Source organism: Heterodontus francisci, chromosome 4 (assembly GCF_036365525.1).
Source record: "Heterodontus francisci isolate sHetFra1 chromosome 4, sHetFra1.hap1, whole genome shotgun sequence".
In the NCBI taxonomy this organism is placed as follows: domain Eukaryota; kingdom Metazoa; phylum Chordata; class Chondrichthyes; order Heterodontiformes; family Heterodontidae; genus Heterodontus; species Heterodontus francisci.
The window spans coordinates 11,522,158-12,088,986 of NC_090374.1; the positions used below are offsets into that span (position 1 = coordinate 11,522,158).

The window sequence follows — 566,829 nt, forward strand, 5'->3', positions numbered from 1 at the left end:
CTAGTTGTGTGCCACAGGGATCAGTGCTGGGGTCTCAACTATTTGCAATCTAGGGATTTGTGAATGATACAAGGATAGGTAGGAAAGAAAGTTGTAAGGACGGCACAAAATGTCTGCAAAGAGATACAGATAGGTTGTGAAAAATTAGATGGAGTATAATGTGGGAAAAAGTGAGGTGGTCCACTTTGGAAGGAAGAATAGAATATTATTTTCATGGAGAGAAACTGCAAAATGCTGCAGTACAGAGGGATCTGGGTGTTCTTGTACATGAATCTCAAAGTTAGCATGCAGGTACAGCAAGTAATTAGGAAAGCAAATGGATTGTTTGAATTTGTTACAAGGGGGATGGAGTATAAAAGTAGGGAAGTCTTACTACAACTGTACAAGGCATTGGTGAGACCGCACCTGGAGTACTGCCAACAATTTTGGCCACCTTACTTGAGGGATATACTTGCATTGGAGGCAGTTCAGAGAACATATGTATTAGGAGCAGGAGTAGGCCACTCGGCCCCTTGAGCCTGCTCCACCATTCAACAAGATCATGGCTGATCAGATTGTAACCATAACTCCACATTCCCACCTACCCCCAATAACCTTTCACCCTCTTGCTGATCAAGAATCTATCTACCTCTGCCTTAAAAATATTCAGAGATTCTGCTTCCACTGCCTTTTGAATAGAGTTCCAGAGACTCATGACGCTCACGAAAAATTTCTCCTCATCACTGTCTTATATGGGCAACCCCTAGTTCTAGATTCTCCCACAAGGGGAAACATCCTTTCCACATCCACCCTGTCAAGACCCCTCAGGATCATATATGTTTCAGTCAAGTCGCCTCCTACTCTTAACTCCAGCAGATGCAAGCTGAGCCTGTCCAACCTTTCCTTATAAGACAACCTGCCCATTCCAGGTATTGGTCTAGTAAACCTTCTCTGAATTGCTTCCAACGTGTTTACATCCCTCCTTAAATAAGGAGACCAGTACTGTACACCGTACTCCAGATGTGGTCTCACCAATGCCCTGTATAACTGAAGTAAAACCCTCCCTACTTTTGTATTCAATTCCCTTCACAGTAAACAATAGCATTCTTTCAGCTTACCTAATTACTTGCTGTACCTGCCTACTAACCTTTTGTGATTCATGCACTAGGACACCCAGATCCCTTTGCATCTCAGAGCTCTGCAACCACTCACCATTTAGATATCATTTTTAATTCTTCCTGCCAAAATGCAATTTCACATTATCTATAACCCTTTGTAGCCTCCTTATGCCCTCGTCACAACATGCTTTCCTACCTATCTTTGTGGCATCAGCAAATTTAGCAACCATACCTTCAGTCCCAAGTCATTTATATAAATTGTAAAAAGTTGAGGGCCCAGCCCTGAGCCCTGTGGCACACCACTCGTCACATCTTGCCAACAAGAAAATGACCCACTCCCTTCCAAACTTCCTACACACTCAGTGCAGACTCTTCCGCTCTTCTGGGGGAGGGTGAACAGCCAGCAGTCATGGTCCACATTGGTAACAATGATATAGGTCGGAAGAGGGCTGAGGTCTTGAAAGTAGATTTTAGGGAGTTAGGAAGGAAATGAAAAAGCAGGACCTCTAAAGCAGTAATATCAGGATTACTCCCAGTGTTAATGAGCATAGGAATAGGATTGATTGATTGAACACATGGCTGGAGAATTGGTGTAGGAGAGAGGGCATCAGACTTCTGAGGCATTGGGACCTGTACAAGATCGATGGGCTACACATTAACAGGACCGGAACTAAAATCCTTGTAGGGAGATGTACTATTGGGGAGGGTTTAAACTAGCTTGACACGGGGATGGGAACCTGAGGGGTAGCTCAAATTGGAAGGAAGTAGAAAAGTAGCAAGTGACATTAGAAGGCAGGCGAAACAAAGATGAGCATCAACCAGGCTTAGAATACAGAATAATGTCAAGAAGACCAGGTTAAGGGCACTCTACCTGAACGCATGCAGCATTCGCAACAAGGTAGATGATTTAAAGGCCCAAATAGAGGTAAATGGGTATGAATTATTGCCATAATGGAAACATGGCTACAGGGTGCCCCAGACTGGGAACTGAATATTCAAGGATAGTTGACATTTCGGAAGGACAAGGATAAAAGGAATAGGAGATGGTGTTGTGCTGATAATAAGGGATGCGATCAGTACATTAGTATGGAAGGATCTCAGATCGGAAGAAAAAAATGTGGAATCTGGGTGGAGCTAAGGGGCAGCAAACATTGGTAGGAGTTGTTTATGGGCCACCAAACAGTAGTGGTATTGTGGGACATGGTATTAATCAGAAGATTAGAGAAGCATGGGTAATACAGTAATCATGGGTAACCTCAATCTGCATGTAGACTGGATAAACTTATTGAGCACTAATGCTGTGGAGTACGAGTTTCTGGAAGGTATGAGGGATGGTTTTTCTAGAGCAGTATATTGCGGAATTGACTGGAGAGCAGGCTATTTTAGATCTAATTTTATGTAATGAAAAAGGCTAATTAATAATCTTGTAAAAGAACCTTTAGGGATGAGTGACCATAATATGATAGAATATTACATTATGTTTGAAAGTGAGGGAGTTCAATCTGAAGCTAGGGTGTTAAATTTGAACAAAAGAAATTATGAAGGTATATGGGGGAAATTGGCAGAGGTAGTTTGGGGAAAATACATTAAAAGGTATGACAATGGATAGTCTTTAAAGAAATATTACATAGTTTACAGCAACTATACATTCCTTCAAGGCATAAAAACCCCCAAAGGCAACCGTGGATAACAAAGGAAGTTAAGGATTGTACAAGATTAAAAGAAAAGGCCTCTGAAGTTGCCCCCGAAAAGGTAACTCTGCTTCTCTCTTCACAGTTGCTGCCAGACCTACTAAGTATTTCCAGCATTTCTTGTTATTTCACATTTCCAGCATCTGCAGTATTTTGCTTTTATTATACAAGGAGGATAAAGAAACTGATAAAGAAAGGGAGAATAGAATATGCAGGTAAGCTAGCAAAAAAATACAAAAACAGACTAAAAGCTTCTACAGGTACGTAAAAAGGCAACTTTGGCTAAGACAAATGTGGGTCCATTACAGGCAGAGTCAAGGGAATTTATAATGGGGAATAGAGACGTGGCAGAGAAGCTAAATGGTGTCTGTCTTCACTGAGGAAGATACAAGAAATCGCCCAGAATTAGGGATTGGGGGAATGAGGAATTGAAGGAAATTACTATTAGTAAGAAGGTTGTATTGGACAAATGAATGGGGCTGAAGGTTGATAGTCCCCAGGACCTGATATTCTACATCTCAGAATGTTGAAAGCGGTAGCTATGGAGATAGTGGATGCATGGGTAATCATCTTCCAAAATTCGATAGATTCTGGAGTGGATCCTGCAGATTGGAAGGTCGCAAATGTCAGCCCACTATTTAAGAAGGGAGGGAGAAAGAAAACAGGGAATTACAGATCTCTTCGCCTTATCTCATTCGTTGGGAAAATGCGAGAATTTATTCTGATGGATGTGATAAATGGACACTTGGATAATAATGATCTGGTTGGGCATAAACAAAATGGTTTTATGAATGGGAAATCATGTCTGACAAACCTGTTGGAGTTTTTTTGAGACTGTTGCTAACAGAATTGATAAAGGGGAGTGGGTGGACGTAGTATACTTGGATTTTCAGAAGGCTTTTGATAAAGTCCCCCACAGGAGGTTGGTCAAAATTAAAGCACATGGGATAGGAAGTAATATACTGGCATGGATTAAGGATTCGTCAACAGGCAGAAAGCAGAGTGTAGAAATAAACCAGTCATTCTCACGATGGCAGGCTGTGACTAGTGGGGTACAGCATAGATCAGTGCTTGGGCCCCAGTTCACAATGCAGATCAATGATTTGGACGTGGAGACCAAATGTAATATTTCCAAGTTTGCGGCTGACACAAAACTAGTTGGGAATGTATGTTGTGAGGAATTCAAGGGGATTTAGACAGATTTAGTGAGTAGGCAAGAACATGGCAGATGGAATAAAATGTGAGGTTATCCACTTTGGTCGGAGGAATAGATGGGCAGAGTATTTCTTAAATAGTACGAGATTAGAAAGTGTAGGTGTACAAAGGGACCTAGTTGTCTTGGTCAACAGGGCACTGACAGCTAACATGCAGGTCAAGCAAGCAATTAGGAAGGCTATTGATATGTTAGCCTTTATCGCAAGAGGATTTGAGTACAGGAGTAGTGAAGTCTTGCATCAGTTGTATAGAACCTTAGTTAGACCGCACCTGGGGTACTGTGTGCAGTTTTGGTCCTTTTGCCATAGTGGGAGTGCAACGAAGGTTCACCAGACTTGGTGGCGGGACTGTCCTGTGAAAAGAGATTGGGGAAACTGGGCCTATATTCTCAGAATGGGAGGTGGTCTCACTGAAACCTACAAAATACTTAAAGGGATAAACAAGGTTGATACAGGAAATATGTTTCCTCTGGTTGGAGAGTCTAGAATTAGGAGACACAATTTCAAAATAATGGGGAAGCCACTTAGGACAGAGATGAGAAATTTCTTTATGCAAAGGATTCTGAAGCTTTGGAATTCTCTCTCCCAGAGGGCTGTGGAAGCTCAGTCATTGAGTATGTTTAAAGCAGAGATTGACATATTTCTAAATACAAATGACAAAAAGGGATATGAGGCTAGTGTGGGAAAAAGGCATTGAAGTGGATGATCAGCCATGATCATATTGAATGGCAGGGCAGGCTTGATGGACTGAATGGCCTACTCTTATGCCGACTGCTTCCTGTTAGCTAGCCAATCTACTATCTGTGCCAATGTTACCCCCAACACCATTAGCTTTTATTTTGTGCAATAACCTTTGATGGGGCACCTCATCAAATGCCTTCTGAGAATCCGAGTACAGTACATTCACCAGTTCCCCTCTATTTATTGAGGATTTCAGCATTGCTAGCTAGACCAGCATTTATTACCCATCCCTAATTGCCCTCGAGAAATTGGTGGTGAGCTGCCTTCTTGAACCACAGTCCTTGGGGCGTAGGTACACCCACAGCGCTGTTAGGTGAAGGACAAGCAACATCGTTCCAAGTCACGATGATGTGCGGCTTGGTGGCGTTGTTTCCAGCGGCGAGGTCGATTCCGGATGGTTTCATTCCTTTTCTGATACTTCGTAGCTAGTCCATTTAAGAGTTAACTGCATCGCTCTGGGTCTAGAGTCACATGGGCCAAACCAGGTAAGAACAGCAGCTTTCTTTTGCTAAAGGACACTTTATCCACGGCACGTTACTTCTTCAACGAACTCCTATAAATTGGTTAAACATGATTTCCCTTTCACAAAACCATGTTGACTGCCTGATTACCCTTGAATCTTTTCTAAGTGCCCTGCCATAACGTCTCTAATAATAGCTTCTCACATTTTCCCTAAGACAGATGTTGAGCTAACTGGCCTGTAGTTTCCCTCCAATGTAATGGAACCTTCACCGAATCTAGGGAATTTTGGAAAATTAAAACCAACGCATCAACTATCTCACAAGCCACTTCTTTTAGGACCCGAAAATTTGTCAGCCCTCATCTCCAACAATTTGCTCAGTACCGCTTCCCTGGTGATTGTAATTTTCTTGAGTTCCTCTCTCCTTTCCATTTCCTGATTTACAGCTATTTCTGGGCTGTTACTTGTATCCTTTATAGTGAAGCCCGATACAAAATACCTGTTCATCTGCTGTCTCATTTTCCCAGATTCACTTTCTATAGGACCAATGCTCACTTTGTTAATTTTTCTTTTTTAAACATCTATAGAAACTCTTACGATCTGTTTTTATAGGTTGCCTAGACGGATTCCTGGGATGAAGGTATCTTATAAGGCAACGTTGAGCCTATACTCATCAGAGTTTAGGGAATGAGAGGTGATCTTGGTGCAACATATAAGATTGACAGTGTAGATGCTGAAAGGATATTTCCCCTCAAGGAATCTGGAACTAGGGGGCAGTTTCAAAATAAGGGACCTCCCTTTTAAAATGGAGATAAGGAATTTCTTCCCTGATGGTTATTAATCTTTGGAATTCTCTTCACCAGAGAGCAGTGGAGTCTAGATCATTAAAAAAAAAATCATCCTTGAATATATTCAATCAACAAGGGAGTCAAGTGTTATGGGGGGCTGACAGGAAAGGAGTTTAGGCCACAGGTCAGCTATGACCATTTTAAATGGTGGAGTGGGCTGAATGGCCGACTCCTGCTCCTATTTCTTATATTAATTGCACAAGTATCATCTCTCAGTGTGGACACAATGGGCCAAATGCACTGTAACAATTCTGTGATTGGGTATCCCACACTGGTGCCCCCTTCCATCAGGCACCAGATGAGTGACTAACACTGACTAAATGCTGGATTTTATATGAACAAATATAGGAGCAAAGGAAAACTACACAGCCCTTCAAGCCTGCTCCACCATTTAATAAGATCATCACTGAACTTCTACAGCAACTCCACTTTCCTGTCACTTGGTCCCCAAAATCTAACAATTTCAGTCCTGTATAAACTCAATGTCTGAACATACGCAGTCATCTGAGGTAGAGAATGCCGAAGATTCACAACCCTCACTGAAGAAATTTCTCATTTCAATCCTAAATGGCTTCCCCCTTATTATGAGACTGTGACCCTTAGCTCCAGATGCTTCAGCCAAGGGTAAACACCCTTTCAGCATCTACCCTGTCCAGCCCTCTTAAGAATTATATGTTACAATGAGATCAGCTCTTATAAACATCAGAGAATATAGGCCCCCATTCTACTCCATCTCTCCACATAGAACAGCACACTCAGCCCACGAATTAATCTAGTTGTTCCCCCCCACCCCCCAAACAAAGTAAATATATCCTTAGATAAGGCAACCAAAACTAGACGTGATCTCAGCATATAATTGCAGCAAGACTTCCTCACATTTATACTCCAACCACTTTGCAATGAAGGCCAACATTTTCTTTCCTAATGCTTGCTGTTAACTTTGTGATTTGTGTGCAAGAAACCCCAAATCCCCCTGAATATTAACATTCATTCGTCACCATTTAAAAAAAATAATTTGCCTCTCCATTCTTCCTACCAAAGTGAATGTCACATTTCCTCACATTATACTCTATCTGCAACCTTCTTGCCTCATCACGAAACTGATTTATATCCCTTTGCAGCCTCATTATATCCTTTTCACTGCTTGCATTCCCAGCTTCTCCAGTCACTCAACATAACTGAAGTCCCTCGTCCCTGGTTAATATCCTGAGTTTAAAGTCCCATTTGAAGGATGACACCTCCAACGGTGCAGCACTTCCCCAATACCATGTTGAAGTGTCAGTCTACATTATGTAGTTAAGTCCTGGAGTGATGCTTGAACCACACAACTTCAAGAAAATGATGACTGCTGCTTAGAGATCAGGAAAACAGACATTAGCTGTGAAGTGAGTCTGGCTTCTGCTGATAATAAAGTGGGACATGGTCCCCTGAAGATTGCGGCTACTTACTCAGCTTCCAACAGCAGATGTTGTGTAGACTCTGCACACCAAGTACACCTGAGGAAATCCAGGAACCTGGCAAAAGTTGATCACACACTCTCACTGCTCTGCAACTCCTCTTGTAATAGAGTCAATGGCCCTTCGGCCCATTGTGTCTGTGCCAGCCATCAAGCACCTAACTACTCTATTCCCATTTTCCAGCACTTGGCCCGTAGCCTTGTATGCTATGGTGTTTCAAGTGCTCATCTAAATACTTAAATGTTGTGAGGGTTCCTGCCTCTACCACCACTTCAGGCAATGCTTTCCAGATTCCAAACACCCTCTGGTGAAAAAAGATTTCCTCAAATCCCCTCTAAACCTCCTGCCCCTTACCTTAAATCAATGCCCCTGGTTATTGACCCCTCCTCTAAGGGAAAAAGTTTCTTCCTATCTAACCTATCAATGCCCCTCATAATTTTGTATACCTCAATCATGTCCCCCCTCAGCCTTCTCTGCTCTAAGGAAAACAACCTTTTCAGTCTCTCCTCATAGCTGAAATGCTCCAGCCCAGGCAACATCCTGGTGAATCTCCTCTGCACCCTCTCCAGTGAAATCACATCCTTCCTATAATGCGGTGACCAGAACTGTACACGGTACTCCAGCTGTGGCCTAATTAGCATTTTATACAGCTCCATCATAACCTCCCTGCTCTTGTATTCTATGCCTTGGCTGATAAAGGCAAGTATCCCATATGCATTCCTAATCACCTTATCTACCTGTGCTGCTGCCTTCAGTGATCTATGGCCAAGTACACCAAGAACCCTCTGACCTTCTGTACTTCCTAGGGTCCTACCATCCATTGTATATTCCCTTGCCTTGTTAGTCCTCCCAAAATGCATCACCTCACACTTCTCAGGATTAAATTCCATTTGCCACTGCTCCGCCCATCTTACCAGCCCATCTATATCATCCTGTAATCTAAGGCTTCCCTCCTCAATATTTACACCACCATCAATTTTCGTGTCATCTGCGAACTTACTTATCATACCTGGATCCCACGGGCTCTTACCTTCTTAACCAATCTCCCAGGCGGGACCTTATTCAAGGTTTTACTGAAGTCCATGTAAACTATATCAACTGCTTTACCCTCATCTACACATCTAGTCACGGCCTCGAAAAATTCAAATCAAGTTAGTTAGACATGATCTCCCCCTGACAAGGCTATGCTGACAATCCCTGCCTCTCCAACTGAAGATTAATCCTGTCCCACAGAATTTTTTCCAATATTTTCCCTACCACTGATGTTAGACTCACCGGTCTGTAATTATCTGGTTTATCCCTGCTACCCTTCTTGAATAATGGCACCACATTGCTTGTCCTCCAGTCCTCTGGTACCTCTCCTGTGACCAGAGAGGATTTGAAAATGTGTCAGAGCCCCTGCAATCTCCTCCCTTGCCTCACATAACAGCCTGGGATACATCTCATCTGGGCCTGGGGATTTAAACACTTTTAAGCCCGCTAAAACAGCTAATACTTCCTCCCTTTCAATGCTAATATGTTCAAGTATATCACAAACCCCCTCCCTGATCTCTACACCTACATTGTCCTTCTCCATAGTGAACACAGACGCAAAGTCATCATTTAAAACCTCACCTATGTCCTCTGGCTCCAAACACAGATTGCCACTTTTGTCCCTAATGGGCTCCACTCTTGCCCTGGTTATGCTCTTGCCCTTAATATACTTATAAAACGCCTTAGATTTTTCCTTTATTATGCCCGCCAGTGTTTTCTCATGTCCCCTCTTCGCTCTCCTAATTACTTTTTTTAGTAGCCCCCTTCGCTTTCAATACTCCTCTAGTGTCCTTGTGCCTGTCTGCACAAGGCATCAGTTATCTGCAGAAGTTAAAGCAATCACTTGTACTGCCATTGAATGGCTGTTTCTTTGGTTAAAATATACGTCAGTTGGCATTACTCAGAAATCAGTCTTCATGTGTTTCTTATCCCGATGAGTCCTCCTCAACCTTCAGTCAAGTGCGTGCCCTTGTCAAAGTGTGGCATGTGGTCATTGAATTACAAAGAACCATCACTGCACGATGTATGACAATACATTACAAAGGACTGTCATTGTGAATAGCTGCACTAGAACATTATTTTTCTTATATGTACTTTACATCTTCAAAAAAAGACTCAATGCAGACAATTGGAGATAGAGTGTTGAACAGATATATTTATATATATATATATATATATTAAAAAATGGCAATAATTGAATCTTTTATACAAAAAGATTCCACAGTAAATGCAAGAATTTCTGACTTTAAGCCTAAATTGTAGTGTAATGTGATTCAGGCAACATGGTCAAATCCCCTGCTGACACTCAGGGTCAGGGCCAACATATGAAGAATGGCTACTGGGTTAAGTATCAGAGGAGTGATCTGTACCCAGGTCTGTAGCTTGACGACCGGAGGAGGAAGAAACGTATTTCCTTTTTGGGCCTTGGCCGAGATTTACAAAGGCCACTGAAGTGTTGCCTTCACACGGCGTTTCTCTCTGACAATCTTGTGCACAACTAGTTCTAGTACACCCTGGGCTAGGCAGAATGCAGTGTAGGCGATTCATTTCACTGACTCCTGCGCATTGCCTTCATACAAGGGTCAGACTGATACTGCATATTTTCATTGCAGATAGACAAGTCAAAGCAGACAAAAAGCGATGGAAATAACTAAAGAACGCAGCCTTCAGATTATGCTGTGCAAACATTAACTGGCAAAGATTAGCAGATGAATTTTAGTTTGTCATTTTAAGAGGACTGACCCATTTTAGAATGGTCACCACTCCTATTGCAATAAAAACAAGAAATGCTGGAAATACTCAGCAGGTCTGGCAGCATCTGTGGAGAGAGCAGAGTTAACATTTCGGGTTAGTGACCCTTCAGCAATGTGAAAGGTTTTAAGCAAGTAAAACGGGGGTGGGGCAAGAGATAACAAAGGAGGTGTAGATAGGACAAGGTCACAGAGAATAACCGACCAAGTGGTCGTGAAGCAAAAGCAAACAATATATTAATGGCGTGTTGAAAGACAAAGCATTAGTACAGATAGTTTTAGAGATACAGCACTGAAACAGGCCCTTCAGCCCACCGAGTCTGTGCCGACCATCAACCACCCATTTATACTAATCCTACACTAATTCTACATTCCTACCACATCCCCATATTTCCCTACCACCTACCTATACTAGGGGCAATTGCTAATGGCCAATGTACCTATCAACCTGCAAGTCTTTGGCATGTGGGAGGAAACCGGAGCACCCGGAGGAAACCCACGCAGACACAGGGAGAACTTGCAAACTCCACACAGGTAGGACCCAGAATTGAACCCGGGTCGCTGGAGCTGTGAGGCTGCGGTGCTAACCACTGCGCCACTGTGTGTTAACAGACTGAAAACAGAAGTACAAACGTGAAAAAAAACAGTGGGTAGGCAAACTGAACAAACTAAGATAAAATAAACACAAAAAAAGCAAAGAAAAAATAACTAAAAGTAAAATGGGGGACCTGTCATGCTCTGAAATTATTGAACTCAATGTTTTGTCCGGCAGGCTGTAGTGTGCCTGATCGGTAAATGAGATGCTGTTCCTCGAGCTTGTGTTGATGCTCACTGCAGCAATCCCAGGACACAGATGTGAGCATGAGAGCAGGGGGGAGTGTTGAAATGGCAAGCAACCGGAAACTCAGTGTTATGCTTTCAGACTGAGCGGAGGTGTTCCGCAAAGCGGTCACCCAGTCTGCGCTTGGTCTCCCCAATGTAGAGGAGACCACAATGTGAGCAGCAAATATAGTATACTACACTGAAAGTAGTACAAGCAAATCGCTGCTTCACCTGAAAGGAGTGTTTGGGGCCTGGGATAGTGAGGAGAGAGGAGGTAAATGGGCAGGTATTACACCTGCAATTGCAGGGGAAGGTGCCGTGGGAAGGGGACGAGGTGGTGGGAGTAATGGAGGAGTGGACCAGGGTGTCGCGAAGGGAACGATCCCTTCGGAATGCTGACAGGGGGAGGGGAAGATGCGTTTGGTCGAGCATCATGCTGGAGGTGGCGGAAATGGCAGAGGATGATGGGGTGGAAAGTGAGGATAAGGGGAACCCTGTCGCAGTTCTGGGAGGGAGGGGAAGGGGTGAGGGTAGAGGTGCGGGAAATGGGCCGGACACAGTTGAGGGTTCTGCCAACCACAATGGGGGGAAATCCTCGGTTGAGGAAAAATGAAAAAATATCAGAAGCACTGTCATGGAAGTTAGCATCATCAGAGCAGATGCATCGGTGACGGAGAAACTGGGAGAAAGGAATGGAGTCCTTGCAGGAGGTAGGGTGTAAAGAAGTACAGTCGCGGTAGCTGTGGGAGTCAGTGGGCTTATAATGGATATTAGTAGACATCCTATCCCCAGAGATGGAGACAGAGAGATCGAGGAAGGGAAGTGTCGGAGATGGACCATGTGAAGGTGAGAGAAGGGTGAAAATTAGAAGCAAAGTTGATAAAGTTTTCCAGTTTGGGGTGGGAGCAGGAAATGACACCATTACAGTCATCAATGTACCAGAAAAAGAGTTGGGGGAGGGGGCATGAGTAGGACTGGAACAAGCAATGCTCGGCATATCCCACAAAAAGACAGGCATAACTAAGACCCATGCAGGTACCCACAGCAACACCTTTCACTTGAAGAAAGTGAGTGGAGTTGAAGGAGAAGTTGTTCAATGTGAGAACAAGTTCAGCCAGGCGGAGGTGGTTATGGTGGATGGGGACTGGTTGGGCCTCTGTTCAAGGAAGAAGCAGAAAGCCCTCAAACCATCCTGGTGGGGGATGGAGGTGTAGAGAGATTGGACGCCCATAGTGAAGAGGAGGCGGTTAGGGCCGGGAAACTGGAAATTGTCAAAATGACATAGGGCGTCAGAAGAGACACGGATGTAGGTGGGAAGAGACTGGACTAGCGGAGAAAAGATAGAGTGAAGATACGAAGAAATAAGTTCAGTGGGGCAGGAGCAGGCTGAAATGATGGGTCTGCCGGGACAGTCCCGTTTGTGGGTTTTGGGAAGGAGGTAGAAGCAGGCTGTCCGGGGTTGTGGGACTGTGAGGTTGGAAGCTGTAGAGGGAAGATCTCCAGAGGAGATGAGGTCAGTGACAGTCCTGTGGACAGTCGCTTGATGTTCAGTGGTGAGGTCATGGTCCGGGGGAAATAGGACGACGTGTCTGAAAGTTGGCGCTGAGCCTCTACAAGGTAGAGGTCGGTACGCCATGCAACAGCACCACCCTTGTCTGCAGGTTTGATGACGGTGTTGGGGTTCGACCTGAGGGAATGGAATGCCTCAAGTTCAGAGGGGAACAGGTTAGAGTGAGTGAGGGAGGCAGAGAAATTAAGATGACCAACGTCTCACCGACAGTTTTCAACGAAAAGATCAAGAGCAGGTCCAGAGGCCTATTGCAATAGTGGATAAGTGCTTAGCCTTGAATATTCTCTCAGCAGTCCCAGATCAACACCAGAGTTTTCCTGTATATCCCTGCATTTCTTTGTCTTATAAATCAATCACTTTTCTCTTTCAAATATATGCTTATAGATGATGTTCTCCCTGTAGAATACTGGAAGTGCTGTCAATATTGGGAGTATTGTGCTCGGATTCCAGATATAAAAAAAGTATTTACCCATTTTGCACATCCAGCTGAAAGGTTGGGCAGCATCACACTTCTAAGTGTTTGAAGCAGCTATATAGTTTTTTAAAAGCCAATTTTATGTTGCTTTTTCCTGATGCGGAGCAAGAAATTTATAAGTATTTTCCGATCTTCAAACAGCAAATAAACTGATTGGCTTTAGGATGAGATATTGTCACTTTAAAGGGACAGCCCACCTTAAACACAGCTCGGTCTCAGCAGCACAATTGTGCATTATGTGGTCTCACAATATCACTGCCATCGCGTGGCTATCAGTAACACAATGAAACCAATACAGCAAACTTTGATAGCACAACAAACTACAATCCAGAGTGGTCTGGGGTCCCAAACTCAGGCTTGCCTTTGGTGAATATGGGAAAGAACTTACAGCACAGAAACAGACACTCGGCCCAACTGGTCTATGCCAGAGTTTATGCTCTACACAAGTCTCCTCCCACCCCTTCTGTTCCTTTCTCCTTCATACACGTACCTAGTTTCCCCTTAAATGCATCTGTGAATGCAAAATGGAGACTGAAAATTAAAGCCTGGCTCGGGTATAAAATTAAAACCCGACCCAGCCACAGCCAACCCGAACCCGACCCGAGCCCTTTGAATTTCTTTTCACGTCAACCCGAATAACGTTCATCCGTTCCGGCAGCAGGCTCTTCCTGCAGCTGCAGTTGTGGGGAATCATGTGTAAGCCTGATCCTGTGACTTCCCGGAGGCAGCACTGTCCAGCCCAACCCGATCCCGAATGCTGGACTTGAAATGTAGACCCGACCCGAACCCGACACGTCGTCGGGTCTGGGTCGGGTAGCCAGGCATTACCGAGAATTGCATGTTGCAGCTCTTACAAGGTTGCAACAAGCAGGAATGCAGAGCATGGAATATTCTAGCAGGGAAAGAGGATGGAGAGAGTTAATGGGAAGAAAGACTCTTTACACAAAACAAAATAGCTTACACAACAAAGCAACACTTGGGCAAACAAGACAGCTGACAACCCTGCTCTTAACTGACTGTCATATCTCTCCAATTAGTATTGCATCAAATCTGGGGGGGGGGGGGGGGGGGGGGGGGGGTGACAGTAAGCACAGTAAGGAGAACAGGTTCCTGTACTGTACACGGTCTTGAAGGGAGTATTGTAACCTTAGGAGGATGGGTTCCTCTGCTATATGGAACCTAGGGGATGGTGGATTTTCTGTGTTGCACAGGTGGCTGAAAGAGGGGAGGGAGTGTCTCTATACAGTACATGGCCTGAAAGGTGGGTTTGCAGGGCGAGAGAGGGAGGGTTTTTACACAAATTATTCAGGATCAGTTTCTTGTCCATACTTCTCTGAGATTACATTCCATCAACTTAATTATTAAAATTCTGATTTACTCGTGACACAATTATAACAGCATGCATACCTGCACACTCCAATAAAATAAACTGTAGCCTAATAATTACTGTCAGTGATGCGAGCATATGACATTCCTTTACAATAAATGGGTTAACACATGTATAACAAAAGAGCAAGATACAAGCCTGTTCACTGACAGGAATGTTAAGACTTCGAAACTTTTGAGGACAATGAACTTCACTTGTGTTGGAGCTACTATCAAGAATATTTACATTGAAATGGCTCGGTCCTTCTCTCTCCATTCTGAGAGTAATATGTATATCTGTGTGGATGATGTATGCGTACACAGATGAATGTGTGTGTGCAAGCAGACGTATCTGTGCTCGTGTGAAGCAAGTGTTGGCATGTTTCCCATCAGAGATCTGTACTCTGTTGTGTGTTTTTGTAATACTTGGTACCAGTTTCTACAGATGAAAAGTTATTGTATCGGTACTCCAGCTGTCTGATATTAAACAGCAGACAGGTGAGGAAACATTGCCCTGGTCTTGCAGCTCAATTGCCATCCTTACTGCTTGCAATGGAAGCTGCGAAGGTGGCGGGGTGCCTCTTTTCCTGGTCGGCGCAGACACGATGGGTCAAGTGGCCTCTTTCTGTGCCATAAACTTTCTATGATTCCATGATTCTATGATTCTATGTCTTTACAGTGCGGCAGTGGGCTAATAGCTCTCTCCACATCCAGCACAGGAGTAACAGGAGGGGCCCACGCTCATGGCAAGCTGCCAACTCTGACTGTGGATGAGCGGATTGCTGGCAGTGGAGTTGCCCTCATTATCCTGTGACTAGAGAGCAGCTACACTGCTGGAGGTACAGGAACTGCATTCTTCCTCTGCCTCTCCTCCCCGCCCAGCTGGAGAAAAGGGTAAATACATTGCAGGTTGTTTGTCATTTGAGTAATATAATATATATGTATGCCAGCAATTACTGTGTACCAGGCTAGTTGAATGAACAAACAGACAATCAAATACATTTCTTAAAGCAAGTTCCAAACTGACTTAATAAACAGAGACCCTGTGTTTAGATCACAGGAGGAATAACCCCATTCTCGATAACCACTCGTGTTTTACAGAATGTGCTGCAGAATGCTGAATGTCTCCTTGGCGTGGCATTCCCAGTGGCTCCCCACACAGTGTTACTAGAATCGCACTACTTCCAAGCCAACATGTTTACACAAGTATTTACATCAGCTGGGGTTCCGCACTCGACAATTGAGTTCTTCCAGTTTGTTTTCTCCCTTCCCTTTCAAACTATGAACTCTAAGTTCCCCCAGCCCTCAGAAAAAGCAGGTGGTGAAATCTGAGGCTTGAAGCTTTGAGACAGTAGAGCTGAATGAATAGTTCTGTACAACATCACAGATTTTCAGATCACAGCCTGACCTCGGACTGTGAACACAAGCCACAATTCACCCCCTGGCCTGTTTATGGTTGTGCATCATAACCAGAGAAATTTAAACAGAGCCAAACAAACAATCCTCGCAACCAGCTCATGCTAAGTTTTACCGAAGTAACAGTCACAACACTTCAAAGCAATTCATTGTAAGTGAAGCATTTGATTTTGATAAAGCACAATGCAGGTAGAATTAACGTAATTGCATCGTCCGATATTCCGGCTCATTCAGCAGGATGTTCATGTTGTGTTCAAGTTTGTGCACATTCAGTACAAGAGCATGTGCTGCAAACAACCGCAAAACAGAACGTTTATAAAGAAATGGCTCTGTCCCTCCCTCCATTTTGAGAGGGTGTGCCTGTGCGGGTTTATCCCCCATGAGGGTTTTATTTAAATAAAACCCACATATGTGCCCAGAGCATTGGGCTTCATTTGATCACCCTCTTACTGCAGTGGGCTGGGCTGTCTGGTAAAGGAGGGCCATGGGGTTCAGCTGCCTGGGGAAGGAGAGGCATGGAGTTCAGCAGCCTGGGGTTCAGCAGCCTAGGGAAGGAAATCTGTGAGGTAGTGAACACAGGGAACTCAGGTGAATTTTTTTCCCAACTTCCCATTGATCAACACACCAAATCAATTTGGAGCAAAAAAAAACAATATTTAAGGCAGACCTGTTGTAAAAGATCCACAAGGTGACCAGAGCTGTAATGAGACAGAGACCTGTCCTGTCATTTTCGCACAAGTCTGAAATGGGAACAAAAGGGCCACATTTCCAATTGGCCTCATTTCCAACAGACTCCATCCAAAATCATTAATCTTCCGCGGGAGCTGAAACCGGAGTGTATCCGGAGCCTTGAACCAGAATCCCTCAGGAAACCAGCCAAAAGATACTCAGCATCAGGTAGTCGCATTCCAGAAATGGAACTACGTTACATACCTGCATCAATTCTGCCCAAGGCCCATTCAAGTCCTCAATGTCACATTTTATAAAAGATATAATAATGTAACTGCAGCCCGTGCACAAGATGACAGACCAATGTGGGAACAAGGAATAAGCCTTTCAGCCCCTCGAGCTGGTTCTGGCAATAGCATATACAGTGTGTGGCAGCAGCGCTCACACTCCATTCTCCTTAGGGCTGTGACTGCTATGGCTCAGTCAGGTTTACTGTAGCTACAAATTTTCTCCTAATTAGAAACTCATCCTTCCATGTGCTTTCAAGCCGCAGAACTTTGAGAAGAAATTAATATAGTAAAGATAAAACAAGCTGCTTTCCCTTTCTAGGAGTCAGACTCAAGCAGGCTGTCCCACCTGGAGTCACTGTGGTGACCGTGTGTTCTGGGTGGCAGAGGATTCTCACTGAGCAAAAAATTAGACAAAAACTAATGGCAAAGGATTGGACCCAGGTCCATCCACATCCAAACCTACCCTTTCCCCAAGACTCTCTTCAGCTGTTGTTGGAGTTACCAAATGAGTCTGAAGACATTCTGGAATTGAAGAAGGGGAGGGACCACATTTTGCTGCTGGGTTTGAAGTCATGGTCCTCTCCCAACATCTTCTCCGGAATCAGGAAAGCTTGGGAATTGATGGAGGTCGGGCTGCCAACAGATTCAGTCTCAGGTGGTGGTAGATCTCCAGAATCTAGGCTATAGGATTTGCGGTGGGTCTGCGGCTGATAGCCGTTGGCATGATGCGTTAGCTCCTCTACCTCGGTCTTATCTCTGCCTGGCACAGAATTGGTGGCTGCATGGATCTGAGGTTGATAGCCTGACTTGATAATCACCTCCATTACATCCTCCATTGGACTGGCCCCTGGTGCTTCTTGTTGCTGATATCCAGGACCCCGTATACTTGTGTATGTTACTTCACTGGGATATACGGATGGCGAGGCCACTGCCTCAAACGCCGGGTTAGTCTCCCCCGAGGTCTCGGCAGATGTGCGGTGCGGACTGTACGATAGGACACCTTGACCCTGGTTCTCAGTATCAGAGATATCCTCAGGAACAACCTCAAGTTTATTGTCTGTCTCAACTTCCTTCTCACCCTCCACTCGTATCTGTTTCTCTTCCACAACCTGGACCTCATTGGGTGTACAATCCTTCGGTTCCAGAGTTTTGCATGAGTTGACTCCCTAAAAAAGATTGAGAAAATTGAAAAAAAACTGAGGGTTTTCTAGTTTTATATGCTTATATCTGGTCAGCTGATGTCTGAGGTGCTGAAACTCAACCCCATGTAACAATCTTCAAATTGAGCTACAGAGAAAGCTATAGGGCAGAGTTACTCTAGCTCGATATGGAACACGCAGCCTCTCTCCATAGGGGCAAAGCTACTTCCCCGAATCCAAACAGCCCACCTGCTAGATTCCATGAATGCGTAAAAAAAATTCCATCACACACCTGACTTGTACCTTTTAAATGGTGGACAGGCTTTGGAAACTCAGGAGTTGAGTCACTCACCACAGAATTCCAAGTCTCCGACCTGCTCTTGTAGCTATGTATATAGCACATAATTGCGCAAAGATGAGTGGCAGGTCAGATAATATAAAGAGCAGCAGAGAATGACTAAAAGGTTAATCAGGAGAAAGAAATTAGTGTATGAGAGGAAGCTAGCTAGAAATGTAAAAACAGCAAGAATTTCTACAGGTATTTAAAAAAGGAAGAGAGTAACGAAAGTGAATTTTGGTCCTCAAGAGAGTGAGAATGGAGAGTTAATAGTAGATAATAAGGAAATGGCAGATGAAATGAACAAATATTTTGCTTCTGTCTTCGCTATACAGTAATAGCTGTAAATCAGGAGGTGGAAGAAAGAGGGGAACTTGGTGAAATTACAATCACCAGGGAAACGTTACTGAGCAAACTGATGGAGCTGCGGACTGATAAGGCCCCGGGTCCTCATGGGCTTCATCCTAAGGTCTTAAAAGAGATGGCTAATGAGGTAGTATATGCATTGATATTAATTTTTCAAAATTTGCTGGATTCTGGAAAGGTGCCATCAGACTGGAAAGTAGAAAATATAACTCCTCTATTCAAGGGTGCTGGGGGTTGGCAGGGAGACAGAAAACAGGTAACAATAGGCCAGTTAGCTTGACGTCTATCGTGGGGAAGGTGTTCGAATCGATCATTAAGGAGGCTATAACTGGGCACTTGACGTCTATCGTGGGGAAGGTGTTCGAATCGATCATTAAGGAGGCTATAACTGGGCACTTAGAAAAACTCAAGGTAATCGGGAATAGTCAGCATGATATTGTGAAAGGGAAATCATGTTTAACCAATTTATTGGAGTTCTTTGAAGGAATGACACGTGCTGTGGATAAAGGGGAGCCTGTTGATGTACTGTACTTAGATTTCCAGAAGGCATTTGACAAGGTGCCACAGAAAAGGTTATTGTGCAAAGTAGGAGCTCATGGTGTAGGGGGTAACATATTAGCATGGATAGAACACAAGAGGTAGGAGCAGGAGTAGGCCATTCAGCCCCTCGAGCCTACCCCGCCATACAATAAGATCGTGGCTAAACTGTCCCAGGCCTCAACTCCTCTTTTGGGCCTGCTCTGCATAACCTTCAACTCCCCGAGATTTCAAAAATCTATCTACCTCCTTAGAGTCATGGAGTCATAGAGAGATACAGCACTAAAACACGCCCTTCGGCCCAGCGAGTCTGTGCCAACCAACAACCACCCATTTATACTAATCCTACATTAATCCCATACTCCCTACCACATTCCCACCATTTTCATACCACCTACCTACACTAGGGGCAATTTACAATGGCCAATTTACCTATCAACCCGCAAGTCTTTGGCTGTGGGAGGAAACCGGAGCACCCGGCAGAAACCCACACGGTCACAGGGAGAACGTGCAAACTCCGCACAGGCAGTACCCAGACCGAAGCTGGGTCGCTGGAGCTGTGAGGCTGCGGTGCTAACCACTGCGCCGCTCCTTCTTAAATACAATTAGTGACCCAGCCTCCACAACTCTCTGAGGCAGAGAATTTCAGAGATTTGCCACCCTCAGAGAAGAAATTCCTTTACATCTCAGTGTGCAACCTTATTCTGTAATTATGTCCCCTAGTTCGAGATTCCTCCACTAGTGGAAACATATTCTCAACATCTACCCTGTCACGCCCCCTTAAAATCTTATATGTTTCAATAAGATCACCTCTCATTCTTCTCAACTCCAATGAAGAAAGGCCTAAACTGTTTAGCCGTTCTTGAGAAGACCACCCCTTCATCCCAGGAATCAGCCTAGTGAACCTTTTCTGAACTGCCTCCAATGCCAGTATATCCTTCCTTAAATACAGGGACCAAAACTGTACACAGTACTCCAGGTGTGGCCTCACCAACACTCTGTACAGTTGTAATAAGATTTCCCTATTTTTAAACTCTAATCCCCTGGCAATAAAGGCCAAAATTCCATTTGCCTTCCTAATTATCTGTTGCACCTGTATGCTGACATTTTTGTGTTTCATGTAAAAGAACACCCAGATCCCTCTGTATTGCAGTAGTTTGTAGTCTTTTTCCATCTAAATAATAATCTGCCTTTTTATTCTTCCCATCAAAGTGGATGACCTCACACTTTCCCACATTGAACTCCGTCTGCCAAGTTTTTGCCCACTCACTAGATTCTTTGTGTCCTCATCACAACATGCCTTCCCACCTATTTCTGTATCATCAGCAAATTTGGATACTCTACACTCTGTCCCTTCCTCCAAGTCATTAATATAAATAGTTGAGGCCCTAGGACCGATCCTTGTGGCAACCTACTAGCTACAGCTTTCCAACCTGATAAAGACCCATTGATGCCGACTCTCTGCCTTCTGTGTGTTAGCCAATCCTCAATCCATGCCGACACATTACCCCCAATACCTTGAGCTCCTATTTTATGCAATAACCTTTTACGTGGCACCTTATCGAACGCTTTCTGAAAATCCAAATACACATCATCTACCGGTTCCCCTTTATCCACTCTGTTTCTTATATCGTCAAAGAACTGTAACAAACTTGTCAAACATGATTTCCTTTTCAGAAAACCATGTTGACTCTGTTTGATTGCATTATGTTTTTCTAAATGTCCTGCTATTTCTTCCTTGATAATGGACTCTAGCATTTTCCCAATGACAGATGTTAAGCTGACTGGTCTATAGTTTCCTACTTTCTGTCTCCCTCCTTTCTTGAATAGGGACATCACAATAGCGGTTTTCCAATCCACTGGTACCCTACCGGAGTCCGGTGAGCCTCTACTATCTCTGTAGCCACTTCTTTTAAAACCCTTGGATGCAGGCCATCAGGTCCTGGCGACTTGTCTGTCTTTAGTCCCATCAGTTTGTCCAGCACCTTTTCCCTCGTGATGGAGATTGTTACAAGTTCTTCCCTCCCATTTACACCTTGCTCATCTATTACTGTTGGTTGTTTCTAGTGCCCTCCACTGTGAAGACTGATGCAAAATATTGGTTTAAATTATCTGCTATTTCCCTGTTCCCTGTTATTAATTCCCCAGTCTCATCCTCTAAGGATCCCACACTTACTTTAGCTACTCTCTTCCTTTTTATATACCCATAGAAGCTCTTAATGTTTGTTTTTATATTTCTTGCCAATTTACTGTCAATCAATTTTCTCCCTCTTCATTAGTTTTTTAGTCATCCGCTGCTGGTTTCTAAAAAGTTCCAAATCCTCTGGCCTACCACTAGCTTTCGCCGCTTTATACGCCTTTGTTTTTAGAGTCATAGTCGTACAGCATAGAAACAGGCCCTTTGGCCTACCACGTCCTTGCCGACCATAATGCCTATCTATACTAATCCCACCTGCCTGCATTAATTCCATATCCCTCTATGCCTTGCTCATTCAAGTACCTGTCCAGATGCCTCTTAACTGTCACTACTGTTCCTGCCTCCACCACCTCCTCAGGCAGCTCATTCCAGATACCCACTATTCTTTTTGTGACAAATTTACCCGTGATCCCCTTTAAACCTCCTCCCTCTCACCTTAAATCTATGCCCTCTAGCTTTAGTCACCACTGCGGCACAGTGGTTAGCACTGCAGCCTCACAGCTCCAGCGACCCGGGTTCAATTCTGGGTACTGCCCGTGTGGGGTTTGCAAGTTCTCCCTGTGTCTGCGTGGGTTTCCTCCGGGTGCTCCGGTTTCCTCCCACAAGCCAAAAGACTTGCAGGTTGGTAGGTAAATTGGCCATTATAAATTGCCCCTAGTATAGGTAGGTGGTAGGGAAATATAGGGACAAGTGGGGATGTGGTAGGAATATGGGATTAGTGTAGGATTAGTATAAATGGGTGGTTGATGGTCAGCACAGACTCGGTGGGCCGAAGGGCCTGTTTCAGTGCTGTATCTCTAAACATAAACACTACCACGGGAAACAGACTCTGACTATCTACCCTATCTATGCCTCTCATAATTTTATATACCTCTAACATGTCCCCTCTCAGCCTCCTTCGCTCCAGGGAAAACAGACCAAGCCTATCCAATCTCTCTTTCTAACTCAAGCCCTCCAAACCAGGCAACATCCTTGTGAATCTTTTCTGCACCCTCTCTAGCTTAATCACATCTTTCCTGTAGTGCGGCAACCAGAGCTGCACACAGTACTCCAAATGCGGCCTAACCAATGTCATGTACAACTGTAACATGATGTCCCAACTCTTGTATTCAGTGCCTCGGCCGATGAAGGCAAGCATGCCATACGCCTTCTTCACCGCCCTGTCTACCTGTGTTGCCACTTTCAGGGAACTATGTACTTGCACCCCAAGGTCTCTCTGCTCAACAACACCCAGGGCCCTGCCATTCACTCTATATGTCCTGCCCTGGTTTAACTTCCCAAAATGCATCACTTCACACTTGTCTGCGTTAAATTCCATTTGCCAATCCCTTGCCCACTTTTCCAGTTGATCTATATCCTATTGTAACCTTAGACAACCTTCTTCACTATCCACTATACCACCAATTTTGGTGTCATCTGCAAACTTACTAATCATGCTCATCACATTCACGTCCAAGTCATTAATATATATGACAAACAACAGACGACCCAGCACTGATCCCTGCAGCACACCACTGGTCACCGACCTCCAATTTGAAAAACAACCCTCCACTACCACCCTCTGCCTCCTGTCACTAAGCCAATTTTGTATCCAATTTGCTAGCTCACCGTGGATCCCATGTGTTCGAACCTTCTGGACCAGCCTACCATGCGGGACCTTGTCAAAGGCCTTGCTGAAGTCCATGTCAACAACATCCATCGTCCTGCCCTCGTCAATCCTCTTGGTCACCTCCTCGAAAAACTCAATCAAATTTGTGAGACATGATTTCCCATGCACAAAGCCATGCTGACAAACCCTAATCAGACCATGCCTTTCCAGATGCATATAAACCCTGTCTCTCAGAATCCCTTCCAATAACTTTCCCGGCAATGATGTAAGGCTCACCGGCCTGTAGTTCCCTGGCTTATCCCTGCTGCCCTTCTTAAATAAAGGCACAACATTAGCTATCCTCCAGTATTCCGGTACCTCACCTGTGGCTAACGATGATACAAAAATCTCTGCCAGGGCCCCAGCAATCTCCTCCCTTGCCACCCAGAGCATCCTCGGATACACCTGGTCAGGCCCTGGAGATTTATCCACCTAAATGCACTTCAAGACCTCCAACACTTCCTCCTTTGTAATGTTGATATGCTCCAGGATATCGGTGTTCCCTCCCTTGAACTCACTTGCTTCCATGACCTTCTCCATGGTAAATACGGACGAAAAATATTCATTTAAGACCTCACCCATTTCCCGTGGTTCCACACATAGATTGCCACACTGATCCTTAAGGGGACCTACTCTCTCCCTAGCTACCCTTTTACTCTTAATATACCAATAGAATCTTTTAGGATTCTCCTTTATCTTATCTGCCAGGGAAATCTCATGGCCTTTTTTCGCCCTCTTAATTTCCGTCTTAAGCGTACTCCTACATCCCCTATACTCCTCGAGGGACTCGTTGGATCCCAGCTGCCTATACCTGACATATGCCTCCTCCTTTGTCCTGACCAGACCCTCAATATCCCTCGTCAACCAAGGTTCCCTAAACTTGCCAGCCTTGCCCTTCCATCTAACAGGAACATGCCGGCCCTGAACTCTTCCTATCTCACTTTTAAAAGCCTCCCACTTGCCAGACGTCCCTTTACCTGTAACAGCCTCTCCCATTCAACCTTTGAGAGTTCCTGTCTGATGCCATCGAAATTAGCCTTCCCCCAATTTAAGACTTCAACCTGAGGACCAGTCCTTTCCTTTTCCATAACTATCTTGAAGCTAATAGAGTTGTAGTCACTGGTCCCAAAGTGCTCCCGCACTGACACATCAACACGCTGCCCATCCTCATTTCCTAATTTTTGATTTGATACTCTCCTTAACTTCCTTTGTTATCTACGGGTGATTCATCGTTCTCTTCGAGTCCTTCCTGCTGACTGGAATAAATGTTGGCTGAGTGTTATGAAATATCTGCTTAAAAGTCTGCCACTGCTCATCTACTGACTCCCCCTGTAATCTATCTTCCCAGCCCGCTATAGACAATTCTTTCATCATACCTCTGTAATTGCCCTTGTTTAAGTTGAAGACAGTGGTTGGCTGACTGGCAGAAAACAAAGAGTTTCTGATTGGCAGGATGCGGCGTGTGGAGTCCTGCAGGGGTCTTTGCTGGGGCCTCAACTTTTTACAATTTACATCAATGGCTTAGATGAGGGGAACGATGGCATGGTAGCTATATTTGCAGATGACGCAAAGATAGGTAGGAAATTATGTTGTGAAGAGGACATAAGGAGGTTGCAGACCTATATAAATAGGTTGTGATTAGAGTATAATGTGGGAAAATGTGAAGGAAGAATTAAAAAAGCAGAGTATTACGTTAACGGAGAACGACTACAGAATTCCAAGGTGCAGAGGGAGGTGTTCTAGTGCATGAGTCACAAAAGGTTAGTATACAGGTACAGAAAGTCATAGAGAAGGCTAATGAAACGCTCTCCCTTATTACGAGAGGAATTGAAAATAGAAGTAAGGATGCGATGCTTCAGTTATAAAGGGCATTGGTGAGACCACATCTCGAACACTGTGTGCAGTTTTATTTAAGGAAGGAAGTGAGTGCATTGGAGGCGGTTCAGAGCAGGTTTTCTAGATTCATACCTGGAATAAGCGGGTTGTCTTATGAGGAAAGGTTGGGCATACTGGGCTTGTTTTCACTGGACTTTAGAAGAATTAGATGAGACTTGATTGAAGTATATAAGATCCTGAACAGTCTTGACAAGGTGGATTATGTGGAAAGGATGTTTCCTTTTGTGGGTGAGTCCAGAACGAGGGGCCACAGGTTTGAAATTAGGGGTCACCCTCTTAGGACAGAGACGAGGAGAAATTTTTTGTCTGAGGCTTGTGTGGCTTTGGAACACTCTGCCTCAGAAGGTGGTGGAGGCGGGGTCATTGAACATTTTTAAGGTGGAGGTAGATTGATTCCCTTGCCTAACAAGAATCTAAGGTTATCGGGGTTAGATGGGAGTATGGAATTCGAGACACAAACAGATCAGCCATGATCTTAATGAATGGCAGAGCAGGCTCGAGGGGCCGAATGACCTACTTCTGCTCCTAGTTTGTATGTATGTTAATTTACAGTTTGCTCCTATCAATTTCTCCAAAGTTACTGAAGTTTAAAGTTACACAAGGACTTTATAAACACCCTGTATGTACCCACATATAACACGTATACACATGCTCATACACCCCCTCCATATTCACACATATTTACAGATATAAACATGACTATATTTACACAAATACATACAAAATGTTCCCCTTACCCAGTGTTTAGCTGGAACATACCTGAAGGAAGTTTCCATCCTGAAGAACTTTGCTGTTAGTTGGATCAGGAATATCAGGATAAAATGTCTCTTTGATCCTAGAAAAGATGGGAAGGAGGACAGAGTCAGTATCTCAGTGCTCTTACTGCCATTACTCCCCAGTATTCGCTGCTCCCAGCCGGATCAGGATCATAAGAGCAGGAGTAAGCGATTCAGCCCATCCAGCCTGCCCTGCCATTCAATATGATCATGGCTGATCATCCACTTCAATGCCTTTTTCCCCACACTATCCTCATATCCCTTTATGTCATTGGTATTTAGAAATCTGTCAATCTCTGCTTTAAACATACTCAATGACTGAGCTTCCACAGCCCTCTGGGAGAGAGAATTCCAAAGATTCACAACCCTCCGAGTAAAGAAATTTCTCCTTATCTCAGTCCTTAGTGGCTTCCCCTGGTTCCAGACACCCCAACCAGAGTAAACATCTTACCTGCATCTACCCTGTCTATCCCTTTAAGTATTTTGTAGGTTTCAATGAGATCACCTCTCATTCTTTGAAACTCTAGAGAATACAGGCCCAGTTTCCCCAATCTCTCTTCACAGGACAGTCCCACCATCCCGGGAACAAGTCTGGTGAACCTTCGTTGCACTCCCTCTATGGCAATAATAGCCTTCCTATGGTAAGGGGACCAAAACTGCACACAGTACCCCAGGTGCGGTCTAACTAAGGTTCTATACAATTGATGCAAGACTTCACTACTCCTGTACTCAAATCCTCTTGCGATAAAGGCTAACATATTAGCCTTCCTAATTGCTTGCTGCACCTGCATGTTAGCTTTCAGTGACTTATTGACCAGGACACCCAGGTCCCTTTGTACATCCACACTTTCTAATCTCTTACCATTTAAGAAATACTCCGCACATCTGTTCCGTTTACCAAAGTGGATAACCTCACATTTTTCCACATTATATTCCATCTGCCACTTTCTTGCCCACTCGCTAAGTCCGTCCAAGTCCCCTTAAAGCCGCATTGCATCTTCCTCACAACACACGTTCCCAACTAGTTTTGTGTCATCCCCAAACTTGGAAATATTACATTTGGTCCCCACATCCAAATCATTGATCTGCATTGTGAACAGCTGGGGCCAAGCACTGATCCCTGCGGTACCCCACTAGTCAGAGCCTGCCAACACGAAAATGACCTATTTATTTCTGCTCTGTTTTTGCCTGTTAACCAATCCTTCATCCATGCCAGTATATTACCCCCTATCCCATGTGCTTTCATTTTGCTAACCAACCTCCTGTGGCGGACTTTATCAAAGGAACAGACCAGAGTACTGGGAATCACACCCTCCACTCTCCTATTGCTGGATGCAACACAGCCCCAGTCCAGTGTCTTCACAGACTTTTAAATATATTGTAAAAATCACTGGCTCATTTCATTAGGAGTGTACCCCAACACCATAACAGGGCCCCGTCCCATTCTCAGTCTGATTTCAGCCAGGACACAATCCTGGCTCAGGTACCAGTGATAGTAACTCAGCCACGACAGCAGCTAGGGCATTAATACTGGCCCAGGTACAAGTCTATTGAGAGAAACCTCAGCCAGGGGCTCCAGCAAGGATGGAAAAGAGAACAGATACGGTAAATCAGGCATGGGTGAGGTGCCACCAAGCTTAGAGAAGGGAAAACTGAACGACAGCAGGAGTTCGGGGAGCCCCTGGGAACGAATGTGAGCAGAGATAAAGATGATGCGACGAGTCTTAGATTTTATTGCAGGAAGGCAGGGAGAGCGTTTAATTAAAATGCAATTGCCACTTCACTGTTTAAAAAGGTTGACCGTTGAAAGGGAACTTACCATTCTTGTTTTTGGTAACAGAAGATGCTGAGCATGACTCCCAGCGTTATAACTCCCACCAGTGGTAAAGTAATCCCAAGAATCAGTGCAATGGCTGATTGGGGGAGAAAAACAAACATCAGAAAACTAATATATCAATCACTATAAGAACTTGAGGGAAAGGAACTCTGTCTTAATGTGGAGATTAACAGGTGGGATCAGCGAGAGGAAGTTCATGATACACATCTTACAGTGAGACTGACGGGCTGTGAGAATAGTATATAAAATAACCTGAACGGCCCACCTACTTAATGCTACCTCTGCTCAGCCTATCCTGACTAAAGACTGAATAGCAAAATAACATTTACAAAATCACTAGCACAAATCTTCAATTAAAGTAATAGTATTATATAACACCTATATATCATATCCTCAGGATAACGCTGAGCACTTAACAGCCAGTGAATTTTATTTAGGCAAATTGCAATGAAATTTGAAAGCGGGTTTCTGAAATGCGATAAAACTGCAAATCTTTCTTTCCTTTCAGTGACCCTGGTCATTTTGTTTGTTAACTGAGTGCGTTGGTTGGAGGGAATTGGAATGTTAGAGTGGAACTATTTCTCTTCAAACCCTCGAGTCTCAAAACAATATTCCATAAACATACAATGCCAGATATCCCAGAAAATGAGCACAGACCACATCACATCTGAGAAAACTTCAGATCCCATAATATGGCCCAATAGGGCCTCAGTGTCTGTTCTTCATGGAAGGACTTACAGCTGTTTGGTGTAGTCACTGTGACTGCTCTGCTGGGACTATCCCCTCCTCTTGTGTAGGCGCTCAGTGCCACAATGTACGTCGTTCCGGGTTCAAGGCCCATGATTTTGAATGTCCGTGTGTCTGAACTGTTTATGATCTTTGGCAATGGATTGGCTAAGACAATGGAGAAAGAAGAAAATCAGAAACACTCTCAGATCATAACACAGCACAGAAGGAGGCCATTCAGCCCATTGTGTCAGCTCTTTGAAAGAGCTATCCAATTACTCACACTCTCCCTGGCTTTCTCCATAGCTCTGCAAATTTCTCTTCTTCCAGTATTTATCCAATTTCCTTCTGAAAGTTACCACTAAATCTGCTTCCAGCACTTTCCAGGTCGCGCATTCCAGATTACAACATTACTCGCTGCATAAAAAAAATCTCTCATCACCGCTCCCACCCACTAGTTCTTTGGCCAATCACCTTAAATTTGTGTCATTTGGTTACTGATGCTTCTGCAACTAGAACATTTTTCCCCTATCCATTCCATCAAAACTTTGTGATTTTGAACACCTGCATCGAATCTCCATTCAATCTTGTCTGCTTACCGATATTAAGTTCATTCTTCGCCTTTCCACTTTCTTGACAACCGAGGGAGTAAAGACACTGCCAGGTTAGGCCTTTGTTGCAAGGGGATTGGAGTACAAGATTAAAGAAGCCTTGCTACAATTGTACTGGGCTTTGGTGAGACCACACTTGGAATACTGTGTGCAACTGTGGTCTCCATATTTAAGGAAGGATATACTTCCCTTGGAGATGGTAAGGAGGTGTTCACGAGATTGGTCCCTGGGCTGAGGGGGGTGTCCAATGATGAGAGGCTGAGTGAATTGGGTCTATATTCTCGAGTTCAGAAGAATGAGAGGTGATCTCATTGGAACAGTCAAGGTTATGAAGGAGCCTGACAGGGTCGATACTGAGAGAAAAGCAAAATACTGCAGATGCTGGAAATCTGAAACAAAAAAAAGTGTTGGAAATACTCAGCAGGTCTGGCAACATCTGTAGAGACAGAAGCAAAGTTAATGTTTCAGGTCTGTGACCTTTCATCAGAACTGCCAAAGATTAGAAAATAATTCGGATTTAAGCAAGTGAAGGGGTGGAGGGTGGGGGAGAGAACAAAGGGGAAGGTGTTTGATAGGGCAGGAGAGATTAAATAACAAAGGCAAAGAATGTGTTAACGCTTGTGGTGAAAGACAAAGCATTAGTCCAAAAAGACTGTTAATAGCAGAATAATGAGCAGCTCTGACTACATGAAAAGCAGGCACATGGTTAAAAAACAAAATATTTAAAAAAGGTCCGTCATGCTCTGAAGTTATTGAACTCAATGTTCAGTCTGCAAGGCTATAGTGTGCCTAATCGAAAGATCAGGTGCTGCTCCTCAAGCTTGCGTTGATGTTCACTGGAACAGGCCAAAGACAGAAATGTTGGCATGAGAGCAGAGGGGAATGTTGAAATGGCAAGCAACCGGAAGCTCAGGGTCATACTTTCGGACCGAGCGGAGGTATTCCGCAAAGTGGTCACCCAGTCTGCATTTGGTCTCCCCAATGTGGAGGAAACCACATTGTGAGCAGCGAATACAGTACACTAAATTGAAAGAAGTACAAGTAAATCGGTGCATCACCTGAAAGGAGTGTTTGGGGCCTTGGATAGTGAAGTGAGAGGAGATAAAACGGCAAGTATTACACCTCCTGTGATTGCATGGCAAGTGCCGTGGGAAGGGGCCAAGGTGTCGGGGTAATGGAGGAGTGGACCAGGGTGTCGCGGAGGGAACAATCCCTTCAGAATGCTGACAGGGGAGGGGAGTTTTGTGGTGGCATCACGCTGAACGTGGTGGAAATGGCAGAGGATGATCCTCTGTTTGTGGAACAAAAACAAGAAATGCTGGATTCACTCAGCAGGTCTGGCAGCATCTGTGGAAAGAGAAGCAGAGTTAACGTTTCGGGTCAGTGACCCTTCTTCGGAACTGACAAATATTAGAAAAGTCACAGATTATAAACAAGTGAGGTGGGGGTTGGGCAAGAGATAACAAAGGAGAAGGTGCAGATTGGACCAGGCCACATAGCTGACCAAAAGGTCACGGAGCAAAGGCAAACAATATGTTAATGGTGTGTTGAAAGACAAAGCATTAGTACAGATTAGGTGTGAATATACTGAATATTGAACATCAGCAAGTGCAAACCTGAAGAAAAACAACCTGAAAGAAACAGTGGGTAAGCAAACTGAACAAACTAAGATGAAATGAAATAAATGCAAAAAAAGATTGTAAAAAATGTAAAAAGGAATGCAAAAAAAAAAAGGAAGAAAAAATAACTAAAAATGAAAGTAAAGTGGAGGCTGGTAGGATGGAAAGTGGGGACAAGGGAAACCCTGTCGTGGTACTGGGAGGGAGGGAGGGGAAGGCGTGAGGACAGAAGTGCGGGAAATGGGCCTAACACGGTTGAAGGCCCTGTCAACCACAGTGGGGGGGAAATCATCAGTTAAGGAAAAAGGAAAAAATATCAGAAGCGCCGTTATGGAAGGTTGCATCATCAGAGCAGATGCGTCGGAGACGGAGAAACTGGGAGAATGGAAGGGAGTCCTTACAGGAGGCAGGGTGTGAAGAATAGTCGAGGCAGCTGTGGGAGTCGGTGGGCTTATAATGAATTTTAGTAGACAGCCTATCCCCAGAGATAGAGACAGAGAAGTCGAGGAAGGGAAGTGTCAGAGATGGACTACGTAAAGGTGAGAGAAGGGTGGAAATTGGAAGCAAAGTTGATGAAGTTTTCCAGTTCCGGGTGGGAGCAGGAAACGGCACCGATACGGTCATCAACGTACCCGAAAAAGAGTTCGGGGAGGGGTCAAGAGTAGGACTGGAACAAGGAATGTCCGACATATCCCACAAAAAGACAGGCATAACTAGGACCCATGCGGGTACCAACAGCAACACTTTTTACTTGAAGGAAGTGAGTGGAGTTGAAGGAGAAGTTGTTCAATGTGAGAACAAGTTCAGCCAGTCAGAGGAGGGTGTTGGTGGATGGGGACTGGTTGGGCCTCTGTTCAAGGAAGAAGCGGACAGCCTTCAAACAGTCCTGGTGGGGGATGGAGGTGTAGAGAGACTGGACGTCCATAGTGAAAAGGAGGCGGTCGGGGCCAGGAAACTGGAAATTGTCAAAATGACGTAGGGCGTAAGAAGAGTCACGGATGTAGATGGGAAGAGATTGGACCAGTGGAGAAAAGATAGAGTCAAGATAGGAAGAAATAAGTTCAGTGGGGCAGGAACAGGCTGAAACGATAATGAGACATTGATTCCCCTGGCTGGGGAATCTAGAAGAAGGGGGCACAATTTCAGTATATGGGGCCGATCATTTAGGACTGAGATGAGTAGAAATTTCTTCATTCAAAGGACAGTGAATCTTTGGAATTCTCTACCCCAGAGGGTTGTGCATGCACCATCACTGAACAGATTTAAGGCTGAGATAGATTTTTGGTCTCTAGAAGATATTGGGAGCAGGTGGGAAAGTCGAGTTGAAGCCCAAGATCAGCCATGCTCGTATTGAATGGCGGAGCAGGCTCGACGGGCCATATGGTCTGCTCCTGTTTCTATTCCTTAAATTCTTATATTAGCACTGAACCATACAGGGTAAACAGTCCAAGGTGCAACACCCAGCTAATCGCAGCTGTAGCAGCCCTTTCCAAACCTCCAGGCCCACAAAAATCAATTCGGACAAACCAACAAATAAAAAATACAGGGCAAATAGGATCAAGTTACCTGGGACTTACAGGTTGAATTGCCAAGATTTGTGCTGGGAGCACCAGATTTCCAAAGCAAAAAGAAACTGTAGGACTGAATGCAGCAGGAGTGATAAATTTCCCCTTTCCCACATTTCTTGCTTCACTGAGTTACCAGCCACACATTGCATTGCCAGGAGATGCTGAACAGGGGCTCCTGTACTTCCCCACAGGATCCAAAATATCAATGGTAGTTTCATTCCACAATGACACTTGCATCCGGCACACAGCAGGACTGGAGAAGACCAAACACCAAGCAACACAAGACCTCTTAAGGGGAAGGACTATGTAGGGAAGAATACTTTTTTCCCCCATTGAACCTATCCTAAATAAACTCTGCAAAATTTTTTAAAAAGCCTTGATACTTTACAGTTTCAAGCATTTGATTTCTTTCAGGCAGTGCATTTATTGGCCAGTCCTCCCAATCACAGGGGACAACCACACAGTCATATGTAAGCCAGACCAGGTAGGGCGTGGCCAGTTCCTTTCTCCTGAAGGGCACTGCTAAACCTGGTGGATGTTAAACGAAGATCGAGCAGCTTGTGTGGCCATTTTCTCTAGTTCCAAGTCAACAAATCTATTGATTTCAATTTCACAACTTGTGGTGGAATTTGAGCTCATGATCGCTGGGATTTGGCCCAGTCCTATAACCAATATACTACCAAGCCTCAATGAGAGGAGCCCTGTACATTACAAAGGGGCTCCACCTTGCAAAATGGCAGCAACTTTGAACTGGCCTGAGAAACCCAGCCCTCATTGGCCTGATCAACAGAAAACTGCATAAGGCACATTTTTGTCCTCAAATTTTAGGCATTGCCAGAGGACCTTGAACAAAAGATCAAGGCTGCCCAATCCCTTTATGGCTTGTTGTCAGTCTGCACTGTCTATGCAAACTCAGCAGAAGAATACCATGGTTTATAGAGTTAAATTATGAGGAGAGTTCCAAAAACCTGGTTTGTATTTCACTGAGTTTCGACGGTTGAAGGGTGATCTCGATGAGGTGTCTAAAATGATAAATGGATTCAATAGGGTAGATATGGGGAAACTATTTCCTTTGCTGAAGGAGTCTAGAACACAAACTTAAAATTAGACCTAGACTGTTCAGGAGCACTTCTTCACCTGAAGAGTAGTGAAAATCTGAAATCTGAGGGAGATGGTGGTGTAGTGAGCCAGTAATCTAGAGGCCCAGCGGACATGGGTTCAAATCCCACCATGGCAGCTGGTGGAATTTAATTCAATTTATAAATAAAATCAATTATTTAATAAGAAACTGAAACCTAGTCTCAGTAATGGTGCCATGAACTGATTGTCATAAAAACCCGTCTAGTTCACTAATGCCCTTTAGGGAAGGAAGGAAATCTGCTGTCCTTACCTGGTTTGGCCTCCATGTGACTCCAGACACAGCAATGTGATTGACCCTTAACTGCTCACTGAAATGGCCTAGCAAACCACTCAGTTGTCAAGGGCAATTAGGGATGGGGCAACAAATGCTTACCTATGATGCCCACATGCCATGAAAGTATAAAAAGAAACTCTTCCCCACCACCACCCCCCCACACCCACATAAAGTGTTCCGAAGAAGGGTCACTGACCCGAAACGTTAACTCTGCTTCTCTTTCCACAGATGCTGCCAGACCTGCTGAGTGATTCCAGCATTTCTTGTTTTTGTTTCAGATTTCCAGCATCCGCAGTATTTTGCTTTTATCACATAAAGTGTTTGCTGGGAGTATCATTAGGGAGAAAAGTGAGTTGAGGTCGATCAGCCATGGCAACGCAGGCTTAAGGGGCTGATGGTCTCCTCTTGTGGCCTGTTGCTCTGTTTAAACATTAGGCATTTCCAAGGACTGGAAAGCCTAATTTATGAGATGGGAAGCCGGGAGGAACACATTTCAAAAGATCAACCATTGCGTATTTACTTGGATTCTGTCCACGTGCGTCCACGGGCTTGAAGGCTGCTGAATCATTGTATAGTTTACTGTAATAAACTTTGAACCCCTCAATGAATCCTTGCCGTTTGCCCACAGGGATGTCGTTCCATTCAATCTGCACCAAATCTCCGGTGGTTTCCTTGATATCCAGTTTTGGAGCCTCAGATGGGGCTGAGGAGTATAATCAAAGTGATTGTATTAGAGCTTCAATTAAGACTGTAGGAGATTTAACCTACTGTACACCTCTCAGCATACACTTCTCAAAACAACCATAAAATGCTAGTAATGGTAGCACCAGGACTTCCCATTGTGTCGCTTCAAAAGCTAAGCCATCATTTCAGAGTTATGATCCTTTTTAAAAGCTTGTTTATTGGGGGTATTTGGTTACATTTCTATTTCCTGTACTATTTTATCCCCCTTTCTCTGATGGGCCTCAACATAAATCAAGGAAGCACGTGCCCAGTTTTCTCCCAAGTGACGGCCAATGCCACTCACCTTCCACTAAAACAGATGAACTTCTCACTGTCATATTGCAGTTTGTTGAAAATTCCTGTGTGTAAATTGGCAGCAACGGTTTCTACAACAGTGACTGTACTTCAATACTTCAATTGGCTGTGATGCATCTTTGGATGTGATAAGGTCATGAAAGGTGCTATATAAATGCAAGCCTTGCTTTCTTTCTTGTCTACACAGAAGTCTGGCTCCTGAAATGGAAACTCATTGTTCCACACAGGTGAGGGTCCTGTCAGCATACAATCATACAATGATATGACACAGGAGGCCATTCGGCACATTGTGTCAGTGCAAACTCTCCAAAGCTTTCCAATTAGTCCCACTACTCTGCTGTTTCCCCATAGCCCTGTAAATCTTTCCTTTCTGAGTATTTATCCAATTCATTTTTGTAAGTCACTATTGCATCTGCTTCCACCACCCGATCAGTCAGCGCAAGCCAGATCATCATAATTTGGTGCGTAAAAAAGATTCTCCTCATCTCCCCTTTCTTTCTCGCCAATTATCTTAAATCTGTGTCTTCAGGTTATCAACCCCCCTGCCAGGAGAAAGAGTTTATCTTTGATAAGCTTGTGAAGTTAATGCTAAAGCCGATAAAAAATACTGAACTATCTTCACTAATTAGCTAATGATGGAATTAAAAACAAATAATTATAAAGTATTGTGAATATAAGACATTTTTTCAAGCTTCACCAGACATTTATCACTCATCATGTGGGTTAGTTTTACTGCTCAGGGTTTTCATTTTTAATATAATTTGGCAATAATTTATTTGCCACCATCCATTACATTGACTGACAGTATCCTGTGCCTTTCAACACTAAATGAAACATGAACAGCCAAGTCCAGTAGGCAATCTGACGAAACTTTGCAACATGTCACAAATGCATTGAAAGGCAGAACCGGGTAAGAATGTTCACAAGGGAGCAAAGATCAAGAGACACTGAAAAAAAAAGTATCTCCACTAAAGTTGGATGAATGAGGTAGGTTTATTTTTGATGGTCAGGGATTAGTGGCATTGCCTTTGACACCAAGCAGATATTGCTACACACTCAGTTATCACTTCACTTAGGCTCTTGTAGTTGCCGTCCTTACCCAGTTCAAGTGTGTACCCGACCATCCTCTTCAGTAAGTAGTCGCCATTATCCCTGCACTCATACACCTCAAGGTTGTACCGGACTCCGGCTTCAAAGGTATCTATGAAAAATATTACAGCTCACTATCAAAACTGCACAAATCACATTAAAAAAGTTATACCCGATTGTAATGCAGCTTCCTGAATGTGGTTTGGAACGGTTTCAGTCCAGGTCAATGTGACATGGGCACTTAGCAGATAAGCAGGGAAGATGGGACCTGTTCAAACAGGACGGGCTGCATCTGAACCAGAGGGGCACCAATATCCTGGGAGGGAGGTTTGCTAGTACTGTTCGGGAGGGTTTAAACTAGTTTGGGAGGGGGATGGGAACCGGACTTGTAATCCAGGGACCAGTGGGTCCACTCAGAAAGACAAAGAGTGTAGTGAGGTATTGGGGAAGGTAGCACTGTCACAGAGGACAGATGGGCACGGAGAAGGGTTAAAGTGCGTATACTTCAACGCAAGAAGCATCAGGAATAAGGTGAGTGAATTGAAGGCGTGGATGGGCACTTGGGACTACGATGTTGTGGCCATCACTGAAACGTGGATAGGTGAGGGGGAGGAATGGTTTTTGGAGGTACCTGGTTATAGATGTTTTCATAAGATTAGGAATGGTGGTAAAAGAGGTGGGGGGGTGGCATTGTTAGTTAGAAATAGTGTAACAACTGCTGAAAGAATTTTCGAGGAGGATCTGCCGACTGAGGCACTGTGGGTTGAGGTCAGGAACAGGAAAGGAGCAGTCACCTTGATGGGAGTTTTCTATAGGCCCCCCAATAGCAGCAGGGAGGTGGAAGAGCAGATTGGGAAACAGATTTTGGAAAGGAGCAGAAGTCACAGGGTAGTAATTATGGGGGATTTCAACTTCCCAAATATTGATTGGCAACTCTTTAGATCGAATAGTTTGGATGGGGTAGTGTTTGTGCAGTATGTCCAGGAAGCTTTTCTGACTCAGTATGTAGACTGCCCGACCAGAGGGGAGGCAATATTGGATTTGGTACTAGGTAATGAACCAGGGCAAGTGATAGAGCTGTTGGTGGGCGAGCACTTTGGAGATAGTGATCACAATTCTGTAGCATTCACTGTGGTAATGGAGAAGGATAGGTATGTGCAACAGGGCAAGGTTTACAATTGGGGGAAGGGTAGATATGATGCTGTCAGGCAGGAACTGAGGAGCATAAGTTGGGAGCATATGCTGGCAGGGAAGGGCACGGTCGAAATGTGGAACTTTTTCAAGGAGCAGATAGTAGGGGCCATTGATAAGCATGTCCCTGTCAGACAGGGAAGGGATGGTCATGTGAGGGAACCGTGGTTGACAAGAGAGGTTGAGAGTCTTGTTAGGAAGAAGAAGGATGCGTATATAAAGTTGAGGAAAAAGGGCACAGGCATAGCTCTGGAGGGATACAAGATGGCCAGGAAGGATCTGAAGAAAGGGATTAGGAGAGCTAAGAGAGGGCATGAAAAATGCTTGGCGGGTAGGATAAAAGAAAACCCCAAGGCCTTTTACGCGTATGTCAGAAATATGAGGATGACTAGGGGGACCATAGGTCCGGTCAAGGACAATAGCGGGAGACTGTGTGTTGAGCCGGAAGAGATAAGTGAGGTTTTGAATGAGTACTTCTCTTCGGTATTTACGAATGAGAAGGGGTGTATTACTAAAGAGGACGGTGTGAAACAGACTGGTAAGCTCGAGGAAGTGCTCGTTAGGAGGGAAGATGTGTTGGGGTTTTTGAATAACTTGAAGATAGACAAGTCTCCCGGGCCTGACGGGGTATATCCAAGGATGTTATGGGAAGCAAGGGATGAAATTGCAGAGCCGCTGGCAATGATCTTTTCATCTTCTCTGCTGACGGGGGTGGTACCAGGTGATTGGAGGGTGGCAAATGTTGTGCCCCTGTTCAAGAAAGGGAATAGGAACAACCCTGGGAATTACAGGCCAGTTAGTCTTACTTCGGTGGTAGGCAAGTTGATGGAAAAGGTGCTGAGGGATAGGATTTCTGAGCATCTGGAAAGACACTGCTTGATTCGGGACAGTCAGCACGGTTTTGTGAGGGGTAGGTCTTGCCTCACAAGCCTGATTGAATTCTTTGAGCAGGTGACCAAGCAAGTGGATGAGGGTAAACCAGTGGATGTGGTGTACATGGATTTTAGTAAGGCATTTGATAAGGTCCCCCATGGTAGACTTATGGAGAAAGTCAGGAGGCATGGGATAGTGGGGAATGTGGCCAGTTGGATTAAGAATTGGCTAACTGATAGAAGGCAGAGAGTGGTCTTAGATGGTAAATACTCAGCCTGGAGCCCAGTTACCAGTGGCGTGCCGCAGGGATCAGTTCTGGGTCCTCTCCTGTTTGTGATTTTTATTAACGACTTGGATGAGGAAGTCGAAGGGTGGGTCAGTAAATTTGCAGATGATACAAAGGTTGGTGGAGTTGTGGATACCGAGGAGGGCTATTGTCGTCTGCAAAGGGACTTGGATAGGTTGCAGTGCTGGGCTGAAAAGTGGCAGATGGAGTTTAACCCTGAAAAGTGTGAGGTCGTCCATTTTGGAAGGACAAACATGAATGCAAAATACTGGGTTAACGGTAGGGTTCTTGGGCATGTGGAGGAGCAGAGAGACCTTGGGGTCTATGTGCATAGATCATTGAAAGTTGCAACTCAAGTGGATAGGGCTGTGAAGAAGGCATATGGGGTGTTAGCGTTCATTAGCAGAGGGATTGAATTTAAGAGCCGTGAGGTGATGATGCAGCTGTACAGGACCTTGGTAAGGCCTCATTTGGAGTACTGTGTGCAGTTCTGGTCGCCTCATTTTAGGAAGGATGTGGAAGCCTTGGAGAGGGTGCAGAGGAGATTTACCAGGATGTTGCCTGGAATGGAGAATAAGTCTTACGAGGAAAGGCTGAACATTCTAGGCCTCTTCTCATTAGAAAGGAGAAGGATGAGGGGTGACATGATAGAGGTTTATAAGATGATCAGGGGAATAGATAGGGTAGACAGTCAGAAACTTTTTCCCCGGGTGGAGCAAAGCGTTACAAGGGGTCATAAATTTAAGGTGAAGGGTGGGAGATATAAGGGGGATGTCAGGGGAAGGTTCTTTACCCAGAGAGTGGTCGAGGCATGGAATGCCTTGCCCGGGGAAGTTGTTGAGTCAGAAACTTTAGGGACTTTCAAAAGGCTTTTGGATAGGTATATGGATAAAGGAGAATGATGGGGTATAGATTAAATTGTCCTTGACAGAGGACAAAGGATCGGCACAACATTGTGGGCCGAAGGGCCTGTTCTGTGCTGTATGTTCTATGTTCTATGTTTAAGACTCTGCCTATATCAACTACTTAACTCAGAGGGGCTGAAGGGTAACTGCTGTAGAAAATGGAAAAACTGTTGCTGTGTTATAGAAAGGGTGTGCATCTGAGGCACATTGATGGGACAGTGTAGAGGGAGCTTTACTCTGTATCTAATCCGTTTTTTTGTCCTGGGAGTGTTTAATGGTGCAGTGTAGAGGGTGCTTTACTCTGTGTCTAACCTGTCCTGGGAATGTGTGATGGGACAGTGTAGACAGAATTTAAAGAAAAAGCCTATAATTGCGCAAAGATGGGAGGCATGTCAGAAGATTGGACAGGATATTAAAAAACAGCAAAGAATGACTAAAAGATTGACAAGGAAGGTAAAGTTACAGTACGAGAGAAAGCATGCTAGAAATATAAATACAAATTGTAAGAGCTGCTAAAGATATTTAAAAAAGAAAAGAATTAACAAAGTGAGTGTTGGTCTTAAAGAAAGCGAGTCTGGGGAATTAATAATGGATAATAAGGAGATGGCAGATGAATTTGCATCGGTCTTCACTATTGAGGATACAAGTAACATCCCAGAAATAGCTGTAAATCAGGAAATGGAAGGGAGGGAGAAACTTAAGAAAATTACAATCACCAGGGAAGTGGTACTGAACAAATTGTTGGAGCTGTGGGCTGACAAGTCCCTGCAGCCTGATGGATTTCATCCTCGGGTGTTAAAAGAAACAGCTAGTGAGATAGTTCTTGTGTTAGTTTTAATTTTCCAAAATTCCCTTGATTCGGGGAAGGTTCCATTAGATTGGCAATTAGCCAATGTAACCCAAAAGGGTTATTCAAAAAGGGAGAGAGACAGAAAGCAGGAAACTACAGGCCAGTTAGCTTAACCTCTGTCACAGAGAAAATGTGAGAATGTATTATTAAAGATGGTATAGCAGGGCATTTAGAAAAATTCAAGGCATCAGGCAGAGTCAACATGGTTTTGTGAAAGGGAAATCACGTTTAACCAATCTATTGGAATTCTTTGATGGAGTTGCATGTGCTGTGGATAAAGGGGAACCGGTGGACGTATTGTACTTAGATTTCCAGAAGGCATTTGATAAGATGCCACATTAAAGGTTATTGTAGAAAATGAAAGCTCATGGTGTCGAGGGTAACATATTGGCATGGACAAAAGATTGGTTAGCTAACAGGAAACAGAAAGTAGGCATAAATGGGTCGTTTTCGGGTTGGCAAAAGGTAACAAGTGGTGTGCCACAGAGATCTGTGCTGGGGCTTCATCTTTTTACAATCTAAATAAATGATTTGGATGGAGGGACCAAAGGTATGGTTGCTAAACTTGCTGATGTCACAAAGATAGGTAGGAAAGTAACTTGTGAAGATGACATAAGGGGACAACAAAGGGAAATAGATAGGTTAAGTGAGTGGGCAAAGACCTGGCAAATGGAGTATAATGTGGGAACGTGGGTAATTGTCCACTTTAGCAGGAATAAAAAAGCATATCATCTAAATGGCGAGAGATTTCAGAGCTCTGAGATGCAGAGGGATCTGGGTGGCCTAGTGCATGAATTGCAAAAGGTTACTATGCAGGTACAGCACGTAATTAGGAAAGTTAATAGAATGTTATCACTTATCACGAGGGGAATTGAATACAAAAGTAGGGTGGTTATGCTTCAGCTATACAGGGCACTGGTGAAACCAGATCTGGAGTACTGCGTACAGTTCTGGTTTCCTTATTTAAGGAAGGATGTAAATGCGTTGGAGGCAGTACAGAGAAGGTTTACTAGACTAATACCTAGAATAGGCAGGCTATCTTACGAGGAAAGATTGTATCCACTGCAATTTAGAAGAGTAAGAGGCCACTTGATTGAAACATTTAAGATCCTGAGGGGTCTTGACAGGGTGGATGTGGAAAGGATGTTTCCCTTTGTGGGAGAACCTAGAACTAGAGGTCACTGTTTAAAAATAAGGGTCGCCCATTTAAGACTGAGATGAGGAGAAATTCTTTCAGGGGATCTCGAGTCTTTGGAATTCTCTTCCTCAAAAGGCAGTGGAAGCAGAGTCTTTGAATATTTTTAAGGCAGAGGTAGCTAGATTCTTGATAAGCAAGGGGGTGGAAGGTTATCGGAGTTAGGTGCAAATGTGGAGTAATCAGTTCAGCCATGAACTTATTGAATGGCAGAGCAGGCTCGAAGGGCCGAGTAGCCTACTCCTGCTCCTAATTCGTATGTAACTGTACTCTGTATCTAACCCGTGCTGTACCTGCCCTGGGAGTGTTTCATGGGACAGTGTAGATGGAACTTTACTCTGTATCTAACCCCGTACTGTACTTCCTGGGAGTGTTTGATGGGACAGTGTAGGGAGGCTTTACTCTGTATCTAACCCCATGCTTTACCTGTCCTGGGAGTGTTTCATGGGGACAGTGTAGAGGGAGCTTAAATTAGTGAATGATATCAAACTAGCTGAGGAGAAACAAAGAGATCTGGGAGTGGTGTTAGGTTCAAATCTGGCATGTCCAAGCACTGAAAAACAACAATGGACAAAGCAATCAGAATGCTGAGCTGAACTGCCCAATCTGTAAAACAACAACCTTAGGCCGTCCTGCTGCAGCAGTGCTACCACTTCAGTTTGATCACAAAGGACCATGTAAAACATCCAGGCCCTGGATGTGGTAGATGGAAATGTCACATGGGGCTGACCCCAATTAAGAAGGATCGAGTTATGACAAAGGGATAGAAAAACCTGGGGCTCTTCAACTGCGAAAAGTGGCGAATGAGAGGGAATCTTGCAGAAGTAGATCGGGTGCTGTGTGGCATAGAAAGAGTTAATGCAAATACCTCTTCAAGTTAAATAATAAATACAGGCCACGGGTTCAAACTGAGAAAAGGGAAGTTTAGGACTGATGTCAAGAAGCACCTCGAAACACAACAGTGGGGGCAAAAAACCTCTGCAGTTGTTCATCTCAGAAACATAGAAAAATAGGAGGAGTAGGCCATTCAGCCCTTCGAGCCTGCACCGCCATTCAATACGATCATGGCTGATCATCCAAACTCAGTACCCTGTTCCTGCTTTCTCCCCGCATCCCTTGATCTCTTTAGCCCTAAGAACTATATCTAACTCTTCCTTGAATATATTTAATGATTTGGCCTCAACTGCTTTCTGTGGTAGAGAATTCTACAGGTTCTCCACTCTCTGGGTGAAGAAATCCCTCCTCATCTCAGTCCTAAAAGTTAAAGTTTCTTTAGGTATATTAAGAGAAAAAGATTGGTGAAGACAAATGTAGGTCCCTGACAGTCAGAAACAGGGGAATTTATTATACTTTGGTTCTGTCTTCACACAGGAGGACACAAATATCACACCAGAAATGTTGGGGAACACAGGGTTTAGTGAAAGAGAGGAACAGAAGGAAATCAGTATGAGTAGAGAAATGGTTTTGGGGAAATTGATGGGATTGAAGGCCGATAAATCCCCAGGGCCTGATAATCTACATCCCAGAGTACTTAAGGAAGTGGCCCTAGAAATAGTGGAAGCATTGGTGGTCATCTTCCAAGATTCTATAGACTCTGGAACAGTTCCTACAGATTGGAAGGTAGCTAATGTAACCCCATTATTTAAAAAGGGAGGTAGAGAAAAAAACAGGGAATTAGAGACCAGTCAGCCTGACGTCAGTAGTGGGGAAAATTCTAGAGTCCATTATCAAAGATTTTATAGCAGATCATTTGGAGAACAGTGGTAGAATCGGACAGAATCAACATGAATTTCAGAAGGGAAATCATGCTTGACAAATCTACTAGAATTCTTCGAGGATGTAACCAGTAGAGTTGATGAGGGGGAGCCAGTGGATGTGGTTTATTTGGACTTTCAGAAGACTTTCAACAAAGTCCCACATAAGAGATTAGCATGTAAAATTAAAGCGCATGGGATTGGGGGTAGTGTATTGCGATGGATAGAAAATTGGTTGGCGGACAGGAAACAAAGAGTAGGAATAAACGGGTCTTTTTCTGAATGGCAGGCAGTGACTAGTGGGGTACCGCAGGGAACGGTGCTAGGACCCCAGCTATTCACAATATATATTAATGATTTAGATGAGAGAACTAAATGTAATATCTCCAAATTTGCAGATGACACAAAACTGGGTGGGAGGGTGAGTTGTGAGGAGGATATAGAGGCACTTCAGGGTGAGTGAGTGGGCAAATGCATGGCAGATGCAGTACAATGTGGATAAATGTGAGGTTATCCACTTTGGTAGAAAAAACAGGAAGGCAGATTATTATCTGAACGGCTATAAACTGAGAGATGCGACTATGCAACGAGACCTGGGTGTTCTCGTACACCAGTCGCATGCAGGTGCAACAGGCGGTAAAAAAGGCAAATGGTATATTGGCCTTCACAGCGAGAGGATTGGAGTACAGGAGCAGGGATGTCTTGCTGCAATTATACAGGGCCTTGGTGAGGCCACATCTGGAATATTGTGTGCAGTTTTGGTCTCCTTATCTGAGGAAGGATGTTCTTGCTATCGAGGGAGAGCAGCGAAGGTTTACCAGACTGATTCCTGGGATGGTGGGACTGACGTATGAGGAGAGATTGAGTTGGTTAGGATTATATTTGCTGGAGTTCAGAAGAGTGAGGAGGGATCTCATAGAAACCTATAAAATTCTAACAGGAATTGGAAGGGTAGATGCAGGAAAGATGTTCCCGATGGTGGGGGAGTCCAGAACCAGAGGGCATGTTCCTGATCATCCTTCCTGCATCTAGCCTGTCCAGTCCCGTTAGAATTTTATAGGTTTCTATGAGATCCCCTCTCATTCTTCTAAACTCTAGTGAATATAGGCCTAGTCGACCCAATCTCTACTCATTTGTCATAAGATACATGGCAAATACATGGGGGAGTCCAGAACCAGGGGTCATAGTCTAAGGATACGGGGTAAACCTTTCAGGACTAAGAGGAGGAGAAATTTCTTCACTCAGAGTGGTGAGCCTGTGCAATTCGCTAACACAGAAAGCAGCTGATGCCAAAACATTGCATGTTTTCAAGGAGGAGTTAGATATAGCTCTTGGGGCGAAAGGGATCAAAGGATATGGGGGGAAAGCAGGAACAGGTTACTGAGTTGGATGATCAGCCATGATCATAATGAATGGCGGAGCAGGCTCGAAGGGCCGAATGGCCTACTCCTGCACCTATTTTCTATGTCTATGTTTCTAAATGGCTTACCCCGTATCCTTAGACTGTGAGCCCTGGTCCTTGACTCCCCCACCATCAGGAACATCCTTCCTGCATCTAGTCTGTCCAGTCCTGTGAGAATTTTGTAGGTTTCTATGAGATCCCCTCTCATTCTTCTAAACTTTAGCGAATACAAAGCTAATCGACCCACTCTCTCCATACGGCAGTCCTGCCATCCCAGGAATCAGTCTGGTGAACCTTCGCTGCACTCCCTCTATAGCAAGGACATCCTTCCTCAGATACGGAGACCAAATCTGCACACAATACTCCAGATGCGGTCTCACCAAGGCCTTGTATACGTGCAGCAAGACGTCCTTGCTCCTGTACTCGAATCCTCTCACTATGAAGGCCAACATACCATTTGCCTTCTTAACTGCCTGCTACACCTGCATGCTTACTTTCAGCGACTGGTGCACAAGGACACTCAGGTCTCGCTGCACCTCCCCCTTTCCCAATCTATCGCCATTCAGATAATAACCTGCCTTTCTTGTTTTTGCCACCAAAGTGGACCACCTCATATTTATCCACATTATATTGCATTTGCCATGTATCTTATGACAAATGAGTACAGATTGGGTCGACTAGGCCTGTATTCACAAGAGTTCAGAAGAATGAGAGGGGATCTCATAGAAATCTATAAAATTCTAACGGGACTGGACAGGCTAGATGCAGGAAGGATGTTCCGATGGTTGGGGAGTCCAGAACCAGGGGTCACAGTCTCAGGATATGGGGTACGCCATTTATAACCAAGGTGAGGAGAAATTTCTTCACTCAGAGGGTGATGAACCTGTGGAATTCTCTACCGCAGAAGTCAGTGTAGGTCAAGTCAATAAATATATTCAAGAAGGAGATAGATAATATTCCTTAATGCCAAAGGGATCAAGGGATAGGGGAGAAAGTGGGAACAGGGTACTGAATTAGACGATCAACCATGATCTTTTTTGAATGGCGGAGCAGGACGGAAGGGCCTACTCCTGCTCCTATTTTTTATGTTTCTATGTTTCATAGGGAAAGTTACTGAGAGGGGTTAGGGAGGAACCATGTGTTTCAATGGAGGGATGTGCTGGAGGGGCTAAATGGCCTCCCTTATCTGTAATTTTTGTGACCTTAGTCAGCATGAATTTCATTTAATCAGGAAAGGAAATCGAGATGAGCATGGGGAGATGGAGAGGGTGCACACCAGCGAAAGTCAGCCAGAGAATGTGCCAGAGAGAGGGCGCGAGCCACAGGGACAGGGGGTGAGGGGGCGAGCCAGAGGGAGAAAGGGAGAGGGCGTGAGCCAAAGGGAGGGGGGGGAAGAGGGCGCGAGCCAAAGGGGAGAAGGCACGAGCCAGAGGGAGAGAGGGAGAGGGGGCCAACCAGAACGTGAGGGGGGAGAGGGCACGACCACAGGGAGAGGGGGAGAACCAGAGGGAGATGGCGAGATGAGGCGAGCCAGAGCGAGCCTGAGCGTGAGGGGGGGGGGGGGGGGGGGGGGGGGAGAGAGAGCGAGCCCAAGCGTGAGGGGGGGAGAGCGAGCCCAAGCGTGAGGGGGGGAGCGAGCCCAAGCGTGAGGGGGGGAGAGCGAGCCCAAGCGTGAGGGGGGGGAGAGCGAGCCGCAGCGTGGGGGAGAGCGAGCCGCAGCGTGGGGGAGAGCGAGCCGCAGCGTGGGGGAGAGCGAGCCGCAGCGTGGGGGAGAGCGAGCCGCAGCGTGGGGGAGAGCGAGCCGCAGCGTGGGGGAGAGCGAGCCGCAGCGTGGGGGGAGAGCGAGCCGCAGCGTGGGGGAGAGCGAGCCGCAGCGTGGGGGAGAGCGAGCCGCAGCGTGGGGGAGAGCGAGCCGCAGCGTGGGGGAGAGCGAGCCGCAGCGTGGGGGAGAGCGAGCCGCAGCGTGGGGGAGAGCGAGCCGCAGCGTGGGGGAGAGCGAGCCGCAGCGTGGGGGAGAGCGAGCCGCAGCGTGGGGGAGAGCGAGCCGCAGCGTGGGGGAGAGCGAGCCGCAGCGTGGGGGAGAGCGAGCCGCAGCGTGGGGGAGAGCGAGCCGCAGCGTGGGGGAGAGCGAGCCGCAGCGTGGGGGAGAGCGAGCCGCAGCGTGGGGGAGAGCGAGCCGCAGCGTGGGGGAGAGCGAGCCGCAGCGTGGGGGAGAGCGAGCCGCAGCGTGGGGGAGAGCGAGCCGCAGCGTGGGGGAGAGCGAGCCGCAGCGTGGGGGAGAGCGAGCCGCAGCGTGGGGGAGAGCGAGCCGCAGCGTGGGGGAGAGCGAGCCGCAGCGTGGGGGAGAGCGAGCCGCAGCGTGGGGGAGAGCGAGCCGCAGCGTGGGGGAGAGCGAGCCGCAGCGTGGGGGAGAGCGAGCCACAGCGTGGGGGAGAGCATGATAGTCAGAGAGATTTCTCAAGCAAAACAGTTTTCGATTAAAAATACTTCACCTGATATTATTGTGGCGTCTGTTAAGTTTGAAGGAAATTTCCTCCAGTATACGCTATACACACAGTCACTCAGGAAGTCACACCACTGTACAGTGTAGCCACAGCTCTCAGCCTGGTGCCTCAGCCAGGTCACACTAAATCCATCACCTACACCACTGGCTTTTTCATAGCCCAAATCTTCATCTAGAGAAAAAAAAAACAGAAAAAAATACAAAAAGAAATTTAGAGACAACTTGTTTGAAAGGGTATGTAAACAAACAGGACCTCATGGGGGAGTATGATTGCAATCTCTCACCTGTACTGTAGAGCTCATTGCAAGTACCAGTGTCCAGGAATGAAAAATGAAAGACTTATGTAGCATCTTTCACAACCAATGAAGTACTTTCTAAGTGTAGTCACTGCTGTAACGTAGGAAACAGCTGAGTGACAGTATTTGGTCATCGACCAGAAAGATTAATTCTCTCTCCACAGATGCTGCCTGATCAGCTGAGTGCTTCCAGCATTTTCTGTTTTTATTCCTTATTATTTACTATTTCTCCCACGTGCCCATCTCACACCTACAATCACTCCCTTAGTGTTTTACCTTGACTCCCCACCCCACCATTTTGCTTCAGCCTCAGCCCCAGCTTTAAACTTGGCCTCTTCTTTTACTCTATCAACCTCTAGCAACCTAGATCTATCACCTCAGAACATCCCGCAAGGTGCAGGCCGGGGGTTTGCTCTCCAGCTACTTTGTGTACTCAGTAGCACAAGAAAACTAGGAGGCACAGTAGCACTCATCTACAGCACTGGCTGAATCCAGGTTAGGGACAGTGCTTCACTGACGGACCCCCTCACAGGTCACCTGCATCCTCCTGTCACCATGTACGTCAAACTAAACGAGTATGGCAACTTATTTTCAGGATAGATTATTAAAATATAAACTTGAAATAACACTTTTAGCAGAAATCAATGGATAGTTATCAGGGACAGAAATCCTGGCCAATTTCTTTCCATTTCACAGCCCAGCAAGGTCAACAAGCAGATCCCAAATGCAGCAAAGACCAGCAACTGGAAGCTGGAACCTATGGCTTGGAGCTGAACTAGGCAGTGCCTTCAGCCTCTCCAATTACCTTATCCAGTAAAACTGCCCAGTAAGACAACAAAACTAGGAGGCACCGCAGTTTTTATTTCATTCATACTCGGGAAATGGACCTCACTGGCAACGTCAGTATTTAGTTTAGAGATACAGCACTGAAACAGGCCCTTCAGCCCACCGAGTCTGTGCCGACCATCAACCACCCATTTATACTAATCCTACACTAATTCCATATTCCTACCACATCCCCACCTGTCCCGATATTCCCCTACCACCTACCTATACTAGGGGCAATTGCTAATGGCCAATTTACCTATCAACCTGCAAGTCTTTGGCAGTGGGAGGAAACCGGAGCACCCGGAGGAAACCCACGCAGACACAGGGAGAACTTGCAAACTCCACACAGGCAGTACCCAGAATTGAACCCGGGTCGCTGGAGCTGTGAGGCTGCGGTGCTAACCACTGCGCCACTGTGCCGCCCTTTATTGCTCGTCCTTAGTTACCCTGAGAGGGGGAGCCTTATTTCAACTGAGGGGCTTTCTCGGTCACTTCAGAGAACAGATTCAACCAAATCGATGTGGGACTGGAGTTGCACATAGGCCAGACTGGGTAAGGCTGGCACGTTTCCATCCCTGAAGGACATTAGTAAACCAACTGGGCTTGTATAACACCCCAACAGCTTCACAGTCACTTTCACTGACACCAGATTTTTACTTCCAGTTTTAAAATTGAATTCAGATTCTCGAACGGGCATGATGGGACTTAAACTCCATTTCTCCTATAGAGTCATAGCGTTATACAGCACAGAAACAGGACCTTCGGCCCATCGTGTCTGTGCTGGCCATCAAGCACCTATCTATTCTAATCCCATTTTCCAGCACTTGGCCCGTAGCCTTGTATGCTATGGCGATTCAAGTACTCATCTAAATACTTTTTAAATGTTTTGAGTGTTACTGCCTTTACTACCCCTTCAGGCAGTGCGTTCCAAATTCCAACCACCCTCTGGGTGAAAAAATGTTTCCTCAAATCCCCTCTAAACCTCCTGCCCCTTACCTTAAATCTATTATGTGGCCTGGCCCAATCTCGACCTCCTTTGTTATCTCTTGCCCCACCCCCACCTCACCTACTCATAACCTGTGACTTTTCTAATATTTGTCAGTTCCGAAGAAGGGTCACTGACCCAAAACGTTAACTCTGCTTCTCTTTTCACAGATGCTGCCAGGCCTGCTGAGTGGTTCCAGCATTTCTTGTTTTTATTATCTTAAATCTATGCCCCCTGGTTAATTTCACCTCTGCTAAGGGAAGAAGTTTCTTCCTATCTACCCTATCTATGCCCCTCATAATTTTGTATACCTCAATCAGGTCTCCCCTCCGCCTTCTCTGCTCTAAGGAAAACAACCCAAGCATATCCAGTCTCTCTTCATAGCTGAAATGCTCCAGCCCAGGCAACATCCTGGTGTTGGCAAGTATCTCATATGCCTTCCTAACCACCTTATCTACCTGCGCTGCTGCCTTCAATGATCTATGGACAAGTACACCAAGGTCCCTCTGACCCTCTGTACTTCCTAGGGACCTACCATCCATTGTATATTCCCTTGACTTGATAGCCCTCCCAAAATGCAGCACCTCACAATTCTCAGGATTAAATTCCATTTGCCACTGCTCTACCCATCTTACCAGACCATCTATATTGTCCTGTAATCTAAGGCTTTCCTCCTCACTATTTACAACACCACCAGTTTTCATGTCATCTGCAAACTTACTGATCATTCATCCTATATTCACGTTTAAATCATTAATGTACACTACAAACAGCAAGGGTCCCAGCACCAACTTCTGTGGTACACGACAGGCTTCGACTCGCAAAAACAACCCTCAACCATTTCCCTCTGCCTCCTGCCACCAGGCTAGTTTTGGATCCAATTTGCCAAATTGCCCTGGATCCCTTGGGCTCTTAACTTCTTAACCAATCTCCCATGCGGGACCTTATCAAAAGCCTTACTGAAGTACATGTAGACTACATCAACTGCTTTACCCTCATCGACATACCTAGTTACCTCCCCATTAAGCATACCCAGCCATCGCTTTTGCAAGAGCATTTCAAACTGGTCAATTCAGTGATGTTAGCAAAATTATCAAGCTGCATTTAGTTACCATTTTGCAGTCAGCATCCTGCGACATAATCAATGTATTTAAAAACAAACACAAAAGAGGAATCTAACATCTTTCATGAGTTATTAAGTAAAGCATCGTATTGGACCTTGTACCTGTCCTCTACATTTTGCTGTTTGCTTACCCTCCAGTATCGCATAAAAACAAAGCCCAGCATTTATAAAACGGCTCTCCACATCTCAACAATGTTTTGAAACATTGTATGCACAGTGAATTCCTGTGAAGTGATGTTTCTGTTCTGGCAGCTATTTTGCACAAAGCAAGGTCCCACAAACACCATTGAAATAAATGAGTTTGATCCATTTATGGTGGCACAAGTGCAAAATATTGTGGATGCTGGAAATCCAAAATAAAGAACAGAAACTGCTGGAAAAACACAGCAGGTCTGGTAGTATCAGTGGAGCCCTGTGGGCTTCTGAACCCCATCATAATAGTCCAGGCCTCCAAATCCAAGATCATAATTACAGAATTAGAGATCAGAAGAAGTTAAATGGTTGAGATGCTACTTCAAGCTTTCACCCCCAAAGATTATATAATGAGCAACTTTTTGAGTTTTCTCAGTAATTGCTAAACATGAGTTGAATTTTCTTCTCCCACCACCAGATGCGGCAGCGGGCAAGAAAAATGGCTCCCCACACATGCTGCCGCGAACTAGTGTGCTGCGGCCCAAGGTAATGCGCCGGTGTGGCAACACCCCCACCCAATTAAGTGGAGGGATGGGGTCTGTGATGCCGGCACAGGCGCTGGCGCCATTTTTCAAGGGCAGTCAGCCCTGCCAGTATATTTAAATTTTTGAAGGCCTACCCCCACAATGCATCACAAAAAAACTATCGCCCCTCCCCCCCAATGTAATAGCTGCCCTCTCCCCCCGCCACAAAACACACCTGCATGACTTGACCTTCCCCCCCCTCCCCCACCACCAAACTGATCAAAGTGCAGAGGTCACCTCTTCCCCAACCCCCCGCACTATTAATGATGATTACACCCCCATCTCCTCCCTCGCTGCACTAAAATTCCCAAGTATCCCCCTTCCACAGTTCAGTGGCGTCAGCTTTCCCTGGACAGGAAAGTGATGGCGCGTGAGTGCCAGCCACTGCTCGGAAGATCCTGGGCACCAGGTAAGATTGCTGAGAATTTTGTTCAAATGTATGCATTCACTTCATTTAAATATTCAAAGTTGGGTCCCATCGCCTGGCGTCGGTGGGGCGCGGGGGCCACCACAGAGCCTTGCCACCATCGGGAGAATCGGGCCCGGCACTCCCGGCATTGGGCCCAAGGCAGGCCGCTGCCGGTACGATCCTCTGGCCTTCCCCGCCACAAATCTCGACATCAGGACCTCCACAAAATCCCGGCCCACATGTGTGGGAAGTTTCTGGTCCCGGGCACCTATCAAGGAGTTTGATAACCATCGCCTTTCCCAATGCAAGAAGAGGGAATAAAAAAACAGGGCCAGAGACACAGGCAGCAGTCAGATTCAGCCAAGATTTCAAAGGCACTCTGTCAGAAGCAGGAAACTGAGAGGTCGTCAGGACCTCTATAGAGAAAGTGGTGAAGGCTCTCGCGGAGTCCAAAAATTAAGAATTGTTGGACCAACATAGAGACAGGAGTAAGCCATTCAGCACTCACCATCCTGTTGTGGAGGGATCCTAATCACAGAAGGGGGTGATGTCCCGACACTGTTTTGTCCCATAACAGTAATTACGTAGCCAGCTTGATCGAGGTGTATCTGTACATTGGTCATCAATGTCTCAATGGTACTTGATGAATTGCTTCCCACCTCCGTCCAAGTTATATTGTAGGATAAAATTGGACCATTCGCAACAGTGGCTGAAAGTGGCTGCGAGAGAGAGAGATTGAAGCAGATTAGAGCACTCAAATTTATTTGGTCCCTCAACAGGACGTAAGGGAAAGCTTTTCCAGCTGATAAGATATTCACTTCTCATCGTCATCTCCAACTTTTTTCTCAGTCAGAAACTTTCTTTTTCCTATTTTATCAACAGCACTTTAGTCAGCGTACCTCTCAACTTTCCTCTTTTCTTCTTCCTAAACTGCAAGTGTACATCTCCACACAGAGTCCCACGTCCCGACATCATTGAGACTAGTGATCCAAACACAAATCATTCCTTCCCAACAACGCACATGGGGAACATTCCTCAGCCTTCATTCTCTTTCGCAATCTTACGCATGAAGTCTCCAAACCACTTATAGCAGAGAATCACAGAATAACAGTGCACAGAAAGAAGCCATTTGGCCCATCAGCCCATTATGCTTACGTTAGCTCTTTCAAGGGCGGCACAGTGGCGCAGTGGTTAGCACCGCAGCCTCACAGCTCCAGCGACCCGGGTTCAATTCTGGGTAGTGCCTGTGTGGAGTTTGCAAGTTCTCCCTGTGTCTGCGTGGGTTTTCTCCGGGTGCTCCGGTTTCCTCCCACAAGCCAAAAGACTTGCAGGTTGGTAGGTAAATTGGCCATTATAAATTGCCCCTAGTATAGGAGGGTGGTAGGGAAATATTAGGGACAGGTGGGGATGTGGTAGGAATATGGGATTAGTGTAGGATTAGTATAAATGGGTGGCAGATGGTCGGCACAGACTCGGTGGGCCGAAGGGCCTGTTTTAGTGCTGTATCTCTAAACTAAAGGGCTATTCAATGAGGTCCACTTGTCCGCTTTTTCCCCATAGCCCCGAAAACCATTTTTCCTTCAAGTAAATTTGCAATTCCCATTTGAAATATGTTTCCACCATATTTTCAGGCAATGCATTCCTGACCACAACAACACTGCGTTAAAAAAAAAAGTTTGCCTCATCTCAGTCCTGGTTCTCTTGCCAATTATCTTAAATCTGTATCCTCTGGTTATCAATCTTCCTGCCAGTAGACAGGGTTTCTCCAGATCCACTCTATCAAAACCCTTGATAATTTTGAAAAACTCTATTCAATCTTCCCTTCACCTTCTCTGCTATCAGGAGAACAATCCCAGTTTCTCCAGTCTCACCACATAATTGAAGTCCCACAGCCCAGATATCATTCTGGTAACTCTCTTCTGTACACTTCCTAAGATCTTAACATCCTTCCTGCAGAATGATTTTTTTTTTCTATCACATATTCAAACTTGGTGATGTCACTTGCCAAGATTTTCACCTTGTGTCTTAGAAATAACATTTCTAATCCTTACCTTCCAGTAAACGGTCACAGTTCGGTTTGGCATAATTGTTCTCCAAACATCTAGGCTCGCTGATGGAGCTGTAATTACAGGCATTTCGTGAGAAAAGAATGGACAGGAGGGAAAAAAAAAGTTCCACATTTATAGTTTAGCAACTTGCCAATATGCCCTGTTACAACGTTCAACAGTGTGCTATCCGACATAAATACAGAAGCAAGGGTACACTCTTCAATTCGCTGCTCACTTTTGCCTAGACTGGGTTTCTGGCCTAAACTCATGGTACACAGACATAAGACACAAACTTCAAGCAGCTACAGTACCACCAATAGCAAAACCTACATGAAACAGAAAGCAATAAGTGCAGCAGGCGACAAAACCACTGCATTTCTGCTTACTATGTCAAGAGTCACACGTATAAGGATAGTGACATTTCAGGACTGAGGTGATATAAACTTCTCAAGAATTATCCCTGTGATTTATAATAGTTTTAACTGGGGCCACGTCCTACCTCTTACCACATGGCAGGATGTTCAGAATCTCAGACACTGGATTAGTTTTTCTTCTTCTCCATATCTGGAAGTATTAATGGAGCATTAATCTGTACCTAACCCATGCTGTACCTGTCCTGGAAGTACTTAATGGGAACAGTGCAGAGGGTGCTCTGTACTTTTTTTTCATTCTTGAACTGCTGCCGTCCACCTACTGCTGTTAGGAAGAGTTCTCCAGGCTTTTCACTCAGTGACAGTGAAGCAACGAACATATAGTTTCAACTCAGGACAGCGTGTGCTCTGGAGGGGAACTTGCAGGTGATGGTGTTTCCATGTGTCTGCTGCTCTTGTCCATCGAGGTGGTAGAGGTCACTATTTGGAAGGTGCTGTTGAACGAGCATTGGTGAGTTGCTGCATTGTATCTTATAGATGGTACACACTGCTGCCACTGTGCGTCAGTGGTGGAACAGTGAACATTTAAGGTGGTGGATGGGGTGCAATCAAGCAGGTTGCTTTGTCCTGGATGTTATCGAGCCTCTTGTGTGTTATTGGATCGACACTCATCCATGCAAGTGGAGAGTATTCCATCACACTCCTGACTTGTGACTGGCAGATGGTGCTCAGGCTTTGGGGCAGGTCAGGTTGTGATTTACTCACCACAGAACTCCTAGCCTCTGACCTGCTCTTCTAGCCACAGTATTTACGTGGCTGGACCAGTTGAGTTTCTGGTCAATGGTAACTCCCTGGATATTGATGGTGTGGGATTCAGCAATGGCATTTTTTTTATTCTGTCGGGGGATGTGGGCATCGCTGGCTATGCCGGAATTTGTTCCCCATCCCTAACTGCCATTGAGAAGGTGGTAGTGAGGTGCCTTCTTGAACCGCTGCAGTCCTTGGGGTGTAGTTACACCCACAGTGCTGTTAGGGATTTCAGGATTTTAACCCAGTGACAGTGAAGGAATGGCGACACTGTTTCAAGTCAGAATGGTGTGTGGCTTGGGGGGGGAGCTTGCAGGTGGTGGTGTTCCCATGCATCTGCTGCCCTTGTCCTTCTAGGTGGTAGAAGTTGCAGGTTTGGAAGGTGCTGTCAAAGGAGCCTTGGTGAGTTGAGCAGTGCATCTTGTAAATGATACATACTGCTGCCACTGTGCATCGGTGATGGAGGAAGTGAATGTTGAAGGTGGTGGATGGGGTGCTAATCAAGTGGGCTGCTTTGTCCTGGATGGCATCGAGCTTCTTGAGTGTTGTTGGAGCTGCATCCATCCAGGCAAGTGGAGAGTATTCCATCACATTCCTGACTTGTACCTTGTAGGTGGACAGTCATTGGTGATTCAAGAGGTGAATTACTCGCCACAGAATTCCCAGCCTCTGACATGCTCTTGTAGCTGGTCCAGTTCAGTTTCTGATCAATGGTGACCCCCAGGATGTTGATAGTGGGGGATTCAGCAATGGTAATGCCATTGAATGTCAAGGGGAGATGTTTAGATTCTCTCTTGTTTGAGATGGTCATTACCTGGCACTTGTGTGGCGCGAATGTTACTTGCCACTTATCAGCCCAAGCCTGGATGTTGTCCAGGTCTTGCTGCATATGGACATGGGCTGCTTCAGTATCTGAGGAGTCGCGAATGTTGCTGAACATTGTGCAATCAGCGAACATCCCCACTTCTGACCTTATGATGGATGGAAGATCATTGATGAAGCAGCTGAAGATGGTTGGGCCTAGGACACTAGCCTGAGGAACTCCTGCAGTGATGTCCTGGGACTGAGATGATTGACTTCCAACAACCACAACTATCTTTATTTGTGCTAGGTATGACTCCAACCTACAGAGAGTTTTCCCCCCCCCACCGATTCCCATTGACTCCAGTTCTGATAGAGCTCCTTGATGCCATACTGTCAAATGCTGCCGTGATGTCAAGAGCAGTCACTCTCATCTCATCTCTTTTGTCCATGTTTGGAACAAGGCTGTAATGAGGTCAGGAGCTGAGTAGCCCTGGCGGAACCCAAACTGAACATCAGTAAGCAAGTTCCCCTTAATACTACTGTCAACGACCCCTTCAATCACTTTGCTGATGATCGGGAGTGGACTCACAGGGCGATAACTGGCTGGGTCGGATTTGCCCTGTTTTTTTGTGTACAGGACACATCTGGGCAATTTTCCACATTGCTGGGTAGATGCCAGTGTTGTAGCTGTACTGGAACAGCTTGGTTAGAGGAGCAACTAGTTCTGGAGCACAAGTCTTCAGTACTATTGCTCATAGCCTTGGCAGTATCCAGGACCTTCAGCCATTTCTTGATATCACGTGGAGTGAAGAAGATTGGTTGAAGCCTTTTTTAATTGCTTGACTCTTAAATGCCCTCTGAAATAGCTAAGAAGCCACAGAGTTCAAGGGCAATTAGGGATGGGCAATAAATGCTGGCCTAACCAGTGATGCCCACATCTCACGACTGAATGGGAACTGCAACACTGCCATGGCACTGAACTATTTTCCTGGGTTTGGGGGGGTAGTGGTTAATTTCTGTAGGACAGTATCCCCATTACTAAGAGGGTTCTGAGGAAGCCTCTAAAAACAAGGAGTCAGATAGCAAGGAGTTTCAGGGTGGTAGGATCGAAGTAGCTAAAGAAGCAGTCCCCAGTGTCCCCAGCAGGTGTCATAGTTACACAGCTGGGGAAGTTAATTCAATTAATTAATAAATCTGGAATAAAAAGCTAGAACCAAAGAACCTTTGGGTGGGACCCAAAGTAGTAATCTCTCAGATGAGATAGTTGAGGAAAATGCAGAGGTTAAAGCAAGCAAGTCCAGTAGGCAAGCCGGGCAGGGAGAATGGAAGGTCTGGTAGGCTAAACTGCATTTACTTTAATGCAAGAAGCCTTACAGGTAAGGCAGATGAACTCAGAGCATGGATTGGTACATGGGATTGAGATATTATTGTTATTACGGAAACGTGGTTGAGGGATGGGCAGGACTGGCAGCTCAATGTTCCGGGGTACCGATCTTTCCAGCGTGACAGAGGTGGAGGTAAGAGAGGAGGGGGAGTTGCACTATTGATTAGGGAGGACATCACGGCAGTACTTAGAGAGGATATCCCGGGGGGAATGTCCAGCGAGGCCATATGGTAGAACTTAGAAATAAGAAAGGGGTGATCACTTTGATGGGATTATACTATAGGCCCCCCAATAGTCAGAGGGAAGTGGAGGAGCATATATGTAAGGAAATGACAGATAGGTGTAGGAATTATAGGGTTGTAATAGTAGGTGATTTTAACTTACCTAATATTGACTGGACAGCCTTAGTGCTAAGGGACCAGATGGGGAAGAATTTGTTAAGTGTGTCCAAGATAGTTTTCTGAAGCAGTATGTGGATAGCCCAATTCGAGAAGGGGCTACACTCAACCTCCTCTTAGGAAATGAGGATGGGCAGGTGGTTGATTTGTCAGTGGGGGAGCACTTTGGGACCAGTGACCATAACTTTATGAGCTTCAAGATAGTTATGGAAAAGGAGAGGACTGGTCCTCAGGTTGAAGTCCTAAATTGGGGGAAGGCTAATTTCCACGGCATCAGACAGGAACGCTCAAAAGTTGAATGGGAGAGGCTGTTTACAGGTAAAGGGACGTCTGGCAAGTGGGAGGCTTTTAAAAGTGAGATAGGAAGAGTTCAGGGCCGGCACGTCCCTGTTAGATTGAAGGGCAAGGCTGGCAAGTTTAGGGAACCTTGGTTGACGTGAGATATTGAGGGTCTGGTCAGGACAAAGAAGGAGGCATACGTCAGGTATAGGCAGCTGGGATCGAGCGAGTCCCTCAAGGAGTATAGGGGATGTAGGACTACACTTAAGAAGGAAATTAGGAGGGCAAAAAGGGGCCATGAGTTTCCCTAGCAGATAAGATAAAGGAGAATCCTAAAAGATTCTGTAAGTATATTAAGAGTAAAAGGGTAGGTAGGGATAGAGTAGGTCCCCTTAAGGATCAGTGTGGCAATCTATGTGTGGAGCCACAGGAAATGGGTGAGGTCTTAAATGAACATTTCTCGTCCATATTTACCGTGGAGAAGGTCATGGAAGCTAGTGAGTTCAAGGGAGGAACACCGATATCCTGGAGCATATCAACATTACAAAGGAGGGGGTGTTGGAGGTTTTGAAGCGCATTAAGGTGGATAAATCCCCAGGGCCTGACCAGGTGTATCCTAGGATGCGATGGGAAGCAAGGGAGGAGATTGCTGGGGCCCTGGCAGAGATTTTTGTATCATCATTAGCCACAGGTGAGGTACCGGAAGACTGGAGGATAGCTAATGTTGTGCCTTTATTTAAGAAGGGCAGCAGGGATAAGCCAGGGAACTACAGGCCGGTGAGCCTTACATCAGTGCTGGGAAAGTTATTGGAAGGGATTCTGAGACAGGATTTCTATGCATCTGGAAAGGCATGGTCTGATTAGGGATAGTCAGCATGGCTTTGTGCATGGGAAATCATGTCTCACGAGTTTGATTGAGTTTTTCGAGGAGGTGACCAAGAGGATTGACGAGGGCAGGGCGATGGACGTTGTCTACATGGACTTTAACAAGGCATTTGACAAGGTCCCGCATGGTCGGCTGGTCCAGAAGATTCGAACACATGGGATGAGCTAGCAAATTGGATACAAAATTGTCTTGGTGATAGGAAGCAGAGGGTGGTAGTGGAGGGTTGTTTTTCAAATTAGAGGTCGGTGACCAGTGGTGTGCCGCAGGGATCGGTGCTGGGCCCTCTGTTGTTTGTCATATATGTTAATGACTTGGATGTGAATGTTACGGGCATGATTAGTAAGTTTGCAGATGAGACCAAAATTGGTGGTATAGTGGATAGTGAAGAAGGTTGTCGAAGGTTACAACAGGATATAGATCAACTGGGAGTGGACAAGGGATTGGCAAATGGAATTTAATGCAGACAAGTGTGAAGTGATGCATTTTGAGAAGTTAAACCAGGGCAGGACATATACAGCATATACAGTGAATGGCAGGGCCCTGGGGAGTGTTGTTGAGCAGAGAGACCTTGGGGTGCAAGTACATAGTTCCGTGAAAGTGGCAACACAGGTAGACAGGGTGGTGAAGAAGGCGTATGGCATGCTTGCCTTCATCGGCAGAGGCATTGAGTACAAGAGTTGGGACGTCATGTTACAGTTGTACATGACGTTGGTTAGGCCGCATTTGGAGTACTGTGTGCAGTTCTGGTCGCCGCACTATAGGAAAGATGTGATTAAGCTAGAGAGGGTGCAGAAAAAATTCACACGGATGTTGCCTGGTTTGGAGGGCTTGAGTTATAAAGAGAGATTGGATAGGCTAGGTCTGTTTTCCCTGGAGTGAAGGAGGCTGACAGGGGACATGATAGAGGTATATAAAATTATGAGAGGCATAGTTAGGGTAGATAGCCAGAGTCTGTTTCCCATGGTAGGGGTGACTAAAACTAGAGGGCATAGATTTAAGGTGAGAGGGAGGAGGTTTAAAGGGGATCAAAGGGGTAAATTTTTCACACAAAGAATAGTGGGGATCTGGAATGAGCTGCCCGAGGTGGTGGTGGAGGCAGGAACAGTAGCGACATTTAAGAGACATCTGGACAAGTACTTGAATGAGCAAGGCATAGAGGGATATGGAATTAATGCAGGCAGATGGGATTAGTATCGATAGGCATTATGGTCGGCATGGACGCGGTGGGCGGAAGGGCCTGTTTCTATGCTGTACGACTCTATGACTAACCATAAAAAGTTCAGCACTGAAGGCGGCCGTTCAGCCCATCGTGTCTGCCCCGGCCAAATAAGCTATATGCCCAAACTAATCCCACCTTCCCAGCACCTGGTCCATAGCCCTGCAGGTTACAGCACCTCAGCTACATGTCCAGGTACCTTTTAAAAGAATTGAGGGTCTTTGCCTCCACCGCTATTCCTGGCAGCCAATTCCAGACACACACCACCCTCTGAGTGAAAAAGTTTCCCCCTCATGTCCCCTCTAATCTTTCCACCAATCACCTTAAATCTGTGCCCCCTGGTAAGGGACCTCCCCGCCAGGGGAAACAGGTCCTTCCTGTCCACTCTATCTGGGCCCCTCATAATTTTGTACACCTCAATCAAGTCACCCCTCACCCTCCTCAGTTCCAAAGAAAACAACCCTAGGCTCTCCAAGCTTTCCTCATAGCTGCAACGTTCCAGCGCTGGCAACATTCTTGTAAATCTCCTCTGTACTGTCTCCAGAGCAATTATATCCTTCCTGTAATGTGGTGACCAGAACTGCACGCAATACTCCAACTGTAGCCTAAACAACGTTCTATACAGTTCCAGCATCACATCTCTGCTTTTGTACTCTATACCTTGGCCAACAAAGGAAAGCATTCACTATGCCTTCTTCACCACTCTATCCACCTGTCATGCACCTTCAAGGACTTGTGGACATGCTCTCCAAGGTCTCTCACTTCTTCTACCCCTCTCAATATCCTCCCGTTTATTGTATATTCATTCACTTTATTTGCCCGCCCCAAATGCAATACCTCACTTCTCTGGACTGAATTTCATTTGCCAATTTTCCGCCCACTCTAGTCTCAGTGATGATCATGAAACTATCGGACTGTTGTAAAAACCCATCTGGTTTGCTAACGACCTTTAGGGCAGGAAATCTAGCATCCTTACCCAGTCTGGCCTACACACGACTCCAGGCTCACAGCAATGTGGTTAGCCCTCTGAAACGGTCTAGCATTCAAGTAGGTGGCTCACCACCACCTTCTCAAGGGCAATTAGGGACAGGCAATAAACGCTCACATCCCATAAATAAAAGAAAAATGTTCCTCACTGAACCAGGGTAGATTACCGAGCTTCATGGTGATGGTACAGTGAGGGATATGCCGGGCCATGAGGATACAGATTGTGGTTAAATACAATTCTGCTGCAGCAGACGGCCCACAGCGCTTCATGGATGCCAGTTCTAAACTGCTGGATCTGTTTTGAATCGATCCCACTTAACATGGTAGTACTGAAATTTGGCTTCACAAGGACTGTGTGGTGATCACTCCTAGCAATACTGCCATGGATAGGCACATCTGCAATGGGCATTTTGGTGAGGGCGAGGTCAAACAAGATTTCCCCTCTTGTTGGTTCCCTCACTACCTGCCACAGGCCTAGTCTGTGCTACCAAGCCACTATTTGCAATGGGCATTGAAGTTCCCCCACCCAGAGTACATTCTGTGCCCTTGCTATCCTCAGCATTTTTTCCAAGTGGTGTTCAACATGGAGGAGTACTGATTCATCAGCTGAGGGAGGGCGGTAGGTCGTAATCAGCAGGAGGTTTCTCTGGGTCTGTTCTCCTCGGAGAAGAGAAGATTAAGAGGAGATTTGATAGAAGTGCTCAAAATCATGGACAGAGTAGATAGGAAGGAACTATTCCTATTTGCCACAAGATCCAGAACCATAAGACACAGATTTGAAGTGATTGGCTGAAGAGCAACAGTGACAAGAGGAAAAATGCTTTTACACCACGAGTGGTGAGGACCTGGAATGCACTGTCTGAGTTTGTGGTGGAGGCAGATTCAATGAAGTCCTTCAGAAGAGAATTAAATGAAGAGAAAATAAAAAATTGCAGGACTACAGAGAAAAGGTAGTAAAGTGCGACTGGACGAGTTGCTCTTGCAGAGTGCCAGCACGGACACAAAGGGCCGAATAGCCTTCTTCTGTGCTGCAACCATTCTATGAGACTTCATAGGATCCGGAGTCAATGTTGAGGATTCCCAGGGAAACTCCCTTCCGACTGTATACTGAGCTGCCACCACCAGTGGGACAGGACATACCCAGGAACAGTGTTGGAGGATTCTGGGACATTAGGTGTAAGGTATGATTCCATGAGTATGACAATATCAGGCTGGTGCTTGACTAATTTGTGGGACAGCTCTCCCAATTTTGGCATAAGTCCCCAGGAGAACTTTGCAGGGTCGACTGGGCAGTGTGTGCCGTTGTCATTTCCAGGCTAGCTCAAGGCCGGGTGGTCCATCCAGTTTTATTTCTTTTTGACTTTTCTGTAGCAGTTTTGCTACAAATGAGTGGCTTACTAGGCCATTTCAGAGGGATGTCAAGAGGCAACTATACTGCTGTCGGTCCGGAGTCACGTGTAGGCCAGACCGGGTAAGGATGACAGATTTCCTGCCTGAAAGGTCGTTATTGAACCAGATGGGCTTTTACAACAATCGGTAGTTTCATGGTCACCAGTACTCAGACTAGCTTTTAATTCTATATTTATTAATTCATTAACCAGCTGACATAGTGGGATTTGAACTTGTGTCCTCACAGCTTTAGTCAGGGCCTCTGGACTACTAGTCCAGCAACACTACCACTACACCACCATCCCCCTAACCTGTGCTGTAACTGCCCTGGAAGTGTCTGATCGGGCAATGTGGAGACAGCTTTACTCTGTATCTAATCCTTGCTATGCCCGCCCTGGGAATGTTTGAAGGGACATTGTGGAGGGAGCTTTACTCTGTATCTAATCCATGCTGTACCGGCCATGGGAGTTTTTGATGGGTCAGTGTAGGTGGAGCTTCACCTGCGTACAACCATGCTATGTCTGACCTTCTGGATCTTGTTTTAGACTGGCTACCTGAAATAACATCTCTTGGTGTATGGGCGCAGCAAGTCTTGCATGTCTCATTTTTTGCACTAGATGCTCCCCCTCCTGGTTACTCACCAGCTTGCTCAGTTGTGACATTTAGAACATTGCTCCATTCACTCCACTTCCAGAAATGCTGAGAAGAATAGCGAGCCCTGATGTAATATCCCGTATTGGGTTGTAACTTGTTTAATATTACTATGTGCCGTGCATCCTTTGGTCCTCCAGTCACAGAGTAGTTATGCTGTAATACAAAAATATTTATAGATTAGACGAGAAGATATCAATTATTCAGCAATTACTGAAGGAAATAAAAAGCCTGCTCTGCCATACTGATGCAAAAGAGGGATCTCCTCTGGGAACAGGAGCCAACCTTTTACTGCCAGCAGCACTTCCGAACTTTTGGCCTGAACTCCATAACTTCCCCAGCCATTACACCAGGAGGACTGGAATGTTGGCGTACTGAGAGACCTAACCTCAGCTTCCTTTCTACATCTTGCCCACCTCTAGCAGCCATCCTTCCTCTATAACTGCCAAAACCCTCGTCCATGCCTCCATCCCCTCAAGACCACTCCTAGCTGGCCTGCACCTCAACTCTCCACCAGTTACACCTTATTCGAAACGCTACAACCAGTACCCTTTTCCTTTACAAAGCTCCAAATTTTCATCACCTCAGTACTCTCCAGATTGCACTAGCCACCTGCTCCAGTTGGTTGACTTCAAAATTCTTCTCCTGTTTTCAAATGGTTCTATGGCTTTGCCCCACTCTATCACAGTCACTTGTTCTGTCTTTATTTGCCATATGCAGCATCTGCTCCTCTAATAATCCATGGCGTTTTGGTTGGAAGAATAAGGAGGCCACATACTCATTGGAAAATTAAGTGTTTAAATGTGGTGCAGCAGCACAGGGATTACTAAAAGTAGTAACACAAGTTAATAAGGCCAAAAAAAAGCCAATAAAGCACCGGGGGTTCATTTCTCGAGGGATAGAATTGAAATGCAGAAAAGTTGTTACACTTGTATACAATTCTGGTTAGACCACGCTTGGGAGTACTGTGAATAGTTCTGGTCTCCATATTATTAAAAGCATTATGGAGGTACTGGAAAAGGAGCAAAAGAGATTATGCAGGTTATACCCATCCGGAAACAGTGAACAGCTTAGAAAAGAGAAGACTGAGGAATAGCCTGATGGATGTCTTTAAGATTATGAAAGAATTCGATAGAGTAGACACAGAGAAATTGTTCCCACTTGTGGGCAAGAACAGAACTAGGGGCCATAAATAAAAAACAGTAACTAATAAATCTAATTGGGAATTCAAGAAAAACGTTTTTACCCAGAGAGCCATTATAATGTGGAACTCGCTAACACATGGAGCAGTTGAGGTCAATAGTAAAGATGCATTGAAGGGGAAAGGAATAGAAAGATATGTTGATGGGATCAGATGAAGGAGGGTGGGGGGAGGCTCAAGTGCACCATTAATACTGTTATGTACCTGATGGGCTGAATGGCTTGTTTCTGTGCTGTAATTACAAAGTATTTACAGCATGAGATTATTCTGTGGCAATTTTTCAGTTTCTGGATGTTACATCTATGACATCTTTGATGGAGGATTGCATGATCTTTCTTACCACTGACATCAAGCTAATTGGTCTACTGACAAATAAATAGATCATAAATACTAAATACAATGTAACTATGACACCTGCTCCACCACTGATTACTGCTCATTTAGCTACTTCGATCCTACCACCCTGAAACTTCTTGCCATCTCACTCATTTTTAAAATCTTCCTCAAAACCCTCTAAGTGATATGGATACTGCCCTACAGAAATTAACCACCACCCCCCAAACCCAAGAAAATAGATTGGTGCCATGGCAGTACTGCAGCAGTCGGTTGCAGTTCCATCCCATCCTAGGGCTGGTTGAGTTATATCAGGGTCAAGCTGTTTACGTTCACACAGAGGAAATGGCCACTTGGCAAAGGTCAGTAAGACAGTCCCAGCAAGAGTTAGTGGCTTCAAAAAAGAGTAAAAGAGGAGATTTTTTTTTTTAAAGTTAATGCTTATGGTGTATTTACTTACTGACATGTTCCTCCCCCAATCATCTCTGATCACCATCTCACAAAGCAGCCTGGTGCCTGTGTAGTCTACTTTATCTGACCAGGACAAAGTAACAGTCTCAAATGTTTTGGCTTCTTGCCTCAGCTGGTGAGGAGCAAAAGGGTGAACTGGAATGAAGAATAAAAATCACCAACTTAACCCCATATAGACGTATTACCGTATCTTCAAGCAAATAAACACTAATGTCACTGTTCAGACCAAATAGAAAGCTGCAAGAGGATCAACTGGGTTCAATTACAAAAATTTTGATAACTGCTGGAATTTAATGGAAACCTCACTAATGATGATTTTATATCAAAATGTTGGACTGCACTCGTTCTTTGAGTCAGCAATGTTGTGTGTACATAGAAGTTCAAAAGGACAATTATTAAACAAAGGCACCCTCCATATGCTAGGCTGTAACTGTATGATACATGGTTGAACAACCTGCTGACAGTGGGCTAACGTGTGAAGGATGAGCACTTGAAGGAACCATGAGAGGGCTGTTGGCACCTCCAGAGGCAAATCTTAAATATTCCAAAAGATACCTACAGTAATAAAGGGAGAAGGAATACCAGAGGGGTTAGTACAATCTTTATTTTAAGTGATATACTTACACACACGGGTTATATCCACTGTTACACTGGACTGCGCTTCCCCCAATGGGTTTTTAGCATTTATTGAAATATTGTGTATACCACTGCCATTTGAAATAGGAAAACCACACCAGTAATATGGATTGATACTTGAAGCTTCCTTACACATCAAAGAGTTCTGTGGCAACCTAAAGAATGACAAACATTGGAGACTGTGTGTAGTCATTGTTGCATAGCACTTTGCTCTACAGTGCCCTCTATTTACAGTATATGTCACTGATTTCCAAACTTGAACTGTGGGAACATAAGTTGAAACTGCCAAAAGTAATTTCACATATAGAGAAAGGATAAAGTGTGGCCATTGTCAACATATAGAGAAATGGGGCAGCCAGTTCCACAAACAGACAAATCAACAACTGAATACCCTGTTTTTGGCATTACTAGTTGAGGGAGAAAAGATGGCCTAGAACTCCCCAGTTCTTGTATGAAATGGTGTCATGGGATCATTTTCATCTACCTGAGCGAGCAGAAAGTTTAACCTGAAAACACAGCTCCATGCACAATACACTGGAACGCCTTCAGTGCAACTAACCAGCGAAGCCCCGGAAGCTCCCTCACTAGAAGGACTCCAGACGAATTAGTCACCTAGGCATACTCCTGCTCAATGCTGTTATTTGGGAACGGTTTCCTCGCCCAAGACAAAAACATCTTGGCAGGTGGAGTAAAGGAAAACAAACAGCTTACAAAATATGGTCTGAAGTAGCTGATGTATCAGGTTGCACAGTGGCCTTTCATCTCTGCGATCAGTGTTCGAATGACATCCAAACAAATTAGGTGAACATTCCTCTGACGATCAACTTCATGGAATGTGTTTAGGCAGTTTCAGCCTGATCCTCACTGGGAACTGCTCCTAAATCAACACCAGCCTCAGACAAAAAAAAGCCACAAAAATTGGTACAGGGAAAGGAGCCACTCTACTGAAATCCAAACTCAGGCACATGAGTGAAGCAGGATAAAGGCAGCTTTATTCTGTATCTAGGCGTGCCATTTCCGAGTTGGGGGCAATTGATGTTGACACTGGGTACCCAAAACACAAAGTATTCTGTTTGCAAGCACCAAGATCTCATACCTCAGTGAAAACAAATTTACAAATGGAAAAATGATACAGATAGGAATACAGAAACTTACCCATCGATGAGAGTATATATAGTCCTACGCTTTGAGGTTAGTCCAGTCAACCTCCCTGGTTCCCAAGTACAGTTTAGTGCTTCCAAATCACGTGTTTCACAGCTGAGATTTTTTGGTATATCAGGTGGGTCTAAATTAGAAAACATGAATTAGAAAACATTCACTATCATGCAGATTGTTAAAAGTTATATAACTGTAAAAGCATCCTAAAGATGATGCTGCAATAAATACGATGTATGCAAGTACAGTAGAATCCAGGTGCAGTTGTCAACTGTTTAAACTGCTGGTTAGCACTGAGAATATCAGTTAGGATTAAATAAATGGAATTATCGTGTCATGGAGTCATTTATGGAACAGGAGCAGGCCATTCGGTCCATTGAGTCCATGCCGGCTCTCCGCAGAGCAAGCCAGTCAGTCTCACTCCCCTGCTCGATCCCCATAGCCCTGCAAGTTTATTTCCTTCAAGTGGCCATCCAATTTCCTTGACTGTTTAGCTTTCATGACCCTTGTGAGCAGCGATTTCCAGGTCATGACCACCTGTTATGTAAAAAAAGCACTTTCTCACATTCCCCCTTCATCTGTTTCCCAAAACATTCAATCTGTGTCCCCTAGTCCTTGTACCATTAGTTAATGGGAACAGTTTTTCCTTGTCTAACTTATCTAAGCCTGTCAGAATCTTGTACACCTCTATCAAATCTCCCCTTAATCTGCTTTGCTCCAAGGAGAACAACCCTGCTTTTCCAACCGATTTAGTTATTTGTTCGTGCAATGTGGGCATCGCTGGCAAGGCTAGCATTTACTGCCATTCCCTAATTTCCCTTGAGAAGGTGGTGGTGAGCTGCCTTCTTGAACCGCTGCAGTCCTTGGGATGTAGGTATGCCAACAGTGCTATTAGGAAGGGAGTTCCAGGATTTTGATCCAACGACAGTGAAGAAATGGCGATATAGTTCCAAGTCAAGATGGTGTGCAGCTTGCAGGGGAACTTGCAGGTGGTGGTGTTCCCAGGCATCTGTTGCCCTTGTCCTTCTAGGTGGTAGAGGTCACGGGTTTGGAAGGTGCTGTCGACGGAGCCTTGGTGAGCTCCTACAGTGCATCTTGTAGATGGCACACAATGCTGCCGCTGTGCGTCAGTGGAGGAGGGAGTGAATGTAACCCTAAACTTGTAACTAAAATCCCCCATCCCTGGAACTATTCTGTTAAATCTCTTCTGCACTCTCTCAAGGACCATCACATCCTTCCTAAGGTGTGGTGACCAGAACTGGACACAATACTGTACTTGATGTCGAACCAGAGATTGATAAAGGTTCAGCATAAGTCCCTGCTTTTGTACTTAATGACTTTATGAAGCCCAAGATCCCATATACTTTGCTAACTACTCTCAACATGTCCTGTCACCTTCAAAGATAAATGCACATGCACCCCGAGGTCCCTTTGTTCCTGCACTCTTGAGAACTGTGCCATCAAATACATATTGCTTCTCCCTATTCCTTCTGCTGAAATGCATCACCTCACACTTGTCAGTATTAAACTCCATCTGCAACCTGTCTACTCATTCTGCTAGTCAATCTCTGTCCTGTTGAAGGCAATTCATATCATCCTCACTGTTTGCCACACCTCCAAGTTTCGTACCATTATCAAATTTTGAAATTCTGGTCTGTATTCCAATATCCAACATATCGCAAATAAAGCAGTGGGTCCTACTGAACCCCGGGGAACACCAGTGTCTACCACCCTCCAGTTTGAAAAACAACCATTTACCACGACTCGCTATTTGCTGTCCTTAAGTCAATATTTTATCCAATTAGACAATGACCCTTCTATTCCATGAGCCTCTTTCTTAAAAGGCTGCGCTGGCTGACAACGCAACCACGAGGTGGTGCAGTACTGGCGCATGCGTAAATGCAGCCTCATCCACTGAAACGTCACTGTCTGCGATGTCACAGCAGTTGCTAGTAATAAAGATGGCGCTGCTCAACATATCACAAAAAGCAACGCAGCCTTAAACCCAAATCCCCACAGTGGCCCTGATCGCTGCCTCCATCCCATCCCCAACAGTACTTGTGCTAATACAGAACCAAATAATCTCATCGTAAAGCATTTTGCAATTCGCTCTTTGTATGATGCTCTTAACATACTGCTTTTGGAAATAGTTTCATGTGGCTTATTCTCTTGCACAATTACAGCAGTGCAGATGGATTCTGAGCTATAGTTCAAATAGAAGCCATCGAGCTTCTCTTGGACGCTCCTTCCCGCGCTCGTCTGCTCACTGCTTCTCCCCTTCGGCCACTCGCTCCCCGCCTCGCTGCTGCCTTCCCTCAGCCACTTGCCTCCGCCCTCGCCACTTCCCCACCTTGGCCATCCACTCACTTCCCCCGCTCGCACCAGGCCTCACCGTTTCCCTCTTCTTGGCCAATGCCTTCTGTGTCGGCCCGTCACCCATCGGTCGCCCAATCCCCACCTTGCCGCTTCGGTGGCTCGTTCCCCGCCACGTCGTCAGGCAGCGCAGTGGGCATCAATCGCCCGAAGGGGGAAAGAGACGAGACCGGAAATGAGGGGCTGAGGGGGAGAAGGGCAAGAGCAGGAGCGGATGGCTGAAGCGGGCAGCAGTGAGGCCTGCAGTGAGGGGTGGGGAGAGGAATCTGTGAGGGCGGGACCTAGTGGCTCAGGCGGGAAGTGGCAAGGCCTGCAGCGAGAAGGTTTGTGGGGTGGGGGGGTGTCGACGGCGAGTGGCGGGGGTGGGGGGGGGGAAACAGTCTTATTTTCCTCTTGACTTCTCCTCTCAACTTATTGCATATAGCCTGGTTCACTTGAACAATTCACCTGTCATGCATCATAGACCTTTTTTTTGTTTCATTATAATGTCTATCTCCCTCATCATCCAAGGAGCCCTGTTTTTGGTTCCCCTACCTTTCACCCTTGTTGAAATGTACCGAGCCTGTACCTGAAGAATCTCTTCCTTAAAGATAACCCGCTTTTCCTATAATTTTACCCTGGCTAGATCCCTTCTCACTGTACTGAAATTAGCCCTCTTCCAAGCTACCTTACTTCTTTCCTTGCTTTTCAGCATTACTAGTATAAACCTGACGATCACTCTTACCCAAGTGCTCCCCAACAGCCACTTGATCCACCTGACACATTTGCCAGAACCAGATCCAACATGCCTTCTTTCCAGTTGGGCAGAGAACACACTGATCAAGGCAGTTCTTCTAAACACATTTCAGAAATCCCCTCCCCTCCTAATCTTTACTCTAACATAACCCCAATCGATATTTGGGTAATTAAAGTCCCCCAATACCACAACAGAATCACAGAATTGTTACAGCGCAGGAGGAGGCCGTTCAGCCCATTGTGTCTGCATCGGATCTCCAAATAAGCAATTCAACTAATGCCATTGCCCTGCCTTCTCCCCGTAACCCTGCACATTTTTCCTTTTCAGGTAACAGTCTAATTCCTTTTTGAAAGCCTTGATTGAACCAGCCTCCACCACACTCTCAGGCAGTGCATTCCAGACCTTAACTAGACCTTGACCTTAACTGCGTGAATAAGTTTTTCCTCCTCTCGCTTTTGCTTCTTTTGCCAATAATTTTAAAACTGTGCCCTCTCGTCTCTCTTTCAAGAATCCACTCTGTCCAGGCTCATGATTTTGAATACCTCCATCAAATCTTCTCTCAGCTTTCTCTTCTCCAAGGAAAATAGTGACAACGCCTCCAATCAATCATCATAACTGAAGTTCCTCATCCTGGAACTCTAGAGTTCTTGCATATTTCTGAGTTTTCCCTACAGGTTTGCTTCTCTTTCTCTCTCACTGTTTGGAGGCCGATAGAATAGAATAGCGTGATTATCCCCTTTTTGCTTCTCAACTCAAAACAAATGGATTCTGTCCTTGCCCCCTCAAGGATGTCACCTATTTCCAACACTACAATGTCTTCTCCAATCCATACTGCCACCCCAACTCCCTTTTATCCTTCCGAAGAAGGGTCACTGACCCGAAACGTTAACTCTGCTTCTCTTTCCACAGATGCTGCCAGACCTGCTGAGTGATTCCAGCATTTCTTGTTTTTGTTTCAGATTTCCAGCATCCGCAGTATTTTGCTTTTATTCCCTTTTATCCTTTACCTTTACTGAACACTTTATATCCTATATTAAGCTCCCAGTCCTCGCCATTTTTAAGGCACGTTCCCATTATTGCCACGACATAATAAGAGTCATCGAGTCATTTTACAGCACAGAAGGAGGCCATTTTCAAACTGCTATTTGTGCTTGAAGCTCACCAACCTTATTCACCACACTTTGTGCATTTACACACAAGCATTCCAAAGCTGTCTTTACATTCCTCGTAGTAGTTCTCAGTCTGCTCTTATCCAGAATCATGGAACTATACAGCACAGAAACAGACCCTTCGGCCCACCGTGTCCATGCTGGCCATCAAGTTTATCTATTCTAATCCCATTTTCCAGCACTTGGCCCATAGCCTTGTATGCTATGGCGTTTCAACTGCCCATCTAAATATTTCTTAAATGTTGTGAGTGTTCCTGCCTTCACCTCTTCAGGCATTGTGTTCCAGACTCCAACCACCCTCTGGGTGAAATTTTTTTTCCTCAAATTCCCTCTAAACGTCCTGCCCCTTACCTTACATCTATGCCCCCTGGTTATTGACACCTCCACTGAGGGAAAAAGTTTCTTCCCATCCACCCTATCAATGCCCCTCATAATTTTGTATACCTCAATCAGGTCCCCTCTCAGCCTTCTCTGCTCTAAGGAAAACAACCCTAGCCTATCCAGTCTCTCTTCATAGCTGAAATGCTCCGGCCCAGACAACATCCTGGTGAATCTCCTCTGCACCCTCTCCAGTGCAATCACATCCTTCCTATAATGTGGTGCCCAGAACTGTACACAGGACTCCAGCTGTGGCTGAACTAACGTTTTATATAGCTCCATCATAACCTCCCTGCTCTTATATTCTATGCTTCGGCTAATAAAGGCAAGTATCCCATATGCCTTGCTAACCACCTTATCGACCTGCGCTGCTGCCTTCAGTGATCTTTGGACAAGTACACCAAGGTCCCCCTAACCTTCTGTACTTCCTAGGGTCCAACCATCCATTGTATATTCCCTTCACTTGTTAGTCCTCCCAAAATGCATCATCTCACACTTGTCAGGATTAAATTCCATTTGCCACTGCTCTGCCCATCTTACCAGCCCATTGAAAATCGTCCTGTAATCTAAGGTTTTCCTCCTCACTATTTACAACACCAACAATTTTTCTGTCATCTGCAAACTTACTGATCATACCTCCTATATTCACGTCTAAATCATTAATGTACACCACAAACAGCAAGAGTCCCAGCACTGATCCCTGCAGTACACCACTGGTCACAGGCTTCCAATCGCAAAAACAATCCTCGCCCATCACTCTCTGCCTCCTGGCACTAAGCCAATTTTGGATCCAATTTGCCAAATTGCCCTGGATCCCTTGGGCTCTTACCTTCTTGACCAATCTCCCATGCGGGACCTCATCAAAAGCCTGACTGAAGTCCATGTAGACTACATCAACTGCTTTAACCTCATTCACACACCTAGCCATCGCCTCGAAAATTCAATCAAATTTGTTAGACATGATCTCCCTGACAAAGCAATGCTGACGATCCTTGATTAATCTCGGTCTCTCCAAGTGGAGATTAATCCTGTCCCTCAGAACCTTTTCCAATAGTTTCCCTACCACTGATGTTAGACTCACCGGCCTGTAATTACCTGGTTTATCCCTACTACCCTTATTGAATAATGGAACCACATTCGCTGTCCTGCAGTCCCCTGGCACTTCTCCTGTGGCCAGAGAGGATTTGAAAATTTGTGTCAGAGCCCCTGCTATCTCCTCCCTTGCCTCACATAGCAGCCTGGGATACATCTCATCTGGGCCTGGGGATTCATCCACTTTTAAGCCCGCTAAAACTGCTAAGACCACCTCCCTTTCAATGCTAATTTGTTCAAGTATATCACAATCCCCCTCCCTGATCTCTACACCTACATCGTCCTTCTCCATAGCGAACACAGATGAAAAGTAATCATTTAAAACCTCACCTAAGTCCTCCGGCTCCATACACAGATTGCCACTTCGGTCCTTATTGGGCCCTACTCTTTCCCTGGTTATCCTCTTGACCTTAATATACTCTAAAACGCCTTGGGATTTTCCTTTATCTTGCCCGCCAGTGTTTTTTCATGCCCTCTCTTCGCTCTCCTAATTACTTTTTTTTTTTAAGTACTCCCCTACACTTTCTAATATGGAGCTACTCTCTTTTCTAGTACTGTCCACACCCTCACATTATGCACCTTATTCCCCTTTTCTATTTCTAATGCTGGTGCCCAACCCCCTGCCAATTTAGTTTAAACCCTGCCCAACCACACTATAGTGAAACTCCCTGCGAGGACTTCGGTCCCAGTCCTGTTGAGATGCAACTCATCCCTTTGATGAGGGATCTCTACCCAAGAACTGTTCCCAATGCCCCAAGAACCTGAAGAACTCCCTCCTGCACCATGCCTCAAGCCACATATTGATCCTCCCTATCTTTCTATTTCTACTCTCACTAGCACAGATTATTACCTTCCCTTCGACGTCCTACTGTTTACTTGCAGCCTAGCTCCTCAAGTCTGACCGTAGGACCTCAATACCTGCTCTTGTCGACTGTACCAACATGCACCACAACTTCTGGCTCACTCCCTTCCCTCCACAGAATATTCCGCACCTTCTCCGTGATGTTCTTTACCCTGGTACCAAGTCAATGGGACAAAAGGAATTTGACTACAAAAGAAAAGATTGAGATGAGGGTGAAAGCAATAAATTAAATCAGCTGTCAAAAGCAAGTAGCAGAGTTGAGCATTCCTGCAAGTCATTCCACGATTCCAGCAACAATAGGATCAGTAGAACTGAAAGAAAAGCTGCAGGTAATGCTGGACTTGGTTCCTGCAATGATAATTTGATTCTAATATTCACATCATCACTCTACGGGGTAACCCCTATACAAGGTGATCATACCAGCAACAAATAGGTAAAGGGGTGATCATTAAAGGAATGAGCATTAAACACTAACAACAATGGGCTTCTACCCTGCAGCACCATTAACCAGCAAAGTAAACGTACCTCCCTTTGAATGCAGGTACTGTAATATATTGTGCATGACCATATCTGGTACACTGTTCTGTGGATTTTATCTGGCAGGCGGCTGATGCAGGGTACTAGACACGTGGCTATTGCAGGGTACGCAGGACACGTCTATTGCACAGTGTGTGGACTCCATGTGATGCACTGGTATTCTAGCTCTGGGTCAGATACACATCAATATGCAACACTTCCTGCCCTTTCCTTCATCACAGTATTAACACAAATACGGAAGCAATGTTAATTCCCACTTGTGCCTCCAACATACTTACAGCCAATATATATGACGGCTCCTATGTATTCATCCGAAGATAAAATGCAAACAACGTTTGTTCCAGATTCTATTGATGGAGAGATATTCTGTACCCTGACAGCCTGGCTTCTGTTGCTTAATTCGATTGTTGATAAATTCAAGTTGCCAAAAGACAACTCTTCAACACTTTTTCCTTTACCAGCTACACAACAAAATGTCAGGTTGGATCCCGCTTTCAGAACAGTACCATCTGCAGAATAGACTTTACTATTGGTTTGGTTCGACGTGTCCTGTCCTGAAAAAACAAAATAATGACATACTTAAAAATAAATAATAATAATTCATTAAAAAAAACAAAAACTGCCAGAAAAACTCAGCAGGTCTGGCAGCATCTGCAGGGAGAGAAACAGTGTTAATGCCTCAGGTCAACAACCTTTCAGAAAAGGCTGTGTTTGCTGACAATGCAACCACTAGGTGGCGCAGTACCAGCACATGCACAAATGCTGCCTCTTTCACTGAAATGTCACTGTGTGACGTTCAGGCAGCTGCCAGGATTAAAGATGGTGCTGCTCAATTTATTACAAAAAAACCAAATTCAACCTGAAAATCCACTCAATGGCTGCCATTTTCGCCTCCACCTCACCCCCAACAGTCCCCCACTCCCTCCTGCCTTTGCACTTCGCGCCGCTCACTCCCTGCTGCCTTCTCTTAAGTACTCGCTGCAGCCTCGCCACTTCCCCCCGACCAACCCCCAAGCTCCAGACCTCACCACAGCTCCCTCCCCCGGACCCTCCCCCTTCGGCCAATCGTATCCCGCTGCTCGCTTCCCCCGCTCTCGCCGCTCGCTCCCCGCTTCCCTCTTCTCAGTGACTCCATCCCACATTCGATCATTTTCCGCAAGCCACCCGAAGAAGCAAGGAGTGATGGGTCGATGAAGCCGGAAGTGAGCAATCAGAGAGAGGTGTGGGCGGGAAGCGGGGAACAATCGGCCAGGGCGGGGGGTGTGAGGGTGCAGTGCCGAGCTCAGGTGCAAGCAGCTGAAGGGGGGTGGGGGGTGGGGAGCGGCCGGTGGAGAGGAAGGGGAAGTTGCAGAAAACCTCGAGGCCTGGAGTGAGTGGCTGAGGGGGGACAGCGGCCAGTGGGGCTGCAGTGAATGGCTGGGGGCAGGGGGGGTGGGGGGGCGCGGCCAGTGGGGCGGAAACGAGCAGCTGAGTGGGGAAAAGCGGAAGGGGGGGAGCAAGTGGCTGAGAGAAGGGGAGGGGGGGGGTGGGAGGGGGGGGAGGGAGGGGGGAGAGAGGGGGGGGAGAGGGGGGGGGAGAGAGGGGGGGGGAGAGGGGGGGGGGAGAGGGGGGGGGGAGAGGGGGGGGGGAGAGGAGAGCTGGAGGGGAGGGGAGAGGAGAGCGGGAGGGGAGAGGAGAGCGGGAGGGGAGAGGAGAGCTGGAGGGGAGAGGAGAGCTGGAGGGGAGAGGAGAGCTGGAGGGGAGAGGAGAGCTGGAGGGGAGAGGAGAGCTGGAGGGGAGAGGAGAGCTGGAGGGGAGAGGAGAGCTGGAGGGGAGAGGAGAGCTGGAGGGGAGAGGAGAGCTGGAGGGGAGAGGAGAGCTGGAGGGGAGAGGAGAGCTGGAGGGGAGAGGAGAGCTGGAGGGGAGAGGAGAGCTGGAGGGGAGAGGAGAGCTGGAGGGGAGAGGAGAGCTGGAGGGGAGAGGAGAGCTGGAGGGGAGAGGAGAGCTGGAGGGGAGAGGAGAGGAGAGGAGAGCTGGAGGGGAGAGGAGAGGAGAGGAGAGCTGGAGGGGAGGGGAGGGGAAGGAAGAGGAGAGCTGGAGGGGAGCGGAGAGCTGGAGGGGAGCGGAGAGCTGGAGGGGAGGGGAGGGGAGGGGAGGGGAGGGGAGAGGAGAGCTGGAGGGGAGGGGGGAGGAGAGGGGGGAGGGGGGAGGGGAGGGGGGAGGGGAGCGGGATGGGGGAGGGGAGCGGGAGGGGGGAGGGGAGCGGGAGGGGGGAGGGGAGCGGGAGGGGGGAGGGGAGCGGGAGGGGGGAGGGGAGCGGGAGGGGGGAGGGGAGCTGGAGGGGGGAGGGGAGCTGGAGGGGGGAGGGGAGCTGGAGGGGGGAGGAGAGCTGGAGGGGGGAGGAGAGCTGGAGGGGGGAGGAGAGCTGGAGGGGGGAGGAGAGCTGGAGGGGGGAGGAGAGCTGGAGGGGGGAGGAGAGCTGGAGGGGGGAGGAGAGCTGGAGGGGAGGGGAGGGGGGAGGAGAGCGGGAGGGGAGGGGAGGGGGGAGCAGAGCGGGAGGGGAGGGGAGGGGAGGGGGGAGGAGAGCGGGAGGGGGGAGGTGAGCGGGAGGGGAGGGGAGAGGAGAGCTGGAGGGGAGTGGAAAGGAGGGGAGGGGAGAGGAGAGCTGGAGGGGAGGGGAGGGGAGAGGACAGCTGGAGTGGAGGGGAGGGGAGAGGAGAGTTGGAGTGGAGGGGAGGGGAGAGGAGAGCTGGAGGGGAGGGGAGAGCTGGAGGGGAGGGGAGAGGAGAGGAGAGCTGGAGGGAGGGGAGAGGAGAGGAGAGCTGGAGGGAGGGGAGAGGAGAGGAGAGCTGGAGGGAGGGGAGAGGAGAGGAGAGCTGGAGGGAGGGGAGAGGAGAGGAGAGCTGGAGGGAGGGAGAGGAGAGGAGAGCTGGAGGGAGGGGAGAGGAGAGGAGAGCTGGAGGGGAGAGGAGAGGAGCTGGAGGGGAGGGGAGAGGAGCTGGAGGGGAGGGGAGAGGAGCTGGAGGGGAGGGGAGAGGAGCTGGAGGGGAGGGGAGAGGAGCTGGAGGGGAGGGGAGAGGAGCTGGAGGGGAGGGGAGAGGAGCTGGAGGGGAGGGGAGAGGAGCTGGAGGGGAGGGGAGAGGAGCTGGAGGGGAGGGGAGGGGAGAGGAGCTGGAGGGGAGGGGAGGGGAGGGGAGCTGGAGGGGAGGGGAGGGGAGAGGAGCTGGAGGGGAGGGGAGGGGAGAGGAGCTGGAGGGGAGGGGAGGGGAGGGGAGGGGAGCTGGAGGGGAGGTGAGGGGGGAGGGGAGGGGAGGGGGGAGGGAGGGGAGCTGGAGGGGGGGGGGAGGGGAGCTGGAGGGGGGGGAGGGGAGCTGGAGGGGAGGGGAGGGGAAGGGAGAGGAGAGGAGAGCTGGAGGGGAGGGGAGAGGAGAGCTGGAGGGGAGGGGAGAGGAGAGCTGGAGGGGAGGGGAGAGGAGAGCTGGAGGGGAGGGGAGAGGAGAGCTGGAGGGGAGGGGAGAGGAGAGCTGGAGGGGAGGGGAGAGGAGAGCTGGAGGGGAGGGGAGAGGAGAGCTGGAGGGGAGGGGAGAGGAGAGCTGGAGGGGAGGGGAGAGGAGAGCTGGAGGGGAGGGGAGAGGAGAGCTGGAGGGGAGGGGAGAGGAGAGCTGGAGGGGAGGGGAGAGGAGAGCTGGAGGGGAGGGGAGAGGAGAGCTGGAGGGGAGAGGAGAGCTGGAGGGGAGAGGAGAGCTGGAGGGGAGAGGAGAGCTGGAGGGGAGAGGAGAGCTGGAGGGGAGAGGAGAGTTGGAGGGGAGAGGAGAGTTGGAGGGGAGAGGAGAGTTGGAGGGGAGAGGAGAGTTGGAGGGGAGAGTTGGAGGGGAGAGGAGAGTTGGAGGGGAGAGGAGAGTTGGAGGGGAGAGGAGAGTTGGAGGGGAGAGGAGAGTTGGAGGGGAGAGGAGAGTTGGAGGGGAGAGGAGAGTTGGAGGGGAGAGGAGAGTTGGAGGGGAGAGGAGGGTTGGAGGGGAGAGGAGGGTTGGAGAGGAGAGGAGAGTTGGAGGGGAGAGGAGAGTTGGAGGGGAGAGGAGAGTTGGAGGGGAGAGGAGAGTTGGAGGGGAGAGGAGAGTTGGAGGGGAGAGGAGAGTTGGAGGGGAGAGGAGAGTTGGAGGGGAGAGGAGAGTTGGAGGGGAGAGGAGAGTTGGAGGGGAGAGGAGAGTTGGAGGGGAGAGGAGAGTTGGAGGGGAGAGGAGAGTTGGAGGGGAGAGGAGAGTTGGAGGGGAGAGGAGAGTTGGAGGGGAGAGGAGAGTTGGAGGGGAGAGGAGAGTTGGAGGGGAGAGGAGAGTTGGAGGGGAGAGGAGAGTTGGAGTGGAGAGGAGAGTTGGAGGGGAGAGGAGAGTTGGAGGGGAGAGGAGAGTTGGAGGGGAGAGGAGAGTTGGAGGGGAGAGGAGAGTTGGAGGGGAGAGGAGAGTTGGAGGGGAGAGGAGAGTTGGAGGGGAGAGGAGGGGAGGGGAGGGGAGCTGGAGGGGAGGGGAGGGGAGCTGGAGGGGAGGGGAGAGGAGCTGGAGTGGAGGGGAGAGGAGCTGGAGGGGAGAGGAGAGGAGCTGGAGAGGAGGAGAGCTGGAGGGGAGGGGAGATGAGCTGGAGGGGAGGGGAGGGGAGGGGAGGGGAGGGGGGAGGGGAGAGGAGAGCTGGAGTGGAGGGGAGGGGAGGGGAGGGGAGGGGAGAGGAGGGGAGAGGAGGGGAGAGGAGAGCTGGAGGGGAGGGGAGGGGAGGGGAGAGGAGAGCTGGAGCGGAGGGGAGGGGAGGGGAGGGGAGGGGAGAGGAGAGCTGGAGGGGAGGGAGGGGAGAGTTGGAGGGGAGGGGAGTCGAGAGCTGGAGGGGAGGGGAGAGGAGCGCTGGAGGAGAGGGGAGAGGAGCGCTGGAGGGGAGGGGAGGGGAGAGCTGGAGGGGAGGGGAGAGCTGGAGGGGAGGGGAGGGGAGAGCTGGAGGGGAGGGGAGGGGAGAGCTGGAGGGGAGGGGAGGGGAGCGGAGGGGAGAGGCGAGCTGGAGGGGAGGGGAGAGGAGAGCTGGAGGGGAGGGGAGTGGAGAGGAGAGGAGGGGTGGAGGGGAGGGGAGAGGAGAGCTGGAGGGGAGAGGAGAGCTGGAGGGGAGGGGAGGGGAGAATTGGAGGGGAGAGGCGAGCTGCAGGGGAGAGGAGAGGAGAGCTGGAGAGGAGGGGAGAGCTGGAGGGGAGGGGAGAGCTGGAGGGGAGGGGAGAGCTGGAGGGGAGGGGAGAGCTGGAGGGGAGGGGAGAGCTGGAGGGGAGGGGAGAGCTGGAGGGGAGGGGAGAGCTGGAGGGGAGGGGAGAGCTGGAGGGGAGGGGAGAGCTGGAGGGGAGAGGAGAGCTGGAGGGGAGAGGAGAGCTGGAGGGGAGAGGAGAGCTGGAGGGGAGAGGAGAGCTGGAGGGGAGAGGAGAGCTGGAGGGGAGAGGAGAGCTGGAGGGGAGGGGAGGAGAGCTGGAGGGGAGGGGAGGAGAGCTGGAGGGGAGGGGAGGAGAGCTGGAGGGGAGGGGAGGAGAGCTGGAGGGGAGGGGAGGAGAGCTGGAGGGGAGGGGAGGAGAGCTGGAGGGGAGGGGAGAGGAGAGCTGGAGGGGAGGGGAGAGGAGAGCTGGAGGGGAGGGGAGAGGAGAGCTGGAGGGGAGGGGAGAGGAGAGCTGGAGGGGAGGGGAGGGGAGAGGAGAGGAGAGCTGGAGGGGAGGGGAGGGGAGAGGAGCTGGAGGGGAGGGGAGAGGAGCTGGAGGGGAGGGGAGAGGAGCTGGAGGGGAGGGTAGGTGAGCTGGAGGGGAGAGCTGGAGGGGAGGGGAGAGGAGAGGAGAGCGGGAGGGGAGGGGAGGAGAGCTGGAGGGGAGGGGAGGAGAGCTGGAGGGGAGGGGAGGAGAGCTGGAGGGGAGGGGAGGAGAGCTGGAGGGGAGGGGAGGAGAGCTGGAGGGGAGGGGAGGAGAGCTGGAGGGGAGGAGAGCTGGAGGGGAGGGGAGGAGAGCTGGAGGGGAGGGGAGGAGAGCTGGAGGGGAGGGGAGGAGAGCTGGAGGGGAGGGGAGGAGAGCTGGAGGGGAGGGGAGGAGAGCTGGAGGGGAGGGTAGGAGAGCTGGAGGGGAGGGTAGGAGAGCTGGAGGGGAGGGTAGGAGAGCTGGAGGGGAGGGTAGGAGAGCTGGAGGGGAGGGTAGGAGAGCTGGAGGGGAGGGGAGGAGAGCTGGAGGGGAGGGGAGGAGAGCTGGAGGGGAGGGTAGGAGAGCTGGAGGGGAGGGTAGGAGAGCTGGAGGGGAGGGTAGGAGAGCTGGAGGGGAGGGTAGGAGAGCTGGAGGGGAGGGGAGAGGAGAGGGGAGAGGAGAGCTGGAGGGGAGGGGAGGGGAAGGGAGAGGAGAGCTGGAGGGGAGGGGAGGGGAGGGGAGGGGAGAGGAGAGGGGAGGGGAGAGCTGGAGGGGAGGGGAGAGGAGAGCTGGAGGGGAGGGGAGAGGAGAGCTGGAGGGGAGGGGAGGGGAGGGGAGAGGAGAGCTGGAGGGGAGGGGAGGGGAGGGGAGGGGAGAGGAGAGCTGGAGGGGAGGGGAGAGGAGAGCTGGAGGGGAGGGGAGAGGAGAGCTGGAGGGGAGGGGAGAGGAGAGCTGGAGGGGAGGGGAGAGGAGAGCTGGAGGGGAGGGGAGAGGAGAGCTGGAGGGGAGGGGAGAGGAGAGCTGGAGGGGAGGGGAGAGGAGAGCTGGAGGGGAGGGGAGAGGAGAGCTGGAGGGGAGGGGAGAGGAGAGCTGGAGGGGAGGGGAGAGGAGAGCTGGAGGGGAGGGGAGAGGAGAGCTGGAGGGGAGGGGAGAGGAGAGCTGGAGGGGAGAGGAGAGCTGGAGGGGAGAGGAGAGCTGGAGGGGAGAGGAGAGTTGGAGGGGAGAGGAGAGTTGGAGGGGAGAGGAGAGTTGGAGGGGAGAGGAGAGTTGGAGGGGAGAGGAGAGTTGGAGGGGAGAGGAGAGTTGGAGGGGAGAGGAGAGTTGGAGGGGAGAGGAGAGTTGGAGGGGAGAGGAGAGTTGGAGGGGAGAGGAGAGTTGGAGGGGAGAGGAGAGTTGGAGGGGAGAGGAGAGTTGGAGGGGAGAGGAGAGCTGGAGGGGAGAGGAGAGCTGGAGGGGAGAGGAGAGCTGGAGGGGAGAGGAGAGCTGGAGGGGAGGGGAGAGGAGCTGGAGGGGAGGGGAGAGGAGCTGGAGGGGAGGGGAGAGGAGCTGGAGGGGAGAGGAGCTGGAGGGGAGGGGAGAGGAGCTGGAGGGGAGGGGAGAGGAGCTGGAGGGGAGGGGAGAGGAGCTGGAGGGGAGGGGAGAGGAGCTGGAGGGGAGGGGAGAGGAGCTGGAGGGGAGGGGAGAGGAGCTGGAGGGGAGGGGAGAGGAGCTGGAGGGGAGGGGAGAGGAGCTGGAGGGGAGGGGAGAGGAGCTGGAGGGGAGGGGAGAGGAGCTGGAGGGGAGGGGAGAGGAGCTGGAGGGGAGGGGAGAGGAGCTGGAGGGGAGGGGAGAGGAGCTGGAGGGGAGGGGAGAGGAGCTGGAGGGGAGGGGAGGGGAGAGGAGCTGGAGGGGAGGGGAGAGGAGCTGGAGGGGAGGGGAGAGGAGCTGGAGGGGAGGGGAGAGGAGCTGGAGGGGAGGGGAGAGGAGCTGGAGGGGAGGGGAGAGGAGCTGGAGGGGAGGGGAGGGGAGGGGGGAGGAGAGCTGGAGGGGAGGGGAGAGGGGAGGGGAGGGGAGGGGAGAGGAGAGCTGGAGGGGAGGGGAGAGGAGAGCTGGAGGGGAGGGGAGGGGAGAGGAGAGCTGGAGGGGAGGGGAGAGGAGAGCTGGAGGGGAGGGGAGAGGAGAGCTGGAGGGGAGGGGAGAGGAGAGCTGGAGGGGAGGGGAGAGGAGAGCTGGAGGGGAGGGGAGAGGAGAGCTGGAGGGGAGGGGAGAGGAGAGCTGGAGGGGAGGGGAGAGGAGAGCTGGAGGGGAGGGGAGAGGAGAGCTGGAGGGGAGGGGAGAGGAGAGCTGGAGGGGAGGGGAGAGGAGAGCTGGAGGGGAGGGGAGGGGAGGGGAGGGGAGAGCTGGAGGGGAGGGGAGGGGAGAGCTGGAGGGGAGGGGAGGGGAGAGCTGGAGGGGAGGGGAGGGGAGAGCTGGAGGGGAGGGGAGGGGAGAGCTGGAGGGGAGGGGAGGGGAGAGCTGGAGGGGAGGGGAGAGGAGAGCTGGAGGGGAGGGAGGGGAGAGTTGGCGGGGAGGGGAGAGGAGAGCTGGAGGGGAGGGGAGAGGAGAGCTGGAGGGGAGGGGAGAGGAGCGCTGGAGGGGAGGGGAGGGGAGTGGAGCACTGGAGGGGAGGGGAGGGGAGTGGAGCGCTGGAGGGGAGGGGCGCTTCAGCTGCAGCAACTTCGGCTCAGAGTCAATGAGCTTGAGGTTGAGCTACAGAGAGTGCGATGCATCTGGGAGGGGAATATTTACCTGGACACTTTGCTCCAGAAGGCAGTTACAACCCATCGGATAAGGTTTTCTGATTTGATCAGTCGTCAGGGACAGAGGAATGTGAGAGGAAGCCATTTAAGAGGATCAAGGTGGCAGAAGTGGAGGAACCTCAAACCTTGTAATTGTTCAAAAGGTTTGAGGTTCTTTCAGCTTATATGGATGAGAGCGATGAAGGCAGGGTGGATGAGCGAACTGATCATGTCACCCATGGTCGAGGTAGCGATTCAAGCAGGGGGAGTAAATAGGAATATAGTGGCAGTAGGAGATGTTATAGTCATGGGGATAGACACAATTCTCTGCAGCCAAGAATGAGGCGCCAGAAGGCTGTGTGGCCCGACCAGTGTCAGGTTTCAGGACAGCTGCTCAGGGCTGAAGAACTTGCAGTGTGAGGGGGGGATCCAGTTGTCATGGTCCACGTGGATACCAATGACATTGATAGGACCAGGAAAGGGGTTCTGCCTCAGGTGTATGAGCAGCTGGAGGTTAAATCAAAAAGCAGAACCTCAAAGATAATAATCTCTGGATTATTACCTGAGGCACCAGCAAATTGGCATAGGGTAAATAAGATCAGAGAATGAAATGTGTGGTTCAAAGTTGGTGTGGGAGAAATGGGTTTCGATTCATTCGACACCAGTAATGGGGAAATTGGGACAGGTCTTCACCTGAACCGTGCTGGGACCAGTGTTCTGGCGAGTCGTATAACTAAGGCAGTAGAAAGGGCTTTCAAGTAAATAGTGGAGGCAAGGGATCAAGTGAAGGAAGATGTGATCATTTAAAAAGAGAGAAGGCAAGTGAGCAAGATAGCAATAAGAGTAATGAAAATTAGAGTGTGGCAGGAAGGGACAGAGCATACAAACTTAAGACAGGGCCAGCAGACAGGCGAGAGGTCGTGAACTAATGCGAGTCGTGGGGAGGAATTGGGTAAAGGGAGATTTAGAAATCCAAAGAGAAAGATCGAGGCACCAGAAAAGTATAGCATTGTGGGTAAAGACACGCAGAATGGGACAGGAAGGGGCAGAGAGTTTATCACAAATTGTACATTTGCAAATAAGATTGCAGAGAACAGAAGGAAAAAAATGAAATTAAAGGTTCTTTATCTGAATGCACGAAGCATCTGCAATAAAATAGATGAAGTAGTGGCACGAATAGAGGTAAATGATTTAGATCTAATCGGCATTAAAGAGACATGTTTACAAGATGATCAAGGTTCGGAAATAAATAATCCTCTTCTTCTTTGGCCTAGTTGTCTCGGGAGACAATGGGTCAGCGCCTGCAGGTGGTCAGTGGTTTGTGGAGCTGCGCCTGGAGTGGCTATAAAGGCCAATACTAGAGTGACAGACTCTTCCACAGGTGCTGCAGATAAAATAAATAATACTGGGTACACAATCTTTCAGAAAGCCAGATAGAATGGCAAAGGAGAAGGGGTAGCCTTGATAATAAAGGATGGCATAAGGACATGAGTGAAAAAGGATCTGGCCTCAGAAGATCATGAATAGAAGCAGTATGGGTAGAAATTAGGAATATCAAGAGTCAAAAAACACTGGTGGGAGTCATTTATAGGCCCCCTAACAACAGTTATACCATTGGACAGAACATTAAACAAGAAATTACTGGAGATTGTAACAAAGGCAATGTAATAATTGTGGAAGTCTTTAATCTTCATACAGACTGGGACAATGAAATTGGCAACAGTGGTCCAGAAGATATGTTGTGGAACTGACCAGTACAAAGCTATCTTAGATCTAGTATCATTTAATGAAGCGGGGGGGGTTAAGTAGTAATGGCATGGTAAAAGATCCACTGGGAAACAATGATCATAATATCACTGAATTCCATGTTAAATTTGAAAGTGACACACTCCAATCACAAACAAGAATCTTAAACTTAAATAAAGCCAATTACGGAGGCATGAGGAGGGAAAACTGGCAAAGGTAATTCATTTTTTTATTATTCATTTATGGGACGTGGGCGTCGCAGGCTAGACCAGTATTTATTGCTCATCCCGAATTGCCCTTGAGAAGGTGGTGGTGAGCTGCCTTCTTGAACTGCTGTAGTCTCGGTGGGTAAATATCATGTGAACTGAATCGAATTGGGTGAAGACTGGTATCTGTGATGCTGGGGACATCAGGAGGAGGCAGAGATGGATCATCAACTTGGTACTTCTAGCTGAAGATTATTGCAAATGCTTCAGCCTCATCTTCTGAGAGTTGGATGAGAGAGGAGGGGCGAGTTGGAGAGGAGGGGCGAGTTGGAGGGGAGGGGCGAGTTGGAGGGGAGGGGCGAGTTGGAGGGGAGGGGCGAGTTGGAGGGGAGGGGCGAGTTGGAGGGGAGGGGCGAGTTGGAGGGGAGGGGCGAGTTGGAGGGGAGGGGCGAGTTGGAGGGAAGACAGGGGTTGTGGGGAGACTGGAGGTCAGGGAAGGAGAATGTGTTGTAGGGAGTTCGGGAGGAAGATAAGGGAAAAAGAGGGGAGAGGTGGGGTTCGGATGAGGGAAGGGAAGGAAGGCTCCAATTCATGGCCCCAAACCAGGGGAGAGGGAGGAGGCTTGGGGGCAGGGGCCGGGGCCTGATGCTCTTCCCTCCCAAAAGGGAAGCACTGCCACTCAGCAAGGAGTGAGTTACTGAGGAGGAACTAGAAGTTCTTAAAAAGTCAGCAGGGAGAGACAAAGCGCAGAAGAGCAATGGTTATAGGGGACTCTATAGTCAGGGGCACAGATAGGCGCTTCTTTGGACGTGAAAGAGACTCCAGGATGATATGTTGCCTCCCTGGTGCCAGGGTCAAGGATGTCTCTGAACAGACAGGGGACATTCTGAAGGGGGAGGGTGAACAGCCAGAGGTTGTGGTACACATCGGTACCAATGACATAGGAAGGAAGAGTGACGAGGTCCTGCAGGGGGAGTTTAGGGAGTTAGGTAGAAAGTTAAAAGACAGGACCTCTAGGGGTGTAATCTCGGGATTACTCCCTGTGCCACATGCTAGTGAGGTTAGAAATAGGAAGATAGTGCAGCTAAACATGTGGCTGAACAGCTGGTGTAGAAGGGAGGGTTTCAGATATCTGGACCATTGGGATCTCTTCAGGGACAGATGGGACCTGTACAAGAAGGACGGGTTGCATCTAAAGTGGAGGGGCACAAATATCCTGGCTGCGAGGTTTGCTAGCGTCACTTGGGAGGGTTTAAACTAGTGTGGCGGGGGGTGGGAACCAGAGCAGTGGGATAGCAAGTAAAATAAATGAGGGGGAACTGGTAAATAAGGCCAGTAAAGAGGAAGAGCAGGCAGGGAGATGTTGCAGAGCACAGCAGGACTGGTGGTCTGAAGTGCATTTGTTTCAATGCGAGAAGTATAACAGGTAAGGCAGATGAACTTAGAGCTTGGATTAGTACTTGGAACTACGATGTTGTTGCTATTACAGAGATGTGGTTGAGGATTATTAGACAGGATTGGCCACGGAGGGGTCATGCAGCGAGGAAATATGGGTGGAGCTCAGGAATAGGAAGGGTGCAGTCACGATGTTGGGGTATTTCTACATGCCTCCCAACAGCCAGCAGGAGGTAGAGGAGAAAATATGTAGAGAGATTTTGGAAAGATGTAAAGGTAACAGGGTTGTAGTGGTGGGTGATTTTAACTTCCCCTATATTGACTGGGACTCACTTAGTGCTAGCGGCTTAAATGGACAGAATTTGAAGGAGCATCCAGGAGGGCTTCTTGAACCAATACGTAGATAGTCCAACTAGGGATGGGGCCGTACTGGACCTGGTATTTCGGAATGAGCCCGGCCAGGCGGACGAAGTTTCAGTAGGGGAGCATTTCGCGAACAGTGACCATAATTCCATAAGTTTTAAGGTACTTGTGGATAAGGATAAGAGTAGTCCTCGGGTGATGGTGCTAAATTGGGGGAAGGCTAATTATAACAATATTAGGCAGGAACTGAAGAATTTAGATTGGGGGCAGCTGTTTGAGGGTAAATCAACATCTGACATGTGGGAGTCTTTCAAATGTCAGTTGATTAGAATCCAGGACCAGCATGTTCCTGTGAGGAAGAAGGATAAGTTTGGCAAGTTTCGGGAACCTTGGATAACGCGGGATATTGTGAGCCTAGTCAAAAAGAAAAAGGAAGCATTCGTAAGGGCTGGAAGGCCAGGAACAGACGAATCCCTTGAGGAATATAAAGACAGTAGGAAGGAACTTAAGCAAGGAGTCAGGAGGGTTAAAAGGGGTCGGGAAAAGTCATTGGCAAACAGGATTAAGGATAATCCCAAGGCTTTTTATACGTATATAAAGAGCAAGAGGGTAACTAGGGAAAGGGTTGGCCCGCTCAAGGACAGAGAAGGGAATCAATGTGTGGAGCCAGAGGAAATGGACGAGGTACTAAATGAATACTTTGCGTCAGTATTCACCAAGGAGAAGGACTTGGTGAATGATGAGCCTAGGGAAGGGATTGTAGATAGTCTCAGTCATCTCATTATCAAAAAGGAGGTGTTGGGTGTCTTGCAAAGCATTAAGGCATTAAGGTAGACAAGTCCCCAGGGCCTGATGGGATCTACCTCAGAATACTGAGGGAGGCAAGGGAAGAAATTGCTGGGGCCTTGACAGAAATCTTTGCATCCTCATTGGCTACAGGTGAGGTCCCAGAGGACTGGAGAATAGCCAATGTTGTTCCTTTGTTTAAGAAGGGTAGCAAGGATAATCCAGGAAATTGTAGGCCGGTGAGCCTTACATCAGTGGTAGGGAAATTATTAGAGAGGATTCTTTGGGACAGGATTTACTCCCATTTGGAAACAAATGGACTTATTAGCGAGAGGCAGCATGGTTTTGTGAAGGGGAGGTCGTGTCTCACTAATTTGATTGAGTTTTTTGAGGAAGTGACAAAGATGATTGATGAAGGAAGGGCAGTGGATGTTATCTATATGGACTTCAGTAAAGCCTTTGAAAAGGTCCCTCATGGCAGAATGGTACAAAAGGTGAAGTCACACGGGATCAGAGGTGAGCTGGCAAGATGGATACAGAACAGGCTCTGTCATAGAAGACAGAGGGTAGCAGTGGAAGGGTGCTTTTCTGAATGGAGGGCTGTGACTAGTGGTGTTCCGCAGCTATCACTGCTGGGACCTTTGCCATTTGTAGTATATATAAATGATTGGGAGGAAAATGTAGCCGGTCTGATTAGTAAGTTTGCGGACGACGCAAAGGTTGGCGGCGTTGCGGATAGTGATGAGGATTGTCAGAGGATACAGCAGGATATAGATCGGTTGGAGACTTGGGCGGAGAAATGGCAGATAGAGTTTAATCCGGACAAATGTGAGGTAATGCATTTTAGAAGATCTAATACAGGTGGGAAGTATACAGTAAATGGCACAACCCTTAGGAGTATTGACAGGCAGAGAGATCTGGGCGTACAGGTCCACAGGTCACTGAAAGTGGCAACGCAGGTGGATAAGGTAGTCAAGAAGGCATACGGCATGCTTGCCTTCATCGGTCGGGGCATAGAGTATAAAAATTGGCAAGTCATGCTGCGGCTGTACAGAACTTTAGTTAGGCCACACTTAGAATATTGCATGCAATTCTGGTCGCCACACTACCAGAAGGACGTGGAGGCTTTGGAGAGGGTACAGAAGAGGTTTATCAGGATGTTGCCTGGTCTGGAGGGCATTAGCTATGAGGAGAGGTTGGATAAACTCGGATTGTTTTCACTGGAACGACGGAGGTGGAGGGGTGACATGATAGAGATTTACAAAGTTATGAGCGGCATGGACAGAGTGGATAGTCAGAAGCTTTTTCCCAGGGTGGAAGAGTCAGTTACTAGGGGACATAGGTTTAAAGTGAGAGGGGCAAAGTTTAGAGGGGATGGATGTGCGAGGCAAGGTCTTTACACAGAGGGTGGTGAGTGCCTGGAGCTTGCTGCCGGGGGAGGTGGTGGAAGCAGGTACGATCGCGACGTTTAAGATGCATCTTGACAAATACATGAATAGGATGGGAATAGAGGGATACGGTCCCTGGAAGTGCTGAAGGTTTTAGTTTAGGCAGGCATCAAGATCGGCGCAGGCTTGGAGGGCCGTATGGCCTGTTCCTGTGCTGTACTGTTCTTTGTTCTTGTCAGCAACACATCCTAGGTAGAAGTGTTCCATGGAACATGGACCCAAGAAAGGTTCCTGAATAATATAAGTTAAGGATCACAGATGGGAGAAATATTTCTGATGAAAGGTCACTGACCTGAAGCGTTAACTCTGCTTCTCTCGCCACAGATGCTGCCAGACCTGCTTAGTATTTCCAGCATATCTTGTTTTTATTTCAGATTTCCAGCATCTGCGGTATTTCACTTTTATGATATGGGAGAAATATTTGCCTGGCCTGTGTCATCAGGTGTGGAATAATTCACTGGATTTTTTTTTACTGCTCAGTTTTACATTGTAGTGGTAGGCCATAAGCAGTATTTCCTGTCCTACAATCAGTCCTGCTTTGTGAGGTGCCAGAGTGAGGTTGAAAACTGCCAACACAGTACCTACTGATACTAAAATATGATGGATTTGCCCATAAAAAACAAGGTTACTTGAAAAGTGTAACATTACGAATTTAACATATATTGAATGAGTTAATGTTCTCACGGTCTAGTTTACATGGCAGCATGCACAGCATGGCTTCTGATCAATACAGCAAACTGCATCATACAAATTCACACCAAATCACCCATTGAATATCCCATTTCCACTGGACTAAAACATTTTTTTTGATATACGGGCAAGGTACAGTGATACTGTTTCGATAACAAACTGCAGAACATAAAATGCAACTTACCGTCGAGTGTCAACAGTGGGCTCCAGTCACTCCAAGCTCTGACACCAGTAAACAGGAAATCACTATCATTCCCAATGCAGCGGATTCTCACAGAGTGTGATGTGCACTGGAGAGGCATATCCGATGTCCAAGACAACTGCAGCACCCTGTTTTGGGTAAAGTCCAGGGTGCTACTGTAATTCCCCTGCAAAAATAACCAGTTTTATTTTTAAACAGCAGTTAGGGTAGAGAAAAAAAACTACATCTGGTAGTTCGGAAATCTAGGACTAGGACAAGGGAACACAGTCTAAGAATTGTAGCCAGATCTTTAAGGAGTGAAGTTAAGAAACACTTCTGCACGTTTGGAACTCTGATCAATTATTAATTTTAAATCTGAGACTGATAGTTTTCTGTTAACTGGGGGTGGGGGGGAAGTGGGGGATGGTGTTAGATATATGGTGCAATATGGAGTTAGATCACAACCATGATCTCATTGAATGGCAGAACAAGCTCAAAGGGCTGAATGGCTTACTCTTGTTCCGATGTAAAAGCAAGCTGCTGTCATTCTAACCCGCTGCAGATTTTATTTCTACTTCACCACTGTGGCCAGAGACTTGGGCCAAACATCTCCTCGAGAGAGTATACATACACGTGAAACTCCAGTGAGCTGCTTCTCTGAGCCACCTCCCAGACAGCTCATTTACTTGTGGTCCCAGTAATTTCTGGAGGGAGGGAGGATAAGGAAGAGGATAGGCCAAGGAGAGATCCTTGAGGAGCTCTACAAGCAACGATGAGGAGCCATGTTAGTTAAACCACTCCTGGAGATGCTCTTGCTACAACTGGATAAAGAAGAATGGAATGCAAAGCAAGAGCAGTTCCACTGACCTAAACAACAGAGCAGAAGCACGGAGGAGAATGGTGTGACTGACCGCAAAGGCTGCAGACAGGATGTAATTAGAGACTTTGATTAGGCCTGCTTCAATACTATTTTGGGAGCAGAAACCTGACTGGAGAGTTTGAAACATGGATTTGAGAGAATGATGGGCAATGATTTGGAAGGCAACATGATCAAGGACCTTGAAGTGGATTGGGAGGTTGGTAATGGGAAGGTAGATTTCAAGGACGGAGGGGCTAAGGAGTTTTTGAGGAGGAGGATAATGACAAAAATTTTCGAAGGAGGGGAAATTGCAAGACACCTATTCAGGGTGAACTTGTGCAGGCGAAAGCTTAACTTGAATCTTACACCACTGTGGATCTATTCACTCTATGTCCTTGCACGTCCAGGGTGGAATTGACCACTGTAATCCTTCCCTGTTCTGCATACACAGTGTAACACTCACTACAAAACTTTTCCTTCCAACAAACTCCCTTTTGCCAACCTCAGCAAAAATTCCTTTAAATCATTTTTAAAAATTCTTACAAAGGATGTGGGCATCGCTGGGAAGGCCAGCATTTGTTGCCCATCCCTAATTGCCCTTGACAACTGTGAGGCTTGCTCAGCTACTTCAGAGGGCAGTTAAGAGTGAACCACATTGCTGTGGGTCTGAAGTCACATGTCAGCCAGACCAGGCAAGGAGAGCAGATTTCCTTCCCTAAAGGATATTAGCGAACCAAATAGGTTTTTACAACAATCGATGCTGGCGTCATAGCACTAATTCAGTAACAATACCACTACGCAACCATCTCCCCTTTTAAATCAGTGCTGTCTGATACAGTCCCCGGAAGTACAGAAGGTTTTAGTTTAGGCAGGCATCAATATCGGCGCAGGCTTGGAAGGCCGAATGGCCTGTTCCTGTGCTGTACTGTTCTTTGTTCTTTAGTTCATTGGATAGTGATCAGGACTCTACAGTACTGCAGATCTGCAGTACTGTTCGATTGAAGACTTCTGGTTGATCAGCTTACTTCCCTTTCCCTCCCTGAGCAAAAGGCAGCACTGTGTCCGACCCGGCGCAACCTGAGCCCGAGTGCCGACCCAAAAGAGAGACCCGACCCCGACACATGTCGTCGGTTCGGGTCAGGTAGCCATGCTCTACTTTGATGTGACACCTCAGCTCTGGAATTCAGTTCTTTTATCCATGTTTGGATCAAGGTTTACACTGCAAAAAGTACTGCATTGGCTGTAAAGTGCTTTGGATATCCAGTTGTCATGGAAAACATATTCAAATCATAGAATAGCTAGAGCACAGAAGGAGGCCATTCAGCCCATTGTGTCTGTGCCAGCTCTTTGTAAGAGCAACTCAGCTAGTCCCACTCCCTTGCCTTTTTCCTGCAGCTCTGCAAAATTTTTCTCTTCAGATAATTATTTAATTCTCTTTTAAAAGCCATGATTGAATCTGCCTCCACCCCACTCTCACAGTCCATTGGGCGGCACTGTGGCGCAGTGGTTAGCACCGCAGCCTCACAGCTCCAGCGTGTTCAATTCTGGGTACTGCCTGTGCGGAGTTTGCAAGTTCTCCCTGTGTCTGCGTGGGTTTCCTCCGGGTGCTCCGGTTTCCTCCCACATGCCAAAGACTTGCAGGTTGATAGGTACATTGGCCATTATAAATTGTCCCTAGTATAGCTAAGTGGTAGGGAAATATAGGGACAGGTGGGGATGTGGTAGGAATATGGAATTAGTGTAGGATTAGTATAAATGGGTGGTTGATGGTCGGTACAGACTCGGTGGGCCAAAGGGCCTGTTTCAGTGCTGTATCACTAAACTAAAAAAAAAACTAAACTAAAACTAAACATTTATAAAGCCCAGGATATAAATGCAAATTCTTTCTTCAGAACGTTATATGAATCAAAGAATGGTTACAGCACAGAAGGAGGCCATTACGCTCATCATGTCTGTGCCAGCTCTCTGCAAGAGCAATTCACCTTATCCCACTCCACTGCCTTTTTCTCATAGCCCTGCAATTATTTCTCTTCAGATAATAATCAAATTTTCTTTCGAAGCCCTCAATTCAATCTGCCTTCACCACACACTCAGACAGTGCATTCAAGATCCTAACTACTTGTTGTGTAAAAAAGCTTTTCCTCATTTCACCATTGCTTCTTTTGCCACCTTATTCCACCAATGGGAACAGTTTCTCCTTATCTACTCTGCCCCAATCCCTCATGATTTTGAACTCTTACAAATCTCCTCTTCTACAAGGAGAACAGCCCCAGCTTCTCCAACCTATCCACATAACTGAAGTTCTTCATCCCTAGAACCATTCTCGTGAATCTCTTCTGCACCCTTTTCAACATCCTTCCAGGAACATAAAAGCAGGAGTAGGCCATTCAGCCTGTCAAGCCTGCTCCGCCATTCAATTAGATCATGGCTGATCATCTACCTCAATGTCAGTTTCCCACACTATCCCCATATCCCTTATGTCACTAGTATTCAGATGTCTATCAATTTCTGTCTTGAACATGCTCAGTGATTGAGCTACCACAGTTCTCTGGGGTAGAGAATTCCAAAGATTCACCACCCTCTGAGTGAAGAAATTCCTCTTCATCGCAGGCTTAAATGGCCTAACCTCCTTATTCTGAGACTATGTCCTCTGGTTCTAGACTCACCAGCTAGGGGAAACATCTATCTACATCCATCCTGTCACGCCCTGTAAGAATTTTTTTTAAGTTTCAATGAGATCACCTTTCGTTCTTTGAAACGCTAGTGAATACAGGCCCAGTTTCCTCAATCTCTCCATCCCAGGGATTAATCTGGTGAATCTCCTTTGCATTCCTTTTATGACAAGTATACCTTCCCTTAGATCTTCTTCTTTGGCCTCCTTGTCTTGAGAGACAATGGATAAGCGCCTAGAGGTGGTCAGTGGTTTGTGAAGCAGCGCCTGGAGTGGCTATAAAGGCCAATTCTAGAGTGGCAGACTCTTCCACAGGTGCTGCAGATAAAATTGGGTGACAGGGCTGTTACGCAGTTGGCTCTCTCCTTGCGCTTGAGTTTTTTCCTGCCAACTGCTAAGTCTCTTCGACTCGCCATGCTTTAGTCCCGCCTTTATGGTTGCCCGCCAGCACTGGCGATCGCTGGCAACTGACTCCCACGACTTGTGACCTTTCCTTAGATAAGGAGACCAAAACTGTTCACAATACTCCAGGTTCTGTCTCACCAAGGCTCTATACAATTGCAGCAAGGCATCTTTACTCCTATACTCAAATTCCACTGCAGTGAAGGCCAACATACCATGCGACTTCCCAATTGCTTGCTGCACCTGCATACTAGCTTTCAGTGACTGATGAACAAGGACACCCAGGTCCCTTTGGGCATCAACACTTCCCAACCTCTCACCATTTAAGAAATACTCCGCTTTGCTGTTTTTTTCGACCAAAGTGGATCACTTCACACTTATTCACATTATATTCCATCTGCCACGTTCTTGCCCATTCACTTAGCCTGTCCAAATCCCCTTGAAGCCTCCTTGCATACTCCTCACAACTTACATTCCCACTTACTTTTGTGTCATCAGCAAATTTGGTCTCCACATCCAAATCATTTATATCGATTGTGAACAGTGCAGCCCACACACTGACCCTTGCGGTATCCCACTAGTAACAAACAGCCTGCCATCCTGAGAATGACCTGTTTATTCCTACTCTTTGTTTTCTGTGTGTTAATCAATTCTCAATCCATTGTAGTATACTACCCCCAATCTCATGTGCTCAAATTTTGTTTACTGACCTCCTGTGTGGGACCTTATTAAAAGCCTTCTGAAAATCCAACTACACCATGTCCACCGACTCCCCTTTATCAATTCTGTTAGTAACATCCTTAAAAAACTCCAACAAATTTGTCAAACATGATTTCCCTTTCATAAATCCATGTTAACTCTGCCCAATCACTTCATTATTTTCTAAGTGTCCAGTTATCACATCCTTTGTAATAGATTCTAACAATTTCCCAACTACTGACATCAAACTAATGGATCTGTGGTTCCCTGTTTCCGCTCCCCCTCCTTTCTTAAACAGTGGCGTTACATTTGCTACTTTCCAGTCTGCAAGAGCCCTACCAGAACCTACAGAATTTTGAAAGCATCCACTATCTCTATAGCCACCTCCTTCAATACTCTGGGATGTAGTTCATCTAGTCCAGGGGATTTATCAACTTTCAATCCAATTAATAAAGAGGTAGTACTCGAAAAATTGATACTAATTTCTTTCAGTTCTTCATTTTTACAAGTCCCTTGGTTCCCTAGTATTTCTGGGAGATTTTTTGTATCTTCCTCCATGAAGACAGATACAAAGTAATTGTTTACTCTTTCCAACATTACCCCATTCTCCACAACAAATTCTCTACCTATAATGGACACACATTTGTCCTTGCTAATCTTTTCCTTTTCACATACCAAAAGAAGCTTTTACAGACGCCTTTATGTTTCGCGCTAGCTTGCATTCATATTCTCTTTTCCCTTTATCAATTTCTTGGTCCTCCTTTGATGGATTATGAATTGCTCCCAATCCTTGGGCTTACCATTTCTGGTAATCTTATAAACCACTTCCTTTGATCCAATTCAATATTTAACTTCTTTTGTTAGCCATGGTTGATTCACCTTTCCTGTTAGGTTTTTTGTGTCTTAGAGGAATGTAAATTTGTTTTAGACCATGTAATACTTGTTTAAATACCATGACTGAGGTATACAAAATTATGAGGGGCGTTGATAGGTTAGACAGGAAGAAACTTTTTCCCTTAGCGGAGGGGTCAAGAACCAAGGGGCACGGATTTAAGGTAAGGGGCATGAAGTTTAGAGGGAATTAGAGGAAAAATGCTTTTACCCAAAGGGTGGTTGGAATCTGGAACACACTGCCTGAAGAGATGGTTAAGGCAGGAACGCTCACAACATTTAAGAAGTATTTAGATGAGCACTTGAAACGCCATAGCATACAAGGCTACGGGCCAAGTGCTGGAAAATGGGATTAGAATAGTTAGGTGCTTGATGGCCAGCACAGACACAATGGGCCGAAGGGCCTGTTTCTGTGCTGTATGACTCATTGCCTGTTTACTGTCAAATCTTTTGGTGTATTTTCCCAATCCACCATAGCCCTTCATATCTTCATAGTTTCCTTTGTTCAGATTTAAGACTCTAGTTTCAGAATGAACTATAACCACTTTCAAACTTAATGTACAATTCTGTCATATTATGATCACTATTTCTAACGGCGAGGCAGTGACATAGTGGTAATGTCACTGGACTAGTAATCCAGAGCCCAGGCTAATGCTCCAGGGACATGGGTTTGAATCCCACCACGGCAGATGGTGAAATTTGAATTCAATTCATAAATCAGGAATTAAAAAGCTAGTCTAATACTGATATGAAACCCTTGTCGATTGTTGTAAAAAACCCATCTGGTTCACTAATGTTCTTTTGGGAAGGAAATCTGCCATCCTTACCTGGTCTGGCCTATGTGACTCCAGACCCACAGCAATCTTAACTGTCCTCTGAAATGGCCTAGCAAGCCACTCAGTTCAAGGGCAATTAGGGATGGGTAATAAATGCTGGCCTAGCCAGCAAAACCCACACCCCACGACAAACTAAAAAAAACCCAAAGGTTCCTTTCCAGAAAGGTTATTAATTTCTCACTACATAATACTAATCTAAAATAGCCCAGTCCTTAATTGGTTCTTCAACATACCACTCCAGAAACCCATCTCATACACACTCCAGGAATTTATCCTCCATAGCATTAATGCTGATTAGGTTAACACAGTCTATATGTAAATCGAACTCGCCCATTTTTCCTGCAATTGAACTTGCCCATTATTACTGTATTGCCCATGTTACATGCGTCTCTACTTTCCTGATTTATACCATGCCCAACATTACCACTACTGTTTCGTGGCCTATAAACAATTTCCACCAACGTTTGCTGCTCCTTGCTGTTTCTTAGCTTTACCCAAATTGATTCTACACCTTGATACTTCAATCTAAGATCCGCTCTCACTAACGTACTGATCTCCCCCCTTATTAAGAGTGCTACCCCACCTCCTTTTCCTTTTTGCCTATCCTTCCTAAATGATAAATATCCTTGAATATTCAGTTCCCAGTCTTGGTCACCTTGTAACCTCATCTCTGCAATGGCAATTAAATCATATCCATTTGCCACTATTTGTGCCTTCAAATTATCTACCTTGTTGCCAATGCTGTGTGCATTCAGATAGAGTGCCCTTAACTTTTCTTTTTAACATTATTCCACATTCTGATCCTATTTGATACTTACCTTCACTTAGTCTGTCTTCTAATTTCAATTACTACCCTTCTACTTCCTGTTACCAATTTTGCTTCCTTCCAATCTTCTCTCCTTGCCGCACTCAGGTTATCAATTTCCTTATTGCTATCTTGCTCTCTTGCCCTTACTCTCATCCATACAAGCTGAAGAACCGCAAACCTATTTGGCAATTTCAAGGGATGAGGCTTCTCGACTTCTTCCTTCTGTCTCAGTCACACCCTCCTGTTCCTGACCACTGAGCAAATCAGAAGATGCCATCCTATGTAGTGTGACTGCCTTCTGGAACAAAGTGTTCAGGTAACCCTCCCCCTCCCTGATGCATCACAGTGTCCGTAACTCAGCTTGCAGCTCATTCCCTTTTATCCCAAGTTCCTTGAGCCTCAGAAATTTACTGCAGATGTGGTTGCCTTGGATCACACTGGTGTCCAACAGCTCCCACATGCTCTGGCTGCAACACATCTCCTGCCCTGCCATCTTTATTGTATTTTAATTAACTATTTGATTAATTATTTAATTACTTTTAAAATAACATTTTAATTAATGCCTCTACTAACCAATCACTTTACCACTTTCCTGTGATGTCACCGTTAGATTTTTTTTCACTCTTCCATCAAACCCAGCTCGTGCCGACTTCCAGCCAGCCTGCCTCTCCGCTCTCCCAGGTATGTGTCGGCCCTGAGGCTTGAGCTGGATTTATACTCTCCCTCTCCAGTGCATTTCCTCGCAGGTTCAGTGCCTCTCCGCTATCCCAGGTAAGTCTGAAAGTGTGGTGTGGAGAACTGGACACAATACTCCCATTGAGGCCGAAGCAGTATTTTATACAGGTATAAAGCCCGGGATCCAGTTTGCTTTATTAACTGTTTTCTCAACCTGCCCTGCAACCTTCCATGATTTGTGCGCATATACTCCAGGTTCCTCTGCTCCGACTTTAGAATTGTACCCTTTAGTTTATATTTAAAGCTGATCTCAGTTAACTCAACAGCTGGAGTGCTTCAATTTGCTTCAGCACCCCTAGCCAGAAGGAACAAATAAAATATGAATCAAGGTTCTCGCTCCTGGTAATTCCTGCGAAGTCACATGTACAGATTGCAGGATCAGCTGGGATACCTGCCCATGGTTAATTAGCCTCAGGGTGCTTACAGTCTAAATTCACCTAGTGGAAAGGTACTCCGTTACAGGCCAGCTCTTACAGAACAGGAGAGAAGAGAACTGAAAACCTCTGGCACCTGCAGGTCAAGACCAGAACTATATTATTGGCTACATCAAGGTTTTTCAAATAACGGTACAATGATGGGTACTAATTCTCCAAGTATAGAATTAACATTTCACTTACCCTCCAGACCTCCTGCATTTTGTATGTCCAGAGCACCTGAATTTGGAAGATCAGTTTCAAATCCAGCCCATATATTGCACCACCTTCATGCCATTCCACAGTCAACTGGAAGTCAGACGGACCTTTAAACACCCTGAGGACTTCTGGTGTGTATGGCTGAAACACTGAAATACAAACAGATTAACAATAAAGTCTAAAGAGAGTCAACTATACTGAGCAGACCACATGCTGAGTTAATTTATTTTTTTAATTTGTTCATAGGATGTGAGCATCGCGGCTCGGCCAGCATTTATTACCCATCACAAACTGGCTTTGAGAAGGCGGTACTTCTTGAACTGTTGGTACACCCACAGTGCTGTTAGGGATGGAATTCTAGGATTTCGACCCAGAGACAGACAGTGAAGGAACAGCGATATAGCGCCAAGTCAGGATGGTGTGGGGCTTGGAGGGGAACTTGCAGGAGGTGGCATTCCTATGCATCTGCTGCCTCTGTTCTTTTCTAGGTGATAGAGGTCACAGATTTGGAAGGTGCTGTCAAAGGATCCTTGATGAGTTGCTGCAGTGTATCTTGTATATGGTACTCAATGCAGCCAAGATGCGCAGGTGGTAGAGAGAGTGAATGTTAAAGGTGGTGGATGGGGTGTTTAACAAGCAGGCTGCTTTGCCCTGGATGGTGTTGAGCTTCTTGAGTGTTGTTGGAGCTGCACTCATCCAGACAAGTAGGGAGTATTCCATCACAATTCTGACTTGTGCCTTGTAGATGGTGGACATGCTTTTGGGAGGGGGGCATTGGTGTCAGGAGATGAGTTACTCCCCACAGAATTCCCAGCCTCTGACCTGCTCTTGTAGCCACACTATTTATATGGCTGGTCCAGTTAAGTTTCTGGTCAATAGGATGCCTTTCTGCTTCTGGGACATTGACTGTATGGTATGATTCGTTATGTCAAGCTATTGCTTGACTTGTTTGTGGGACAGCTCTCCCAATTATGGCACAAGTCCCCAGATGTTAGAGGGAGTCAATTGAGGGTGCGCCAGGTGGTCCGTCCTGTTTTATCCTTATTCGACTTTTCTGTAGCAGTTTGATATAGCCGAGTGGCTTGCTAGGCCATTTCAGAAGGTAGTTAAGCATCAACCTCTGTGGGTCTGGAGTCACAGACCAAGTAAGGACAGCTGATTTTCTTCCTTGAAGGACATTAGTGAACCAGATGGGTTTTTAACGACAATCTGCTGGTTTCACAATCATCATTACTGAAAGTAGCTTTATATTCCAGATTTACTGAATAAATTTAAATTGCCCCCAGCTGCTGTGGTGGGATTTTTACTAATTAGTCCTGAACTCTGGATTACTAGTCCATTAACATTACCAGTAAGATTATTTTGGTTACTAAAAGTTACTACTCAGAGTACTAATTGTTAAAATCCAGCTATTATAAACTAACTAACTTATCACAAACCAACATTTAGCTTTATTAGAACCCTTCTTTGTAGTATGGTTCAAGTGGAAAAACTTAGGAACTAGCACAGAGTCTTGACAAGATGTCAAAGTACAGTGATTCTGGGAGATTATGTCAAGTTTTAAAATGTTTACTTGTAGCAAAAGGGCGAGACCTTGAGAGCTGACAGCAAAAACAGCTTCTGTAGATTTGTCTCATAGTGAGAAAGGCATCCTTGAAATGTAAAAGCATTGAGATGAAGTAGTCAATACAAAGGGATACTACTTGCACAAATCGGAAAGGTGAGCAACCATCACAAGATGATTCTTGGCTGGTTAAGAAAAGCATCCTTTAATACAAGACCAATAGAAACATAGACATAGAAAATAGGAGCAGGAGTAGGCCATTCGGCCCTTCTCCGACAATCAAAAAAGAACATGGCTGATTGTCTAATTTAGTACCCTGTTCCCACTTTCGCCCAATATCCCTTGATCCTTTTGGCATTAAGAAATATATCTATTCCCTTCTTGAATATATGTAATGACTTGGCCTCCACTGCCTTCTGCGGTAGAGAATTCCAAAGGTTCATCACCCTCTGAGTGAAGAAATTTCTCCTCATCCCGGTTCTAAATGGCATACCCCGTATGCTGAGACTGTGACACCTGGTTCTGGACTCCCCAGCCATCAGGAACATCCTCCGTGCCTGTCTAGTCCTGTTAGAAGTTTATGGGTTACTATGAGGTTCCCTCTCTGATTGGGAGAGGGGAGAGTTAATTGGAAAGCTCCCAGGATAAAACAACTCTTGTCTTTGACACTGTATGGCAGAGAATTTTCGAACAAGAGACAAGAGAGAGACCGACCAAAAACTTGAAGACCAAAAGCTGCAAGAAAAAAAAAAGAGGAGTTGTGTGCTTTGCCATCCAGTCTCTATAATACAGGTAATATCTGTGTTACGCTGTTAATCACTGCCTGCGTTTGTGACTAGTTTATCTGAAAACTTAACACCTTTATCTCAATAAAGTCAATTCACAACAAGCTTTGTGCTGTCAAGTCTGTTGCCATCTTAGAAGAGGGCATCAACCACCCCTACCTTATCGAATCTTACACCACAATTCTACCATTCTCTTCACTCTTTAGAAAAGAACTATTTTTTCAAGTGCAAACCATTGCAACTTGTGTGACCTGCAATATTGGGTGGGCAGACACTGATGAAACTCAAATATACACAAATGCACTTCACCCTCTGAGAATGAGCCATACAACTTGGGCAGCACAGTGGCGCAGTGGTTAGCACCGCAGCCTCACAGCTCCAGCGACCCGGGTTCAATTCTGGGTACTGCCTGTGTGGAGTTTGCAAGTTCTCCCTGTGTCTGCATGGGTTTCCTCCCACATGCCAAAGACTTGCAGGTTGATAGGTAAATTGGCCATTAGCAATTGCCCCTGGTATAGGTAGGTGGTAGGGAAATATAGGGACAGGTGGGGATGTGGTAGGAATATGGAATTAGTGTAGGATTAGTATAAATGGGTGGTTGATGGTCGGCGCAGACTCGGTGGTCCGAAGGGCCTGTTTCAGTGCTGTATCTCGAAACTAAACTTGCTCTGGAATAATTCACTCTTAACAAGACACTGCAGGGTAGACATAATGATTGGTACTGTTCTTGTATGAATGCTTAATGGACTGTAGCAAATTCTGCTCTGCACAGCTTTAGCAGTGGTGTTGACCTATTGAAAATGGATGAGTTAACATCTGTATTGAAATAGCGTAGAAAGGAATTCAATATAAGTCCATTACACGAACTCGTATGAGAACGGTTGCGATTGTAATTCTTAACCTTTTACCCACTTAATACAGTATAACTTAATGCAAAGTAACCTGATTATGTGTGAACTGTGCCCATAAAAACAAAACTAAATTATATATTCTATAATTACATTCATGCACATAGCATGAAGTGAAGGCTCTGAATCAAGTTAAAAATGAAGTGCTTCTGATATTTACCAAAGTCACTTTCCGTCATTCGAAACTCTTCAGATTTCTGTGTGCCCAGATCATTAATAGCAGTTATCTGTAATAATAAATCATTGAACACGAAAAAGTCACGTTCGACGAAATTATTAGTTCCCACCTCGGTGCATTCCCTTGGTGACCTAAGAAGAAAGGGAGAAATTATTTAATTGTACGTTTTTAAAAAGCAACTACCGTGTGGAATTCTCTCCCTTGCTTTCCACATCCAGGCTGAATCACGATGCCATCTAGCACTTCACCCAAGTAGCATTCAAATCACTTTGAAGATGAACTGATTACAAGGGCATCATAACAAAGTCTGATCCTCTCTTCATCATGAAAAACAGACTTGCATTTCTATAGCACCTTCCACAACCTCAGGACATGCCAAAGTATGTTACAGCCAATTGAGTACATTTTTTGAAGTGGAGTCACTGCTGTAATGTCAGAAATGTAGAAGCCAATTTGAACAGAGCAAGATTCCACAAACAGCATTGTGAAAATGACCAAATAATCGGTCTTAGTAATGTTGGTTGAGGGATAAATGATGGCCATGGAAAATTCCCCTGCATTTCTTCAAAGCAGTGCCATGGGATCTTTTACATCCAACAAACCTCAAATTAAGGTCTCATCTGAAAGACGGAACCTCACGGGAATGTCAACCTGCATTATGTGCTCACGTCTCTGGAGTAGGCGTGAACCCACGAACGTCTGACTCAAGAGGTGAGAGTTCCACCAACTGCCTCGGCCAACACCAGTGGATGGTGCTACTGGGTGCTAGCAAGTTCGCCCAGTTTCGTAGTTCATTATCGTCCTAGTTCATGATCCCCCAGGAATTTTTTTTTATTCGTTCTTGGGATTCAGTGTTGTTAGCAAGGCCAATATTTATTGGCCATCCCCAATTGCCTTCAAGAAGATGGTGATGAGCTGCCTTCTTGAACCGCTTCAATCCAACTGGTGTAGGTACACCCACAGTGCTATTAGGGAGAGAGGCCGAGGATTTTGACCCAGCGACAGTAAAGGAATGGCGATGTATTTGTCAGTCAGGATGATGTGTGACACTGGCGCACAGTGGTAGCAATGTATACCATCTACAAGATGCACTAAAGCAACTCATCAAGGTTTCCTTTGACAGCACCTTCCAAACCCATGGCCACTGCCACCTAAAACAGGGGTCAGAAACCTTTTTTTTTTAACCTGAAGAGCCATTTTTAAAAATTTTGCCAATAATAAAAACTATTGAGAGCTGCAACACAAAATTTGGGCATTTCTAAACCAAATACTTGGCAAGTTGCCACGTGTCTCCAATAGAATAATTTGCATATATAATAAATAGAATACATGTAATGGATTAATGTATCGATAGGAAAAAAAATTAAAATAGACCTAACTTTGAATTATTGCATTATTTGACTTTTTTAAATTATGATTTTGTCTGTAAAGTCATCTTTAAAACAAACTATAACAAACAGCATAGAATTGGGACAACTTTTTCAACTATAAATGATTTGGAGGAAAGTATAGGTGGTCTGATTAGCAAGTTTGCAGACGACACTAAGATTGGTGGAGTAGCAGATAGTGAAGGGGACTGTCAGAGAATACAGCAGAATATAGATAGACTGGAGAGTTGGGCAGAGAAATGGCAGATGGAGTTCAATCAGGGCAAATGCGAGGTGATGCATTTTGGAAGATCCAATTCAAGAGTGAACTATACAGTAAATGGAGAAGTCCTGGGGAAAATTGATGTACAGAGAGATTTGGGTGTTCAGGTCCATTGTTCCCTGAAGGTGGCAACGCAGGTCAATAGAGTGGTCAAGAAGGCATACGGCATGCTTTCCTTCATCGGACGGGGTATTGAGTACAAGAGTTGGCAGGTCATGTTACAGTTGTATAGGACTTTGGTTCGGCCACATTTGGAATACTGCGTGCAGTTCTGGCCGCCACATTACCAAAAGGATGTGGATGCTTTGGAGAGGGTGCAGAGGAGGTTCACCAGGATGTTGCCTGGTATGGAGGGCGCTAGCTATGAAGAGAGGTTGAGTAGATTAGGATTATTTTCATTAGAAAGACGGAGGTTGAGGGGGGACCTGATTGAGGTGTACAAAATCATGAGAGGTATAGACAGGTTGGATAGCAAGAAGCTTTTTCCCCAGAGTGGGGGATTCAATTACTAGGGGTCACGAGTTCAAAGTGAGAGGGGTAAAGTTTAGGGGGGGATATGCGTGGAAAGTTCTTTACGCAGAGGGTGGTGGGTGCCTGGAACGCGTTGCCAGCGGAGGTGGTAGACGCGGGCACGATAGCGTCTTTTAAGATGTATCTAGACAGATACATGAATGGGCATGAAGTAAAGAGATACAGACCCTTAGAAAATAGGCGTCATGTTTAGATAGAGGATCTGGATCGGCGCAGGCTTGGAGGGCCGAAGGGCCTGTTCCTGTGCTGTAATTTTCTTTGTTCTTTGTATTGACTTGATTAAAAAAGCTTCTAATTTATCAACTCAGCTACATTAGAAACAATCATGTTCGCAACTGTAAAACTTGTTCCTTGAACCAAAGGAATTCTCTATAACCATGCTGTAGCTATGCCATTCAAACAAGTCTCTTTAGAAAACTATGATAATTTTCATTAAAATAAGCATTTGAAACCATAAAGTGCAGCATAATGATTAGCGTTTAATCCCTACAGTAAAAACACAGCTCATACTTTCGCTGACATAATTTTTATGGCTTTTTTTCACATTAACGCAATCCATCTGGAAAAGGCTGGGAGCTGCAAATGAGATGTTTCGTGCAACTCCAGAGCCGCACGTTACAGAACCCAACCTAAAATGACAAGGGCAGCAAATGCATGGGAACACCACCACCTTCAAGTTCCCCTCCATGTTAGACACCATCCTGACTTGGAAATAGATCACCGTTCCTTCACTGTCGCTGGATGAAAATCCTAGAACTCCCTCCTTAAGAGCACTGTGGATGTACCCACACCACATGGACTGCAGTGGTTCAAGAAGGCAGCTCACCACCACCTTCTTAAGGACAACTGGGGATGGGCAAAAAAAGCTGGCCTTGCCAGCGATGCCTACATCTCATGAACAAATAAAAAAAAGCTACCATCCCCCTGTACATGAATCCACGTGACCAGAAAACAGATCCACTAGTCATTTGTCTCATTGCCCTTTGTAGAATATGACTGGTACAAAACGGCTTCACAAGCGCAGTCAATTGTAATAAATAAATAAAAGGGGAAAAAATGAACATATTTTAGTCAAGCAGCAAATTAAAATGTCAGCTTAGCTGTATCGGTACTAATCTGACCTTTAATCAAAAGGTTATGGTTCAAGTATCACTCCAAGACTTCAGCACATAATATCAGCTGACAGTGCAGTACTGAGGGAGTGCTACAGTGTCAACTTCGGAACAAAATGTTACAATAATACCCAGGCTACCTGTTGAAGTGAATTTTAAAGATTCCATAGCACTACTTGAAAAGGAGCACTGAGTTCTCCCTGTGTCCTGAGCATCACTGGTGTCTCAAACAGCACCAACAAAAACAGATTAGAACAAAAGAACAAAGAACAGTACTGCACAGGAACAGGCCATTCGGCCCTCCAAGCCTGCGCCGATCTTGATGCCTGCCGAAACTAACACCTTCTGCACTTCCGGGGCCCATATCCCTCTATTCCCTTCCTGTTCATATATTTGTCAAGATGTCTCTTAAACGTCGCTATCGTATCTGCTTCCACCACCTCCCCTGGCAGCAAGTTCCAGGCACTCACCACCCTCTGTGTAAAAAACTTGCCTCGCACATCCCCTCTAAACTTTTCCCCTCGCACCTTAAACCTATGTCCCCTAGTAACTGACTCTTCCACCCTGGGAAAAAGCTTCTGACTATCCACTCTGTCCATGCCGCTCATAACTTTGTAAACCTCTATCATGTCGCCCCTCCACCTCCACCGTTCCAGTGAAAACAATCCGAGTTTTTCCAACCTCTAATGCCCTCCAGACAAGGCAACATCCTGGTAAACCTCCTCCGTACCCTCTCCAAAGCCTCCACGTCCTTCTGGTAGTGTGGCGACCACCTCATTGCTATTTGTGGGACCTTGCTGTGTGTAAACTGGCTGTCGCATTTCACTAAATAATGACAGTGATCACACTTTAAAAGTTCTTCACTGGTTGTAAAGCACTTTAAGATGTGATATGGTGCTATTTAAATGCAAGTTGGGCCTTCAGTTCTTTTCTTAACTAAAAAGATATTTAATTAGCACATACAAAGCCTACCAAACTCAGTGTTGTCTGTCAATCAGCCATTGAGCCGACTAAGATGGCGAGCTTATGATATTTCTCCCTGTAGAAACCTGGTCAGACTGCTGGATGGAACATGCAGTCAGAGCTTTCTCAGGGTGTCTAAATTGAAAATGCTCGCCCTGTATTAGCAATGACTTACATACTGGCCTTTCACCTGAAGAAGTGATATCTGACTCGAAAAGTCAACTCTGTTTTCTCTCCACAAATGCTGCCTGATCTTCGGAGTATTTACAGAACTTTCTGTTTTTGTTTTTGTTTCACCTTCCGATGAAGGTCTGCAAGAGCCTGACGTGAAATGAGGTTAAGCGGCCTTATCCCAGTCCCCCACTGAGTATGGTTCCGCAGCAAAGAGGAAAGAGAAAAGAGGAAAGTCCTTCTATTCAACAAAACTCTGATAGAAAACACTACAATCAGTTGAATACTCAGTGCTGTTACCTCTAACTGTAGCTATTCCTAGGGAAAGCAAAAACCAGAAAACTGGTATGAATCAACCAGCAAAAACTCACATCACAAGTTTAAAAATCTCATGTCAAGTTTTGAAACTGTGTTCAATAAATCTCATCATTTGTGGGCTGGCACTATGGGGGAAAACGACCATGATAGCTGTTTGATTGCTATAAAAACCCAATATGTTTCACTTGCCTTTGATGAGAAGGGAACCTGATACTCTTAGCTAGTCTGGTCTGCACCCGACTCCTGTCCCCCATTAACACGGTTGTCTCAATGCATTCAGAAGTAGACTAGCAAAGTCACTCCGTTCTAATCAATTGCTCAAGAAGTCCCAGTACATATTTTCAGGGCAATGGGGAATGGATAACAAAGCAGTTTTGTCAGTGTCACCCGACAAAAAATAAAAAATAAAATTATACTTAATATAACCATAGGGATAAAAAGATGAGGTTAATAATACTGAAGCATAGAAAATTATAACACAGGAAGCCATTCAGCTTGTCATGCCTGTGCAGGCTCTTCAACAAAGCAGTCATGCTTGGTCTCATATCCCTGCTTTTTGTCTTAACCTATAAGTCCCTTATCCCCATGTACATGTCCAACTCCCTTTTATAATTATTTATGGAATCAGCTTCCACCACTTTTTCAGGTGGAGTTCCAGATCCTGACCATTGAGTTAATATTTCTCTGAGAAAATATTTCTCCTGTCCCCTCGAGATCTTTTTAAATCTATGATCTATTATTGACCCTCTCGAGAAGCAATAACTTTTTCTATCTACTCTATTAAAACCTCTCATCTTGAAAACTTCTATTAAGTCACCTCTAAACTGCCTCATCTTTCCAACCTCTCTACATAAGTAAAGTGTCTCATCCCTGGTCAGATCCGAGTAAACCTCCAGTATATCTTTCTACATCAAACTGACATTTTTTCTGACACTTGTTAAAATGATAATTATAAGCTTAGTGGATAAATGCAGCATTAGGCACAGAAAACAGAGGATCCTAGCTTTGAATCCTGGTCATTATTGGGTTTGATGGTCCCAGATGGAACAGCTGCAATTGGCCTCAATACCCCAGCTCCAGGGAGGTGAGAAGATGTGAGATAGGTAAGGAGGAAACCTGTCAGAGGTTCTCTACTGCTAACTGCATGGTCAGTCCTTCTGGAAAGTGTATGTGTGTAGACATCAGAGAAGCTCTGGAGTCAGCTGTTTTACATTTCATGGTCCAACAGTCTGCTGACTAAAAATAATCTTACTTGTTTTTTTAAAAAACGATATGACAACACAGCAATAATCCAAGTCCAGGTAAAGCTATGAGAACTCACCGAGAACAGGCGGTGTAGTGAGTTTCTATATTTGTGTCTCTTCCTGGATTCCATGAACAGATGAGTGTATTGAAATTCCGGGTTACACATTCCAAATCTCGAGGGGCATCTGGAGGAACTACAGAAACACAGATATCTGAACTCCAGTTTCTAAATTGTTCAGACAGCATAGCGCCTTTAATGTAATAAAATGTCCCAAGGCGCTTTACAACATATGACACCGAGCCACAAAAGGGGATATTAGGTCAGATAACCAAAAGTTTGGCCAAAGTACTTGGTTTTAAGGAGTATCTTAAAGGAGGAAAATGAGGTGGAAAGGCAGGGAGGCATAGGGAGGGTATTCCAGAGCTTGGGGCCTAGGCAACTGAAGGTGCAGTGATTTATCTTATCAAATCTTACAGTTCTTATGGAATTTACAGTACCCATTCAGCTCAATTGGTATATACCGGTGTTTATGCTCCATACTAGGTTCTTCCTGCCCTTCTTCATCTAACCGAACCACATATCCTTTGATCCCTTTCTCCCTCCTGTGTTTATCGAGCTTTTCCTTAAATCATAGAATGGTTACATGACAGAAGGCAGCCATTTGGCCCGTCGCGTCTGTGCTGGCTCTCCGAAGAAGCAATTCACCTAGTTCCACTCCCCCACCTTCTCCTGTGTCCAATGCCCTCTTGAATGCCTCAATTGAACCTGCCTCCACCACACTCTCAGGCTTTGCATTAGAGATCCTAACTACTCACTGTGTGAAGAAGCTTTTCCTCATATCAACATTGCCTCTTTTGCCAATTATCTTTAATCTATGCTCTCTGGTTCTTGATCCTTCCACCAATAGCAACAGTTACTACCTTTCCTCTCTGTCCAAAACCCTTATGATTTTGATCACCTCTATTAAATCTCCTCCCAACCTCTTCGCCAAGGAAAACAGTCCCAACTTCTCAATCTAGCTTTCTAACTGAAGTTCCTCCTGGAACCATTTCTGTCAACATTTTCTTCATCCTCTCTTAATGCCTTCACATCTTCCCTTAAATGCAGCACCCAGAACTGGACACAATAGTCCAGTTGAAGCTGAACCAGTGTTTTATATAAGTTTAACATAACTTCCTTGTTTTTGTACTCTGTGCCCCTATTGATAAAGCCGAGGATACTGTAAGCTTTATTAACCACGCTCTCAACCTGTCCTGCCACCTTCAATGATTTATGCACATATACACCCAGGTCCCTCTGCCCCTGCACTCCCTTACAATTGTGCCTTTTTTTAAAAATATTGTCTCTCCACGTTCTTTCTACCAAAATTAACCACTTCACACTTCTCTGCATTAAATTTCATCTGCCACTTGTTTGCCCATTCCACCAATCTGTCTATGTCCTTTAGAAATTCTATAGTATCCACCTCACAGTTCACAATACTTCCAAGTTCTGTATCATATGCAAATTTTGAAATTGTGTCCTGTACGCCAAGGTCTAGGCCATTAACATATACCAGGAAGTGCAGGGATCCAAACACCGACCCCTGCGGAACCACACTATAAACCCTCCTTCAGTCCGAAAAACATCCATTAACCACGACTCGGTTTCCTGTTACTCAGCCAACTTTGTATTCATGTTGCTGCTGTCCCTTTTATTCCATGGGCTCTAACTTTGCTGACAAGCCTGTTACGTGACACTTTACCAAATGCCTTTTGGCAGTCTATGTACACAACATCAACAGCATTACCCTCATCAACCCTCTCGGTTATCTCATTAAAGGACTCAAGCAAGTTACTAAAACATGATTTGCCCTTAACAAATCAGTGCTGGCTTTCGCCAATTAACCTGCATTTGTCCAAGTGACTATTCATTTTGTTCCGAATTATCATTTCCAGAAACCTCCCCACCACCAATGTTAAACCAACAGCCTGTAATTGCTAGGTTTATTTTTACACCCTTTTTTGAACAAGGGTGTTACATTTTCAATTCTCCAGTCCTCTGGCACCACCCAAGACTAAGAAAACATGGAAAATTATGGCCAGCGCCTCCACAATTTCCACTCTCACTTCCCTCAGTATCCTTGGTTGCATCTCATCGTATCCTTGGATGCATCTCATTCTGTCTCGATGCCTCATCAACTTTAAGTACAGCAAGCCTATCCAATACCTCCTCTTTATGAAATTTAAACCATTCAAGTGTCTCAACTACCTTCTCTTTCATCATGACCTGTGCAGCATGTTCTTCCTTGGTAAAGAGAGATGCAAAGTATTCATTTAATACCTCAGCCATACATTCTGCCTCCATGCGTAAATGCCTTTTTGGTCCATCATTGGCCCAACTCCTCCTTTTACCACCCCTTTATTATGCCTATAGAAATGATACTAGCTATTTGCCTCATATATTCCTTCTACATTCTAACCACTCTATGGATAAAGATATTTCTCCTGAATTCCTTATTCAATACATGGCCACTTGTTTTGGACTCTAATGAAAATGGAAACTTTTTCTCTACAACTAGCCTATTGAATCCTTTCATAACTTTGAAGACCCCAATCAGGTCATCTCTCAGTGAAGACTTCTACAGAAAAGAGCTCCAGCCTATCAGTCTTTCCTTTTGCACCACAACCCCATTTACATGCTAATTCATTTGACTGTAGAAAATGCACCAAACCCCACCTTTGCAATTTGTGTGTGTGTTTCCGAGTCCCTTCATGACATGATACTCACATCCGATCTTGATTAAAGTTGTGTAAGACTCCTCTTCAGATATGCACATCAGAATTTCTCCTTTCCTGCTCGTTAGGCCAAGGTTAAGCAGCATCACCATGCTAGCACTGGAGTTGACCTCAGTGTAGTGGCTGGCGGGGAGTAGCTTGCCACCATAATTCCATTCTACCTTATCAGCAGCACCCTGTCTGCAAAAGGAGCAGGTTATGTTGTGGTTGGAGCCAACACTGGCTACCAAGTTGTTTGTAGAAATGGAGCCACACTGACCTACAGGAGTAAGAAAATAGCTTTTAGTTCCTTTACCTGTCCTTATGCTGTGGAGGACATGTTTCTGGAGTGCGTTAGAAATGGTTTTCTAGAGCAGTATGTTGAGGAACAGACTAGAGAACAGGCTATTTTAGATACAATACTATATAATGAAAAAAAGCTAATTAATAATCTTGTTGCAAAAGAACTTTTAGGGATAAGTGACCTTAATATGATAGAATTTTACATTATGTTTGAAAGTGAGTTAGTTCAATCTGAAGCCAGGGTGTTATATTTGAACAAAGGAAATTATGAAGGTATGAGGGGTAAATTGGCTGAGGTGGTTTGGGAAAATACATTAAAAGGTATGACAGTACATAGGCAATGGATAGTCTTTAAGGAAATATTATATTGTTTACAGCAACTATACATACCTTCAAGGCACAAAACCCCCCAAAACTAAATGCAGTCAGCCATGGATAACAAAGGAAGTTAAGGATTGTATTAGATTAAAAGGCCTATAAAATTGCCAGAAATTCTAGTAAACCTGAGGACTGGGAGGATTTTAGAATTCAGCAAAAGAGGACGAAGAAACTGATGATGAAAGGGAGAATAGAATATGAATGTAAGCTAGAAAAAAATATAAAATCAGACTGTAAAAGCTTCTATAGGTACGTAAAAAGGAAACGTTTGGCTAAGACAAATGTGTGTCCATTACAGGCAGAGTCAGGAGAATTTATAATGGGGAATACAGAAATGGCAGAGAAGCTAAATGATTACTTTGTGTCTGTCTGCACTGAGGAAGATACAAGAAATCTCCGAGAATTAGATATCCAAGGAATTAGGGGGAATGAGGAATTGAAGGAAATTAGCATCAAGATTGTTGTTTTGGAGAAATTAATGGGGCTGAAAGTTGATAAGCCCCCAGGACCTGATATTCTACATCCCAGAGTGTTGTAAGAGGTAGCTATGGAAATAGTAGATGCGTTGGTGATCATCTTACAAAATTCTATAGATTATGGAGCCTTACATAGAGTCATTACAGCACAGAAGGAGGCCATTCAGCCCTTTGAGTCCATGCCAGCTCTCTGCAGAGAAATTCAATCAGTCCCATTCCTCCACTCTAACCCCGTAGCTCTGCAAGTTTATTTCCCATCCAATTTCCTTTTGAAATCATTCTTCGTCTCCACTTCCACCACCCTTGCAGGCAGCAAGTTCCAGGTCGTTAGCACTCGGTGCACAGGAAAAAGATTCAGATAGTTACAACTAGGAAAAGCAATTACATCGATTCCACTCTTCTTGCACGCAAGCTTTGTTCTGTTCTGCCAATCTAGACTCCTTTCCCCATCTTGACCTTAAAAGAACAGCTACTGCTCCTTCTTTCAATGTAGTATACTATATTCGCTGCTCACAATGTGGTCTTCTCTACATTGGGGAGACCAAACGCAGACTGGGTGACCGCTTTGCGGAACACAACTGCTCAGTCCGAAAGCATGACCCCAACCTTCTGGTTGCTTGCCATTTCAACACTCCCCACTGCTCTCATACTCACATCTCTGCCCTGGGATTGCTGCAGTGTTCCAATGAACATCAACGCAAGCTTGAGGAACAGCATCTCATTTACCGATTATGCACACTACAGCCTGCCGGACTGAACATTGAGTTCAATAATTTCAGAGAATGACGGGCCCCCCATTTTACTTTTATTTTTAGTTTTTTTTTTCTGTTTTTATCTTCTTTTTGTGTTTATTTTATCTTAGTTTGTTCAGTTTGCTTACCCACTGTTTCTTTTCATGTTTGTACTTGCGGCTATTCAGTTCTCAGTCCGTTAACACCCTTTCTGTACGAATGCTTTGTCTTTCAACACACCATTAACATATTGTTTGCCTTTGCTCCATGACCTTCTGGTTGGTTATTCTCTGTGACCTTGTCCTATCTACACTTCTCCTTTGTTACCTCTTGCCCCACTCCCACTTTACTTGCTTAAAAGGGGCGGCACAGTGGCGCAGTGGTTAGCACCGCAGCTCCAGCGACCCGGGTTCAATTCTGGATACTGCCTGTGTGGAGTTTGCAAGTTCTCCCTGTGACTGCGTGGGTTTTCGCAGGGTGCTACGGTTTCCTCCCACATCCAAAGACTTGCAGGTTGATAGGTAAATTGGCCATTATAAATTGCCCCTAGTATAGGTAGGTGGTAGGGGAATTGAGGGAAGGTGGGGATGTGGTAGGAATATGGGATTAGTGCAGGATTAGTATAAATGGGTGGTTGATGGTGGCACAGACTCGGTGGGCCGAAGGGCCTGTTTCAGTGCTGTATCTCTAAATAAATAAATAAAATAAAATAAATAAAAACTTTTCACATTTCTAATATTTGCCAGTTCTGAAGAAGGGTCGCTGACCTGAAATGTTAACTCTGCTTTTCTCTCCACAGATGCTGCCAGACTTGCTGAGTATTTCCAGTATCTGCAGTATTTTGCTTTTATTATAGCTACTGCTCCTTAACTGGCATCATTAGCACGAGTCATTAATAACATAAACCCACTACCAATTACAGTGAAATGGTAGCATAGCAGCAACATTACAAAACCAGTAATCCAGAGGCCCAAACTATTGGTCTAGAGACACGAGTTCAAATCCCACCAGGGCAGTTGGGGGAATTTAAAATCAATGTGCCAAAATTGGAGAGCTGTCCCACAGAATCGTCAAGCAACGATTCTTGTTAAGTAAGGGGGTGAAGGTTTATTGGGTGTAGGCAGGAATAGAACAAAAAACAAAGAACAAAACAGCACAGGAACAGGCCAATCGGCCCTACAAGTCTGCGCCGATCTTGATGCCTGCCTAAACTAAAACCTTCTGCACTTCCGGGGACCGTGTCCCTCTATTCCCATCCTATTCATGTAATTGTCAAGATGCCTCTTAAACGTCGCTATCGTACCTGCTTCCACCACCTCCCCCGGCAACAAGTTCCAGGCACTCACCACCCTCTGTGTAAAGAACTTGCCTCGCACATCCCCTCTAAACTTTGCCCGTCGCACCTTAAACCTATATCCCCTCGTAACTGACTCTTCCACCCTGGGAAAAAGCTTCTGACTATCCACTCTGTCCATGCCGCTCATAACTTTGTAAACCTCTATCATGTCGCCCCTCCACCTCCGTCGTTCCAGTGAAAACAATCCGAGTTTATCCAACTTCTCCTCATAGCTAATGCCCTCCAGACCAGGCAACATCCTGGTAAACCTCTTCTGTACCCTCTCCAAAGCCTCCACGTCCTTCTGGTAGTGCGGCGACCAGAATTGCAAGCAATATTCTAAGTGTGCCCTAACTAAAGTTCTGTCCAGCTGCAGCATGACTTGCCTATTTTTATACTCTATGCCCCGACCGATGAAGGCAAGCATGCCGTATGCCTTCTTGACTACCTTATCCACCTGCGTTGCCACTTTTAGTGACCTCTGGACCTGTACGCCCAGATCTCTCTGCCTGTCAATACTCCTAAGGGTTCTGCCATTTACTGTATACTTCCCACCTGCATTAGACCTTCCAAAATGCATTACCTCACATTTGTCCGAATTAAAATCCATCTGTCATTTCTCCGCCCAAGTCTCCAACCGATCTATATCCTGCTGTATCCTCTGACAATCCTCATCACTGTCCGCAACTCCACCAACCTTTGTGTCGTCCGCAAACTTACTAATCGGACCAGCTACATTTTCCTCCAAATCATTTATATATACTACAAATAGCAAAGGTCCCAGCACTGAGCCCTCCGGAACACCACTAGTCACATCCCTCCATTCAGAAAAGCACCCTTCCACTGCTACCCTCTGCCTTCTATGACCGAGCCAGTTCTGTATCCATCTTGCCAGCTCCCCTCTGATCCCATGTGACTTCACCTTTTGTATCAGTCTGCCATGAAGGACCTTGTCAAAGGCTTTACTGAAGTCCATATAGATAACATCCACTGCCCTTCCTTCATCAATCATCTTTGTCACCTCCTCAAAAAACTCAATCAAATTAGTGAGACACGACCTCCCCTTCACAAAACCATGCTGCCTCTCGCTAATAAGTCTGTTTGTTTCCAAATGGGAGTAAATCCTGTCCCGAAGAATCCTCTCTAATAATTTCCCCACCACTGACGTAAGGCTCACCGGCCTATAATTTCCTGGATTATCCTTGCTACCCTTCTTAAACAAAGTAACAACATTGGCTATTCTCCAGTCCTCTGGGACCTCACCTGTAGCCAATGAGGATGCAAAGATTTCTGTCAAGACCTCAACAATTTCTTCCCTTGCCTCCCTCAGTATTCTGGGGTAGATCCCATCAGGCCCTGGGGACTTATCTACCTTATTGCTTTGCAAGACACCCAACACCTCCTCCTTTTTGATAATGAGATGACTGAGACTATCTACACTCCCTTCCCTAGGCTCATCATCCACCAAGTCCTTCTCCTTGGTGAATACTGATGCAAAGTACTCATTTAGTACCACGCCCATTTCCTCTGGCTCCACACATAGATTCCCTTCTTCTGTCCAAAAATGGGCCAACCCTTTCCCTGGTTACCCTCTTGCTCTTTATATACGTATAAAAAGCCTTGGGATTTTCCTTAATCCTGTTTGCCAATGACTTCTCATAACCCTTTTAGCCCTCCTGACTCCTTGCTTAAGTTCCTTCCTACTGTCTTTATATTCCTCAAGGGATTCGTCTGTTCCTAGCCTTCCAGCCCTTATGAATGCTTCCTTTGTCTTTTTGACAAGGCTCAAAATATCCCGCGTTATCCAAGGTTCCCGAAACTTACCAAACTTAACATGCCGGTCCTGGATTCTAATCAACTGACGTTTGAAAGACTCCCACATGTCAGATGTTGATTTACCCTCAAACAGCCGCCCCCAATCTAAATTCTTCAGTTCCTGCCTAATATTGTTATAATTAGCCTTCCCCCAATTTAGCACCTTAACCTGAGGACTACTCTTATCCTTATCCACAAATCCCTTAAAACTTATGGAATTATGGTCACTGTTCCCGAAATGCTCCCCTACTGAAACTTCGACCACTGGCCAGGCTCATTCCCCAATAGCAGGTCCAGTACGGCCCCATCCCTAGTTGGACTATCTACATATTGTTTCAAGAAGCCCTCCTGGATGCTCCTTACAAATTCTGCCCCATCCAAGCCCCTAGCACTAAGTGAGTCCCAGTCAATATAGGGGAAGTTAAAATCACCCACCACTACAACCCTGTTACCTTTACATCTTTCCAAAATCTGTCTACATATCTGCTCCTCTACCTCCCGCTGGAATGTGGAGTTGAGGTTACAATCAGATCAGCCATGATCTTACTGAATGGCAGAACAGGCTCAAGGTGCCGAGTGACCTACTCCTGCTCCTAATATTTATATACGTTCGTATGAATAATCTGCCAGCTAAGGAAGTACAGACATAAATGTAAGGGATGTTTGAGGTTGGTGCTTTAACAGGACAATCTAAATGCAATTTTGATTGGCCAACTAGCTTCTTTTCTTTTTTAAGTCCCCAAGTTTTTATATGAGGGTCAATCGACAGGTCTGCCAGTATCTTCTGTCCATTCATTTTAATAGACTGAAATTCCTGCACGGACTGCTGACTTCTCGGTTTAAAATCTCAGTGCGCACTCCCAGTGTTAACACTCCACACTGGGATCACAAATCCATAAAATTAATCTTTTGCCTTCAGAATTACCCAAATCTCCTTCTGAAATCTTGATGTGCTTACGATGCAGTATTTATTCCTCTCAGTTGAGGGGGCTTCTCTGCAATTTTCCAAAGCAGTAATGTCTGTATTTCTATTCGGTAGACGAACTAAGCAAAAACTAAACCAGCTTCAACAGTTGTGAAAGCTGAGAACTGAGATCTACTGTTTCTTTTTTCAACTAAAGGTTCTTCTATTTATTTTTTGTGACCGAACAAATAATTTGTTCCCAGACTGTGCAATAATAAATTACAGCAATGAAAACAATTTACACTTCAAACTTGCAGCACAGAAAACGGGTCATTCAGTCCATGGTCTGTGCTGGTGTTTATGCTCCACACGATTCTCCTCCTGAACTACTTCATCAGCCCGATAAAAAGACCCTTTTCTTCCTTTCTCCACCATGTTTACTTAGATGCAGCGAAGGGGGAGCAGCGGTCAGGGACAGGAGAGTGTGGCTGCAACTGAGGCAGGTAAGAAGACCCAGAGGGCAGCAGCCTCAGCCTTACAATTGTCCAACAGTTTTGAGGTTCTTTCAGCTTGTTTGGATGAGAGTGGGGGGCCTGCAGGGTGAATGAGCAACCTGACCATGGTACAGGAAGCCATTCAATGGAGGGAGAAAAAATGGAATGTACTGGTAGTATGGGACAGTATAGTTAGATGGATTGACACTGTTCTCTGCAGCAAAGAACGAGAGTCCGGATGGCTGTGTTGCCTGCCCGATTCAGGACATCTGCTCAGGGCTGGAGAGGAACTTACGGTGGGAGGGGGAGGATCCAGTCGTTGTGGTCATGTAGGTACCAACGACATAGGCAGGACAAAGAAAGAGATTCTGCAAAGTCAGTATGAGGAACGAGGCACCAAATTAGAAAGCAGAACCTCAAAGGTAATAATCAATGGATTATTACCTGAGCCATGTGCAAACTGGCATAGGGCAAATAAGATTAGAGTAATTAATGCGTAGCTCAAAAAATTGTGTAGAAGTGGGTTCCGGTTCGTGGGGTACTGGCACCAGTACAGGGGAAAGTGGTGGCTGTACCGATGGGACGGTCTACACCTGTATCATGCTGGGGCCGGTGTTCTATTGAGCCGCTTAACTAGGGAAGTAGAGAAGGTTATAAACTGAATAGTGGGGGCAAGGGATCAAATCTTGGAAGATATGGTAAATCAAGTAGCGACAAGGCAAGAGAGAAAGATATTAATATGGGAAATGATAAACAGACTGTGACAGGAAGGGACAAAGCGTACAAATCTAAGAGTAAATCAACTGATAAGGCTAGAGGTTATAAAGATAATAAAAGGACACAACTAAAGGCTCTGTATCTGAATGCACGTAGCATTCAAAACAAAAAGATGAACTGAGAGTGCAAGTAGAAATTACTAAGTATGGTCTGATAGCCATTACAGAGACATGCCCACAGGGTGACATAGATTGGGACCTGAATATTGAAGGGTACGTGGCATTTAGGAAAGACAGGAAGCTAGGAAAAGATGGAGGAGTAGCTCTGTTAATTAATGATGGTATTCGCACAATAGAAAGGGATGACCTAAGTTCAGGAGACCAGGATGTAGAAGCAGTTTGGGTAGAGATGAGAAATCATAAAGGCAAGAAGTCACTTGTGGGAGTGATGTACAGGCCATGTAACATTAACCACTGTAGGACGGGGTATAAAGGAAGAAATAATGGCAGTTTGTCAGAAAAGTACAGCAATAATTATGGGAGATTTTAACCTACATATAGACTGGAAAAATCAGATGTGCAGAGGTAGTCTAGATGAGGAGTACATAGAATGTTTTCGGGATCATTTCTTGGAACAATATATTCTGGAGCCAACCAGAGAGCAGGCTATACTAAACCTGATATTGTGCAACGCGACAGCATTAATTAATGACCTCATAGTTAAGGTGCCCCCAGGTAGCAGCGATCATAATAAGTTTGAATATTACATTCAGTTTGAGGGAGAGAAGAGTGGGTCCAAGACTAGTATTTTAAACTTAAATAAGGGCAATTATGAGGGCATGAAAGCAGAGCTAGCTAAAGTGAACTGGCAAATCAGGTTAAGGGATAGGTCAACAGAGAAGCGGTGGCAGACATTTAAAGGAATATTTCAGAATAGATACATTTCAACGAGAAAGTAAAATTCCAAGGTGGGACCAGTTCAAGATTAAAACAGACAAGCTTCAAGAAAAAGCCGATAATTGCGCAAAGATGGGAGACAGGTCAGATGATTGGACAGAATATAAAAAACAGCAAAGAATGACTAAAATTTGATAAGGAAGGTAAAACTAGAACACGAGAGAGAGAAAGCTAGCTAGAAATATAAAGACAGCTAATAAGAGTTTCTATAGATCTTTAAAAAAGAAATGTTAACAATGTGAGCGTGGGTCCTATAAAAAGTGAGTCTGGGGAATTAATAATGGATAATAAGCAGATGGCTGATGAACAGGTATTTTGCATCGGCCTTTACTATTGAGGATACAAGTACCATCCCAGTATTAGCTATAAGTCAGGAAATGGAAGGGAGGGAAGAACCCATGAAAATTACAATCACCATGAAAGTGGTACTGAACAAATTGTTGGAGCTGCAGGCTGACAGGTCCCTGGGTCCTGATGGACTTCATACTAGGGTGTTAAAAGAAGTGGCGAGTGAGATAGTTGATGCATTAGTTTTAATTTTCCAAAATTCTCTAGGTTCGGGGAAGGTTCCATTAGATTGGAAAATAGCAAATGGAACTCTTTTATTCAAAAAGGGAGGGAGACAGAAAGCAGGAGACTACAGACCAGTTAGCTTAACATCTGTCTTAGGGAAAATGTTAGAAGATATTATTAGACATTATAACAGGGTACTTAGAAAAATTCAAGGTAATCAGGCAGAGTCAACATGGTTTTGTGAAAGGAAAATCATGTTTAACCAACTTTTTGGAGTTCTTTGAAGAAGTAACATGTGCTGTGGATAAAGGAGAACCGGTGGATGTATTGTACTTAGATTTCCAGAAGGCATTTGATAAAGTGCCATATCAAAGGTTATTGCAGAAAATAGAAGCTCATGGTGCAGGGGGCAACATTTTGGCATGGATCAAAATTGGCAAGCCAACAGGAAACAGAAAGTAGGCAAGATGTAACAAATAGTGTGCCACAGGGATCAGTGCTGGGGCCTCAACTTTTTACAATTTATACAAATGACTTGGATGAAGGGACCAAAGGTATGGTTGCTAAATCTGATGACACAAAGATAGGTAGGAAAGTAAATTGTGAAGAGGACATAAGGGGGCTACAAAGGGATATAGATAGGTTACGTGAGTGGGCAAAGACTTGGCAAATGGAGTATAATGTGGGAAAGTGTGAAATGGTCCACTTTGGCAGGAAGAATAAAAAAGCATATTATCTATATGGTGAGAGATCACAGAGCTGGGAGATGCAGAGGGATCTGGATGCCCTAGTGCATGAATCGCAAAAGGTTAAAAGCATGCAGGTACAGCACGTAATTAGGAAAGTAATAGAATGTTATTGTTTATCACAAGGGAACTGAATACAAAGGTATGGAGGTTATGCTTCAGCTATTCAAGGCATTGGTGAGACCACATTGTGTACAGTACTGGTCTCCTTATTTAAGGAAGGATGTAAATGCGTTGGAGGAAGCACAGGGAAGGTTTACTAGACTAATACCTGGAATGGATGTGCTGTCTTACGAGGAAAGATTGGACAGGCGAGGCTTGTATCCACTGGAATTTAGAAGAGTAAGAGGCGATTTGATTGAAACAAATAAGATCGTGAGGGGTCTTGACAGGTTGGATGTGGAAAGGATGTTTCGACTTGTGGGAGAATCTAGAACTAGCTGATGCCCCGAGCCCAGTCCCTATCCATTTCTCTATAATTTGGCCTGTAATCACCCTTTGTCCTTACTGTTCATTATTGTCCAAAGACTAAATCTAATTGCTAGGTCTATAAAATGTAGTATGAAAATATTCTCGTCTTTGTTCCACACTTTTAAGCCCATGGCATCTACCACGTTAAAGTCACGTGCCAACAGAAAGCTGACAATAGGACATGATGGTGTCCTCCGATACTTTTTACAAATTTCACACTTTTCACAAATCTGTTCTATTATCCTTGCATACTCATCAACCACACCTGCATCTTTTAGTAGGGTTTTTACTCTCTGACAAGGGTTAGCAAATTGTGTAACTTTATGACAATTTTCCTTTTATCTCTCTGATTCGTAACACCCAATGCCATCAATACTTCTCTAACACTCTGACTAGAAATATCAGGTTTTGTTAAGGGTTTTGTTAAGGGTATACAATGATGCCCGAACTGGGTAAATTGCAAATTCACTGGCTTCCCAAAAATAATTGCATTATCAAGCTCCATATCAAGTTTCATCTGTGGCTTTTTCATTGAAGTCTTACTCAACATTAAAGATATCTCACTGGAGACTACATCAGTACTGATAAAGTGGCTTACCCTTGCGATTTTACATGGGATTACTACTATTTTCAGTGACTTCAATACGTTGTCATTACCAAACCTAAAGCTGGTAGTATTTTCATACTCCTTAACCTTGCGTCGATCCTCACTACCGAGTGAATCCAGATAACACTGAAACCAATCAGTTCCACGTACTGTCGACGTATAAGCACTATCCAGTACCACACAGTTGAACAAATCCGCAACCAACACATTTATCACAGGACTATAACTCCTTGCGACTCGTACAATTCGCTCAGATCCATCAGAACTTCCTCTTCTGCCTCAGGACTTTCGGCATCATGTTATTTTGAAGACTCTGCCCCTCTGCTTAGGGCAGGTCATTGCATCATGATACTTCGAGTCACATCTGAAGCACCTATTAACTGTTTCATGGCTATTGTTGGATTCAGTCACCTATGATTGCTGTTCCAATTCTGTCTTGCACTCTAATATTCAGACCTGCTAAAGGTGCTTTGATTCTCATTCCTCCGGTCTTTCACTCTTCCATTGTACTTAGGCCTGCAGTATCCGGATTATTTCTAAATCTTGTAAACATTGAGTCCTCCATTCTTTGCGTCACCACAGAATGCCCCGCTTGTTCCACCAGGACTGCAGGAAATGACTGTTTCCCCAGGAACTTTTTTTAAGGTTGCGGACATTTGGTCCAACAGGGAGTCTTTGTCCAAGAACCGAACCCCAGTTAGAACCAGGAGCCTGTCCATATGTGACACCCCAGCACAATCTAGCAATTTAAAAGCTAGCACTGAACCAGGCATCTCCAAATTGAATTTCCTCAATCTTCTATGAAGTCTGTTCCTCCATTGAATAACCATCTGTTTTCCTAAATCTATCAAAGTGGGAAGTTGTGTGTGGAATCAGAGGAGATAGGGGAAGCGTTAAATGAATATTTTTCGTCAGTATTTACAGTAGAGAAAGAAAATGTTGCCGAGGAGAATACTGAGATACAGACTACTAGACTAGATGGGATTGAGGTTCACAAGGAGGAGGTGTTAGCAATTTTGGAAAGTGTGAAAATAGATAAGTCCCCTGGGCCAGATGGGATTTATCCTAGGATTCTCTGGGAAGCCAGGGAGGAGATTGCAGAGCCTTTGTCCTTGATTTTTATGTCGTCATTGTCGACAGGAATAGTGCCAGAAGACTGGAGGATAGCAAATGTTGTCCCCTTGTTCAAGAAGGGGAGTAGAGACAGCCCTGGTAATTATAGACCTGTGAGCCTTACTTCGGTTGTGGGTAAAATGTTGGAAAAGGTTATAAGAGATAGGATTTATAATCATCTTGAAAAGAATAAGTTCATTAGCGATAGTCAGCACGGTTTTGTGAAGGGTAGGTCGTGCCTCACAAACCTTATTGAGTTTTTTGAGAAGGTGACCAAACAGGTGGATGAGGGTAAAGCAGTGGATGTGGTGTATATGAATTTCAGTAAGGCGTTTGATAAGGTTCCCCATGGTAGGCTATTGCAGAAAATACGGAAGTATGGGATTGAAGGTGATTTAGTGCTTTGGATCAGAAATTGGCTAGCTGAAAGAAGACAGAGGGTGGTGGTTGATGGCAAATGTTCATCCTGGAGTTTAGCTACTAGTGGTGTACCACAAGGATCTGTTTTGGGGCCACTGCTGTTTGTCATTTTTATAAATGACGTGGATGAGGGTGTAGAAGGGTGGGTTAGTAAATTTGCGGATGACACGAAGGTCGGTGGAGTTGTGGATAGTGCTGAAGGATGTTGTAGGTTACAGAGGGACATAGATAGGCTGCAGAGCTGGGCTGAGAGATGGCAAATGGAGTTTAATGCGGAAAAGTGTGAGGTGATTCACTTTGGAAGGAGTAACAGGAATACAGAGTACTGGGCTAATGGGAAGACTCTTGGTAGTGTAGATGAGCAGAGAGATCTTGGTGTCCAGGTACATAAATCCCTGAAAGTTGCCACCCAGGTTAATAGGGCTGTTAAGAAGGCATATGGTGTGTTAGCTTTTATTAGTAGGGGGATCGAGTTTCGGAGCCACGAGGTCATGCTGCAGCTGTACAAAACACTGGTGCGGCCGCACCTGGAGTATTGCGTGCAGTTCTGGTCACCGCATTATAGGAAGGATGTGGAAGCTTTGGAAAGGGTGCAGAGGAGATTTACTAGGATGTTGCCTGGTATGGAGGGAAGGTCTTACGAGGAAAGGCTGAGGGACTTGAGGTTGTTTTCGTTAGAGAGAAGGAGGAGGAGAGGTGACTTAATAGAGACATATAAGATAATCAGAGGGTTAGATAGGGTGGATAGTGAGAGTCTTTTTCCTCGGATGCTAATGGCAAACACGAGGGGACATAGCTTTAAGTTGAGGGGTGATAGATATAGGACAGATGTCAGAGGTAGTTTCTTTACTCAGAGAGTGGTAGGGGCGTGGAACGCCCTGCCTGCAACAGTAGTAGACTCGCCAACTTTAAGGGCATTTAAGTGGTCATTGGATAGACATATGGGTGAAAATGGAATAGTTTAGGTCAGATGGTTTCACAGGTCGGCGCAACATCGAGGGCCGAAGGGCCTGTACTGCGCTGTAATGTTCTATGTTCTAAAGTCTGACCATGCCTCATACACACTCAATAGGTCATCCTTCTTGTAAATTTCAACCAAACATTCTAATAGAAAATTCAGCCCTTCATCAGTATCCAACTGACGAGCATCAAGTTCAGAAAACATAACTTCTGATTTTACTTTTGGTAGGAAGTGACAATGCCAAGGCCACATCTTGTTTCCTTTTTGGTAGAGATGTAACCCTTGTCCACATATCCACTTCATTCTTCCACTGGACATATAGTTCAGACTCCATGAACACCAGAGGGTAATCATACCCTGTCAATTTGCACTTGCTTTCTGCCCTATTTCTCACAATAGCCTTTGAGAAAAATCCTATTTTCCAACTTTCAGCTTTAAGCAGCCATCCTCTCCTAACATGTTAAATTCCAGAAAGCTTGTTATGGAAGGATAATGCTGGAGCTTATATTTACTCAGTTTCACAGTTATTATGCACAGCAAAAGGATTACAAACATGCAGCTCCTCACTCAAAATCTCTCCCAGTCCCATTGAGTGTCTGCTTATAAGAGCTCAACTAAAACCCAAATTAACACCCTTCACCTGCATATAATCAAAACCATTGACACCCAATGAACATCAAAGTTTGGCAGGAAAAACAGTAGCTGAACAATGAAAGATGAGATCGTTCAGGCGCAAAGTATATTCCCTTGAAGGGGAAAAGTAGGGCAAATAAATCCAGAGCTCCCTGGATGACAAATGAGGCGGAGATGAAGAAGAAAAAGTGTGCTTATGACAGATGTCAGGTACATAATACAATGGAGAACCAGGCTGAATATAGAAGGTTCAAAAGGGAATTAAAAGGCAAGTAAGAAAAACAAAGAGAGAGTATGAACACAGACTGGCAGCTAACATAAAAGGGAATCCCAAACTCTCCTCCAGGCATATAAATTGTAGAAGGCTGGTAAAAGGTAGAGTAGGGCTAATTAGGGACCAAAAGCAGATTTACGCATGGAGGCACTGCAGCAACTCACCAAGGCCCCTGAGACAGCACCTTCCAAAGTCATGACCTCTACCACCGAGAAGGACAAAGGCAGCAAATGCATGGGAACACCCACCTGCAGGCTTCCCTCCAAGTCACACACCATCCTGACTTGGAACTATATCGCCGTTCCTTCATTGTCACTGGGTCAAAATCTTAGAACTCCCTTCCTAACAGCATGGTGGGTGTACCTACCTCACATTGATTGCAGCAATTCAAGAAGGCAGCTCACCACTACCTTCTCATGGGCAATGAAGGATGGACAAAAAATGCTGGCCAAGCCAATGATGCCCACATCCCATGAATGAGTTTTTAAAAAAGGCAGAGGGAATAGCTGAGGTATGAAATGAATACTTTGCATCTGTCTTTACCAAGTAAGGAGATGCTCTCCAGGCCACAGTGAAAGAGCAGATGATTAATACACTAGAAGGATTTAAAATTGTTAAGGAGGAGTTATTAGAAAGGCTAGACTTAAAAGTATAGACCAGGGCTAGATAAGATGCATCCAAGGATACCAAGGCAGGTGAGAGTACAAATTGTGGAGGCACTGGCCATAATTTTCCAGGCTCCCTGAGACTCAGGGTTAGTTCCAGAGGACTGGAGAATTACAAATGTCACACCCTTGTTCAAAAAAGAGTGTAAAAATAAGCCCAGCAACTACAGGCCTGTCAGTTTAACACTGGTCGCTCCTCCCGCATCAGTCGTAACATCCAATTGGGGGCTCATTGTCCGGGATATCCAAAGCTGACAACGTGCAACTGTAAATTGGGTGATGCTAATTGAAAAGAGGACAAGGAAAAACACAGGTTTCTTGTGCATTAGAGTAACATTTACACGACCACAATGTCTTTGTCAGTTGCTACGACCTTTCTGGAGAAGGAGGATGTATCCCAAAGTGATGAGAAACTTAACCAAGGCTAGGCTAAAACATTTGGCAGAATTGTTGGTTTTAGAGTAAAAACCAGGAGCCATGAAAGCAGACATCATTTCTGTAACAGCACAGCATTTGCAATTAGAAGGAGGCAGCAAACCACATGGTACTGCAGATCAATTAGATAAAATTCAGGTGCAGATGAGGCAGCTTGAACTTGACAAAGAAAAAGCAATAGAACTGGAAAAACTTAAGCTTGAATTTCAAAGAGAAAGTGAAAGAGATGGAAGGGAATTCAAATTAAAAAAGATGGAACTAAGACAAAGGAGTGGTCTTGACTCCAGTGAAAATTCTGGTGAGAAAAGAACCGACTCCAGCCCGGGACAAAGTGGAGAGCTGTTTAAATTTGTACAAGCCCTCCCCAAGTTTGAGGAAAGGGACATTAAGGCATTTTCTATTTCTTTTGAAAAGATAGCCAGACAGATGAAATGGCTGAAAGAAAGCTGGACACTACTTATGCAAAGCAGGTTGATGGGCAGAGCACATGAAGTTTGTGCCATGCTTTCTGAAGAGGTTTCTGCAGATTTTGAGATGGCAAAAAAAGCTATTCTCGCTGCTTACGAATTGCTCCTTGAAGCGCTGCAGCAAAAATTTAGGAACCTCCAGAGACAGCCTGGGCAGACTTATGTAGAATTCAAGACGGTAAAACAAATTAATTTTGATTGGATGCGGGCACTAAAGGTAGAGGCCACGTATGAGAACCTTAGGGAAATAATGCTCCTGGAAGAATAAAAACTTCACTTCCACCATTGTTAAGAACCCATGTGGAGAACCAGAAGGTTTCAACAGCCAGAAAGGCAACAGAAATCGCTGATGATTACAAGCTTCTTTACAAGCCCAAACACTTTGTCTGTCACTCCCACAAACCTGAGAAGGATAGAAGGTTGAAGGGTGTAATGAAAGCAAGCAGCCGGAGACCAGAAGGGACAGCTGGGAACGCCCAGGGATCTCCTCCTCAGGTCAGAAAGAAAGATGCTGAGGGTGGAAGTGAGGTCTGCATGCCGAAGTGTTACTATTGTTACAAGGTGGGACACCATCGTGCATACGAACAGACGAATTAGAATCAAGAGTTGGCCACTTGACCCCTCGAGCCTGCTACGCCATTCAATAAGTTCATGGCTGAACTGATTACTCCACATTTCCACTTAGCCCAATAACCTTCCACCCCCTTGCTTATCACGAATCTATCAGCCTCTGCCTTAAAAATATTTAAAGACTCTGCTTCCGCCGCCTTTTGAGGAAGAGAATTCCAAAGACTCATGACCCTGAGAAAAAATTTCTCCTAATCACTGTCTTAAATGGCTGACCCCTATTTTTAAACGGTGACCCCGAGTTCAAGATTCTCCCACAAGGCGAAACATCCTTTCCACATCCACCCTGTCAAGACCCCTCAGGATCTAATATGTTTCAATCAAGTCACCTCTTACTCTTCTAAATTCCAGTGGAAACAAGCCTAGCCTGTTCAATCTTTCCTCATAAGACAACCCACCTATTCCAGTTATTAGTCTAGTAAATCTTCTCTGTACTGCCTCCAACGCATTTACATCCGTCCTTAAATAAGGAAACCAGTACCGTACACAGTACTTCAAATGTGGTCTCACCAATGCCCTGTATAGCTGAAGCATAACCTCCCTACATATGTATTCAATTCCCCTTGCACTAAAAGATAATATTCGATTAGCATTCCTCATTACGTGCTGTACCTGCGTACTAACCTTTTGCGATTCATGCACTAGGACACACAGATCCCTCTGCATCTCAGAACTCTGCAATCTCTCACCATTTAGATAATATGCTTTTTTATTCTTCCTGCCAAAGTGGACAATTTCACACTTTCCCACATTATACTCCATTTGTCAGGTCTTTGCCCACTCACTTAACCTATCTATTTCCCTTTGTTGTCCCCTTATGTCCTCTTCACAACTTACTTTCCTGCCTATCTTGGTGTCATCAGCAAATTTAGCAACCATACCTTTGGTCCCTTCATCCAAGTAATTGAGATAAATTGTAAAAAGTTCAAGCCCCAGCACTGATCCCTGTGGCACACCACTCATTGGAGGCCGGTGACCAGTGGTGTGCCGCAAGGATCGGTGCTGGGCCCTCTGTTGTTTGTCATATATATTAATGACTTGAATGTGAATGTAAGGGGCATGATTAATCAGTTTGCAGATGACACCAAAATTGGTGGTATAGTGGACAGTGAAGAAGGTTGTCTAAGGTTACAACAGGATATAGATCAACTGGGAAAGTGGGCAAGGGAGTGGCAAATGGAATTTAATGCAGACAGGTGTGAAGTGATGCATTTTAGGAAGTTAAACCAGGTCAGGACATATACAGTGAATGACAGGGCCCTGGGGAGTGTTGTTGAGCAGAGACACCTTGGGGTGCAAGTACAGTGCACAGGGTGGCGCAGTGGTTCGCACTGCAGCCTCACAGCTCCAGCGACCCGGGTTCAATTCTGGGTACTGCCAGTGTGGAGTTTGCAAGTTCTCCCTGTGTCTGCGTGGGTTTCCTCCGGGTGCTCCGGTTTCCTCCCACATGCCAAAGACTTGCAGGTTGATAGGTAAATTGGCCATTATAAATTGCCCCGAGTATAGGTAGGTGATAGGGAAATATAGGGACAGGTGGGGATGTGGTAGGAATATGGAATTAGTGTAGGATTAGTATAAATGGGTGGTTGATGGTCAGCGCAGACTCGGTGGGTCGAAGGGCCTGTTTCAGTGCTGTATCTCTAAATAAAAATAAATACATAGTTCCCTGAAAGTGGCAACACAGGTAGACAGGGTGGTGAAGAAGGCATGCTTGCCTTCATCGGCCGAGGCATTAAGTACAAGAGTTGGGACGTCATGTTACAGTTGTACATGACGTTGGTTAGGCCGCATTTGGAGTACTGTGTGCAGCTCTGGTCGCCACACTATAGGAAAGATGTGATTAAGCTAGAGAGGGTGCAGAAAAGATTCACAAAGATGTTGCCTGGCTTGGAGGGCTTGAGTTAGAAAGAGAGATTGGATAGGCTGGGTCTGTTTTCTCTGGAGCGAAGGAGGCTGAGAGGGGACATGATAGAGGTATATAAAATTATGAGAGGCATAGACAGGGTAGATCGCCAGAGTCTGTTTCCCATGGTAGGGGTGACTAAAACTAGAGGGCATAGATTTAAGGTGAGAGGGAGGAAGGAGGTTTAAAGGGGATCAAAGGGGTAAATTTTTCACACAAAGAATAGTGGGTATCTGGAATGAGCTGCCTGAGGTGGTGGTGGAGGCACGAACAGTAGCGACATTTAAGAGGCATCTGGACAGGTACTTGAATGAGCAAGGCATAGAGGAATATGGAATTAATGCAGGCAGGTGGGATTAGTATAGATAGGCATTATGGTCTGCATGGACGCGGTGGGCCGAAGGGCCTGTTTCTATGCTGTACGACTCTATGACTCTATTACATCTTGCCAACCAGAACATGACCCATTTATCCCTACTTTGTTTCTGATTGGCTGCCAACCTTCCATCCATGCCAAAATGTTGCCCCCTACACCATGAGCTTCTATTTTCTGCAATCACCTTTGATGTGGCACCTTATCAAATGATTTCTGGCAATCTGACGGCGGCACAGTGGCGCAGTGGTTAGCACCGCAGCCTCACAGCTCCAGCAACCCGGGTTCAATTCTGGGTACTGCCTGTGTGGAGTTTGCAACTTCTCCCTGTGTCTGCGTGGGTTTCCTCCGGGTGCTCCGGTTTCCTCCCACATGCCAAAGACTTGCAGGTTGGTAGGTTAATTGGCCATTATAAATTGTCCCTAGTATAGGTAGGTGGTAGGGAAATACAGGGACAGGTGGGGATGTGGCAGGAATAGGGAATTAGTGTCGGGTTAGTGTAAGTGGGTGGTTGATGGTCGGCACAGAGTCGGTGGGCCGAAGGGCCTGTTTCAGTGCTGTATCACTAAAGTAAACTAAACTAAGCATCCACCGGTTCTCCTTTATCCACAGCACACGTTACTTCTTCAAAGAACTCCAAAAAGTTGGTTAAACATGATTTTCCTTTCACAAAACCATGTTGACTCTGCCGGATTACCTTGAATTTTTCTAAATACCCTGTTATAATGTCTAATAATATCTTCTAACATTTTCCCTAAGACAGATGTTAAGCTAACTGGCCTGTAGTCTCCTGCTTTCTGTCTCCCTCCCTTTTTGAATAAAAGAGTTCCATTTGCTATTTTCCAATCTAACCTTCCCTGAACCTAGAGAATTTTGGAAAATTAAAACTAATGTATCAACTATCTCACTCGCCACTTCTTTTAACACCCTAGTATGAAGTCCATCAGGACCCAGGGACCTGTCAGCCTGCAGCTCCAACAATTTGTTCAGTACCACTTTCATGGTGATTGTAATTTTCATGAGTTCTTCCCTCCCTTCCATTTCCTGACTTATAGCTAATACTGGGATGGCACTTGTATCCTCAACAGTAAAGGCCGATGCAAAACACCTGTTCAATTCAGCAGCCATCTGCTTATTATCCATTATTAATTCCCCAGACTCACTTTTTATAGGACCCACGCTCACATTGTTAACATATCTTGTTTAAAGATCTATAGAAACTCTTACTAGCTGTCTTTATATTTCTAGCTTTCTTTCTGTCATACTCTAATTTTACCTTCATCAATCTTTTCGTCATTCTTTGTTATGTTTGATATTCTGTCCAAACTTCTGACCTGCCTCCCATCTTTGCACAATTATAGGCTTTTTCCTTAAGGTTGATACTATCTAACTGTTTTGACAGTTCCCACCCTTGGAATTTTTCTCTCTCTCGTTGAAATGTATCTATTCTGTATATTCTGAAATAGCCCCTTAAATGTCTGCCACTGCATTTCTATTGACCTATCCCTTAACCTGATTTGCCAGTTCACCTTAGCTAGCTCTGCTTTCATGCCCTCATAATTGCCCTTATTTAAGTTGAAAATACTAGTCTTGGAATCACTCCTCTCCCTCAAATTGAATGTAAAATTCAAACATATTATGATCGCTGCTACCTGGGGGTGCCTGAACTATGAGGTCATTATTTAATCCTATCTCGTTGCACAATACCAGGTCGAGTATAGCCTGCTCTCTGGTTGGCTCCAGAACAGACTGTTCCAAGACATTATCCGAAAACATTCTATGTACTCCTCATCTAGGCTACCTCTGCACATTGGATTTTTCCAGTCTATATGTAGGTTAAAATCCCCCACAATTATTGTTGTACCTTTCTGACAAGCTGCCATTATTTCTTCCTTCATACCCCATCCTACAGTGGTCCTACATGGCCTGTACACCACTCCCACAAGTGACTTCTTGCCTTTATGATTTCTCATCTCTACCCAAACTGCTTCTACATCCTTGTCTCCTGAACTTAGGTCATCCCTCTCTATTGTGCTAATACCATTATTAATTAACAGAGCTACTCCTCCATCTTTTCTTAGCTTCCTGTCGTTCCTAAATGCCACGTACCCTTCAATATTCAGGTCCCAATCTATGTCATCCTGCTGCTTTGTCTCTGTAATGGCTATCAGATCGTACTTATTTATTTCTATTAGTGCTCTCAATTCATCAGTTTTGTTTTGACTGCAACGTGCATTCAGATACAGCGCCTTTAGTTGTGTCCTTTTATTATTTTCGTAACCTCTAGCCTTAGCTGTTGATTTGCTCTTAGATTTGTATGCTCTGTCATTCCTGTCAGTCCGTTTATCATTTCGCACCTTTCTCTCTTGCCTTGGCTCTACTCCTTGATTTACCATATCTTCCCAAATCCGATCCCTTGCCCCCACTATTCAGCTTAATATCCTCTCTATTTCCCCAGTTAAGCAGCTCGCTAGAACACTGGCTCCTTAACGGTTCACGTGCAGACCGTCCCAACAGTACAGCCACCACTTTCCCCGGTACTGGTGCCAGTGCCCCACGAACCAGAACCCACTTTTCCCACACCAGTCTTTAAGCCACGCATTCATTTCTCTAATCTTATTTGCCCTATGCCAATTTGCACGTGGCTCAGGTAATAATCCAGAGATTATTTCCTCTGAGGTTCTGCTTCTTAATTTGGAGCCTCGTTCCTCATGTTGACTATGCAGAACCACTTTCTTTGTCCTGCCTATGTCGTTGGTACCAACATGGACAATAACGACTGGTGCCTCCCCCTCCCTCTAAATTCGTCTCCAACCCTGAGATGTCCCGAACCCTGGCACCGAGCAGGCAACACAGCTGTCTGGACTCTCGCTCTTTGCTGCAGAGAACAGTGTCAATCTCCCTAACTATACTGTCCCCTACTACTACGACAATCCTTTTTTCTCCCTCCACTTGAATGGCTTCCTGTACCATGGTGAGGTTGCTCATCCAAACTGCAGCCCCCACTCTCATCCAAACAAGCTGAAAGAACCTCAAAACTGTTGGACAACCGCAAAGGCTGAGGCTCCTGCAGTCCTGCCGTCTGGGTCCCCTTACCTGCCTCAGTTGCAGGCACACTTTCCTGTCACTGACTATTGACCAGATCAGACTCTGGTGCAGAATGCTGGAAGTTACGGGCTAAACCCATGGGACTTATTGGAGTGCCCAAGACCAATGCAGAGAAGGGGCCCTGACCAACAGTGCGATAGATCAGGCTGTAGCTCTGACTACAGCTGTAAGGCCAAGCACAAAAACTGTGAGCGCAGGGGAAGTGAACAAGATACCAGAGAGTTTTAGGGAATTCTTGTCAAAATGAAAAGTAACCCCTTATACCTCAAATGAGACAGGTAAACCTACAGTTATACTGATACAGGAGCCACCCAAACTCTTTTGCTGGGGAAAGGCATAACTTTTCCACCAGACAGCACAATGACTGCCAAGGCTTCACTAAATGGTATCGGTGGGGAGTATATACCCGTAGCTTTGTATCGGGTGCACCTGGAGTGTGACAGAATGTCCAGAACAGTAACTGTAGGTGTTGTCCATGGTTTGCCTACTCCTAGGGAATGAAGCTGACCTACTCCTGGAGAATGATTTGGCTGAAGCGAAGGTAGTCGCTTCTCCAGTAGTCACAGTATTACTAAGTGAAGTCAATGAGACAGAATAGTTGCAGGAAAAGGTTCCAGGAATGTTTCCTTCATGTGTCGTGACACAAGCAATGGCTAAACAAGTTCCATTGTTGGGGGTAAAACTGGCATCACAGACAGGTAGCCGAATATCTGAAACTTTCTTTGGGGATTTGGATAACCTCAAGAAAACATTCAATAAGTCTTCTCTGTTCACGGTTCAGCAAGCCAATCCAGAGTTACATAAGGTGGCATAATCAGCTCTAACGGAAGCTCAGGCAGAAGGAGGCCTGGATAATTCTCAAATTGAACCTCCGACTATCCAGTTAGTGAATACTGAATTATTTAGCAAATGTTGTCCAATCACAGAATCACATCTCATGTTGAACACTGTGTTATGGGTTTTAAAGCATGGGCTGGTTGGGGACCTGGACATTCACATCAATAAACCTGACAAAGGGACGGGAATAGTCATCCTTAACAAGCGTGACTATATCAACAAAATGCATGCCATTCTTAATGATGGATCCAAATTCGTATCCATTGGACCTGCTACTCAACATGACTGGACAGCCTTGCTCGAAAGTAAGCTTAAAAAAAAGGTAGCCGGACTTGTCTAAGAGCAATGAGCTGCCGGGTGATATATATGACAGGGTTCGTTCTCTACCATGGTCTACCGCAAACCTATCTTCACTAGTCAATAAACACGTTGGGATTCTTACGCTACAAGATTGGTCTTATCAGCAACCTCATAAATACAGCCACAGCCATTTGCTCACCATGCAAGCTTGATGCTGAAATAGGGTGAATCAAAGACATTCTATATGACAATGGCTACCCTGATCAGATCATTTCTCGCTGTATATCGCGCAAACTTATGAATGGGCCCTGAAAAGTGCCCAGTCGACCTCAAATTACCCTGGAAGGGTAATGTATCCCAAAAATGTGAGCAACAGGTAAAGCTAGCTGTTTCACGCTGCTACTATGCAGTAGCAACATGTGTGGTGGTCGCCATTAACAGGATGCTGCCATCAAGCCAAAAAGACATCCTGCCTATCGCACAAATGAGTAATGTGATATATGAATTTCAATGCCAGTGAGATGCTAGGTATATAGGACATACGTCCCAAAGACTGGCGAATCGCATCAAACAACATGTCCCTTCTGCTATTCACAACGGGCAAGGTACAGGCCGTACCCAACCAGCCCGTGATTGCAAAACTCAAAATACAATGTCCAACATTAGATGTGATTCTGCAATTGGACAATATTTGCTAAATAATCCACAGTGTGCTAAGAATTATGTTGACAATCAATTTAAGCTGGTCAGTAGGGCTCGCAGTGTGGCGCATTTGCACATACTGGAAGCTACATATATTAACAGACAGGGCCCTGCTCTTTGCAGACAGCAAGAATATGTACAAATACAACGCTCTTCACCTGAGCCAGAGGGGTACCAATATCATGGGGGGGAGGTTTGCTAGTGCTCTTCGGGGGGGTTTAAACTAATTCAGCAGGGGAATGGGAACCTAAATTGTAGTGCCAGTGTACAGGATGTTGAGAGTAGTGAGGTCAGGGATATGGTTACAAGGACGCAAGAGGGCACTGGCAAGCAAGAACCTGGTTTAAAGTGTGTCTATTTCAACGCCAGGAGCATCCGGAATAAGGTGGGTGAGCTTGCAGCATGGGTTGGTACCTGGGATCTCGATGTAGTGGCCATTTCGGAGACATGGGTAGAGCAGGGGCAGGAATGGATGTTGCAGATTCCGGGATTTAGATGTTTCAGTAAGAACAGAGAAGATGGTAAAAGAGGGGGGGGGTGTGGCATTGTTAATCAAGGAGAGTATTACAGCGACAGAAAGGACGTTTGAGGACTCGTCTACTGAGGTAGTATGGGCCGAGGTTAGAAACAGGAGAGGTGAGGTTACCCTGTTGGGAGTCTTTTATAGACCTCCGAATAGTTCCAGAGATGTAGAGGATAGGATAGCGAAGATGATTCTCGACAGGGGCGAGAGTAACAGGGTAGTTGTTATGGGGGACTTTAACTTTCCAAATATCGACTGGAAATACTATAGCTCGAGTACTTTAGATGGGTCAGTTTTTGTCCAGTGTGTGCAGGAGGGTTTTCTGACACAGTATGTAGACAGGCCAACCAGGGGCGATGCCACATTGGATTTGGTACTGGGAAATGAACCCGGCCAGGTGTTAGATTTAGATGTAGGTGAGCACTTTGGTGATAGTGATCACAATTCGGTTAGGTTTACCTTAGCGATGGGCAGGGACAGGTATATACCGCAGGGCAAGAATTATAACTGGGGGAAAGGAAATTATGATGCGATTAGGCAAGATTTAGGATGCGTAGGATGGGGAAGGAAACTGCAGGGGATGGGAACAATCGAAATGTGGAGCTTATTCAAGGAGCAGCTACTGTGTGTCCTTGATAAGTATGTACCTGTGAGGCAGGGAGGAAGTTGTCGTGCGAGGGAGCCGTGGTTTACTAAAGAAGTTGAAGCGCTTGTCAAGAGGAAGAAGAAGGCTTATGTTAGGATGAGACGTGAAGGCTCAGTTAGGGTGCTTGAGAGCTACAAGCTAGCCAGGAAGGATCTAAAGGGAGGGCTAAGAAGAGCAAGGAGAGGACACGAGAAGTCATTGGCGGATAGGATCAGGGAAAACCCTAAGGCTTTCTATAGGTATATCAGGAATAAAAGAATGACTAGAGATAGGTTAGGGCCAATCAAGGATAGTAGTGGGAAGTTGTGTGTGGAATCAGAGGAGATAGGGGAAGTGTTCAATGAATATTTTGCGTCAGTATTCACAGGAGAAAGAAAATGTTGTTGAGAATACTGAGATTCAGGCTACGAGGCTAGATGGGATTGAGGTTCACAAGGAGGAGGTGTTAGCAATTTTGGAAAGTGTGAAAATAGATAAGTCCCCTGGGCCAGATGGGATTTATCCTAGGATTCTCTGGGAAGCTAGGGAGGAGATTGCAGAACCTTTGTCCTTGATCTTTATGTCGTCATTGTCGACAGGAATAGTGCCGGAAGACTGGAGGATAGCAAATGTTGTCCCCTTGTTCAAGAAGGGGAGTAGAGACAGCCCTGGTAATTACAGACCTGTGAGCCTTACTTCGGTTAGTTTAGTTTAGTTTAGAGATACAGCACTGAAACAGGCCCTTCGGCCCACCGAGTCTGTGCCGACCATCAACCACCCATCTATACTAATCCTACACTAATCCCATATTCCTACCACATCCCCACCTGTCCCTATATTTTCCCTACCACCTACCTATACTAGGGGCAATTTCTAATGGCCAATTTACCTATCAACCTGCAAGTCTTTGGCATGTGGGAGGAAACGGAGCACCCGGAGGAAACCCACGCAGACACAGGGAGAACTTGCAAACTCCACACAGGCAGTACCAGGAAATTTACTAACCCACCCTTCTACATCCTCTTCCAGGTCATTTATAAAAATGACAAACAGCAGTGGCCCCAAAACAGATCCTTGCGGTACACCACTAGTAAAGGTTATAAGAGACAGGATTTATAATCATCTTGAAAAGAATAAGTTCATTGGAGATAGTCAGCACGGTTTTGTGACGGGTAGGTCGTGCCTCACAAACCTTATTGAGTTTTTCGAGAAGGTGACCAAACAGGTGGATGAGGGTAAAGCAGTGGATGTGGTGTATATGGATTTCAGTAAGGCGTTTGATAAGGTTCCCCACGGTAGGCTATTGCAGAAAATACTGAAGTATGGGGTTGAAGGTGATTTAGAGCTTTGGATCAGAAGTTGGCTAGCTGAAAGAAGACAGAGGGTGGTGGTTGATGGCAAATGTTCATCCTGGAGTTTAGTTACTAGTGGTGTACCGCAAGGATCTGTTTTGGGGCCACTGCTGTTTGTCATTTTTATAAATGACCTGGAAGAGGGTGTAGAAGGGTGGGTTAGTAAATTTGCAGATGACACTAAGGTCGGTGGAGTTGTGGATAGTGCCGAAGGATGTTGTAGGGTACAGAGGGACATAGATAGGCTGCAGAGCTGGGCTGAGAGATGGCAAATGGAGTTTAATGCGGAAAAGTGTGAGGTGATTCACTTTGGAAGGAGTAACAGGAATGCAGAGTACTGGGCTAATGGGAAGATTCTTGGTAGTGTAGATGAACAGAGAAATCTTGGTGTCCAGGTGCATAAATCCCTGAAGGTTGCTAACCAGGTTAATAGGGCTGTTAAGAAGGCATATGGTGTGTTAGCTTTTATTAGTAGGGGGGTCGAGTTTCAGAGCCACGAGGTCATGCTGCAGCTGTACAAAACTCTGGTGAGACCGCACCTGGAGTATTGCGTGCAGTTCTGGTCACCGCATTATAGGAAGGATGTGGAAGCTATGGAAAGGGTGCAGAGGAGATTTACTAGGATGTTGCCTGGTATGGAGGGAAGGTCTTACGAAGAAAGGCTGAGGGACTTGAGGTTGTTTTCGTTGGAGAGAAGGAGGAGGAGAGGTGACTTAATAGAGACATATAAGATAATCAGAGGGTTAGATAGGGTGGATAGTGAGCGTCTTTTTCCTCGGATGGTGATGGCAAACACGAGGGGACATAGCTTCAAGTTGAGGGGTGATAGACATAGGACAGATGTGAGAGGTAGTTTCTTTACTCAGAGAGTAGTAAGGGCGTGGAACGCCCTGCCTGCAGCAGTAGTAGATTCGCCAACTTTAAGGGCATTTAAGTGGTCATTGGATAGACATATGGATAAAAATGGAATAGTGTAGGTCAGATGGTTTCACAGGTCGGCGCAACATCGAGGGCCGAAGGGCCTGTACTGCGCTGTAATGTTCTAATCTAACGCCTATTTCAGCTGAACAAAATAAGTGACAGCCATTCGCTGGTTCATTCCTCAGGGCAATGCCTTGACCAGAGTCACGCTGCCTGGTTTAAATTTTAAACAAGCTTGGTAGTTAACTGTCATTCACCGTTAACTGGTGCATTTACTACAGCAACGCCTCGACCAGAGTTCACTTGCCAACCAATCAGCACTCTCTTCTCATGCAGTATAAGTTGTTTTTTTCCTTTACATTCGTTATTCTTGCGATTGTCCTGCTGCGTGCAAGATGAAAAGCTTCGACAACATGCCTCTATTTTTAGCAAAACTCAAGAACTGTATTAGCTACAGGTAAAGAGTGAATGTGAATGAGTGCGTTAATGTGTTTTAATTCTTTTTTCATATTCTGTTTTTCCATACTTTGTAATGAAACGCATTTAAAAATGGCATTTCTTTCCTCCAAGAGTGGAGGTGTTATGAAGGTGCTCCTTTTTAAGAAAACTTTTGAGGATTCATGTGTTAGAATTGCGAAGATGGATTCATTGGAGAACTGAAGTAATTCCAAAGATGTTGGACTGTTCTTTTAAAAAGAGGTCGCCAGAAGAAGACTTGAGGTCTTCTTTGAAAACAACCATTACTGGAAGTCACATGCCTTAAGCTCAATAACACAACATTTGGGGGATTTGGGGGAAATGTTTGCAGAGAAGTGATGTCACAATTTATAAGATACTGTTTTGGTTCAGTTGGGGCGTGGACTGTGTTGGAGATCAACCTGACAAGAAAGAAACCCAGCTTCCCTCCTTCCTTTTGTCTCCGTGAAATGCCGCACTTCTCCCGAGGAGCTCCAGGAAAGCTTGCCAGATTAATTCTCGATGCCGCTGAAAAGAACTGCTCCAGAAAAGATCCCAGTGACTTATCTACGTGCACTCGGATGCCAGACTGCCATTTTGGGACACAACATATCTCATCTGTTTTCTAAAAGAATTAACAAGTATTTGGCCAAAGCATTTTTTTTTGTACAAGAGCTCTGCAGAGAAAATCTCTATTTTTCGGCTAACCTGTGTGTGTGTGAGAGAGGCGCTAAGGTAAAAAGGAAACTTTCATGTTTCAATCTGTGTGTTACTGCTTTGCTTCGTTCCTGGAATAGTCTCGTTTTATAATAAACTGATAATTTTGCTGTTTATTAAAGCAATCTGACTGGTGTAATTTATTCTGGGATAAAGAATAGAGTACATGATTCACATCGGTAACTGGGTAAACATTTAAAAATATGTTGTGACCTGTGGAGATGTGGAACTAGAAAAGACAGTGCACTCCTCCCGCCTTAGTCATAACAAGATCCAGAAAAGGGAATCAGGGCAAAGAGAGAATATGAGAATAGATTAGCAACTGAAATACAAGTGAACCCAAAAGTCTTTTAGAAACACAAACAGTAAAAAAGTCAAAGGAATGGTGGGGTTTATTAGGGAGCAAAAAGAAGATATTTGTGTAAAGGCAGAGGGCATAAATAAGGTACTGTATGAGGTACAATGGCTGTATGTGACGACAGCCCTATAAAGATGTTAAGTTTTCCCTCAATTCGTATAGACAAGAACAAAAGCATCAAAGAATGACATGTTCTCTATGCAGAGCAAAAGTGGGTAATTTTGTTTATTTGTTTCTAAGATTTTTGTTCAACATATTGAGTGTATTCAGACTCGGTTGAACTCAATAAAGATTAATTGCATCCAAGTGCTGCCAAGTCTAAGAACTTTACAAAGCAGCAAACATAAAGAAACCTGACAAGCAACAATCTGACTTGAGGAAGATTGAATGCCTATGACAGACAAAGAGTTAAACCCAGTCTGTGAAGGCAGGAAATCAATCCATCGGGTGCATGAGGTTAGCACAGTAGAGGTGATGGTCTCTCTAGTGACTAAAACAGAAAGCTGGGTGCGATGGCAACGACTCTCAGAGAAGGGTTGGTAAATAATAGAACAGGATAAATCTTATCAGCATTTTGTGTTTTAATTGAAAGGAAATGGTTGCTAGATTTTGCTTTCAATCAGTGAAAGTAAGTGCTAATTTGTGAAAGTTTGTTGCTGGATTCATGAATTGAAAGTTGGCGATATTATCAACTGATAACCTGTTTAGCTGAAACTGCTGCTGTTTGCAGTTTCTGGTTTTGAACTGATTTAGAGCAATTGGCAGACAGTGTTTAAATAAATTATCAAATTATGAAACTAGCTTTCTGTGGATGGCTACTACAGACAGCTAGTAATGCAAAGTCACTGAACAGTCACTACGGGCTGGATTTGATGGGCCCACAAATCGGAGCAGGGGGCCGGGGGGAGGGGGAAAACGCGCAGAGTCAACAACATCCTTCCCGCCCAGAGGCGAATTGAGGCCCTGAAGTGCCCAATTAATGGCCACTTAAGCGCCTCTTCCATATCCATCACTGGGAACCAACCAGCAGCAGGGGTGCGGGGGGAAAGAGAGGAGGACCTCCACCACACAGGGAAGATGCCTTGTAAAAGAAGCACCCTCCCTGTGGGTTTGGGGTGGGGAGAGTGTGATCCCTCCTCTGTGGGCAATCTATGGCCCATGGAGGGCCCCAGCTGGGAAACAATGCTGCCACCGCTCCCAGTGGCGCTGCCGATACTGCTGAGCTGCCGACCCTGTGATTGGCAGGCAGCTCTTGGAGGCGGGATCTCCATCTTTAAAGGGACGGAGATCCCAGCACCGGAAATTTCGCCTTCGGAACAACAGAGATTTGCGCCAGGGGTTCCCCCCGCCTTATCGGCCCGTTGCCGGGAGCCCCGCATTCTCCTCCAAATCTAGCCCTGGGTGTTCATTTTGAGATTATCATGAAAAATTTGGCATTATCAGAACCCATTTCAGGATTAAACCTTTTTAAGGTGTGTGAAAAGCATTATTAGAATTATTGTTACGTATTTATTTCAATTTAATGAATGGGAGTGTTACAGTAGTGATTTTAGGAAAAAGATTTTGAAAATTGGCTTTATATATTTTAAGATGAAGACATGAGATATGGGTTTAGCTCAACTGAAATTCCACTGTTAAAACACAAAGAGGAAAAACGAAAAAGCAGCAATGGAGAATCAAGTCCGGATACTACTATTGTGAGAGAAACTCTACCCCTCGTCCCTATGGTTTTAACAAGCAAGAACTAATTAACACTTACTTCTGGTTGCCAAATTGCACTGCTGGACAATTAAAAAAAAGAAATTGGGCATCTTTTGAGTTTCAGCACTTCATTCACAGCTATCTAACTGGAATAAACAGTCACTATGTAAACATTGTGCCTGAATAAAACATTCATGATGGCTCTCCGATTTTCTTTTTCATTCATTCATGGGATGGGTGGTGGTGAACTGCCATCTTGAATAACTCTGAGTGACTTGCTAGGCCATTTCAAAGGGCAGTTAAGAGTCCATCACACTGCTAGGTCTGGAGTCACATATAGGCTAGGTCTGGGTCAGGACAGCAGATTTCCTTCCCTGAAGAACATTAGTGAATCAGATGGGTTTTTTAACAACAATTTGGTAGTTTCATCATCACCATTACTGATACCAGCTTTTTATTGTAGATTTATTTATTCGAATATACGTTCCCCAGCTGCTGTGGTGGCATTTGAACTCATGTCTCTGGATCTTTAGTCCAGGCCTCCGGATTACCAGTTCAGCAACTAGTCCAGGCCTCCGGATTACTAGTTCAGCAACTCACCAAGGCTCCTTTGACAGCACCTTCCAAACCCGCGACCTCTACCACTTAGAAGGACAAGGGCAGTAAATGCATGGGAACACCACTACCTGCAAGTTTCCCTCCAAGCCACACACCATCCTGACTTGGAACTATATCACCTTCTTTCACTGTCACTGGGTCAAAATCCTGGAACTCCCTCCCTAACAGCACTGCTGATGTACCTACACCCCAAGGACTGCAGCAGTTCAAGGCGGTAGCTCACGGCCACCTTCTCATAGGCAATTAGAGATGAGCAATAAATGCTGGCCTAGCCCGTGATGTCCACATCTCCCAGAATGAATAAAAAAACCCACTATGTTGCCACACCCTATAGTTTTATAATTCCAACAGCTCTGTGACGCAAATGCATTCCAACATCTATGATATTATTAGACAATGGCAAGTCGGGCACTAATAAATATCCCTTTGTGATTGACAGCACTTAAAGGTGCTCTTGACTAAATTCATGAGTTTCTAGAAACCACTGATAGTATTGCTCTGTTTTCACAGATGTGATACTGTGATTTTTTTTTAAGCTTAGCAGTGGGTGCAATTATTATGATCATTTACAATATAACAAGTGAAGACCTTTTGGTTCTAGTGTCATCTCTGGTCATGACCTACAAGCATATCTGAATATAGAATTCTTTAAAGAAAGGCTATGAAAATAGCAAGAACTAGTATTGACCCTTTGGATGGCACAACATTGACTGGGGAATGTGCATGCTGTCACTCTTAACAAACAATGGTGTGCGAGAACTTTTGAATTTTCCATTTTTCTGCACAGACACGAGGGTACGATGGATGTTTCCCTGCAAGCATGCCTTAACTGAAGATGATGTGGCCTTGATCTAAAAACAGTCATGAATGTAATTAATACTTAATAATTGGAGGCATAGGAAAAGATGCAAACCATGTTTAAGAATGATCCCTGCATAAACTTAGTGGCATAAACACATGAAGCTTTTTGTAACGAATTACAATTAAAAATTACTCCTCGCGATTAAATCTTCCATTCTGTATTTTTCATCATCTGCATTATGCAATTTAACTTGTGTAGAGTTTTATCATACAGTGCTAAGAGAAATTGTGCACTTTTACTGAGCACAATTCGAAGAGATAATTAGGTTAACTCAGAGACATGGAAACATTGCATCAGCAAATACAGGGATTACTTAAAGAAATGAATAGGCAGACAGGGCATGTTATATCAGAACCAAGAAAGTTGGTGATTTTCATTTTTTAAAAAGGCAGAAATATTCAGACAAGATAGGGATAATGGCAAACAATCATTCAGAATAACAAAAATTATTAAGAACAACTGATTTGAAAGTGGATTATGGATGGATTTTCTCACCAAATCTTACCCGTCTCTCCCAGTACCCCTCTGGAAACTTCTCCTTCAGGCAGCTCACATTCCATTCCCTCTTCTCTTTTAAAATCCTCACTGCTTCAAGCCCCCTCCCCCCACTCAAGTCCCACCCTAAGTTTTTCCATGCTGAGATTTGCCATTGCCCAGATTTGACCCTCATCTCCAGAAGTGTTTTGCAGCCTCCAATGGCAAGATTCTCCAGTTGTTTATATTTCAGTGATATACGTTTACCAGCAGAGACACTCCTTTAATGTAAAAAAAAGCAGAAAAGAGATGCTCTTCAAAAATATCATGGCAACAGCCTGATGTATAAATAGTTTCATGTCGTAGGTCACGAACTAGTTGTGAAATCTCAAGAAAAGGCAAGTCATCTGATTTGCTCTTATGAACACAAGAAACTAAGAAATAGGAGCAGGAGTTTTATGGCCCCTCAAGCTTATTCCGCCATTTGATAAGATCTTGGCTGATCTTTGACCTCAACTTCACTTTCACGCCCTATCCCCATAACCCTTGGACTCCAAAAATCTATCAATCTCATCCTTGAATATACTCAACTGAGCATTGAGAACTCTCTGGGTTAGAGAATTCCAAAGATTCACAACCCTCTGAACGAAGATATTTCTCCTCATCTCAGTCCTAAATGGCCAACCCCCTTATTCTGAGTACATGTCCCCTAGTTCTAGACTCTCCAGCCAGGGGAAACAACCTCTCAACAGCTACCCTGTCAAGTCCTCTCAGAATTTTATGTTTCGATGAGATCACCTCTCACTCTTCTAAACTCCAGACAGTACATACCTGTTCGACTGAAACTCTCCTTCCTCTCATCCTAGGAATCAATTTAGTGAACCTGCATTGCAGACCCTCTACCCTTCCTTAGGTACAGACACCAAAACTGTCATGTTCCAGATGTGGTCTTACCAAAGTCCAGCACAGCTGCACCAAGACTTCCTTACTCCTGTACTCCAGCTCCCTTGCAATGAAGGCTAACATACAGTTTGCCTTCCTAATTCTTTGCAATGGTGAATTATAGACTAACATTGGGTGGGGGAGAAGGTTGGGGAAGAAAAAAAGTGCTTCACAACATCACCAACAAAGAAAACTACAGCACTCCGGGAACCAAAAACGAGTAAGGAAATTCAAACATTTTATTAAACAGGAGTCAGGAAAAAAGAGATGGGTAAAACTGTACAAGCACCAAGCAGAATAATGGGTGTTTAGAAAGGCAGAGTAGCAGAAATGGCTGTGAACTCACCTGCATTCTGGGCAATAGCCAGGCGAGAACCAGATAACGAAAGGGCTAAAAATACGACCTCAAATAACACCCACAACTTCATTCTACCAGCCTCGATCAGATCCATAGAGAAAGAGCAACGTCATCCACCAGAGTTCAGCTTCCCTGCAACAAGAGTAATGCCTCAGTTATATTTAATGGCAGATTAAAATCCGTACACATGCAGAACACTCAAGTATGTGACACTTAGTATTTTTCCCTTTTGTACTATTTGAGTACACCCTGCAGGGACAGGTTCAGTTCATGGCCGGATGCCTCATAACTGCAGACTGTAAACAGTGCTGTAATGCAAGGAAAACACTTAATATTCGGACTAATACTTCATCCTATGTACAGCAACATACACTAATATCAACAGCTTCATGCTCTGAAAGCTGTCATTCGCAAGTCTCCAGTTGGCTCTGACTTTTGGGATACAATTTCAGTACCTTACACCTCATCGGCAACTTGTCATGTGTGAGCCCATTCCAAGGGGGGGGGGGGGGGGCAGGGGGGTTGCAGGGGGAGGACGGGTGTTCAATCGTGTGGGTAATCACAGATAAACACGATTCTTTTCTCTCCAAATATCCAAAAAAAACTGCACGTGCACTTTCATGTGCAAGAGTCACTGAAAACCAAACAGAAGCAGCAAACCCGGCCAACTGCCCACACCCTACTTCAAGGGCACTGAGGCGGCGGTTGCCCAGTTCAGAGGTAACGCAGACTCAGAAGGCTCTACAACACAATTCAATCAAGAGAAAATAATTATTAATGTTTTTTTCAACAGTGACTTGAAAAAAAAACACAATGCAAGACTGGAATAAAACAGAAAACTAAATTTCCCTGATAGTAATCCAAGCATAAACAGACACCGAACAACGCATCACAACAGTTTTGGAGACTGCACTTCACAGAACTGTCCACAGTAAATGTGAATTAGTGATCCAGTGGGACAAGTCGAGATCTCCAAATCAATTTACTGTCAAAATACGATGATTGATTGACCTGTAAATCAGTGCTTTAGTTGAAGCCTTGAAATAATATTGCACAGACCACAAAAGCATGGAACTACTTTACTGCTATTCAATTAGACTCTGATCGCTTTCCCTTTGTGACTCAAGTTCATCGCATTCAATGTGTTCTCAAAGTGACGATATGTTCCGAGTTGGCCAGACCATCAATATTGCAGAACTAGTCCTTAGTCCGACCTAAAATGCAGGCATATTCACAGCCATCTTAATTCATGTCTTTATTTCGGAATCATTTCAACCTCTTCACCTGCTAGGGTAAGACTCCAGTTGCTGGCAACCATCCATTATCACTACCTCGATCAAAGTTGTAACTTATGACAGCAGCCGAGACAGTGAGTACTGGCAGACTATTGAACCAAAGTAGGCTTAACAGCTGAGCCCAATCCTGCCTACACATGATATCGACAAGTGGTGTTGCCAAGCCACTCTTGGTGATGGTCATTCTGTCCCCTTGCTACCCTCAGTGCTTCTTCCAACTGCTGTCCTTATGGCAACTGGCCGGGTCGGATTTGTCCTCCTTTTTGTGGACAGGACACCTGGGCAATTTTCCACATTGCCGGGTAGATGCCAGTGTTGTAGCTGTACTGGAACAGCTTGGCTAGGGGCGCGGCTAGTTCTGTAGCGCAAGTCTTCAGAACTATTGCTGGAGTGTGGTCAGAGCCCATAGCCTTTGCAATATCCAGTGCCTTCAGCCATTTCTTGTTATTACGTGGAGTGAATCCGATTGGCTGAAAACTTGCATCTGTGATGCTGGGGACCTCAGGAGGAGGCCAAGATTGATCATCCACTCGGCACTTCTAGTTGAAGATGGATGCAAATGCTTCAGACTTGTACTTTGCACTGATGTTCTGGGCTCCCCTACCGTTAAGGATGGGATATTTGTGGAGCCTCCTCCTCCTGTTAGTTATTTAATTGTCCACCACCATTCACGACTGGATGTGGCAGGACTGCAGAGCTTTGATCTGATCCATTGGCTGTGGGATCGCTTAGCTCAATCAGATGCTGCTTCCGCAGTTTGGCACGCAAGTAGTCCTGTGTTGTAGCTTCACCAGGTGGACACCTCATTTTAAGGTATGCCTAGTGCTGCTGCTGGCATGCCCTCCTGCACTCTTCATTGAACCAGGGCTGATCCCTCAGCTTGATGGTAATGGTACAGTGGCAGATAGGCTGGGCCATGAGGTTACAGATTGTGGTTGAATACAATTCTTCTGCTGCTGATGGCCCACAGCACCTCATGGATGCCCACTTTTGAGTTGCCAGATCTGTTCGAAAGCTACCCCATTTAGCACAGTGGTAGTGCCAGTGGTCACTGCTACCATTACTGTCATCAACAGATGCATCTGCGACAGGTAGATTGATGAGGATGAGGTCAAGTAGGTTTTTCCCTTGTTAGTTCTCTCACCACCTGCCGCAGACCCAGTCTAGCAGCTATGTCCTTTTAGGATTCGGCCAGCTCGGTCAGTAGTGGTGTTGCCAAGCCACTCTTGGTGATGGACATGAAGTGCACCAACTAGAGTACATTCTGTCCCCTTGCTGCCCTCAGTGCTTCTTCCAATTGGTGTTCAACATAGAGAAGCACGGATTCATCAGCTGGGGGGGGGGGGGGGGTGGAGACAAGGGCAGTGGTAGGTGGTAATCAGCAGGAAACTTCATGGGGTCCGGAGTCAATGTTGAGGACTCCCAGGGCAACTCTCTCCCGACTGTATACCACTGTGCCGGTGGGACAGGACATACCCAGGGGATGGGGATGTCTGGGATATTGTCAGGCAATAATTCTGTGTATATGACTGTGTCAGGCTATTGCATACCTAGTCTGTGGGACAGCATTCCCAATTCTAGCTCAACCCCCTCAGTTAAAGGGCAATTAGGGATGGGCAATAAATGTTGGACTAGCCAGTGACGCCCACATCCCACAAAATAAAAAGAAATTAGTAAGGAGGACTTTGCAGGGTCAACAGGGCTGGGTTTGCCGCTGTTGTTTCCAGTGCCTAGGTCGATGCCAGGTGGTCCGTCCAGTTTCATTCCTATTCATAGGCTTTGTACTGGTTTGATACAACTAATTGGCTTGCTGGGGCATGTAAGAGTCAACTACATTGTTGTGCATCTGGAGTCACATGCAGGCCAGACCAGGTAAGGACAGAAGACTTCCTTCGCTAAAGGACATTAGTGAACCAGATGGGTTTTTTTTAATAACAATCAACAATGGTTTCACGGTCACCATTAGACTAGCTTTTAATTCAAGATTTATTATTTGACTTCAAATGTCATCAAATTTCCCCAGAGCATTAGCCTGGGCCTCTGGATTACTCATCCAGTGACATTACCAGGAGAGGTTTCAGGATGAGGAGCCGAACTCTGGCCAGTTTTTCCCTCTAGCTTAGGGATATTGAAGGCTTCTTGCATCCCCAGTTGAGATCAGCTCAGTGGGTCCAGACCGGGTAATGAAGCTGAGGCTTTTTGATTCAAATGGCCCAACTCCCTGCCTTAGTCAAGATGAGCCACTGTACATTCACAAATATATATACTCCTGGATCTCTTAAGGCATTGCTCATGGAAAATTAGAATAAAACAAATATTCCTCAGAGTGCAGTTATCATGCTGTAGGTTTAGATATGGAGATTAGCATCTTCTGGAGCACACAAAACTCCATCTAGGAGTAGAAGTGTGCAGCTGCAAGCATAACTGTTTACCACGGAATGGCAATGCCCAAATAAGGAGAAAATGACATACTAAATTCAATATATTATAGGTAAGCCACATGTAGTCACTCTTTGACACTGTTGCACTTCAACAGTTCAAAGCAATGCACTTCTGTGGTTCAAAATATTCAGTCTCCAAACACAACTGATTTGTAATAAGATTGGATCAATGAAAATCACTCTTCTCATGCTGACAGAAATATTGTGATGGCAAAGGATCATAAAAATTTTTCTGTAGTCCAATTCTCTCCAGGGCTTGTCAATTAAGAACACAGATGCAAAGAACAGTCAATTAAATTAGAAATAACATGAAATTCTGGAAATGTTTCTGTATCTATGTTTGCCTGCCCGAGAACAGTCACTACACTTCAAACATAATCTAACACATGAAGTGCTTTTGCTACATTGTGATGAGATATGGTGCAATGAGGTCCCAAAGGCACTGAATTTTGCTGGAGTACAGTTCCATGGGCACCAAAATCTAAGCGGCTATGCTTTCTCTCAAACTGGGTGAGGCCTTTAGCAAAAAGGGTACGTCACCCAGGTAGCTTGAAAGCATTTCTTGGCAGGGTATTCAATCATGAAGATCATACAGTTGGAAATGATCTCATTCACACCCAACATATATGCGCACATATTTTCCAGCATAGCTCACTGGATAGTGATTGATCAGAAAGCAGGAACTGTGGCTGAGTATTGTTCCCTCCCCTCCCCAGCTAGAGTACTAAAACCAATTGCAGCTTTTCAACTGCTGTCTGGCTGAGATCGAGTGACTCAACATCAAGAATGGAATTGAATCTGGGACCTGCAGGTCTGCATGATTTAGTGCTACACTAGCTGATATCTTTACTCACAAGGTCATTGTTGCAGGTCACAGCTCAGAGATGGCACAAGACTTGTAACATGCCAGTAACTTCTTCAATTACTCAGGGGTGGGGGCAGAGAGACTCACTGCTGAACACCTCTCAATGATCATATGACACAATGTATAGATTGAGAAAAGACTGTTCAGCCCACTGAGCTTATTCCTTGCAACTTTCATAGTCAGGATCTCTTCATAACTTATTTAAATTTCCCAAGGATGATAGGTAAATTCGAGTGTACTGCGATTCAATATTTGAAACCAAAAATAATTGATTCTGCAAGAGTTCCAAATAATTCAAATATTAAAGGCAACAAGCATAACCCAAGCAGGCCTATGAGTATACATTTACCACAGCTGGATGAGGTGACAATGTAATAATAATAGTTTACTCATATCATAAACACATTTATATAGATACAAATAACATTCTAACGAAAATAACTGATGTAACTGATGCACAACTTATGCTCTTGGAGTACTCAGGTGCAGGAAAATGACTCAATCCACTTTACATAATGGAGGAAAATAAATAACCATTATTAAACATTCTGCAAAAACAGATTACAAGGAAATCACGGGGTAAATTGATGGAATACTCTCCACTTGCCTGGATGAATGCAGCACCAACACTCAAGAAGCTTGATACCATCCAGGACAAAGCAGCCCGCTTGATCAGTACCCCATCCACTACCTTAAACATTCATTCCCTCCACCACCAATGCACAGTGGCAGCAGTGTGTACCTTCCACAAGATGCACTGCAGCAACTCGCCAAGGCTCCTTCGACAGCACCTTTCAAACCTGCAACTTCTACAACCATAAGGACAAGGGCAGCAGACACTTAGAAATACCACCCCCTGCAAGTTCCCCTCCAAGCCACACACCATCCTGACTTAGAACTATTTTGCTGTGGCGCCACTGTCACTAGGTCAAAATTCTGGAACTCCCTTCCTCACAGCACGTTGGGTGTACCTACCCCACATGGACTGCAGCGGCTCACCACCACCTTCGCAAGGACAATTCGGGATGGGCAATAAATGCCACCCTTGTCAGCGAAGCTCACTTCCAATGAACAAAGAAAAATTCCTACTCCTACATGGGCTTGTACTGAATCTTTGTGAGTTAACTGATAATCGCACTGTTTCAAGTTCAGAACAAACTACACCTGGTGGGGAATATTTTCCAGGAAAAAATATTGGTATTTTCTTAGCTCCCACCAAATGACAGGCCAAGCCAGGGTAGGATCCATGTATCAACACAACTTCCTTGCGTGCATAAATGTGTAACTTTCACAAAATGGTTGGAACTTGGAGTATAAGAACAGGTGTTCGAACTCCACGCTGAGCCATCTTTTATGAACCACGGGAAGACATAAAGTTAACTCCCATCAGTAAACACAGATATTGGGCAGTGCTGCGGAAACACTGATGGTTGGCATGCATGTAAATATTGCATCACATAAACATAGCTAAAGGGGCAAACAAAAGCCAGAATGGGCTGCTGGGAACAGCCAAGTGGCACAGAATCTCTCCGGCCAGTAAATGCTTTGGAGGCGGAGATAATCCAGAGCAGGAACCCTGGTCCAGGGGCACAGAGAATAATGGTAGCAACTCTGCCATCATTCATTCCGAAACCTGCAAACTCAGGAACTCAATCTGTAGCCTTCTCATCTGTACAAAGCTATCAGGGGAGTTACTGGAGTGCACACATTTTAATTCAGTAGATCACATTCCACGGGTACTAGCAATTATCTTTTTCACAAGAGTCCCTTTGAGTACTCAGGGATTTATATGTATATCATTTTACACTTAAAACCAATAAAAATAATTCCACAATCATGCAGATGCCTTTGTAAGAACCTCCAGACACAGTCAAATCATAGCCGAGGTCTCAGATTTCCTCAAATACAGGAAACTAACCTCCACAAACTCCACTCACTGCAAATGACATTAATTCCCTATTTAACGAGAACCTATGAACATATGAAATAGGAGCAGGAGTAGGCCACTCAGTCCCTCGAGCCTGCTCCGCCATTCAACAAGATCATGGCTGATCTGATTGTAACCTCAACTCCACATTCCCGCCTACCCCCAATAATCTTTCACCCCCTTGCTTATCAAGAATCTATCTACCTCTGCCTTGAAAATATTCTGCTTTCACCGCCAGAAGGGTATACAATAGAATGGTCTTTAAGATCGTAAGAAATAGCAGGAGTTGGCTATTTAGTCCCTCAAGCCTGCTCGGCCATTCAATAAGATCAAGGCTGATCTGATTGAGGCCTTAATTCTACTTTCCTGCCTGCTCCCCATAGCGCTCAACTCCTTTGTAAATCAAAAATCTGTCTAACTCAGCCCTGAATATATTCAATGACACAGCCTCCACTGCTCTTTGTTCTTTGAAGAGAATTCCAAAGATTAACAATACTCAGACAAGAAATTCCTCCTCATCACTGTCTTAAATGGGAGAACCCTTATTTTGAAACTGTTACCCAGTTCTAGAATCCGCCCGAGAGGAAACATCCTCTCGGCATTTACCCTGTTAAGCCCCCTCAGAATCTTATGTTTCAGTAAGATCACCTCTTATTCTTCTAAACTCCAATGAGTATAGGCCCAACCTTTTCTCATAAGACAAGCACTTCATCCCTGAAATCAGCCTAGTGAGCCTTCTCTGAACTGTTTCCAATGCAAGTATATCCCTCTTTAAGTAAGGAGACCAAAACTGTAGGCAGTACTCCAGTTGCAGTCTCCTTGCATTCTACTCCACCTGCCAAATTTTTGCCCACTCACTTAACTCATCTATATCTCTTTGCACTTCTGTGTCCTCCTCACAACTTGCGTTCCTATTCTTTTTAGCATCCACAAATTTGTCTACAATACACTTGGTCCCTTCATTCAAAGTCATTAATGGAGATCAAACAGTTGAAGCCCCAGCAATAGATCCCTGTGACACTCTACTAGCTACAGTTTGCCAGCCTGAAAATGCCCCATTTAGCCCAACTCTGTTTCCTGTTAGTGAGCCAATCCTGTATTCACACTAATATATTACCCCCAACACCATGAGTCCTTATCTTGTGCAGTAAACTTTTATGTGGCACCTTATAGAATGCTTTTTGGAAATCTAAATACACTACATCTACTGGTTCCCCTTTATCCACCCTGCTTGTTACTGAACAGTCATTTATGGCATAGAATGAGGTAATTCGCCCCATCACGTCCATGCAAGAATTGTAATAAATTTGTTAAACACAATTTCCCTTTCATAAAACCATGTTGACTCTGCCTGACTGCATTATAGGAACATAGGAGCAGAGTTGCCCATTTGGCCCCTCAAGCCTGCTCTGCCACCTAACTAGATCATGGCTGATCTTCTACCTCAATGCCATTTCCCTACACTATCCCCATATCCAGGTGAGGGGACGCAGTGAGAAGAGACATTTGCCTGAGTGAGACATTGCCAGAGTGAAGGTGGATATTTAGTGTACGTGCTAAGTTCTGGTAAGTTTTTGTCAAGCTTAAATTTCAGATTAAGAGTCAGGCTTTAAGATCTCCTGATTACGTAAATACCCCTGTTAAACAAGCAGCAGCCAGCAGTGGCAGTTATCTGTCAATCAGTTCAAAGTAGTTAGGTCCAATATGGCACAATTTCAAAGTTTGCAGATGATAGGAAACTTGGAAGCATTGTGAACTGTGAGGAGGAAAGTGTAGAACTTCAAAAGTTGCTGGAATCGGCAGATAGGTGGCAGATGAGGTTTAATGCAGAGAAATATGAAGTGATTCATTTTGGTAGGAAGAACATGGAGACACAATGTAAAATATAGGGTACATTTCACAAGTGGGTACAGGAGCAGAGGGACCCAAGTGTATATGTGCATAAGTCATTGAAGGTGGCAGGACAAGTTGAGAGCGCGGTTAATAAAGCATACAGTATCCTGGGCTTTGTTAATAGGGGCATAGAGTACAAGAGCAAGGGTGATATGTTGAAATTGTATAAGACACTAGTTCGGCCTCAGCTGAAGTATTGTCTCCAAATCTGGGCGCTGCATTTGAGGAAAGATGCGAGGGCATTGGAGAGAGTACAGAAAAGATTCACGAGAATTGTTCCAGGGATGAGGAATTTCAGTTATGAAGATAGATTGGAGAAGTTAGGACTGTTTGCCTTGGAGAAGAGAAGGCTGAGAGGAGATCTGACAGAAGTATTCAAAATCTTGAGGTTTGGACAGAGTAGAGAGAGGGAAACTATTTCCACTCATGAAAGGATCGAAAACGAGGGGGACACAGGTTTAAAATATTTGCTAAGAGAAACAAAAGTGACATGAGGAAAAACCTTTTCACGCAGCGAGTGGTTAAGGTCTGGAATCCGCTGCCTTAGAACGTGGAGGAAGCAGGTTTAATTGAAGCATTCAAAAGGGAATTAGACCGTTATATGAAAAGAAAGAATGCACAGGGTTACGGGGAGTCGGCAGGGGAATGGAACTGAAGGAGTTACTCTTTCAGAGAGCTGATGCAGACACGATGGGATGAATGGCCTCCGTCTGTGCTTTAACAATTCTGTGATTCTGAAATAATTATTGTAGCGAAAGCTGATTTAGTGAGTCAATCGAATCTCTACATAAAGCAGATCAGTTCTTAGCTGAATGCAGTGAGAGGAGACATATACCTGAGTGAAGCTGGAAATTTGGTGCATGTGGAAATTCAGTGCAGAGGGGGAAAGGGGGGCCTCCTTTCCTATCTTATTTAGCCTCCAGCAGCTGATCAGTCTTCTTCCTTTGACTCCAAGGTAGCTGATTGCTTGGTGAGTGTTTTATTGTTTATCCTTCAAAACTCTGGTAATTTCATGAATTGCCAGGTTTTACTTACTGATACTAGTTAAGCTTAGTAGATTGGGAAACAGCAAGAGAGTTAATTAAGAAAGTGATTAAGAAAGTGATTCAAGTAAATTAACTAATAGCATAAGTAACAATGGCAGGACAGGTGTTATGTTGCAGCTGTGGTATGTGGGAACACTTGGATGTCAAGACGATCCAGGACAAACATGTCTGCAGAAAGCGTAAGCAGTTCAAGGAATTCCGGATCAGGATTATTGATCTGGAAGCTGAACTACAAACATTGCACAACATAAGGAAGGGGAGAAATACCTGGACACTTTGTTCCAGAAGACGGTCACACCTCTTACAACAGGGTCATATGTTTTGGTCAGCAGTGAGGGACAGGAGGACGTGACCATGAGGGAGGCAGGTAAAGGGACCGAGCAGACAGTAGCAGAGAAGCCTCAGACTTAGCAATTGTCAAACAGGTTTCAGGTGCTCTCAATCTGCGTTGTCGAAAGTGAGGTCTACAAGGTGGATGAGCAGACTGGCCATGGTACTGTGGTACAGGAAGCAAAAAGGAATGTAGCAGTAGTAGTGGATAGTATAGTGAGGGGGACTGACACTGTTCTCTGCAGCCGAGAGCGTGAGTCCAGAAGGCTGTGTTGCCTACCAGGTACCAGGGTTCAGGGTTCAGGACATTTGCTTAGGGATGGGCAGGAACTTGCAGTGGGAGGGGAAGGATCCAGTTGTCGTGGTCCATATGGGTACCAACAATACAGGTAGGACTCGGAAAGAGGTCCTGCTTAGACAGTATGAGGAGCTGGGCACTAAACTGAAGAGCAGAACCTCAAGGGTAATAATCTCTGGATTATTACCTGAGCCATGTGCCAACTGGCAGAGGGCAGAGAAGATTAGTGAAATGAATATGTGGCTCAAAGACTAGTGTGGGAGAAGTGGGTTTCGGTTCGTGGGGCACTGGCACCAGTACTGGGGAAAGTGGGACGGTCTGCACCTGAACTGGGCAGGAACTAGTGTTCTAGTAAACTATATGACTCGGGAAGTAGAGAGGGCTTTAAACTAAATGGGGTGAGGGGGAACGGGGGAAATGGATCAAGCTTGGGTATACGTAGCAAACTAAGGGGTAGAGTCAAGGCAGCAGAGCAGAATAGTAATATGGGAAATGAAAGTCAGAGAATGGCAGGAAGGAACAGAGAGAAAAAACCTAAGGTCACACCAACAGTTGAGACAACATGTTACAAAGATAACAAAAAAAACAAAACTAAAAGCTCTGTATCTGAATGCATGAGGCATACATAACAAAGTAGGCAAACCAATTGCGCACATTGAAGTAAAGAAATATGGTCTGATAGCCATTACGGAGACGTGACTGCACGATAACAAGGATCAGGTCCTGAATATTGAGTGGTATATGACATTCAATAAGAATAGGAAGCTAGGTAAAGGTGGAAAGGTCGCACTGTTAATCAAGGTTGGCATTGGTGCAATGGTTAGAGATGACCTTGGTTCAGGAAATCAGAATGTAGATAAAAGCAAAATACTGCGGATGCTGGAAATCTGAAATAAAAACAAGAAATGCTGGAACAACTCAGCATGTCTGGCAGCAACTGTGGAAAGAGAAGTAGAGTTAACATTTCGGGTCAGTGACCCGAAACGTTAACTCTGCTTCACTTTCCACAGATGCTGCCAGATCTGAGTGGTTCCAGCATTTCTTGTTTTTAGATCAGAATGTAGAATTGGTTTGGGTGGAGATGAGGAATATGAGGGGAAAAGAATTCACTAGTGGGAGTGGTCTACAGGCCCCCTAACAATAACCACAATGCAGGAAGTATGCAACAAGAAATATTGGGTGCTTGTGATAAAGGGATGACCATAATCATGGGTGATTTGAATCTACATATAAACTGGAAATATCATACTGGTAATACTACCCTGAATGAGGAGTTCAGAGAATGCTTTCAAGATAGTTTCTTACAGCAACATGTTCTGGAACCAACCAGACAGCAGGTTATATTAAACTTGGTTTTTGTGTAATGTGACAGGATTAATTAATGCCCTCAGAGTAAAGACACCTCTAGATAGCAGCGACCGCAATATGATTAAATTTTACATCCAGTTTGAAAGAGGGAACAGTGGGTCTAAGACTAGTATTTTAAACTTAAATAAAGGCAAATATGTGGGCATGAAAGCTGAGCTAGCTGAAGTGAACTGGATTACTAGGCTAGGAGACAGATCAATAGAGAAGCAGTGGCAGACATTCAAGGGGATATTTCAGAATAAGTATACTCCTACTAAAAAGAAAAATTCTAAGGGGAGGACCCACCATCTGTGGTTAACTAAAGTTGTTAAGGAAAGCATCAAACTTAAGGAAAAAAGTATAGAATTGCACAATAATGAATGGCAGGTCAGATGATTGGTCAGAATATAAAGAATGGCAGAGAATGACTAAAAGTTTAATAAGGAGAAAAAAATTAGGGTATGAGAGGAAGCGAGCTAGAAATGTAAAAACAGATAGCAAGAGTTTCGACAGGTACTTAAAAAGGACAAGATTAAGTAAAGTGAGTGTTATTCCTCTATCGGGAATTAATAGTAGATAATAAGGAAATGGCAGATAAAACGAACAAATATTTTGCTTCTGCTTCACTATAGATGATACAAAAAAACATTCCAGTAATAGCTGTAAATCAGGAGGTGGAAGGAAGAGAGGAACTTGGCGAAATTACAATCACTAGGGAAGCGATACTGACCAAACTGATGGAGTTGCGGGCTGACCAGTTCCCGATGTGCTTCATCCTAGGGTCTCACAAGAGGGGGCTAATGAGGTTGTAGATGCGTTGGTGTTAATCTTTCAAAATTTGCTAGATTCTGGAAAAGTTCCATCAGACTGGAAAATAGCAAATATAACTCATCTATTCAAGAAGGGGGGCAGGCAGAAAACAGGTAACTATAGGCCAGTTAGCTTGATGTCTGCCATGGGGAAGGTGTCAGAATCGATCATTAAGGAGGCTATAGCAGGGCACTTAGAAAAACTCACGGTTATCGGGACTAATCAGCATGGCTTTGTGAAAGGGAAATCATGTTTAACCAATTTATTGGACTTCTTTGAAGGAGTAACATGTGCCGTAGATAAAGGTGAGCCCGTTGACGTATTGCACTTTAATTTCCAGAAGGCATCTGACAAGGTGCCACAGAAAAGGTTATTGTGCAAAGTAGGAGCTCATGGTGTGGGGTAACATAATAGCATGGATAGAAGATTGGCTGGCTGGAAGCAGAGTATGCATAAATGGACCCTTTTCTGATTGGCAGGATGTGATGAATGGAGTCCCGCAGGGGTCTGTTCTGGGGCCTCAACCTTTTACAATTTATATCAATGACTGAGATGAGGGGAGCGATGGCATGGTCGCTAGGTTTGCAGAAGACACAGGTAGGTAGAAAAGTATGTTTTGAAGAGGGCATGAGGAGGTTGCAGACTGATAGATAGGTTGAGTGAGTGGGCAAAAAGCTGGCAGATCAAGGATAATGTAGGAAAATGTGAAGTTTGTCCACTTAAGCAGGAAGAATAAAAAAGTAGAGTATTACTTAAATGGAGAACAACTGCAGAATTCCGAGGTGCAGAGAGATCTAGGTGTTCTAGCGCATGAGTCACAAAATGTTAGCATGCAGGTATAGTAAGTAATAAAGAAGGATAATGGAATGCTATTCTTTATTACAAGAGGAATTGAAAATAAAAGTAAGGATGCTATGATTCAGTTATACAGGGCATTGGTGAGACCACATCTCAAATACTGTGTGCAGTTTTGGTCTCCTTATTTAAGGAAGGATGTAAATGCATTGGAGGCAGTCCAGAGGAGGTTTACTAGATTGAGACCTGGAATGAGGGGGTTGTCTTATGAAGAAAGGTTGGACAGACTGGGTTTGTTTTCACTGGAGTTTAGAAGAATGAAGGGAGATTTGATTGAAGTATATAAGATCCTGAACGGTCTTGACAAGGTGGATAGGCAAACGATGTTTCCTCTTGTGGGCAAGTCCAGAACTAAGGGGCACGGTTTTAAAATTAGGGTCGCCCTTTTAGGACAGAGTTGAGGAGAGAATTTTTTTCTTTCAGAGGGTTGTGCGACTTTGGAACTCTCTGCCTCAGAAGGTGATGGAAGCGGGGACATTGAATATTTTTAAGGCAGAGGTAGATAGATTCTTGTTAGGCAAGGGAATCAAGGATTATCAGGGGTACTTGGGAGTATGGAATTCGAGACACAAACAGATCAGCCATGGTCTTCTTGAATGGCAGGTCAGGCTAGAGGGACCGAATGGCCTGCTTATGCTCCGAATTCGTATGTTCATATCCCTTGATATCTAGAAATCTATTGATCTCTGTCGTGAACATGGTCAATGACTGAGTCTCCGTAGCCCTCTGGGATAGAGAATTCCACAGGTTCACCACCCTCCGAAGAAATTCCTCCTCATCTCAGTCCTAAATGGCCTACTTATTCAGTGACTGTGTCCCCTAGTTCTGGACATCCCCCCAGCTAAGGAAAACATCCTTCCTGCATCAACTTTGTCAAGCCCTGTAAGAATTTTGCATGCTTCAATGAGATCACCTCTTATTCTTAACTCTGAAGAACATCGGCCCAGTCTCATCAATCTTTCCTCAGAGGATAATCCCGCCACCCCAGGAATCAGTCTAGTAAACCTTCGTTGCACTCCCTCTGTGGCGCAAGTATATCCTTCCTTAGGAAAGGAGACCAAAACTGTACTCCAGGTGCGGTCTCACCAAGGCTCTATACAATTTTTTACTCCTTTTATTATGACTTTTAAATGTCTTACTATTACTTCCATAATAATGGATTCCAGCATTTTGTCAATGACAGATATTAGGCTAACTGGCCTATAGTTTCCTGCTTTCTGCCTCCCTCCTTTCTTGAATGTTACATTTGTGGTTTTCCCATCCACTGGCACCTTTCCAGAAACGAGGGAATTTTGGAACATTAAACTTATGCAACTGTTGGTAACAGTGTGCTTCAGCTGGCACTGAAGGAACACATGGTTGATCTGGGATGAACAATTTGTAGCAGAGTGACTAGTTGCATTTATGCAAGCATGTGAAAGGTCATCTTATCTGTCACACCACATGGAATGGATCCGCTCACTGTGTTATCTCACTGAAAAAATTCTTGCTTTTATACAATATATTGACACTGAATTTTATAACAGGATCAAAGTCGAAATTGAAATAATCCACAGGGTCAGATAATTCTGAACACAAATTCACGCTACGTCAAATTTACTTGATAGGGCTGATCAGTTGCTGATAGCTTTAAGTTTTTTGCGCATACATACGGTATCTTAATAGGACAGCTTGTAAGCGGCCTGCGCAAAACCTTCCACGTTACTGGATGGCCATACATGCAGATAACAGGGAACATTGGTGCTGACTCATGCTGGACTACAGCTGCATGGTCCCTCACGAATGGAGCCATTCTTCAAGTGCCTACCAGAATAGCAAAAGTGGGTGGGCTATTTAACTGTGGGGGAATCATATTACAGCCCAATAATGACCATACCCAATGTCCACCTGCATGCACTGTGCATCGCCTGGTTGATTTTTGCATCTAACTTGGAATCTATTTGCTTTGTGTTACTTTCTTCTCTGACGGAAGGGGAACACAGAAAGCTAGAAGCAAGCTATCCCGTAATTGCGATCAAATCAACAATGTCCCAGTTTGTCATTATGCTTGGAAAAAGTACAATGAAAATCAATAATTTATGAACTAAGAATTGCCCAGTGACACCTCTATCAAAATATATCTCAGCAGGTCTCCCAAATGGATCAGGTGCCTTTTCCCCCTGCAGAAACTTTAAGGTGCAGCTTTCCCTGGTTGTCAGGACAGCCTGTTAAATGATTGAGCTGATCTCAACTGGGGTAAGAGTTGGAGCAGCACAATTTGGACCAACTAAGAATGGAGACAAAAAGAGTCAGAACCTCCCCAGTAAAAGAGAAAATTAGAAAGGGGGGAGGGATGGGGAGATACTTCATTGAATGACCAGAAACATCAACCGCACAACCCTCATCAGCCCTCTCTGTTACTTCATCAAAGAACTCAAGTTAGTCAAACATAACTGGCCTTTAAATAATCCCTGCTGACTCATTAGCCCATACTTAATCACTTAAAATGTCCTCTGTACTTTCTACATTCAGTTTGCTTCCCTATTGTATCAACCTTATAATTGTCATAAGCCTTCTTTTGCTATCTCATTTTAATCTATGAGGTCATGGTGTCGAGGGTAACATATTAGCATGGATACAGGATTGGTTAACTAACAGGAAGCAGAGATTAGGGATAATTGGGTCATTTCTGAGTTGGTAAACTGTAACTAGCGGAATGCCACAGAAATCAGTGCTGGGGTCTCAACTATTTACAATCTATATCAATGATTTGGATGAAGGGACTGAATGTATCATTGCCAAGTTTGCTGATGACAGATAGGTAGGAGGGTTAGTTGTGAGGAAGATATAAGGAATCTGCCAATGGATTTAGATAGGTTAAGTGAGTGTGAAAAAAATTGGCAGATGCAGTATAATGTGGAAAAATGTGAACTTGCAGCACAGTGGCGCAGTGGTGAGCACCGCAGCCTCACTGCTCCAGAGACCCGGGTTCAATTCTGGGTACTGCCTGTGCTGAGTTTGCAAGTTCTCCCCGTGACCGCGTGGGTTTTCGTCGGGTGCTCCGGTTTCCTCCCACAGCCAAAGACTTGCAGGTGATAGGTAAATTGGCCATTGTAAATTGCCCCTAGTGTAGGTAGGTGGTAGGGAATATGGGATTACTGTAGGGTTAGTATATATGGGTGGTTGTTGGTTGGCACAGACTCGGTGGGCCGAAGGGCCTGTTTCAGTGCTGTATCTCTAAATAAAAAATAAATAAACTGCCCTTTGGTAGGAAGAATAGAAAAGCAGTATGTTATCTAAATGGAGAGAAATTGCAGAACTCTGCAGTACAGAAGGATCCGGGTGTCCTGGTACATGAAGTGCAAAATGTTAGAATGCAGGTACAGCAAGTGATTAGGAAGGAAAACAATTTATTGCAAGGGGAATGGAATATTAAAGTACGGAGTTTTGCGACAGTTCTACAGGGCAATGGTGAGACCGCATCTGAAGTATTATGTACAGTTTTGGTCTCCTTATTTAAGAAAAGATACAACTGCATTACAAGCAGTTCAAAGAAGGTTCATTTGACTGATTACTGGGATGAGAGGGTTATGTTATGAGGAAAAGTTGGACAGGTTGAGCCTGTATCGACTGGAGTTTACAAGAATGAGGGGTGATCTTATTGAAACATATAAGATCTTGAGGGTGGATGCTGAGAGGATGATTCCCCTCCGGAGAGACACTAGAACCAGGGGACATAGTTTAAAACAAAGAGTTCTCCCGTTTGAAAGAAATAAGGAGAAATGTTTTCTCTGAGGGTCATTAGGCTGTGGAATTCTCTTCCCCAGAGAGCAGTGGAGGCAGTGTCATTAAATATTTTTAAGGCCAAGTTAGATAGATTCTTGATTGACAAGGGAGTCAAAGGGTATAGGGAGTAGACAGGACAGTAGAGTGGAGGCCACAATCAGATCAGCCATGATCTTAACAAATGGCGTAGCAGGCTCGAGGGGCTGAATGGTCTACTCCTGCTCCTAATTCCTATGTTCATATAGATCTTCAGCCATCTAGAGAGCTCTTGCTTTGGATGCCCTTCCTTTTCCCATCATAGGATTATGTCTTTTCTGTATTGGCACCATCTCCTGTTTGAAGGCCTCTCACTTGCTGGAAGGTTTACTCGTGCTGCTGGGGTGGGGGGGGACGGGGGGAGGGGTTTAAACTAATTTGGCAGCAGGATGGGATACAGACTGGTCGTACAGTCGGGGGTGATACACAGTCAAATATAGGAGAGAAACTGACTCAGTCTGGAAGGCAGAGCAAATACAGACCTGTTAAGGCACAAGTGAAAAAGGCAAGGCTGGATTGCATCTACTTTAATGCAAGCAGTCTTACTAGTAAGGCAGATAAATTGAGGGCATTGATTAACACAAGGCAATATGTTATTATTGCTATCACAGAGACATGGTTGAGGGAGGGGCAGGACTGGCAGCTCAATATTCCAGTGTATAGAATCTACAGGCGCGACAGGGGACAGGGTAAAAGAGGAGGTGGCAGTGCATTGTTGATCAAGGAGTCAATTACTGCAGTAAGGAGGGATGATATCTTAGAAGGTTCTTCAAATGAGGCCATATGGGTAAAACTTAAAAACAAAAAGGGGGCAATCACTTGGCTGGGAGTGTACTACAGGCCTCCAAACAATCAGGGAGAGATAGAGGAGCAGATATGTAGGCAAATCTCAGAGGTGTAAAGATATATAGGGTAATAATAATAGGGGATTTCAACTTCCCCGATATCATCTGGGATAGTCTTAGTGCAAAAGGCTTAAAGGGGGCAGAATTCTTAAAATGCATACAGGAGCGCTTTTTGAGACAGCACATAGAAAGGCCTGCAAGAGAAGGGGCAGTACTGGACCTAATCCTAGGGAATGAAGCCAGACAAGTGGTAGAAGTATCAGTGGGGGAGCATTTCGGGGATAGTGACCATAACTCTAAGATTTAAGGTAGTAATGGAAACGGACAAAAATGGACCAGAAATAAAGGTACTGCATTGGGAGAAGGCCGAATTCAATATGATAAAACAGGATATGACTAAAGTGGACTAAAGTCTACATCAAACCAGTGGGAGTCATTCAAATAGGAAATAGAGAGAGTTCAGAGCCAACATGTTCCCGTTAAGGTGAAGGGTAGGACCAACAAAGTCCAGGGAACCCTAGATGTCAAGGGACACAGAGGATGGGAGAAGGAAAGAAAAGGAGGCTTATGGCAGATTCAGAGTGCTGAAAACAGCGAAGGCACTATAGAAGTATAGAAAGTGTAAGTGGAAAAGTGTGTCACTCTAGAATTGGCCTTTATAGCCATTCCAGGCGCTGCTTCACAAACCACTGACCACCTCTCGGCACTTACCCATTGTCTCTTGAGACAAGGAGGCCAAAACAGAAGAACACTACAAACAGCAAGGGTCCCAGCACCGATCCCTGTGGTACACCACTGTTCACAGGCTTCCAATCTTAAAAACAACCCTCGACCATCACCCTCTGCTTCCTGCCACTCAGCCAATTTTGGATCCAATTTGCCAAACTGCCCTGCATCCCATGGGTTCTTAAAAAAAGTAATTAGGAGAGCGAAGAGGGGACATGAAAAAACACTGGCGGGCAAGATAAAGGAAAATCCGAAGGCGTTTTATAAGTATATTAAGGGCAAGAGGATAACCAAGGAAAGAGTATGGCCCATTTGGGACCAAAGTGGTAATGTGTGTGTGGAGCCGGAGGACATAGGTGAGGTTTTAAATGATTACTTTTCATCTGTGTTCACTATGGAGAAGGACGATGTAGGTGTAGAGATCATGGAGGGGGACTGTGATATACTTGAACATATCAGCATCGAAAGGGAGGAAGTATTAGCTGTTGTAGCGGGCTTCAAAGTAGATATATCCCAGGCTGTTATGTGAGGCAAGGGAGGAGATAGCAGGGACTCCGACATAAATTTTCAAATCCTCTCTGGCCACAGGAGAGGCACCAGAGGATTGGAGGTCAGCGAATGTGGTACCATTATTGAAGAAGGGTAGCAGGGATAAACCAGGTAATTACAGGCCGGTGAGTCTAACATCAGCAGTAGGGAAACTGTTGGAAAAAATTCTGAGGGACAGGATTAATCTCCAGTTGGAGAGGCAGGGATTAACCAGGGATAGTCAGCATGGCTTTGTCGGGGGGGGGGGGTTCGTGTTTAACTAACTTGATTGAATTTTTCAAGGAGGTGACTAGATTAGATGAGGGTAAAGCAGTTGATGTAGTCAACATGGACTTCATTAAGGCTTTTGATAACCAATGTCCCATGCGGGACCTTAAGATGGTAAGAACCCATGGGATGCAGGGCAATTTGGCAAATTGGATCCAAAATTGGCTGAGTGGCAGGAAGCAGAGGGTGATGGTCGAGGGTTGTTTTTAAGATTGGAAGCCTGTGAACAGTGGTGTACCACAGGGATCGGTGCTGGGACCCTTGCTGTTTGTAGTGTTCTTCTGTTTTGGCCTCCTTGTCTCAAGAGACAATGGGTAAGTGCCGAGAGGTGGTCAGTGGTTTGTGAAGCAGCGCCTGGAGTGGCTATAAAGGCCAATTCTAGAGTGACAGGCTTTTCCACAGGTGCTGCAGATAAAATTGATTGTCGGGGCTATTACGCAGTTGGCTCTCTCCCTACACTTCTGTCTTTTTTCCTGCCAACTGCTAAGTCTCTTTGACTCGCCACTCTTTGGCCCCACCTTTATGGATGTCCGCCAGCTCTGGCGATCGCCGGCAAACTGACTCCCACGACTTGTGGTCAATGGACTTCATGTCACGTTTGCAGACGTCTTTAAAGCGGAGACATGGACGGCCGGCGGGTCCAATACCAGTGACAAGCTCGCTGTACAGTTTGTCCTTGGGGATCCTGCCATCTTCCATGCAGCTCACATGGTCAAGCCATCTCAAGCGCCCCTGGCTCAGTAGGGTATATATGCTGGGGATGTTGGCCGCCTTGAGGACTTCTGTGTTAGAGATACGGTCCTGCCACCTGATGCCAAGGATTCTCCGGAGGCAGCGAGGATGGAATAAATTGAGACGTCGCTCTTGATGACATACGTTGTCCAGGCCTCGCTGCCGTAAAGCAAGGTACTGAGGACACAGGCTTGATACACTCGGACTTTTGTGTTCCATGTCAGTGCGCCATTTTCCCACAACCTCTTGGCCAGTCTGGACATAGCAGCAGACGCCTTTCCCATGCGCTTGTTGATTTCTGCATCAAGAGACAGATTACTGGTGATAGTTGAGCCTAGGTAGGTGAACTCCTGAACCACTTCCAGAGCGTGGTCGCCGATATTGATGGATGGAGTATTTCTGACATCCTGTCCCATGATGTTCGTTTTCTTGAGGTTGATGGTTAGGCCAAATTTATTGCAGGCAACTGCAATCCTGTCGATGAGTCTCTGCAGAGACTCTGCAGTGTGGGATGTTAATGCAGCATCGTCAGCAAAGAGGAGTTCCCCGATGAGGACCTTCTGTACTTTGGTCTTCGCTCTTAGACGGGCAAGGTTGAACAACCTGCCATCTGATCTTATGTGGAGGAAAATTCCTTCTTCGGAAGACTTGAACGCATGTGAGAGCAGCAGTGAGAAGATGATCCCAAACAGTGTAGGTGCGAGAACACAGTCCTGTTTCATGCCACTCAGGATAGGAAAGGGGTCTGATGAGGCACTGCTATGCTGAATTGTGCCTTTCATATTGTCATGGAATGAGGTGATGATTCTTAGTAGTTTTGGTAGACATCCGATCTTTGCTAGTAGTCTGAATAGACTACGTCTGCTAACAAGATCAAAGGCTTTGGTGAGATCTATGAAAGCAACGTAGAGGGGCATCTGTTGTTCGTGGCAAAGGGAGAACAGCATGTCAATGGTGGATCTCTCTGCTCGGAAGCCACGCTGTGCCTCAGGGTAGACAGGCTCAGCCAGCTTCTGCAGTCTGTTTAAAACAACTCGAACAAAGACTTTCCCCACTATGCTGAGCAGGGAGATTCCACGGTAGTTGTTGCAGTCACTGCGGTCACCCTTATTCTTATAGAGGGGGATGATATTGTCATCGCGCATGTCCTGTGGTACTGCTCCCTCATCCCAGCACAGGCAAAGCAGTTCATGAAGTGCTGACAGTATAGCAGGCTTGGCATTCTTGATTATTTCAGGGGTAATGCCATCCTTCCCAGGGGCTTTGTAGTGTACATTAATGATTTAGACGTGAATATAGGAGGTATGTTCAGCAAGTTCGCAGATGCCACGAAAATTGGTGGTGTCGTAAATAGTGAGGAGGAAAGCCTTAGATTACAGGACGATTGAGGTGGGCTGGTAACATGGGCAGAGCAGTGGCAAATGGAATTTAATCCTGAGAAGTGTGAGGTGATGCATTTTGGGAGGACTAACAAGGCAAGGGAATAAACAATGGATGGTAGAACCCTAGGAAGTACAGAGGGTCAGAGGCACCTTGGTGTATTTCTCCACAGATCACTGAAGGCAGCAGCACAGGTAGATAAGGTGGTTAGGAAGGCACATGGGATACTTGCCTTTATTAGCCGAGGCATAGAATATAAGAGCAGGGAGGTTATGACGGAGCTGTATAAAACGCTAGTTCGGCCACAGCTGGGGTACTGTGCACAGTTTTGGGCACCACACTATAGGAAGGATATGATTGCACTGGAGAGGGTGCACAGGAGATTCACCAGGACGTTGCCTGGGCTGGAGCATTTCAGCTATGAAAGGAGACTAGAAAGGCTGGGATTGTTTTCCTTAGAGCAGAAAAGGCTGAGGGGGGATCTGATTGAGGTGTACAAAAATATGAGGGGCATTGATAGGTTAGACAGGGTGAAACTTTTTCCCTTAGCAGAGGGGTCAATAACCACGGGGCATAGATTTAAGGTAAGGGGCAGGAGGTTTAGAGTGGATTTGAGGAAAACATTTTTCACTCAGAGAATGATTGGAATCTGGAACGCACTGCCTGAAGGGGTGGTAGAGGCAGGAACCCTCACAACATTTAAGAAGCATTTAGATGAGCACTTGAAATGCCATAGCATACAAGGCTATGGGCCAACTGCTGGAAAATGGGATTCAAGTAGTTAGGTGCTTGATGGCTGGCACAGACATGATGGGCCGAAGGGCCTGTTTCTATGCTGAAGAACTCTACGACTCTAGGACTGTTTTGCCTACCAATTTTTGCTTTCATACGAACTAGGAGCAGAAGTGGGCCGTTCGGTCCATCCACCATGCCACAAGATCATTACTGATCTGTTTGTGCACAAAACTCCACTTTCCTACCTACCCCCGATACCCTCTGACTCCCCTGTTTGTCAAGAATCTGTATACCTCTGCCTTAAAAACAATGTGTGGTGGGGGGGAGGGGGGGGGGTGGAAAGAGAGTTCCACAGACACACGAAACTCAGAGAAAAAATTTCTCCTCATCTGTCTTAAATGGGAGATCTCTTATTTTTAAACTGTGTCCCCCAGTTTTAGTCTCTCCCACAAAGGGAGACATTTTTTCCAACTTCCACCCTGTCAAGTCCTCTCAGGATCTTATATGTTTCAATAAGATCACCTCTCATCCCAGAAATCAGTCAAGTGAACCTTCTCTAAATTGCTTCTAATGCATTTATATCTTTTCTTAACTAAGGAGACCGAAACTGTACACAATAGTCTAGATGTGGTCTCACCAATGCCCTGTACAACAGCAGCAAAACATCTCTACTTTCATATTCCATTCCCCTTGCAATAAATGACAACATTACATTTGCCTTCTTAATCACTTGCTGTACCTGCATACTAACTTTTTCTGTTGTGTACTAGGACACCCAGATCCCCCTGCATCCGAGTTCTGCAATTTCTCTCTAAATAATATGTTGCATTTCTATTTTCCCGACCAATTTTCAATCAACCTCGAAAGCCCTTCTTCAACTCACTGACGTTATCTCTCCTCAAGTTAATAATTTTTACACTCAATTGTACCTTGTCCTTTTCCATAACTATTCTAAACTCACTGAAACATGTTCCATTGCCCCACTTCATTCCCTTAGAACTAAATCTTAAAACTGCTTACTTCCTCATTGGGCTGGAAACACACTGATCAAAAGTTTTTTTTTAAATTATTCTTTCATGGGATGTGGGCGTCGCAGGCCAGGCCAGCATTTATTGCCCATCCCTAATTGCCCTTGAACTGAGTGGCTTGCTAGGCCATTTCGAGGGCATGTAAGAGTCAACCACATTGCTGTGGATCTGGCTGTGGATCACATGTAGGCCAGACCAGGTAAGGACAGCAGATTTCCTTCCCTAAAGGACATTAGTGAACCAGATGGGTTTTTTTACAACAATTGACAATGGTTTCATGGCCATCATTAGATTAGCTTTTTAATTTCAGATTTATTAATTGAATTCAAATTCCACCTTCTGCTGTGGTGGGATTCGAACCCATGTCCCCAGAGCAATACCTGGGTCTCTGGGTTACTAGTCCAGTGACAATACCAGTACGCCACCGCCTCCCCATTTCTTGTGCACATTTCAGGAAATCCTCCCCCCCTTTGCCTTTCACACTGGCACTATCGCAGTTTATGTTCGGATAATTGAAGTTCCCATTATCACCGGTGTGCAGTTCCTGCATATTTCAGCAATTTGCCTATAAGTGTGTTCCTCTCTACCTCCTTCCCACTATTTGGTGGCCTATATTATACACCCAGTAGTACAACAGCTCCTCTGTTGCTCCTTAATTCTACCCAACTAGATTCTACATCATTCCTCTCCAGTGCTATAATAGTTTATTTGATTAATACTGTCGCTCTTTCCCCACCAACCCCCCCCCCCCCGCCCCCCCTCCACCCCAACTACCTTGTGCAAAAACGTTCATCCCAGCTCTGTTGAGGTGCAGACTCTCACAGGTTCCCTCCGCCACAGAAGCGTACAATGCCTAAAGAATCTGCGCAGCCATGCCTTAATCTGTCTTCTCTTACTATTCCTACAATCACATATGTGTGGCACTGAGAGTGATCAGAGATTACTATCTTTAAAGTCCTGCTCTTTAATTTCCTCCCAAAGTCCTGAAATTTTGACAGCAGAACCTCAACCCTTTTTACTTCCTATGTCATTGGCTCCCACACGGACCATGACTTCTGGCAGTTCCCCTTCTCCCCTCAAAACGTTCAGCACTCTCTCAATGATGTCCTTTGCCCAGGCACCAGGGAGGTTACGCATAATGTGGGACTCATATCGGCGGTTTCAGAAGCACTCATCTGTCCCATCATGTCCCCTATGGCCACTGCATCACTGCACTGCGCCGGTCCACCGTCTGCACTTATTTTCCCCATGTTGCCAGAAAGGTAGTTCCAAGGTGGCATCAACCTCACTGCTATTCAGCACAGAAAATGGTTTTAAAGTGCCACACTAAGAATTCCTGCAATGCCTGCCACTTCCTACGTTGCCAGATGCCCACCGATTTACTATTCCTCCTGAACATTCTAACAGTAGGAATGTATGCTCCAGGAAATTCTCAGCCGCAGAAACAGAGTTTGAGCAACTAGAAGCACTTTCTGCACACATGATTATCCAGGACACAAAGTGTCCCAAGTTCCCACATAGCATATAAATTGCAGGCAATGGGTCTCAACTGTCCCATCATTTTACTTAAGGTCTAACTATTTATGGTATGTTTTCATTGAGTATTTCCTTACTCCAATTTATTTTCAATTATTTATATATACCAGATTTTTTATCTAATGTACTTTGTCGCTCTTTAAAGTTGGTATATTCTACTTAATTTAAATGTTATCCCTTTAAATCCAATTTATTACTCTGATTGTTTACATCACAGAATAGTACAGGACTGAAGGGCGTGCCAGCCCTTATGAAGAGCAATCCAGTCAGTCCCATGCCCTGGTTCTTTCCCCATATCCTTGAATTTTTTTCTCCAAGTATTTAACCAAATTTCTTTTGAAAGCTACCATTGAATCTGCGACCCGATCAGGCAGTGCATTCCAAATTCTAACCACTGTTGCATTAGTTTTTCCACCTGGTACCTGCAGTTCTTTAACCAATCATATTAACAGTAAGCAATATATTTACTGTTGCCCCATGGTTCAAAATACGTAGCACTCCCTTCCCCCTTTGCAACAAATTCCCATCGCTACTCTGTTTAGCAGATTCTCCGAACTGTGGGCGCATAGCTTCGTTCATGTACGAGTGCTTAACTTCCCAACACAAAAGTCTCCAAATATTGCAACGGCCCTTTAAAATAATAAATCATAACCAACAGTTGTCTTGTTTAACTTCACCTATTTACACCCCGGCGTTCCTTCTAACAAGCGACAAATCCTAAACGCGAAATTGCGATGAGAACACAACCGCTTTCACGATAGGAAATGTTTCAAAACAAACTAATTGTCACAGATGTGTTTATTTTGGCCAATGAAGACACTCTTGTTCTTGTTAATCTTGCTACTTCTCCAAGACACCTCGGAAAAATAACTTCAAAGCACGAAATGTCCCGCCACGGAAACTGATAAGATTACAATATCGCGGCAGCCTGACTGACGGTGCCTCTCATTTTGAAAGCAAATGCTGTGCGAATTATGCAGAAAATAAGAAAACCACCGAGCTGGTACGGTGACTTAACAGCTAGCAAGGCAACAAGTGCAGAACTTGCGGCTAACGCAGCAGCCGTGGGTGGATGCACCAGAGGACAAGACACCTCGGTAATGGGATACAGGCACATAAAACCTTCAATTCCGGGAGTACAAACCTTCATTCACCGTGATTCCACGCGCGTATTCTTCGCAATACAAACCCTCTAGTTCCCAGGGTTTAAGAACCAATTCTTAGGATGATCATTCCTATTTAAAAGATCTTCAGCTACGACGCTGTACACGCTTTATTTCTCTGTTCCGTTGCGGAGAGATTCTGTTCATCTCAACAAACGGAGCACAGACCAAGTCATGAGCTGGATTTTTAAGCTACCCTTCCCCCGCTCCCGCCCCGCCCGCAAGTTCGAACAGATGAGAACTGGAAGCAAGAAGTTGCAACATTTATTCAATTCAGTTGAACCAATTAAAAATATATTTTAATATATTATTAAAAATAAAATTGGCATATGTCTTTTTGCAATCAAACTGCAGCTCTACAAAGCCTTAATTTCGTTATGCTTTGAAAACTGAGGGAAGGCACTAAAGAGGGAATTACATTTAAAACGCGCTGAATTATTGTCGTGGAAGAAACCGAAAGCAGATTATTTCAAACATTTCAAAATAACTAAATAAATAATTAAGTTGATTCCTTAGACAATGTTCAAAGTTTTTTTTATGTGTTAAAGTCAATATACTACTCAACGATTTTGTACTATACCCCTGCTCGAAAAGGGAAGAGGTATCATGGAATAGAATCATACAGCTCAGAAAGCCATTCGGCCCATCATGCCTTTGCCAGCTCTTTAAAAGAGCTATACAACTTTCTCTCACCCCTTCCCATTGTCCTAGAAATATTTCCTTTTCAAATTCAATTCCCTTTTAAAAGTTACTATTGAATCTTCTACCACTATCCTTTCAGACAGCGCATTCCAGATCATAATTTAATACGTTTAAAAAATTCTCAACTCCCCTCTGGCTAACAGAGTCACAGAATCTACAGCACAGCAACAGGCCATTGGACCAAATCGTCTATGCCCATGTTTAAGTTACTCAAAGACCTGCTTCCACCCTCTTCATCTAAACTTGCTAGCTTACTCTTCAATTCCTTTCTCCTTCATGTGCTTATCTAGCTTCCCATTAAAAGCACCTGTGTTATTCACTACATTCCACTTACTAACCACTCGCTGGGAAAATTACTTATGATCTTATATTTATGACCTCCAGTTTTGGTCTCATCCACAAGTGGAACATCTCTAAGTGTTCTTCTACCAATTATCTGAAACCCCTGCCCTTTGATTATGGACACTCCTGCCAGTGGAAAAAGTTACTCCTTTTTCACTCTATCAAACCCCTTCAGAAATCTCAACACCTCTATTAAATTTCTTCTCAACCTTCTTTGCTCTCAGACAAGAGAAACTGGACTTGTTCAAACAGGAAGAGGTGAAAACATGGTTCTTTAGGAACCTTTTCAAAGTAGGAAAGCAGTTGCCAAGGCGCAGTGGTTAGCACCGCAGCCTCACAGCTCCAGCGACCCGGGTTCAATTCTGGGTACTGCCTGTGTGGAGTTTGCAAGTTCTCCCTGTGTCTGCGTGGGTTTTCTCCGGGTGCTCCGGTTTCCTCCCACAGTCCAAAAGACTTGCAGGTTGATAGGTAAATTGGCCATTATAAATTGCCCCTAGTGTAGGTAGGTGGTAGGGAAATATAGGGACAGGTGGGGATGTGGTAGGAATATGGGATTAGTGTAGGATTAGTATAAATGGGTGGTTGATGGTCGGCACAGACTCGGTGGGCCAAAGGGCCTATTTCAGTGCTGTATCTCTAAACTAAACTAAACATAGATAGTGGCTGAAAAATGGTTAACGGTAGTGAAGCAGAGAGAGAATGAGGGAATAGAAAATAGATTAGTATAGGGTGCTGCCTGGAACATGTGGCTGAGGAGGGCAAGGCAATTAAGGAGCCTGAAAGTGTGGACAAAAGTCTTAACATTGGTTTCTCTGAGCCTCGGAGCTCCAGTGGAGCAGACTGAGGAGTGGAGAGATGGGGGTTTGGACATTATACAGGGATATAGTACTCTCAGTAGGAGGGCTGCGACTCGATACATAAGGATACTACCGAAAAGGTAAATTACCCTAGTTCAGTCAAATATTTTTACCACAAAATCTGATACACAAGTTGCACCATTCCCATCCCTCCCTCTCAATTTTCTCCCTCCTCCCCTGATAGTGCTGACTGTCACTGGGGTTTCAGCACCAGAGGTTATGCAATCTGACTGTACCTTTCCCAAGTCCCCATTCTTGTCAGCCTAAACACTGAGTGTCAGTGGGTAAAACAACTGTAGCATCACAGTTGAGCCCAATCCTGTCCTTAACCAATATTAACTACAATGAATTCCCAGGAGACACTGGACAGAAATTAAGAATAAGAACACTGGCTGATGTTTATTCCCCTAACCTAGAAGCACTAAGGCCAATTGTTGCCTCCCACATGTGATCGGGAATTGGAGCAGGGACAGTCTGTTCTCTTTAAGTTATTGCTATGTTCGGTGTTATGCAATAAACCACTGGGGAGCAACAAGTCTTTTTTGACAAATAGTTACACCATTTTCATTATTACCGGACAAACTATTCACATTGTGTCACACCTTTTTCATGCAAACATGCTGATCGTCAAGACCAAGTGTAGTCTTCATGTGAAGTTGGCTTAGAGGGCAGAGCTAACTGAAAAGGGGCACCACAAATATAACTGAGTCCTCAATTTGAAGTCATATATTTTATCCTCATTTGTATATTTCCATTATAAATGTTTATGTCCACATTTATAAAAGGGAAAAAGATGACAGAAAGTGCTGCAGACAAGATTTTGTAATATATTGTAGATTGGTATGAAGTAGAAATAGATTATTCCACATTGTAAAACAGTTTGAACCAGGTTGTAGATACTTGATAAACATTAGATTACAAACTTCTTGACACAAAGGGTAGTGAAAATCTAGAAAACTCTCCCCCAAAAGCTGTTGAGACTGGGGGTCAATTGAAAATTTCAAAATTGAGCTGGATAGATATATCATTGTTAGATAAGGGTATTAAAGAACATTGAACCAAGCCAAGTAAAGGGAGTTAGATACAAATCAGACATGATCGAATTGAATAGCGGTACATGCCAGAAAGGATAAATGGTTGACTTCTGTTCATATTTTCCTCAAATGTATCTATCCTGTTGCACATAGAGGTTACCATTTATGCCATCCCATCAAAATTCACTTATCTTTCAAATCAGGTGCTATCCGATTTGTACATCGATTGCAACTGTACAAAAGAGATATAATCCAATTTGTAAAATTGATCATTTAATCATGTCCCCATTTACAATCTGCTACATCCTGCAGCAGCAGTATCAAAACCACTAATCTGTCTATGTTGGCTTAATGGATTAATGACAAGGAGATAGCTGTCAGCATTCTCATTTACAGCACCAAACTGAAGTAAAGACAACACATAGAAGTCCAATTATACATTTAAAATAGACATTGGAGGAGAAGTATGGTCGGAGCCCAATTCAACATTTATCTGACAGGTACTCAACTTCACTCCTGTGGCTTGTTACTCCATTAAACCCCATCAAAGGAAACTCTCAGACATCAGTGCCATTGTATGCATCGAAAGCTGCTTGGGAGTTTGACTCATTCACAGAATCACAGAATTGTTACAGCGCAGAAGGCGGCCATTCAGCCCATCATGTCCACACCGGCTCTCTTAAAGAGCGATTCCCTCAGTTCCATTCCTCTGCTTCTCCCTGTAACCCTGCACATTCTTCCTTTTCATATAACGGTCTAATTCCCTTTTGAATGTTTGAATTGAACCTGCTTCCACCACTTTCTCAGGCAGCGCATTCCAGTCCTTAACCACACGCAGCGTGAAAAGGTTTTTCCTCATGTCACTTTTGCTTCTCTAACCAAATACTTCAAATCTGTGCCCGCTCGTTCTCGATCCAATCACGAGTGGGAACAGTTTCTCTCCATCAACCCTATCCAGGCCACTCATGATTTTGAATACCTCTATCAAATCTTCTCTCAGCCTTCTCTTCTCCAAAGAAAGCAGTCCTAACTTCTCCAATCTATCTTCATAACTGAAATTCCTCATACCTGGAACCATTCTCCTGAATCTTTTCTGTACTCTCTCCAATGTCTTCACATCGTTGCTCAAGTGCGGCGCCAAGAATTTGACGCAATACTCCAGCTGAGACCAAGCTCGTGTCTTATACAAGTTCAAATAACTTCCTTGCTCTTGTACTCTATGCCCCTATTAATAAAGCCCAGGATACAGTATGCTTTATTAACCGCTCTCTCAACCTGTCCTGCTACCTTCAATGACTTATGCACATATACACCTAGGTGCCCCTGCTCCTGCACCCTCTTTAGAATTGTACCTTTTATTCCATATTGTCTCTCCATGTTCTTCCTACCAAAATTAATCACTTCACATTGCTCTGCATTGAACTTCATCTGCCACCTGTCTGTCCATGCCACCAACTTGTCTATGTCTTTTTGAAGTTCGACACTATCCGCCTCACAGACCACAATGCTTCCAAGTTTCGTATCATTTGCAAACTTTGAAATTGTGCCCTGTACACCAAGGTCTAGGTCATTAATACATACCAGGAAAAGCAAGGGTCCCAACACTGATTCCTGGGGAACTCCACTACAAACCTTCCTCCAGCCCGCAAAACATCCATTAACGACTACTTTTTGTTTCTCGTCACTCAGCCAATTTCGTATCCATGCTGCTACCATCCTTTTTATTCCATGAGCTACATGTTTGCTCACAAGTCCGTTGTTTGGCACTCTATCAAATGCCTTTTGAAAGTCCATGTACACCACATCAACAGCATTGCCGTCATCAATCCTCTCTGTCACCACCTCAAAAAACTTCAGCAAGTTAGTTAAACATGATTTTCCCTTAAGAAATCCATGATGGCTTTCCTTAAGTAACTTGCATTTGTCTATGTGACCAGTGATTTTGTAGCCAATTATTTTTTCCAGAAGTTTTCCCACCACCAAAGTTAAACTGACTGGTCTGTAGTTGCGTATGCAATTCTCCAGTCCTCTGGTACCACCCCTGAATCTAAGGAAGATTGATAAATTATGGCCAATGCTACTGCGATTTCCACCCTCAATTCCCTCAGTATCCTTGGATGCATCTCATCCGGCCTTCGTGCTTTATCCACTTTAATTACTGACAGCCCATCTAATACATCCTCCTTATCAATTTTAAACGCCTCTAGTGTCTGACGTACCTCCTCTTTCACCATCATATTTCCACATGGCAAACTGCACCTCACCAGTCTTATTAACCACACTACATGCATTCACATACATGCACATTAACCCTGATTCAGACTTTATTACTTTCTCCCTTATTCTGCCCCCACCTAATAACTTACTATTCTCTACTCTAGTGCTATCTATCTCTTTCAGTATTTTGTGCACCTTGGTATTCCTCTCTAATATTTGCTCCTGGTTCCCACACCCCTGACAGGTTACCAGTTTTGCGTCCCTGCAACTTGAGCCCCCTCTCAGGTACCCACCCCCTTGACAATTTATTTTAAACCCTCCCCAACAGAACCTCCAAAGCTCCCTGCGAGGATATTCATCCCATTCAGCTAAGATGCAACCCGTCCATCTTGTACAGGTCCCACCTGCCCCAGAACTGGTCCCAATATCTCAGAAATCTGATGTCCTCCCTCCAACACCAGTTCTCCAGCTATGTATTCCATCGCTCAACTTTCCTATTCCAATGCTCACTTGCACGTGGGACTGGGAGCATTACTGCTTGAGGTCCTGCTTTTTAATCTCCTTCCTAACTCCCTAAAATCCGCTTTCAGGACCTCATCCCCCTTTTTACCTATGTCACTGGTACCAATGTGGATCATGACCTCTGGCTGTTCACCCTCCTCCAGCAGAATGTCCTGCAGCCTCTCCGTGACATCCTTGACCCTGGTACCAGGAAGGCAACACACCACCCTGGAGCCACATTTACTCCACAGAAATGCCTGCCTGTTCCCCTAACTATTGAATCCCATATCATTACTGCTCTTCCACTCCTCCTCCTCCCATCTTGTGCAGCTGAGCCACCTGTGGTGCCACAAACTTGACCCTGACAACACTCCTCTGAGGAACCATCACCCTCACCAGCATCCAAAATGAAGGCCCGATTAGCGAGTGAGATATCAAGGGACTCCTGCACTACCTACCTGGTACTCTTACACTGCCTAGCGGTCACTCATTCCTTATCTGCCTGCATGCTCTGTGGTGTGACCACCTCCCTAAACATGGTATCCACATAGTCCTGTGCCTCGCGGATGTACAACAGTGATTCCAGCCGCTGTTCGAGTTCCGAAACATGGAGTTCAAGCTTCTGGAGCCGGTGACACTTCCTGCAGATGAGTTGGTCTAGGACAATGCCTCTTCCTGGAGGCAGTATTCCAGCTAGGCTCTCAGACCAACTACCTGCACAGGCCAGCAATGTACTTTAACACTAGTGAAGATCAAGAGTGTGTCTTTGTATTAATTGTGCTTGCTATTGCTTTGAAGATACATTTACAAAAACCCCCTCGATATACACAGGAGGGTCACCCAACTTCGCGTAGGAGGTGCAGCGTCCAATATCGGGAGAAAAATGAGACGGGGGAAGGGGTGGAATAGTGTCTGATGACAGGCAACATTTCTCAAGTGGCCATTCTTCATGTGTGAGCCTGAACAATGAGTATTCGCAGGCTATTCAACCATGGAGGGTTACAACCAAGCATGATCCCATCCAAACCTGACGAGCACTATCTTTTGTTTTAATTCATTCACAAGATGTGGGCTTTGCAGGCAAGGCCAGCATTTATTGCCCATCCCTAATTGCCCTTGCGAAGGTTGTGGTGAGCCACCTTCACTGCAATCCATCTGGTTCAGGTCCACCCAAAGTGCTGTTAGGAAGGTAGTTCCATGATTTTGACCCAGCAACACTGGGACAGCAATATAGTTCCAAGTCAGATGGTGTGTGACTTGGAGGGGAGGCTGGATGTCCCTATTTGTCTGCTGCCCTTATTCTTCTAGGCGGTAGAGGCCACGGGTGTGGACGTCCTTCGAGTTGCTACAGTGCATTTTGTAGATGGAACATACTGCTGCCACTGTGCGCCAGTGGTGGAGCAAGTGAAGGTTTAAAGTGGTGGATAGGGTGCCGATCAAGCAGGTTGCTTTGTCCTGGATGGTCGCGAGCTTCTTCAGTGTCGTTGAGCTGCACTCATCCAAGCAAATGGAGAATATTCCATCACGCTCCTGACTTGTGCCTTGTAGATGGTGGACACACTTTGGGGAGTCAGGAGATGAGTTAATCGCCACAGAATTCTCAGTCTCTGACAGGGGCCTGCTGGACAGGGATAAGGTGGTGGGAGCAAGGAGAGAGTGAAAAGATATAGAGATCAGAAGTGAAAACTCTTGAGTAATGTTCCACTTCCTATTGCAAGGACAATGAAGTACTTCCACAGCCATCCGAGCTGTGACCAACTAACAAACAGCAGAAACATATCTTGTAATGGGCTCAGCTGTACATCATTGTAAGGCTTGCATAAGCAATTTTTGGAGGGTGAAATGTACTCTTATATGCAATGCAGCAATTTGTAAGCTGAACTTCTTGCACAGACTTTGCCTGCTGTACATGGATTTAGCTCTCCAGAATGTAATAATTCTGTACAGCCCAGAAAATCCTGTTGCTTTTCAAAAAATTGTGGTAACACATGTGAACACCTAAGTTTGAACAAACCTGACAGAGAAACACAAAATGTTACCGCTAGTCAAATGTTTGCTAACGCATTCTCGCAATTGCACCAAGTCTGAGAATGAGGCTGCATGAGTTTCCACTTCCAGTGCAAATATTCCAATTTTATATATTAAAATTGGGATTACTGTATCGTAGAGATTAGTAAACTGTACCTGTGTATAAATTCTTCCAGCATTTTTTTTTTTGCTTGTTGTGGTACTTGTGCCATTTTTTTTTTAAACTTAAAAAGCTGTTTAACGTACAAGGCACGAGCTATTTTGGAGAGATTTGAGCACAATGACAGCTGGGATTAAGTGTCAGATTTAGGACAGAGTGCAGAAGAATTTTTTTTAAACAGAAGGTTTTGAGGCTGTGCATTGCATTGGAGTTACTGATTGGACAGAAGTCCATGTCACCATTTAAGAATATGTTAGATAGGCAGTTGAAGAAAATAGCAATAAAGGAACATGGGAGAAAGTCAGGCACAGCGGATTAAGACTACTACGTCTGTGGAAGGTAAACACTAACACTCTGGCCGCTGGGCAACACACACTCCATGCCTGTGTTGTAATTGCTATCCAATTCAATGAAAGATTTGTTAATGGCCAGTTTGGGAACACTGAACCTTCCAGCCCTCGAAGAGTAATTCACCAATCTGTACCTACCAAAACCTTCTAGCACTGGCGAAGTGCTAATGATTTCCAGTTGGCTGTAAAACAATCACCTTTCTCCTCACTGATAAATTGACCTAAATCAACTAATCAATCACAATGCTTCAAAATACTTGGGCAGGTCCATCACACTGAGATACCCTGAGTTCTTCTTTAATCTAATGCATATGCAGGCACTAGGCATGTGGCGAAGTGGTATTGTCACTGGACTAGTAACCCAGAGACCTAGGGTATTGATCTGGGGAAATGGGTTCGAAATTAAATTAATAAACCTGGAATTTAAAAAAAGGCTAGTCTAATGACCATGAAGCCATTGTTGATTGTTGCAAAAACCCATCTGGTTCACTAATGTCCCCATAGGGAAGGAAATCTGCTGGCCTTACAGAGTCTGGCCTACATGTGACTCCAGACCCACAGCAATGTGGCTGACTGTTAAATGCCTGCTGAAATGGCCAAGCAAGCCACTCCGTTGTACCTAACCGCTACAAAGTCAATAAGGAATGAAACCGGATGGACCACCCGGCATCAACGCAGGCACCAGAAACGACAATGATAAACCCAACCCTGTCAACACTGCAAAGTCCTCCTTACTAATATTTGGGGGCGTGTGCCAACGTTGGGAGAGCTGTCCCACAGACCAGTCAAACAACAGCCTGACAGAATCATACCTTACAGACAATGTCCCAAACACTGCCATCACCAGCCCCGGATATGTCCTTTCCCACCAGAACAGACCCAGCAGAGGTGGTGGGAAAGTGGCATACAGTCAGGAGAGAGTTGCCCTGGGAGTTCTCAACATCGACTCCAGACCCCATGAAGTCTCATGCCATCAGGTCAAACATGGGCAAGGAAACCTCCTGACGGTCTTTTCCAATGCAGAGCAATGCTATTCAAAGAACAAAGAATAACAGTACAGCACAGGAACAGGCCATTTGGCCCTCCAAGCCTGCGCCCATCTTGATGCATGCCGAAACTAAAACCTTCTGCACTTCCGGGGTCCGTATCCCTCTATTCCCATCCTATTCATGTATTTGTCAAGATGCCTCTTAAACGTCACTATCGTACCTGCTTCCACCACCTCCCCCGGCAACAAGTTTCAGGCACTCACCACCCTCTGTGTAAAGAACTTGCCTCGCACATCCCCTCTAAACTTTGCCCGTCGCACCTTAAACCTATATCCCCTAGTGACTGACTCTTCCACCCTGGGGAAAAGCTTCTCACTATCCATGCTGTCCATGCCGCTTATAACTTTGTAAACCTCTATCATGTCGCCCCTCCACCTCCATCGTTCCAGTGAAAACAATCCGAGTTTATCCAACCTCTCCTCATAGCTAATGCCCTCCAGACAAGGCAACATCCTGGTAAACCTCTTCTGTACCCTCTCCAAAGCCTCCACGTCCTTCTGTAGTAAGTTTATTTACTACACGCAATATTCTAAGTGTGGCCTAACTAAAGTTCTGTACAGCTGCAGCATGACTTGACTATTTTTATACTCTATGCCCCGACCGATGAAGGCAAGCATGCCGTATGCCTTCTTGACTACCTTATCCACCTGCTTTGCCACTTTCAGTGACCTCTGGACCTGTACACCCAGATCTCTCCGTCTGTCAATACTCCTAAGGGTTCTGCCATTTACTGTATACCTCCCACCTGCATTAGATCTTCCAAAATGCATTACCTCACATTTGTCCGGATTAAACTCCATGTGCCATTTCTCCGCCCAAGTCTCCAACCGATCTATATCCTGCTGTATCCTCTGACAATCCTCATCACTGTCCGCAACTCCACCAACCTTTGTGTCGTCCGCTAACTTACTAATCAGACCAGCTACATTTTCCTCCAAATCATTTATATATACTACAAACAGCAAAGGTCCCAGCACTGATCCCTGCGGAACACCACTAGTCACAGCCCTCCATTCAGAGAAGCAACCTTCCACTGCTACCAACTGTCTTCTATGACAGAGCCAGTTCTGTATCCATCTTGCCAGCTCCCCTCTGATTTCACCTTTTGTATCAGTCTGCCATGAGGGACCTTGTCAAGGGCTTTACTGAAGTCCATATAGATAACATCCACTGCCCTTCCTTCATCAATCATCTTCATCACTTCCTCAAAAAAATCAATCAAATGTGAGACACGACCTCCCCTTCACAAAACCATGCTGCCTCTCGCTAATAAGTCTGTTTGTTTCCAAATGGGAGTAAATCCTGTTCCGAAGAATCCTCTCTAATAATTTCCCTACCACTGACGTAAGGCTCACCGGCCTATAATTTCTTGGATTATCCTTGCTACCCTCCTTAAACAAAGGAACAACACTGGCTATTCTCCAGTCCTCTGGGACCTCACCTGTAGCCAATGAGGATGCAAAGATTTCTGTCAAGGCCTCAGCAATTTCTTCCCTTGCCTCCCTCAGTATTCTGGGGTAGATCCCATCAGGCCCTGGGGGCTTATCTACCTTAATGCTTTGCAAGACACCCAACACCTCCTCCTTTTTGATAATGAGATGACTGAGACTATCTGCACTCCCTTCCCTAGGCTCATCATCCACCAAGTCCTTCTCCTTGGTGAATACTGATGCAAAGTACTCACTTAGTACCTCGCCTATTTCCTCTGGCTCCACCCATAGATTCCCTTCTCTGTCCTTGAGGGGGCCAACCCTTTCCCTGGTTACCCTCTTGCTCTTTATATACGTATAAAAAGCCTTGGGATTTTCCTTAATCCTGTTTGCCAATGACTTCTCATAACCCCTTTGAGCCCTCCTTACTCCTTGCTTAAGTTCCTTCCTACTGTCTTTATATTCCTCAAGGGATTCGTCTGTTCCTCGCCTTCCAGCCCTAACAAATGCTTCCTTTTTCTTTTTGACGAGGCTCACAATATCCCGCGTTATCCAAGGTTCCCAAAACTTGCCAAACTTATCCTTCTTCCTCACAGGAACATGCTGGTCCTAGATTCTAATCAACTGACGTTTGACAGACTCCCACATGTCAGATGTTGATTTACCCTCAAACAGCCGCCCCCAATCTAAATTCTTCAGTTCCTGCCTAATATTGTTATAATTAGCCTTCCCCCAATTTAGCACCTTCACCCGAGGACTACTCTTATCCTTATCCACAAGTACCTTAAAACATATGGAACTATGGTCACTGTTCCCGAAATGCTCCCCTACTGAAACCTCGACCACCTAGCCGGGCTCATTCCCCAACACCAGGTCCAGTACAGCCCCATCCCTAGTTGGACTATCTACATATTGTTTCAAGAAGCCCTCCTGGATGCTCCTTACAAATTCTGCCCCATCCAAGCCCCTAGCACTAAGTGAGTCCCAGTCAATATAGGGGAAGTTAAAATCACCCACCACTACAACCCTGTTACCTTTACATCTTTCCAAAACCTCTCTACATATCTGCTCCTCTACCTCCCGCTGGCTGTTGGGATGCCTGTAGAAAACCCCCAACATCGTGACTGCACCCTTCCTATTCCTGCGCTCCACCCATATTGCCTCGTTGCACAACCCCTCCGAGGTGTCCTCCCGCAGTACAGCTGTGATATTCTCCTTAACCAGTAATGCAACTCCCCCACCCCTTTTACATCCCCCTCTATCCCGCCTGAAGCTTCTAAATCCTGGAACATTTAGCTGCCAATCCTGTCCTTCCCTCAACCAAGTCTCTGTAATAGCAACAACATTATAGTTCCAGGTACAAATCCAAGCTCTAAGTTCATCTGCCTTACCTGTTATACTTCTCGCATTGAAACAAATGCACTTTAGACCACCAGTCCCGCTGTTCTCCGCAACATCTCCCTGCCTGCTCTTCCTCTTAGTCTTACTGGCCTTATTTACTAGTTCCCCTTCATTTATTTCACTTGCTGTCCTACTGCTCGGGCTACAAAATGCCCCACCTACATTTGAGAGACTAATGAACCCAGTGGTAGCCAGTGGTCCTAACTGTGTGGTTCATCTTGATGATTTGCTGGTATACACTTGGAAGGAGCACTTGAAAGAACTAGGAGCTCTTCTCAGAAAATTACAATCGGCTGATTTAGTGATGAAACTTGCCAAAAGTGAATTTGCAAAAGCCACAGTAACCTACATTGGGCATGTAGTCGGGCAAAGTCAAGGCAAGGACAAGTGGTGCGAAGAACAGCGAAAGTACAAGCATCGATGGAGTTCCCCACATATGGCAGAAGGTGGAATTTGAATTTAATTAATAAACATGGAATTAAAAGCTAGTCTAATGATGGCCATGAAACCATTATCGATTGTTGTTAAAACCCATCTGGTTCACTAATGTCCTCTCGGGAAGGAAATCTGCTGTGCTTAGCTGGTCTGGCCGACATGTGACTCCAGACCCACAGCAATGTGGTTAACTCTTACATGCCCTCTGAAATGGCCTAGCAAGCCAGTCAGTTGAACCCAACCGCCACGAAGTCAATAAAAAGGAATGAAACCGGACCGACCACCCGGCATCGAGCTAGGCACCGGAAAAGACAACGGCAAACCCAGGCCTGTCGACCCTGCAAAGTCCTCCTTACTAACATCTGGGGGCTTGTGCCAAAGTTGGGAGAGCTGTCCCACAGACATCAAGCAACAGCCTGACAATCATACTCACGGAATCATACCTTACAGACAATGTCCCAGATACTGCAAACACCATCCCCTGCTATGTCCTGTCCCACCGGCAGGACAGACCCACCAGAGGTGGTGGCACAGTGGTAAACAGTAGGGAGGGAGTTGCCCTGGGAGTCCTCAATGTCGACTCTGGACCCCATTAAGTCTCATGGCATCAGGTCAAACATGGGCAAGGTAACCTCCTACTGATTACCACCTACCGATGACTCAGTACTCCTCCATGTTGAACAACACTTGGAGAAAGCACTGAGGGTGGCAAGGGCACAGAATGTACTCTGGGTGGGGGACTTCAATGTCCATCACCAAGAGTGGCTCGGTAGCACCACTACTGACCGAGCTGGTTGATTCCTAAAGGACATAGCTGCTAGACTGGGTATGCAGCAGGTGGTGGGGGAACCAACACGAGGGAAAAACATACTTGACCTCATCCTCACCAATCTGCCTGCCGCAGATGCTTCTGTCCATGACAGTATTGGTAGGAGTGACCACCGCAAAGTCCTTGTGGAGACGAAGTCCCGTCTTCACATTGCCACACAATCGTGTTGTGTGGCACTATCACCGTGCTAAATGGGGTAGATTTCTAACAGATATAGCAATGCAGAATTGGGCATCCATGAGGTGCTGTGGGCCATCAGCAGCAGCAAAATTGTACTCAACCACAATCTGTAACCTCATGGCCTGACATATCCCCCACTCTACCATTACCAGGATGTGGGAGGTAAGGGTCACCACTTGTGTCCCTGCTGACTTCACCTGTGAGAAGTGCACCTAACTCCAGCTCCTCACAGACCACGTTAGGGAACTGGAGCTGGAGCTGGATGAACTTGGGATCATTCAGGCGGCTGAGGGGGTGATGGAGAGCAGTTTTCGGGAAGTAGTGACACCTAAGTTACAGGATAAAGGTACCTGGGTGACCGTCAGGGGAGGGAAAGGGAACAGGCGCACAGTGCAGGGATCCCCTGTGGCCGTTCCCCTCAATAATAAGTATACCGTTTTGGATACGGTTGGGGGGGGGGGGGGGGGGGACGACCTACCAGGGGAAAGCCACAGTGGCCAGGTCTCTGGCACTGAGCCTGGCTCTGTGGCTCAGAAGGGAAGGGGGGAGAATAGGAGAGCGATAGTGATAGGAGATTCAATGGTTCGAGGAACAGACAGGAGATTCTGTGGTCGCGAACGAGACTCCCGGATGGTATGTTGCCTCCCGGGTGCCAGGGTCAGGGATGTCTCGGATCGAGTCTACAGGATTCTTAAGAGGGAGGGGGAGCAGCCAGAGCAGTGGCACCACGGCTGGCACTGTTGTTCAGCAGGGAGGGACAAAACGCAGAAGAGCAATAGTTATAGGGAACACTATAGTCAGGGGCACAGATAGGCGCTTCTGTGGACGTGAAAGAGACTCCAGGATGGTATGTTGCCTCCCTGGTGCCAGGGTCAAGGATGTCTCTGAACGGACAGGAGGCATTCTGAAGGGGGAGGGTGAACAGCCAGAGGTTGTGGTACACATCGGTACCAACAACATAGGCAGGAAGAGTGACGAGGTCCTGCAGGGGGAGTTTAGGGAGTTAGGGAGAAAGTTAAAAGACAGGACCTCCAGGATTCTAATCTCGGGATTCCTCCCAGTGCCACGTGCCAGTGAGGCTAGAAATAGGAAGATAGTGCAGCTAAACACGTGGCTGAACAGCTGGTGTAGAAGGGAGGGTTCAGATATCTGGACCATTGGGATCTCTTCAGGGACAGATGGGACCTGTACAAGGAAGGGTTGCATCTAAACTGGAGGGGCACAAATATCCTGGCTGCGAGGTTTGCTAGTGTCACTCGGGAGGGTTTAAACAAGTGTGGCGGGGGGTGGGAACCAGAGCAGTAGGACAGCAAGTGAAATAAATGAGGGGGAGCTAGTAAATAAGGCCAGTAAGACTAAGAGGAAGAGCAGGCAGGGAGATGTTGCGGAGAACAGCGGGACTGGTGGTCTGAAGTGCATTTGTTTCAATGCGAGAAGGTAAGGCAGATGAACTTGGAGCTTGGATTAGTACTTGGAACTATGATGTTGTTGCTGTTACAGAGACATGGTTGAGGGTAGGACAGGATTGGCAGCTAAATGTTCCAGGATTTAGAAGCTTCAGGCGGGATAGAGGGGGATGTAAAAGGGGTGGGGGAGTTGCATTACTGGTTAAGGAGAATATCACAGCTGTACTGCGGGAGGACACCACGGAGGGGTCGTGCAGTGAGGCAATATGGGTGGAGCTCAGGAATAGGAAGGGTGTAGTCAGGATGTTGGGGGATTTCTACAGGCCTCCCAACAGCCAGCGGGAGGTAGAGGAGCAGATATGTAGACAGATTTTGGAAAGATGTAAAGTTAACAGGGTTGTAGTGGTGGGTGATTTTAACTTCCCCTAAATTGACTGGGACTCACTTAGTGCTAGGGGCTTGGATGGGGCAGAATTTGTAAGGAGCATCCAGGAGGGCTTCTTGAAACAATATGTAGATAGTCCAACTAGGGATGGGGCCGTACTGGACCTGGTATTGGGGAATGAGCCCGGCCAGGTGGTCGAAGTTTCAGTGGGGGAGCATTTCGGGAACAGTGACCATAATTCCATAAGTTTTAAGGTACTTGTGGATAAGTATAAGAGTAGTCCTCGGGTGAAGGTGCTAAATTGGGGGAAGGCTAATTATAACAATGTTAGGCAGGAACTGAAGAATTTAGATTGGGGGCGACTGTTTGAGGGTAAATCAATATCTGACGTGGGAGTCTTTCAAACGTCAGTTGATTAGAATCTAGGACCAGCATGTTCCTGTGAGGAAGAAGGATAAGTTTGGCAAGTTTCGGGAACCTTGGATAACGCGGGATATTGTGAGCCTCGTCAAAAAGAAAAAGGAAGCATTTGTAAGGGCTGGAAGGCTAGGAACAGACGAAGCCCTTGAGGAATATAAAGACAGTAGGAAGGAACTCAAGCAAGGAGTCAGGAGGGCTAAAAGAGGTCATGAAAAGTCATTGGCAAACAGGGTTAAGGAAAATCCCAAGGCTTTTTATACGTATATAAAGAGCAAGAGGGTAACTAGGGAAAGGGTTGGCCCACTCAAGGACAGAGAAGGGAATCTATGGGTGGAGCCAGAGGAAATGGGTGAGGTACTAAATGAGTACTTTGCATCAGTATTCACCAAAGAGAAGGACTTGGTGAATGACTTGGTTTAGGGCGGCACAGTGGCGCAGTGGTTAGCACCGCAGCCTCACAGCTCCAGGGACCCGGGTTCGATTCCGGGTACTGCCGGTGTGGAGTTTGCAAGTTCTCCCTGTGTCTGCGTGGGTTTCCTCCGGGTGCTCCGGTTTCCTCCCACAAGCCAAAAGACTTGCAGGTTGATAGGTAAATTGGCCATTATAAATTGTCACTAGTATAGGTAGGTGGTAGGGAAATATAGGGACAGGTGGGGATGTTTGGTAGGAATATGGGATTAATGTAGGATTAGTATGAATGGGTGGTTGATGTTCGGCACAGACTCGGTGGGCCGAAGGGCCTGTTTCAGTGCTGTATCTCTAATCTAACTGAAAAAAAAAAAAATGATGAGCCTAGGGAAGGGAGTGTAGATAGTCTCAGTCATCTCATTATCAAAAAGGAGGTGGTGTTGGGTGTCTTGCAAAGCATTAGGGTAGATAGGTCCCCAGGGCCTGATGGGATCTACCCCAGAATACTGAGGGAGGCAAGGGAAGAAACTGCTGAGGCCTTGACAGAAATCTTTGCATCCTCATTGGCTACAGCTGAGGTCCCAGAGGACTGGAGAATAGCCAATGTTGTTCCTTTGTTTAAGAAGGGTAGCAAGGATAATCCAAGAAATTACAGGCCGGTGAGCCTTACGTCAGTGGTAGGGAAATTATTAGAGAGGATTCTTCGGAACAGGATTTACTCCCATTTGGAAACAAATGGACTTATTAGCGAGAGGCAGCATGGTTTTGAGAAGGGGAGGTCGTGTCTCACTAATCTGCTTAAGTTTTTTGAGGAAGTGATGAAGATGATTGATGAAGGAAGGGCAGTGGATGTTATCTATATGGACTTCAGTAAAACCTTTGACAAGGTCCCTCATGGCAGACTGGTAGAAAAGGTGAAGTCACACGGGATCAGAGGTGAGCTGGCAAGATGGATACAGAACAGGCTCAGTCATAGAAGGCAGAGGGTAGCAATGGAAGGGTGCTTTTCTGAATGGAGGGCTGTGACTAGTGGTGTTCTGCAGGGATCAGTGCTGGGACCTTTGCTCTTTGTAGTATATATAAATGATTTGGAGGAAAATGTAGCTGGTCTGATTAGTAAGTTTGCGGACGACACAAAGGTTGGTGGAGTTGCGGATCGTGATGAGGATTGTCAGAGGATATAGCAGGATATAGATCGGTTGGAGACTTGGGCGGAGAAATGGCACATGGAGTTTAATCCAAACAAATGTGAGGTAATGCATTTTGGAAGGTCTAATGCAGGTGGGAAGTATACAGTAAATGGCAGAACCCTTAGGACTATTGACAGGCAGAGAGATCTGGGCGTACAGGTCCAGAGGTCACGGAAAGTGGCAACGCAGGTGGATAAGGTAGTCAAGAAGTCATACGGCATGCTTGCCTTCATCGGTCGGGGCACAGAGGATAAAAATTGGCAAGTCATGTTGCAGCTGTATAGAACTCTATTGAGGCCACACTTAGAATATTGTGTGCAATTCTGGTCGCCACACTACCAGAAGGACGTGGAGGCTTTGGAGAGGGTACAGAAGAGGTTTACCAGGATGTTGCCTGGTCTGGAGGGTATTAGCTATGAGGAGAGGATGGATAAACTCGGATTGTTTTCACTGGAATGACGGAGGTGGAGGGGCGACATGATAGAGGTTTACAAAGTTATGAGCGGCATGGACAGAGTGGATGGTCAGAAGCTTTTTCCCAGGGTGGAAGAGTCAGTTACGAGGGGACATAGGTTTAAGGTGAGAGGGGCAAAGTTTAGAGGGGATGGGCGAGGCAAGTTCTTTACACAGAGGGTGGTGAGTGCCTCGAACTTGCTGCCGGGGGAAGTGGTGGAAGCAGGTACGATAGTGACGTTTAAGAGGTATCTTGACAAATACATGAATAGGAATCGGAAAAGAGGGATACGGTCCCCGGAAGTGCAGAAAGTTTAGTTTAGGCAGGCATCAAAGATCAGCACAGGCTTGGAGGGCCGAATGGCCTGTTCCTGTGCTGTACTGTTCTTTGTTCTTAAAGAAAAAGACCCCTCTCTGTAAAGGAAACCTGCATCTCTAGCAAAGAAATCCTATATTTGAAAGGTGGCAGATTCCTATTGCCTCCTGTCTGAAGAATTCCTGCATCCAGTGTGGTTCCTGTTGCCTCCTGTGTTTTGGGAAATCCTGGAACTTGAAGAAAGCTTCTACGGCTACACAGTTGCTGTGAGTCTGAAGCAGACCTGTTGCTGCACCCCTTCTGAAAGACCTATGTGACACCTGCTGTAGCTGAATTGCCTTGAATGCCTATCCATCAGACTGTTGATCAACCTCGCCTGGAGAGACTTCAAGTGGTATCCGACTATTCAACTCTCGGACACCTCACCGAATCAAAAACATCCTACCAGAACGTACCTGCTTCCACCACCTCCCCCGGCAGCAAGTTCCAGGCACTCACCACCCTCTGTGTAAAGAACTTGCCTCGCACATCCCCTCTAAACTTTGCCCCTCTCACATTTAACCTTTGTCCCCTAGTAACTGACTCTTCCACCCTGGGAAAAAGCTTCTGACTATCCACTCTGTCCATGCAAGCTCGAGGAACAGCATCTCATCTACCGATTAGGCACACTACAGCCTGCCAGACTGAACATTGAGTTCAATAATTTCAGAGCATGACAGCCCCCCATTTTACTTTCATTTTTCGTTATTTTTTCTTCTTTTTTTTAACATTCTTTTTTACATTTTTTTTTCGCATTTATTTCATTTCATCTTAGTTTTTTCAGTTCGCTTACCCACTGTTTTTTTTCAGGTTTGCACTTGCTGCTGTTCCATATTCAGTGCATTAACACTTAATCTGTACTAATGCTTTGTCTTTCAACACACCATTAACATATTGTTTGCCTTTGTTCCGTGACCTTTTGGTCAGCTATGTGGCCTGGTCCAATCTACACCTCCTTTGTTATCTCTTGCCCCACCCCCACCTCACTTGCTTATAACCTGTGACTTTTCTAATATTTGTCAGTTCCGAAGAAGGGTCACTGACCTGAAACGATAACTCTGCTTCTCTTTTCACAGATGCTGCCAGACCTGCTGAGTGGTTCCAGCATTTCTTGTTTTTATTTCAGATTTCCAGCATCCGCAGTATTTTGCTTTTATCCAGTTATTTTATTATTCCTTTTTATCGTTAAGAAACAGCTGTAAACTGAAAAATCCTTTTATCCCCCAGTTAACCGGTTTTTCAATGTGTGTGTTTGTGTGCATGAGGGTTAGAAAGAAAAAAGTTTTTAAAAAATCTTTTTTGCATAAAAATTTATCCCATTTCTTTTCAAGACATCATTTTTTAATAAATAGTTCATTTGTTGTTGACTAACGAAACATGGTTGGTGTGCTTTATTCTGGGGGACAAATAGAGTATGTAATTGGCTGTTGTTTTTTCAGTTGGTGGGAAAATATGACATGCTGTGATGTGGACTGAATTAACAGTGCATTTCACCTGCCTTGGGCATAACACTATAATATGGTGACCATAAATACACTGAATACTCCCACCTGACCTAATCAATGTCTTCAACATCAGCAAATTCAACATCAGTTCCTTGCTTTTATATTAAATAGCCATGTATAAAATCTAGGATAAAAGCAAAACACTGTTACTCACTCCACATATACTGCCAAAGTCAGTATTGCCAGCACTTTCTGTTTTTATTATATAAAATCTAAGAAACCAATTGACTTCTTATCTAAAATAAAAGCAAAATACTGCAGATGCTGGAAATCTGAAACAAAAACAAGAAATGCTGGAATCACTCAGCAGGTCTGGCAGCAACGTTCCGAAGAAGGGTCACTGACCCAAAACGTTAACTCTGCTTCTCTTTCCACAGATGCTGCCAGACCTGCTGAGTGATTCCAGCATTTCTTGTTTTTGACTTCTTATCTATCTGGATTCCCAGCTTTCAACATCTTTATAACAGCAAAAAAAACTTGCATTTGTATCGCAGCTTTCACAGCCTCAGGATATCCCAAATCACTTACTTTTACTTCAGTACTTTTGAAGTGTAGTCACTGTTGTAATGTAGGAAACATGGCAACCAATTTGCACACAGCAAGCTCCTACAAACAATGAGATAAGGACCAGATCATTTGTTTTTAATGATGTTGGTTGAGAAGTAAATATTGGCTGTGGCTCTTCTGTTCTTCAAATAGTGCTGTGGGGTCTTTTATGTACCATGGGATTGGTTGAACACTTCACCATAAGACAGCACCTCCAACAGTGCAGCACTAGCACTACTTGAATGGAGTGTCAATTCATTTTTGTGCTCATGTCTCTGGAATGGAAGTTGAACACACAATTTTCTGACCCAAAAGCAAGAGTGCTACCAAATGAGCCAGGGCTGACAACTGTTCTCAAATAAAAACAAGAAATGCTGGAACCACTCAGCAGTTCTGGCAGCATCTGTGGAAAGAGAAGCAGAGTTAACGTTTCGGGTCAGTGACCCTTCTTCGGAACTCAGCTGACACTGTTCTTGCTGTTCCTCCACTCTGTTAAGGATCTACTTGTTTTGGATACATGGTCTTCCACTTTTTTTTTACCCCAAATGGCACCATGTCACATTTAGCTGTGTGCCATTTCCATGATCTATGTCTGTCTGCAATCTTCTGCACTAACTCACAACTAACCATGCACCCTCCCCCCACCGCTCCCCCCCCCCCCCCCCCCCCAATATTGTACTTTAATTTGGAAGATGCCAAAGTCAACATAAACTAAATGCACAGGCCCACAGCTGACGTCAACGTTTCCAGGGTCAAGTGCCTCCCAATCATTAGCACAGTCAGGCCATGCTGTCAGTCTCCTGGAGTTCCCTCGGAACCACTCCCTGAAGTGCTTGGAATTTACATAAATTGAGCAGCTATGTGATGCAAATAAAGATCCTTTACAGTAATTAGTGGATCTCTCAGTGTTGCTTAGAAATTTTGCATAGCCTCTTGGAATTTGCCGTTATGTGCCATAATTGCTTGGGTTTGAATTTTTTATTCTACATGGTATATGTCGGAAACCAGAATTTTTGCAGGATGCAGACAGAGCAGTCTGAGGCTGGGACTTGCCTAGGGTCAGACTGGAAACTAGGCGTAAAGTTGGGTGGAGTTGTGCTGCACTTTCACAATTCATTTTTCATCTATCAGCATTGTTCGGTAAAATAATAAACACACTAGTTAGAGCTATTGTCCTTTACGACTTGATTACCTCAAGGGGGTTGCAAAGTCTTTAAAAGTACTGAAACAACAACTTACATAACGAAACACTGCAACTGATTTTACTGACGCATGCCATTCTGGATTTTGATGAATTGTATTGCAGTGCAGCTGAGAACACCAAAGAAAACAATATTTTTATATTTTCATTTTATTGTATTTTCTGACTATGTGCCTGTTTTTTATGTAGACAGAACCACTCATTATTCCGTTATTAACACTCTCTCCAGACTAATGATTTGTCCGTCACAAGCATTAAAACACTCATTGCCTTTGTCCAATAACAGCTTTGCTATTTAATCTCTCCTGCCATCTGCCCCATCAGACACCTACCCTTTTGTTCGACTCCCCACTATATCGCCCCGCACCACCCCCCGCCATCACCACACTTGCTTAATAGCTAATTCTTCTCTGACGTTTGCCAGTTCTGAAGAAAGGTCACAGACCTGAAACGTTAACTCTGCTTCTCTCTCCATAGATGCTGCCTGACCTGCTGAGTATTTCCAGCACTTTGTTTTTAAAACAAACTGGGGTTTTGTTTTCTTTTGTTGAACAATGCTCAATGCAATTGTTTAACACTTCTTTGTGCGTGAATTAAACACAATTAGGAAGCCATCTATGTCAAACTGGCACAAAACAGAATTTCATGAAAACTCATTGACCATGTGCTACCTGACACAAATTAGCTTCCTAGTTTACATTATTTCAAACATAACACAAAACACTTGTCACACCCACACAATCCAAACTTATAAACTATAACATGAAATTATGAAATAAACCCAAAACAGACACTTTTCTTGTAAAAACCAGATTGGAGTTAAGAGGTGACAGGCCCTTGGGCTCACCGCGTCCATGTCGACCAAAATGCCTATCTATACTAATCCCACCTGCCTGCATTACTTCCATATCCCTCTATGTCATGCTCATTCAAGTCCCTGTCCAGATGCCTCTTAAATGTTGCTACTGTTCCTGCCTCCACCACCTCCTCAGGCAGCTCATTCCAGATACCCACTATTCTTTGTGTGAAAAATTTACCCCTTTGATCCCCTTTAAACCTCCTCCCTCTCACCTTAAATCTAAGCCCTCTACTTTTAGTCACCCCAATCATGGGAAACAGACTCTGGCTATCTACCCCTCTCATAATTTTATATACCTCTAACATGTCCCCTCTCAGCTTCCTTCTCTCCAGGGAAAACAGGCCCAGCCTATCCAATCTCTCTTTATAAATCAAGCCCTCCAAACCAGGCAACATCCTTGTGAATCTTTTCTGCACCCTCTCGAGCTTAATCACATCTTTCCTGTAGTGCGGTGACCAGAACTGCACACAGTACTCCAAATGCAGGCTAACCAACTTTATGTACAACTGCAACATGATGTCCCAAGTCTTGTGCTCAATACCTCGACTGATGAAGGCAAGCATGCCATACGCCTTCTTCACCACCCTGTCTACCTGTGTTGCCACTTTCAGGGAACTATGTACTTGCACCCCAAGGACTCTCTGCTCAACAACACTCTCCAGGGTCCTGCCATTCACTGGATATGTCCTGGCCTGGGTTAAGTTCCCAAAATGCATCACTTCGCACTTGTCTGCTTTAAGTTCCATTTGCCAATCCCTTGCCCACTTTCCCAGTTGATCTATATCCTGTTGTAACCTTAGACAACCTTCTTCACTGTCGACTATACCACCAATTTTGGTGTTATCTGCAAACTTACTAATCATGCCCCCTACAAAGAACAAAGAAAATTACAGCACAGAAACAGGCCCTTCGGCCCTCCAAGCCTGCGCCGATCCAGATCCTCTATCTAAACATGTCGCCTATTTTCTAAGGGTCTGTATCTCTTTGCTTCCTGCCCATTCATGTATCTGTCTAGATACATCTTAAAAGACGCTATCGTGCCCGCGTCTACCACCTCCGCTGGCAACGCATTCCAGGCACCCACCACCCTCTGCGTAAAGAACTTTCCACGCATATCCCCCCTAAACTTTTCCCCTTTCACTTTGAACTCGTGACTCCTAGTAATTGAATCCCCCACTCTGGGAAAAAGCTTCTTGCTATCCACCCTGTCCATACCTCTCATAATTTTGTACACCTCAATCAGGTCCCCCCTCAACCTCCGTCTTTCTAATGAAAATAATCCTAATCTACTCAACCTCTCTTCATAGCTAGCGCCCTCCATACCAGGCAACATCCTGGTGAACCTCCTCTGCACCCTCTCCAAAACATCTACATCCTTTTGGTAATGTGGCGACCAGAACTGCACGCAGTATTCCAAATGTGGCCGAACCAAAGTCCTATACAACTGTAACATGACCTGCCAACTCTTATACTCAATACCCCGTCCGATGAAGGAAAGCATGCCGTATGCCTTCTTAACCACTCTATTGACCTGCGTTGCCACCTTCAGGGAACAATGGACCTGAACACCCAAATCTCTCTGTACATCAATTTTCCCCAGGACTTTTCCATTTACTGTATAGTTCACGCTTGAATTGGATCTTCCAAAATGCATCACCTCGCATTTGCCCTGATTGAACTCCATCTGCCATTTCTCTGCCCAACTCTCCAGTCTATCTATATTCTGCTGTATTCTCCGACAGTCCCCTTCACTATCTGCTACTCCACCAATCTTAGTGTCATCTGCAAACTTGTTAATCAGACAACCTATACTTTCCTCCAAATCATTTATGTATATCACAAACAACAGTGGTCCCAGCACGGATCCCTGTGGAACACCACTGGTCACACGTCTCCATTTTGAGAAACTCCCTTCCACTGCGACTCTCTGTCTCCTGTTGCCCAGCCAGTTCTTTATCCATCTAGCTAGTACACCTTGGACCCCATGCGACTTCACTTTCTCCATCAACCTACCATGGGGAACCTTATCAAACGCCTTACTGAAGTCCATGTAAATGACATCTGCAGCCCTTCCCTCATCAATCAACTCTGTCACTTCCTCAAAGAATTCTATTAAGTTGGTAAGACATGATCTTCCCTGCACAAAACCATGTTGCCCAACACTGACAAGCCCATTTTCTTCCAAATGGGAAGAGATCCTATCCCTAAGTATCTTCTCCAGCAGCTCCCCTACCACTGACATCAGGCTCACCGGTCTATAATAACCTGGATTATCCCCGCTACCCTTCTTAAACAAGGGGACAACATTAGCAATTCTCCAGTCCTCCGGGACCTCACCCGTGTTTAAGGATGCTGCAAAGATATCCAGCTATTTCCTCTCTCGCTTCCCTCAGTAACCTGGGATAGATCCCATCCGGACCTGGGGACTTGTCCACCTTAATGCCTTTTAGAATACCCAACACTTCCTCCCTCCTTATGCCGACTTGACCTCGAGTAATCAAGTCATTAATATATATGACAAACAACAGAGGGCCCAGCACCGACCCCTGCGGCACACCACTGGTCACCCACCGGCCTCCAATCTGGAAAACAACCCTCCACTACCACCCTCTGCCTCCTGTCACCAAGCCAATTTTGTATCCAATTGGCTAGCGCACCCTGGATCCCATGTGTTCGAACCTTCTGGACCAGCCTACCATGCAGGACCTTGTCAAAGGCCTTGCTAAAGTCAATGTAGACAACGTCCATCGCCCTGCCCTCCTCAATCCTCTTGGTCACCTCCTCGAAAAACTCAGTCAAATTCATGAGACATGATTTCCCATGCACAAAGCCATGCTGACTATCCCTAATCAGACCATGCCTTTCCAGATGCATGTCAATCCTGTCTCTCAGAATCCCTTCCAATAACTTTCCCACCACTGATGTAAGGCTCACCAGCCTGTATCCCTGCACCCTGGCTTATCCCTGCTGCCCTTCTTAAATAAAGGCACAACATTAGCTGTCCTTCAGTCTTCCGGTACCTCACCTGTGGCTAATGATGATACAAAAATCTCTGCCAGGGCCCCAGCAATCTCCTCCCTTGCTACCCATAGCATCCAAGGATACACCTGGTCAGGCCCTGGGGATTTATCCACCTTACTGCGCTTCAAAACCTCCAACACCTCCTCCTTTGTAATGTTGATATGCTCCAGGATATTGCTGTTCCCTCCCTTGAACTCACTAGCTTCCATGACCTTCTCCACGGTAAACACAGACGAGAAGTAGTCATTTAAGACCTCGCCCATTTCCCGTGACTCCACACATAGATTACCACACTGATCCTTAAGGGGACCTATTCTCTCCCTGACTACCCTTTGACTCTTCATATACCAATAGAATCTTTTAGGATTCTCCTTTATCTGATCTGCCAGGGAAATCTAATGGCCCCTTTCCGCCCTCCTAATTTCCTTCTTAAGTGTACTCCTACATCCCCTATACTCTTTGAGGAACTCGCTTGATCCCAGCTGCCCAAACCTGACATATGCCTCCCTCTTTTGTCCTGACCAGATCCTCAATATCCCTCATCAACCAAGGTTCCCTCTTGCACATTCTCCAAATCCTTTGGCTCACCATTGGTGGGCACGACATCAGCTCTCTAGGCTCAAAGCTCTGGAATTTACTGACTAAAATTCCAGCTCGCTCTCTCACGTTCTCTGAAACTCCTCTTAAAAACAATCTCTGACTAAGCTTTTTGGCAGCTAATAACCCCTTCGTTGACTCCTGTGAAATGCTTTCGGTCATGGTTCTAGTTGTCAATTCATGATTCCTTCTTCAGATGTTTACTCAGTAAACTCTGTTGGAAAGTACTCACATGTGGACATCAGTTGAAGACATAATTAAGCTTAGCTCTTATGATTTCCAGTCTGTCAATTATGTCTCAGTTCACATGTGAAGAATAGTGAGGAGGGCTGGCAGCACCCTAGAAACCTAACCTGGCAATAAGCAGCATTAACAGGAGAAAAAAAAAAGACAAACTGAACAATAACTGGAACATAACTGTTTCATTCTTGAGAAATATTAATAAATTACAAATCTGAAGACTTTTAATTGCTTGCACAGTTCTGTTTTGTGGTTGAGCACGAGAAGGAGCCTGTGCGCAAAAATGAAGCATTCATAAAAAGAGTCAACAAAGATTCTGTGGGCGTTATTGCAAATTTTTCCAATGTTATTCGAAGGAGGATTTTTTTTTGCCTAAGAAAGAAAATGTAATTTCTCCAAGTTTCAAAACATATGTGGCATAAATATGTGAATGTGGAAAACTTCACAACGAATCAACCTTGAGGCACAGAAAGCAATCGAAATAACATTCCCCTGAATGCAAAACACATGCTACCACAATTGACCATTCTGCTTTACCAAAAAGTTCAAGAAAATATTTGAGAGTGTATGTTGGTTAGCTTCACCAGTGGCTACGGTAAACATGAAGCTTAGGCATACAGATTAGAACATCTCAAATTCAACCTTAGGTCTGTTTTGGATTAAGTGATGGCAGTTAGAGTGTTGCAATTGGCTTGCAGAGTGGGGAATCAGCGAAGGTTCTCTCTCTTGATTAAAAACAAATGGCCCTACTGAAGAGTACACATTTGTGAACTATAGTCCAAACAAGGTACCAGCACTTTTGGGAGAGCAGTGAAGAAAACTGGCAAACAGGCAAACCACATTCTGTTTTTTTAAGTTGTTGCTTTTCATGCATTCTAAGTTTATATGTAGCAACCAATTCAATCAGCTTTGTTATGTTGTAAATACATTTATTTTACCAAAATGAGCATTAAAAGCATACTATCTTGAGTATGCTACTAACACATTGGCAACAGGATTCATGCCTGTACAGCCAACAGCTAAGATTAGATAGCAGGAAAACAACAATGCAATGACTGCTCAGCTCAATGCCAGTCTGCAGAATCGCCATGTTTACAGAAAGGAAACAAATGAGTTCCACCTCACTTCACAAATATAACCATGTGTAAACAAGTTCAGAAAGATTCTCAACTTTATTGGTTTATATGAAACCTCTTGCATCTAGAAGGCCAAGGGAAGCAGATGCACGGGAACACCACCACCTACAAGTTCCCCTCCAAGCCACACACCATCCTGACTTGAAACTACATCGCGTTCCTTCACTGTCACTGGATAAAAATCTTGGAACTCCCTCCCTAACAGCACTGTGGGTGTACCCATACCAGATGGACTTCAGTGGTTCAACGAGGCAGCTCACCACCACCTTCTCAAGAGCAATTCGGGATGAGCAACATATGTTGGCCTTGACAGCGACACCCACATCCCATGAAACAACTAAAAAAAAGCAGAATCCTCTTTCCACAGATGCTGCCAGACCTGCTGAGTGAATCCAGCATTTCTTGTTTCTGTGTAAAAAAAAAACAGAGTTGCGCTTGAGTGTATTTACAATGATAAAACCTCCTGCTTGAACCGATTTCAAGTGACACCTGTTTGTGGAGCATAAATGACACTCTAAATTAATGCAAGTGAATGGCTAATGGAAACATCCATTTTACAAAGGCACTTGTACATTACATGCTTGTTTTTTTAATCCATATACCCTAATATTTAATTTTAATTTAAAAAGTTACCTGTGGAGTCAGATGTCTGGAAAGGACAAATTTTGTGTACAGTTTGTGGAAGAGAAACAGAGAAACTGAGTATCTGACGTGTGGAGAAAATGCCCAAGGGCTTAATTCTCCCTGGTAGTACCCTGCCCATAAGGTTATATCAAATCCTTTTGTATGCAGTTTTAATGCACTTGTTCACCAGCTTCTTCTAAACATAAAGATATTGCATGAATGCATTTAGTAATGTGCTATTAGAGAAACACCTCAGTGTTATGTGCTACATTGTACAAAGCCCTTTGTCAATTAGCAAATAGTCAGAATCAGACTGGAAAAATGATTCACTCTGCAAACCAGAGATCATAAGCAGTTTCAAAAGTTGCACTGTTTGAAACAATGGAAAAGTTATTCTTTCATGGTTCAACACTGGATTATTCGGGACCTTAAGGATAATTTAAGAATTTATTCCTTAACAATGGATGGGCAATAAATGCTGGCCTAGCCAGCGACGCCCACATCCCTGAATGAATAAAAAAAACATCCCTGCAAATTCCATTGTGTGGACATTAAAAAATGCCAGAAATTGAACTTTATTTCGAGATCTCGAGGGACATAATTGTTCATCACTAAATAATGTGCAAAAACAGTTTTTTTAATTCATTCATGGGATGTGGGCATCGCAGGCTAGGAAAACATATATTGCCCATCCCTAATTGCCCTTGAGAAGGTGGTGGTGAGCTGCCTTCTTGAACTGCTGCAGTCCATCTGAGGTAGGTACACCCACAGTGCTGTTAGGAAGGGAGTACCAAGATTTTGATCCAGTAAGGGTGAAGGAACGGCGATCTAGTTCCAAGTCAGGATGGTGCGTGGCTTGGAGGGGAACTTGCAGGTGGTGGTGTTCCCATGCAGCTGCTGCCCTTGTCTTTCTAGGTGGTAGAGGTCATGGGTTTGGAAGGCGCTGTCAAGTAATGAATTACTCTCAATTCAACAATTTTCTCTCCTTACGGCTTGAATCAAGTGCCCGCCAAACATTCTGCAGCAGGGTAGAAAATGCCCTCCAGTAATTCAAGTTGATCAAGATTCCAACCCTTCTGGGGAGCTGTGACTTGACCAAGAGTGAAACTTCTCCTGGCCAAACAAGTCTTGGCTAACAATTGTAAATGTAAATTAAACAAGTATAAACATGTACAGACGACTGAAAGCTGGTACGTATGTGTATAGTTCCTTCATTTAAAAGAAGTACTGCCTACCCCTCAGGCCAGTACACTGCTAGTAATCGACTCATTTACTGGTAAGAAATATGGTTTACTGTAGACAAACAATGTTAATCACATTCTTCCCCATTTTTCTGCCCACACAGCTGCAGTAAAAAATATAAAGGGAGGGGAAGGGAGGAGACGACAGAAATAAAATTGTCTAACAGATTTCCATACAGAAATAGTTAAATTCTAACCTCATTCATATGTGCACAATCTTAATTTCAAAGATGTGCAAGCAAGGTGTGAGTGACTGCCCTTGACATCAAGGCAACATTTGACCGAGTATGACATCAAGGACCCCTTGCAAAACTGAAGTCAATGGGAATCAGGTGGGAAAGTCTCTACTGGTTGGAGTCATACCAAGCGCAAAGGAAGATGGTTGTGGTTGCTGGAGGTCAATCAACTCAGTCCCAGGATATCACTGCAGAAGATCCTAGGCCCAAACATCTTCAGCTGCTTCATCATTGACCTTCCCTCCATCAAAAGGTCAGAAGTGGGGCTGTTCGCTGATGATTGCACAATGTTCAGCACCATTCATGGCTCCTCAGATACTGAAACAGCCCATGTCCATATGCAGCATGACCTGGATAACATCCAGGCTTGGGCTGATAAGTGGCAAGTAACATTCACACCACACAAGTGCCGGGCAATGACCATCCCAAACGAGAGAGAATCTAACCATCTCCCCTCGACGTTCTCGGGTCCTGGGAATGGTTAGGGAAGCAGGGGCAGCCCTCAATCGGGCACCTTGTGCCCTTTCACGTCTCCTGGACACCCGTTTGCCATGGGTAAAATCCCCGTGAAGGCGGGCAAAGGCCCTCAAGTGCCACTTAAGGGCCTTGATTGGTCCGGGGCGAGCGGCCCGTCTGTCACCAACCCCCCACCCCACCCCACCCCCGGCCCAAGTAAAAAGAGGTGGAGGTGGGTGTGGGTCGGGAACGCCTCCCAGAGCCTCCTGCTCAATTTTATGCCCCTTCCTTGCCCCCCCCACCACCCCCGCCACCTTCCGGCTCGCTAGGGTGGCGTAAAATTCCAGCCTATCTCCTAGGCTATTCTACCCTTCAATCAAGAGGCCTCAAAGTGCCTGCATCTCAAAAATTAATATATCTACTGAAAAATATATTAAAATTTAAGGTTGGATTTTGTGCTTACTATCCTCAGATTTTTCATCCAGTTCCAACAGCAGACATTTCCTTGTTCAGTCTGCACTGGCTTAGTAATGTACTCTGATCGTAACATTAGAAGCACTCCGACACCAGTGCAAATTTTTCATTTTCCATATTCTGGTGGCCTTTTGGTATCGGCAAGTCCCAAGTGTTTTAGGCATCAATCTATGGGAATTTAGTTTAGACTACACAAGTTCATTTCTCCTGAATGCCGAAAGTCTTAAGATAGAGGACAATTCCACCGTAATCATCTGGCTGTATCCAACCAAAACTGCAAAAGTGAGATAACATTGTTTCTCTGCCCCACCTCCCCAACCCCCCAGGGATGGGAACCTTTGCAAGGAGTCAGAGGAAGGGGGATCAAAGACAAGAACAAAAGACAGTAAGGGGAAAAAGAAAAGTGATAGGCAGAGAAATCAAGGGCCAGAATCAAACAAGGCCACAGTGAAAAATAGTGGGAAGGGGACAAGTAATGTTAAAAAGACAAGCCTTAAGGCTTTGTGCCTTAATGTGCGGAGCATTCGCAATAAAGTGGAAGAATTAGTCGCACAAATAAATGTAAACAGGTATGATATAGTCGGGATTACGGAGACATGGCTGCAAGGTGACCAGGGATGGGAAAGGAACATCCAGGGATATTCGGTATTTAGGAAGGACAGACAAAAAGCAAAAGGCGGTGGAGTTGCATTGCTGGTTAAAGAGGAAATTAACGCAATAGTGAGGAAAGATATTGGCTCTGACGATGTGGAATCTGTATGGGTAGGGCTGAGAAACACTAGGGGGCAAAAAACTTTAATGGAGGTTGTATATAGACCCCCAAACTGTAGTGACGATGTTGGGAATGGCATTAAACAGGAAATTAGAGATGCATGCGATAAAGGAACATCTGTAATTATGGGTGATTTTAATCTGATATAGATTGGCCAAATCAAATTAGTCAAAATACCGTAGAGGAGGAATTCTTGGAGTGTATACGGGATGGTATATATAGGAAGGATGTGATTGCATTGGAGGGGGTGCAGAGGCGATTCACCAGGATATTGCTTAGGATGGAACATTTAAGCTATGAAGAGAGTTTGGATAGGCTTGGGTTGTTTTCACTGGAGCAGAGAAGACTGAGGGGTGACCTGTTCGAGGTGTACAAGATTATGAGGGGCATGGACAAGGTGGATAGGGAGCAGCTGTTCCCCTTAGTTAAAGGGTCAGTTACGAGGGGTCACAGGTTTAAGGTGAGGGGCGGGAGGTTTAAGCAGGATTTGAGGAAGAATTCTTTTACCCAGATGGTGATGACGGTCTGGAATGCCCACCCTGGGAGCGTGGTAGAGGCGAGTTGCCTCACATCCTTTAAAAAATACCTGGATGAGCATTGGCACGTCATAACATTCAAGGCTATGGGTCAAGTGCTGGCAAATGGGATTAGGTAGACAGCACAGGTGTCTTTAATGCATCGGTGCAGACTCGATGGATCGAAGGGCCTCTTCTGCACTGCATTATTCTGTGATTCTGTGATATGGTTTTCTGCACCAATACATTCAGGAACCAACTAGAGAACAGGCCATCCTAGACTGGGCATTGTGTAATGAGAGGAGAATAATTGACAATCTAGTGCGAGACCCCTTCATTAAATGGAGAGTGACTTAGTTGATTCTGAGACAAGGGTCCTGAATCTTAGTAAAGGAAACTACGAAGGTGTGAGGCGCGAGTTGGCCATGATGGATTGGGAAGCGTTACTTAAAGGGATAACAGTGGATAGGCAATGGCAAACATTTAAAGAGCGCATGGATGAACTGCAACCATTGTTTATCCATGTCTGGCACAAAAGTAAAACAGGAAAGGTAGCCAGAACATGGCTTAAAAGGGAAATTAGAGATAGCATTAGATCCAAGGAAGAAGCATATAAATTTGCCAGAAAAAACAACAGATCTGAGGATTGGGAGCAGTTTCAAATTCAGCAAAGGAGGACCAAGGGATTGATTAAGAAGAGGAAAATAGAGTACAAGAGCAAGCTTGCGGGGAACATAAAAACTGACTGTAAAAGTTTCCATAGGTATGTGAAGAGAAAATGATTGGTGAAGACAAATGTAGGTCCCTTACAGTCAGAAACAGGGGAATTTATTATGGGAAATAAAGAAATGGCTGACCAACTAAATGCATACTTTGGTTCTGTCTTCACAAAGAAGGACACAAATATCATACAAGAAATGTTGGGGAACACGGGGCTTAGTGAGAACTGAAAGAAATCAGTATTAGTAGAGAAATGGTGTTGGGGAAATTGATGGGATTGAAGGCCGTTAAATCCCCAAGGCCTGCTGGTATGCATCCCAGAGTATTTAAGGCCCTAGAAATAGTGGATGCATTGGTGGTCATCTTCCAAGATTCTATAGACTCTGGAACAGTTCCTGCAGATTGGAGGGTAGCTAATGTAACACCACTATTTAAAAAGGGAGGTCGAGAGAAAGCAGGGAATTATAGACCAGTCAGCCTGGTGGGGAAAATTCTAGAGTCCATTTTCAAAGCTTTTATAGCAGAGCACTTAGAGAACAGTGGTAGAATCGGACAGAGTCAGCATGGATTTACGAAAGGGAAATCATGCTTGACAAATCTACCAGAATTCTTCAAGGATATAACTAGTAGAGTTGATGAGGGGAGCCAGTGGATGTGGTTTATTTGGACTTTCAGAAGGCTTTCAACAAAGTCCCACATAAGAGGTTAGCGTGGAAAATTAAAGCGCATGGGATTGGGGGCAGTGTATTGCAATGGATAGAAAATTGGTTGGTGGACAGGAAACAAACAGTAGGGATAAATGGGTCTTTTTCCGAATGGCAGGCAGTGACTAGTGGGGTATCGCAGGGATTGGCACCAGGACCTCAGCTATTTACAATATGTATTAATGATTTAGATGAGGGAACTAAATGTAATATCTCCAAATTTGTAGATGACACAAAACTGGGTGGGAGGGTGAGTTGTGAGGATGCAGAAAGGCTTCAGGATGATTTGGACAAGTTGAGCGAGTGGGCTAATGCATGGCAGTTGCAGTATAATGTGGATAAATGTGAGGTTATCCACTTTGGTAGCAAAAACAGGGAGGCAGATTATCTGAACGGCTATAAACTGAGAGAGGGGAACATGCAGCGAGACCTGGGTGCTCTCGTACACCAGTCGCTGAAAGTAAGCATGCAGGTGCAACAGGCGGTAAAAAAGGCAAATGGTACGTTGGCCTTCATAGCAAGAGGATTCGAGTACAGGAGCAGGGATGCCTTACTGCAATTATACAGGACCTTGGTGAGGCCACACCTGGAATATTGTGTGCAGTTTTGGTCTCCTTATCTGAGGAAGGATGTTCTTGCTATAGAGGGAGTGCAGTGAAGGTTTACCAGACTGATTCCTGGCCTGGTGGGACTAACTTATAAGGAGAGCTTGAGTCGGTTCGGATTATATTCGCTGGAGTCCAGAAGAGTGAGGGGGGATCTCATAGAAACCTATAAAATTCTAACAGGACTTGACAGGGTAGATGCAGGAAGGATGTTCCCGATGGTGGGGGAGTGCAGAACCAAGGGTCATAGTCTAAGGATACAGGGTAAACCTTTCAGGACCGAGATAAGGATAAATTTCTTCACCCAGAGAGTGGTGAGCCTGTGGAATTCGCTACCACAGAAAGCAGTTGAGGCCAAAACATTGTATGGTTTCAAGAAGGAGCGAGATATAGCTCTTGGGTCTTAAGGGATCAAAGGGTATGGGGTGAAAGCCAGAACAGGCTACAGAGTTGGATGATCAGCCATGAACATAATGAATGACGGAGCAGGCTCAAAGGGCTGAATGGTCTACTCCTGCTCCTATTTTCTATGTTTCTATGAATACCTTGTCCTACAGAGAGTCAACTCTTCCGGGGTCTGTAGACCACTCCCACCCCTGATTTCTTTCCCTTGCTATTCCTTATTCCCCTGCTCAGTCCCTGTAGCCCTGCATGTTTATGTTCAAGTGCCCATTCAATTTCTCTTTGAAGTCACTGTCTTACCGGAGTCTAATATGTGCTCTGCCACAATCAGTGGAATTAGCAATGATGGGATGAGGAAGAAGCTTTTAGCCTGTTGAACTGCTCAAACAGGTTACACAGCAGCATGAGCTCTCCCCATCTTGGCTCAGCAACTTGAGAGTCTGTGGCAATATCAAGCTGTATGCAATTAGTTTTTTTTTACATTTATTGCAAACTGATTCTTCATCACGATCTATTACACCTACATCATTACTCACAACTGCACTGGTCCCTTCCTTTAATAACAAAGCTACCCCACCTCTTTTCCTTTCTGCCTGTTCTTCCAGAAAGTTAAAATCCTTGAACATTTAGATTCCAGTCCTGGTCATCCTGCAACCACGTCTCAGTGATAGCAATCAAATCACATTCATTTATTTCTATCTGTGCCGTCAGCTCATCTGTCTTGTTACAAATGCTATGTGCATTCAGATAAAGAGCCTTAAGCTTTGACTTTTTACCATTTTTACCTACTCTGGTTCTAATTTCTGCTGCACTCTTGTTCATGTATTCTCTGTCCCTTCCTGTCACTCTCTGATTAATGTATGTCTGATATGTCTTCCTTTTTCCTCAACCGAGGATTCCTCCCCACTGTGGTTGACAGGGCCCTCAACCGTGTCCAGCCCACTTCCCGCATCTCTACCCTCACCCCCTTCCCTTCCCTCCGAGATCCGCGACAGGGTTCCCCTTGTCCTCACTTTCCACCCCATCAGCCTCCATATCCAAAGGTTCATCTTCCGCCATTTCCGCAACCTCCAGTGTGATGCCACTACCAAATGCATTTTCCCGTCAGTATTCCGAAGGGATCATTCCCCCGCGACACCCTGGTCCACTCCTCCATTACTCCCACCACCTCGTCCCCTTCCCATGGCACCTTCCCCTGCAATCGCAGGTGGTGTAATACTTGCCCATTTACCTCCTCTCTCCTCACTATCCCAAGCCCCAAACACTCCTTTCAGGTGAAGCAGCGATTTACTTGTACTCCTTTCATGTAGTATACTGCAAGCTCAAGGAACAGCATCTCATTTACCGATTAGGCACACTACAGCCTGCAGGACTGAACATTGAGTTCAATAATTTCAGAGCGTGACGGGCCCCCCCATTTTACTTTTAATTATTATTTTCTTTTTCCTTTAAAAAAATTTTTTTTGTGTTTATTTTATTTTATTTCATCTTAGTTTGTTCAGTTTGCTTACCCACTGTGTTTTTTCATGCTCGTCCTTGCGGCTGTTAAGTTTTCAGTCCGTTAACACCCTATCTGTGCTAATGTTTTGTCTTTCAACACACCATTAACATATTGTTTGCCTTTGCTCCACGACCTTCTGGTCAGCTATTCTGTGACCTTGTCCTATTTACACCTTCTCCTTTGTTATCTCTTGCCCTACCCCCGCTTTACTTGCTTATAACCTTTACATTTCTAATATTTGCTAGTTCCCAAGAAGGGTCACTGACCTGAAACATTAACTCTGCTTCTCTCTCCACAGATGCTGCCAGAGTTGCAGAGTATTTCCAGAATTTCTTGTTTTTATTTATGTTCCTTCACTACCCTGCACCTCTGCTCTCTCGTTACTTTTCGACTTTTTAAACTTCCTTTCAATTGAACCCTGCCCCCCACTATCATACGCGGCTGATTTAGTCGTGAGTAGCCCGATGATTAGAATTCCTGGATTAGTAGAAAAAAATAGTATTTGGGCCTGCTTCTATACGAGTGCTTAACCAACTGGTTAGCAAACTGCATTTTTTTGTTACATTTTTTATTCATTTGTGGGACATAGAGGTCACTGACTAGGCCAGCATTTATTGCCCATCCCGAATTGCCCTTAAACTGAGTGGCTTGCTGGACCATTCCAGAAGGCATTTAAGAGTCAGCCACATTGCTGTGGGTCTGGAATCACATGTCGGCCAGACCAGGTAAGAATGGCAGATTTCCTTCCCGCCAGGGGAGGGAAAGGGAATAGGCGCACAGTGCAGGGAACCCCTGTGGCCGTTCCCCTCAATAATACGTATACCGTTTTGGATACGTTTGGGGGGACGACCTACCAAAGGAAAGCCACAGTGGCCAGGTCTCTGGCACTGAGCCTGGCTCAGTGGCTCAGAAGGGAAGGGGGGAGAATACGAGAGCGACAGTGATAGGAGATTCAATGGTTAGAGGAACAGACAGGTGATTCTGTGGTCGCGAACGAGACTCCCGGATGGTATGTTGCCTCCCGGGTGCCAGGGTCAGGGATGTCTCGGATAGAGTCCACAGGATTGTTAAGGGGGAGGGGGAGCAGCCAGAGGTCGTGGTACATATCGGTACCAATGACATAGCTAGGAAAAGGGATGAGGACCTGAAAAGCGAATATAGGGAGTTAGGTTGGAAGCTGAAAGGCAGGACGAGCAGAGTAGTAATCTCAGGATTGTTACCGGTGCCATGTACTAGTGAGGCTAGAAACAGGGAGCGAGTGCAGCTGAACACGTGGCTACAGAACTGGTGTAGGAGGGAGGGATTCAGATATGTGGATCATTGGGATACCTTCTGGGGAAGGTGGGACCTGTACAAAAAGGACGGGTTGCATCTGAACTGGAGGGGCACCAATATCCTGGGCGGGAGGTTTGCTAGAGCTCTTCGGGAGGGTTTAAACAAGTTTGGCAGGGGGATGGGAACCGGAGCCACGGATCAGTGGATGGGGTAGCTGTTGAACAGGCAGATACCGAGTGCAGAGAGTCTGTGAGGAAGGTTAGACAGTTGACAGGGCAAAGTTGCAGCCAGTATAATGGGTTGAAATGTGTCTATTTTAACGCAAGAAGTGTCAGGAATAAGGGTGATGAACTTAGAGCATGGATCAGTACTTGGAGCTACGATGTTGTGGCCATTACGGAGACGTGGATATCACAGGGGCAGGAATGGATGTTGGATGTTCCGGGGTTTAGATGTTTCAAAAGGAATAGGGAGGGAGGTAAAAGAGGTGGGGGAGTGGCATTGTTAATCAGGGATAGTATCACAGCTGCAGAAAGGGAGGTCGTCGAGGAGGGTTTGTCTACTGAGTCAGTATGGGTGGAAGTCAGAAACAGGAAAGGAGCAGTCACTTTGTTGGGCGTTTTCTATAGACCCCCCCAATAGCAACAGAGACATGGAGGAACAGATTGGCAGGCAGATTTTGGAAAGGTGCAGAAGTAACAGGGTTGTTGTCATGGGTGACTTCAACTTCCCTAATATTGATTGGAACCTCTTTAGTGCAAATAGTTTGGATGGAGCAGTTTTTGTCAGGTGGGTCCAGGAAGTTTTCCTGACTCAATATGTAGATAGGCTGACGAGAGGGGAGACTATGTTGGACTTGGTGCTTGGCAATGAACCAGGCCAGGAGGCAGATCTCTCGGTGGGAGAGCATTTCGGTGATAGTGATCACAACTCCCTGACCTTTACTATAGTCGTGGAGAGGGACAGGAGCAGACGGGATGGGAAAATATTTAATTGGGGGAGGGGGAATTACAATGCTATTAGGCAGGAACTGGGGAGCATAAATTGGGAACAGATGTTCTCAGGGAAATGCACGACAGAAGTGTGGAGGTTGTTTAGGGTGCACTTGCTGCGACTGCTGGATAGGTTTGTCCCGATGAGACAGGGAAGGGATGGTAGGGTGAAGGAACCTTGGATGACAAGAGATGTGGAACAGCTAGTCAAGAGGAAGAAGGAAGCTTACTTAAGGTTGAGGAAGCAAGGATCAGACAGGGCTCTAGAGGGTTACAAGGTAGCCAGGAAGGAACTGAAGAATGGACTAAAAGTCTTGGCGGGTAGAATTAAGGAAAATCCCAAGGCGTTCTACACTTATGTCAGGAACAAGAGGATAGCCAGAGTGAGGGTAGGGCCGATCAGGGATCGTGGAGGGAACTTGTGCCTGGAGTCGGAGGAGGTAGGGGAGGTCCTAAATGAATACTTTGCTTCAGTGTTCACTAGTGAGAGGGACCTGGTCGTTTGTGAAGTCAGCGTGGAACAGGCTGATATGCTCGAACAGGTTGAGGTTGAGAGGGAGGATGTGCTGGAAATTTTGAATGATATGAGGACAGATAAGTCCCCGGGGCCAGACGGGATATACCCAAGGATATTATGGGAAGCGAAGGAAGAGATTGCCGCGCCTTTGGCGATGATCTTTGCGTCTTCACTGTCCACTGGAGTAGTACCGGATGATTGGAGGGTGGCAAATGTTGTTCTCTTGTTCAAGAAAGGGAATAGGGATAACCCTGGGAATTATAAACCGGTCAGTCTTACGTCGATAGTGGGCAAATTATTGGAGAGGATTCTGAGAGACAGGATTCATGATTATTTGGAAAAGCATGGTTTGATTAGAGACAGTCAGCATGGCTTTGTGAGGGGCAGGTCATGCCTCACAAGCCTTATTGAATTCTTTGAAGATGTGACAAAACACATTGATGAAGGAAGATGTGGTGTATATGGATTTTAGCAAGGCATTTGATGAGGTTCCCCATGGTAGGCTCATTCAGAAAGTAAGGAGGCATGGGATTCAGGGAAAGTTGGCTGTCTGGATACAAAATTGGCTGGCCCATAGAAGTCAGAGGGTGGTAGTAGATGGAAAGTATTCACCATGGAGCTCGGTGACCAGTGGTGTTCCACAAGGATCTGTTCTGGGACCTCTGCTCTTTGTGATTTTTATAAATGACTTGGATGAAGAAGTTTGCCGATGACACCAAGGTTGCTGGAGTTGTGGATAGTGTGGAAGGCTGTTGTAGGTTGCAACGAGACATTGACAGGATGCAGAGCTGGGCTGAGAAGTGGCAGATGGAGTTCAACCTGGAAAAGTGTGAAGTGATTCATTTTGGAAGGTCGAATTTGAATGTGGAATACAGGCTTAAAGACAGGATTCTTGGTAGTGTGGAGGAACAGAGGGATCTTGGGATCCATGTCCAACGATCCCTCAAAGTTGCCACCCAAGTTGATAGGGTTGTTAAGAAGGCGTATGGTGTGTTGGCTTTCATTAACAGGGGGATTGAGTTTAAGAGCCGCGAGGTTATGCTGCAGCTCTATAAGGCCCTGGTTCGACCACACTTGGAATATTGTGTTCAGTTCTGGTCGACTCATTATAGGAAGGATGTGGAAGCTTCAGAGAGGGTGCAGAGGAGATTTACCAGGATTTACCAGGGGGCGGGGACGCGGGCGCGGGGGCGCGGGGGAGCGAGGGCGGGGGCGCGAGGGCGGGGGCGCGAGGGCGGGGGAGCGAGGGCGAGTGAGCGAGGGCGGGGGAGGCGGGGGAGGCGGAGCGGGGGCGGGGGAAGCGGAGCGGGGGCGGGGGAAGCGGAGCGGGGGCGGGGGAAGCGGAGCGGGGGCGGGGGAAGCGGAGCGGGGGCGGGGGAAGCGGAGCGGGGGCGGGGGAAGCGGAGCGGGGGCGGGGGAAGCGGAGCGGGGGCGGGGGAAGCGGAGCGGGGGCGGGGGAAGCGGAGCGGGGGCGGGGGAAGCGGAGCGGGGGCGGGGGAAGCGGAGCGGGGGCGGGGGAAGCGGAGCGGGGGCGGGGGAAGCGGAGCGGGGGCGGGGGAAGCGGAGCGGGGGCGGGGGAAGCGGAGCGGGGGCGGGGGAAGCGGAGCGGGGGCGGGGGAAGCGGAGCGGGGGGCGGGGGAAGCGGAGCGGGGGGCGGGGGAAGCGGAGCGGGGGGCGGGGGAAGCGGAGCGGGGGGCGGGGGAAGCGGAGCGGGGGGCGGGGGAAGCGGGGCGGGGGGCGGGGGAAGCGGGGCGGGGGGCGGGGGAAGCGGGGCGGGGGGCGGGGGAAGCGGGGCGGGGGGCGGGGGAAGCGGGGCGGGGGGCGGGGGAAGCGGGGCGGGGGGCGGGGGAAGCGGGGCGGGGGCGGGGGAAGCGGGGCGGGGGCGGGGGAAGCGGGGCGGGGGCGGGGGAAGCGGGGCGGGGGAAGCGGGGCGGGGGAAGCGGGGCGGGGCGGGGGAAGCGGAGCGGGGGCGGGGGAAGCGGAGCGGGGGCGGGGGAAGCGGAGCGGGGGCGGGGGAAGCGGAGCGGGGGCGGGGGAAGCGGAGCGGGGGAAGCGGAGCGGGGGAAGCTGAGCGAGAGTGGGGGCGGGGGAAGCGGAGCGGGGGAAGCTGAGCGAGGGCGGGGGCGGGGGAGCGAGGGCGGGGGCGGGGGAGCGAGGGCGGGGGCGGGGGAGCGAGGGCGGGGGCGGGGGAGCGAGGGCGGGGGCGGGGGAGCGAAGGCAGGGGGCGGGGGAGCGAGGGCGGGGGAGCGAGGGCGGGGGCGGGGGAGCGGGGGCGGGGGAGCGAGGGCGGGGGAGCGAGGGCGGGGGCGGGGGAGCGAGGGCGGGGGGCGGGGGAGCGAGGGCGGGGGCGGGGGAGCGAGGGCGGGGGCGGGGGAGCGAGGGCGGGGGAGCGAGGGCGGGGGCGGGGGAGCGAGGGCGGGGGCGGGGGAGCGAGGGCGGGTGCGGGGGAGCGAGGGCGGGTGCGGGGGGCGGGGGCGGGGGAGCGAGGGCGGGGGCGGGGGAGCGAGGGCGGGGGAGCGAGGGCGGGGGAGCGAGGGCGGGGGAGCGAGGGCGGGGGAGCGAGGGCGGGGGAGCGAGGGCGGGGGAGCGAGGGCGGGGGAGCGAGGGCGGGGGAGCGGGGGCGGGGGAGCGAGGGCGGGGGAGCGAGGGCGGGGGAGCGGGGGCGGGGGAGCGGGGGCGGGGGAGCGGGGGCGGGGGAGCGGGGGCGGGGGAGCGAGGGCGGGGGAGCGAGGGCGGGGGAGCGAGGGCGGGGGCGGGGGCGGGGGAGCGGGGGAGCAAGGGCGGGGGCGGGGGAGCAAGGGCGGGGGCGGGGGAGCAAGGGCGGGGGCGGGGGAGCAAGGGCGGGGGCGGGGGAGAAAGGGCGGGGGCGGGGGAGAAAGGGCGGGGGCGGGGGAGAAAGGGCGGGGGCGGGGGAGAAAGGGCGGGGGCGGGGGAGAAAGGGCGGGGGCGGGGGAGCAAGGGCGGGGGCGGGGGAGCAAGGGCGGGGGCGGGGGAGCAAGGGCGGGGGCGGGGGAGCAAGGGCGGGGGCGGGGGAGCAAGGGCGGGGGCGGGGGAGCAAGGGCGGGGGCGGGGGAGCAAGGGCGGGGGCGGGGGAGCAAGGGCGGGGGCGGGGGAGCAAGGGCGGGGGCGGGGGAGCAAGGGCGGGGGCGGGGGAGCAAGGGCGGGGGCGGGGGAGCAAGGGCGGGGGCGGGGGAGCAAGGGCGGGGGCGGGGGAGCAAGGGCGGGGGCGGGGGAGCAAGGGCGGGGGCGGGGGAGCAAGGGCGGGGGCGGGGGAGCAAGGGCGGGGGCGGGGGAGCAAGGGCGGGGGCGGGGGAGCAAGGGCGGGGGCGGGGGAGCAAGGGCGGGGGCGGGGGAGCAAGGGCGGGGGCGGGGGAGCAAGGGCGGGGGCGGGGGAGCAAGGGCGGGGCGGGGAGCAAGGCTGGGGGCGGGGGAGCAAGGGCGGGGCGGGGGAAGCGGCGGGGGCGGGGAGCGGGCGGGGCGGGGGAGCGAGGGCCGGGGGGCGGGGAGCGAGGGGCGGAGGGCGGGGGGAAGCGAGGGGCGGGGAGGCGGGGAAGGGGCGGGAGCGGAGGCGGGGGAAGCGGAGCGGGGCGGGGGAAGCGGGGCGGGGGCGGGGAAGCGGGAGCGGGGGCGGGGAAGCGGGGCGGGGGCGGGGGAAGCGGGGCGGGGGCGGGGGAAGCGGGAGCCGGGGGCGGGGGAAGCGGAGCGGGGCGGGGGAAGCGGACGCGGGGGCGGGGGAAGCGGAGCGGGGCGGGAAGCGGACGCGGGGCGGGGAAGCGGAGCGGGGGCGGGGGGAAGCGGAGCGAGGGGGCGGGGGAAGCGGAGCGGGGGCGGGGGAAGCGGAAGCGGGGGCGGGGGAAGCGGAGCGGGGGCGGGGGAAGCGGAGCAATGAGGGGGGCGGGGGAAGCGGAGCGGGGGAAGCTGAGCGGGGGCGGGGAAGCGGAGCGGGGGAAGCTGAGCGAGAGCGGGGGGCGGCGGGGGAAGCGGAGCGAGGGGCGGGGGAAGCGGAGCGGGGGCGGGGGAAGCGGAGCGAGGGGCGGGGGGAAGCGGAGCGAGGGCGGGGGAAGCGGAGCGAGGGCGGGGGAAGCGGAGCGAGGGCGGGGAAGCGGAGCGAGGGCGGGGGAAGCGGAGCGAGGGCGGGGGAAGCGGAGCGAGGGCGGGGAAGCGGAGCGAGGGCGGGGGAGCGGAGCGAGGGCGGGGGGAAGCGGAGCGATGGGCGGGGGGAAGCGGAGCGAGGGCGGGGGAAGCGGAGCGAGGGCGGGGGAAGCGGAGCCGAGGGCGGGGGATGCGGAGCGAGGGCGGGGGATGCGGAGCGAGGGCGGGGGATGCGGAGCCGAGGGCGGGGGATGCGGAGCGGGGGCAGGGGAAGCGGAGCGAGAGCGGGGGAAGCGGAGCGAGAGCGGGGCCGAAGACCTTGGTGGTGGCGGCAGGTGCGCTCTCCTCCTCCCCCCAGCCCGCCCGCTCGCTCTCTCCCTCCAGCCATTGTATGCTGCCATGTGTTTAGGTTGCCTTCATGTGATTATTTGAGCAGCGCCATCTTTAGTCCTGGCAGCTGCTGACGTCGCAGACTTTGACGTGGTAGCGTTGTCAGCTAACGCAGCCATTTTGAAATTGTGTCCCCTAGTTCTAGATTCCCCCACGAGGGGAAACATCCTCTCAGCATCCACCCTGTCAAGCCCCCTCAGAATCTATCATTTTAGTCATAGATGTTCTGAAGCTGCCAGCGTACAGTGTATGAGATCGTGCTTAATTCCAAAATTTGGAGGCAATCCAGCTGTAACATTGGGAATGGGATTCTTTGAATGTAATGTTTTGTTTATGTTCGGGAAGGGATTGCGTATCAACTGTGACTCAGTTGATAGCACTCTTGCCTCTGATTCACAAAGTTCTGGGTTCAAGTCCCACTCCTGGGCATGAGCACAAAAATCAAGGCTGACACCCCAGTGCAGTACTGAATAAGTACATCCAGAGGATAGAGCCTCTGAAAATACAAGGCTCCTAAGTACTGAAACATCAGCCTGGATGCTGGGGATAATTCTATAGTCCTGTGACCCCAGTGGGGAGTCACGAACTGGAGAATTGGGGCTGGAATGCTGTAGCCGTATCTCTGTGGAAAGTGCCATCTTTTGGATAGAATGTTAAACCAAGGCCCCATTAGCCTGCTTGGGTGGATGCAAAAGATTCCAGGGCACTATTTCGAAGAAGAACAGGGGCGTTATCCACAGTGTCCTGGCCAAAATTTATCCCTCAATCAGCATCACAAAAACCAGATTATATGGTCATTATTATATAGCCGTTTGCGGGCGTTTGCTGTGCACAAACTGGCTGCTGCATTTCCTACATAACAACAATACTTCATTGGCTGTCAAGCACTTATGAGACATCCGGTGGTTGTGAAAGGTGCTATATAAATGCAAGTCTTTCTTTTTTATATGATTGACAGATGAAAGCTTGGAGTGTAATTCTCTACTTTCCCCTCTCTCCCATCACACGTCCCAGGAGACGCCCTTTTATTTCACAGCTATCGAGATTTTGGTCTCTCAAATGCAGGCAAGCAAGCAAACAACAACTACAACTTGCATTTATAAAACATCCCAAGGTGCATAAACAGCATGCACTTAGCTCAACTGATAATTTTCTTTCCCTCAAGTTAGAAGTTTATGGGTTTAAGTCCTACTCTAGAACTTGACCACATAAGGCGTAACTGTACCAAAAGGGAGTCGGAGTCTGTGACAGAGATACGGCTACAACATTCTCGCCCCAATTCTCCAATTCATGACTCCCCACTGGGTTCACAGGACCATAGAATTATCCCCAGCATCCAGGCTGATGTTACAGTACTTGAGGAGCCTTGTATTTTCAGAGGTGCTACCCTCTGGGTATAACAAAATATCCAGCTCTTGAATTTGTTTTCATTCATTCTCAGGATGTGGGCATTGCTGGCAAACGCATTTAATTGGCCAATCCTAGCTGATAGTGGGAATGTGGTGATTTTTTAAAAAATTCTTTCATGAGATGTGGGCATCACTGGCAAGGCCAGCATTTGTTACCCATTCCTAATTGCCTTTGAGATGTTTGTGGTGAGCCAATGGTAAAGTCATTGAACGTCAAGGAGAATTGGTTAGGATTTTTAAAAAATTCTATGGTGCCGATTGAAGAGAAACAAGCTCTGCTGCTGGCCTCATTAATGTTGCTTCCTCAACTATTATCATCATCAAAAACAGATTACTATTTATTCATCGCATTGCTGGATGTATGATTTCTCACCTGATTGCTGACATTACAAAAGGTCGTATTTCACAATATTTTCTTGCACATAAAGCATTTTGAGGTACAAGGTCCTACATGTAAACCATGCCACAGTTTACTGAAGCTGTTGAAAGCTTGGAGATTGATATATAGAAACCACAGAACCATAGAAAAGTTACAGCACAGTAAGAGGCCATTCAGCCCATCGTGTCTATGCCAGCTGCAAAAACTAGCTGCCCATTCTAATCCCACCTTCCAGCACCTGGTCCGTACCCTTGCAGGTTATAGCATTTTAGGTGCAAGTCCAGGTACCTTTTAAATAAGTTGAAGGTTTCTGTCTGCACCACCGATCCGGGCAGTGAATTCCAGACACCCGCCATCCTCTGGGTGAAGTATTTTTTATGTCCCCTCTAATCCTGCTACCAATCACCTTAATTCTGTGCTCCCCACTAGAGGAAACAGGTCCTTCCCTGTCTACTCTATCTAGGCCCCTCATAACTTTCTTCACCTCAATTTAATCATCCTTCAGCCTCCTCTGTTCTCAGGAAAACAACCCGAACCTATCCAATCTTTCCTCATTGCTGCAATTTTCCAGCCCTGGCAACATTCTCGCAAATCTCCTCTGTACTCTCTCCAGAGCAATTATGTCCTTCCTGTAATGTGGTGACGAGAACTGTAAGCAATACTCCAGCTGTGGCCGAACCAGTGTTTTAAACAGTTCCAGCATTACATTGCTGCTTTTGCATTCTATACCTCGACCAATAAAGGAAAGCATTCCATATGCCTTCTTCACCACTTTATCTACCTGTCCTGCCACCTTCAGGGACCTGTGGACATGCACTCCAAGGTCTCTCACTTCCTCTATCCCTCTCAATATCCTCTTGTTTATTGTGACCCATATTGAAACGGGTCAACTATTTGTATACTCTTGCTCTGACTTAACTATATATAGAAAACAGTTACTTAAGAGTTTGCACAAAGCCAAAGTTTGGCAGAGCTCAGTCTTTTACTTAGGAACACAGGAACAGGAGTATTCCATTCAACTCCTCAAACGTATTCTGCCATTCAATTAGATCATGACTGGTTTGTATCTCAACTGCATCTACCCACCTTGGTTCCGTAAACCTTAATACCCTCGCCTAACAAAAAAAAATCATCAATCTCAGTTTCGAAATTTTCAACTGACCTAGCCTCAACAGCTTTTTTTTTTGGGGCGAGGGAGTTCCAGTTTCCACTGTTTTCTGGCAAGATGTGGATGGCGCTGGCAAGGTTGCATTTATTGCATACCCCTAGTTGCCCGGAAAAGGTGCTGGTCAGCCTTCTAATTGAACAGAGTGGCCTGCTGCTTCAGAGGACCCTACTCTACTTGCAGTGCAGATTTTTTCTTTTATCCATACTCATCATTGAAGACCGTTGCAGTTAATCCACTCCAATTGGTTAAAATGCTTGTTATGGGAGAATGTGGTGGGTGGGGGAGTGGTGCAGAATAAGGAGGAACGTATATAGATGTAAATATAGACTGGTTCAACGTTGAGCGATTCTGTTTGAACTGATACAAAGGACTTATGGTGGAAAAATGAGCTCCATATTCACAGCAGCTTCTTGAAAAGCTTAAAAGAAGCCTTTCCTCATATGTGCACATTGCGAAGTTGTAAATCCAGCACAAGCTTTAAGTTGAGGCTCAAAATAATCAGGATTCTCCAGCATAGCAGTTTCCTGTGCAAAACCATTGCTGTATGAAATTTATGAGATTTCTTTCAACTTTCCTAGAGTCTCGCTACAAGAAAGCAGTTCGCTCCCTTTAAGTGTGCCACCCAACAGGGAATATGGGATCAATGAATTTATCCTAATGTAACACCGATAAAAGTTTCTAAGGGCTTAGAACAGCAAAGTAAAATTCATTTCCTTGCAACAAAAGTTGGCCAGGGTCCAAATACTGCTGCAGCAGCAGTGGCACAATTGTACATTACGGACCCTAATTTAATTAATTTTGTTGCTACAGCCTTACCCGTCAGTAGAAAACTGACATTCAGTGCCTGAAATGTGCATTTTACTTTTGCTTATACATGAAGCAGAATCGCACAGAACACATATATGCAATCAGCTACATATAAAACTTGCAGCATGGCTGGGGAGGGATACATGACGTTGGGTCGATTGTTCCCAAAGCTTCCACCACTGTGTCTAGGTCTGTTATAGATTAATTGACAGAGATTGACTAACATGATTACCATCTGACTCACTTTTCAACTGGCTTTCGAATGGATTTCGGTCTCGCTGATGGCAGAAGGAGAACTAGATAAACATTTGTGTTTTATCGTCCACCAATTTCTACATTCCTATGCCATGAAAAATGACAGTGAAGAATTTGATGCTGGAGGAGTTTAAGTTTTGCACACATTTGGGTGATAGATATAACCAGTTTGGACTCGGGCCCACAGATGTGAGCTATCTGAAGTTTGTCAAGGGTGGAGGAGGAGATATTCTAAGAGCATTTGAGAAGTAGGGACACAGGCATGCAACGTTTTAGGGTGGGAAAATACAGTCTTGATAAATGTTCTAATATGGGATTACAAAGGTTCACTCACAATCAAACAGAACAATGAGGCTGTGCACTTCTTGGCACTATTTACTGTAAAATCATGATTTAGAATGTTACAAAAGGTTTTTTTGTACTAAAATCTTAGAGTTCTGTTGTTTTAATCAACTGAAAAAAGGGTTTTCAGTGGACTTGAACTCCTGCAAATAGCTGGAATTTTTGGATGTTGACTTTGTATACAATAACAGGACAGCAAGCATTTTCAAAGAAGCCAGCGAGGGGTTTGACCTCCTCAAAGTAATACTTTGAATGACAGTGGAGAGGGTGTGCCTGGTCATGTGATTGCGTCAGGAAAGCTTTTTGCTTTCACTTTGGACTTTTAAAAACCAGTGAGTTGGACAAAGAGCAGGCATTTCGAAACTTAGACCTGACCTGCCAGGAGACTCAGAAAAAGACCGCTCTTTGCATTACTTGAAAAGAAATCCTGCATTTGAAAGGTGGCAGATTCCCCTATTGCCTCCTGTCTCTAAAGAATTCCTGCATCCAGAATGGGTCCTGTTGCCTCCTGTGTTTTGGGAAATCCTGGAACCTGAACAAAGCTTCTACTGCTCTGTTGCTGCTGTGAGTCCTGAACAGACCGGTAAGACCTGTGTGACACCTGCTGTAGTCGAATTGCCTAGAATGCCTAATTTCCGTTACAACCAGGTGGGAAGGGGGTCTAGAGTTCCCTCTTAGCCATCACCTGGTCTTACCGTAACAGGGTTTAATTTTAAACACACCGTTTTTTAGCTCCCTCTTGGAGTAATATCTCCAAATATGCAGATGACACAATACTGGGTGAGTTGTGAGGAGGATGCAGAGAGGTTTCAGGGTGATTTGGACAAGTTCAGTGAGTGTGCTAATGCATGGCAGATGCAGTATAATGTGGATAAATGTGAGGTTATCCACTTTGGTAGCAAAAACAGGCTCTACGCTCAAAAACAGATTATCTGAATGGCTATAAACCGAGAGAGGGGATTATGCAACGAGACCTGGATGTTCTTGTACACCAGTCACTGAAGGTAAACATGCAGGTGCAACAGGCGGTAAAAATTGCAAATGGTATGTTGGCCTTCATAGCGAGAGGATTCGAGTACAGGAGCAGGGATGTCTTGCTATAATTATACGGGGCCTTGGTGAGGCCACACCTGGAATATTGTGCGCAATTTTGGTCTCCTTATCTGAAGAAGGATGTTCTTGCTATAGAGGGAGTGCAGCGAAGGTTTACCAGACTGATTCCTGGGATGGCGGGACTGACCTATGAGGAGAGATCGAGTCGGTTAGGATTATATTCGCTGGAGTTCAGAACAGTGAGGGGGGATCTCAAAGAAACCTATAAAATTCTAACAGGACCTGACAGGGTAGATGCAGGAAGGATGTTCCCGATGGTGGGGGAGTCCAGAACCAGAAAAAATAGTCTAAGGATATGGGGTAAACCTTTCAGGACTGAGATGAGGAGAAATTACTTCACCCAAACAGTGGTGAGCCTGTGGAATTCGTTACCACAGAAAGCAGTTGAGGCCAAAACACTATGTTTTCAAGAAGGAGTTAGATACAGCTCTTGGGGTGAAAGGGATCAAAGGATATGGAGAGAAAGCGGGCACAGGTTACTTGAGTTGGATGATCAGCCATGATCATAGTGAATGGCTAAGCAGGCTCGAAGGGCCGAATGGCCTGCTCCTATTTTCTATGTTTCTGTGAATCCTTGTTCACTAATTTCCAATTATAAGACAAAGAAACTAGCCAAACAGGTTTTCTTAGGTTTAAAGAAAAAAGGTTGAACTTTATTAAACTTAAACTCTTATTCAGTTAACACTGACATGATGCACCCACACTAGCATGCATATGCGATACACACATGCAGATAGAGACAGAAAAGAGAAGAAATAAGGTGGAAAAGTTTGAGGCAATACCTGAAGATGGTTTTGGTTACTGTTCTTCGAGCTCGCTGTAAAGTCCTTGATCGTAGGTAGGTCTTGCTTTTCGTTGGGGCCCAGTTAAACCTTGTTCAATGCAGGAGACTTTTCTCTCTTGAAGTTCATGTGTCCTCAGTGGGTCCAGAGGCTTGTGAGAAAGAGATGGGAGCAGACAGGAGGGGTCTTCTCACTCCAGGAACAAACAGTCTTTCTCAGTTCAAAAACTCTGTGGCTCGTTCAAAAAACCCTGGACCAGCCAGTTAGTCATGTGACCAGCTGGTTTAACCAGTCCTGGCTTTTGTGGATTGTATCACCTTAGCAGTTTCTGGAGTGCTCTTCCTTACTTCTTCAATGTCTGGTAATCAAAATCCATTGTGGGTTGAATGTGTCAGGGAATGGTCCTTTTGTCTCCACAAAATGCCAAGTGTCTGGCAGCCCTTGTAACAGGCCTTCTCTTCTTCCCAGCAAGTTGAAAATCAATGCTCAAATGATAAAATTAATATGCCTCATTCTTGGCAGGTGGGGGCCTGCACGACACCTACCTATCCAAGACTGTTCATCAACCTCGCCTGGAGAGAGTCTGAGTGGCATCCGACTACTTGACTCTGGGACACCTCACTGTTTAAAAATATCCTACCAGAATGTGACGAAGTGATTTATTTTTATTATTCCTTCTATTCCTTACAAACAGCTGTAAACCAAAAATCCTTTTTGCCCAGTTAACCGTTTTTTTTAATGTATGTGTGTACACACATATATATATATATATATTTTTTTTAAGAGATACAGCACTGAACCAGGCCCTTCGGCCCACCGAGTCTGTGCCGACCATCAACCACCCATTTATATTAATCCTACACTAATCCCATATTCCTACCACATCCCCACCTGTCCCTATATTTCCCTACCACCTACCTATACTAGGGGCAATTTTATAATGGCCAATTTACCTATCAACCTGCAAGTCTTTGGCATGTGGGAGGAAACCGGAGCACCCAGAGGAAACCCACGCAGACACAGGGAGAACTTGCAAACTCCACACAGGCAGTACCCAGTATTGAACCCGGGTCGCTGGAGCTGTGAGGCTGCAGTGCTAACCACTGCGCCGCCCTATATATATATATAGATAGATAGATTTAGCTCATTAGTCATTAAAACTTATCATTTCTTTTCTATTAAATAGTTATTGTTGTTCTTTAAAGAAACCTGCTTTGGTGTGCTTTATTCTGGGGGACAAATAGAGCGTCTAATTTGGCTATTCTTCGGTAGGTGGGAAACTTTATTGATATGCTGAGACCTGTGGAGTCGTGGGACTAAATTAACAGTGTATTTCTCCCGCCTTGGTCATAACAGTAGGGACTCCCAATCGTGAAGAGACTTGTTTTATACATTAAGAAACCAAGCTGAAGGGCCAATCACAATCAACATGGAAAAGGGGAGGAGAAAACACAAGGTGTAACTGGAAGTAGTTAGAAAAAGAAAATAACGCCAAAAGCTGAAAATCTGAAACAAAAGCACTGAAAATGCTGGAAGCATCCTGCAGATTGATCTGCTCTGTCAATATCAGTGAAACTGTATAAAATTGATCATAAATCCACACCACCGAGTCGAGTGAATTTATGGCAATATGCCAGTTTTCTCACTGCAGCCTCTTAGACTGAACAATAACGATGTAGAACAATGTATTTCAAAAGATCAAAGTCCCAAGTCTTTTTTGATATTCAATTATTAGCTAAAATCCTCAAAACACTTCATCATTGTGTACTAGGTTTAGTGTACACTACATACACGGTCTCGGGCACTGAAGTGGCTGCACAAGCCATTAATGAAAGTGAGATTGGGGCTAATTCATTTAGGCCCAAAATATTGGCATGCTTGTGGTGTGCACCAAATGCCAGAAGCCCAAGGCTTGTTTGAAATTGGATCTTGGGCTTCATTAAAACAATCGTGGCAAGCTATAGTTGCCTGTCAAGCCTCCTAGCTCAACAAAGCAGCCAATACCCTCTGTATGTACAGGAGTTGAGCCTCGTTGTTTTTTGTGGGAGCTTCCTGCGTATAAAACTGCTGTTGCATTTACCCACACAACAACAGTTGCTGTATTTCAAAGTCCTTAACTGTATGTGAAGTACGAAGATGTGTGATAATGTACTATTTCTTTCTCCACATTAAGGTAATATGTATCCAGTAAAATAGGCAGCTGGTCTTATTTGCATCACATGATACACAACTACATACCACAGCTGACTTTAAAATCTGTTTTATAATATTTAAAATATAGTACATAGTGAGGACACCAGATGTCACATTGAGCTGGGATTTAATCCATCTCTTCCAAAAGGTCTGAACTCAACAAGCAACTGGGCGCTATTCGACACAGCTTCAAGGATAGCTGGCAAGTGACATGAAAATTTCACACTAGTGATATGAAGGTAAAAGATACGCTTATGCAAATAAGGTTAAGGTATGTTGTTGAGCCATGCTCCACATACTACAAATACAAGTATTAAGTACACGCAACTTTAACTTAGTAAAAGTTATTAAAATACGAGAGGAAAAGGTGGATGGCAAGCATTAACAGAAAAGGAATTGGGGAGGTAACTAAAAGTGTTGACGGAGGTAGGTTACGAGGAGGCTTTTGAAGAAGAGCAGGGCAGTATGGATGAGGGTTTATGTAGAAAGAAAGTACCCGGATATCTAGTGAGGGCAGCTCAGTCTTTTTTTTTTAATTCATTCACTGTCTTTGGGCTCCACTGACAAGGCAAGCAATTTTTGCCCAGCCCCAACTGCCTTTGGAAGTTGGTAGTGAGCCGTCTTCTTAAATGTAACTGAAGTGAACATTGCTGCGGGTCTGGGGTCATATATGAGCCAGACCAGGCAAGGACAGTAGATTTCCTTCCTGAATCTGCTGGGTTTTTATGACAATCCAGTAGTTTCACAGTCACCATTACTGAGACGAGCCTTTTCTTAACTGAAATAAAATTCCCAGCTTCCACGGTGGGATTTGAACTCATGTCTCCGGATCATTTGTCCAGACCACTACCACTAAGGGGGAAGCAAAGAGAGGGAAACAACAAGAAATAGCAGAATCAGAATAGCATGTAGGGTTGGAGGTGATTATAAATGCAACAAGGGAGGGACAATGCTCATTCTCTTCTACAGATCCCTTCATGGCAATCTGAATTCAGTGCGTTGGGTGATGGTTACCAGGTGGAAGGACCAACACAATATTAATAAGGGAGGAATTGTAAGGCATTTGGATATCTCTTGCATTTTTGTTACTTCTTCTTTGGCCTCCTTGTCTCGAGAGACAATGGGTAAGCGCCTGGAGGTCGTCAGTGGTTTGTGAAGCAGCGCCTGGAGTGGCTATAAAGGCCAATTCTAGAGTGGCAGACTCTTCCACAGGTACTGCAGATAAAATTGGTTGTCGGGGCTGTTACACAGTTGGCTCTCTCCTTGCGCTTCTGTCTTTTTTCCTGCCAACTGCTAAGTCTCTTCGACTCGCCACACTTTAGCCCCGCCTTTATGGTTGCCCGCCAGCTCTGGTGATCGCTGGCAACTGACTCCCGAGACTTGTGATCAATGTCACAGGACTTCATGTCGCGTTTGCAGACGTCTTTAAAGCGAGACAAACACGGCCTGATACCAGTGACGAGCTCGCTGTACAATGTGTCCTTGGGGATCCTGCCATCTTCCATGCGGCTCACATGGCCAAGCCATCTCAGGCGCCGCTGGCTTAGTAGGGTGTATATGCTGGGGACGTTGGCCGCCTCAATGACTTCTGTGTTGGAGATACGGTCCTGCCACCTGATGCCAAGGATTCTCCGGAGGCAGCGAAAATGGAATGAATTGAGACGTCGCTCTTGGCTGACGTACGTTGTCCAGGCCTCGCTGCCATAGAGCAAGGTACTGAGGACACAGGCTTCATACACTTGGACTTTTGTGTTCTGTGTCAGTGCGCCATTTTCCCACACTCTCTTGGCCAGTCTGGACATAGCAGTGGAAGCCTTTCCCATGCGCTTGTTGATTTCTGCATCGAGAGACAGGTTACTGGTGATAGTTGAGCCGAGGTAGGTGAACTCTTGAACCACTTCCAGAGCGTGGTCGCCGATATTTATGGATGGGGCATTTCTGACGTCCTGTCCCATGATGTTCGTTTTCTTGAGGCTGATGGTAAGGCCAAATTCGGTGCAGGCAGCCGCAAACCTGTCGATGAGTCTCTGCAGACACTCTTAGAACATAGAACATTACAGCGCAGTACAGGCCCTTCGGCCCTCGATGTTGCGCCGACCTGTGAAACCATCTGACCTACACTATTCCATTTTCATCCATATGTCTATCCAATGACCACTTAAATGCCCTTAAAGTTGGCGAGTCTACTACTGTTGCAGGCAGGGCGTTCCACACCCCTACTACTCTGAGTAAAGAAACTACCTCTGACATCTGTCCTATATCTATCACCCCTCAACTTAAAGCTATGTCCCCTCGTGTTTGCCATCACCATCCGAGAAAAAAGACTCTCACTATCCACCCTATCTAACCCTCTGATTATCTTATATGTCTCTATTAAGTCACCTCTCCTCCTCCTTCTCTCCAACGAAAACAACCTCAAGTCCCTCAGCCTTTCCTCGTAAGACCTTCCCTCCATACCAGGCAACATCCTAATAAATCTCCTCTGCACCCTTTCCAAAGCTTCCACATCCTTCCGATAATGCGGTGACCAGAACTGCACGCAATACTCCAGGTGCGGTCGCACCAGAGTTTTGTACAGCTGCAGCATGACCTCGTGGCTCCGAAACTCGATCCCCCTACTAATAAAAGCTAACACACCATATGCCTTCTTAACAGCCCTATTAATTCCCTGAAAGTTGCCACCCAGGTTATGTACCTGGACACCAAGATCTCTCTGCTCATCTACACTACCAAGAATCTTCCCATTAGCCCAGTACTCTGCATTCCTGTTACTCCTTCCAAAGTGAATCACCTCACACTTTTCCGCATTAAACTCCATTTGCCATCTCTCAGCCCAGCTGTGCAGCCTATGTCCCTCTGTAACCTACAACATCCTTCAGCACTATCCACAACTCCACCGACCTTCGTGTCATCCGCAAATTTACTAACCCACCCTTCTACGCCCTCATCCAGGTCATTTATAAAAATGACAAACAGCAGTGGCCCCAAAACAGATCCTTGCGGTACACCACTAGTAACTAAACTCCAGGATGAACATTTGCCATCAACCACCACCCTCTGTCTTCTTTCAGCTAGCCAATTTCTGATCCAAAGCACTAAATCACCTTCAATCCCATACTTCCGTATTTTCTGCAATAGCCTACCGTGGGGAACCTTATCAAACGCCTTACTGAAATCCATATACACCACATCCACGGCTTTACCCTCATCCACCTGTTTGGTCACCTTCTCAAAAAACTCAATAACGTTTGTGAGGCACGACCTACCCTTCACAAAACCGTGCTGACTATCTCTAATGAACTTATTCTTTTCAAGATGATTATAAATCCTATCTCTTATAACCTTTTCCAACATTTTACCCACAACCGAAGTAAGGCTCACAGGTCTATAATTACCAGGGCTGTCTCTACTCCCCTTCTTGAACAAGGGGACAACATTTGCTATCCTCCAGTCTTCCGGCACTATTCCTGTCAACAATGACGACATAAAGATCAGGGTCAAAGGCTCTGCAATCTCCTCCCTGGCTTCCCAGAGAATCCTAGGATAAATCCCATCTGGCCCAGGGGACTTATCTATTTTCACACTTTCCAAAATTGCTAACACCTCCTCTTTGTGAACCTCAATCCCATCTAGCCTAGTAGTCTGTATCTCAGTATTCTCCTCGACAACATTTTCTTTCTCTACTGTAAATACTGACGAAAAATATTCATTGAACGCTTCCCCTATCTCCTCTGATTCCACACACAACTTCCCACTACTATTCAGTGTGAGATGTTAATGCAGCATCGTCAGCAAAGAGGAGTTCCCTGATGAGGACTTTCCGTACTTTGGTCTTCGCTCTTAGACGGGCAAGGTTGAACAACCTGCCACCTGATCTTGTGTGGAGGAAAATTCCTTCTTCTGAAGACTTGAACGCATAAGAGAGCAGCAGAGAGAAGATGATCCCAAACAGTGTAGGTGTGAGAACACAGTCCTGTTTCATGCCACTCAGGATAGGAAAGGGGTCTGATGAGGTGCCGCTATGCTGAATTGTGCCTTTCATATTGTCATGGATTGAGGTGATGATACTTAGCTTTGGTGGGCATCCAATCTTTTCTAGTAGTCTGAAGAGACCACGTCTGCTGACAAGGTCAAAGGCTTTGGTGAGATCAATGAAAGCAACGTAGAGGGGCATCTGTTGTTCACGGCATTTCTCCTGCAGCTGTCGAAGAGAGAACAGCATGTCAATGGTGGATCTCTCTGTTCGAATGCCGCACTGTGCCTCAGGGTAGACAAGCTCAGCCAGCTTCTGGAGCCTGTTTGAAGCGACTCGAGCGAAGACTTTCCCCACTATGCTGAGCAGGGAGATTCCACGGTAGTTGTTGCAGTCACCGTGGTCACCCTTGTTCTTATAGAGGGTGATGATATTTGTTATGCTGTGAGGCATTTGTTAATATCTCCTACATTGTTATTCGTAAGTAAAATGTAACCAGTTGTGGTGCGAACCAGCATGTGGAGCTCACCAGGTGGTTAAAAACATGGAGGCCAAGGACATCGGGAGAAGAATTCTGACCGAAGACATCATCGCTGGGGGTCATATTGAACTTTTTAAAAATACAAGACAATGTAACTGAACAAGGACCCCCACATACACACATAGACAGACAAGTGAGGACATGCCACTGATGTGGTAGCCTGAGCTGTTAAAACATCAAACAGCCGGTCTTCAACCACGCTCATGGACAATGGCCTACGGAAATGTGTGTGAATGGTTTCCCTCTTGCCTTATCAAGATTCAGATATCACATCCATGGGCAGTATGCACCTAAGACATCCCCCTGCTTGTAGCAGAATAAGACCACATGCAGGTGGTCTTACATAGCCAGGGTGGGATTGATAAGGCACTGAAACCCAATCGGATGACTAAATTCAAAACTTTACCTTAGATGTCAAGGGGCCAGGGTCAGAAAGCGGTGTAAAGCCACAGCTCACAAGGACATTGTTGCTGCAGCCGGGAAATGTGACTTGGTCAGTCATAGGAAGTCATGCGGGAGAGGTCGTTCAGGGGACCTGACCACCAGGAGGAAGTCGTGCGGGAGAGGTCATTCAGGGGACCTGACCACCAGGAACAAGTCCATAACGCGGGTCTACTAAGCAACTGGTGTTGTCAGTATATACTATTGCTTGTTGAGTTAATAAAGGTGTTCCACATAAAGTGGAAATTGTATCCAAAGTCTGTTTCGCATGACTGATAGTACAGGGTCAGGACTTTAAAAAAAAGGGGGTCTCACTTCCCTCTAAAGAGTCTGACAGTGTGGGAGAGGATCAGGTGACAGAGCTGTAAATGAGTTGGATATGTTAAGCTTTAGAGACATCCAGCTGCTTGTTGACTGCTTTGCTCAAGGCTCAGAATGCTTCAGCCTTACAGTAAGTCTGAAAAAGAGAGATCTTGTACCAACATTCCCCTGGCCACAAACTCAAGACCCTACAGTCACAATCAACAATACACCCCCCCCCCCCCAACTCAGTTCAGAAGTTCTGCTGTCTTGGGAGTACCCAACATCACCACGTTGGACAATGAAATCGCACATACCGGGCAAGAACAAGCTCAGCATTCAGCATGCTCACCCACAGGCTTTGGAGAGCACATGGAATCTGTCTCAAAACAAACATCAAAGTCTACGAGGCAGTGGTTCTCACATCACTTCTCTATGGCTGAGGTACGGACAACCTACCCGCATCACATAAAGCAACTAGATGCATTCCACCTTCACTGCTTAAGATCTATCTGCAACATTAAGCGGCAGGACAAAATCCCGAACACCAAAATTCTTAGAAGGTGCCACATGGGCGGCACAGTGGCGCAGTGGTTAGCACGGCAGCCTCACAGCTCCAGCGACCCAGGTTCAATTCTGGGAACTGTCTGTGCGGAGTTTGCAAGTTCTCTCTGTGACCGCGTGGGTTCCCGCCGGGTGCTCCGGTTTCCTCCCACAGCCAAAGACTTGCAGGTTGATAGGTAAATTGGCCATTGTAAATTGCCCCTAGTGTAGGTAGGTGGTAGGAGAATGGTGGGGATGTGGTCGGGAATATGGGATTAATGTAGGATTAGTATAAATGGGTGGCTGTTGGTCGGCACAGACTCGGTGGGCCGAAGGGCCTGTTTCATTGCTGTATCTCTGAATAAATAAACAAACAGCTGGTATTAAGAGCATGCTCATCAGAGCTCAGCTTTGCTGGGTCAGCCACATGGATTGCATGGAGGATTCCGGCATACCAAAGGCTGTATTCTACAACCAGCTTAGCCAAGGAACCCTCACCACAGCACATCCCAAACTTAGATACAAAGACATTCTGAAAGCCAATCTCAGAGCCTGTAAGTTGGACCACACTACACGGGGAAAAAACAACCATGGACAGATCCAAATGGAGAAGTCTCTGCCATCAAGCAATCTCAACGTTTGAGGAGAACAGTCATTCCCTACAGAACAAGTGAGCACACCGCAAAGACAGTGCCTTCACCCACCCCTTCAACAGTGACTTCATATGCGATGTTTAAAATCAAATCTGCACATCAAGATTTGGTCTAACATCACACAAGACGACACCAACCTGGACAGTGAACAATCTGTTTCCTTGCTGAACACTCATCTGTCAAAGCGACGGGTGAATCTATCATAAATAGAGACTGCCAAGTAATGTTTTGGAGAAGTCAAGTGTGGAAGTAACAAAGTCATGCAAGAGGTTTCAGTGGAGGTGGGAAATGACGTAAGGGAAAACAGAGCTTGTTTTTGACATTGAATTAAAATAAAGGCCCATTCTCCACACACATATACATTCCTTGCTCTAATTAACATAATTATTTTTTTCAAACATATTTAAATAAATCAATTTCCCAGCACAGGCACATGGCCGAAAGGCCTCCTTCTGTACTCTATGATTCTTTATATCTGGCAATACTGCTTTCTTCCAACAGGATCTATGATTCTACGAGAATGTCTCATATTGAGCAATGACTCAAATTTGCAAATGTTACAGCCGACCTTGAATCCAATTTTAATTAAAATCTTAGATAAATATTTTCCAGCATCTTTTGCAGCGCAATTTCAGCCCAATCAGCAGAGGGTGGTGGAAAAAAGCCAATGGGGTCATATATTCCAATTGGTTTCAAAAAATTAACAAATAGTTGAGACAGCAACGCAAATTGCTTGCAGCTATGCTCAGAATAGAGAACACAAGCCCAAACACCCACGTGCACAAATCAGAGCATACAATATATCACTATACTATCTAAACCACAAACCGCATGCGTGTAGCCACTTCCCCAACTTGATCCTTACTACAGCATTCATAACTTCAGCAACGCTGTCACAATTTCTCTAGCCCCAATTCAAACACCTGATTCTATTCAGTTTAATACTGAACCTACTTTCAAATTCCAAATCATGTGATTTTTTTCCTAACATTTTTTAATATCTTCCCCCTTTCGCACATGCACCATAATTACAGCCAACAAAGCAAGCTGGCCCGTTCCCAAGCCTTTATCAGTACTGCTCTGAAAGTGGACATTACATGGGCCTCATTGCACGATCCGGGCAGACTATCACAGTGCAAGCTCTGGCAGGAGCGCTGGGCTAGAATTTCAGATACCAGTCAACGTACTATTTTACTGGATAGTGCATGATTTACCTCCCCCACCCCACTTCAGCTCGAATGCTGCACAGGCTCTCCCATCACATTATGGGGGAGAATTTAATTTAGATTTTTCTGGAGGAGTTGAGTGCTGCTGTTTTAAAACATCATTGAGTCATTCTCATAACACAGAAATAAAGAGGGGAGGCCCCCAACATTTGTTTTTGCATATAGTACAAGAGGTAGCTCCAGATCACTAAATCCGAAACACAGTTGGGTTTGTGTCCATGATCTACATGGCAGGATCAAATACAGATGTTGAACAAAAAAAATCAGAAGGAAGAAAAACACTGACGTGGCGCTGAGTCACTTTCTATAACAAAGATCGTTTGTACTGCCAAAGAACTAACTCTGATGCATGCAGAGGCAAAAATAAACTGCTATAGTTTACATACATTTTAACTGGGCCTTCTGAATCAGTGTATGATTAGAATGTCAGAAAATGCTATGAACCTCAAGGGCTTAGGCTCAGTTAATGTGCTGCCTGTTAACTCAGAATAAAATATTAACAGTTTCTTTGGTTCATAGGCTCTGCTGAGTCAGCTGCTCTCAGCCAGTGTGGCGACAGGGAATACTCCAACTGGCTTCAGCGTTCCTCGATCCAGGGAGAGAAAATATCAATCAGGCTTCACACTGATGATAATTCTCAATTGGTCTCTGCTGGACACTGAATGAGGTCAGGATTGGATTTAGCTGTGGTGCCTTGCCACATCTGAACAGCCTGCTTACACTCAAAAGCCAGCCGGACACCCCTGGGTAATGTTCCAGAGAATGCCCTGCACGTGAACCACATCCTGGCAGAAGTCTCTTCTTCAGCAGGAGGAGTTTGGGGAGGGAAGGGAAAACAAAATTAGAGAAAGGAAAAATGTTAAAACTGTGAAGTAGTTTCACAGACAAAAGACAAAGGCATTACAGGAGTGTTCCCCTTGCTGGTGTTTCAGATTACAGTGTTAGTTAATTACTTACTGATCATGTAATGGCAAGCAAAACTGTTCAACAGGTGCACAGCTGGTGAGACAAAAGCAGTTAATCCAGCAAACAAAATAATCAGCTATGCAATCAACTATCAATTTAATTAACAACATGAGGGGGGACAGGGGGGGGAACAGAGAGAGATGTGTAGGGTTTTAGGGAGAGAATTCCAAAACATGGGGGCTGGGTGGCTGAAGGTCAGGATGCCAATGATGGGACCAAGGAAGGAGTGAGTGATTGAACAAGAGTCTAGAGCCAGAGGAACAGCTTAGAAAGGGGTTGTAGGGCTGAAGAGCGTGACTGAGATGCTTATATAACAACTTTAATGTCGCTAAGTGGGAGCCAGTCCAGGTCGGAGCAAGAACAGGATCTTGGGCAGGCAAAGACATCGCCAAAGAGCTTCATTTCAAGAAGCATCATGCTGCTGGGGAAAGATGCGACAAGGCAGAGGGGTTTAGCAACAGAAAGCCAGAATAAGTGGTCAGATGACTGAAGGCTCTTCCACAGACAATGGAGCAGATGAGGGTGTTGGAAGACTAGCCCTGTTTAATTATAGAGAAAATCCATCTCTTGCACGTGAAGCCAGTACAGGCCAAAACCACACAGATCAGTGAATTTCAGCAGTCTGTTCCATGTCAGAGTTCACCTTTCTAGTACCAAAGGGATACGGCTGGGCAATCAGTCATCCACTAGCTTATGCAGGGAACAGCAGAAGAGCTGCCAGTACTTGGGACAGTCCTGCATATTGTCACCAAGAACACAATCACTGTGGCAGCTGCACCTTAACATTCTGCAGTAATCCCAAAAAGAATAGTCACACACCAATTTTCTTCTTGAAACTTTCTTCCAGACAATTTCATCGTACGAAACTCCGTACTTGGTATGCAGACTTTAAATGAAAAACCACCAACACTAGCTGAACCAAGATTGCCAGAGTGACCTGTAGGCCCCTTGATGCCAATACAATTTTATGCCTTTCTGTAATTCACAAACACCAAGTTCAACCTGCATCCTTTTCTCAAGCTTTTATATTAGTACGAGCAGAGACCCACAAAACATTTGCTTTTGCTTCTTTATTGCAAAAGTATTTCTTTAAATCCTCATCCCACGCCATCCCTCTCAAGCCATACCCATCCCACTGCTTTTATCCCTCTCATATCCCCATCCCTTCTTCCTTTGCCATCCTCATTCCCCAAGCCATCTCTCCCATGCCATCCATCCCCATCCAATACCCCCACCATCCCATGCTGCCCCCCATAGAGTTGCCTCCCAAGCCATGCCATCCACACACTCCTCCTCATGCTGTTTCCCCCTCCCATGCCGTCCCCTCCCTCCACACTCCCCAATCCCTCCAGACAGGGTATCCTTGTTGTTGAGCTCCCCTTGCCTTCCACCGTTCTTTTTCTCTCACAGCTAAAAGCCCCCATCCACTGCACTGCAGCTTGATGGCTTAATTTCTGACAGTTTCTGAGTGAAGAATGGAGTGAAAGAGGATTGTGCCTCAGCCCCAGTGTTTGGCATTTTCTTCTCCATGCTCCTGACCTTCGCCTTCCCTGCAGATATGGAAAGAGTCTACTGCACACCAAGTCGGACAGCAAGCTCTGCAATCTATGAAGGCTGAAACCAAAGACAAAAACACACCATGTCTTGATCAGAGAACTCTTTTATGCTGATTTTACGACGCTAGTCGCTCACATGGAAACTCAGCAACAAAGACTCATGAACTGTCTCTCTCATGCATGTACCTTGTTTTCCTTGATTGTACGCATCAGGAAAACGGTGGTCATGAGACAAGGTGTTGCATCTCTGCCCCTGATCACACTAAATAACACACCAGTGGAAGTGGTTAGCAGTGGGGGTCCACAGTGAGACAATCTTCCCCTTGATGCAGAGCTCAATACACACATAGGGAAAGCAGCTACCACCTTTGGCCTACTTGTGAAACGCACATAAAATAACACCAAGCTGATGGTTTATAAGGCCTGTGTTCTCAGCACCTTGCTGCATGGTTGTGAAATATGGGCAACTTACAGCTCCCAGGAAAAGCAGCTCAATAATTTCCATCTTCACTGTCGGCCGCGCATTATGGGTATAACCTGGCAGGACAAAATCACAAATGCAGCAGTCTTCTCAAAGGCAGAGCTCCCAAGTGTGCTGGTACTAATGAAACAGAGGTGGCTTCGGTGGATCGGACACATCCACAGGATGGAAGACGGTCACATACCCGAAGACCTTCAGTATGGCGACGTAGCCCCACGACCATTGGGGCGCCCAGATCTCCTGTTGAAATGTCTCCCATCTGTATGGGGGTGGGGGGTCAGTGGGGAGATGACCGGGGGAGGAAAGGGTCAGGGAGAGAGTAACATCAGATAATCAGATGGGAGAGTCATATCAGAGGGGCTCTGGTCTTTCCTGGGTACATGGGCTTTGGTAGTGGCTGGGGAACCAGGTTTGAGGCCTGTCCAGCCCGTCACCTGCAGAGTGTTCGGCCAGCCATAGAGACTTCAAAATTGTTCAAAAGAACAAATTATAACAATGGGGCTGTTTCACAACAGGTACTACTGTGACCCCCAAATTAACGCATTACATCCCTCACACGCTCCAGTGCCCCACGCACATCAGACGCCTCAATGTGTGCCAAGCTCCATCCACCAAATCAATCCACCGACCAATCAGAAAAGTACAGACAGACAAAAAACTGGGTATTGTTATAGATGTGACTTCAGTAATCTGAAAGTTACGCATGTATTTTTCTCTGTCCTTATGTTTTCCAATGCATTACATTACTATCCTTCTTAGAAGGCAGGGAAGGTAAGATCACCACCTTGAGCAGTGCTCAGTGACATTCTTTTAAATGAAGAATGTTATATGAATTCAAAGGAATGTTATTGTTAATTGCAGATGCTAGGCAATGCTGCTTGTTAACCAACAACAAAACATTTATAATTATGTAGTGCCTTTGATGTAATGAAATGTCCCAAAATCCTTCATGTTAATGGAAGATTGAAGGAGACCTCAAGTGTGGACCAAAGACAGCTGAAGGCTCTACCACTGGCATTGGAGCAGGGTGAGGAAGGAATGCAAAAGTAACCAAAGGTTGAAGAATGGAGGGTGAGCACTATTTTGCAAGCCTGGAGGAGGCTGCAGAAGTGAAAGGCCCCGGAGGAATTTGTAAACAAGGTGAGAATTTGAATTCAGTGAGAACCAATGGAGTTCAATAAGTTTTTATATTAACTACCTAGAAATTTTACGAATAGCTGATTTATACTTCTGTTTTATTCTTCATCAGTACAGCAGACCAACAATAGCCTGTATTTGTGTGGTACCTTTAATGTAGTAAAATGTCCCAAGCCGCTTCATAGGCGAATTACCAAACAAAATCTGATAATGAGCCACAAAGGAGGATATTAGGATACATGACCAAAACCTTGGTCAGAAAGATAGGTTTTAAGGAGCTTCTTAAAGGAGGAGGAAGAGGTAGAGAGGCTTAAGTAGGCAATTTCAGAGCTTAGTGCCTGAACAGCTCAAGATACAGCCACCAATGGTGGAGCGATTTAAATAAGCAATGCGCAAAAGGCCAGAATAGGAGGAGCAGAGATCTCAGAGGTTTGTAGGACCGGAAGAGCTTACAGACATAGAAAGGGGTGAGACAATAGGGGGTTTTGAAAATAAGGATGAGAATTTTTAAAATAGAGGTGTTGCTGGACTGGGATGTAGCTCAGCAAGTACAGGGATGAAGGATTAAAGCAACTCTGAGAGTTAAGATGCAAGCAGCACAGTTTCAGATGAACCCAAGTTCATGGAGGGTGGAAGATGGGAGGTCGGCGAGGAAAGAATTGGAATAGTCAAGTCTAAAGTATAGAGAATAGTAAAGCTTGGATCAGAATTAATTAGTAACAGCCGCCAAGCTAAATGAATGGGCTGAAAAATGTAAGCTAGTGAGCACAGAACACAAGAACAGAAGAAATAGAAGTAGACCATATGGCCTATCGAGCCTGCTCTGCCATTCAATACGATCATGGCTGATCTTGGGCTTCAATTTCACTTTCCTGCCCGCTCCCCATATCGCGTGATTCCCCGCAAGACCAAAAATCTATGTATCCCAGCCTTAAATGTATTCAATGATGGAGCCATTCACAACCCTCTGGGGTAGAGAATTCCAAAGATTCACAACCTTTTGAGTGTAGTAATTTCTCATCAGTCCTGAATGATTGACCCCTTATCCTGAGACTGTATCCCCGTGTTCCAGTTTTCCTGACCAGCAGGAACTCCTCTCAGCTTCTATCCAAAAAGCCCTTTCAGAATCTTGTGTGGCTCAATTAGATCGCCTCTCATTCTTCTAAACTCCAGGTAATAGAGGCCCAATTTACTCAGTCTCTCATCACAGGACAGCCCCCTCATCCCAGGGACCAATTCAGTAAATCTCTGCTACACTGCCTTCAGTGCAAGTATATCTGACCTTATATGTGGAGACCAAATCTGCACACAATGTTCCAGGTGCGGTTTCTGGAAAGCTTAAACGGGACTGGACAAAGTCAGCATGGGTTTACGAAAGGGAAATCTACTGGAGTTTTTTTGAGGATGTAACTAGTAGAATAGATAAGGGAGAACCAATGGATGTGGTGTATTTGGTTTTCAGAAAGCTTTTGATAAAGTCCCACATAAGAGGTTAGTGTGCAAAATTGAAGCACATGGAATTGGGAGTAATATACTGGCATGGATTGAGAATTGGTTGAAAGACAGAAAACAGAGTAGGAATAAACGGGTCTTTTTCCGGGTGGCAGACAGTGACTGGTGGGGTACCACAGGGATCATTGCTTGGGCCACAGCTATTCACAATATATATTAATGAATTGGGTGAGGGAACTAAATGTAACATTTCCAAGTTTGCAGAAGACACAAAACTGGGAGGGAATGTGAGCTGTGAGGAGGATGCAAAGAGGCTCCAATGTGATTTGGACAAGTTGGGAGAGTGGGCAAATGCATGGCAGATGCAGTATAACGTGGATAAATATGAGGTTATCCACTTCGGTTGTAAAAACAGAAAGGCAGATTATCTGAATAGTGATAGACTGAGAAAGGGGGAGGTGCAACGAGACCTGGGTGTACACCAGTCGCTGAAAGCAAGCATTCAGGTGCAGCAAGCACTTAGGAAGGCGAATGGTATGTTGGCCTTCATTGCAAGAGGATTTCAGTACAGGAGCAAGGATGTCTTACTACAGTTATACAGGACCTTGGTGAGACCACATCTGGAGTATTGTGTGCAATTTTGGTCTCCTTATCTGAGGAAGGATGTTCTTGCCATGGAGGGAGTGAAATGAAGATTTACTAGGCTGAATCCTAGGATGGCAGGATTGACGTACGAGGAGAGATTGGGTCTACTAGGCCTATATTCAATAGAGTTTAGAAGAATGAGGGGGGATCTCATAGAAACCTATAAAATTCTAACAGGACTAGATGGCTAGATGCAGGGAGGATGTTCCCGATGGTTGGGGAATCCAGAACCAGGGGTCACAGTCTCAGGATAGGGGATATGCCATTTAGAACTGAGATGAGGAGAAATTTCTTCACTCAGAGGGTGGTGAACCTGTGGAATTCTCTATCGCAAAAGGCAGTGGAGGCCAAGTCATTAAATATATTTAAGAAGGAGAAAGATATATTTCTTAATGCCAAAGTGATCAAGGGATAGGGGAGAAAGCGGGAACAGGGTACTGAATTAGACGATCAGCCATGGTCTTTTTTGAATGGTGGAGCAGGCCCGAAGGGTCAAATGGCCTACTCCTGCTCCTATTTTTATGTTTCTATGTCTCACCAAAGCCCTGTACAATTTTAGTAAGACTTCTTTATTCCTGTACTCCAATCCCCTTGCAATAAAGGCCAACATGCCATTTGCCTTCCTAATAGTCTGCTGCATTAATAGTCCTAATAGTCTGCCCCCAAGTCTCTCTGAACATCAACACTTAGCAGTTTCACACCTTTCAAAACATATTCTGCTTTTCATGACCAAGTGAACAACTTCACACTATACATGATACTCCTTCTGCCATCTTGTTGCTCACTCACTTAGAACCATAGAAAAATTATGGCACAGCAGGAGGCCATTCAGCGTGTCGCGTCCGTGCCAGCCGAAAAAACTAGCTGCCCAATCTAATCACACCTTCCGGCACCTGGTCCATAGCCTTGCTGGTTGCAGCACTTCAGGTGCATATCCAGGTACCTTTTAAAAGAACTGTAGGTTTCTGCCTCCACCACCGTTCCTGGCAGTGAATTCCAGACACCCACCACCCTCTCGGTGGAAAAGTTTTTCCTCATGTTCCCTCTAATCCTTCTAGCAATCAGCTTAAATCTATGCCCCCTGGTAATTGACCTCTCCGCTAGGGGAAACAGGTTCTTCCTGTCTGCTCTATCTAGGCCCCTCATAATTTTGTACACCTCAATTAAGTCACCCCTCAGGTTAGCTGTAGGCTGCAGGAAGATACTGATGGTCTGGTCAGATGGGCAGAAAAGTGGCAAATGGAATTCAACTTGGAGAAGTGCGAGGTGATGCATTTGGGGAAGTCAAACAAGGCAAAGGAATACACTATTAATGGGAAAATACTGAGAAGTGCAGAGAAAGTAAGGGACCTTGGAGTGAATGTCCACAGATCCCTGAAGGAGGCAGGACAGGTCAATAAGGTGGTTAAGAAGGCATATGGAATCCTTTCATTTATTAGCTGAAGTATAGAATACAAGAGCAGGGAGTTTATGCTGGAACTGTATAACTCATTGGTTAGGCCAAAACTTGAGTACTGTGTGCAGTTCTGGTCACCTCATTACAGAAAGGATGTAATTGCACTTGCCAGGACTGGAAAAATGCAGCTATGAGGAAAGATTGGATAGACTGGGGCTGCTCTCCTTGGAACAGAGGGGAGGGGAGAAGGCTAAGGGGAGATCTGATTGAAATGTACAAAATTTTGAGGGGCCTGGTTAGAGTGGAGGTGAAAGGTCTTAGCAGAGAGGTCAGTGATGAGATTTAAAGTGACTGCTAGAAAAAGTAGAAGGGAGATGAGAGAAAACTTTTTCACCCAGAGGGTGTTGATGGTTTGCAGCTCACTGCCTGGAAGGGTGGTTGAGGCAGAGACCCTCAACTCATTGAAAAGGAGTCTGGATATGCACCTCAAATGCAGGGCTACGGAACAAATGCTGGAAGGTGGGATTAGAATAGGTGGATTGTTTTTCGGCTGGCACAGACACGATGGGCCGAGTGGCCTCTTGCTGTGCGTAGGACTTCCTATGATTCTCAGCCTCCCCTGTTCTAAGGAAAACAATCCTAGCCGATCCAATCTTTCCTCATAACTGCAACTTTCGAGCCAGGGCAACATTCTTGTAACTCTCTCCAGAGCAATCATGTCCTTTCAACAATGTGGTTACCAGAACTGTACGCAATAGTCCAACTGTGGCCGAACCAGCGTTTTATACAGTTCCAGCATTACATCCCTGCTTTTGTATTCTATATCATGGCCAATAAAGGAAAGTATTCCATATGCCTTCTTCACCACTCTATCTACCTGTCCTGCCACCTTCAGGGACCTATGGGCATGCACTCCAAGGTCTCTCACCTCTTCTACCCCTCTCAATATCCTTCCGTTTATTGTGTATTCCCTCGCTTTATTGGCCCTCCCCAAATGTATTACCTCACACGTATCTGGATTGAATTCCAGTTGCCACTTTTCCGCCAACTCAACCAAACCACTGATATCTTTCTGGAGTCTGCGGCTATCCTCTTCACTATCAACTACATGGCCAATTTCTGTGTCATCTGCAAATTTCCCAATCATGCCTCCCACATTTAAGTACAAATTATTAATATATACCACAAACAGCAAGGGACCCAACACTAAGCCCTGTGGAATGCCACTTCAAACAGCTTTCCATTCACAAAAACATCCATCAACGACTACCCTTTGTTTCCTGTCCCTGAGCCAATTCTGAATCCAACCTGCCACATTCCCCAGCATCCCAGGCTTTCATTTTACTGATCAGTCTGCCATGCGGGGCCTTGTCAAATGCCTTTCTAAAATCCATGTAGACCACATCCACTGCACTACCCTCATCAATCCTTCTTGTTACTTCCTCAAAAAATTCAATCAAGTTAGTAACACATGACCCTCCCTTAACAAATCCATGCTGACTATTTCTGATTAATCCGTGCCTTTCTAAGTGGCAGTTTATCCTGTCACTCAGAATAGATTCTAACAATTTACTCACCACTTAACCCGTCTATATCTCTTTGCAGCCCCTCTACATCCTCCCCACAGCTTACCTTTCCACCGAGCTTTGTATCATCAGCAAACTTAGATACATTACTCTCTGTCTCTTTATCCAAGTCATTAATATAGAGAAGTGGAAGACCCCATTCCACACATTCCAGCTGTAGCAAAGTGTATTTCAGGTGCTAGATAAGACACTTTCTGTCAACCACACATATTGAACAAACAACATAATCCTGAAATGTTCAAGCATTTTGGCTCCATCAGCCACTTATACGTGTACCACTTAGCCTCACAGGCCACATATAAAGTTTAAATCCATGTTCCCATTAATGTGTCCAAGTTGCTGATACAAACAGATCTAGGCGCTCTGATTTAGGATTTATTCATCACTTATAACAGTTCTTTCCAAACCTGCAGACCCAAACATCAAAGCCCATTACAAGGAAATACAAACATAATTGGAAAAAAGTTGGCTATGCTTTGCAGACCATGGCCAAGACTCAAGGGCCATGCGGTTTGGATACTTTGACATAACCTATTTTTGATTTATGCCACTTTAAAAAAAAAACTTCGTTCAAAGTATTCAGTGGCTTTGCAATCAATGTATTCTTTCCAATTATACGTCATTCCAATATTTCACAAAACTCAAGCTAGCATTTGTGGACTAGCACACTACTGACCATAATAGAACATGCCATTACACTCATAATATCATAAGTTCCTTGAGGTAGCAGGGAGGAGATAATAATCAAGCTGATGCTAAGTACATGCACTGTCACGGAACAGTATTTAACAAGTCCAGGGAACCCTGGATGTCAGGGGACATAGAGGATTGGATAAGAAAAGAAAAGGAGATTGATAGCAGGTTCAGAGTGCTGAAAACAGCGGAGGCGCTACAGGAGTATAGAAAGTGTAGGGGGGTACTTAAAAAAGTAAATGGGAGAGCAAAGAGGGGACATGAAAAAACACTGGCAGGCAAGATAAAGGAAAATCCCAAGGCGTTTTGTAAGTATATTAAGGACAAGAGGACGAGGGAAAAAGTAGGGCCCATTTGGGACCAAAGTGGCAATCTGTGGGTGGAGCCGGAGGACATAGGTGAGGTTTTAAATGATTACTTTTCATCTGTGTTCACTATGCAGAAGGACGATGTCGGTGTAGAGATCAGGGAGGGGGATTGTGATATACTTGTACAAATTAGCATCGAAAGGGAGGAAGTATTAGCTATTTTAGCAGGCTTAAAAGTGGATAAATCCCCAGGCCCAGATGAGATGTACCCCAGGCTGTTATGTGAGGCAAGGGAGGAGATAGCAGGGGCTCTGAAACAAATTTTCAAATCCTCTCTGGCCACAGGAGAGGGACCAGAGGACTGGAGGACAGCGAATGTGGTACCATTATTCAAGAAGGATAGCAGGAATAAACCAGGTAATTACAGGCCGGTGAGTCTAACATCAGTGGTTGGGAAACTATTGGAAAAAATTCTGAGGGACAGGATTAATCTCCACTTGGAGAGGCAGGGATTAATCAGGAAAGTCAGCATGGCTTTGTCAGGGGGAGATCGTGTCTAACTAACTTGATTGAATTTTTCCAGGAGGTGACTAGATGTGCAGATGAGGGTAAAGCAGTTGATGTAGCTAACATGGACTTCAGTAAGGCTTTTGATAAGGTCCCGCATGGGAGATTGGTTAAGAAGGGCAATTTGGCAAATTGGATCCAAAATTGGCTTAGTGGCAAGAGGCAGAGGGTGATGGTCGAGGGCTGATTCTGCGAGTGGAAGCCTGTGACCAGTGGTGTACCGCAGGTATCGGTGCTGGGACCCTTGCTGTTTGTAGTGTACATTGATGATTTAGACGTGAATATAGGAGGTATGATCAGTAAGTTCACAGATGACATGAAAATTGGTGGTGTCGTAAATAGTGAGGAAGAAAGCCTTAGACTACAGGATGATATAGTTGGGCTGGTAACATGGGCGGAGCAGTGGCAAATGGAATTTATTATATTTTTATTCTATTTTATTTAGAGATACAGCACTGAAACAGGCCCTTCGGCCCACTGAGTCTGTGCTGACCATCAACCACCCATTTATACTAATCCTACACTAAGCCCATATTCCTACCACATCCCCACCTGTCCCTATATTCCCCTATCTATACTAGTGGCAATTTATAATGGTTAATTTACCTATCAACCTGCAAGTCTTTGGCTGTGGGAGGAAACTGGAGCACCCGGCGAAAACCCACGCAGACACAGGGAGAACTTGCAAACTCCACACAGGCAGTACCCAGAATTGAACCCGACTCGCTGGAGCTGTGAGGCTGCCACTGTGGCGTTCGGCGAATCCGGAGAAGTGGGAGGTGATGCATTTTGGGAGGACTAACAAGGCAAGGGAATATACAATGGATGGTAGGACATTAGGAAATACAGAAGGTCAGAGGGACCTTGGTGTACTAGTCCATAGATCACTGAAGGCAGCAGCACAGTTAGATAAGGTGGTTCGGAAGGCATATGGGATACTTGCTTTTATTAGCCGAAGCATAGAATACAAGAGTAGGGAGGTTATGATGGAGCTGTATCAAAAGCTAGTTAGGCCACAGCTGGAGTACTGTATACAGTCCTGGGCACCACATTATAGGACGGATGTGACTGCACTGGAGAGGGTGCAGAGGAGATTCACCAGGATGTTGCCTGGGCTGGAGCATTTCAGCTATGAAGAGAGACTGAAAAGTCTAGGGTTGTTTTCCTTAGAGCAGAGAAGGCTGAGGGGGGACATAATTGAGGTATACAAAATTAAGAGGGGCATTGATAGATTAGATAGGAAGAAACCTTTTCCCTTCGCGGAGGGGTCAATAACCAGGGGCCATGGGTTGTAAGGAGCAGGAGGTTTAGAAGGGATTTGAGGAAAAAGATTTTCACCCAGAGGGTGGTTGGAATCTGGAACACACTGCCTGAAGAGGTGGTAGAGGCAGGAACCCTCACAACATTTAAGAAGTATTTAGATGAGCACTTGAAATGCCATAGCATACAAGGCTATGGGCCAAGTGCTGGAAAATGGGATTAGAATAGGTAGGTGCTTGATGGCCGGCACAGACACGATGGGCTGAAGGGCCTGTTTCTATGCTGTATGACTATGAGAGAGAAGCTTTTGGATTTCTGAGGCACAGTGTGCCAACTGCACTTCTTACCTCAGCCACAGCAGGAGGGAGAGGTCACATGGTATAATGTTTCAATTTGACTGTGTAGAAATTTGGCAAAAACCGGCTGAAACCAGTTTTGAGTGACTCTCCAGCAAAGCATGCTACTGAAAAGAGCTGTCTATTTTTCTCAGCAAGAATTCTACAAGGAGCTACAGGCCAAGTTAATTGACTAAGGAGGAAATAACCCTTTGAAGAGACCATCTGTATTACTGAAGTAAAGTTTTAACTGAGAGACTGTAGTTTTTTTTTAATTCAAGTTGACCTATTGCTGCGCTCATCATTGAAAGAAGTGTTTGATGCCTGCAGCAGCCCAAGTGTTTTGAATGCCCATCAAGAACAGATTGTTTCATCAAATCCGTGTGGAGATTTTGAGTAGTATTTGATTATTTTCACATTCGAATACTTCACCCAATAGGAATCTAACCCACAAAGATTTATTCTCAGGAAAGAGCAAATTTTTTAAAACACCACTTTTAAAACAGGTTAACTGATGTTTTGAATGTGTGCGTTTGAATGGGGGAGTTAGGTTAAAGTAAGAAGTTATAAGGTCTTCAGACATAGGTTTATCTTAAATAAAAACAAGAAATGCTGGAAATACTCAGCAGGTCTGGCAGCATCTGTGGAGAGAGAAGCAGAGTTAATGTTTCGGGTCAGTGACCCTTCTTCGGCTTTTATTATAGGTTTATCTTAATAGTGTTTAAGATTTAGTTTTAATGAATAGTTAATTTGTTGTTGTCTAAAGATACCTGGTTTGGTCTGTTTTATTCTGGGGTTACTAGTGTTTAATTTGGCTGTTTTCCTTTTGGGTGGGAAAACATTAATAATATGCTGCGACCTGTGGAGTGATGGGACTGAACTGACAGTGCGTTGCTCCCGCTGCAGTCGTACAGCACACAGAGGTCAAAGCAACTCACTTATAATGGCTTGGCAAGAACTCTTATTTTTCCCTGTCTTTGGATTAAGTGTTTTATACCTTTCAATTGTCAGACATTTAAATGTTGATGTCACGTGACACTTCAACATGCAGATTTAAAATTGCAGAATTTTATATCATAGAAGAAGCCATTTGTCCCACTTTGCTCACTACATTAGAATTTACAACGCAAAAACAGGCTAAATTTTAATCCTTTACACAAGCGATAGTCCCAATCCCATGTACCGGACATGGGGGTAAGAAAGCTATAAAATTAGAGACATTCCCCTGCCCATTTTAGGTAAGATGAGTAAATGGAGCTGAGGTACATATTAATTGAATGGCAGAACGGTCTCAAGAGGCTGGCTGGCTTTCTCCTATTCCTACGAAATTTTTCTGTGTCACACATTTAGCCACTTTCCTTTTAAAAGCTATTATAGATTCTATTTCTGGTATGGCATTCCATTCCCTAACAATCCTGTCATACAAGTTCATCTAACCTCACCCTTCATTTTGTTGATTATCTTGAATTTTCACCTTTCAGTTACAAACTTCACTAATCTGCAGTGTTAGACATGCCTCTCCCATCTTCTTCCAAACCCATTTTTCATTTGATATTTCCCCTTTTTATGAGTAGGAATTTCAGCAATTGGCTGAACTATGGATTCTCAGAATCAATACAGGAAGAAACTGTGGCTTTAAATTCCTGGGAAAGAAACAGAATTCCAACTCCTCAAACCTCCACCCACTCAGTTAATTATACATTACACATTTGTTTGCAATTCTGGCAATACTAATAAGGAGGAATATCGCACCGGTCCACCAGAATTCTGTCACTTCTAGAGTAAGCTGTTTTAGTGGATGTTGAATTGAAAGAAGTTCCCAAAAATTGGTGCTTACATGTTCAAATTTTGAATTCTTTTTAATCATTTTCCACACCTTTCAGCAGAGGGAGAAGCTATGCCTGATTAATCCTTCCCTTGTCCAGATAAGGCTGCTGAGGCCAACTGCAATAAAATCTTCTGGCCCATACTCCACTCTTACTACGTTTACCAGAATGATGCCAGAACTGAAAGGTTACAACAATCAGGAAAGACTGAGCAGACTTGGGCTCTTTTCCTGAGAAAAGAGAAGGCCGAGGGGTGACCTGCTAGAAGTCTTTAACATAATGAAAGGGTTTCATCAGGTAGACATGGAGAAGATGTTTCCACATTGCCAGAACCAAGGGCCATAAAAATAAGATAGTAACTAATAATTCTGATACAGAATTCAAGAGAAACTTCTTTACTTAAAGGGTGGTGAGAACGTGGAACTTGTTGCAAGATGTAATTGAAGGGATTGACATCGATGCATTCAAGGGGAAGCTAGATAAGCACATGAGGGAGAGAGGACAAGAATATGTTGAAGGGGTTACATGAAGGTTGGAAGGAGGCTAGTGTGGATCATAAATACCAGCACGGACCAGTTGTGTTCAATGGCCTACTAGTGCGCTGTAAATACTTTGTAGGAACATGAATGTAATAACATGGCACCAAAAAGGTTTTATTTTAATCAAATTTACATTAGTGAGCTATTAGGTTTTCCAGCACTGTAGAGGAAATTAGGTGGTACTCCTCTATCTTACTGTTTCATATACATTTCTCAGTCTTTGCCTTCAAGGCCAGACTTTTGGAACAGATCAAGACCTTCAAGTGAAAACTTTAATTAAGCTATAAAAAGACACAAAAGATAATTCAACTAACAAATAGTGATAAATATTTACAGATATTGTGAAATGTTAACGTTAGAATTTTTTTAAAATAGGTTTAAACCCTTATTTTGGGCATTATAAATTTTAGCTACTGAGAAAATAGGGCAGGTGAAAAAAATCAGTTCGCGTCTGAAGCAGTGCTATAAGCAAACCTGCAAAAAAAAACATTACAGCTACTTCTAAGGAACACATCGCTTGTGACAGTGAGTTTTATTTAGGAAGTCCACTCAGAACAAGAAGCTTAAAGTGCAAGGGTTTAAACATACAAGTTTTTCACTGACAGTCCGAGTGTGCCTCTAATGATAGACTGAAGGTCTCTGTTGCATTGTTTATGATTGGCATCCTGCCAACTGTAAGAAATGATGGACATGCAGCAAATAATCCATTTAGATAGGGTGTCTTTTCTTGGTGCACCTTTGCTGATGGCTGTGAAGTCCAATCCTTGAGAGGCAGTGGTTAGCACCGCAGCCTCACAGCTCCAGTGACCATGGTTCAATTCTGGGTACTGCCTGTGCGGAGTTTGCAAGTTCTCCCTGTGACCATGTGGGTTTTCGCCGGGTGCTCCGGTTTCCTCCCACAGCCAAAGACTTGCAGGTTGATAGGTAAATTGGCCATTATAAATTGCCCCTAATATAGGTAGGTGGTAGGGGAATTGAGGGAAGGTGGGGATGTGAGAGGGTAATGGGATTAATGTAGGATTAGTATAATGGGTGGTTGATGGTCGGCAGAGACTCGGTGGGCCTGTTTCAGTGCTGTATCTCTAAATAAATAAATAAAGTATTGCACATGAAGCTGCCAAGTGATGCTTTGAGTTGGTGTTTTTTTGACATTGGCGCCTGTTGCCAAGCTGCTGTAGCAACTGGTCATTGTGGTAGTGCACACCAGTCCACAAGAGGTGTCGCCATTTCCTTCTTTCGCCACCTAATGACTCCCAGGTGCAAAAGTCGACATTGAGAGCCTTCACGTCACGTTTGCAAGCAGCCTTGAATCGGAGCTTTTGTGCGCCCCGCTTGTCTGGCCCCGGCTACCTCACCATATTGAAGATCCTCAGGCACGCAACCGTCTTCCATTCTGCAAATGTGTCCGATCCACTGAAACCGCCTCTGTTTGACTAGTGCCAACACACTTGAGAGCTCTGCCTTTGAGAGGACTGCCGCATTTGTGATTTTGCCCTGCCAGGATACACCCATAATGCGCCGCAGACAGTGAAGATGGAAATTATTGAACGTCTTTTCCTGATAGCTGTAAGTTGCCCACGTTTCACAGCCATACAGCAAGGCATTGATAACACAGGCCTTATAAACCATCAGCTTTGTCTTAAGGGTCAGCTTGATGTTATTCTATGCACGTTTCACAAGTAGGCCAAAGGTGGTAGCTGCTTTGCCTATGCGTGTATTGGGCTCTGCATCAAGGTACAAATTGTCTGTCACAGTGGACCCAAGGAAGCAGAGTTTGCTCACCACTTGCAGTGGGGTGTTACTAAGTGTGATCAGGGTCCGAGATGCAACACCTTGCCCCAAGACCACGGTTTTCTTGACGCATATAGTCAAAGAGAACAAGTTACACGCATGGGAGAGACAGTCCATGCATCTTTGTAGCTGAGTTTCTGTGTGAGCGATGAGCGCAGCATCATCAGCATAGTGGAGTGCTCTGATCAGGACGTGATGTGTTTTTGTCTTCGGATTCAGCCTTGATAAGAGTGTAGAGCTTGCCTTCTGACCTAGTGTGCAAGTAGACTCCTTCCATACCTGCAGAGAGGGCAAAGGTCAGGAGCATGGAGAAGATGATGCCAAACAGAATGTGGGCTAGGACACAACCTTCTTTCACTCCATTCTTCACTCCAATTATGTCGGAAGTGGAGCCATCAAACTGTGCAGTGCAGTGCATGTTGTTATGGAAGGAGCGGATAAGACAGAGGAGCTTTGGTGGACAGCCAATTTTCCCCAAAATCTTGTACAGCCCTGCTCTGTTGCATTGTGACGCTATACATATATCAACGAGGGCATGTGCTTGCAGTATATATTGTCAGCTTTGATCCATGGCAGGTTAGTTGCCTCTATGGGTCCAAGCCCCAGTCCAGGATATTAACATATATTTTAGGTTGACACTCTAGTGCAGTGCTAAGGGAGTGCGGTATTGTCCAAGCTGTCAGCTTGTGGATAAGACATTAAACTTATCTACCTGTTCAGGTGGACATTAAAAGTCCCATGACACTATTCAAAGAAGCGGGTATTCTATTTCCACTGGTTTCTTAACAACATTTTTCCCTCAACTACCACCTCTAACTACTCACTCATCTCATTTGGTCTGGGTGTACTTCTACATGAATCACTCAAGGTTAACATGCAGGTACAGCAAGCACTTAGGAAGGCAAAAGGTTATTTAGTTTTTGTTACAAAAGAGATTAGAGTATAACAGTAAAGAATTCTTACTACAATTACACAGGGCATTGGGGTAAGGCAACACCTGGAGTACTGAGAGAAGATTTAGTCTCCTTAACTACAGGAGGAATACTTGTCTGAGAGGGAATGCAACAACGATTCACTGGACTGGTTCCTGGGATGAGGGGATTGTGAGGAGAGACTGAGTAGACGAGGCCTATATTCCCTCAGATTTAGGAGAATGAGAGGCACAGTGGCGCAGTGGTTAGCACAGCAGCCTCACAGCTCCAGGGACCCGGGTTCGATTCCGGGTACTGCCTGTGTGGAGTTTGCAAGTTCTCCCTGTGTCTGCATGGGTTTTCTCCGGGTGCTCCGGTTTCCTCCCACAAGCCAAAAGACTTGCAGGTTGATAGGTAAATTGGCCATTATAAATTGTCACCAGTATAGGTAGGGAAATGTAGGGACAGGTGGGGATGTTTGGTAGGAATATGGGATTAGTGTAGGATTAGTATAAATGGATGGTTGATGTTCGGCACAGACTCGGTGGGCCGAAGGGCCTGTTTCAGTGCTGTATCTCTAATCTAATCTAATCTAATTGAAACATATAAAATTCTTAAGGGACTTGAAAGGATAGATGCTGAGAAAATGTTTCCCCTGGCTGGGGAATCTAGAATACAGGAACAGTCTCAGAATAAAGGGTCGGCCATTTGGGACTGAAATGAAGAGAAATTTCTCCACTCAAAGGGTTGTGAATCTTTGGAATCCTTTTCCCCGGACAGCTGTGGATGCTTAGTCTGTCAGCATATTCAAGACAGAGGTGGATAGCTTTTAGGGTACGAAGGGAATTAAAGGATATGGGGATAGTGTGGGAAGGTGGAGTTGAGGCCGATGAATGGCAGAGGAGGCTTGAAGAGCCAAATGACCAACTCCTGCTCCTACTTCTTATGTCCTTTGTGAGACCTTAGTGTGTGCTAGCTAATTGGCTGCCATCTACAAAATAGTGCATACACTGCCAAAGTGATCCCTTGAAATGTCATGAGGATGTGGGAAGTGTTATAGAAATGCAAGTTCCTTCCTTGCTAAAGTCACACGTAGAAATGAATCAGTATCACACATGCAGGAAACCCCTAATCCCCTATTCATCATTAGAATTTTCATTAAAGAGGTACGTAATTGCTTTCTGAATGATGCTTATTGAGGACAATCAATTTGATAGATCAATCTAACCAAAACAGATGTTAATATTTTGCTGTAACTTCGTAAGGGCCCAACTGCTAAATGTCATGCATTCAAACCAGAAAGTTCCTGTCTTGAGCCAAGTTAGTTACTGAGTTAGCTAATCTCAGGCAAGGTCGTAGCTGAATTGACAAAGCAAAATACAGCAGATGCTGGAACTCTGAAATGCGAACAGCAAGTGCCAGAAATAATCAGCAGTTCTGGCAGCATCTGTGTAGACAGAAAGAGTGTTAATGTTTCAGGTCTGTGACCCTTCATCAGAACTGGCAAAAGTTAGAAATGTAACAGTCTTGGAGCAAGTGAAAGGAGGGGGGGGAAGAAGAAGCACAAGAAGGAAGGACTGTGATAGAACAGAGTGGGGAAGAGATTAAATGACACGTCATGGAACAAAATGCAAAAGGAGTCCTAAATAGTTACAGTGAAAGACAAAGTATGAGTCCAGAGAGACTGCCTTCCCTCTGACCCCTTCCCTTCTCCTTATCTCACCCCTTGCCATGTATTCACAATACCCTCTGGCCTTCTCCTCTCTAAGGCTGAACAATCCGTACTTAGCAAAGGACTCAGTTTTATACCCTTACGCCCCACCTCAATGAACTCCGAACTTGGAATGATGTTGAGTTTTTCTTCCGTCGCCTTCACCTCCAAGCTCACTTCTTTGGCCAGGAGTCCTCTCCAAGACCAGCAGACCTATTCATGCATCTCCAGTACTCTACCTCCACATGGACCTCTCCTACTGGCCTCTTACCCACACTTGATCATTGCATTGAAAACAGTTGGCATGATATTGGCCGCCTTAATTTATCTGCCCTCCCCCCACTTATTCACTCTAACCTGTCTCCCTCTGAACTCACTGCACTCCGTTCTTTCAGATCTAACCTTTGCATTGTGATCAAACCTGCTGTCAAGGGTGGTGCTGTTCTCGTCTGGCGCACCAACCTCTCCCTAACTTGCAGAGGCTGAGTGCCAACTCTCAACACTTCTTCCAATCTCCCCCGGATTATGACCCCGTCGCCTCTGGAGATCTTCCCTCTGCAGCTTCCTCCCTCACAGTTCCGCAACCCCGAACAGCCCGCTTCGATCTCCGACCCAAAATCCACAAACTGTCCCAGTAGACCCATCATTCCAGCCTGTTCCTGTCCCACTGAACTTATTTGCTCCTATCTTGATTCTATTTTTTTCTCCCCTTATCCAGTCTCTTCCCACCTACACCTGTGACTCTTTTGACACCTTACATGATTTCGACAGTTTCCAGGCCCTAACCTCCTCTTTACAATGGACATCCAATCTCTCTGCACCTCCATTCCCCACCAAGACAGTCTGAGAGCTCTCTGGGCCTCTGTTCAAGGAAGAAGCAATCAGTCCCCATCTACCACCACCCTCCTCTGCCTAACTGAATTTGTTCTCACATTGAACAACTTCTCCTTCAACTCCACTGACTTCCTCCAAGTAAAAGGTGCTACTATGGGTACCCGCATGGGTCCTAGTTTTGCCTGCCTTTTTGTGGGGTGTGTCGAACACTCCTTGTTCCAGTCCCCCTCAGGCCCCCTTCCCCAATTCTTTTTCAGATACATTGATGACTGTACCGATGCCGTTTCCTGCTCTCACCACGAACTGGAAAACGTCAACTTTGCTTCCAATTTCCACCCTGCTCTCATCTTTACATGGTCCATTTCCGACACTTCCCTTCCCTTCCTCAACTTCTCTGTCTGTCTCTCTCTCTCTCTCCGGGGATAGGCTGTCCATTAGTATTTATTATGAGCCCACCGATTTCCAGTTACCTCAACTTCACTTCCTCACACCCTGCCTCCTGTAAGAATTCCATTCCATTCTCCCAGTTTCTCCATCTCCAACGCATCTAACCTTCCACAACAGCCTCTGATATAGGTCTTCCTTTTACCTCAACCAAGGATTTCCCCGCACTGTGGTTGACAGGGCCCTCGACTGTGTCCAACTCATTTCCCACACTTCCGCCCTCACCCCTTCCCCTCCCTGCCAGAATTGCGACAGGGTACCCCTTGTTCTCACTTTCCACCCAATAGCCTCCACATCCAAAGGATCATCCTCCGCCATTTCCGCCACCTCCAGCGTGATGCCACCACCAAATACATCTTCCCTTCCCCTCCCCTTCAGCATTCCGAAGGGACTGTTCCCTCCGCGACACCCTGGTCCACTCCTCCATCACCCCCGATACCTTGTCCCCTTCCCATGCAATTGCAGGAGGTGTAACTTCTGCCCTTTTACCACCTCTCTCCTACTATCCAAGGCCCCAAACACTCCTTTCAGGTGAAGCAGCGATTTACTTGTACTTCTTTCAATTTAGTATACTGTATTCGCTGCTCACAATGCAGTCTCCGCTACACTGGGGAGACCAAACGCAGATTGGGTAACCGCTTTGCATAACACTTCCACTCAGTCCGCAAGCATGATTCCGAACTTCCGGTTGCTTGCCATTTTAATTCACCACCTTGTTCCCATGCCCACATTTCTGTCCTCGGCCTGCTGCAGTGTTCCAGTGAAGCTCCACACAAGCTCAACTAACAGCACCTCATCTTCCAATTAGGCGCTCCACAGCCTTCTGGACTTAACATCAAGTCCAACAATTTCAGAGCACGATCCCTTTTGTTTATTTATTTGTATATAAATATATTTCCTCTTTTTAATGATTTTGTTTAACCATATTCTAGTCTTAAACTTATTTTTGATGTTTTTGCTTTAGCACAGAGCTGGTCATTATTCTGCCATTCGCACTCTCTCTGTACTTTGTCTTCCACTATAAAACTATTTAGCACTCCATTTGCATTCTGTTCCAAGATGTGCCATTTAATGACTCCTCCCTTCGACCTATCAGACCTTCCTTCTTGTTCTTCTCTTGCCCCCTCCCTCCTTTCACTTGCTCAAAGACTGTTACATTTCTAACTTTTGCCAGTGCTAATGAAGGGTCACAGACCCGAAACATTAACTTTGTTTCTCCCGACACAGATGCTGCCAGACCTGCTGAGTATTTCCGGCACTTTCTGTTCTCGTTTCAGCTGAATTGACAATTTGCCTTAGTTCTAATGGAGATGGGTGGAGAGCCATGGCTCCCAATCTTTATCATTGTCCTGTGATCCCTGCTGGAAATTTCTAATTTGTGAATGTCAAGGTTTGGCTGTGGTCCATTACGTGGCAAAATAGTTTACCAACACTCACTGTCTGGTCTCAGTCTTGAAAAAAGGACACTGGAGAACCCCCCCAATAAATCTGTACCCCGCATCTTCTGGCATGCAGGGAGGAAGTTGGAGGGAAAATAAATAAATTCCTTTCCAACAGTAGCTTTTCTTCAATCATAAAAGCAGCTGGGAAATATATAATTTCCTGGTAATTTTGCTTCAGGACTGCAAGCTAATATCCTAATTATAAACTCCACCGAATCATGTAACAGTAAAATAGTAAAGTGATAATCCAATCTCTACAATACTTTCAACTGTTTCTATTTTATTGGCACCACAATGTAAATTCACACAATTTACTAAATTGATGCTCAAGCTGTAAATGGCTGTAACTTAATTTAAATTCAGATAATGTCCATAAACCACTCTAGTTTTGCGTTTATGGTTTAAGATAATGATATGAGCTGCAACCTGCCTTTTTTACCTGGCAAGTGTGGCTGGGACTACTGTTGAACATTCAAATGAAACCATCTAAGCCTTTCAATACCTTGAAAATGCTCTCCTGCTCATTTGTTCAGTCCTGAAAGTAACTGGATTTATCAGATATTTAGTGTTTGAGGAGAAATGTGGATGCGCATGAGAAAACTGACAAGATATATGGTAGCTGACTGGTTATGGTACTGGAGGTTGAGTTCAAATCCCACTGTGACAAATTCTGAAAGTAGATTCAATACAAGTGATTTTTTTGGGTTGTCACCAGAAAAGAATAACCATGAAAGCAATGTGACTGGTGTACAAACCTAACTAATTCCCTCCAAGGATTAACGACATTGGTAGAAAAAGGGATGAGGTCCTGCAAGATGAAGTTGAGTTAGGAGCTAAATTAAAAAGCAGGACCTCAACGGTAGTAATATCAGGATTACTTCCTGTGCCACATGCGAGTGAGTATAGGAACAGGAGAATAGACCAGATGAATGCATGGCTGGAGAAATGGTGCAGGAGGGAGGGATTTAGAATCCTGGGACATCGGAACCAGTTCGGGGGAAGGTGGGACCTGCACAAGCGGGACGGGTGACACCCGGGCAGGACTAGAACCGATGTCCTAGGAGGGGCGTTTGCTAGTGCTGTTGGTGAGGATTTAAACTAGAATGGGAGGGGGACGGGAACCTGAGCGGGAAGACTGAGGGGGAGGAAACAAGGATAGAAACCAAAGACAGGAAACAAAAAGGCAAAAGTGGAAGACATAGAAATCAAGGGCAAGAAACAAATAGGGCCAAGTGCAAAATAATGCTAAGATGACCAAGAATGTTAAAAAGACAAGCCTAAAGGCATTGTGACTCAATGCGCGGAGTATTCGCAATAAAGTAGGCAAATTAACCGCACAAATAGATGTAAATGGATATGATATAGTTGCGATTACGGAGACATGACTGCAGGGTGACCAAGGATGGGAACTGAACATTGAAGGGTATTCAATATTTAGGAAGGACAGGCAAAAAGGGAAAAGGAGATGGAGTAGCGTTGTTAGTAAAAGAGGAAATCAGTACAATAGTGAGGAAGGATATTAGCTCAGAGAATCCTGATGTGGAATCTGTATGGGTGGAACTAAGAAACACCAAGGGGCAGAAAACGTTGGTGGGGATTCTACATAGACCCCCAAACAGCAGTGGTGATGTAGAGGATGGCATTAAACAGGAAATTAGAGACGCACGCAATAAGGCTGCAACTGTAATTAAGGCTGACCCTCGTCGACGTATAGATTGGGCAAACCAAATTAGCAATAATACTGTAGAGAAGGAATTCATGGAGTGCATACGTGATGGTGTTTTGGACAAATATGTTGAAGAACCAACTAAAGAACAGGCCATCCTAGACTGGATATTGTGTAATGAGAAAGGATTAGTTCACAATCTTGTTGTGCGGGGTCCCTTGGGCAAGAGTAACCATAACATGATGGAATTCTTCATTAAGATGGAGAGTGAGAGAGTTGATTCCAAGACTAGGGTCCTGAATCTAAATAAAGGAAACTATGAAGGTATGAGGCGTGAGCTGGCTATGGTAGATTGGGGACATTACTTAAAAGGTTGACAGTGGTAGGCAATGGTTAGTATTTAAAGAGCGCAGCATGGATGAATTACAACAATTGTTCATTCCTGTCTGGCGCAAAAATAAAACTGGAAGGGTGGCTTAACCATGGCTTACAAAAGAAATTAGGAATAGTATTAGATCCAAGGAGGAGAAATATAAAATGGTCAGAACAAGCAGCAAATCTGAGGATTGGGAGCAGTTTAGAATTCAGCAAAGGAGGGCAAAGGGGTTGATTAAGAAGGGGAAAATAGAGTACGAGAGTAAGCTTGCAGTGAACATAAAAACTGACTGTAAAAGCTTCTATAGATATATGAAGAGAAAAAGATTAGTGAAGACAAGTGTGGGTCCCTTACAGTCAGAAACGGGGGAATTTATAATGGGGAACAAAGAAATGGCAGACCAATTAAATACATACTTTGGTTCTGTCTTCACAAAGGAGGAGATAAATTACCTCCCAGAAATGTTGGGGAACATAGGGTCTCGCAAGAAGAAGGAACTATATGAAATCAGTATCAGTAGGGATATGGTATTTGGGAAATTGATGGGATTGAAAGCCGATAAATCCCCATGGCCTGATAATCTACATCCCAGAGTACTTAAGGAAGTGGCCCCAGAAATAGTAGATGCACTGCTGGTCATTTTTCAAAATTCTATAGACTCTGGAACAGTTCCAGCAGATTGGAGGGTAGCTAATGTAACCCCACTATTTAAAAAAGGAGGTAGAGAGAAAACAGGGAATTATAGACTTGTTAGCCTGACATCAGTAGTGGGGAAAATGCTAGAGTCCATTATAAAAGATGTAATAGTAGAGCACATTAGAGAACAGTGGTAGAATCGGGCAGAAACAAAATGGATTTACGAAAGGGAAATCATGCTCGACAAATCTACTGGAATATTTTGAGGATGTAACTAGTAGGGAGAACCAGTGGATGTGGTGTATTAGGGCTTTCAGAAGGCTTTCGATAAAGTCCCACATGGAGATTAGCGTGCAAAATTAAAGCACATGGAACTGGGAGTAAAATACTGACATGGATAGAGAACTGGTTGGCAGACAGGAAACAAAGAGTAGGAATAAACGGATCTTTTTCCGAGTGGCAGGCGGTGACTAATGGGGTACCGCAGGGGTCAGTGCTAGGACCCCAGCTATTCACAATATATATTAATGATATAGATGAGGGAATTAAATGTAATATATCCAAGTTTGCAGATGACACAAAGCTGGGTGGGAGTGGGAGTTGTGAGGAGGATGCAGAGAAGCTCCAGTATGATTTGGACAGGTTGAGTGAGTGGGCAAATACATGGCAGATGCAGTATAATGTGGATAAATGTGAGGTTATCCACTTTGGTGGCAAAAACAGAAAGGCAGATTATCTGAACTGCAATAGATCGGGAAAGGGGGAGGTGCAGCGAGACCTGCGTGTCCGTGTGCACCAGTCGCTGAAAGTAAGCATGCAGGTGTAGCAGGCAGTTAAGAAGGCAAATGGTATGTTGGCTTTCATAGCAAGAATGTTTGCTGCAATTATACAAGGCCTTGGTGAGACCACATCTGGAGTATTGTGTGCAGTTTTAGTCTCCCAATCTGAGGATGTTCTTGCTATGGAGGGAGTGCAGCGAAAGTTCACCAGACTGATTTCTGGGATGGCAGAACTGACGTATGAAGAGAGATTGGGTCCAATAGTCTTGTATTCGCTAGAGTTTAGAAGAATGAGAGGGAATCTCATAAAAACCTACAAAATTCTAACAGGACTGGACAGACTAGATGCAGGAAGGATATTCCCGATGGTGGGGGAGTCCAGGACCAGGGGTCAAAGTCTAAGTATAAGGGGTAAGCCATTTAGGACTGAGATGACGAGGGATTTCTTAACCCAGAGAGTGGTGAACCTGTGGAATTCTCTACCACAGAAAGCAGTTGAGGCCAAATCATTAAATATATTCAAGAAAGAGTTAGATATAGTTCTTAGTGCTAAAGGGATCCAGGGATACGGGGAGAAAGCGGGAACGGGGTCCTGAGTTTGGATGATCAGCCATGATCGTATTGAATGGCGGTGCAGGCTCGAAGGGCCGAATGGCCTACTCTGCTCCTATTTTTCCTATGTTTCTATGTTTCGAAATGGTTCTCTTAAAATGGTTTCAGGGAAACCAGGGGTAGACAATGAACACTGCTTTGTCACCCCAGAAACACATTTTTAAAAAAATAACTAGATATCTTTACTCAAAACGGAGCTAACCGATTGTAATGTCAGGAGCAAAGCTCCTATTTACCTATCAACCATCTGTTTATACCATCTAATTCAGTATGACCCCACTCCGATGAAAACACTGGGTACATGAATACTTTCATCCAGAGGTTAGTTACAGCACCTACACCTGTGTCCTGGCTTAGAACAGCTAATTCAACAGAGATGAGAGAAAGAACATGGGATTTTCCTGGTTAGTAACTGAGCAATTTTGGGTACATAAATTTTTCAAATATTGCAAGGAAAGTGCCAGCATAATGAAAGGTTTCAGACAGATTCAATGCATAGAGCTCTGAAATTCCAGTAAAATAAAGCAGCTTTTCCTGTAAAAAGGAAGGTTTATGCAGTAATTTGATGTAGAATTATAGAATCAGAGCGAGACAAATGGATTCCCTAAGGAATTTCATCTGCAGTACATTCTCTATCAGTGATTTCAGATGTATTACAGTCTTCTCTCTCGGCATGATTTTTAAGTTAGGGAAATAGTGGCAGGAAAACATTGATAACCTTCTGAAAAGCTACGAATAACTCTGTTTTCTGAAAAATCATTATTAAAAACAATTGACCTCAGGGTTACAAGGTGGGAAGGGAAAGAGAGAAGTCATCTGGAATTCTTGCTTCCAATTATTGTTTGGCGCGTGAACCTTAGAGTCATAGTGTTATACAGCACAGAAACAGGCCCTTCAGCCCGTCGTGACCTTGGCTGAGGACAGAATTAGACTCAGCTGTAATCACCACCATTATTGAACTACATGCCTGCATTCAATGCCCTGGAAATTACACCATGTAATGATAGTGCATTCTTATGAAATTCCTTTTGCCTGCTTTCTCTTTAGTGAAAATCTGGAACTGAAACTAGCAAACAAAGGAAACTATTTAGAAATACACTGGGTCAGAATTTACTGTAAAAATAACAGCAAGGCTAAGGCTCTCACCATTATTTATGCGGAAATCAAACAGCAACTTCAGGTGAGGGCAAATACACAGCAAGACATGATAACCCAGAAGTTGGAGCCATAACCTGCATGAAAACAACATCTCACCATCTGGTTTCCCATTCAAATATATTGAACAGTGAGAAGTTTCTGCAGTTATTTCATAGATACAGACTAAACTCACCAATGAAGTTAGGGCTTGCCCATTTCAGTCATTTTAATGGTGTGCAAAATCTTAAGAATTGACAAACTATCTGGCACTGAAAATTAATCTTTTAAAGTGTAGAGTCTCATTCCTTCAGCTTTTAATTGTTTTTGGAGATTTGTTTTTAAACTTTAAAAATACTTTTCTTCCTTGCTCTTTTTTCTTTCCCTTAAACCAATTTTTTCCCTTTCTACATAATCTGACATTTGTCATGCTAGATTCCCACCTGCCAAGAATGAGGCACATTATTTTGTCATGAAACATTGATTTTAAACTGTTACTGGAGTGAAGAAAGGACTTGTTAAACAGATCAGCCATGGCTGGAAAAGACATTTGCGTATTAACAGACATTGTTTGGAAGGACAAAGCAGCGATTCCCCGACACATTCAACCCACAATGGACTTTTGATCACCAGACATTGAAGGTGGGGGAGCTCGCATTCCAGGTTGACTACTAAGATGGCCGAATACACAAACGGACATTGTCAAACCAGCTGGTCACATGACTAACCTGCTGGGCAACCTGAGTTTGCTGAATTTGTAGAAACAGTTTGGGTAGAATGTCTGTTTTCTCCTGGACTGATAAAATCTCTCTCCTGTCTGCTTCCAACTCTTTCTCGCAAGCCTCTGAATCCACTGAAGACACACGAACTCAAAGGGAGAAAAGTCTCCTACAGCGAACAAAGTTTAAGAATAATACTGGGCCCCAACGAAATGCAAGATCTAACGACAATCAAGGTCGACAGTGAGCTCAAAGAACCGTAACAACAACTCTTCAGATATTGCCTCAAAATCTTTCCACTTTATTTTTCTTCTACTCTTTTCTATCTCTATTTGCATGTGTATATCACATGATGCTAGTGTGGGGCAGGGTGTGAATCCGGAGGCGTTAACTGAATTAGAGTAGAAGTTTGATAAATTTCAACTTTTCTTCTTTAAACCTAAGAATGCCTGTTTGTGCTGGTTTATTTGCCTTATAATTGGAAAGCAGTGAACAAAAATTCACATAGGGGCAGCTAAAAACAGTGTGTTTAAAATTAAACCCTGTTACGGTAAGACCAGGAGAAGACTGAAAGGGAACCCTAGACTTCTTTCGCACCTGGTCGTAATACATCGAATTCACTATTCTATCTTAACCTGGATCAGATTCTGAGCTGTTCATTAACAATTCTTCAATCTGATTGAAGAATCTGTTTGGTTAAGGAGATACAGTTTACAGAAGTCCCAGATGCCTTGTAGAGGGCACAACACTGTTTCAATGTCCCACTTGTTGTAACTTGACATGAAAAATCTCACAGAAATTAAATGCACATGGACAAGTCTAACGAATGGAGTGCATCATTCGTTTTCCAGTTGCAGTAAATTTGGTCCACAGCAGTCACAACACAGGCCACTCAGCCCAACCAGTCTGTATCTCCGTTCACCATCCACGCAAGCAAATAATTCAAATCATATTTACCCCACCCTGTTCCAATAACCCTTCCACCCCTTTTCCTTCACCTACCAATCCAATTTAACCTTGAATACCAACAGTTTCTTTCTCAACCACGAACCAAAAACCTCAAATATAAAGTTTCTATTGCTCTGTTCTAAATCTCTTGCATGATCTGCAATCCCTTGTTCTGCTTCTAACTACCTCAGCCCATCTTATAATTTTAACTGCTTCCATATCACCTCATAATCGCGAGAAAAGACCCATGTTACAAATTTTTCTTCAAAAAAAGGAAGCATCCTAGTGAATCTGAAAGTACCCTCTGCACATAGCCACATGAGGAGAGCCCTGGAATATAATTTCTGAGGCCTCTATAATTTCCTCCCTCATCTCACTCAAGATCCTAGAATTTTGTTTAGTCATTCATGGGTTGTGGGTGTTCCTGGCAAGCCAGCATTTGTTGCCCATCCTTAATTGCCCTTGACAACTGAGTGGCTTCCTAGGCCATTTCAGAGGGGATTCACTGACCTTGGCACTTAATCTTCTTTCAGCCAACTTATCGAAAATGTTCTATTCGCCTATCATAATTTTGATCATCTCCCTCTTACCCATTTCAGAATTTGCCTTCACTTCAATATCCTCTTTTGTGAAGACGAATGTAATGTACCTATTAAATACCTCGCCATATTTCGCTCACCATATATAAATTAACAATCTTCTTTGCTCAAGGGGTTCCAACTTACCTTTAACAGCAATACAAAAGCAAAATAGTGCGGATGCTGGAAATCTGAAACAGAATCAGAAAATGCTGGAAATACTCAGCAGTCAAGCAGTTCTGATGAAAGGCCATTGAAGAGAAACGTGAACCGTTTTTCTCTTCACAGATTTTAGTCTTGTTGACCTTCATTGCTTTCCGTCTCTCTTCTTGTTTTTGATCAGGTTACAACTAAAACTTGCTTTCACAGCCACATCCCCTTGCTCAGCAACTGTCTCCAGCTCCAGCTATTCCAAGTGGACTCCAACTGAAATTCTATTCTTGCGTTTCTGACCCACCCACGATTACAGATTCATTCTGCATTCATCGAACCATTATTCTCACCGCATCCTAAGATCACTCTCTACAGCATGTGCCACCACATGCACTCTCAAGCTTTCTCTAAAGCAGCACTGAATCACACCAATTCTGATGAAAGGTCATTGACCTGAAATGTTCAGTTTTTCTCTCCACAGATGCTGCCTGACCTGCTGAGTATTTTGAGCATTTTGTATTTCGGATACTTTTAATAATTCTCTTCTTATTGATTTACTTGTAAAATACTTCATTTTGATCTTTTTGAAAAATGTTGCCACTCAGTGCACCTTAGCTTTCGCTACCCTAACCAAAACCTCTTCATTTATCATATTCTTTAGTTTCCTTCATTACTATTCTTACACACCTCCTGGCCCTCTTGATTTTTAATTACTTTTGATATTCTTTATTGTCCATGTCACCTTGAAATCATCAGTAGTTTGTCATTTTTAATGGAATTTATTTTTATTATTTTCTTTTGCAACCTCTTTTTAAGAAGTATCCCACTCAATGCGTAAACCTTTGTGTCAATTTCTCCTTCCACCTCACCTAGTTCACTCCTTATCTTTCCAAAACCTGTCCTAATTTAGTCCAATTTTCTGAATTTGCCCCATTCCAGTCGGATCTTCACCCTTATTATAAGAACATAAGAACTAGGAGTAGCAGTAGGCACATCAGCCCCTCGAGCCTGCTCCGACATTCAATATGATCATGGCTGATCTCATCTCGGCCTCAACTCCACTTTTCTGCCCGTTCTCCATAACCCTTCAACCCTTTACTAATTAAAACTCTGTCCATCTCCTCCTTAAATTTACTCAGTGTCCCGGCATCCACCACACTCTGGGTAGTGAATTCCACAGACTCACGACCTTTTGAGAGAAGTAATTTCTCCTCATCTCTGTTTTAAATCTGCTACCCCTTACCCTAAAACTATGACCTCTCGTTCCAGATTGCCTCAACAGATGAAACATCCTCTCCATGTCTACTTTGTCAATCCCCTTAATCATCTTATATACCTCAATTAGATCTCCTCTCATTCTTCTAAACGCCAGACAGTAAAGGCCTAAACTTCTCAATCTCTCTTCATAAGACAAGCCCCCCATCTCTGGAATCAGTCCAGTGAACCTCCTCTGAACTGCCTCCAATGCAACTACATCCCTCAAGTAAGCAGACCAAAACTGTACGCAATACTCCAGATGCGGTCTCACCAATGCCTTGTACAGTTGCAGCAACACTTGCCGACTTTTATACTCTATTCTTTTTGCAATAAATGCCAAAATTCCATTTGCCTTCCTTATTACCTGCTGCACCTGCATACTACTTTTCTGCGATTCATACACGAGGACACCCAGATCCCTCTGCGCCGAAGCATTCTGAAGTTTCTCTCCATTTAGATAATAATTTGCCTTTCTATTCTTCCAACCAAAATGGATAACCTCACACTTATCCACGTTAAACTCCATCTGCCAAATTTTGGCCCATTCATCTAACCTATCCATATGCATTTGTAAATTTATTTCTTTATTGCAACTTACTATCCCACCTATTTTAGTGTTGTCTGCAAATTTGGCTATAGTATCTTCTATCCCTGCATCCAAGTCATTAATATAGATTGTAAATAGTTGAGGCCCGAGGACCGAACTCTGTGGCACCCCAGTAGTTACATCTTGCCAACCAGAAAAGGACCCATTTATCCTGACTCTCTGTTTTCTGTTGGTTAGCCAATCCTCTAGCCAAGCTAATAAATTGCCCCTAACCCCATATGTTCTTATGTTGTGTATTAACCTTTTGTGCGGCACCTTATCAAATGCCTTCTGGAAGTCCAGATATACTAGGTTTACAGGATCCCCATTACCCACTTTGTTTGTTACATCTTCGAAGAACTCTAGCAAATTAGTCAAACACGATTTAGAATCATAGAGTTATACAGCACAGAAACAGGCCCTTCGGCCCACCATGTCCGCGCTGGCCATCAAGCTTATCTATTCTAATCCCATTTTACAGCACTTGGCCCGTAGCCTTGAATGCTATGGCGTTTCAAGTGCTCATCTAAATACTTCTTAGATGTTGTGAGGGTTCCTGCATCTACTACTCCTTCAGGCAGTGTGTTCCACATTCCAACCACCCTCTGGGTGAAATATTTTTTCCTCGAATCCCCTCGAAACGTCCTGCCCTTTACCGTACATCTATGCCCCCTGGTTATAGACACCTCCACTGAGGGAAAAAGTTTCTTTACATCCACCCTATCAATGCCCCTCATAATTTTGTATGCCTCAATCAGGTCCCCCCTCAGCCTTCTCTGCTCGAAGGAAAACAACCCTCGCCTATCCATAGCTGAAATGCTCCAGCCCAGACAACATCCTGGTGAATCTCCTCTGCACCCTCTCCAGTGCAATCACATCCTTCCTATAGTGTGGTGACCATAACTGTACACAGTACTCAAGCTGTGGCCTAACTAGTGTTTTATATAGCTTCATCATAACCTCCCTGCTCTTATATTCTAAGCCTCGGCTAATAAAGGCAAGTATCCCATATGCCTTCCTAACCACCTTATCTACCTGTGCTGCTGCCTTCAGTGATCTGTGGACAAGTACACCAAGGTCCCTCTGACCCTCTGTACTCCCTAGGGTCCTACCATCCATTGTATATTCCCTTGCCTTGTTAGTCCTCCCAAAAAGCATCATCTCACACTTCTCAGGATTAAATTCCATTTGCCACTGCTCTGCCCATCTTATCAGCCCATCTAAAATCGTCCTGCAATCTAAGGTTTTCTTCCTCACTATTTACAACATCACCAATTTTTGTGTCTGCAAACTTACTGATCTTACCTCCTATATTCACGTCTAAATCATTACTGTACACCACAAACAGCAAGAGTCCCAGCAGTACACCACTGGTCACAGGCTTCCAATCGCAAAAACAACCCTCGACCATCACCCTCTGCCTCCTTCCACTAAGCCAATTCTGGATCCAATTTGCCAAATTGCCCTGGATCCCTTGGGCTCTTAGCTTCTTGACCAATCTCCCATGCGGGACCTCATCAAAAGCCTGACTGAAGTCCATGTAGACGACATCAACTGCTTTACCCTCATTCACACACCTAGCCACCACCTCGAAAAATTCAATCAAATTTGTTAGACATGATCTCCCTGACAAAGCAATGCTGACTATCCTTGATTAATCCCTGTCTCTCCAAGTGGAGATTAATCCTGTCCCTCAGACTTTTTTCCAATAGTCTCCCTACCACTGATGTTAGACTCACCGGCCTGTAATTACCTGGTTTATCCCTACTACCCTTCTTGAATAATGGAATCACATTTGCTGTCCTGCAGTCCCCTGGCACTTCTCCTGTGGCCAGAGGATTTGAAACTTTGTGTCAGAGCCCCTGCTATCTCCTCTCTTGCCTCACATAGCAGCCTGGGATACATCTCATCTGAGACTGGGGATTTATCCACTTTTAAGCCCGCTAAAACAGCTAATATCACCTCCCTTTCAATGCTAATTTGTTCAAGTATAACACAAACCCCTCCCTGATCTCTACACCTACACCGTCCTTCTCCATAGTGAACACAGATGAAAAGTAATCATTTAAAACCTCACCTAAGTCCTCCAGCTCCACACACAGATTGTCACTTTGTTCCTTATTGGGCCCTACTCTTTCTCTGGTTATCCTCTTGACCTTAATATACTTATAAAACGCCTTGGGATTTTCCTTTATCTTGCCCGCCAGTGTTTTTTCATGCCCTCTCTTCATTACTTTTTTTTTTAAGTACTCCGCTACACTTTCTAATACGGAACTCTCACTTTTCCAGTACTGTCCACACCCTCACATTATGCACCTTATTTCTCTTTTATACTTCTAATGCTGGTGCCCGTCCCCCTGCCAATTTAGTTTAAACCCTGCCCAACCACACTATAATGAAATTCCCTGCGAGGACTTTGGTCCCAGTCCTGTTGAGATGCAACTCATCCCTCTGAATAGGTGCCTTCTACCCCAGAACTGTTCCCAATGCCCCAAGAACCTGAAGAACTCCCTCCTGCACCATGCTTCAAGCCACATATTGATCCTCCTTATCTTTCTATTTCTACTCTCACTAGCACAGATTATTACCTTCGACGTCCTACTCTTCACTTGCGGCCTAGCTCCTGAAATCTGACCGTAGCACCTCAATACCTGCTCTTGTCGACTGTACCAACATGCACCACGACTTCTGGCTCACTCCCTTCCCTCCACAGAATATTCCGCACCTTCTCCGTGATATTCTTTACCCTGGTATCAAGTCAATGGGACAAAAGGAATTTGACTACAAAAGAAGAGATCGAGATGAGGGTGAAAGCAATAAATTAATCAGCTGTCGAAAGCAAGTAGCAGAGTTGAGCATTCCTGCAAGTCATTCCACGATTCCAGCAACAATAAGATCAGTAGAACTGAAAGAAAGGGTGCAGGTAATGCTGGACTTGGTTCCTGCAATGATAATTTGATTCTAATATTCACATCATCACTCTACGGGGTAACCCCTATACAGGGTGATCATACCAGCAACAAATAGGTAAAGGGGTGATCAGTAAATGAATGAGCATTAAACACTAAAAACACTGGGCTTCTACCCTGCAGCACCGTTAACCAGCAAAGTAAACGTACCTCCCTTTGAATGCAGGTGCTGTTTTATGTTGTGCATGACCATTTCTGGTACACTGTTCTGTGGATTTTATGTGGCAGGCGGCCGATGCAGGCTACGTAGCAGGCGGCCGATGCAGGGTATCAGACACGTGGCTATTGCAGGGTACGCGGGACACGTCTATTGCACAGTGTGTGGACTCCATGTGATGCACTGGTATTCTAGCTCTGGATCAGATACACATCAATATGCAACACTTCCTGCCCTTTCCTTCATCACAGTATTAACACAAATACGGAAGCAATGTTAATTCACACTTGTGCCTCCACCATACTTCTCTCTCGCTCTTTAGCCTCATCTCGAGAGACAATAGATAAGCGCCTAGAGATGGTCAGTGGTTTGTGAAGCAGCGCCTGGAGTGGCTATAAAGGCCAATTCTAGAGTGACAGGCTCTTCCACAGGTGCTGCAGAGAAATTTGTTTGTCGGGGCTGTTACACAGTTGGCTCTCCCCTTGCGCTTCTGTCTTTTTTCCTGCCAACTACTAAGTCTCTTCGACTCGCCACACTTTAGCCCCGTCTTTATGGCTGCCCGCCAGCTCTGGCGAACGCTGGCAACTGACTCCCACGACTTGTGATCAATGTCACAGGATTTCATGTCGCGTTTGCAGACGTCTTTAAAGCAGAGACATGGACGGCCGGTGGGTCTGATACCAGTGGCAAGCTCGCTGTACAATGTGTCTTTGGGGATCCTGCCATCTTCCATGCGGCTTACATGGCCAAGCCATCTCAAGCGCCGCTGACTCAGTAGTGTGTATAAGCTGGGGATGTTGGCCACCATGCTTACAGCCAATATATATGACGGCTCCTATGTATTCATCCGAAGATAAAATGCAAACAACGTTTGTTCCAGATTCTATTGATGGAGATATTCTGGACCTTGACAGCCTGGCTTCTGTTGCTTAATACGATTGTTGATAAATTCAAGTTGTCAAAAGACAACTCTTCAACACTTTTTCCTTTACCAGCTACACAACAAAATGTCAGGTTGGATCACGCTTTGAGAACAGTACCATCTGCAGAATAGACTTTACGATTGGTTTGGTTCCACGTGTCCTGTCCGTCGAGTGTCAACACCCTTCATAAAACCATGCTATCTCTGAAGGATTGCGTTGTGACTTTCTAAATGTCCTGTTATTTCTTCCTTAAAAATGGATTCTAACAATTTCCCAATGACAGATGTTAAACTAACTGGTCAATAGTTTCCTACTTTCTGCCTCCCTCCCTTTTTGAATAAGGGCGTTATATTAGCATATTTCCAATCCACTGGAACCTTTCCCACATCCAGGGAATTTTGGAATATCATAACCAATGGATCCACTATCTCCACTGCCACTTCCTTAAAGACCCTAGGATGTAGGCCATCAGGTCCTGAAGACTTATCTGCCTTCAATCCCAATACTTTGCTCAGTACTTTTTCCCTAGTGATGATGATTGTTCTAAGTTCCTCCCTTTCTATCTCTTTGGCCTCCTTATCTCGACAGACAATGGGTAAGCACCTGGAGGTGGTCAGTGGTGTGTGGAGCAGCGCCTGGAGTGGCTATAAAGGCCAATTCTAGACTGACAGGCTCTTCCACAGGTGCTGCAGAAAAATTTGTTTGTCGGGGCTGCTACACAGTTGGCTCTCCCCTTGCGCTTTTGTCTTTTTTCCTGCCAACTGCTAAGTCTCTTCGACTCGCCACACTTTAGCCCCGCCTTTATGGCTGCATGCCAGCTCTGGCGAACGCTGGCAACTGACTCCCATGACTTGTGATCAATGTCACAGGACTTCATGACGCGTTTGCAGACGTCTTTAAAGCGGAGACATGGACGGCCGGTGGGTCTGATACCAGTGGCGAGCTCGCTGTACAATGTGTCTTTGGGGATCCTGCCATCTTCCATGCGGCTCACATGGCCAAGCCATCTCAAGCGCCACTGACTCAGTAGTGTGTATAAGCTGGGGATGTTGGCTGCTTCGAGGACTTCTGTGTTGGAGATACGGTCCTGCCACCTGATGCCAAGTATTCTCCGGAGGCAGCGAAGATGGAATGACTTGAGACGTCGCTCTTGATGACATACGTTGTCCAGGCCTCGCTGCCATAGGGCAAGGTACTGAGGACACAGGCTTGATACACTCGTACCTTTGTGTTCCATGTCGGTGCGCCATTTTCCCACACTCTCTTGGCCAGTCTGGACATAGCAGTGGAAGCCTTACCCATGCGCTTGTTGATTTCTGCATCTAGAGACAGGTTACTGGTGATAGTTGAGCCTAGGTAGGTGAACTCTTGAACCACTTCCAGAGCGTGGTCGGCAATATTGATGGATGGAGCATTTCTGACATCCTGCCCCATGATGTTCGATTTCTTGAGGCTGATGGTTAGGCCAAATTCATTGCAGGCAGCCGCAAACCTGTCGATGAGACTCTGCAGGCACTCTTCAGTATGAGATGTTAAAGTAGCATCGTCAGCAAAGAGGAGTTCCCCGATGAGGACTTTCCGTACTTTGGATTTCGCTCTTAGACGGGCAAGGTTGAACAACCTGCCCCCTGATCTTGTGTGGAGGAAAATTCCTTCTTCAGAGGACTTGAACGCATGTGAAAGCAGCAGGGAGAAGAAAATCCCAAAAAGTGTGGGTGCGAGAACACAGCCCTGTTTCACGCCATTCAGGATAGGAAAGGGGTCTGACGAGGAGCCACCATGTTGAATTGTGCCTTTCATATTGTCATGGAATGAGGTGATGATACTTCGGAGCTTTGGTGGACATCCAATCTTTTCTAGTAGTCTGAAGAGACCACGTCTGCTGACGAGGTCAAAGGCTTTGGTGAGATCAATGAAAGCAATGTAGAGGGGCATCTGTTGTTCGCGGCATTTCTCCTGTATCTGACGAAGGGAGAACAGCATGTCAACGGTTGATCTCTCTGCACGAAAGCCACACTGTGCCTCAGGGTAGACGCGCTCGGCCAGCTTCTGGAGCCTGTTTAGAGCGACTCGAGCAAAGACTTTCCCCACTATGCTGAGCAGGGAGATTCCACGGTAGTTGTTGCAGTCACCGCAGTCACCTTTGTTTTTATAGAGGGTGATGATATTGGCATCGCGCATGTCCTGAGGTACTGCTCCCTCGTCCCAGCACAGGCATAGCAGTTGATGTAGTGCTGAGAGTATAGCAGGCTTGGCACTCTTGATTATTTCAGGGGTAATGCTGTCCTTCCCAGGGGCTTTTCCGCTGGCTAGAGAATCAATGGCATCACTGAGTTCCGATTTTGTTGGCTGTATGTCCAGCTCATCCATGACTGGTGGAGGCTGGGCTGCATTGAGGGCAGTCTCAGTGACAACATTCTCCCTGGAGTACAGTTCTAGGTAGTGCTCAACCCAGCGGTCCATTTGTTTGCGTTGGTCAATGATTATGTCCCCTGATTTAGATTTGAGGGGGGCGACCTTCTTGATGGTTGGCCCAAGAGCTCTCTTAATGTCATCATACATTCCTCTGATGTTTTCGGTGTCTGAGGCCAGCTGAATATGACTGCATCGGTGTTGCCAGTAGTCGTTTGCGCAGCGTCTGGCTGTTCTTTGTGCAGTGCTTCTGGCTGCTTTAAGTGCTACGGATGTTAACTCGCTGGGGGCTTTCTTGTAGTTCAACAGTGCAATGCACTTAGTGGCTATGACAGGTTCCAGCTCTTCATTATGAGATTGAAACCAGTCTGCATTTCTCTTCGCACTTTTGCCGTAGGTGGTCAAAGCTGACTCATAGATGGCGTCTCTGATGTTGGCCCACTTGGTCTCAGCATCCCCTGTGGGAGTGTTTTGAAGGGCTGTTACAAGTGAATTTAGAAATCTTTCTAACAGCTGTGGGTGAGAAATTCTGCTCGTGTTTATACGCGGGTGGCCCTTCTGCTTGGAATCATGCAACTTCTTTGGTCTGAGTCTAACCTTGCTGCACACCAGGGAGTGGTCAGTGTCGCAGTCCGCACTGTGGAAGCTGCGTGTGATTTGAACACTGTTTAAGGCGGCTCGCCTTGTGACAATGAGGTCTAGCTGGTGCCAACTACGCGATCTTGGGTGCCTCCATGAAACCTGGTGACAGGATTTAGTGTGAAAGAACGAATTGGTGATGCAGAGGTTATGATAGGTACACAACTCAAGCAGTCTCTGCCCGTTCTCATTCATCCCTCCAACGCCATAGCGCCCAAGGCAGGAGGGCCATGAGTCATGGTCGGCCCCAACCCTTTCTGTAACCTCTGCATTACAAAGAACAAAGAACAAAGATAATTACAGCACAGGAACAGGCCCTTCGGCCCTCCAAGCCTGCGCCGATCCAGATCCTCTCTCTAAACATGTCGCCTATTTTCTAAGGTTCTGTATCTCTTTTCTTCCTGCCCATTCATGTATCTGTCTAGATACATCTTAAAAGACTCCATCGTGCCCACATCTACCACCTCCGCTGGCAATGCGTTCCAGGTGCCCACCACCCTCTGCGTAAAGAACTTTCCACGCATATCCCCCCTAAACTTTTCCCCTTTCACTTTGAACTCGTGTCCTCTAGTAATTGAAACCCCCACTCTGGGAAAAAGCCTCTTGCTATCCACCCTGTCTATACCTCTCATTACCTGTTACTATTGGGATGTTACTAGTGTCCTCCACCGTGAAAACTGAGGCAAAATACTGATTTAGTGTCTCCGCCATTTGTGTTCCCCACTATTAACTCCTCAGTCACATCCTCCAAGGGACCAACATTCACTTTAGCTACTCTCTTCCCTTTTATATACTTATAGAAGCTTTTGCTATCTGTTTTTATATTTTGTGCAGGTTTTCTTTCATAATTTACCTTTGCTCTTTTTATTACTTTTTTCGTAACCCTTTGTTGATCTTTAAAAGTATCCCAATCTTCCAGCCTGCCACTGGCCTTTGCAATACGGTATGCCTTTGTTTTTGTCTTTATGTTATCCTTAACATCCTTGCTTATCCATGGATGTTTTCTCCCCCTCTTACAAGTTTTCTTCCTCCCTGGAATATATTTTGGTTGGGAGGAATTGAATATCTCCTTAATCATCTGCCACTGCTCATCAACTGTCCTACCTTTTAGTCTTCCTGCCCAGTCCACCAGGGCCAAATCTGTCCTAACGCCGATGTAATTACCATTGTTTAACTCCAGAACGCAAGTGTGGGACTCTAGTTTCTCGCCCTCAAACAGAATTTGAAATTCATACTGTGGGTAAATTCAAAGGTGATTGGAATCCAGAATAAAAACTTCCCTCACTAGAGGATTCAAGTCCAGACAAATCTTGGGCTGCCTCCAATGAGAAATCCCAATTATGAATTGGTACACGAGATCCATTCATTATTTTTCCATCGATACACTACAATAAATATGTTATTCTTAAGCAGATGCATTTGACTTTTGTATATGATATGATTCTTGTGTGTACTAACCTTAATTCAAACATCGCAAACTTCTCCCAGTATTACCATCACCAGTGGCAGGCCTATATCCACCAGTACTTCGCAGCACAAAATGGTCTCTCCAGAAGTACAAACCGAATTTGGAAGGGTAGAATCTGCTGGGTACTTTTCTGTGGATAGAGAACAAAATATTTTCACGTTATCCTAAACTCCCAAAATTCCTGTAACCAGCATGGTCAGTTTTGTAGCACATCAGCAGCGAAAGTGCTGCTCTTTGGGGAGGAACTCAGATCTAGCAAAGTCTTGTTTTTTCAAACCTTACAAAATTTTCTACTAAATTCAGCCCACAAAAGGACAAACATATTGAAATGCTGTATAAATGAGAGAAACATTAAAAACATGTAAAAGTAAAAAGCCATGGGATCCAAGGCAAAGTGACAAGTAAGATCCAAAATTGGCTCAGAGGCAGGAAGCAAAAGGCAATGATTGATGGGTGCTTTTATGACTAGAAGGCTGTTTCCAGTGGGGTTCCACAGGGCACGGTATCAGGTCCCTTCCTTTTTGCAGTATATATTAATCATTTGGACTTGAATGCAGGGGGTATTATTAAGAAGTTTGTAAATGATACAAAAATTGGCCATGTGCTTGATCATGAAGAAAAAAGCTGTAGACTGCAGGAAGATATCAATGGACTGGTCAGGTGGACCAATCAACACAAATGGAGTTCAATCCGGAGAATTGAGAGATCATGCATTTGGGGAAGCCTTACAAGTCAAGGGAGTACACAATAAATGGTAGGATACTGACAAGTGTAGAGGAACAGAGAGACTTTTTAGTGCATGCCCACAGATCCCGAAAGGTGGCTGGAAAGGTAGATAAGCTGGTCAAGAAGGCATATGGGATATTTGCCTTTTTCAGTCAAGGCACAGAATAAATGAGCTGGGAGGTTATGCTAGAACTGTATAAAACACAAGTTCGGCCACAGCCGGAGTACTGCATGCAGTTCTTGTCACCGCAATATTGGAAAGATGTGATTGTGTTAAAAGGATTTTATTTTTGTACTAAAATCTTAGAATTCTGTGTGTTTTAAAAAACTGAAAAAGGATTTTCAGTGAACATCTACACCTGCAAATAACTGAAATTTTTTTTGTTGACTTTGTATGTAAGAATAGGAAAAGCAAGCAGTTTCAAGGAAGCCAGCCAGGGACTTTGACCTCCTCAGAACAACATTTTGAATGACGGGGAGACTCTATGTTTACTTTCACTTTGGTCCCTTTTAAAAACCAGTGAGTTGGACGAAGAACAGGCATTTGAAATTTGGTATCTGATGTGCCTGGAGATCAAAGTGGAATACCCAGAAAAAGACCTCTATCTGTAAAGGAGATTTGTATCTCTTGGAAAAAAAAACCCTGTATTTGAAAGGTGGCAGATTCCTGTTGCCTCCTGTTTCAGAAGAATTCCTGCATCCAGTGTAGTTCCTGTTGCCTCCAGTGTTTTGGGAAAACCTGAAATCTGAAGAAAGCTTTTACTGCTATACTGCTGCTGTGGATCTTAAGTAGACCTGTTGCTACACCCTTGTTGAAAGACCGATGTGACACCTGCTGTAGTCGAATTTCCTTGAACAACTACCCATCACAGACTGTTTATCAACCTCGCCTGGGGAGACTTCGAGTGGCATCTCTGACTATTCAACTCTGGGACACCTCATCCAACTGAAGAATTTGCTACCAGAACGTTACAAACTGAATTATTTTATTATTCCTATTATCCCTATGAAACAGCTGTAAACCAAACTCCTTTTCTTCCCCCAGTTAACTTTTTTTTTAATGTATGTGTGTGTGCTTGAGGGCTAGGGAAATAAGGAGCTTTTCATGTATATAGATATATCTCATTCGTGATTAAGGCTTTTTTTCTAACAAATAGTTAATGTTGTTTAAAGAAACCTGGTTGGTGTGCTTTATTCTGGGGACAAAAAGGAGTGTGGAATAGGCTGGTTTTCATTAGGTGGGAACATTTATTGATATGCTGTGACCCATGGAGAAATGGGCCTGAATTAACAGTGCATTTTTCCCATCTTGGTTGTAACAATTGCACATGAGAGGATACAGAGGAGATTTACAAGGATGTTGCCTGGATTGCAGAATTTTAGTTATGAGGAAAGATTGGAAAAGCTGAAGCTATTTTCTTTGGAACAGAGGAGGCTGAGGGGAGATTGAAGTGTAAAAAATTTTCAGGGGTCGAGACAGAGCGGATAGGAACGCCCTATTCCTTTTGGTCAAAGAGTCCGTAACCAGAGAGCATAGATTTAGGTTAAGAGGTAAGAGGTTTAGAGGGGATTCGAGGGGAAATATTTTTACCCAGAGGGTGGTGGGGACCTGGAACTCAATGCCTGAAATTTAAAAAGTACTTGGCTATGCGCCTGAAGTGCTGCAACCTATAAGGTTACGAACCAAGAGCTGGAAAGTGGGATTATGCTGGATGGCTCCTTGTCAGCCAATGCAGACATGGTAGGCCGAATGACCTCCCTTGCTGTAAATTTCTATGATTCTATGACCTATCTGGCATTTTAGTCATTTACGCCCTCTACAATGCAAGTTGCCACGGACACTTCTTGGGTCCCTGGCATCCAGCGTTGCGAGGCAGTGGTTCAGGTGAGGATGCATGGGGGAGGGGCGGGGGGTTGGTGCATTTTAAAAATTCAAAGGCCAGTTTCAATTATGTAAGTCTATCATAGGTGCCAAAACCTGAAGAATGAAACTGGTCAACTTAAAATTCTTGCCTTCCCTCTCAGAGATCCATATGCCTCTAATTCTGCAGCAAAGCAATGACAAAATTCCACCCCCTCCCAAGATACTTTAAAAAGGTTGACCCAAGTCAGGCACATTGGGTAGAGGTGCTACTCTGCCTATGATCCACATCCACTCACAATACCAGCAAATCTCATTGGCAAGTTGTGAAATTGGTTTGTGGACTGGCATCATAAAAACATGACCATGAAAACAACTTGGTTGTTATTAAGCCCCAACTGGTTCCCTAATGTCCTTCAGGGAAGGGAATCTGGACCCCTACTTGGTCTGGCTTAGACATGACTCCAGTCCCACCTGACTTGGCTGACTCAAAGACTTCAGACTTTCCAGTCGACTCCAAATCCCAAGAATAATTTTTTTTCAATCCAAGTAATACCCAGCCCTGCTCACTTTGGAGTGTTCATGTTCCTGCTAAAATAGCATAGCTACTTCCCAGCAGAACACAATTTCTTTCACCAATGTGACGTAACATTAAAAGAAAATGTTTCACTACCATTAAAGCCATTTTAAAACCATTGTTTATTGCCCACTGAAGTAGTGCACACCTCAAACCTCAGCAAGCCAGCCCTAGAAAAGCTGGACAGAGAAGGGAGACTACAACATCACAACGCAGTTCAGCGAGAGGCTATGGAAAGAGATCCAGCCTAAACAAGGAGGAATCCCTGCTGCCAATACTACACTTCAACTTGCTGCAGCAGAGAACTGAAAGTTACCACCACCCATGACATAGGGGTTAACATGTAAGCATGGATGGAGGATTGGTTAGCTAACAGGAAACAGAGAGTAGGCATAAATGGGACATTTTCAAGTTTCATTTCAAGCTGTAACTAGTGGAGTGCGAAAGGGATCAATGCTGGGGCCTCAATTATTTACAATCTATATCAATGACTTAGATAAAGGGACAGAATGCATGGTTGCTGATGACACAAAGACAGGTTGGAGAGTAAGTTATGAAGAGGACGCAAGGTGTCTGTAAAGGGATATAGATAGGTTAAGTGAGTGGGCAAAGATTTGGCAGATAGAGTATAATGTTGCAAAGTGTGAACTTGTCCACTTTGGCCAGAAGAATAGAAAAGCAACATTTATTTAAATGGAGAGAGATCGCAGAACTCGGAGATGCCGAAAGATGTGTGCGTCCTAATGCGCGAAACACAAAATGTTAGTATGCAGGTATAGCAAGTGATTAAGAAGGCAAATGTAATGTTGTTTATTGCAAGGGGAATAGCATATAAAGAGAGATGTTTTGCTGCAGTTGTACAAGGCATTGGTGAGACCACATCTAGAGTATTGTGTACAGTTTTAGTCTCCTTACTTCAAAATGGATATAATTGCATTGGAAGCAGTTCAGAGACAGTTCACTCGGCTGATTCCTGGGATGAGGGGGTTATCGTATGAGGAAATGTTGGACAGGTTGGGTCTATATTAATTGGAATTTAGAAGGACGAGAGGTGATTTTATTGAAACATACAAGATCCTGAGGGGACTTAACAGGGTGGATGTTGAAAGGATTTTTCCCCTTGAGAGAACTTATAGAATGGTGGAGCAGGCTCAAAGGGTCGAACAGCCTACTCCTGCTCCTAGTTCGTATGCCTCCAGTCTGACGTCTCAACCACCAGTCTCTGTGGCCAGGATCGAGAGTCCTAAAGGCTGTGTTGCCTACCTGGTGCCAGGGTTCATGATATCTCATCTGGGCTGCAGAGGAACCTGGAGTGGGAGGGGAAAGATCCAGTTGTCGTGGTCCACCTAGGTACCAACGATATAGGTAGAATGAGGATAGAGGTTCTGCTGAGGGAATATGAGCAGCTAGGGGCTAAATTAAAAAGCAGAACCAAAAAGATAATAATCTCTGGATTACTACCTGAGCCATGAACAAATTGGCACAGGGTCAATAAGATTAAAGAGGTAAATGCGTGGCTCAAAGGTTGATGTGGGAGAAATGTGTTCGTATTCATGGGACTTTGGCACCAGTGCTGAGGAAGAAGGGAGCTGTTCCGATGAGATGGGCTCTACCTGAATAATGCTGGGACCAAAGTCCTGGCGAATTGCATAACTAGGGCTGTTGATAGGGCTTTAAACGAAATAGTGAGGGGGGAGGGTTCAGTTGCATGGAAAATTAGGAAGTCAAAGTTAAAGGAGAAGGTAGGAGTGCAGGTTAGTGATGAGGCCGATTGTTACCAGAAAATAAAAGGGACAGAACGTTTGAACGTCATATTGCACCAAGGAGTCGTACAAGAGTAGGGAAATTTGATAATAGAACAAACCTAAAGGCTTTGTAACTGAATGCACGAAGCACTCGGAATAAAATAAATGAGTTAACAGCGCAAATAGAGATGAATGAGTATGATTTAGTGGCGATTACTGAGACGTGGCTGCAGGGAAACCAGGTTTGGGAATTGAATATCCAAGGGTACTCAGTATTTCGGAAGGAAAGGCAGGAAGGAAAAGGAGGTGGTGTCGCTTTGTTAGTAAAGGAAGAGATCAGTGCTGTAGTGAGAAATGATATCGGCAGTGCAGATCAAGATGTCGAATCAGTCTGGGTAGAAAAAAGAAACAGCAAGGGAAAGAAGTCCCTGGTGGGAGTACTCTATAGGTCCCCAAACAGTAGTTCCGCAGTGGGGCACAGTATAAACCAGGAAATACTGGGGTCTTGTAAGAAAGGCACAGCAATAATCATGGGTGATTTTAATATGCATATAGACTGGATTAGTCAAATTGGCAAGGGTAGCCTCGAGGGAAAGTTCATTGAGTGAATCAGAGATTGTTTTTTTGGAGCAATAGGTTGGAACCGGGGAGCAGGCTATTATAGATTTGGTATTCTGTAATGAGGTGGGATTAATTAATGATCTCATAGTTAAGGATCCTCAAGGGAAGAGTGATCATAGCATGCTAGAATTTCAAATTCAGTTTGAGGGCGAGAAACTGGAGTCCCACACTAGTGATCTCGAGTTAAACAAGGGTAATTACATAGGCATGAGCACAGATTTGGCCCTGGTGGACTGGGCAGGAAGACTAAAAGGTAGGACAGTTGATGAGCAGTTGCAGATGTTTAAGGAAATATTCAATTACTCCCAACTAAAATATATTCCAGAAAGGAAGAAAGATCGTATGAGGGGGAAAAAAAACATGCATGGCTAAAAAAGCAAGTTAAGGATAACATAGAGACAAAAACAAAGGCATACCATATTGCAAAGGCCAGTGGCAGGCTGGAAGATTGGGATACTTTTAAAGATCAACAAAGGGTCACTAAAAAAGTAATAAAAAGAGCAAAGGTAAATTATGAAAGAAAACCTGCACAAAATATAAAAACAGATAGCAAAAGCTTCTATAAGTACATAAAAGGGAACAAAGTAGCTAAAGTGAACGTTGGTCCCTTGGAGGATGAGACTGAGGAGTTAATAGAGGGGAACACAGAAATGGTGGAGACACTAAATCAGTATTTTGCCTCAGTTTTCACGGTGGAGGACACTAGTACCATCCCAATAGTAACAGGTAATGCAGAGGTTATAGAAAGGGAGGAACTAAGAACAATCATCATCACTAGGGAAAAAATACTGAGCAAGCTATTGGGATTGAAGGTAGACAAGTCCCCAGGACCTGATGGCCCACATCCTAGGGTCTTAAAGGAAGCAGCAGCAGAGATCGTGGATCCATTGGTTATGATATTCCAAAATTCCCTGGATGTGGGGAAGGTTCCAGTGGATTGGAAAAATGCTAATACAACGCGCTTATTCAAAAAGGGACGGAGGCAGAAAGTAGGAAACTATAGACCACTTAGTTTAATATCTATCATTGGGAAATTGTTAGAATCCATTATTAAGGAAGTAATAAGTAATAACAAGACATTTAGAAAGTCAAAATGCAATCCATCAGAATTAGCATGGTTTTATGAAGGGTAAATCATGTTTGACTAATTTGCTAGAGTTCTTTGAAGATCTAACAAGCAAAGAGAATAATGGGGATCCTGTAGATGTAGTATAGCTGGACTTCCAGAAGGCATTTGATAAGGTGCCGCACAAAAGGTTAATACACAAGTTAAGATCACAGGCACCCACCACCCTCTGCGTAAAGAACTTTCCACGCATATCCCCCCTAAACTTTTCCCCTCTCACTTTGAACTCATGTCCCCTAGTAATTGAATCCACCATTCTGGGAAAAAGCTTCTTGCTATCCACCCAGTCTATACCGCTCATGATTTTGTACACCTCAATTAGGTCCCCCCTCAACCTCCGTCTTTCTAATGAAACTAATCCTAATCTACTCAACCTCTCTTCATAGCTAGCGCCCTCCATACCAGGCAACATCCTGGTGAACCTCCTCTGCACCCTCTCCAAAGCATCTACATCCTTTTGGTAATGTGGCGACCAGAACTGCACGCAGTATTCCAAATGTGGCCGAACCAAAGTTCTATACAACTGTAACATGACCTGCCAACTCTTGTACTCAACACACCGTCCGATGAAGGAAAGCATGCCGTATGCCTTCTTGACCACTCTATTGACCTGCGTTGCCACCTTCAGGGAACAATGGACCTGAACACCCAAATCTCTCTGGACATCAATTTTCCCCAGGACTTTTCCATTTACTGTATAGTTCACTCTTGAATTGGATCTTCCAAAATGCATCACCTCGCATTTGCCCTGATTGAACTCCATCTGCCATTTCTCTGCCCAACTCTCCAATCTATCTATATTCTGCTGTATTCTCTGACAGTCCCCTTCACTATCTGCTACTCCACCAATCTTAGTGTCGTCTGCAAACTTGTTAATCAGACCACGTATACTTTCTTCCAAATCCTTTATGTATATCACAAACAACAGTGGTCCCAGCACGGATCCCTGTGGACACTGTGGACCACTGGTCACACGTCTCCATTTTGAGAAACTCCCTTCCACTGCTACTCTCTGTCTCCTGTTGCCCAGCCAGTTCTTTATCCATCTAGCTAGTACACCTTGGACCCCATGTGCCTTCACTTTCTCCATCAGCCGACCATGGGGAACCTTATCAAACGCCTTACTGAAGTCCATGTATATGACATCTACAGCTCTTCCCTCATCAATCAACTCTGTCACTTCCTCAACGAATTCTATTAAGTTGGTAAGACATGACCTTCCCTGCACAAAACCATGTTGCCTATCACTGATAAGCCCATTTTCTTCCAAATGGGAATAGATCCTATCCCTCAGTAACTTCTCCAGCAGCTTCCCTACCACTGACGTCAGGCTATAATTACCTGGATTATCCCTGCTACCCTTCTTAAAGAAGGGGACAACATTAGCAATTCTCCAGTCCTCCGGGACCTCACCCGTGTTTAAGGATGCTGCAAAGATATCTGATAAGGCCCCAGCTATTTCCTCTCTCGCTTCCCACAGTAACCTGGGATAGATCCCATCCGGACCTGGGGACTTGTCCACCTTAATGCCCTTTAGAATACCCAACACTTCCTCCATCCTTATGCCGACTTGACCTAGAGTAATCAAACATCTGTTCCTAACCTCAACATCCTTCATGTCCCTCTCCTCGGTGAATACCGATGCAAAGTACTCGTTTAGAATCTCACCCATTTTCTCTGACTCCACGCTTAACTTTCCTCCTTTGTCCTTGAGTGGGCCAATCCTTTCTCTAGTTACCCTCTTGCTCCTTATATATGAATAAAAGGCTTTGGGATTTTCCTTAACCCTGTTTGCGAAAGATATTTCATGACCCCTTTTAGCCCTCTTAATTCCTCGTTTCAGATTGGTCCTACATTCCCGATATTCTTTCAAAGCTTCGTCTTTCTTCAGCCACCTAGACCTTATGTATGCTTCCTTTTTCCTCTTTGCTAGTCTCACAATTTCACCTGTCATCCATGGTTCCCTAATCTTGCCATTTCTATCCCTCATTTTCACAGGAACATGTCTCTCCTGCACGCTAATCAACCTCTCTTTAAAAGCCTCCCACATATCACATGTGAATTTACCTTCAAACAACTGCTCCCAATCTACATTCCCCAGCTCCTGCCGAATTTTTGTATAGTTGGCCTTCCCCCAATTTAGCACTCTTCCTTTAGGACCACTCTCGTCTTTGTCCATGAGTATTTCAAAGCTTACGGAATTGTGATCACTATTCCCAAAGTAGTCCCCTACTGAAACTTCAACCACCTGGCCGGGCTCATTCCCCAACACCAGGTCCAGTATGGCCCCTTCCCGAGTTGGACTATTTACATACTGCTCTAGAAAACCATCCTGGATGCTCCTGACAAATTCTGCTCCATCTGGACCTCTAACACTAATTGAATCCCAGTCAAGGTTGGGAAAATTAAAATTTCCTATCACCACCACCCTGTTGCTCCTACATCTTTCCATAATCTGTTTACATATTTGTACCTCTATCTCACGCTCGCTGTTGGGAGGCCTGTAGTACAGCCCCAACATTGTTACTGCACCCTTCCTATTTCTGAGTTCTGCCCATATTGCCTCACTGCTCGAGTCCTCCATAGTGCCCTCCTTCAGCACAGCTGTGATATCCTCTTTGACCAGTAATGCAACTCCTCCACCCCTTTTACCTCCCTCTCTATCCCGCCTGAAGCATCGATATCCTGGGATATTTAGTTGCCAATCATGCCCTTCCCTCAACCAAGTCTCAGAACATAGGAATTAGGAGCTGCAGTAGGCCATTCAGCCCATCGAGCCTGCTCCACCATTCAAACAGATCATGTCTGATCATTTACGCCATTTTGCCCCACTATCCCCATATCCATTGATGTCATTATTATCCAGAAATCTATTGACTTCTGTCTTGAACATGCTCAATGATTCGGCTTTCACAGCCCTCTGGAATAGAGAATTCCAAAGATTCACCACCCCTCTGATTAAAGAAATTCCTCCTCGTCTCAGTGTTAAATGGCTGGCCCTTTTTCTGAGACTGTGCCCCTGGTTCCTGACTCCCCAGCCAGAGGAAACATCCTATCCTCATCTACCCTGTCACGCCCTGTAAGAATTTTGTAAGTTTCAATGAGATCACCTCGCAATCTTCGAAACTCTAGGGAATACAGGCCCAGTTTCTGCAATCTCTCAAAGAACAAAGAACAGTACAGCACAGGAACAGGCCATTTGGCCCTCCAAGCCTGCACCGATCTTGAAGCCTGCCTAAACTAAAACCTTCTGCACTTCAAGGGACCGTATCCCTCTATTCCCATCCTATTCATGTATTTGTCAAGATGCCTCTCAAACATCGCTTTCATACCTGCTTCCACCACCTCCCCGGCAGCAAGTTCCAGGCACTCACCACCCTCAGTGTCAAGAACTTGCCTCGCACATCCCCTCTAAACTTTGCCCCTCTCACCTTAAACCTATGTCCCCTAGTAACTGACTCTTCCACCCTGGGAAAAAGCTTCTGACTATCCACTCTGTCCGTGCTCATAACTTTGTAAACCTCTATCATGTCGCCCCTCCACCTCCGTCGTTCCAGTGAAAACAATCAGAGTTTATCTAACCTCTCCTCATAGCTAATGCCCTCCAGACCAGGCAACATCCTGGTAAACCTCTTCTGTACCCTCTCCAAAGCCTCCACGTCCTTCTGGTAGTGTGGTGACCAAAATTGCACGCAATATTCTAAGTGCGGCCTAACTAAGGTTCTGTACAGCTGCAGCATGACTTGCCAATTTTTATACTCTATGCCCCGACCGATGAAGGCAAGCATGCCGTATGCCTTCTTGACTACCATATCCACCTGCGTTGCCACGTTCAGTGACCTGTGGACCTGTACGCCCAGATCTCTCTGCCTGTCAATACTCCCAAGGGTTCTGCCATTTACTGTATACTTCCCACCTGTATTAGATCTTCCAAAATGCATTACCTCACATTTGTCCGGATTAAACTCCATCTGCCATTTCTCCGCCCAAGTCTCCAACCGATCTATATCCTGCTGTATCCTCTGACAATCCTCATCACTATCCGCAACTCCACCAACCTTTGTGTCGTCTGCAAACATACTAATCAGACCAGCTACATTTTCCTCCAAATCATTTATGTACAATACAAACAGCAAAGGTCCCAGCACTGATCCCTGCGGAACACCACTAGTCACAGCCCTCCATTCAGAAAAGCACCCTTCCACTGCTCCCCTCTGTCTTCTATGACCGAGCCAGTTCTGTATCCATCTTGCCAGCTCACCTCTGATCCCGTGTGACTTCACCTTTTCTACCAGTCTGCCATGAGGGCTTTACTGAAGTCCATATAGACAACATCCACTGCCCTTCTTTCATCAATCATCTTTGTCACTTCCTCAAAAAACTCGAAGAAGTTAGTGAGACACGACATCCCCTTCACAAAACCATGCTGCCTCTCGCTAATAAGTTAGTTTGTTTCCAAATGGGAGTAAATCCTGTCCCGAAGAATCCTCTCTAATAATTACCCTACCACTGATGTAAGGCTCACAGGCCTATAATTTCCTGCGTTATCCTTGCTACCCTTCTTAAACAAAGGAACAACATTGGCTATTCTCCAGTCCTCTGGGACCTCACCTGTCGCCAATGAGGATACAAAGATTTCTGTCAAGGCCCCAGCAATTTCTTCCCTTGCCTCCCTCAGTATTCTGGGGTAGATCCCATCAGGCCTGTCCTCATAAAACAATCCCACCATCCCAGGGATTCATCTGGCGAACCTCCGTTGCACTCCCTCGATGACAAGTATATTCTTCCGAAGATAAGGAGACCAAAACTGTACACAATACTTCACGTGCGGTCTCGCCAAGGCTTTATACAATTGCAGCAAGACATCTTTGCTCCTGTACACAAATCCCCTTGCAATAAAGGCCAACATACTATTTGCCTTCCTAATTGCTTGCAGCACCTGAATACTAGCTTTTAGTGACTCATGAACAAGGACACCCAGGTAAGGGCCTACTACCCGACCCGAAAGGACCCAACGTGTCGGATTCAGGTTGGGTCGGGCCGGACACACACGTTAACTGCTCTGCCGCTAAGTAATAAAAATTTTAAAAAACTTACCTGAGCTGGGAGCCCGGGACAAAACTGAGTCGGCGCAGTGAGAGAGTGACGTCACTATGACATCATCACGCATGCGTTGCAGCTTGATGGAGCTTCCCAGTCGGAAGGTAAGTAAAGGGATGGTCAAGTCGGGGTCGGGCTTGGGTCGGGTCGGGTCGGGTCGGGTCGGGTCGGGCGCGGGACGAAATTGGAGGGACTCGGACCGGGTCGGGCTCGGGTCCACTGTGGATCGGTCGGGTTCGGGTAGGTTTCCTTTCTCCAACCTGAGCAGGCCTTTACACCCAGGTCCCTTTGGACGTGAACACTTCCCAAACTCTCATGATTTAAGAAGATTTTCTACCAAAGTGGATCATTTCACACTTATTCACATAATATTCCATCTGCCATGTTCTTGCCCATTCATTTAGACTGTCCAAATCCCCTGAAGCCTCCATGCATCGTCCTCACAACTTATATTCTCACCTAGTTTTGTGTCATCAGCAAATTTGGAAATATTACATTTGGTCTCCACATCCAAATCATTTATATCGATTGTGAGCAGCTGTGGCCCGAGCATTGATCCTTGCGGTACCCCACGAGTAACAACCTGCCATCTTGAGAGTGAACCGTTTATTCCTATTCACTGCTTTCTGTCTGTTAACCAATTCTCAGTCCAAAGCAGTGTATTACCCCCAATCCCATGTGCTCAAATTTTGTTCACTAATCTCCTGTGTGGCACCTGATCAAAGCCTTCTGAAAATCCAATTACATCAAATCCACTGGTTCTCCTTTATCTATGCTACAAGTAACATCCTCACAAAACTCCAACAGGTTTGTCAAACATGATTTTCCTTTTATAAATCCATGTTGCTCAATCATATTTTTTATGTGTCCAGTTATCACATCCTTTATAATAGATTATAACATTTTTCCTACAACTGACGTCAAACGAACAAGTCTGTAGTTCTCCGTTTTCTTTCTTGCTCCCTTCTTAAATAGTGGGGTTACATTTGCTACTTTCCAGTCTGCAGGAACCCTTCCAGAATCCATAGAATTTTGAAAGTTAACCACCAATGCATCCATTATCTCTATCCCAACCTCCTTCAATCCTCTGGGATGTAGCTCATCAGGTCCAGGGGATTTACCAACTTTGCAGCCAATTAATTTTTCAAGTACTACCTCTTTATTGATACTACTTTCTTTCAGTTCCTCATTTTCACAAATCCCTTGGTTCCCTAGTATTTCTGGGAGGTTTTCTGTGTCTTCCTCTGTGAAGACAAACACAAAGTACTTGTTTAGTCTCTTTGCCGTTTCCCCATTCTCCACCACAAATTCTCCTGTCTCCACCTGTAATGGACCCACGTTCGTCTTTGCTAATCTTTTCCTTTCCACGTACCTAAAGAAGCTTTTACAGTCCACCTTTATGTTTCTCGCTTGCTTGCATTCATATTCTCTTTTCCTCTTAATCAGTTTCTTGGTCATCCTTTGCTGGGTTCTAAATTGCTCTCAATCTTCAGGCTCAACACTTTTTCTGGCGACCTTATAAGCCACTTCCTTTGATCTAATGCAATCTTTAACTTCTTTTGTTAGCCACAGTTAATTCACCTTTCCTGTTGGGTTTGTTTGTCTTCGAGGAATGTATATTTGTTGTCGACCATGTAGATTTTCTTTAAGTAGTAGCCATTGCCTGTCTACCATCAAATCATTTAATGTATTTTTCCAATCCACCATAATAACTCACCTTCATAGTTTCCTTTGTTCAGATTTAAGATTCCAGTTTCAGAATGAACTAACTCATTCAAGCAATGTAAAATTCTATCATATCGTGGTCACTATTTCATAATGGCTCCTTTACAAAGTTATTAAGTAGCCCTTTCTCATTACATAATGCTAAATCAAAAATAGCCCAATCCCTAGTTGGCTCCTCAATATATTGCTCCAGAAACCCAACACACTTCAAAAATTCATCCTCCACAGCATTACTGCTAATTAGGTTTACCCAGTCTATATGTAAATTGAACTTGCCCATTATTACTGTATTGCCCATGCTACATGCAGCTCTAATTTCCTGATTTATGCAATGCCCAACAATCCTACCACAATTTGGTGGCCTATGAGCAACTCCCACCAATGTTTGCTGCCCCTCGCTGTCACTTAGCTCCACCCAAACTGATTCTACATCTTGCTCTTTCAATGGAAGATCCTCTATCACTAATGTATTGATCTCTTTCTTTATTAACAGCGCTACCCCATACCTCCTTATCCCCTTTCCTAAATGACAAATATCCCTGAATATTCAGTTCCCAGTCCTCGTCACCCTGTAACCACATCACCGTAATGGCAATTAAATCATACCCATTTACCTCTATTTGTGCATTCAAATCAGCTACCTTGTTGCAAATACTGCATGCATGCAGAAAGGGTGCCCTTAACTTTGTCTTAACATTATTCCTCATTCTGATCCTATTTGATGTTTGCCTTTGTTTCGTCTGCCTTATAATTTTGCTTACTACTTTTCTATTTCCTGTTACAGTTTTGCTGCCTCCAATCTCAGCTTCCTCTCAGGTTCCCAACCTTCTGCCAATCTAGTTTAAACCTCCCCAAGAGCACAAGCAAATCTCCCTGTGAGGATGTTAGCCCGTCCTGCTAAAGTGCAACCCGTCCATCTTGTATAAGTCCCATCTGCCCCAAAACAGGTCCCAATGCCTCAGAAATCTGATGCCCTCCCTCCTGCACCCATTCTCCAGCCACGTGTTCAATCAATCAATCCTCCTATTCCTATGCTCACTAGCACGTGGCACTGGGAGTAATCCTGCGATTACTGCTTTTAAGGTCCTGCTTTTTCATTTCTTCCCTAACTCCCTAAATTCTGCTTTCAGGACTCATCCCTCTTCCTACCGATATTATTGGTACCAATGTGGACCATGTTCACCCATCCCCAGAAGAATGTCCTGCAGCCCCTCCGAGATATCCTTGATCCTGGCACCAGGGAGGCAATATACCATTCTGGAGTCACATCTACAGCCGCAGAAACTCCTGTTTGTTCCCCTAACACTATTGCCTTTCCACTCTTCTTTCTCCCCTCCTGTGCAGTTGAGCCACCTGTGGTACCACAGACTTGGCTCTTGCTGCACTCCTCTGAGGAACCATGGCCCTCACCAGTATCCAAAATGAAAAACCAGTTAGCAAGTGAGATCAATTCAAAGGATTCATGCGCTACCTGCCTGGACCTCTTAGGCTGCCTGCGGTCACCCATACCCATTCCCTCAATGCCTGCAATGTGGTCACCTTCCTAAGCATCCTATCCACATTAGTCTCTGCCTCCAGCCGCCGTTCGAATTCAGAAACCCAGAGCTCAAGCTTCTGCAGCCAGTGACAGGTCCTGCAGATGTGTTTGTGAAGGACACATGGTGCGTCCAAGACTTCCTACATACCACAGGAGACACATTTCATTCAGCCGAGCTGCCGTGCCATACCTTAACTTGACAAACTAATTGGAATCATCAAAAGAATTACAGAAAGTTTATAGCACAGAAATAGGCCATTGGCCCATCATGTCTATGCCGTCCAAAAAACAAGCCACCCAGCCTAATCCCACCTTCCAGCATTTGGTCTGTAGCCCTGCAGGGCCGACACATCAGGTGCATATCCATACACCTTTTGAATGAGTTGAGGGTTTCTGCTTCTACTATTCAGGCAGTGGGTTCCAAACCATCATCATCCTCTGGGTGAAAAAATATTTCCTCATCTCCCTTCAAATATTTCTACCGATTACTTTAAATCTCTGCCCCCTAGTCACTGAACCTCTCTGCTAAGGTAAATAGGCCCTTCACCTCCACTCTATCCAGGCCCCTCACTATTTTGTGTAATTCAATCAAATCTCCCCACAGCCTCCTCTGTTCCAAGGACCACAACCCGAGCACCCTAGCTCCAAGATATCCTGGTCCTGGCACCAGGGAGGCAATAGACCATCCTGGAGTCACAGACAGAGGAACAGTTCTGATGAAGGGTCACTGACCTGAAACGTTAACTCCGCTTTTCTCTCCACAGATGCTGCCAGACCTGCTGAGTATTTCCAGCATTTCTTGTTTTTATTTCAGATTTCCAGCATCTGCAGTATTGTGCTTTTATCTTATATTTTATAAGTCGGCTAATAAAGGAAAGGATTCCATATGCGTTCTTAACCACTTCATCGACCTGTCCTGCTACCTTCAGGAATCTGTGGGCATTCACTCCAAGGTCCCTTACTTCCTCTACACTTCTCAGTATTTTCCCATTAATCGTGTATTCCTTTACCTTGTTTGACCTCCCCAAATGCATCACCTCACACTTCTCTGGGTTGAATTCCATTTGCCATTTTTCTTCCCACCTGACCAGTCCATCGATATCTTCCTGTAGTCTACAGCTATCCTCCTTGCTATCAATCACACAACCAATTTTTGCTACTTTCACAAAAAATTCCATCAAGTTAGTCAGACATGACCTTTCCTTAACAAATCCATGCTGACTATCCTTGATTAATCCATGCCTTTCTAAGCGACAGTTTATCCTGTCTCTCAGTCGATTCCAATAATTTGCCCACTACCAAGGTTAGACTGACCGGCCTTGTAGAAATGGCAGGTGCTCTTATTGAGACATACAAGATTCTTAGGGGGCTTGACAGGGTAGATGCTGAGAGGATGTTTCCCCTCATAGGGGAATCCAGAACTGTGGGCACGGTTTCAGAATTAGAGGTCTCCCATTTAAGATGATAATGAGGGAGAAATGGTTTCTCTCAGAGGGTCGTTAATCTTTGGAATTCTCTACCCGAGAGCGCAGTGGAGTCTGAGTCATTGAATGTCTTCAAAGCTGACTTAGACAGATTTTTGATCTACAAGGAAGTCTAGGGTTATGAGGATAGCAGGAAAGTGAAGTTGAGGCCATGATCAGATCAGCCATGATCTTATTGAATGTTGCAGCAGGCTTGAGGGGCCAAATAGCGTACTCCTACTCTTATTTCTTATGTTCTTCTTAGGTCCCTCTGCTTCTGCAACCTCTTTAGAATTGTACCCTTTATTTTATTTGCCTCTCCTCGTTGCTCCTACCAAAAAATTATTTATTTTCTTTCTTAGGTAGTCCCTCTGCACCAAGGATGACTTGCTTCCACTCTGGTTCAGTGCGTTCTAACATAGCTAACGAGTCCGATGTGCTTACTGCAGACTCTACCACATATGGGACAGGTGATGTTTAAAAAGTTGAATAGACAAGTTACTTGGGGCCCTATGCGCCCCTTCCACTGCTTGTACTTGGCTTCCGCGTGCTCCCCTTGTTAAGACTGAGGTGGGAGGAGTGCACTGTTAATTCAGTCCCACTTCTCCACAGGTCACAACATATATTTATATTAAAAACAAATCAGATACTCTATTTTTCCACCACAATAAAGCACACTAACCATGTTTCTTTAATAAACAAAATTATCCTTTTATTATAAACTAAGTTTTAACCAATAAGGAAGTAAACATACACACAAATTGAAATATTAAAGCCCCTTATTGATCCTAGCCTTCACACACACACAACCAGTTTTTAAAAAAAGGGATTTTTGTTTACAGCTGTTACAAAGAAATAGAAGGAATAAAAAAAAACTTGGGCTGAAAAGAAGGAATGGAAGGAAGTCCTTTGTGAAGGGTCCCAAAGGCTGTCAGTGGGATCTTCCTAGAACAGTTCTTTCCAGGGGATATTGATGATCACTTCGGGTAGGCTTCCAAGAGATGCAGCTACAGAAGGTTTCAGTCAGGTTGCAAGAACAACAAAGAACAAAGAACAGTACAGCATAGGAACAGGCCATTCGGCCCTCCAAGCCTGCGCCAATCTTGATGCCTGCCGAAACTAACACCTTCTGCATTTCCGGGGCCATATCCCTCTATTCCCTTCCTATTCATATATTTATCAAGATGTCTCTTAAACGTCGCTATCGTATCTGCTTCCAACACCTCCCCTGGCAGCAAGTTCCAGGCACTCACCACCCTCTGTAAAAAACTTGCCTCGCACATCCCCTCTAAACTTTTCCCCTCGCACCTTAAACCTATATCCCCTAGTAATTGACTCTTCCACCCTGGGAAAAAGCTTCTGACTATCCACTCTGTCCATGCCGCTCATAACTTTGTAAACCTCTATCACGTCGCCCCTCCACCTCCGTCGTTCCAGTGAAAACAATCCGAGTTTATCTAACCTCTCCTCATAGCTAATGCCCTCCAGACCAGGCAACATCCTGGTAAATCTCTTCTGTACCCGCTCCAAAGCCTCCACGTCCTTCTGGTAGTGTGGCGACCAGAATTGCACGCAATATTCTAAGTGTGGCCTAACTAAGGTTCTGTACAGCTGCAACATGACTTGCCAATTTATATACTCTATGCCCCGACCGATGAAGGCAAGCATGCCGTATGCCTTCTTGACTACCTTATCCACCTGCGTTGCCACTTTCAGTGACATCTGGACCTGTACGCCCAGATCTCTCTGCCTGTCAATACTCCTCAGGGTTCTGCCATTTACTGTATACCTCCCACCTGCATTAGACCTTCCAAAATGCATTACCTCACATTTGTCCGGATTAAACTCCATCTGCCATTTCTCCGCCCAAGTCTCCAACCGATCTATATCCTGCTGTATCCTCTGACAATCCTCATCACTATCCGCAACTCCACCAACCTTTGTGTTGTCCGCAAACTTACTAATCAGACCAGCTACATTTTCCTCCAAATCATTTATGTACAATACAAACAGCAAAGGTCCCAGCACTGATCCCTGCGGAACACCACTAGTCACATGCCTCCATTCAGAAAAACACCCATCCACTGTTACCCTCTGTCTTCTGTGACTGAGCCTGTTCTGTATCCATCTTGCCAGCTCACCTCTGATCCCGTGTGACTTCACCTTTTGTACCAGTCTGCCATGAGGAACCTTGTCAAAGGCTTTACTGAAGTCCATATAGACAACATCCACTGCCCTTCTTTCATCAATCATCTTTGTCACTTCCTCAAAAAACTCGAAGAAGTTAGTGAGACACGACATCCCCTTCACAAAACCATGCTGCCTCTCGCTAATAAGTTCGTTTGTTTCCAAATGGGAGTAAATCCTGTCCCGAAGAATCCTCTCGAATAATTTCCCTACCACTGACGTAAGGCTCACAGGCCTATAATTTCCTGGATTATCCTTGCTACCCTTCTTAAACAAAGGAACAACATTGGCTATTCTCCAGTCCTCTGGGACCTCACCTGCAGCCAATGAGGATGCAATGATTTCTGTCAAGGCCCCAGCAATTTCTTCCCTTGCCTTCCTCAGTATTCTAGGGTAGATCCCATCTACAGCTACAGAAGGCTCCAAATAAGTCTTACAGCAGGGAGGCAGCAACAAGGGTTTCAGTTGCACACATCTGACATGCAAGTTCTTTAATCGTGCAGGCTTTCTTCAAATACAGGAGGGAATACAAGAGAAAAGAGGTGAGCTGTCTTTTCTTAGCAAGTCAGAAAGCAAACATCTTCTGTTTCAGGCCTAACACCAACTGACATTTTTTAACAGTTCAAAATGAAACTGAAACTTTCCAGAAGCAAGTCCTGTGACATCTATAATTCTTGGCCTGTCACTCCTCTACAAACATTTTTCAAGCCAAAGCAACCCCGGCTGGGTTCTTTAAAAACAGGTGCCTTCCAGTAACTCTCAGGTGAAACCTTCTGGTGGACCTTCCTTTTCAAAAAAAACCCACAAGGTTCAGCTTCTTCAAGATTCCAGATGAATCAATGTCCATAACATATTTTTAAAAAGAAACGGAAGTAATCTCGTAACACTGTCTAGATCTTACGAGGTGCTCAGCACATTCCCGAATGCACCTTTTCCACTTTGAGAGGTCAAGGGTCAGGGATTTCTTCCAGGATGCCTTGAAAACGTCTCTAAAGCGTTCCCTCTGTACCCCTAGGGGTCCTTTGCCCCAAAAAAGCACAGAGTATTGTAGTTGCTTCAGGAGGCTGGTGTCAGGCATGCAAGTGATGTTGCCCACCCAGCAAAGCTAGTTTTGGGTGATTAGCACCTTGATGCTGGGATTGTTAGCTTGCTGATATTAGACCGTCAATCCTGCCAACAAATGTGAAGGATTGTGTGCACACATAGTTGGTAGTATTTCTCCAGTGCCTTGAAATCAAAATGAATCGCCTCGTACTTCTACGCATTAAAGGGCAGGCGGTGGCCTAGTGGTAATGTCACTGTGCTGGCAATGCAGAAATCCAGGCTCGTGCTCTGGGGACATGGGTTCGAATCCCACCATGGCAGAAGGTGGAATTTGAATTCAATCACTAAATTGGAATTAAAAGCTATTCTAATGATGGCCGTGAATCCATTGTCAATTGTCATAAAAACCCATCTGGTTCACTAATGTCCTTTAGGGAAGGAAATCTGCTGTCCTTACCTGGTCTGGCCTACATTTAACTCCAGACACAACAGCAATGTGGATTTTTAAAAGAAAGGTCATTCCTGATGAACCTGAAGAGGTGACTATCATAGTGGACAGGGAAATGTCAATGGATATTATTTATATGGACTTGCAGAAGGCATTATATAATGCCCCTCAAAAGAGGCTGTTAGCGAAAAGTTGAAGCTCATGAAATTGAAGTTAAATTATTGGCCTGGTTAGGAACTTGGCTGAGTGAAAGGAGACAGAGAGTAGAGATAATGAGCAGGTACTCTAATTGGCAGACTCATGGTGTTCCATAAGAACTGTGTTGGGACCTCAACTATTAAAAATTTAGATGATGGGATAGGTTCACTCATCTCCTTTAGGGAAGGAAATCTGCCGTCCTAACCTGGTCTGACCTAAATGTGACTCCAAACCCACAGCAATGCCCTCTGAAATGGCATAGCAAGTCACTCAGTTATATTAAAAACCACTACAAAGTCTAAGAAAAGGAATGAAACTGGATGGACTACCCGTCAACGACCGAGGCACTGGAAACGACAAAGGCAAACACAGCCCTGTCGATCCTGCGAAGTCCTCCTTACTAACATCTAGGGGCTTGTGTCAAAATTGGGAGAGCTGTCCCACAGACTAGTCAAAAGCAACAGCCTGACATTGTCATACCCATGGAATCGTACCTTACAGATAATGTCCCTGACACCACCATCACCATCCCTGGTTAGGTCCTATCCCACCAGGAGGACAGAACCACCAGAGGTGAAGGCACAGTGGCATACAGTCAGGAGGGAGTTGCCTGGGATTCCTCAACATTGACTCCGGAATCCATGAAGTCTCATGGCATTAGGTCAAACATGGGCAAGGAAACCTCCCGCTGTTTACCACCTACCACCCTCCCTCAGCTGATGAATCAGTACTCCATCATGTTGAACACTAACTGGAAGTAACACTGAGGGTTGCTACAGCAGAGAATGTACTCTCCATGCAGATATTCCTCCTCTATCTTTCTCTCTCATATACATTTCTCAGTCTCTGTCTGTCTGTCTCTCAAAACTCCTTCCCGAGGTCTGAGCAAAGATATCAACTCCAAAGCCAGGTCTTTGGGGCAGCACAGTGGTGCAGTGGTTAGCACCGCAGCCTCACCGCTCTAGCGACCCCGGTTCAATTCTGGGTACTGCCTGTGTGGAGTTTGCATGTTCTCCCTGTGTCTGCGTGGGTTTCCTCCGGGTGCTCCTTGCAGGTTGATAGGTAAATTGGCCATTAGAAATTGCCCCTAGTATAGGTAGGTGGTAGGGAAATATAGGGACAGGTGGGGATGTGGTAGGAATATGGAATTAGTGTAGGATTAGTATAAATGGGTGGTTGATGGTCGGCACAGACTCGGTGGGCCGAAGGGCCTGTTTCAGTGCTGTATCTCTAAGCTAAACTAAACAGATCTAGCATTTCAAGTGAAAACTTTAATTAAGATATAAGACTCAAAAGATCATTGAATTAACAAAGTATAAATTGCTAAATGTTTACCGATGCTGTGAAATGTTTCAGTTGAATTTTCTTTAAATGTGCTTAAAACCCTTATTTTGGGCATTATAAATTTTAGTTATTGCAAAAAAAAAGGCAGATGAACAAACCAATTAGCGTTTGAAGCAACCCTGCAAAAAAATTAAATTACAGCTACTTGTAAGAAACACATCATTTATGACAGTAAGTTTTAATTTAGAAGACTGCTAAAAACAAGTCTTATAGGGGAAGGGTTTAAACATACAAGTGTTTCACTGACAGTCTAAGTGCGCCAGTAACTGTAGCCTTAAGGTCTTTGTTGCATTGTGAACATGTATCAGCAGGGGTAAGGGCTTGCAGTATATATTGTCAGCTTTGTTCAGTGGCAGCTCAGTTGCCTCTATAGATCCAAGCCCCAATCTAGGATCTCAGTATATAATTTAGGTTGACACTCTAGTGCAGTGCTAAGGGAGTACGGCATTGTTCAAGCGGTCTACTGTTGGATAAGATATTAAACTGACCTACCTGTTCAGGTGGACATGAAAAGTCCCATGATACTATTTGAAGAAGAAGGCATTCTACTTCTACGGATATCCTAACACCATTTGGCCTGGGTGTATTTCTACATGAATCACTGAAAGTTAACATGCAGTTACAACAAGCAGTTAGGGAGGCAAAAGGTTATTTAGTTTTTGTTACTAAGGGATTAGATATAATAGTAAAGAATTCTTACTACAATTGTACAGGGCATTGGTAAGGTCACACGTGGAGTACTGTATGAAGTTTTAGTCTCCTTACCTAAAAGACATACATGCCCAAGAGGGAACAAAGGTTCACTAGACTCGTTCCTGGAATTAGTGGACTGTCCTATGAGGAGAGATTGAGTAGACTAGGCCTATATTCCCTAGAATTTAGAAGAATGAGATGCAATCTAATTGAAATGTATAAAATTCTTAAGGGGCTTGAAAGCGTCACAATAGTTTTTTTATTGAAATCTTAGAATTGTGTGTGTTTTTAAGAGACTGAGAAAAAGGATTTTCTGTGAACATTGAATGCTGAAACTTGGTGTTTCAGACTTGGTGCACAGACTGCAAGGCATCTATTTCCAAACAGCAGAGGGAAATGACAGGTCACATGACTTATCGTTAAGCATTTTGGTTTCTCTTTTGCATTGTGGAGATCAGTAAGCTTGACCGGCGATAGGCAGAAAAAAAACTGGGTGGGACCTGTTTTTTGCAGACCAGATAAAAAGACCTCTCCCTGAAAAAGGTTTGCTTCTCTTGTAAAAAAAAATAAATTCTAATTTTGAGCTGGTGGCTGTGGTCTGCCTGGAGTGAGAAAAGACCCCTGGAGAGGAAAAGACCCAGAAAAAGAGGAGTTGCTGCTCTCTGTGAAGAAAGGCTCCTTTGCTAAGGGGAAGCCCTGCATTTTTCAAGGCAGCAGGTTCCTATTGCCTCCAGTCTTTGAAAAATCTCTACCTCAGGAGTGATTCCTGTTGCCTTTTGTTTTGGGAAATCCTGAAATCTCAAGAAAGCTTCTACTGCTAGACTGCTATTTCAAACCCCATGTAGGCTTGTTGCTACACCCTTTTCTGAAAGATCTGTGTGACGCCTGCTGAAGACAAAGTGCCATGAACACCTACCCATGACAGATTGTTCATCAACCTCACTTGGAGAGACTTCAAGTGGCATTATTCGACTCTGGGACACCTCACCAACCCAGAAATATCCTACCAGAACGTGACAACCTAATTATTTTATTATTCCTCAGCAACAGTTAGAATCCAAAACATCCTTTTAAAACCAGTTAACCATTTTTTTTTTGAATGTGTGTGCATAAGGGTTAGGAAGAATAAGTCTGAAAAAATCCTCTCACATCTCGGGTTACCTCATTATCGTTTGAGACCTAGTTTATTAATAGTTACTTTTGTTGCTGTTGGTGTGCTTTATTCTGGGGGAGAAATAGTGTGTTTAAATGCTATTTTCCGGTGGGTGGGAAACTTTACTAATGTGCTATGACCTGTGGAGTAGTGGGACTGAATTAACAGTGCATTACTCCCACCTTGGTTGTAACAAATGGATAGATGCTGAGAAAATGTTTCCCCTGGCTGGGGCATCAAGAACATGGGGTCACAGTCTCAGAATAACGGGTCAGCCATTTAGGACTGAGATGAAGAGAAATTTCTTCACTCAAAGGGTTGTGAATCTTTGGAATCCCCTAACCCGGAGAGCTGCAGATGCTCAGTCATTGAGTATATTCATAACAGAGGTGGATCAATTTTTGAAATAAGGGATAGTGCGGTAAGGTGGGGTTGAGGTAGATCATCAGCCATGATTTTGTTGAATGGCAGAGAGTCAAATGGCCGACTCCTGCTCCTATTTCTTGTGTTCTTCGTGAGATCTTAGTGCATGCTAGTTAAGTGGCTGCCACATTCACCAACTTCAAAAGTAATTCCTTGAAATGTCATGAGGTTGTGAAAAGTTCTACAGAAATGCAAGTTCCTTCCTTCTTATAGTCGCACGTAGAAATGAATCGGTATCACATCTGCTGGAAACCCCTGATCTCCTGGTGGTCATTCGCACTTTCATTTCAGAGGTATGTAACTGATTTCTGAATGTTTATTTAGGACAATCATTTAGATAAAATAATCTAACCAAAACTGTTGTGAAATTTTGCATTAACTCAGGTGAGGGCCGAACAGCTAAATGTAACGCGTTCAAACCTGAGCCCCAGTTAGTTACTTAGTTAGCTGATCTCAGGCAAGGGAGCAGCTGAATTGACAATTTGCCTTAGCTCGACTGGATTATTGAGATATTATGGGGAGAAAAGATTCCTCTATAGCTCCCAATCTTTATCGTTGTCCCGTGAACCCTGCTGGAAATTTCAAATTTGTGACTGTCAAGGTTTGGCTGTGATCTATTACATGGTAAAATAGATAACCAACATTCACTGTCTGGTCTCACACTTAGAAAATGGGAACTGGAAACCACCCCCCCCTCCATAAAACTGTACACCATATCTTATGCAGAGCAGGGCAGGAGGTTGTAGGGGGAAAAAAATATAAAGGTCATTGATGAAGCAACTGAAGATGGTTAGGACGAGGACACTACCCTGAGGGAACTCCTGCAGCAATGTTCTGGGGATGAGATAATTGGCCTCCAACAACCACAACCATCCTCCTTTGTACCAGGTATGAGTCCATCCAGTGGAGAGTTCCTCCTCATTCCCATTAACTTAAATTTTGCTTGGGTTCCTTGGTGCTATACTTGGCCAAATGCTGTTTCGATGTCAAGGGCAGACACTCTGACCTCACCTCCGGAATTCAGCTCTTTTGTCCGTGTTTGGACCAGGGCTGTAATGAGGTCTGATGCCGAATGGTCCTGCGGAACCCAAACTGAGCATTGATGAGCAGGTTAGATACTAGTATTGTAGCATCAGGCATGACCTGCCTGCAAGAAGCAGAAGAAATCCACAAGAAATCCAATTTAGCAAATTACCATCCATCAGTCTACTCTCAATCATCAACAAAGTGATGAAAGGCATCAGCAACAGTGCTATCAAACGGCAATTTCTCAGCAACAAGCCAAAGATATTATGGGATATGGGTAAGGCGGGTAATATGGAGTTAGAACACAGATCAGACATGATCTCACTGAATGGCGAAACAAGTCAAGGGGATAAAGGTCTTTCCCCTGTTCCCATATTCCTAGAAGCTTCAGACGACATTGCTGAGTCCACTACCGATTTACTTGAAACGCTTTGGTGTCTTCACGAAACAAATGAGCATGGAATCTTATCGTGACTAAATATTAGACTACGTGCAGTTACTTCTAAGCTAGTTTGTTAGGTTTTCTCTTTAATTTTGAACACAACTAATGCTCTGCAAACAAAGTGACATTATTAAAATCTTACCATAACATGTGCTTTTCAGTTAACATCCCAAAGCTCTGTTAATCAGTGACGCAGTGGTATTGTAACTGAACTAGTAATACAGAGGCCCAGGTTAATGCCCTGGGGACACAGATTCAAATCCCATTAAGCCAATTGGTGGAATTTAAAATTCCATTAATAAATAAAATCTTCTCTTCACTTCTTCTTCTTTGGCCTCCTTGTCTCGAGAGACAATGGGTAAGCGCCTGGAGGTGGTCACTGGTTTGTGGAGCAGCGCCTGGAGTGGCTATAAAGGCCAATTCTAGAGTGACAGGCTCTTCCACAAGTGCTGCAGAAAAATTTGTTTGTCGGGGCTGTTACACAGTTGGCTCTCCCCTTGCGCTTCTGTCTTTTTTCCTGCCAACTGCTAAGTCTCTTCGACTCGCCACACTTCAGCCCCGCCTTTATGGCTGCCCGCCATCTCTGGCGATCGCTGGCAACTGACTCCCACGACTTGTGATCAATGTCACAGGACTTCATGTCGCGTTTGCAGACGTCTTTAAAGCGGAGACATGGACGGCCAGTGGGTCCGATACCAGTACACTGTACAATGTGTCCTTGGGGATCCTGCCATCTTCCATGAGGCTCACATGGCCAAGCCCTCTCAAGCGCCGCTGACTCAGTTGTGTGTATAAGCTGGGGATGTTGGCCGCCTCGAGGACTTCTGTGTTGGGGATACAGTCCTGCCACCAGATGCCAAGTATTCTCCGGAGGCAGTGAAGATGGAATGAATTGAGACGTCGCTCTTGGCTGACATACGTTGTCCAGACCTCGCTGCCATAGAGCAAGGTACTGAGGACACAGGCTTGATCCACACAGACTTTTGTGTTCCGTATCAGTGTGCCATTTTCCCACACTCTCTTGGCCAGTCTGGACATAGCAGTGGAAGCCTTTCCCATGCGCCTGTTGATTTCTGCATCGAGACACAGGTTACTGGTGATAGTTGAGCCTAGGTAGGTGAACTCTTGAACCACTTCCAGAGCGTGGTCGCCGATATTGATGGATGGAGCATTTCTGACGTCCTGTCCCATGATGTTCGTTTTCTTGAGGCTGATGGTTAGGCCAAATTCATTGCAGGCAGCCGCAAACCTGTCGATGAGACTCTGCAGACACTCTTCAGTGTGAGATGTTAAAGCAGCATCGTCAGCAAAGAGGAGTTCCCTGATGAGGACTTTCCGTACTTTGGTCTTCGCTCTTAGACAGGCAAGGTTGAACAACCTGCCCCCTGATCTTGTGTGGAGGAAAATTCCTTCTTCTGAAGACTTGAACGCATTTGAGAACAGCAGGGAGAAGAAAATCCCAAACAGTGTGGGTGCGAGAACACAGCCCTGTTTCACGCCATTCAGGATAGGAAAGGGGTCTGATGAGGTGCTGCTCTGCTGAATTGTGCCTTTCATATTGTCATGGAATGAGGTGATGATACTTAGTAGTTTTGGTGGACATCCGATCTTTTCTAGTAGTCTGAAGAGACCACATCTGCTGACGAGGTCAAAGGCTTTGGTGAGATCAATAAAAGCAATGTAGAGGGGCATCTGTTGTTCGCAGCATTTCTCCTGTATCTGACGAAGGGAGAACAGCATGTCAATGGTCGATCTCTCTGCACGAATGCCACACTGTGCCTCAGGGTATACGCGCTCGGCCAGCTTCTGGAGCCTGTTTAAAGCGACTCGAGCAAAGACTTTCCCCGCTATGCTGAGCAGGGAGATTCCACGGTCGTTGTTGCAGTCACCGCGGTCACCTTTGTTTTTATAGAGGGTGATGACATTGGCACACAGGGGCTGGAGAACTGAACCCAGCCAGAGTAGAGGGAGGGAGAAGATTCACAACCCTCCGAGTAAAGAAATTTCTGCTCATCTCTGTCCTAAGTGGCTTCCCCCTTTTCTTGAAATTGTGTCCCTGGTTCTAGATTCCCCAACCAGGCGAAACATCTTAGCTGCATCTACCCTGTTTACCCCTTTAAGTATTTTGTAGGTTTCAATGAGATCACCTCTCATTCTTCGAAACTCTAGAGAATACAGGCCCAGTTTTCCCAATCTCTCTTCAGAGGACAGTCAGTCCTGCCCGGGAACAAGTCTGGTGAACCTTCGTTGCACTCCCTCTATGGCAATAATATCCTTCCTAAAGTAAGGTGAATTTGGCAAGTTGTTCAATGGCAGCGGCATCATAGCTCAGCCTGATGCTGATTTCATCCAACATCCTTACACCCACATGTTTTCCAGCAGGGGCTTACTGGATATTGATCAGAAGCAGGAGCAATAATCCCAGGGTCACAGAGCCAGATGTAGCAGCCCCACTGCAGACACTGCACAAGATCAATTTTGGTTTAACTGTGACAGGTTGCAGGTTTCAAAGTGCTGTTTGGCTGCAACTATATTGTACAATTCCATTTAACAGCTGGTGATACTTTGATCTTCGATCCTGCTGTCTACACCGTCCAGAGTGTCCACGGCCACTGCGTGCGGTAAGTCCATTGTTGAGGAGGAGGAGAAACGGGACTCTAGGGAAATAAGACTATCACAGAGGGGAAGCCTTGAGAAAAAGGTGCCCCGAAGACGTAAAAAGCCATGAACGGCTCCTTGGCCACAACTTCAAAGCGCCCGCGGGAGATGGCTCGGAGAGCATCTGCAGCGCAATGTCGGCGAATTCCTGTTGGTACCGGTGCCCGAGGTAGTCGCTCACCTCCTGGAGGACACAGATGAGCTTTCCCGGCGTCGATGGTGGGAACTGATGAAATGGTTTATTACCTGCACCCCCTTACCCCACCCCCTCTTCCCCTTCCCAGCTCACCACTGCACCCCCCCCCGCACCCCCCCACCCCCTTACAGCCCCCTTCCCAGCTCCCCCCTCGCAACATCTTCCCTCCACCCCTCCCCCTCGCACCCCCTACTCCTACTGGAATCCTCCTGCCCCTGTGTAGGGGCCCTAACAACCCCACTGCCTTGTGGGCATCTCGGGAGAGACCAAGGCTAAGGGAGACAACCCGAACAGTAAATCCGGAGCGGAACCCCGTAGGCGGTCATGTGTCACCTTTGGCATGTTTCCAACAGTTCCTGCAGCCATACCGGTGCCAAACGTCATGCTCTGCACTCCTTTGGACCCCAACAGAAAGGCCGAGAGGGGGCTTTTGACGCTTGGACAACTCTCAACCTCCATACATTTGCCCAGGCATGCGCCATGGAGAGGTCACTCCATAGTCGCCTCACAGCGACCGAAGCAACACGGAAGGCAGCAGTTACGGGTTATGTCCAGCTCAATTGGCGTTGAGATTGGGCGCCACGGGTTGCCTTTGTCGGTGGGAGAGGTCATCGCACCTCACTGGACAGCTACCGCCCGCCTCAAACCGGGCAGCCCCCTGTCAATAAGGTTCTGTCCCACCACAGTCCACCTGCTTCAATGGGTGCTTGGAGCTCAGGGTCATTGCCCGAAAAGTGGACTGCAACACCGCACCAAACAGCACGAAAAAAGGAAAGAAGGTACCAGACCTTCGTTTTGCAAGCTGGAACGTCAGAACTATGCGTCCTGGCCTGTCGGAAGACCTTACACAAATCAACGATTCTCGGAACCACCAATCATTAACAACGAGCTCAGTAGACTCAATGTAGACATTGCAGCACTTCAGGAGACACGCCTCCCTGCGAGTGGATCTCTAACAGAGCAAGACTACACCTTCTTCTGGCAGGGTAGGGATCCTGAAGAACCAAGACAGCATGGAGTGGGCTTCACCATCAGAAACTCCTTGCTCAGCATGATAGAGCCTCCCTCAAATGGCTCGGAACGCATAATGTCCATCCGACTGCTCTCCGCCTCTGGTCCAGTACACCTACTCAGCATCTATGCTCCAACACTCTGCTCCCCACCTGAAGCTAAAGACCAGTTCGACGAGGAACTCCATAATATTAGTAGCATCCCCAACACCGAACACCTGTTCCCCAAGGCTGGGGAACTTAAATGCCAGGGTTGGGGCTGACCATGACTCATGGCCCTCCTGCCTTGGGCGCTATGGCGTTGGAAGGATGAATGAGAATGGACAGAGACTGTTTGAGTTGTGTACCTATCACAACCTCTGCATCACCAACTTGTTCTTTCACACGAAACCCTGTCACCAGGTTTCATGGAGGCACCCAAGATCGCGTCGCTGGCACCAGCTGGACCTCATCGTCACAAGGCGAGCCTCCTTAAACAGTGTTCAAATCACACGCAGCTTCCACAGTGCGGACTGCGACACCGACCACTCCCTGGTGTGCAGCAAGGTTAGACTCAGACCAAAGAAGCTGCATCACTCCAAGCAGAAGGGCCACCCGCGCATCAACACGAGCAGAATTTCTCATCCACAGCTGTTACAAAAATTTCTAAATTCACTTGTAACAGCCCTTCAAAACACTCCCACAGGGGATGCTGAGACCAAGTGGGCCCACATCAGAGACGCCATCTATGAGTCAGCTTTGACCACCTAAGGCAAATGTGCCAAGAGGAATGCAGACTGGTTTCAATCTCATAATGAAGAGCTGGAACCTGTCATAGCCGCTAAGCGCATTGCACTGTTGAACTACAAGAAAGCCCCCAGCGAGTTAACATCCATTGCACCGAAAGCAGCCAGAAGCACTGCACAAAGAACAGCCAGGCGCTGCACAAATGACTACTGGCAACACCTATACAGTCATATTCAGCTGGCCTCTGACACCGGAAACATCAAAGGAATGTATGATGGCATAGAGAGAGCTTTTGGGCCAACCATCAAGAAGATCGCCCCCCTCAAATCTAAATCAGGGGACACAATCACTGACCAACGCAAGCAAATGGACCGCTGGGTTGAGCACTACCTAGAACTGTACTCCAGGGAGAATGTTGTCACTGAGACTGCCCTCAATGCAGCCCAGCCTCTACCAGTCATGGATGAGCTGGACGTACAGCCAACAAAATCGGAACTCAGTGATGCCACTGATTCTCTAGCCAGCAGAAAAGCCCCTGGGAAGGACGGCATTACCCCTGAAATAATCAAGAGTGCCAAGCCTGCTAAACTCTCAGCACTACATGAACTGCTTTGCCTGTGTTGAGACGAGGGAGCAGTACCTCAGGACATGCACGATGCCAATATCATCACCCTCTATAAAATAAACAAAATAATAAAGAACAAAGAACAGTACAGGACAGGAACAGGCCATTCGGCCCTCCAAGCCTGCGCCGATCTTGATGTCTGCCTAAACTAAAACGTTCTGCACTTCCGGGGACCGTATCCCTCTATTCCCATCCTATTCATGTATTTGTCAAGATGCCTCTTAAACATCGCTATCGTACCTGCTTCCACCCTGGGAAAAAGCTTGACTATCCACTCTGTCCATGCCGCTCATAACTTTGTAAACCTCTATCATGTCACCCTTCCACCTCTGTCGTTCCAGTGAAAACAATCCGAGTTCATCTAACCTCTCCTCATAGCTAATGCCCTCCAGACCAGGCAACATCCTGGTAAACCTCTTCTGTACCCTCTCCAAAGCCTCCACGTCCTTCTGGTAGTGTGGCGACCAGAATTGTATGCAATATTCTAAGTGTGGCCTAACTAAAGTTCTGTACAGCTGCAGCATGACTTGCCAATTCTTATACTCTATGCCCCGACCGATGAAGGCAAGCATGCCATATGCCTTCCTAACTACCTTATCCACCTGTGTGCCACTTTCAGTGACCTCTGGACCTGTACGCCCAGATCTTTCTGCCTGTCAATACTCCTAAGGGTTCTGCCATTTACTGTATACTTCCCACCTGCATTAGACCTTCCAAAATGCATTAGCTCACATTTGTCCGGATTAAACTCCATCTGCCATTTCTCCACCCAAGTCTCCAACCGATCTATATCCTGCTGTATCCTCTGACAATGCTCATCACTATCCGCATCTCCACCAACCTTTGTGTCGTCCGCAAACTTACTAATCAGACCAGCTACATTTTCATCCAAATCATTTATATACTACAAACAGCAAAGGTCCCAGCACTGATCCCTCCGGAACACCACTAGCCACAGGCCTCCATTCAGAAAAGCACCCTTCCACTGCTACCCTCTGTCTTCTATGACCGAGCCTGTTCTGTATCCATCTTGCCAGCTCACCTCTGATCCCGTGTGACTTCACCTTTTGCACCAGTCTGCCATGAAGGACCTTGTCAAAGGCTTTACTGAAGTCCATATAGTTAACATCCATTGCCCTTCTTTCATCAATCATCTTTGTCACTTCCTCAAAAAACTCAATCAAATTAGTGAGACACGACCTCCCCTTCACAAAACCATGCAGCCTCTCGCTAATAAGTTGGTTTGTTTCCAAATGGGAGTAAATCCTGTCCCAAAGAATCCTCTCTAATAATTTCCCTACCACTGACGTAAGGCTCACAGGCCTATAATTTCCTGCATTATCCTTGCTACCCTTCTTAAACAAAGGAACAACATTGGCTATTCTCCAGTCCTCTGGGACTTCACCTGTAGCCAATGAGGATGCAAAGATTTCTGTCAAGGTCCCAGCAATTTCTTCCCTTGCCTCCCTCAGTATTCTGGGGTAGATCCCATCAGGCCCTTGGGACTTATCTACCTTAATGCTTTGCAAGACACCCAACACCTCCTCCTTTTTGATAGAGATGACTGAGACTATCTACACTCCCTTCCCTAGGCTCATCATCCACCAAGTCCTTCTCTTTGGTAAATACTGATGCAAAGTACTCATTTAGTACCTCGCCCATTTCCTCTGGCTCCACACGTAGATTCCCTCCTCTGTCCTTGAGTGGGCCAACCCTTTCACTGGTTACCCTCTTACTCTTTATATACGTGTAAAAAGCCTTGGGATTTTCCTTAATCCTGTTTGCCAATCACTTTTCATGACCCCTTTTAGCCCTCCTGACTCCTTGCTTAAGTTCCTTCCGAGGAATTAATAAAAATCTGGAATTGAAAACTAGTCTCAGGAATAGCGCCATGAAACTATCAATTCTCATAAAAACTCATCTGGTTCAGTAATGTCCTTTAGGGAAGGAAATCTGCTATTCTTACCTGGTCTGGCTGACATATGATTCCAGATCCACAGCAATGTGGTTGACTCTTAACTGCCCTCTCAAATGGCCATTCAATTGTCAAGGGCAATTAGGGTGAGGCAACAAATGTTGGCCTTGCCAGTAACCTCCACATTCCACGAAAGAAAACAAAAGCTCATCCCTTAAAAAGCACAGTGGTCTCTACTCTCCAATAAACATGCAGTGAGATGCCATTATGGGGCCTCATCACATATTGTTATTCGGAACAGGAGTATGTGGAAAATTGCCCAGGTACGTCCTGTACACAAAAAGCAGGACAAGTCCAACCCAGCCAATTACCGCCAGTAATACCATCAGTAAAGTGACATCAACAGTGCCATCAAGCAGCACTTGCTTAGCAATAACCTGCTTCGTGCCGCTCAGTTTGGGTTCCGCCAGGGCCACTCAGCTCCTTACCTCATTACAGCCTTGGTTCAAACATGGACAAAAGAGCTGAACTCAAGAGGTGAGGTGAGAGTGACTGCCCTTAACATCAAGGCAGCATTTGACCGAGTATGGCATCAAGGAGCCGTAGCAAAACTAAGGTCAATGGGAATCAGGGGGAAAACTCTTTGCTGGTTGGAGTCATACCTAGCACAAGGGAAGATGTTGTGGTTGTTGGAGGTCAATCATCTCAGCTCCAGGACATCACTGCAGGAGTTCCTCAGGGTAGTGTCCTGGGCTCAACCATCTTCAGCTGCTTCATCAATGACCTTCCTTCAATCATAAGGTCAGAAGTGGGGATGTTCACTGATGATTGCACAATGTTCAGCACCATTCATGACTCCTCAGATACTGAAGCAGTCCATGTAGAAATGCAGCAAGACCTGGACAATATCCAGGCTTGGGCTGATAAGTGGCAAGTAACATTCGCGCCACACAAGTGCCAGGCAATGACCATCTCCAACAAGAGAGAATCTAACCATCTCCCCTTGACATTCAACAGCATTACCATCACTGAATCCCCCACGATCAACATCCTTGGGGTTACCATTGACCAGAAACAGAACTGGAGTAGCCATATAAATACCGTGGCTACAAGAGCAGTTCAGAGACTAGGAACCCTGAGGTGAGTAACTCACCTCCTGACTCCCCAAAGCCTCTCCACCATCTACAAGGCACAACTCAGGAGTGTGATGGAATACTCTCCACTTGCCTGGATGGGTGCAGCTCCAACAACACTCAGGAAGCTTGGCACCATCCCCGACAAAGCAGCCCGCTTGATTGTCACCCCATCTACAAACATTCACTCCCTCCACCACCGACGCACAGTGGCAGCTGTGTGTACCATTTACAAGATACACTGCAGCAACGCACCAAGGCTCCTTTGACAGCACCTTCCAAACCCACGACCTCTACCAACTAGAAGGACAAGGGCAGCAAATGCATGGGAACACCAGCACCTGCAAGTTCCCCTCCAAGTCACACACTATCCTGACTTGGAACTATATCGGCGTTCCTTCACTGTCGCTGGGTCAAAATCCTGGAACTCCCTTCCTAACAGCACTGTGCGTATCATCATCTCACATGGACTGCAGTGGTTCAAGAAGGCAGCTCACCACCACTTCTCAAGGGCAATTAGGGATGGGCAATAAATGCTGGCTTGGCCAGCGATGCCCACATCCCATGAATGAATAAAAAAAAGTGTCACTCCGAAGTATTGGCTCTCTATTTAATCGATGTATTTAAAAAGTCAGAAAACTATAATTGCAGAGTGAGCAGAATTAGCTGTCTTTAAAATTATGAAGAGGTTTGACATGGTAGACATAGAAATGTTATTTCTCCTTGCGGGTGTCCAAAGCTTGGAGTCATAATTATAAGATAGTCACTAATAAAACCCATAGGGAATTCACCAGAGAATGGTGAAAATGTGGAACTCGCTACCACAGGAAGTAATTGAAGCTGATAGTTTAGCTGTATTTGAGAAGCAAGTACATGAGAGAGCCAAAAGTCGTGGGGAATTCTGTTCGGGTTAATGTAGAATGGGACGAGGCTTATGCAGAGCATAAACACTGGTACAGACCAGTTGGGCCGAATGGTTTATTTGTGTGATATAAAGTCCTTGTAAAAACACCTCAAATTCAATGAATTACTTTGAAGTACACAGACTGGTATGTGGTGAACATGCCAACGATTTTACACACAGCAATATCCCACAAATAACAAATCAGATCCTTTTTGGGAGGTCTGGTTGGTTGGTAAGGATAACTCCTTGCCATTTTATTTAATAATTTGTCATGCGGATAACCCTAGCTTAACAACTCAAGCATGGATCAATTACTGAATACAAATCCAACTGTAGCATTTGGTGCAAAATGCGTTATGGGGAGGGGGGGAGGGGGGAAATCCTTAACTTGACAGGAGTGATCCCAACAGTTGGGATCATTCCAAATACAGGAACACATTCCAAGATTACTCACCATGACTAGAATGCACATATTCCTGACATTTCGGCATACTCCTGCTCCCTTCTGCACCCACCCGCCCCAGCCTCATAGATCATGTCTCTAAAAACATCTCATTAAACTCAACTATTAAAACACTTTGCCCAAATAACTCCAGTTACTTACACGCTTATAATCCACCTCAAATTAATACTTAAAGTTCCCCGTCAAATAAATTTACTTTCTCAGAGGTGTATTCTAAACATTTTCAATAAAATTAGTCCCTCAAATCCAACTCCAAATTTTGGCGCAAATCCAACAATGGTGACTTTGGTGGAAGAATAAAACTTGTCATAAGGTTCTTAGTATTTCCAAACAGAATGCAATGAGTTAATAGGAGATTTATGAAATGAAACAAGGTGGGATTAAGGATTTTTATCCGACTTACATTCCACCAGAGCGGCCGCTCGGAGACACAACACCGCCCGCTTTCACATTCAGTCAGTAAAGCACAGACGCCCTTCGCTTCTCCCCGGTACCCAGGGGAAGGGGGAGATTCCACCGCGCCCTGATCCGGACTATCCCGCCCTCTCCGTCTCCGCCGCCGCCGCACTGACAGCAATGAGCCGAACCCGGCCGGGAGTCGCCCCGAGCAACAGAGCGCGCAGGCGCGGGATCCGGATCACCGGGCACGCGCTCGCTAACCGACCGTTGGAGCAGCTCGCGAGCTTCACATTCAAATGGCGGGAGAGACCCTCAGACCCTCAGCGACAGACCCTCAGAGACATACCCTGAAAGACAGACCCTCAGAGACAGACCCAGTCCCTGAGAGACAGACACTCAGAGACATACCCTCAGACCCAGTCCCTGAGAGACAGACCCTGAAAGACAGACCCTCAGAGACAGACCCTCAGACCCAGTCCCTGAGAGACAAACCCTCAGAGACATACCCTCAGAGACATACCCTCAGACCCAGTCCCTGAGAGACAGACCCTGAAAGACAGACCCTCAGAGACAGACCCTCAGACCCAGTCCCTGAGAGACAAACCCTCAGAGACATACCCTCAGAGACAGACCCTCAGAGACATACCCTCAGACCCAGTCCCTGAGAGACAGACCCTCAGAGACATACCCTCAGACCCAGTCCCTGAGAGACAGACCCTGAAAGACAGACCCTCAGACAGACCCTCAGACCCAGTCCCTGAGAGACAGACACTCAGAAACATACCCTCAGACCCAGTCCCTGAGAGACAGACCCTGAAAGACAGACCCTGAAAGACAGACCCTCAGAGACAGACCCTCAGACCCAGTCCCTGAGAGACATACCCTCAGAGACATACCCTCAGAGACAGACCCTCAGAGACATACCCTCAGAGACAAACCCTCAGAGACATACCCTCAGACCCAGTCCCTGAGAGACAGACCCTCAGACCCAGTCCCTGAGAGACAGACCCTGAAAGACAGACCCTCAGAGACAGACCCTCAGACCCAGTCCCTGAGAGACAAACCCTCAGAGACATACCCTCAGAGACAGACCCTCAGAGACATACCCTCAGAGACAAACCCTCAGAGACATACCCTCAGACCCAGTCCCTGAGAGACAGACCCTCAGACCCAGACCCTGAGAGACAGACCCTGAGAGACAACCCCTCAGAGACAGACCCTCAGAGACAGACCCTCAGAGACAGTCCCTGAGAGACAGACCCTCAGACCCAGACCCTGAGAGACAGACCCTCAGCGACAGACCCTGAGAGACAACCCCTCAGAGACAGACCCTCAGCGACAGACCCTGAGAGACAGACCCTCAGTCCCTCAGCGACAGACCCTCAGACAGACCCTCAGACCCAGTCCCTGAGAGACAGACCTTCAGAGACATACCCTCAGAGACAGACCCTCAGACCCAGTCCCTGAGAGACAGACACTCAGAGACATACCCTCAGACCCAGTCCCTGAGAGACAGACCCTGAAAGACAGACCCTCAGAGACAGACCCTCAGACCCAGTCCCTGAGAGACAAACCCTCAGAGACATACCCTCAGAGACAGACCCTCAGAGACATACCCTCAGACCCAGTCCCTGAGAGACAGACCCTGAAAGACAGACCCTCAGACCCAGACCCTGAGAGACAGACCCTCAGAGACAACCCCTCAGAGACAGACCCTCAGAGACAGTCCCTGAGAGACAGACCCTCAGAGACAGACCCTCAGACCCAGACCCTGAGAGACAGACCCTCAGCGACAGACCCTGAGAGACAACCCCTCAGAGACAGACCCTCAGCGACAGACCCTGAGAGACAGACCCTCAGTCCCTCAGCGACAGACCCTCAGACAGACCCTCAGACCCAGTCCCTGAGAGACAGACCTTCAGAGACATACCCTCAGACAGACCCTCAGACCCACAGCGACAGCCCCTCAGACACCGCCCCTCAGACACAGCCCCTCAGCGACAGACCCTCAGAGACCGACCCTCAGTCCCTCAGAGACAGACCCTCAGCCCCTTAGCGACAGACCCTCAGCGACAGACCCTCAGAGACAGTCCCTCAGCGACACACCCTCAGAGACAGACCCTCAGCGACAGACCCTCAGCGACACACCCTCAGAGACAGACCCTCAGCGACAGACCGACAGACCCTCAGTGACAGACCCTCAGCGACAGACCCTCAGAGACAGACCCTCAACCCCTCAGAGACAGACCCTCAACCCCTCAGGGACAGACCCTCAGAGACAGACCCTCAGCGACAGACCCTCAGTGACAGACCCTCAGCGACACACCCTCAGAGACAGACCCTCAGCGACAGACCGACAGACCCTCAGCGACAGACACTCAGCGACAGACACTCAGAGACAGACCCTCAGAGACAGACCCTCAGCGACACACCCTCAGGGACAGACCCTCAGAGACAGACCCTCAGTCCCTCAGCAACAGACCCTCAGACACAGACGCTCAGACTCTCAGACAGACCCTCAGCCCCTGAGCGACAGACCCTCAGCGACAGACCCTCAGAGACAGACCGACAGACCCTCGGAGACAGACCCTCAGAGACAGACCCTCAGAGACAGACCCTCAGAGACAGACCCTCAGCGACACACCCTCAGAGACAGACCCTCAGAGACAGACCCTCAGCGACACACCCTCAGAGACAGACCGACAGAGCCTCAGAGACAGACCCTCAGCGACAGACCCTCAACGACAGACCCTCAGAGACAGACCGACAGACCCTCGGAGACAGACCCTGAGAGACAGACCGACAGAGCCTCAGAGACAGACCCCCAACCCCTCAGCGACAGCCCCTCAGCAACAGACCCTCAGACATAGACCCTCAGACCCTCAATGACAGACCCTCAGAGACAGACTGAGACCCTCAGTGACAGACCCTCAGAGACAGACCCTGAGAGACAGACCCTCAGCGACAGACCCTCAGAGACACATCCTAAGCGACACACCCTCAGAGACAGACCCTCAGACCCTCAACGACAGACCCTCAGAGACAGACCCTCAGAGACAGATCCTCAGAGACAGACTCTTAGCGACAAACCCTCAGAGACAGACCCTCAGCGACACACCCTCAGCGACACACCCTCAGACGGACCCTCAGAGAGACCCTCAGAGACAGCCCCTCAGCGACAGACACACAGAGACAGACCCTCAGAGACAGACCCTCAGCGACAGACCCTCAGAGACAGCCCCTCAGCGACAGACCCTAAGCGACAGACCCTCAGAGACAGGCCCTCAGAGACAGAACCTCAGTGACAGACCCTCAGAGATAGACCCTCAGACCCTCAGAGACAGACCCTCAGAGACAGACTCACAGCGACAGACCCTCAGCGACCGACCCTCAGACCCTCAGATACAGACCCTCAGCGACAGATCCTCAGAGACAGCCCTCAGACCCTCAGCGACAGGCCAGACCCTCAGAGACAGACCCTCAGTGACAGGCCCTCAGCGACAGGCCCTCAGACCCTCAGCGACAGCCCCTCAGAGACAGACGTTCAGACCCTCAGAGACAGACCCTCAGAGACTGACCCTCAGTGACAGACCCTCAGAGACAGACCGACAGACCCTCAGCGACAGACCCTCAGACCCTCAGCGACAGACCCTCAGCGACAGACACTCAGCGACAGATCCTCAGACCCTCAGCGACAGACCCTCAGTGACAGATCCTCAGACCCTCAGCGACAGACCCTCAGACCTTCAGCGACAGACCCTCAACGACAGATCCTCAGACTCTCAGTGACAAGACCCTCAGACCTCAGCTACAGATCCTCAGCAACAGATCCTCAGACCCTCAGCGACACACCCTCGGACCCTCAGAGACAGATCCTCAGACTCTCAGTGACCAGACCCTCAACGACAGACCCTCAGCCACAGATCCTCAGACTCTCAGTGACAAGACCCTCAGACCTCAGCTACAGATCCTCAGCAACAGATCCTCAGACCCTCAGCGACACACCCTCGGACCCTCAGAGACAGATCCTCAGACTCTCAGTGACAAGACCCTCAGCGACAGACCCTCAGTGACAAGACCCTCAGCGACAGACTCTCAGACCCTCAGCGACAGACCCTCAGAGTCATATCCTCAGACTCTCAGTGACAAGACCCTCAACAACAGATCCTCAGACCCTCAGCGACAGACCCTCAGACCCTCAGCGACAGACCCTCAGTGACAGATCCTCAGACTCTCAGTGACAAGACCCTCAACAACAGATCCTCAGACCCTCATTGACATACCCTCAGACCCTCAGCGACAGACCCTTAGTGACAGATCCTCAGCAACAGACCCTCTGACCCTCAGCAACAGGCCCTCAGCGACAGACACTCAGTGACAGACCCTCAGCGACAGATCCTCAAACTCTCCGTGACAAGACCCTCAGTGACAGACCCTCAGCGACAGACCCTAAAACCCTCAGGGTCAGACCCTCAGTGACAGACCCCCAATCCTCAGTGAATGACCCTCAGTGACAGACCTCCATGAGAGACCCTCAGTGACAGAACCACAGTGGGAGATACTCACTGTCAGACCTTCAGGGAGAGACCCTCAGTGATTAACCCTCATATAGACTTTATATAGACAGACAAATCAAATTGGCAAAGGTAGTCTGGAGGATGAGTTTTCATACTAATGTTCTGGAGCCAACTAGGGATTAAGCTGTTTTAGATATGATATTGTGTAATGAGACAGGGTTCATTAGTAAGCTCATAATAAACGATCCTCTGGGAAAAAGTGATCATAATACAATTGAATTCCCAAGCAAGGTTGATTGGGTAAATAGATTCAAAAGGTATGGCAGTAAATAAAACCGAAGGAAACATTTAATGAAGCAGTGCAAAACTTTCAACAAATATATGTTTCATCAGAAAACAAAAGCTCAGTGAGAAAGGCTTATGAGGGAAGTTAAGCAAAGTATTAGATTAAAAGAAGAGGTTCAATTAGGAGTGCAAAAGAGCATGCCAGGAGCAGCACCATGCATACTAAAAATGACATGACAACCTGGTGGAGCTATGCCACAAGACTACATGCATGCTAAACAGCAGAAGTAGAAGGCTACAGACAAAGCTAAGTGATCTCACAACCAATGGTCTGGATCAAAGTTCTGCAGTCCTGCCACATCCAGTGATGAATGGTGTTGGACAATTAAACAACTGACAGGAGGAAGAGGCTTCACAAATATCCCCATCGTCAATCATCAGTGCAAAAGGCAAGGCTGAAGCATTTGCAACAATCTTCAACCAGAAATGCTGAGTGTTTGATACATCTCAGCCTCCTCCTGAGGTGCCCAGCATCACAGATGCCAGTCTTCATCCAATTCAATTCACTCCACCTGATATCAAGAAGCAGCCGAATGCACTTGGTAAATGCACAGCAAAGGCTATGGGCCCTGACAACATCCCAGCTGTAGGACTGAACAACATCCCAGCTGTAGTGCTGAAGACTTGTGTTCCAGAACAAGCCGAACCCCTAGCCAAGCTGTTCCAGTACTGCTATAACACCGGCACTACCTGACAATGTGGAAAATGTGTTCTCCACAGAGAAGAGAAGATCGAGAGGAAATTTGATCGAAGTGTTCAAAATCTTGAGAGGTCTGGACAGAGTAGATAGGGAGAAACTGTTCCCATTGATGGAAGGGTCAAGAACCAGTGGACATCAATTTAAGGTGATTGGCAAAAGAACTGGAGGCAACAAGAGGAAAAACATTTTCACGCAGCAAGTGGTTAGGTTCAGAAATTCACTGCCTGAATGTGGTGAAGGCAGATTCAGTCATGGCTTTCAAAAGGGAATTGGATAAGCCCCTGAAGAGAATAAGGGCTACGGGGAAAATGCAGGGGAGTGGAACTCGCTGAGTAACTTTTACAAGGAGTTACCATGGGCATGATGGGCCAAATGGCTTCCTTCTGTGCTGTAACCATTCTATGATTCTGTGAATTTATGGTAAATTGGCCAGGTATGTCTGTCCACAAAAGGCAGGGCAAATCCAATCTGACCAATTACAGCCCCATTATCTACTCTCAATCATCAGCAGAATGATGGAAGGTGTCGTCAACAGTGCTATCAAGTGGCACTTACTCACCAATAACCTGTTCGCTGATTCTCAGTTTGGGTTCTGCAAGGACAATTCGGCTCCAGACCGCTTACACCTTTGGTCCAAACATAGACAGAAGACCTGAATTCCAGTGGTGAGGTGAAAAATGACTGCCCTTGGCATCAAGGCAGCATTTGACCGAGTGTGGAATCAAGAAGCCCACGCAAAATTGAAGTCATTGGGAATCAGGAGGAAACTGTGTACTGGCTGGAGTCATACCTAACACAAAGGAAGATGGTTGTGTTTTCTGGAAGCCAATCATTTCAGCCCCAGGACATTGCTGCAGGAGTTCCTCAGGATAGCAACCAAGCCCCAACCATCTTCAATTGCTTCATCAATGGACTTCCCTCCAAATTAAGGTCAGAAGTGGGAATGTTCGCTGATGATTGCACAGTGTTTAGTACCATTTCTAACTTCTCAGATACTGAAGCAGTCCGTGCCCGCATGCAACAAGACCTGGACAACATTCAGGCTTGGGCTAATAAGTGGCAAATACCATTCGCACCACACAAGTGCCAGGCAATGACCATCTCCAACAAGAGAGAATCTTACCATCTCCCCTTGACATTCAACAGCATTACCATCGCTAAATCTCCAACCATCAACATCCTGGGTGTTACCATTGACCAGAAACTTAACTGGACAAGCCACATAAATACTATGGCTACATAGAAACATAGAAAACAGGAGCAGGAGTAGGCCATTCGGCCCTTCGAGCCTGCACCGCCATTCAATACAATCATGGCTGATAATCCAAACTCAGTACCCTATTCCCACTTTCTCCCCATTCTTTTAGCCCTAAGAACTATATCTAACTCTTTCTTGAATATATTTAATGATTTGGCCTCAACTGCTTTCTGTAGTAGAGGATTCCACAGGTTCACCTGGGTGAAGAAATCCCTCCTCATCTCAGTCCTAAATGGCTTACCCCTTATCCTTAGATTGTGACCCCTGGTCCTCGACTCCCCTGCCATCGGGAACATCCTTCCTGCATCTAGTCTGTCCAGTCCTGTTAGAATTTTGTAGGTTTCTATGAGATCCCCTCTCATTCTTCTAAACTCTAGCGAATACAAGCCTAATCGACCCAATCTCTCTTCGGCAGTCCTGCCAACCTAGGAATCAGTCTGGTGAACCTTCGTTGCACTCCCTCCATAGCAAGAACATCCTTCCTCAGATAAGGAGACCAAAACTGCACACAATACTCCCGATGTGGTCTCACCAAGGCCTTGTATAATTGCAGCAAGACATCCTTGCTCCTGTACTCGAATCCTGTTGCTACAAAGGCCAACATACCATTTGCCTTCTTAACTGCCTGCTGCACCTGCATGCTTACTTTCAGCGACTGGTGCACAAGGACACCCAGGTCTCGCTGCACCTCCCCCTTTCCCAATCTATCGCCGTTCAGATAATCTGCCATTTTTTTGGCTGGGAATTATGCAGTGAATAACCGACCTCCTGACTCCCCAAAACCTGTCCACCATCTACAAGGCACAAGGTAGGAGTGATAGAGAAGCTTGACATGATCCAGGCAAAGCAGCCTGCTTGATCGACATGCCATCCACCACCTCCACTACCAGCGCACAGTAGCAGCAGTGTGTACCATCTACAGGATGCACTGCAGAAACTTGCCAAGGTTCCTTCGCCAACACCTTCCAAACCCACGACCTCTACCATCTGGAAGGACAAGGGTAGCAGTACATGGGAACATCAGCACCTGCAGGTTCCAGTCCAAGTCACACACCATCCTAACTTGGAACTACATCGCCGTTCCTTTACTGTCACTGGGTCAAAACCTGGAACCTCCCTCCCTGACAGTACTGTGAGTGTGCCTACACCACATGGACTGCAGCAGTTCAAGAAGGTGACTCACCACCACCACCTTCTCAACAGCAATTAGGAAAGGGAAATAAATGCTGACCTTGCCAGTGGATGCTTACATCCCATGAATGAATTTTTAAAAAATGTCTTGGTCTCCATATCTAAGAAAGGATAAACTTGTTTTGGCTTGGGTGCAGCGAAGGTCTACTAGATTGATTTGGGATGAAAGGGTTGTTCTATGATGAGAGGCTGAGCAATTTGGGATGGGCAATAAATGCTGTCTTAGCCAGCGATGCCCACATCCCATGAATGAATTCAAAAAAATTCTTGATAAACAAGGTGGTGAAAGGTTATTGGGGGAAGACAGGAATGTGGAGCCGAGGTTACAATCAGATCAGCCATGATCGCATTGAATGGCAGAGCAGGCTCAAGGGGCCGAGTGGCCTACTCCTTCTCCTAATTCGTGTGTTCGTATGTTCATATGACCTGACAAGAGTAGACACTTGAGAGGTGTTTCCTCTGGATGGGGAATCTAAAACACAGGTCACAGTCTCAGGATAAGAGGTTAATCATTTAGGACTGAGATGAGAAGAAATTTCTGCACTCAGAGGGTTGTGAATCTTTGGAATTTTTTATCCAAGAGGGTTGTGGATGCTCCATTGTTGAATATATTCAAGGCTGAGATAGACAGACATTTCATCTCTTGGGGAATCAAGGGATATGGCGAGTGAGTGGGAAAGTGGAGTTGAGGCAGAAGATCAGCCATGATCCTATTGAAAGGCGGGGCAGGCTCGAATGGCCATTTGGTCTACTCCTCTGTTACTTATTACATTCTTAAGTTCTCATTGACAGACCCTCAGACCCTAAGTGAGGGACGCTCAGCATCTCGTGAGATACCCTCAGACCTTCAGTGAGAGATCCTAAGTGAGAGACCCCCAGATTCTCAATGACAGATCCTCAGTGAGAGAACCTCAATGACAGAGACCATCAGTCCCTCAGTGACAGACCCTCAGTAAGACCCTCAGTGATAAACTCTCAGAGAGATCCTCAGAATTTCCATGAGAGACCGTCAGTGACAGATCCTCCATGACAGAGACTCACAGTGGGAGACCCTTAGTGAAAAAAATCCCTTTATCATTTTAACCTCCTCAAAATGTCCATTCATTTCCTCAGTGGGATTCAGAGGAGCATCAGTGCTGTTCCAGTCCCCACTGGGAAAGTTTAGGCCTTTGCTGCCTCAGACTCACCCTGCATTCTGCATCACAAGACTTTCCCCCCAGCACCTCACTCCCCCAATATATGGAGCTAAATTGGAGACTACCCATGATCTTATTGAATGGCGGTACAGGCTCCGGGGTTAAATGTGTACCTACGTTCCTAACCCCAGTCCCCACAATTACCAAGTACAGGCTGACTGTTCAGTTCTCCTAAGACCATGCAACTACTTCCACCCAAATCAGCCGGCTGCTTGTCAATCACTGTGGCCTTATTCAGTTCATGTATGGGCATGAATTTAGCTGAAAGGTGCCACTTCCTGCCCAAAAGCCACTAGCTATTAAAATGCCCCCACCCACCCCCACCTCCACCACCACTCAAGCTGACAGTACTCAAGGCAATTGAGGTAGAGTGGACAGGAGATCTAGCACTCTCTTCTCCTAGATTCTGTGGATGCTGGTGCTTTCAAGAATGATATCAACATACTCAGGCCCCCTCCCCCAACTCTTTTTCCGGTACATTGACGACTGTATCGGTGCTGTTTCCTGCTCCCGCCCTGAACTGGAAAACGTTATCAACTTTGCTTCCAATTTCCACCCTTCTCTCACCTTTACATGGTCCATCTCTGACACTTCCCTTCCCTTCCTCGACTTCTCTGTCTCCATCTCTGGGGATAGGTTGTCTACCAATATCCATTATAAGCCCACTGACTCCCACAGCTACCTCGACTACACTTCTTCACACCCTACCTCCTGTAAGGACTCCATTCCATTCTCCCAGTTTCTCCGTCTCCGACGCATCTGCTCTGATGATGCTACCTTCCATGACGGTGCTTCTGATATGACCTCCTTTTTCCTCAACCGAGGATTTCCCCCCACTGTGGTTGACAGGGCCCTCAACCGTGTCCGACCCATTCCCCGCACCTCTACCCTCACCCCTTCCCCTCCCTCCCAGAACCGTGACAGGGTTCCCCTTGTCCTCACTTTTCATCCCACCAGCCTCCATATCCAAAGGATCATCCTCCGCCATTTTCGCCACCTCCAGTCGCATCTTCCCCTCCCTTCCCCTGTCAGCATTCCGAAGGGATCGTTCCCTCCGCGACACCCTGGTCCACTCCTCCATTACCCCCACCACCTCGTCCCCGTCCCATGGTACCTTCCCCTGCAATCGCAGGAGGTGTAATACCTGCCCATTTACCTCCTCTCTCCTCACTATCCCAGGCCCCAAACACTCCTTTCAGGTGAAGCAGCGATTTACTTGTACTTCTTTCAATGTAGTATACTGTATTCGCTGCTCACAGTTGGTCTCCTCTACATTGGGGAGACCAAGCGCAGACTGGGTGACAACTTTGCGAAACATCTCCGCTCAGTCTGCAAGCAGGACCCTGAGCTTCTGGTTGCTTGCCATTTCAACACTCCCCCCTGCTCCCATGCTCACATCTCTGTCCTGGGATTGCTGCAGTGTTCCAGTGAACATCAACGCAAGCTCGAGGAACAACATCTCAACTATCGATTAGGCACACTGCAGCCTGCCGGACTGAACATTGAGTTCAATAATTTCAGAGCATGACAGCCCCCATTTTACTTTCATTTTTAGTTTTTTTTTCTTCTTTTTTTTAACATTCTTTTTTACATTTTTTACAGTCTTTTTTTTGCATTTATTTCATTTCATCTTAGTTTGTTCAGTTTGCTCACCCACTTTTTTTTTCAGGTTTGCACTTGCTGCTGTTCAATATTCAGTGCATTAATACCTAATCTGTACTAATGCTTTGTCTTTCAACACACCATCAACATATTGTTTGCCTTTGCTCCATGACCTATTGGTCTGCTATGTGTCCTGGTCCAATCTACACCTCCTTTGTTATCTCTTGCCCCACCCCCACCTCACTTGTTAATAACCTGTGACTTTTCTAATATTTGTCAGTTCCAAAGAAGGGTCACTGACCCGAAACGTTAACTCTGCTTCTCTTTTCACAGATGCTGCCAGACCTGCTGAGTGGTTCCAGCATTTCTTGTTTTTATTTCAGATTTCCAGCATCCGCAGTATTTTGATTTTATGTCAATATATTTTTTTTAAAACTCTAGTTTTAATTGAAATCCATTAGCTAGTAGTTAAGATAAGTTTCTATTTAGTAAATATCCTTGCCTTTTTATGTCCTTAACCTTTCTCTAAATGTTTTTAAGTGTGTGTGGAAAAGTTAAACCCCTTCCCGAGTTTAAGAGTGTGTTAATAAACCCAACTCTTTGTTTTGACTTTAAAATCCATTTATTATGAGGATTTATTTATTTTATTTAGTGATACAGCACTGAAACAGGCCCTTCGGCCCACCAAGTCTGTGCCGACCAACAACCACCCATTTTTATACTAACCCTACAGTAATCCCATATTCCCTACCACCGACCAACACTAGGGGAATTTTCAACAGCCAATTTACCTATCACCTGCAAGTCTTTGGCTGTGGGAGGAAACCGGAGCACCCAGCGAAAACCCACACGGTCACAGGGAGAACTTGCAAACTCCGTACAGGCAGTACCCAGAATCAAACCCTGGTCCCTGGAGCTGTGAGGCTGCGGTGCTAACCACTGCGCCACTGTGCCGCCCCTAAGTGAGGGGAAAAAAATTCAATCACTAATCTATTCATAGACAGGTGGTTGAAAAAAATCAGGGAAATTAGATCAGGGGCAAAAAAAGATTAACTGCCTTTTCGTAACAGAAAGATGTTAAGGAATTAGAGAAGATGCAAAAAAGATTCATGAGAATGGTTCTAGGAATGAGGAACTGCAGATAGGTGGATAGGTTGGAGAAGCTGGGCCTGTTCTCCTTGGAGAAGAGAAGAAGAGATTTGATAGAGGTGTTCAAAATCATGAGGGGTTTGGATAGAGTAGATCAGGAATAACTGTTCCCATTGGCCAAAGGATCCAGAGCCAGAGGGCACCAATTTAAGGTGATTGGCAAAAGAAGCAATAGTGACATGAGGAAAAACTTTTTTATACGGCGAGTGGTTAGCACTGCCTGAGAGTGTGGTGGAGGCAGATACAGTCAAGGCCTTCAAAAGGGAATTGGACATGTATTTGAAGAGAAAAAAATTGCAGGGCAATGGGGAAAAGTCGGGGGAGTGGGACTAGGTGAGTTGCTCTTGCAGAGAGCCAGCATGGACACGACAGGCCTAATGGCCTTATTCTGTGCTGTAACCATTCTATGACTGCATGATTCAATGAAACTAATATTGGAATGCAATATTTAAGTAATTTGAGACTTGACATGTGGTGCGTGTAGTCTGCTTGGGAGAAAGATGACTTTGGACCTATGGTTCCAAAAGCTGTCTCAGGTCTAGGCCTGTGATAGATTGCTTGATGGAGATTTATTGCTAGGATTAGTCAACAGCTCCATTATTGTTGCATCTTGTGACGATATGAATGGTAGAAGGAGAACTAGATGGACAGAGGTCTTTTCTCATCCAACACTTACTTCCTCTGGATAGAAATCTCTAATGTGAAAAAAATCAAGACAACACTCAGGGGATGCTACAGACCACCAGTTCAGCACAAGAAGGAAGTCAGTTTGCTGTAATGTAATGCATCACTTCATGACTCCTGCGTAAGCGAAATCAGAGAGGCAGTTCCCATCTTGACCTGGCATTTGTTGATGACCCAGACAACTCACAGGAAATAGAAATTGTAACACCCCAGGAGGATGAGAGATCACATGATGATCAAGCACCTAATGAACTGCAACCCAATTCGACCTAAGACCAGGAACAAGGGAAAATTTTAAAAGGAGTAAAAAAAAGAGGGAAAATTTGTAGCGGGATGTTTTAGAAATGTAAAAATGGATAGTAAGAATTTCTACAGGTATTTAAAAAGGAAAAGAGTAAGTAAAGTGAATGTTGGTCCTCTGGAGAGTGAGTTTGGGTAGTTAATAATAGAAAATAAGGAAATGGCGGAGGAACTGAACAGATTTTTTGCATCTGTCTTCACTGTAGAGGATACAAATAACATCCCAGATATAATTGTAAATCAAGAGATGAAAGGGAGGGAGGAACTTAAAACGATTGCCATCACCAGGGAAAGGGTACTGATAAAATTATTAGAACTAAAAGCAGACAAGTCCTAGGCTCTTCAAAGAAGTGGCTGCTGAGATAGTGGAATGAATTGCTTTTAATTTTCCAAAATGCCCTAGATTTTGGAAAGGTCCCATCAGATTGGAAAATAGCAAATGTAACTCCGCATTCAAGGATGGAGGAAGACAGAAAGCAAGAAACTACAGGCCAGTTAGCTTAACATCTGTCATAGGGAAAATGCTGGAATCCATTATGAAGGAGGTCATAGCAGGTCATTTAGAGAATCACAATGTAATCAGGCAAAGTCAACATGGTTTTGTGAAAGGGAAATGGAGTTTAACTAATTTATTCGAGTTCTTTGAGGAAGTAACAAGCAAAGTGGATAAAGGGGAACCTGTGGATTGATGTGCTTTGATTTCCAGAAGGCATTTGACAAGATGCCATATCAAAGTTTACTAAACAAAATAAGAGCCCATGGTATAGGCAGTAACATATTAGCATAAATAGAGGATTGGTTAGCTAACAGGAAGTACAGCGCAGACATAAAAGGGTCGCTTTCAGGTTGGCAAGCTTTTTTTTATTCATTCATGGGATGTGGGCGTCGCTGGCTAGGCCAGCATTTATTGCCCATCCCTAATCCACCTTGAGAAGGTGGTGGTGAGTCACCCTCTTGAATCGCTGTAGTCCACGTGGGATGGGTACACCCACAGTGCTGTTAGGAAGGGAGTTCCAGGATTTTGACCCAGCGACAGTGAAGGAACGGTGATATAGTTCCAAGTCAGGATGGTGTGTGGCTTGGAGGGGAACTTGCAGATGGTGATGTTCCCATGCAACTGCTGCCCTTGTCCTGTGGTGGTCGAGGTCGTGGGTTTAGCAAGTGCTGTCTAAGGAGCCTTGGTGCATTGCTGCAGTGCATCTTGTAGATGGTACACACTGCTGCCACTGTGCATCGGTGGTGGAGGGCGTGAATGTTCGGGGATGGGGTGCCAATCGAGTGGGCTACTTTATCCTGGATGGTGTCGAGCTTCCTGAGTGTTGTTGGAGCTGCACCCATCCAGGCAAGTGGAGAGTATTCCACCACACTCCTGACTTGTGCCTTGTAGATGGTGGAGAGGCTTTGGGGAGTCAGGAGGTGGTTTAATCACTGCAGGATTCCTAGCCTCTGACCTCTTGTAGCCAAGGTATTTATATGGCTACTCCAGTTCAGTTTCTGGTCAATGGTAACCCCCAGGATTTTGATAGTGGGGATTCAGCAATTGTAATGCCACTGAATGACAAGGGGAGATGGTTAGATTCTCTCTTGTTTGAAATAGACATTGCCTGACACTTAAAATAAAAGCAAAATACTGCGGATGCTGGAAATCTGAAATAAAAACAAGAAACGCTGGAAATACTCAGTAGGTCTGGCAGCATCTGTGGAGATAGAAGCAGAGTTAATGTTTCAGGTCAGTGATCCTTTTTCAGAACTGGCAGATATAAGAAATGTAAAAGATTTTAAGCAAGTAGTGTGGGGGTGGGGCAAGAGATAGCAAAAGAGAAGGTGTAGATAGGACCAGGTCACAGAATAGCTAACCAGAGGGTCATGGAGCAAAGGCAAACAATATGTTAATGGTGTGCTGAAAGACAAAGCATTAGTACAGATAGGGTGTTAATGGACTGAAACTGAACCGCCACAAGCACAAACATGAAAAAAACAGTGGGTAGGCACAGTAGAAACACACCATTAACATATGGTTTGAGGCATAGATTTCAAAAGCAGGGAGGTCATGTTGGAGTTGTACAGAACTTTGGTAAGGCCACAGCTGGAGTACTATGTGCAATTCTGGTCGCCACATTATAGGAAGGATGTGATTGCATTGGAGGGGGTGCAGAGGCGATTCACCAGGATGTTGCCTGGGATGGAACATTTAAGCTATGAAGAGAGATTGGATAGGCTTGGGTTGTTTTCACTGGAGCAGGGAAGACTGAGGGGTGACCTGATCGAGGTGTACAAGATTATGAGGGGCATGGCCAGGGTGAATAGGGAGCAGCTGTTCCCCTTAGTTGAAGGGTCAGTTATGAGGGGTCACAAGTTTAAGGTGAGGGGCGGGAGGTTTAAGGGGGATTTGAGGAAGAATTTTTTTACCCAGAGGGTAGTGACGGTCTGGAATGCCCTGCCTGGGAGGGTGGTAGATGCAGGTTGCCTCACATCCTTTAAAAAGTACCTGGATCAGCACTTGGCATGTCATAACATTCAAGGCTATGGGCCAAGTGCTGGCAAATGGGAATAGGTAGACAGGTCAGGTGTTTTAATGCATCGGTGCAGACTCGATGGGCCTCTTCTGCACTGTATTATTCTGTGATTCTGTGAGAGAGATTGCAGAACTCAGATGCAAAGGGATCTCGGTGTCCTAGTACGTGAAACACAAAACGTTAGTACGCAGGTACAGCAAGTTATGAAGAAGGCAAATGCAATGTTGTCGTTTATTGCAAGGGGAATGGAATATAAAAGTAGAGATGCTTTGCTACAATTGTACGGAGTATTGGTGAGACCACAGCTGGAGTATTGTGTTTTGGTCTCTTTACTTAAGGAAGGATATAATTGTATTGGAAGCAGTTCAAAGAAGGTTCACTCAACTGATTCCAGGGATGAGAGGGTTATCTTATGGGGAAAGGCTGGACAGGCTGGGACTGTTTTCATTGGAGTTCAGAAGGATGAGAGGTGATCTTATTGAAACATATAAGATTCTGAGAGGACTTCACAGGGTAGATGTTGAAAGGATGTTTCTCCTTGTGGAAGAGACTAAAATTAGAGTCACAGTTTAAAAATAAGGACTTTAAGACAGAGATGAGGAGAATTTTTTTCTCTCAGAGTGTCGTGAGTCATTGAAACTCTATTCCCCGGAGAACGGTGGAGGTAGTGTCATTGAATGTTTTTAAGGCAGAGGTAGACAGACTCTTGACAAACAAGGGAGTCAAAGTGTATCGGGGATAGGCAGGAAGGTGGAGTTGTGTCCACAAACAGATCAGCCATGATCTTATAGAATGGCGGAGCAGACTCAAGGGGCCGATGAGCCTACTCCTGCTCTTAGTTCATATGTATGTTCACAATACTTTATTAGAAGACAAATGGAGCACCTTTAAAGGAATAATGCTGCACATGCAGAACAACCATAAACTGAAGATTCACATGCTCAGAATAAATGTGACCCCAAAATAGATCAACAAGTAAAAGTGAAATAACGAAGTAAATTACTTCCAAAAATTCTGCATGGAGAAAGGGCTCACTGAAATGAATATAAGATTGGTGGAGCAGCAGATAGTGAAGGGGACTGTCAGAGAATACAGCAGAATATAGATAGATTGGAGAGTTGGGCAGAGAAATGGCAGATGGAGTTCAATCAGGGCAAATGCGAGGTGATGCATTTTGGAAGATCCAATTCAAGAGTGAATTATACAGTAAATGGAAAGATCCTGGGGAAAATTGATGTACAGAGAGACTTGGGTGTTCAGGTCCATTGTTCCCTGAAGGTGGCAACGCAGGTCAATAGAGTGGTCAAGAAGGCATACAGCATGCTTTCCTTCATCGGACGGGGTGTTGAGTACAAGAGTTGGCAGGTCATGTTACAGTTGTATAAGACTTTGGTTTGGCCACATTTGGAATACTGCGTGCAGTTCTGGTCGCCACATTACCAAAAGGATGTGGATGCTTTGGAGAGGGTGCAGAGGAGGTTCACCAGGATGTTGCCTGGTATGGAGGGCGCTAGCTATGAAGAGAGGTTGAGCAGATTAGGATTATTTTCATTAGAAAGACGGAGGTTGAGGGGGGACCTGATTAAGGTGTACAAAATCATGAGAGGTATAGACAGGTTGGATAGCAAGAAGCTTTTTCCCAGAGTGGGGGATTCAATTACTAGGGGTCACGAGTTCAAAGTGAGAGGGGAAAAGTTTAGGGGGGATATGCGTGTAAAGTTCTTTACGCAGAGGGTGGTGGGTGCCTGGAACGCGTTGCCAGCGGAGGTGGTAGACGCGGGCACGATAGCGTCTTTTAAGATGTATCTAGACAGATACATGAATGGGCAGGAAGTAAAGAGATACAGACCCTTAGAAAATAGGCGTCATGTTTAGATAGAGGATCTGGATCGGCGCAGGCTTGGAGGGCCGAAGGACCTGTTCCTGTGCTGTAATTTTCTTTGTTCTTCTTTGTTCTATAAGAACATGCAAAAGCAAGTTAAAAGACCCAAGGAGCAGTGGGAAATCTAGTAATCTGTACAGGTTAAAAATAGCTTTTAAAAAATCAATACTACAAAATTGACTGTAGAATTTTTGGAGGAAAGATGAGAGCATGAAAAGATATAAATAGGTTTGAAACTGAACAAAATATTTGGGATAAAAACAAGAAATGCTGGAACCACTCAGCAGGTCTGGCAGCATCTGTGGAAAGAGAAGCAGAGTTAATGTTTCGGGTCAGTGACCCTTCTTCAGAACTAGCAAATATTAGAAATGTCAAAGGTTATAAGCAAGTGAGGCAGGGGTGGGGCAAGAGATAACAAAGGAGGTGTAGATTGGACAAGGCCACATAGCTGACCAAAAGGTCATGGAGCAAAAGGCAAACAATATGTTAATGGTGTGTTGAAAGACAAAGCATTCGTACAGATAGGGTGTTAACGGACTGAAGGTAGAACAGCAGCAAGTTCAAACATGAAAAAAAAACAGTGGGTAAGCAAACTGAACAAACTAAGATGAAATTAAATAAACATGAAAAAAAAGTTGTAAAAAATGTAAAAAAGAAAAAAAGAAAAAATAACTAAAAATGTAAGTAAAATGGGGAGCTGTCATGCTCTGAAATGATTGAACTCAATGTTCAGTCCGGCAGGCTGCAGTGTGCCTAATCGGTAAATGAGATGCTGTTCCTCGAGCTTGCGTTGATGTTCACTGGAACACTGCAGCAATCCCAGGACAGAGATGTGAGCATGAGAGCAGGGGGGAGTGTTGAAATGGCAAGCAACCAGAAGCTCAGGGTCCTGTTCTTGCCCCACCCCCGCCTCACTTGCTTATAACCTTTGACACTTCTAATATTTGCTAGTTCCGAAGAAGGGTCACTGACCCGAAACGTTAACTCTGCTTCTCTTTCCACAGATGCTGCCAGACCTGCTGAGTGGTTCCAGCATTTCTTGTTTTTATTTCAGATTTCCAGCATCTGCAGTATTTTGCTTTAAAAATATTTGGGATATTTGGAATGGCTATTTCTTTAAAGTACCAGGGCCAGGGTCGACCATGACTCATGGCCCTCCTGCCTTGGGCACTATGGCATTGGAAGGATAAATGAGAATGGACAGAGACTGCTGGAGTTGTGTACCGATCACAACTTCTGCATCACCAACTCGTTCTTTCATAATAAGCCCTGTCACCAGGTTTCATGGAGGCACCCAAGATCACGTCGTTGGCACCAGCTGGACCTCATCATCACAAGGCGAGCCTCTATAAACAGTGTCCAAATCACATGCAGCTTCCACAGTGCGGACTGCGACACCGACCACTCCCTGGTGTGCAGCAAAGTTAGACTCAAACCAAAGAAGCTGCATCACTCCAAGCAGAAGGGCCGCGCGCGCATCAACACTGGCAGAATTTCTTATCCACAGTTGTTACATAAGTTTCTAAATTCACTTGAAAAAGTCCTTCAAAACACTCCTGCAAGGGATGCAGAGACCAAGTGGGCCCACATCAGAGACGCCATCTATTACTCAGCAATGACCACCTTTGGCAAATGTGAGAAGCAGAATACAGCCTGGTTTCAATCTCACTTTGAAGAGCTGGAACCTGTCATAGTCACTAAGCACATTGCACTGCTGAACTACAAGAAAGCCCCCAGCGAGTTGACATCCGTAGCACTTAAAGTAGCCAGAAGCGCTGCACAAAGAACAGCCAGGCGTTGTGCAAATGACTACTGGCAACACCTATGCAGTCGTATTCAGCTGGCTTCAGACACCGGAAATATCAGAGGAATGTATTATGAAATTAAGAGAGCTTTGGGGCCAACCATCAAGAAGATCGCCTCCCTCAAGTCGAAGTCAGGGGACACGATCACTGACCAACGCAAGCAAATGGACCGCTGGGTGGAGCACTACCTAGAACTGTACTCCAGAGAAAATGTTGTCACTGATACCGCCCTCAATGCAGCCCAGTCTCTACCAGTCATGGATGAGCTGGACGAACAGCCAACAAAATCGGAACTCAGTGATGCCATTGATTCTCTAGCCAGCGGAAAAGCCCCTGGGAAGGACAGCATTACCCCTGAAATAATCAAGAGTGCCAAGCCTGTTATATTCTCAGCACTCCATGAACTGCTTCGCCTGTGCTGGGGTGAGGGAGCAGTACCCCAGGACATGTGCGATGCCAATATCATCACCCTCTATAAGAATAAGGGTGACCACAGTGACTGCAACAACTACCGTGGAATCTCCCTGCCCAGTATAATGGGGAAAGTCTTTGCTCGAGTCGTTTTAAACAGACTCCAGAAGCTGGCTGAGTGTGTCTACCCTGAGGCACAGTGTGCCTTTTGAGCAGAGAGATCCACCATTGACATGCTGTTCTCCCTTTGCCAGATACAGGAGAAATGCCGCAAACAACAGATGCCCCTCTACGTTGCTTTCATAGATCTCACCAAAGCCTTTGACCTTGTCAGCAGACACGGTCTCTTCAGTCTACTAGCAAAGATTGGATGTCCACCAAAGCTACTAAGAATCATCACCTCATTCCATGACAATATGAAAGGCACAATTCAGTGTAGTGGCACCTCATCAGACCTCTTTCCTGTCCTGAGTGGCATGAAACAGGGCTGTGTTCTCGCACCCACACTGTTTGGGATTTTCTTCTCCCTGCTGCTTTCACATGCGTTCAAGTCTTCTGAAGAAGGAATTTTCCTCCACACAAGATCAGTTGGCAGGTTGTTCAACCTTGCCTGTCTTCGAGCAAAGACCACAGTACGGAAGATCCTCATCAGGGAACTCCTCTTTGCTGACGATGCTGCATGAACATCCCACACAGAAGAGTGTCTGCAGAGACTCATCAACAGGATTGCGGCTGCCTGCAATGAATTTGGCCTAACCATCAGCCTCAAGAAAACGAACATCATGGGACAGGACGTCAGAAATGCTCCATCCATCAATATCGGTGACCACACTCTGGAAGTGGTTCAAGAGTTCACCTACCGAGGCTCAACTATCACCAGTAACCTGTCTCTAGATGCAGAAATCAACAAGTGCATGGGAAAGGCGTCCGTTGCTATGTCCAGACTGGCCAAGAGGGTGTGGGAAAATGGCGCACTGACACAGAACACAAACGTCCAATTGTGTCAAGCCTGTGTCCTCGGTACCTTGCTCTACAGCAGCGAGGCCTGGACAACGTATGTCAGCCAAGAGCGACGTCTCAACACATTCCATCTTCGCTGCCTCCAGAGAATCTTTGGCATCAGGTGGCAGGACCATATCTCCAACACAGAAGTCCTCGTGACGGCCAACATCCCCAGCATATACACCCTACTGAGCCAGCGGCGCTTGAGACGGCTTGGCCATGTGAGCCACATGGAAAATGGCAGGATCCCCGAGGACGCATTGTACAGTGAGTTTGTCATTGGTATCAGACCCACCGGCCGTCCGTGTCTCCGCTTTAAAGATGTCTGCAAACACGACATGAAGTCCTGTGACATTGACCACAAGTCGTGGGAGTCAGTTGCTAGTGATCGCCAGAGCTGGCGGGTAGCCATAAAGGCGGGGCTAAAGAGTGGCGAGTCGAAGAGACTTAGCAGTTGGCAGGAAAAAAGACAGAAGCGCAAGGGGAGAGCCAACTGTGTAACAGCCCCGACAACCAACTTTATCTGCAGCGACTGTGGAAGAGTCTGTCACTCTAGAATTGGCCTTTATAGCCACTCCAGGCGCTGCTTCATAAACCATTGACCACCTCTAAGCGCTGACTCATTGTCTCTCAAGACAAGGAGGCCAAAGAAGAAGAGATGATTCAGAGGGGAAGACATGAATAAAACCTTTTTTTTATATTCATTCATGGGATGTGGGTGTTGCTGGCCAGGCCAGCATTTATTGCCCATCCCTAATTGCCCTTGAGAAGGTGGTGGTGAGCTGCCTTCTTGAACTGCTACATTCCATGTCGGGTATGTACACCCACAGTGCTGTTAGGAAGGGAGTTCCAGGATTTTGACCCAGCGACAGTGAAGGAACGGTGATATAGTTCCAAGTCAGGATGGTGTGTGGCTTGGAGAGGAACTTGGTGGTGTTCCCATGCAACTGCTGCCCTTGTCCTTCTAGGTGATAGAGGTCGTGGGTTTGGAAGGTGCTGTCGAAGGAGCCTTGGTGAGTTGCTGCAGTGCATCTTGTAGATGGTACACACTGCTGCCTTTGTGCGTCAGTGGTGGAGGGAGTGAATATGAATGTTGTGGATGGGGTGCCAATCAAGCGGGCTGCTTTGCCCTGGATGGTGTCGAGCTTCTTGAGTGTTGTTGGAGCTGCACCCAGCCAGGCAAGTGGAGAGTATTCCATCACACTCCTGATTTGTGGACAAGCCTGGTGGACAGGCTTTAGGGAGTCAGGAGGTGCGTTAATCATCACAGGATTCCTAGGCTCGGACCTGCTCATGTAGCCACAGTATTTATATGGCTACTCTAGTGCAATTTCTGGTCAATAGTAACCCCCAGGTTTTTGATAGTGGGGGATTCAGCGATCGTAATGCCATTGAATGACAAGGGGAGATAATTAGATTCTCTCTTGTTGGAGATGGTCATTGCCTGGCACTTGTGTGGTGCGACTGTTACTTGCCACTTAGCCCAAGCCTGGATATTGTCCAAGTCTTGCTGCATTTCTACACGGACTGCTTCAGTATCTGAGGAGTCGCGAATGGTGCTGACCATTGTGCAATCATCAGTGAACATCCCCACCTCTGACCTTATGATTGAAGGAAGGTTATTGGTGAAGCAGCTGAAGATGGTTGGGCCTAGTACACTACCCTGAGGATCTCCTGCAATGATGTCCTGGAGCTGAGATGATTGACCTCAAACAACCACAACCATCTTCCTTTGTGCTGGCTATGACTCCAACCAGCGGAGAGATTTCCTCCTGATTCCCATTGACTTCACTTTTACTAGAGACCTTGATGCCATACTCGGGCAAATGATGCCTTGAAGAATAAAACCTCTTCCACAAAAGAGAGTACCAATATATTATTCAGGATTTCAGTATCAAAAAAAGTTGAAAAAGGTTAAAACAAATAAATTGTTAAAGAAGGGAAGTATGTCAATAGTAAGCAGGTTGTAAGAGGTGGAGTCATGCCTATTAGGGACAAAGAGGGTAATATATGCAGAGAGGTGCAGAACAAGGCTAATAAACGTAATGAGTGCTTTGTATCAGCGTTCACTGAGGAAGTGGAATCTGACAAAATATCGGTAGAAGCAGAAAGAATACAGGCAATGGATAGGGTAAAAATTGAGAGGGAAGAGGTACAAAGAAGGCTGAATTTACTTTGGAGAGCTAAATTACCTGGTCCAGATGGCTTGCATCCTAGATTGCTTAAGGAAGTGGAGATGGATATAGTGGAAGTGCTTGCCATAATCATCCAATCATCCCTGGATATGGGGAAGGTGCCAAAGGATTGGAGAGTGGCAAGTGTGACAAACCCTTATCCAAGAAAGGGTGTAAGGACAGTCCTAGCAACTGCAGTCCAGTTAGTTTAACATCAGTGGTGGGTAAGGTTTTAGAAACAATAATCAGGGAAAAAAATCAACAGGCACTTGGATAGGTTGGTGTTAATTAAGGATAGCCAGCATGGATTTGTTAAATTATTGACTGAGCTAATGGAATTTTTTGATGAAGTAACAGAGAAGGTCGATGAAGGGAATGAGGTGGATGTTGTTTATATGGATTTTAAGAGAATGTTTGATGAAGTACCACAAAAAAGGCTGGTTAATAAAACTGAGGCTCTTGGAAGAGGAGAGTCTGTGCCCAATTGAATAAAAGATTGGCTTAAAGACGGAAAACAGTGAATCGCAGTAAATGGTTGTTTTTCAGACTGGAGGATGGTGTGGTGTTCCCCAAGGTTCAGTGCTAGGACACTGCTTTTTTTTCTATATATAAATGACTTGGAACTTAGAATACAGAGCACAGGTCTGATATCCAAAATCCGCACCCTCAGGACTGAGACTGTCCAGATTTTGGATTTTCCCAGATTTTGGACAATAAAACAAAAGAACTGAAGAAAAGGATTTTCAGCTTGAGTTGTCAGTGCATATACCGCATGCCTGTGTCTTATAAATCCTGGCAGTGTGTGTGTCTAAAAGGTTATAGATATATATCTGACTTTGCAAAGATCTTATTGCACCTCTACGCAGGTAATGGTGAATTAAATAATGGATTCAGTCCAGCAGCTTAAAAGCCGCATTCCTCCATTTCTCTCCCAGGGTCCCATGTCCCACTCCGGCCTTCTCCCACTAGCCGCTGACAACCTGAGCACTTGGAGCCGGCGTCAGAGCCTCAGGATAACCACGAGCCTCGGCTTATGACCTGCCTGAGTCCCGTTCCCAGCCGACTGGAGCCCAGCCCTGGGTCAGGGAGCAGGGGGGTATTGGGAGAGGATCCACCAGTCACTGCCGACAATTCTCGACCTTTCTGGAACTTTCTCACAGCGTCCACTTTAAAGGCTGAAACATTCACAACACGATCCCCTCCCTCCGGCCCATTTACATTTGCGGCAAACCAGAGAACTTTTAAAACAAGTCAGAGAGAAATTGAACTTCAGAGAAGCATTGCCTTAACATTACTTTTTAAGGAGGATACTATAAAAAGCTGTGTCTTCACACAGTCTTTTCGAGTTTAATTCAAGTAATTATGATCAATTGACACTAAACTTTTACATCTGAATATTTTCAAAAATGTCCAGTTTTCGGACAATTCCGGTTTTTGGACAGTTAGATTTTGGACGCCCAACCTGTAGAATCTCAAAATTTGCTGATGACACTAAACTTGGAGGCAAACAGTGAGGATGATACCAATTAACTACAACAGGACACAGATAGGCTAGCAGAATGAATGGACAGGCGGCAGATAGAATTTAATCCTGACAAGTGTGAGGTGATGCATTTTGACAGAAGGAATAGGGAAAGGCAATTTTTACTTAATGGCACAGTTCTAAAGAGTGTGCATGAACACAAGGATCTGGGGGTGCATGTACATTGATCTTTGAAGGTGGCAGGACATAGTGAGAGAGTGGTTAGTGAAGCATATGGGATCTTCGGCTTCATAAATAGAGGCATTAAGTACAGAAGCAAGATTTGTTCAGGCCACACTGGTATTGCGTCCAGTTCTGGTCACCACACTTTAGGAAGGATGTGAAGGTCCTTGAAGAAGAGGAGATTTACCAGAATGGTTTCAGGGATGGAGGATTTTAGTTACAAGGTTAGGCTGGAAAAGATGGTGTTGTTCTCCCTGGAACAAAGGAGATTGAGGGGAGATTTAATAGAAGTGTACGAGATTATGACAGGCTTAAATCAGTTAGACAAGGAAAATCTGTTCCCATTAACTAATGGTACAAGGACTAGGGGACTTTGTTCCTGTGCTGTACTGTTCTTTGTTCTTTCAAAAGGTTTTAGTTTAGATAGGCATCGAGATCAGTGCAGGCTTGGAGGGCCGAATGGCCTGTTCCTGTGCTGTACTGTTCTTTGTTCTTTGACACAGATTCAAGGTTTTGGGCTAGAGATGCAGGGGGATATGAGGAAGAATTTTTTTACGCAGCAGGTGGTAATGACCTGGAACTCGCTGCCCACAACAGTGGTGTAAACAGAGACAATCAATGACTTCAAAAGGAAATTGGATGGCTACTTGAAGGAAATAGAGCTGCAGAGCCACGGGGATTGAGCCAGGGAGTGGGACTGATTAGGTAGCTCCGTGGTGAGTCGGCATCGACTCGATGGGCCAAATGGCCTCCTTCTGTACCGTAAATGACTCTCTGACTCCATGACTCGAGAGTTGGATGGTTTCGATCCCAATGAAGGTGCAAAATTTGGATTTATTTTGGAGTGCCAGTCAGGACCAGCAGCTAGGGTGCCAAAGCATACACAGACAATCACAGCCTTACATGAAAGCTAAAAAATTGTACAAAGGGCTCAGCAAAAAATTTGAAATTAGCAAATGGGCGACACACAAACAATGCACAGGATATCCTAATTAAGAAATGGGGAAGGCCAATGTCACATCGTCTGGTGGTCCCAGACCACATCAAATCACCCCTGTAAACCTGTTATACAGAATACACACGCATTCTTTACTGTCTCTGGAGGGACAATACCAAGTCTTTTACTGTACAGGAACACAATTATCAGCCCACCGGAGGCCATTGTGCTGTGGCCTTTGCCTACTTAATACCATTAAGTTGTAACTGATATTGAAAACATGTATCAACTGTGCTCATTTGTACCTTGGTGGAGAAGCACCTGGACTGTCCAGCGTTGGCTCCCTGCATGCGTAATAAAGAGACTGTTGCCCACCTCTTTCTGGAATGTGTCTTTGCAAAGCATGTGTGGAAAGAGATGCAGTGGTTTTTGTCGAGGTTCATCCCAAGCAGCTCTGTAACACAGGAGTCTGTGCTCTACGGGCTGTTCCCAGGGACGCACACCGAGATAAACATCAACTGCTGCTGGAGGACGATCAATTCGGTGAAAGATGCCCTTTGGTCTGCCCGAAACTTGCTGGTCTTCCAGCGCAAAAAGTTGTCCACGACTGAGTGTTGCAGACTGGCACATTCCAAGGTCCAGGACTAGGTGCTGAGGGACGCATTAAAGCTTGGGGCAGCCGCGACAAAGGCTCAATGGGGAAAGACCACTGTGTAAGGTCCCCCCCACCAAGGTGAACTGAGGGGCTGGATCATGGGAAATCCCTCAACTATATCCAGAAAATTTTTGTTTGCTGTAAAATGTACACGGCATGTAAAATGAAATGGGAGGGTTGTGAGGCAACTCACTCCTGTATTGAAGAAAACTGATCTCTTTTGCACTCTTTGTATTGTTTGACTTTGTGCTTTTTGGAACTGTATTGTAATGTATTTTTTTTACAGTTTTTTGTGAATAAAGTATATTTTGGAAATTTTAAAAAAGCATTCGTAATACACTTGACTATTGCAACTGGACTCCGAGTGTTGAAATTTTATAACAGAGTACTTCTTGGACCTTTCAATTGATGTAGACGGCAGGATACAAAAGACGCAGGACGCTGACGGGGAACTGGGATGAGTCACAGTTTGAGTACATTACTATTCTTACTAAATCCGACTCAGTCCCAACCCAGGAAGTTTCAGGCTCCCTACATATTTAAAACCTAGACTCCAGGCAATAGGTCAAGGAGTGGTAAGGGTGGGGTAGAAATGCTTGTATAATAGATCAGGTGGCAGGTTGTTCAACCTTGCCCGTCTAAGAGTGAAGACCAAAGTACGGAAAGTCCTCATCAGGGAACTCCTCTATTCTGACGATGCTGCTTTAACATCTCACACTGAAGAGTGTCTGCAGAATCTCGACAGGATTGCGGCTGCCTGCAACGAATTTGGCCTAACCATCAGCCTCAAGAAAACGAACATCATGGGACAGGACGACAGAAATGCTCCATCCATCAATATCGGTGACCACACTCTGGAAGTGGTTCAAGAGTTCACCTACCTAGGCTCAACTATCACCAGTAACCTGCCTCTCGATGCAGAAATCAACAAGCGCATGGGAAAGGCTTCCACTGCTATGTCCAGACTGGCCAAGAGAGTGTGGGAAAATGGCGCACTGATACGGAACACAAAAGTCCGAGTGTATCAAGCCTGTGTCCTCAGTACCTTGCTCTACGGCAGTGAGGCCTGGACAACGTATGTCAGCCAAGAGCGACGTCTCAATTCATTCCATGTTCGCCGCCTCTGGAGAATCCTTGGCATCAGGTGGCAGGACCGTATCTCCAACACAGAAGTCCTTGAAGCGGCCAACATCCCCAGCATATACACCCTGCTGAGCCAGCAGCGCTTGAGATGGCTTGGCCATGTGAGCCACATGGAAGATGGCAGGATCCCCAAGGATACATTGTACAGCGAGCTTGTCACTGGTATCAGACCCACCAGCCGTCCGTGTCTCCGCTTTAAAGACGGCTGCAAACGCGACATGAGGTCCTGTGACATTGATCACAAGTCGTGGGAGTCAGTTGCCAGTGATCGCCAGAGCTGGCGGGCTGCCATAAAGGCGGGGATAAAGTGTGGCGAGTCGAAGAGACTTAGCAGTTGGCAGGAAAAATGACAGAAGCGCAAGGGGAGAGCCAACTGTGTAACAGCCCCGACAACCAATTTTAGCTGCAGCACCTGTGGAAGAGTCTGTCACTCTAGAATTGGCCTTTATAGCCACTCCAGGCGCTGCTCCACAAACCAGTGACCACCTCCAGGCCATTGTCTCCCGAGACAAGGATGCCAAAGAGAAGAGAAGATGCTCAAATAGGTCAGGAATTAATGACTTTCTGTAAAAGGATAAGGGCTCTTATGTGTTCATGAGTGAGGTGATTTGTAGGTGGGGAGATAATATAAATCTAGGGAGTGTGAATGAAGTTGCCACAGATAATAGGATTTTTCCATCGTTTAGTTATCTGGGGTTATGAAATGGAAGTCATAAACCTTAGAAGAGGAATAAAATACAGACTTTGTGCAGATCACGCTATTCATGAACTAAGGGAAGAATGGTCAAGAACAACCATGAGATAATGGAGGAGTTTCCTCTACAATTTGTTAAACTGGCATAAAAATCACGAGCTATTACTTACCTACATTGAGGCAATTGAGCCTTAAGGGAACATAGCATGTGTATGCTAATAGAAGACAAAATATTTTGAACTATGACTATTGGGAATTTAGATCTACAATGATAGATGTGACAAAGGGATTAAATGAACAAACAAAACATGTCAAAGACTAGGATCATATGGAATGCCTGATTTCTGAACGGAAAGAACAAATATTGTATTGGACAGTATCGTTTTTACAAGGGTAGGCATAGAATAGGATGATAACTAATGGGATGTGTAGCGGTGTAATGTCAGCCAGAGATGGAACTGTTAGTAAGAAAGGGAGAGAGCTGTCCCAAATAAACAACCTAACCCTTGGTGATTACCAGAAGTATGCTTTGTTACAGAAATAACGATAACTGGTAGCCTCCATGCCAAGATGGGAAGAGGCTTGGTGTCGATAACCATTATCGGGGTCCTGGCTATGGCGTCCGCCGGCATACACAGCGTAAACCGTGAAGCAGCGGCCGGTATGTATTACAAGAATGTCAGTGACGGATATTGTGTGAAAGGAGTTTTGAACATTACCACAGAAAGGTTGATGTTCTTCAAGTGCGGCACCGGGCTTATGCAATTATCCTTTGGAATGAGCGATGAAGAGGGCCTAGGGCAGAGCTGGGATGTGGGAATGGAACTCAGATGGAAAAGTGAATGCCCAACATGCTTCCAGATCATCAATGGTTCCGACGGACCCTAGACATGTGCAAGAGGGGCACAGATCCAGGTACAATGTGTGAGGAATTTTTCACAATTTACCTTTATACCTCAGGACCACAGCACCTGGGGTCACTGTCCCGGTGAAGAGGACGGGGGACTGACAGATACACCCTAAGGCCCAAACACGCAGAGTTGACTACAATGGCGGACCCCCGGACTGACGCCACCATGCTATCAGAGGACACAACAACATTCTAGAGACTATCTTGCCCAGACATGACCCCTGGGTCATGAAATGGACTGGTACTGTATATGGGCGCCTTTCCCATGCACTTGTTGGTTTCTGCATCGAGAGAAAGGTTACTGGTGATAGTTGAGCCTAGGTAGGTGAACTCTTGAACCACTTCCAGAGCGTGGTCGCTGATACAGAACCATCAGACACAGATTAACCGGCTAGCTTATCCTAACGGTTACGCATCCAAAAGGGGGGACTGAAGGTGCAAAATTTGGATTTATTTTGGAGTGCTAGTCAGGACCAGCAGCTAGGGTGCCAAAGCATACACAGACAATCACAGCCTTACATGAAAGCTAAAAAATTGTACAAAGGGGTCAGCAAAAAATTTGCAATTAGCAAATGGGCGACACACAAACAAAGCACAGGATATCCGAATTAAGAAATGGGGAAGGCCAATGATGTCACATCGTCTGATGATCCCAGACCGCATCAAATCACCCCTGTAAACCTGTTATACAGAATACACACGCATTCTTTACTGTCTCTGGAGGGACAATACCAAGTCTCTTACTGTCCAGGAACACAATTATCAACCCACCGGAGGCCATTGTGCTGTGGCCTTTGCCTACTTAATACCACTAAGTTGTAACTGATAATGAAAACATATAAAACTGTGCTCATTTGGACCTTGGTGGAGAAGCACCTGGACTGTCCAGCGATGGCTCCCTGCATTCGCAATAAAGACACCACTTGACTATTGCAACTGGACTCCGAGTGTTGAAATTTTAGAACAGAGTATTTCTTGGACCTTTCATCAAAATGTTGAGTGCGTTCAGTGAGCAGATTTGTGAGACACTGACAATCATCAGGCTGAGTTTTGACTTCTAACACCTGGCGTTAACAGGGCGCCAACAGCCTCAGAGGTTGGTAGTCTTACACATGCCCGACCGCTATCACCCAAACTAACACCAGCAAAGAGGCCAATGACATTTTTAAAGGGAACAACTATCAGACAGCAGACGCACCTACCTGCATCAAGCAGTCCCCCTATTTCCCAAATACGTCAACATGCATTTTCATCATGAACTTAACCTCGTAAAACAACCCAAGGCGCTTCACAGGAGCATTACCAGAGCAGGTTTGACACTGAGCCGCCTAAGGAGATATTAAGTGACCAAAAGCTTGGCTAAAGGGGTAAGTTTCAGGGGTGAGAGGTAGTGAAACAGGGAGGGTATTCCAGAGCTTAGCACCTCGCCAACTGAAGGCACAACTGCCAAGGAAGGAGTGAAAAGAATGGCAGATGGTCAAGGGATACATGGACGGAGATTAAGAATTTAAGATATAGGAACAGGAGTAGACTATACCGATCCTCAAGCCTGCTCCACCATTCAATAAGTTCATAGCTGATAATCTGCCTCAACTCCACTTGTCTGTCCGCTCCCCATATCCCTTGATTCCCTGAGAAACCAAAAATCTGTCTATCTCAGCCTTAAATACACATCCACAATGCCCTGGTGTAGACAATTCCTAAGATTCACAACATAAGAACAAGGAGCAGGAGTAGGCAATTCAGCCCCTCGAGCCTGCTCCGACATTCAATACGATCATGGCTGATCTCATCTTCGCCTCAACTCCACTTTCCTGCTCGTTCTCCATAACCCTTCAACCCATTACTAATTTAAAATCTGTCTATCTCCTCCTTAAATTTACTCAAAGTCCCGGCATCCACCGCACTCTGGGGAGTGAATTCCACAGACTCACGACCCTTTGAGAGAAGTAATTTCTCCTCATCTCTGTTTTAAATCTGCTACCCCTTATCCTAAAACTCTGACCTCTCGTTCTAGATTGCCCCACCAGAGGAAACATCCTCTCTCTGTCTATTTTGTCAATCCCCTTAAACATATACCGCAATTAGCTCTCCCCTCATTCTTCTAAACTCCAGAGAGCAAAGGCCTAAACTGCTCAATCTTTCTGCATAAGACAAGCCCCCCCATCTCTGGAATCAATCTAGTGAACCTCCTCTGAACTGCCTCCAATGCAACTACATCCCTCCTCAAGTAAGGGGACCAAAACTGTACGCAATACTCCAGATACGGTCTCACCAATACCTTGCAGCAACACTTCCCTACTTTTATACTCTATTCCTTTAGCAATAAATGTCAAAATTCCATTTGCCTTCCTTGTCACCTGCTGCACCTGCAAACTAGTTTTCTGCGATTCATGCACAAGGACACCCAGATCCCTCTGCACCGAAGCACTCTGAAGTTTCTCTCCATTTAGATAATAATTTGCCTTTCTATTCTTCCAACCAAAATGGATAACCTCACACTTATCCACGTTAAAATCCATCTGCCAAATTTTGGCCCATTCACCTAACCTATCCATATCCATTTGTAGATTTCTTATTTATTTATTGTAACTTACTGTCCCACCTATTTTATTGTCATCTGCAAATTTGGCTATAGTACCTTCTATCCCTGCATTCAAGTCATTAGATAGATTGTAAATAGTTGGGGCCCGAGGACCGAACCCTGTGGCACCCCACTAGTTACATCTTGCCAACCAGAAAAAGACCCATTTATCCCGACTCTCTATTTTCTGTTGGTTAGCCAATCCTCTATCTAAGCCAATAAATTGCCCCGAACTCCATGTGATCTTACCTTGTGTAGTAATCTTTTGTGCGGCACCTTATCAAATGCTTTCTGGAAGTCCAGATATACTACATCCACAGGATCCCCATTATCCACTTTGCTCGTTTCATCTTCAAAGATCTCTAGCAAATTAGTCAAATATGATTTACCCTTCATAAAACCATGCTGACTCTGATGGATTGCGTTTTGACTTTCTAAATGTCCTGTTATTACTTCCTTAATAATCACAGAATCACAGAATAATACAGTGTAGAAGAGGCCCTTCAGCCCATCAAGTCTGCACCGATGCATTAAAACACCAGACCTATCTACCTAATCCCATTTGCCAGCACTTGGCCCATAGCCTTGAATGTTATGACGTGCCAAGTGCTCATCCAGGTACTTTTTAAAGGATGTGAGGCAACCTGCCTCTACCACCCTCCCAGGCAGGGCATTCCAGACCGTCACTACCCTCTGGGTAAAAAAATTCTTCCTCAAATCCCCCTTAAACCTCCCGCCCCTCACCTTAAACTTGTGACCCCTCGTAACTGACCCTTCAACTAAGGGGAACAGCTGCTCCCTATCCACCCTGTCCATGCCCCTCATAATCTTGTACACCTCAATCAGGTCACCCCTCAGTCTTCTCTGCTCCAGTGAAAACAACCCAAGCCAATCCAACTTCTCTTCATAGCTTAAATGTTCCATCCCAGGCAACATCCTGGTGAATCACCTCTGCACCCCCTCCAATGCAATCACATCCTTCCTATAATGTGGCGACCAGAATTGCACACAGTACTCCAATTATGGCCTTACCAAAGTTCTATACAACTCCAACATGACCTCCCTGCTTTTGTAATCTATGCCTCGATTGATAAAGGCAAGTGTCCCATATACCTTTTTCACCACCCTATTAACCTGCCCTTCTGCCTTCAGGGATCTATGGACAAACACGCCAAGGTCCCTTTGTTCCTCGGAACGTCCCAGTGTCAGGTCATTCATTGAATACTTCCGTGTCACATTACTCCTTCCAAAGTGTATCATCTCACACTTTTCAGCATTAAATTCCATCTGCCACTTTTCTGCCCATTTGACCATCCCGTCTATACCTTCCTATAACCGAAGACACTCCACCTCACTGTTAACCACTCGGCCAATCTTTGTGTCATTCGCGAACTTACTGATCCTACCCTCCACATAGTCATCTATGTGGTTTATATAAATGACAAACAATAGGGGACCCAGCACAGATCCCTGTGGTACGCCACTGGACACTGGCTTCCAGTCACTAAAACAGCCATCTGTCATCACTCTCTGTCTCCTACAGCTAAGCCAATTTTGAATCCACCTTATCAAGTTACCCTGTATCCCATGTGCATTTGCTTTCTTGATAAGTCTCCTATGTGGGACCTTGTCAAAGGCTTTGCTGAAATCCATGTAAACTACATCAACTGCACTACCCTCATCTACACACCTGGTCACATGCTCAAAAAATTCAATCAAATTTGTTAGGCATGACCTCCCTCTGACAAAGCCATGCTGACTATTCCGAATCAAATTTTGCCTCTCCAGGTGGTGATAGATTCTCTCCTTCAGAATTTTCTCCAATAGTTTCCCTACCACTGACGTGAGACTCACTGGTCTGTAGTTCCCTGGCTTATCTCTACAACCTTTCTTTAAATAGTGGGACCACATTAGCTGTTCTCCAGTCCTCTGGCACCTCCCCCGTGGCCAGAGAGGAATTAAAAATTAGGGTCAGAGCCCCTGCAATCTCCACCCTCGCCTCCCACAGCATCCTGGGACACAAATCGTCCGGACCTGGAGATTTGTCCACTTTTAAGCCTTCAAAAACCTCCAATACCTTGTCACTCCCTATGATAATTTGCTCAAGAACCTCACAGTCTCTGTCTCTATGTTCCACATCTACATCCTCTTTCTCTTGGGTGAAGACAGATGTGAAGTATTCATTCAACACCCTACCAATGTCCTCTGGCTCCACTCACAAATTTCCCCCTTGGTCCCGAATGGGTCCTACTCTTTCCCTGGTTATCCTCTTCCCATTGATATACTTATAGAATATCTTGGGATTTTTCCTACTTTTACCAGCCAGAGCTTTCTCATATCCCCTCTTTGCTCTCCTAATTGCTTTCTTAAGCTCCATCCTACACTTTCTGTACTCCACTAATGCTTCCATTGATTTGCTCTCCTTGTATTTGCTAAAAGCCTCTCTTTTCCTTCTCATCATACCCTGAATGTTTCTTGTCATCCATGGTTCTCTGGGCTTGTTGCTCCTTCCTATTACCCTAGAGGGAACATGTTGGGCCTGTACCCTCCCCATTTCCTTTTTGAATGCCCCCCACTGCTCTTCTGTAGATTTCCCGACAAGTAACTCTTTCCAGTCTACCTTGGCCAGATCCTGTCTTATTTTACTAAAATTAGCTCTCCCTCAATCCAAAACCTTTTTTTGCAACTTGTCTATTTCTTTCTCCATAACAAGCTTAAATTGTACCATGTTGTGGTCGCTATCACCAAATGCTCCCCCACCAACACATCAACCTGTCCAGCTTCATTCCCCAGAATTAGGTCCAGCACTGCACCCTCCCTTGTTGGAACCCCTACATATTGAGCTAAAAAGTTCTCCTGTATACATTTTAAGAACTCCACTCCATCTAAGCCCTTAACACGATGACTATCCCAATTAATGTTGGGAAAGTTGAAATCACCTAATATAATTACCCTATTATTTTTACACACCTCCGCAAATTGCGCATATATTTGCTCCTCAATTTCCTGCTGACTATCTGGGGGTCTATAATAAACACCTAGCAATGTGGCTGTCCCTTTTTTATTCCTAAACTCTACCCATAAAGCTTCATTTGATGCCCCCTCCAAGATATCATCTCTCCTTACTGCAGTAACTGACTCCTTAACTAATATTGCAATGCCCCCTCCTCTTTTACCCCCTCCTCTGTCTCGCCTGAAGATTCTATATCCCGGGATATTGAGCTGCCAATCCTGCCCCTCCCTCAACCATGTCTCCGTGATGGCTACAATGTCACAATTCCACGTGTCAATCCTTGCCCTTAACTCATCCGTTTTACCTGTAATACTCCTGGCATTAAAGTAGAGGCCTTCCATCCTGGTCTTACTCCCTTGAAACTTATTTCCGTTGTATTCCCTCTGACTTGTTTGCCTTCCTGTGTTTAGCTGTGTCCCTATTCTGCTAGGAGTCTGCGTCCCCTCCCCCTGCCAAATTAGTTTAAACTCCTCCCAACAGCACTAGCAAACCTGCGAGCAAGGATGATAGTCCCCCTCTGGTTCAGATGTAGACCGTCCCGCTTGTACAGGTCCCACCTTCCCCAGAAACGGTCCCAGTGGTCCAGGAATCTAAAACCCTCCCTCCTGCACCAACTCTTAAGCCATGCATTCATCTGTGCTATTCTCCTATTTCTATACTCGCTGGCACGTGGCACTGGGAGTAATCCAGAGATTACAACCCGAGAGGTCCTGCTTTTTAGTCTACTGCCTAACTCCCTGAATTCTTGATGCAAGACCTCATCCCTCTTTCTACCTATGTCATTGGTACCAACATGTACCATGACCTCTGCCTTATTACCCTCCCCCTTCAGGATGCCCTGCAGCCATTCAGTGATATCCCAGACCCTGGCACCAGGAAGGCAACACACCATCCTGGAGTCACGTTGATGGCCACAGTAGCGCCTATCTGTTCCCTGACTATAGAATCCCCTATTACTATTGCTCTTCCTCTCTTTCCTCCTTCCTGTGCAGACAGGCTGCTTGCGGTGCCAGAAGCTTGGCTCTGTCCGCACTCCCTGGAGGAACCAGCCTCAACAGCCTCCAAAATGGAATACCGATTTGCAAGCGGGACCCCAGGGGACTCCTGAACTACCTGCCTGATTCTCTTGGACTGCCTGGTGGTCACCCATTCCCTTCCTTCCTCAAGTCCCTTCAGCTGTGGTGTGACCACCTCTCTATACGTGCTATTCACAATGGTCTCAGACTCACGGATGCTCCACAGTGTTTCCAGCCGCCGTTCCAGCTCTGAAACCCGAGCTTCCAGGAGCTGCAGCTGGACACACTTCCTGCACACATGCTGGTCCTGGGGACTGGAAATGTTCCCGGATTCCCACATGCAGCAAGAGGAGCAAACCACGGCTTCAAGCTCTCCTGCCATGACTAAACCCTTTAAATTTAAAACTTTAGATTATAATTTAAAAAACAACTAAGTCTTGCTAAAACAATGACTTACAATTCAATCCACTTTGAAAAATACCCACCAGGACTTACTCACCAGTCAGCTGTGCTCTTTGGAAACTCTCGGCTCCCCTCACTCTGAGGACAGGTAGGAAATGAAAGTAGCTCCTCGCTCCCTCCTCACCGAACTTCCTCAGTCACCAAACTTCCACTTTAATACTCTAATGCAACCCAAGTCAGCACTCCAATGCAAAACGAGTCAGCACTCCAATTCAAAACCAAAATCCAATGGATTCTAACAATTTCCCAATGACAGATGTTAAATTAACTGGTCTATAGTTTCCTAATTTCTACCTCCGTCCCTTTTTGAATAAGGGCGTTATATTAGCATTTTTCCAATCCACTGGAGTCTTTCCCGTATCCAGGGAATTTTGGAATATTGTAACCAATGGATCCACTATCTCCACTGCCACTTCCTTTAAGACCCTAGGATGTTGGCCATCAGGCCCTGGGAACTTGTCTGCCTTCAACCCCGATAGTTTGCTCAGTACTTATTCCCTAGTGATGATGATTGTTCTAAGTTCCTTCCTTTCTATAACCTCTGCATTTCCTGTTACTCTTGGGATGGTACTAGTGTCCTCCACTGTGAAAACTGAAGCAAAATACTGATTTAGTGTCTCCGCCATTTCTGCGTTCCCTTCTATTAACTCCCCAGTCTCATCCTCCAAGGGACCAACATTCACTTTAGCTACTCTCTTCCCTTTTATGTACTTATAGAAGCTTTTGCTATCTGTTTTTATATTTTGTGCAGGTTTTCTTTCATAATTTACCTTTGCTCTTTTTATTACTTTTTTAGTAACCCTTTGTTGATCTTTAAAAGTTTCCCAATCTTCCAGCCTGCCACTGGCCTTTGCAATATGGTATGCCTTAGTTTTTGTCTTTATGTTATCCTTAGCTTCCTTGTTTAGACATGGATGTTTTTTCCCCTTTCTAGAATCTTTCTTCCTCCCTGGAATATATTTTGGTTGGGAGGAATTGAATATCTCCTTAAACATCTGCCACTGCTCATCAACTGTCCTACCTTGTAGTCTTCCTGCCCAGTCCACCAGGGCCAAATCTGTGCTCATGCCTATATAATTACCTTTGTTTAACTCCAGAACGCTCGTGTGGGACTCCAGCTTCTCGCCATCAAATTGAATTTGAAATTCTAGCATGCTATGATCATTTATTAATCCCACCTCATTACAGAATACCAAATCTAGAATAGCCTGCTCCCTGGTTGGTTCCACAACATATCGCTCGAAAAAACAATCTCTAATACATTCACTGAACTCTCCCTCGAGGCTACCCTTGCCAATTTGACTAATCCAGTCTATATGCATATTAAAATCACCCATGATTATTGCTGTGCCTTTCTTACAAGACCCCAGTATTTCCTGGTTTATACTGTGCCCCACTGCGGAACTACTGTTTGGGGACCTATAGAGTACTCCCACCAGGGACTTCTTTCCCTTGCTGTTTCTTTTTTCTACCCAGACTGATTCTACATCTTGATCTGCACTGCCTATATCATTTCTCACTACAGCACTGATCTCTTCCTTTACTAACAAAGCTACACCACCTCCTTTTCCTTCCTGCCTTTCCTTCCGAAATACTGAGTACCCTTGGATATTCAATTCCCAAACCTGGTTTCCCTGCAGCCACGTCTCAGTAATCGCCACTAAATCATACTCATTCATCTCTATTTGCGCTGTTAACTCATTTATTTTATTCCGAGTGCTTCGTGCATTCAGTTACAAAGCCTTTAAGTTTGTTCTATTATCAAATTTCCCTACTCTTGTATGATTCCTTGGTGCAATATGACATTCACACGTTCTGTCCCTTCCTTTTATTTTCTGGTAACAATCGGCCTCATCACTAACCTGCACTCCTACCTTTTCCTTTAACTTCCTATTTTCCGATGCCACTGAACTCTCCCCGCCACTATTTAGTTTAAAGCCCTATCTACAGCCCTAGTTATACGATTTGCCAGGACTCTGGTCCCAGCATTATTCAGGTGGAGCCCGTCCCATCGGAACAGCTCCCTTCTTCCCCAGTACTGGTGCCAATGTCCCACGAATTCGAACCCATTTCTCCCACACCAATCTTTGAGCCACTTATTTACCTCTTTAATCTTATTGACCCTGTGCCAATTTGTTCATGGCTCAGGTAGTATTCCGGAGATTATTACCTTTTTGGTTCTGCTTTTTAATTTAGCCCCTAGCTGCTCATATTCCCTCAGCAGAACCTCTATTCCCGTTCTACTTATATCATTGGTCCCTCCGTGGGCCACGACAATTTCCACGCCAAGTTCCTCTGCAGCCCAGATGAGATATCCCGAACCTTGGCACCAGGTAGGCAACAGAGCCTTCGGGCTCTCGATCCTGGCCACAGAGAACAATGCCTATGCCCCTAACTATACTATCCTTGATTACGACTACATTTCTCTTTTTTCCCCCCACTTGAATGGCTCCCTGTACCACGGTGCTGTGGTCAGTTTGCTCATCCTCCCTACAATCCCTGCTCTCATCCACACAGGGAGCAAGATTCTCGAACATGTTGGACAAGGACAATGGCTGAGCCTCCTGCAACACTACCTCCTGGATCCCTCTACCTGTTTCACTCATTGTCACACCCTCCTGTCCCTGACCACTGGCCGAATTCAAGGTAGTTAATCTAAGGGGTGTGACTGCCTCCTGAAACACAGCATCCAGGTAACTCCCCCCTCCTCCCTGATGTGTCGCAGTGTCCGAAGCTCAGACTCCAGGTCATCAACTCTGAGCCGGAGTTCCTCGAGCAGCCAACACTTGCTACAGATGTGGTCACTAGGAACCTGCTTTAGTCTTTAGTTTATATACTTAGAAATTAATCAATTCTTACTCTATGTTGATTCAATTAAATTAAATTAAAAACTTACCTGAATACTGACCCCAGCTGCTCTCTGTTTCCCTGCTCTCACTGTTCAATGTGACGTCACTCTGATGTCAATTTTTGATTTTTTTTTTTCTGCTGCTCCTCTCTGTCTCTCTCCCACACAAACCTCCGGTCCTGCTGCTCCTCGGGCTCCGCTCCTCTCTGTCTCTCTCCCACACAAACCTCCGGTCCTGCTGCTCCTTGGGCTTCGCTCCTCTCTGTCTCTCTCCCACACAAACCTCCAGTCCTGCTGCTCCTCGGGCTCTGCTCCTCTCAGAACCCTAGGATGGAGGCCATCAGATCCTGGGGATTTGTCGGATTTTATTCCCTTAAGTTTCTCCAATAATTTTTCTCTGCTGTTATTAATTACTTCAAATTCCTCACTCTTATTAGCCCCATGGTTACACTCTATTTCTTGTATGTAATTTGAGTCTTCAATTGTGAAGAAAGACAAAAAATATTTGGGGAATGAGAAAATGGCAGAGACATTGAACAAATACATTTAGTGACCTAGCCTCCACAACTCTCTGAGGCAGAGAATTCCAGAGATTCAACACCCTCTGAGAGAAGAACTTCCTTCACATCTCAGTTTTAAATGTGTGCTTCCTTATTCTGTAATTATGTCCCCTAGTTCAAGATTCCTCCACTAGTGGAAACATCTTCTCAACATCTACCCTGTCAAGCCCCCTAAAAATCTTATATGTTTCTATAAGATCACTTCTCATTCTTCTAAACTCCAATGAATAAAGACCTAACCTCTTTAGCCGTTCTTGATAAGACAACCCCTTCATCCCAGGAATCAGCCGAGTGAACCTTTTCCGAACTGCCTCCAATGCTAGTATATCCTTCTTTAAATACAGGGACCAAAACTGTATGCAGTTCTAAACTCTAACCGCCTAGCAATAAAGGTCAAAATTCCATTTGCCTTCCTAATTACTTGCTGCACCTGAATGCTAACATTTAGTTCTGATGAAAGGTCACTGACCTGAAATGTTAACTCTGCTTCTTTCTCCACAGATGCTGCCAGACCTCCTGAGTTTTTCCAGCATTTCTTGTTTACGTTTCAGATTTCCAGCATCCGCAGTATTTTGCTTTTATGCTAACTTTTTGTGTTTCATGTACAAGAACACCCAGATCCCTCTGTACTACAGTATTTTGTAAGCTTTCTCCATCTAAATAATAATCTGCCTTTTTATTCTTCCTACCAAAGTGGATGACCTCACACTTTCCCACACTGAACACCATCTGCTAAGTTTTTGCCCACTCACGTAACCTATCTATATCCCTTTGTAGATTCTTTGTGTCCTCATCACAACATGCCTTACCATCTATTTTTGTATTGTTAGCAAATTTGGATACTCTACACTCTGTCCCTTCCTCCAAGGCATTAATATAGATAGTAAATAGTTGAGGTCCGAGGACCGATCCTTGTGGCACCCCACTAGTTATGGCTTTCCAACCTGATAAAGACCCATTGATCCCGACTCTCTGCCTTCTGTGCGTTAGCCAATCCTCAATCCATGCTCACACATTACCCCCAATACCCTGAGCTCTTATTTTGTGCAATAATCTTTTATGTGGCACCTTATCGAGAGCCTTCTGCAAATCCAAATACACATCAACTGGTTCCCCTTTATCCACTCTGTTATATCCTCAAAGAACTCTAACAAATTTTTCAAACATGATTTCCCTTTCATAAAACCATGTTGGCTCTGTTTGATTGCATTATGTTTTTCTAAATGTCCTGCTATTTCTTCCTTAATAATGGACTCTAGCATTTTCCCAATGACTGATGTTAAGCTAACTAGTCTATAGTTTCCTGCTTTCTGTCTCCCTCCTTTCTTGAATAGGGATGTCACATTAGCAATTTTCCAATCCGCTGGCACCCTACCGGAATCCAGTGAGTTTTGGTATATTATGACCAATGCCTCAAGTATCTTTGCAGCCATTTCTTTTAAAACTCTTAGATGCAGGCCATCAGGTCCTGGTGACTTGTCAGTTCCTCCCTCCCATTTACACCTTGCTCATCTATTATTGTTGGGATGTTTATAGTGTCCTCCACCGTGAAGACTGATGCAAAATATTGGTTTAAATTATCTGCCATTTCCCTGTTCCCTGTTAATTAATACCCCAGTCTCATCCTCTAAGGGTCCCACACTTACTTTAGCTACTCTCTTCCTTTTAATATACCCGTAGAATCCATTTGTTACTGTTTGTTTTTATATTTCTTGCCAATTTACTCTCATAATCAGTTTTCTCCTTCTTTATTAGTTTTTTTAGTCATCTGCTGCTGGTTTCCAATAAATTCCCAATCCTCTGGCCTACTGCTAGTTTTCGCCACATTGTACACCTTTGTTTTTGATTTGATACTCCCCTTAACTTCCTTTGTTATCCACGGGTGGTTCATCGTTCTCATCAAGTCCTTCCTTCTGACTGGAATAAATGTTGGCTGAGTGTTATGAAATATCTGCTTAAAAGTCTGCCACTGCTCATCTACTGACTTCCCCTGTAGTCTATCTTCCCAGCCCACTTTAGACAACTCTTTCTTCATACCTCTGTAATTGCCCTTGTTTAAGTTGAAGACACTGGTTTGAGACCCAAGTTGCTCACCCTCAAACTGAATTTGAAATTCTACCATGTTATGTTCACTTCCCCCGAAAGGATCCTTAACTACAAGATCTCTTATTAATCCTACCTCATTATATATTACCAAATCTAAAATAACCTGTTCCCTGGTAGGTTCTGTAACATATTGCTCTAAGTAACAATCCCTGAGGCACTCTACAAATTTGTCTTCCATGTTATCTTTGCCAAATTGATTTGTCCTGTCCATATGCAGATTAAAATCACCCATGATAATTGTAGCACCCTTTTTACATGCCTCCATTATTTCCTGATTAATACTTTGTCCTGCAGCGGGACAAATCCACGGGGGCCTACAGACCACTCCCACCCCTGATTTCTTTCAACTTGCTATTCCTTATTTCCACCCAAACTGATTCTACATCACGATCTATTACACCTACATCATTACTCACAACTGCACTGATCCCTTCCTTTAATAACAAAGCTACCCCACCTCCTTTTCCTTTCTGCCTGTTCTTCCGGAACACCGAATATCCTTGTACATTAAGATTCCAGTCCTGGTCATCCTGCAACTACACCTCAGTGATAGCTATCAAATCAAATTCATTTACTTCTATCTGTGCCGTCAGCTCATCTATCTTGTTACAAATTCTACGTGCATTCAGGTAAAGAGCCTTAAGCTTTGACTTTTTACCATTTTTACCGACTTAGATTCTAATTTCTGCTGCACTCTTGTTCTTGTATTCTCTGTCCTTTCCTGTCACATTCTGATTAATGTATGCTGCTTCACTACCCTGCACCTCTGCTCTCTCATTAGTTTTAGACTTTTTAAACTTCCCTTCAATTGAACCCTCCCCTCCACTATTTAGTTTAAACCCTTATCTACAACCCTAGTTATACGATTCGCCAGACACTGGTCCCAGCATGGTTCAAGTGAAGCCCATCCCAACGGAACAGCTCTCTCTTTCCCCAGTACTGGTGCCAGTGCCCCATGAATTGGAACCCATTTCTCTCACACCGATCTTTGAGCCACGCATTCACCTCTCTAATCTTATTTACCCTACGACAATTTACACCTGGCTCGGGTAGTAATCCGGAGATTATTTCCTTTGTGGTTCTGCCCCAAATACTTTTATCCACCTCTGTATTTATTTATTCATCCATTCAGGGGATGTAAGCGTCACTGGGAAGGCCAGCTTATATTTCCCATCCGTAATTGCCCTTGAGAAGGTGGTGGTGAGCTGCCTTCTTGAACCGCTGCAGTCCATGTGGGGTAGGTACACCCACAGTGCTGTTAGGGAGGGAGTTCCAGGAATTTGACCCAGTGACAGTGAAGGAACGACGATATAGTTCCAAGTCAGGATGGTGTGTGGCTTGAAGTGGGAATTGGAGTGGTGTTCCCATGCATTTGCTGCCCTTGTTCTTCTCGGTGGTAGAGGTAGTGGGTTTGGAAGGTGCTGTCGAAGGAGCCTTGGAGCGTTGCTGCAGTGCATCTTTTAGTGGAGATGATGGTGTAGTGGTAATGTCACTGAACTAGTAATCCAGAAACCCAAGTTAATACTCTCAGGATAGTCCGGGCCTCTTTACTGCTCTTTATCTTTCCATTGAAAACTGTCGGCGAGATATCGGCTGTCTCAATTTCTCTGCCCCCCTCACTCACTCTAACCTGCCCCCCTCTGAACTTGCAGTACTCTGTTGTCTCAGGTCTAACCCTGACATTGTCATCAAATCTGCAGATAAGGGTGGTGCTGTTGTTGTCTGGCATACCGACCTCTACCTTGTAGAGGCTCAGCGCCAACTTTCAGATACTTCCTCCTACCTCCCCCGGCCCATGACCCCACCACTGAACATCAAGCGACTGTCCACAGGACTGTCACTGTCCTCATCTCCTCTGGAGATCTTCCCTCTACAGCTTCCAGCCTCATAGTCCCGCAACCCCGGACAGCCCACTTCTACCTCCTTCCCAGAATCCATAAACAGGATTGTCCCGGCAGACCCATTGTTTCAGCCTGTTCCTGCCCCACTGAACTTATTTCTTCCTATCTTAACTCTATCTTTTCTCTGCTGGTCTCTTTCCACGTACATCTGTGTCTCTTCTGACACCCTACATCATTTTCACAATTTCCAGTTTCCTGGCCCTAACCGCCTCCTCTTCACTATGGACACCCAATCTCGCTACACCTCCATCCCCCACCAGGACAGTTTAAGGGCTCTCCGCTTCTTCCTTGAACAGAGGCCCAACCAGTCCCCATCCACCACCACCCTCCTCCGCCTGGCTGAACTTGTTCTCACATTGAACAACTTCTCCTTCAACTCCACTCACTTCCTTCAAGTAAAAGGTGTAAGAGGTTCCGTTCCCGTACCCCCTTACTACAGTTCCTGGACTTTAGGAATTACAAGAACAAAATTGCACACGACACAGGGTTTGGCTTAACCATGAATTTTTTTTTATTGAATCTAATAACATCCATAATACAGACACCTCTATGGTTAGTTGAAACAGAAATAAAACAAAACTGTCCTCAGTACAAAGCCTCCTGCAGTAACTTAAAATTGACACCCCAATTCCCAGCTGAACCCTTCAGTGATTTGACCACTGTTTCCAGTTACTCAAAATAAAGTCACTCTGACTTGGCTCAAACTTACAAATTTCAGGCAAAAATACTACGCTTTTGTCCCCATCCCTCAGACCAAGATCACTACGATTTGGCTGAAAACACTTACAATCACCCACACGGCCGATCAGTCCCGGTGTTGACTGTAGTCAAGATGACCAACTTTGACCCTTCTTCCAACTGCAGCCCCCACAGTACAAACCCCTTCAAGATTTGACTGAAAAACTTACAATCACCCACATGCCTGGTCATTACCAATGTTGATTGTAGGCCTGGACCTGAGCTGACCAGTCCCCGTCCTTCTTCACATAACTGCAGTGCCAAATCCTTCGATCCTGTCCTTTTTATGATGATCCTTATCGAAATATCATGAACACATCTCCTGAAGCCATCCTGCTGGATGGTCAGCACTTAGCACCTTTTAATCTCTTTCCTCTGTTACCTGCCTGGTCCAGACAGATCCATTTAGTGCTGATGTTAGTTCCATGACCAAGAACAATGAACTCTATCAAGGTATCACAGTGAGTTCTGTTACCCTCATATGCAACCTGGGGAGGGTCATGGTTCTGCTCCATAGACAGTTGATGGGCTGTATACTTTCAGAATCAAGCCCACATACTGGTCGGTCGAACTCATTTCGGTGATATGGACACAGCATTTCATGTGCGCCCCTTCCCCGACACCCCTTCAAATCAGTGCCAATCATAGAGTTCCCCCACTTAGCCACATAAACCCCCTTGCTCTTCCTTCCACCACTTGTTCCAACACAATTTCACACCCCCCCCTTTATCCCCATAATCCATCTGTGTATGTTGTTCCCCAATCTTTCCCAATCCCCAATTCAACACCCTTCGCCTCGCCTGTCTTATGTAACCACCACCACCATCCCATGGGGGTGATTCCCTGACATTCTAGGCCACCCATCTTCCCTCTATCACCTGTATCTTGCTGGTTGTGATATATAATTTTGGGCAGGTCACTGATGCTTCAATGAATGTGTACCCAGTGTGATTGGAATACTTGGTTGAATTTGACCCCAACCAACCTTCCCTCATGGAAGTATGTAGCTATCCCGTCAGTACCCCGTGTTTTACCCCCCTGTGTTACAGTGGGCTTGGCTCCTCCCATACACCTGTAAGTGAATGACATCTCGACATGCCCTCGATCCATCTGTCCTGCTCCAATCAGGATTATCATCACACTCAGCCACAGGGTACATCCTATCTTGTGTTCCTGACTCGACTTTGCCTCTGTAGAAAAGGAAAAGAAAAGAAAATAGCACTGCCCTCCACGGTTCTGACTTAGATTATGTACAACTTTACACTACCTGAGAGATCTTTTCTCCACAGGTCAGACTTCCTGTTATGTTACTTTACACTGTGTGCTGCAGTCTCTGTGTCCCCTTTTGTTTTTCCCAGGTTGGGACTTTTTGCGGTTCGGGGTCGGTGTGCGAGGCGATGTCCAAGGCACCCTGGATCAGGGTGTCTGACTACTCCTTCACACCGCCCTGCTCACTGGGTCTTGCCTTTAAACAAAGGAAACTCCCTTTTCCAAAATTAAATCCCTTTTATTTAAAAAAACATTTTCCCAAATTGTCTTATTTCACCCTTTAAATTCCTTTTGGCAAATGATCCATTGTTCTTCCCGCAGTCTGAGTTTAAAACACACAGTTTGAGCCTGTTTTATTTTCCCAATCTCTAACTCACATGTGTGAATTTCTGTCTGGAATAAAATCCCTACATGTTTAACGAAATAAAATTCCATACGAATTGAAATTTTGATCAGAAATTCCAACTGGAATTTATAACTTTGAATATATGCTTATTTCCGTTCGTGTCCCCCTTTAACAAGGTCATTGTAAAATCCCCTTGAACCCAAAAATAGTAAAACTTAAGACTACAAAACCACAATTCCAGAAACCAAACTTAAAACACACATCCTCCACACAAAACCATGATGACATACACATTCTTTCACTGGAAGCTTCCCACTTGCATTCTCCATGCACACACCTTAAACTTTATCAACTTAAATCAATTAACATAGCACATGTTTTACAAAGAAACAAAAGAAAATAATTTAAGTTCTGGGTTCTAATGTCTTCTTTCTTCAAGATCCCCTTTGAAGCAATTGTAAGTAGGAACTCAATACAAAGGTGAATTTTCAAAGTACAACTTCAGACAAAATTTAAACCTAACAGCAGCCTCACTCAGTATGGGAGAGAACCCCCTATATCTCTCTATCCCTCAGAACAATGAAACAATCGTTTTTTTTACGGTTCAATATCCAAGTTATCATAACTTCTTTCTCACTTACATCCATTAAAAACACTCTTGAAACACATTAAACAACCAACTGTTTTAAAATCACATACAAAAACAGACCACAAGGGGTTAAATAACTTTTAAGTGGCACAGGAGCTGGCTTGCAAACTCAGTGAAATCAGAGACATGAGTCACTCTCTCTCTCTCTCTCTCTCTCTCAGCACAAGAGCACAGTACAATTAGATTTTAACACTTCCAACATCCACTCAGTGACAAACACTGAACACTGGTGCACAGACAAACAAAATCAAGCAGGACACTCTAAAAAAACACACAAACAGAAAACTGAACCAACTCACATACACACAAGGTTTTCTTTTACTATTCACACAGTGTTTTAAAACCTACCACGTGAATCTTCCGATTAACTTCCTTTAACCATTATCTTCCAATCCGAGCACCTTTCCCTGTCCCTTGCCCATAACCTGCTGTAATGCGGCCACCAGAAGTTTCACTGGGTCTTCTACTCGCTCTTTCTCTGCCTCTACTGCCCATGGTTTCGACCCTGAGAGACTCCCGCTTCCTGATTTCCCCCTTTCGGAGACTTACACTCCCTACTCCAGTCTCCCATTTTCCCACAATTGAAAAATGCCTGGGATCTGTCCGCATTATCCTCTTCTTGCTTCCACTCCTTTCCACCACTCACGTTTCCCTTTATTTCGAGTACCTTTCCCTTTTGTTTATTCTCCTTCTGCCTGGTCAGATTTAAAAACCAGAGTCAGTTTCCTCAACACACCTGCCTCTGTATTTGTCTCATCCTCGGGGTCAAACCATGATTCTGTCCTTGCCCTGATTCGTGGCAAGCTGTTAGCTAACAGGGTCCTCAACCAATGATTCCTGGGAGCCCCTATCAGCTGCGCTCAGGCTAGATTTTCCCCAGTAGCTTTCATATATATGGGCCATAACCTATCCGCAAACACCTCTGGTGCCTCACCTGCGAGCTGTCTGGTCTACTCAACCTGCAAGAACAGACTGCCCTGATTATGTCCCAGCGCCACTAAGATTTCATCCTTCAAACCGTCGCTGGTTTCCCCTCCCAACTTAGCTGTTGACAAACTCTGAGACAGCTTCCCATCGAGGGAGAACAGGATCAGTTTCTTCATTTCCTCCTCATCACAGTTATTCATTCCCCCTATCTGCTCTATGTTAGTGAAATGGACAAAGACATCCCCTTCATGCTTCAGTTTCGGCACACTGGCCAGCATTTCCTGCAACTGAAGGGTCTTATACGGGAGCATATCATCGCTTTGCAACGGAGCCGGACCACCGCCTGCCGAGGGTGGACCGAACTTTTTCTGTCGCAGGGGGCACATCGGTCTCGGTGGTCCCGGTGCCTCAGGAACCGGCTGACACTCTCTATACTGGGTCCCATCATTGGACACCTTTCTCTCCACATCCCAGTCTAGCCCAACTTCCCCTGGTGCCATAAGACAAGCCATGCCCCTGGCTCTGGATAATGCTAAGGTCAGCTTACGAATTATCTCATTACATGGCCCATGATCGGCCTCTTCATGTATCTGACTCTGAGGTACCCTGTATACCACCTTAATATCCTTCAATTGCCCCTCAGTTTTGTCAGCTCGCTCCAAGTTCCTGGCACGTCCCTCACGTTGAGCCTGACCCTCCTTTTTACTCTCTGTGACCTGACATTGTAGGTACTCTATCGTATTCCTGGACGTTTCTTCCTGCACCTTCCTCTCCTGTCTTTCCTTACTTAGATCTTCCATTAGCCAATTGACTGCAGCCTCTCTGTCACTCGCCCTGTTCTCCGATTCCCTTTTCTCCTGTTCTAACTGTTTAACCCTTTCTGTGAGAACCTGAATTTATTGCTGCATACACAATAACCAAATTGCTTTTCCTTTTGATTTCTTGTACTTGCTCCTACCCATCCACTCTGCTGCCCTCTCCTGGGGACTGTCAGAATGCATCATTTCCAGCACCCATGGTTCAAAAAGGTTTAACTTGCCACACACATACTGAGATACCCTATCCACCACTGAGGGTTTCTTGCCTATGGCACTGTCCATAATTTTAATTTTGTTCTGAACCTAAAGTCCTGCCACGGTCACCAATTCTGGAAGAGGTTTCGTTCCCGTACCCCCTTACTACAGTTCCTGGACTTTAGGAATTACAAGAACAAAATTGCACACGACACAGGGTTTGGCTTAACCATGAAATGTTGTTTTATTGAATCCAATAATATCCCTAATACAGACACCTCTATGGTTAGTTGAAACAGAAATAAAACAAAACTGTCCTCAGTACAAAGCCTCCTGCAGTAACTTAAAATTGACACCCCAATTCCCAGCTGAACCCTTCAGTGATTTAACCACTGTTTCCAGTTAAACAAAACAAAATCACTACGACTTGGCTCAAACGTACAAATTTCAGGCAAAAACACTACGCTTTTGTCCCCATCCCTCAGACCAAGATCACTATGATTTGGCTGAAAACACTTACAATCACTCACACGGCCGATCAGTCCCGGTGTTGACTGTAGTCAAGATGACCAACTTTGACCCTTCTTCCAACTGCAGCCCCCACAGTACAAACCCCTTCAAGATTTGACTGAAAAACTTACTTATTACCACGTTAATTGTAGTCCTGGACCTGAGCTGACCAGTCCCCGTCCTTCTTCACATAACTGCAGTGCCAAATCCTTCGATCTTGTCCTTTTTATGATGATCCTTATCGAAATATCATAAACACATCTCCTGAAGCCATCCTGCTGGATGGTCAGCGCTTAGCACCTTTTAATATTTTTCCTCTGTTACCTGCCTGGTCCAGACAGATCCATTTAGTGCTGATGTTAGTTCCATGACTGAGAACAATGAACTCCACCAAGGTAAGGTATTCCAGGCTCCAGAGCTGATATACATGAAAAAGGTTTCTTGTCTTGTCAGGAGTGAATGCTGTGGTCTGGGGCTGGTTAGTTGTAACAATGGCCTCCCCAATTACTTAACATGATGGCAGTTATCCTGTGTCACTGTTATGATAATGTCCCAAATTCCAGTCCTTTAACAGTATCAGTTCTGTTGTGATGTTGGAATGTTTGAAATTGACCCATCGGAATGCAGCCTGCCTCTCTGTTTTGTGTTGAGGTTTGGCTCTCATTCACAGTACTATTGTTCGTGGGGGTTGGGGCTCCTTCCCCAGACTCCACAAAGTCTAGTTTTAAAGTTCAGTTGTGGGGGGTGGGGGGGGGGAGGGAATTCCGATCCCATAAAGTTGTTGCTCTGGTAACCCGCATGGGTCCTAGTTATGCCTGTCTTTTTGTGGGATATATATGTCAAACATTCCTTGTTCCAGTCCTACTCAGGCCTCCTCCCGCAAATCTTTTTCCAGTACATTGATGACTGTATTGGTGCGAACTGGAAAACTTTATCAACTTTGCTTCCAATTTCCACCCTTCTCTCACCTTTTCATGATCCATCTCCGACACTTCCCTTCCCTTCCTCGACTTCTCTGTCTCCATCTCTGGGGATAGGTTGTCTACTAATATTCATTATAAGCCCACCGACTCCCACAGCTACCTCGACTACACTTCTTCACACCCTACCTCCTGTAAGGACTCCATTCCATTCTCCCAGTTTCTCCGTCTCCGACACATCTGCTCTGATGATGCTACCTTCCATGACAGCGCTTCTGATATGTCTTCCTTTTTCCTCAACCAAAATTCCCCCGCCCCCCCCCCCCCCCCCCCACTGTGGTTGACAGGGTCCTCAACCATATCCGGCCCATTTCCCGCACCTGTACCCTCACCCCTTCCCCTCCCTCCCAGAACCGCGACAGTGTTCCCCTTGTCCTCACTTTCCACCCCATCAGCCTCCATATCCAAAGGATCATCCTCCGCCATTTCCGCCACGTCCAGCGTGATGCCACTACCAGTCGCATCTTCCCCTCCCCTCCCCTCTCAGCATTCCAAAGGGATTGTCCGCTCTGGGACATCCTGGTCCACTCCTCCATTACCCCCAACACCTCGTCCCCTTCCCACGACAACTTCCCTTGCAATCGCTGGAGGTGTAATACCTGCCCATTTACCTCCTCTCTCCTCACTATCCAAGGCCCCAAACACTCCTTTCAGGTGAAGCAGCGATTTACTTGTACTTCTTTCAATGTAGTATACTGTATTCGCTACTCACAATGTGGTCTCCTCTACATTGGGGCGACCAGACGCAGACTGGGTGACCACTTTGCAAAACACCTCCTCTCAGTCCGAAAGCAGGACCCTGAGCTTCTGGTTGCTTGCCATTTCAACACTCCCCCCTGCTCTCATGCTCACATCTCTGTCCTGGGATTGCTGCAGTGTTCCAGTGAACATCAACGCAAGCTCGAGGAACAGCATCTCATTTACCGATCAGGCACATTACAGCCTGCCGGACTGAACATTGAGTTCAATAATTTCAGAGCATGACAGGCCGTCATTTTATTTTTAGTTATTTTTTATTTTTTATTTTCTATTTGTTATTTTATTTAGTTTGTTTCACATCCATTTTTTTTGCCATGTGCCTACACACTGTTTTTTTCATGTTTGTGCTTTGGGCCAGGGCTGTTCATTTTTCTGTCAATTACCACCCTCTCTGCACGAACGCTTTGTCTTTTAACACACCATTAACATACCGTTTGCCTTCTCTCCATGACCTTCTGGTCAGTTATTCTCTGTGACCTTCTGTCCTATCAACACCTTTCCTTTTGTTATCTCTTGCCCCACCACCCGATTTATTTGCTTAAAAACTTTTCCAACCTTTGCCAGTTCTGATGAAGGGTCACTGACCTGAAACGTTAACTCTGCTTCTCTCTCCACAGATGCTGCCAGACCTGCTGAGTATTTCCAGCATTTCTTGTTTTTATTTCAGTTTTCCAACATCTGCAGTATTTTGCTTTTATTTTATATTAATACTCTGGGGACATGAGTTCAAATTCCAGCATGGTATCTGGTGGAATTTCAATTAAATGAGTTCATATATTCAATTAATTAATTTTAAAAAATCTAGAATTGAAAGCTAGTCTCAGTTATGGTGCCATGAAACTAGCATTGATTGTTGTAAAAACCCATCTGGTTCACGAATGTCCTTTAGGGAAGGAAATCTGCCATCCTTACCTAGTCTGGACTCCTTGTTACTCCCTCTGAATTCAGTTGTCAAGGGCAACTAGGGATGGGCAACAAATGCTGTCCTTGCCAGTGATGCCCACATCCCATGAAATGAATAAATAAGATAGTACAAACGGCAGCCACTGTGTTCTGATGGTGGATGGGGTGCTAGTCAAGCAGACTGCTTTGTCCTGGATTGTGTTGAGACAAACAAGGGAGTCAAAGGGTATTGGGATAGGCAAGAAAGTGGAATTGAGTCCACAAACAGATCAGCCATAATCGTACAGAATGGCGGAGCAGGCTCAAGGGGCTGAATAGCCCACTCATGCTCCTAGTTTGTATATTCACATATAGAGTTTTCCATCACACTCCTTCCTGACTTGTGCTTTGTAGATGGTGGGCAGGCATTGGGGAAACAGGAGGTGAATGCCTTGCCCCAGAATTCCCAGCTTCTGACCTGCTCTTGTAGCTACAGTATTTATGTGTCTGGTCCAATACAGTTTCTGGTCAATGGTAATCCCCAGGATGTTGATAGTGGGGGATTCAGCAATGGTGATGCTATTGAATGTCAAGGGGAGATCATTAGATTCTCTCTTGTTTCATATGGTCATTGTCTGGCACTTGTGTGGAGCGAATGTTACTTACCACTTATCAGCCCAAGCCTGGATGTTGTCCAGGTCTTGCTGCATCTGGACATGGGCTGCTTCATTATCTGAGGAGATGCGAATGGTACTGAACATTGCGCAATCATCAGTGAACATCCCCACTTCTGACCATATGGTGGAGGGAAGGTCATTGATGAAGCAGCTGAAGATGGTTGGGCCTAGGACTCTACTCTGAGGAACTCCTGCAGGGATGTCCTGGGACTGAGATGATTGATCTCCAACAACCACAACCATCTTCCTTTGTGTTAGGTATGACTCCAACCAGTGGAAAATTTTCCACCTGATTCCCATTGATTCCATTTTTGCTGGGGCTCCTTGATGCCATATTCAGTCAAATGCTGTCCTGATGTCAAGGGCAGTCACTCTCACCTCACTTGCTGGATCAGCCTGCTTGTTCGGGTGGGCTTATCAGAGCCATGACCTGGGCTTGGGCCTGGCCTGGGAGACAGCCTGGACAGGTGGATGGCCCCAGTTTCCTGGGGCATAGGGTAGGCAGTCACTTTGATGTAATAAAGTGTCCCAAGTCGCTTCACATGTGTTATAAAGCAAAATTTAATACCTAGCCACACAAGGAGATATTAAGGCAAATGACCAAAAACTTAATCAAAGAGGTAGGTTTTAAGGAGCGTTTTAAAGATAGAAAGAGGTAGAGAGGCAGAGAGATTTTAGTAGGAATTCCTTTGCTTAGGGCCCTGGCAACTGAAGGCCTGTTCATCAATGGTGGAGCGATTAACATCAGGGATGCTCAAGAGGCCAGAATTAGGTGAGCACAGATATCTTGGAGGTTTGTGGGGCCGGAGGTGATTACAGATACAGGGAATGGCAAGGCCATTGGAGGCATTTGAAAACAATATGAGAATGTTAAATTTGAGGTGTTGCTTAACCGGGAGCCAGTGAGCAAGCACAGGGGTGCTAAGTTAACAGGTCTTGATGTGAGTAACGACACGGGCCACAGAAGTTTGGATGACTTCAAGTTTATGGAAGGTAGAATGTGGGAGGCCAGCCAGGATTGCATTAGAATAGTCAAGTCTAGAGATAACAAAGTCATGGATGAGGGTTTCTGCAGCAGATTAACAGCAGATAAGCTGAGGCCAGGCGAGGCGGAGCGGATCCAGGCGATGTTACGGAGGTGGAAATAGGCAGTCTTACTGATGGAGTAAATGTGTGATCAGAAGTTCATCTCAGGGTCAAATATGGCACCAAAGTTGACAACTGTGTTGCTCAGTCTCAGACAGTTGCAGGGAGAGGGGTGGAGTTGGTGGCTCGCGAATGGAATTTGTAGCGGGGACAGAAGACAAGGGCTTTGGTCTTCCCAATATTTAATTGGAGAAAATTTCTGCGCATGCTGGATGTCGGATAAGCAGTCTGATAATTTACGACAGTGGTGGAGTCGAGAGAGGTGGTGCTGAGGTATGGCTGGGCATCATCAGTGTACATGTGAAAACTAATGCTACATTTTTGGATGCTGTCACCAAGGGGCAGCATGTAGATGAGAAACAGGAGGGAACCAAGGATAGATCCTTGGGGTCTGTGTATCTCACTTCCTCCCTTCCCATTTTGTATTTCTCATTGAGACGTTTGAAGCTTTGAACTTGCTTTCAGTCTGAGCCCAGTGGGTGTACAATTCCCAACCCATCTGTTTTCCCCCATCTGCTCATTCATGCCTCAGTTCCGTGTGTTAGTCAATGAGCCATGCACAGGAAACCAGCAGACACCCACACACAGTCAGAGTTAATGGCTGCTTTGTAAATCAATCATCTGGCAGCACACAGGGAATTTCCACAGTGCATTAAGCCCGAAAGGCATTCTGCAGCAGTCATGCTCAGTGAAGGTTTGATCCTTTTTTATTGTATTTACGGGACATTGAGTGAAGAAACTAGAGGTTAAGAGCATTTGGAAAGAATGTTAATAATAATTGGAACAGTCAGGGTGTACCAGGATCGAGATTGGATTTCGGGAAATGTGTGATTTTTGGGATGGACTCATTTCACTGCAGAAAACTAACTTAAAAGGGGAAGGAAAGTTTTCAGGACAACATTTATTTTCACTTGAGCCTTTATTGAAGTGTCAGAGAACTTGAAATAACGCTGACCCTCCTTGCTTCCTTATTGCATTTTCACGAACTGCCGCTGTTTGCTAATTTTTCAGTCTGACGTGCGGGAAAACTCACTACCACATTTATCGTTCTCCAAATTAGGCCCTCCACGTAGGTGGAGTTCTGGTCTGTGGGTGGCAATTCTAACATTGATTGCTGCTAGAATCAGTGGGAAGGCAGACTCACTTGTATGAGGCAGGCAGTACCTGTCTGAGGCTAACACATCCTTTTGGCAACCTTGGTGTCATATTTGACCCTGAGATGAGCTTCCGACCACAGATCTGCAACATCACTAAGACAGTCTATTTCCACCTATCACTTTGTCCGAGCTTTTGGCCATCTGCCCTAATATCTCCTTATGTGGCTTGGTGTCAAATTTTGCTTACTAATGTTCCTGTGAAGTATTTTCTTATTATGCTAAAAGCAATCTATAAAAATAGGTTATTGTTGTTGTAGATGGGCGCGGGTGTGACACACAGACTATTGTATATGACAAGGGGGTGAGATACACAATCCTACAGTTTGGACGCCAGCGAGTTGTTCCGCTGACCTCATTTGTTTATTGGTGGTGAGCTGTGGGTCTTTGTTGCAGCTCCTGAGGCCACTCACCAATCTTGGGAAGCTGCAAGATCATCTGGCTCAGATACTGACCGAGGTCATTAGGAGCCAGGGGTGGGCGGTGCACGGAGACAATCAGGACGGGAAGCAAGCAGTGACCACTAGCAACCCGCAAGTTTAACATGGAACAGCAGTGCAGTACTTGGCTCCACAATATGGTAAATAAAAGAGTCCAAACTTAAGTTATTGATGGCAGCTTGCCACAATCCTTTAAGGAACTGTTGCTCTGACTGCCAAATGCCTGAGAATACTGACTGCAGTATACATGGTGCCAGCTGCAGACCATTGCAAGCTAAAGGGGGGCTCAAAACGGGACTTAGGCCTCCTATTTGTATATGCAGAATATCCAATGCCTACTGAGGAGGCATTATCAACACGGCGGGCAACGTACTTGCAGATAAAATTAGCATATGCAACTGCCTGCCGTATTTGATCCTTAAGATGTCCAAATTAGAGTACCATCCATGATAGACTGGAGTGTACAAGAGCTGTGGGAGGAAATTAAATGGGTGGGTAGAGTTTATGACTGGGTAGATAGCATATGGGTTGCTGGAGGAGATTAAGTGATGAGATTATAAGTGGTAAGGTTTATTAGTTAGTGTATTAAGGTTATCAAGGTTTAAGTTAGTGTAATTTATTAGTAATTACTAATTAGAAAGTGCTACTTGGACAGAGTGTGAAGCTGTGAGTTTGGTGAGTGAGGGAGTTCGGTGACAAGGGGAAGAAGTTGCTCTTTGTTGCTTTCTTTTCTTTCTCTGCCTTTTCAGCTTTCAGTATTTGGTTCTTACTTTGATACAGGGGAAGAAGCTGATCGGTGAGTAACTGGTAAGTTATTCTACTTATTCCACTAACAATAATTAGTTTGTAAAGTTAAGGTATGGCAGGGCAGCTTGGCTGAGTGGAATGTGTCTCCTGTGGTATGTGGGAAGTTGTGGATGCCCCATGTGTCCTTGACAAACACATCTGCATGAAGTGTCACCTCCAGGAGCTTGAGCGCTGGGTTTTGGAACTCGAGCGGCGGCTGGAGATGCTGTGGTGCATCCACAAAGCAGAAACCTATGTTGATAGCATACTTAGGGAGATGGCCACATTGCAAGTTAAGTGTATGCAGGCAGAGAGGGAATGGGTGACCACCAGGCAGTCTAAGAGAACCAGGCAGGTAGTGCAGGAATCCCTTGAGTCGATCTTGCTTGCTAACCGGTTTTTCATTTTGGCTAACTGGTGAGGGCCATGGTTCCTCAGAGGAGTGCAGCAAGAGCCAAGTCTGTGGCACCAACAGGTGGCTCAACTGCACAGAAGGGAAGAAAGAAGAGTGGATAGGGGATTCGTTATTTAGGGGAACAGACAGGCGTTTCTGCAGCCATAGATGTGACTCCAGGATGGTATATTGCCTCTCTGATGCCAGGGTCAAGGATGTCATGGAGAGGCTGCAGAACATTCTTCTGGGGGAGGGTGACCAGCCAGAGGTCGAGGTCCACATTGGTACCAACAACATAGGTAGGAAGAGGGATGAGTCCTGAAAGCAGAGTTTAGGGAGTTAGGAAAGAAATGAAAAAGCAGGACCTTAAAAGCAGTAATCGCAGGATTACTCCCAGTGCCACGTGCTAGTGAGCATAGGAATAGGAGGATTGATTGATTGAACACGTGGCTGGAGAATGGGTGCAGGAGGGAGGGCATCAGATTTCTGAGGCATTGGGACCTGTTTTGGGGCAGATGGGACTTATACAAGATGGACGGGTTGCACTTTAGCAGGACAGGGGCTAACATCCTCACAGGGAGATTTGCTTGTGCTCTTGGGGAGGTTTAAACTAGATTGGCAGAAGGTTGGGAACCTGAGAGGAAGCTGAGATTGGAGGCAGCAAAACTGTAACAGGAAATAGAAAAGTAGTAAGCAAAATTATAAGGCAGATGAAACAAAGGCAAACATCAAATAGGATCAGAATGAGGAATAATGTTAAGACAAAGTTAAGGGCACCCTTTCTGCATGCATGCAGTATTTGCAACAAGGTAGCTGATTTGAATGCACAAATAGAGGTAAATGGGTATGATTTAATTGCCATTACGGTGATGTGGTTACAGGGTGACGAGGACTGGGAACTGAATATTCAGGGATATTTGTCATTTAGGAAGGTTAGGTGGAGGGGAAAAGGAGGTGGGGTAGCGCTGTTAATAAGGGATGGGATCAGTATATTAGTGAGAGAGGATCTTAGATCAAAGGAGCAAGATGTAGAATCAGTTTGGGTGGAGCTAAAAAACAGCAAAGGGCAGCAAACATTGGTGGGAGTTGTTTTGTAGGCCACCAAACTGCAGTGGTAATGTTGGACATGGAATAAATCAGGAAATTAGAGCTGCATATAGCATGGGCAATACAGTAATAATGGGTAAGTTCAATTTACATATAGACTGGGTAAACCTAATTAGCAGTAATACTGTGGAGGATGAATTCCTGGAGTGTGTACGAGATGGGTTTCTGGACCAGTATGTTGAGGAACCAACTAGGGATCAGGCTATTTTAGATTTAATATTATGTAATGAGAAAGGGCTAATTCATAACTTTGCTGTAAAGAAGGCATTAGGAAATAGTGATCACAATATTTTACATTTAGTTTGAAAGAGATATAGTTAATTGTGAAACTGTAGTCTTAAGTCTGAACAAAGGAAAATATTAAGGTATGAGGGGCAGGTTGGCTATGGTGAATTGGGAAAATAAAAGATTTGACAGTAGACAGGCAATGGCTACTATTTAAAGAAGGTCTACATGGTCTACAACAAATATACATTCCTCTAAGACACAAAACAGGAAACGTGAATTAACTGTGGCTAACAAAAGAAGTTAAAAGATTGCGTTAGATCAAAGGAAGTGGCTTATAAGTTTGCCAGAAAAAGTGTTGAGCCTGAGGATTGAGAGCCATTTAGAACCCAGCAAAGGAGGACCAAGAAACTGATTAAGAAGAGGAAAAGAGAATATGAATGCAAGCAAGCGAGAAACATAAAGGTGGACTGTAAAAGCTTCTTTGGGTACGTGAAAAGGAAAAGATTAGCAAAGACAAATGTGGGTCCATTGCAGGTGGAGACAGGAGAATTTGTGGTGGAGAATGGGGAAACGGCAAAGAGACTAAACAATTACTTTGTGTTTGTCTTCACAGAGGAAGACATAGAAAATCTCCCAGAAATACTAGGGAACCAAGGGATTTGTGAAAATGAGGAACTGAAAGAAAGTAGTATCAATAAAGAGGTAGGACTCGAATAATTAATTGGATGTAAAGTTGTTAAATCCCCTGGACCAGATGAGCTACATCCCAGAGTATTGAAGGAGGTTGGTATAGAGATAGTGGATGCATTGGTGGTTAACTTTCAAAATTCTATGGATTCTGGAAGGATGTGATGAGTGGACACTTGGAAAATAATGATATGATTGGGCAGAATCGACATGGATTTATGAAAGGAAAATCATGTTTCACAGACCTGTTGGAGTTTTTTGCAGCATTGGTAAAGGATAACCAGTGGGTCTGATGTATTTGGATTTTCAGAAGGCTTTTGATAAGGTCCCACACAGGAGCACACGGGATTGGGGGTAATATACTGTAATGGATTGAGAATTGGTTAACAAACAGAAAGCAGAGAGTAGGAATAAATCGGTCATTCTTCAGGATGGCAGGTTGTTATGAGTGGGGTACCGCAAGGATCAGTGCTTGGGCCATAGCTGTTCACAATCTATATAAATGATTTGGGGACCAAATGTAATATTTTCAAATTTGCTAATGACACAAAACTAGGAGGGAATGTAAGTTGTGAGGAGGATGCAAGGAGACTTCAAGGGGATTTGGACAGGCGAAGTGAATGGGCAAGAATATGGTAGATGGAATATAATGTGAATAAGTGTGAAGTGATCCACTTTGGTAGAAAAAAACAGAAAGGCAAACTTATTGACTCAGCCATGAACGTGGACAAGGGGGATATTAATCTGTTTATAAAGTATAGCCAATCTAATGCCATCAAAACACAGTCCGATTTAAAACACATTTCTCCTATAAATAAAGTAGCTAAGCATAGAGACATCAATAGAGAGCAACACAACTATATTAGCTAGCCAGCAAGCAAAATAGTATGCAATGCCAATGCGAATTACTTTTGTTGACAGAATAGAGCTAGCTACATCATGTCACGGGGTGATAGATGGACCTTGTTGGATGACCTCTGTGGACTCACACTGTGTCAGGAGTGCAAATTCATCCAATAAACCATAAAACTTAAGGATTGTGGTTATTGAGGTGAGGCAGTAGAAAAATCAGCAATAGGAAAACAGATCATTTCTCACACTGCTATTGTCACAAGACAATTTAACCCGTGATGGTCAATGCTTGTGCAACTTCTCCACCTGCTTGTAATATGTGTCTGAAGACAGGGCAGCCAACAAAAGGGCAGTGATCTCCAAATCAAGAGAATTTTGTAGGGTGAAGCAGATAGTACTTCAGAAGAGTCATGTAAAACAGAAAAGCAGAGTGGGACAGGAAGGGACAGAGAGATTAACGGTAGGTAGCCAAAGCTATTTTATTCATCTTGACAGGCTGTGAAACCAGGTCCTGGATTCTAAAATACAGGATCCACAGAATCTCTCATGGACAAAATGTCATTTGCTCACCAAAGCTAGTGACAAAATTAGATAAACACAATTACAAATAAAGAGCGTCCTTCGGTTCCTCCAATAAAACAATTCTCTTAAATTCACTAATGTCTATATCTCAGTCTATCACTGTCTATTCTGATTCAGCTCTGACAAGGTAATTATTAACAAATAGCTTTCCTGCAAAAGGTTGAGCAATTGTTACTGCATGTATTATTCAGTTACAAAATGATTAGTCACTATCTGTAAGATTATGCTCCAAACTAACCAATTTATGTCCATGCCAATTCTCCTACCCATTAGCAAAGGTACACTTTCAAATGACATTGGCAACTCAGGTTATCTGCTCTCAAACTAGATAGTAAATGATGCTCATTGCAGTTACTGATCTTTGACATACTTGTAAAACTTGTCCTTTCATCCAATTTGCAGCAAATAAAATCAGTTAATGACTGTTTTTATCATGGCCATTGAAACAGAATAAATTTTTACTATGTCTTCCCTGACAGTTTTTAAAACTGCAAATGCAGCATACAATTTGTTAAAGAATCATTGACAGTTTATGACAGATTGAGGTTTATTAAAACTATCCATTACTTTGTATTTACTAACTACTTTATATAGGTCAACAGCATCCTGTTTTTGCCAATATCACTCAGCCCCATTTCTTGCCATACTCTTGTATTCACGAGGAACTTATAGTGCTGACTTCTGGAGATTCCTTGGATTTTCTTGCCTGTTTTCCCCTCAATACAAGTTCTGGAACAATGCAGCGGAATTGCAGAATTGTCAAAGTCCAGCAACTTTCAACATGCCACTGAGCTTGTGACCCAGGTGAAAGTAATGCATGGTTAAAGGCTTGAAGCAGCGTGTCCAACCTTTTTGTGTGGGTGGGGGGGGGCCACATTACAATTTTTGTCTTACATGGGGGGACCAGTGAGACAATTTCAGAAAGATAAAGGCAGTAAAAATTTATCTTACTATTAATCAAAACAATAACAAATGTGCATTTCTGTCAAGAAGTTTTAAATGAGAAGACTAATTTATTGACTTGCTTTCTTGTCACTATGTTGGACATTGATTTAATGAGATACCTGGCATTTTGTTGCTTGCACAAGTGGTCGGTGTTTGCCCGCACACCTCTTGTAGCGATGTGGAGTATTGCAGATATATGTCCATCTGTCAGGATTGATCTCGATCGCGCTCTCTCCTCTCTCTCTTTCTGTCTGTCTCTCTCTCCCTCTCTATGTCACTCTCTCTGTGTTCCCCCTCTCTATGTCATCCCCCTCTCTGTGTCGTCCCTCCTCTCTCTCTCCCTCCCTGCCCCCTCTCTCTCTTTCTCCCTCTCTCTCTTTCGGACAGTTGCAGAGCGCGGGAACTCTCCCCAGTGCAGCTTTGTGGTTGGTCACATTTTAAAAAGAATTGCAGCTGGCAGTTTCACAGCTGACAGGTGCTTAGAGCAGACACAGCACTTCTGAACCTCGACAAGTCCGTGGTTTCTCAGCGGGCTTTAAAAAAAGGAACCCTCCGGAAAACCTCGAAATTGTCTGAAGTTCGGAAGCACTGTCTCTGCTCTAAGCACCTGTCAGCTGTGAAACTGCCAGCTGCAAATTTTTTTTAAAAGCCAGTCTGAAGAAGCCAACAGAAATTTCTCATTCCTGAAATTGACAGTCACGGAGCCCAAAATCTTTTACCACGGACACTGGTGTCTGTGTACGGACATGTTGCTGACCCTTCCCTGGGTGTCCTTGTTCATGAGTCACTAAAAGCTGGTATACGGGTGCAGCAAGCAATTAGGAAGGCAACATGGTATGTTGGCCTTCATTGCAAGGGGATTTGAGTACAGGAGTAAAGATGTCTTGCTGCAATTGTATAGAGACTTGTGAGACCGCACCTGAAGTATTGTGTACAGTTTTGGTTGCCTTATCTAAGGAAGAATATACTTGTCATAGAGGGAGTGCAACAGAGGTTCACCAGACTAATCCCTGGGATGGCGGGATTGTCTTATGAGGAGAGATCGCAGAAACAGGGCCTGTATTCTCCAGAGTTTCGAAGATTGAGAGGTGATCTCATTGAAACTTACAACATTCTTACAGGGCGTGACAGGGTAGATGTGAATAGGATGTTTCCCCTGGTTGGTGAGTCTAGAACCAGGGGACATAATCTCAGAATAAGGGGAAGGCCATTTAAGATTGAGTTGAAGAGGAATTTCTTCACTCAGGGGGTGGTGAATCTTTGGAATTATTTACCTCAGAGGGCTGTGGAAGAAATTGAGCATGTTCAAGATAGAAATCGATAGATTTCTGGATACTAATGACATCAAGGAATATGGGGATAGTAGGGAAAATGGCGTAGAGGTAGACAATCAGCCATGATCTGTTTGAATGGCGGATCAGGCTCGATGGGCTGAATGGCCTACTCCTGCTCCTATGTTCCTAGGAGAGTCCATAATAGGATAGGAAGATGTTTTTAAATGAGACGTTAAACCAAGGCCTCGTCTGCCCTTTCAGGTGGATGTAAAAGATCCCATGGCGCTATTTTGAGGAGGAGCAGGGGAGTTCTCCCCAGTGTCCTGACTGATAGCTATTCTCAATCAACATCATTAAAACAGATTCTCTGGTCATTATCACATTTCTGTTTGTGTGAGCTTGCTGTGTGCAAATTGACTTCTGCGTTTCCTACATTACAGCAATGCTAATCAAAAGTTATTAATTGGCCATGAAGTGTTTATGGGATGTCCTGAGGTTGTGAAAGGTGCTATACAAATGCAAGCCCTTCTTAGAACACAAATACATGAAGGGGCACCTAAATTGATAGCTGGGTTAAGGAAGTAGCGGCACCCTCATTAAAGAGAATATCTCTGCCTTTAAAGAGAGAGACCCTTTTAATGATGAGATTTCGTTCTTTCAGTGTCGTTCACCTTCAGTGGCCCAGGAAGGAAACAATTGAAACTGTGGAGTCTCATTCTTGCAGGTAGTAAATTGTTTCTAGAGGCTTTTAACATTTAAAATTTAATTTTTTTCTTACTTTTCCTTTCTGTCTCTTCTTTCCCTCTTTCTCTCCATCCAATAATTCTTTTCCTCTCTTTATTTCTCCTCATCTGATTTGAATCTCAATGTACCCTATTGTCCTTCCCCTTCATTTCTCTGTTTCTCAATCTTTAAGTTACATTTGTTAAGGACAGTCTATTGGTCCTGTGGTTCATCAAGGTGGCAGATGCCTCGTTGACCTGGCTGTGCCGTTTCACAATTTGTGCTGCAAATTTTTGACAAGCTGAAGGATGAGGAAAAGAATGCCCTGCTCCAGCAAGATCTGGCCAATGTTTTGAAAGCCGTTTCCTTCAATGAGTTACACAAGAAAGCCCCATATCAGTTTAATTACATGCTGTTTACAGTGCTTTGCCCTGTGGCTGTTGTGATGACATTGACATTCTTGTCTGCCTCTAATCAGCACTCAAAGAGAATACAATCCGTGTCTGTGTTATTTTTACTGACTCTTGACATAAATATCCAGTTGAACCTGCAATTCGGGTAGAAGTGGATCACAAACGTGTTTAAAATGCCGTCCAATAAATAGTTTCTATCCTTATACTTTATTGGAAGCAAAAATAATTAAATTTCATTTAATATACAGTACAGAATCAGGCCATTTAGCCAACTGGTTAATGCTCCTCACAAGCCTTCTCCCACCTCTCATCTCACCCTCTCAGCATACCCTTCTATTAATTTCTCCCTTGTGTATATATCTCGCTTCTCCTTAAATGTGCCAATCGTCTCAACTATTCCCTGTGCGAGCATGTTCCACATCTCACTCTCTGGGTAAAGATGTCTCTCCTGAATTTCCTATTGGATTTATTAGTGACTACCTTATATTTGTGGCCCCTAGTTTTGGTCTCACCCCCACAAACAGAAACATCTCTATGTCTGCCTTATCAAACCCTTTCATAATCTTAAAGACCTCAATCATTGCAGCCCCTCAGCCTTCTCTGGGAAAGGAGAGATGAGGTAAATCAGGAACTAGTGGGTAAGGGGTTTAAAATCCTATGGATTCTCGGAGGGAGGAGAGATGAAAAGGGGAGTTCAAGAGTTTGGAGGTTCTGGGACAGTGTGAGTTAGTGTGGGAAATGGAGTGAAGACTCTGAGTTTCAACATAGCAAGGGAGAAGTGTGTGTAGGACCAAGCATTTTGAGCTTATGTAGAACTGGGCAGTAAAGATTAGAGATACTGAGATATTATCAGTGGTAAATGGGCAGACAACAGAGGTTATGATAGAGAGAGAGAAGCTCCCTCTACATGTTGTGACCCACTTCTTACTATTCCTCAAGTTGCCCATTGTTCAGCAGTTAGTTTCAGGTTACGAGTCTTAATGTACTGAAATACTTTCAAATGGCATGCACACAATCAGGGTGGGACCACATGACAGCAGTGTAACCTGCTGCTTACTGAGTATTTCAACAATTCCTCTTATATCCTCCTGAGTTTCAAATTCTTTGTGGTTTGTTTATGTTTAACCCAGTTCGTCTGCTTAGTTTTTTTTGTGGTTCTAGATACAGTTTGCTGTCCCGGCAACTTCCTGACAGTGACAGTCTTTTACCTGATGTCATTCTTTCCCTTCTCCTTCATTAGAGTAGATAGCTCAAAGCTAGCAGCTGCACAGGTTTGATAGGATGAATGACTCTTTCTGTGTTGAATTAATTCAGATGTGATAATGATCAAACTGTAGAGGGTTCTAGTCAGACCCATCTTGAGCACTGTGTCCAGTTCCGGTCAGACCCACCTTGAGCACTGTGTCCAGTTCTGGTCAGACCCACCGTGAACACTCTGTCAGTTCTGGTCAGACCCTCCTTGGATACTGTGTCCAGTTCCCGTCAGACCCACCGTGAACACTGTATCAGTTCTGGTCAGACCTACCTTAAGCACTTTATCAGTTCTGGTCAGACCTACCTTGAGCTTTTCTGAATGGAGGGATGTGACTTGTGGTGTTCCGCAGGGATCAGTGCTGGGACCTTTGCTGTTTGTAGTATATATAAATGATTTGGAGGAAAATGTAGCTGGTCTGATTAGTAAGTTTGCGGACGACACAAAGGTTGGTGGAGTTGCGGATAGTGATGAGGATTGTCAGAGGATACAGCAGGATATAGATCGGTTGGAGACTTGGGTGGAGAAATGGCAGATGGAGTTTAATCCGGACAAATGTGAGGTAATGCATTTTGGAAGGTTTAATGCAGGTGGGAAGTATACAGTAAATGGCAGAACCCTTAGGTGTATTGACAGGCAGAGAGATCTGGGCGTACAGGTCCACAGGTCAGTGAAAGTGGCAACGCAGGTGGATAAGGTAATCAAGAAGGCATACGGCATGCTTGCCTTCATCGGTTGGGGCATAGAGTATAAAAATAGGCAAGTCATGCTGCAGCTGTACAGAACTTTAGTTAGGCCACACTTAGAATATTGCGTGCAAATCTGGTCGCCACACTACCAGAAGGTCGTGGAGGCTTTGGAGAGGGTACAGAAGAGGTTTACCAGGATGTTGCCTGATCTGGAGGGCATTAGCTATGAGGAGAGGTTGGATAAACTCGGATTGTTTTCACTGGAACGACGGAGGTGGAGGGGTGACATGATAGAGGTTTACAAAGTTATGAGCGGCATGGACAGAGTAGATAGTCAGAAGCTTTTTCCCAGGGTGGGTCAGTTACTAGGGGACATAAGTTTAAGGTGAGAGAGGCAAAGTTTAGAGGGGATATGCGAGGCAAGTTCTTTACCCAGAGGGTGGTGAGTGCCTGGAACTTGCTGCCGGTGGAGGTGGTGGAAGCAGGTACGATAGCGACATTTAAGATGCATCTTGACAAATACATGAATAGGATGGGAATAGAGGGATACGGTCCCCCGAAGTGCAGAAGGTTTTAGTTTAGGCAGGCATCAAGATCGGCGCAGGCTTGGAGGGCCGAATGGCCTGTTCCTGTGCTGTACTGTTCTTTGTTCTTTGTTCTTTGTGTATGGATTTTCAGAAGGCTTTCGATGAGGAATCTCACAGGGTAGTTAAGAAAAAATCTGGGTGCATGGCATAAGAGGGAACACAACAGCATGGATAGAAAGTTGGTTGAGACACATTAAGAGAGTGAGGCGAAAGGGGTATTGGTTGGATTGGAGATGGACTGGGAGTGATATACCCCAGGGATCAAAGGCAAACAGGAAGGAGGACAGAGATAAGTCTGAAACATTAGAAAGGCTGCTGGAAGATGTAATTTAATGTTCTTTAATGTGAAGTAAAAATTTAGGGAGAAAAAGCAAGGAATGAGAGTATATATTGAAGGAAAGACAGTGAAGGGTGTGGTTGAACAGACCTAGGATTCAAAAATACAATTCAAAAATTGGTCTTCACCATTAACACAAAATGGGCTCACAACGAATTGACAAAATGGGGAGAGATAAAACTTGTCATAGCTTCAGCCCTCCCTATCTCTGTAACATCCTCCATCTCTACAACTATCCCTCTCTATTCCTCTGATCCCAGCCTCTTGTGCATCCAACCCCCCTCCCTTTGTTGCAACAGAAGCTGTCATGCCTTCAGCTGTCTAGGCCCCACACTTTGACATTCTGCCTGTTTACTCACCTCTCTGAGAAATACCTTGGGATGTTTGTCTACAATATAGGAGCAAGTTGTTGTTGTAAGGCCCCAGGATCGGTGGCCTGAAAATATTTCAATATTTCAAGCCGTGGTTAACATTTATTAGTAAGTAACACCTGAAGGGAGTACGGATTACTCACAGATGGCTTCTTAAACTCTTTCAAGCATCCATTCTGCATGTTTTTACATGTCTGAGACATCTGTTCCAGTCCTGTAACCATAGCAAAGAGATGTAGTCTAGCAGATGAAAGACACAAATCTCATCTCCATCCACTCACTGTTTAGCGCACAGCTTCCATTTTGGCCCTAACCTGTTCCCTTTGAAAGTCAGTTAGTTGGAATCTCTAGTGTCTAGTGCCACATGAGGCGACCCATCTCTTCCAATCCTCTATATTCAGGGCAAGCTTTTGGACTCCAATTGAGTATATGCCTTGCCTCACATCCAGCAGATTGCATTGCTGGTGTTTGCAAGGCTGTAATAGACTCGTCCTGTCTCTGGATTGTTTCCATAACTAAAGTTATTTTTCCGTGCATAGGTTGTTAATCTGGGTCACAATCCCCTACCAAGAGTATAGTCCCACCAGCACAGTTCTTAGAGTTTTTTTTATTCTTTCATGGGATGTGGCGTCACTGGCTAGGCCAGCATTTATTGCCCATCCCTAATTGCCCTCGAGAAGGTGGTGGTGAGCTGCCTTCTTGAACCACTGCAGTCCATGTGGGGTAGGTACACTCATAGTGCTGTTAGGAAGGGAGTTCCAGGATTTTGATCCAGTGACAGTGAAGGAACGGCGATATAGTTCCAAGTCAGGATGGTGTGTGACCTGGAGGGGAACTTGCAGGTGGTGACGTTCCCATGTATTTGCTGCTCTTGTCCTTCTAGTTGGTAGAGGTCGTGTCTTTGGAAGGTGCTGTCTAAGGAGCCTTGGAGTCATAGGAACAGTAAGGCCATCATGTCAAGTGCAATCCCTGGAGAAGGCGCCTGTGTTAAGTGCTTATATTTCTTATTGTTTTCAATTTTGCTCTTGACTTGTAGGTGTCATTGGCAAGGCCGGCATTTATTGCCCATCTCTATTTGCCCTGAGAAGGCGATGGCGAACCTTCTTCTGTTTGATAAAACAGAATGTCTTGCAAGTCATATATTGGATTCATGACCATAAACTTGGTCAACGAGGTAGGCTTTAAGGAGAATCTTAAAGGAGGAGGAGAGTTAGAGAGATGAAGAGATTTTGGGAGGGAATTCCAGAGCTTAGGATGTAGACAGCTGGGCATGGTCATCAATGGTGAAGCGAAGGGATTGGGGGAAGGCCAGAACATGAGGAGTGCAGATATCACAGAGGGTTGTAAAGCTGGACAACATTACAGAGACAGGGAAGAGTGAAGCTATTGAGGGATTTGAAGTGAGATTTTTAAATTTAAGGCATCGCTGAACCAGAGGACAATGTAGGTCAACGATGGGTGAATGTGATCTAGTGTGAGTTAGGATACAGGCAGCAGAATTTTGTGTGAGGTGCAGTTTATAGATACCGCCAGAAGCGTGTTGAAATAGTTGAGTCTGGAGGTGACAAAGGCACGATGAGCTGAGGTGGGGAGGAATCAGGCAATAGTATGGAGGTAGAGGTAGGTGGTCATAGTGATGGTGTGGATATGAGGTCAAAGCTCAGTTCAGGGTTAAACATGAAACCAAGTTGGAATGGTCTTGCTCAGGGAGAGGGATGGAGTAGATGACGAGGGAATTAATTTTGCGCCGGGAACTGAAGACAATGGGTTCAGTCTTAGCAATATTTATTCTTGCCGACACTACCGTGCTCCAGTTGCATGAAGGCATCCCAGGGAGACTGCAGGACACAGAGCAGAGCTGACAGCTCCCATCGTTATATACCAACCAAACTTGCTGGCCTTGGGGATTGTTTCTGTGGCGTTAAGAAGTAAAAATGGAGCAGATGCTATTGAAATCAGGAAGTACTTTTCACACATAAAGGGTGGTGGAAATCTGGAACTCTCTCCCTCAAAAGGCTTTGGATGCTGGGAGTCAATTGGAGCTTTCAACATTGAGATCGATGGATTTTTGTTGGGTAAGTGTATCAAGGGATTTGGAACAAAGGCAGTTAAATGGAGTTAAATGGATCAACCGTGATCTAATTGAATGGTGGAACAGGTTCTAGAGGCCGAATGGCCTCCTCCTGTTCCTGTGACGACAGGGTTACCAACTTCTCTAGGCTCCTTCTTGTTTAGAATAGGGGCCATCCGTGCTATCAGCCCAAGTACTGCCAATAGATCGACAGATAGACAGATAGATGAGGCAATTGATTGTTGATTAAGCTGTCTGGCTCAGCCAGTCAGTTCATCCCTGAGAGCCAGGGTAAAGACAGGGCTGTGCTTCCTGAAGTTACAGGGTGGGGGAGGTGTTCCTCGACCTTACCATTTCTGTTTGTGGTGTTCTAGCAAAGATACAGGTTGGAGTGGGAATCACGTTGCAAGAGGATCCCCAGGCAGCAATGTTTACCTCCCTGGCACTGTCAGTGAAGAGCAATTGAATCAGATCACAGCAGGTTCAAAGAAGAGTGCAGGAGGGCATACCAGGAGCAGCACCAGGCATCCCTCAAAATGCGGTGTTAGCCTCGTGAAGCTGCAACACAGGACTACTCGCGTGCCAAAAAGCGTAAGCAGCATGCAACAGACAGGGCTAAGCGATCCCACAACCAACGGATCATATCTAAGCTCTGCAGTCCTGCCACATCCAGTCGTGAATGGTGGTGGACAATTAAACAACGAACAGCAGGAGGCTACACAAATATCCCCATCCTCAATGATGGGGGAGCCCATCACATTAGTGCAGAAGACAAGGCTTAAGCATTTGCAACAATCTTCAGCCAGAAGTGCAGAGTTGATGATCCATCTCGGCCTCCTCCTGAAGTCCCCAGCATCACAGATGCCAGACTTCAGCCAATCTGATTCACTCCACATGATATCAAGAAACGAGTGAAGGCACTGGATACTGCAAAATCTATGGGCCCTGACAATATTCCGGCAATAGTATGAAGACCTGTGTTCCAGAACTTGCTGCGCCCCTAGCCAAGCTGTTCCAGTACAGCTACAACACTGGCATCTACCCGGCAATGTGGAAAATTGCCCAAATATGTCCTGTGCACAAAAAGCAGAATAAATCCAATCCAGCCAATTACCACCCCATCAGTCTACTCTCGATCATCAGCAAAGCGATGGAAGGGGTCGTTGACAGTGTTATCAAGCGGCACTTGCTTAGCAATAATCTGCTCCATGACGCTCAGTTTGGGTTCCACCAGGGCCACTCAGCTCCTGATCTCATTACAGCCTTGGTTCAAACATGGACAAAAGAGCTGAACTTCAGAGGTGAGGTGAGAGTGACTGCCCTTGACATCAAGGCAATATTTGACCGAGTATGGCATCAAGGAGCCTGAGCAAAACTGGAGTCAATGGGATTCAGGGGGAAAACTCTCTGCTGGTTGGAGTCATACCTAGTGCAAAGGAAGATGGTTGTGGTTGTTGGAGGTCAATCATCTCAGCTCCAGGACATCACTTCAGGAGTTCATCAGGGTAGTGTCCTAGGCCCAACCATCTTTAGCTGCTTCATCAATGACCTTCCTTCAATCAGAAGGTCAGAAGTGGGGATGTTCACTGATGATTGCACAATGGTCAGCACCATTCATGACTCCTCAGATACTGAAGCAGCCCGTGTCCTTATGCAGCAAGACTTGGACAACATCCAGGCTTGGGCTGATAAGTGGCAAGTAACATTCATGCCACACAAGTGCCAGGCAATGACCATCTCCAACAAGAGAGAATCTAACCATCTCCCCTTGACATTCAATGGCATTACCATCGCTGAATCCCCCACTATTAACATCCTGGGGGATGAAACTGAACTGGACCATCCATGTAAATGTTGTAGCTACAGCACAGGTCAGAGGCTAGGAATTCTGCGGCGAATAACTCACCTCCTAACTCCCCAAAGCCTGTCCACCATCTACAAGGCACAAATCAGGAGTGTGATGGAATACTCTCCACTTGCCTGGATAGGTGCAGCTCCAACAACACTCAAGAAGCTTGACACCATCCAGGACAAAGCAGCCCGCTTGATTGGCACCCCATCGACAACATCCACCACCTTCAACATTCACTCCCTCCACCACCACAGTGGCAGCAGTGTGTACCATCTACAAGATATACTGCAGCAATGCACCAAGGCAGCTTTGACAGCACCTTCCAAACCTACGACCTCTACCAGCTAGAAGGACAAGGGCAGCAGATGCATGGGAACACCACCACCTGCAAGTTCCCCTCCAAGCCACACACCATCCTGACTTGGAACTATATCGCCGTCCCTTCACTGTCACTGGATCAAAATCCTGGAACTTCCTTCCAAACAGCACTGTGGGTGTACCTACCCCACATGGACTGCAGCGGTTCAAGAAAGCAGCTCACCACCACCTTCTCGAGGGCATTTAGGAATGGGCAATAAATACTGGCCTGGCCAGTGATGCCCACATCCCCCGAATAAATAAAAAAATGTAGTGAGCACACTTCCTAACGTCAATCACAGTTCCCACATCATCCCAATAGCTTGTCAGGAAAACCTATCAGGAAAGCCGGAACAGGCCCGACTTGCTAGAAAAGAGATGGCTGAGGGGTGACCTGTTTGAGCTCTTCAAGTCTATGAAGGGGTTCGATAGGGTAGACGTGGAAAAGATGTTTCCACTTCTGGGGGCGTGGGGACCAGAACCAGTGGCCACAAATATAAGGTCTGGCCCCGTTGCCGTGCAACACTCCATTCAGTTGGACCGTGCCGTACCATCTGTCCCTCGTGGAAAGGTTTTTACAGAAAAACACCTTTGACCACAAGTGCGTCAGACAGTGGTCCGCACATAATGCCCTCGAGGCCCTGTAGGAAAAGGAGATGGTGGATCCTGTCGGATGGTTCCCTCAGTGGACAAAGTCAATTGGCAGAATGCCTCATTGCCAAAAGTTTCAAACAAGCACCAAGACGTAGCTTGGCTGGAGGTGAGATCCTTCCTGTATGCTCGGGATCTCACTGCCTACGCACGCTGCCCTTGAGGCGGCTGCGGTGGGGAAGAGACTGTTGCCCACCTCTTTCTAGAATATGCCTTTGCAAAGCAAGTGTGGAAAGAGATGCAGTGGTTTTTTTGTGCAGCTCCGTAACGCAGGACTCTCTGCTCTATGGGCTGTTCCCAGGGACTCACACTGACATACACATCAACTGCTGCTGGAGGACCATCAACTCAGTGAAAGATGCTCTTTGGTCTGCCCAAAACCTGCTGGTCTTCCAGTGCAAAGAGCTATCGCCAACCGAGTGTTGCAGACTGGCACATTCCAAGGTCCAGGACTATGTGCTGAGGGATGCAGTAAAGCTTGGGGCAGACGCAGCAAAGGCTCAATGGGGAAAGACCACTGTGTAAGGTCCTCCCGTCATAGTGAATCGCAGGGCTGGAACCTGTGTAAAACCCTTCAGGCTGTATACAACAGAGAATGTTTTTTGGTATGTAATGCAAATTTGCATTGTTAATATAACTTGAAATGGCAAAGGTATTGAAAGAAACTGATCCTATTGCACTTTGTGAAATGTCCAACTTGAATTGTTTTGTGATATATTTTTACAAATCTTATGAATAAAGCATATTTTTGGGGAAAAAAAAATAATCCAGTAAGGAATTCAGAAGAAGTCTCTTACCCAGAGTGTGGTTAAAACATGGAACTCACTACCACAGAGAGTAGTTAAGGTGGATAGCATAGATGTATTTAAGGGGAAGCTGGATAAATACATGAGGGAGAAAGGAATAGAAAGATATGTTGATAGGGTGAGATGACGAGGGTGGGAGGAGGCTTGTGCAAGGTATAAAAACCAGCATGGCCCATTTGGGCTGAATGGCCTTTTTCTGTGCTGGAGGCTCAACATAACTCTATGTAAAACAATTTGTCAGCTCTTCCCATCAGAAAATATGGATAAACACAGCTCGTTGGAGTGGATCTGTTATCTGTTCGATATATGGAAGCCTAGCATTAAATAGACCCTCGTTTTTAGAGGGAAGTATTTCAGTGTATATTTCCCCTTTTCAAAGTGAGGCCCCCGTTTTAAATGTGAAATGATTTCATAACAAAAGAGAGGCCAAAATTCCACATATTTTTGAGTTGTTGGTTTCTGGTAATTGTTGTGTGTGTTATCTATGTTTCTTTCTTTTGGGCCTCCTTATCTCGAGAGACAATGGATACGTGCCTGGAGGTGGTCAGTGGTTTGTGAAGCAGCGCCTGGAGTGGCTATAAAGGCCAATTCTAGAGTGACAGGCTCTTCCACAGGTGCTGCAGAGAAATTTGTTTGTCGGGGCTGTTGCACAGTTGGCTCTCCCCTTGCGCCTCTGTCTTTTTTCCTGCCAACTACTAAGTCTCTTCGAATCGCCACATTTTAGCCCTGTTTTTATGGCTGTCTATGTAAGTACTGATAAAGGAATCACTGGGCCCCACAGTACGCAGGAAGCCAAGTATATGAAACTGTAGGACAGTAGTACAATGGGTCAACAGGCTGTATTTTGCTGTTCAGATTAGAGGTTGCAGACAGTAATGGAATGTACAGGCTATAGAGTGGTCATTAGAACTTGTGTGGTTGCTAAACCTGAATACACAGACAGTGGCACTGGGAAGAGGGAGCAGGACACACATGGGGAACAGGCAGCGTGTTTTTCAGTCAGAAGTCTGAAACCAAAACCAACTTGGAAGAACTCCAGATAAACAGAATTTCTGTTTGCCTCTCTCTCTCTCCCAGTCTTTTTAAGTGCAGAGGCGCAAAGCCAAGTCTCAGAGATTCTCCCACTGCGTTTATTCCTTCACAGGATGTGGGCCAGTCCAGCACTTATTGTCCATCTGTAACTGCCCTGGAGAACTGCCACCTTGTTGGGCCATTTCATAGTCGACCATATTGTTAGGGCTTGGAGTCACGTTGAGGCCAGACTGGGTAAGGACAGCAGATTTCCTCTTGTAAACGGAATTGATGAACCAGATATAAACCCATTCAGTAGTTTCATGGTCACCATTACTGAGACTAGCTCTTTGATGCCAGATTTATGGACTTAATTGAACTTAAACTCCCCAGCTGCTATGGTGGGATTTGAACCCGTCTGTCTGATGATTAAGCCAGGCCTCTAGATTACTAGCTCAGTAATAAACCCACTATGCTACTGTGCCAGCACGTATCCTAGATGCTGCACATTAATCAGCTGAATCTGGGTAGCTCACTACACAGGGATGTACTGAACCTTCTGCAGGTTGTCCACACAAGATCAGCTATCTAGTGTAGTGCTGGTTACACAGTGTTATCGTAGTCAGCTGCATTGAAAAACAAAAATATTTTAAAAAGATACTATTTTGAAGAGAAAAAGATCCAAACAAGAATATTTTAAAAACATTTTGCTTTCAAACTTTTCCTCACAAATGATGTTGGAACTTCTTCTGGTGAATTTTTAAAACACTCTGTAAAATGTGGTTCCAAATCTAGGCTGACACCCCCAGTGCAGTATTGAGGGAGTGCTGCACTGTTGGAGGTGCCATTTTTCAGATGGGACGTTAAAAAGAGGCCCTATTTCAAAGAAGATTTTCAAAGAAAAGCAGGGGAGGTCTCCCCAGTGCCCTGGCCAATATTTATCCCTAAACCAACATCACTAAAACAGATTATCTGGTCATTATCACATTGCTGTTTGTGGGGCCTTGCTGTGCGTAAATTTGGTTACTGCATTTCCTACATTACAACAGGGTTGTCTTGAGATCATGAAAGGAGCTACAGAAATGAAAGTCTTTCTTTTTATCATAGAAACATAGAAAATAGGAACAGGAGTAGGCCATTCGGCCCTTCGAGCCTGCTCCGCCATTCAAAAAAGATCATGGCTGATTGTCTAATTCAGTATCCTGTTCCCGCTTTCTCCCCTATCCCTTGATCCCTTTGGCATTAAGAAATATATCTTTCTCCTTCTTGAATATATGTAATGACTTGGCCTCCACTGCCTTTTGCGATAGAGAATTTCACAGGTTCACCACCCTCTGAGTGAAGAAATTTCTCCTCATCTCGGTTCTAAATGGCATACCCCGTATGCTGAGACTGTGACACCTGGTTCTGGACTCCCCAGTCATCGGGAACATCCTCCCTGCATGTGTTCAGTCTATTTGGCTTAATACCCGACTGCCCTTTGCAGCAAAACATTTTCAGTAAATCTCTATTCCACTCCTAACCTGGATCTATTATAGAGACATAGAGTACAAAATCTAGGACATTACCTTTATAAAACACTGGTTAGGCCTCAGCTGGAGTATTGTGACCAATTCTGGGCACTGCACTTTAACAAGTATGCCTTGGTGAGGGAGCAAAGAGGATTCATGAGAATGGCACCAGGGATGAGGAACTTCATTCATGTGGAGAGATTGGAGAAGTTGGGATTGTTTTTCTTCAAACAAGGAAGGTTAAGGGGAGATTAAATAGAGATGTTCAAAATAAAGAGCATTTTTTGGTCGAGTAATTAAGGATTGATTCCTCTGGCAGAAGAATTGGCAACGTGAGGTTATAAGAGCATAAGAAATATTCATGACTGATCTGATTGTGGCCTCAACTCCACTTTCCTGCCAGCCCCTCCAAAACCCTTGACTCCCTTGTAGATCAAAAATCTAACTCAGCGTATATTGAATGTCCCAGCCACCACTGCTCTCCGGGGAAGAGAATTCCGAAGATTAATGACCATCTGTGAAAGGAAATTCCTCCTCATCTCTGTTTTAAATGGAAGACCCCTTATTCTGAAACTGTGTCCCCTAGTTCGAGATTCCCCCACAAGGGGAAACATCCTCTCAGCAGCTACCCTGTCAAGTCCCCCCCTCAGAATCTTATACATTTCAATAAGATCACCTCTCATTCTTCTAAACTCCAATGAGCATAGGCCCAACCTGCTCAAAATTTCCTCATAAGACAACCCCTTCATCCCAGGAATCAGCTTGGTGAACCTTCTCTGAACTGCCTCCACTGCATGTATGTCTCTCCTTACGTAAGGAGGCCAAAAGTTTACAAAGTACTCTAGGTGTGGTCTCACCAATGCCCCGTATTGTTGTACCAAGACTTCCCTATTTTTTATACTCCAACCCCCTTGCAATAAATGCCAGCATTCTATTTGCATTCATAATTCCTTGCTGTACCTGCACGCTAACTTATTGTGTACAAGAACACCCAGATCCCTCTGTACCGCAGCATTCTCAGAATCACAGAATTGTTACTCCACGGAAGGAGGCCATTCGGTCATCGTGTCTGCTCCAGCTCTCCGAAAGAGCAATTTGCCTAGTGCCACTCCCCCAGCCTTCTGCACATTCCTCCTTTTCAGATAATAATCCAATTCCCTTTTGAATGCCTCGATTGAATCTGCCTCCACTGCCCTCTCAGGCAGTGCATTCCAGAACATAACACTCGCTGCGTGAAAAGGTTTTTCTGCATGCTGTCATTTCCTTATATCCTTAAATCTGTGCCTTCTTGTTATTGATCTTTCCACTAATAGGAATACTTTTTTCCTATCCATTCTGTCCAGACTCCTCATAATGTTTAATACCTCTATCAAATCTCCTCCTAACCTTCTCTTCTTCAAGGAAAACAGTCCCAGCTTCTCCAATCTATCCACGTAACTGAAGTTCCTCATCCCTGGAACCATTCTTGTCCTTCTTTTCTGCACCCTCTCTAATGCCTTCATATCATTCCTAAAGTGTGGTGCCCAAAACTGGACTCAATACTCCACTTGAGGCCGAACAAGTGTGTTAAACAAGTTTAACATAACTTCCTTGCTTTAGTCCGAATAATGCAGCCCAGGATACTGTATGCTCTATTAACTGTACTCTCAACCTGTCCTGCCACCAGCAATGATTTATGCACATATACACCCAGGACCCTCTGCTCCTGTACCCACTTTAGAATTGTACCCTTTATTTTATGTTATCTCTCCGTGTTCTTCCTCCCAAAATGAATCATCTGCAGTCTCTCTCCATGTAAATAATATTCTGCTTTTCTATTCTTACTGCCAAAGTAGACAACCTCACATTTTCCCACATTATACTCCAAAACACAAAACACAAAAGTCCAAGTGTATCAAGCCTGTGTCCTCAGTACCTTGCTCTACGGCAGCGAGGCCTGGACAACGTATGTCAGCCAAGAGCGACGTCTCAATTCATTCCATCTTCGCTGCCTCCGGAGAATCCTTGGCATCAGGTGGCAGGATCGTATCTCCAACACAGAAGTCCTCGAGGCGGCTAACATCCCCAGCATATACGCCCTACTGAGCCAACGGCGCTTGAGATGGCTTGGCCATGTGAGCCGCATGGAAGATGGCAGGATCCCCAAGGACACATTGTACAGCGAGCTCGTCACTGGTATCAGACCCACCGGCCGTCCATGTCTCCGCTTTAAAGACATCTGCAAACGCGACATGAAGTCCTGTGAAATTGATCACAAGTCGTGTGAGTCAGTTGCCAGTGATCGCCAGAGCTGGCGGGCAGCCATAAAAGCGGGGCTAAAGTGTGGCGTGTCGAAGAGACTTAGCTGTTGACAGGAAAAAAGACAGAAGCGCAAGGAGAGAGCCAACTGTGTAACAGCCCCGACAACCAATTTTATCTGCAGCACCTGTGGAAGAGTCTGTCACTCTAGAATTGGCCTTTATAGCCATTCCAGGCGCTGCTTCACAAACCACTGACCACCTCCAGGCGCTTACCCATTGTCTCTCAAGATAAGGAGGCCAAAGAAGAATAATACTCCACATGTCAAATTTTTGCCCACTCGCTTAATCGATCTATATCTTTTTTTGTGTGCTCTTCATATACTCCCGCCAGTGACTTCTTTCCTTTGCTATTTCTAATCTCCACTCAAACTGATTCTACATTTGATCATGCAAGCCAAGATCAATTCTCACTACTGTATTGACCTCATCCTTTATTAACAGAGCCACCCCACCTGCTTTTCCTTTCCTCCTGTCCTTCTGAAATTGCCACATGCCTTGAATATTTAGTTCCCAACTTCTGTCACTTTGCAACCATGTGTCTGGAATGGCTATTACATCATACCCATTTATTTCTATTTATTTATTTATTTAGTAATTTCATGGGATGTGGGCGTCGCTGGGAAGGCCAGCATTTATTGCCCATCCCTAATTGCCCTTGAGAAAGTGGTGATGAGCTGCCTTCTTGAACCGCTGCAGTCCATGTGGGGTAGGTATACCCACAGTGCTGTTAGGAAGGGAGTTCCAGGATTTTGACCCAGTGACAGTGAAGGAACGGCGATATAGTTCCAAGTCAGGATGGTGTGTGACTTGGAGGGGAACTTGCAGGTGGTGGTGTTCCCATGCATCTGCTACCCTTGTCCTTCTAGGTGGTAGTGGTCATGGATTTGGAAGGTGCTGTTGAAGGAGCCTTGGTGAGTTGCTGCAGTGCATCTTGTAGATGGTACACACTGCTGCCACTGTGTGTCAGTGGTGGAGGGAGTGAATGTTGAAGCTAGTGGATGGGATGCCAATCAAGTAGGCTGCTTTGCCCTGGATGGTGTCGAGCTTCTTGAGTGTTGTTGGAGCTGCACCCATCCAGGCAAGTGGAGAGTATTCCATCACAATCCTGACTTGTGCCTTGTAGATGGTGGAGAGGCTTTGGGGAGTCAGGAGGTGAGTTACTCACCGCAGGATTCCCAGCCTCTGACCTGCTCTTGTAGCCACAGTATTTATATGGCTGGTCCAGTTCAGTTTCTGGTCAATGGTAACCCCCAGGATGTTGATAGTGGGGGATTCAGTGATGGTAGTGCCATTGAATGTCATAGGGAGATGGTTAGATTCTCTCTTGTTTGTGATGGTCATTGCCTGGCACTTGTGTGGCGTGAATGTTACTTGCCACTTATCAGCCCAAGCCTGGATATTGTCCAGGTCTTGCTGCATTTCTACATGGACTGCTTCAGTATCTGAGGAGTCACGAATGGTGCTGAACATTGTGCAATCATCAGTGAACATCCTCACTTCTGACCTTATGATTGAAGGAAGGTCATTGATGAAGCAGCTGAAGATGGTTGGGCCTAGGACACTACCCTGAGGAACTCCTGCAGTAATGTCCTGGAGCTGAGATTTACGCTATCAATTCATCCATTTTGTTACAAATGCTGCATGCATTCAGATAAAAAGTCTTTAATTCTGTCTTTTAACATTTTTCCCTATGCTGACCTTGTTTCAGGAACACTCTTATGTTTGTACATCCTGTCCCTGCCCTGTCACACTCTGGTTATCATTACCATATTGCCACCCTGCTCTATTGCCTTGTCTTTTCTCTTTAACTTTCTAAATTTCACTTCACCTGAACCCATTCCCCCACCAAACTATTTAGTTTAAAACCCTCTCTACCACACTAATTATATGACTCGCCAGAACACCAGTCCCAGCATGTTTCAGGCGTAGACCGTCCCAACGCTACGGCTCCCATTTTCCCCAGTACTAGTGCCAGTGCCCCATGAATTGAAATCCATTTCTCACACACCAATCTTTGAGCCACGCATTCACCTCTCTGATCTTATTTACCAGTTTGCTCGTGGCTCAGGTAGTAATCCAGAGATTATTACCATCGTGGTTCTGCTTTTTAATTTAGCCCCTGGCTGCTCATTGTCCCTCAACAGAACCTCTCTCTTAGTCCTACCTATGTCGTTGGTACCCACATGGACCACGACAACCGGATCCTTCCTCTCCCACTCCAAGCTCCAAGGAGTTGTCCTTAACCCTGGTACAGCCTTCGGGACTCACGCTGTTGGCTGCAGAGAACAGAATCCATCCCCAGAACTGTACTGTCGCCTACTATTATTACATTGGGAGTACCCCTCCCACTTGAAAGGCCCCCTGCACCAGTTTTCTCATCCTCTCTGCAGTCACTGCTCTTGACCGCACAAGCTGCAAGAACCTCAGATCTATTGGACAAGTGCAAGGGCTGACGCTCCTTCATTGCTACCTTCTGGATCCTCATACCTGCCTCACCTGTAGTCATACCCTCTTGTCTCTGGGACCAGACCAAATCTGAAGAACTCAGCCTAAGGGGTGTAACTGCCTCTTGGACACAGATTTAAAGCAAATGGTGAAAGAACCAAAGGGGTGAGGAGTAGAAATATTTTTCACACAGTGAATTGTTATGATCTGGAGTGCACTGCCAGTAAGGGTGTTGGAAGCAGATGCAAAAGTAACATTCGATAGACAATTGGATAAACACTTCATGGGATAAATAAAAATTGAATGGCCATGGGGAAAGTGCAGATGGAGTGGGATTAATTGGAAAGCTGTACCATGGGGCAGAGATGTACAACATGAGAACAAATGCTGACCTGCCAGTGACGCCCACATCGCATGAAAGAATTAAAAAAGGGCCAAATGACCTCTTTCTGCGCCATATTATTCTAAAGCATCCACAATTCTTCATGAAACCGGAGGTTGCAGTATTATCTACGTGACAACAGTGACTATATTTCAAAAGTACTTCATTGCCTGTAAAGCACTTTTGGGATGCCCTGATCGTGAAAGGCATGAAAGAAATTCATATTTCTCTCACCATCCACCTACAGAGGGCGCTGGGAGGCAACTAAGCAATTTATTGTAGTAGCTACGATGGCGAGTCAGACAGGGCTGTCCTCTGTCCCCGGTCTTGTTTGTTTGCTGTATTGAACCCTTTGCTGAGTCTATTAGGAAGGATGCGAGCATAAGAGGGGTGACAATCCCAGGCAGCGGAGGCACTCAGGTCAAAACCTCCCTGTACATGGATGACGTCGCCGTCTTCTGCTCGGATCCGCTGTCCGTGCGCAGACTGATGAGCATCTGCGACCAGTTCGAACTGGCCTCGGGAGCCAAAGTTAACCACGGCAAGAGCGAGGCCATGTTCTTTGGGAACTGGGCTGACCGATCCTTTGTCCCCTTCACCGTCAGGTCAGATTACCTGAAGGTGCTGGGGATATGGTTCGGAAGTGCCGGGGCGTGCACCAAAACATGGGAGGAGCGAGTAGCCAAGGTACGACAAAAGTTGGGCATGTGGGGGCAGCGATCTCTCTCCATTGTGGGTAAGAACCTGGTCATCAGGTGCGAGGCGCTCACGTTGTTGCTCTACGTGGCGCAGGTCTGGCCCATACCCCACTCCTGCGCCGTGGCAGTCACCCGAGCCATTTTCCGCTTCGTCTGGGGATCTAAAATGGACCGGGTCCGGAGGGACACGATGTTCAAATCTCTGGACATGGGCGGGAAAAATGTACCCAACGTGGCCCTCATCCTGATGACCACCTTCGTGTGCGGCTGCATCAAGCTATGTGTAGATCCCCAGTACGCAAACTCCAAGTGTCACTACGTGCTGAGGTTCTATCTGTCCCCGGTGTTGCGAAGGATGGGCCTGGTCACATTGCCGCGGAACGCTCCGTGCAGTTGGGCGGCGCCGTACCACCTATCCTTCGTGGAGCAGTTTCTGCGGAAAAACACCTTTGACCACCGGTCCATCAGGCGGTGGTCTGCACGGAATGTCCTCAAGGCCCTACGGGAAAAGGAAACGGTGGATCCTGTCGGATGGTTCCCCGAGCAGACCGTCAAAGTCATTTGGCGGAATGCCTCATCACCAGAACTTTCAAACAAGCACCAAGACGTAGCTTGGCTGGTGGTGAGAAGGGCCCTCCCCGTCAGATCCTTCATGCACACCCGAAGTCTCGCCCCCTCCGCACAGTGCCCCCGCGTTGGCTGTGGTGGGGAAGAGACGGTCGCCCACCTCCTCCTGGAATGTGCCTTTGCAAAGCAGGTGTGGAAAGAGATGCAGTGGTTTTTGTCAAGGTTCATCCCAAGCAGCTCTGTAACACAGGAGTCTGTGCTCTTCGGGCTGTTCCCAGGGACGCACACCGAGACAAACATCAACTGCTGCTGGAGGACTATCAATTCGGTGAAAGACGCCCTTTGGTCTGCCCGAAACTTGCTGGTCTTCCAGCGCAAAGAGTTGTCCACCACCGAATGCTGCAGACTGGCACATTCCAAGGTCCAGGACTACGTGCTGAGGGACGCACTAAAGCTTGGGGCAGCCGCAGCAAAGGCTCAATGGGGAAAGACCACAGTGTAAGGTCCCCCCACCAAGCTGGACTGAGGGGCTGGATCCATGGGAAACCCCTCGAACTGTATCGTTAATATTCTCAATTGCTGTAAATGTAAAAGTGGAATTGACATGACAATTGTGAAACGGAAGGGTTGGGAAGAAACTCATGACATTATTGAAAGAAACTGATCTCTTTTGCAATGTTTGTATTTTTTGGTGCTGTTTGGAAACTGTTTGGCAATGTAATTTTTACAGATTTTTATGAATAAAGTATATTTTGGGGAAAAAAAAGCTACGATGGGCCGCACGGTGGCGTACGGAGTGGGAGTGCGGACAGGAAGGACTGCGGTGTCGGCTGCTCTTGCCTCCCCCAGCACGGCTGTGGCGTCTGCCACCGGAAGCGCAGCGGCGGCGGCGGCTGCGTCGATTGTGGCGCATTTCCGGTTGTTTTGTTTTGAACCGGATGCGGCCGGACAGCGCGAGCGGCTTCCGCCGGAAGTGGAGGCGCAAACGGTAACGGACGATGGAGGGCGGCAAACCCGCCGCTTTCGACCGGGCACCGGGAGCGGGTCGCGGCCGAGGCCGGGGATTCGGTGCCGCCCCGCAGGCCCCGGGCCCCGGCGTGCGGGCCCAGGGACACGGCGACGGCGCGCAGGAGAACGGGCTGTGCGCGGGCCCGGGGCCTGGAGGTGTTCTTGGGCCTGGAGCTGGGACCGCCAATGGGGCGGCGATCGTGCAGGGCAACGGGATCCATGTGAAGAGCAGCATCCAGCAACAGGAGCCCCTGAGGCAACCGCGGAGCAGCCCACCCGCCGCCGAATTTTCAGGTAAATGGGTTAACATATATACAGCCAGGTAACGTATAGAATCTATAGACTGTCGGAAGTTTGGGTACTTTAATCATGTAACTTGTGGAATCTGTAGAGTCTGGGAAATGAATAGAATGGCGACTGCAGGGATTCAGGTACATTGGTATTTAGGGAATGTATAGAATCTATAGACTATAGAGGATTCAGTTACATTAATAGGCAGCTAATGTATAGAATTTATGGAGGTTGCGGGGGGTTCAGGTGTATTAGTGTCCAGGCGATCAATGGACTCTACAGGGACTGCAGTGGGTTCTCATCATTAATGTTTAGCTAATGCATGGAATCAATAGGGACTGCAGTGGGGTACATTAATTTTTGGGATTGCATAGAATCTATAGGGATTGTAAGGGTTCACGTACATTGATATCTGGGGACTGTATAGAAGCTGTTGAGATTGTAAGTGGTTTTGGTATGTTAATATCTGGGTGATGTGTAGAATCTATAGAGGTTGCAGGAGTTCCAGGTACATTAATATCTGGGTAATGTACAGAACCTGTAGGGATTACAAGGGGTCAGGTACATTAATATCCAGGTAATGTATAGAATCTATAGAAGCTGCAGTGGTGTCAGGTGCAGTAAAATCTTGGGGTATAGATTCTATGGCACTGCAGTGGGTTTAGGTGCATTAATATCTGGGTACTGTATAGAATCTGTAGGGATTGCAGGGGGCTTAAGGACATTAATGTGTGAGTAAAGTTTAGAATCTTTAGGGATTACAGGGGGTTCAGGTACGCTAATTTTCCAGTCTGCCCATGTCCTCCTGAAATCTTTCACTATCCTCACTACTACATGTCTTAGTTTTGTGTCATCTGCAGATTTTGAAATGATATCCTGTACACCCAAGTGCAGGTCATTAATATATATAAGAAAGAGCAGGGGGTCCGAATACTGACCCCTGGGGGACACCGCTGTATACTTCCTTCCAGTCTGAAGAACAACTGTTCATCACTGCTCTCTGCTTTCTATTCAGCCAATTTTAATCCTATCCGCACTGCTACTGTTCCTTTAATTCCATGTGGTTTAATTTTTCTGTCAAGTCTGTGATATACTTATCAAAGGTCTTTCTAAAGTTCATAAAAACAAGAAATGCTGGAAATACTCAGCAGGTCTGGCAGCATCTGTGGAGAGAGAAGCAGAGTTAACGTTTCAGGACTGACCTGAAACGTTAACTCTGCTTCTCTATCCACAGATGCTGCCAGACCTGCTGAGTATTTCCAGCATTTCTTGTTTTTATTTCAGATTTCCAGCATCTGCAGTATTTTGCTTTTATCTTTTTAAAGTTCGTATGCACGTCAAGTGCACTGTCCTCATCCACTGTTCTATTACTTCATCAAAGAACTCAATCAGGTTAATCGGATACCATTTTCTTTCAACAAATATGTGCTCGCTGTCATTTATTAACCCATGATTTTCCAAGTGACAATTCTTTTGCCCTGGATTATTTTGTCTCAGAGGTTTTCCATTGACGCTAAGCTGACTTTACTATCCAGGGTATGTTGCATGGTTTTCAGCCAAATGATTGTAAATATCGGTAGGTGATATATGTATATATAAAATATAGCAATAGGCTACTCATTGCAGAGTAACTGGATACATTAATGTAAATATATACCTATAACGTATATAACAGCGCAATTTAGGTTGAGCATTGAAATAACTGAAATAACATTACATGAATGAATCTCACTTTCTCCTTGCATGTACTCTGCAGTTTATAAACACAAAACAAAGGCTGCAACAGGCATATAATTGTTTTTTTTCCCTCAGGCGCTTAGAGTCTTTTTTTCATAAAACACTTTTTGAACTTAATCTTTAATAAAGCTTTTAAAGGTTGCGCTGTAGTTTTGTCTTCAAATACCTGAAAAAGTCTTTGAGAACTTTGAGAAACTGCTCGGCTCTAAAGAAAAAAATATTTTTCAACGTAACAAACTGGTGCTTTGATGGGCAAAAAATATTTACTCCAAACCCTGAGCTTTGGGAGTCGCCGAGGTCTTTGAGTAAAATAGTAATTGAAGGCACTAAAAGGCACAAACAATGGTTAAATGGATGACTACAATTACTATTTCAAAATAAGTAAATTTTGTTCCTTTAAATTTTGGTTAACTGCTTATTTTCAAGAGTAAATTAGTCACTATGCAGGGGCAATGGTGGAGGAAAAAAATTTGGTTGGCACTTGTGGAGAATTACAGGAATTGGGTCTTTCTCGTACAAAATGTGGACATAGGAATTTGTAATGGTGAATTGTGACACATAGGACTACACGAAGTCAATTGGTGCTGTCAGGAAGTGCGTGCTAACGTTAAATTTCAAATAATGTAAATGCGTAAAAGTGACGGATGTAGCATTTCGCTGCAGGGTATTCATTGCATAGTTTATACTTTTATAGGATGATGCATATGGTGGGGGGGGGGTGTGATTGGAGTCCATACTAGGCATAGGAAAGAGGGAAAATGCATTTATATAGCACCTTTCCTCACCTCAGGCCGTCTCAAAGCACTTTGCATCCAGCCAAGTACTACTTGAATTTACACACAGTAAGCTCCCACATGCAGCAGTGTGATAATGAGCATTTTTTTTTGTAATGTTGGTTGAGGGATAAATGTTGGCAGGGCATGGGGAAGAACTCTTCTCAGATATAGTGTCATTTCCTTCCACCTGAGAGAGCAGGTAGGGCTTATGTTTAATGTCTCCTCTGGATTGGGATTGAACCTCATGGTCTTCTGACTCAGAGGGGAGAGTGGTATCCACCAAGCCACGGCTGACACCGTTAAGTACTGTTAGTGAAACGGTGTTGAAGACTGGGGGATATTTGGACTGGGGAATATGTCTCTTCAGTCCTTTCCATTATATTAATTGCTATGTCCACATTCACAGTGGGAGCTGAGTATGTAGAATTGTCATGTAACAGTAACCACACCATCCTGCCACTGGGGGCTCTGCTGCATCTTCAGGGAGCTGTCATCATTGGCAGTTTTCATTATAAATGTGGACAGATTCATGATGGAAAAAATTGACAGGAAATGCGTGGAGACAGAACACTTCATCTGCACAGCATTCAGGTAAATGTAATAAGCATCTTTTATGGTTAAAAATCTTTCGTATGCACCTTCTGTTCTTATATGAAACCTCAATGTCAACATTTGTAATAGGATTTCCAATGTAAATGTTTCATAGTTTTGATATAAATCGGATGTGGACAATTAGCACTAGTTTGTTGATGAAGGAAACAAATTACCCCAAAACCTTCTGGGTAAAATTTTTGCCTTGCCATTTTTGCGAAGTAACTGAAATTTCTAATGTCCAAAATAAAATTTGTAAAATAAAAAGATAGTATATTTCACAACATGAATAAATTTAACACATTGAGTAGTCTTTTGTGTGTTTTAATGCTTTTGTTAAAGTGTTTACTTCAAGGCCTCAAAACCTGAATTCAGCTGCCGTTTGTTTCTACCTCTGCTGAATGGAACTTTCTGAGCATGTGCAGTTTGCAGACGTTTCCAGCGTGCAGTCTGCGTTAGCAGGACTGTAAAGATAGCTGTGAAAGAAACAGATCAATTTCTTCAAGCTTTGTTTCAACAACTTGCAATTATGTTGCGTCTTTACATGTGAAGAGGGAGGTGAACAAAGGTGTGGTCAAAAAAAGGGTCTTAAAGGAAGAGAGATATATGGAGAGGCAGAGTGGTTGAAGGAGTGAATTCCAGAGTTCGGGCCCCAGACAGCTGAAGACGTGGACAATAATGGTGGAGCAAAAGGGGGGAAATGCACAAGTCAGAATTGGGTAAAATGGAGAGTTTGGACGTACGAATTTGTAAAAGGCAGATTGTGTTTGACGAATCTAATTGAATTTTTTTTATTAAGTAACAGAGAAGGTTAATGAAGGGAATGCAATGGATGTTGTCCCTATGGATTTTAAGAAGGCCTTTGACACAGTATCACAAAAGCCTGGTTAAACAAAATTGAGGCTCGTAGAATAGTGTCAGTTTGAATAAAATATTGGCCTGACCGAAAACAGCGAGCTGTGGCAAATGGTTATTTTTTCGACTGGAGGATGGTAGATAGTGGTGTTCCCCATGGGTCAATGTTAAGTTCGCTGCTTTTTTCATATTCAGAAGTGACTTGGATATTGGAATACAGAGTAAATTTTCAAAATGTGGCAATGATAGCAAACTTGGAGGTGTGGCAGGCAGTGAGAATGATACCAACTGACTTCAACATGATATAGACGAGCAGAATGGGCAGACAAGTGGCAGATGGAGTTTGAGGTGATGCATTTTGGCGGAAGGGGAAGGGAGAGTCAATGTAGACTTAATGGCATATTTCTAAAGAGTTAGCAGGAACAGAGGGGAGATTTGTTAATTGTGTATGATTGTCAGGTTTAGGTAAGGTTGACAAAAAAAACCTGTTCCTATTAGCTGATTGTACAAGCACTCGGGGACACAGATTTGCGGGGGCAATGTGAGGAAGGACCTGAAACTTGCTGCTTACGAGGGTGTGGAGGCAAAGACGGTGAATGATTTCTAAAGGAAATTTGATGGGCGCTTGTGGGGCTATAGGGATAGAGCGGGGGAATGGGGCTGATTGGATTGCTCTACAGAGAGCTCGCATGGGCTCTGGGCCGAAAGGCCACCTCCTGCCGTTATGACTCTTAATTGCACTCCCTCAGAGAGGAACTGGTTGACTTGTGCTTTCAGGGAGCCAGCATCGGATGGTGCAAATACTAGGGTGTCAAAAATGAATGTTAGTGGCAATGTCACTGAACAGCAACGTGATACTGACTGTTAAAGGAACCTGTGCCCTGTCAAACATAGATGGGCACTGCTGCATTCAAAGAATCTTCCAGATTAAGGCAGTGCCATTCATTGTTCAGCTGCAGAAACAGCCCAGTGCAATGCTTGGGGTAGTGGTTACTTTACTGGGCATGAGAGTTCACATCTCACCATGGCAGTTTGAGAATTTAGATTTGGTTTTCAAAATATGGCATCAGTACAAAAAAAAGTTGTCAGATTATTGTAACAGCCCAACTGGTTCACTAATGTCCTTTAGGGAGGAAAACTTACTCATTACCCAGTCTGGGCCTATAAGTAAGTCCAGTACCATGCCAACAGGGTTGATTCTTAACTGCCCTATCTGAAATTGTCCACCAAGACTCTGAATTGTTGATGACCAGTAAATGCTGGGTTTGTCAGTGACGACCCACATCCCGAAAACAAAAAAAAAGATATAGCTTGACAGCTGAGTGCTGAATTGTTACCCTTCTGCAAGTAGTTCTAGGTACCACACCTTAGGAACGATATAGTGGCCTTGTCATGTGGAATGATTCCTGGACTCCAAGAGTTAAATTACAAGGAGAGATTACACAGGCTCGGGTTGTATTCCTGGAATTTAGAAGGTTAAAGGGTGATTTGGTCGAAGTTTGCAAGATATCAAGGGGAACAGATAGCATCAATAGAGGTAAACTATTTCCGCTGCTTCCGATGAAGGGTCACGGACCCGAAACGTTAACTCTGCTTCTCTTTCCACTGATGCTGCCAGACCTGCTGAGTGGTTCCAGCATTTCTTGTTTTTATTCCGCTGCTTGGGGAGTCTAGGACTGGATAGTGGGGGGGTCGGGAGCGGTTGGTGGGGTGTTTATAGTCGAAAGGCTGCAGCCAAACCTTTCAGGAATGAAATTAGGTAAACTTCTATGTGCAAATGGTGGTAGAAGTTCAGAACACTCTTCCACAAACAACAATTAATACGTTAAGACAACTTGTTAATTTTTAGTCTGAGATTGATAGATTTTTGTTAATTAAAGGTGCTTGGGGAAGTGGGGCAAAGGTGGGTACTTGAAGATAAGTGTAGATCAATCATAATCTGAATGGTGGAACAGGCTCGAGGGGCTAATGTTCTGGTTGGTGAGGGCTGCAGTATTTAATTAGAAGACCAATTAATGAGATATGCTTACTTTGTTTTGTCAGCATCTCCACCCTGATACTTGCAGCTCTTCACAAACTGGATAGGGCAGGGAAGACACCCGGAAGTGAGATTTGAACGACAGAATGTGGCGTTCATCTTCTCTGGCCTCATACATGACCGGGAATAAAAAGACAGTTAGCAAAATGGAGAAATACTCGTATTTAGTCAGTTGTTTAACACATGTCGAAGCATTTCTTGTACAAGGAATTGGGTTTTGGAGTCCACCTGTTGTTTCGATGAGGCAGGCAGAGTCCAACACACGCCAGCGAGGTGAACAACCAGCCAGTCTATTTCTTTGCTTGAGCTGGTTGTGTGAGTAACGGTGGCTTGAACATCAATAGAATTCCCTGCTCCTTTTACATTGCGGTGGAATGTTTAACATCTGGAACAGACAGACCGAGTCTCAGTTCAACATCTCCTCTGAAACCAACTAGGGAAAAGCTGTTTTAGATGCAGTATTGTGTAATGAGGCAGGGTTAATTAGTAATCTCATAGTAAAAGATCCTCTGGAAAAAATGATCATAACGCAATTGAATTCCATATTAAGTTTGAGAGCAACATACTTGAGACCAAAACAAGAATCATAAAATTAAACAAAGTCCATTACATAGGTATGAGGAGAGAGTTGGCTGAAGTTGATTGGGTAAATAGTCTAAAACAGGGTTGTCCAGCATACGGCCCGTGGGCCAGAATCCAGCCCGCCAAAAGTTTTCAACCAGCTCGCGGACAAAAAGGGGGAGGCGGTAGCTTAGTGGTATTGTCACTGGACTAGTAACCCAGAGACCCGGGGTAATCCTCTGGCGAGATGATTTGAATCCCACCAGGGCAGAAGGTGCACTTTTAATTAATAAAAAAAAAATCTGGAATTAAAAAGCTAGTCTAATGATGGCCATGAAGCCATTGTTGATTGTCGCAAAAACCCATCTGGTTCACGAATGTCCTTTAGGGAAGGACATCTGCTGTCTTTACCTGGTCTGGCCTACATGTGACTCCAGACCCACAGCAATGTGGTTGACTCTTGCATGCCTTCTGCAATGGCTTAGCAAGCCACTCAGTTGTACCTAACTGCCAAAAAGTCAATAAGAAATGAAACCGGATGGACCACCTGACATCGACCGAGGCACCGGAAAGGACAATGGCAAACCCAGCCCTGTCGACCCTGCAAAGACCTCCTTGTGCCAAAGTTGGGAGAGCTGTCCCACAGACTAGTCAAGCAACAGCCTGACATCATCGTACTCACTGAATCATAGCTTATAGACAATGTCCCAGACACCACCATCACCATCCCTGGGTATGTCCTGGCCCAGCAACAGGACAGATGCAGCTGAGGTGGCGGCACAGTGGTATACTGTCGGGAGGGAGTTGCCCTGGGAATCCTCAACATCGACTCCGGACCCCATGAAGTCTCATGGCATCAGGTCAAACATGAGCAAGGAAACCTCCTGCTGATTACCACCTACGGCCCTCCCTCAGCTGATGAGTCAGTACTCCTCCATGTTGAACAGCACTTGGAGGTAGCACTGAGGGTGGCAAGGGCGCAGAGTGTACTGTGGGAGGGGGACTTCAATGTCCATCACCAAGAGTGGCTCGGTAGCACCACTACTGACCGAGCTGGCTGAGTCCTAAAGATCATATCTGCTAGACTGGGTATGCGGCAGGTGGTGAGGGAACTAACGAGGGAAAAACAGACTTGACCTTGTCCTCACCGATCTGCCTGCCACAGGTGCATCAGTCCATGACAGTATTGGTAGGAGTGACCACTGCACAGTCCTTGTGGAGACGAAGTCCCGTCTTCACATTGAGGATGCCCTCCATCGTGTGGTCTGGCACTGCCACTGTACTAAATGGGATAGATTTTGAACAGATCGAGCAATGCAAAACTAGGTATCCATGAGATGCTGTGGACCATCAGTCACAGCAGAATTGTACTCAATCGCAATCTGTAACCTCATGGCCTGGTATATCCCCGACTCTAGTGTTAGCATCAAGCCGGAGGATAAACTCTGGTTCAATGAAAAATGCAGGCTGGCATGCCAGGAGCAGCACCAGGCATACCTCAAACTGAGGTGTCAGCCTGGTGAAGCGACAACTCAGGAAAACTTGCATGCCAAACAGCGTAAGCAGCATGTGACAGACAGAGCTGAGAGATCCCACAACCAACAGATGAGATCGAAGCTCTGCAGTCCTGCCGCATCCAGTCGTTAATGTTGGTGGAGAATTAAACAACTAACAGGAGGAGGTGGCTCCACAAATATCCCCATCCTCAATGATGGGGGACCCCAGCACATCAGTGAGGGAGGCAAAAGATAAGGAAGCATTTGCAGCTACCTTCGGCCAGCAGTGCTGAGTGTTTGCTGCATCTCAGCCTCCTCCTGAAGTCCTCAGCATCACTGATGCCAGTCTTCAGCCAATTCGATTTACTTCACGTGATATCAAGAAATGACTGAAGGCACTGGATACTGCAAAGGCTACAGGCCCTGACAAAATTCCAGCAATAGTACTGAAGACCTGTGCTCCAGAACTTGCTGCACCCCTAGCCAAGCTGTTCCAATAAAGCTACAACACTGGCATCTACCCAGCAATGTGGAAAATTGCTCAGGTATGTTCTGTACGCAAAAAGCAGGGCAAATCCAACCCGACCAATTACTGGCCTATCAGTCTACTCTCAATCATCAGTAAGGTGATGGAAGGTGTCATTGACAGTGCTATCAAGTGGCACTTGCTTAGCAATAACCTGCTCAGCGACGCTCAGTTTGGGTTCTGTCAGGGCCACTCAGCTCCTGACCTCATTATGGCCTTGGTTCAAACATGGACAAAAGAACTGAACTCGAGGTGAGAGTGACTGCCCTTAACATCAAGGCAGCATTTGACCGAGTATAGCATTAAGGAGCCCTAGCAAAATTGGAGTCAATGGGATTCAGGGGGAAAACTCTCTGCTGGTTGGAATTGTACCCAGCGCAAAGGAAGATGGTTGTGGTTAAGAACAAAGAAAATTACAGCACAGGAACAGGCCCTTCGGCCCTCCAAGCCTGCGCCGATCAATATCCTCTATCTAAACATGACGCCTATTTTCTAAGGGTCTGTATCTCTTTACTTCATGCCCATTCATGTATCTGTCTAGATACATCTTAAAAGACGCTATCGTGCCCGCGTCTACCACCTCCGCTGACAACGCGTTCCAGGCACCCACCACCCTCTGCGTAAAGAACTTTCCACGCATATCCCCCCTAAACTTTTCCCCTCTCACTTTGAACTCGTGACCCCTAGTAATTGAATCCCCCACTCTGGGGAAAAAGCTTCTTGCTATCCAACCTGTCTATACCTCTCATGATTTTGTACACCTCAATCAGGTCCCCCCTCAACCTCCGTCTTTCTAATGAAAATAATCCTAATCTACTCAACCTCTCTTCATAGCTAGCGCCCTCCATACCAGGCAACATCCTGGTGAACCTCCTCTGCACCCTCTCCAAAGCATCCACATCCTTTTGGTAATGTGGCGACCAGAACTGCACGCAGTATTCCAAATGTGGCCGAACCAAAGTCCAAGACAACTGTAACATGACCTGCCAACTCTTGTACTCAATACCCTGTCCGATGAAGGAAAGCATGCCGTATGCCTTCTTGACCACTCTATTGACCTGCGTCACCACCTTCAGGGAACAATGGACCTGAACACCCAAATCTCTCTGTACATCAATTTTCCCCAGGACCTTTCCATTTACTGTATAGTTCACTCTTGAATTGGATCTTCCAAAATGCATCACCTCGCATTTGCCCTGATTGAACTCCATCTGCCATTTCTCTGCCCAACTCTCCAAGCTATCTATATTCTGCTGTATTCTCTGACAGTCCCCTTCACTATCTGCTACTCCACCAATCTTAGTGTCGTCTGCAAACTTGCGAATCAGACCACCTATACTTTCCTCCAAATCATTTATGTATATCACAAACAACAGTGGTCCCAGCACGGATCCCTGTGGAACACCACTGGTCACACGTCTCCATTTTGAGAAACTCCCTTCCACTGCTACTCTCTGTCTCCTGTTGCCCAGCCAGTTCTTTATCCATCTAGCTAGTACACTTTGGACCCCATGCGCCTTCACTTTCTCCATCAGCCTACCATGGGGAACCTTATCAAACGCCTTACTGAAGTCCATGTATACGACATCTACAGCCCTTCCCTCATCAATCAACTTTGTCACTTCCTCAAAGAATTCTATTAAGTTGGTAAGACATGACCTTCCCTGCACAAAACCATGTTGCCTATCACTGATAAGCCCATTTTCTTCCAAATGGGAATAGATCCTATCCCTCAGTAACTTCTCCAGCAGCTTCCCTACCACTGACGTCAGGCTCACCGGTCTATAATTACCTGGATTATCCCTGCTACCCTTCTTAAACAAGGGGACAACATTAGCAATTCTCCAGTCCTCCGGGACCTCACCCGTGTTTAAGGATGCTGCAAAGATATCTGTTAAGGCCCCAGCTATTTTCCCTCTCGCTTCCCACAGTAACCTGGGATAGATCCCATCCGGACCTGGGGACTTGTCCACCTTAATGCCTTTTAGAATACCCAACACTTCCTCCATCCTTATGCCGACTTGACCTAGAGTAATCAAACATCTGTCCCTAACCTCAACATCCTTCATGTCCCTCTCCTCGGTGTATACCGATGCAAAGTACTCGTTTAGAATCTGACCCATTTTCTCTGACTCTGCGGATAACTTTCCTCCTTTGTCCTTGAGTGGGCCAATCCTTTCTCTAGTTACCCCCTTGCTCCTTATATTTGAATATAAGGTTATTGGAGGTCAATCGTCTCCGCTCCAGGACATCACTGCAGGAGTTTCTCAGGGTATTGTCCTAAGCCCAACCATCTTCAGCTGCTTCATTAATGACCTTAATTCAATCATAACGTCAGAAGTGGGGATGTTCGCTGATGATTGCACAATGTTCAGCATCATTTGCGACTCCTCAGATACTGAAATAGTCCATGTAGAAATGGAGCAAGACCTGGACAATATCCAGGCTTGGGCTGATAAGTGGCAAGTAACATTCACACCACACAAGTGCCAGGCAATGGCCATCTCCAACAAGAGAGAATCTAAACATCTCTCCTTGACATTCAACGGCATTACGATCGCTGAATTCCCCACTATCAATATCCTGGGGGATACCATTGACCAGAAACTGAACTGGAGTAGCCGTATAAATACCGTGGCTACAAGAGCAGGTCAGAGGCTAGAAAACCTGCGACGAGTAACTCACCTGCTGACTCCCCAAAGCCTGTCCACCATCTACAAGGCACAAGTCAGGATTGTGATGGAATACTCTCCACTTGCCTGGATGGGTGCAGCTCCAACAACACTCAAGCTCGACAACATCCAGGACAAAGCAGCCCACTTGATTGGCACCCCAGTCACAAACATTCACTCCCTCCACCACTGACGCGCGGAAGCAGCAGTGTGTACCATCTACAAGATGCACTGCAGCAACGCACCAAGACACCTTCGACAGCACCTTCCAAACCCCCGACCTCTACCACCTAGAAGGACAAGGGCAGCAGATGCATGGGTACACAACCACCTGCAAGTTCCCCTCCAAGCCACACACCATTCTGACATGGAACAATATCGCTTTCCTTTATTGTCGCTGGGTCAAAATCCTGGAACTCCCTTCCTAACATTACTGTGGGTGTACCTACCCCACATGGACTGCAGCGGTTCAAGAAGGCAGCTGATCGCTACCTTCTCAAGGGCAATTAGGGATGGGAATAAATGCTGGCTTGGCCAGCGATGCCCACATCCCATGAAATGAATAATGAAAAAATAAGTAAACTGTTCCTGGGGCCGTTGCTTATCCTCACTTTGACTGGCGGTGATATTTCCCTTCGTTAGAACCGGCTTTTAAACTTTTGTGCTGTCAGTTTTGCAGTTGACAGCTGCTGACTCTCACACACGCTCTTTTAAAGTTCTTGTAAAAAATAGATAGTTGTCAGTGACTGTCAACTCTGAAACTGACATCCGAAACAGCCGTTTGCCAAGACTCTGGGTCTTCCATCGGATTCTGGCTTTTATTTAAAAAGGGCTGGCTGGAAAACCCTGAGGGGGCAGAGGGAGAGAGGGGTAAGGGGGGGTCAGAGGGAGAGGGGTAAGGTGGGGGGGCAATGGGGGGGATGGAGGGGGAGAGAGGCAATAGGAGGGGCGGAGGGGGTAAGGGGGGGGGGACCAGAGGGGGGACGGAGGGAGAGAGGGGCCAGGGGGGGACGGAGGGGCAAGGGGGGGACTGAGGGGGAGAAAGGGAAGTTGGGGGACTGAGGGGGAGAGAGAAAGGGAAGGGGGGACGGAGGGAGAGAAAGGGAAGTGGGGGGATGGAGGGGGAGAGAGGGAAGTGGGGGGACGGAGGGGGAGAGAGGGAAGTGGGGGGACGGAGGGGGAGAGAGGGAAGTGGGGGGACGGAGGGGGAGAGAGGGAAGTGGGGGGACGGAGGGGGAGAGAGGGAAGTGGGGGGACGGAGGGGGAGAGAGGGAAGTGGGGGGACGGAGGGGGAGAGAGGGAAGTGGGGGGACGGAGGGGGAGAGAGGGAAGTGGGGGGACGGAGGGGGAGAGAGGGAAGTGGGGGGACGGAGGGGGAGAGAGGGAAGTGGGGGGACGGAGGGGGAAAGAGGGAAGTGGGGGGACGGAGGGGGAGAGAGGGAAGTGGGGGGACGGAGGGGGAGAGAGGGAAGTGGGGGGACGGAGGGGGAGAGAGGGAAGTGGGGGGACGGAGGGGGAGAGAGGGAAGTGGGGGGACGGAGGGGGAGAGAGGGAAGTGGGGGGACGGAGGGGGAGAGAGGGAAGTGGGGGGACGGAGGGGGAGAGAGGGAAGTGGGGGGACGGAGGGGGAGAGAGGGAAGTGGGGGGACGGAGGGGGAGAGAGGGAAGTGGGGGGACGGAGGGGGAGAGAGGGAAGTGGGGGGACGGAGGGGGAGAGAGGGAAGTGGGGGGACGGAGGGGGAGAGAGGGAAGTGGGGGGACGGAGGGGGAGAGAGGGAAGTGGGGGGACGGAGGGGGAGAGAGGGAAGTGGGGGGACGGAGGGGGAGAGAGGGAAGTGGGGGGACGGAGGGGGAGAGAGGGAAGTGGGGGGACGGAGGGGGAGAGAGGGAAGTGGGGGGACGGAGGGGGAGAGAGGGAAGTGGGGGGACGGAGGGGGAGAGAGGGAAGTGGGGGGACGGAGGGGGAGAGAGGGAAGTGGGGGGACTGAGGGGGAGAGAGGGAAGTGGGGGGACTGAGGGGGAGAGAGGGAAGTGGGGGGACTGAGGGGGAGAGAGGGAAGTGGGGGGACTGAGGGGGAGAGAGGGAAGTGGGGGGACTGAGGGGGAGAGAGGGAAGTGGGGGGACTGAGGGGGAGAGAGGGATGTGGGGGGACTGAGGGGGAGAGAGGGAAGTGGGGGGACTGAGGGGGAGAGAGGGACGTGGGGGGACTGAGGGGGAGAGAGGGAAGTGGGGGGACTGAGGGGGAGAGAGGGAAGTGGGGGGACTGAGGGGGAGAGAGGGATGTGGGGGGACTGAGGGGGAGAGAGGGATGTGGGGGGACTGAGGGGGAGAGAGGGAGGTGGGGGGACTGAGGGGGAGAGAGGGAGGTGGGGGGACTGAGGGGGAAGTGGGGGGACTGAGGGGGAGAGAGGGAAGTGGGGGGACTGAGGGGGAGAGAGGGAAGTGGGGGGACTGAGGGGGAGAGAGGGACGTGGGGGGACTGAGGGGGAGAGAGGGACGTGGGGGGACTGAGGGGGAGAGAGGGAAGTGGGGGGACTGTAGGGGGAGGGGAGAGGGGGAAGTGGGGGGACTGAGGGAGAGTGGGGGGACTGAGGGGGACGGAGGGGGAAAGGGAAGGGGGGACGGAGGGGGAAAGGGAAGGGGGGACGGAGGGGGAAAGGGAAGGGGGGACGGAGGGGGAGAGACAAAGGGAGGGAAAAGGGGGACAGAGGGAGGGGGGACGGAGGGAAGGGGGGACAGAGGGAGGGAATGGGGAGGACGGAGGGGGAGAGAGGGAATGGGGGGGACGGAGGGGAAGGGGGGACGGGGGGGAGGGAGGGAGGGAAAGGGGGACAGAGGGAGGGGGGAAGATGAGAAGGGGGACGGGGAGGGAGAGAGAGAGAGAGAGAGAGGGAGGGAAGGGGGGACGGAGAGAGAGGGAGGGAAGGGGGGACGGAGAGAGAGGGAGGGAAGGGGGGACGGAGAGAGAGGGAGGGAGAGGAGGGGGGACACAGAGAGAGAGGGAGGGAGAGGAGGGGGGACACAGAGAGAGAGGAGGGAAGGGGGGGGGCAGAGAGAGAGGGAGGAAGAGGGAAAGGGGGCAGAGAGGGAGGGAAGGGTGGGCAGAGGGGGAGGGAGGGAGAGACTAGGGTGGGCAGCGAGGGAACGAGTGAGAGACCAGGGTGGGCAGAGAGGGGAGAGGGGAGAGGGAAGGGTTGGTAGAGAGAGGAACACTAGATACGGAGGGGAGTGGAGCGGGCGGGAGAGGGAGACAGAGACAAATAAAGTGGGGCGAGAGAGAGAGTTAATCATTTACTTACGGCACAGAAGGAGGCTATTCTGTCCATCAAGCCTATGCTGGCTCTGCACGGAGCTGTGCAGTCTGTCACACTCCCTGGCTCAATCCCTGTCGCCATACAAGTCTATTTCTCTCAGGTGACCATCCAACTTCCTCTTCAAGTCATTGATTGTCTCCACTTCCACCACCTTGTGGGCCGTGAGTTCAAGGTCATTACCACCCACTGCATGAAACAAGTGCTTCCTCATATTCTCCCTGCATCTTATGCACAAAACTTTCAGTCTGTGTCCCCTAGTCCTAGAGGGGAGAGGGTAGAGAGAACCACACACACACACACAGAGCGCGGGGAGAGGTGGAAGAGATATCAAGGTCAAGTGTGCGGGCAGAGATTGACTACTTACTAAAGCAAAAACAATGCCCGGTATGTCACTAAATCTTTTTTCAACATTGTGATGAGAAAGTAAGCCAATAAATTATTCTTTTTTAAAGCTTCTTCACAAAAATGCACACTTGTTCTTATTAAGATAAATTTTTCGTCCCTTTATCTTCCGAAATTTGCTCACGACCCCCTGGGTCAAGCAAAAATTGCAATGCGGCCCTCCACCCGAAAAGGTTGGACAGCCCTGGTTTTAAAGGTACAGTGCTAAATAAACTGTGGGAAACATTTAAAGAAACAATTCAAAATGTTCAACAAAACTACCTTCCATTAAAAATCAAAATATCAGCCACAAAGAGCCATCCATGCTTACTAGGGAAGTTAGTATTAGATTAAAAGAAGAGGCTTATAATGTTGTGACGAGCCGTTAGCATTGGGAAAGTTTTAGAAACCAGAAAAGGGTAACCAAAAAGTTGATAAAAAGGGAAAAAATGGAATATGGGAGTAAACTAGCCAAGGATATAGAATCGCTAAAGTAAATGTTGATCCTTAGAGCCAAAGACAAGAGGAATTATCATGGGGAATGAGGAAATGTCAAGACATTGAACAAATATTTTGTTTCTGTTTTCACATTAGAAGACACAAATTGCATGCCAGCAATATTGGGTAACCAAGGGTCTAATAAGAGTTGGGAACTTGTAATTGATATCAACAGAGAAAAAGTATTAATGAAACTTGCGGAACTACAAGCCAACAAATCCCCAGGACCTGATGGTCCGCATTCTAAGGTTCTAAAAGAGGTAGCTGCAGAGTTAGTGGATGCACTGGTTATGATTTTCCTAAAATACCTAGATTTTATAACGATCCCAGTGCATTGGAAGTTAGCAAATGTAATCTTCAAGAAAACCGGGAGGGAGAAAACTGGGATCTACAGGCCAATGAGCCTGACATCAGTCCTCAGGAAAATGCTGGAATCTATTATTAAGGTAGTCTTTATGCACTTAGAGAATTATATTATGTTCAGACAGAGTTAATGCTGTTTTATGGAAGAAAAAATGTTTGTCAACTTTGAGAGTTTTTGAGGATGAAACTTGTAGCCGAGATAAAGGGGAGCCAATAGGTGTAGCCATACTTGGATTTCCAAAAGGCATTCAATAAGGTACCACACAAGATAAGGGCTCATGGAGTTGGGGGGTAATACAATAATGTGGATGGTTAACAGATGGAGTCAGAGAGTAGGGACGTTTTCAGGTTAGCAGGCCGTAACTAGTGGAGTGTGGCAAGGATCTACGTTGGGGTCTTGGCTATTTACAATCTATATTCATGACTTAGACTAAGAAACAGAGTAATATATCCAAGTTTGCTGACAATACAAAGCAAGGTGGGAATTTTTTTTTAAAAGCTGTGAAACTTTTAGATGTTCAGAGAGATTTGGATGTAAGAAATAGAAAGTCAGCATGCAGATACAGCAAACATTTAGGAAGGCAAATGGCATGTTGGCCTTTATTGCAAGAGGACTGGAGTATCAGAGCAAGGAAGTATTACTACAGTTTCATGGGGCTTTGGTCACCGCACACCTGAATTACTGTGTGCAGTTTTGGTCTATATCTAAGGGAGGACATACTTGCCTTGGAGGCAGTAGAGCGAAGGTTCACTAAATTGGTTCCTGGGAAAGGAGGGTTGTACAAACATACGAATTAGGAGGAGCGTAGGCCACAAAGACTCTGCTTCCACTGCCTTTTGAGGAAGAGAGTTCCAAAGACTCACGACCCTCAGAGAAAAGATTTCTCCTCATCTCTGTCTTAAATGGGCGACCCTTTATTTTTAAACAGTGACCCCTAGTTCTAGATTCTCCCACAAGAGGAAACATCCTTTCCACATCCACCCTGTCAAGACCCCTAAGAATCTTATATGTTTCAATCAAGTTGCCTCTTACTCTTCTGAACTCCAGCAGATATAAGCCCAGCCTGTCCAACTTTTCCTCATAAGACAACCTGCCCATTCCAAGTATTAGTCTAGTAAACCTTCTCTGAGCTGCTTCCAATGCATTTACATCTTTCCTTAAACAAGGAGACCAGTACTGTACACAGTACTCCAGATGTGGTCTCATCAATGCTCTGTATAACTGAAGCATAACCTCCATACTTTTTTATTCAGTTCCCCTCCCAATAAATTCTAACATTCTATTAGCTTTCCTAATTACTTGCTGTACCTGCATAGTAACCTTTAACGATTTATGCACTAGGACACCCAGATCCCTCTGCATCTCAGAGCTCTGCAGTCTCCCACCATTTAGCTAATATGCTTTTTTATTCTTTCTGCCAAAATGGACAATTTCACATTTTCCCATATTACACTCCATTTGCCAGATCTTTGCCCACTCATTTAACTTGTCTATATCCCTTTGTAGCCTCTTTATGTCCTCTTCACAAGTTACTTCCCTACCTTTCTTTGTGTCATCAGCAAATTTGGGAACCATACCTTCGGTCCCTTCATCCAAGTCATTTATATAAATTGTAAAAAGCTGAGGCCCCAGCACTGATCCCCGTGGCACACCACTCGTTACATCTTGCCAACCAGAAAATAATCCATTTATGCCTACCCTCTGTTTCTTGTTTGCTAGCCAATCATCTTTCCAAGTCAATATGTTACCCCCTACACCATGAGCTTTTATTTTACGCAATAACCTTTGATATCCAATGCTGAAAGGCTGAGTAAATTGAGCCTATACTCTCTGGAGTTTAGAAGAATGAGAGGTGCCCTCATTGAAACATACAAGATTTTGAAGGGGCTTGACAGGATAGACATTGAGTGGTTGTTAACCCTGGCTGGAGAATCTGGAACACTGGGGCACTGTCTCCGGGTAAGAGGCCGATCATTTAGGACTGAGATGAGGAGAAAGTTCTTCACTCAAAGGGTTGTGAATCTTTTTTCACAAAGGCAAAGATGTACAGATGTACATGAACTGGACCATTGGTGGAGAATTCAGCGTTTGTTGAGTGAAAGCGAGAAACTTTCATGGAGAATTACTTTTGGGGTGCAGGAGATGGGGAAGAATGAAGGAGCAGAAAAATATCAAGACAAATGTTTCCTTTTGTAATTTTCCAGATGGCAGCAGCCGAGGGCAAATGGCATTGGGATCTCACGACCAGTACCTGTCGCACAGCACAAACACTGCCATGGTTAAACCACAGAGGGTGGAAGCATTCACCATCCAGTCGAAACTATCAGCCAGTGCGCCAGAGTTCTACCCACCAGGCTTCGTGGCGATGCCGTCGGTGAGTATTGAGAGTAGGTACAGTTTAGGGAAAGTACCTCCTGCTGAAGGTGCTACAAGATTAAATATTCAGATGCTTCTATCTTTCTTGTTTTATTTGGAGTTCCTGGTTGATTCTAGGCTGGAGAGTTAAATTCACCTAGTAAAATGTCATGGGCAACCAAGGGCTTTGTCCTGTGGCAGTGATAACTTGGTGCTCTTTACAATCCCAGGCAATACAGCCCTCAATCCAGACCACAGGGGCCTAGAATCTTGTCACACAGCAGGAGGCCAGTTCGGCTCAAAGTGATATTAGTGCTTATTTTTCTTATTCACCAGTTTGTCTCACTTGAGTTCTATGGGTTTGAAGATTTGGAAAGAGCTATTCTTAGTGCTGGTACCACATTGATGACTGAATCACAATGCCAGGATCTGTTGGTGTCTACTGTAATTAGCCATATTGTTTCTTTTTGCCACCTCAGGCATTATTTTATTGGCAATTGGGCAGGTGGTCGTACAAGTTTCCAGCATCTAATAGCGTCAATCTGGACGGCTTGAGCATCAAATCTTGCCCTTCTTCACTAAGAATTATCATTTATGTTAACATTATTTGGATTTTGTTTTGTTAAAATATCAAACAGGATGGTGGGGAGAGGTGAAGAGTTTGCTTAGGCCTTGGCTCTCCTGGGATCTGTGTTTGAATTGAGTCCAGTCTGATGGCTGTGAAGGTCCATTGTGAAATAAGTTCTGTACCTGCCCTACGAGTATTTGATGGGACAGCGTAGAGGGAGCTTTACTCTGTTTCTAACCTGTGCTGTACTGCCCTGGGAGTGTTTGATGGGACAGTGTAGAGGGAGCTTTACTCTATCTAACCTGTGCTGTACTGCCCTGGGAGTGTTTGATGGGACAGTGTAGAGGGAGCTTTACTCTGTATCTAACCTGTGCTGTACTGCCCTGGGAGTGTTTGATGGGACAGTGTAGAGGGAGCTTTACTCTCTATCTAACCTGTGCTGTACCTGCCCTGGGAGTGTTTGATAGGACAGTGTAGAGGGAGATTTGCTCTCTCGAATGCACCCCTCAACCAGCATCACTAAAACAGACTGTCTGGTCATTATCATGTTGCTGTTTGTGGGAGCTTGCTGTGTGCAAATTGGCTGCCATTTTTCCTACATTACAACAGTGTTTACTATTCAAAAGTATTTCACTGTCTGCAGTACACTTTGGGATGGGCTGAGGTTCTGAAAGGTGCTATAAAATGCAAGTTCTTTACTTTCAAAGAACTGTCACAGGCATGTTGGGCTGAATGGCCTCATTCTATGCTGTATGATTCCATGATTCAGAGTAATTTGTTGTAATAGCTTTGAGGCATTTCTGACAGTGCTATCTAAAGACAATTTCTTTCTCCTTTGTGGTCATGAGTGAGATTGAGAAATAGGCACATGGTGCATCATGCAGCGAACAGAAGTTTCGTTTTTCACATCAGTCCTTTGATACTGTGGATGCTTCTCTCTCTGCTGCCTGAAGCATTCATCTTTTGGCTTTTTTCTAAACTCCATGTGATCATTTTTTGGTAAAAACTCCTGGAAGTGCCTTTATCAGGTTTCCTACTTCCTGTTTTGAGATTGACCCCTGTGCCCCCTTTTAGTGCCTTCCAACTTGGGTCTCCTGCAACACGCTAGGCTCTACTATGCAATGCGGAGACCCAGAGTGCCTTCATCCCCTCCACATTTGCTTTGCTGGAGCTGCAGGGATTCATTCAACAGCAGATGCACAGAGCCCACATCTTTTGTTTTGCCAAATCAATTCCCTGTTTATATTGGGGGAACTTTCAGGCCTGATTACTTTCACTCACTTTTTTAAAAAAAAAACAAAGCAGAAGGAAACTCTAAATTCTTAAACTGACAACTTCCTTAGAAAGCAGCGTCCAAGTGTCTCAGCTTATCACTCTCTAACTTTCTCCTCACTCTGCATTGTCTGATTTGTGTCTCCGCCCTTGGTCACTCCACAGAAAGCGGTGCCGGACGAGGCTTTTGCGGATTTTGAAATACCCTCTGACCTCACAGTTGCTGATTATCTCCACGATTTTCTGAGTCTCCTGACCTCTCACCCTGGTAGCTTTGAGCTGGAGATTGTGCAGTTTACCGAGATGATGAACGGCTGGGTCAACACAGATGAAGCACTACAAGAAGTGGTGGAAATAATCTACCAGCAGGCAAGGTTTACTCTGTGTGTCTGTCTCCCTCTCTCTGTCACACACACATGGCACACACACACATTTGGTTAGGGTAGAAGATATATGCATGAAATATTGTAGGTGTTATGCAGAGGCGTGTTTGTGCGTGCATGCGTCAATTTGCTGTACGAGTGATGTGTAAGACTGTATTTGTGTAGGAGGTTTGTACAATTTCTAATGCCCTTTTTAGAAGCCATGACGAGCCTCTGGGAAGATGGTTGTGGTTGTTGGAGGCCAATCATCACAGTCCCAGAACGTAACTGCAGAGATTCCTCAGGGCAGCGTCCTCATACTTATTGTTAGCTGCTGCTTCTCTCATAAAGTCAGCAGTGGTTCCCTGATACTTCCAGTGTTCTCCCTTGTGAATCCAGATACAGGCCCACCTCATACCATCCATGCAACTGTCTACATTGAGTACCAGCTCAGTCGTCATAGAATCATAGAATGATACAGCATAGAAGGAGACTATTCGGCCTATTGTGCCTGTTTGAAAGATCTATCCAATGAATCCCACTCTCCTCTTTCCCCACAGCCCTACAAATTTTTTACCATTGCCCTTTGAATGTTAGGATTGAATTTGCTGGTGCCACCCTTTCCAGCAGTGCATTCCAGATCACAACAACTCATTGTGGGAAAAAATGTTTCTTCAAGTCACCTCTGGTTCTTTTGCCAATCACCTTAAATCTGTCTTCCATTCAGCACTGGGAACAGTTTCTCTTTATTTACTCTATGGAAATCATTCATTATTTTGATCACCTTTTTGAAATCTGCTGTAAGGAGAACAACCCCAGCTGATAAGAACATAAGAAATAGGAGCAGGAGTCGGCCATTCAGCCCCTCAAACATGCCCCGCCATCCTATAACATCATGACTGATCTGTCCCAGGCCTCAACTCTTATTTCGGGCCTGCTCCGCATACCCCTCGACTCCCCGAGATTTCAAAAATCTATCTACCTCCTCAAATACATTTGGTGAGCTAGCCTCAACAACTCCCTGAGGTAGAGAATTCCAGAGATTCACCACCCTCTGAGAGCAGGAATGCCTTCGCCCCTCAGGAATGCCTTCGCCCCTCAGGAATGCCTTCGCCCCTCGGGCCTCTCCACAGAACTGGAGTTCCTCATTCTACTAGATCTCCTCTGCACTGTTTCCGAGGGCTTGACATGCCTCCTAAAGTGTGGTGCCCAGAATTGAACACAATACTCCAGCTGAGGCCTAGCCAATGTTTAATAAAGGCTTAGCATTTTTATATTCTGCTCCTCGATTAATAAAACTTTTATTAATTAGTCAATTCTGAAGGCACCACAAAAACATACTGAGCCTACTGACTATTCTTGCAGTTTAAACTAAATAGTGGAGAGGAGGGTTCAGGTGAAGGGAAATTTAGAAAGTTAACAAGAAAGGACAAGGCAGTAGTGCAGCATAGCGATGCGGGTAATGTTAAGCAGACTGTGATGGGAAGGGACAGAGCATACAAACATAAGAGTGCAGCAGAAAATAAGGTCAGGGTAGGGAATAATGGTAAAAAGACAGAATTAAAGACTCTTTATCTGGATGCACGCAGTATTCATAACAAGATGGATAAATTGATAGTAGATGTAATATATTTGGATTTCCAAAAGACATTCGATAAGGTGCTATATAAAAGGTTACTACACAAGATAAAACCTCATGGTATTGGGGGTAATATATTAGCTTAGATAGAGGATTGGCTAATTAACAGAAAACGGAGACAGAATAAATGGGGCATTTTCAGCTTGGCAAATAGTAACTAGTGGAGTGCCATTGGGATCAGTGCTGGGGCTCTATATTAATTACTTGGATGAAGGACCAAATGTATTGTAGCCAAATTTGTGGACAACATAAAGATAGGTAGCAAAGCAAGTTGTGAGGAGGATACAGAATGTCTGCAAAGGGATATAGATAGGTTAGGGTGAAATTTGGCAGATGGGTTATAATGTGGGAAAATGTGAGGTTGTCCACTTTGGAAGGAAAATAGAAAAGCAGAATATTTACATGGAGAGAGACTGCAGAAAGTTGCGGTACAGAGGGATCTGGGTGACCTTGGACATGAGTCATTAAAAGTTAGGATGCAGCGTAATTAGGAAGGGAAATGGAATGTTGGCATTTATTGCAAGGGGGATGGAGTATTAAAATAGGGAAGTCTTGCTGCAGCTGTACAGGGCATTGGTGAGACTGTACCTAGAGTACTGTGTACAGGAGGGATATACTTGAATTGGAAGCAGTTCAGAGAAGGTTCACTAGGCTAATTCCTGGGATGAAGGGGCTGTTTTATGAGGAAAGATTGAGCAGGTTGGGCCTCTAATTGGAATTTAGAAGAATGAGGGTTGATCTTATTGAAATACATAAGATTCTGAGGGGTCTTGACAGAGTAGATGCTGAGAGTATGTTTCCCCTTGTGGGGGATCTAGAACTAGGGGACACATTTTCAAAATAAGGGTTCTCCCTTCTACTACGGGGATGAGGAATTTATTCTCTGAGGGTTGTTAATCTTAGGAACTCTCTTCCCCAGAGAGCAGTGGAGGCTGGGTCATTTAATATATTCAAGGCTGAGTCAGGCAGATTTTTGATCTACAAGGGAGTCGAGGGTTATGGGGGGGCGGGGGGGGGGTGCTGCAGGAGAGTGGAGTTAAGGCCACAATCAGATCAACCATGATCTTATTGAATGGCAGAGCAGGTTTAAAGGAATGAATGGCCTACCCCTGTTATTTCTTAAGTTTTTTTTATCGAACATGTATGGTGGAAATTAGCGAATGTTAACCCCACTATTTAAGAAGCGAGGGAGAATGGAGAACTACAGACCTGTTAGTTTAACATCGATAGTAGGGAAAATGTTAGAATCTATTATAAAGGATGTGATAACTGGATGCTTAGAAAATAATGGTAAAATTGGGCAGAGTCAACATGGATTTATGAAAGGGAAAGCTTGTTTGACAAACCTGTTGGAGTTTTTTGAGGATGTCACTTGTAGCATAGATAAAGGAGAACCAGTGGATGTGATGAGTTTGGATTTTCAAAAGGCTTTTGATAAGATCCCACACAGGAGGTTAGTAAACAAAATTAGAGTGCATGGGATTGGGGGTAATATACTAGTATGGATTGAGAATTGGTTAACAGACAGAAAACAGAGACAACGAATAAACTGATCATTCTCAACATGTCACCAGTGGGGTACCGCAAGGATCAGTGCTCGGGCCGCAGCGGTTCGCTATCTATATAAATGATTTGGATGTGGGGACCAAATATTTCCAAATTTGCTGATGACGCAAAACTAGGTGGGGAAGTACGTTGTGAGGAAGATGCAAGGAGGCTTCAAGGGGATTTGGACAGGCAGGTGAATGGCCTGCAGATGGAATATAATGTGAATGTGTGAAGTTATCCACTTTGATAGAAAAAACAGAGACAGAATATTTCTTAAATGGTGAGATTGGGAAGTGTCGGTGTCCTTGTTCATAAGTCACTAAAAGCTAGCATACAAGTGCAGCAAGCAATTAGGAAGGCAAATGCTAGGTTGGCCTTCATTGCAAGGGGATTTGAGTACAGAAATAAAGATGTCGTGCTGCAGTTGTATAGAGCCTTGCTGAGACCGCACCTGGAATATTGTGTACAGTTTTGGTCTCCTTATCTAAGGAAGGATATACTTGCCATAGTGGGAATGCAACGGAGGTTCACCAGACTAATCCCTGGGATGGCGGGATTGTCTTATGAGGAGAGATTAGAATCTCAAAAATAGAATCATAGAAAGTTTAAGACACCGAAAGACACACTTGGCCCATCGTGTCTGTGACGGCCGAAAAACAATCCACACATTCCAGCATTTGGTCCATAGCCCTGCACATTAGAGATGCATATCCAGACTCCTTTTGAATGAGTTGAGAGTTTCTGCCTCAACTACCCTTTCAGGCAGTGAATTCCAGATCCCCACCACCCTCTGGGTGAAAAGACTTTTCCTCAACACCCCTCTTTTTTTTCTACCAATCACTTTGAATCTATGCCCCCTAGTCACTGACCTCTTTGCTAAGGTAAATAGGTCCTTCATTTGCACTCTATCCAGGCCCCTCAAAATTTTGTACATTTCAATCAGATCTCCTCTCAGCCTTCTCTGTTCCAAGGAGAACAACCCCAGCCTATGCAATCTTTCCTCATAACTGCATTTTTCCAGTCCTGGCAATATCTTCGAAAATCTCCTCTATACCCTCTCTAGTGCAATTACATCCTTTCTGTAATGAGGTGACCAGAACTGCACACATTGCTCAAGTTGTGGCCTGACCAATGAGCCGTACAGTTCCAGCATAGCCTCCCTGCACTATATCTCGGCTAATAAAGGAAAAGATTCCATATGTCTGTTTAACCAACTTATTGACCTGTCCTGCTACCTTCAGGGATCTGTGGACATTCACTCCAAGGTCCCTCACTTCCTCTACACTTGTCAGTATTTTCCCATTCATAGTGCATTCCTTTGCCTTGTTTGACCTCCAAGTGCATCACATTACACTTCTCCGGGTCGAAATTCCATTTGCCGCTTTTCTGCCCATCTGACCAGACACTTGGGACCAAAGACACGAGATACGTTGCTGCTGATTGACGTTTGAAACCAGCTGAAAAACTGTTTTTTGACAGAGACACAGACAGACAGCTGGACCAGCGTATATTGAAGAAAAAGAGAGCGCCCTCTTGGTTTATTTAAACCTTATTTATTATACTCTCAGAATTCGGATGTCAAGCCAGATTTATTTCTTAAAGAAAGTAACCAAATTCCTTTAACTACTGAACTATAATTGTTGAAATTCATCGCTGGAAAAGAAGAGCATCAATTCAACTGCTGAATTAGACTATGGACTGTTCTACAGTTGAAACTTTTTTCCCCCCCATCGGACAACTGAGAGGACTTCAAGCAACCTTGGACTATTCCACATTGAAAGGTTTCACTTTGGCAGGAGCGTAAATATGCAAGGACTATAATTTTTGCTGTTTTAAATGTTGTTTATATCTTAGTGTTTAAGAATTTAGTTTTTCTGATTAAACAGTTAATTTGTTGATCTAAAGACACCTGGTTTTGTTAGTCTCATTCGGGGGTTAATAGATGGTACAATTTGGCTGGGTCTTTCTTTAATTTGGAAAGTTTAAAATGATATGTTAGGCGATTTGTGGAGGGACGGGATTGTATCAACAGTGCGTTTTTCACACCACAATCAGAATTGTATAGTTTGGCTGTAGGCTTTGACTTGAGTGATCAGTCGTAACATATTAATTAGGAGCTCGCTCGAGATTGAATCATATTTAATTTGTTGGCTCGCTTCTGGGATCAGAATCAGACTAATTTAGAGGGCTCGCATTTGGAATCATATTAATTACTCGTCACTGGGATAACATTTAAATTGGGGTCTTGCGTTTGACATCAAATTTAATTGCTCTCGCATTTGGGATCAGAGCAATTGGAAACTCTATTGTTGAAATCTAAATCTAACACCAATTACAGAGAAATAAAAGAACCAGGTCTCTTGTATAATAAGCTACAGTCTATACCGTAATGGCTTTAGCAGACTGTTTGGGAAAGCAGACTGTTCCCGAGTGACTTGATAACTTTAAGAACAAATTAAAAGAATTGGCAGCGAAATTGGGGTTGGAATTGAAATCAGGTGCAAAAAAGCCGAGATAATTGACATAATAGCCGAACATCTGGAATTAGAACATGATGAAGATGAAGGGGAATATGAGGAACAAGAAAGGGAATACGAGCGACAAGAAGGTAGTGGGTCCGAGAGTAATGCAGTGGTATTGGCTAGGATTCAGTTAAAAATGAAAAAACTTGAGGCTGAAAAAGAATTAAGAAAACTTGAATTGGAAAAAGACAAAAGGGAAAAAGAAAAAGCAATAGCAATAAGAAAACTTAAACTTAAAAGAGAAAGTGAAAGAGAAGAGAAGGAATTTAAGTTATAAGCAATGGAACTAAGACAAAAGGGTAGTCTTGAATCCAGGGAAAATTCGGGTTAGGTAGAATCTGAATTTAGATCAGGACCCAGTGAAAAGTTGTTTAAATTTGTACAGGCTTGTTCTAAGTTCAAAGAAAGGGATGCAGAGGTATTTTTCGTATCTTTTGAAAAAATAGCCAAACAGATGAAACGGCCAAAAGAAAGCTGGACATTGCTCATGCAGGGCAGGTTGGTAGGCAGAGCTCGTGAAGCTTATGTCATGCTTCCTGAAGAGGTTTCTGCAGATTATGAGCAAAAAAGGCTATTCTCGCTGCTTTTGAGTTAGTCCCTGAAGTTTACCGTCAGAAGTTTAGGAACATATGTAGATTGGCTGGTCAGAATTTGAGAGGGTGAAGCAAATGAATTTTGACCATTGGATATGGGCATTAAAGATAGAAACCACATATAAGACCCTTCGAGAATTGATTCTGTTAGAGTTTAAAAACTCCATTCCTTCAGTAGTGAGAACTCGTATAGATAACCTGAAAGTTTTGAAAGCGAGGCAAGCAGCAGAGATTGCTGATGATTTTGAACGTGTGAATAAGCCAACCTGTTTTGTCTGTCACCCCCATAAACCCGAGAAGGATTGAATGTGGGAGAGTGAAAAGAAGGCAAGTGGCCGCGGACAAGAAGGAACAACTGGCAATGCCCCAGGATCACCACCTCAGATCAGAAAGGAAGGTGCTGAGGGTAGAAGTGAGGTTCACAAGCTGAAGTGTTATCATTGCAACAAAACAGGTCATCTTGGTTCAGAGTGCTGGAAATTGCGAGGTAAACCCCCGAGGTAAAATTGGGGGCGGCGCAGTGGTTAGCACAGCAGCCTCACAGCTCCAGCGACCCGGGTTCGATTCTGGGTACTGCCTGTGTGGAGTTTGCAGGTTCTCCCTGTGACCGCGTGGGTTTTCGCTGGGTGCTCCGGTTTCCTCCCACAGCCAAAGCCTTGCAGCTTAATAGGTAAATTGGCCATTGTAAATTGCCCCTAGTGTAGGGAGATCGTAGGAGAATAGTGGGGATGTGGTAGGGAATATGGGATTAATGTAGGATTAGTATAAATGGGCGATTGTTGGTTGGCACAGACTTGGGCCGAAGGGCCTTTTTCAGTGCTGTATCTCTAAATAATAAATAAATAAGCCCATAGGACTTGTTCGGGTACGCAAAGTTAGTGCAGAGGAAAAGACTCTGACTGAGAGTACAGCAGACCAGACTATAGCTTTAACGACAGCTGTGAATGTGAAACCAAATAGTAAAAATAAAAGAAGTGTAGAGGTTAAGAACAGAATACCTGAGAGTTATAATGAATTTTTGTCAAACATAGAAACATAGAAAATAGGAGAAGAGTAACTCCGTATCCTGTAAGTGAGGCAGGAAAACTTATCATTATACTTGGGGACACAGGAGCAACCCAAATACTCTTGCGAGGGAAAGATATGAGGTTTCCACCAGAGAGCCCCTTGAACGCTAAAGCTTTAGTGAATGGAATTGGTGGGGAGTATATACCCGTACCTTTGTATAAAATACGCCTGTAGAGTGACTTAATATCAGGGATAGTAACTGAAGGTGTTGTCCACAGTTTACTAGTAAAAGGAATTGATCTACTCCTAGGAAATGATTTGGCTGGAACAAAAATATCAATTTCTCCTATAGTTAGAGCAACCAAGGAATATTTCCTGCATGTGTAGTTACCCGAGCAATGGCTCAACAGGATCCATTGTTAGAGGTAAAAGGGGCACCACAAATAGATAGCCAAGTACCTGAAACCTTATTTGGGGTTTTAGATAATCCAAGTGAGATGTTTCACAGATCGTCTATCATTGCAGCACAGCAAGCTGATCCAGAGATATACCAAATAGCACAGAGAAGCTGAGGCGAAAGGAGTTCTGGAAGGCTATTATATGGCAAACGGGGTTTTGAGGAGGAAATGGAGACCGCCTCATAGGACTGCAGACGGACACTGGGCAGTTGTTGAACAGATAGTGGTACCATCTAAATATCGACAAGGATTATTAAAGTTAGCACACGACATTCCTTTTGCAGGGGAATTCGGAAGACCAAATCACGCATATTACTGACCAGGTCTTACAAAGGATGTGAGACAATTTTGTCGGACATGCCATACCTGTCAAATGGTGGGAAAACCACAACCTACCATAAAACCAGCACCACTAGTTCCCATACCAGAGATTGAGGACCCACTTAGCAGGGTATTAGTAGACTGTGTAGGACCCTTGCCGAAAACAAAAGCGGGGCATCAATACATACTATCATGGATATGGCTACTCGATTTCCAGAGGCCATTCCTTTGAGGACAATTACTGCTAGAGTAGTGGCAGAAAAGTTAACCCAATTCTTTACGAGATATGGGTTGCCACTTGAAGTTCAATCAGATGAAGGATCTAATTTCATATCTAGGATATTTGAAGAAGTCATGGGTTCTTTACACAGAGGGTGGTGAGTGCCTGGAATTTGCTGCCGGGGGAGGTGGTGGAAGCAGGTACGATAGCGACATTTAAGAGGCATCTTGACATATACATGAATAGGATGGGAATAGAGGGATATGGTCCCCGGAAGTGCAGAAGGTTTTAGTTGAGGCAGGCATCAAGATCGGCGCAGGCTTGGAGGGCTGAATGGCTTGTTCCTGTGCTGTACTGTTCTTTGTTCTTCTTTGTAATTTGTGGATTAGACAGTTGAAATCTTCAGCATATCACCCACAGTCACAGGGAGCTTTAGAGAGATTTCACCAGACTTTCAAAACAATGATTAGAACATACTGTCACGAATATCCACATGACTGGGATAAAGGACTAGACTTTCTTTTATTTGCCACTAGAGACTCACCGAATGAGCCGACAGGCTTCAGTCCTTTTGAATTGGTTTATGGACATGAAGCAAGAGGTTCTCTAAAACTTATAAAAGACAAATTCCTGGAACAAAAGAATGAATTGTCGCCACTAGATTATGTATCTGTGTTCTGGGAAAGGCTCACAAAAGCTTGTGGTGTGGCCCGAGGAACACCTTAAAGCATCCCAAGTCAATATGAAAAACTGGGTAGACAAGAATGCAAAAGTCCCTGATTTTCAACCAGGGGATGAAGTATTAGTGTTGTTCCCGTTACAGGGAGAACCATTAAAAGCCTGGTTCAGTGGCCCATATCGAGTGATCAAAAGAGTGGGTAAGGTAGATTACTTGATTGACACCCCTGATCGCCAGAACAGGAACCGGCTGTGTCATATTAATATGCTCAAAACAATATTACTGCTGGGAGGAGGATTAGCCTGTACAGGTAAGTCAGGTACCTGTACTGTTGAGAAGGAAAAGAATAGTGAGGATAAGGCAGAATTAGGACTAGGAAATTCTCAGATTGAAGCTCCAACTGTCAAATTAACGAACACAGAATGGCTAGGAAAATTAGACGATATGCTTTTGCACTTAGAGGCGAAATGGCCAGAAGACCTAACCAGGCTTTTTACGTTTCAAAAGGTTTTTAGGGATAAGCAGGGATGTATAACCTTAGCCACACGTGATGTGGATATAGAGGGAACTGATCCTTTAAAACAGCATCTTTACCGCTTGAGTCCAGACAAACAGGCCCAAGTGAAAGCAGCGATCCAGTACATGCTGGAAAACAATTTAATCGAGCCTTGTCAAAGCTGGAGTTCTAGGACCTAAACCTGACCGGTCAACCCGATTTTGGATAGATTGTAGAAAAGTTAATGCTATAACAAAGGCAGACTCCTACTCAATTCCGAGTTTAGACGACTGCATCGACAGAGTAGGCAGCACTAAGTTTCTTACCAAGATTTACTTGCTGAAGGGATATTGGCAAGTTCCTTTGACACCTCGAGCCAGAGAGATATCAGCTTTTAACTACAAAAACGCCCCCAGCGAGTTAACATCCGTCGCACTTAAAACAGCCAGAAGCGCTGCACAAAGAACAGCCAGGCGCTGCGCAAATGACTACTGGCAACACCTATGCAGTCATATTCAGCTGGCCTCAGACACCGGAAACATCAGAGGAGTGAATGATGGCATTAAGAGAGCTTTTGGGCCAACCATCAAGAAGATCGCCCCCCTCAAATCTAAATCAGGGGACACGATCACTGACCAACGCAAGCAAATGGACCGCTGGGTTGAGCATTACCTAGAACTGTACTCCAGGGAGAATCTTGTCATTGAGACCGCCCTCAATGCAGCCCAGTCTCTGCCAGTCATGGATGAGCTGGACGTACAGCCAACAAAATTGGAACTCAGTGATGCCACTGATTCTCTAGCCAGCGGAAAAGCCCCTGGGAAGAACGGCATTACCCCTGAAATAATCAAGAGTGCTAAGCCTGCCATACTCTCAGCACTCTACGAACTGCTTTGCCTGTGCTGGGACGAGGGAGCAGTACCACAGGACATGCGCGATGCCAATATCATCACCCTCTTTAAAAACAAGGGTGACCGCGGTGACTGCAACAACTACCGTGGAATCTCCCTGCTCAGCATAGTGGGGAAAGTGTTCGCTCGAGTCGCTTTAAACAGGCTACAGAAGCTGGCCGAGCGTGTCTACCCTGAGGCACAGTGTGGCTTTCGAGCAGAGAGATCGACCGTTGACATGCTGTTCTCCCATCGTCAGCAACAGAAGAAATGCCATGAACAACAGATGCCCCTCTACGTTGCTTTCATAGATCTCACCAAAGCCTTTGACCTCATCAGACGTGGTCTCTTCAGACTACTAGAAAAGATCAGATGTCCACCAAAGCTACTAAGTATCATCATCACCTCATTCCATGACAATATGAAAGGCACAATTCCGCATAACGGCGCCTCATCAGACCCCTTTCCTATCCTGAGTGGCGTGAAACAGGGCTGTGCTCTCGCACCCACACTGTTTGGGATTTTCTTCTCCCTGCTGCTCTCTCTCGCTTTCAAGTCTTCAGAAGAAGGAATTTTCCTCCACACAAGATCAGATGGCAGGTTGTTCAACTTTGCCCGTCTAAGAGTGAAGACCAAAGTACGGAAAGTCCTCATCAGGGAACTCCTCTTTGCTTACGATGCTGCATTAACATCTCACACTGAAGAGTGTCTGCAGAGTCTCGTCAACAGGTTTGCGGCTGCCTGCAACGAATTTGGCCTAACCATCAGCCTCAAGAAAACGAACATCGTGGGCCAGGACGTCAGGAATGCTCCTAATATCAATATCGGCGACCACACTCTGGAAGTGGTTCAAGAGTTCACCTACCTAGGCTCAACTATCACCAGTAACCTGTCTCTCGATGCAGAAATCAACAAGCGCAGGGGAAAGGCTTCCACTGCTATGTCCAGACTAGCCAGGAGAGTGTGGGAAAATAGCAAACTGACATGAAACACAAAAGTCCGAGTGTATCAAGCCTGTGTCCTCAGTACCTTGCTCTATGGCAGCGAGGCCTGGACAACATATGTCACCCAAGAGCGACGTCTCAATTCATTCCATCTTCGCTGCCTCCGGAGAATCCTTGGCATCAGGTGGCAGGACCGCATCTCCAACACAGTAGTCTTCGAGGCGGCCAACATCCCCAGCTTATACACACGACTGAGTCAGCAGCGCTTGAGATGGCTTGGCCATGTGAGCCGCATGGAAGATGGCAGGATCCCCACGGACACATTGTACAGCGAGCTCGCCACTGGTATCAGACCTACCGGCCATCCATGTCTCCGCTTTAAAGACGTCTGCAAAAGCGACATGAAGTCCTGTAACATTGATCACAAGTCGTGGGAGTCAGTTGCCAGCGATCGCCAGAGCTGGCGGGCAGCCATAAAGGTGGGGCTAAAGTGTGGTGAGTCGAAGAGACTTAGCAGTTGGCAGGAAAAAAGACAGAAGCGCAAGGGGAGAGCCAACTGTGTAACAGCCCCGACAAACAAATTTTTCTGCAGCACCTGTGGAAGAGTCTGTCACTCTCGTATTGGCCTTTATAGCCACTCCAGGCGCTGCTCCACAAACCACTGACCATCTCCAGGCGCTTACCCATTGTCTCCCGTGACAAGGAGGCCAAAGGAGAAGAAGAATACCTGACGGTCTTTATCAGTGCCGGGTGATGCCACTCGGGCTAAATAATACCCCAACAACTTTTCAAAGATTAATGAATATGGTGGGAGCTGGTGTTCTCAACTGTGTGGTATATCTCGATGATGTACTAATATATAGTAACGCTTGGCAAGAACACTTAAACCAATTAAAACTTTTGTTTAAAAGGTTACGAGCTGCGGACTTGGTGTTGAATTTGGAAAATAGTGAATTTGGAAAGGCAAGAGTAACTTACCTCAGACACATAGTGGGTCAAGGTCAGGTATTACCAACTACGGCAAAGTTGCAATCCTTAATGGAGCTCCCTATCCCTAAACCTAAACGGGAAATAGAGATTTTTAGGGATGTGCGGGTTTTATCGGAAATTTGTACGAAACTCTAGTATTGTGGCTGCTCCGTTAACTGACTTGCTACAGAAAAGGAAAAACAAAGTGGTATGGTCAGGCAGGTTTTGAAAAAGCTAAAGGCAATCCTTTTTGGGAAGCAAATGAGGAGGTCAGTGGACAGTAAGGAGGTAGTAACTAAAGCCTGTAAGGAACTAGATAATGAAGTCAGCGTGACTAAGGAAAAGAGTAGGCAGGGAGCAGATGATGAACGCAAAGAGACTGGTGGTCTGAGGTGCATTTGTTTTAATGCAAGAAGTGTAGTAGGTAAGGCAGATGAACTTAGGGCCTGGATTAGTAGTTGGGAGTATGATGTTATTGCTATTACTGAGACTTGGTTGAGGGAAGGGCATGATTGGCAACTAAATATCCCAGGATATCGATGCTTCCGGCGGGATAGAGAGGGAGGTAAAAGGGGTGGAGGAGTTGCAGTACTGGTCAAAGAGGATATCACAGCTGTGCTGAAGGAGGGCACTATGGAGGACTCGAGCAGTGAGGCAATATGGGCAGAACTCAGAAATAGGAAGGGTGCGGTAACAATGTTGGGGCTGTACTACAAGCCTCCCAACAGCGAGCGTGAGATAGAGGTACAAATATGTAAACAGATTATGGAAAGATGTAGGAGCAACAGGGTGGTGGTGATAGGAGATTTTAATTTTCCCAACATTGACTGGGATTCACTTAGTGTTAGAGGTCCAGATGGAGCAGAACTTGTAAGGAGCATCCAGGAGGGTTTTCTAGAGCAGTATGTAAATAGTCCAACTCGGGAAGGGGCCATACTGGACCTGGTGTTGGGGAATGAGCCCGGCTAGGTGGTTGAAGTTTCAGTAGGGGACTACTCGGAGTAGTGATCACAATTCCGTAAGTTTTAGAATACTCGTGGACAAAGACGAGAGTGGTCCCAAAGGAAGAGTGCTAAATTGGGGGAAGGCCAACTATACCAAAATTCGGCAGGAGTTGGGGAATGTAGATTGGGAGCAGCTGTTTGAAGGTAAATCCACATTTGATATGTGGGAGGCTTTTAAAGAGAGGTTGATTAGTGTGCAGGAGAGACATGTTCCTGTGAAAATGAGGGATAGAAATGGCAAGATGAGGGAATCATGGATGACAGGTGAAATTGTGAGACTAGCTAAGAGGAAAAAGAAAGCATACATAAGGTCCAGGAGGCTGAAGAAAGACGAAGCTTTGAAAGAATATCGGGCATGTAGGACCAATCTGAAACGAGGAATTAAGAAGGCGAAAAGGGGTCATGGAATATCTTTAGCAAACAGGGTTAAGGAAACTCCCAAAGCCTTTTATTCATATATAAGGAGCAAGAGGGTAACTAGAGAAAGGATTGGCCCACTCAAGGACAAAGGAGGAAAGTTAAGCGTGGAGTCTGAGAAAATGGGTGAGATTCTAAACGAGTACTTTGCATCGGTATTCACCGAGGCGAGGAACATGACGGATGTTGAGGTTAGGGACAGATGTTTGATTACTCTAGGTCAAGTCGGCATAAGGAGGGAGGAAGTGTTGGGTATTCTAAAAGGCATTAAGGTGGACAAGTCCCCAGGTCCGGATGGGATCTATCCCAGGTTACTGAGGGAAGCGAGAGAGGAAATAGCTGGGGCCTTAACAGATATCTTTGCAGCATCCTTAAACACGGGTGAGGTCCCGGAGGACTGGAGAATTGCTAATGTTGTCCCCTTGTTTAAGAAGGGTAGCAGGGATAATCCAGGTAATTATAGACCGGTGAACCTGACGTCAGTGGTAGGGAAGCTGCTGGAGAAGATACTGAGGGATAGGATCTATTCCCATTTGGAAGAAAATGGGCTTATCAGTGATAGGCAACATGGTTTTGTGCAGGGAAGGTCATGTCTTACCAACTTAATAGAATTCTTTGAGGAAGTGACAAAGTTGATTGATGAGGGAAGGGCTGTAGATGTCATATACATGGACTTCAGTAAGGCGTTTGATAAGGTTCCCCATGGTAGGCTGATGGAGAAAGTGAAGGCGCATGGGGTCCAGGGTGTACTAGCTAGATGGATAAAGAACTGGCTGGGCAACAGGAGACAGAGAGTAGCAGTAGAAGGGAGTTTCTCAAAATGGAGACGTGTGACCAGTGGTGTTCCACAGGGATCCGTGCTGGGACCACTGTTGTTTGTGATATACGTAAATGATTTGGAGGAAAGTATAGGTTGTCTGATTAACAAGTTTGCAGACGACACTATGATTGGTGGAGTAGCAGATAGTGAAGGGGACTGTCAGAGAATACAGCAGAATATAAATAGATTGGAGAGTTGGGCAGAGAAACGGCAGATGGAGTTCAATCAGGGCAAATGCGAGGTGATGCATTTTGGAAGATCCAATTCAAGAGTGAATTATACAGTAAATGGAAAAGTCCTGGGGAAAATTGATGTACAGAGAGACTTGGGTGTTCAGGTCCATTGTTCCCTGAAGGTGGCGACGCAGGTCAATAGAGTGGTCAAGAAGGCATACGGCATGCTTTCCTTCATCGGACGGGGTATTGAGTACAAGGGTTGGCAGGTCATGTTACAGTTGTATAAGACTTTGGTTTGGCCACATTTGGAATACTGCATGCAGTTCTGGTCGCCACATTACCAAAAGGATGTCGATGCTTTGGAGAGGGTGCAGAGGAGGTTCACCAGGATGTTGCCTGGTATGGAGGGCGCTAGCTATGAAGAGAGGTTGAGCAGATTAGGATTATTTTCATTAGAAAGACGGAGGTTGAGGGGGGGACCTGATTGAGGTGTACAAAATCATGAGAGGTATAGACAGGGTGGATAGCAAGAAGCTTTTTCCCAGAGTGGGGGATTCAATTACTAGGGGTCACGAGTTCAAAGTGAGAGGGGAAAAGTTTAGGGGGATATGCGTGGAAAGTTCTTTACGCAGAGGGTGGTGGGTGCCTGGAACGCGTTGCCAGCGGAGGTGGTCGACACGGGCACGATAGCGTCTTTTAAGATGTATCTGGACAGATACATGAATGGGCATGAAGTAAAGAGATACAGACCCTAAGAAAATAGGCGACATGTTTTGATAGAGGATGTGGATCGGCGCAGGCTTGGAGGGCTGAAGGGCCTGTTCCTGTGCTGTAATTTTCTTTGTTCTTTGTTCTAACTAATGAACCAGTGTTGGCTGCTCCAAATTTTGCTAAATCCTTTAAAGTCGCGATCGATGCTCACAACCTGGGGGTTGGTGCAGTCCTACTGCAAGGACTCTAATTTTTTCTATTGTAAATGTTGTTTATATGTTAGTAGTGTTTAAGAATTTAGTTTTTCTAATTAAACAGTTAATTTGTTGATCTGAAGACACCTGGTTTCGTTAGCCTTGGTTAATAGATGGTACAATTTGGCTGGGTTTTTCTTTAATTTGGAAAGTTTAAAATGATATGTTAGGTAATCAGTGGGGGGATGGGACTGAATCAATGGTGCGTTTCTCCCACCACAATCAATCATATATTTTGATTGGAGGCTTTGATTTCAGCGGTCGGTCATAACAATTCATAAAATATCTTTGGGTTCACCTTGATTTTGCTTGCCAATATTCTTTTACGCCCTCTCTTTGCTTTCCTGATTTCCTTTTTGATTTCACCCCTCCACTTTCTGTAGTATTGAGTTCTCAGTGTCGGACTTAAGCTTTACTTTTCTGCCTTCTCTTACCTGTAAGGTCCTTGACATCCATGGGGCTCTAGTTTTGGCCGTCTCACCCTTTTTCTTTGTGGGAACATATTTACTCTGAAACCCTTGAATCTCCCCTTTGCCTCCCACTGCTCTGACACTAATTTACCTTCAAGTCGCTGTTTCCAGTCCACTTTCACTAAATCACTCCTCAGTGTAGTAAAATTGGCCTTGCCCCAGTTGAGAACTCAAACTCCTGTTCTATCTCTGTCCTTTTCCAAAATTATGTTAAAACTGACTGAATTATGATCACTACCACCAAAATGCTCTCCCACTGCCACTCCTTCCACCTGCCCATCTTCATTTCCTAAATCTCAGTCGAAAACTGCACCCTGTCTTGTTGGGTTTAACTACATACTGGCCAAGAAAGTTCTCCTGAATACAACAGCTTGCAGAAACTGGGCCTGTATTCTCTCGAGTTTGGAAGAATGAGAGGCGATCTCATTGAAACTTCCAAAATTCTTATAGGACATGATAGGGTAGAATGTAGATAGGATGTTTCCCCTGGATGTTGAGTTTAGAATCAGGGGACACAGTCTCAGAATAAAGGGTAGGCCACTTAAGACTGAGACGGAGGAATTTCTTCATTCAGGATGGTGAATTGTTGGAATTCTCTAACCCAGAGGGCTGTGGAAACTCAATCATTGGAAATGCTCAAGACAGAAATTGATAGATGTCTGGAGACTAATGACATTAAGGGATATAGAGATAGCGTGGGAAAGTGGCGTTGAGGTAGATTATCAGCCACGTTCTAATTGAATGGCGGAGCAGGCTTGACATCCTGAATGGCTTACTCCTCATATGTTCTATTAGCTTAGTGATGAGATTCTTGGCATTGTGTTTTACTGTAATGATTCAGTTGCAGCTGCAAACAATCTACTCAGGTTCATTGGGGCTGGTTGTTCCCCACATTGGTAAAGTTGTCTGCTTTTTGTGAACCCAATGCCCTGAACCAGATAGCAGGTCCCAGGAATGAGGTGGAAGTCCTTGTGATGGGGACTGATCTCTGCGTCTCACACCCAGTACTCCTTCAATCTCTCCAAATTTAACAATAGGCGTGACATTGGGTTTAATTTGTAAACTGCTTTATTCCACAGCCTTACTGCATTAGTTTCTGAAGTAGAATTGCAGCCAGCTGGCCCATTAGTGCACAACCCATCTAGTCGATGTTGAATCTTGGTCACCTTCATCAACTTCTTCCACCCTCGATGAATACTATTTGCTGGGAGAAGTGAAAATATAAGAACATTTCAGAAAATACAGCCAAGCGAACTCCCGGAGAGCATATGCAGGACACGCTCCGTTGCTCAGTGGCACCACTTCCCCGTTAGGAGAAAGGAGCAGGTCTCCTTTTTTCTGTGATTGCGTGGATGTAGAGTGCTTCTTCTGTCCCCTGCGTCAGTCACGGGGGCCATTGAAACCAAGTATCGCAAGAGAGGAGGCGCAGAGGACGCGATTGAAGTTTACCCGCTGGCTCCTTCTAACATGAAACTTTGGTTTTGAGCTTCACTTCTATGTCTGTATCCTCTGACTCCCACCTGGTGTGGATTACATTAGATTTACAGCACAGGTTCAGGCCATTCAGCCCAAATGCTTTATATTTCACATGGACCTCCTCCCACTCCATTTAATATAGCTCTATCAGAATATCCTCCTGTTCCTTTCTCCCTCTGTTTATATGGCTTCCCTTTCAATCAATCTATGCTATTCATCTCAACCACTCCCACTTCCACATGCTAACCACTCTCTGTGTAAAGAAGTTTCTCTTGAATTCCTTGTTGGATCATTTAGTAACTCTTATATTTATGATGCCTAGTTTTGGATTCCTCCACAAATCGAAACATTTTTGCCCAAAAATTGTCAAACTAACAGTGAGGCTAATGGAACAGTTTTGGTCTGATCAAAGGAGGGATATGCTTGCATTGGAGGCAGTTCAGAGAAGGTTCACTAGGTTGATTCCTGGGATGAAGAGTTTGTCTTAAAAGGAAGGCTGAGCAGGTTGGGCCTATACTCATTGGATTTTCGAAGAATAAGAGGTGATCTTATTGAAACATACAAGATTCTGAGGGAGCTTAACGGGGAATCCAGAACTACTAGTGGGCATAGTTTCAGAATAAAGGGTCACCTATTTAAGATAGAGATGAGCAGGAATTTAGTCTCCCACAGGGTTGTGAATCTTTGGAATTCCCTTTTTATTAGTTTGTGGGATGCGGGCGTCCCTGGCAAGGCCAGCATTTATCACCCATCCCTAATTGCCCTTGAACTGAGTAGCATTTAAGAGTCAACCACATTGCTGTGGATCTGGAGTCACATGCAGGCCAGACCAGCTAAGGGCAAGTTTCCTTCTCTAAAGGACATTAGTGAACTAGATGGGCTTTTACAACAATCGACAATGATTTTATGGTCACCATTAGACTAGCTTTCAATTCCAGATTTTTTTATTCATTGAATCCAAATTTCACCATCTGCCATGATACGATTTGAACCCATGTCCCCAGAGCAATAGCCAGGGCCTCTAGTCCAGTGACGTTGCCACTATACCACTGCCTCCCCAATTCTCTACCCCAAGAGCAGTGGAGGCTGAGTGCTTGAATACATTCAAGACTGAGTTAGACAGATTTTTGAAGGGGAATAAGTGGTTCTGGGGAATAGGCAGGAAAGTGGATTTGAGGCCAAGATTGGATCAGCCATGATCTTATTGAATTGTGGAGCAGGCTCAAGGGGGCATATGGCCTACTTCTGTTCCTATTCCTTATGTTCTTATGGTGGAAATGTTGCAGTCACTTCAGGGGAGGGGCAGATGCACGATTAAATGGGGAAATCCAAAAGTTGCTGTAGGAGATGCTCTGCTGTTAGCTTCACGAAAACACTATCTCCCTGTCCAGCTCACCATTTAAATGCATTAAGATTAGGAACAGGAGTAGGCCATTTCACCCCTCGAGCCTGTCCTACCATTCAGTGAGATCTTGGCTGATCTGCGACCTAACTCTACATAGCGGCCTATGCCCCATTTCCCTTAATACCTTTGGTTAACAAAAATCGATCAGTCTCAGATTTAAAGTTTACAATTGATCTACCATTGATTGTAATTTCTGGTCGAGTGTTTCAGGTTCTGCGGCCCTTTGTGTGCAGAGGTGCTTCTGAATTTCACTCCTGAAATATGTGGCTCTAATTTTTAGACTATGCCCCCAGTCCTAGAATCCTCAACCAGTTTCTATGTACCCTATCTGTGCCCCTCAATGTCTTGAAAAGTTTAATTAAATCGCTCCTTAATCTTCTAAATTGCAGGAAATATAGCCCTAGTTTGTGTAATCTCCCCTTGTAATTTGACCCTTTGATTCCAGGTATTCTGGTAAATCTACATTGCATTCCCTCCAAGGTCAGTGTATCCTTCCTAAGGTGTGGTGCCCAGAACTGCTCACAGTAACTCAAGGCATGGTCTAACCAGGGCTTTGTATAGCTGTTATATAACTTTTATCCCCTTGTATTCTAATCCTTTAGATATAAAGGCCAGAAATCCAGTAGCATTTTTGATTATTTTCTGTACCTGTTCATGATATTTTAATGATCTATGTAGCTGGACCCCAAAGTCTCTTTGGATCCCCACTGTTTGTAGCTTTTTGCTATTTAGAAAGTACCCTGTGCTTTAGGTCCAAAGTAGACATACATGCATTGATAGATATGAAGTAAAGTGGCACAGACAGTTAAAGCAAGTCAAGTCATTTCAAGTTTAACTTTTGAAATTTGACATTGAATTCACCCATTTTAGCTTGCACTTCTTGGTTGAGATATTGCGCTGCTCATTTCACCATCCTTTAATTGGGTAAGGAGATATACAGTTGCTTACCCTGTTTACCCAGGTCCCAGATGCCCTGAAGAGGGTGCCACGTTGTTTCCTTTGCTGCCTTCCAGCAACTTGCACTGCAAAATATCATTAACGTTAAACGGGCAGGAGCAGTTTAACTAACAGTGGGCACTGTTTATTAACTGGTTACAGGAATGGACCAATCTCTATGAATACGCTATTAAACCCCTTCATAATCTCAAAGACTTCAATCACGACACCCTTCAGTCTTCTCTTTTCTAGAGAAATGAGCCCCAGCCTGTTCAGTCTTTCCTGATGGAGATAATCTCTTAGCTCTGGTATCATTCTAATAAATCTTTTTTGCACCTTCTCTGGTACCCCTCTTTTTGTAACATGGAGACCTGCACAGCTCATAGTACTCTAATAATAATCTAGAGTATTGAAAATTTGTATTGAAGGTAGACGGAATGTCCTTTCTAGTTGTAAATCTGCTGCTTTGTTTTAGAGAAATAATACTGAAAGCAGTGCATGTGATTTGGCCAGTTTAATTGTTGTTTTTAATTGACCAAGGACAGTGAACGTTGATACTTGGCTCCACCCTATATGTTAGCCATCACCCCCTCCCCTTTCTACGATACCTTAACCTACAAGTGCAGGAGATTCAACACCTTTTAAAAAAAATCTTTCATGGGATGTGAGCGTCACAAGCTAGGCCAGCATTTGTGGCCCATCCTAATTGTCCTTGAGAAGATGGTGGTGAACTGCCTTCTTGAACTGGTGCAGTCCATCCTGTTAGGGAGGGAGTTCAAGGATTTTGACCTAACGACAGTGAAGGAATGGCGATATAGATCCAAGTCAGGATGTTGGGTGACTTGGAGGGAAACTTGCAGCTGGTGGTACCTGCCCTCTTACCTCCTCCCTTCTCACTGTCCATGGCCCCAAACCCTCATTCCAGATGAAACTGTGATTTACTTGTCCTTTCAATTTTGCTGCTCATGATGAGGTCTCCTCTTCATGGGGGAGACCAAATGCAGAGTAGGTGATTGCTTTGTGGGATGCCTCCTTTCAATACGCAGTCATATTCCTGAGCTTCCAGATATGTGATTTTAATTCTTTGCCCCATTCTCTGTCCTCAACCTCGTACGTGGTCAATGAAGTTCAAAAGAAATTTGATGAACAGCGCCTCATCTTTTGATTAGACACTACTGAACCTTGAGTTCAACAATTTCAGATCATATCCATTGCTCCAATTCTTTTGGGCAGCAGCTGCTGGTAATAATTCTGCTGTTGTCATTTACACCTCCAATTGCCCCATCTTTTGTTCCGTTTCTTGCCTCATTAGCCCCCCATTTTGCCTCGCCCAATCACCCCTTTTGTCATTTAATATCTCAGCCCTTCCACCCTTATCAGAGCTTGCTTTTTGTTCTTGCCCACCCCTTCCCCTACATCTGCACTTGCTTAAAACCTTAAATCTCTTAACTTTTTCCAGTTCTGATGAAGGTCATTGACCTGAAACATGGGGCTGGATTTTCAATCTGGGATTGGGGATCTGATGCCCGGATCGTTTCCAGATACGATGCTGACGTGAGGCAATTTTAGTATACAGTGCCCTTAATTGAGCCCAAGGTGAGTTCAGTGCCCAATTCGTGGCTTTGGACGCTGCTTGGAGGCAGGAATTGGCTCTGGGGTGCAATGCTCAAAGGCAGATGGCAGCCTTGACTGGGCTTGCCATTGCCTTGCAGATTGGAGCAGGAATGAGAGCAGGGAACCAGCAGCCTCATGGTGCAACATGTGGCCAAACAGTTAATCACAGGTACCTGCCCTGCTCTGCTCACATGATAGCAACTTTGTGCCACCACTTGAGCACCTCAGTTTGAATCACCCTTTTTGTTTCTCAACACTTCAATTAAGCAGCAACATCATAATATAGCTCCCCGTAACTGCTGACAGGTGTGCACTAACGTGCACCAGACCATTCAGTCTTCCTGTTTGCTGCTTTGTAAAATTCGTTCTGGCCCTCTTCAGCCCGCTAACAAGCTCTTTGGTGAGTTTAATGGGCAGTTAATTGGAGGCGAGCAAGTTGCTGGCCTTCTGCCCTCGCTCTGAAAATTTCAGTGCGTTCTGGAGGAGTTGGAAGACTGACACCATTCGGGAGTGCTATTTCCAAAGCGTGCCCGCTCCCAACCTCACCCCCATGGGCATTTGAAATTCCAGTCCATTACCTCTCTTTCTCTCTCCACAGATGCTGCCTGACCTGCTGAGTATTTCCAGCATTTTCTGTTCTAATATATATAGCTGCATTGCTCATGGTCACTGTTTTCCCAGCTACCTCTTCTGTGAGGAACCTGGTTCAGTCCACTTTGTTTTCCTTCCCTTAGGCGACCACAGTGCCCAATTTCACATACACGGGAGCTCGACTGTGTAACTACCTGTCCCAGAACCTAACCATCAACCTCAGGAACAGCAACTTCCGGCAACTTCTGTTACAAAGGTAGGTGCTGTGTCACACGCTTCTCATTAAATTATTTTATCGTCTGCTATATTGTCCGAAATTCTGATCTCTTTCCTCCTCTTCCCTGACAAAATGTGTTACATTTATCATGCAACAGAGGAGGGAGTATAGAAGAAAGTTGTACAAGTCAGCGGTTAGTTCACCGTTAGAACAAAGAAAGATTTGCATTTTATATAATGAGCTCAGGACACTCAAATGATGAAATGTAGTCTCTGTTGTAGGAAATGTTGCAGCCAATTTGTGCAAAGCAAGCCCCCACAAACAGAACTGTGTTAATGACCAGATAATCTCTCTTTTGCTGAGAGATAAATATTGGTCAGGATGCTGGGGAGAACTGCTCTACTGCTCTTCGAAATAGAGCCATAGATCTTTTGTGCCCACCAAAAAGGGCAGGCAGAGCCTCAGTTTAATGTCTCATCCACAAGCCGGCATATCTAGCAGTGCAGGACTCACTCAGTACTGCACTGAAATGTCAGCCCAGGTTATGTGCTCAAGTCTCTGGAGTGGGGCTTGAACCCAACCTTCTGACTTGGAAGTGAGAGTGCTACCCACTGAGCCTTGCGGGATTGGCACACCTGCCGCTGAAAACAGGCAGCTGCATCTCTGACTGCCACCGCTCTTGTCTATTTTCCATAGGTGTCAAACGGAATATGCGAAGAGAGACGAGGCTGTGAAAGGTGATGAGAAGGCCAGAAAGAAGTTCCACTCATTTGTGCTGTTCCTGGGCGAGCTGTATCTCAATCTGGAGGTGAGGGGTTTATCTTGTCAACCACCCCCCTCCCCCACCCACTTCCACCCCGGTCATTGCTCATTTGTTCGATACTTTTGTGAAGCTGAATGGAAAGTAATTTAGTGGCAATAGATCATTGTACCTATTCACTTCTAGTATACCTTGTGCCAGAAATTAGCAGCCATTTAATATTCTGGTTGTGTCAGCAAATTCAGCCACTTTTTTTTGGTGAAATTGAGGGATTTCTCTCACCTTATTTGAAAGTCAGATGAACTTTCATGGTTTTTCTTGGCCCTACATGTTCCTGTCTGATGTTTAGATAAGTCCATTGGCATGACCTGGGAGGATGGTGTGCAGATTGCAAGCTGAGTGTGGTGAGTTTGGTGAGTGGGGATTTTAAGTGTTATCTTTATAAAAGTCTGGTCTGCAGTTAGCATTTAACTGGGATTTACCCTCTAGATAAGGTAGGATTAAGAAAGTAAAGTAGGGTTAAGAAAGTAAAATAAGTTTCTTACAGTCTTAGAAACATAGAAAATAGGTGCAGGAGCAGGCCATTCAGGCTTTCGAGCCTGCTCCGCCATTCATTATGATCATGGCTGATCATCCAACTCAGTAGCCTGTTCCAGATTTTGCCCCATACCCTTTGATCCCTTTAGACCCAAGAGCTATATCTCGCTCCTTCTTGAAAACATACAATGTTTTGGCCTCAACTGCTTTCTGTGGTAACGAATTCCACAGGCTCACCACTCTCTGGGTGAAGAAATTTCTCCTCATCTCAGTCCTGAGAGGTTTCCCCCGTATCCTTGCACTATGACCCCTGGTTCTGGACTCCCCCACCATCAGGAACATCCTTCCTGCATCTACCCTGTCAATTCCTGTTAGAATTTTATAGATTTCTATGAGATCCCCCCTCACTCTTCTGAACTCCAACGAATATAATCCTAACTGACTCAATCTCTCCTCATACGTCAGTCCCGCCATCCCAGGAATCAGTCTGGTAAACCTTCGCTGCTCTCCCTGTATAGCAAGAACATCCTTCCTCAGATAAGGAGACCGAAACTGCGCACAATATTCCAGATGTGGCCTCACCAAGGCCCTGTATAATTGCAGCAAGACATCCCTGCTCCTGTACTCGAATCCTCTCTCTGTGAATGCCAACATATCATTTACCTTTTTTACTGCCTGTTGGACTTGAATGCTTGCCTTCAGCGACTGGTGTACGAGAACACCCAGGTCTCGCATATTCCCCTCTCTCCATTTATAGCCGTTCAGATAATCTGCTTTCCTGTTTTTGCTACCAAAGTGGATAACCTCACATTTATCCACATTATACTGCATCTGCCATGCATTAGCCCACTCACTCAACTTGTCCAAATCACCCTGAAGCGCCTCTGCATCCTCCTCACAACTCGCCCTCCCACCCAGTTTTGTGTCATCTTAGGCAGGGATTAGCAGACTCTACGGCAGAGTAGCTGATTAGTTAAGTAGCTGATCAGTCAAATCTGATTGCTGCAGTTTCAGCTTCAAGAGGTATAAATACAGAGGTCTGGGTGCAGATTGCAAGCAGTGTGCAGAGATTCAAGTTTGTTGAGTGATGAGTTTGGTGATGCGGGGAGGAGGTGCTCCACTTTTCTACCTTTTTAGCCCTCTAGTCTTTGGTTCTTACTTCGGTGCAGTGGAAAGAGCTGTTTGGTAAGTAACTGGTAAGCTATTCTACTTCTAATAAATAGTCTGTAAAGATGCAAGCTGCATCACTCCAAGCAGAAGGGCCACCCGCGCATCAACACTAGCAGAATTTCTTATCCACAGCTGTTACGTAAGTTTCTAAATTCACTCGAAAAAGCCCTTCAAAACACTCCCACAGGGGATGCAGAGATCAAGTGGGCCCACATCAGAGACGCCATCTATGACTCAGCAATGACCACCTATGGCAAACGTGTGTAGCGGAATGCAGACTGGTTTCAATCCCACATTGAAGAGCTGGAACCTGTCATAGCCACTAAGCGCATTGCACTGCTGAACTACAAGAAAGCCCCCAGCGAGTTAACATCCGTAGCACTTAAAGCAGCCAGTAGCACTGCACAAAGAACAGCCAGGCGCTGCGCAAATGACTACTGGCAACACCTATGCAGTCATACTCAGCTGGCCTCTGACACCGGAAATATCAGAGGAATGTATGATGGCATTAAGAGGGCTTTTGGGCCAACCACCATGAAGATTGCCCCCCTCAAATCTAAATCAGGGTACACGATCACTGACCAACGCAAGCAAATGGACCGCTGGATGGAACACTACCTAGAACTGTACTCCAGGGAAAATGTCACTGAGATTGCCCTCAATGCAGCCCAGTCTCTGCCAGTCATGGATGAGCTGGACGTACAGCCAACAAAATCGGAACTCAGTGATGCCATTGATTCTCTAGCCAGCGGAAAAGCCCCTGGGGAGGACGGCATTACCCCTGAAATAATCAAGAGTGCTAAGCCTGCTATAATTTCAGCACTGTACGAACTACTTTTCCTGTGCTGGGACGAGGGAGCAGTACCACAGGACATGCGCGATGCCAATATCATCACCCTCTATAAGAACAAGGGTGACTGCAACAACCTCCGTGGAATCTCCCTGCTCAGCATTGTGGAGAAAGTCTTCGCTCGAGTCGCTTTAAAAAGGCTCCAGAAGCTGGCTGAGCGTGTCTACCCTGAGGCACAGTGTGGCTTTCGAGCAGAGAGATCCACCATTGACATGCTGTTCTCCCTTCGACAGCTACAGGAGAAATGCCATGAACAACAGATGCCCCTCTACGTTGCTTTCATTGATCTCACCATTTCATTGATCTTGTCAGCAGACGTGATCTCTTCAGACTACTAGAAAAGATTGGATGCCCACCAAAGCTACTAAGTATCATCACCTCATTCCATGACAATATGAAAGGCACAATTCAGCATAGCGGCGCCTCATCACACCCCTTTCCTGTTCTGAGTGGCGTGGAACAGGGCTGTGTTCTCGCACCTGCACTGTTTGGGATCTTCTTCTCCCTGTTGCTCGCTCATGCGTTCAAGTCTTCAGAAGAAGGAATTTTCCTCCACACAAGATCAGGTGGCAGGTTGTTCAATCTTGCCCGTCTAAGAGCGAAGACCAAAGTACGGAAAGTCCTCATCAGGGAACTCCTCTTTGCTGACGATGCTGCATTAACATCTCACACTGAAGAGTATCTGCAGAGACTCATCGACAGGTTTGCGGCTGCCTGCACCGAGTTTGGCCTAACCATCAGCCTCAAGAAAACGAATATCGTGGGCCAGGACGTCAGGAATGCTCCTAATATCAATATCGGCGACCACACTCTGGAAGTGGTTCAAGAGTTCACCTACCTCGGCTCAACTATCACCAGTAACCTGTCTCTCGATGCAGAAATCAACAAGCGCAGGGGAAAGGCTTCCACTGCTATGTCCAGACTGGCCAAGCGAGTGTGGGAAAATGGCGCACTGACACAGAACACAAAAGTCCAAGTGTATCAAGCCTGTGTCCTCAATACCTTGCTCTACGGCAGCGAGGCCTGGATAATGTACGTCAGCCAAGAGCGACGTCTCAATTCATTCCATCTTCGCTGCCTCCGGAGAATGCTTGGCATCAGGTGGCAGGACCGCATCTCCAACACAGTAGTCCTCGAGGCAGCCAACATCCCCAGCATATACACCGTACTAAGCCAACGGCGCCTGAGATGGCTTGCCCATGTGAGCCGCATGGAAGATGGCAGGATCCCCAAGGACACATTGTACAGCGAGCTTGTCACTGGTATCAGACCCACTGGCCGTCCTTGTCTCCACTTTAAAGGCGTTGATCACAAGTCGTGGGAGTCAGTTGCCAGCGATCGCCAGAGCTGGCGGGCAACCATAAAGGCGGGGCTAAAGTGTGGCGAGTCGAAGAGACTTAACAGTTGGCAGGAAAAAAGTCAGAAGCGCAAGGAGAGAGCCAACTGTGTAACAGCCCTGTCAACCAATTTTATCTGCAGCACCTGTGGAAGAGTCTGCCACTCTAGAATTGGCCTTTATAGCCACTCCAGACGCTGCTTCACAAACCACTGACCACCTCCAGGCGCTTACCCATTGTCTCTCGAGACAAGGAGGCCAAAGATGTTAAGTTAAGGTGTGACCGGGCAGCTCTGCCGAGTGGAATGTCCAGCCTGTGGCATGTGGGAAGTCATGGACCACCATGTGTCCTAGACAAACACATCTGCAGGAAGTGTCACCGGTTGCAGAAGCTTGAACTTTGGGTTTTGGAACTCGGATGGCGGCTGGAGTCACTGTTGTGCATCCACGAGGTGGAGGACTGTGTGGATGGCACGTTTAGGGAGGTGGTCGCAACACAGGTTAGGAGCATGCAGGCAGATAGGGAATGGGTGACCACCAGGCAGTCTAAGAGAACCAGGCAGGTAGTGCAGGAGTCCCCTGATATGATCTCACTCACTAATCGGTTTTCCATTTTGGATACTGGTGAGGGTGATGGTTCCTCAGAGGAGTGGCAGTCAGAGCCAAATTTGAGACATCGCAGGTGGCTCAGCTGCACAGGATGGGAGGAAGAGGAGTGGAGGAGCAGTAGTGATAGGGAACTCGTCAGTTAGGGGAACAGACAGGCATTTCTGCAGCAGTAAACATGCATCCGGGATGGTGTGTTGCCTCCCTGGTGCCAGGGTCAGGGATGTCACAGAGCGGCTGCAGGATATTCTTCTGCGGGAGGGTGAACAGCCATAGGTCGTGGTCCACATTGGTACTATGTGGACATGGGTAAGAAGGGGGATGAGGTCCTGAAAGCAGATTTTAGGGAGCTAGGAAGGAGATTAAAAATCAGGACCTCAAAAGCAGTAATCTCAGGATTACTCCCAGTCCCATGTGCAAGTGAGCATAGCAATAGGAGATAAAAACAAGAAATGTTGGAAATACTCAGCAGGTCTGGCAGCATCTGTGGAGAGAAGCATGGTTAACGTTTCAGGTCAGTGACCCTTCATCAGAACTGGCAAATATTAGAAATTTAATAGGTTTTAAGCAAGTAAAGCGGGGGTGGGCAAGAGATAACAAAAGGCAAGGTGTTGATAGGACATAGGGTCACAGAGAATAACTGACCAGAAGGTCATGGAGCAAAGGCAAACGGTATTTTAATGGTGTGGTGAAAGACAAAGCATTAGTACAGAGAGGGTGGTAATTGACAGAAAACTGAACAGCCCCGAGCACAAACATGAAAAAAGTGGGTAGGCACAATAGAAACAAACTAAAATAAAATAAACAAAGAAAAAATAACTAAAAATAAAAAAGGGTGGCCCGTCATGCTCTGAAATTATTGAACTCAATGTTCGGTCCGGCAGGCTGTAGTGTGCCTAATCGGTAAATGAGGTGCTGTTCCTCGAGCTTGCATTGATGTTCACTGGAACACTGCAGCAAGCACAGGACAGAGATGTGAGCATGAGAGCAGTGGGGAGTGTTGAAATGGCCGGCAACCGGAAGCTCAGGGTCATGCTTTCGGACTGAGCGGAGGTGTTCCGCAAAGAGGTCACCCATTCTGCGTTTGGTCTCCCCAGTGTAGAGGAGACCACATTGTGAGCAGTGAATAAAGTATACTAAATTGAAAGAAGTCCAGTTAATCGCTACTTCACCTGAAAGGAGTGTTTGGGACCTTGGATAGTGAGGAGAGAGGCGGTAAATGGGCCGATGTTGCACCACCTGCAGTTGCAGGGGAAGGGGACGTGGTGGTGGGGGTAATGGAGGAGTGGACCAGGGTGTCGCGGAGGGAACGATCCCTTCGGAATGCTGACGGGAGGGGATGATGGGTTTGGTAGTGGCAACACGGTAAATGTGGTGGAAATGGCGGAGGATGATTCTTTGGATGTGGAGGCTGGTGGGGTGGAAAGTGAGGACAAGGGGAAATCTGTCGCGGTTCTGGGAGGGAGGGAAAGGGGTGAGGGTAGAGGTGTGAGAAATGGCGGACACGGTTGAGAGCCCTGTCAACCACAGTGGGGGGGAATCCTCGGTTGAGGAAAAAGGAAGACGTATCAGAAGCGCTGTTGTGGAAGGTAGCATCATCAGAGCAGATATGTCGGCGACGGAGAAACTGGGAGAATGGAATGGAGTCCTTACACGAGGCAGGGTGTGAAGAAGTGTAGTCGAGGTAGCTGTGGGAGTCGGTGGGCTTATAATAAATATTAGTAGACAGTCTATCCCCAGAGGTGGAGACAGAGAAGTCGAGGAGGGGAAGGGAAGTGTCGTATAGGAATAGGAGAATTGAGCGATTGAACATGTGGCTGGGGAACTGGTGTAGGAGGGAAGGCATCAGATTTCTGAGACATTGGGACCAGTTCTGGGGCAGGTGGGACCTGTACAAGATGGACGGGTTGCATCTTAGCAGGACTGGGATCAATATCTCGCATGGAGATTTACAGGTGTTGATAGGGTTTAATTTCAATTGTAAGGGGGATGGGAGTCTGAGAGGGAGCTCAGATTGGAGGGAAGCCAAACTGGTAACTTGTCAGGGGTGTGGGAACCAGGAGCAAGTATCAGAGAGGAATACCAAGGACCACAGAATACTAGGGGAGATAGATAGCATTAGAGTAGGGAATAGTAGGTTCTTAGGTGTGGTCAGAGTAAGGGAAAAAGTAATAAAGTCTGAATCAGGGTTAATGTGCATGTATGTGAATGCATGGAGTGTGGTTAATAAGACATGTAAACCGTGGCGCGGAGTCAACTCCCCCTTGGCCCCTTTATTCCCTTCACCCGCTTGATCCAGGCCGTCATGTGGGACTAAGTCCTCTTAATTCAGGCTCAGGCTGGGTGTTTGGGACATCGGGGTTACAGGAGAGCCACCCTCCACCTAATCCACCGGCTACGGTTAATGGCTTAGTACAAAGAGGAGGAAACTCAGTCCTTTCTTTAACGATCAATTTTCTTTATTCACGTTGTTGTACAATGTACGAATAAGGCTTATACACTTGGTTAGACAAAAGCATGCAACTCAAACTGGGTTATACAGTTAATAACAAAGCTAGCTAGAATCGATAAGCACACCCACTAGGTTCTTCTGACCTTTCCCTGACCTCGTCATAGAAAACAAAGGATAATACCCGAAAAAAGGGAGAGCCAGGCGTTCCGTTCTCTCTCTCTTTTACGTCGTCGCCGCGTTGCTCATGCAGGGTCTTCCACTTCCGCGATGGTTGGTCTCCGGAGTTTCTCGCTGGCTCTATGCCCGATATTCTCCATACTTATTCTCTTTCTTACCTCTTCGAACTGTGCTGTCTCTTTGCTGTTGGTTTAGGCCTGCTCACCTCGTTTGTATCTTCTCCTCCTTGGCCCAGGCCCAAAGACCCCGGTATCACTCTGTGTCCAAATAAGGCTCTATTCCTGTGATTTTTCCCTTGTCTTTCACATAAATTAATTAGTTCAAACTGGTTTTTACCAGCACAGGCCCGTGTCTGAGCTCAGGTTACTTCATTTCATGAGCTATGCAACAGTTTGTAACAGACTCTGTACTTCTTGCAGCCCCTGGCCAACAGACTAGTGAGGTACAGGCGCACATTGCCATGTGGAAATATGATGATGTGGCTATAACGGAGACCTGGCTCAAAGAAGAGCAGAATTGGGTGTTAAATATTCCTGGATGTGAGGTATTCGGAAAAGATAGGAAAGGGAAAAAAGGGGGAGGGGTGGCACTATTGTTGAGGGAGAGCATTGCAGTGCTGGAGAAAAAGCATGTCCCAGAGGGGTTGAGGCCAGATCAATTTGGCGAGAGCTAAGGAAAAAAAAAAGGTGCTGTTACATTGTTCGGTTTTGTCTATAGGCCACCAGCTAGTGGGAAGGATGTGGAGGAACAAGTTTGCAAGGAAATTAGAGAGGTGCAAAAATTATAGGGTAGTTATAATGGGGGACTTTAATTATCCGATCATAGACTGGGATAATAGTGTAAAGGGCAGTGAGGGGCAAGAGTTCCTAGAGTGTGTTCAGGAAAATTATCTGCAACTGTATGTTGCTAGCCCAACAAGAAAGAAGGCACTGCTAGACCTGGCTCTTGGGAATGAGATGGGCCAATTGGATCAAGTATCAGTAGGAGAGTATATAGGGGATAGTGATCATTGTATCATAAGGTTTAGGCTGATTATGGGAAAGGACAAAGAACAATCCAGAGCAAGAATAATTATTTGGGGGAAGGCCAACTTTAGTGGGGTAAGAATGGAGCTGGGGCGAATAAATTGGAGTCAAAAGCTGGCAGGAAAACCGGTAGATAAATAATGGGCTACCTTCAAAGAAAAGATAGTTCAGGCGCAGTCAAGGTATGTTCCCTCGAAGGGGAAAAGTAGAGCCAACAAATCCAGAGCTTCCTGGATGACAAAAGAGTTAGAGATTAAGATAAAGAAGAAAAAGTGTGCTTATGATAAATGCAAGGCAGAAAATACTATTGAGAACCAGGCTGAATATAGAAGGTGCAGAAGGGAAGTGAAAAAGCAAAGAGCATGAGAAGAGACTGGCAGCTAGCATTAAAGGAAATCCCAAAGTTTTCTATCGGCATATAAATAGTAAAAGTGTGGTAAAAGGAGGAGTGGGGACGATTAGGGACCAGAAAGGGGATTTACACACGGAGGCAGAGGGCATAGCTGAGGTATTAAATTAATACTTTGCATCTGTCTTTATCAAGGAAGAAGATGCAACCCAGGCAATGGTGAAAGAGGAGGTAAATCAGACACTAGAGGGGTTTAAAATTGATAGAGGAAGTATTAGATAGGTTGTCTGTACTTAAGGTCGATTAGGCACCAGGACCAGATGAGATGCATCCAAGGATACTGAGGGAAGTGAGGGTGGAAATTGCAGAGGTAAAGATAAGCCCAGCAACTACAGGCCAGTCAGTTTAACTTCGGTGGTGGGAAAACTTCTAGAAAAAATAATTTTGGGACAAAATCAATAGTCACATAGACAAATCTGAGTTAATTAAGGAAAGTCAGTATGAATTTCTTAAGGGAAAATTATGTTTAACTAATTTGCTAAAGTTTTTTGAGGAGGTAACAGAAGGTTAATGAGGGCAATGCTGTTGATGTGGTGTACATGGACTTTCAAAAGGTGTTTGATACTGTGCCACAGAAGAGACTTGTGAGCAAACTTATATCTCATGGAATAAAAGGGACGGTAGCAACATGGATACGAAATTGGCTGAGTGACAGGAAACAGAGAGTAGTGGTTAATGGTTGTTTCTCGGGCTGGAGGAAGGTTTGTAGTGGAGTTCCCCAGGGATCAGTGTTGGGACCCATGCTTTTCCTGATATGTATTAGTGACCTAGACCTTGGTGTACAGGGCATAATTTCAAAGTTTGCAGATGATACGAAACTTGGAAGCATTGTGGTCTGTGAGGAGGATAGTGTAGAACTTCAAAAGGACCTAGACAAGTTGGTGGAATGGGCAGCCTGGGGTCAGATGAAGTTCAATGCAGAGAAGTGTGAAGTGATTAATTTTGGTAGGAAGAACATGGAGAGATAATATAAAGTAAAGGGTATGATTCTAAAGAGGGTGCAGGAGCAGAGGGACCTCGGTGTACATATGCATAGGTCATTGAAGGTGGCAGGACAGGTTGAGAGAGCAGTTAATAAAGCATACAGTATCCTGAGCTTTATTAATAGGGGCATAGAGTACAAGAGCAAGGAAGTTCTGTTGAATTTGTATAAGATACTAGTTCGGCCTCAGTTCTGGGTGCCGCACTTTAGGAAAGACGTGTGGGCATTGGAGAGAGTACAGAAAAGATTTACGAGAATGGTTCCAGTGATGAGGAATTTTTGTTATGAAGATAGATTGGAGAAGAGAAGGCTGAGAGGTGATTTGATAGAGGTATTCAAAATCATGAGATGTCTGGACAGAGTAGATCGAGAGAAACTATTCCCACTCGTGAAAGGATCAAGAGCGAGAGGGCACAGATTTAAAGTATTTGGTAAGAGAAGCAAAAGTGACATCATGAAAAACTTTTCCATGCAGCGAGTAATTAAGGCCTGGAATGTGCTGCCTGAGAACGTGGTGGAGACAGGTGCAATTGAAGCATTCAAAAAGGAATTAGACAGTTACATGAAAAGGAAGAATGTGCAGGGTTACGGAGAAGGCAGAGGGATGAACTGAGGGAATTGCTCTTTGAGAGCCAGTGCGGACATGATGGGCCGAATGGCTTCCTACACTGTAACGATTTTGTGGGACCTGGTCAAGTGGCTGAAAAGGAGGAAAATCACTGGCTGGTGGCCAGTAGAGTTGTGAAGAAAGACCTTTTACATCCTCGGGCCATCCCAAATAGTTTCACAGCCAATGAATTACCTTTTAAGTGAAGTTGATGTTTTGTGGGAAAGCACGGTGGCCAGTTTTTGTAGCAAGATCTCACAATATGAATGTTCAGTTAACCTGTTTGCTAGGTCGCGTTGGCTGAGAGATGTATGTTGGCCAGGAGAATTCCCCTGCTCTTCAAATAGTGCAGCCAAGACAAGGCCTCAGTTTTATGTCTGGGATTTAATCTTAACTTTCAAAAGGGAATTGTATTTCTACTTGAAGGGGAAAAATTTGCCAGGCTATGGGGAACAAGCAGGAGGAGGTGGGACTAATTGGATAGCTTTCAACTAGCTTACACAGGCAGGGTGGTCAAATGGCCTCCTGAATCCTGAGATTCTATGAATTTATGATCTGAAAGACAGCGCCTACAACAATGCAGTTCTCCCTTGGTACTGCACTGAAGCGTTTGCATGGATTATGGGCGCAAGTCTCGAGTTGGCTTTTGACTCCATGGCGCAAGTGATACTCACTGAGCCAAACTGACGAGTGTTGAGATCCAATTGTTCACTTTATTTCTTAACCATCTGAAGATGTGAGATGGCGTTAATTTGGTTGAGTAACTTTAAGGCTGTATTGGAGCATATTTGATTGTGACAGAACAAATTAATTTACTACTTGAAGGTTTTTTCTGAATGGTTAATTTTTCTTTTTGCTGTGATTTGGCAGGTTAAAGGTGCAAATGGAGCACCAGTACGAGCTGAGATTTTGCAGACAGGACTTTGTGAATTACTAAATTCACTGTTTTCTCAACCCGTGGATGATAATCTCATCTGTGCTGTAAAATTACTGAAGGTATGGTCTCATTTGTACTTTTCAGTTTCCTATCTTGCTTTGTCTATTTCCCCTCTTCCTTCCTCCCTTCCTGCCTGTTTCGTGTACACTCTCCTGTCATGTGCTCTGTATGGAGAATTGAGAACGCTGTGCGTCAGTGTCCTGAATTATGTGTATATACAGACATATGCACATGAGTAAGCTTCTTCCTTGCCTGCAGTATGGCCAGTGCACCCAACAGTTTATGCTCAGAGGTCTTATTCTTGCTGTCCCACATGCGTGCACACTCATTCTCTCTAACTCTTCCTTCTTTCTTCTTAGCTAACGGGATCAGTATTAGAAGATGCCTGGAAGACACAAGGGAAGTCAGACATGGCCGAAATAATTCAGCGAATTGAGAATGTTGTTTTAGATTCTAGCTGTAGTAGGTGAGTGTTTGTGGGATGGTGAAGCAGGTCCGTAATCTAGAGTGCTGTTTTAATAGACTGCTGGGCCTTGGCATTATCTGTCAAAACGTTATTTACAGGATATTGTAGTTGTCATTATTCTGAAGATTTCTGCCAGAGTTGCTTCTCATGAGTTGAGTTAGTTTGGTGAATGCTCCAGGGCAGGTTTCCCCCCTCCTCCCTTGATCTGCAATCAGTTCCCCATAGAACAAGAGAAAGAACGCACTAGTAAGTCAGAACAGACGGACAGAAAATGGGATGATGTGGGAACTGTCCCACGCCCAGTGGCAGATTGCGTCCCCCAACCCTCCTGAAATTGGCAAAGCTATGTAAAAAGTATTCAGACTAACTGAAACTCACTAATTTCACAATGTCTCATTGATTCATCTCCTGTTTTACAAGTGTGTTTGTGTCTGTATAAAATTTTAGATTTAAGTGGAAATGGGATCAAATACAGTCACTGCTTAGCAAATCAAAGAGGCCTTCTGTTTCCAGGACCCAATGAAGACTATTATAGGAGCCTTGGCCACTCATTGCTTTCTGATCTGAACTGTTCTCAGGGATGTAAAGCAGATGTTGCTGAAGTTGGTTGAGCTACGGTCAAGTAACTGGGGTCGTGTTCACACAGCAGCGACGTATAGTGAAGCTACACCTGAAAATGATCCCAATTATTATATGGTAAGATTATATTTATGTCTGTGTGTGCGTGCGTGCATTTATATAACGCCTTTCATGACCTCAGGAAGTCCCAAAGCCCTTTTGAAGTGTAGTCCATGCTGTAATATAGTAAATTTAGCATCTAATTTATGCACAGCAAACTCCCTTAAACAGCAATGTGATATTGACTAGATAATCTGTTTTAGTGATATTGGTTGACGATAAATACCAAGACACCAGAGAGAAATCCTCTGCTGTTCTTCGAAATAGTGCCATGGGATCTTTTATATCCCAAGAGGGCAACGGGGCTTGAGTTTGACATTTCATCCGACAGAAGGCATCTCTGACAGTGCAGCACTCCCTTAGTGCTGTTGCTGGAGTGGGAGTTGAACCCTTGACCTTTCGACTCAGAGGCAAGGTTGCTGTCCAGTGAGCCACGGCTGGCATTGTATGTTAAAGTATCCACAAGCATTGCCTTCTGTTTGTGGGATTGAAAGCTGTAAGGCGAAGGGAGTATGGTCCGTGGAACACAACAGTTCCTTTGCTGTTGGGATCGCTGTGGGTCGCCTGTGAAATGCAGTTGGCCAAAGCAGCGGAGTGAGACTAGGATACTGGAGTTCGGTCGGTTGTCTTTGCAGGTTGGGAGAGTCTTTGCAGGCTTGCTTGAGCTTGATGCTGACTTCAGGAACCCAAGTGGGTAGAATCGTCTGTCATGTGGCACATTGTAAATGGTCGCTAGAGGTAATTTGGCTTGATGGACTGAAGAGCTTCTTGTCACCTCCCCAAATACTCCACCTGAGCTCACATTCACTTAGTGTTTTGAAAGAAAGAGCATTAAAGGGTGAGAAAGTGGTCCACTGTGGCTGGAACCTCTAGGTCCCTCTAGTGGGGCTTGAATCAGTGAGTTCTGTCATGCTGAAAATGCTTTTACATGCTTCCCATTTACATCCATTTGTTAAGCTACATTTTGCTCAGATATATCATTTTCTTTGGGAAATGGTCCTGGGATCACTCGGCTCAGTGTGTTTGCTCATTGAATTTGGAAACTTTGCAGGTGTTTTCGGACTTTGACTTGGTTGTGCAGGAATGCAAGAATATTGGATGCAGTAACACGGCAACAGAGCACCAACAGTGAACGCATTAAGAGCTATGATGCCAAATTGCACACCAAAATATCTTGGCCAACAAGGGTGGGTGACAAAGGTAATTGAGGAGGAAGGATTTCATATCCTGTAAACCTCAAAGTAAGATTTGCAGCACTATCTTTGTAAACCCATTGATAGCAAGGCAGGAGAATTCAATAGATAAAAACATCACATTTTCACTGATGGAATGGATGCAAGTCTCTTCTCTTGGTGGCATGAATTGGGGCAGTATTGACAATCCATTTTCTGGTTCCTTAATGCTATAAGGTCAGTGGGACGGTTACTATTGAGTATGTTTCTCCAGTTGGCTGCAATCCTTGAATATAAAGGTGTCGATTTAGACAGTGTAGCCACCTCGACTTGCCCATTGTATGCAGTTTAAATGCAGACGTAGTAAGAAGTTGCTTTAATACACGTGGGTCGTGTCATGTATTGATAACCCAGCACATGCTCTATTAAGTACTTGCTCCCAATCTGTAGGTTAACCACAAAAACTAGAGCAAAATTATCCAGCGAAAATGGTCCTGCTTAGTTAACCTGCTGAAAGAACGAATGCTGGATTAGTCTGAATCGTGTGTACTACAGGAGCAATTTGTAACATTTTACTATGTTTTAATTTTCAGAATGAGCCTGTATTTTATTCAGCAGAGGGTATTCCTCTCACTCCAGCAGACCCAGGTTAGTCGATTAGGGTCAAAATGTTATTTTTTTCACCTATTGACCCCTTCCCTCCTCTTTAACTGACACATTAGAATGGGGCTTGAGCAAGGTTTCCCTTACTCCTGGGCCAGACCAGCCAATTCGACAGGGTACCAGGCAACTATTGCTGAATTTTATTGGTCCCGACTGGACTCTTTGAAGGTTCTTTGATGTGCCCAGCAAAATTGTGACAACAGTTTAAAGTGATGAAAGGAATTGTTGGATAGATTTAAATTGGCTGTTTCATCTGGTAGAGGAATTTGGAAGAAGGGGCAATAAAGGTGCTAGTTAAGAGCCAATCTAGAAAAACCTCTTTCAATAAGATCATGGCATATCTGATTGTGGCCTCAACTCCACTTTTCTGCCTGCCCCCCATAACCCTTGACTCCCTTGTAGATCCAAAATCTGTTGAACTTAGCCTTGAATAAATTCAGTGACCCAACCTCTGCTGCTGTATGGCAAAGAGAATTCCAAAGATTAACGACCCTCAGAGAAGAAATTTCTCTTCATTTCTGTCTTAAATGGGAAACCCCCTTATTCTGAAACTGCCCCCTAGTTCTGGATTCCCCACGAGGGGAAGCATTCTCTCAACATCTACCCTGTCAAGCTCCATCAGAATCTTTTGTATTTCATTAAGACCACCTCTCATTCTTCAAAACTCCAATGAGTATAGGCCCAACCTGCTCAACTTTTCCTCATAAAACAGCCCCTCCATCCCAGGAATCAGCCTAGTGAACTTTCTTTGAACTGCTTCCAATGCAAGTATATCCCTCAAAGGATTGTGAAGATATGCAATATAAAGTTAATTGAGCTGATTCAAAGAGAGCTGGATAGTTTCTTGGGAAGTAAGGGCACCAAAGGATTTAGAAAATGGTCGGGAATTAGGATTAACCTATGGACAGGAGGAGGCCATTCAGCCCCTCGAGCCTGTTCCACTGTTCATTCAGATTGTAGTTGATCTTTATCTTAACTGCATACACCTGCCTTGACTCAGTATTCTTTCCTACTCTTGTCTAGCAAAAATCTATTGATCTGAGATTAAGGTTATGAATTAAACTAGCATCTACTGCTTTTGTGGGAAAGAGTTCCACACTTCGACTGTCCTTTGGGTGAAGAAGTGTTTCCTAACTTCTCTCATGAATGGCTTGGCTCTTGCGATAAGGTTATGTCCCCTTGTCCTAGATTCTCCCACATTATTTATCTTTATCTACCCTATCTATATTTTAAGTACTGTGGTTAACAGAGGGAACAGGCTTGATGGGTTGAACAGACAGCTCTTGTTCCAAGAAGTTTTGATAGAGAAATTCTGACCTTCAACCCATCTCTTCCATTTTGTGCTTTCCATTGCATAGGCCTTAAAGTCCATCTCAAGAAAATAAAAGGTTTGCTCCCCTCGTCCCCCACCCAGTGGTGGCTCAGTGGCTGAAGGATAATTGCCTGCATCAAGAAAGGACATTTTTTGATGCTTGGTCTTGCAGTTGTTGGCCACTCTCTGCTGGGCTAACAGTGGGGCGTGACAGTTGAGCTAGGAAGGAGAGGCAGGAATTGTCCAGTGTTCTCGATCCTGATTACTGCCTGGCGGTCTGTGGTGGAAGTACACTTGTGTTGACATTGGATGATGAGACTCAGCTGTGATGCCCGCCACAATTGGGTGAGATGCAAAAGAGCTGCCAACCCCTGTGCAAGTGCATGAGCCATTCCCTTCAAGAGAGGAAGGTAAAAGGGGTGGAAGAGAAAAATGCTTCCAAACTAGTTAAGTGCTCTTTACTTTTTTTAATCCATTCATGGGATGTGGGCGTCGCTGGCAAGTCCAGCATTTATTGCCCATCCTTAATTGCCCTTGGGAAGGTTGTGGTGAATCGCCCGCCGCCTTGAATACAACTGAGTGACAACTGAGGCCATTTCAGTTGACCACATTGCTGTGGGTCTGGAGCCACATATAGACTGGTTAAGGGTGGCAGATTTCCTTTCCTAAAGTGTATTAGTAAACCAGACAGATTTTTATGGCAATCCAGTAGTTTCATTACTGATACTAGCTTCATGTTATAGTCTAGATTTATTTAATTGATTGAATTTAAATTCCACAGCTGCCGTGGTAGGTTTTGAGCTCATATTTCTGGATCATTTGTCCAGGCCTCTGGATTACTAGTCCAGTAGTAACCTAACCACTGTTACTGTACCCCTTGCCTACTTAACTGTATTCTCATTAAATTGAAAGACCGTACAGAGTTGAGTGATGGTGGTAGACGGTGGCAGTCACAAAATATTTTGAGAGTTGTAAGTTAAACATTATTTTGTGACACTCCTAAAGGGAGGTAAAAGTATTGCAGTGGCTCAGTGCAAACCTACTGCTATAAACACCTCACAGACATAATTATCGCTGATTATTAACAGCGTAAGGAGCTTTACCATCTCTCCTACTCTGGTATTTCACCCAAACCCTTCATTAAATGCCTGTGCCTTTTATTTGTCCTGTCTGCCTGCATCAACTCCTAAGTAAAAGGCCACACAGAGGGAAATGTAACCTGCTGTCTGCTAAGTTTGATCACTGAATTCTAAATGACTGGAGGATGCTTTAATGGTTGTTGGGCATGGAGAAATACACCACCATATTTGAGCTTGAGAGGAGGGAAATTGGCCAGTGTTCTTCAATTCTGTCATTAAATTCTCAATATAATTAGTATAATTCTAAATAAATATGTATACATGTTTTGTAAAGCTTTGATAGTTTAAGCATCATATTTGACCAATTAATTTAGTGATGCTAAAAAGATGAGTTTTGTGTGGTGAATTTGAAAGTGTTTTGTATAAAGCTTGCTGCTGTTGCGTATGTGTGTGGAATATAAAAATCCTAGACCTGAAAAGATTAAGGTTCTCCTTCTACCATCCTGGTAGTTACATGATAAAATGATAATGGAGTTGTTCACTAATCACAGCAATCAGTCTCTATCAATGAATCTACAACAGTCCCAGACATAAGCAAGGATAGGTCCCAGTGGTGGAAATCTTTGGGAACCGTGGATCCAAATTCATCTGTCTGTTCCAAACAAGCAACACTCAGCACATATCATGTCTCAAATTATTCATATACTGTACCCCAAAATGTTATTGATAGTGTACCTTCACGATGAGCATACTTTTGCACTTTTCAAATGCCTAGCCTGTTAAAATATCCTCACTGATTATTGCAAAACTGTTGAACACCAGCTAAAGAGTGCACACAGTTTTGAGTTTCCCATAGAAGTGTGTGCAACATGCCCCCTTGAAACAGTTTGCCAGTTATATTCTCTGTTTGGGTTTCAGATTACCTGGAAAAGTACCAGGAGATGATTGATCGAGAGGAGCTGTTTCAAGGTTATTCTGATGAAGATGGAGATGCGTAAGTTACTTTTTTTTCTCTCTCTATTCTCTGAGCTTTCAAGACTGAGACCTGGTAGATTTTTATGTGGTAAGAATATCAAGGAATATGGGGCAAAAGTGGGAAGATGGAGTTGAGGTACAGATCAACCTTGATAAACGAAGGGCTGAGCAGCCTCAAAGGGCTAAATGATTTTGAACACCTTTGTCAAATTTCCTATTCCTGCTGTGAGTTTGGTTCAGAATTTGGAATAAATTACAATTGCATGAGTTCCAAACCCTTCCTTTTGGTGGAGTTATGTACGTTAAATAGGTGCAGTTAATCTTGGCTTTCTGAAGTTAATAGGTCAGGGGGTTTGACTAAATTGCTTTTATGGTATTTCACTGTCAAGGATAGAGTACTCAGAATTGTAAGTTCAGGAGAGACACCAAAGTATTTCATTGTACAAAGGATGATTAACAGCAAGAACAGGATCCCATGGACAGTGATGAAGGCCACTGCCGGGACTCTTGAGGAAAGGCTAGGTGCTGTAATAGGAGGGTGAGAGTTGGTCTTCTGCACAAACTAGACCAAATGGACTGAAGGGCCTTTTCATCCAAACTTCTCTCATGATTGGGACCTTGTGTGCAGGATTATGCATTGTTAAAAACATCGCGGTACTGTGATTCATATTCTGAATCCCCAGATAGTTTCTGAGAGTAGCCCAGAGAATCAGGATTCAAGACTTTGATATTGTAGAAATAGGTAATTAGATGAATACATGAAGAAACATTTTAGAGGGTATGAGGAAGAGGTATGCAGGATGGGATTAGAGTAGACAGCTCTAATATAGAACTAGCACCAGCACTGGCACAATGGACTGCGTGGCCATCATCTGTACTGAATTGCGAGGTTAGTATGATATTTTAACTTTATTACATTTATAGTTACATATATTACAGAACTATGTCTGTGACACTGAAAGCAGATAAGTTACGGTTCCCCTTGCGTCAGTCTCGTGGTAGCTGGTCTACTGGAGGGATAGAGGAACCTAGAGGCCGGGGAGTGAAAGAGGAAGGAGTGAATCAATGCCTGAGTCAGGGTGCAGCAGGTGAAAGGAGGACGAAATAATGGAATAATACAGCACAGAAGGAGGCTATTCTGCCCTTTGTGTCTGTGTTGGCACTTTGAAAGAGCTTTCCAATTAGTCCCACTACCCTGTTCTTTCCCCATAGCCTTCAAACATTTTTCCCTTCAAGTACTTACCCAATTCTCTTTTGAAAGTTACTTTTGAATCTGCTTCCTCCACCCTTTCAGGTAGTGCATTTCAGATCATACCTTGGTGCGTTTAAAAAAGAAACTCCTCATCTCCCGGCTGCATCTTTTGCCACAGCTTAAATTTGTGTTCTATGGTTTCTGACCCTCCTACCAGTGGAATCAGTTTCTCCTTACCTACTCTTATCAAAACCCTTAATGATTTTAAACACCTATTAAATTGCCTCTTAGCCTTCTCTACTCTTAACAAAAAAAACAACCCTGGTTTCTCCAGTTCTCCAGTCTCTCCATGTAACTGAAGTACCACATCTGTACTATCATTCTGGTAAATCTTCTCTGCATCCTCTCCAAAGCCTTGACATTCGTCTGAAAATGTGGTGCCCAGAATTGGACACAATACTTTATTTTTATTTTATTTATTTTTATTTTATTTAGAGATACAGCACTCAAACAGGCCCTCCGGCCCACCGAGTCTGTGCTGACCAACAACCACCCATTTATACTAACCCTACAGTAATCCCATATTCCCTACCACCTACCTGCACTAGGGGCAATTTACAATGGCGAACTTACCTATCACCTGCAAGTCTTTGGCGGTGGGAGGAAACCGGAGCACCCGGCGAAAACCCACGCGGTCACAGGAAGAACTTGCAAACTCCGCACGGGCAGTACCCAGAATTGAACCCGGGTCCCTGGAGCTGTGAGGCTGCGGTGCTAACCACTGCGCCACTGTGCCGCCCTCTGCTGAGGCCCAACTGATGATTCCACCAGAGGTAGAAGAGAGTATTTTAGCAGAACAAAAAGAACTAAAAGCTCAGGCAGAATGAGAAAGAAGGAGTAGCATAAAGGAACAGTTGCCTTATTTAATGGAACAGAAAATTTGGGGGAAAAAGCTTGGAATGAGAGTAAACAAAGGAAATTAATGGCGAAGCAAATTGTCATTGGAATAGTGTAAAATGTTAAATGGTGTATGAGCAGTGCAGCTCGTTGGTGTGACTGGGTTGTTTGCAGTGATGGATGGAGCATGGGTTAGTGCTTGGAGCCTTCCCCTTTGGGAATGCTCCTCTTCCCCTCTATAGTGTCATTAGGTGAGGAAAGTAGATTGATTGGCAGTTTTGGGCAGAACCCAGTACTTCTCTGGGTGGGAACTGAATGACAAGTGAATTTGGGCCTGTTTCCCAAGTGGCTGATTGTTTTGGCAAGATTCCTGGAAGTAGCCATGGGTGGATTTGGGAAAAGTGAGACAAAAGTACCCAAAGCAACCTTTTTACTCAGAAATGGACAAACTGAGACAGTGAACAAATAAGCAGAAAAGTGAGAAAGGCACTCAGAGAAAATTTGTTTTAGGACTATGGTCCATGTTATCTGATTTTGCAATCTGGGTTTGAATCAACAACAGTTTGTATTTATATAGTGCCTATAACATAAAGTGTCTCAAAGTGCTTCGGGGGGAATTATAAAATGAGATATTACACAAGCCACATAAGGAGATATCAGGGCTGACAACCTAAAGCTTTTTTTATTCATTCGGGAATGAGGGTGTCGCTGGCTAGGACAGCATTTATTGCCCATCCCTAATTGCCCTTGAGAAGGTGGTGGTGAGCTGCATTCTTGAACTGATACAGTTCATGTGGGTTAGGAACACTCAGTGCTGTTAGGAAGGGAGTTCCAAGATTTTGACCCAGTGACAGTGAAGGGACAGCAATATAGTTCCAAGTGAGGATGGTGTGTGGCTTGGAGGGGAGCTTGTAGGTGGTGGTGTTCCCATGCATTTGCTGCCCTTGTCCTTCTAGTTGGTAGAGGTCATGGGTTTGGAAGGTGCTGTCGAAAGAGGTATAATGAGTTGCTGCAGTGCATCTTGTCGATGGTGCATACTACTGCCACTCTGCGTCAGTGGTGAAGGGAATGAATGTTGAAGGTGATGGATGGGGTGCCGATCAAGTGGACTGCTTTGTCCTGGATGGTGTTGAGCTTTTTGAGTGTTGTTGGAGCTGCACCCATCCAGGCAAGTGGAGAGTATTCCATCACACTCCTGATTTGTGCCTTGTAGATGGTGGACAGGCATTGGGGAGACAGGAGGTGAGTTACTCGATACAGAATTCCCAGCCTCTGACCTGCTCTTGTAGCCACAGTATATATGTGGCTGCTCCAGTTCAGTTTCTGGTCAATGGTGAGCCCTAGGATATTGATCGTGGGGGAATTCAGCAATGGTAATGCCATTGAACGTCATGGGGAGACTCTTGTGTTGAGAGGCACTTGTGTGGTGCGAATTTTACTTGCCACTTCGTAGCCAAGCCAGGATGTTGTCCAGGTCTTGCTGCATATGGACATGGGCTGCATCTGAGGAGTCTCAAATGGTGCTGAACATTGTGCAGTCATCAGCAAACATCCCTACTTATGATGGAGGGAAGGTCATTGATGAAGCAGCTGAAGATGGTTGGGCCTAGGACTTTGACCCTGAGGAACTTCTGCAGTGATGTTCTGGGACTAAGATGATTGACCTCTAACAACCAGAGCTTAGGGGCGAAGCAGCTGAAGGCAGATCGTTGTGGTTGTTAGAAGAGTCTTGGGATATTTTTACTATATTAAAGTCGCTTTACAAATACAAGTTGTTGTGCTAGTTGAGAGGGTAAGATTCCAGAACTGTAACTTTCCTTAATTGTCTTCATACTGCTTACTTGTGGAATACAAAAGCTGTCCACTCCATTCAGATATATGATGGTGTCAGTAGACAAATGGCGTTAACTGATGTGCACCACCCCGTCTAAAGATGTTTATTAATTCAGCCATTTGTATCTAATTTAAGTTTCCTGCTTAATGCAATATTCAGTCTGTGCTTTCAGAGATGCATTTGCAGAATTATTTTTAATGGGTTTGCATGCCTTTTTAAATTGATTATCCCTGTTGCAGCTCTTTATCTTCAGTTATTTATGAGGCATTCAGTGAGTTTATAAAATATACATATATGATGTTTTTGTATCATGAGGCTATCAGGGTTAATGGAAGGTGACCTAGACAGCTCTTGGTTTTTTCCCGTCGAGGCTGCATCCCTAAGGTGGTAGCATTGGGCCACCTTGAACTGCTCAAATCCTTGTGGTGATATTGTTAGGTAGGTTGTTGACCCAGCAACATTGAAGGAATAAAGGTCCAAAGAAAAAGAAAAACATTACCTATACATTAAAAATAAGAAACTGAATATGGTAGACGAGCAAAGGGAAGTGTGAATCCAGGGGAATAAATCAATAAAAGCAGCATCGCAGGTCAGCACAACAATTAAAGATGTTAACAATTCACTGCTATTTATTTCTAGGAGTGTAGAATTCAAAAGTAGTGAAATTATGTTGAACTTGTATCAGACCCCAGTCAGGCTGCACTTCTACTACTGTGCACAGTTCTAGTCTCCATACGAGAAAAAGGACATAGAAGCACTGGCGAAAGTGCAAAACAGATCTGCAAGGATGGTACCAGAACTGAGAGATCAAAGCTGACAGGAAATAGGAACCTTTTTTCTTTGAAAAAGAGAAGACTTGGTGGTGACCTGGTAGGCATCTTGAAAATTATGAATTGGTTGGACAGAGCTGAATTGGAGAGAATGTTTCCATTTGCGGGAGAATCCAAAACTAGGGTCATAAATACACGATAGTTATTCATAAATCCATTCGGGAAATTAGAAATTTCTTTACTCAGAGTAGTCAGAACGTGGCATTCACTACCACAGGAAGTGGTTGAGGCAAATAGCTTAGACGCTTTGAGAAGGAAACTACATGAGTACATGAGCAAGAACGGAATAGAAAGAGATTCTGAAATGTTGAGGTGAGGTAGATGGAATGGGAGGAGATTCGTGTGTATGATAAATAACGGCACAGATTCGTTGGGCCGATTGGCCTGTTTCTGTGCAGTATAATCTGTAATTCTGTGTAAGGTCAGGGTGGCATGCGACTAGGAAGGGAGTTTGCAAAGTGATGGTGTTCCAATGATGTTGCTGCTCTTGTCCTCGATTGTAGAGCTGGAACTTGTCGAGTTTGAGGGACTAAAATCTGGTGAGTCGCAGGTAACAGATGGCCTACACCCTAGGGTTGTAAAAGAGATAGCTGCAGAGATAGTGAATGCGCTAGCTATGATTTTCCAGAATTCCTTAGATTCAGGGAATGGTCCTGTCAGATTGGAAGTTGGCAAATGTTACACCGCTTTTCAAGAAAGGAGGTAGATAGAAAACAGGGAACTACAGGCCAGTTAGCCGTACATCAGTCGCTGGGAAGATGCTGGAAACTATTAATAAAGAAGTCTTAACATTGCACTTGGAAAAGCATAGCATGTTTAGAACAAGTCAGCATGGTTTTATTGAAGGGAAACCATGTTTCATAAATTAGTAGAATTTTTGAAGATGTAACTAGTAGGGTAGTTAAAGGGGTACAGGCTGATGTATACCTGGATTTCCAAAAGGCATTTGATAAGGTGCCACATAAAAGATTAATAGGCAAGATAAGGGCTCAAGGTGTTGATGGTAATATAAGCGTGGATAGAGGATTGGTTAACAGACAGGAAGCAGAGTGTGGGCATAAATGGGGCATTTTCAAGTTGGCAGGCAGTCAATAGTGGTCCTCGTACAAGGAACGCACAAAGTTAACATGCAGGTGCAGTAGGCTATTCGGAAGACAAATGGCATGTTGACCTTTATTGCAGAGGAATAAAGAAGTCTTAGTAAAATTGTACAGGGCTTTGTTGAGGCCGCACCTGGAATACTGTGTGCAGTTTTGATCCCCACATTTAAGAAAGGATATACTTGTTTTGGAGACGGTGCAGCAAAGATTTACTAAACTGGTCCCTGGGATGAGTGCATTGTCCTATGATAGGCTGTGTAAATTGTGCCTATATTCTCTGGAGTTTAGAAGAATGAGAGGCAATCTAATTGAAACATACAGGATTCTGACAGGGCTTGATAGGGTAGAAGATGAGAGATTGTTTCCACTGGTCAGGGAATCTAGAACGCGGGGGCACAGTCTCAGGATAAGGGGCTGATCATTCAGGACTGAGATGAGAAATTACTACACTCAAAGGGTTGCGAATCTTTGGAATTCTGCACTCCAGAGGGTTGTGGTTGCTCCATCATTGAATACATTTAAGGCTGGGATAGATAGATTTTTAGTCTCGCAGGGAATCAAGGGATATGGTGAGCGGGCAGGAAAGTGGAATTGAAGCCCAAGATCAGCCGTGATCGTATTGAATGGCGGAGCAGGCTCGACAGGATGTATGGTCTATTGCTTCTATTTCTTGTGGAATGCAATAATTTAACTAATGTTGTAAAGGTGCTGCAGTACTTCCTGTAGAAGGTACATACTGCATAACAGAATACAGTTGAATATGGAATTTGGTGCCAATCAAGCAGATTTTTCTGTCCTGGGTGATGCTGAGTTTCTTGAGTATTATTGCATCTGCACCTGCTCAGATTCAGTGGTGGCTATTCCATCATGCTGCTGACGTGGGAAGGGCTTTGAGGGGCTCAGTGAGCTAATCATCGCAGAGTACCGAGCTTCTGCCTTGTTCTTGCAGCAGCGATGTTGATATGATTGGTCCATTTGAGGGAGCCAATTGTTGGGTGACCTCTAAAATGATGGCAGATGTAAATGGTGCACCTATGGAAAGTTGGTGGAGGGGGTGTTTGAGCCCTTTCTTTTTGTAGATTGCTCAGCATTTATTGCCCAACCCTAATTGCCTTTGAGAAGCTGCCTTCTTGAACTGCTGCAGTCCATGTGGTGTGGTTCACCCACAGTGCTGTTAGAGAGCAAGTTCCAGGATTTTGACCCAGTGACAGTGAAGCAATTGCAATATATTTCCAAGTCAGGACTTTGAGGAGATTTGCAGGTGATGGTACATTTTGTGCAGTTAAAGTAACATCCTTCCATGTGTTTCTCCCAACAGGTATCTGGATGACTCAGAAAACGAGATGGATCCAGAGATGGAGGAAGCGTTTGAAAAGTTCTGCGCTGAAACAGAGAAAAAGAGGAAATAGTGCAGAGAGGCGAGCTAAAGATTCGTTAGAAATCAAAAAAGACAAAAAAAATTTTTGCGTTTTGAGTGTTTATTTGAAAAAAAGAACAAAAAAAACTTTTGAATTTCAAAAGATGTGCAGGTAATTTAAAGAGAAACCGAAGAAACATTTTCATTTTCTTGTGCCATTGAAAGCATTGCAGGAAAAATTCTGTTGGAGTCCACCTAAAACTGTTGATGGCGAATGCACCGCAAAAATGCTCAAGCAGAATCTGCTGATTAATACGTGCTGTACTTTTAATGAGACTATTTTGTAATATAGTTTGTTATAGTTTTATTTTTATGTAAAAGTTGCAAGTTGAAAACTAAAATAAAATGATTTTGTAACGGGCTGCATTGCTTCGTGAAGCACACTAAAGATTTCTACTTGCCTAACCACTATGTAACTTTATAACAAAGAGACTCACAGACCAAGAGTTATACACATTAACAGGGGGGGAGAGAGAGAGAGATGTATGCCCCCACACACAAGCTGATTAGGATGACGAGGGAGAGAGATGTGCGCATGTACACAAACTGATAGCTACAGGTCAAAAGAGAAAATGAGAATTACAGCACACCAGCACAGTGATGAGGAGGGAGATGTGCGTGTAAATATATAAACACACACACAGCAACTGACAAAGGACATGTATACAGATTGGCAGGCAATTTGCCAACAACAACATGCACTTTAATAACCCATGCTAAATAGCTAACAAATTGGGAACTAGTAAGTAAATGAATGCTGAATATACATAAGATATTCGTGTAAGGTAATGTGTTTTAGCTACCCCTTTCTGTATTACCTGAAAACCCGACAGCTCCAAAACCTGCAGAATGGTTACCACAGCCTTGCACTGCCAGACACCAGTTGTTTCCCATTACAAAGTGAACTGTTCTAAACCATTCAAAAACAGCAGGCAGGAAAAGACCATCAACTTCTTACCTGACTAGTCATCTCATTGGAATGTAGTGCTGCCAATTTTCATCAGGGTGTGATTTGAGAGAGGGTTGTAGAAGAGGAAGAAAGAGTGAAGCATGTTGTATATATTACATAGAGGACCAGGTTTCTGAGGATGCTTCAGGTGTGGCGAGGGGTCCTTGCTACTTTGGGACTCATAGGTCGGTTCTTGTATCTAGGTTGGCAGCACAGGAATTTTCAATTGCTTTGCTTCAGTTGTCCCTCTTTCTGTTTCTCAGGAAATTGTTTATACAGTATCTGGCTTGTGTACATCCTGTTTTAATTGGAGCAAAACCTGGTTGTAAATAAAGAGTGAATGTTTTCATTTGTCTCAAATCGACTCCTTGAGAGCCAAGAGCAGAAAGGCTCCTTTTCACCCAACAATTAAAGCCGATGACAGTGAACTGCTCCACTGACTTTCACTCCCCATACAAATTACCCCTGATTGCAGCCTAATGTATCCCCACCCTTGCACAGTGAGGAGTTTACTAGCCTCAACAGCACCTTCCACCAGTCATCATTCCTGTCTGGGGAAATTGATAGCTTCACGACAACTGGAGGCTAGCCTCCAAAGCATAGTCCCAGCTTGCAGACAGAGTTAGTTATATTCAGGGCCCAGGGCCCAAACTGCATCAGCACTCGGCAGCAGTTCCAGGCCGGGTTGCACCCTTTGCTACAATAAAAGCATCGCCTCCAAACAGCAGTCCCAGCATCTGAGCAGTGCCTTCGTTTTTCAGTCTTATTTACTTGAATTGTAGATGTTTACACTGTTCCTAAATTGTATATAACAATGCATGAAAGAACCTTGTGGGTTTTTTTTCCTTCCCCTATTGCTGGTAAATAAATTTTGATGTGTTTGTAACCCTTGGTTTGTGTTTTCATGTTATACAGAGAGATGTTTAAAAATATATATATTTAATGGGTCAGGTGGCTACAAGGAAATGTGGTTCAAATGAATTTGAAATATTGTATTTGCACATCTGTGATGTTGATCAGAGCATTTAATTGGGCAGTAGTGGATGAGCTGAAGTTCACAGAATGGGAGGCTGGCATGGAAAGCATTGGAATATTTGGGTCTGGAAGATACAAAGGCAAGGATAAGGGTTTCAGCAGCAGATAGGCTCAGACAGGGAGGGGGAAGGAGATAGATGATATGGAAGAAGGAAGTCTTTGCTGGAGGGTACAGGATCAGGAGTTTAGTTTGAGGTAAAATAGCATGCTCATGTCACAAACGGTATCAACCGGAGACATTGAAGGTGAGGGGCAATAGAATCAGCGGCGAGGGTACGGAGTGTGATGGGGACTGAAGATAAGGCTTCAATCTTCACAATGTTTAACTGGAGGAAATTCTGGATTATCAAATTTGAAAGCAAATTTAGATATAATTGTTCTTAACACAGAGTGATCACTACATGAAATAGATTTCCAGGCGGAGTGGCAGAAACTCTGGAATCATTCAAAAAAAATGGATGCATCAATGGGAGTGGGTGGGGGCGCAAGATCTGTTTAGATGGATAAATTAAGATGGGCCGCATACATTCCTCGTTTCATAGAAATAGAATCATATAGAACAGTAGGAGGCCTTTTGGACCATCACACCTGTGCCGGCTCTTTAAAAGAGCTTTCTAGTTAGTCCTACTCTCCTCATCGACCTGCAAAATGTGGTGGTGGGCTGCTTTCTTGAACTTCTACGGTCCATGTGGTGAATTTACAAGTCTCTTGTAAAAAAAAACCTTTAACATCCAAAGATGTCAAGCAATTTTATTAGAAGAGGTGAAAGCACGATAGGAGATGGGACTGAATATGGAACCTCCTTGGTCCACATGGCTTAGAATCACACCAGTGCTTGAATGTCTCCGTTGCGTCTGAGTTACCAGAACCCGATGTAGTACTCGATGCGGTCTGCGCAGCGCACTGTACAGTTCGATCAATGGCATCTGTAACCAGTATCCTTCTATTTCGCCCATGTAGTTCATTTTTCTTTGAGTTGTTGATTGTTGCTGTATATTGAGTACACAAAGATGCCTCGGTCCCTTTTAACTTCATCCTTAGCTAATGCAATATCATTGACATTACTATATATAAACTCTTAGCATCTAGGTTATGTTTTAGAAATTTCTGGATGGGTATAAATCTCCACCAGAAAACTTTCACATGCTTCCTAGCATTTACTGCAAGGCGTGGTATTTTATGTCAACTGAAATTAGATAGAACAGGAAGGGTGCAGGTGTTTGGATTGCCTCCAAGTTCTGATGTTTACTTTGCTGCTAAAGAAGATTCATTGCAACCTTCAGAGAAGACAATTCCAGGGAGAGTCTTTAAAGCGTATTAAAAAACATCAATTTTACTGCCAACATGAGGGCCTGATATGTCGGGTCAGTCACTGTCTTTGCTAGTTTGGTTTGGTCCGTCAGTTCCAGGGAGCAGCCCCAAACATAACAGGAGCACCATTGCAAACAGCTTGAAAGAAACACAGACTTGCATTTCGACAGTGCTTTTCATGGCCACTGGACGTCTCAAAGCATTTTACAGCAAATGAAGTACTTTTGAAGTGTAGTCACTGTTGTGATCAAGGATATGTGGCAACCAATTAGTGCGCAGCAAGCGTCCACAATGTGATACTGACTACATAATCTGTTTTAGTGATGTTGATTGAGGGATTAATGTTGGCAGGACACTGGAGATAATTTTCCTGCTCCTCTTCATAATTGTACCATGGGATCTTTTACGTCCACCTGAGAGGGCAGATGGGGCCTTGGTTTAACATCTCATCTGGGAGATGACACCTCCAACAGTGCAGCACTCCCTCAGTCCTGCACTGGAGTATATCAGTATAACTGATTTCATCCCTTTGTCTCTTAGTGCCCCTAAATCTTCAATATCACTGAGATTAGCATGGCCCCTTACGCAAGATGATACGCAAATTCTTCCCACATCAGGATCGGGCCATAACTTCTCTTCCTGTACAATTAATGTCTTCACATAAGGCAAGTGGGTAAAAAAGAAAAGGATGGATTTAAAAACCGAATTGCAGGGAATTTAATTTCCTTTGTGCCACTTTGAGTTCCGTTGCAAATGTTGGAAATTCTACTGCTGGAAATACAGAGCAGGCCAGTCAGTTTTTACTTGGAGTGGACAACCTTTCAGGTTCTATGCTCTTCAATCAGAGCAGAGCGGTGATGAACGTGGTTGTATCGAATTCCTGTCTGCTACTTTAATGCAGTCGCTAACCTGTTTAAAATAATTAAATATGATCATGTTAACCAGTGACATATACTATAGTATTAACTTTTAATTTTAGAATATATTTATAACTGCAAATATATAATTTTACAATAAATATGTACATTTTGGAACTTTCCAAAAGGGTTTAATCCCAGAAAAAACCTGTCTGGGTGAAAGCTAATACACAGGTGGCAACATTACAGCAAAAGAGGTGCTGATAAAAGACAACTGATGCTGAGCCCAGTGGGGCAAGTGAAAGATTTTTAAGTTGTTTCACAGAATCGTAGGTTGCCTGTAACTTCTGTGGGGTCCATGTTTCATGTAGATAGAGTAGATTCTGCCCCATTGGCAGAAGGGTTGAGAACCATAAGACACAGATTTAAAGTGATTGGCAAAAGAGCCAAAGGTGACATTTGGAAAATATTTTTTATTGTAGTGAGCGGTAAGGATCTGGAATGTACTGCATGAAAGGGTAGTGGAGGCACATTCAATCATGGTTTTTAAGAGAATTGGATCAGTATCAGAAGGCGGAAAAAAATGTAGGGTTATGGGGAAAGGGCAGGAGAATAGGACTAAATAAATTGCTTTTTCAGAGAGCCAGCACAGGCCCAATGGGCCGAATGACCACCTCCTGTGCTGTAACTCTTGTATGATTCTATATGTGGAGTGTGAGAAGTTGCAGTCTTAAATTGCATTACTTAAAGGGGTTGCTCTTTTTTTCTGCACTTCAGTCCCACGTTCCTGATCTTTGGCCACCCGGTGAGGAGGGAAGTGGGCAGGTTGGAGGAACCGTTCAGTGCTGCTTCTGGCCTGGTCAAGGTGGCCATTAATCGGTGCAGGCAGTCATTGGTGTGAGGAGGACAGGTCGTTCGGCCTGACTACTCTCCTCCTCTGCGGCTACGTCCCTGGAACAGGAGCAGGCGGTGCGTGAGGCTTCGGGGGGGACTAGAGAGCTCGGCAGACACTGTAAATAATGATTTAATTTGTTAAGTTTCCTTTCTGTTCTGTATAATTTAAGGTGTAATTAGCTGCGCCCGACTTAAAAAAAGGGATCAACTTTCTTTTAAGGAAGCAAATGCGAGAAGGCGGGCAGGCTGTGCCTGAGGGCTAGGCCGCGATGTGTCACCCCAGCAACCGGTCACCACGGCAACGCGGGGAAGTCACCGCTCAGCCAATGGCAGGCGGCTTTAGGCACGGGTCTGGAAACGGCGACCAATGGCGGCGCCGCTTCCTAGATGGTGCGGGGAGGGGACTGGCGGTCAATTTGATTTCAGTTCGGAGTCTCCAGAAATCGCGGGGTCCGAGGGACCGGAGAGCCGGGGCTGGACAGCAAGCGCGCCGAGCACCGGAGAGCCGGGGCTGGACAGCAAGCGTGCCGAGCACCGGAGAGCCGGGGCTGGACAGCAAGCGCGCCGAGCACCGGAGAGCCGGGGCTGGACAGCAAGCGCGCCGAGCACCGGAGAGCCGGGGCTGGACAGCAAGCGCGCCGAGCACCGGAGAGCCGGGGCTGGACAGCAAGCGCGCCGAGCACCGGAGAGCCGGGGCTGGACAGCAAGCGTGCCGAGCACCGGAGAGCCAGGATTGGACACTCGGAGATGGAGACACTGAGCACTAGACCCCATTTATAAAGGTATAGACGGAGTGTGGGCAGGTTCAATGCTGTATAATATAGACTCTGTATAAATACATAGGCAGTGGCTGCTATGATTCTGAAGAATTTTGATAGTTTCTCTGCCCAGAAATACTTTGTTGTAGGACGAGTGAGGTAGAGACCACTGCATCTTTGAAGGGAAAATTGGAGATGCAGGCGGTGCAGGGCAATGTGATTTGTATTGGATTGCTCAAACACACACAATGGGCCGTAGCTTTCTGAGATGTAAATATTTGGGACTTTCAGGGTGAACTCCCCCCTGCTCTTTTAATGATTTAAGGATTTTTATCCACTTAAAGGCAGAGTTTCAGTATAATATTTAAGTCAAAGGATAGCACCTCCAGTAATTTTTTAAAAATTCATTCATGGGATGTGGGTGTCGCTGGCCAGGCCAGCATTTATTGCCCATCCCTAATTGCCCTTGAGAAGGTGGTGGTGAGCTGCCTTCTTGAACCGCTGCAGTCCATGTGGGGTAGGTACACCCACAGTGCTGTTAGGAAGGGAGTTCCAGGATTTTGACCCAGCGACAGTGAAGGAACGGCGATATATTTCCAAGTTAGGATGGTGTGTGATTTGGACGGGAACTTGCAGGTGGTGATGTTCCCATGCATCTGTTGCTCTTGTCCTTCGAGGTGGTAGAGGTCGCGGGTTTGGAAGGTGCTGTCTAAGGAGCCTTGGTGTGTTGCTGCAGTGCATCTTGTAGATGGTACACACTGCTGCCACTGTGCGTTGGCGGTGGAGGGAGTGAATGTTGTGGATGGGATGCCAATAAAGCGGGCTGCTTTGTCCTGGATGGTGTTGAGCTTCTTGAGTGTTGTTGGAGCTGCATCCATCCAGGCAAGTGGAGAGTATTCCATCACACTCCTGACTTGTGCCCTGTAGATGGTGGACGGGCTTTGGGGAGTCAGGAGGTGAGTTACTCGCCTCAGGATTTCTAGCCTCTGACCTGCTCTTGTAGCCACGGTATTTATATGGCTACTCCAGTTCAGTTTCTGGTCAATGGTAGCCCCTAGGATGTTGATAGTGGGGGATTCAGTGATGGTAATGCCATTGAATGTCAAGGGGAGATTTTCTCTTGTTTGAGATGGTTATTGCCCGGCACTTGTGTGGCGCAAATGTTACTTGCCACTTATCAGCCCAAGCCTGGATATTGTCCAAGTCTTGCTGCATTTCTACAAGGACTGCTTCAGTATTTGAGGAGTCGTGAATGGTGCTGAACATTGTGCAATCATCAGCGAACATCCCCACTTCTGACCTTATGATTGAAGGAAGGTCATTGATGAAGCAGTTGAAGATGGTTGGGCCTTTGACACTCGCCTGAGGAACTCCTGCAGTGATGTCCTGGAGCTCAGATGATTGACCTCCAACAACCACAGCCATCTTCCTTTGCGCTAGGCATGACTCCAACCAGCAGAGAGTTTTCCCCCTGATTCCCATTGACCTCAGTTTTGTTAGGGCTCCTTGATGCCATACTCGGTCAAATGCTGCCTTGATGTCAAGGGCAGTCACTCTCACCTCACATCTTGAGTTCACCTCTTTTGTCCATGTTTGAACCAAAGCTGTAATGAGGTCAGGAGCTGAGTGGCCCTGGCGGAACCCAAACTGAGCATGTTATTGCTAAGCAAGTGCTGCTTGATGGCACTGTTGATGACACCTTCCATCACTTTACTGATGATTGAGAGTAGACTGATGGGGTGGTAATTGGCCGGGTTAGACTTGTCCTGCTTTTTGTGTACAGGACATACCTGGGCAATTTTTCACATTGCCGGGTAGATGCCAGTGTTGTAGCTATACTGGAACAGCTTGGCTTGTGGCGCGGCAAGTTCTGGAGCACAGGTCTTCAGTACTATTGCTGGAATATTGTCAGGACCCATAGCCTTTGCAGTATCCATTGCCTTCAGTCGTTTATTGATATCACGTGGAGTGAGTCGAATTGGCTGAAGTCTGGCACCTGTAATGCTGGGGACTTCAGGAGGGGGCAGAGATGGATCATCAACTCGACACTTCTGTATTCCCTTGCTGCAGCACTCTTGTCAGCCTGGATTCTGTGCTCAAGTTCTGAAGTGGGATTTAAATAGCAAAAGTGATGAGCATCAAAATGGGTGAACATTGAAACGCTGCTTCAATTTCTATATATATGCTGATAACATCTGGCTCTACCTTTCCACTACCTCAACCTGTCCACTGCCCCTGCGTTATCAGACTGCTTGTCCAATATCTAGTTTTGGGTGAGCCACAATTTTGTCCAAACATTGGGAAGACTGAAGAAAACTCCATGGCCATTGTTTCAGACTGAACCTGACTGTTCACAATAAATTTGAGTTTCTGAGCCAGGGCGGATCAGCAAGATAGGCTGGATGAATTGACCGAGTTTTGGTTGTGTACCCTGATATCTCCTTTTGTGGCTTGGTGTCAAAGTTTGATTGGTAACGCTCCTGTGAAGAGCCTTGGAATGCTTTATTACTTTAAAAGCACTATACAAATGTGAGTTGTTAATGCTGATTTCGGATATGGGCTGTTGAGTTTTCAGATGAGTTGGAACTTACGGAGCATGGTGGTTGGAAGTTTGGCCAGGAGAGCATCGGAGTAATCAAATCTGGATGACCTAGATGAGGGATTAAGCAGTAAATAGGTTCAAGTGATGTCCTTGGTGCAACTGTTTCTGACTGACCCTCATTGTTATGCCTCTAGCTCTATAATAAATTTAGACAGTATCCAACCTTCTAGTCTCAATATTTCAGAGTTTCAGAGGGCCCAATTTTAACTCTGTGCAATTGAATAGATTTTGAGTGAGTTCAAATTCTACCCTGTTTCTGTTCATACAACTCCAGTACATCATTTAACATTTTCTTTCAGTGGAGTGTTTTGGAGTTGGGCACAAAAGAGATTGTTTCTGAGTAGGACAGTTATTTCTCTGGTGAGCTGCAGTGCAATACAGAGGGAGTGCTGCACTATCCGAGGTGCCATCTTTTGGATAAGATGTTAAACCTGTTCTCTGGTTCCCCTGCCACTATTGAAAGAAGAGCAGGGGAGTTCTCCTCAATGTTCTGGCCAATATATCTTAACCAATACCACTAAAACAGATTATTTGTTCATCACCCTCGTTGTTGTTTGTGGCATCTTGCTGTACACAAATTGGCTGTCAGTATCTTGCAGTATAACAGTGACTGCACTTCAAAGATACTTCATTGACTGTGAAACACTTCAAAATGGCCTGAGGCTGTGAAAGGCATTCTAACAGCACTGTGGGTGTACCTACCTGTCATGGACTGCAGTGGTTCAAGAAGGTAGCTCACCACCTTCGAGGGGAAATTAGGATGGGCAATAAATGCTGTCAGCGATGTTCACATCTCATGAACCAATAAAAAAAATACCAAGAATTTTTTCTTTACAAACCATGTTAAAGGCTTATTGAAGCACTGTTAGTTTACTTTTACTATGGGGTTTGGTTTGTAGAGATATGTTTGACCTTGTGCATAATTATTCAACAGACTCCCCTGTCACTGTGCTTCTGCTGGAGCCAACTGCGATGGCGTTGGTGAGCCTGATGATCCTGTACGAGGATGATTCAGTGGAAGTGCAATTTATAGATGGTTCCAGTCTCCAGCTCTCCCCTTGTGGATCAGAGTTCTTGTTCGAGAAAGCCCCTGCACCATCCATGCACCCCTTACAGAGCTCCTGCCGGGTCCGCCAGCGAACACAGTTTGTCATCAGCAGCTACAAGGTGGGAGGGGCCGACTTATAGAGCTTACTGCTTGTGCAAGTGCTTTTGAAGAATTGTAATGTAGGAAGCGCAGCAACCAATTTGCACGCAGTAATGTCTCACAAACAGTGATAATGGTGATGTAACCTGTTTTAGTAATGTTGATTGAGGGATAAATATTGGTCAGGACACTGAGGACAAATCTCCTGTAGTTTGTCAAATTGTGCCATGGGATCTTTTACATACACCTGCGAAAGCAGTTGGGGGCCTCGATTTAACGTCTCATCTGAAAGACGATACCTCTGACAGTGCAGCACTTCCTCAGTACTGTACTGGAGTGTCGGCCTGGATTTTGTACTCGTTTCTGGGATGTAACCTCCGCCTTCTCAATCAGAGGTGAGTGTGTTACCTACTCACTGAGCCACAGCTGGCACACATTAATCTCCCTCGGCACATTCCCTCTAGAAGCATATTTAACTGCTCTTTAAGTTTGTCCACTCTATCCTTTTTGTTTGTGTTTTCACTGGCAGCAGTTCTGCAATGTAATTGTTGTTTTACTTCCGCTTTCATCAAATTTGTGTTCCTTGGAAAGACTCGAGGCCAAAAGCCAGATTGGACCAGCTGCAGACAGATCGTGCAATAATGCAGTGATTTATAGTGTCGGGTTAGCACCCCAGAGGTCATGAGTTATAAGTAAAATATCCAATGGTAATATTTTGAAAGAGTGGCCGAGCTCTGGCCGCGTGCTGGCCAATTTTTATCCCTCAATCCCTAAAATAGATGATCTCATTGATGTTAGTGGGAGCTTGCTATGCACAAATTGGCTGCTGATTCTAGTGTAAAAGCATAACTACCAAGCCCTGTTTTAATCTCTCGGGTATAAAGTATAGTTTTATAAGGTGTCTTCCTGTGAAAGCTCATTATAGTTAGCCTGTGAGGTTCTGTACTGACTGTATTTCTCTTGCAGGAGCAGTTACTGCAAGCTCTGGGGTTCAGGAACCGGTTTGCGTCTCGGCTCTATCTCCCAGCGGACTTGATCGCTGCAGACAAGCTATCGGTGAGTTCTAACTCAGTCTCAGACCCTCAGTGGCAGGACTCCCCTTCCCCATCCAATGGGCTGCATTACAACTGAGCGATCTCTAATGAGCAATTCTCATTAAATCGTCAGTTTGAGTTATCACTGTCTTTTGACTTTAAAACTGTGTAAATATATTTGTTAATTGATCTAATTTAATATTTGTTTTCATGGGGTTGTCCATCCCCAATTCCCTTGAGAAGGTGGTGGTGAGCAACTTTCTTGAATTGCTGCAGCCCATCTGTTTGTGAGTACGCCCACAATGCTGTTCGGGACGGAGTTCCAGGATTTTGACCCAGAGACAGTAAAGGAACAGCGATATAGTTCCAAGACAGGATGGTGTGTGGCTTGGAAGGGAACTTGCAGGTGGTGATGGTCCACCTAGTAGGACATGGGCAGCAGTTGCATGGGAAGAGGTCACGGGTCTGGAAGGTGCTGTCGAAGGAGGCATGATGAGTTGCTGCAGTGCGTCCTGTAGATGGTACATGCTGCTACCACTGTGTGGAGGTGATGGAGGGAGTGCATGTTTATGGTGGTGGGTGGGGTGCCAATTAAGTGGGCTGCTTTGTCCTGGATAGTGTCAAGCTTCTTGAGTGTTGTTGGAGCTGCACTCATCCAGGCGAGTGAAGAGTATTCCATCAGACTCCTGACTTGTATCTTGTAGATGGACAGATTCTGAGGAGACAGGAGGTGAGTTACTCGCCTCAGAATTCCCAGCTTCTGACCTGCTCTTGCAGCCACGGAATTTATGTGGCTGGTCCAGTTCAGTTTCTTGTCAATGGTGACCCCCAGGATGTTGATGGTGGGGGAATTCTGTGATGGCAACGCTGTTGAATGTCAAGGAGAGATGGTTAGATTCTCTCTTGTTAGAGATTTTTGTTGCCTGGCACTTGTATGGTGGGAATGTTATTTGCCACTTATCAGCCCAGGTCTTGCTGCATATGGACACAAACTGCTTCAATATCTGAGGAGTTGCGAATGGTGCTGAACATCTATCAATCATCAGCGAACCTCCCCACTTACGACAATATGTTGGAGGGAAGGTCATTGATAAAGCAGCTGAAAATGGTTGGGCTTAGGACAGTACCCTGAGGAACTCCTGCAGTGATGTCCTGGGGCTGAAATAATTGTCCTCCAACAACCACAACCGTCTTCCTTTGTGCTAGGTACGATTCCAACCAGTGGAGAATATTCCCCATTCCCATTGACTTCAATTTGGTTAGGGCTCCTTGATGCCTCACTCGGTCAAATGCTGCCTTGATATCAGGGCATTCACTCTCTCCTCATTTTTTGAGTTCAGCTCTTTTGCCCCTGTTTGGACCAAGGCTGTAATGAGGTCAGTTGCTGAGTGACCCTGGCGCAACACAAACTAAGCATCAGTGAGCAGGTTGTTGCTGTTTAAGTGGCACTTGATAGCGGTAGATGACACCTTCCATCTTATCCCTCCCCCCCACCTCTGCCCTTCCCCTCCCTTCCGCCGTGAGAGGGAATTTCACTCGGATGATATTTTTAAGAATATAAGAAAAAGGAGTAGGATTAGGCCATGCGGCCCATCGAGCCTGCGCTGCCATTCAGTAAGATCATGACTGATCTGATCTTGGTCTCAACTCCACTTTCCTGCCTGTTCCTCATAACAAAATTCTTTAACTATAGGAGGGTTAAGGGTATGAAGGGTGACAGAACAAAGGTGGGTCAATGCAGTTAAGATACAGAGCAGTCATACTGGATGGGTTACACCTGGGCAGGACTGGGACTGATGTCCAAGGGGGAATATTTGCTAGTGGTTGGGGAGGGTTTAAACTAAAATGGCAGGGGGATGGGAACCTTTGCAAGGAGTCAGAGGAGGGGGGATCAAAGACGAGAACAAAAAACAGTAAGGGGAAAAAGAAAAGTGATAGACATAGAAATCAAGGGCCAGAATCAAACAGGGCCACAGTGAAAAATAGTGGGAAGGGGACAAGTAATGTTAAAAAGACAAGCCTTAAGCCTTTGTGCCTTAATGCGCGGAGAATTCGCAATGAAGTGGATGGATTAATCGCACAAATAGATGTAAACAGGTGTGATGTAGTCGCGATTACGGAGACATGGCTGCAGGGTGACCAGGGATGGGAAATGAACATCCAAGGGTATTCAGTATTTAGGAAGGACGGACAAAAAGCAAAAGGCGGTGGAGTTGCATTGCTGGTTGAAGAGGAAATTAACGTAATAGTGAGAAAAGATATTAGCTGACGATGTGGAATCTGTATGGGTAGAGCTGAGAAATACTAAGGGGCAAAAAACTTTAGTGGGGGTTGTATATAGACCCCCAAACTGTCGTGGTGAATGTTGGGAATTATACTAAACAGGAAATTCGAGATGTATGCAATAAAGGAACATCTGTAATTATGGGTGACTTTAATCTGCATATAGATTGGACAAATCAAATTAGTCACAATACCGTCGAGGACGAATTCATGGAGTGTATACAGGATGGTTTTCTGGACCAATATGTTTAGGAACCAACGAGGGAACAGACCATCCTAGACTGGGTGTTGTGTAATGAGAGAGGAATAATTGACAATCTAGTTGTGCTAGACCCCTTGGGGATGAGCGACCATAACATGATAGAATTCTTCATCAAGACCGAGAGCGACATAGTTGATTCTGAGACTCGGGTCCTGAATCTTAATAAAGGAAACTATAAAGGTATGAGGCACGTGTTGGCTATGACGGATTGAGAAACATAAGGGCGGCGCAGTGGTTAGCACCGCAGCCTCACAGCTCCAGCGACCCGGGTTCAATTCTGGGTACTGCCTGTGTGGAGTTTGCAAGTTCTCCCTGTGTCTGTGTGGGTTTTCTCCGGGTGCTCCGGTTTCCTCCCACAAGCCAAAAGACTTGCAGGTTGATAGGTAAATTGGCCATTATAAATTGCCCCTAGTGTAGGTGGTAGGGAAATATAGGGACAGGTGGGGATGTGGTAGGAATATGGGATTAGTATAAATGGGTGGTTGATGGTCGGCACAGACTCGGTGGGCCGAAGGGCCTGTTTCAGTGCTGTACTTCTTTAAAAAAAAAATTACTTAAAGGGATGAGGGTGGATAAGCAGTGGCAAACATTCATGGATGAACTGCAACAATTGTTTATTCATGTCTCGCGCAAAAGTAAAATGGGAAAGGTAGCCAAACCATGGCTTGCAAGTTAAATTAGAGATAGCATTAGATCCAAGGAAGAGGCATACAAATTCGCCAGAAAAAAACAACAGACCTGAGGATTGGGAGGTGTTTTGAATTCAGCAAAGGAGGACCAAGGGATTGATTAAGAAGGGGAAAATAGAGTACGAGAGTAAGCCTGCGGGGAACATAAAAACTGACTGCAAAAGTTTCTGTAGGTATGTGAAGAGAAAATGATTGGTGAAGACAAATGTAGGTCGCTTATAGTCAGAAACAGGGGAATTTATTGTGAGGAACAAAGAAATGGCTGACCAACTAACTGGATACTTTGGTTCTGTCTTCATAAAGGAGGACACAAATATCATACCAGAAATGTTGGGGAACACAGGGCTTCGTGAGAGAGGAACTGAAGGAAATCAGTATTAGTAGAGAAATGGTGTTGGGGAAATTGATGGGATTGAAGGACGATAAATCCCCAGGGCCTGATAATCTACATCCCAGAGTACTTAAGGAAGTGGCCCTAGAAATAGTGGATGCATTGGTGATCATCTTCCAAGATTCTATAGACTCTGAAATAGTTCTTGCAGATTGGAGGGTAGCTAATGTAACCCCACAATTTAAAAAGGGAGGTAGAGAGAAAGCAGGGAATTATAGACCAGTCAGCCTGACGTCGGTAGTGGGGAAAATTCTAGAGTCCATTATAAAAGATTTTGTAGCTGAGCATTTAGAGAACAGTGGTAGAATCGGACAGAGTCAGCATGGATTTATGAAAGGGAAATCATGCTTGACAAATCTACTAGAATTCTTCAAGGATGTAACTAGTAGAGGCGATGAAAGGGAGCCAGTGGATGTGGTTTATTTGGATTTTCAAAAGGCTTTCGACAAAGTCCCACATAAGAGATTAGCATGTAAAATTAAAGCGCAAACAGGTCTTTTTCCGAGTGGCAGGCAGTGACTAGTGGGGTACCGCGGGGATCGGTGCTAGGACCCCAGCTATTCACAATATATATCAATGATTTAGATGAGGGAACTAAATATAATGTCTCTAAATTTGCAAATGATACAAACTGCGTGGGAGGGTGAGTTGTGAGGAGGATGCAGAGAGGCTTCAGGGTGATTTGAACAAGTTGAGTGAGTGGGCAAATGCATGGCAGATGCAGTATAATGTGGATAAATGTGAAGTTATCCACTTTGGTAGCAAAAAACAGGAAGGCAGATTATTATCTGAACGGCTATAAACTGAGAGGGGAATATGTGGAGAGACCTGGGTGTTCTCGTACACCAGTCGCTGAAGGTAAGCATGCAGGTGCAACTGGATGTAACAAGGGCAAATGGTATGTTGGCCTTCATAGCGAGAGGATTCGAGTACAGGAGCAGGGATGTCTTACTGCAATTATACAGGGCCTTGGTGAGGCCACACCTGGAATACTGTGTGCAGTTTTGGTCTCCTTATCTGAGGAAGGATGTTCTTGCTATGGAGGGAGTGCAGCGAAGGTTTGCCAGACTGATTCCTGGGATGGCAGGACTGAGGTGTGAGGAGAGATTGAATCAGTTAGGATTATATTCGCTGGAGTTCAGAAGAGTGAGGGGGGATCTCATAGAAACCTATAAAATTCTAACAGGACTTGACAGGGTAGATGCAGGAAGGATGTTCCCAATAGCTGGGGAGTCCAGAACCAGGGGTCATAGTCTAAGGATACGGGGTAAACCTTTCAGGACGGAGATGAGGAGAAATTTCTTCACCCAGAGAGTGGTGAGCCTGTGGAATTCGCTACCCCAGATAGCAGTTGAGGACAAAACATTGTATGTTTTCAAGAAGGAGTTAGATATAGCTCTTGGGGTGAAAGGGATCAAAGGATATGGGGAGAAAGTGGGAACCCGTTACTGAGTTGGATAATCAGCCATGATCATAATGAATGGCGGAGCAGGCTCGAAGGGCTGAATGGCCTACTCCTACTCCTATTTTCTATGTTTCTATGATCTAATTGAATGGCGGGAATAGGCTGTAATGGGTGTTGGTACATCTTGAGGTAAAAGGCATTATATAAATGTAAGCCTTTTCTTTCAGAATTGTTCAATATGTCTGTTTAAATCTGTCCAGAACCTGCTCCTTGACATCTCTGAAGTGAAATGGCCTGAAGTTGTTGGGGAAAGCGCAGCAAAGATCGCAGACAATGGACAGGTCACGGTTTCCTCTCTGGGAGGTCATGCTTTCCTCTACCTGGCTCCGTCTCAACTGGAGTTCACTGTGCAGTTCCAAGTGCGAGTCAGTCAGTCTGCCGCCAGCAAGCCGCTCATTAAACCTGGTCCGGAGTGGAGCGGTGGTCCCCAACAAACAGTTTGCCTCAGCCGGGACAAGGTTAAGCCTGTAGGATTCGGTGCAGGCCAGAACAGTTCATGGAGAAGAGCCCCGAGTTGGCAGAGTGAAGCAGAAGGAGCTGCGGATCCCCGAGTGACTGAACTAAGGAGCGGAGGCTTGACTGAGATCTGTTCCAAGTACGTGTACCAGTACACCTGGGTGGTTCAGCACCACACCGTGTCCTCCTGTCCACCAGAGTGGCAGTATCCTCTGAGACTCGCACTTCACCATAACCGTGAGCAAGAGAAATCACTGGGGCCCGATGGAACAGATAATGGCCCACGGAGTACTGATGAAACTGTGACACCGGGAGTTGCTGCAATGCCAGGAACAGCCACTGCTCTTCCTCGAGCGCTGCCCCTTAACTGCCCAGCCCCACACCTTCACAGGTAGGAACGATGCCATCTTTCATAACATAGTGGAGGTGGTGCATCATTGGGATTTTGTACCCCATTACAGACAGGGTGTGTGTATTACAGGAACTGTATTGCACCCACTGTAATGGGGTGCAGTGTGTAACAGGGACTGTATTGCACCCACTGTAATGGGGTGCAGTGTGTCACAGGGACTGTATCATACCCTCTCCGTATTGGCATTAAGACAGATTACAATTCAATAAAAGTTTCATTAATTAGGCAGGAGGATTCTTGTATAATTTATTTATTTTTATTTAGTTATTTAGAGATACAGCATTGAAACAGGCCCTTCGGCCCACCGAGGCTGTGCCGACCATCAACCACCCATTTATACTAATCCTATATTAATCCCCTTACCCTCTCACATCCTCACCTTCCCTCAATTCTCCTACCACCTACCTATACTTGCCTATAATTGTTCTGGCATTTCTCAGCATTCGCCCAGTTTGGCGCTTAAGTTTATAATGTACCAATCATATTGTTGCAACTTGTTGAGCAGATAGACCTTTGCTCACAAAGGACATATAGTGCTGATCCTGAGGAGTTATCCGACACTGACTGAGGTTTCTGACACCAGGTGGCGATATAGAGATGTGCTGGGTCAAGGAAATCTGGACTTGGAGACCTGTCTGTATTTCCAGCAGGTGAAAGTGGTCTGGTGCCAAGGTGTGGTGTACAGGTAAGAGGTGCTTGGGACTTGGACTGTCCTGTATACGAATGAGACTCTTTATCTTGTATTTATTAATTTGTATACCTTTTTCTTACACCTACTAAGCTTAAACATCTGTTTAAACAGAAACCTCTGCTTTCTAAATGGTGTAGCCTGTTTGCTGGTGTGGGGAATGCAGAATGTGTGACTGGTGCAAGGGAAGGGAGGTGTTCTTTTGCAGGATGAGATGAAGTATGCGGGAGGGGGAGGTGGCGTATTCTGTTTCACATGAAGGGTTTACAGCTGACACGTTCACCTATTTTATCTTCATCTAGTGCTGACTGCCATAGAATCATGAATGCTAGACATTACAGCAGGAGCCAAGCATCCCATCGGCCTTACAGTTAGATGCTGCAAATCCTACTTCCCTGTCCTTACTGAAAGTTGATGTTTGTATTTTATATTTTCCTTCATTTGCCAATCTGCACACAATAGAAGTATTGCATGGAATTCACAGCACAAACGGACCATTTGGCCCACTGTGTGCATGCCAGCTCTCTGAGCTACTTAGCTAGCACATTCTTCTGCCTTTTACCAGAAGCCTTGCAAATTTTTTCTCTTCAGATAATTATCTAATTCCCTTTTGAAAACCTGCTTCCACCACACTCTCAGGCAGTGCATTCCAGATTCTAACCATTTTTCCTTATGTCGCCTCTGGTTCTTGTGCCATTCACCTTAAATTGGTGTACCCTGGTTTGAGACCCTTCTGCCAATGGGAACAGTTTCTCCCTATCTACTGTGTCCAGACCCCTCATGATTTTGAACACCTCTATCAAATCTCCTCTCAATGTTCTCTGTAAGGAGAACAGCCCCAGCTTCGCCAGCCTATCCGCAGAACTATTCTCGTAAATCTTTTCTGCTCCAGTGTCTTCCCATCCTTTCTAAAAGTGTGGTGACCAGAACTGGACACATTGGTTTGGCCTCAACTGGAGTAATGTTTTAAAAAGGTTCAGCATAACTTACTTGCTTTTGTACTCTCTGACTCTATTTATAAAGCTTAGGAACCTGTATACCTTATTAACCACTTTCTCAACCTGCTCTGCCACCTTCAATGATTTGTACATACATAGGCCCAGATCCCTCCACTCCTGCACTCCCTTTAGGATTGTATCCTTTATTTTGCGTTTCCTCATTTGTCCTATCAAAATGTATCACTTCACACTTCTCTCCATTAAATTTCATCTACCATGTGCATTCCACTAGCCTGTCTATGTCCTCTTGAAGTCTTTCACTATCCCTCTCGCAGTTATCAATAGTTCCAAGTTTTATGTCATGCACCCCCAAGTTCAGGTCATTAACATAGACCAAGAAAAGCAGGGGTCCTAATACCGACCCCTGGGAAGTCCACTGTATGCTGTCCTGCAGTCTGAAAAACAACTGTTCACCACTACTCTCCGTTTCCTGTCACTCAGCCAATTTCATATTCATGCTCCCACTTTCCCTTTTATTCCATGGGCTTCAATTTTGCTGACAAGCCTGTTATGTGGTACTTTATCAAATGCCTTTTGGAAATCCATGTACACCTCATCAACCACATTACCCTCATCAACCCTCTCTTATTTCAACAAAAAGCTCAATAAAATTAAACACAATTTACCCTTAACAAATCCACACTGGTGTTCCTTAATTAATCTATATTAATCTGTGTTTTTCCAAGTGATTTTAGTTTTGTCCCGTATTATTGTTTCGACAAACTTTTCCACCACCAAGGTTAAACTGACTGTCCTGTCATTGCTGGGTTTATCCTTACACCTTTGTTCAAAAAAAGGGTGTAACATTTGCAATTCTTCAGTCTTCTGGCACTGCCCTTGTATCTAAGGAGGATTGGAGGATTATGGCCAGTGCATCCGCATTTTCAGCCGACCTTTCTAATACCTCCATTTTATCAATTTTTAGCCATCCAGTGTCTCAACTACCTCCTCTTTCACAAGGACTTTGGCAGCATCTTCTTCCTTGGTAAAGACAGATGCAAAGTACTCATTTAGTACCTCAGCCTCAATGTGTAAATCACCCTTTATGTCCCTAATCGACTCTACGTCTCCTTTTACTGCCATTTCACTATTTATATGCTTATAGAAGACTTTTTTGTCCTCCCTTTTATGTTGGCTGCCTGCTGCTTTTATTTCTTTATCACTTCCCCTGTGAATTTTGTATATTCAGCCTGGTTTTCACTTGCATTGTCAACCTGATAGGAAGTACAGAGGGACCTTGGTGTACTTGTCCATAGATCACTGAAGGCAGCAGTACAGGTAGATAAGGTGGTTCGGAAGGCATATGGGATACTTGACTTTATTAGCCGAGGCATAGAATACAAGAGCAGGGAGGTTATGATGGAGCTGTATAAAACGCTAGTTAGGCCACAGCTGGAATACTGTGTACAGTTCTAGTCGCCACACTATAGGAAGGATGTGATTACACTGGAAAGGGTGCAGAGGAGATTCACCAGGATGTTGCCTGGGCTGGAGAATTTCAGCTATTAAGAGAGACTGGAAAGGCTAGGGTTGTTTTTCTTTGAGCAGCGAAGGCTGAGGGGGGGCGTACTTGAGGTATACAGAATTATGAGGGGCATAAATAGGATAGATCGGAAGAACCTTTTTCCCTAGCAGAGGTGTCAATAACCAGGGGGCAGAGATTTAAGGTAAGGGGCAGGAGGTTTAGAGGGAATTTGAGTAAAAAGTTTTTCACCTAGAGGGTGGTTGGAATCTGGAACACACTGCCTGAATAGGTGGTACAGGCAGGAGCCCTCACAACATTTAAGAAGTATTTAGATAAGCAGTTGAAACGCCATAGCATACAAGGCTACGGGCCAAGTGCTAGAAAAAGGAATTATAATGGATAAGCTTGATGGCTGGCATGGACACGGTGGGCCGAAGGGTCTGTTTCTGTGCTCTGACATCTGTCATACGCACCTATGATGTACAGGTAGTAAGTGGTGTGGGTGGCTTCCACTTTTCACCTCCTAACTGATCGCAGGCAGTGTTTTGTTAAAATGGTGTTTTAGTCCCTGAGTGTTTTTAGGGTTAAATAAACAGTCAAACAACAGGTTTTCTTAAACAAAACCAAGAAGTGCTGGAGACCATGGAAACCAGCTGTTAGAGAACTGATGAAAGGTCACAGACCTGAAACATGAACTTTGCTTCTCTCTCCACAGATCCTGCCAGACTTGCTGAGTATTTCCAGCACTTTTTGGTTTTGTTTCAGATTTCCAGCATGTGCAGTACTTTGCTTTTCTAACAAGTTTTCTTGTAGGTCTTTTTTTTTTTAAAAAAAAAAGACTTTTTAAACAATTCCCAGAATGGTTGCGACCTCACCCACACACACTAACAAACGAATATGTAGACACAAGAATAGATCGAGAGAAAAGGGTAGGATGCAATGAAAGTCCAAAGTGATGTAAGAGTTCGTGGTTTAAAAAAACCTGTTGTCTTCTCGAGGACAGTCTTGTCAAAGGTGCAGGCCTGGATGTTTGTCGTCCTGAACTTGCTGAGATGTTGTAGGTTACTGGTTGTTAAAACTTCACACTGGATGTGGCGGTCAGTTTCTAAGTTCCCTGCTGCAGCAAGCTGAAGTATAGTATCAGCAGCAGGGCTTCTTCCTTAGCCGGACTGATCTCTCAGCCTTTTGCTGGAACTGGCTTTCTCTGGTCTTGTCTTGATCTCTGTCTCTCTTTCGTCTTCCCTCCACCACCAGCCCACCCCCCCACCCGATGGCTGCCTTTTAAGGTAAAAATCCATCACATTAGAGTCTCTGCTTCAGGAGGGCCTTCTCCCCTGGTGTCACCGCATAATGGTCCAGGATTTGGAAACCATTGCTATCTTTTGGTGTCTGAATGAGGACCATTCTGTTACAGTCGAGCTACTTTACAATGATTCCTCTTGGTTTGGGCTGTGAGTCAGTCTGTCTGCAGAACTTTTGTTAATTCATTCCTGTACATCGACGTCATCAATATGTTATGGTGCTCTTTTCTGTTTCGTGGGTCCTCCCAGAACTAATTGAGATGAAGTTAATGAGTTTCATCCACAACAGATGGTACATGAGGGTCACATGACTAAGTGTGCCCGTTTTATTGTAGTTCAGTTCAACAGTTGACTTTTTATTAAATAATTCCTCCAGTTCATTGTTTATATCATAACGACTCCTTTCGAGCATGACACACCCTTTTTCTGCTTCATCTTGTGTTCTATCTCTTTAGTCATCCAGGGTGCTTTGGGTTTGTTTATCCTACCTTTTCCCCCTTCGTGGGAATGTACTCGACTTTCCCAAACTATCTCCTCTTTAAAGGTAGCCCATTGTTCAATTACAGATTTGCCTGCCAGTCTTTGATTCCAGTTTATCTGGACCAGATTCATTCTCACGTCATTAAAATTGGACTTTTTTTTTGTTTTTCCCCGCTTCCCGCCCCCCCCAAACCTCCTCCACCACCACAATTATTTTTATTCTGTATTGCTCCTTGTTCTTTCAATAGCTAACCTAAACCTGACAACACTATGATCACTCTCTCCTAAATGTTCCCCGACTGAGACTTGATCCACTTGACCCACTTCATTCCCCAGAACTAGGTTCAGCAATGCTTCCTTCCTTGTTGGTCCAGAAACATACTAATCTGGAAAATACTCCTGAACATACTTTACAAACTCTTCCCCCTCTCTGCCCTTTATACTATTATTATCACAGTCTATATTCGGCTAATTAAAGTCCCCCATTATAACTACTCTGTGTAGTTTTTGTACCGCTGTAATTTCCTTGCAAATTTGTTCCTGTATATCTTTCCTACTAATTGGTGGTCTATAGAATACACCCAGTAGTGTAAAGATATCTGAATTGTTTCTGGGCTCTAACCAAATAGATTCTGTCCTTGACCCTTCTAGGACATCCTCTCTCTCCAGCACTGTAATATTATCTTTAACAAAGAACAGTACAGCAAAGCAACAGGCCATTCGGCCCTCCAAGCGTGCGCCGATCTTGATGCCTGCCGAAACTAACACCTTCTGCACTTCCGGGGCCCATATCCCTCTATTCCCTTCCTATTCATATATTTGTCAAGATGTCTCTTAAACGTCGCTATCGTATCAGCTTCCACCACCTCCCCTGGCAGCAGGTTCCAGGCACTCACCACCCTCTGTGTAAAAAAAAAAAAAAAACTTGCCTCGCACATCCCCTCTAAACTTTGCCCCTCGCACCTTAAACCTATGTCCCCTAGTAACTGACTCTTCCACCCTGGGAAAAAGCTTCTGACTATCCACTCTGTCCATGCCGTTCATAACATTGTAAACCTCTATAATGTCGCCCCTCCACCTCCGTCGTTCCAGTTAAAACAATCCGAGTTTTTCCAACCTCTCCTCATAGCTAATGCCCTCCAGACCAGGCAACCTCCTGGTAAACCTCTTCTGTACCCTCTCCAAAGCCTCCACGTCCTTCTGGTAGTGTGGCGACCAGAATTGCACGCCATATTCCAAGTGTGGCCTAACTAAGGTTCTGTACAGCTGCAACATGACTTACCAATTTTTATACTCTATACCCCGACCGATGAAGGCAAGCATGCCGTATGCCGCCTTGACTACCTTATCCACCTGCGTTGCCACTTTCAGTGACCTGTGGACCTGTACGCCCAGATCTCTCTGCCTGTCAATACTCCTCAGGGTTCTGCCATTTACTGTATACCTCCCACCTGCATTAGACCTTCCAAAATGCATTACCTCACATTTGTCTGGATTAAACTCCATCTGCCATTTCTCCGCCCAAGTCTCCAACCGATCTATATCCTGCTGTATCCTCTGACAATCCTCATCACTATCCGCAACTCCACCAACCTTTGTGTCGTCCGCAAACTTACTAATCAGACCAGCTACATTTTCCTCCAAATCATTTATATATATATATACTACAAACAGCAAAGGTCCCAGCACTGATCCCTGCGGAACACCACTAGTCACATCCCTCCATTCAGAAAAACACCCATCCACTGTTGCCCTCTGTCTTCTGTGACTGAGCCAGTTCTGTATCCATCTTGCCAGCTCACCTCTGATCCCGTGTGACTTCACCTTTTGCACCAGTCCTTTTGCAACCCTTTCATCTTTACCTAGCTTCCTATTCTTCTTGAATGATATATACTCCTCAATATTCAGGATCCAATTCTTGTCCTCCTGCAGCCACGTCTCTGTAATGGCTATCAGATCATATTTTATTTTACTTCATTGTGCGCTATCAGTTTGTCTACTTTGTAATGAATGCTACATGCATTCAGATACAGAGCCTTTAGTTTTGTCTTTTTGTTATCTTTGTAACATCTAGTCTCGACTGTTGGTGTGTTGTTAGGTTTATTTCTCTCTGTCCCTTCCTGCCATTCTCTGACTTTCATTTCCCATATTAGTATTCTGCTCTCCTGCCTTGACTCTACTCCTTGGTTTGCTACATCTACCCAGGCTTGATCCCTCAGCCTGTTTGTTTATTTTAAAGCCTTCTCTACTTCCCCAGTTATATGGTTTGCTAGGACACTGGTCCCAGCACGGTTCAGGTGCAGACAGTCCGAACGGTACAACCCCCACTTTTCCCAGTACTGGTGCCTGTGCCCCACGAACCAAAACCCACTTCTCTCGCACCAGTCTTTGAGCCGCATATTCATTTCACTAATCTTCTGTGCCCTCTGTCAGTTGCCACGTGGCTCAGGTAATAATCCAGAGATTATTATCCCTGAGGTTCTGCTGTTCTTTAAAGAAAAGATAATTCGGGCTTAGTCAAGGTACATTCCCATGAGGGGAAAGGTAGGGTAAACCGATCCAGTGCTGCCTGGATGACAAAAGAGGTAGCGAGTAAGATGAAACCGAAAAAGGATGCATTTGTCAGGTGGATAATAGAATTGGGAACCAGGCTGAATATAGAAGCTTCAGAGGGGAAGTGAAAAAACTAATGAGAAGAAAAGGGAGAGTATGAGAAGCAATTCATGATCAACGTAAAGGGGAATCTAAAAGTCTTTAGTAGGCACATCAGTAGTAAAAGGTTGGTTAAAGGAGGAGGAGTAGGACCGATTAGGGACTTAAAAGGGATTTATGCATTATGCAGAGGGCACGGCTGTGGTACTAAATGAGTACTTTGCATCTGTCTTTACCAAGGAAGAAGATGCTGCCCAAGTCATGGTGAAAGAGGAGGTAGTTTAGACATTGGACGGAAAATTGATAGAGGAGGTATTAGATAGGCTCTCTGTACTTAAAGTTGATAAGTCACCAGGACCAGATGAGATGCATCCCTGGATACTTGGGGAAGTAAGGATGGAAATTGCAGATCATAATCTTCCTTAGATACAGGAATGGTGCCAGAGGACTGGAGAATTGCAGATGTTATACCCTTGTTCAAAAAAGGGTATAAGAACATAAGAACTAGGAGCAGGAGTAGGCAATTCAGCCCCTCGAGCCTGCTCTGCCATTCAATATGGTCATGGCTGATCTCATCTCGGCCTCAACTCCACTTTCCTGCCCATTCTCCATAACCCTTCAACCCATTACTAATTAAAAATCTATCTCCTCCTTAAATTTACTCAATGTCGCAGCATCCACCACACTCTGGGTAGTGAATTCCACAGACTCACGATCCTTTGTGGGAAGTAATTTCTCCTCATCTCTGTTTTAAATCTGCTACCCCTTATTCTAAAACTATGACCACTCATTCTAGATTGCCCCACAAGAGGAAGCATCCTCTGTACGTCTACTTTGCCTCCCCTTAATCATCATATATACCTCAATTAGATCTCCTCTCATTCTTCTAATCTCTAGAGAGTAAAGGCCTAAACTGCTCAATCTCTTCATAAGACAAACCCCTCATCTCTGGAATCAATCCAGTGAACCTCCTCTGAACTGCCTCCAGTGCAACTACATCCTTTCTCAAGTAAGGGGACCAAAACTGTACACAATACTCCAGGTGCGGTCTCAGTAATGTCTTGTGCAGTTGCAGCAATGTTTCCCTACTTTTATATTCTATTCCTTTAGCAATAAATGCCAAAATTCCATTTGCCTTCCCTCTTACCTGCTGTACCTGCATACTAGTTTTCAGCAAATCATGCACAAGAACACCCAGATCCCTCTGTGCCGAGGCATTCTGAAGTTTCTTTCCATTTAGATAATTTGCCTTTCTATTCTTCCGACCAAAATGGCTAACCTCACACTTATCTGCGTTAAACTCCATCTGCCAAATTTTGGCCCGTTCACCTAACCTATCCATATGCATTTGTATATTTCTTATTTCTTTATTGCAACTTACTATCCCACCTATTTTAGTGTTGTCTGCAAATTTGGCTATAGTACCTTCGATCCCTGCATCCAAGTCATTAATATAGATTGTAAATAGTTGAGGCCTGAGGACCATGTGGCACCCCACTAGTTACATCTTGCCAGCCAGAAAATGCCCCATTTATCCTGACTCTCTGTTTTCTGTTGGTTAGCCAATCCTCTATCCAAGCTAATAAATTGCCCCTAATCCCATGTGATCTTACCTTGTGTATTAACATTTTGTGTGGCATCTTATCAAATACCTTCTGGAAGTCCAGACATGCTACATCTACAAGATCCCCATTATCCACTTTGCTTGTTACATCTTCAAAGAACTCTCGCAAATTAGTCGAACACGATTTACCCTTCATAAAACAATGCTGACTCTGATGGATTGCATTTTGACTTTCTAAATGTCCTGTTACTTCCTTAATAATGGATTCTAACAATTTCCCAACGACAGATGTTAAACTAACTGGTCTATAGTTTCCTACTTTCTGCCTCCCTCCCTTTTTGAATAAGGATGTTATATTAGCTTTTTTCCAATCCACTGGAACCTTTCCTGCATCCAGGGAATTTTGGAATATTTTAACCAATGGATCCATTATTTCCACTGCCACTTCCTTTACGACCCTAGGATATAGGCCATCAGGTCCTGAGGACTTGTCTGCCTTCAAACCCAATTGTTTGCTCAGTACTTTTTCCCTAGTGGTGATTGTTCTAAGTTCCTCCCTTTCTATAACCTCTGCATTTCCTGTTACTATTGGGATGGTACTAGTGTCCTCCACCATGCAAACTGAGGCAAAATACTCATTTAGTGTCTGCCATTTCTGTGTTCCTCACTATTAACTCCCCTGTCTCATCCTCCAAAGGACCAACATTCACTTTAGCTACTCTCTTCCCTTTTATATAATTATAGAAGCTTTTGCTATCTGTTTTTGTATTTTGCGCAGGTTTTTTTTCATAATTTACCTTTGCTCTTTTTATTACTTTTTTCGTAACCCTTTGTTGATCTTTAAAAGTTTCCCAATCTTCCAGCCTGCCACTGGCCTTTGCAATATGGTATGCTGTAGTTTTTGTCTTTATGTTATCCTTAACTTCCTTGCTTAGCCATGGATGTTTTTTTTCCCCCTCTCTTAGAATCTTTCTTCCTCTCTGGAATATATTTTAGTTGGGAGGAATTGAATATCTCCTTAAACATCTGCAACTGCTCGTCAACTATCCTACCTTTTTGTCTTCCTGCCCAGTCCATGAGGGCCAAATCTGTCCTCATGCCTATGTAATTACCTTTGTTTAACTCCAGAACACTAGTGTGGATCTCCAGTTTCTAGCCCTCAAACTGAATTTGAAATTCTAGTATGCTACGATCACTCTTTCCTAGAGTATCCTTAACTATGAGATCATTAATGAATCCCACCTCATTACACAATACCAAATCTAGAATAGCCTGCTCCCTGGTTGGTTCCACAACATATTGTTCCAAAATGCAATCTCTAATACATTCACTGAACTCTCCCTCACGGCTACCCTTGCCAATTTGATTAATCCAGTCTATATTTTATTTATTTTTATTTAGAGATACAGCACTGAAAAAGGCCCTTCGGCCCAAGTCTGTGCCGACCAACAATCGCCCATTTATACTAATCCTACATTAATCCCATATTCCCTACCACATCCCCACTATTCTCCTACGATCTACCTACACTAGGGGCAATTTACAATGGCCAATTTACCTATTAAGCTGCAAGGCTTTGGCTGTGGAAGGAAACCGGAGCACCCAGCGAAAACCCACACGGTCACAGGAAGAACTTGAAAACTCCACATAGGCAGTACCCAGAATCGAACCCGGGTCGCTGGAGCTGTGAGGCTGCGGTGCTAACCACTGTGCTGCCCCCAGTTTTACCTCTGGGGTTTACCTCGCAATTTCCAGCACTCTGAACCAAGATGACCTATTTTGTTGTAATGATAACACGTTAGCTTGTGAACCTCACTTCTACCCTCAGCACCTTCCTTTCTGATCTGAGGTGGTGATCCTGGGGCATTGCCAGCTGTTCTTTCTTGTCCCCGGCCACTTGCCTTCTTTTCACTCTCCCACTTTCAATCCTTCTCGGGTTTATGGGGATGACGGACAAAACACGTTGGCTTATTCACACGTTCAAAATCATCAGCAATCTCTGCTGCTTGCCTAGCTTTCAAAACTTTCAGGTTATCTATACGAGTTCTCACTACTGAAGGAATGGAGTTTTTAAACTCTAAGAGAATCAATTCTCAAAGGGTCTTATATGTGGTTTCTATCTTTAATGCCCATATCTAATGGTCAAAATTCATTTGCTTCACCCTCTCAAATTCTAAATATGTCTGCCCAGCCAATCTACATACGTTCCTAAACTTCTGATGGTAAGCATCAGGGACTAACTCATATGCAGCGAGAATAGCCCTTTTTGCTCATAATCTGCAGAAGCCTCTTCAGGAAGCATGACATAAGCTTCACGAGCTCTGCCTACCAACCTGCCCTGCATGAGCAATGTCCAGCTTTCTTTTATGCATATTAAAATCACCCATGATTAATGCCGTAACTTTCTCACAAGCCCTCAGTATTTCCTGGTTTATACTGTGCCCCACTGCGGAACTAATGTTTGAGGACCTATAGGTTACTCCCACCAGGGACTTCTTTCCCTTGCTATTTCTTATTTCTACCCAGACTGATTCTACGTCTTGCTCTCCAGTGCCTATATCATTTCTCATAAGGACAAGCCCAGCAAGTACAGGCCAGTCAGTTTAACCTTTGATGGTGGGAAAGCTTTGAAACGATAATTCGGGACAAAATTAGTAGTCATTTGGACAAGTGTGGATTAATTAAGGAAAGCCAGCATGGATTTGTTAAGGGCAAATCACGTTTAACTAACTTGCTTTTTTGATGAAGTAACAGAGTGTTGATGAGGGTAATGTGGTTGATGTTGTGCACATGGACTTCCAAAAGACATTTTCTAAAGTGCCACAAAACAGGCTTGTCAGAAAATTTAGAGCCCATGGAACTAAATGGACAGCAGCATGGATATGAAATTGGCTGAGTGACAGGAAACCAAGTGGTTGTGAACGATTGTTTTTCGGGCTGGAGGGTGGTATATAGTGGGGGTCCCCAGGGGTCAGTGTGAGGACCTCTGCTTTTCTTGCTGTATACTAATGACCTTGACTTGGGTGGCACAATTTCAAAATCTGAGTATGTCACTAAACATGGAAGTAGTGTGAACTGTGAGGAGGCTAGCAATAAAGTTCTGGAGGACATAGACTGGCTGATGGAACGGGTGGACAAGTGGCAGATGATATTTAATGCAGAAAAGTGTCAAGTGATTCATTTTGGTAGGAAGATTGAAGAAAGGCAATATAAATTAAAGGGTACAATTCTTAAAGGGTGCAGGAGCAGAGGGACCTGTATATACCCACTGGTTCGGCCTCAACTGGAGTGTTGTGTCCAGTTCTGTGCACCATACTTTTGGAAGGATGCTGAGGCATTGGAGAGGGTGCAGAGAAGATTCACGATAATAGTTCCAGGGTTGAGGAACTTCACTTATGTGGATAGATTGGAGAAGCTGGGTGTTTTCTCCTTCGAGAAGATAAGATTTAGAGGTGATTTAATAGAGGAGTTCAAAATCATGAGTAGATAGGGAGAAGCTGTTCCAGTTGAGGGGTGATAGATATAGGACAGATGTCAGAGGTAGTCTCTTTACTCAGAGAGTAGTAGGGGCGTGGAACGCCCTGCCTGCAACAGTAGTAGACTCGCCAACTTTAAGGTCATTGGATAGACATATGGATGAAAATGGAATAGTGTAGGTCAGATGGTTTCACAGGTCGGCGCAACATCGAGGGCCGAAGGGCCTGTACTGCGCTGTAATGCTCTAATTCGTGGAGGGATCCAGAACCAGAGGACACTGATTTAAGGTGACTGGCAAAAGAAGCAGTGGCGACATGAGCAAAAACCTTTATGGACAGCGAGTGCTTATGATCTGGAATGCACTGCCTGAGAGTGTGGTGGAGGCGGATTCACTCAAGGCCTTCAAAACTGGATCATTATCTGAAGAGAAAAAAATTGAGGGCTATTGGGAAAAGGCGGGTGGGTGGGACCCGGTGAGATGCTCTTGCAGAGAGCGGCACAGAAACGATGGGCCAAATCACTGAGTTCTGTGCTGTAACCATTCTATGATTCTAAGTCCGGTGGAATGGAAAGTGGGGGAGGAAAGAACACAAGGTGCAGCAGCTCATCTTTTCATTAGACACTTTATAGCCTTATAGACTAAACAATTTCAGACCATAGCCTCTGTTCCCATTTGTTTTCAGGCAGCAGCTTTTGGTGGTAATACTTTGATTCCCATTTGCACCTCTTTTGTTTCTTTACTTGCCCCATTGCCATCTAATTTTGCTTTGTGCGATCATCCCTTTTGTGATTTTAATTTCTCCTGCCTCCACCCTAACATAGACTTTCCTTTTCGTTCTTTCCCTCGTCTCCCCTTTCTCTGTCTCCGTACTTGTTTACGGAATCACAGAATTGTTACAGTGCAGTAAGAGGCCATTCGGTCCATCATGTCTGCACCGGCTCTCCGAATGAGCAATTCACCTGGTGCCACACCCCAGCTTTCTCCCCGTAACCCTGGACATCTTCCTTTTCATATAACAGTCTAATTCCCTTTTGAATGCATCAGTTGAACCTGCCTCCACCGCACTCTCAGGCAGTGCATTCCCGACCTGAACCACTTGCTGCGTGAAAAAGTTTTTCCTCATATCGCTTTTGCTTTTTTTACCAATTACTTTAAATCTGCACCCTCTCGTTCCCAATCCTTTCATGAGTGGGAACAGTTTCTCCCTATCTACTCTGTCCAGACCCCTCGTGATTTTGAATACCTCTACCAAATCTTCTCTCAACCTTCTATTCTCCAAGGAAAACAGTCCTAACTTCTCCAATCTATCTTCATAACTGAAGTTCCTCATCCCTGAAACCATTCTCGTGAATCTTTTCTGCACCCTCTCTAACACCTTCACATCCTTCCAAAAGTGCGATGCCCAGAACTGGACGCAATACTCCAGCTGAGGCCGAATTAGTGTCCTATACAAGTTCAACATAACCTTCTTGTACTCTATGCCCCTATTAATAAAGCCCAGAATATTGTATGCTTTGTTTACTGTGCTCTCAATCTGTCCTGACACCTTCAATGACTTATGCACATATACACCCAGGTCCTTCTGCTCCTGCACCCCCTTTAGAGTTCTACCCTTTCTTTTATATTGTCTCTCGCCATGTTCTTCCTACCAAAATGTATCACTTCACATTTCTCCACATTGAATATCATCTGCCACCTGTCTGCCCATTCCACTAACTTGTCTATATCCTTTTGAAGTTCCACACAGCTTCCTCATAGTTCACAATGTTTCCAAGTTCCGTATCATCCATAAACTTTGAAATTGTGCCTGGTACACCAAGGTCTAGGTCATTAATAATATAAAAGCAAAATACTGCGGATGCTGGAAATCTGAAATAAAAACAGGAAATGCTGGAAATACTCAGCAAGTCTGGCAGCATCTGTGGAGAGAGAAGCAGAGTTGACGTTTCAGGTCAATGACCCTTCTTCAGAACTAGCAGATATTAGAAATGTGAAAACTTTTAAGCAAGTGAAACGGGGGTGGGGCAAGAGATAACAGTGGACAAGGTCACAGAGAATAACCGACCAGAAGGTCATGGAACAAAGGCAAACAATATGTTAATGGTGTGTTGAAAGACAAAGCATTAGTGCAGATAGGGTGTTAATGGACTGAAAACTGAACAGCCACAAGCACAAACATGAAAAACAAGTGGGTAGGCAAACTGAACAAACTAAGATAAAATAAAATAAACACAAAAAATATAAAAAATGAAAAAAGTAACTAAAAATAAAAGTAAAATGGGGGGGGTCCATCATGCTCTGAAATTATTGAACTCCATGTTCTGTCTGGCAGGCTGTAGTGTGCCGAATTGGTAAATGAGATGCTGTTCCTCGAGCTTGCGTTGGTGTTCACTGGAACACTGCAGCAATCGCAGGATACAGATGTGAGCATAGAGCAGGTGGGAGTGTTGAAATGGCAAGTAACTGGAAGCTCGGGGTCATGCTTTCGGACTGAGTGGAGGTGTTCCGCAAAGTGGTCATTCAGTCTGTGTTTGGTCTCCCCAATGTAGAGGAGACCACACTGTGAGCAGCGAATACAGTATACTACATTGAAAGAAGTACAAGTAAATCACTGCTTCACCTGAAAGGAGTGTTTGGGACCTGGGATAGTGAGGAGAGAGGAGGTAAATGGGCAGGTATTACACCTCCTGCGATTGCAGGGGAAGGTGCTGTGGGCAGGGGACAAGGTGTTTGTGGTAATGGAGGAGTGGAACAGGGTGTCGTGGAGGGAATGATCCCTTCGGAATGTTGACAGGGGAAGATGCTTTTGGTAGTGGCATCACGCTGGAGATGGCGGAGGATGATCCTTTGGATATGGAGGCTGATGGGGTGAAAAGTGAGGACAAGGGGAACCCTGTTGTGATTCTGGAAGGGAAGGGGTGAGGGTAGAGGCCTAGGTCATTAATATATATCTGGAAAAGCAACGGTCCCAAAACTGATCCCTAGAGAACTCAACTACAAGCCTTCCTCCAGCCCAAAAAAATCTGTTAATCACTACTTTGTTTTCTGTCACCCAGCCAATTCCGTATCAATGTTGCTACTGTCCCTTTTATTCCATGAGCTATAATTTCGCCCACAAGTCTGTTGTACGGCACTGCATCAAGCGCCTTTTGGAAGTCTATGTACACCACATCAACTGCATTGCCCTCAACAACCCTCTCTGTTACCTCTTCAAAAAAAACTCCAGCAAGTTAGTTAAACATGATTTTTCCTTGAGGAAATCCATGCTGGCTTTCTTTGATTAACCTGCATTTGTCGATGTGATAATTGTTTTGTCCTGAATTAATCTTTCTAGAAATTTCCCCACCACTGAAATTTATCTGACTGGCTTCTCCTTGCACCCTTTTTTTGAAGAAGGGTGTAATGTTTGTAATTCTCCAGTCCTCTGGCACCATCCCCAGTCTAAGGAAGACTGAAAAATTACGGCCAGTGCCTCCTCAATTTCCACTTTCACTTCCTTGGATGCATCTCATCTGGTCCTGGAGCTTTATCCACTTTAAGTACTAACTGCCTATCAAACATCACCTCCTTACTAATTTTAAATCTTTCTAGTGTCTGGATTACTTTCTCTTCCACCATTGTCTGGGTTGCATCTTCTTCCTTGGTAGACAGATGCAAAGTATTCATTTAATACCTCAGCTATGCCCTTTGCCAACATGTGCAAATCCCTTGTTGGTCCCTAATTGTTCTCACTCCTCCTTGTACCATCTTTTTACTATTTGTATATCTATAGAAAGCTTTGGGATTCCCTTTTATGTTAGCTGCCAGTCTCTATTCATACTCACTGTGCTTCTCTTATTTGCCTTTTTGTTTCCCCACTGAACCTTCTATATTCAGCCTGGTTCTCAATAGTATTCTCTACCTGGCATCTGTCATAAGCACGCTTTTTCTTCTTTATCTTAATCTCTACCTCTTTTGTCATCCAGGAAGCTCTGGATTTGTTTACTCTACCTTTTCCCTTTGAGGGAACATACCTTGAGTGTGCCCAAATTTTCTCCTCTTTGAAGGTAGCTGATTATTCAGCAACTGTTTTTCCTGCCAATCTTTGACTCCAATTTACTCATCCCAGCTCCATTCTTATCCGATTGAAGCTGGCTTTTCCCCAGTTAATTATTCATAGCCTAGTTTGCTCTTTTCCATAGTCAGCCTAAACCTTATGTTACAATGGTCACTATCCTCTAAATGCTCTCCTCCTGATACTTGATCCACTTGGCCCACCTCATTCTCAAGAACCAGGTCTAGCAGTGCCTTCTTTCTCGTTGGACTAGCAACACACTGTTGTAGAAAATTTTCCTGAACACACTCTTGGAACTCTTGCCCCTCACTGCCCTTTACAGTACTATATCCCAGTCTGTTTTTAATATTTAATATTCAATGCCCAGTTCTGCCCTTCTTCGAGCCAGGTCTCCGTTATAGCTACAACATTATATTTCTACATGTCACTCACCAATTTTATTAACAACACTCTGGGCATGCACATTAACCCTGATTGAGACTTTATTACTTTCGTCTTTCTCTGACCCCATCTAATAACTTACTATTCCCTACTTCAGTGCCAGCTACCTCTGCCAGTATTCTGTGCACAGTGGTATTCCTCACATTTCCTCCTGGTTCCCACAGCCCTACCAAGTTGGTTTAAACCCTCCCCAATAGCACTCGCAAATTGCCCCACAAGGAAATTTGTCTCAGCTCTGTTCAGGTGCTACCTGTCCTGCCTGTATAGATCCCACTTTCTCCGGAACTGGTTTCAGTGTCCCAGGAATCTGAAGCCTCCCTCCTGCACCATCTCTCCAGCCACGCATTCATCTGCACTATCCTTCTATTTCTACACTCAACTGTGCGTGGTATTGGGAGTAATCCGGATATTACTACTTTTGAGGTCCCTCTTGCTAATTTCTTACCTAGCTCACGAAACTCTTTCTGCAGGGCCACATCCCTCTTCCTACCTACGTCATTGGTACCAATGTGTGGGAGGAGTGCACTATTTATTCTAGTTCCACTTCTCCACAGGTTACAACACATATTTAAATTTTTTCCCGCTAACCGATACGGTCAATCATAGACTGCTGGAAGTTCACCCTCCCACCCCCTCTGCTTTAGAGTGGTCTGCAGCCGTTCAGTGACATCCTTAACCCTGGCACCAGGGAGGCAACACACCACGCTGGATTCACATCTGTGGACACAGAAACGCCTGTCTATTCCCCTGACTATTGAATCTCTCCTCAGTATCACTCTTCCGGTCTTCCTTGTACCCCACTCTGCAGTTGAGCTACCCATGTTGTCATGGCCTTGGCTCTGGCTGCACTCCCCAGGTGAACCATCCCCTTCCTTGGTATTCAGAACTGAATACCTGTTGGAAAGTGCAACGCATTCAGGAGTCTCCTGCACTACCTGCCTGTCTGGCGGTCACCCATTCTTTCTCCTCACAAACTTGCTGCAGTGTTGTTAGCTGCTGTTCAAGTTCCGAAACCTGGAGCTCAAGCTGCTGCAACTGATGATACTTCCTGCACATATAGTTATCAAGGATAGGTGAAGCATCCTGGAGTTGCCACATAGCACAGGATATGCGCTCCAGAGGTTGAAGCAGCCCTGCCATTCCTTTATCTGTTAGTTAATAACCTTGCTACTGCTAATAAACCTTTGCCAATGCAAATAAAACTTACTACTATTAATAAACCTTACTAATGTTAATGTTACGACCAATGTGGGAGGAGTGCACTATTTATTCTAGTTCCACTTCTCCACGGGTCGCAACATATATTAAAATTTTTTCCCACTTACTGATATGGTCAATCAAAGACTCAATTTTAATCCTGGAATAAAATACACCAACCAGGTTTCTTTAATAAAAGCCTTAACCAGTAATGAAGTAAAGCATCAACACACAGATTGAAATATCAAAGTTCCCTTTTTATCTTAGCCCCTCAGACAATCTCTCTTCTCTCACTCATGCTCCCACGCTCGCATACACACCGATTAACTGGAGAAATAAAGGGATTTGCCTTTTAAAGCTCTATTACAAAAAAAAAAGCTTGGCTTAAATACTTGTTAATTATTGAAGAAAGAGAAGATATTTCTTAAATGTTGAGAGATTAGAAAGTGTAGATGTACAAAGGGACTGGGTGTCCTTGTGAATAAGTCACTGAAAGCTAACATGCAAGTGCAGCAGGCAATTTAGAAGCCTTTATTGCAAGAGGATTTGAGTGCAGGAGTAGTGAAGTCTTGCTTCAATTGTATAGAACCTTGGTTGACCACACCTGTGCAGTTTTGGTCCCCTTACTATTACCTTCGAGGGAATGCAACGAAGGTTCACCAGACTTGTTCCTGGGATGGCGGGACTGTCCTATGAAGAGAGATTGGAGAAACTCAGTCCAAAAACCTTCTGGTGACCTCCCTTTTAAAAAAAAAATTAACACAAAGTTCCTGCATCTATGGAATCTTTTCAGTTTTGAAACACAAATCTTCAAAATTTACCAAAAAGGTGGAACCACTCGTAACAATAAACCTTATTAATACTGATAAACCCAACTAGTATGTAACACACCTTATTAGTAGTAATAAATCTTACCTTAAAAAAAAAAGAGACACCAGTTTATTTCCTAGTTTAGATAAGTAGGAAATACTCACGAGCCTATCACCTACCTGCTACACTGTGATATCACACCTCGATTCTTCTTTTCGAACACTGGCTCTGAATCTCCAGTCTGCCAGTGGTTAGCCCTGCTCCCCTCTCTCACTCTCACTCACCCCCCCGCCCCCCCCCCAACCCCCAGCTCTTTATGCCCCACTCTTCCCACCTGTTCCGTCTCTTAACTTTTTCCAGTTCTAGTAAAAGATCATTGACCTGCAATGTTACCAGACCTGCTGAGTATTTCCAGCATTTTCTGCTTTTATTCTTTCATTCTATAGTTCTCAACAAAATGTTTTATGTAATCATGAGACACTTTATAGTGTAGTCAACGGAAAAGATTTTGTTGATACGCAGCAGTAATTGGCCTAACTGCATAGAGAGAGCAGCTTTTCGGTTTCTGTATCTTCCGAACACTCTGAAGAACTGTTGTAGGCAAAACAAGGAATATGCTTTTCATCAAAAATACATTCAATGGTAAAACCATCGCTGAATTCCCCACAATCTACATCCTAGGGATGTAGACCAGAAACTAAATTGGACCAACTACATGAATACTGTGGATACAAAAGCAGGTCAGAGGCTGGGAATTTTATGGCGAGTAACTCATCTCCTGACTCCCTATGTTTATTACCTGAGCCCCTAAAGTTGCATTTGAATTACTCAAGGGTGATGTCTTAACTGTCAGTTATTCGCATCAGAAGCCAAGGTGTGCTTTCCTCTCAACACTTCAAAGCCATCCTGTTTACCTTGTCTGTTGCTCCACACTACAAAGAAGTTTAATTGTTAACCTTTAACTCTCAAGATGTCCAGAGCCCATGAGTATGTACTAACTGTATTGACTACCGTGTGAAACCACGATTGTCCTTTTTTCCTATCCTTTACCCTTGACTCTGAGGATTAAACCTATGAGTGATTAAAGCCATATTGTGTTTCCTGTTACTTGTATTGTACTTGTTTTCATTCCTGTAGCCGGGTTGTTAATGCACTGTTAAAAGTCTGGTGCGGGCGTTTGCTTATTCACATTACCAACGTGAGTATGATTTCTGCTTTCCACTGAAGATAAAGTATTAATTTAAATTGAGAGACAAGACTCCAGTTAACTCCGGAAAGAAGAGGAAAGAGACTTATTGGTTTAGGGAGTAGGACACCAGTCAGACATTAAACAGTAATGTAGTACTGAGAGAGTGCTGCACTGTCAGAGGAGTTGTCTTCAGATAGTGCATTAAATAGAGGCCTTATCTGCGCTGTCAGGTAGATGTAAAAGATATTAAATATTTCACTCTTTCAAAGAAAGCAGGGGAGTCCTGCCCAATATTTATACCTCAATCAACATCACTATGGATTGTCTAGTTATGTGTGTGAGACCTTGCTCTGTGCAAGATGGCTGTTGGATTTCCGACAATTCAACAGTGACTATACTTCAAAAGTACTTCATTGGCTGTGAAGTGCTTTGGGTCATGAAAGGTGCTATAGAAATGAAAGTTTAAAAAAGAAAATCCCCATGGAACCCCTAGGCACTGCAGTTAATTTAAGTGTTTAGAAAGATGCTGTAGCGTCCACTGTCTGAACATGGAGATTAGTGGGAGAGACCTTTATGCTTGTTAGTAATCCCCACCTGGACAGCACAGTTCAGCCCTCATCCAGGCAGTGTGACCCAGCTGTTACAGGCTGGTAGTTGCATTGTAAACGCACGCTCCACTGTCTGCCAACTTTTAATACACAGTGGGGGTGTGTAATAGAATTTTCTTCTCCAGTACAAAACTCCTCAATTTTGTGCAACACATCTACAGTTGAGAGGGCAAGGAACCCATGGCCAGCCCTGTACCAGCATTACTCTAATTCAGCCACGAGATGGTGTCCAAGTCCAGCTCAGGGCTGACCACACCGGATCTGGCTCCCTCTCTCTCGCTCTCGCTCTCAAATCAATGGCTCGCGCGCTCTCGCTCTAGCTTAATCACATCTTTCCTGTAGTGCGGCGACCAGAACTACACACACTACTCCAAATACGGCCGAACCAACGTTACGTACAACTGTAACATGACGTCCCAACTCTTGTATTCAGTGCCTCGGCCGATGAAGGCAAGCATGCCATACGCCGCCTTCACCACCCTGTCTACCTGTGTTGCCACTTTCAGGGAACTATGTACTTGCACCCCAAGGTCTCTTTGCTCAGCAACACTCCCCAGGGCCCTGCCATTCACTGTATATGTCCTGCCCTGGTTTACCTTCCCAAAATGCATCACTTCGCACTTGTCTGCTTTAAGTTCCATTTGCCAATCCTTTGCCCACTTTCCCAGTTGATCTATATCCTATTGTAACCTTAGACAACCTTCTTCACTGTCCACTATACCACCAATTTGGGTGTCATCTGCAAACTTACTAATCATGCCCCCGACATTCACATCCAAGTCATTAATAGATATGACAAACAACAGAGGGCCCAGCACTGATCCCTGCAGCACACCACTGGTCACTGGCCTCCAATCTGAAAAGCAACCCTCCACTACCACCCTCTGCCTCCAATCACCAAGCCAATTTTGTATGCAATTTGCTAGCTCACCCTGGATCCCATGTGTTTGAATCTTCTGGACCAGCCTACCATGTGGGACCTTGTCAAAGGCCTTGCTAAAGCCCATGTAGACAATGTCCACCGTCCTGCCCTCGTCAGTCCTCTCGGTCACCTCCTCAAAATTCTCATCAAATTCGTGAGACATGATTTCCCATGCACAAAGCCATGCTGACTATCCCTAATCAGACCATGCCTTTCCAGATGCATATAAATCCTGTCTCTCAGAATCCCTTCCTATAACTTTCCCACCACTGATGTAAGGCTCACCGGCCTGTAGTTCCCTGGCTTATCCCTGCTGCCCTTCTTAAATACAGGCACATTAGCTATCCTCCAGTCTTCCGGTGCCTCACCCGTGGCTAACGATGATACAAAAATCTCTGCCAGGGCCCCAACAATCTCCTCCCTTGCTTCCCATCGCATCCTAGGATACACCTGGTCAGGTCCTGGGGATTTATCCACCTTAATGCGCTTCAAAACCTCCAACTCCACCTCGTTTGTAATGTTGATATGCTCCAGGATATCAGCGTTCCCTCCCTTGAACTCACTAGCTTCCATGACCACCTCCACGGTAAATGCACATGAGAAGTATTCATTTAAGACCTTGCCCATTTCCTGTGGCTCCACACATAGATTGCCACACTGATCCTTAAGGGGACCTACTCTCTCTCTAGCTACCCTTTTACTCTTCGTCTACCTATAGAATCTTTTAGGATTCTCCTGAAGAGAAGTGGGCGGCGCAGTGGTTAGCACTGCAGCATCACAGGTCCAGCGACCCGGGTTCGATTCTGGGTACTGCCTGTGCGCAGTTTGCAAGTTCTCCCTGTGACTGCTTGGGTTTTCGCCGGGTGTTCTGGTTTTCTCCCACAGCCAAAGACTTGCAGGTTGATAGGTAAATTGGCCATTATAAATTGCCCCTAGTATAGGGAGGGGAAGTGAGGGAAGGTGGGGATGGGGTAGGAATATGGGATTAATGTAGGATTAGTATAAATGGGTGGTTGATGGTCGGCATAGACTCGGTGGGCCGAAGGGCCTGTTTCAGTGCTGTATCTCTAAATAAATAAATCTGCCAGGGAAATCTCATGGCCCCTTTTTGCCCTCCTAATTTCCTTCTGAAGTGTACTCCTACATCCCCTATACTCCTCGAGGGACTTGGTTGATCCCAGCTGCCTATACCTGACATATGTATCCTTCTTTGTCCTGACCAGACCCTCAATATCCCTCGTCAACCAAGGTTCCCTAAACTTGCCAGCCTTGCCCTTCCATCTAACAGGAGCCTGCAGGCCCTGAACTCTTCCTATCTCACTTTTAAAAGCCTTCCACTTGCGAAACGTTCCTTTACCTGTAAACAGCCTCTCCCATTCAACTTTTGAGAGTTCATGTCTGATGCCATCGAAATTAGCCTTCCCCCAATTTAGGACTTCAACCTGAGGACCAGTCCTATCCTTTTCCATAATATCTTGAAGCTAATAGAGTTATGGTCACTGGTCCCAAAGTGCTCCCACTGACACATCAACCACCTGCCCATCCTCATTTCCTAAGAGGAGGTCGAGTATAGCCCCTTCTCTAGTAGGGCCATCCACATACTGCTTCAGAAAACTATTCTGGACACGCTTAACAAATTCTTCCCCATCTGGTCCCTTAGCACTAAGGCAGTCCCAGTCAATATTAGGGAAGTTAAAATCACCTACTATTACCACCCTATAATTCCTACACCTATCTGTGATTTCCCTACATCTATGCTTCTCCAATTCCCTCTGACTATTGGGGGGTCTATAGTATAATCCCATCAAAGTGATCACCCCTTTCTTAAGTTCTACCCATATGGCCTCGTTGGACGTTCTCCCCGGGATATCCTCTCTAAGTACTGCCGTGATGTCCTCCCTAATCAATAGTGCAACTCCCTGTCCTCTCTTGCTTCCGGCGTGACAGAGGTGAAGGTATTGGTACCCTGGAACATTGAGCTGCCAGTCCTGCCCATCTCACAACCACGTTTCCGTAATAGCTATAATATGCTTAACAAAAATCTAACTACCTCAGATTTAAAATTAACAACTGTTCTAGCTTCACTGCTGTTTGTGGGAGAGAGTTCCAAACCTCTACCACCCTTTGTGTAAAGAAGTGCTTCCTAACATCTCTCCTGAATGGTCTGGTCCTAATTTTTAGACTATGTTCCCTAGTTTTGGAATCTCCAACCAGTGGAAATAGTTTATCTTTATCTAGCTTGTCGTTCCTATTAATATCTTGAAGACTTCGATCAGATCACCCCTTGACCTTCTAAGTTCTGGTGAAAACAGGCCTAATTTGTGTAATCTCTCCTCGTAACTTAACCCCTGTAGTCCAAGTATCATTCTTGTAAACCTATGTTGCGCTCCCTCCAAGGCCAATATATCCTTCCTAAGGTGTAGTGCTCAGAACTGCTCACAGTACTCCAAGTGGGGTCTAACCAGGGTTTTGTACAGCTGCAGCATAACCTCTGTGTCTTTATACTCCAATCCTCTAGATATAAAGGCTAGCATTCCATTAGCCTTGATTATTTTCTGTACTTGCTCGTGGCATTTTAAAGATCGATGCACCTCAAACCCCAAGTCTCTTTGGACATCCACTGTACTTAACCTCTTCCCATTTAGAAAGTACCCTGCTCTATCCTTTTTTGGTCCAAAATGGATAACCTCACTTGCCTGCATTACAATCCATCTGCCACAGTTTTGTCCAGCCTCGCCCCCCCACTCCCCCAGCCCCTCATTTTTTAAAAACTGTTCGATGAAATCTAGGAATTGTACTTGGTCAAATGATGCACAGTTAACAGATTTACAAGGATGTAAGAAATACGAACAGGAATAGACCATACAGTCCTTCGAGCCTGCTCTGCCATTTAATATGATCATGGCTTGATCCTCTGCCTCAACTCTACTTTCCTACCTGCTCCCCAAACTCCTTGATTCCCTAAGAGTTCAATAATCTGTCTCAGCCGAGAATATACTCAACAATGAAGCATCCGCAGCCTTCTAGGGTAGAGAATTCTAAGGGTTCACAACCCTGTGAAGAAATTTCTTCTCATCCCTGTACTTAAAAAATCAACCCCTTATCCTGAGGATGTGCCCTCATGTTCCAGATTCCCTAGCCAGGGGAAACAACCTCTCTGTCAAGCTTCTTCAGAATCTTGTTTGTTTCAATGAGATCACCTTTCATTCTCAACTCCAGAGAGTATAGGCCTAATTTACTCAGCCTCTCATCATAGATGAGAGCCCATTGACCCCAGAAACCAATCTACTGAACCTTTGCTGTATCTCCTCCAAGACAAGTATGACCTTCCTTTAGATATGGAAACCAAAGCTGCACACAGTATTCCAGGTGTGGTCTCACCAAAGTCCTGTACAATTGCAGGAATACTTCCTTGTTCTTGTACTCCAGTCCCCTTGCAAGAAAAGGCAACATGCTTTTTGCTTTCCTAATTTCTTGCTGTACCTGCATGCTAACTTTGTGTTTCTTGTACGAGTACATCCAAGTGTCCCTGAGCATCAACTTTGAAAAATTTTGTGCCTTTTAAAAAATATTCTGCTTTTCTATTCTTATTCCCAAAGTGAATAACCTCATACTTCCCCATATTTTATTCCATCTGCCACCTTGTTGCCCACTCACTTAACCTGTTTATATCTCTTTGTAGCCTCATTGTGTCCTCCTCACAGCTTGCATTCGCAATTAGATTTGTCTCATCAGCAAGCTTGGATGCATTACTCTTGGTCATTAATATAGATTGTAAATGGCTGAGCGGCATTCCATTAGTTAGAGCCTGCCAACTTGAAAATGCCCATTTACTCCTACTGTCTGCTTCCTGTCCATTAACCAATCCTCCATCCGTGCTGGTATATTATTCCAACTCCATGAACTCTTATCCTGTGTATTATCTTTTTGTGTGGCATCTTATTGAATGCATTTTGGAATTCAAGTATACTACATCTACTGGCTCCTCTTTATCTACCCTACTACTTTCTGCTGTCTCAATACAACCTCAATAAACCGTAATAAATTTGTCAAACACTATTTCCCTTTTGTACAACCATGTTGACTCTGTCTGATCATACTATGATTTTCTAAGTACATTTCACATCTTTTTAAAAAAGAAAATATGCTTTTCTATTCTTCATACCAAAGTGAATAACCTCACACTTCCCTACATTATACTCCATCTGCCATCTGGTTGCCCACTCAGTTTACCTGCCTAATCTCTTTTCAGCCTCGTTGTGTCCTCCTGATAGCTTACATTCCCACCGAGCTTTGTATTGTCAGAAAACTTAGATAGTTACTTTAATAAAAGCAAAATACTGCACATGCTGGAAATCTGAAATAATAACAAATATTGCTGTAAATGCTCTGCAGGTCTGGCAGCAGCTGTGGAGAAAGAAGCAGAGTTAGCATTTCAGGTCAGTGACCCTTCATCAGATACATTGCTCTTGGTCTCTTATCTAAGTCATTAATTATATAGATTGTAAATAGCTGAGACCCCAGGACTGATCCATGTGGCACTCCACTAGTTACAGCCTGCCAACTTGAAAATTTCCTGTTTATCCCTACTCTCTGCTTTCTGATCATTAACCAATCTTCTATCCATGCTCATGTATTACCCCCAGGAGCCCTTATCTTACATATTGACCTTTGTTTGGCCCCTTATCAAATGCCTTTTAGACATCCAAGTATGCTACATCTATTGGCTCCCTTTTATCTACCCTACTAGTTACATCTTCATAAAACTCTAATAAATTTGTCAAATGCAATTTCCCTTTTATGAAACAATGTTGATTCTGTTTGTTCATGCTGTGATTTTCTGAGTGCATTGTTAAGCCTTCTTTGATAGATTCCAGCATTTTGCTGATGTCTGATATCAGGCTAAGTGGCCTGCAGTTCCCTGTTTTCTCTCTCCCTCCTTTCTTGAATAGTGGTGTTACATTTGCTAACTTCCAATCCACCCAGACCATTCGAGAATTTAGGGAACTTTGGAAAAACATAACCAGTGCATCCACTATGTCTGCAGCTACCTCTTTTAGAACCCTAGGATATAGGCCATCAGGTCCTGGGGATTTGTCAGCTTTTAGACCCTTAAGTTTCTTGAATACTCTTTTTCTGCTGATATTAACTCCCTTTTTAAGTTCCTCACTCTTATTAGCCCCTTAGTTATCCTCCATTTCTGGTATGTAACTTGTGTCTTTTACTGTGAAATGGCTTTGCTGCTTCCTCAGTCCCTATGATAATTTTTCCAGGTTACACCTTTCAGGGACCAACTTTCCCTTTTATATACTTGTGAAACCTCTTGCAATCTGTTTTTATATTCCTGGCTAGTTTACTCCCATATTCTATTTTTCCCCTTCTATCAACTTTTTGGCCACCTTTTGCTGGTTTCTAAAACTCTCCCAATCCTCAGGCTTACACCTATTCTTCGCAACATTATAACTTGTAATCTAATACTATCCTTAACTTCCCTAGTAAGCCACGGATGGATCTTTCTTGCTGAGTTTTTGTTTTTAATGGAATGTATTTTGAATCCTTTCATTAAATATTCCCCACTGTTTATTTACTGCCATACCTATTTATCCAAACACCCTTAGACAGCTCTCCCCTAAATAATTGGCTTTAAGTTTAAGATTCTTGTTTTGGATTCAAGTGTGTAAGATTTGTGTTTTAAAACTGAAAAGAGTCCATGGATTTTTTTTTTTACAATGGTCACTAAGAGGTCAGGATTGTAAAGAGCTACTGGAAGGCACCTGTTTTCAAATAATTACCCAGCAGGGGTTGTTTTTGACTTGGGCAAGGATGTTTACAGAGAAGTGACAGGTCAAGATTTATAGGGGTCAGGAGGCTTGATTCTTGTGACATTGGTTTTGGTATTGTTTTGGACAGTGAGTTGGGATATGGACAATGGTTTGATAAGACAGGTGGAGAAAACTTGCCAAGGAAGCAAAACCCCAGCTCAGTCTGTTTCAGCTCTTTGAAAAGGCCTACCAGTTTTCCATCTCTTGAGAAGCTAAGAAGCAAGTGTAAGAAACTGCCTGAAACCCCTATTACTGTATTTTCCCTGGAAAGTCTGCCCAAACTGATCTCCAATATTACCTGACAAGAACTGTTCTAGGAAGATCCCAGTGACAACCATCTATACGTATTTGGGACACCAAACCATAAAGAGCCGCTGAGAACTTTTCATATCTTTTTTTTTCTTCAAGCATTCGCAAGTATTTTGGCCAACGTATTCTTTTTTGCTTTTTTTGTATTAGAGCTCTAAAGAGTAAATTTGTTTTGGTTCACCAGTGTATGAGAGTGTGAGGGGCTAAAGTAAAAAGGGAATTTTAGTATTTCAATCTGTGTGTTTGTGATTTGCAACATTGCTGGTTAAGACTTGTTTTATAATAAACTGATCATTTTGTTGTTTATTAAAGAAACCTGGTTGGTGTATTTTATTCTGGGATAAAAATAGTCTATGATTGACGGTATTGGTAAATGGGGAAAAAAATTAAATATATGTTGTGACCTGTGGAGAAGTGGAACGAGAATCAACAGTGCACTCCTCCTGCCTCGGTCGTAACACTACCAAAGTGAATAACCTCACACTTCCCTACATTTACTCCAGCTGCCACCTTGTTGCCCACTCATTTCACCTGTCCATATCTCTTTGCTGCTTCTTTGTGTCCTCCTCACATCTTGCATTCCCACCTAGCTTTGTATCATCAGTGAATTTAGATACATCACTCTCTGCTTGACTACAGTGTAGTCCAGATTAGTGTTAGGGTTGGGGAGTGAAAGATGTGACCCCGACAAATGCTGGTGGATCAGTCATGTTTGTGCCTTTTTTTGAGTGTCTGTCTATTTAACTTCTCATTGTTTCTTCAGGGTAATTGCTGAGACAGTGAGCTCTGTGGAAATTTACCCGGGAGATGGCTCTGTTCTCAAATCGCATGATGTCAGCAGCAACTACTTCACTCATTATCTGATGGGACAGAGTGATGGGCAGGTAACTGTTACTAGGCTTCAGCTATGCTTTAAGTTTGGGTGCCCAGTGGCTTGGTGTAAATGCAGAGTCTGGTGTGCTAGTGTGCTGTACAGGTCAGCAAGAACCCCGGTCTGATTCTCCATCTGTGCTGTAAGATTTGATAAGATAGGGGTGGTTTATATCCTCTTCTAAGGTGGGAACAGACTTGGCAGCACAAAGTTTGTTGTGAATCAACTTTATTTGGATAAAGAAAGAGAAGTTTAAGTTTTCAGATCAACAATAGTCACAAACTCGGCAGCGATTAACAGCCGAACACAGATATTACCCATATTAGAGACCGGATGGCAGAGCACACGACTCTTTCTCTTGCAGCTTTTGGTCTTCACATTTTTGGTCAGTCTCTCTTGTCTCTGGTTCGAAAATTCTCTGCCGTATAATGTCAAAGACAAAACTTCTTTTATCCTGGCAGCTTTCCAATTAACCCTCCCCTCTCCCAATCAGTGATTAGCCTTGTCTTAAAGGATGCTTTCTTAACCAACCAGGGATTAAATTCATTTCCCTCAAGTGCCCATCTAATCTCCTTTTGAAATCATTCATTGTTTCTGCTTCCACCACCCTGATAGGCAGCGAGTTCCAGGTTGTTGACATTCACTGTGTAAAAAAAAAAGTTCACCCCCAGCATCTCTTGCCCAAAACTTTAAATCTGTATCCCCTAGTCTTCGTACCATCAGCTAATGGGAATAGCTTTTTTTTGTTTACTTTATCTAAACCAGTCGTAATCTTATACACCTCTATCAAATCTCCCCTCAATCTCCTTTGCTCCAAGGAGAACAACCCCAGCTATTCCAACCTAACCTAGTAACCAAAATCCTCCGTCCCTGGAACCAATCTAGTAAATCTCCTCTTCACCCTCTCAAGGACCCTTGCACCTTCCTGAAGTGTGGTGACCAGAACAGGATGCAATAGTCTAGTTGTGGTCTGGTCTAACCAGAGCTTTAAAAAGGTCGGCATAATTCCCTCCTTTTATATTCAATATCTCTATCTATGAAGCCCAAGATCCCATATACTCTCTCTCAAATCTACATGTGGACCCCAAGGTTCCTCTGTCCCTGCACACACTTTAGAACTGTGCCATTGTTTATATTGCCTCTCCCTATCTCTTCTGCCAAAATGCATCACCACGCACTTCGCTATTAAATTCCATCTGCCATATCCTGTTGCAGTTGATTGGTATCATAGTCACTGTCTGCCAGACCTCCAAGTTTCGTATTACCGGAAAATTTTGAAATTTTACTCTCTATTCCTATCAAAAATGCAATGGTCCTAGCACTGAATCTTGGGGAACACCACAGTATAGCATCTTTCAATCTGAAAGACAACTATTTACCATGATTTGCTGTTTGCTGTCGTGAAGCCAATTTTTTTTTATCCAATTGGTCACTAACCCTCCTATTCCATGAGCCTCAATTTTGTTAACCAGTCTTTTTATGTGGCGCTTTGTCAATCACTGTCTTAAAATCCATACAGACAACATTCCCGTCATCAACCTTCTCTGTTACTTTAATTAGTCAAGCAGGATCTGCCTTTTACAAATTCGTACTAGCTCTCCTCAATTAACTCAAACCTCTCCAAGTGCCTGTTGATTTTTTTTCACCTGATCATTGTTTCTAAAACCTTACCCATCACTGATGTTAAACTGACTTGCCTGTAGTTACTAGGACTGTCCTTGCATCCTTTCTTGAATAAGGGTGTCACGTTTGCCACTCTCCAATCCTCTGGCACCTTCCCTGTAGCTAGGGAAGATTGGAAGTTTATAGAGTTATAGATAGTTGTACAGCACAGAAACAGGCCCTTCGGCCCACTGTGTCTGTGTCGGCCATCCAGCACCTGACTATTCTAATCACATTTTCCAGCACTTGGCCTGTGGCCTTGTATGCTATGGCGTTTCCAGTGCTCATCTAAATACTTCTTAAATGTTGTGAGGGTTCCTGCCTGTACCACCTCTTCAGGCAGTGCGTTCCAGATTCCAACCACCCTCTGGGTGAAAACATTTTTCCTCAAATTCCCTCTAAACCTCCTGCCCCTTACCTTAAATCTATGCCCCCTGGTTATTGACCCCTCTGCTAAAGAAGAAAGTTTCTTCCTATCTAACTTATCAATCAATGCCCCTCGTAATTTTGTATACCACAATCATGTCCCCACTCAGCCTTCTCTGCTCTAAAGAAAACAACCCTAGCCTTTCCAGTCTCTCTTCATAGCTGAAATGCTTCAGCCCAGGCAACATCCTGGTGAATCTCCACTGCACCCTCTCCAGTGCAATCACATCCTTCCTATAGTGTGGTGACCAGAACTGTACACAGTACTCCAGCTGTGGCCTAACTAATGTTTTATACAGCTCCATCATAACCTCCCTGCTCTTGTATTCTATGCCTCAGCTAATAAAGTCAAGTATCCCATATGCCTTCCTAACCACCTTTTCTACCTGTACTGCTGTCTTCAGTGATCTATGGACAACTACACCAAGGTCCCTCTGTACTCCCTAGGGCCCTACCATCCATTGTTTATTCCCTTGCCATGTTAATCCTCCCAAAATGCATCACCTCACACTTCTCAGGATTAAATTCCATTTGCCACTGCTCCGCTCATCTTACCAGCCCATCTATATCATTCTGTAATCTAAGGCTTTCCTCCTCACTATTTATGACATCACCAATTTTCGTGTCATCTGTGAACTTCATTACCATACCTCCTATATTTACGTCTAAATCATTAATGTACACCCCAAACTGCAAGGGTCCCAGCACCGATCCTTGTGGGACACCACCGGTCACAGGCTTCCAATCGCAAAAACAACCCTCGACCTTTGCCTCCTGCCACTGAGCCAATTTGCCAAATTGTCCTGGATCCCATGGGCTCTTGCCTTCTTAACCGATCTCCCATGCGGGATCTTATCAAAAGCTTACTGAAGTCCATGTAGACTACATCAACTGCTTTACCCTCATCTACACATCTCGTCACCACCTCGAAAAATTCAATCACGTTAGTTAGACACGATCTCCCCCTGACAAAGCCATGCTGACTATCCCTGATTAATCCCTGCTTCTCAAAGTGGAGATTAATCCTGTCCCTCAGAATTTTTTCCAATAGTTTCCCAACCACTGATGTTAAACTCACAGGCTTATAATTACCTGGCTCCTGTGACGTCACTGCTCACTTTGTTTTCAAACTCCCGTGCGCCTGGACTGCTCTCCGCTCCTGGAAGGTAAGTGACTGGGCCGCGATTGTCTTCTCTCGTTCGGTGTTTTCCCCACAGGTCCGCTCCTCTCCACTCCCAGAAGGTAAGTGTCTGGGTTGCGATCCTCGGGCTCAATTTATCCTCTTCTCTCGCTCGATGTTTTCCCCGCAGGTCCGCTCTGCTCCCGGAAGGTTATGGCAAGCCCTTCTATCTCTACTCCATTTCCTTTAGCGTCCCGGGATGCAAGCCATCCGGACCAGGCGACTTATCCACTGTAAACATAGCCAGCCTTGCCAGTACATCCTGCCACTCAATTTTCACCCCATCCCTTAACTCTACCATCTCACCTTCTATCGATATTTCGTCAGTATCATAAATACCGATACAGTGTACTCATTAAGTATTAAAAATAAGAAATGCTGGAAATACTCAGCAGGTCTGGCAGCATCTGTGGAGAGAGAAGCAGAGTTAATGTTACAGGTCAGTGACCCTTCTTCAGAACCCACACCAATCTTTGAGCCATGCATTTACCTCTTTAATCTTATTGACCCTGTGCCAATTTGCCCGTGGCTCAGGTAGTAATCCGGAGATTATTATCTTTTTGGTTCTGCTTTTTAATTTAGCCCCTAGCTGCTCATATTCCCTCAACAGAACCTTTAACCTCGTTCGTTGGTACCTACGTGGACCACGACAACTGGATCTTTCCCCTCCCACTCCCAAGTTCCTCTGCAGTCCAGATGGGATATCATGAACCCTGGCACCAGGTAGGCAACAGAGCCTTTGGGACTCTCGATCCTGGCCACAGAGAACAGTGTCTATGCCCCTAACTATACTATCCCTGATTACGACTACATTTCGCTTTTCTCCCCCCACTTGAATGGCTCCCTGTACCACAGTGCTGTGGTCAGTTTGCTCATCCTCCCTACAGTCTCTCCTCTCGTCCACATAGGGAGTAAGATTCTCGAACCTGTTGGACAAGGACAATGGCTGAGGCTCCTGCAGCACTACCTCCTGGATCTCTCTACCTGCCTCACTCATCGTCACACCCTCCTGTCCCTGACCACTGGCCGAATTCACGGTAGTTAATCTAAGGGGTGTGACTGCCTCCTGAAACACAGCGTCCAGGTAACTCTCCCCCCACCCACCCCCCTCCCTGATGTGTCGCAGTGTCCGAAGCTCAGACTCCAGCTCATTAACTCTGAGCCGGAGTTCCTCGAGCAGCCAACACTTGCTACAGATGTGGTCACTAGGAACCACAATGGGGTCAACCAGCTCCCACATCATGCAGGTACAACACATCACCTGGCCCTGCATCTCTATTTTATTTAATTAGATTTTAATTTGTTTTTTAAATTTCCAACTGGTCTTTAGTTTTTAATCTGTAAAATATTTCTCCTATTCACCTTTAATCTGAAATCAATTTAGAATAGGTAATTCAACTAGCAGTTACTTACCAACCAAAGAACTTGCGGTTTTCCTGTGATGTCACTCTTTTTTTTCACTGTTTTTACTCCCTTTAATTACCCACAAATTAGATTTACACTGGGTACCTTGCTTCCCCCGCCAAAAAAAAAACACTACCTACTATATTAAAAAGAACTGTAGACCTTTCTCTTTACTTACCAAGCTATTTAGAGTTATTCCCTAACAGCAGTTACTCACCAACCAATCAACTTGCAGCTTTCCTGTGATGTCACTTGACTATTTTTCTAACCTCCAGCGCTGTCTGAGTGAACTCTCTCTCTCTCTCTCTCTCTCTCTCTCTCTCTCTCCTCTCCCCGGTCTCTTTCTGCTCCAGCTCTGCTCTCGCTGTGTCCCACTCACTTTGTTGCCGATCTGCACAAGCTTAAAATAACTGTAATAAAACCACCTTTCTACTCCAAAAATTAAATTAACCTTGGAGCCACTTACCTGGGATAGAGCGTGTCCAACCTGGCCTGAGCCCAAATGCGGGACCTGGAAGTGCGACCCAACCCGAACCCATCACATGTCGTCCGGGTCGGGTAGCAGGACTTTACGCTGTGGCTGTACCTCAAGGGCAATTCGGGATGGGCAATAAATGCTGGCATAGCCAGCGCTACCCACATCCCAGGAATAAATAATTTAAAAAAAAAGTCCTCCAATATCACCACTGTATAGTTATTGCATATTCCTGTGGTTTCCCTGCAGATTTGCTTCATTTGGGCCGTAGCTCACGCGGGCAGTAACTATTTAGAGGCCTATAGAATAGCCCCAGTGGTGTGATCATCCCCTTTTTGCTTCTCAACTCTGACCAAATGGATTCTTTCTTTGCCCCCTCAAGGACATCCTCTCTTTCCAACACTATAATGTCTTCCCTAATTAGTACTGCTCTCCCATCTCCCATTTTTCTTTCCTATCTTTTCTGAATGCTTTATATTTCTGAATATTGAGTGTCTGGTCCTCACCATTACTAAGCCATGTTTCCGTTATTGGCACTACATCATATTCCCAGACAGCTCATCGTGCTTGTAGCTCACCAACTTTATTCACCACGTTTTGTGCATTTACATATGTGCATTGTCAACCTATCTTTGATTTATTCATAGTCCTACTTAGTCTGCCTCTATCTAATATGGTACTACTACCTTCTCTCGTACTATCCAACACTCTCACTCTTTTATACGGCTTATTATTCTTTTCTACTTGCATATTCTGGTGCCTATCCCCCTGCCAATTTAGTTGAAACCCTCCAGCATGTAGTACCATTGAGGGTGGGGGAAGGTGCAAGGCTTTGAAGTAATAGCATCTTTAGATTGGGTCATAGGCTGAAAGCCTGGACAGTACTGAAAAATTAAATTGGGGGGTCAATTTGAGGATCAGCACAGTCTAAGTCTCAGCGGGCCTCGGATCCACAGTCCCCTAACAGCACTGGCGAGTGTTACTACTGTATTATAATTGCTATGGCGAAGTAATTATACAATTGAATGTACATACACTTGACAGCAAACCCACCTAGCTTTCCTGTTGCATATCCATTTAGCTATATACTTGTAAACCCACCCAGTTATTCTCTCTCATACTCACCTAGCTGTATACTTGCACAGCCACCTAGTTATACTCTCACACACCCACCTAGTTGTACACCCATTAATTATGCTGTTGCATATCCATTTAGCCATGTAACCGCACACCTATCTAGTTATGCTCTCACACACCCACCTCATCCTAGCTTCCCACTTGGAACAGCACCAATCTAAGTTTGGCACACGCATGCATTTTTTCCTCATTATACTCCACCTTGGCCCAAATCACAAACCCTCTGAACTATCTCTATATCTATGCATGACTGACCACTGGTACAGAGAAACAGAGATTCACTGTACATCCTCTGATATGTTTGTTTAAATTCAGAGAGAAGAGAGAGTCTACATGGTGAGCAGCTTGCCTCCTGACACACCCAGCTCCAAATACTCCATTTGTTCCATGGTCACACTGGCAGTCAGGTACTGTACACCAAAAACTCTTGCTCTATTTGATCCGTGCCAGTATTTGCTGATCTGGTTATCATTAAACAAATACGTCTGCAGGAAGTGTCACTGGCTGCAGAAGCTTGAGCTCCGGGTTTCGGAACTCTAGCTGTGGCTGGAGTTACTGTCGCGTATCTGCGAGACAGAGAACTATGTGAATAGCAAGTTTCAGAAGGTAGTCACCCCAGAGCTTAAGTGAGCACAGGCAGAGAGGGACTGAGTGGCTGCCAGACAGACAGGAAGGTCAAGGCAGGTAGTGCAGGAGTCCCCGAAGGGTATCCTACTAAAGGCCTGCTGGGGTATAAAATTGAAACAGACCCAGGCCCGAGTCCTTTAATTCTACTTCGCGCCCGACCCGACGAGAATATCGTTCATCCGTTCTAGCAGCAGTCTATTCCTGTAGAGGGAGTTGTGGGGATCTTGAGTGAGCCTGATCCCATGAGATCCTGGAGGCAGCACTGTCCAACCTGACCCGACCCGAGCCCGAATGCTGGACTCGGAATATAGACCCGACCCGAACCTGACACATAGTCGGTTCTAGTCCGTTCTAGTTGGGTAACCAGGCTTTGCATCCTACTTTCTAACCGGTATTCAGTTCTGAGTACCAATGGGAGAGAGGGTTCCTCTGGGGAGTGCAACAAGAGTCATGACCATGCGTGGCTCAGCTGTGCAGGGAGGGAGGACAAGAGAGCAATAGTGTTAGGAGATTCTGTCGTTGGGGGAATAGATAGGTGTTTCTGTGGCCGCAGACGTGATTCCAGGATGCTATGTTGCCTCACTGGTGCAAGGGTCATTAGATACAATATCACCAGCAGCTACAAAGCATTCTGGAGGGCGAGGGTGCACAGCCAAAGGTCGTGGTCCACAGTGGTACCAACGATATAGGAAGAAAGAGGGATGAGATCCTGCAGACTGAGTTTAGGAAGTTAGGAAAGAAATTAGCAAGCAGGACCTCAAAGGTAGTAATCTCCGGATTACTTCCAAGGCCAGGTGCTAGTGATTATAGAAATAGGAAAATACACCAGATGAATGCGTGGCTGGAGAGATGGTACAGGAGGGAAGGCTTCAGATTTCTGGGGCATTGGGATCGGTTCTGGGGAAGGTGGGACCTGTACAAGCCGGATGGTCTACACCTGAACAGGACTGGAACAAATATCCTTGCAGGAATGTTTGCTAGTGCTGTTGGGAATGGTTTAAATGAGTTTGTCAGGGGGTTGGGAATCTGAGGGCAGTTTCAGATAGGACAATTTCAGGGCAGGGAACGGGAGGCAGCAAATTAGTGAGTGACTCTGAAAGACAGAAGAAGCAAAGGTTAAAAAGTGTACAGCACAGGAATTTCGCAGTGTTAAAGGGGATTTATTTAAATGCAAGGAGTATAGTAAATAAAGCCGATGAGCAGAGGGCACAGATGGACAAATGGCAACACAATATTGTTGCTATAATGGAAACTTGGCTTAAAGAGGGGCAACAATGGCAGCTCAACATCCCTGGATATAGAGCTTTCAGGCAGGAGAGAGAGGGGGATAAAAAGAGGGGGTGTAGCATTATTAGTTAAGGAATCAATAACAGCTTTGAGGAGGGATGCTAAATGAATCATCAAATGAGGCCATATGGCTCGAGCTCAAAAAAAAAAGGGGGCACCCACACTACTCGGAGTGTACTATAGACGCCCAAATAGTGAGAGGGAGATAGAAGAACAAATATGTAGGCAAATTTCTGAGTGCACAAACTAGGGCAATAATGGTTGGGGATTTCAACTACCCTGATATCAATTGGGATACAAAGTGTGAAGGGCACAGAGGGCAAAAAATTCTTGAGCTGCATTCAAGAGAACTTTTTTAGCCAGCACGTAACCAGTTCAACAAGAGGGGGCACAATTCCAGATTTAGTCTTCGATAATGAAGCTGGGCAAGTGGATGATGTAACAGCGGGTGACCATTTTGGAGATAGCGACCATAATACAGCTTTAGCATAATCATGGAAAAGGACAAAGATAAAACAGGAGTAAAAGTTTGAAATTGGGGGAAGGCAAATTTTATGAAACTGAGACGGGATCTGACTAAAGTGGACTGGATGCAGCCATTTGGAGGAAAATCAGTGACAAACCAATGGGCGGCATTTAAAAGCGAGATACTACAGACACAGTGTAGGCATGTCCCCTCAAAGATAAAGGGTGGTACGGCCAAATCTAGAGCCCCTGGTGATCGAGAAGCTTCCAGGGGAAGTTAAAGCAGAAAAAGAAAGCTTATGATGATCACAAAAAGCTTAATACTTTAGAAAGCCTAGAGGAGTATAAAGAGTGCAGGGGTGAAATAAAAAGGAAATTAGAAAAGCAGAGAGTGAACATGAAAAATTATTGGCATGTAAAATCAAGGAAAACCCATAGGTGTTTTAACAGTACATTAAGAGCAAGAGTATAACTACGGAAAGGGTAGGGCTTATCAGAGATGTACAAGAGAACTTGTGCGTGGATGCAGAAGATATGGATAGGGTTCTGAATGAGTTTTTTGTTTCTGTCTTCACAAAGGAGAGGGATTGTTAAAGAGCAGGAGAGTGAAATATTAGATACGATAAGCATAATGAGAGAGGAAGTACTAGAGGGTCTGACAGCCTTGAAAGTGGATAAATTGCCAGGGCCCGATGGATTGCATCCCAGTTTGTTAAAGGAAGCCAATGAGGAAATAACGGATGTGCTGAGGATCATCTTCAAATCCTCACTAGATACAGGAGAGGTAACAGACGATTGGAGGTCTGCGAACGTTATACCACTGTTTAAAAAGAGTGCGAGGGATAGGCCAAATAATTATAGGCCAGTCAGTCTGATCCCGATGGTGGGTAAATAATGAGAATCAATTCTGAGGGACAGGATAAGCTGCCACTTAGAAAGGCACGGATTAATCAGGGATAGTCAGCATGGATTTGTTAAGGTAAGATCATGTCTTATTAACATCATTGAATTTTTTGAGGAAGTAACAAGGAGGATTGATGAGCATAGTGCAGTGGATGTGGTCTATATGGATTTTAATAAGGCATTTGACAAGGTCCCACATGGTAGACTGGTCAGTAAAATGAAAGCCCATAGGATACAGGGGAATGTGGCAAGTTGGATCCAAAATTGGCTCAGTGACAGGAAACAAAGGTTAGCAGTCGACACAAAAACAAGAAATGCTGGATTCACTCAGCAGGTCTGGCAGCATCTGTGGAAAGAGAAGCAGAGTTAACGTTTCGGGTCAGTGACCCTTCTTCGGAACTGACAAATATTAGAAAAGTCACAGATTATAAACAAGTGAGGTGGGGGTTGGGCAAGAGATAACAAAGGAGAAGGTGCAGATTGGACCAGGCCACATAGCTGACCAAAAGGTCACGGAGCAAAGGCAAACAATATGTTAATGGTGTGTTGAAAGACAAAGTATTAGTACAGATTAGGTGTGAATATACTGAATATTGAACATCAGCAAGTGCAAACCTGAAGAAAAACAACCTGAAAAAAACAGTGGGTAAGCAAACTGAACAAACTAAGATGAAATGAAATAAATGCAAAAAAAGATTGTAAAAAATGTAAAAAGGAATGCAAAAAAAAGGAAGAAAAAATAACTAAAAATGACTAAAAATGAAAGTAAAGTGGGGGGCTGTCATGCTCTGAAATTATTGAACTCAATGTTCAGTCCGGCAGGCTGTAGTGTGCCTAATCGGTAGATGAGATGCTGTTCCTCGAGCTTGCGTTGATGTTCACTGGAACACTGCAGCAATCCCAGGACAGAGATGTGAGCATGAGAGCAGGGGGGAGTGTTGAAATGGCAAGCAACCGGAAGCTCAGGGTCCTGCTTGCGGACTGAGCGGAGATGTTCCGCAAAGCGGTCACCCAGTCTGCGCTTGGTCCCCCCAATGTAGAGGAGACCACACTGTGAGCAGCGAATACAGTATACTACATTGAAAGAAGTACAAGTAAATCGCTGCTTCACCTGAAAGGAGTGTTTGGGGCCTGGGATAGTGAGGAGAGAGGAGGTAAATGGGCAGGTATTACACCTCCTGCGATTGCAAGGGAAGGTGCCCTGGGACGGGGACGAGGTGGTGGGGGTAATGGAGGAGTGGACCAGGGTGTCGCGGAGGGAACGATCCCTTCAGAATGCTGACAGGGGAAGGGAGGGGAAGATGCGACTGGTAGTGGCATCACGCTGGAGGTGGCGAAAATGGCGGAGGATGATCCTTTGGATATGGAGGCTGGTGGGATGAAAAGTGAGGACAAGGGGAACCCTGTCACGGTTCTGGGAGGGAGGGGAAGGGGTGAGGGTAGAGGTGCGGGGAATGGGTCGGACACGGTTGAGGGCCCTGTCAACCACAGTGGGGGGAAATCCTCGGTTGAGGAAAAAGGAGGTCATATCAGAAGCACCGTCATGGAAGGTAGCATCATCAGAGCAGATGCGTCGGAGACGGAGAAACTGGGAGAATGGAATGGAGTCCTTACAGGAGGTAGGGTGTGAAGAAGTGTAGTCGAGGTAGCTGTGGGAGTCAGTGGGCTTATAATGGATATTGGTAGACAACCTATCCTCAGAGATGGAGACAGAGAAGTCGAGGAAGGGAAGGGAAGTGTCAGAGATGGACCATGTAAAGGTGAGAGAAGGGTGGAAATTGGAAGCAAAGTTGATAAAGTTTTCTAGTTCGGGGCGGGAGCAGGAAACGGCACCGATACAGTCATCAATGTACCGGAAAAAGAGTTGGGGGAGGGGGCCTGAGTAGGACTGGAACAAAGAATGCTCGACATATCCCACAAAAAGACAGGCATAACTAGGACCCATGCGGGTACCCATAGCGACACCTTTTACTTGAAGGAAATGCATGGAGTTGAAGGAGAAGTTGTTCAATGTGAGAACAAGTTCAGCCAGGCGGAGGAGGGTGTTGGTGGATGGGGACTGGTTGGGCCTCTGTTCCAGGAAGAAGCGGAGAGCCCTCAAACCATCCTGGTGGGGGATGGAGGTGTAGAGCGATTGGACGTCCATAGTGAAGAGGAGGCGGTTGGGACCAGGAAACTGGAAATTGTCAAAATGACGTAGGGCGTCAGAAGAGTCACGGATGTAGGTGGGAAGAGACTGGACCAGCGGAGAAAAGATAGAGTCTGGATAGGAAGAAATAAGTTCAGTTGGGCAGGAGCAGGCTGACACAATGGGTCTGCCGGGACAGTCCCGTTTGTGGATTTTGGGAAGGAGGTAGAAGCGGGCTGTCCGGGGTTGCGGGACTATGAGGTTGGAAGCTGTAGAGGGAAGATCTCCAGAGGAGATGAGGTCAGTGACAGTCGTTTGGACGGTGGCTTGATGTTCGGTGGTGGGGTCATGGTCCAGAGGGAGGTAGGAAGAGGTGTCTGTGAGTTGGTGTTGAGCTTCTGCAAGGTAGAGGTCGGTACGCCATACAACAACAGCACCACCCTTGTCTGCAGGTTTGATGACCATGTCGGGGTTAGACCTGAGAGAACGGAGTGCCTCAAGTTCAGAGGGGGACAGGTTAGAGTGAGTGAGGGGGGCAGAGAAATTGAGACGACCAATGTCTCGCCGACAGTTTTAGGCAGTCGACAAATGTTTTTGCAAATGGAAAGCGGTTTCCAGTGGTGTTCCACAGGGCTGTGTTGGGTCCCTTGCTGTTTATGGTATATATTAATGGGTGGACTTAAATATGGGAGGCATGATTGGGAAATTTGCTGATGAGACAAAAATTGGTCGTGTAGTTGATAGTGAAGAGGACAGCTGTCGACTCCATAATGATGTCAATGGTTTGGTTGAGTGGGCGGAAAAGTGGCAAATGGAATTCAATCCAGAGAAGTGTGAGGTAATGCATTTGGGGAGGGCAAACAAAGAAAGGGAATACACAATAAACAGGAGGATATTGAGAGGGGTAGAAGAGGTGAGAGACCTTGAAGTGCATGTCCACAGGTCCCTGAAGGTGGCAGGACAAGTCGATAGAGTGGTGAAGAAGGCATACGGAATGCTTTCCTTTATTGACTGAGGTACAGAATGCAAAAGCAGGGATGTAATGCTGGAACTGTATAAAACACTGGTTAGGCCACAGCTGGAGTATTGCATACAGTTCTGGTTACCACATTACAGAAAGGACATAATTGCTCTGGAGAGAGTGGAGAGGAGGTTTACAAGAGTGTTGCCAGGGCTTGAAGGTTGCAGCTATGAGGAAAGATTGGATCGGCTAGGGTTGTTTTCCTTAGAACAGAGGAGGCTGAGGGGTGACTTAATTGAGGTGTACAAAATTATGAGGGGTCTAGATAGAGTAGACAGGAAGGACCTGTTTCCCATACCGGAGAGGTCATTTACCAGGGTGCACAGATTTAAGGTGATTGGTAGAAAGTTTAGAGGGGACATGAGGAAAAACCTTTTCACCCAGAGGGTGGTGGGTGTCTGGAATTTAATGCCAGGAACAGTGGTGGAGGCAGAAACCCTCAACTCATTTAAAAGGTACCTGGACATGAAGTGCTGTAACCTGCAAGGCTGTGGACCAGTTGCCGGAAGGTGTGATTAGATTTGGGCCGCTCATTTTTCAGCCGGTGCAGATATGATGAGCTGAATGGCCTCCTTCAGTGCTGTAATTTTTCTATGGTTGGTTCTAAACACTTAGCACCAAATTGTTATTGAGAAATGTGGCTTTGTGATTTGTAGAGAATATTTTGGTTGGATGGGACAGTGGGGGAACTTCCATTGAAGTTACAAGAACTTTTTTTTCCACATTGTGTCAACTTGGCTCAGTTGGTAGCACTCAAATCTTTAAATCAGGACCTGAGCACATAATCCAATTGACACTCTCAGTGCATTACTGCGGGAGTGCTGCACTGTCAGAGGTGCCACCTTTTGGGTGAGACGTCTGCTGTCTTGGATAGATGTAAAAGATCAAGCGACACTCTTCAATGAAGACCAGGAGAGTTTTCCTTGGTGGCCTGGACGAGGTTTATCCCTCAACCAACATCACTAAAACAGATAATCTTATTTATGGATTTTTAAGTCACTCACCTTATATATATTCTCTCAACCATGCTGTGCCTTTCCCATGTTTTTGGTATCTTTTCTATAATAGTGTGCCCAAGCCTCCACTGCACTTTGGCTGGGGTTTGTAAAGATTGCACATTATACAGTGAGGCCCTGTTCTCCTGAAGTCATCATTAGAAATGATGGCACTCATATTATAGTAATGGCCGTGTGTGTGGTTGCATTTCATTATTTGGTCTTTGCTCTGTGAGTAACGTTCTGAGTTAATGTTTTGCAGGATTTTGCAGTGCTATAACCAGTTAAAGCTATCTCGAAAACTGCCCAATGTGTGCTGTTGGAAAAAGGTGAGAGTCTTTACTGCTGTGCATGGAGCGTTTGCAAGCTGCAGCTTGCTTGTCTTGGCTTCAGGTGGTGCCAGAGTTCCCTTTTCTTTCAGGGGAGGATGTTTTGGGCTAGTTGGGCATTACCAGTGAAGCTGAGAATAATGGACTGTACTAATAGTTACCCCATGCTATGTGTTAAATTGAGTTGATGTTATATTGGAGCCACTAGTAGATGTCCCATGGTCCTGTCCATAGGTAGGTTATGAACTGCAGTACCTTTTGATTAGTTGTTAATTTGACCTTTAAGGGTATTGCTCAGTTTTTAAAAATTCTTTCATGGGATGTGGGTATCGGGGCAAGGCCAGCATTTGTTGCCCATCCCTAACTGCCCTTTGCAACTGAGTGGCTTGCTAGGCCATTTCAGAGGGCAGTTAAGAGTCAACCACATTGCTGTGGGTTTGGAGTCACATGTAGGCCAGATGGATTTTTATGACAATCGATAAAAGTTTCATTGTACCATTACTGAGACTAGCTTTCAATTCCAGATTGAATTTATTAATTAATTGAATTATAAATTTCACCAGCTGCCGTGGTGGGATTTGAACCCATGTCTCAGGGCATTAGATTGGGCCTCTGGATTACTAGTTCAGTGACATTACAATTATGCCACCATCTCCCCCCATTTCAGGTGGCAAATTGAATTGCAACGCCTTGCAAGTTCATTAGTTTAATCATAGGTCAATTCTTACTGTAAATTTCGGGCTCCTAGTTCGTGACTGATGTGCTCCAGTAAACATCATTTTGCATCTATAGCAAACATGTTGATGTTTGACATTTGATGTCTGAAGTGTGATGGGCAGGCACTGGATGCAAATAATAAAGAAATGCTTTTAATGGGAGTCGCTTCCATCCGTCTCCATCCTTCTGTCGATTTTTAAATCTCCAGTTTGATATCCATCAATCACTGCTTGTTGATTTACCTAAGCTCTCCCACTGTTTCGTTTTTATTTTCTTTATTCCCCTTCCATTATTCTACCCACCACTAACCGAGGTATAGTTCCCTCGGAGCCTGTCTCCTTCAGATACTTTGGGTGCGTGGCCATTCTTTGTTTAACATGGGCAGTGGAGGATTGCATAGAATATACAGCACGCAAACAGGTCATTGGATATCAAGAAGGAGTTAGATATAGCTCTTGGGTCTAAAGGGATCAAAGGGTATGAGGCGAAAGCGAGAACAGGTTACTGAGTTGGATGAACAGCCATGATCATAATAAATGGAACAGACTCGAAGGGCTGAATGGCCTACTCCTATTTTCTATGTTTCTATGTAAACAGTCTGTGCTGGTGTTTATATTCCCCACGAGTCTCCTCGGATTCCATCTACCTCGTCTCAGCATTTCAGCATATCTTTCTGTTCCCTTATTTCTCATGTGCTTGTCCAATTTCTTTTTGTAAACATCTAAGTTTGCCTAGACCAGTTCCTGGGGTAGCATGTTTCATATTCTAACCACTGAGTGAAGAAATTTCTCCTTATTTCCTGCTAGGAATTATTAATAACTCTCTTCTCTTTAGGTATTTATGGCCTCTAGTTTTGGAATCTGCCACAAGAGGAAATACTCTCACCATGTTTACCCTCTCCAACCCATTCATACTTTTATGAACTCCTGTTGGGTCACCTCTGAGACCTCTCTTTCGAAAGAAAAAATAACGCGAGCTGTTGAACCTTTTCTGATAGCTGTAATCTCCTCTCAGTTCTGGTACTTTCCTCATAAATCTTTTTTGTGCTAACCAGAAAGGATCTCTCTGGGAAGATGAATTAAGATGGGCTGAATGGCCTTGTTCATCTGTAATTTTGTATGAAAATGCACCTTTCGTACTCTTTTCAAAAAAAAAATTACTAATGCTGATTCAATGAACTTATTAAATATCAGTTCTCTACTCATTAGCAGTATGCCTGTGGTCTGAATGTGAATACAGTAGGTTTCAGGAAGCAACGAGCTTCCCTCTGATTCCCACGGTGATTTTTCTTTTCTCTCTAAAGGAATTATCCCAGCCAGGGGCTTCCGACCAACTCCCGATTCTTCTGGAGGAGCAGATGGTTTGGAATGTTGGAAAATTTTCAGCATTTTCCGACGGGCGAGTCCACATCAGTTTCTGCAACGGCGTGAGACTGTACACGTCCTGGGACTTTGAGTCTCGGCACAGGGGAGAGGTGAGGACCTTGTTGCAGGTCAGTCAGTGTATGCAGCGGCGATGTTATAGAATGGCAGCACAAGAAGTGGGGAAAGAAAACAGCACCAGTATCATCTAGCTTTATGTGACACTTGCCGTAATATTTTTAGCTGTTTTGTAAGTATAAGCATCTGTAATTAAGAACAGAGAAATAGTCAAGGGTGAGAAAATGTCATTGGCCCATTGAGCTCATCCTTCTAGTGCTCCAACTGACCTAGCCCAACATCCTTTGCATCGTGCTCTCCTCTAACATCTTTGAATAAACTACCTTAGATTATAGATCTTTCCAAATACCTGGTGCCCTTTAAATTCATCTCTTTTATTCTTCTTACCTTTAATGTAATACTGAATTTGTCATTGTCTAAACCATTTCACACTTCATACACTTCACTGAGTTTACCTCTTAACCTTTTCTCCAGACTATAGATTCTCTAATTTCTTTTCCTTTTCACTTGGGCTAATTTCTGTTGCTCCTCTTTCTAATGATTCTATTGAATAGATTCAGATGAGAACTCACTTCGGCCCGTTCTGTTCTCATTCCATATACCTGTCGTCTTATTGTTTTTAACCTTTACCTCATCAGGCAGACAGGGATGTCAGTTTAATGCTCTCCCCAACGCAGCCCTCTCAGTACCATACCAAAGTGTCAGTTTGGATTATACGCTAAATTCTGAAGCCACAAACTTGTGTGAAAGTGCTTGCTCAAAGTGCTGCAATTCTCACAACTGAGACAAAAGGTTATAATTTCGAGTCCCACTCTAGAGACATGAGCATATAATCCAGGCTGACATTCCAGTGCAGTACTGAGTGAGCGCTGCACTGTCAGAGGTGCTGCCTTTCAGTTGGGATGTCTGCCCTCTCGGGTGGATGTAAAGATTCCACTGTACTATTTCAAAGGAGAGCAGGGGAGTTCTTCCTGGTGCCCTGGCCAATATCCTAACCAACAGCACTAAAAGAAAACCCCACATTATCTGCTTTTTTTTTTCATTCTTATTCGTGGGACCTTGCTGTGCAAAATGCTTCATTGGCTATAAAGTGCTTTGGAACATCCTGAAGTTGTGAAAGGCAAGTGTGGTGTTTTCATGTACACTTGGTAATCCCTCTGATATCTGTAATGATTTGTCAAATACTTGTTCAAAAGATACACCTGTCTCAAATATTTTAAAAGAACCAAAGAAAAGTTGTGGCACAGGAAGAGGCCATGTAGCCCATTGTGTCTGTGTCAGCTGAAAAACAAATATATGGCCATTCTAATGCCACCTTCCAGCATCTGGTCCGTAACCTTGCAGGTTACAGCACTTTAGGTGAAGGTCCAGGTCCAAGTACCTTTTAAAAGAGTTGAGGGTTTCTGCCTCCACCACTGATCCGGGCAGTGAATTCCAGGCATCCACCACCCTCTGGGTGAAAAAGCTTTTCCTCATGTCCCCTCTAATTCTTCTACCAATTACCTTAAATCTGTGTCCCCTGGTAATTGACCTCTCCGCTAGGGGCAACAGGCCCTTCCTGTCTACTCCATCTAGGCTCCTCATAATTTTGTACCTCTCTATTAAGTCACCCCTCAGCCTCTTCTGTTCTAAGGAAAATATTCTAAGGAATATTTTTCGTCAGTATTCACAGTGGAGAAAGAAAATGTTGTCGAGGAGAATACTGGGATACAGACTACTAGGCTAGATGGGATTGAGGTTCACAAGGAGGAGGTGTTAGCAATTTTGGAAAGTGTGAAAATAGATAAGTCCCCTGGGCCAGATGGGATTTATCCTAGGATTCTCTGGGAAGCCAGGGAGGAGATTGCAGAGCCTTTGTCCTTGATTTTTATGTCGTCATTGTCGACAGGAATAGTGCCGGAAGACTGGAGGATAGCAAATGTTGTCCCCTTGTTCAAGAAGGGGAGTAGAGACAGCACTGGTAATTATAGACCTGTGAGCCTTACTTCGGTTGTGGGTAAAATGTTGGAAAAGGTTATAAGAGATAGGATTTATAATCATCTTGAAAAGAATAAGTTCATTAGCGATAGTCAGCACGGTTTTGTGAAGGGTAGGTCGTGCCTCACAAACCTTATTGAGTTTTTCGAGAAGGTGACCAAACAGGTGGATGAGGGTAAAGCTGTGGATGTGGTCTATATGGATTTCAGTAAGGTGTTTGATAAAGTTCCCCACGGTAGGCTATTGCAGAAAATACAGAAGTATGGGATTGAAGGTGAATTAGTGCTTTTGGATCAGAAGTTGGCTAGCTGAAAGAAGACAGAGGGTGGTGGTTGATGGTAAATGTTCATCCTGGAGTTTAGTTTCTAGTGGTGTACCGCAAGGATCTGTTTTGTGGCCACTGCTGTTTGTCATTTTTATAAATGACCTGGATGAGGGTGTAGAAGGGTGGGTTAGTAAATTTGCGGATGACACGAAGGTCGGTGGAGTTGTGGATAGTGCCGAAGGATGTTGTAGGTTACAGAGGGACATAGATAGGCTGCAGAGCTGGGCTGAGAGATGGCAAATGGAGTTTAATGCGGAAAAGTGTGAGGTGATTCACTTCGGAAGGAGTAACAGGATTGCAGAATACTGGGCTAATGGGAAGATTCTTGGTAGTGTAGATGAGCAGAGAGATCTTGGTGTCCAGGTACATAAATCCCTGAAAGTTGCCACCCAGGTTAATAGAGCTGTTAAGAAGGCATATGGTGTGTTAGCTTTTATTAGTAGGGGGATCGAGTTTAGGAGCCACGAGGTCATGCTGCAGCTGTACAAAACTCTGGTGAGACCGCACCTGGAGTATTGCGTGCAGTTCTGGTCACCGCATTCCAGGAAGGATGTGGAAGCTTTGGAAAGGGTGCAGAGGAGATTTACTAGGATGTTGCCTGGTATGGAGGGAAGGTCTTACGAGGAAAGGCTGAGGGACTTGGGGTTGTTTTCGTTAGAGAGAAGGAGGAGGAGAGGTGACTTAATAGAGACATATAAGATAATCAGAGGGTTGGACAGGGTGGATAGTGAGAGCCTTTTTCCTCGGATGGTGATGGCAAACACGAGGGGACATAGCTTTAAGTTGAGGGGTGATAGATATAGGACAGATGTCAGAGGTAGTTTCTTTACACAGAGGGTAGTAGGGGCGTGGAACGCCCTGCCTGCAACAGTAGTAGACTCGCCAACTTTAAGGGCATTTAAGTGGTCATTGGATAGACATATGGATGAAAATGGAATAGTGTAGGTCAGATGGTTTCACAGGTCGGCGCAACATCGAGGGCTGAAAGGCCTGTACTGCGCTGTTATGTTCTAACAACCTTAGCCTATCCAGTCTTTCCCCATTGCTGCAATTTTCTAGCTATGGCAACATTCTTGTAAATCTAGAATCCAGAATCTTAATGTGTTGAGTTGACCAGTTTTTGCTGGGGCACATTGGGAACGGGAAACTCCTCTGCCCCTCGGCCAGGAAGGGAAAATTGTCAGGGTCCTGTTGACTATCCAAGGCTTTCTGTCTCCAATCAGCTGCTGGAAATGTACATCTGTGGGCTTTCGCTCTCGCTCGCCTTCTCTCGCATGTCATCTCTTGCATATCATCTCTTGCTCATCTCTCTTTTTCTTTGCCGCTTACCTTAAATCTGTCTCCTCTGGTAACTCATCCTCCTTTTATGGTGGAATAGGCTACCTCAGCTGCACCCAATTCTGCCTGACTTCCCACAGGAGTTGCTGGATGGCTTTCAAGCACGAGAACCTTTCCTGCTTTATTGTTTTGCTGATTTGAAGATACCGAGGCCAATTATAATTCTCCTGTCACTACTCTGGTTGAGTTCAGTTGGTCCATGAGGAAAGTACATATATGAACCCTTTGGCGAATATAGACAGATTGGTGCGTTCTTTAGGGAATGTAATAATGACATCTCCCACATTCACTCTGCTCCCTTTTTCTCTGTCAGCAGTGGAAATCCGTGCGCTCTCCTGTGATATTTAGTGAAACTCAAACAGATGTGATGCCTGGTTGGTGTCAATTACTGTTCCCAGATGGATCCTCCCAATTGGTACCGATGTGTTCTGCTGGAATATATGAAGGGTAAGAGCCATCGGTAAAGGCCTGCTACACGACCCGAACCCAACGGGACCAGGCGATGTGTCGGGTGCGGGTCAGGTCGGGCCGAGTCCGGGTCGGGCTCGGATATACACGGTAAATGCTCTGCCGATAAGTATTGAAATTTAAAAACTTGCCTGAGCTGGGAGTCCGGGACGAAACTGAGTCTGCATAGCGAGTGAGTAACGTCGGTATGACTTCATCACGCATGCGCTGCAGCTTCCTGGAGGTTCCGAGTCCGAAGATAGGTAAAGAGATGGTCAGGTCGAGTTGTGGCCGGGCTCGGGACAAAATTGGAGGGACCCGGGTCAGGCTTGGGTCCGGGATTGGTCAGGTATGGGTCGGGTTCTTTTTCCCGACCTGAGCAGGCCTTTAGCCATTGGTATGTTCTATGTACGTCTCTGTGTGTGTTTCTCCTCTTTCTCTCTCCTTGCCCCCCACTTGTTCGCGCCCGCCCGTTCGCTCGGTATGGAATTCAAAGTTGGTCTCAGTTTCAACAAGTTGGCAAACAGTGCACTGAACCAGTGTGTTGTGCCAATATGGACTGGAATGTGTGCATTGTTGGCTCAGACATCCCCTTACCCCTCCCCCTCCTTTTCCCCCCCCCCCACCCCATGCAGATCCCCAGTCTGGTAAAGGGAGGTGCCAGGCACAAGCCCAGCACTTTACTGTGGGAGAGTTGGATGATAATGCTCCTGTCCCTCTCCAGCAACTTGATCCAGAGTGTTGGCAGAAGTCTGGAAACTGGTCATTCATCTTTTCCCAGGATCAGGATGGTAAATGGTGCCAGAATTCTTTGGGTAAGCTTGACGTGCACGCAACAACTTACATTTATGTACTGCCTTTAAAGTAGGAAAATGTTCCAAGGCACTTCACAGGAGTGTAATCAGAAAAATATTGATATCAGTTTATATATAGATTGGGTAAATCCAAAAGGCACTAATTCTGTGGAAGATGAATTCCTGGAGTGTGCACGAGATGGATTTCTGGAGCAGTATGTTGAAGAATCAACTCGGGATTGGGCTATTTTAGATTTAGTATTGTGTAATGAGAAAGAGCTAATTAATAATCTTGCTGTAAAGGAGCCATTAGGAAATAGTGACCACAAATAGATAGAATTCTACATTAAGTTTGAAAGCAATATAGTTCATTCTGAAACTAGGGTCTTAAATCTGAACAAAGGAAACTATCACGGTATGAGAGGCAAGTTGGCTATGGTGGATTGGGAAAATACATTAAAGGATTGGATGCTAGACAGGCAATTGCTAGTATTTAAAGTAGTATTAAGCAGTTTACAACAGATATACATTCCTCTAAGAAACAAATACCCAACAGGAAAGGTGAACAAACAAATAAAAGAAGTTCAAGATTGCATTAGGTCAAAAGTTATAATGTCACCAGAAAAAGTGTTAAGCCTGAGGATTGGGAGCAATTTAGAATCCAACAAAGGAGGACCAAGAAACTGATAAAGAAAGGGAAAAGAGAATATGAATGCAAGCTAGCGAGAAACATAAAGGTGGATTGTAAAAGCTTCTTTAGCTATGTGAAAAGGAAAAGATTAGCAAGGACGAATGTGGGTCCATTGCAGGTGGAGACAGGAGAATTTGTAGTGAAGAATGAGGAAATGGCGGAGAGACTAAATAATTACTTTGTGTCTGTCTTCACGGAGGAAGATACAGAAAATCTTCTAGTAATACAAGGGAACTAAGGGACTTGTAAAAATGGACCCTGACAACATTTCAGCAATAGTACTGAAGACCTATGCTCCAGAACGTGTCACTCCCTTAGCCAAGCTACTCCAGTACAGCTATAACACTGGCATCTACCCGCAAATGTGGCAAGTTGCCGAGCTATGTCCTATATATAAAAAGCAGGACAAGTTCAACCCAGCCAATTACTGCTCCATCAGTCTACTCTCGATCATCAGTAAAGTGATGGAAGATATGACAGCGCTATCAAGCGGCACTTGCTTAGTAATAACCTGCGTTGTGATGCTCAGTTTGGGTTTCCCCAGGGCCTCTTAGCTCCAGACCTCATTACAGTCTTGGTTCAAACATGGACAAAAGAGCTGAACTCGAGAGTTGAGGTGAGAGTGACTGCCCTTGACATCCCTGTCGACACTTACCCAAGAGAGCTTGGGTACTGGTTGTTGGAGCCATGAGTTGTGGTGCCACCAAAATGCATGGGGCAATCGCTGGAGTTTAATCTGCTGAGGCTGCACAGTGTACCAGAACAGGCTGCTCAACTAGCTCAGAGCCTATCCATTGGGGTGTTGGGCTGTAACTCAGTGTAAGGAATCCCAGCCCCTGCTCTGTCCTCCCCCACCCCACTCCCATTAATGAGCCTGGTGTTCATGGAACCAGCAAGGAACCAACAGCATCAGGAGGGCAGGACCAGAGAGAAAACACACACCAGTTTGCTGTTGACCTGGATCTCTGGTGGGGTAAAACAATGGTAGTGGGCATATGGTTCGTTTAATTACCTTCTCTCTGGCTTGTTTAGGTATGCTACGCCAGCGATAAGCTGGTGTCGATGGGTGAGTGAAGGCGGCCAGGAGAGAACATCCATGGAATGTCCCAATCCAAGGGCGCGTGGACAGGATGAAAGCAGGTGAGGTGTTTGTTATTTTCTATGTTTAAACCACAAGTTTAAACAGCCCCTGTTTAAAGATTTTAGTTTCTTCCTGGCCATCTTGGTGAGTGTAACATGATGCAGAAACCTATCACAAGTCTCCAAAATGAGCTATGAACAAACCCACACCATCCTCCCACAGAGGCATATCCCACTCACCTAGTAATTCAGAGGCCTAGAATAATGTTCTGGGTATTTGGGTTCAAATCCCACCATGGCAGCTGGTGAAATTTAAAATTCAATTAATTGATTTTTTAAAAATCTGGAATTCAAAGCTCGTCTCAGTTTCAAGGCACTATTACTATCATCGATTGTTGTAAAAAACCTATCTGATTCACTAATGGCCTTGAAGGAAATCTGCCGTCCTTACCTGGTCTGGCCTACATGTGACTCCAGACCCAGAGCAATGTGCTTAACTCTTAACTGTCCTCTGAAATGGCCTAGCAAGCTACTCAATTGTCAAGGGCAATTGGGGATGGGCAACAAATGCTAGCCTTGCCAGTGATGCCCACATCCCATGAAAGAATAAAGAAAAAAAAACAAATGTAGTGAAGGTTGCAAAAGCCAAGCTGGAGCAGTTACTGAGTGTTAATATCTTTTGGGGTTTACTGGTGCAGTGTTAACAGTCAACAAGTTGCTAATGCATTATCCTTGGGTTGTAGTGTGTCTCTCTGACCACAGTAGTTCAGCAACACCTCCCATAGCCCACTCATCTCTTTCAATCCATTATCTCAGGTGAATTCTTCAACATATTCTTTAAAGTAATTCCTTTTTTAAAAAAAAATGATTTAAATAAATGAAACAAAGTTGATGTTGCAATGCAAGATCCCAGTGACAAGACTCTACTTGATCTGTACAGCTGCATTCCCTAGCTTGAGGCATGGTTCAATTAACTGATATCATCTTCCAGTCCTCATTGTCTAATACCCTCCAAACTAAACCCCTTGCTGACATCCTCATCAACGTGTTGTACCAAGGGAAATGTAGGTGGATTTGGGAACTATAGGAAGCTTTGGTCCAGCTAACCTCTTCAAAAGCTTGGGCTTGTTCCCTCTTTTCACTAAGGCTCCTCATCCTCTTAAGGGTTTCCTCCTCTACCTCCTCCCTCTGATTTGCCCACTCTCCTGCCCTTACTGAACCTCGCCCTACTCAGCATCTCTCCCACCCACTCCTTTGCCATAACATGTGGTCTTGTAAGCTCCCGACCACTGACCAGGCAATTTCCAAATGTGCTTTTGTGTCCTATAACATCCACATTCCCAGGGTTGTGCCTGAATCCTCATAGTTCTCTGTTCCTGGGTAAAGACTAGCCCCCCACCCCCCACCCACAGCACCTGGATCCAAATCCTCTGGCCCTTCACCCTCCATAATGGCATTATTTGCATCAACCTACTCGACCATGCCTCCCCTTGTGAAGAGCTTTTCCTGACCAGAGGTTCCAGCTCTTGTTATGACACCCAGGCTCCTCTTCTCTTCTATTCCGAGAACCACTGGCTCGAGTGCAAATGGTGCATTAGTTCACTTGTGTCCTTCAGGCAAAAGAACCTGCACTCCCACCACCCAAACCATATCTGACATATGCATGATGCTGGTCCCACACTTCATTCGAGACTCTCTGGGAAAACCACTCCACTAACTCCCACATAACAAAACAAATTTATTAAAATAAGTTATTCACTTCCTTAATATATTATCCTTAATAAATTGGCACAGATTAGGGATTGTTCCTAGCACATTCCAAGTTTGTATGGCTCATGGAATTTACATCACAGAAACAGGCCTTTCGGCCCAGCAAGTCTGTGCTGGTGGATATGCTGCACGTGAGCTTGCTCCTACCTGGACTACACTCTGTACCTACCCACTGAGGTGGGGGAAGTGCCTCGATTGTCTAAGGTGCACTATTAAGGAGTATCTAATGCGGGTACAACTAGTCATTCTGCCTCAAGATGGGCGCTGGATGCTCTTTTTATAGTTTCTTGCACTTCGCGCTGCAGAGATGTTTAGTTTTTAGTTTAGTTTAGAGATACAGCACTGAAACAGGCCCTTCGGCCCACCGAGTCTATGCCGACCATCAACCACCCATTTATACTAATCCTACACTAATCCCATATTCCTATCACATCTCCACCTGTCCCTATATAGTTCCCTACCACCTACCTATACTAGGGGCAATTTATAATGGCCAATTAACCTATCAACCTGCAAGTCTTTGGCATGTGGGAGGAAACCGGAGCACCCGGAGAAAACCCACGCAGACACAGGGAGAACTTGCAAACTCCACACAGGCAGTACCCAGAATCGAACCCGGGTCCCTGGAGCTGTGAGGCTGCGGTGCTAACCACTGCGCCACTGTGCCGCCCTGGTGAATGGGATTCCTGTTTCGAACACGAGGTCTGCTTACAGCTTTAAGAGGCCATGATTTTGGATCTCTCCAGGCCACTTTATCATTCAGTGGATGTCCTACAGTCAAAGACCTTTCTTGGGTGAAATGCTTCACGAGCTTCTCTGTCTTTTGCAGGTCTGTAATAGCAGAGCTTCAAAAAATCCAAAGGTTTAACTGTATCCTTTGATATATTCATTCTGATGCACTATCAGTGATGTCTGGGTCAGAAACAGTAAGATTTAATGTAGCTTATGGGAAAAATAATCTCCCTTGTTTTCTTTCCCTCCATTAGAACATTTACTACTGTTCAACACTCCTTTATTAGATGTAAAGTGCTTTGAGATGTCCTGAGATTATGAAGCATGCTACATAAATGCAAGTTCATTCTTCTCTGTCTTTCTCTCACTGTCTTTCTGCTTGTTTTCTGATAGCTCTTGTGGCCCGAAGAGAACTTGGAAAAGTTTGATATATTGTATCTGGGCAGGGAGGGAGTCCAAGGTGAGGAACATGAATTGAAATTGAGACCAGGATAGAGTGGGAGGCTGTGGTTGGTGCTGGGAACACTTGCTCTGGAACTTGGTTTGTCACTGGGAGGGAGGGAATGATTAGGTCCTTGAGTGGAGCTAGAACAGAGTGAGACGGGTGGAGGGTTGGAGCTCAACCTTGGAGAAAATGTGGGGTTTGGAAGAAGTACAGGCTGAGGCTGTAAAGGAGGAGGGGGAGCAGGGCTTGAAGGGAAGCTATATGCACAATCTGGATTGATCTCTGATAATGACATAATCGTCACATGGTTAGGGATAAATCCTATATGACTATCATCAACCAATAGGAGATCTAACAGTCACAAACCAATCAGATGGACACATATAAACTTCTTCAAAAGTTTATATGTGTAATACTGAGCTTGAGAAAAACCTCTACCCTGGTACAGAACGGAGATGTTTGTTTGTAGGTCACTGTCTGTTGGTGTACCATCGATCCATGAATGGACTGCTTCCATGATCCTCAGGAAGGATATATTGGCCTTATAGAGGGTGCAATGCAGCTTCACCAGAATGATACCTGGGAAAATGTTAAATTACAAAGTCAAGTTGTATAGGCTAAGCTTGTATTTTCTTCGGTATGGAGAATTAAGGCATTAAGGAATTTTGGCTGATCAGAGAGGTGGAATCCCCCCCCCCCCCCCCCCCCCCACCGAAAGCTGTTGAGGTTGTGGGTCAATTCAAAACTTCAGAACTGAGATTGCTAGATTTTTGTTAGACAAGGTATTAAGGGTTACAGAACCAAGGCAGGTAGATACAGATCAGCCATGATCTAATTGAATGGGAGAACAGGCTAGAGGGGCTGAATGGTCTACCTCTGTTTCTTGCGTTGCCATTTTTAGTTGATGGTAGATTGTATAACTTGCCCACTGGTGAACGGTTTAATTCATGTGACTGTGTTTACAGGGGAGGTCCAAGCGAGCAATGCAGTGCACATCATAGAGCAGGTGGCAGTGACAGCCCTTTAGTCGAGGAGTGGATTCCACGTGCACAATGTGTGATCCCATTTTCTGGTAGGATGAGTGAGAGCAGTGAGGATCTCTGTAGAGGGGCCTGTGCACTGGCCTTTCCCCTTTGTTCATTTCTGAAGGGGGTGGAACATTGAAGTTAACAGGAAAAAACTGTAAGTAAATAGTTTTTAAAAAAAAAAACTCAAACAGCATTTTTGAATGCTTTTATCTTAATGTCTGGTTTAGTCTTTCATCATAACTAAAGCCTCTCATTCCTGATATCCTCTTCCTGAATCACTGTTGCACCCTCCATGGCCTTGAGATCCTTCCTGAGGTAAAGAGCCCAAACCTGAGCACAAAAATACAGCTGGTGACCAATTAGTAAGGTTGCCAACTCTGCTTGGATGTATTCCTGGAGATTCCATCACATGACCTCTTGTCTCCAAATGCCCATCCCCACTGGTTGCTGAAATGGCCATTCTTGCAGTGCCCTGCCTTCCCATGGTCAACTGGGAAGCAAACAGACTCTTTGTTACTCGATTGAATGCTGCATGAGTTTCAGGCAAACCACCATTTTCCCCACACATCCCCCATCATTTTTTTTAAAAACTAATAAACTGAAGTATGCAAAGAAAATTAAAAGGGAACACTTTTTTTGAATGTCCCTGATGATCTTTCTCCTGTTGCTCACAGAAGTGTCCTGGAGATGAATCTTCAATTCCTGGAGACTCCAGGACAATCCTGGATGGTTGGCAACCCTAATAATTGGTAAGGGTTTAGCATTACGCTGCTTGTATAGTCTGCCTCCCTTTTTACAAAACCCAGGATCATAAATGCTCTTTTTCTAATAAATTAATCAACATGCTCTCCCCCTCGTTGAGTTTTCTTTAATGCAAGTGCCTGCAGGTCTCCTGGAGAACTCCAACTGTCTGAAGCGCGGCCTCCCTTCGCACGCCAATCCTGACCTTCACCAACCCGCGGAGACCCCTGACCTCTATCACGGAGCGGGGGACCAGAGTGTAGAGACAGCGCTGAGGCAGACAGGCCGAACGATCCAAGACATCGAGCTGCTGCTGGAGGCAAACAACAGGGGGGGTAAATGAAATAAGAGAGGCAAAACATTTAGGAGTCAAGGGAGAGCTAAGGGGTGCAGTCGGAAATATCCCATTGGTTCAAAAAGGACGTGTCCCTCAGACTCTGAGGCCTGTTGCTGATGCGCCGTTTTGAGTGTTTTTCACTATCATGCGTTTTAGGACTGTGAATTTGGCATTGACAATGAGCTCCTACTGACTGCCATGTTATTGCAGCTCACTTATTTTATTGTGCACTTAAAGATGCAGAATAACTATAGGGTTCCAAGCAGTGACGCACTCCACCTTCAATTCAGGAGCTCCATCAGCAGGTGAGTTAGCGGTTAGTGTTTTTGATGGGATCTTTCATCCGTGGTTCTGTGGCTAAGTGGGCAGCACTCTCACCCCTTCAGTCAGAAGATTGTGGGTTTAAGTTCCACTCCAGACTCCTGAGCGTGTAATCCAGCCTTAAACTCCCAGTGGGGTACTTAGGGAGCACTGCATTGTTGGAGGTGCCTTTTTGTGGATGAGAGGTTAAACTGAGGCCCCCAACTGCCCCCTCAGATGGATGTAAAAGATCTGATGGCCACTATTTCAAAAAAGAGCAGGGAAGTTCTCCCTGGTGTCCTGGCCAACATTTCAACTGACATCAATAAAAATAGATTACTGAGTCATTATTACATTGTTGTTTGTGGGATCTTGCTGTGCACTAACTGGATATTGTGTTGTGTGCATTACAGCAGTGACTACACTTCAAAAATGCATCATTGACTGTAAGGCACTGTGGGACATCTTGAGGTTGTGAAAGACGCTAGATAGATTCTAATGACCTACAGCCGCCTGTGTTATTCAGTATATAATAGTGCTTCTGAGATTATTGGGGGATAATACACGGCTCCTGATATTTCCAACGTCCACAGACAACCAAGTATTTAGAGATGCATTAAACTAGGGCTCAGAATAAAACTTTGCAGAATTCCTGTTGGTGGTGGGGGCTAGGGAGGAGTCCCAGAATCAGACCTACAAAGTTCCAGCCCTGTGCCTGAGCCACAATCCCCTTGAGTACAGGCACCCAGCTGGAATCAGCAAATTGCACTTGCTGTATGAAATCAAACAAGGCTGCTTCTTGTCACGCTCCCGAGAAACATATAAAGGAACTTCCAGGCAATTTACTTTAGAAGGGCAGTTACTTCTATGCAGTTAAACGCCAACAGCTGTTCTATGCACAACAAGATCCCACAAACTGCAATGTGATGAACGACTAGATAATCTATCTTTTTTAGTGGTGTTGGCTAAGGGAGGAATGTTGGTCCGAGGACTTTGAGGTCCAGCTGAACGGACAGACGGGGCTGCTGTTCAACATCTCATTGGACGAATAGTGAACAACACACATGGTATATTGAGCAGTAAATGTGTATACTGTACCATTCTATATGAATCAGTCTACAGATTTAGAGGCTGCACTAATAATACCCAAATGAAGTACAATTTCAGACCAAATTGCTATAAATGAGTTATCAATGCAAAACAGAGAAACCAAGAACAATATTTGGGAATGTGCTTTTGTACAGCAGCCTTGAAATGGGTGTTCTTGTTTCTCACAATACTTGCAGTTGGTGCCATGGAGCACGTGTAGTGAAGCATCGATTACAAGCTAAGCTGGCAGATCATTCTAAAGCTCAAATGTCTCACCAGTTGTTTCAAAGCGATGAGAAGGAAGCTGTCTGAAGTAAATGCCAGCTGGTTGAGGGGGAGGCTGCCTTTTGCATTCTGTCTGAAGCGGGTTGTCGGCAACATAAGAAATAGGAACAGGAGCAGGCAATCCAGCTGCTCGAGTCAGCTGTGCCATTCAATAAGATCATGGTTGATCTTTGACCTCAAATCCACTTTCCCACCTGATCCCAGTTTCCCTTGATTCCCTCAGAGTCCAGCAGCTTAGTCTAGCTGTTTGATGGTAAAGCTTTCCAAATGTTCAGAGGGAAAGATTTGAGGAAATGCCCGTTTCACTGGAGGCCACTGTAAGAAGGGGTGCTGCACTTCAAAATAACTCATTGTATGTGGAGAGTTTTGTGAAGTGGAATAGGACACTATAAATGCAAGTCATTTTTTCAATCATTCTATCTGAGAATTTGTGGGGTTCAGACTGTAGTGGCACTTGTCTTTTTTTAATCACACTCATCATCTTAAGCATTCACTTGATTAATCATCTAATGAGATTTTTGCAGGTTTTTTTTTTGTAACTTTGTGCTGTGCTATTAGTTAATAAAATGTACAAATCATTTATTTTTAAATTCCTTTTATGAATTAGTAAGATGCAGAATTCCGTTTCAGAATTGGGGAAAAGCTTTGCTCACTGGGGAGAGGGAATGTTGTTTGGTTTCTGAAGGACATTCCTTGTCATGAAGTTGGCCAGGATTACTGCTACATAGAATGTACAGAAACAGGCCATTTGTCACAATTGGTCCGTGCTGGTGTTTATACTCTACATCTACTTCATCTCCCCCCTTTCAACATATCCTTTTATTCTTTTCACCCTCGTACTTATCTGGCTTCTTCTGAAATGTATCAATGCTTTTTGTCTCGACCACTCCCAGCTGGCAGTCAGTTCCACATTCTAAAGACTGACGGGGTAAATCCACTTACTTACTTTGGTTTTATGATCGCAATTATTTTTGCAGTTTATGGTGCAGTAGATAGAAAAAGATGATTTCACATTTGGGAGAGACAAATACTAGAGGCCATAAACTACAAGATAGTCACTAATAAATGTAACAGGGAATTCAGGAGAAACTTAATTTGCATTTATTTAGCATCTTTAATGTAGCAAAAACTGCACTGTCTCTAAATTGTCAGACTGCTTGTCTGACAGGCAGTACTGAATGAGCAGGAATTTCCTTCATCTAAATATTGGGAAGACTGAAGCCATTGTCTTCAGTTCTTGCCACAAACTCCATTCCCAAGCTGCCAACTCCATTCTGCCACCCACCAACTGTCTGAGACTGAACCAACCAGTTCACAAGCTCAGTGTCATCTCTGAACGGACAGGGGGCATTCTGAAGGGGGAGGGTGAACAGCCAGAGGTTGTGGTACACATCGGTACCAACGATATAGGCAGGAAGAGTGATGAGGTCCTGCAGGGGGAGTTTAGGGAGTTGGGTAGAAAGTTTAAAAGACAGGACCGCCAGGGTTGTAATCTTGGGATTACTCCCTGTGCCACGTGCCAGTGAGGCTAGAAATAGGAAGATATTGCAGCTAAACACGTGGCTGAACAGCTGGTGTAGAAGGGAGGGTTTCAGATATCTGGACCATGGGATCTCTTCAGGGACAGATGGGACCTGTACAAGAAGGACGGGTTGCATCTAAACTGGAAGGGCACAAATATCCTGGCTGCGAGGTTTGCTAGCGTCACTCGGGAGGGTTTAAACTAGTGTGGCAGGGGGGTGGGAACCAGAGCAATAGGACAGCAAGTGAAATAAATGAGGGGGAACTAGTAAATAAGGCCAGTAAGACTAAGAGGACGAGCAGGCAGGGAGATGTTGCGGAGCACAGCGGGACTGGTGGTCTAAAGTGCATTTGTTTCAATGCAAGAAGTTTAACAGGTAAGGCAGATGAACTTCGAGCTTGGATTAGTACTTGGAACTATGATGTTGTTGCGATTACAGAGACTTGGTTGAGGGAAGGACAGGATTGGCAGCTAAATGTTCCAGGATTTAGAAGCTTCAGACAGGATCGAAGGGGATGTAAAAGGGGTGGGGGAGTTGCATTACTTGTTAAGGAGAATATCACAGCTGTACTGCGGGAGGACACCATGGAGGGGTCGTGCAGCGAGGCAATATGGGTGGAGCTCAGGAATAGGTGCAGTCACGGTGTTGGGGGTTTACTACAGGCCTCCCAACAGCCAGCGGGAGGTAGAGGAGCAGATATGTAGACAGATTTTGGAAAGATGTAAAGGTAACAGGGTTGTCGTGGTGGGTGATTTTAACTTCCCCTGTATTAACTGGGACTCACTTAGTGCTAGGGGCTTGGATGGGGCAGAATTTGTAAGGAGCATCCAGGAGGGCTTCTTGAAACAATATGTAGATAGTCCAACTAGGGATGGGGCCATACTGGACCTGGTATTGGGGAATGAGCCCGGCCAGGTGGTCGAAGTTTCAGTAGGGGAGCATTTCGCGAACAGTGACCATAATTCCATAAGTTTTAAGGTACTTGTGGATAAGGATAAGAGTAGTCCTCGGGTGAAGGTGCTAAATTGGGGGAAGGCTAATTATAACAATATTAGGCAGGAACTGAAGAATTTAGATTGGGGGCGGCTGTTTGAGGGTAAACCAACATCTGACATGTGGGAGTCTTTCAAACGTCAGCTGATTAGAATCCAGGACCAGCATGTTCTTGTGAGGAAGAAGGATAAGTTTGGCAAGTTTCGGGAACCTTGGATAACGCGGGATATTGTGAGCCTAGTCAAAAAGAAAAAGGAAGCATTCGTAAGGGCTGGAAGGCTAGGAACAGACTAATCCCTTGAATATAAAGACAGTAGGAAGGAACTTAAGCAAGGAGTCAGGAGGGCTAAAAGGGGTCATGAAAAGTCATTGGCAAACAGGATTAAGGAAAATCCCAAGGCTTTTTATACGTATATAAAGAGCAAGAGGGTAACTAGGGAAAGGGTTGGCCCACTCAAGGACAGAGAAGGGAATCTATGTGGAGCCAGAGGAAATGGGCGAGGTACTAAATGAGTACTTTGCATCAGTATTCACCAAAGAGAAGGACTTGGTGGATGATGAGCCTAGGGAAGGGAGTGTAGATAGTTTCAGTCATCTCATTATCGAAAAGGAGGAGGTGTTGGGAGTCTTGCAAAGCATTAAGGTAGATAAGTCCCCAGGGCCTGATGGGATCCAGCCCAGAATACTGAGGGAGGCAAGGGAAGAAATTGCTGGGGCCTTGACAGCAATCTTTGCATCCTCATTGGCTACAGGTGAAGTCCCAGAGGACTGGAGAATAGCCAATGTTGTTCCTTTGTTTAAGAAGGGTAACAAGGATAATCCAAGAAATTACAGGCCGGTGAGCCTTACGTCAGTGGTAGGGAAATTATTAGAGAGGATTCTTCGGGACAGGATTTACTCCCATTTGGAAACAAACAAACTTATTAGCGAGAGGCAGCATGGTTTTGTTAAGGGGAGGTCATGTCTCACTAATTTGATTGAGTTTTTTGAGGAAGTGACAAAGATGAGTGATAAAGGAAGGGCAGTGGATGTTATCTATATGGACTTCAGTAAAGCCTTTGAAAAGGTCCCTCATGGCAGACTGGTAGAAAAGGTGAAGTCACACGGGATCAGAGGTGAGCTGGCAAGATGGATACAGAACTGGCTCTGTCATAGAAGACAGAGGGTAGCAGTGGAAGGGTGCATTTCTGAATGGAGGGATATGACTAGTGGTGTTCCGCAGGGATCACTGCTGGGACCTTTGCTCTTTGTAGTATATATAAATGATTTGGAGGAAAATGTAGCTGGTCTGATTAGTAAGTTTGTGGACGACACAAAGGTTGGTGGAGTTGCGGACTGTCAGAGGATACAGCAGGATATAGATCGGTTGGAGACTTGGGTGGAGAAATGGCAGATGGAGTTTAATCCGGACAAATGTGAGGTAATGCATTTTGGAAGGTCTAATGCAGGTGGGAAGTATACAGTAAATGGCAGAACCTTTAGGAGTATTGACAGGCAGAGAGATCTGGGCGTACAGGTCCACAGGTCACTGAAAGTGGCAACGCATGTAGATAAGGTAGTCAAGAAGGCATACGGCATGCTTGCCTTCATCGGTCGGGGCATAGAGTATAAAAATTGGCAAGTCATGCAGCAGCTGTACAGAACTTTAGTTAGGCCACACTTCGAATATGGCGTGCAATTCTGGTCACCACACTACCAGAAGGATGTGGAGGCTTTGGAGAGGGTACAGAAGAGGTTTACCATAATGTTAAAAGCAAAATACTGCGGATGCTGGAAATCTGAAATAAAAACAAGAAATGCTGGAACCACTCAGCAGTTCTGGCAGCATCTGTGGAAAGAGAAGCAGAGTTAACGTTAACTCTGCTTCTCTTTCCACAGATGCTGCCAGACCTGCTGAGTGGTTCCAGCATTTCTTGTTTTTATGACCATAATGTTGCCTGGTCTGGAGGGCATTAGCTATGAGGAGAGGTTGGATAAACTCGGATTGTTTTCACTGGAACGACGGAGGTGGAGGGGCAATATGATGGGGGTTTACAAAGTTATGAGCGGCATGGACAGAGTAGATAGTCAGAAGCTTTTTCTTAGGGTGGAAGAGTCAGTTACGAGGGGGCATAGGTTTAAGGTGAGAGGGGCAAAGTTTAGAGGGGATGTGCGAGACAAGCTCTTTACCCAGAGGGTGGTGAGTGCCTGGAACTTGCTGCCGGGGGAGGTGGTGGAAGCAGGTACAATAGCGACGTTTAAGATGCATCTTGACAAATACATGAATAGGATGGGAATAGAGGGATACGGTCCCCGGAAGTGCAGAAGGTTTTAGTTTAGGCAGGCATCAAGATCGGCGCAGGCTTGGAGGGCCGAATGGCCTGTTCCTGTGCTGTACTGTTCTTTGCTCTTTGAACTTCTAATCATCCACACTAGTACGATGACCACCAGCTTTCACCTCCGCAACATCGCCTGACTTTGCCTCTGCCTCAGTTCATCTGCTACTATCAAGAAACAGCTGACCACACTGGATACAGCAAAGGTCTCAACTACATCCGAGCTCCAGTGCTGAAGAAGACTTGTGCTCCAGAACTATCAGTGCCTTTCGCCAAGCTTTTGCGGTACAGTTACAGCACTGACATCTACTTGACAAAGTGAAAAATTGCCCAGGTATGTCCTGTCCCCAAAAAGCAGGCCAAATCCAATCTGGCCAATTACTGCCGCATCAATCTCTTCTCAATCATGAGCAAGGTAATGGAAGGTGTCGTTGATATTGCTGAATAGCTACTGCCTTATTGGCACTAATGACTCACCGATGTTCAGTTTGGGGTCCGACAGGAATGCTTGGCTCGAGACTTCATTACAGCCTTGGTCCAAACATGGACAAAAGAGCTGAATTCTAAAGGTAATATGACATCAAGGCAGGATTTGATCTAGGAGTTAGAGTAAAATTGAAGTCAATGGCAATCAAGGAAAATCTGTCAACTAGCTAGAGTCATACCTAGCACAAAGGAAGATGGTTGTGTTTGTTGGAGGTCAATCATCTCAGTCCCAGGGCATTGCTGCAGGAGTTCCGCAGGGCAGTGTTCTAGGCCCAACCATCTTCGGTTGCTTCATCCATAGAGTCATATAGCACAGAAACAGGCTCTTTGGCCCATTGTGTCTGTGCCAGCCATCAAGCACCTAACTAGTCTAGTCCCATTTTCCAGCACTTGGCCTGTAGCCTTGTTTGCTGTGGCGCTTCAAGTGCTCATCTAAATACTTCTTAAATGTTGTGAGGGTTCCTGCCTCTACCACCACTTCAGGCAGTGTATTCCAGATTGCAACCACCCTCTGGGTGAAAATAATTTTCCTCAAATCCCCTCTAAACCTCCTGCCCCTTACCTTAAATCTATGCCCCCTGGTTATTGACCCCTCCGCTAAGGGAAAAAGTCTCTACCTATCTATCCTATCAATGTCCTTCATAATTTTGTATATCTCAATCATATCCCCCCTCATCCTTCTCTGTTCTAAGGAAAACAACCCTAGCCTTTTCAGTCTCTCTTCATAGCTAAAATGCTCCAGCCCAGGCAATATCCTGGTGAATTTCCTCTGCACCCTCTCCAGTGCAATCACATCCTTCCTATAGTGTGGTGTCCAGAACTGTACACAGTACTCCAGCTGTGGCCTAACTAGCATTTCATGCAGCTCCATCATAACCTCCCTGCTCTTATATTCTAAGCCTCGGCTAATAAAGGCAAGTATCCCATGTGCCTTCCTAACCACCTTATCTACCTGTGACCAATGACCTTCGCTCCATCACAAGTCAGAAGTGGGGATGTTCACTGATGATTGCATAATGTTCAGTTCCATTCATAACTTTTCATGGAATGAAGCAAGCCAGACCTAGAAAACATTCAGGCTTGAAATGATAAGTGGCAAGTAATGTTTGAGCAGCACAAGTACCAGGGAGTGAGTGAGAGAGAGAGTCTAACCACCTCCCCAATGACATTCATACAAGCATATGAATTAGGAACAGAAATAGGCCATTCGGCCCCTCTAGCCTGCTCTGCCAGTCAATCTGATCATGGCTGATCTGTTTGTATCTCAAATTCCACACTCCCAGCTACTCCTTACCTAATAAGAATCTATCTACTCTCGCCTTAAAATTATTCAATGACCCTGCCTCCACCACCTTCTGAGGCAGAGTGTTCCAAAGTTGTTCCAAAATGGGCGGCGCAGTGGTTAGCACCGCAGCCTCACAGCTCCAGCGACCCGTGTTCAATTCTGGGTACTGCCTGTGTGGAGTTTGCAAGTTCTCCCTGTGTCTGTGTGGGTTTTCGCCGGGTGCTCCGGTTTCCTCCCACCACCAAAAGACTTGCTGGTTGATAGGTAAATTGGCCATTATAAATTGCCCCTAGTATAGGTAGGTGGTAGGGGAATATAGGGACAGGTGGGGATGTGGTAGGAATATGGAATTAGTGTAGGATTAGTATAAATGGGTGGTTGATGGTCGGCACAGACCCAGTGGGCCGAAGGGCCTGTTTCAGTGCTGTATCTCTAAATAAATAAAAAAAAAAACTAAATAAAAAATAAAGTTGCACAACTCTCAGAGAAAAAATGTCTCCTCATCTCTGTCCTAAAAGGGCGACCCCCTAATTTTAAATCAGTGCCCCCTAGGTCTGGGCTCCCCCACAGGAGGAAACATCCTTTCCACAACCACCTGTCAAGACTGTTCAGAATCTTATAAACTTCAAGTCTCCCCTGACTCTTCTAAACTCCAGTGAAAACGAGCCCAGTTTATCCAACCTTTCCTCATACGACAACCCGCTCATTCCAGGTATCAATCTGGTAAACCTCCTCTGGACTGCCTAAAACGCATACATGTTCGTCCTTAAATAAGGAGACTGCCCTTTTGTTACCTGTTTCCCTCCACCCCCCCCCCCCCCCCCCACCCCACCCCCACACCCTCTCCACCCCTTTCTTGAATAGAGGGGTTATGTTTGCTGCTTTTCAGTCTGATAGAATTAAAGGCATCAAAGGCATTACCATCGCTGAATCCCCAACAAGGTGTCGCCATTGACCGGAAATCCAACTGGACCAGCCACATAAATACTGTGGCAATAACAGCACGTCAGAGGCTGGAAATTTGGAGGCAAGTGAATCACTTTCTGACTCCCCAAAGCCTATCTACCGTCTACAAGGCACAAGTCAGGAGTGTGATGGAATACTCTTCACTTGCCTGGATGAGTGCAGCTCAAACAATGCTCAGACGCTCTACACTAGTCAGGACAAAGCAGCCTACTTGATTAGCACACCATCCACCACCGTAAACATTAATTTCCCCCCACCACAGGCTCACAGTGGTAGCAGTGTGTACCATCTATCTATCAGTTGCAATGCAACAACTCACCAACGCTCCTTCAACAATATCTTCCAAACCTGTGATCTTTATCACCTAGAAGAACATGACAATGACCTTCAAGTTCCCCTCCAATTCACACTATCCTCACTTGGAATTATATCGCCATTCCATCATTGTCTCTGGGTCAAAGAACTGGAACTCCCTGCCTAACAGCACTGTGGCCTGCTGCTGTTCAAGACACCTCACCAGCACTTTCTCTCGCAGTCAATTGGGGATGGGCAAGAAATGCTGGCCTTCCCAGTGCCATCCATATCCCATGAATAAATAAAGGGAAAAAGGAACCCTCATCTTTGTTACTTTTAGACATAGCTATTCCAGCAATCTCCTGGCTTGCCTCCCACATTTTACCCTTCATGCTGTGTGCAGTTTTGGTCTCCTTATTTAAGGAATGATGTGAATGCGCAGAGGCAGTTCAGAGGAGGTTTACTAGATTGATGCCTGGAATGAGCGGGTTGTCTTATGAGGAAAGGTTGCACAGACTGGGCTTGTTTTCACTGGAGTTTAGAAGGGTGAGGGGAGACTTGATTGAGGTTTATAAGATCCTGAACGATCTTGACAAGATGGATGTGGAAAGGAGGTTTCCTCTTGTGTGTGAGTCCAGAACTAGGGGCACTGTTTTAAAATTAGGAGTTGCCCTTTTAGGATAGAGATGAGGATAATTTTTTTCTCTGAGGATTGTGCGACTTTGGAAATCTCTGCCTCAGAAGGTGGTGGAGGCGGGGTCATTGAATATTTTTAAGGTGGTGATAGATAGACTCCTGTTAGGCAAGGGAATCAAAGGTTATCGGGGGTAGATGGGAGTGTGGAATTTGAGACAGAAACAGATCATCCATTGATCTTATTGAATGGCGGAGCAGGCGCGACGGGCCGAATTGCCTACTTCTATTTCATATGATTGGGATCGTATAAACTTGTGTTCATCCTAAACTCTACTACTCGTGTCCTAACTCGTACAAGTTCTATTCACCCCTGACCCCTGTGCTCACTGACCTATTGGCTTCTGGTGGAGCAATGTGTCTATCTTAAAATTCTCATCCTTGTTTCAAATCCCTCAATGGCCTCACCCCTCCCTTTCTCCTGCAACCCTCCCAGATCTCTGCGCTCCTCCAATTCTGGCCTCTTGCGCATTCCTGATTTTAATCGGTCCATCAATGGCTGCCGTGCCTTCAGTTGCTTCGACCCTGAGCTGTGGAATTTCCTCCCTAAATTTCCCTGTCTCTCTAAGTGGTAAGAGATTAGAAAGTGTAGATATACAAAGGGACCTAGGTGTCCTTGACAATAGGTCACTGAAAGTTAACATGCAGGTGCAGCAAACAATTAGGAAGGATAATGGTATATTAGCCTTTATCACAAGAGGATTTGAGTACAGGAGTGGTGAAGTCTTTTGCATAGTCAATTGCATAGAACCTTGGTTAGACCGCACTTGGAATGCTATGTGCAGTTTTGGTCCCCTTACCTTAGGAAGGATAGAGGGAGTGCAACGAAGGTTCAGTAGACTTGTTCCCGGGATGGCGGGACTGTCCTATGAAGAGAGATTGGGGAAACTGGGCCTGTATTCTCTCGAGTTTCGAAGAATGAGAGGTGATCTCATTGAAACCTAAGAAATGCTTAAAGGGATAGACAGGGTAGATGCAGCTAAGATGTTTCCCCTGGTTGGGGAGTCTAGAACCAGGGGACACAATTTCAAAATAAGGGGGAAGCCACTTAGGACAGAGATGAGGAGAAATTTCTTTACTCAGAGGGTTGTGAATCTTTGGAATTCTCTACCCCAGAGGGCTGTGGAAGCTCAGTCATTGAGTATGTTTAAAGCAGAGATTGACAGATTTCTAAATACAAATGACATAAGGGGATTTGGGGACAGTGTGGGAAAAAGGCATTGAAGTGGACGATGGGGCATGATCATATTGAATGGTGGGGCAGGCTCAATGGGCTGAATGGCCTACTCCTGCACCTATGTTCTTCCTATGTTCCTATCTCTCTAGTCTCTATGAAGACACTCCTTAAAACCTTCCTCTGACCAAACTTTTGGTTGGCTGCCCTAATTTCACCTTATGTGACTCAGTGTCAAATTTTGTTTGAAAATGCTTCTGTGAAGCACCTTGGGATGCTACAGTAAAGGCTCTATATAAATGAAAATTTTTGTTGTAAAGATGTTTCTCCTGAATTCCCTATTGAACTTATTAATGACTTATCTTATATTTATGGCTTCTAGTTTTGCTCTCTTCCACAAGTGGAAGCATCTCTTTCTGCAGTAGATACAAGGTTCTGATCACAAAACCAACACAATGTCTGTGCTGTTGGTGGTTTAAATGGAGTCTTGATCATAAAGCCCTAAATATTCACACCTGTCTGCCTACTATACAACCTTCAGTGTGTGTGGGATCAGGGATAGCTATTGAGTGGGGTGTGTGTGTGTTATGGCCAGGTGGGCGATGGCGTGTCTGGTTTTCACTTTTCACCTCCACAGGATTTCTGTTTAAATTAGTGTTTCAACCTCTCTGTTTTGGGGAGGGAGTGCGAGAGAGTGAAGGGGGAGGGAGGGAGTGCGAGAGAGTGAAGGGGGAGGGAGGGAGTGCGAGAGAGTGAAGGGGGAGGGAGGGAGTGCGAGAGAGTGAAGGGGGAGGGAGGGAGTGCGAGAGAGTGAAGGGGGAGGGAGGGAGTGCGAGAGAGTGAAGGGGGAGGGAGGGAGTGCGAGAGAGTGAAGGGGGAGGGAGGGAGTGCGAGAGAGTGAAGGGGGAGGGAGGGAGTGCGAGAGAGTGAAGGGGGAGGGAGGGAGTGCGAGAGAGTGAAGGGGGAGGGAGGGTGTGCGAGAGAGTGAAGGGGGAGGGAGGGAGTGCGAGAGAGTGAAGGGGGAGGGAGGGTGTGCGAGAGAGTGAAGGGGGAGGGAGGGAGTGCGAGAGAGTGAAGGGGGAGGGAGGGAGTGCGAGAGAGTGAAGGGGGAGGGAGGGAGTGCGAGAGAGTGAAGGGGGAGGGAGGGAGTGCGAGAGAGTGAAGGGGGAGGGAGGGAGTGCGAGAGAGTGAAGGGGGAGGGAGGGAGTGCGAGAGAGTGAAGGGGGAGGGAGGGAGTGCGAGAGAGTGAAGGGGGAGGGAGGGAGTGCGAGAGAGTGAAGGGGGAGGGAGGGAGTGCGAGAGAGTGAAGGGGGAGGGAGGGAGTGCGAGAGAGTGAAGGGGGAGGGAGGGAGTGCGAGAGAGTGAAGGGGGAGGGAGGGAGTGCGAGAGAGTGAAGGGGGAGGGAGGGAGTGCGAGAGAGTGAAGGGGGAGGGAGGGAGTGCGAGAGAGTGAAGGGGGAGGGAGGGAGTGCGAGAGAGTGAAGGGGGAGGGAGTGAGTGCGAGAGAGTGAAGGGGGAGGGAGTGAGTGCGAGAGAGTGAAGGGGGAGGGAGGGCGAGAGAGTGAAGGGGGAGGGAGGGCGAGAGAGTGAAGGGGGAGGGAGGAAGACAGTGCGAGAGAGTGAAGGGGGAGGGAGGAAGACAGTGCGAGAGAGTGAAGGGGGAGGGAGGAAGACAGTGCGAGAGAGTGAAGGGGGAGGGAGGAAGACAGTGCGAGAGAGTGAAGGGGGAGGGAGGAAGACAGTGCGAGAGAGTGAAGGGGGAGGGAGGAAGACAGTGCGAGAGAGTGAAGGGGGAGGGAGGAAGACAGTGCGAGAGAGTGAAGGGGGAGGGAGGAAGACAGTGCGAGAGAGTGAAGGGGGAGGGAGGAAGACAGTGCGAGAGAGTGAAGGGGGAGGGAGGAAGACAGTGCGAGAGAGTGAAGGGGGAGGGAGGAAGACAGTGCGAGAGAGTGAAGGGGGAGGGAGGAAGACAGTGCGAGAGAGTGAAGGGGGAGGAGGAAGACAGTGCGAGAGAGTGAAGGGGGAGGGAGGAAGACAGTGCGAGAGAGTGAAGGGGGAGGGAGGAAGACAGTGCGAGAGAGTGAAGGGGGAGGGAGGAAGACAGTGCGAGAGAGTGAAGGGGGAGGGAGGAAGACAGTGCGAGAGAGTGAAGGGGGAGGGAGGAAGACAGTGCGAGAGAGTGAAGGGGGAGGGAGGAAGACAGTGCGAGAGAGTGAAGGGGGAGGGAGGAAGACAGTGCGAGAGAGTGAAGGGGGAGGGAGGGTAGTTATAGACCGGTGAGCCTGACGTCAGTGGTAGGGAAGCTGCTGGAGAAGATACTGAGGGATAGGATCTATTCCCATCTGGAAGAAAATGGGCTTATCAGTGATCGGCAACATGGTTTTGTGCAGGGAAGGTCATGTCTTACCAACTTAATAGAATTCTTTGAGGAAGTGACAAAGTTGATTGATGAGGGAAGGGCTGTAGATGTCATATACATGGACTTCAGTAAGGCGTTTGATAAGGTTCCCCATGGTAGGCTGGTGGAGAAAGTGAAGTCGCATGGGGTCCAAGGTGTAGTAGCTAGATGGATAAAGAACTGGCTGGGCAACAGGAGACAGAGAGTAGCAGTGGAAGGGAGTTTCTCAAAATGGAGACGTGTGACCAGTGGTGTTCCACAGGGATCCGTGCTGGGACCACTGTTTGTGATATACATAAATGATTTGGAGGTAAGTATAGGTGGTCTGATTAGCAAGTTTGCAGACGACACTAAGATTGGTGGAGTAGCAGATAGTGAAGGGGACTGTCAGAGAATACAGCAGAATATAGATAGATTGGAGGGTTGGGCAGAGAAATGGCAGATGGAGTTCAATCTGGGTAAAGGCGAGGTGATGCATTTTGGAAGATCTTATTCAAGAGTGAACTGTACAGTAAATGGAAAAGTCCTGGGGAAAATTGATGTACAGAGAGATTTGGGTGTTCAGGTCTATTGTTCCCTGAAGGTGGCAACGCAGGTAAATAGAGTGGTCAAGAAGGCATACAGCATGCTTTCCTTCATCGGACGGGGTATTGAGTACAAGAGTTGGCAGGTCATGTTACAGTTGTATAGGACTTTGGTTCGGCCACATTTGGAATACTGCGTGCAGTTCTGGGCGCCACATTACCAAAAGGATGTGGATGCTTTGGAGAGGGTGCAGAGGAGGTTCACCAGGATGTTGCCTGGTATGGAGGGCGCTAGCTATGAAGAGAGGTTGAGCAGATTAGGATTATTTTCATTAGAAAGACGGAGGTTGAGGGGGGACCTGATTGAGGTGTACAAAATCATGAGAGGTATAGACAGGGTGGATAGCAAGAAGCTTTTTCCTAGAGTGGGGGATTCAATTACAAGGGGACACGAGTTCAAAGTGAGAGGGGAAAAGTTTAGGGGGGATATGCGTGGAAAGTTCTTTACGCAGAGGGCAGTGGGTGCCTGGAACGCATTGCCAGCGGAGGTGGTAGACGCGGGCACGATAGCGTCTTTTAAGATGTATCTGGACAGATACATGAATGGGCAGGAAGTAAAGAGATACAGACCCTTAGAAAATAGGTGACAGGTTTAGATAGAGGATTTGGATCGGCGTAGGCTTGGAGGGCCGAAGGGCCTGTTCCTGTGCTGTAATTTTCTTTGTTCTTTGTTCTTTGAGTAAGTGAAGGGGAGGGAGGGAGTGCGAGTGAGTGGAGGGGGAGGGAGGGAGTGCGAGTGAGTGGAGGGGGAGGGAGGGAGTGCGAGTGAGTGGAGGGGGAGGGAGGGAGTGCGAGTGAGTGGAGGGGGAGGGAGGGAGTGCGAGTGAGTGGAGGGGAGGGAGGGAGTGCGAGTGAGTGGAGGGGGAGGGAGGGAGTGCGAGTGAGTGGAGGGGGAGGGAGGGAGTGCGAGTGAGTGGAGGGGGAGGGAGGGAGTGCGAGTGAGTGGAGGGGGAGGGAGGGAGTGCGAGTGAGTGGAGGGGGAGGGAGGGAGTGCGAGTGAGTGGAGGGGGAGGGAGGGAGTGCGAGTGAGTGGAGGGGGAGGGAGGGAGTGCGAGTGAGTGGAGGGGAGGGAGGGAGTGCGAGTGAGTGGAGGGGAGGGAGGGAGTGCGAGTGAGTGGAGGGGGAGGGAGGGAGTGCGAGTGAGTGGAGGGGGAGGGAGGGAGTGCGAGTGAGTGGAGGGGGAGGGAGGGAGTGCGAGTGAGTGGAGGGGGAGGGAGGGAGTGCGAGAGAGTGGAGGGGGAGGGAGGGAGTGATGGGAAGGAGGGATTGAAGGGGGAGGGAGGGAGCGCGCGAGTGAGTGAGTGAAGGGGGAGGGAGGGTGCGCAGGGGGAGTGAGGGAGCGCGAGTGAGTGGAGGGGGAGGGAGGGAGGGAGTGATGGGAAGGAGGGATTGAAGGGGGAGGGAGGGAGTGTGCGAGTGAGTGAAGGGGGAGGGAGGGAGCGCAGGGGGAGGGAGGGAGCGCGAGTGAGTGAAGGGGAGGGAGGGAGCGCAGGGGGAGGGAGGGAGCGCGAGTGAGTGAAGGGGAGGGAGGGAGTGATGCGAAGGAGGGAGTGTGTGAGTGAGTGAAGGGGGAAGAGAGGGAGGGAGTTTAGTTTAGTTTAGAGATACAGCACTGAAACAGGCCCTTCGGCCCACCGAGTCTGTGCCGACCATCAACCACCCATTTATACTAATCCTACACTAATCCCATATTCCTACCACATCCCCACCTGTCCCTATATTTCCCTACCACCTACCTATACTAGGGGCAATTTATAATGGCCAATTTACCTACCAACCTGCAAGTCTTTTGGCTTGTGGGAGGAAACCGGAGCACCCGGAGGAAACCCACGCAGACACAGGGAGAACTTGCAAACTCCACACAGGCAGTGCCCAGAATTGAACCCGGGTCGCTGGAGCTGTGAGGCGGCGGTGCTAACCAGGGAAGGAATGTGTGAGGGAGCGAAGGGGAGGGAGGGAGTGTGTCTGTTGTATGTTTTCAAAAAGGAGTTAGATATAGCTCTTGGGTCTAAAGGGATCAAAGGGTATTGGACGAAAGCAGGAACAGATTACTGAGTTGGATGATCAGCCATGATCATAATGAATGGCAGAGCAGGCTCAAAGGGCCGAATGGCCTACTCCTGCTCCTATTTTCTATGTTTCTAAACACACATGACTGGTTTTCTCATAGCTTTAAAACACTAAACAGTCACCTGAAATGTTCACAACATCCAAACATGCATTCACACTCTCAGGCACACTCAGGAAAAGATGGAAGGGGAGTTAAGAGTTCAAGATGTAAAAGTCTGTTGTTTCAGGAAAACCTGTGGGATCCTCTTGGAAGGTGAATTTTTAAGTTTCAGGTGTGTTTGCTGTTTGTCTTGTATTTGCTGGGTTGCTGAAGATTTCTGGCTGTTCACTTCAGTTTAAAAATGGAGCTGATTTCTTAGTTCAATCTTCACAGGTGACAGAGTGTTTTTAAAAAAGGCAATCTCTTTTCTCTGCTGCAGTTGACTTTCAACTTGTCTCATTAGGGTTCCAGTGTTAACTGGAGCTGGTCTCTCTTTCTCTCTACTATAAACAAAAAGTGCTGGAAAATACTCAGCAGGTCTGGCAGCATATGTGGAGAGAGAAGCAAAGTTAATGTTTCAGGTCAGTGACCCTTCAGAACTGGCAAAGGTTAGAAATGTAATAGGTTTTCAGCAAATAAAGTGGGGGTGGGGCAAAAGAGAACAAAAGGGAAGGTGTTGATAGGACAGAGGGTCACAGAGGATAACTGACAGAGGTCATGGGGCGAAGGCAAACTTTGCTTCTCTCTCCACAGATGCTGCCAAACCTGCTGAGTATTTCCAGCACTTGTTTTTATTTGAGATTTCCAGCATCTGCAGTATTTTGCTTTTATATTACTCTCTCTCTCTGATCTACTTCAAAACAATTTCTCTGCACTATCCCGGTAACTGTCGATATTTTTAATATGTACAAATCTATCGATCTCAGTCTTGAACATACTCAACGATTGAGCCTCCACAGCCCTCTGTGGCAGAGAACTGCAAAGATTTATCACCCATCTGAGTGAAGAAATTTCTCCTCATCTCAGACCTAAATGGCCTGCCCCTTATTCTGAGACTGTGTCCCCTGGTTCTAGTTTCCCCAGCCAGGGGAAACATCCTTCCTACATCTACCCTGACAAGCCCTGAGAGAATTTTGTATGTTTAATGAGATCACCTCTCATTCTTCTAAATTCCAGAGAATAAAGTCTATTTAATCTTTCCTCATAGACCCTCCATCCCAGGAATTAGTTTGATGAACCTTAAAGGTAAACTCATTAAGTATTAGTTTTGCCCATGTGACTTTAGGTCTCAGCTCTTGATGGGCTGGTACAATGGCTTTTGATGGCCCCATGTTGATGACGATACAACACAGGACTACTTGCATGCCAAACAGCAGAAACAGCATGCCATAGAGCTAACTGATCACACAACCAACGGATCAGATCAAAGCTCTGCTGTCCAGTCATGAACGGTGGTGGACAATTAAACAACTAACAGGAGGAGGCTCCACAAACATCCACATCCTCAATGATGGGAGAGCCCAGCACATCAGTGCAAGGACAAGGCGGAAGCATTTGCATCCATCTTCAGCCAGACGTGCCGAGTTGATCCATCTCTGCTTCCTTCTGAGGTCCCCAGCATCACAGATGCCAGTCTTCAGCCAATCCAAATCACTCCACATGAAATCAAGAAACGGCTGAAGTCACTGGATATTGCAAAGGCTATGGGCCCCGACAACATTCCGGCAATAGCACTGAACACTTGTGCTCCAGAACTAGCCGTGCCCCTGGACAAGCTGTTCCAGTACAGCTACAACACTGGCACCTACACGGCATTGTGGAAAATTGTCCAGGTATGTCCTGTTGACAAAGCAGGATAAATCCAACCCGGCCAATTACTGCCTGATCAGTCTACTCTCAATCATCAGCAAAGTTATGGAAGGTCACTGACCTGAAACGTTAACTCTGCTTCTCTCTCCACAGATGCTGCCAGACCTGCTGAGTATTTCCAGCACTTCTTGCTTTTATTTCAGATTTCCAACATCTTCAGTAGTTTTCTTTTATATTAGCGAAAGTGTTGTTGACAGTGCTATCAAGCGGCACTTGCTCAGCAATAACCTGCTCAGTGACGCTCAGTTTGGGTTTCGCCAGGGCCACTCAGCTCCTGACCTCATTACCGCCTTGGTTCAAACATAGACAAAAGAGCTGAACTCCAGAGATGAGGTGATAGTGACTGTATTTGACCAAATATGGCATCAGGAAGCCCGAGAAAAACTGGAGTCAATGGGAATCGGGGAAAAATCTCTGCTGGTTGGAGTGATACCTAGCACAAAGGAAGATGGTTATGGTTGTTGGAGGTCAATCATCTCCATCCCAGGTCATCACTGGAGGAGTTCCTCAGGATAGTGTCCTAGGCCCAACCATTTTCAGCTGCTTCATCAATGACCTTCCATCCATCATAAGGTCAGAAATTGTGACGTTCGTTGATGATTGTACAATATTTAGTACCATTCGCGACTCCTCAGATACTAAGCAGCCCGTGTCAAGATGCAGCAAGAATTGGACAACATCCAGGCTTGGGCTGATAAGTGGCAAGTAATATTTGCAGTGCCACACACAAGTGCCAGGCAATGACCACTTCAAACAAGAGGGACTCTAACCATCTCCCCTTGACATTCAATGGCATTGCTATGGCTGAATCTTCCACTAAAAACATCCTAGGGGTCACCATTGACCAGAAACTGAACTGCACCAGGCACATAAATACTTTGCTACAACAGCAGGTCAGAGGCTGGGAATTCTGCGGCGAGTAACTCACCTCCTGTCTCCCCAATGCATGTCCACCATCTACAAGGCACAAGTCAAGCGTGTATGGAATACTCTCCACTTGCCTGGATGGGAGCAGCTCCAACAACACTCAGGAAGCTCGACACCATCCAGGATAAATCAGCCCGTTTGATCAGCACCCCATCCACAAACATTCACTCCCTCCACCGCTGACGCACAGTGGCAGCAGTGTGTACCATATTCAAGATGCCCTGCAGCAACTCACCAAGGCTCCTTTGACAGCACCTTCCAAACCCGCGATCTCTACCACCTAGAAGGACAAGGGCAGCAGATGCATGGGAGCGCCACCACCTGCACGCTTTCCTCCAAGCCAAACACCATCCTGACCTGGAACTATATGGCTGTTCCTTCACTGTCGCTGAGTCAAAATCCTGGAACTCCCTTCCTAACAGCACTGTGGGTGTACCTACACCCCAAGGACTGCAGCGGTTCAAGAAGGCAGCTCACCGCCACCTTCTCAAGGGCAATTAGGGATGGGCAATAAATGCTGGCCTGGCCAGTGACGGCCACCACCCATGAACAAATATTTTAAAAAATGTGGTGTTCACACTCTATTGTGGTGAGGGGTAATTGGAGACGTAGACTCTGGGAGTGTCTTAGTTTTAGCTTGTTTTGTGTATAGCTCACACGTGTGATAAGCTGTCTCATCTCACATAGACGGGGTAAATTGGTTTTAGTTCTAGTACACATGGATGTGCTTCCTGCTCTCTCTTTCTCTCTCCACAGATGCTGCCAGACCTCCTGAATATTTCCAGCACTTCTGTTTTTATTGCAGATTTCCACCATCCGCTGTATTTTGTTATTACCTGGATATGTATTGAAGTGCAGGAGGTGGTATTTGTCATGCGACTTGTCCTCCATCTTGTTGAAATCAAAAGTACCAGTCTTTTAAAATTATCTTTTATCACTTCAGTTTTTTTCTGTATTTTCATCGCTGCACTTCTCGTGAGCGTTACAGTGGTGTATCTGCGTGTAGGGGGGGGGGGGCGGGGGCTCGGAGGTCTTTAAGGATGTGTGTGGTGTCATAGACAGGTATTGAGTGGTGTGTGTTTTGATGGGGTGGGGGTGTGGTGTCAGGGACAGGTATTGAGTGGTGTCTATTGGGGGGGGGGGGGTATTCAAGACACCTGTTGAGTGGTGTGTGTTTTGATGGGGGGGGTGTGGTGTCGGGCAGGTATTGAGTTGTGTGTGGGGGGGGTCGGGGACTGGTATTAATTGGTGTGTATGGGGGAGTGAGTTTCAGAGACACCTGTTGAGTGGTGTGTGTTTTGATGGGGGGGGGGTGTGGTGTCAGGGACAGGTATTGAGTGGTGTGTATTGGGGGGGGGTATTCAAGACACCTGTTGAGTGGTGTGTGTTTTGATGGGGGGGGGGGGTGTGGTGTCGGGCAGGTATTGAGTTGTGTGTGTGGGGGGTCGGGGACTGGTATTAATTGGTGTGTATGGGGGAGTGAGTTTCAGAGACAGCTGTTGAGTGGTGTGTGTTTTGATGGGGGGGGGGGTGTGGTGTCGGGCAGGTATTGAGTTGTGTGTGTGGGGGGGGGTCGGGGACTGGTATTAAGTGGTGTGTATGGGGGAGTGAGTTTCAGAGACAGCTGTTGAGTGGTGTGTGTTTTGATGGGGGGGGGGGTGTGGTGTCGGGCAGGTATTGAGTTGTGTGTGTGGGGGGTCGGGGACTGGTATTAATTGGTGTGTATGGGGGAGTGAGTTTCAGAGACACCTGTTGAGTGGTGTGTGTTTTGGTTGGGGAGCATCAGGGACAGGTATTGAGTGGTGTGTGCGTGCGTGTGTGTTGGACGGTCAGGAACAGGCATTGTGCAGTGTATATCGGGTGAAGGAGACTGGGAAGCTCATCCTCTCAGTAAAGTGGACTGAAATTGAGAGCCTGCTCCTGGAGCTCTCAAGCAAAACCAGCTTCTTCAGCTGCTCTCCTGCCAGTAAAGCTGTCAGAGATTGGCTGCCCCTAGCCCTGGAAGTGAGCAGAAATGTTCATCATTTTTCTACATTCCAGAATCAGCATCAGTTCAGGAAGGTTGGAATTTTTTTTTGCACCTCCAGGTACTGCTGGGATTTTTGAGGTTGAATTGTTTTCTGTTACGACCAGGTGAGAAAGAGGTCTAGGGTTCCCTTTCAGCCTTCACCTGGTCTTACTCTAACGGGGTTTAATTTTAAACACACCGTGTTTTTAGTTCCCCCTTGGTGAATCCTTGTTCACTGCTTTCCAATTATAAGAAAAAGAAACCAGCACAAACAGGCTTTCTTAGATTTAAAGAAGAAAGGTTGAAATTTATTAAACTTAAACTCTAATTCGGTTAATGCCACGGATGCATGCCGCACCCCACGCTAGCATGCATACACGATACACACAAGCAAATAGAGACAGAAAAGAGCAGAAGAAAAAATAAAGTGGCAAGGTTTGAAGCAATATCTGAAGAGTTTTTGTTACGGTTCTTCGAGCTCACTGTAGGTAGATTTTGCATTTCGTTGGGGCCTAGTATTATTCTTAAACCTTGTACACTGTAGGAGACTTTTCTCTCTTGGGGTTCATGTGTCTTCAGTGGATTCAGAGGCTTGTGAGAAAGAGATGGGAGCAGACAGAGAGAGATCTTCTCAGTCCAGGAGCAAATAGCTTTCTGCCCAAACTATACAAATTCAAAAAACTCAGGTTGCCCATCAGGTTAGTCATGTGACTAGCTGGTTTGACCATGTCTGTTTGTGTATTCAGCCATCTTAGCAGTCAACCTGGAATGCCGAGCTCCCGCACCTTCAACGTCTGGTGATTAAAAGTCCATTGTGAGTTGAATGTCGGGGAATGGTTCTTTGTCCTTCCAACAGTCTGTTAATATGCAAACGTCTCTTCCCGCCAGGACTGATCTGTTTAACAAGTCCTCCCCTCACTCCAGTAACAGTTTAAAATCAATGTTCATGACAAAATTAATGTGCCTCATTCTTGGCAGGTGGGGGACTAGCATGACATTTTTTTTATTCTTTCATGGGAGGTAGGCATCGCTGGTAAGGTCACAGCATTTGTTGCCCATCCCTAATTGCCCTGAAAAACTGGTGGTGAACGGCCGCCTTCTTGAACTGCTGCAGTCCCTCTGGTGCGGGTACTCCCACAGTGCTATTAGGAAGGGAGTTCCAGGATTTTGATCTAGTGACAGTGAAGGAAGGATTGAGGCATATTCAAAGGAGAGATGGGGCGGCACAGTGGCGCAGTGGTTAGCACCGCAGCCTCACAGCTCCAGTGACCCGGGTTCAATTCTGGGTACTGCCTGTGTGGAGTTTGCAAGTTCTCCCTGTGTCTGCGTAGGTTTTCTCCGGGTGCTCCGGTTTCCTCCCACAAGCCAAAAGACTTGCAGGTTGGTAGGTAAATTGGCCATTATAAATTGCCCCTAGTATAGGTAGGTAGTAGGGAAAATATAGAGACAGGTGGGGATGTGGTAGGAATATGGGATTAGTGTAGGATTAGTATATATGGGTGGTTGATGGTCGGCACAGACTCGGTGGGCTGAAGGGCCTGTTTCAGTGCTGTATCTCTTTAAAAAAAAAATGGGAAGAGGGACTGATTATACAGTGAGTGGGTGGGGTTGAAATCAATGAAAAGGGAATGTGCTTGTTGGTCTTTTCCAATTACTGTTTTCCTGTTTCTTTAGAAGATGGTGTTTCTGTTCTAATTTGTGGTATGAGAATGTTCTCTGTGGTTTGAGGGAGAGAAGAGTGGGTCTAAGACTAGTATTTTAACCTTAAATAAGGGCAATTATGAGGGCATGAAAGCAGAGCTAGCAAAAGAGGTTAACTAAAAAAGTTAAAGTTAGTATCAAACTTAAAGTGTCTCCAGCTGCAGCTCCTGGAAGCTCTGGTTTCGGAGCTGGAGCAACAGCTGGAGACACTGTGGAGCATCCACGAGGCAGAGAGTATTGTGGATAGCATGTTTAAAGAGGTGGTCGCACACAGGCTCAGACCCCACAGGCAGGAAAGGAATGGGTGACCACCAGGCAGAGCAAGAGGACTAGGCAGGCAGTTCAGGAATCTCCTGTGGCTATTCCCCTGCAAAACAGATACACGGCTTTGGATACAGTTGGGGGAATGGCCTCTCCGGGGAAAGCAGCAACAGCCCAATTCGTTGCACCACAGTTGGCTCTGCCGCACAGGGGAGGAGTAAAAAGTGTGGAAATGCAATAGTTATAGGGGATTCAATTGTAAGGGGAATAGATAGGCGTTTCTGTGGCCACAAAAGAGACACCAGGATGGTATGTTGCCCCCCTGGTGCTAGGGTCAAGGATGTCTCAGAGCGGTTAAAGGACATTCTGAAGGGGGAGGGTGAACAGCCAGTGGTCGTGGTACACATTGGTACAAACGACATAGGTAAAAAAAAAAGGATGAGGTCCTAAAAGCAGAATATAGGGAGCTAGGAAGTAAGTTGAAAAGTAGGACCTCAAAGGTAATCTCAGGATTACTACCAGTGCCACGTGCTAGTCAGAATAGAGATAGAAGGATATATCGGATGAATACGTGGCTGAAGAAATGGTGTGAGAGGGAGGGTTTTAGATTCCTGGGACATTGGGACCGGTTCTGGGGGAGGTGGGACCAGTACAAACTGGACGGGTTACACCTGGGCAGGACCAGGACTGATGTCCAAGGGGGAGTATTTGCTAGAGTGGTTGGGGAGGGTTTAAACTAAAATGGCAGGGGGATGGGAACCTTTGCAAGGAGTCAGAGGAGGTGGGAATCAAAGACAAGAACAAAAGACAGTAAGGAGAATAAGAAAAGTAATAGGCAGAGAAATCAAGGGCCAGAATCAAACAGGACCACAGTGAAAAATAGTGGGAAGGGAACAAGTAATGTTAAAAAGACGAGCCTTAAGGCTTTGTGCCTTAACGCGCGGAGCATTCGCAATAAAGTGGAAGAATTAATTGCGCAAATAGATGTAAACGGGTATGATATAGTTGGGATTACGGAGACATGGCTGCAAGGTGACCAGGGATGGGAAATGAACATCCAGGGGTATTCAGTATTTAGGAAGGATGGACAAAAAGCAAAAGGCAGTGGAGTTGCATTGCTGGTTAAAGAGGAAAATAACGCAATAGTGAGGAAAGATATTAGCTCTGATGATGTGGAATCTGTATGGGTAGAGCTGAGAAACACTAAGGGGCAAAAAATGTTAGTGGGGGTTGTATATAGACCCCAAACTGTAGTGGTGATGTTGGGAATGGCATTGAACAGGAAATTCGAGACGCATGCGATAAAGGAACATCTGTAATTATAGGTGACATTAATCTGCATATAGATTGGGCAAATCAAATTTGTCACAATACCTTAGAGGACAAATTCATGGAGTGTATACGGGATGGTTTTCTGGACCAATACGTTGAGGAACCAACTAGAAAGCAGGCCATCCTAGACTGATTATTGTGTAATGAGAGAGGAATAATTGACAATCTAGTGGTGCGAGACCCCTTGGGGATGAGCGACCATAATATGATAGAATTCTTCTTCAAGATGGAGTGTGACATAGTTGATTCTGAGACGAGTGTCCTGAATCTTAGTAAAGGAAACTACGAAGGTATGAGGCGCGAGTTGGCAATGACAGATTGGGAAACGTTACTTAAAGGGATAACGGTGCATAGGCAATGGCAAACATTTAAAGAGCGCATGGATGAACTGCAACAATTGTTTATTCCTGTCTGGCGCAAAAGTAAAACAGGAAAGGTAGCCAAACCATGGCTTACAAGGGAAATTAGAGATAGCATTAGATCCAAGGAAGAGGCATATAAATTTGCCAGAAAAAACAACAGACCTGAGGAAAGGGGGCAGATTAGAATTCAGCAAAGGAGGACCAAGGGATTGATTAAGAAGGGGAAAATAGAGTACGACAGCAAGCTTGAGGGGAACATAAAAACTGACTGTAAAAGTTTCTATAGGTATGTGAAGAGAGAAAGATTGGTGAAGACAAATGTAGGTCCCTTACAGTCAGCAACAGGGGAATTTATTATGGGGAACAAAGAAATGGCTGACCAACTAAATCCATACTTTGGTTCTGTCTTCACAAAGGAGGACACAAATATCATACCAGAAATGTTGGGGAACACAGGGCTTAGTGAGAAAGAGGAACTGAAGGAAATCAGTATTAGCAGAGAATTAGTAGAGAGTATTAGTCAGCCTGACGTCGGTAGTGGGGAAAATTCTAGAATCCATTATCAAAGATTTTATAGCAGAGCACTTGGAGAACAATGGTAGAATCGGGCAGAGTCAGCATGGATTGACGAAAGGGAAATTGTGCTTGACAAATCTACTGGAATTCTTCGAGGATGTAACTTGTAGAGTTGATGAGGGGGAGCCAGTGGATGTGGTTTATTTGGACTTTCAGAAGACTTTCGACAAAGTCCCACATAAGAAATTAGCGTGTAAAATTAAAGTGCATGGGATTGGGGGTGGTGTATTGCGACGGATAAAAAATTGGTTGGCGGACAGGAAACAAAGAGTAGGGATAAATGGGTCTTTTTCTGAATGGCAGGCAGTGACTAGCTAGGACCCCAGCTATTCACAATATATATTAATGATTTAGATGAGGGAACTAAATGTAATACCTCCAAACTTGCAGATGACACAAAACTGAGTGGGAGGGCGAGTTGTGAGGAGGATTCAGAGAGGCTTCAGGGTGATTTGGACAAGTTGAGTGAGTGGGCAAATGCATGGCAGATGCAGTTTAATGTGGATAAATGTGAGGTTATCCACTTTGGTAGCAAAAACAGGAAGATAGATTATTATCTGAATGGCTATAAACTGAGAGAGGAGAATATGCAGCGAGACCTGGGTGTTCTCGTACACCAGTCGCTGAAGGTAAGCATACAGGTGCAACAGACGGTAAAAAAGTCAAATGGTATGTTGGCCTTCATAGCGAGAGGATTCGAGTACAGGAGCAGGGATGTCTTGCTGCAATTATACAGGGCCATGGTGAGGCCACACCTGGAATATTGTGTGCAGTTTTGGTCTCCTTATCTGAGGAAGGATGTTCTTGCTACAGAGGGAGTGCAGCAAAGGTTTACCAGACTGATTCCTCGGATGGCGGGACTGACATATGAGGAGAGATTGAATCGATCAGGATTATTTTTTGCTGGAGTTCAGAAGAGTGAGGGGGATCTCATAGAAACTTATAAAATTCTAACAGGACTGAACAGGGTAGACACAGGAAGGATGTTCCTGTTGGTGGGGGAGTCCAGAACCAGGGGTCATAGTCTAAGGATACAAGGTAAACCTTTCAAGACTGAGGTGAGGAGAAATTTCTTCACCCAGAGAGTGGTGAGCCTGTGGAATTCGCTACCCCAGAAAGCAGTTGAAGCCAAAACATTGTATGTTTTCAAGGAGTCAGATATAGCTCTTGGGTCTAAAGGGATCAAAGGATATGGGGCGAAAGCAGGAACAGGTTACTGAGTTGGATGATCATAATGAATGGCAGAGCAGGCATGAAGGGCCAAATGGCCTACTCCTGCTCCTATTTTCTATGTTTCTAAAGAAATAATTGCACAAAGATGGGTGGCAGGTCAGACGATTGGACAGAATATAAAAAGCAAATAACGACTGAAAGGTTAATAAGGAGGGGAATAGTAGAATATGAGAGAAAGCTGGCGAGAAAAATAAAGACAAGTAGTAAGAGTTTCTATAGATATTTAAAAAAGAAAAGAATTAACAAGTGAGCATTGGTCCTGTAGAAAGTGAGTCTAGGAAATTAGTAAGGGAAAATAAGGAGATGACAGATGAATTGAACAGGTATTTTGCATCAGTCTTATCCATAGAGGATACAAGTAACATCCTAGAAATAGCTGTAAATCAGGAAACGGAAGGGAGGGAAGAAATCAAGAAAATTACAATCCTTGGGGAAGTGGTACTGAACAAATTGTTGGAGCTGCAGGCTGACAGGTTCTGATGGACTTCATCCTAGGATCCTAAAAGAAGTGGCTAGTGAGATAGTTGTGCGTTGGTTTTGATTTTCCAAAATTCCCTAGATTCGGGAAAGATTCCATGAGGCTGGAAAATAGCCAATGTAACTTCTTTATTCAAAAAGTGAGGGAGACGGAAAGCAGGAAACTACAGGCCAGTTAGCTTAACATCTGTCATAGGGAAAATGTTAGAAGCTATTATTAAAGACATTATAGCAGGGCACTTAGAAAAATTCAAGGTAATCAGGCAGAGTCAACATGGTTTTGTGAAAGGGAAATCATGTTAACCAATTGAGTGGAGTTCTTTGAAGAAGTAACATGTGCTGTGGATAAAGGGGAACAGGTGGATGTATTGTACTTAGATTTTCAGAAGGCATTTGATAAGGTGCCACATCAAAGGTTATTGCAAAAAGCTCATGGTGTAGTGGGTAACATTTGGCATGGATAGAAGATTGGCCAGCTAACAGGAAACAGAGGGTAGGCATAAATGGGTCACTTTCTGGTTGGCAAGATGTAATGAGTGGTGTGCCATGGATCAGTGCTGGAGCCTCAACTTTTTACAATCTATATAAATGACTTGGATGAAGGGACCGAAGGTATGGTAGTTAAATTTGCTGATGACACAAAGGTAGGTAGGAAAGTAAGTTGTGAAGAGGACAAAAGCAGGCTACAAAGGGATATAAATAGGTTAAATGAGTGGGCACAGATCTGGCAAATGGAGTATAATGTGGGAAAATGTCCATTTTGGCAGGAAGAATTAAAAAAAGCATATTATCTAAATGGTGAAAGATTGCAGAGCTCTGAGATGCAGCGGGATCTGGGTGTCCTAGTGCATGAATCGAAAAAGGTTAGTATGCAGGTACAGCAAGTAATTAGGAAAGCTAATAGAATGTTATCATTTATTGCGAGGGGAATTGAATACAAAAGTAGGGAGGTTATGCTTCAGTTATACAGGGCATTGGTGAGACCACATCTGGAATACTGTGTACAGTATTGGTCTCCTTATTTAAGGAAGGATGTAAATGCGTTGGAAGCAGGTCAGAGAAGGTTTATTAGACTAATGCCTGGAATGGGCGGGTTATCCTATGAGGAAAGGTTGGACAGGCTAGGCTTGTATCTGCTGGAGTTTAGAAGAGTAAGAGGTGACTTGATTGTAACATACAAGATGCTGAGGGGTCTTGACAGGGTGGATGTGGAAATATGTTTCCTCTTGTCGGAGAATCTAGAACTAGGGGTTACTGTTTAAAAATAAGGGGTCGCCCATTTAAGACAGAGACGAGAATTTTTTTCCCTGAGGATCGTCTTTGGAACTCTCTTCCTCAAAAGGCAGTGGAAGCAGAATCTTTGAATATTTTTAAGGCAGAGGTAGATAGATCTTGATAAGTAAGGGGGAGGTGGGGATGTGATGTTGAGGTTACAATCAGATCAGCCATAATCTTATTGAATGGCGGAGAAGGCTCGAGGGGCTGAGTGGCCTATTCCTGCTCCTAATTTGTATGTTCATATGGTTATTTTCTTCTATAGATGAACTGTGTTGGCCTGGCTCTTTTACTCAAGCTCTGTTCTTTGCATTCTGGCTCTGTTTTCTTTATTCTGGCTCTATTTTCTGCATTCTGGCTCTGTTCTCTGGCTTTAGGCTCTGCCTTCTCTGGCTCAATTTTTTATTTCTATAGTGCCTGTATTCCTTGGGTTCTTTTCTTTACATTTCCCTACCAGAACTGAGAGACAAATAGATTGGCTTTTTAAAGAACACAGTCAATCCTGTATATTTGCATACCTTTTATTTTTAATACAACTCTGTCATGCCTCAGGATTTTTTGGTTATTTTTTTCAGGAAAAATTTGGAAAAAATGTTATGTTTAATGCTGGGTTTTTAAAAGCACAGTGTCTTTAGGCTAGTTTATAATTTAAAAAGGCGATAGGATGCTTGTGATGTTGCCTCATGAATTGTAAGTAATGAACAATTTGTTAGCTCGTCTTAGTGATTGAGAAATATCTCACCCCCATTGTATCGGAAAATCTTATTCCTTTTTCTGGCTGGAAACAGCAAAAGATAAAATTGACACAGACATAGGCAGTTAGCCATGTTCAAAACAGAGCACTGTGGGGTAATCAGGGAACAAAAGGCTGCAAGAAGAATGAAATGTAGAAGAGAGGAGTCAGGATTAGTTTAAGTCAAGCAAAATGACTCACTGCTATTGGGTAGCAAAGCAGATGCATTATTTTTGTGAACACAAATTTATTTTTTGAACAAAGTAAACCTAATTATAACTGTTACTCTGTATGATCACCTGTCAAGTTAAGTAGCTTAATGATTTGTATTGAGTGTCTTGTCACCAACTGATTGTTCACTGTCTTTGGAGAGATTTAAAATTATCATCCACCACCTTAATTATCCACTCCCTCCATCATTAGCACATTGTGGCAGCAGCATATACAATCTACAGGATGCAGCAATTTACCTCGCCTTTTCCAACAGCCCCTCCCAAACCTGTGACCTCCACTGCCTAAATGAATAAGGGCAGCAGGCGCTTGGAAACACCACCACCTCCAAGTTTCCCTCTTAGTCACATACCATCTTCACTTGGACGTATATTAGCTTCACCGTCGCTGGGTCAAAATCCTAGAACTCCCCACCTAACAGCACTGTGTGTATCAACACTACATGGGCTGCAGTGGTTCAAGAAGGCAGATCACCACCACCACCTCAAGGGCAATTAGGGATGGGTAATAAATGTCGGCTTTGCCAGCGACACTCAAATCCTGTGAATGAATTTTTGTAAAACAGTACAGGAGAAAAGACACAATCATCTAGTCACAAGGGGTATGATTCTTACACACTCTGGTTACGCTATATTGCAACTAATTACAACACAGTGTGAGTTAAGTGAAAAAAGTAAGAGTTGTTTAAAATGACAAGCAGATAACCCAAATTTCATTCCCATATACTGGCCATCATAAAAACAATAGACTTCTATTTATATTTTAGTTTATCGGGTCTATTCAAGACATTCCAAAGTGTTTTATGCACAATTACCTTGAAGTGCAGTCAGTGTTATTTAGGGGAACATGTCAACCATTTTGCATACATCCCCTCGAACAGCAATGAGATCAATAAACAGTAATCGGGTTTTTTTGGCAGTATCAGTTGAGGATCTTGATTTTTTTCATCTGGTTTCTCACTTTTCCCCAGGGATTTTGTGGCTTCCAGGTGGGGTGGGAATTGTCTGCAATGTAATGCATAAAACATCCTGACACTTTGAGGCAAACAAGATGGACCAGCTGTCCCAACATTTTCATATGTCCCTCCAACATCAGGAGAACACCCTGATCTTGGTGTTTCTGTTTAACATCACATCTTGAATCTAAAAACAACAATGTGATGTTGCAATTGTGCCAGATGTTGGTTAGGCCATAGTTGGAAGTTGGGTGCAGTCCTGGCCACCTCATAAGAAAGATTTTGGAGCACTGGAAAATGAACAGTGATGATTAATTATCATGACAATAGGAATGAGAGGATATGTTTAAGGCTTAAAAAAATGAGTTTATCCAATAGACCCAAAGGTTAAGGGAACTCTAATGGAGCTTGGCGACATTATGAGAAGTTCTGGAATGCACTGCAGGGTGTTGGAAGCAAATTAACTAGTAACTTTTAAAAGGGAATTGGATAAATACTTGAAATGGAGATATATGCAGAGCTATAGGAAAAGAATAGGGGAGCGGAACACCTCCCAAATTTGCAACCTCAGCCACCTGCAAGGGCACTGGGGAACACCACCACCTGCAAATTTCCCTCCAAATCACACACCATTCTGACTTGGAAATATATTGCTGTTCCTTCATCATTGCTAGGTCAAAAACCTGGAACTCCCTTCCTAACAGTACTGTGGGAGTACATTCACCGCAAGGACTGCAGCAGTTCAGGAAGGCGGCTCACCACCATCTACCCAAGGGCAATTAGGGATGGGCAATAAATGCTGGCCTGGCTGACAACACCCGCATTCCATGAATGAATTTTAAAAAAGTTGAATAGCTCTTTCAAAGAGCTGACATGGCACAACAGGCCGAATAGCCTCCTTTCTGTGCTGTATGATTCTATCATTTTTGTGAGGGTAAATAGTGAAAGATAATTTCCAGCAGTTGATAGCAATGCAGTATGACTCAGAATTACCACTGGAATAATAATGGGAGAAGATTTCATGCAAATGTTCATTAGACTGTGGAATGTTTTACTTCAAGCGACCAACGAGGCAGACTGTGATTTTATTTAAAAAGGATTTGGTTAGTCATTTGAATAGGAACAATGTAAAAGGATATGCAGAAGGGTCAGAAAACTGGGAGTACTGGAGCATCAACTGAGATTATAGTGAAATCCTGAAGTGGGGCTTGAACCCACAAGCTTCTACTCTCGAAGCAAGAGTGCTGCTAGTAACTGAGCCAAGCAGGCACTGCATGAGAATTGATTATAACCTCAAGTCAGTCGGGAGCACTCTCACCTCTGACTCAATGGTTGTGGGTTCAAGTCCCATTCCAGAAATTTGAGTACATAAATTCAGGCTGATACTTCAGTGCAGTACTGAGGGTACTCTTGCTGCACTGTCGGAGGTTCCATTTTTCGGATGAGATGTTAAATGAGGTTCCTTCTGCCCTCTCAGATAGAAGTAATAGATCCCACGACACTGTTGAAAGAACAGGGGAGTTCCCACTAGTGTCCTGACCAATATTTATCCCTCAACCAACATCTGGTAAATGTATATAAAAGCAAAATACTGCGGATGCTGGAAATCTGAAATAAAAACAAGAACTGCTGGAACCACTCAGCAGGTCTGGCAGCATCTGTGGAAAGAGGAGCAGAGTTAACGTTTTGGAGCACTGACCCGAAGTGTTCCAAAGAAGGGTCACTGACCCGAAAGCAGTTAACTCTGCTTCTCTTTCCACAGATGCTGCCAGACCTGCTGAGTGGTTCCAGCAGTTCTTGTTTTTATTTCTGGTAACTGTATTGCTGTTTGTGGGATCTTGCTGTGCGCAAATTAGCTGCCCTTTCCTACATTATAAAGTGATTACACTTCAGAAGTACTTAATTGGCCATGAGGTCATGAAAGGTGCAATATAAATGCTAATTCTCTTTTGAAGGTCTCGTGACAAACACAGAAGTTCAAGAGTTATCAGTAAGAATAATTACCTTTGTACTGACACTGAAAGAAATGTGAGGAGATTTTCTTTAGCATGTACTTCTAAAAGGACATGGTTACAATTTCAATGGCAATACAGTGAGAGCAAGTGGCCTATATTCATTATCTGAACACTGGGGTTGGATCGATGCCCAGTCTGGACTCATCCAGAAGCATCTGGTATTCATCATCTGCAGCAGTGAGAAGGCTTACTCTTCATGTGAAATGGGTTGTTTGTTTTCCTTTGATAGCAGCCAATTCCTACCGAGGTTAAAAACACTGCAGAATGATGTGAAACTTCACTGATTCACTTGGTGTAGTATAGAGGGACTAGTGGGAAAGTTGTAGAGGAACAAATCTGCAAGAAAATTAGAGAGGTGCAAGATTTACAGAGTGGATATAATGGGGGACTTTATCTGAATATAAACTGGGATAGTAATAGTGCAAAGGACAGAGAGGGGCAAGAATTCCTAGCATGTGTTCAGGAAAATTTTCTACAGCAGTATGTTTCCAGTCCAATGGGAAAGGAGGCACTGCTAGACCTGGTTCTTGGGAATGAGGTGGGCCAAGTGGATCAAGTGTCAGTAGGAGAACCTTTAGGGGACAGTGATCATTGTATCATAAGGTTTAGGTTAGCTATGGAAAAGAACCAGGAACAATTCAGAGTAAGATTAACTGGGGGGAAACCAACTTCAATCGGGTAAGTATGGATCTGATCAGATAAATTGGAATCAAAGGTTGGCAGGTAAAATATTAACTGAATAATGGGTTGCCTTTAAAGAAGAGATAATTTGGGCACAGTCAAGCTATATTCCCATGCAAAAAGAAGGAAGTTAGGTTAAAGTTGTATAGAACACTGATTCGGCCTCAACTGGAGTATTGTGTCCAGTTCTGGGTACCACACTTTAGGAAAGATGTGAAGGATTGGAGAGTATGCTGAAAAGTTTCACAAGAATTGTTCCAGGGATGTGGAACTTCACATACGTGGTTAAATTGGAGAAGCTGGGACTGTTTTCATTGGAGAAGAGAAGATTAAGAGGAGATTTGATAGAGGTATTCAAAATCATGAGGGGTCTGGACAGAGTAGATAGGGAAAAAACTGTTCCCATTGGTGGAGGGATCGAGAACAAGAGGGCACAGATTTAAGTTAATTGGCAAAAGAAGCAATAAGGATCAGAAAAGCTTTTTTCATTTAACGAGTGGTTAGGATCTGGAATGCATTGCCTGAGAGTCCAGTGGAGGCAGGTTCAAACAAGCCATTCAAGAGGCAATTGGATTGTATGTGAAAAGGAGGAATGTGCAGGGCTATGGGGAGAAAGCGGGAGGGTGGCACTAGGTAAATTGCTCTTTCGGAGAGCCAGAGCATACATGACTGTGTGATTGAGTCTGAGACCTGGGAACCCAGGGATTAATATTTCTGATGCAGGATCTCATGGATTATGGATATTGTGCTGCATTGTTATTTTGGGTTGTAAATTAGAAAGAAGTTGACTATGGTGTGTGTCTTCTTAAGTTCCTTTGTGTGCTATTTTATTGCAGGTATTAACTGGTTAATAATAAACAGCTTGTGTTAAAATAGTGCACCAAGGAAATTTAACGTGCAACAGTTAACTACTTTACCAGTGCATCTTGTACTTCTATAACCCTATCACCAACAAATGTCCCAAGGCAGTCTGTACCACCACGGTTTCTGATGATTGACAGGTCGAGAACAGGGGGCCATAGATCATAGAATGAACTCAAGAGGTGAGAGTGACTGCCCTTGACATCAAGGCAGCATTTGACCGAGTATGGCATCAAGGAGCCCCAGCAAAACTGGAGTCAATGGGAATCAGGGGGAAAACTCTCTGCTGGTTGGAATCATACCTAGCGCAAAGGAAGATGGTTGTGGTTGTTGGAGGTCAATCATCAGAGCTCCAGGACATCACTGCAGGAGTTCCTCAGGGTAGTGTCCTAGGCGCAACCATCTTCAGCTGCTTCATCAATGACCTTCCTTCAATCATAAGATCAGAAGTGGGGATGTTCGCTGATGATTGCACAACGTCCGCACCATTCGCAACTTCTCAAATACTGAAGCAGTCCGTGTAGAAATGCAGCAAGACCTGGACAATATCCAGGCTTGGGCTGATAAGTGGCAAGTAACATTTGCGCCACAGAAGTGCCAGGCAGTGACCATCTACAACAAGAGAGAATCTAACCATCTCCCCTTGACATTCAATGGCATTACCATCGCTGAATCCCCCACTATCAACATCCTGGGGTTACCATTGACCAGAAACTGAACTGGAGTAATCATATAAATACCGTGGCTACAAGAGCAGGTCAGAGGCTAGGAATCCTGCGGCGGGTAGCTCACCTCCAGACTCGCCAAAGCCTGTCCACCATCTACAAGGCACAAGTCAGGAGTGTGATGGAATACTCTCCACTTGCCTGGATGGGTGCAGCTCCAACAACACTCAAGAAGCTCGACACCATCCAGGACAAAGCAGCCCGCTTGATTGGCACCCCATCTACAAACATTCACTCCCTCCACCACCGACGCACAGTGGCAGCAGTGCGTACCATCTACAAGATGCACTGCAGCAACACACCAAGGCTCCTTCAACAGCACCTTCCAAACCCACGAACTTTACCACCTCGAAGGACAAGAGCAGCAGATGCATGGGAACACCACCACCTGCAAGTTCCCGTCCAAGTCACACACCATCCTGACTTGGAACTACATCGCCGTTCCTTCAATGTCGCTGGGTCAGAATTCTGGAACTCCCTTCCTAACAGCACTGTGGGTGTACCTACCTCACATGGACAGCAGCGGTTCAAGAAGGCAGCTCACCACCACCTTCTCAAGGGCAGTTAGGGATGGGCAATAAATGCTGGCATAGCCAGTGACACACACATCCCATGAATGAATAAAAAAAAGACAGAAGGAGGCCATTTGTCCCATTGAGCCTGTGCTGGTTCTTTGAAAGAGCTACCCAATTTGTCGTCCTCCCCTGCTGTTTCCCCATAGCCCTGCAAATTTCTCCTTTCAGGTTGTTATTGAATCTGCTTCCACTACTCTTTCTGACAGCATATTTCAGGTCATAACATTATGTAAAAATGTTTCTACTCATTTCCGCTCTGATGCTTTTGCCTATTATCTTAAATCTACATCCTCTAGTTATCTCTTACCAGTGTAAATGTCTCTCCTCATTTTCTCTATTAAAGCCCCCTAACAATTCTGAGCATCCTCTTTGAAATCACCCCTTAATCTTCTCTGCTGTAAGGAGAACAATCCCAGTCTCTCTAATCTCTCCATTCAAACCAGATATATGATTAAATGCAAGAGATTTAAGACAGAATGCAAGAGAAACTTTTTTACACAGAAGATTATGAGACTGTGGAGTGTACTATCAGAGTTAGTGATTGAAGCAGAGACTACATCAACATTTAACCTATATACATGGTTGGAGGGAAGGAGGATAAAGAGATAAAGGACAAGGCAGGCATGGAATTAGGATATTGCTCATGTGGAGGATAAACATTCAATATTGAGTGGCTGGGCTATAAAGCCTGAAATGGAAGGCTTTAAGGTGGAGATCGTTTGCAAACAGGAGGAATGCCTGATGAAATTGAGGCTGGTCATGGTTTTGAGAGTGCAGAAACTATGGATAGGGGAGGGGAGTAACAGAATGTCTATGCTGCAGCAAGCGACACTTCGGACTGCATTTGAGCATCGTGGATGGCACGTTTAGTGAGGTGGTCACACTGCAGATAATGGCTGCACAGGCAGAATAGAGATGGGTGACTACCAGACGAAGTAGTAGGCGCAGGGAGGTAGTGCAAGAGTCCCCTGTGGCCATCCCCCTCTCAAACAGATATACCGCTTTGGATACTGTTGGGGGAGATGACCTCCCAGGGGAAAGCAGCAACAGCCAAGTTCGTGGCATCATGGAGGGCTCTGCTGCACAGCAGGGGAGCAAAAGGGTTGGAAGAGCTATAGTGATAGGGGATTCTATCATAAGAGGTGCAGATAGGCATTTCTGTGGCCGCAAATGAGTCTCCAGGATGTTATGCTGCCTCTCTGGTGCTAGGGTCAAGGATGTCTCGGAGCGGCTGCAGGACATTCTGAAAGGGGAGGGTGAGCAGCCAGAGGTCGTGGTCCATATTGGTACGAATGACATAGGCAGGAAAAGAGATGAGGTCCTGCAAAGTGAATATATGGAGTTAGGCATAAGGTTAAAAAGCAGGACCTCTATGGTTGTAATCTCAGGATTACTCCCTGTCCCACGTGCTAGTGAGGGTAGGAATAGGAGGATTAGGCAAATTAAATCGGTGGCTGAAGAGCTGGTGTAGGTGGGAGGACTTCAGCTACTTGGATCATTGGGATCTCTTCTGGTGCAGAGGAGACCTGTACAAGAGGGACGGGTTGCATCTAAACTGGAGGGGGACCAATATCCTTGCGGGGAGGTTTGCCAGCGCTACTTGGGAGGGTTTAGGGGCAGGACAGGGAGCGTGGAAGGTCTGGTAGGCTAAACTGCATTTACTTTAGTGCAGGAACCCTGCAGGTAAGGTAGATGAACTCCGAGCATGGATCGGTACATGGGATTGTGATATTATAGCTATTACGGAAACGTGGTTGAGGGATGGGCAGGACTGGCAGCTCAATGTTCTGGGGTATCAATCTTTCCGGCGTGACAGATGTGGAGGTAAGAGAGGAGGGGGAGTTGCACTATTGATTAGGGAGGACATCATGGCAGTACTTAGAGAGGATATCCCGGGGGGAATGTCCAGCGAGGCCATATGGGTAGAACTTAGAAATAAGAAAGGGGTGATCACTTTGATGGGATTATACTATAGGCCCCCCAGTAGTCAGAGGGAAGTGGAGGAGCATAGATGTAGGGAAATCACGGATAGGTGTAGGAATTATAGGGTTGTAATAGTAGGTGATTTTAACTTACCTAATATTGACTGGAACTGCTTTAGTGCGAAGGGATCAGATGGGGAAGAATTTGTTAAGTGTGTCCAGGATAGTTTTCTGAAGCAGTATGTGGATGGCCCTACTAGAGAAGGGGCTATACTCGACCTCCTCTTAGCAAATGAGGATGGGCAGGTGGTTGATGTGTCAGTGGGGGAACACTTGGGGACCAGTGATCATAACTCTATTAGCTTCAAGATAGTTATGGAAAAGGATAGGACTGGTCCTCGGGTTGACGTCCTAAATTGGGGGAAGGCTAATTTCGATGGCATCAGATAGGACCCCTCAAAAGTTGAATGGGAGAGGCTGTTTACAGGTAAAGGGATGTCTGGCAGGTGGGAGGCTTTTAAAAGTACAATAGGAAGAGTTCAGGGCTGGCATGTTCCTGTTAGATGGAAGGGGAAGGCTGGCAAGTTTAGGGAACCTTGGTTGACGAGGGATATTGAGGATCTGGTCAGGACAATGAAAGAGGCATATGTCAGGTATAGGCAGCTGGGATCGAGCGAGTCCCTCAAGGAGTATAGGGGATGTAGGACTACACTTAAGAAGGAAATTAGGGCGAAAAGAGGCCATGAGATTTCCCTGGCAGATAAGATAAAGGAGAATCCTAAAAGATTCTATAAGTATATTAAGAGTAAAAAGGTAGCTAGGGAGAGAGTAGGTCCCCTTAAGGATCAGTGTGGTAATCTATGTGCGGAGTCACGGGAAATGGTAGACGTCTTAAATGAATATTTCTCGTCTGTATTTACCGTGGAGAAGGTCATGGAAGCTAGTGAGTTCAAGAGAGGGAACACCGATACCCTGGAGTATATCAACATTACAAAGGAGGTGGTGTTGGAGGTTTTGAAGCGCATTAAGGTGGATAAATCCCCAGGGCCTGACCAGGTGTATCCTAGGATGCTATGGGTAGCAAGGGAGGAGATTGCTGGGGGCCTGGCAGAGATTTCTGTATCATCGTTAGCCACAGGTGAGGTACCGGAAGACTGCAGGATAGCTAATGTTGTGCCTTTATATAAGAAGGGCAGCAGGGATAAACCAGGGAACTACAGGCCGGTGAGCCTTACATCAGTGGTAGGAAAGTTTTTGGAAGGGATTCTGAGAGACAGGATTTATATGCATCTGGAAAGGCATGGTCTGACTAGGGATAGTCAGCATGGCTTTGTGCGTGGGAAATCCTGTCTTACGAATTTGATTGAGTTTTTCGAGGAAGTGACCAAGAGGATTGACGAGGGCAGGGCGATGGACGTTGTCTACATGGACTTTAGCAAGGCCTTTGACAAGGTCCCACATGGTACGCTGGTCCAGAAGGTTCCAACACATGGGATCCAGGGTGAGCTAGCAAATTGGATACAAAATTGGCTTGGTGATAGGAGGCAGAGTGTGGTCGTGGAGGGTTGTTTTTCAGATTGGAGGCCAGTGACCAGTGGTGTGCCGCAGGGATCAGTGCAGTGCCCTCTGTTGTTTGTCATATATATTAATGACTTGGATGTGAATGTAGGGGGCATGATTAGTAAGTTTGCAGATGACACCAAAATTGGTGGTATAGTGGACAGTGAAGAAGGTTGTCTAAGGTTACAAAAGGATATAGATCAACTGGGAAAGTGGGCAAGGGATTGGCAAATGGAATTTAATGCAGACAAGTGTGAAGTGATGCATTTTGGGAAGTTAAACCAGGGAAGGACAAATACAGTGAATGGCAGGGCCCTGGGGAGTGTTGTTGAGCAGAGAGACCTTGGGGTGCAAGTACATAGTTCCATGAAAGTGGCAACACAGGTAGACAGGGTGGTGAAGAAGGCATATGGCATGCTTGCCTTCATTGGCAGAGGCATTGAGTACAAGAGTTGGGACATCATGTTACAGTTGTACATAACGTTGGTTAGGCCGCATTTGGAGTACTGTGGAAAGAGAAGCAGAGTTAACGTTTCGGGTCAGTGACCCTTCTTCGGAACTAGCAAATATTAGAAATGTCAAAGGTTATAGGCAAGTGAGGCGGGGGTGGGGCAAGAGATAACAAAGGAGAAGGTGCAGATTGGACAAGGCCACATAGCTGACCAAAAGGTCATGGAGCAAAGGCAAACAATATGTTAATGGTGTGTTGAAAGACAAAGCATTCGTGCAGATAGGGTGTTAATGGACTGAAGATTGAACAGCAGCAAGTACAAACATGAAAAAAAAAACAGTGGGTAAGCAAACTGATCAAACTAAGATGAAATGAAATAAACAAAAAAAATGTGTAAAAAATGTATAAAAGAAAAAATAACTAAAAATAAAAGTAAAATGGGGGGCCCGTCATGCTCTGATATTATTGAACTCAATGTTCAGTCTGTAGTGTGCCTAATCGGTAAATGAGATGCTGTTCCTTGAGCTTGCGTTGATGTTCACTGCAACATTGCAGCAATCCCAGGATAGAGATGTGAGCGTGAGAGCAAGGGGGAGTGTTGAAATGGCAAGCAACCTGAAGCTCAGGGTCCTGCTTGCGGACTGAGCGGAGGTGTTCCGCAAAGCAGTCACCCAGTCTGCGTTTGGTATCCCCAATGTACAGGAGACCACATTGTGAGCAGCGAATACAGTATACTACATTGAAAGAAGTACAAGTAAATTGCTTCTTCACCTGAAAGGAGTGTTTGGGGCCTGGGATAGTGAGGAGAGAGGAGGTAAATGGGCAGGTATTACACCTCCTGCAATTGCAGGGGAAGGTGCCATGGGACGTGGTGGTGGGGGTAATGGAGGAGTGGACCAGGGTGTCGCGGAGGGAACGATCCCTTCGGAATGCTGACAGGGGAAGGGAGGGGAAGATGCGTTTGGCAGTGGCATCACGCTAAAAGTGGCAGAAATGGCGGAGGATGATCCTTTGGATATGGAGGCTGATGGGGTGGAAAGTGAGGACAAGGGGAACCCGGTCATGGTTCTGGGAGGGAGGGGAAGGTGTGAGGGTAGAGGTGCGGGAAATGGGCCGGACACGGTTGAGGGCCCTGTCAACAACAGTGGGGGGGAATCCTTGGCTGAGTAAAAAGGTCATATCAGAAGCACTGTCATGCATTATCAGAGCAGATGCGTCAGAGATGGAGAAACTGGGAGAATGGAATGGAGTCCTTACAGGAGGTAGGGTGTGAAGAAGTGTAGTCGAGGTAGCTGTGGGAGTCGGTGGGCTTATAATGGATATTAGTAGACAACCTATTCCCAGAGATGGAGACAGAGAAGTCGAGGAAGGGAAGGGAAGTGTCAGAGATGGGCCATGTAAAGGTGAGAGAAGGGTGGAAATTGGAAGCAAAGTTGATAAAAGTTTTCCAGTTCAGGACGGGAGCAGGAAACGGCACCGATACAGTCGTCAATGTACCGGAAAAAGAGTTGGGGGAGGGGGCCTGAGTAGGACTGGAACAAAGAATGCTCGACATATCCCACAAAACGACAGGCATAACTAGGACCCATGCGGGTACCTATAGCAACACCTTTTACTTGACGGAAGTGAGTGGAGTTGAAGGAGAGGTTGTTCAATATGAGAACAAGTTCAGTCAAGCAGAGGAGGGTGGTGGTGGATGGGCCTCTGTTCAAGGAAGAAGCGGAGAGCCCTTAAACCATCCTGGTGGGGGATGGAGGTATAGAGCGATTGGACGTCCATAGTGAAGAGGAGGCGGTTGGGACCAGGAAACTGGAAATTGTCAAAATGACGTAGG

General features: G+C 45.4%; 3 protein-coding genes and 1 long non-coding RNA gene across 9 annotated transcripts; 3 read left to right on the plus strand and 1 right to left on the minus strand.

Moving 5' to 3' along the window:
• Positions 1-9,687: 9,687 nt before the first annotated feature.
• LOC137368889 (leukemia inhibitory factor receptor-like) lies at positions 9,688-302,612 on the minus strand. Of its 4 annotated transcripts, none has more exons than XM_068029137.1 (23): positions 302,401-302,612; positions 266,919-267,058; positions 254,848-255,007; positions 142,278-142,421; positions 109,131-109,397; positions 106,437-106,554; positions 100,353-100,501; positions 96,921-97,084; positions 88,406-88,589; positions 73,454-73,729; positions 66,029-66,158; positions 64,862-65,028; positions 64,227-64,372; positions 62,223-62,388; positions 53,064-53,131; positions 51,521-51,731; positions 46,645-46,827; positions 35,707-35,808; positions 34,090-34,272; positions 28,370-28,525; positions 27,614-27,707; positions 25,778-25,853; positions 9,688-18,064 (listed from the first exon to the last, which is right to left on the minus strand). In XM_068029137.1, exons 4-23 carry the CDS (start codon positions 142,381-142,383, stop codon positions 17,381-17,383), a joined length of 3,630 nt encoding a protein of 1,209 aa, XP_067885238.1. In that variant the 5' UTR covers positions 142,384-142,421; positions 254,848-255,007; positions 266,919-267,058; positions 302,401-302,612; the 3' UTR covers positions 9,688-17,380. The 4 variants fall into 4 exon arrangements, with proteins under 4 accessions (XP_067885238.1, XP_067885239.1, XP_067885237.1 ...); XM_068029138.1 differs by lacking the exon at positions 254,848-255,007 and adding an exon at positions 279,840-279,928; XM_068029136.1 differs by lacking the exon at positions 254,848-255,007.
• Positions 215,597-270,337, plus strand: LOC137368890 (uncharacterized). Of its 2 annotated transcripts, none has more exons than XR_010974832.1 (4): positions 215,597-215,854; positions 219,508-219,598; positions 230,954-231,179; positions 268,056-270,337. It is a non-coding gene; the product is annotated as an uncharacterized lncRNA (long non-coding RNA). The 2 variants fall into 2 exon arrangements; XR_010974833.1 differs by having other exon boundaries at positions 268,061-270,337.
• An 81,307-nt stretch (positions 302,613-383,919) lies between the features above and the next one.
• paip1 (poly(A) binding protein interacting protein 1) lies at positions 383,920-454,372 on the plus strand. Its single transcript, XM_068029140.1, has 11 exons — positions 383,920-384,332; positions 402,344-402,513; positions 404,500-404,703; positions 427,001-427,113; positions 427,771-427,882; positions 438,856-438,981; positions 439,282-439,388; positions 439,967-440,084; positions 441,832-441,886; positions 445,211-445,286; positions 452,439-454,372. Exons 1-11 carry the CDS (start codon positions 384,029-384,031, stop codon positions 452,527-452,529), a joined length of 1,476 nt encoding a protein of 491 aa, XP_067885241.1. The 5' UTR covers positions 383,920-384,028; the 3' UTR covers positions 452,530-454,372.
• A 3,615-nt stretch (positions 454,373-457,987) lies between these two features.
• c4h5orf34 (chromosome 4 C5orf34 homolog) lies at positions 457,988-528,052 on the plus strand. 2 transcript variants are annotated; one of them, XM_068029141.1, is made up of 13 exons: positions 457,988-458,365; positions 461,878-462,110; positions 463,057-463,146; positions 468,415-469,061; positions 469,666-469,767; positions 497,824-497,944; positions 504,531-504,622; positions 511,904-511,970; positions 513,991-514,161; positions 518,080-518,213; positions 520,731-520,838; positions 523,378-523,418; positions 525,641-528,052. In XM_068029141.1, the coding sequence occupies exons 2-13, from the start codon at positions 461,916-461,918 to the stop codon at positions 525,835-525,837; spliced, it is 1,965 nt and encodes a 654-aa protein (XP_067885242.1). In that variant the 5' UTR covers positions 457,988-458,365; positions 461,878-461,915; the 3' UTR covers positions 525,838-528,052. The 2 variants fall into 2 exon arrangements, with proteins under 2 accessions (XP_067885242.1, XP_067885243.1); XM_068029142.1 differs by having other exon boundaries at positions 518,083-518,213.
• The last annotated feature ends 38,777 nt before the right edge of the window (positions 528,053-566,829 follow it).

Excerpts from the sequence above, each read along its gene's own strand:
- paip1 (XM_068029140.1), top strand. The coding sequence starts at position 384,029 with ATGGAGGGCGGCAAACCCGCCGCTTTCGACCGGGCACCGGGAGCGGGT. Across the intron at positions 427,883-438,855 it reads AGCTGTATCTCAATCTGGAG|GTTAAAGGTGCAAATGGAGC; the intron begins GTGAGGGGTTTA and ends GTGATTTGGCAG. Across the intron at positions 439,389-439,966 it reads TTAGATTCTAGCTGTAGTAG|GGATGTAAAGCAGATGTTGC; the intron begins GTGAGTGTTTGT and ends AACTGTTCTCAG.
- LOC137368889 (XM_068029136.1), bottom strand. The coding sequence starts at position 142,383 with ATGGATCTGATCGAGGCTGGTAGAATGAAGTTGTGGGTGTTATTTGAG. Across the intron at positions 106,555-109,130 it reads AACTTTAATCAAGATCGGAT|TTCCTCCAGATGCCCCTCGA; the intron begins GTGAGTATCATG and ends GTGTTTCTGTAG. Across the intron at positions 64,373-64,861 it reads AGTGGATATAACCCGTGTGT|TTCACCCTTTTGCTCCTCAC; the intron begins GTAAGTATATCA and ends TCTTCATTCCAG.
- c4h5orf34 (XM_068029141.1), top strand. The coding sequence starts at position 461,916 with ATGGCGTTGGTGAGCCTGATGATCCTGTACGAGGATGATTCAGTGGAA. Across the intron at positions 511,971-513,990 it reads ATGTGTGCTGTTGGAAAAAG|GAATTATCCCAGCCAGGGGC; the intron begins GTGAGAGTCTTT and ends TTCTCTCTAAAG. Across the intron at positions 514,162-518,079 it reads AGTCTCGGCACAGGGGAGAG|CAGTGGAAATCCGTGCGCTC; the intron begins GTGAGGACCTTG and ends TTTCTCTGTCAG.